Genomic DNA, 532,500 nt, shown 5'->3' with positions numbered 1-532,500 from the left:
TAAAATCTCTAACTCTCAATCGAGTTGGATCCCGGTGCCCCATACACACCATCTTCCCATCTGGGAGTTTCAATGTGTGCGATCAGGCCCAAAAGCCATCAGTGACAAAGACGAGATTGAAAGTTCTGGGTTTGAAGAGCCCATATAGTGTTAAATTAAGAATCGAGCTAGTGTAAGTAAACCAACACTAACCACACTAAGAAAATGAATTATTTGGTTTGATATTCAATTTCTAGAAAAAAAAATGGGAGTGTCAGATTTAATGGACATAAAGTGTGGAATATGCATCTGTACTTATTAGAAGCGTCTTTGTCTATGTTGAACTACAAAAGAAACAAAGAACAATTTAATTTTGCAATATCTGCCTTAATCAAAACACAAGGACATATAAATGATATGTCTGTTTTATTATTTATTTTGTTGGACTTCTGTTTTTTTGTTTGCTTGTTGTTTTTTTTTCCCTTTCTTTTTTCTCTACTCCTCTTCTTTTCTTTTTCTGCTTTGTGATAGACTTTATGACATATTTCCATGTAAGACTTTTACATGGTCATTTCTTTTTTTCACTTTGAGTTTGCGGCTTTTTACAAGACTTTTGGCCTTTTTTCGCCGTTTTTTTCTGCCCAAAGCAAACAAAGGTGTTCGAAGGAGATGTCTTTCTTATACTGGAGTTAAACTTTAGGCAAAAGTGTCTGCTAAATGAAATTGTAGAAATTTTTGAATTATGCAACCACTGATTTCAACAGGTGTAACTCCATTTTTTTTTTTCAAAACGGCGCTTTGTAAATCTATTTTTAAGAGTTCTAATTGTTAATGATTTTTTTTTGTGCTTGTTGTTTTTCTTTCTTTCTTTCTTTCTTTCTTAATAATTTCTTCTATGTGGTAGCTTAAAGAAGGAGCCTAAAGAAGCTTAAAGATTTGCTGCCCTTCAGGCAGACCTACTTGATCAAACATGGGAGGAGGTTTACGCCACCCCCCACCCTGATCAAGCATATGACGTTTTTCAATCTATTCTAATTAACTTATATGATAAACATTGTCCATTAAAAAAACATATCGTCAAAAACAAAGTTGAATCGGAAAAGCCATGGATCACACGTGGCATAGCAAATGCCTGTAAGAAAAAAAATTATCTTTATGGACAATACATAAAATATAGAACTAAAGTTACTAAACAGAGGTATAAAACATATAAAAATAAGTTGATCAGGATAATCAGAACTAACAAGAAATTATACTATCACAAGTTATTAGAGCACCATCAAAATGATGTTCGAGGAACATGGAAAATATTAAATAGTATTATCAAAAATGGTAAGAAAAGAAAGGAATTTCCCCATTATTTTATTAATAATAATAATGAAATTACAGACTCCAAAGACATTGCTAATGGCTTTAATGATTTTTTTGCAAACGTTGGATCCTTATTAGCAGATAAAATCAAACAGTCCAAGAATGGACAAGCAGAATCCAGAAATGCTAAAAATCACACCTTAAACTCTCTTTTTTTATTAAGAGACGTGGATGAATTGGAAATAATAGGCATTGTAAATAAATTTAAGATTAAAAAATCAAGTGATCACTGTGGCATAGACATGACATTTATAAAAGATATAATTCATTTTGTAGTCAAACCATTCACCTATATTTGTAACCAATCTTTTCTCACTGGTATTTTTCGACAACAAATGAAAATAGCCAAAGTAATCCCTATATATAAAAACGGTGATAAACACTCATTTACAAACTACAGACCAATTTCCCTACTGTCCCAATTCTCTAAAATCCTCGAGAAATTATTTGTTAATAGGATGGATAAATTTGTTGAAAAATACAGTCTTCTCAGTGATCAGCAATTCGGATTTCGATCAGATAGGTCAACCCTAAAGCTACGTTCACACCGAACGCGATTTTGCGTCAAAAAGCGCGTCAACGCGAGAAGCTGAACGCTTGTCAATTCTGAGGTCCGACGCTGAACAACGCGGGGCCAAAAGCCGCCTACCCACCAGCCGCCTACCCACGCGTCGTGTTTGGTGGGGAGGCGGGGCTCCCTGTAAAATGAAGAAGTTTTGTCCCAGAGCTCTGGGCGAGCGTAAACGGCCATTATAAAGGCCCGTCCATGCTTCACATGTCCGCTTGGGTGCGCGTTGGTCCGCGTTGGTCCGCGTTGGTCCGCGTGACGTAAAAATCGTCATGAATTCCTGTCCGCTAGGGTCCGCGCGGACCGATCCGCGGACGTCCGCGCAGCAGCCAGAAATTGAGACCGCGTTGCGCAGTGCGCGCAGGTCGCGGAAGTGTGCGCCTGCGCCAGAGCGCCATAGCAAACAAAACATGACGGTAAAAGTGAAAGTAGACGGAGCTCCAGCCTGATGGCTCCACTTAAAGACACCGAAAGAGTGAAAAACTCGTGGAAAGCGAAAGAGACTGTCTGGAGGGAGGAGAAGGTCCGCAGACAGAAGTGAAAAAGTAACTAATCGCTCCGGCGCCGCATCGCGATTCAGAAACAGAAAAAAAAGGCTAACTAAACTTTAATACTTAAAGATAATGGACTGACAATGTATGTGCTTAATTTTCTCTAAATAATCCGTAATAAAGGAGCAGATAAACAGTCTGTAGAGCCGGAAAAGCTTCTCGAGGCTGCGTGAATCACCGCGCCTGCATGAGACGCACACAGCTGAGCCCAAAATGTAGCATGGGAGAAAGTGCGTCCGCATCGGTGGTGCGCGGACCTTCCAAAGCGGACGCGGAAACGCGTACATGTGAAGCATGGACGAGCTTTAACACGCTCCTCCATGGTCGTAGTGCTTCTCTTCGGACTGGTTCCCGCTCCCTGGCCGACGTCACCATGGACACGCTCTATGATTGGTTTGCCGCAAAATCGCGACGCGCCAAAGTTCAGATTTCCCAACTTCAGCGTCGGACGCAAAATCGCGACACGTAGCGCCAACGCCCCGACGCGCCGCACGACACGTCGTGACGCGTCGTGACGACGCGCCGCGTCCGACGCGTTGCGTCTCATCGCAGCTGGAACGCGCGTTCCCATTTGTTTTCACTTGTCTTTGACGCAAAATCGCAGACAGCACTTGGCGGTGTGAACGTAGCTTAATGGCAGTCATGGCTCTTGTTGAAGACATTGCCACTGCAATGGACAACAAAGAACATACTGTAGGTGTATTTATTGATTTAAGTAAAGCCTTTGACACCATCGATCATGTATTACTCATGGAAAAGCTTCAAAGACACGGCATCAGGGGCACTGCTGCTGCATGGTTGAACAGTTACCTCAGCAATAGAGAACAATATGTACATTATAACAACGTCAACTCAAAAAAACAACTCATGACACATGGAGTTCCGCAAGGCTCTTTACTGGGCCCCAAACTCTTCAATTTGTACATAAATGACGCACCTGATGTATTAAATAATGCAAAGTGCCTATTGTATGCTGATGATACGAGTCTCTATTGCTCTGGTAATGACCTGCACAGGCTCATGGCCACAATGGCCCATGAGCTCACACTCCTTAAAGAATAATTTGACAATAATAAGCTGTCCATGAATCTGAGTAAAACCAAATACATTATCTTTGGAAATAAGACAATAAAGAGCAACATCAATTTAAATGTCAATGAATCAACAATTGAGCGTGTGCAGGCCAGTAACTTTCTAGGCATTACAGTCGATGATAAACTCTGTTGAAAGCAACATATACATACTATAAAGTCAAAATTAGCAAAAAATGTTGGTGTAATAGGAAAAATGAAATCAGTATTAAATAAAAACTCACTTATGTTACTATATAATTCCCTAGTCCTTCCATATCTTACCTATGCGGCAGAAATATGGGAACATAATTATAGTGTCAATATTGACCCTATATTTTTACTCCAAAAAAAGGCAGTTAGAATTGTTAGTCACGCTGATTTTTATGCACCATCTAATCCCATTTTTGTGGCGTTAAAACATTAAAAATATATGACATTATTGATCTAAATACATTAGCTGTCATTTACAAAGCATACTATAATAATCTTCTAAACTGCATTCAAGGTATGTTCGAACATAGAAAGAATTGTTATAATCTTAGGGGCTCTTGCATTAAAAAAAAAACAAAATAGGGTAAGAACAAATAAAAAATGCAAATGTATATCAGTAATTGGAGTCACCAAGTGGAACGAACTTGATGAGGGTATAAAAACATGCAAGACCTTGAAAGTATTTAAAAAGCAGTTGAAAAGATTAGCTCTTGAAAAATATCAATCCCAGGGAAAATAAACTAAAATAACCAAAATGATTCTGAATTGACTCCTCTTATCTTGTAAATGATATCGAAAGATATTAGCCTGGTTTTCTCTTCTCCCGTTTGTTTGTTTTTTCTTGTCTTTTCTTGTCTTTGTCTTTTGCCTACGTTTTTTTTCTTTTATTCCTTTTTTCCTATGAAATATGGAAAATTTTGTTTTGGTTGAAAAGGGTTAGGCAAAATAAGTTTTGACTTCAGCCTAAACCCTTCGGTCACAGGATGATGTAGTTGATGATTTTGATGAGTTGTTGTTGTTGATACTGATGATAATAACTTATGTGGATGGAGACGATGATGATGCCATCATCGTACACAATTGTTACAATGTTTATTCTTTTTCCATACTGACCGAATAAATCTACTACTACTACTACTACTAATATCAATAGAAGAGAAGGTTAGGCATTATTATAAGATTTCTGTTCTGCCTAATTCTGTTTGGTCAGTGGATCAAATGCATACAGTGATTTTGTTAATACTGAATGTTTTTTGTTTCTTATGTATGCCACCGACTGACCAAAAAAAAAAAAAAAAAAAAAATTTTCAAAAATGTACAAAAAAGATATTCTATTTTCTTCACCTCTGAAAACATCTGGATTTTAACTCTCTTCCTCTTTCATCAATCGGACATACCTACTGCGATGTTGTTACCTTCCTTCCTGAATCACTATTTGTTGTAGTTGGTGACAAACTTAATTCAAGATTAAATAAGAAACTCGTCAATAAAGGGGCGGGTCGATATTAGCAACCAGTCATTAGCTGTGGGTTTCTGTATTCATACACTTCAGAAAGTCAATGAAAGACAATTAAAAAAACAAACATGTTGAACTTACGAAATGGTTTGAAAACACAGCAGCATGAACATTTTTTTGCATACACCAGGAACACCACTTTGTAAATTGCTAAATTGATCCCTCACAACTGATGAAAAGACCCAACGTGGTCTGAAAATTGGTACATGTAAAAAGTAAAAAAAACAAAAAAAAAAAACATGATATATCATCTGTAGAGTTTGCAGTTGTACTTGATTCTCAATAGTGAAATCTGTTAATCCATTTCAATAAAATGTCAGTGCTTGAAATAATTAATTCTGGTTTCTTTTTTTTTTTTTTTAATTTTTTTTGGTTTTGCAGAATAAAAAAATCTAAAGTTATCTTTGAAAATGATGTTGGTCCAGTCCGCTGCTCCGAAACAGCGGCCTGTGTCTGGCTGTTCATGTTTCTATCAAACAATGATGAACGGCGCTTTCAGGTAAAACCTATCTGCCCTGAGCAGGTACACAATTCAGACACATTGCAAATAACGGCTGCAAACCTTGGTCTGCTGAGCTACTGAAAAACCCATCCTGTGTGTTTTATGCATCCACCGCGCTCAAAGTCTGGTGTCCTCTGTAGAGCACAGGAAGCTCAGTCTGCTGTTACAGCGACTTGAACCGCCACAAATTAATAATAAAGTCATAAATCAGGCAAGCCTAATCCTCACTTCTCCTTTATGAGCACAGTTTGCTCAGTTTGATCCCAGGTTATTTCCTGCTCCACAGAAAAGGCTTTAAGATGGCATCAAAGTGTCTGCACACATTCGCTGGGATTCCGATTGGAAGCACCACTGTGATGTCATTAAATTGAGGAAGAATGACCATTTTTTAACATTAATCTTTCACCACAGTGAAATTTTTACCTTATCCTATTTTCCAAGGTTTGTTTTGGTTTCATGAGCAGTGGATGAAAGTTGAGACCTTATCGTGTCATTGATACCTTGAGACAGTCTAATCCCAAGATTTCATTCCCTTACGTATTCACTTCAAATTAAACTTCTCGGCTACAGATGCCAGACAGGTTTTAGAGAGAGGGATCACTTCTGACTTATTCCAGTTAAAAGAATGTCCTGAAAATTTAGAGAAGGATTATTGTTTCTATTAAACAGGGTAAAGATGATAACTGATCATACACTACAGCCAAGATGTCGTCTGTGTACAAAAGCAACTTATGTTCAGTAATGCCTCCTTTAAATCCTTTAACAAAAAAATTTGTAACAGAGATTGTAAGAACCTCTAGAAAAATCAGAAATAATAATTAACAGACAAAGAGATCAACCCTGACGTGTTCCATGAGTTAAACTGAAAACAGGGAGACCAGACCATGAGTCCTCACCACAGCTCTGGGTTCCTCATACAACATTTTTATTCACTGAATAAAATTCTCATGAAAACCAAACTGTGACAGGAATGAGAACAAAAGCTACCACTCCACAGAGAGAGCAGCAACAGGAACATCCTGGGACTGACTGAGTCTCATCCAAAGCAGCAGAAGTCTGACATAATCCGTTAAATCCGCTAAAGTTCTGTTTTTCATAAAACCTACTTGATTGGGGTGAACAATATTTGGCAAGACCCACTGTTGTCTTATTGCCATTCAAATAATTGCAGTCAGGATTGATCAGACTATTGGCATGACGTTGGATGGATATGTCAGATCTTCTCCTGCTTTGAGAATCACTGATATCACAGCTTCGCTGAAAGTTGGAGCAAGCCAACCTCGATCGACCATTTCTTGAAAAACATTTTTCTAAAATTGGAGCAAGTATGTCTGCAAGTATCTTCTAATCCTCCACTGGGAGGCCATCATAACCAGGTGACTTTCCATTTCCTGTTGATGAAATCTCTGGTCTTATTTCTGCTTCGGTCATCTGGGTGTCTCTCCACTGCATCAAATTCCTTATACGAGCAACTGTACTTGGCCAATAAAAATGATTCTGATTCTGAAAGTTCTAATTTGTCCTCTTCTTGGGAAGACATCTTGTCTTGGATAGGCACAACAGGTGTATGCACTTTTCGATCATGTTCTTTGAAGATTTTATTGATATCTTTAATCAAACAGAACTGTTGGTCCTCTTGTTTTATAACTGTAATTAAATTAAAGGTGTAATACAACATTTTGATTTCCGGGTGGATCACCTAAATAATTGGTGGGTCTGTTTGTCAATCATTCTGACGAGCTGCTTTCGTAAGGCGGTTCTCCGTGCTTGCGCCCAATCAGCTTCTCCCTTTTGCGCATGCGCATTCAGAGTGTTTATGTAGCCGGTGAGCTTCTGAGCTCGTACTTACCGACGGCGAGTCTGACATAATGAAACTGTAACTGTTTCGGAAAAAAAAAGCTTTATTTATGAGCGAGGCGGATCCCAGAAACTGTAAACAGAGCCGTGCACGCCGGAGAAGAGGAGATCGCGCTCGTACACTTCCGCGTTTCCTGGGAGAAGCAGGAGAGCCGGGCGGATGGTCTGGCGCATGCGCGTTGTTCAAAAAGTGAGTAACAGATGTGGGGCTTCGTCTTTTCGAGAAAATCCTGTATTTCACCTTTAACATTAACTTTCTCCGTTAGTAGTCTCTCTAACAGTTTCGCAGATTTTCCCCCATTGCAAAAAATAGTTCATAATCTAAAAAGCGCATACTCTGTTTTTTTTTTTTTTGTGATACATTTCATTTAAGGTCAATTTAGGTTTGCAAATTACCTGAAAATTATTATCAGAAAAGTTGGACATTTTATTTTATTTCTCTTTTCAAGTGTACACCTATCACTGTTATCTTATTTGTTTTCTGTGCCACAAGTCACACAGGATCACTATAGGCTGCTGTGGAGGGAGTGACAGGCACCAAACCTTTTCATTTCTGTTTAATGGGTGGAATAAGATAACCCAGATGCTAGCATCAAACACACTAAACAGAAGATTTACTGATGAGCGAGTATTGGCGGCTGCTATAATAATAAAGCCATGTAGTCACACAAATTCAATTTAATCAAGAGTGCTGAGTGTGAAATTAGACTAAAATGTTCTGTAAATGGGCCATTTTCACAGCTCCACTACTTCCTGAAATTAACTGTGCACATTCATTTCCTGTCTTGCATTATTGGCCAAAATGATTAATCCAGGTGTGTCTTGTTTCAGCAGTCTAAACCAGACACACCTGGATTAATCAGTTTGGCCAATAATGTAAGACAGGAAATGAATGTGCACAGTTATTTTCAGGAAGTAGTGAAGCTGTGAAAATACCCCATTAGGTGAAACTGTTCAGTTAACTTAAACAAAACTCTGGTGCTTACTTGTCGGGAGGGAACTTTGCCAATTCTGCATCCCTGTTCAAATTGATTTGGCCTTTCAGACTTCTCCACCTTTCGAAAGATTCTCCAATAGTTATTATCGATTTACTCCACCTTTTATTGTTCAATTTTTTTGGAAGGATGCTGACACCCTCAGGTTTTAATGAAATTATTTCTGGTCTCTTTGGATTGCTGACTTCTACAATTACAGTCTGCTGTTCTACATTCATGAAATAGAGAATACTGCTCTGCTTGTTTGGCATTCTCTGGAACTCACATCTGATTGGCTCGAGAACCAGGAAGTAGTGACGGCCTAGCCCCGCCCACTGAAGTTGTTCCAGTCCATACCGCTGAGTTTGAAGCGAAGAAAACTAGACCAAGACATCAAGAAGACCAAGATGGAGAAGACCTTTGATGGGATTGATATGATGTTTTATGTTACACCTTTGCTCTGAATCGCCATGTTTTGTTTCCTATATCTATATTTTCTCACTGAGAACTTGTGATTCATGATGAAAGTGTAAAAAACAAAAGTACCTAAACTTGTTCAAAACCAGTTTTGTTCTTTTGTTGGTACGTTGTGTGTGTGTGTGTGTGTGTGTGTGTGTGTGTGTGTGTGTGTGTGTGTGTGTGTGTGTGTGTGTGTGTGTGTGTGTGTCGAGGGGGGGGAGGGTCTTGAAATGTTTTAGGGTGGTTTTCTTTGTGCAGTTGCATATTTGATCCTACCTGTATGAACTCCACCCTGTTATCAAAGCGACTGCCGATACCTGAACTGAAGCAGGCAGGAGCGAAGCCACACGGCGGTCAGGATCTGCACATTTCTTTTAGCTGTGGATCAGTAAAAAGGGCCACAGTCAGAACACACAGAGGTAAAATCTCTCTTCCCAGTGCAGAATATGTCTGGTTCTCTCATTCTGACTGACATATACACTTAAATACTGGATCAAATAATAGAAGGGATCACTTTAAACCTGGCAAACTAAACCCACACTGTGGCATTTAAAACATAAAATGCTGAAAAATACCCTAAAGATAAATCATGCTTACAAAACTAAATTGCATAAATTCAAGTAAAGTGTGTAAAATAAAATACTTTGTAGTGTTTCCAGCTTATATTCATCATAAAATAAAATACAAATCAGTTAAAGGGGCTGCATCATGCTTGCTTAGCTAGTCCAAACCCTAGAAATGGCATTAACATGGTAATAGTTTATTTTTGGTGCTAAGGGCCAATCCCAATTCTACCCCTTACCCCTACCCCTCAGCCCTTGGCCCTGCCTCTATCATTCTCCTACCCCTTTTAGAATAGGGCTGAGGGCTAGGGCTATCTTTGCAGCACTATGAATTGGGACACCCCTTTTGAAATAAGGCCAATTTGCAGCAGTGGTTTCCCCCTCCTCTGTGCCAGAGCAACAAAATTATGGATATTACAAATGATAGAAATTACATGAGAAATTACTTTTATTTTTTAATAATGGTATTATTATTTACCTTATATTTATTTTTGAGGTTCAGTCAATCAATCAATCAATCAATCAATTTATTTTTGTAAAGCCCAGTATCACAACAACAGTTGCCTCAGAGGGCTTCAAGATGTTACATTTGTCGGTAAAAGTAAAAACAGTGAATAAGCATAATGGTAATATGTCAATATTTACAGTAATGAGACAGAACGAAGCAACCACCGCCTTCGACCCTCACATCCGGCAAGAAAAAACTCCAAAAACCCAGTGGGAAAAGAAGAAATCTTGGGGAGAACCACAGTATGGAGGGATCCCTCTCCCAGGGACGGACAGCTTTGGCAACAGCCAACATGAGACAATAAGAAGTAAAGCCTAGGACAATGTTGAGGACAGTTCGTTGGACGGTCCAGCACAAGAACCACGGATCCCAGCAGTAGAACCGAAGCCAGTCCACGGGCAGGACCGACAGGAGTGTCCTCCCGGTCCGGACGGAGCTTGTTCATAGGCCCTCGTAATAGTGGAGTCAGCAACTGAAACTGGAGAAGACTCCCCCTCGAAGGGGGGGACAACAGGTGAAAAGCAATGAACGGACTAAAGGGAATAACATTCAGACATTACAGGATAGGGCTCAGTGCACCGTACTTCCCACAGCATTCTAGCTCCTAGGGCAGCTTTGTGGATACTTAACTGTTTAAACTAGTATTTAGTTAGTATAGTTTAGTTTAGTTTAATTTAGTTTGGTTTAGTTTAATTTTGTTTAGTGTAATTTGGTTTGGTTTAGTTTAGTTTAGTTTAGTTTAGTTTAATTTAGTTTAGTTTAGTTTAGTTTAGTTTAGTTTAGTTTAGTTTAGTTTAGTTTAGTTTAGTTTGGTTTAGTTTAGTTAGGTTTACTATAGTTTAGTTTGGTTTACTGTAGTTTGGTTTGGTTTACTTTAGTTTGGTTTGGTTTGGTTTAGTTTAGAATCCCTAGCTGACCTGATCATAGGCTGCATCGAAGAGAAACGTCTTGAGCCTAACCTTAAATGTGGAGACTGTGTCTGCCTCTTTGACACCACTTGGAAGCTGGTTCCATAAAAATGGTGCCTGATAGCTAAAGGCTCTTCCACCTAGTGTCCATTTAGAGACTCTAGGAGTCACCAGTAACCCTGCATTTTGAGAGCGAAGTGCTCTGATTGGTTGATAAGGCGTTAAAGCATCTTGGAGATAGGTTGGAGCCATCCCATTTAGGATTTTGTAAGTGAGGAGAAGGATTTTAAATCTAACTCTAAACTCGACTGGAAGCCAGTGAAGAGATTTTAGAACGGGAGTAATGTGTTCATGTCTTCTAGTTCCGTTTAATAATCTGGCGGCCGCATTTTGAACCAACTGAAAGTTTTTTAATGCACTTTTTGGGCAGGCTGCAAGAAGGGAGTTGCAGTAGTCCAATCTAGTAGAAACAAATGCATGGATGAGTTTTTCTGCATCGCTTGTAGGTAGAATGTTTCTTATTTTAGCTATGTTGCGCAAGTGGAAATATGCTGTTTTACAAGCCAGGTTGATGTGTGCTTTAAATGAGATATCCTGATCAAATAAGACCCCGAGGTTCCTGACAGTAGAGGAGGAGGATACACTGACGTTATCTAAGGTGATAATCTGTTTCTCCTACTGGGGAGGTTCTCCTACTTTTTTGAAGCCTGCTGGGCTGTAACTTCCCCTTCCAAGCCATTTTCTTTTAAGAATTTCCTAAAGTAATATATATATATATATATATATATATATATATATATATATATATATATATATATATATATATATATATATATGTTTATATAAACACGTTTTATTACTGACATATTATAGCTTAGACGAATAATATAATTTACTCCCAATGTGTTTTGGCGCTGTATTTTGATTTAAAAAACTTTTCTTCATTTTCACCTCTAAACTGAATCAGAATTCGGGTTTCATCGGGGGTCCCTGTGTCAAACATATTACGTTAAAAACATGATAAAAGATGACGTTAATTCAGTGATTAGTGCTCTTCAGAAGTTACAAATTTACGATCGGAAACGGTGCTACGCAGCGCTAAAACATTAATCCATGACTGGGACACTGTCACGCTAGTATATCTATAAATTCAGTGAAGCAAATATACTTTTTAAAGCTTTTTAAATAGTATACAGAAAGCTAGCTTACATTTGTGCGACTCCTTGGTGGGTGCCATGTTGTTTTTTTTTTCTGGCCAATGCAAAACTCCACCTACCCCTATTGAGAATAGGGAGCATCAATGCAGACTTTGCTGAAAGGGGTGAAATAGCCCTTCCCCTTTCCCCTACCCCTGTTCAAAAAGTAGAATTGGGATAGCCCTTAAGCCTCGTGAACGCGCATATCATAGGGGTAGGGGTAAGGGGTAGAATTGGGATTGGCCCAAAGTCATTTTATGTGAAATAAACGATTTTCTGGGGCTAATTCTGATTCCCGGAAGAGAAAACGCTCTGGTTCACTGAAAATCCCGCCTCTCCCCCTGTGGACTTTGACTGACAGCTACTTCAACCAATCAGCGCTTCAAAACAAATATGCTAGCTAGCTTTAGCTCTTTAGCTTTAGCTTCTCCACACGCAAAGACACGCGAAAACGTCTTTTCCTGTTAGAAACTCACCAAGCGCAGACCCTTCAGACCCTTCAGACTCTTCAGACTCTTGCTCTTGCTTGACTGTTGCTTTCAGACGATGGTTAAAGTTTATCTCCGTAATTGGAGATACAAAAAGCAGCGACGCTGATTGCCGAGAGCCGGGGGTTAGGGGGGTGGGGGCTCAGGGGAGCCATCTTCACCGTGTGACGTCAACGTGGGAAACAGAGCGCTTTCGACGGTGCGGGAGGGGCTGCCTCTCCAAGCAGCAGAAACAAGAGGAAAGCTCAAACACACAGGCACGAAGGGAAAAAACGCTTTGGGGGTGTTTTTGGTGAGTACATAGCTATATAACAAGGTTAAAACATACAAAAAGTGAATTTTGCATGATACAGCCCCTTTAAAGCTTATTTTACATTTCAACAGAGTTTCATATCAACTGAGGCCACTGCGTCTCTTCCCTGCACAAGCCTGACGATATGCTAATGAGGGAGGAAACTCTGCCTAAATTAACATGGAATAAAACCTTTTTTAACCATCCTAAATCAAAACTTTAAACCTCATACCTGTCCTGAAACACAACTCTCACTATTTCAACCGAATTCCGCACCTTTTAAATGAACTCGTTTAAAATAATGAAGAGAGGAACTCAACCTGTCTGGTTCAACCTGTGTGAAGGAAGTGTGCGTCACTAATTAACGTCCCCCCTGCTACAACAGATAACTGGAACCATTTCAAGGAACTCCGTTAAATAAACGATATAAGATAAAATAGAGGACAAATACACCTTACACGCACAGGTTGTGTTCGAAACGGCATACTTACCTCAATAAGTCATACTAACTTATTGAGTATGCAGAGCGTTTATACTGGCAGTATGTGATTTTGAGTATGCGAGAAGTTCCCGGATGCATACTGCATTTGCCAGAAATGTTGAGTATACATCGTGTGTTCACTACGCATACTAAAATTACCCAAGATGCAACGCGATGGGCAGCGGTTGCGCCAGACAGAGCTTGCGCGCCTGGCGGCCGGCGGGTGTGGTGGGGGGGCAACTTGGGGGGGGGGGGGGAGGGGGGGGGTGCGCCGTGAATAAATGACTGTTTCTTTCCTGTAGTATTTACAGTTTGGAATAGGCAAAAAAATAAAAATTTAAAAATTTTACTTCATAAAACGTATACTATTTATAACTAAACATGTTTTTATTTTCAAAATAAAAATCTTAAAGTTTAAGTTTCACCAATTTATTTCACTAATGCTTTTACAATTTTCAATATTGCAGCTATATTGATAGCAGACACGCTATTGTGGTGGAAATTTCTATTGAGTGCATGCTTAACTGTTTTGCAGTGCTTAGATTTATTTGTTATAAATACCCATAGCTTTCACACACTCAGATGTGTGGGGAACCGCGAATGCTTTGTCTAGAATTTACTTTTCCTGATAATCTTAGCGTAGCAGCTGCGGGCACTCGTGGGAGTCTTCCTGTGTCCAGTCTATGGCTGGGTGCAGTCAAGGCCCCTGGGAGTGAACGTAGCAGATAGTTATTAGAGGCGTGCATGCCCCTGCGAGGGCAGAACTCACTCTGTTACTCTGTTGACTGCGTGACTTCTCCTGCTGTACAGCATAATAAAAGATACCAAAACGAACTCACCGGCAGATGCCCTTTATTAAATAAAATTGCCATAACAGTTGGCGTCACGAACAGGATCCTACGAGTGGAATCTGGCGGAGGACAGAGACCTGGTGATTGGCCATCCTGCGGACAAACTGCTGCAGCCCCACCGCCATTGACGGACTCTATGGGGACTGGGTCTGAGCCTACCGTCCGGACCACCGCTAGGATCCATGAACTGGTTTCCCTCCTTTTCGGGGAAACTCCTACAAGCACCCGGTGAGTTCTCTCCATATTGGACTGGTTGCAGGGCGAGTGACTGATGTAGTGCCGGTCACTATAATAACAGCATAAAACTTCAATCCTCCCAGAGTGGGAGTGTTTGGAGTGGGAGAGAGATTGGAGAGGGGTTTTTTTAGCACTTTTGCACCCTCGGGTCTGGGCTGGGACCGTAGAGGCGAAAAGGCCGTTGGAGACGTCCAATTGAAAATGGATAACAGATCTGTTGACCACTAGGAGACCGGAAAGGGGTCATTTGTCCCCTGTCCCGGTGTCGGACGGGAGAGGAGTCATTTTGCCCAGGCTCATCTGTTTGTCAGAGTACGTCTGATAGACAGGTTGGAGGGACCTGGTCTCCTAGTGGAGAGTCCTCCAGACACCCCAATATGTAATGACATGTCAGGAAAGTATGGGCCCGAGTGTGTGGGACGTGTGAGAGAATTGAGTGAATGGTTTGGGTTCCCCAAAGGGGGGAAGTTTGAGCATGAGACAGTGACTGGTTCTGCTAAAATGTTGAATGGAAAACAGAAAAACCGGGGATAAAAAGAAGATTGAGAAGTCACTTTGGATGAGTGAAGCTGGAAGCAGAGATAGAAAGCAGAGGGACATCCGCTTAGGGAGAGAACAGGGAGAGAAAACATCATGAGGGACATGAAAGGGTTTTACTACAGATACATGTGTCTCCGTGCCATCTGCTCTCTTTCGAGGTTGATTCGTACTGGACGTCGGATGTGTGAGGAAAGTGACTGGACTCCTCCCCTTCAAACATCCATCCAACCACCGTGGCCTCTGCTCTACTCTACTCCCACCCTCTCTGACGTGTCGAACTCCACCTCTGCATCGGCTTCCTACTGAAGGAGTGGTCTGGTCTGTCAGACACTCCCAACACATCGGCGCCGGAAAGCACCACCTCCTGGATGAATGATGGAAGTAAAAACCGAGCCAACAGCACAACATCATTCATGGTTCTTCCGAAGCAACTCTCCTCAGGGCTCAAGCTACATGAACCACCCTGACGGGGACGGAGGATGCCAGGGTGAAGCTGGTGGACAGACTGGACACTGGGTCCGTGACTGCCCACATAAGAACTGTGGACATGGACGATGGTATGGAGAACCAGGCAGAGGAGCACAAGAAGGGGGGACACCGGGTCACGCTGAATTCTCATCCGACTGACGCAGGAAATTCAGACTGAGAAGATGAGATCACCACTGATGGCATGGGTGACGTACGCAAAACAACACACAACCCGCTAACCGCAATGAAGAAGCGCTTTGCACTGATACACAGCTTGCACAGGGTCAGGATAGAGTAGCAGAGCTTGAAAAGAATACAAAAAACAACACACTGATTAATTGTATTTCATGCACAATTATTGATGTACAAACCTGAGGTTTCCCATGCCACACTCAAGATAACACGGAAACCTGTGGGATTTTTATTTTAGTTTATTTTTATAAACTTGGTTGATTCTGGGACGGTGAATTGGATGTTGACTCCTGGTAATAGAAGAAAGCTTTCCATGTCCACTGAGATGCGACATGTTCTTATTGTCTAAACTTCCTTTGCCTGATGACTCTGATTGACTGACAGTCGATGATCAAACTGGAGATGGTGCTCACATCAACCGCAAATTTAAAACTTCAGACAAACCCCAGTGCATATTATATGCACTGTGCATACAGGACGTGATGTTGACTATGAACAATGTTTTTTTTCCAGGACTTTGACAGTGATTTGATTATATCAGCATTTTTTTGACAGGACTCAGTGCGCAGCGTCTGCAGCGTCTGTAGCGTCTGTATGTCTGTCTACTGTCCAGATGTCTTTGTTTAATGTTTCAGGTTCTCACAAATATTTCCAAAGTTCCCTTGCCAAATCCCGCGATGGGCAATGGAATGATTTGGGACGGTTCGTGCGACAACGCGTGATTTCAGCCGACTGCTGATCCAACCCTCCAACCCTCCAATATTCGCCATCTCTCTCAGCATATCGTAAGACAAGACCTCCGCTGAAGTACATGTTCTGCAATTTGTACTATTGACATGATATGCCAATGAGCATGCTCGAATAACCACGTATGCAATTGTGTTTTCAAGAACAAACGGAACAAAAGTTCACTTTGTTAGGATCAGAATGTAAAACCTTATTAATTTAATCTTGAGAGGGTTTTTTTTTAATTTCAGACCCTCCAAAGCGAACTGTAAAACAAACAGTTCATTCAGTAGCTGCATCTTTATCAGCTGAGGAGCTGAGGACAGCTGAACAAGAAACAACTGCAGAGGCCTGAGAAACAGCATCACACACACAGCCTAGTGAGCTGATGATGTGAGGTTGAACATGCACCGATCAGATAGTTTAGTACAAAATAATATACTAATGTGTTTTTGTTTTGTTTTCTGTCTGAGAAGCATTTGTTTGTTTTGTTGGAGAATTCCTGCAGTACCCCCATCGTTCTGATCCACAATTCCGATCCTCCATTGCCAGCCGCACCGCACCGACCTGAGGAGAGCAGCTTCACAGCAGCGGGAAGTACAGACACACACACACACACAACGAGACACAGATTTAGGGAGAAATTGTTTTTTTCTGAGCCTGTGAGGACATGTGGTGATTCTGTTCTTCTCTTTCTGCTGAGACTTTAATGCAGGAGAGAAGGAGAAACTGTTGTGGCTGTGGAAGCAGTGGACACAATAATGGAGAGAGCTGCTCCAGAGGCTGGAGGCGGGGTGGCTGGCGGTTGAGGAGGTTGTGGAGGCGGTGGGGTCTTGATTACGAACGTGGAAACTTCCGACGTGATGACGACATGTTGACTGCTGGCTGATCGCCGAGGTCAGAGCATGAACACACACACACACACACACACACACACACACACACACACACACACACACACACACGGACACTTACAAAACCACACAGACAGAGAAAAAGCATGCATACATGAGAAATTTCCATTACACGGTTCTGGAGGGAGTCGTGATTAGAAGTGAGAGACCAAAAAAAGACAGCCAACCTGCGCACAAACAGCAAGACACATAAGACAAATTGCTATCAGACTAACGGATCAGCAGTCGCAGCCATCATCGGCGCAACATGTCATCAACACTAGTCATCAGCAGAAGAGAGAGGGGAGGAGACGTTGAGACTGGGGGGGGTGCGAGTGCGTGCTCTATTAGTTCATCAGTCCATGTATGTGTGTGTGGTTAGCCCATCCTCTCTGCGCTCCAGCCTTGTGACCTCCTTGCAGATGATAGTTGCCATGGGGATTTCCTCCAAGGAAGCAGTCCAGAGTGGGAGGGTAGCGTTTGTGGAATCAGTAGAGGGAGATAGAGAGTGATCACGTGTCCTGTATCTTCTTCCGGGAGATTATTTTGAATTCCAAGGGGTGCCAGATGCAGTCAGAAGGTTTCTTGGTGTCTTGTTTTGGTGTGGAAGGAGTCGTTGTGACCTTCCAGTTATCGCTGGTTCTCAACTGTTGTTCAGACAGAAGTTGAGTTTAACCCTCTCGTGATGAAATCTATCTTGAGTCTCAGATTGTCCTTAATCCCATAATCCCTTCCCCACTGCCTTTAAAACGGCAGTGGTGAAGCCCCTTCTGAAGAAGAGCAATTTAGACCCTAATGTTCTTAATAACTACAGACCTGCATCCAACTTATCATTTTTAAAGCAGAACTATGCAACTTTTTTTTACCTCAATAAATGTGTTTCAGAATCCCTGTGGGGGTAAACAAAGACTTGTCACGGTGATTCGCCTGTCCCTCCACTCCCCCCGGGGTCTGTGTCCTGAAAACAGCGCTTGCAATTTCAGAGGATCTGACCCGACTACATCTTGCGAGAACAAACCTGCTTTACGGCACTCATACGGGATTACAAGTATAAAAGCTGTTGGAGTGCGATATCTGTCATTGTGTTGCAATAGACGATCTTTTCGTGATGTGTTGATTGGTTCTAATTTCCGTTTGGTAACTGAAAAATAAAGAGGAGTGGCACCTCCTCTGGTAGAAGTGAGCGCGAGTAAGTTTGCTGCACTGAGCTGAAAGCAGCATGTCTCCAAGTGTGTTCGGTGATGCGGAGGACATTTACAACAGTGAGCTTTCACAGGAGACCAGTAGGGGGAGCGCTAAAGCAAATCTTGCATAGTTCTGCTTTAAGTAAAGTTTTAGAAAGACTGTTTTTTAACCAAGTCAATGACTTTTTAATGACAAATAACATTTTGAAAAGACATCAGTCTGGTTTTAGAGTGAACCACAGTACCGAGACAGCCCTTTTAAAGATTTTAAATGACATCAGGTGGAATTTAGACAATAAAAAACTCACAGTGTTGGTTCTGCTGGACCTGATTGCCGCCTTCGACACAGTAGACCACCACATTTTAGTAAATAGACTGAGTCACCTGGTAGGCCTCTCTGGTGCTGTTCTGAACTGGCTCTGTTCTTATCTCACAGATCAATTTTTTTTTACGTGAGTATGGATACATGTTCCTCAGGAACCCATGAAATTAGATTTTTTTTTTTTTTATCATCTTAAGAATATAGCCTGAGTCTACCAAATTCTCTCTCAGACCAGTACAGACATGCTGATTCAGCATTTATCTCCTGTAGATTAGACTACTGTAATGATTGCTCTCTGGTCTTCCCAAAAAGAGTATTTCAAATCTCCAGTTATTACAAAACTCAGCCGCACGTGTTCTGAGGAAGCCCAAGGGACGGGACCACATTACACCGGTTTTAAAGTTGAAACATTGGCTCCCTGTCCGCTTCAGGAATGATTTTACAGTTCTTTTATTAGTTTTTAAATGCCTTAATGACCTTCTTATTTAGCTGATCTGTTTTACTACTGCGGTGCAACAATTAAATTTCTTCATCGCGATTAATCGCATAATTTTTCTGCGACTAATCACGATTAATCGCATTATGCGTAAAATACAACAATGAATTCAAAAGTACTCTGTATTGATCATCCTACCCCTAGCCGGGGACAGGGATTTTTTTTTTTTTTTTTTGCAAGAATTTTGCAAGAAGCATCATTTTACAATAATAATTTTACAATTGATCCAGTATGATTTATAATAACTTAAAATACCAGGTCTTTACCAAGATTAAAACCCCCCTGACCCCCCCAACACACACACACACACACACACACACACACACACACACACACACACACACACACACACACACACAGACACACGTCTGGTCTGCCATTCCCGTGAGGACTTACCATTGACTCCCATTCATATCTAACCTTAACCCAGACCAAAACAATGCATCACCCTAAAGAAACATTTTTGCACTTTTGCATTTTTTAGTACCAACAACATGGCCAAGAAAACACTGTTGCCACCTGTGGGGACCTCATTTTAGGTCCCCACTGTGAGACAAGTCCCCACCTAAATAGCACGCAGTCAGGTCTAAGTCCCCACCGGTATGTATAAACATGTACACACGCACACACACGTTTTGTCCCCACAACCATAGGAAAACCAGGCCACGTACACACCAGTAAGCGCAGAGCAGATGAAAAACGAAGTTTGTTATGAGCACACACTTCCTTAAACTTCATTCTATCTCTGACCCTCATACAGAGAAGACAAATTCAGTAATGCCGAATTGTGCCTCGTTAAGCCAGATTGTGTGTTGAAGGGAAATTTACTTTATTTTGCGTGTTTTCAGCGCCTGAAGAATGCCCAGCGGGAAGAAACGTTGAGCCGGCAAAAGACTCGATTGAAGTTTCACTTTAATTTTTGTCATATTTGTGCTCCTTATTTCAGTTTGTGCCGTATATGAGCCTTTTCCTTGTTATCTTTCTGATAATTCAGCTGAGTTCATTATGGCAAATAATGAGGAATGGACCGTGTTTCACTGCAGAAAGCACCACAGCAGTGTGTGTTTTTGTTGACGCTCAGCTGGAGCGCAATGTTAACGGGTTAATAATGCGTTAACATGCCCCGCACTAGTTTTTACCATATCGACCCTCGCGGGCCTAGAGGTCCGCTGGCAGCAGCTTACCGTGCGTTCCAAAAGCTAGAACCAAAACCCATGGTGAGGCGGCTTTTCGTCACTATGGCCTCCGCCTGTGGAACAGCCTGCCGAAGAACCTCAGGATCGTCCAGATTTTTAAAGGGATTTTTAATCAGGCTTTTAATTGATCTTTTAAATTATTCTTCTTTTCACCATTATTTATTTATTTTTTTGTTTATTATGTACTTTCACTTTTTAACCTCATCTTACTTGCTTCACATGAACTTTTTATGATATTTTAAAGTGTTTAGATGTTTAACTCCAGTGTTTCCTGAGGGGGAGAGGGCGGTCCTTCATACTGGGAGTTTGATCCAGTTAACTGTGGAGGATCCTGTACGTGGGTCCTCCCATCCTGGCTGGCTGGGGGGCTCCACACCTTGGTGTGGGTCTGGAGGTTCCCTGGTCTGGTGGGGTGGGCGGGCGGGTGCCGGTGTCCCAGCAGTCTTGGCCCATGACTTCTCCCAGTGTGGACGGCCCCATTGGTGGTGTTTCCCATGATGCTCAGTGCCATGTCTCCCAAATATATGTGAGTGTGTGTGTGTGTGTGTGTGTGTGTGTGTGTGTGTGTGTGTGCGCGCGCACATGCAATTTTGGTGGAGGTCTGGCTGTTTTTATTCATTATATACTGATTTTTGTTGTATTATTTTAATATTGTAACACACTTTGCTGTTTTTGTAATATGACAATTGCATTTAAAATAAAGATTGATTTGATTACAGTGAAAATTGTTTACTCTGCATTTTTGTCTCACAACAAACTTCCAGAAGTTATTATCTGTTGCTGTAAATACTTTTCATTTGCTGTTTTTTTTTTCTTCAAAATTTTAATTTTGTGAAAGTAAATCTTCTAACTAAACTTTCACTATTTTGGTGAAATATTTTTAAAGAATTTAAAATATGTCAAACTGAAAGGTTCCAGACACTCACTGCAAACCTGGAATTCAAACTGGCAGCTTCAGTCAGACGCCGAGCATGAGCCTCGTTTGGTAGTTTTGATGTGGGAAGAATGTAAATAATGTCAAATAATTTCAGTGCTTTTCTGACTTTTTTTGTTTTTAAATAATATGATTGTGTTCAAACAGGGGCGTCACTCAGCCCCTGGAGATGCCCTGGATGTGAGTGAACGAGCACAAAACTTGACAGACAGCTGAGAGAGACTGAGAAACGACTTATCATCATGACATCATGATTTCAGTCTGTTTCTTTAATGCAGTCAAACAGCAAACCGGTTTGCACAGTAACAGGATGTTTACAGCATCAACAATAAAAAGAAATTATGAGTTACTTGGTGGAAGGAAGCGTTACAGGATACCATCTGTCTTTCAGTCGGTCCGTCACTCTGTTGTGACTCCGATGCTGGAGCTCGTCTCTTTCAGTCGACACGACTGTCGAGTCTTTTCTGACCCTTCGTTTGACGCAGCCGATGCTGAAGGACCGTTCACATGAGCGGCTGCTGAGCGGCAGTGTCAGGACAACCTGGATGACTCCTTCAGAGGGAAACAGGTCTGAATCCAGGAGGCTGTGCACAGAAGGCTTGTCTCCAGATGAAGATCCAGCCTCTGTTTCAGGTCACTGTAGGTTCATTCAGGTGTGATTCACTCAAGAAGTTCTCACATTGAGGACTGAATGAATCCACACTACAAAATCTTTTGCTCAGGCTCTCCACCCATCCTGTCAGAACAAGGGGAAAGGAGCTCTCTTTCCAATGTGTGTGAGTTCAATTCCATGTGAACCTGCAGTCGCCTCCGTTTTCCTGTTTCTATGGGGTGAGTGTGGCTCATGCTGTCGTTTTCTCACACAGCTCTGAGGCAGATGCATCTGTGTGTTTGACCTGAAGAGTGTCACACGCTGCTGGTTGCAGGTCTGCAGTCTCTTTCTGAAGGAGCTTGAGGAGTCCTCTGGTTCCAGATCGTTTTGGATCTGCTGCCGCAGCTCATTCGCATCAGACTGGGCATCAAATGATTTCACCTCTGAAAGTGACAGGAAACGCTCTTCCACTGCTCCGCCTGATACAAACAGCGAGCTGCTCTGATTTGTCAGTCCTTTGGACTTTTGTCATTTCAGACACAATAACACACATTCAGGAGGGTGCTGCTGGGGCTGCAGCTCCCCCTGGTGGTGACTGCATTCTGTAGCACCTTACATTTAGCAATGACTAAACTAAAATATTAAATGAAAAATACAAATACAGAAAATATAAAATAAAAAAAACAAAACAAAACAAAATATGTGCAGAATGTCTTCAGAGTTGTGGGGATGTGTGTAAAAAATCTATTTTAAAAATCAAACATCTAAATTGTTTGTTGAGACTTCTCCCTCATCAAGTCAAGAGTGAGAGCTTCATTAACACCAGAACTCAAGGCCGCGTTTGGTTCCTTGTAAATCAAGGTTATAAAATATCTTATTCATAATTACTCACTGTGTGTGTATACTGCTAGTTTATTAACTTCAGTGTGTGAGATCCAGAGTGTGTGTGTGTGTGTGTGTGTGTGTGCACCTTGAGTGTGAGTGTGTACGTGAAGCTATACGTAAAATTTCTGAAGTTAAAATATGTAACTTTTCCTGGACGTCATTTCTCTGAGCCACTCGTTAAGATGGAGCAAATTACTTCCTATAACATGAAGCAGAATTACAGATTAAACAACCTCTGACTCCTTGAACTGAGTCGGTTTGTCTCTTCACTGCCTGTCATGCCAGAGGGACTCTGGGAGCAGGTTTTGGACTAAAGTCCCTTCTGAGTGTTTTGGGGTTTCAGCACCACGGACAGCGCCTGAAGTGAGGAAGATTTAATGCTGTTGAAGTCCATCCAGAGACGATCCTGTGGGAATCTGTCCAGCTTCACCTGTCTGGGCCCCGTGTCTCTGTCTCCTGTAGAGGAGCGAGCTGCTCCATCTTCCTCCCTCTCTCCTCCTCAGACCTCAGAAAATTCAATAAATGAACAACTTAACAGAACATAAAGGTCAATAAATTCCTGTCTGGCTGCTAAAACCTCGTGCAGGTGTGAGAATACTTGATAAAAAAGTCCTTATTTCAAAGAGAAGTGACCAGTCTGAAACGCCACACTTTACTCCCCTCCGTGCTCAAGCATGTGTCCCTTCTTGAACAGTCCGACGAGGAACACACTTAACATTAGTTCCTACGTCACAGAGCTTCAAATTAAAAAAGAATATTCCCCCCTCAAAAAAATCTGAAATATGAGCAACGAACAACGACATAAATTATGTTTATTGCTGTTTAAATATCCATTCTTTACCAATCCATTCACGGTCTTCTCATGTTTTTTTTTTTTTTTTTTTTTTTTTTTGCGTGTGCGCAAATCAAGTTTTTTTTTTTTTTTTTTTTTTTTAATTGCAAACACGAATAAACAATACAGACAGACAGAGACATGCAACACGACAAGCCGTACAACAGAAAACAGAGTGGAAGCAAAACAAAACAAAACAAAAAACAAAAAGACAAAAAAAAAAACAAAAACAAAACAAAACAAAACAAAACAAACAAAAAAACAAAAAAAAAAACAAAAACAAAAACAAAAAGAAACTAAACAACTAATGAGTAAGCTATTTGGTGTGTTTGTGTGTGTGTGTGTGTGTGTGTGTGTGTGTGTGTATGTGTGTATGTGTGTGTGTGTGCGTGCGTGCGTGCGTGCATAACCTGAAAAATATACAGTCCACCCCTTTTTTTTTTTCACATATAAATATACATAAAGATATACATACACATTCATACCTGCATTCATACATACATTCACACATGTGCACAATACATACATATACAAACAATTGTAAGGAAAACAACAGCCAAATAATCAAAACAATAATAACAGCAACAGAACTCTACCACCAAGGAAACCAACAAACAAACAAAAAATAATAAATAATAACAATACAAAAAGTAAATCAACAAGTAAATTATACAAAGCAAAAACAAATGAATAGCAAACGCAAGGATATCAACAGTGGCGGTGGAGGCAACAAACTCAAGCATCATGACCATCAGTGACAGCTGCAGCAAAAAAAAAATATATAAAAAATAAATAAATAAACCTCAATATAACAACAACAATCACAACAATAACAACAATGATAACAACAATAGGAACAACAATAACAACTAGAAAAAATTTGCAGTTCCTGAAGAAACTGCAAGTGTGAATGCTGAGCTGAAAATGTTAAACTGTAATGCAGAAAAACTGAATAAGAAAAGGTGAAAAACCCTGAAATGAAGTTGAAAAAGGTTGAAAAACTTTGAAAACACGGCAAAAAGTCACAAAAGGTTGAAAAAGGTTGAAAAACACTGCAAAAAGTTGAAAAAGGTTGAAAACACTGCAAAAAGTTGAAAAATGTTGAGAAAGGTTCAAAACATTGCAAAGAGTTGAAAAGGGTTGAAAAAAGTTGAAAAAGGTTGAAAAAAGTTGAAAACACTGCAAAAAGTTGAAAAGGGTTGAAAAAAGTTGAAAAAGTTTGAAAAAGGTTGAAAACACTGCAAAAAGTTGAAAAATGTTGAAAAAGTTTGAAAACACTGCAAAAAGTTGAAAAATGTTGAAAAAGGCTGAAAACACTGCAAAAAGTTGAAAAAGTTTAAAAAAGTTGAAAAAGTTTGAAAAAGTTTGAAAACACTGCAAAAAGTTGAAAAAGGTTAAAAAAAAGTTGGAAAGGTTGAAAAAGTTTGAAAACACTGTAAAATGTTTAAAAAGGTTGAAAAAGTCTGAAAACACTGCAAAAAGTTGATAAAGGTAGAAGGAGCAGTAGAGTCAGTGTCAGAGTAACAGAGGATCAATAGAGCTCCAGTCTTAAAGGTGGAATACAACATTTTCTTGAAAAGACGAAGCCCCACGTCTGTTACTCACTTTTTGAACAACGCGCATGCGCCAGACCATCCGCCCAGCTCTCCTGCTTCTCCCAGAAAACGCGGAAGTGTACGAGCGCGATCTCCTCTTCTCCGGCGTGCACGGCTCTGTACAGTTTCTGCGATCCGCCTCGCTCATAAATAAAGCTTTTTTTTCCCGAAACAGCTACAGTTTCATTATGTCAGACTCGCCATCGGTACGTACGAGCTCAGAAGCTCACCGGCTACATAAACACTCTGGATGCGCATGCGCAAAAGGGAGAAGCTGATTGGGCGCAAGCACGGAGAACCGCCTTACGAAAGCAGCTTGTCAGAATGATTGACAAACAGACCCACCAGTTATTTAGGTGATCCACCCGGAAATCAAAATGTTGTATTACACCTTTAATGGAAAAATCCAGACTAATCAAGCAGCACTCAGCACAACAGGTGTGTCTGTTGCTATGGAGACCAGCTGCACAGCAGCCATGACAGTGAATCAGCACTTTTTAATGGAGTGCGCATGGTTGAAGAAATGGCATTTCTCAGGGACCGAAAGGTGAAATTGAAAAAGATTTTCACACAGTCAGATTCAGAAGCCTTTCATGAATGTAATGGTGCAGGAATCATGTCTGTAGGATCTTCCATTCAGCCACGGCGATTGTGCGAACATGAGAGAAGTTTTGGATTCAGGCGTCTTGAAAATGCATTGGAGTGGATGGGAGAAAATTCTGCGCTCTCCTCAAACAAATGCCTCTGGACAGAGAACTGTTTGAGATAGAGACAAAGTGACTCAATTGTACGGGTCACAAGAAAAATTCCTACGTTTTGAGGGGTTATTGTGCAGATTGAGCCAGAAATGTGGCCGTACGGACGAGAAAAGAATTTTTTTTTTGGTTTAAATCGAGAGCTTCCCACACTCTAACTGCCACCCTCCCACTCTAGCTTTTCCAATACACACCCATTATAAACTCCAAAAACGGCTGAAATTCTCTCCGTACTTGAAGCCTCACAGTTTAAATTTGGTAAAAGATCTTGAAATTATATTACATACCCGAATAGAGGACAAAAATGCCTACGTTTTAAAAGTAAAATGACATGTCAATGTGAAAGTATGACAAAGTTATAATGGTTCAAAGTTGAAGGAGTTGAAAGGTCAGTTGAAGGGTTTTCCCATCCACTTCAATGTTAAAAATAATTTTCAAAAGTTGAAATATTTCAAAAGTTGAACAAAGTTGAAAAAAATTAAAAAGGTTGAAGAAAGGGTTTAAAAAGTTGAATAGTTTAAAAGTTGAATGGTTAAAATCGGTTAAGATTTGAAGAAGTCATAAGGTTCCAAAGTTTGAAAAAATCTCCATCCGTTAACATGGGGCAAAAAGTTGCACAAAAGTTGAAATATTTCAAAAAGTTTAAAAGATTTTAAAAAGCCAGAACATAGCAGGAATGTCCTTAAAAAGCTGCACATTTTGATATCTGAATGGTTCAAATCGGACAAAATTTGTAGGAGGAGAAGCGTGCCAAAAAACGGCGGAAGAAGTCAGAGGAGGAATGTAATCGTGTGAATGCCTTCAGCATTCACACAATAACAACAATAGGAACAACAATAACAATAACAACAATAGGAACAACAATAACAGTAACAACAATAATGACAACAACAACAGACATCACTGCTACCACAACACCGACACCACTGCACCCTCTGCCACCCCCAATAATAATGATGACAACAACAACAAAAACAACAATAACAACTAGAAAAATTTGCAGTTCCTGAAGAAACTGCAAGTGTGAATGCTGAGCTGAAAATGCTAAACTGTAATGCAGAAGAAGTTCAAGAAGAAAGGTTGAAAAGGAAGTTGAAAAATTTTGACAAAGCTTGAAAACACTGCAAAGACTTGAAAAAGGTTGATAAAGGTTGAAAACCTTTGAAAACACTGCAAAAAGTTGAAAAACCTTGAAAAAGGTGAAAACGCTGCAAAAAGTTGAAAAAGGTTGAAAAGACTGCAAAAAGTTGAAAAAGGTTGAAAAAGTTTGAAAACACTTCAAAAAGTTGAAAAACACTGTAAAAAGTTGAGAAAAGTTGAAAACGCTGCAAAAAGTTGAAAATCGTTGAAAAAGTTCAAAAACGCTGTATAAACTTGAAAAAAGTGGAAAAAGTTTGAAAACGCTGCAAAAAGTTGAAAATCGTTGAAAAAGTTTGAAAACGCTACAAAAAGTTGAAAATCGTTGAAAAAGTTCAAAAACGCTGCAAAAACTTGAAAAAAGTTTAAAAAGTTTGAAAACGCTGCAAAAAGTTGAAAATCGTTGAAAAAGTTGAAAAACGCTGCAAAAACTTGTAAAAAGTTGAAAAAGTTTGAAAACGCTGCAAAAAGTTGAAAATTGTTGAAAAAGTTTGAAAACACTACAAAAAGTTGAAAATCGAAAAAGTTCAAAAACGCTGCAAAAAGTTGAAAAAAGTTGAAAAAGTTTGAAGGCGCTGCAAAAACTTGAAAAAAGTTGAAAAAGTTTGAAAACGCTGCAAAAAGTTGAAAATCGTTGAAAAAGTTGAAAAATGCAGCAAAAAGTTGAAAAAGGTTGAAAAAGTTTGAAAACGTTGCAAAAAGTTGGAAAAGGTTGAAAAAGTTTGAAAACGTTGCAAAAAGTTGGAAAAACTTTAAGAAAGTTGAAGAAACAGCAGAGTCAGTGTCAGAGTAACAGAGGATCAACAGAGCTCCAGTCTGAATGGAAAAGTCCAGACTCATCAAGCAGCAGCCAGCACAACAGGTGTGTCTGTTGCTATGGAGACCAGCTGCACAGCAGCCATGACAGTGAACCAGCAGTTCTTATGGAGTGCGCATGGTTGAGAAAATGTCATTCCTCGAGGACCCAGAGGTGACATTGAAAAAGATTTGTTCACAATCAGATTCAGAAGTCTTTCATGAATTTAATGGTGCAGGAATCATGTCTGTAGGATCATCCATTCAGCCACCGCGATGTTGCGAACATGAGAGAAGTTTTGGATTTGAGTGAGAAAATCTCTCTCCAAAATGCATTGGAGCGGATGGGAGAAAATCCTGCGCTCTCCTCACAGAAATGCAGCTGGAGAGAGAACCGTTTGAGATAGAGACAAAATGACTCAATTGTACGGGTCACAAGAAAAGTGGCTACGTTTAGAGAGGTAATTGTGTAGATTGAGCCAGAAATGTGGCCAGGGGGACGAGAAAAGAATTATTTTTTTGGTTTAAATCCAGAGCCTCCCGCACTCTAAATTCCTTTCTCCCACTCTAGCTTTTCCAATACACACCCATTGTAAACTCCAAAAACGGCTGAAATGCTCTCCGTACTTGAAGGCTCACAGTTTGAATTTGGTAAAAGATCTGGACATGATATAACATACCTAAATAGAGGATAAAAATGCCTACATTTTGCAAGTAAAATGACGTGTCTACGTCAAAGTATGACAAAGTTGTAAGGGGTCAAAGTTGAAGGAGTTCAAAGATCCGTTGAAGGGTTTTCCCATTGACTTCAATGTTAAAAATAATTTTAAAAAGTTGAAATATTTCAAAAAGTTGAACAAAGTTGAAAAAGTTGAAAAAGGTTGAAGAAAGGGTTTAAAAAGTTGAATAGTTTAAAAGTTGAATGGTTAAAATCGGTTAAGATTTGAAGAAGTTATAAGGTTCCAAAGTTTGAAAAAATCTCCATCCATTAACATGGGGCAAAAAGTTGCACAAAAGTTGAAATATTTCAAAAAGTTGAAAAGATATTAAAAAGTTATAACATTGCCAGAATGTCCTTAAAAAGCTGCACAATTTGATATATGAATGGTTCAAATCGGACAAGATTTGAAGGAGGAGAAGCGTGTCGAAAAACGGCGGAAGAAGTCAGAATAATAACTAGAAAAATTTGCAGTTCCTGAAGAAACTGCAAGTGTGAATGCTGAACTGAAAATGCTAAACTGTAATGCAGAAGAAGTTCAAGAAGAAAGGTTGAAAAGGAAGTTGACAAATTTTGACAAAGCTTGAAAACACTGCAAAGAGCTGAAAAAGGTTGATAAAGGTTGAAAACCTTTGAAAACACTGGAAAAAGTTGAAAAACCTTGAAAAAGGTGAAAACGCTGCAAAAAGTTGAAAAAGGTTGAAAAGACTGCAAAAAGTTGAAAAAGGTTGAAAAAGTTTTAAAATACTGCAAAAAGTTGAAAAAGTTTTAAAAAAGGTTGAAAACACTCTAAAAAGTTGAAAAAGGTTGAAAAAGGTTGAAAAAGTTGGAAAACACTGTAAAAAGTTGAGAAAAGTTGAGAAAGGTTGAAAACGCTGCAAAAAGTTGAAAATCGTTGAAAAAGTTCAAAAACGCTGCAAAAACTTGAAAAAAGTTGAAAAAGTTTGAAAACACTGCAAAAAGTTGAAAATCGTTGAAAAAGTTGAAAAACGCTGCAAAAACTTGAAAAAAGTTGAAAAAGTTTGAAAACGCTGCAAAAAGTTGAAAATCGTTGAAAAAGTTGAAAAACGCTGTAAAAACTTGAAAAAAGTTGAAAAAGCTTGAAAACGCTGCAAAAAGTTGAAAATCGTTGAAAAAGTTGGAAAACACTGTAAAAAGTTGAGAAAAGTTGAGAAAGGTTGAAAACGCTGCAAAAACTTGAAAAAAGTTGAAAAAGTTTGAAAACGCTGCAAAAAGTTGAAAATCGTTGAAAAAGTTGAAAAACGCTGCAAAAAGTTGAAAATCGTTGAAAAAGTTGAAAAACGCTGCAAAAACTTGAAAAAAGTTGAAAAAGTTTGAAAACGCTGCAAAAAGTTGAAAATCGTTGAAAAAGTTGAAAAATGCTGCAAAAAGTTGAAAAAGGTTGAAAAAGTTTGAAAACGTTGCAAAAAGTTGGAAAAGGTTGAAAAAGTTTGAAAACGTTGCAAAAAGTTGGAAAAACTTTAAGAAAGTTGAAGAAACAGCAGAGTCAGTGTCAGAGTAACAGAGGATCAACAGAGCTCCAGTCTGAATGGAAAAGTCCAGACTCATCAAGCAGCAGCCAGCACAACAGGTGTGTCTGTTGCTATGGAGACCAGCTGCACAGCAGCCATGACAGTGAACCAGCAGTTCTTATGGAGTGCGCATGGTTGAGAAAATGTCATTCCTCGAGAACCCAGAGGTGACATTGAAAAAGATTTGTTCACAATCAGATTCAGAAGTCTTTCATGAATTTAATGGTGCAGGAATCATGTCTGTAGGATCATCCATTCAGCCACCGCGATGTTGCGAACATGAGAGAAGTTTTGGATTTGAGTGAGAAAATCTCTCTCCAAAATGCATTGGAGCGGATGGGAGAAAATCCTGCGCTCTCCTCACAGAAATGCAGCTGGAGAGAGAACCGTTTGAGATAGAGACAAAATGACTCAATTGTACGGGTCACAAGAAAAGTGGCTACGTTTAGAGAGGTAATTGTGTAGATTGAGCCAGAAATGTGGCCAGGGGGACGAGAAAAGAATTATTTTTTTGGTTTAAATCCAGAGCCTCCCGCACTCTAAATTCCTTTCTCCCACTCTAGCTTTTCCAATACACACCCATTGTAAACTCCAAAAACGGCTGAAATGCTCTCCGTACTTGAAGGCTCACAGTTTGAATTTGGTAAAAGATGTGGACATGATATAACATACCTAAATAGAGGATAAAAATGCCTACATTTTGCAAGTAAAATGACGTGTCTACGTCAAAGTATGACAAAGTTGTAAGGGGTCAAAGTTGAAGGAGCTCAAAGATCCGTTGAAGGGTTTTCCCATTGACTTCAATGTTAAAAATAATTTTAAAAAGTTGAAATATTTCAAAAAGTTGAACAAAGTTGAAAAAGTTGAAAAAGGTTGAAGAAAGGGTTTAAAAAGTTGAATAGTTTAAAAGTTGAATGGTTAAAATCGGTTAAGATTTGAAGAAGTTATAAGGTTCCAAAGTTTGAAAAAATCTCCATCCGTTAACATGGGGCAAAAAGTTGCACAAAAGTTGAAATATTTCAAAAAGTTGAAAAGATATTAAAAAGTTAGAACATTGCCAGAATGTCCTTAAAAAGCTGCACAATTTGATATATGAATGGTTCAAATCGGACAAGATTTGAAGGAGTAGAAGCGTGTCAAAAAACGGCGGAAGAAGTCAGAATAATAATAATAATAACTAGAAAAATTTGCAGTTCCTGAAGAAACTGCAAGTGTGAATGCTGAGCTGAAAATGCTAAACTGTAATGCAGAAGAAGTTCAAGAAGAAAGGTTGAAAAGGAAGTTGACAAATTTTGACAAAGCTTGAAAACACTGCAAAGAGTTGAAAAAGGTTGATAAAGGTTGAAAACCGTTGAAAACACTGCAAAAAGTTTAAAAAAAACCTTGAAAAAGGTGAAAACGCTGCAGAAAGTTGAAAAAGGTTGAAAAGACTGCAAAAAGTTGAAAAAGGTTGAAAAAGTTTTAAAATACTGCAAAAAGTTGAAAAAGTTTTAAAAAAGGTTGAAAACACTCTAAAAAGTTGAAAAGGGTTGAAAACACTTCAAAAAGTTGAAAAACACTGTAAAAAGTTGAGAAAAGTTGAAAACGCTGCAAAAAGTTGAAAATCGTTGAAAAAGTTCAAAAACGCTGCAAAAACTTGAAAAAAGTTGAAAAAGTTTGAAAACGCTGCAAAAAGTTGAAAAAAGTTGAAAAAGTTTGAAAACGCTGCAAAAAGTTGAAAATCGTTGAAAAAGTTGAAAAACGCTGCAAAAACTTGAAAAAAGTTGAAAAAGTTTGAAAACGCTGCAAAAAGTTGAAAATCGTTGAAAAAGTTGAAAAACGCTGCAAAAAGTTGAAAAAGGTTGAAAAAGTTTGAAAACGTTGCAACAAGTTGGAAAAACTTTCAGAAAGTTGAAGAAACAGCAGAGTCAGTGTCAGAGTAACAGAGGATCAATAGAGCTCCAGTCTGAATGGAAAAGTCCAGACTCATCAAGCAGCAGTCAGCACAACAGGTGTGTCTGTTGCTATGGAGACCAGCTGCACAGCAGCCATGACAGTGAACCAGCAGTTCTTATGGAGTGTGCATGGTTGAGAAAATGTAATTCTTCGAGAACCCAGAGGTTACATTGAAAAAGATTTGTTCACAATCAGATTCAGAAGTCTTTCATGAATTTAATGGTGCAGGAATCATGTCTGTAGAATCATCCATTCAGCCACCGTGATGGTGCGAACATGAGAGAAGCTTTGGATTTGAGTGAGAAAATCTCTCTCCAAAATGCATTGGAGCGGATGGGAGAAAATCCTGCGCTCTCCTCACAGAAATGCAGCTGGAGAGAGAACCGTTTGAGATAGAGACAAAATGACTCAATTGTACGGGTCACAAGAAAAGTGGCTACGTTTAGAGAGGTAATTGTGCAGATTGAGCCAGAAATGTGGCCAGGGGGACGAGAAAAGAATTATTTTTTTGGTTTAAATCCAGAGCCTCCCGCACTCTAAATTCCTTTCTCCCACTCTAGCTTTTCCAATACACACCCATTGTAAACTCCAAAAACGGCTGAAATGCTCTCCGTACTTGAAGGCTCACAGTTTGAATTTGGTAAAAGATCTGGACATGATATAACACACCTGAATAGAGGACAAAAATGCCTACATTTTGCACGTAAAATGACGTGTCTACGTCAAAGTATGACAAAGTTGTAAGGGGTCAAAGTTGAAGGAGTTGAAAGGTCAGTTGCAGGGTTTTCCCATTGACTTCAATGTTAAAAATAATTTTAAAAAGTTGAAGAAAGTTGAAAAAGTTGAAAAAGGTTGAAGAAAGGGTTTAAAAAGTTGAATATTTTAAAAGTTGAATGGTTAAAATCGGTTAAGATTTGAAGAAGTTATAAGGTTCCAAAGTTTGAAAAAATCTCCATCCGTTAACATGGGGCAAAAAGTTGCACATAAGTTGAAATATTTCAAAAAGTTGAAAAGATATGAAAAAGTTAGAAGATTGCCAGAATGTCCTTAAAAAGCTGCACAATTTGATATCTGAATGGTTCAAATCGGACAAGATTTGAAGGAGTAGAAGCGTGTCAAAAAACGGCGGAAGAAGTCAGAATAATAATAATAATAATAATAATAAAGAAACAGGAAAATAAACGTGTGAATGCCTCAGGCATTCACACAACTAGAAAAATTTGCAGTTCCTGAAGAAACTGCAAGTGTGAATGCTGAGCTGAAAATGCTAAACTGTAATGCAGAAAAAGTTCAAGAAGAAAGGTTGAAAAGGAAGTTGAAAAATTTTGACAAAGCTTGAAAACACTGCAAAGAGTTGAAAAAGGTTGATAAAGGTTGAAAACTGTTGAAAACACTGCAAAAAGTTAAAAAAAACCTTGAAAAAGGTGAAAACGCTGCAAAAAGTTGAAAAAGGTTGAAAAGACTGCAAAAAGTTGAAAAAGGTTGAAAAAGTTTTAAAATACTGCAAAAAGTTGAAAAAGTTTTAAAAAAGGTTGAAAACACTCTAAAAAGTTGAAAAAGGTTGAAAACACTTCAAAAAGTTGAAAAAGTTGGAAAAAGTTGGAAAACACTGTAAAAAGTTGAGAAAAGTTGAGAAAGGTTGAAAACGCTGCAAAAAGTTGAAAATCGTTGAAAAAGTTCAAAAACGCTGCAAAAACTTGAAAAAAGTTGAAAAAGTTTGAAAACGCTGCAAAAAGTTGAAAATCGTTGAAAAAGTTGAAAAACGCTGCAAAAACTTGAAAAAAGTTGAAAAAGTTTGAAAACGCTGCAAAAAGTTGAAAATCGTTGAAAAAGTTGAAAAACGCTGCAAAAACTTGAAAAAAGTTGAAAAAGTTTGAAAACGCTGCAAAAAGTTGAAAATCGTTGAAAAAGTTGAAAAACGCTGCAAAAACTTGAAAAAAGTTGAAAAAGTTTGAAAACGCTGCAAAAAGTTGAAAATCGTTGAAAAAGTTCAAAAACGCTGCAAAAACTTGAAAAAAGTTGAAAAAGTTTGAAAACGCTGCAAAAGTTGAAAATCGTTGAAAAAGTTGAAAAATGCTGCAAAAAGTTGAAAAAGGTTGAAAAAGTTTGAAAACGTTGCAAAAAGTTTGAAAAACTTTAAGAAAGTTGAAGAAACAGCAGAGTCAGTGTCAGAGTAACAGAGGATCAATAGAGCTCCAGTCTGAATGGAAAAGTCCAGACTCATCAAGCAGCAGTCAGCACAACAGGTGTGTCTGTTGCTATGGAGACCAGCTGCACAGCAGCCATGACAGTGAACCAGCAGTTCTTATGGAGTGCGCATGGTTGAGAAAATGTCATTCCTCGAGGACCCAGAGGTGACATTGAAAAAGATTTGTTCACAATCAGATTCAGAAGTCTTTCATGAATGTAATGGTGCAGGAATAATGTCTGTAGGATCATCCATTCAGCCACCGTGATGGTACGAACATGAGAGAAGTTTTTGATTTGAGTGAGAAAATCTCTCTCCAAAATGCATTGGAGCGGATGGGAGAAAATCCTGCGCTCTCCTCACAGAAATGCAGCTGGAGAGAGAACCGTTTGAGATAGAGACAAAATGACTCAATTGTACGGGTCACAAGAAAAGTGGCTACGTTTAGAGAGGTAATTGTGCAGATTGAGCCAGAAATGTGGCCAGGGGGACGAGAAAAGAATTATTTTTTTGGTTTAAATCCAGACCCTCCCGCACTCTAAATTCCTTTCTCCCACTCTAGCTTTTCCAATACACACCCATTGTAAACTCCAAAAACGGCTGAAATGCTCTCTGTACTTGAAGGCTCACAGTTTGAATTTGGTAAAAGATCTGGACATGATATAACATATCTAAATAGAGGACAAAAATGCCTACATTTTGCAAGTAAAATGAAGTGTCTACGTCAAAGTATGACAAAGTTGTAAGGGGTCAAAGTTGAAGGAGTTCAAAGGTCCGTTGAAGGGTTTTCCCATTGACTTCAATGTTAAAAATAATTTTAAAAAGTTGAAATATTTGAAAAAGTTGAACAAAGTTGAAAAAGTTTAAAAAGGTTGAAGAAAGAGTTTAAAAAGTTGAATATTTTAAAAGTTGAATGGTTAAAATCGGTTAAGATTTGAAGAAGTTATAAGGTTCCAAAGTTTGAAAAAATCTCCATCCGTTAACATGGGGCAAAAAGTTGCACAAAAGTTGAAATATTTCAAAAAGTTTAAAAGATATTAAAAAGTTAGAACATTGCCAGAATGTCCTTAAAAAGCTGCACAATTTGATATCTGAATGGTTCAAATCGGACAAGATTTGAAGGAGTAGAAGCGTGTCAAAAAACGGCGGAAGAAGTCAGAATAATAATAATAATAATAATAAAGAAACAGGAAAATAAACGTGTGAATGCCTCAGGCATTCACACAACTAGAAAAATTTGCAGTTCCTGAAGAAACTGCAAGTGTGAATGCTGAGCTGAAAATGCTAAACTGTAATGCAGAAGAAGTTCAAGAAGAAAGGTTGAAAAGGAAGTTGACAAATTTTGACAAAGCTTGAAAACACTGCAAAGAGTTGAAAAAGGTTGATAAAGGTTGAAAACCGTTGAAAACACTGCAAAAAGTTAAAAAAAACCTTGAAAAAGGTGAAAACGCTGCAGAAAGTTGAAAAAGGTTGAAAAGACTGCAAAAAGTTGAAAAAGGTTGAAAAAGTTTTAAAATACTGCAAAAAGTTGAAAAAGTTTTAAAAAAGGATGAAAACACTCTAAAAAGTTGAGAAAAGTTGAGAAAGGTTGAAAACGCTGCAAAAAGTTGAAAATCGTTGAAAAAGTTCAAAAACGCTGCAAAAACTTGAAAAAAGTTGAAAAAGTTTGAAAACGCTGCAAAAAGTTGAAAATCGTTGAAAAAGTTGAAAAACGCTGCAAAAACTTGAAAAAAAGTTGAAAAAGTTTGAAAACGCTGCAAAAAGTTGAAAATCGTTGAAAAAGTTGAAAAACGCTGCAAAAACTTGAAAAAAGTTGAAAAAGTTTGAAAACGCTGCAAAAAGTTCAAAATCGTTGAAAAAGTTGAAAAACGCTGCAAAAACTTGAAAAGTTGAAAAAGTTTGAAAACGCTGCAAAAAGTTGAAAAAGGTTGAAAAAGTTTAAATACATTGCAAAAAGTTGGAAAAACTTTAAGAATGTTGAAGAAGCAGTAGAGTCAGTGTCAGAGTGACAGAGGATCAATAGAGCTCCAGTCTGAATGGAAAAGTCCAGACTCATCAAGCAGCAGCCAGCAGAACAGGTGTGTCTGTTGCTATGGAGACCAGCTGCACAGCAGCCATGACAGTGAACCAGCAGTTCTTATGGAGTGTGCATGGTTGAGAAAATGTCATTCCTCGAGGACCCAGAGGTGACATTAAAAAAGATTTGTTCACAATCAGATTCAGAAGTCTTTCATGAATGTAATGGTGCAGGAATAATGTCTGTAGGATCATCCATTCAGCCACCGCGATGGTACGAACATGAGCGAAGTTTTGGATTTGAGTGAGAAAATCTCTCTCCAAAATGCATTGGAGCGGATGGGAGAAAATCCTGCGCTCTCCTCACAGAAATGCAGCTGGAGAGAGAACCGTTTGAGATAGAGACAAAATGACTCAATTGTACGGGTCACAACAAAAGTGGCTACGTTTAGAGAGGTAATTGTGCAGATTGAGCCAGAAATGTGGCCAGGGGGACGAGAAAAGAATTATTTTTTTGGTTTAAATCCAGAGCCTCCTGCACTCTAAATTCCTTTCTCCCACTCTAGCTTTTCCAATACACACCCATTGTAAACTCCAAAAACGGCTGAAATGCTCTCCGTACTTGAAGGCTCACAGTTTGAATTTGGTAAAAGATGTGGACATGACATAACACACCTGAATAGAGGACAAAAATGCCTACATTTTGCAAGTAAAATGACGTGTCTACGTCAAAGTATGACAAAGTTGTAAGGGGTCAAAGTTGAAGGAGTTGAAAGGTCCGTTGAAGGGTTTTCCCATTGACTTCAATGTTAAAAATAATTTTAAAAAGTTGAAATATTTCAAAAAGTTGAACAAAGTTGAAAAAGTTTAAAAAGGTTGAAGAAAGGGTTTAAAAAGTTGAATATTTTAAAAGTTGAATGGTTAAAATCGGTTAAGATTTGAAGAAGTTATAAGGTTCCAAAGTTTGAAAAAATCTCCATCCGTTAACATGGGGCAGAAAGTTGCACAAAAGTTGAAATATTTCAAAAAGTTTAAAAGATATTAAAAAGTTAGAACATTGCCAGAATGTCCTTAAAAAGCTGCACAATTTGATATATGAATGGTTCAAATCGGACAAGATTTGAAGGAGTAGAAGCGTGTCAAAAAACGGCGGAAGAAGTCAGAATAATAATAATAATAATAATAATAATAAAGAAACAGGAAAATAAACGTGTGAATGCCTCAGGCATTCACACAATAATAATAATAATAAAGAAACAGGAAAATAAACGTGTGAATGCCTCAGGCATTCACACAACTAGAAAAAATTTGCAGTTCCTGAAGAAACTGCAAGTGTGAATGCTGAGCTGAAAATGTTAAACTGTAATGCAGAAAAACTGAATAAGAAAAGGTGAAAAACCCTGAAATAAAGTCGAAAAAGGTTGAAAAAGTTTGAAAACACGGCAAAAAGTCGAAAGGGTTAAAAAAGGTTGAAAACACTGCAAAAAGTTGAAAAAGGTTGAAAACATTGCAAAAAGTTGAAAAAAGCTGAAAAAGCTTCAAAACACTGCAAAAAGTTGAAAAAGTTTAAAAAAAAAGGTTGAAAACACTCCAAAAAAAACTTGAAAATGTTGAAAAAGGTTGAAAACACTGCAAAAAGTTGAAAAAGGTTGAAAAAGGTAGAAAACACTGCAAAAAATAAAAAAATGTTGAAAAAGGTTGAAAGCGCTGCAAAAAGTTCAAAAATGTTGAAAAAGGCTGAAAACACTGCAAAAAGTTGAAAAAGGTTGAATGAGGTTGAAAAATGTTGAAAACACTGCAAAAAGTTGAAAAAGTTTAAAAAAAGCTGAAAAAGTTTGAAAAAGTTTGAAAACACTGCAAAAAGTTGAAAAAGCTTAAAAAAAAGTTGAAAAGGTTGAAAAAGTTTGAAAACACTGCAAAAAGTTGAAAATGATTGAAAAGACTGCAAAAAGTTGAAAATGATTGAAAAGACTGCAAAAAGTTGAAAAAAGTTGAAAAATGTTGAAAACGCTGCAAATAGGTAAAAAAGGTTGAAAAAGGTTGAAAAAGTTTGAAAACACTACAAAAAGTCGAAAAAAGCTGAAAACACTGCCAAGAGTTGAAAAAAATTAAACACAGTTGAAGAAACTGACACATTTTCAAAAACTTAAAAGTTGACAAAGGAGGAGAGAGCAGTAAACAGCAGTGGAGTCCGTGTCAGAGTAACAGAGGATCAATAGAGCTCCAGTCTTAATGGAAAAATCCAGACTAATCAAGCAGCAGCAGCAGCACAACAGGTGTGTCTGTTGCTATGGAGACCAGCTGCACAGCAGCCATGACAGTGAATCAGCACTTTTTAATGGAGTGCGCATGGTTGAAGAAATGGCATTTCTCGGGGACCAAGATGTGAAATTGAAAAAGATTTTCACACAGTCAGATTCAGAAGCCTTTCATGAATTTAATGGTGCAGGAATCATGTCTGTAGGATCATCCATTCAGCCATACCAATTGTGCGAACACGAGTGAAGTTTTGGATTCAGGCGTCTCGAAAATGCATTGGAGCAGATGGGAAAAAATTCTGCACTCTCCTCAAACAAATGCCTCTGGAGAGAGAATGGTTTGAGATAGAGACAAAGTGACTCAATTGTACGGGTCACAAGAAAAATTCCTACGTTTTGAGGGGTTATTGTGCCGATTGAGCCAGAAATGTGGTCGTACGGACGAGAAAATAATTTTTTTTTTGGTTAAAATTCAGAGCCTCCCGCACTCTAAATTTGATTCTCCCACTCTAGCTTTTCCAATACACACCCATTGTAAACTTCAAAAACGGCTGAAATTCTCTCCATACTTAGAGGCTCACAGTTTAAATTTGGTAAAAGATGTTGAAATGATGTTACATACCTGAATAGAGGACAAAAATGCCTACATTTTAAAAGTAAAATGACTTGTCTATGTGAAAATATGACAAAGTAGTAAGGGTTCAAAGTTGAAGGAGTTGAAAGGTCAGTTGAAGGGGTTTTCCATCCACTTCAATGTTAAAAATAATTTCAAAAAGTTGAAATATTTCAAAAAGTTGAAGAAAGTTGAAAAAGTTTAAAAAGGTTGAAGAAAGGGTTTAAAAAGTTGAATATTTTAAAAGTTGAATGGTTAAAATCGGTTAAGATTTGAAGAAGTTATAAAGTTCCAAAGTTTGAAAAAATCTCCATCCGTTAACATGGGACAAAAAGTTGCACAAAAGTTGAAATATTTCAAAAAGTTGAAAAGATATAAAAAAGTTAGAACATATCCGGAATGTCCTTAAAAAGCTGCACAATTTGATATATGAATGGTTCAAATCGGACAAAATTTGTAGGAGGAGAAGCCTGCCAAAAAACGGCGGAAGAAGTCAGAATAAGTAAGAAGAAGCAGAATAATAAAGCTTAGGAATGTAATAGTGTGAATGCCTTCAGCATTCACACAATAACAAAAACAACAATAAGTATGCTATGTGAGAGTGGTTTGCTGTGGGTCATGACTGCAGAAAGTTAATGAATGTTTGCCAGATGGGGTTGTGGGGGGTATCAGAGGAGTTTTAAAAGTTGACAGCAGCAAAGGTTGTCTGTAAGGTCAGGGGTAAAACCTGGACTGGATTCTCAGAATATAGGAACAATAAAATTGACCTAATGAATCCACTGGTTTCAGATGATTCACCTCCAGAATTTTGACACATTCTAGAATTCAGGAACTTTTTTTTTTTGAATTGGTTTTTAACATTTCTTGATATGTCGATGTGGATTTTAGTTTGGAAATAAACTCCTATTTTCTGACGATTTCTCAGAAATCACGTGACTCAGAGGAACAACCACACACACACACACACACACACACACACACACACACACACACACACACACACACATATACACAGGGTTGCCAGGTCTGCACTTATCGTCTCAGGCTTCTCTTTCCTCCTCTTGTGCAGACTAGTTTTATTTTCATTTACTGAAGTGAATCCAGTGAATCAGCTCAGCCGGTGGTGCAGTGGAAAGCACTCTCACCTCACAGGGAGGAAACTCAAAGCTTGAACCCTGAACTTCTCTCTCTGCAGTTCAGAGAGAGAAGTTCTGTCTGTGTGTGTGTGTGTGTGTGTGTGTGTGTGTGTGTGTGTGTGTGTGTGTGTGTGTGTGTGTGTGTGTGCGCGCGCGCATAAGTGAGGGCCAAGAGAGAGTCGAGGATCGGGGTCCATACCATAATGTTTACCTGCGTATGAGTTTGGAAATAAATTAGAATTCTGATCAGTTTCACCTCCAAACCCTTGCTGGAGTCTCTCCAAAGGGTTAAATGATGCTCACTGAATGATCAAGGTGTTTTTAACATTAGAATCCACTGTGTCGGGAGCAGCACTGCTGGACATTAAACATGGTTTAGTGAGTCAGTTTTGAACTGTGAGGCTGATTTAGTGTCAGACCTGGCAACCCTGGTTCTGAAAAGCGCATCTCTTGGAAAAAAAAAAACGGTTTCCTGTTACTTTCAAAGAGGAAGTGCGCTCTTTCCGCGTATTGCGCACTTAACTTTGACAAGATTTTTTGTTTCTATTGTGATTATTATTTTGTTATAAAGCCACAGTTGTAGGTTTGAACCTCAGCGTGAAGCTCCGTCTGTGTCTCCAGGGATCTCTGCTCCATCCTGACGCTCCTGAGGAAACACAGTGAGTTTTCCTGAGCCTCGGTGTCTCTGCGGCTCACAGTTTAGAGTCTCTCACGTTCAGACTGGACGGATGGACTGATTTCATGCTTTATCTTTCACATTTCCTCTGAATGACCGTGTTTGGCTTCAGGCCGGTCCCAGACGGTATTTCAGGGTAGAGAGATGTGTGAGGGGGGCACAGGGTGGAGGGTGGGGGGTGGGGGGTGGGGTACTTTATCAGGCCTCCACCTGGAAACCTCCCCAACTTGAGCATCTCACCTGAAGATGAAGCTCCGGCTGGCGTCGCTCCTGTGGTCTCAGAGGAGATCAGTATATTATTTTATTATAGGAGTTTTGTTCTGCCTTCATACTGTCTGGATGGGGGGAGGCTGGTGGAGAGAGGGGAGGGGGAGGAGGTGCCCACAATCAGCACTGAGCAGTTTGGATCACATTAGAGCTGGGATTTTTGGCTCTTTGAAGGGAGCCGGCTCCTGAGGAGCCGTTCATTTGAAAGAGCCGTTCAAAAGACTGGCTCCCTGATGAACGTCACGTGACTCTATTAGAAGCATCAGCCTCATTAGTGTAGAGTCAATCCCTTATTTTCTGACATCTAACACGGTCACTGTCAGTTATGAGTTGTTATCTGGTGCTTTAATTTGTTTAATGACACAGATTTAAGGGATTTTTTTCTGATAGACATTACATTGTGGCTTACCTTGCATGTTGTCCCCAGAAAAGAGCTTCAAAATGCTGCTACGTGCCTTTTAACTGAGCATTTTGTGGTGTGTATGTGTGTGTGTTTTCCATTGCTAAAACCTCTGATTAAACATGCCTGGTCTAAGGACTGCGGTCAATACGGTGTTTCAAATTAACTGGTTTCCTTGCTAACTGGTGACCGACTTCCTTTAACACTTCCTGCTGCTGCTGCTAGTAGCAGCGGATGTTGAAATCAGATTTATAAAAGATCCGCAACGGCTTCTTGTCTGGTTTTAAACTTCCATCAGCAACAAGGGACGTGAAAGAAACCCAGTCGCCAGTTAATAGGGAAATCAGTTCTTCCAAAACACCGGCTCCGCTCCGTTTCGAGACACTCCTCCTTCGCTAGCTAGCTGTTGCGTTCAGGTGACTGGAGCGAGCGGTGGAAAACTGAAACTCGGGCATTCATATGAAGGCAGCGGTGACAGCTGGACTCAGGAGACACTCAGGAAACATGTGAAGGAAGCGTGGACTATTTGCACAAAATGAACGGCTCTCAGACAGCTGTGAACTGGCTCTCGTCGTTCACTTAAAAGAGCCGTTCAAACGAACGGCTCGTTCATTGAACGTCACAGCACTAGTACTAGCTGAAACCGAAGCTCACCGGCTACATAACCACTCTGAATGCGCATGCGCAATATGTAGAACCTGATTGGGAGCGAGCACACAACGGCTTGATGAAAGCAGCTCGTCAGAATGATTGACAAACAGACCCACCAATTATTTAGGTGATCCACCTGGAAATCAAAGCAAATAGAAGATCCTGTATTATACCTTCAACTGATCTTCAAAGAATATATACATTTCTGTGATTCCCCCGCATACCACTAGACGGAGCTCACGTACCACCAGTGGTACGCGTACCACAGTTTGAGAAAGGAGGGCCTAGATCAGGGATCGGCAACCCGGGGCTCCAGAGCCGCATGCAGCTCTTTAGCGCCCCCCAAGTGGCTCACTGGAGCCTCTTCAAAAATATATGAAAATGGAAAAATATGGGGGGATATATTTTTTGTTTTACAGTTTTTCACAATTGCTAAAACACTAAACCCCACTGCCTGAACCAAACTCTCAGTGGCCTAAACTCATTTTTGGAATCAACACTCTTTTGGCAAAAACTTTAACACTGTTCAGGTCCGATGCTCAATTTGCAAAACCCATCTGGTCTTTGTTGCAAAACCTCAGACACATTCTCAGTCACTAAACACATTTCACAACATTTTTGCAGAATTGTAATCACTGGCAGCAAAATGTGAACACAACTCCAACACAGCTGTCATCTTTTACACACAACAACTCAAAACTGAACACACATATTTCTAATGATGTGATCAGACCAAGTGTGCACAAAGACAAGATGCTGGAGACTGAATCTCCATGACCGTGACCATGCAGTAGTGTGCTTTTGTTTTGTTTGTTTTGTATTTATTTTTTGTTATGACAGTGAATTTAGATATCACTTTGACTTTGATGTTTTTTTTTTGTTTTGTTTTTTTTTTTTTTTGCTAAATGCATTTACAGTAAAATAAACATTTTCTGTGCACCACACACTGAAAACTGCTGAGTTACTGTAAAAATAACCCACATTGGGTGACATTGCTAACCCAGCGCTGGGCCCAAAAGGGACCGAGCCAATGCTGGGTTATTTCTACCCAGCCATTTGAGTTGAAGAGTTGACCCTGATGCTGGGTCAGGATTTATCAGCAGGACTGGGAAGGTTACTTTACATTAAAAATGTAATCCCTTAGAGTTCAGACACATGTGCCCTCTGCCATACAAGGCTGTCAAACCCTCCACTGGAAGCCAGCTGGGGTTCAGTGCAGTTCATTGACATGTAGAGGAAAAGATTTGAACTAGCAACCTCACAACTGCTCATCCACCACTCTACCAACTCAGCCACAGGCTCACATGTCTACAGGGAGAGGGACGTCATACGTCTTTTCCTTCTGAGCCATTTCAATAATCCTCAGTGAGAACACAGGACTCCAGTTTTCTGTTGCGTTTGTTGCCAGAAATCTCCAAGATCAAGAAAGAAAAGGAGTTGCAGGAATGTTCAAAATGGTGATTCTTCTCTTCCCTTCAGCCACAAAATCATCAACTCACTCTGCTGGGTCAACACAAGTCACCTAATTTTGGGTAAAAGTGACCCAGTCTGCACAAAATCTAGGGCTACCCAGAAAATGTGTTGGGAAAATAACCCAGCAGGTTTCAGAGTGTGGACTGCTGCTGTGTCCTCAGTTATTTCATGTAGTGTCTAATGAATGATCTGAGGTGAACATGTTTTTACTTGCTGTGTGTGAGATCTGAACGCATAGTGTGGTTTTGAACACAGGAGAACTGGTTTTGAGGTGATAGTTTGATTTTGACAGAAAAGTCTGAGGTTGTGTGAATGTAGTGTGGATTTTTGGATTTGTGTTTAAGGTTTTGAGAAAATGGATGGAGGTTTCAAGAAATGTGTTTTAGCAGTTGTGAAAAACTGTAACATGGTTTCTGTAGGAGGACAAACGTGACAAACAGTCTTAGCATTTTACAATGCTATAAAGGCGTGCATAATAAATATTAAATTTCAACATTTCTGTCAACGAAGATTTACGTCACAGCCTGCGACGGCATTGCAGCGCGGCGTGATGCCAGGCAGGTGGCTGCTGTAAACAAACCGGGCCATGGATCCCAAAGGTAAAAAGAGAAAGATAGATATTCAAGGAAGAATAGACTGAATCATTTACTTTTATTGCCAATGCGGAGATTGCCTGCATGTTTGCTTTGTAACGACAAGTTATCAAATAACAAAATTAGTAATTTGGAAAGACATTTTCAGGGAAGGCATGCTAAATTTGCAGTTCGCAGTGAGAGAAAAAGCAACCTGATCTCACAGAAATGCGTGAAATGAGCACGCATTGTTAGAACCAGAGGGTCCCAGATTGCTGCTCATCTCACACAAAGGGCTGAAAATGCGTGCTGTCACCACGCAAACAGTCTCCACTAAAAGTCAATTAGAATCCGTGGCGTGGTGGAGACACGCATTCTCAGCTTCAACCACGTCGCTCCGTGGGGGTCGTTTCAGAGATCCCGGAAGTGCAAATGTAGACTGATCGATATTCTGAAGAAAGATGTGATAATTATCCAAACCAGTGCAGCCATCCGAGGCAGACTGTGTAGCAGTGGTATGTGCTTCTGCTGAGCCAAAAAGCCCCGTGAAATATCAACTCTATTTTAAGAAAACACGTTTTATTGTCAATGTAACATCACGGAGAAGGACTACAATACCCATAATCCTCATGTTTAACAGCAACGTGTCTGATTGGTCCAGCCTGCAAAAAAAAAAAAAAAAAAAAAAGAGCTTTTATCCTATTCCCTTGGTCCTTTATGTTGTTTGTCTTCCCTCAGAATCACATCTGTGGTGGTTTGACTCCACTAAGTTCTTTCTGCTGCCCGTACAGGGCGCCGCAGTGTCCAGTTAAAAGAATCAATTCAGCACCATCATTTGGTCAGATTTGCTCCAAATAAGAGGAGATTTGTGGGATGTGTTCACACTTCTGCCAGAAAGTCATATGCAGAATTTTGAAGCCCCGCCTCCTTTCTGAAGCTACTTCTTGTTTGTGAGGAGCTTATGAAAAAAATCTAACAGGTCATGATTTTATAGCTCCCAGAGGCCTCGCAGTTCAGGTTTCAGGTCTGTATCTGCTGTAGAGGTCAAATAAGAGCAATAGAGCAACAGAGGTCAAAGGTCAGAACAGGCTTCATGTCTCAGAGAAGGCCTCAGAGGGTTTACTGACTTTATGGGGCGCCTCTAAAGGACTGTCTGACAATAATCCAGCTCTCACAGCATGAAGGAAATAAACAGGCCTGTGTATCTTTTATACATGGACCCACACTGACCTGGAGAGAAGCCTCTGCAGCTCCGTCTGGTGGATCTTTTGTTGAGACTGAATTTAAAATGAAATAAGGATGGTTGAAACCTTTAAGTCTCAGCAATGCACATCTATGTTACGTAAGAGGTTCTCCTTGATGTTGGAGTACGCTACCATGCGGCGCACACTTATTTGGCTTGTCATGGTTGGTGCCACACAGACCGGCATAAACCGGTGGGAAGACAGTCGTGTGAAGGGAGCCGGAGCTTAAACTAATTATTCTTACAGAATACTCAAATATGCCTGAATGAAGAGAAACATCAACCAAAAAGAAGCTTTCGTGAGCTAATCACACACTAACCATGTTAACAGCTCAGAAAAGTCCATTTTTCAGAGCTACTTTTCCTCTGCACACACACACACGGCGCTGGTGGTGTTGTGCTGTTTCAGATCGACATCTTCCTCAGGTACACGCCAAAGGGATGAATTAAGTTCTATCTAAAAGAAATGAGTTGACTTATCACCTTTTTCTTCTTGTTGTCGTTACGTCAATACTTCATAATCTACTGGAATACAATTAGAACAATTGAAAATGTTTGATCTTAATGTTATAATACATAAATGCAGACAGACAGTGATCGATTTATTGATTGATTGATTTATAACAAACTTGTTTCAGCAAATGTGTGTGTAAAGATAAATACACGCATCTGATTCAAAATAAATATTATTTTTAAAATTAAATACAACTTGTTATATAATGCACAGAAGAGTATTTGTAGTCAAATATAATTAGTTTTTTCAGCCATTTCAGTTGAAGAGCTGACCCTGATGCTGGGTCAAGATTGATCAGCAGGACTGGGAAGGTTACTTTAAAAATGTAATCCCTTAGAGTTCAGACACATGTGCCCTCTGCCATACAAGGCTGTCAAACCCTCCACTGGAAGCCAGTTGGGGTTCAGTGCAGTTCATTGACATGTAGAGGAAAAGATTTGAACCAACAACTGCTAGACAACCACTCTACCAACTCAGCCACAGCCACACATGTCTGTAGAGAGAGGGACGTCATACGTCTTTTCCTTCTGAGCCATTTCAATAATCCTCAGTGAGAACACAGGACTCCAGTTTTCTGTTGCGTTTGTTGCCAGAAGTCTCCAGAATCAAGAAAGAAAAGGAGTTGCAGGAATGTTCAAAATGGTGATTCTTCTCTTCCCTTCAGCCACAAAATCATCAACTCACTCTGCTGGGTCAACACAAGTCACCTAATTTTGGGTAAAAGTGATCCAATCTGCACAAAATCTAGGGCTACCCAGAAAATGTGTTGGGAAAATAACCCAGCAGGTTTCAGAGTGTGGACTGCTGCTGTGTCCTCAGTTATTTCATGTAGAGTCTAATGAATGATCTGAGGTGAACATGTTTTTACTTGCTGTGTGTGAGATCTGAACGCATAGTGTGGTTTTGAACACAGGAGAACTGGTTTTGAGGTGATAGTTTGATTTTGACAGAAAAGTCTGAGGTTGTGTGAATGTAGTGTGGATTTTTGGATTTGTGTTTAAGGTTTTGAGAAAATGGATGGAGGTTTCAAGAAATGTGTTTTAGCAGTTGTGAAAAACTGTATTACACTGTTGTTACCCAGATAATGGAAAAAGAGAAGAGGATTGTATTATTGAAGTTTGAAGAGGATTGCACCATGGGAAGGTGTGAGATTATAGGAGGCCTATTAATAATAGGCACTTTCCATTTTGTTTTTGTTTTTTCAAATCCTCAAAATAAAAGTGACACCAAAAATCTGATTTCTTTACTGTATTTTTATAATTTCATCAATGTGACAAAACACAAAAAAATCAATATTGTAATCTAAGTTAAACTTAAAGCACCAAGTATCGAACAGCAGGGTTGTCATGTGGTGTTTCATTCTCTCCAGGATGTGCTGCAGGGAAAATAAACATTCAGTCATGATGCTCATTATGTATTTGGAGCTTACTTACTCATTTTGATAGTAGGCTAATATAGCTAATATACACTTACAGCCTGTGTTGCCTTCATGTAAGGCTTATATAAGACTTAATTTTTTGCGGCTCCAGACAGATTTGATTTTTGTTTTTTTTGGTCCAATATGGCTCTTTGAACACTTAAGGTTGCTGACCCCTGGCCTAGATCAACACAGAGTTCAGGATTTCACTCAGAGTTCAACCTGCTTTCATTCACCAGGTTCTTTCAACCTGGTTCACCACAGCACTGCTGAGAACTATGATTAATTCATTTCTTTACTAAAGAATCAGGGTTGACTGAGAAAAACCTGGTTCCGACCAGGTTAGAGTCACAGAGTGTGTTACTACGGTAACTGACCGACAGTTTAAAGGTGGAATACAACATTTTCTCGAAAAGACGAAGCCCCACGTCTGTTACTCACTTTTTGAACAACGCGCATGCGCCAGACCATCCGCCCGGCTCTCCTGCTTCTCCCAGAAAACGCGGAAGTGTACGAGCGCGATCTCCTCTTCTCCGGCGTGCACGGCTCTGTACAGTTTCTGCGAGCCGCCTCGCTCATAAATAAAGCTTTTTTTCCCCGAAACAGCTACAGTTTCATTATGTCAGACTCGCCATCGGTAAGTACGAGCTCAGAAGCTCACCGGCTACATAAACACTCTGAATGCGCATGCGCAAAAGGGAGAAGCTGATTGGGCGCAAGCACGGAGAACCGCCTTACGAAAGCAGCTCGTCAGAATGATTGACAAACAGACCCACCAATTATTTAGGTGATCCACCCGGAAATCAAAATGTTGTATTACACCTTTAAGTTCCCTCTCCCAGTGGAACAGGCTGGACTTACTCCTCTCTCTCTGGTTTGAGTTATCTCCCTTTGTGAAACGGAAATCTCAGTTTGCTTCATTTCCGGGTTATTGAACACAGAGTTTTCTTTAAACCTGCTTGCTGCAACGGACCTCTGGAATACTCTGGAACTCTGAGATCTAGAGTTGAAGAATATTTCTTTCCGTCTTTTAACATTTGTGGACATTTAGACGTGGATTTCATTTTGGAAAAAAAAACTTGCCTGGTTCCATTCTCTTTCTGTGGAAACATGATCTGTGGTTAAATGTCTCTCTCTCTCTCTCTCTCTCTCTCTCTCTCTCTCTCTCTCTCTCTCTCGGTGCATGCTAGGAGTGGGCGGCGGCTGGAGTGTATGAGAGCGTGGTGTGTGTTGTGTGGCGTTTAGCTTGTTTTTTTCTGTTTGTTTAAGTTGTTAATGTTCGCATTCACTGTAGTTTATTAATCACAGAGCACATTTATTAGTTTATATCGTTTATTTGGGTTCTTGGAGGGTTTTGCGGTCTGTTTGGGGGAGGTCTGGCTGCAGCCATGACCAACCTCAGGCAGCTCACCCGCAAACACGGGGTCCGGGTGGTGGCCCAGTTCCCCTGCAGCGTGGAGGACGTGGCCCTGGCTGTGGGGGAGAAGGTGGGCTATGATAACATCAAGTCGGTCGCGAGGATGAACAGCGCCGTGGTCATCTTCCTGGACCAGGTGGAGCAGGCTAACGCTGTGGTGGAGTCGGGCATTACCGTCGCGGACAGGTTGGTCCCGGTCCAGCCGCTGTCTCAGCCTGCTGTCCGGGTCGTCCTGTCCAACGTCCCTCCCTTCGTGCCAGATGAGCTTCTGATCCGCGAGCTGTCCAGATTTGGAAAGGTGGTGTCCTCGGTGAAGGACATCCTGTTTGGATGTAAGTCTCAGCTGCTGAAGAACGCCGTGTGCCACAGAAGACACGTATTTATGATACTCAATAACCGGAGCGAGGAGCTGAACCTCAGGTTCCGCGTGAGAGTAAATGATTATGATTACGTTGTTTTCGCGAGCTCAGCTGGCATGAAGTGCTTCGGCTGTGGACAGGAGGGACACACCATCAGGGCCTGCCCGGCCGCGTCTGCTCCATCTGGTTCAGCAGGATCCAGCTCTGCGGAGTCCGACTCTGCGGGCCAACGCCTGGGGGGTTTCCCCCACCGGCGGCTGCTCCGCGCTCCGGGCTCCCGGGGGACGCGGCGGCCCCAGCTCAGTCCGAGCGGCTGACGGCGGCTCCTCGGACCTTCCCGAGGAGGCGATCTGTCGTGGCCCCACAGGAGAGCACCGAGCACGGGGTGAGTATTGTAAATACACCGGGTGAAGCTGCGGGTGGCGGCAGGGGAGAGGAGAGCGAGTCTGCCGGGTGGAGGGACACTGACACTAATGTAAATAACACTACGGAGGTGGAGGGGAAAAACGAGAAAAAACAAGAAAAAAAGTGAGTGAGGGAGGGGAGGAGAAGCAAGGTGAGGTGGAGGGACAGGTGGAGGAGGCTCCGGGGGAGACAGTGGTGGAGGAGGAAAGGGGAGAGACAGTGATGGAGGAGCAGGTGGAAAAGGAGCAGGGAGGGAAAGCGGTGGAGGAGGAAGGAGAGGCAGGCAGGAGCGCCTCATGGGCTGAACAGGTGGAGGAGGAGGAGATGGAGGCAGATAGAATGGACAGAGTTAAACCAGGTAAAAGAAAGAAAGAGGGTAAGAATGCAGATGCAAAGAAAAGCTGTGTGGAGGGGCGAGTGTCAGACAGTGACAGTGAGTGTGTGTCAGACAGCAGTGACGTTTCTTTTAGCAGCTCACAGAAAAACAGGTCACCATACAGCGCAGACAAAATCAAGACATTTTTAAACCAGACCAAAAATCAGCACAGGGTGAAGGTGGGGGATCATTTCCCGGATCTAAATGGTTTTATTTTCTCAGCCAGGGTACACATGAGGAATAGACATGAGTCCGGCCTCACTGACCAGGAATGTTATAGGCTGAAAAAACTGGTGCCAAAAGCAAAAAAACAACTAAATGATGAAGGTGGCAGCCAGGTGGTTTTTAATTAATTAATTTGTTCTTATCCTGGTTTTAGACATCTCATTTATCATGGATGTTTTTAAGCTGGGTGTTTTAAACATAAACGGAGCCAGAGATCTGAGGAAAAGACAGTCAGTCTATGAGACAGCCACACTTAAGAAGATCGACGTCCTGTTCCTTAAGGAAACTCAAAGTGATTTTAACATTGAGGCTGAATGGAGGAGGGAATGGAGGGGGGAGGCCATCTTAAGCCACTTACTCCTCTCAGTGGAGGAGTGGGCCTCCTCTTCTCCAGGGCTTTTAACCCCGACTCCCTGGAGGTCCAGCATTGTGTACAGGGGAGGCTGCTTTTAGTCAAAGCTCAGTTCCACCATTTTAAACTTGTATTTATTAACAGTTATGCTCCAACAGCCGGTGCAGAGAGGAAGCAGTTTTTCCTCAAACTGACTGAGGTGGTAAGTGGGTGTGGGTCGGAGGACTATTTCTTTGTGGGGGGGGATTTTAACTGCACGGAAGACGCGACTTTAGATCGCAACCATGCAGAGCCTCATCCAGCCTCTCAGCACGTCTTGAAGCAGCTGGTCCACTCTCAGGGCATTGTGGACGTTTGGAGAAGGATGCATCCTGACTGTCGGCAGTAAGCCTGGTCCCACTGTAGAGAGAGCAGGGTCTCCTCAGCCAGGCTGGATCGTATTTATTGTCTTAAGCATCATTTTAATGTTTTTAGGAGGTGGCCTCTGGTTCCTTGCCAGTGTCCTGCAGGAGAGCAGTCCTCACTCTGCTCCCCAAGAAGGGGAACCTGCAGGACATCAAGAACTGGCACCCCGTGTCCTTGCTCTGTGTGGATTACAAACTCCTGTCCAAGGTCTTGGCCTCCAGGCTGGGGAGGGCTATGGAGCAGGTCATCCACCGGGATCAGACCTACTGTGTCCCCGGCAGGTCCATGGTGGACAACGTCCACCTGATTTGGGACGTTTTGGAAGTCTCTAGTTCTTTGGACCTAGATGCTGGTCTGATTTCAGTAGACCAGGAAAAGGCTTTTGACCGAGTTGAACACAGCTTCCTTTGGAGGGTCATGGAAAGTTTTGGGTTCAGCGCTGGTTTCATAGCTAAGATCCAGGTGCTGTACAGGGACATTGAGAGTGTGCTGAAGATCAACGGCAGTCTGTGTGCTCCTTTTAGGGTGTGTAGAGGTGTCAGGCAGGGCTGTGCTCTGTCTGGGATGCTCTATGCGCTCTCCCTGGAGCCCCTCCTCTCTGAGCTACATTCCAGTCTGCAGGGTCTGTTTTTACCGGGTTTTAGTGAAAGCATGATTTTATCGGCCTATGCAGACGATCTTATTGTTTTTATACGGAATCAAGGGGACGTAGATATTTTAGTTAATATTATTAAAGATTTTAATGTGGCATCCGCAGCAAGGGTCAACTGGGGGAAGAGCGAGGCCCTTGCTGTTGGCAGGTGGCATGGCGGTCTCCCAGTTCTTCCCCAAAATTTAACATGGAGGAGGGAAGGCCTCAAATATCTGGGCATTTACGTTGGAAAGGAACATTTTGTTCAGAAGAACTGGGAGACTGTCATGGAAAAGGTGGAGGCTAAGCTCTCCAAGTGGAGGTGGCTCCTCCCAAAAATGTCACTTCGGGGCAGAGTCTTGGTTTTAAATAACCTGGTTGCATCCCAGCTGTGGCATCGGCTCACCAGTGCAGACCCTCCTCCAGGTCTCCTGGCTCAAATTCAAAAGAAAATGATAGATTTCTTCTGGGATGGTCTGCACTGGGTGCCACAGGGGGTGCTGTTTTTAGACAGAGAGGAGGGGGGCCAGGGCCAGGGCCTGGTCCACTTGGCCAGCCGGACCGCCACTTTTAGACTCCAGTTCCTGCAGAGGTACCTCACAGGACCGGCGGATCTGGTGTGGAGAGGCGTGGCCAGCTGCATCCTGAGGCGTGCCAATAAGTTGGGGTTGGATAATGCTCTGTTTTTGACTGATCCCAAATTTCTAAATCTCAAGGGGCTGCCTCCATTTTACCAGAGTTTATTTAAATGCTGGGCCTTGTTTTCACGCAGAAGGTGCCTGAAAGCCGACTCTCTGCACTGGCTGTTGAAAGAACCCCTGATCCACGGATCCAGACTGGACATCAGCGGAGCCTCGACCCCCGGCCTGACCGGAAGGCTGATCCAGTCTGGGACCCTCACCGTGGGTCAGCTTGTGGATGCTGTGGGGCCGGACCTGAACGACGCCCAGGCTCTGGGCTCGCTGCTGGGGATGCAGTCCATCCGGGTGTCCCAGGGGCTCCTGGAGAAGTGGAGGAGTGCACTGACGCCCAGAGACAGGAGCCTGCTGAGGAGATACAGTCAAGGAGAACTCTGGTCCACTGCTGACGACCCCTTCCCCGAGGTCCTGCTGAGGCTGGAGCTGGGGGATCTGTCCGGCCCCCTCCTGAAGACCACACAGCCTGAAAGACTATCCTTACACAAAGCAGACAAGAAGATTTTTTTACAGGAACTGTGTGAAGAGCATCCACAAGGGTGGACTGAGCAACAGGCCCCCCACTGTGTGGTCACAGAGACTGGGACAGGCTGGACCTGGACCCGGCCCACAGTGGAGGATTTTATACCAGCCCCCCTTGAGAAAACGGACTGGAGACCTCCAGTGGAGGATTTTACACGGTGCCATCGCCTCCAATGCTTTTATCTCTGTCCTCAACCCTGCTGTTTTAAACACATGCCCCTTCTGCCATCATAGAGAGACTATTTATCACGTTTTTACTGAGTGTAAGAGGCTCACAGGCTTCTTCACTCTTTTAACGGCGGTTTTTAGTCTTTTTAGTGTTGCTTTTACTGAGAGAACTTTTATCATGGGAGCTGGCTACAGACAAAAAGAAAAAAACCAGTGCCAGCTCCTCAATTTTATCTCAGGAGAAGCCAAGATGGCGATTTATGTCAGCAGAAGGAACAAGGTTGAGGGCAGAGAAGGACCGGACGTCAGAGAGGTGTGGCAGGTCAATGTCAAATCCAGACTCTGGCTCGAATACCGGTTTTTTAAACAAAACAATGATTTAAACACTTTTAAAGAGGTCTGGTGTTTTGAGGACATTCTGTGCTGTTTGGAAAACAATGAACTTCATTTTGCACATTTTTTAATTTGAAAGTATAAATTGTCTTTAAGAGTCTGACACACACTGGATCACTGTGGAAATAAAAGTCTCTCTCTCTCTCTCTCTCTCTCTCTCTCTCTCTCTCTCTCTCTCTCTCCTGAAGACAAAAGGAGGACAGTCTGACAAAGGATAAAAATAGAAAAGTGTGACATTAAAGGGCAACTCCGGTTTTTTGACACCTGGACCTTATTTCTAGGTGTGTGCATGCTCATATACTCACTCAGACAAACATGGTGCAGCTCGGAGTCCTTCAGAAGTTATTTAGATCCAAACGATGTAGCTGTTACGACCCGGCTTGCAGGGAAAAGGGACGCAACATGAATAAAGAAACAAAACATTTATTCGTGTCCTTAAAGTAAGTGGCACAAACCAAGGGTGCAATGGGTGCTGTCAAAACAAAACAACTAAAGTACCAGGAAACTCCAAACACTAAATTAACCGAGCGCTCACTCTTCTACTCCTCAAGACAAGAACAAAGCATAACAGGAAAAGCATACCCAAACAGCAAAATGCCCACCAAATTACACTGGACAGCACCCCCCCCAAACTGGAGATTACCAGTCAGAGACTAAACACAGTATCCACACACACACAGCTCTAACACAGGTGATTCCTCTCAGGTGTCTGCCCCTGTCCACTTCTTCTTCTTCTTCTTTTGGGTTTAACGGCGGATGCGGACTGACTAGCGCACTACCGCCACCCTCCAAATTAATAGTGAACGATTGCCATTACAGCTTACATCTTTGAAAAGGGGTGCAGCATACAAGCTTAAAAAAAAAAAAAAATTATATTCTCTTGTCAAGTCCTGTATTTTTTAAGAACTGTAGCAAATACTTTATAGCTTTGTGATCTGATGTTTTTGCCAAAATGTTTCTCAGAGTAAAAACCTCTCCAGAGTCCTCAATTTTCCTTTTGGTAAGGAGTCGCTCATCATTATATTTTGCACAACTGATTAATACATGTTCAACTGTTTCATATACATTACAAGCGTCACATTTCCCAGTATTATGTTTTCCTAATAAATGTAACGTTTTATTTAAACCTGTGTGCCCTATTCGAATCCGTGAAAGCATAACCTCTTCCTTCCGGCATCTACTACCTTGGTGACCTGATCCAACCTGAGGACTAATACTGTAGAGGTCTCTCCCCTTATCACCCATGTTCCATTTCACTTGCCACAGTGCTTTAACTTTGTTCCTTATTATTGACTTGGCCTCTGATTTTGCAATATTACACTGAACAGAAATATCTCTTAAATTTAAAGCCCGTTTAGCTACTTTATCCACTTGTTCATTTCCAGGCAGACCGACATGAGCTGGTACCCAAACAAATTTAACATGTGACCCTGCATTTTGGATGCTCTGTAGCAGAACCAGAATTTCACATACAAGATCGTACCTTTCACTTGCATTACCTGATTTGAGATTCTCTAGTGCCGAGAGTGAATCTGAGCATATTATAATTCTTAATGGTCTAATTTCATCCACCCATTGTAATGCCATTATAATGGCTATAAGCTCCGCTGAGAACACTGATAACTGATCCGTAACTCTTGCAGAAAACTTAATATTAAATTCAGGGATCACATATGCTACTGACACCCTCCCTGTGTCTGGCTGCTTTGACCCATCAGTAAAGATTTGTACGTATCCATAATAATTATCGACATACATCAAGGCCAACTGACCGCTGTTTCCTTTATAAGTCTTCATCTTTTCATGTAAAGTTATATCAACTTCTGGAACTGGTAGCAGCCATGGTGGGTGCGGAGGAAGGACTATTGATGGGCTAAAATCAATATTTCCAACCCCAGCTTCCTGTGCTTTCCTTTGCACACTGACGCCAAAGGACTCTCTTTTACTCTTTTCCTGACTCCATGTTGGTGTGAGGACACTTTTTGTTGGGTGGTCTTCTTTATGTCCTTTCAAATGAACATAATATAACAATGACAGTTGTAATCGCCTCAGCTCTAAAGGCATTTCACCAACTTCTACCTGAAGCGCACATACTGGGGAAGATCTTATTGCCCCTGAACAAAGTCTAAGCGCAGTACCCTGAATAACCTCTAGCTTCTTTAGCTCAGACTTCGCTGCAGATCCATACGCCAGACACCCATAATCAATAACAGACCTTATTAATCCGTCATATAACCTTTTCATTGAAGTCACATTTGCTCCCCATTCCTTGCTGCACAAGCACCTGATTATATTAATAACTTTTTTACATTTCCCCACCACCTTTTCAATATGGCTGTAAGTTTAGAATCAAACTGCATCCCTAGAAATCTCATACAGTTTACTCTCTCCAGCTCTCGGCCATACATTTTAAACTTAAAATTTTCATCAACTTTCTTAAATGAGAAGAACACCACCTTAGTTTTTTCCACTGAGACCCTAAATCCCCACTTCCCAGCCCATACTTCAACAGTGTCAATAGCTTTTTGCAAACTTTTAACTGTGAACTGAACATTCCGTCCCCTTTTCCAGAGAGCTCCATCATCTGCAAACAATGAGCCCCTGTCCACACGCAGCTCCCGGCCTTTTATCCCTGCTGGCTCCTAATTGGTGAGGCGAGGCACCAATGGCAGGATGGAAGGGCGGAGCTGGAGACCTCTGGTGGTCCACTCAGGGACGAGCTGTGGCACACTCTGATTTGCATGCCCTGAGGGATGCAAACCTGGTGAGCAGAGAGGAGAGCAGAGGGGAAAGCAGAAGGGAAAACACGGACCAGGGGGTCGTAACAGTAGCCGCACTTAGCGGGGGCCACGGCAAGGGAGCTTCAGTGCGGGACATAATCTCTGCAAAGTTGCTCATTTCGGCTGTATTTTTTCCTTCATCAGCCTTCAAGTTGCCTTTCAGTCAGAAGGGGGGCCTCCGGCGGTGTCCTGCGGCTGGCGGCGGCCTGGCTTGGAGCATGCATCCGCCGGACGGCGGAGATCTGGATTCTCCCGCTGAGGAGAGAGCTCCGACTGCGGCGCAGCGGGCCGTCGTGCGTCCCGCAGCCGGCGTGGAGCGCGCATCCGCCGGGGAGTGGAGATACGCTTCCTCCCGAGGAGGAGAGACATTCAGCGACCGCGCACGAGCCGTGCGTCTTCGCCGGTGTCCGGAGCCTCCGTGGAGCAGCTGAGGGCCATTTTCCAACTCGGCCCCTGGAAGTCAGACGCCGAGGCCGACACAAAGTGCCTCTCTGCTGGGGAGAGGAGCTCCGCTACGTTCCCATCTGAGCTAATTGCGGCTAAGTTAGCGAAAACTGTCAGCTGACTCACCTGAAGACGGTAGACGAGCTGACTTTATGATAACACTGGCGATGGATGAAGAAATACAGCCGAAATGAGCGATTTTACAGAGATTATGTCCCGCGCTGAAGCTCCATTGCCGTGGCCCCCGCTAAGTGCGGCTACATCGGTTGGATCTAAATAACTTCTGAAGGACTCCGAGCTGCACCATGTTTGTCTGAGTGAGTATATGAGCATGCACACACCTAGAAATAAGGTCCAGATGTAAAAAAACCGGACTTGCCCTTTAATGTCACACTTTTCTATTTTTATCCTTTGTCAGACTTTACTCCTTTTGTCTTCAGTTAAGATGCAGTTTTAGGTTCAGAGAGAGTCCAGCCTCGGGGCCATTGTGCTGCCTTAATGCTGCCCTGCTCATGAGTATTGAAATGCATTTCAATTTTGGTAAATTTCACAATAAAACCCTTGTTGGAGTCAGTGTAAAGGGTTAAGTGATGGCTCGCTGAATGATCACGGTGTCTTTTTAAGATTATAATCCATTGTGTTGGGAGCAGCACTGCTGGACTTTGAACAAGGTGCTCCTCCCATAAAACATTTCCTGGTTCATTCGTGGAATCCTGCTTCTTCCGTGTGTTGCGCCCTTACTTTTACAGGTATATATATTTTATCTTGTTCTTCTGAGCTAAAACCACCGTTACTACATAGTATCAGTGTGGAATCTGCTCTGTGTCTCCAGGGATCTCTGTTAAATCCTGACTGGTTTAGAGGACAAAAGTGAGTTTTAATGAGCCTCAGTTGTCTCTCTGTGTCAGGAAAATTTAACTTTAACTTTAAGTGTCATTTAAACCTTGAAACTGGACGGACGGGTTGATTTGATGCTTTATTGTGAAAATATGCCCAGAAGTATCATGTTTGGTTTGCTTTATATTTTCTCACTGAGAACTGAGGACTCGTGATGAAAGTGAAAGTTAAAAAAAAAAAAAAAAAAAAAAAATTAAAAAAGTTTTATTCTTCCACTTTCTTTCTTTTTGGCTCTGTATTGTTTCGTTTGCCTGTAGTGTATGATCTTCATACTAACCAATAACCAAACACCAGTAGTAACTGGTTTGTCCTTTTCCAGCACCCGGACAAAGTTAGTGGCAGAGCCAGAGAGTGTGTGTGTGTGTGTGTGTGTGTGTGTGTGTGTGTGTGTGTGTGTGTGTGTGTGTGTGTGTGTGTGTGTGTGTGTGTGTGTTCTTGTATTTCTATCCTTGTCGGGGCCAAATGTCCCCACAAGGATAGCAAAACGTGGAACGACGTGCCTTGTGGGGACCTTTTTCTGGTCCCAATGAGGAGAAACAGTGTTTTCTTGACCATGTTGTTGTTACTGAAAAAAGTAAAAGTGCAAAAACATTTCTTTAGGGTTAGGCTTTGTTGTGGTCTGGGTTAGGGTTAGGGTAAGGGTCAGGGTTAGGGGCTAGACATGAATGGGAGTCAATGGACGGTCCCCACAAGGATAGAAATACAAGACTGGGCGTGTGTGTGTGTGTGTGTGTGTGTGTGTGTGTGTGTGTGTGTGTGTGTGTGTGTGTGTGTGTGTGTGTGTGTGTGTGTCCTGATCCTTGCTGCTGTTTTTTCTTCCTCAGCTGACTGAAGATGTCTGATGTGGATAAAGCGGACGGATCAGAGTGTGAGGACAGGTCAGAGACGTCAGCTGCTGTTCTTTCTTCTTGTTTCCCTCAAAGTAAAGAGTCAGTTGAAATGTTTGCTGTCATGTCTGGAAGTTCTCTCAGCGTTCCTCTACAGGTTGGACATGTTTGTCTCAGAGTCTGATGAATATGTGTAAACTGTTAGAACCTCCCTGATCTGTCAATGAGCAACACAACACTCTGACCTCCTGTCTAACTCCTCATTGGGCTGTGTGGGTCTGACCTTTGACCTTTTTCATGGTTCATCTCTTCCCAACTACTAAGTTTATAATTAACTTAATAAACCATTAAAATTGTTCACAGTTTCTGAATCATCTGATTTCACTCAGGGCATCGACGAAGACTGACGGGTCCCCCAAATTTAACCGACCAGACTTCAGTGATGAACCTGGACTTTCGGACCCAAAGTAAGAAATATTGGTTTTCCTTTCATTTCATCATTTCCACTGCAGATCATTGTTTTGGCAAGACTCTGCTCATTAAAGAGTTCAAAATTCAGCGTGTGATGATAGATACTTTGTGATTTTAATCTAAATATGGGGAAAAAATGTAGTGCAGTCAGTTTTAATCACGATTAATCCATTGAGGTCTGCCAATTGGGTCAAAGAAAAGAACTAGAGGATAATAGTCTTTTTCCTGACATTGGGACTGATTTATGAGGATTAGATTATTCATTGCGATTATTCTCAACTTTAAAAAAGTTAACTGTTGACAGCTCTCCATGAATTAATCACGATTAATTGCGATCAATGCGATTAAAACTGACAGCACTAGAAAAAATACAAAATAGCCTGAGCACATCGCTAGAAACTATTAAATGTACAATTTCTGATTCAAACCCACTGTAATGAAGTGGAGCTCAGCTGACTATTGGGGTTGGGGGATAGTTACAGCACTGACACACATGAACTGACACCAGGAAATTAACCAGACTATCACGAGCAGTCTTTACCAAATGTAGAACAACAGCAGAGAGCCCAAAATGATAAAGTCTGTTGAAGTCAAATCCCTGAATCTGTGTGTGTGTGTGTGTGTGTGTCGATATAAACTGCTCAGACACACAGCAGAGTCTTCAGGACACAGCAAGTTGTTTCTGAAGACTGTCTGGCCTAGCCTACCAGACTTCAGTGGTGAACCTGGACCTTCAGACTCACAGTAAGAGACTCTTTGTTTCCTCAAAACCACAGTGAAATATGTTTTGATGACCTTAAATTGCAGCTCTAATGTCCTGAAACAGTGTGAGAGTTGAAGCTGGATCTTCAGTCTGTGAGGAGCAGCCAGAAAGATCCAGAAGCGTCGCTACACCAAGTAAGAGTGGACATGTGTCTCTGAGGGACTGGTTTGTCTTCACTGGACTTGTTGTGTTGTAGAGTCATGAAAGCTGGTTGTTTGTGTGCAGTCTGATTGTTGTTGTTGTCTTTGAGCAGGTGTTGGTCTGCAGCAGCTTCTAGAAGAACATAAGAAGAGTCTGAAGAGGAGATGTGAACGTGTGACTGAAGGAAGTGATGAAGCAGGAGGAGGAAGCCTCCTCAACAGGATCTACACTGAGCTCCACATCACAGAGGGACTCAGTGAGGAGCTTCAGAGGGAACCTGAGCTGAAGCAGCTGGAGACAGCTTCCAGGAAGGAGAGCCTCCATCACACTGCCATCAGGGTTCAGGACATCTTCAAAGCCTCGGCCCAGCAGCTCAGACACATCCGAGTGGTTCTGACCAGCGGCGTGGCCGGCAGCGGAAAAACCTTCTCGGTGCACAAGTTCAGTCTGGACTGGGCCGAGGGCCTGGAGAACCAGGATGTCAGTGTGCTGGTGGTGCTCTCCTTCAGGGAGCTGAACCTGCTGGGAGAGCGGCCGTACAGTCTCCTCTCGCTGCTGGCTGTTTTCCATCCCACGCTCCAGAAGCTGACGGCAGAGGACCTGGCTGTCTGCAAGCTGCTCTTCATCTTGGACGGCCTGGATGAAAGCAGACTTTCTCTGGACTTCAGCAGCAGACGGCGGCTGCTTGACGTCTCCCAGCATTCTTCAGTCAGCCTGCTGCTCACTAACCTCATCCGGGGGGATCTGCTGCCCTCGGCTCGGGTCTGGATCACTTCCCGACCGGCGGCGGTCCATCAGATCCCTCGAACATGTGTGGACAGACTGACAGAAGTGCGAGGCTTCACTGACGCCCAGAAGGAGGAGTACTTCAGGAGGAGGCTGAGTGATGAGGAGCTGAGCAGCAGAATCATCTCCCACATCCAGACCTCCAGGAGCCTCCACATCATGTGTGGAATCCCAGTCTTCTGCTGGATCACTGCTACAGTTCTGGAGCACATGTTGAACACAGAGCAGAGAGGAGAGCTGCCCCAGACCCTGACTGACATGTACTCCCACTTTGTGCTGGTTCAGACACACAGGAAGAAGCTCAAGTACCATGAAGGACCTGAAATGGGTCCACAGGAGCTGACGGAGGCTGACAGGGAGCTTCTTCTGAAGCTGGGCAGGATGGCCTTGGAACATCTGGAGAAAGGAAACATGGTGTTCTCCCAAGAAGACCTGGAGCAGTGTGGTCTGGATGTGACTGAGGCCTCGCTGTACTCTGGAATCTGTACTCAGATCTTCAAAAGAGAGTCTGAGATCTTCCAGAAAGCCGTCTACAGCTTCGTCCATCTGAGTGTTCAGGAGTTTCTGGCTGCAGTGTTCATGTTCCACTGTTTCACCAGCGGGAAGACAGACGAGCTGAAGACCTTCATTGTAAAGGATTATGCTTTCACATCTCTGGACATCTTCCTTCAGAAAGTCTTGGAGAAATCCCTCAGAAGTCAGAATGGCCACCTGGACCTGTTTGTCCGCTTCCTTCATGGCCTCTCTCTGAAATCCAACCAGAGACTCTTAGAAGGTCTGCTGGGTCGGACAGAGATCAGTCCAGAAACCATCCAGAGAGTCATCCAGAACCTGAAGGAGATCAACAGTGATACAATGTCTCCTGACAGAAGCATCAACCTCTTCCACTGTCTGACGGAGATGAAGGACCTCTCAGTTCATCAGGAGATCCAAGAGTTCCTGAAGTCAGAGAGCAGATCAGAGAGGAAACTCTCTGAGATCCACTGCTCAGCTCTGGCCTACATGCTGCAGATGTCAGACCAGGTCCTGGAGGAGTTGGACCTGGAGAAGTACAACACATCAGAGGAGGGACGAAGGAGACTGATCCCAGCTGTGAGGAACTGCAGGAAGTTTAGGTGAGTCCACATGTCCTGATCAATTCAATACCTCAGTGAAGTTTGTAGAAAGTAGGTTCTGTGGTTCCTCTGTAAGAATAATGATGATGATGATGATGATAATAATATGACAATCGTATTATTTTTGGAATACGCTGTCAGTAAAAGTGCTGTACATGAGAATGAAAACAGGAATTAAATATACTAACTCAATTCTCGCTCAAAATACATCAATGAAACAAACAATTTAAGAATCATATGTAACTGTGAACAAGTGGGTCTTCAGCTTTGTCATAAATGCATCGATGGTGCCTGCCTGATTTCAACCGATAGCCTGTTTCACAGTGTTGGTGTACAGAAAGAGAAAGCCCGTTCCCCAGCCGTCTTCTGTCTGACCTTTTGAACCCTCAGAAGCCCAGTCGCCCTGGAGTGCAGAACATGAATGGAGACATACTCTTACACCAAATCTGTCAGATACAATGGGGCAATAAAGTCTGCTCTGGCATGAATAGGTAGCCAGTGGAGAGAGGCCAACACTGGACGAGTATGTTTATATCTACTTGCTCCTGTCAGAACATGAGCTACTGCAGTGTGGACCACCTGCAGACGACAAAGACTTTTTTTTTGGCAAACTATAATGTAATCATTACACAAAAAAATGCCTTAGGAATTATTTTGAAGGATACTGATTTGGATGACACGCAGAACCAGCAGTTGGTTCATTTCCAAACAGTTGCTCCCCAGCTCCACTGTGGATCTGCACTGTGAGTGATTGGCGCACAGAGAGAGGTAACTAGTTCATGTCTGTGATTCGTTGTACTTTAGCCACTGTTGTTTTTGGCAGCAAATTTTGATTTAGTTTTAGTCGTAGTCTTTTGGACAAAATGCTTATTAGTTTTAGTCACATTTTTGTCATTTCTACTCATGATAGTTTTAGTCTAGTTTTAGTCGACGAAAACCAAAAGGGTTTTAGTCCAGTTTTAGTCATTAAAACAAAGACAAACAATACATGAGGAAAAAGACAGACAGGAATTGTAAACCAAACAGCATCAAATATTCTTAAATAGCACAACAACAACAAAACACTTTGATGCCTTCGAACATTAATTAATAAACTAGAGTACTTTGATACTTTACAACCTCAGTAATGCAGTGAGCTGCTCATATGAGCTCTGCCAGACAGAATGAGAGGACTAAAGGGAGTTTTGCTGATACTTTCTGGCTATTTTTATAATGTCCAGACTGATATAAAGGCTGAGATCTTTATTAAAACTGGTCTGTTATGTTTCTATGTTACTGATTTGAATTGGTGAAAGTAACTGCCCGTTATTACTTTTGGAGTAGCAATAAAACCAATATTAAGATGGTTATGAGGAAAATAATACCATTAAAACTGAAATAAACAAAATTAATTCCTTGGATAGACTTGATGGCATGAAACACTTTGAAGTCTTCAAAAGTGAATTTACAAACAACTTGACTTTGACATACTTTGTATTTCTTACTTGAATTTTCTCTATACAAATTTTAAACAAAATACATTTATTCAAAATAAGGCAAAACCTGAATTATTTTTCAAAAGAAAAAAGAAAAAGAAAAAGTCAAGATTTATTAGGTACTTGGGAATTTTTTTTTTTTTTTTTTTAATCTTCACCAATCATTGGTGGGCTCCTATTGCAGTTTCACAGTAAGAACAAACAGTTGGATTAGATTCCTTCGTCTCCCACTACTCGGTATTCTGTTTTATTTTCTTCTGGATTATGATTAAAGTACATCCATAAATCACTGCGTCTTTTCTTCCCGCCAAGTCCCTGTGCCAAAGTTGCTGGTTGCACACTGATTGTGTGAACAAGCTGGGGGAATCGCATTTGTTCTAATTTGTTGTCCATCCATCCATCCATTTTCTCCCGCTTATCTGGATTTCAACCGCTTGTATTCGGGATCTTGTCCTTTCAGTCATGACCCAAAGCTCATGACCATAGGTGAGGGTGGGGACGTAGATTGACCAGTAAATTGAGAGCTTCGCCTTTCGGCTCCGCTCCTTTTTCACCACAACGGACCGATACAATGACTGCATCACTGCAGCCGCTGCACCGATCCGCCTGTCAATCTCGCGCTCCATCCGTCCCCCACTTGTGAACAAGACCCCAAGATACTTAAACTCCTCCACTTGGGCCAGAGTCTCTCCGCTGACCTGAAGAGGGCAAATCACCTTCTTCCGGTTGAGAACCATGGCCTCGGAGTTGGAGATGCTGATCCTCATCCCTGTCACTTCACACTCGGCTGCGAACTGCCAGGGTGCATGCTGTAGGTCTGGGTTCGATGAAGCCAACAGGACAACATCATCTGCAAAAAACAGTGATGAAATCCTGTGAACAGAACCGGTGACAAAGGGCAGCCCTGCCGGAGTCCAACATGCATCGGGAACAGGTCCACCTTACTGCCAGCAATGCGGACCAGACTCCTGCTTCAGTCACACAGGGGCCTTTTCCACCAAACTGGTTCCCGGGCGAAATTGGGGCTGGCGCCCAAAATTGAACTGCTGCTCCAGCTCCAGCTCAAAAAAACCGGGGCTTTTGGGACACCACTTTCTTCCTGGATCAGATCAGGCCCCAATCAGGCCCCTGCCACTCATCGACCAAGCCTGGCCCTGGGGGCGGATTTACGGCAACAGGTGATCTCCGAACACACTCTGGCTGGGCGGCACCATACATGGTGACGTACTGACGTTCTGCAGTGGCGCGATGACGCCGCTCCACCTCCGCCTCGACCTCCCCCTCTGTGGCTGCAATGTGGTGGAAAACCAAAGCGGGGTTTTTCAGGCCCTGGATTTGAACCAGGTTGGCCTCAGGCCCCGGTTCAGCCCGGGAACAGGTTTGGTGGAAAAGGCCCAACGGAGACAGACGGCCCTTAACAAGGGGCTCTGGACTCCATATTCCCGAAGCACCCCCTACAAGACACCACAAGGGACGCGGTTGAATGCCTTCTCCAAATCCACAAAACACGTGGACTGGTTGGGCAAACTCCCACGAGCCCTCGAGCACCCTATGGAGGGTATAGAGCTTGTCCAGTGTTCCACAACCAGGATGAAAACTGCATTGTTCCTCCTGGATCCGAGGTTCGACTTTCGGTCGAATCCTGCTCTTTCCCAGGGAGGCTGAGGAGTGTGATCCCCCTATAGTTGGAGCACACCCTCTGGTCCCTCATTTTAAACAGGGGGACCACCACCCAGGTCTGCCAATCCAGAGGCACTGTCCCCGACCACCACGCAATGTTCCCTCTAGACCTGCCACCTTAACGAGGTGGGGGAGTTTGAGAGCCCGCATGATCCCAGGAGCTATGTTGTTGGGGGGCTTTACGCCCCCTGGTAGGGTCCCCCATGACAAACAGGTCCTGGGTGACAGGCCACACTGAGAGCAGTTTGAAAGACCTTATAAAAAGAAAGACAACAAAGGTCGTTACGTCACCCGGTATGGCGCAGCCGGGGCCCCACCCTGGAGCCAGGCCTGGGGTTGGGGCTCACAAGCGAGCGCCTGGTGGCCAGGCCTTAGCCCACGGGGTCCGGCCGGGTTCAGCCCAAAGGGGCGACGTGGGCCTCACCTCCGGTGGCTCACCACCAACCGGGGCGCAGAGCAGGTGCATTATGCTACGCTGGTGTACTAAAATAGAGCCCACAAGCTCAAACTGCAAGAAGCCCACAACACCATGGAGAGGAAAATAAGCTAAAATTTCGTGGTTGAACCGCGTCAATTTTGTTGGTCAAGGCCTGAGGAAATTTAATTCCCATATCATCAGCTTTGTTATTATGGTTGGCTGCTGCCATGCCAGGTTGCTCTTGTAAAAAAGATTTTGTATCTCAACGAGGCTTTATCTGGTTAAATAAAGGATATAATTATAATCATACTAATTAAAATATGACAAAATCATGTGCAGACATGTCAAAACTGCTAACTTGGTATTGTTGGATGAGTCTAGAAACTGTGTCAAATAAGTCTACAATTGTCAACCCTGTCTCCACGAAAGTTAAAGAACCACGTCTTGGATTCCATGGTGATCAAGATGCACAGCACAGCATCAGAGAAGCACCAGCTGTCATCTCTGGTGGCAGATCATGTCAGAGCTGCTTCAAAAAAACTGGTTTATGAGAAATACATCATGAGGTAAATATTAGCTCCAAAACAGCCCAAATACACAATGTCAGAGGTGTGTGTGCATATTTAAATTAACGGCAAGAATAAGTTGAAAAGGACTGCATGGGACCCACAAATGTGACAAAAAAGAGTAAAGAATTTACATAAAAGATAATGTCTTTTTAGAAGAATATAATACGTCCCAGAAGAATATACAGGATCATTTTTATACACCAGCATGGTCGAGGAAAAGCAAGAAAAAAAAAATCTGTTGAAGATGAACATAATGAAGGGCAGAATATGTTCTCCTCAGAAACGTATTTGAGAATGCAGTCAAGTTGTCTCTGAATGCAATTTTGTGGAGACAGGGTTGATAATTGTACTTTTTAGTCATAATTGTTTAGAATAATATGCTGCCTTTGCAGTGGACACTGATGACTGATAGGTTGTCAGACTGTCCTTCCATGCCCTGACTGTAAACATCAAGAATGGAATGATGCCACTGATGCTCCAGTTTTCTGCAGCTCTTTCTCAAGGTTAATGAGCCTTCATTTCATGAGGAAGCATGGCTCTTATTTGAATGCGCTCAATTTTTTTTTTTACTGGGCCCACTGAATCAAGCAGACCTTGAAGTGCACTGCTGAAGCCTTTCGTGAGAAAATCACTTGAGAAACCTACATAAAAACCATATTCAACACATCAGGCAGTCTTAGATGGAAGGCACTGGGGCTAATATATCGAGATGACCTTGTCATTTTAATCTCTGTACTGGAAACAGATGTCCTGGGAATTCCAGTGTCAAATAAAATCAAGGAATGATCTAAAACCAGCAATACACAGTGATGAAACAGTCCAAAACCAAATATTAGATCCAAAGTATTTACATCTGATGAAAAAAGTAATTTCATGCTCTGCAGGAACAGGACCAAAAAACATGCAGCACAGTGAAGTGGGGCAATTTTGACATCAAACAGTCCAACAAAGTGTCCTTTGTCTTTATGTCCTGTCCTCTCTGGGTCTCAATACAGACTTTATGGCTGTTGCCTCTCTGCCCCTGAGTGTGAAGTGATCTCCTCAGCTCTGAAGTCTGACCCCTCCCATCTGAAACATCTGGACCTGAGTCACAACACCCTGGATGATTCATCAGTGAAGATTCTGTGTGCTGGACTGGAGAGTCCAAACTGTCAACTGGAGACTCTGAGGTCAGTTGACTGTCTGTTCCTGTTGTAGAAGGAGAAATGTTTGTCAGCAGCTGTGATCTGAGACTCTGATCCTGCAGTGAGAGAGTGGACTGAGCTCAGCAGCAGCTGACTGGTGTGTGTGGACATGAGGAGGTGTGTGAATGTTGTGCTGACATGTGGATGATGTGTGTGATGAAGATCCACAACAACAGAACAGCTCATTGATCAGGACTCAGTAATGTGGAGCTGCTCATTTCTCCATCAACACATCTGATTGGTTCCTCCTCATTGATTCTGCTGCTTTCTCTCTTTATTCAGGTTGTTGAGCTGCAGTTTGTCAAAGATCAGCTGTTCTTCTCTGGCCTCAGCTCTGAATTCCAACCCCTCCCACCTGAAGGAGCTCGACCTACGTTCCAACCAGCTGCAGGCTCCAGATGTGCAGCAGCTGGTTGATCTCCAGCAGAGTCCAGACTGCAGCCTGCAGACTCTGAGGTCAGTAGATGGTTGGAGTGAGTCCATGCTGCTTTCAGCAGGTTTGGACTAAACACAGTCAGTGTGAGAACAAAGATCCAGTGTTTGACTCTCAGTGAGGCTGTGAGAGGAGAACGCTGAGCAGCTTCAGGATTGGACAGCAGAGGACACACAGTCAGCCAATCAGAGGAGCCACAGGCTTGTTGTGTTGGTGTGACAGTGGTGGTCCTTCATGAGCTCTGAGCTGCTGACTGCTGCTCTGAACAGGACTGAAGTCCTCACTGCTTCACAGAGACTCTGATCATCTCCTCTCTTCTCTCTGCAGCTGGAGGCAACAGCAGAGTCAGTGCTGTGTGTCCTGAAGATCTAGTGAGAGCAGAGCTTCATCCAGCAGTGAGTAAAAGAGGAACCACCAGAAGATCTGCTTCGTGTCAGTGGTGCAGTGTCAAGAGTCCAGCATCGAACCAGGGTTCCTCTATATGTGATGCTGTGCTGTTTAAGAATCAGACAACTCCTGCAGCAGCCTCGGATGAGGTTGTCTTCTCTGACTTGTCTCATCTTGAGAGATTCTGAATTCATATCTCTAACTTTCAGTTGACTTGGATACCGGTGCCCCATACACACCATTGCCCCGTCTCATTCTCCCGTCTGGGAGCTGGAGCTTGAGTGTGTGCGATCAGGCACAATAGCCATCAGTGAAAAAGAAGAAATTGAACTTTCTTTGTTTAAAGAGCCCATATTGTGTCAAATTAAGAATTGGGGTTGTTTAAGTAAACCAACCGATTAGTTTTACCAGACTGAGAAAATGAATTATTTGGTTTGATATTTCAATTTCTAAGAAAAAAAAATGGAAGCAGAATGCAGTATGACCTGTGTGGTGCTTCCATGTTTGTTCTGCCCAAAGCTAACAAAGGTGTTAAAAACAGATGTTTCTTATGCTGGAGGTGAACTTTGCAATGATGCAACCATTGATTTCAAAATGTGTAACTCCTTTTTTTTTTAAAAAAAAAGGTTGTTTTGCAAATCTGTTTTTGAGAGTCGCAATTGTTAATGATTATTTTTGTGCTTTTTTTTGTGGGTTGTTTTTCTTTCTTTGTTTCTTTGTAATTTCTTCTATGTGGTAGCGTAAAGATTATAGATAGAAGAGAAGGTTAGGCATTAATATAAGCTGTCTGTTCTTCCTAATCCTGTTGGTCAGTGTATCTTATGCATACAGTGATTTTGTTAATAGTGAAAGTTTATTTTTTTCTTATGTATGTCACTGACTGACAACAAAACAAAAAAATTTCAATTTCAAAAATGTAAAAAAAAACTATTTTCTTCACCTCTGAAAACATCTGGATTTTCACTCTCTTCCTCATTCCATCCATCACACATGCCTACTGTGATGCTATTATCTTCCTTCCTGATTACGAGGTGGAAGGAAGCGTCACAGAATGCTGTCTGTCTTTCGGTCAGTCCGTCACTCTGTTGTGACTCAGATGCTGGAGCTCGTCTCCTTCAGTCGACACGACTATCGAGTCTTTTCTGACCCTTCGTTTGACGCAGCCGATGCTGAAGGACCGTTCACATGAGCGTCTCCTGCCCTGCGCTGTCAGGACAACCTGGATGACTCCTTCAGAGGGAAACAGGTCTGAATCCAGGAGGCTGTGCACAGAAGACTTGTCTCCAGATGAAGATCCAGCCTCTGTTTCAGGTCACTGTAGGTTCATTCAGGTGTGATTCACTCAAGAAGTTCTCACATTGAGGACTGAATGAATCCACACTACAAAATCTTTTGCTCAGGCTCTCCACCCATCCTGTCAGCACAAGGGAAAAGGAGCTCTCCTTTCAATGTGTCTGAGTTCGATTCCATGTGAACCTGCAGTTGCCTCCATTTTCCTGTTTCTGTGGGGTGTGTGTGGCTTATGCTGTTGTTTTCTCATATAGCTCAGTGGCAGATGCATCTGTGTGTTTGACCTGAAGAGTGTCACACTCTGCTGGTTGCAGGTCTGCGGTCTCTTTCTGAAGGAGCTTGAGGAGTCCTCCGGTTCCAGATCGTTTTGGATCTGCTGCCGCAGCTCATTCATAGCAGACTGGGCATCAAATGATTTCACCTCTGAAAGTGACAGGAAACGCTCTTCCACTGCTCCGCCTGATACAAACAGCGAGCTGCTTTGATTTGTCAGTCCTTTGGAATTCTGTCATTTCAGACACAATGACACATTCAGGAGGGTGCTGCTGGGGCTGCAGCTCCCCCTGGTGGTGACTGCATTCTGTAGCACCTTACATTTAGCAATGACGAAACTAAAATATTAAATGAAAAATACAATTGAATATCATATAAAAAATAAAAAAACAAAATATGTGTAGAATGTTCTCAGAGTTGTTGAGATGTGTGGCAAAATGTATTTTTAAAAATGAAACATCTAAATTGTTTGTTGAGGAGTCTCACTAAGTAAGCTTCATTAACACCAGGACTCCAGGCCACGTTTGGTTCCTTGTAAATCAAGGTTATAACATATTTTATCCATAATTACTCAATGTGTGTGTATACTGCTGGCTTATTAATTTCTGTGTGTGAGATCCAGTGAGTGTGTACGTGAAGCTACATAGCTTGGGAAATGAACAAATATTAATTTAATTAATTTTTTCTTGTGTTTACTACTGAGATAGACTGTAATTTTGACAGGAGATTATTGTAAACAAATAACAGTTTTATACTGCAAAATTTACAGTCACTATACCGTAAAGTCATCTACATGGTTACGGTAATTTTTACGGGGAATTTCTGGCAACTACAGCTGCCAGTATTTTACCGTAAATTCTGTGGAATTTTTTTTACAGTGTACTTTGATGCGCTGGCGCCACAAGAGGATGTGGGAACCAGCAGAGCCGCACTGGGTCTGGACGGAGGAGACAGGACCTGAAGAACTGCTACTGAAATGTAAATAAACTCTAAAGTATAGAAAATGATTTATTTAATCAGTGATGCAGCAGCCTAGAAAATAACATATGAACTAAAGGGAGGTTAAATACAGACAGACGTTTAATCACACATTTTATGAAAAACTATGAAAACTATAAATTGTCTTTAATTGAAGCAGCACCAGCAGCGGGGGGCACGCGCCGCCCTCGGTGGACTGAGTCCCGGGTCCTGTTCAGTCCTGTGCTGTGTCCCATTCGGTCCGAGGTGTGTCTCGGTGGGACCGTCCCCGCTGTGTGAAGGAGGAGACCGGACCGCGGTCTGACTCTGAGACATCATAAAACAAAACAATAAAACTCTGAGCTGTACAACATGAGTCGGCTACATTATTTGTAATATAAGGGTTAAATTATCGGATCTATAATCTGCTCAGACCTCAGCCGGTGCCCGTTCGTCCAGGTGACGCTGCTCACAGCTGCCGTGAACAGCGTCCTCCAGACTGCCTTTTTCTTTTCTCCTTTAATTTCAGTTTTTTATTCTTCCAAAGAGCTCCTCCTGATTTCTCTCCACCTCAGACCTTAGAGGATCCATTTCCAGCTCCCAAAAGTTTCTTTTTTCGCCAAAATCGCTCCTTTTCCGTGTTTGACCTCACTGGGCGCGGCTTGGGAACTATGAATATTTCAGGGCGTAACATGTTAATGACGATCAAATTCAGCCGCAGCATTTATCAACACCCGATCACTCAAACGCTGAGATCGGCGAGGTACGGAAGTTTCTGTAATGCCGTGCGAGCCGCGTCGTACGATGAGCTCACCGCTCAGATATACACCCATTTGAAAGATGGATTGATAAATGAGGGCCAGTGAGTTTTCCTGAGCCTCGGTGTCTCTGCGGCTCACAGTTTAGAGTCTCTCACATTCAGACTGGACGGATGGACTGATTTCATGCTTTATCTTTCACATTTCCTCTGAATGACCGTGTTTGGCTTCAGGCCGGTCCAAGACGGTATTTCAGGGGAGAGACGGATGTGTGAGGGGGGCACAGGGTGGAGGGTGGAGGGTGGGGTCACTTTATCAGGCCTCCACCTGGAAACCTCTCCAACTTGAGCGTCTCACCTGAAGGCAAAGCTCCTGCTGGCGTTGCTCCTGTGGTCTCAGAGGAGATCAGTATATTATTTTATTATAGGAGTTTTGTTCTGCCTTCATACCGTCTGGATGGGGGAGGCGGGTGGAGAGGGGAGGGGGAGGACGTGCCCTCAATCAGCACTGAGCAGTGTGGATGACACGCGGTGACCTCGCCACAATGTACACGTGGCTCAGACAGCCAAGGCTGCGCCGCCTCGGCCACGTTTGCCAGAAGGAAGATGGCCAAATCCCTAAAGACGTCTTGGACGGTGAGCAAGCGTCTGGCAGAAGACCCGTTGGCCGTCCCAAGCTGCGCTACAAGGACATCTGTAAGATAGATAGATAGATAGATAGATAGATAGATAGATAGATAGATAGATAAAAACTTTATTAATCTCCCAAGGGAGAAATTCCGGTGTCCAGCAGCACACAGATCATTCACATGCATCATTCAATAAATCATTCAATAAACAACAACAGTACAATAAATACAAGTGCTCGGATTGTACTTAGTTTGGCTCAGGCACATCTGTTATACAGCCTGATTGCTGAGGGGATGAACGACCTCTTGAAGCGCTCAGTTCTGCAGCGCAATGACAGCAGCCTGTTACTCCGGTCACTTTTTTGAGCTGCAACTGTGTCGTGCAGTGGATGTTTGGAGTTCCTCAAGATACTCTGCATTAGAGCCCCCATCCTCCTCTTCAAGACTGCTTCAACAGAGTCCACCTTCCTCCCCATCACAGACACACACCCCCTGATCAGTCTGTCCAGCCGATTGCTGTCTCTTTTTGTCATACTGCCGCCCCAACAGACAACCCCAAAGAGAACAGCACTTGCAACAACAGACTGGTAGAAAATGTACAGCATGTCACCACACACGTCAAAGGATTTAAGTCTCCTCAGGAAAAACAGCCTGCTCTGACCTTTCTTATACAGGGCCCGAGCTGCTCTGACCAGTCCAGTTTGTGGTCAAGGTGCACACCCAAGTATTTGTAGGTGTGAAAGCGCGACATGAAAGCTCTGGACATCAACACTGAGAGCTGGGAGACCACAGCAGCTGACTGACGGCGCAGTGGACTCAAGAGGCAGCTGAAGATGGGCGAAAAGAAGATCCAGAGCCTGGCAGAGGACAAGAGAGCCAGACGGAAGGCGCGCACTCCTGGAGACAACCCGGCGACCGCTCACACCTGCATCCGCTGTGGCAGAGTGTGTCGCTCCCGCATCGGCCTCACCAGTCACAACCGAAGCTGTTCCAGCCGTGGTCCCAACACAGCATCCGACTAGAGCGCAATCATCCACAGTCGACACCGACTGACGGAGGCCTGCTAGTGTGCATCGGCGGGAAGAGATGAAAACATTTCATTACTTTCCAGAGAATCTTTCAGCTGCTGTAATAAATCCTGTCTAACTTTATATTTTCTGAAACATTTTTTGAATATTTCATGAAACATATTTTTTTCATTTTAAAATTCTATCAGTCCTCACGGTGGCGCAGTGGTTAGTGCTCTTGCCTCACAGCAAGAAGGTCCTGGGTTCAAATACCGGCCGGGGCTTGGGGCCTTTCTGTGTGGAGTTTGCATGTTCTCCCCGTGTGTGCGTGGGTTCCCTCCGGGTACTCCGGCTTCCTCCCACGGTCCAAAAACATGCATGTCAGGTTAATTGATCACCCTAAAATTGCCCCTAGGTGTGAATGGTTGTTTGTCTATATATGTCAGCCCTGCGACACACTGGCGAACTGTCCAGGGTGTACCCCGCCTTCGCCCACAGCAGCTGGGATCGGCTCCAGCCACCCGCGACCCCGAAAGGGATAAAGCAGCAGAAAATGAATGAAAAATTCTATCACGATTTCTCATTATTGGTTGGTATGTGTTTGAATATATTTTTAAACGTGGGGCAAGTAATCACTTTCAGCTGTTTCTTGTGCCCCATTTAAAAAGAAAGTGACCATTATCAGTAAATCAAACACTTTTCTGATGGAAACACTTTCTTTGCAGGAGATTAGTACCGTCTGTTCACGAGGAGGAGATGATTTAACTGAATGCTAGATAAAGACCTCAAGAGATCATTTTTACTCAACTTTGCGGCTGTTTTAAACTTATGTGTCTTAAAATCAGTTTAAAATGTGATCAGTTTCACCTCCAAACCCTTGCTGGAGTCTCCAAAGGGTTAAATGATGCTCACTGAATGATCAAGGTGTTTTAACATTAGAATCCACTGTGTTGGGAGCAGCACTGCTGGACATTAAACATGGTTTAGTGAGTCAGTTTTGAGCTGTGAGGCTGACTTCATGTCAGACTTGGCAACCTGCTCTGGACGCAGTCCAGCAGAACTGAGTCTCCACCCAAAACATTCCCTGCTCTCTGTGGAGAGAAGGGCGCTGTCTAGTTGCGCTCTTATTATTCTGCTATAAACCTCCGTTCTGACTGCATCATCTCGCTGTGAAACCTGCTCTGTGTCTCCAGGGATCTCTGCTCCGCCATGAGGAAGAACCAGTGAGTTTTAATCAGCCTCAATAGGCACGTTTACATGGACCACGTATAAGCGGATTGTACGTGGAGCGGATTGTAAAATGTGTCATGTAAACGACCGAGTGGATCCGCTTCACTCGGAGCGGATTGTAATTTGGAGCCGATTGTATGAGGTGGTCTACGCCGATCGACAATCCGCTCCGTGTCCCTTATAAACGAGCCTGACAGCAGAGCGGATTGAACTGGGGGAGTGTTTGTTCTGCGCATGCGTGACGTGCCTGTAAACAGGACGCAGCACAGTCAAAAAACCAGCAGAGAACGCCACGGTGGTTGAAAAACACTTTTTTAGTAAAAAACCCCGACAGAAAAAACATTGGAGAGGCGAGATTGAACCAAATCGCGCAATAGCGAGTTGTATAAAGAGCTCTATAGCAGAATACAAGCGATTGCCGGCTGGTGTTATGGATTAACTGGTTCCCGTGTTAACGAATGACGGCGGAGGTCTGTGTAAACACAGGCTGATTACAGCAGTTGTTAAAGTAAGACTAACAAATTACTTTAAACGTATACACTCACTGTAACTGTCGATAACCGACGTTCGCCAGAACGACTACATTTTTCAATCATGTATTGGTCACAAGTTAACACGGGCACCAGTTAATTCGAAACATCGACACGCGGAGCAGAGCTCACAACTCGGCGTGCCGCTCGGCGCAGCGGTGCTGCGGCCAGGGGAGCAGCCGCTCCTTCAGCAGCATATCATGGACTTTTGGGACATTATTTGAGCAGATATCAGCAGATAAAAACTCTCTGCTCGGCGCTGAGGACTGCTGCTGCGGAGCTAAAGACCTACAAGTTCCTCGTGAGACTTTGTGCGCATGTCACAGGACGCTGTATAATCCGCTTCACCCAGGGTCCTTGTAAACGAGGATTCATCGTGGATCGCTTTGTATGCTGTACATGTATACACTCCGTTTAATACGATTGTTTACAATCGGATTGAAAAAAACACCCATGTAAACTGGGCCACTGTTTCACTGCGTCTCCAGACTTTAGAGCTTTTGGATTCATTAAAACCTTCAAACTGGACGGATGGGATCGATTTGATTCTCTGTTTCACATTTGATCTGAATTTATCACGTTTGGTTTCCTTTATTTATTTATTTTTTCTCACTGAGAACAGGCGACTGATGAAAGTGAAAGTAAAAAACGGATTTAAAGCGTTTTTTGGGGGGGGGGGGGGGGGGGGGGGGGGGTCCGTAATGTACGGAGCCCCCTAGGGGACATATGTTATTTTTTTCCTCTGTGTTTCACTTTCTCTCCTTAGCGTTTGTTTTTTTCTCCTTCGCGTTTGTATTTTTCTCCTTCATGTTTCACTTTTTCTCCTTCGTGTTTATTTTTTTAAGGAACACTTTTGTCTTTTTTGCTGTTGACTTTGTCTTTTTCTCCTCCGAGTTGTTTTTCAAACACGGACTTCCTGTTCAAACACGCACTCCTCTGATTGTGTCTTCTCAGACCTTGTTTGTCTCCATGGAAACCCGTCAGTGGGCGGGGAAATCAGAGGTAAACAGGCCGCGGCTCAGTGGACGTCAACGTGCTGAACGCAGGACACAGAGGCTGTCATGTTTCTTTTTGCTGTTTCGTCGTTTTTCGTTATAAGAAGAGAGTCATAAAATGTTACAAACAACGAGAAATAATGTGAAAGAAAAGTAGGGAAGAGTCTGGGAGGCCCTGCAGCGGAATCAAGCCGAAGAGGACTCGTGAGGAGACAACGGCTCTGGGTGAGTTACCAATCTGTAACTGTAGTTATTAAGACAAGTTTGTGCTTTAGATTGTTTTATTTACGTTATTCTAACGATCAGGTCGCGATATTCGAGGAGTCCTTCAAGCAGTACAGTCAGTGATTAGCATGAGCTTCAGTAGTCAAAGAGCATTTCTGTTCTGTCCTGTTGTCAGCAGCTCAGAGGAGTTTTGAATGCCCAGATCAAATTTCAGATCCACAGTTAAACATCCATTTAGTGCAAACAACAAACCCAGGAAAAGTAATACGAATTTAACAAATTAATAACCCCTCTTCAATGATTAGCATTTCTGTTACATTAGAGGATCCGGGTTCTCAACAGCGTTCCCTACATCAACTAGGCATTAAGATAAAAGCAGGCTGGAACAAAGTTAACTATTGATATTTTTTAAGAATGAGAAACACTAATCATTGGTGATGTGGAATAATGCTTTGTTTTCAAAGTTCTCAGGAACACAGTGTGAAGGCCGCTCTGTTTTGTCTGAAGTCACTTGGAAACAGCGTCTGCTAGTCTCGTGAGATCTAGCTATATGACCTGGCATGGCCGGAAGTCATGCCAGAGTTGGGTTGGATTCTCCTCGGAGCAACAGCCTTGCTCTCAATCAGCTGATTTGTGTGTGCTTCCTCTGCAATCCTCAATAAATCCTCCTTGTGCAGCGTCAACACCTTGACTCGTCATCTTTGGCTCTGATTCACCAAAAATTCCACAACAGTTTGGGGGCTCGTCCGGGATCTAAATACAACATAAACGAGGTAAGTGCAAATGTTTCCTCTGTTAAATATTTAACTCAGGAAGTAATGCCTTACCTGTGGGGATGTTTGACTAGATAAAAGAACTATTTCATAGTTGATTGGAATTGTAAAAGCAAATTTCTAAACATAAAGAGCCAAAGATGTCCCTAAATTTTTGATTGATTCTTCTCAATCAATTGCTAATGATTAGTAACAATTGGGTTGTAATAATAATTTAATTCTAACTTGGAACTGTGGCTGAGAGAGCTTAGGAAGAGTTTCTAGACTTGGAGTCTGGACGGCCCTGGGGGCCACTGGCGTGGAAGGGCTGAGTCCCTGAAGCGACTTTGTTTTCACTCGGATTGGATCCGATCCGAGATTGACGCACCGCAGAGCTTGGGGGGTATCTTAATATAGCCTCTTCACCAGGGCGGGCCTGGTGCATGTAACAGAAGGGTTGATGATTTCCCTAACGGGCTGACCTGCACTGTTGCAACTGTGGGTGGCGTCGCGTGTGGAAGTTTCTACTGGTGAAACTTTTTGAAAACTGGGTGGGTGTGATTCTGCAGGTCACACCTCACGACTCTGACTCTCTCTTTCACGTTAAAAGAAAAGGGGGTAAATAAAGAAGAAAGTCATGATGCTGGGAGGTTGTTTAGGTTTGTAGAGGACATGTGTTGCTGTTTGTTTTGCTGTTTTGTTTGCAGTTATTGTTTGTGCTAAACGTTTGGTAAACACCAAAGTGTTAAACATAGGAAAAGAAGAGACAGGAAGTAGAACAGCACGGCGTGGTCTGATCCCATTGAAAGTTTTCAGCAACTATTCGATAAGTTCACACCGGTCGGGGTGTTCGGCAGGACCAAGATATTGGAATGTTTAGAAGAGTCACAATCTACGGCCCGAGCGATGATTTCTGGCTGGTTACGCAGACAACCGAGTGATCTGAGAACACAGAGAGAATTAAAGTTTACTTTAATGCATGGTGGTTTTGATTTGCTGGTTCTGTGTAAAACACGGATTGCGACTCCTCACTGGTGCCACAAAACCGGTTGTTGAAGAGAAGTGTGAGGATAGAAATGCTGAAGAGAGAGAGACAGGCAGAGAGAGAGAGAAAGAGGTAGAGAGAGAGAGTGAGAGAGACAGGCAGAGAGAGAGAGAAAGAGGTAGAGAGAGAGAGTGAGAGAGACAGAGAGAGAGAGAGAGAGACAGAACAGAGAGACAGAGAGAGAGAGAGAGACAGAACAGAGAGACAGAGAGAGAGAGAGAGAGAGACAGAGAGGGAGAGAGGCAGAGCAGGTAGAGAGAGACAGAACAGAGAGACAGGCAGGGTGAGAGAGAGAGAGACAGAGAGAGAGACAGGGCAGAGAGAAAGACAGGCAGAGAGAGAGAGAGAGGCAGAGAGACAGCGGCAGAGTGAAGTGAAGAGATGAAGGGTTTGATGAACAGGGAGGAAGAACAGGAAGTTAAGAAAAATAAGCAGGGTTTTAACCAAAGGGAAGGTTTTCAACCTGTTTGTTTTGTTTCCTGTTTTTTACATGTTTAAAATAAGGAATCCATCAATGAGTCAACAAATTTGCTTGTTGAACATGTAATCTACTCCACTATTTTTAACCTCAAGTCTACCGTGGACACCCAAGATTTGAATTTATATTCAAATTTTTCAATCTAACAGCCTGTCTGATCACGACGGGGTTGATTAATCTATGATGTGATTGATGATTGGTTCTCTGAGAGAGATTCACTCTGCAATCTTAAAAATTAATTAATCTAAAAATCGAATTCATCTGCAGCTTAAACCAAAATAAGGAAAAACAGTAACCTTTTCCTAAAGAGAGGGAATACAATAGAAATAGATTCCTGCTTATATCTACATTTGGTCACAAGACAAGCTGTCTTGGCATAGTTTTTCATTATTCCTCTGAGGAACAAACTTTGAATGCAGTATTTTATCAGAAGAATCAAATAAGATGTCTGCTACTGACAACACAAAACATCCATTGGTTAAAAGTAACAATACTTTGAGCAGTTTGTCTAGAGACATGCTTTGCACTCATAAGTATTTTCTGATACTGGTACTTTTGCGGGTCATTGAGCATTAATCAATGTAGCAGTATTTGTACTTCAGTGCTAAATTTTCAGAAACCTCTGCCTCTGGAAGTTTGTCAAAATAAGTTTCTTTTCTTTTCCATCTTCAGTAGGTGGGCAGAGGCCAGAAGTTCCACCTGTGAACCGTTTCCTGGATAATGCTGTAGAGCATGTGATTCAGGCCTGTTTGAGAGAAAACTGATTTCTCCAAGACTGCCAGCTGCATGCAGGGTCAGAGGTCACTGCTTGGGTCATTGACAGGTTTGAGGATGGTTCCCTGAGGACAAACTCTCAGGATGATTATTCATGATTGTGTTAAAGAGAAAAGACAACCTGAATTTGCTGAATTTGAGAGGCAGTCTATTTTCTTTGACAAAATTTCCACACTATTTTAAATCCTCCAAAGTGAACTGACAAGAAGCAGTTCTTTCAGTGGTTCCTCCTCATCAGACTGCTGAGGAGCCGAGGACCTTGAACAGAAAACAATCCAGAGAAAATATCAGCACTAGTGAGAGAATGGAGACGAAGGTCCACCAGTCACACTGTTTGATAGACAAATATGATAATATACTAATATGTTTTTCTCTTTTGAGTGTTTGTTTTGTTATAAAGTCCTGTACAGGCACTCGCCGCTCCGATCCACAGCCCCGATCCTCACGGCCAGCTGCACTGCACCAGCCGACCGGGAGGGAGAAGCTCGGTCAGCAGCGGGAAGTGCAGACATACACACGCACACACACAGGAGTGATGAAACTCAGATTTTAGCGAGAAAATTGGTTTTTCTATGATGATGACATGTGTGGTGATTCTCTGTTCTTCTGTTCTGCTGAGACTTTCCATACAGGAGGGGAGATGTTGTGACTGCGAAAGCAGTGGACGCATTCTTGGAGAGGGCTGCTCCTGGTGGCTGGGTGGCTGGCTGGGAGGAGGCTGTGGAGGCGGTGGGTTTGATTACGACGTGAAAACATCGGACGTGAAAACATCGGACGTGATAACGGCGTACTGCAACGTGATGGAAAATATGAGGCAGCATGACCGCGACAAGGTCAGGCCATGAACACACACACTGGGGGGAAGAGAGATTAGACTTTAAAGAGTTTTAAATTCCTTACTTTTTTAGCTTTTGAATGAATTATGTGTTTTGTTTGTTTTATAAGTCACTAGGAAGATATCAGTGGGTCGACGGGCTGAACCGTCCTGATCAGACTGAACCAGAGGCAGCAGGAAGCCTCCATGATGGTCACTTCTCCCCCACATCACTGTAACCTGAACACAGGGTGTGGAGCTTCTAGTTTTAGTGGGTTTAATTATCAACCAATTGCTCAGTTGGGTGAAGAATTTAAGTGAATTAATTAAATGAATTTGTTTCAATACAGTTTCAATGAAATAACTTGGAGGTCACATTCCGGGTTTTCAAACTGAGTGAAGGGGGAGACAGAAGCAACAGGTTTATCTCGACCTTCCCCTTCGACATAACGAAACTAGCATGACAATGTTTTTACATGACTGTGCTACAAGAATTTGTTACTGTCTATGAATCTACATTCCTAACTTTGAAATCTACTGAAATGAATTACATTGGCACCTTTATTTGATTTAATTGGAGAATTTGTGGACTAACTATAAAGAGATTACTCAGATTTAGCATTGACTAAATCTCACAGAATCACACTGGAGCTAAATGTCTAACTGCTAGAGATAGACAATAGAATGTTTGTCCAGAAGTCATGGGAGGTATTGAATGTCTTATGAAGTCATTGAATGATTCAGTGATGTTTATTACCAAGTCTTTTTACACCAAGATGAAGAGGACCTGATGGGTGGACATTTTTTCCAAGATTTTATGGAAATCAACTGAACTGTACTATCTTCTACTTCAAAATCTGCTGATGTTAAAATCATTTTGTCTTTTGGACCTCTGACTCATGCTACTATCCAGTCGTTGACCTGTCTGACCTGTCTGCTGCATTATTTTCACTCAGATTGGATCCTGAAAGGCAATATTTGCCTGCATTCACCTAAAAAGGTAAATAATGCTTCACATTTGGCCCAGGACTTTGTCTCTAGTCTGGGAGTTTATGCATTGGCAGTGAGGGGATCTGGATCTGGACCTGTCAGGTGGAACTCTGATACAGTATGAGGATGATGTTTTCACACCAAAAGGTTGAAGGAAGCTTGAAGAGCCTGACACTGTTCTACTCCTGAACCATCTCCCTGAGGGAGGCCGCCGAGCATCCTGAGCCCAGCTGCAGCTGAAAGTGACGTTCCTTGGACACGTTCTGGAGGAGAGGATCTGGAGGAGAAGAACCGGTCCTGGTCTTCGGGAAGACCTGAACTGTGGTCTAATCTGCCGCTACAGACTAAAAGAAGAGACGTTGTCTTTTCTAGGTCTGGCAGAATGCTGTCGTCACTGGATTTTTGGTTTGCAGCTGTAGACTCTGTGTTCGAAACAACCACACAAGGATGTTTCTGCAGGACTGGAGTGAACAGAGACAATGTCACGTGAGGGTTAACATCTGGAAGAAGACTAAACATCAGCCTCTGGTCTGGGATTACCTGGCTACGGACCGCCCTGTCATCTCTATTCCAAGAGAAGGGACGGTTCTCTACAGGTATTCTGGTTTGGACACGTGGATCACGGTTTCACCCTGATGCTTATTTCTCTTGCAGACTCCTGACTGGGTTCCTGGGCTCCTAAATAGTCTGTGAGCAGCTGATGCTCCAGCAGAGATTATCACTGCAGCAGGTTTTGGTTCGGGGCGACGGATGCGTAGTACATGCGTCACATTCTGCTGCTGGTGAATAAAGCACAGAGTGCCTGTCAGCAGGGGGGTCAGGGTGTGAAGCCATGTTCTGTGGTTTTAATTTACCTTTGAAATCCCGGACGAGCCCCCAAACTGTTGTGGAATTTTTGGTGAATCAGAGCCAAAGATGACGAGTCAAGGTGTTGACGCTGCACAAGGAGGATTTATTGAGGATTGCAGAGGAAGCACACACAAATCAGCTGATTGAGAGCAAGGCTGTTGCTCCGAGGAGAATCCAACCCAACTCTGGCATGACTTCCGGCCATGCCAGGTCATATAGCTAGATCTCACGAGACTAGCAGACGCTGTTTCCAAGTGACTTCAGACAAAACAGAGCGGCCTTCACACTGTGTTCCTGAGAACTTTGAAAACAAAGCATTATTCCACATCAATTGGGGGACTGTTCATGTCTTGCCTGGTGACGTCAAGGTGTGAAGGAGAATATCATTTTACATTTCATTATTTTAGATATTTGTGGAAGTTAGTTGTATTATTGATAGTACCAGTAGTAGTCATGATAACTCGTTCTGATATCTATTAAAAAGTCCAAATGACATCTTTATTGTTAAGTAATTTCCTTGCATATACTGTGTTTCTTTCAGAGGTTCTGTCCTATCAGGAGCAGCTGGACCAGGCCTGTCGTCTGGACCCACATCAGAGCTGCAGTGGAGGATGAAACGGTTCCAGCTTCTCAGCTGAGCGGTGGAGGGATGTTCCTGGTTCAGCAGCCCCGGAGCCCACAGGTGGAGTGGTAAAGATGTAGAAACAGGAAATGAGGCATAGGATATTCTGATGCACCATCTGATCAATCACTATTAAGGACGACTGAGTTTTGAACAGATTCTCCCTGTCGTCAATTGAACCAGAGTTGATCGATTGTAAAGATATAAAAACTGTTTTGTACTGCAGCATAAAAGTATGTTGATAATGATTGCTGATTTAAGTTCACTCAATATTGACCTTTGTGTTTTTTCAACCTGTAGTTCAATAAATTTGTTGTGCTTTTGCAGATCTGTTGTTTCCATACATGATTCAAAATATTTCACGTAACAATTTTGTCATATTGTTTACAACAGGAGAGAGTAAAACAAGCTTAAATAAAAACTTTATTGATTATTGATATCAATTACAACTCCACAACAAAACAAATGCAGTTGTGTTATTAATGGTTCTCATGGTCCCCGGCCTCCTCCGTGTTGAGCAGGTCCTGTCAGAACCCAGAATGGCCGAAATGAAAGCAGCATGGCGTCAATGTCTTCCTTCCAGCTCCCTGGATTCTCCAGCATCGCTGAGGAGCCGTTCAGATGTTCAAAGTTGGACCCGGTTCTGCCTCTGCTGCTCAAGATCCTCAGAAAGGGTTTCTGTCAGGATAGCAGAGACGTCTGGCTGGAACAGGGTCCTGGTTCTGTGGCCGAAACAGAGTGATGGAAACTGATATTAAATGTTGTTCAATCCCTCATCATCTCCTAGTTTTGATGGTTTTCTGTAACTCCTTAAAATTACACACTCTTTTACAAATCCAATTACTGCATTTATACCGGTGTGTGACTTTAAGAAAATGTATAAATATACAGAGAGATTCAGATGAGCCTTCACATTTTGATTGAGGCTTTTGTCTTGATATATCAGTGTCTGTTACTGAATAGAAACTGGATTTCCCCCTGTGCAATTTAGAAAATATATGTCCATGTATTTATAAAGCTGTATGAAGAAACAGTTGGAAGGAAACCTACGGTGCAGAGCAGCAGGTGGAGGAGACGGTCCCTGTGCAGGTGGAGAAGGTGGTGCTGGTGTTGATGCTCTGGCCGGCTCAGAGGATGGTGCTGCTGTTTTGGCAGTGAGTCTGGGAGTTCAGATGGGGAGACCAAACTGTCCTCACTGAGTGAAACAGAATACACACACACAAAGAACAATAAAGTCAAGTCATTGTGATTCAAACTCAGCCCTAACATATTTGAAAATCGATTCGAAAATCTAACTTCCTCCTTAAGAGGGGCTTTAAAACGTGTGTGATAACTTTAATAATGCTGTCAAAAAACTGTACAAAAAAACAACTTGAGTTTACAGTCAATTCAAGGGTTTTAATATTGACTTTCTCATGTCATTTTTTACATAATACTGAAGAGAAAAACATATTTAATTTCATTATGTGTAAGAAAAGAGTCAGATTCAGGATCTTTATGCATATGCTTAAATTAAAAGTGCCTCAGAAGCTGAAACTTCGTCCGGGGGGTTTGTTCAATATCAAGCAGTACACTTGCCATCAGCAGCGTTTACTGCTGGCATTCTGAGTGTGATTACGTGACTCCGAGGACAATGACTGTAAACTCCTGAGAGTAGCAGAGTCTAAATACATTCTTACACAAACTGTCAATCCAGATAACACATTTTCCTACCTTGTAACAAATTCTGTTCACTAAAATCTCACCTTTACCCTCCATCGGTGACTCAAGCGGCGCCGTGTCCCTTCCGCTGTCAGTAGCCATAGATTGCGTCCATCTGTTGGAACCAATGACGTATGGTTGGAACCATCTCCATGTATTTTCAGCCCTGCTGTTTGAGTTGTGATTATTAAAAGTCGCCCAAGCCTTTACATGAAATTGTAGCCACATTAGCTGCAAAGAATCACAAACTATCACCATAATAGTCCACACAAACAACAAACAAAACAGAAACATACGAAACTCCTTGGGCGCATGACGCTACAACGGAGGGAAATCGTGTGCGTTTGCTCTTTTTACACTTTCAGAGCTTAGTTAGTCCTCTTCACGTTTCTCTGTGCATCTCTTAAAGCGGTCCTACCCGAAACTTCTGCAGACAGTTTATTCCGCAAACATTCTCGGGCCAAAGACGCAGTGCGTGTTTGAAAAACAGCTCAGAGGAGAAAAAAGACAAAGTCAACAGCAAAAAAGACAAAAGTGTTCCTTAAAAAAATAAATGTGTAGGAGAAAAATACAAACGCGAAGGAGAGAAAGTGAAACACGAAGGAGAAAAATACAAACGCGACGGAGAAAAAAAAACAAACGCGAAGGAGAAAAATATACGGAGCCCCTAAAGGGACATCAAAAAAATAATTTTTTTTAGGGAGTTCTACGTGCTCACGTAAAGCTTTTACGTGCGCACGTAGAACTTTTACGTGCTCGCGTAAAGTTGTTTACGTGAGCACGTAGAACTTTTACGCGAGCGTAAAGTTGTTCACGTGAGCACGTAGAACTTTTATGCGAGCGCGCAAAAGTTCTACGTGCGCACGTAAAGCTTTTAAGGGAGCACGTAAAGTTGTTTACGTGAGCACTTATAACTTTTAAGGGAGCACGTAAAACTCAGCTCCCGTCTGTACGCTCCCGTCCGCGCAGATTCCTCCGGGGACATCTGCGCACAGCATTGGGTGTACACCGGTCACACCCATACGCATGCTCCAGAGTGCTACAGCAAACAAACCAGTACCGAAGTTAACATTGAAAAGTGAGTCTGTGAAGCCATCAGGCTGTAGCTTAGTCAATAAAAGACTCCGAGGCCAGCCTCTCATTTATTAATCGATCATAAAACGGCACAAGGGTGCACTGCCATATGAAAGACGAGATCGGCATTTGTGCATATAGCTCCTTTTATATTTTCATGTTATATATAAAGTTAGATCTTGGATTTCTGGTATTATTGTTAAGATTCAAAATTATTCTTACTTTTTATTTGCACATTTCAATCGCTTTGTTGCACCCCCATGTGTGTTCTAGCCTCTGTAACTTGAAATTTCTCCGTGGTGAGATAAATAAAGTCTATTCTATTCTATTATGTTCTATTTATCAATATGATAATGGTATGGAAAGATGAAATCAGGTCTGACATCATGTACATAAGTTTGAGTCAGTGTGGATTTGCGGTGCAGCACAGAAAAACCTGGCGGCGTAATTATAAAGCGAACCTCCAACATGTCGTAAAACACAAGCAGCACATATTCAGTACAGATTCAAAAGTGAATGTATATTTTAAAAAAAAACTAATGCTCTTAAAGAATATCTAATAAAATTTCCTCTTGTGGGATTTGTCTTGGTGGGTGTTGGCTGGAGGGACGGCGGAATGAAGGAGACTCGTCGACTCGTAACGTACTGGCAGCCATTTATTTCTCTGAACATAACCTTGCCCCCCTAGAACCACAAGAGGGCGCTAGAGGATAGCGCCTATCAATTCACTCTCATAACATCCCCCTTTCTGAGTACAGTATGTGCAATAATGTCACATCAAAATATTTAAACACAATTTATACACATTCTGTCTCATTCAAAGTATTTCTGAACATTCTTGCTTTACTGTAACTTTGTGTTAACTGGAAAATAATTACATTCTTTTAATGTTTGCAATGTAACTCTGGTGTCAACAAATAATATTTACATTTTCTGAAGCCATGAACTAACTATGAAGGTGGGGTAGACTTCCCATGCCTTCAACTGAGTGAGGGGATTATTCTGCCCCGGGCCGGTCACTCAGGTGTTCGAGAGCACCTTCTACCTAGGTCAAAGTCCTTAAGGTACCTCGGAGGATTTCTCTCTCTGGTAGGATAGCGCCTTTCGCCTGCGTTGTCATTTGAAGTAAGGCGTCGTGGAACATCCAATGTCTGCAGGGTTGAGTTGTTATGCTCCGGCACAACAGGATTGGAAAAGTCCTCAGGTTCAGTTTTAGTCCCTGTGAGTGTGATGAGATGACTCCGGTTGCGTCGCAGTAGTCCTCTGGGGGACTGGACCAGGTACGACCATGGCATGGCCGCTTTGCTTGAGACTGTCCCATTTTCTTTCATGTCCGTAATCCAAACCTGATCTCCCGGATGTAGTTCTGACAGATCCTGTGCTCTGTGTCTGTTGTTGAACCATTTTCGCTGCTTGTTTCTCTCTGTCCTTTCCCGCTCTCTCAGAGCAGAGATGTCTGTCCACCCAGGAACGAGACAGGCTGGAAGGATGGGCACTGTAGTACGGAGTTTTCTTCCCATCAGAAGTTCTGCGGGGCTGTGGCCATTTGAGAGTGGAGCGGCCCGATATGCCATGAGCGCGAGATAGGGGTCACTCTCTTTTTTCAGAAGGTTTTTCACCATTCTCACAGCTCTTTCAGCTTCGCCATTGCTTTGCGGAAATCTTGGACTCGAGGTGGTGTGAGCAAAGCCCCACTCTGAAGCAAATTGTTGGAAAGTATCAGACGAAAACTGTGGGCCATTGTCACTCCGAACCTCCATTGGGATGCCATGTCTTGCAAATATGGACTTCATGTTTTCAATCACAGCAGTAGAAGTAGTATGTGTTAACTTAGCCACTTCTATGAATCTGCTGAAATAGTCCACTAAGAGCAAGTACTGACTGTTATTCCAATCAAAGAGATCAACACCAACCAACTGCCACGGATGTGTTGGGAACTCTGTGGGCAGCAGGGTTTCTCTGTGGAGTGGTCTCTCCTTTGCACATGTGTCACATTCAGATACAAGCTTCTGTAGTTGTGCACTGAGTCCTGGCCACCATACTGATTGCCTTGCTCGCTCTCTGGACTTTGCGATGCCTTGGTGACCTGTGTGTAAACGTTCCAAAATGTCTTTTTGTAGTGACTTGGGAATGACTATGCGTGTCCCCTTTAACAGTAGGCCATCTTCAATAGTGAGGTCGCCAGCGTGTTGGTGAAAGGGGAAGCATGGTCCTGGTATTCTGTGTTTGTCTGGCCATCCATTCCCACAGTAGTGTTTCACTTGTTTTACAACGTCGTCTTTATCTTGGTGTTCCCGTATTTGTTCTAATCTTTTCTCTGTAGCAGGACGATTTGTGATGATTTGATGGACATACAAATCAATTTCGTCTCGAAGTGTTTCGTCACACAAAGTCTTGTCAGGTGCTCTGGACAGCACATCTGCTGTCGCTATGCTTTTACCCGGTACATGTGAGATGGAAAAAGAATACCTCATCAATCTCATCCTGAGTCTTTGTACGCGTGGTGGTAGCTCATCAAGATTCTTTGAGCCCAAAAGTGGTACTAAGGGCTTATGATCAGTTTCAATGTGGAACTCAATGCCAATCAGGAAGTCTGAGAACCGCTCACATGCCCACGTTATGGCAAGGGCCTCCTTCTCAATCTGAGCGTATCTTTGTTCTGTTGGGCTGAGTGCTCTTGAAGCAAATGCAACAGGTTTGATCGCACCGTCTTCTTGTTTTTGCAGTAGCACCGCTCCGAGTCCGAATGAAGATGCATCAGCAGAAATGGTAGTCAGAGCTCTGGGGTCGTATAGAGTTAAGTTTGGGGAACTGCTCAGTTCGGACTTGATTGTGCCAAACGCTTTCTGTTGCATTTCACCCCAGCACCACATGTTCTTACTGCTTAGAAGGTCTCTCAGTGGCTGTGTCTTCTCAGCAAGGTGAGAAAGGTATTTTCCCAAATGATTAACCATCCCCAAGAACCGCCTCACGCCACTGACATCTGTAGGAGCCTCCATATTGCTGACTGCTTTCACTTTATCTGGGTCTGCTTTCACTCCCGCACTGTCTATTATCTGTCCCAAGAATTTAATAGACGTCTTAGAAAACTCACATTTCTCACTTTTCAGTGTGACTCTTGCCTTTTCGAGACGTTGCAGAACTGCCTCCAGTCGTGTGTCGTGTTGAGCCTGCGTTTCTGCGTACACCAGTATGTCGTCCATCTGGCAGACCACACCATCGAGCCCTTCCAGGAGCTTTGACATCCATTTCTGAAAATGTTCAGGGGCAGAAGAAATACCAAAACACAGTCTGTTGAAACAGAATCTCCCAAATGGTGTGATAAACGTAGTTAGCAGTGCTGATTCCCTGGACAAAGGAATTTGCCAAAATCCGGAGTTTGCATCAAGTTTTGAGAATATTTTGGCGTTCTGGAGCTGTCCAAGGGTGTGTTCAACTGACGGGAGCATGTGTCGTTCTCGTTTCACAGAGTTATTCAGTTGTGTAAGGTCGACACACACACGTACCTCGTCCTCCATTTTTTTTGGGACCGGGACCATCCCGGCACACCAGTCTGTGGGCTGTTCCACTCTTGAGATTACCCCAAGCTCCTCCATGCGGGCTAGTTCCTTTTTGACTTTGGGTAACAGCAGTCGTGGGACACGTCGTGGGGTTGTGAGAGCAAATGGCCTAGCATCATCTTTTAGCTCGATTTTGTATTCCCCCTCCATTTTGCCTAAACCACTGAATAATTTTGGAAAATGCTGTTTCACCACCTCCACAGATGTGAGTGACACTGCCTCGACTCTAGCCACCAACCCGAGAGCTACACTCGCTGGGCGACTGAGTAACCCTTGCACCAAATCTATAACGACATACACCGCTTGTACTGTAGACTTTTTAGATGTGCTTAGGTTAGCTGTAAACTTCCCTTTGACTGAAAGAGGTGACATGCCTGCTCCATACAGTTTCAGTTTTGTTGGCTGTAGTTGTGGTTTCTCTGCTAAAGTTTTGTACACACTTTCTGGAAGTACTGTTACGTCCGCACCAGTGTCTATTTTGAGCACACAATCCAAGTTGTTAATCTTTACTGTAGTCAACCATGCATCATCTGACTTATCTGAAGCTATAGAGCCTAAAAATGCCACTTCACAGTCACTGTCATCATCACCTGTAGCCTGAACTTCTCTTACCCGTCCTGACCTACACACTCGTGCGTAGTGTCCTTTTTTCTTGCATTGATTGCAGAATACATCTCTGGCTGGGCAAATGTGTTTGCTGTGGTAGGGCGTTTTCCCACATCTGCTGCACTGTTGAGTGTCACGTTTAGTATTTCTCTCCTGGGTTTGGTTTGTTGTCTTCACTGGTTTGTTAAAAGTTTTTGTAGACGGTTTTGTTTTAACCTTGATGCTGTCCACGTTGCAAGGGTTTTCTTGTTTGAAGTTGTTCTTCAAAAGATCCTGCTGTTTCTTCACCAGCTCACTCTGGCGGATTTTCAAGACTGCTTTTTCCAGTGTGAGCTCTGGGTCCATCTGCAGGGACTCCGAGAGCCGCTTGTCACGTATCCCAACCACGAGTCTATCCTTGATCATTTCACTGTGCAGTGCACCATAGCCACAGTGCTCTGCCAGGGTGTACAGTGATGTAATGAAGCTATCAGCGGTCTCTCCTAACTCCTGTTGTCTTTGGTTAAACTTTGCACGTTCAAAAATAACATTTCTTCTTACGACAAAGTGTTTCTCCAGCTTGTCCACCATTGTTTTGTAGTCGCTCTGTTCTGCATCTGTAAGGCTCAATGATGTAATCACATCCTCTGCCTCTTCTCCCATTGTGTAGATTAACGTGTTCACTTGGCTTTCCTCCGGCTGTTGCTTGAGTCCAGAAGCTATCCTGAATCTTTCGAACCGTTTAATCCACTTTGGCCACTCCTCTGGCTTTTTAAAGTCAAACTTTGGTGGCGGTGGGACTTGAAAGGCCATAGGGACTGCTGCTGCTACGGCACCGTCTTCCGCCATGCTAGTTAGCGGCCAATGCTAACAGGTTAGCTCTCCTCGTTAGCACCCGATCCCTTGTGGCTTACCGCGTGAGTTCCCTCCGGATAACAGCAGAAGGTTCTTCATTACTTTACCCGCTGTCCCGGATGACTTCTGACACCATGTCTTGGTGGGTGTTGGCTGGAGGGACGGCGGCATGAAGGAGACTCGTCGACTCGTAACGTACTGGCAGCCATTTATTTCTCTGAACATAACCTTGCCCCCCTAGAACCACAAGAGGGCGCTAGAGGATAGCGCCTATCATTTCACTCTCATAACAGGATTAATAAAGGATTTTTAACTTTCAATAACTGACGGATCCTGCCACGGAGAGCGCAGTTTTAACAGTGCGCACGCGCTGCTGCAGAGCGCATTTCAGACGCTCAGATCCAGCAGGGAAAGGTGCTGTTTAGCTCCGAAATGGTGTGTGACTTTATTTTGTCCTGTGTAGTTTTAGAAAATAGTGTACTGGCTGATGGAGTTACTTTAGATGCACTGGTGCCATGAAAGGACTTGATGTAGGAACCAGGAGAGGCTCGGACTGGAGGCTGGACGGAGGAGACGGGACCTGAAGAACCATGACTGAAATGTAAATATACTATAAGTTTAGCAAATGATTTATCTAATCAGTGATTTTATTCAGGAAAATAACTTAAAGGAGGTAGTAGAAGTAGTTAATGTAGAACTCAACAAGATAAAACAGTGGTTTGACAGCAACAAATTAGTTTTAAATGTTAAAAAATTTAATTTTACATTGTTTAATGATAGAGAAAATAATATACATATATCAATTAAAATAGATGGGATTCAAAGGGTACAGAAAACAAGATTTTTAGGTGTTATTATTGATAAAGACCTTAGCTGAAAGTCACATATAAATTATATTAGAAATAAAATAGCTAAATCGATTGCAGTATTACATAAAGTAAAAGCAGTTTTAAATCAGTCAGCATTACTTAACTTGTATAAATCACTAATTATTCCATACTTAACTTATTGTGTGGAAATTTAGGGGACGACCTGTAAAACTTATACACAACCAATGTTCATTTTGAAAAAAAAAAAGGCTCTGAAAATTATAAGTAATAATAGAAATAGAGACCTATCCAACCCACTATTCATTAAGTATAATTCTTTAAAATTTGATGATATAGTTGACTATAAAATACTTCAGATATTATATAAAGCTAATAGGAACATGTTACCAGGAAAAATCCAAGAAAGATTCAAAAAGAACTTTGTTATAATCTAAGGGATTGACATTTTTAAAAACCCCATATTCAGAACAAAAATAATGGAACTCACTGTGACTGTTAAGGGAACCAATCTGTGCAATGCCCTTCAGAAAGAAGTGAAAGAAATGCGAACAATCACAGCATTTAAAAGAAATGTAAAGACTACATTACTGGAAAATTATGCAATGTTGGACACATGAGGTTATGTGTCCAACATTGCATAATTTTATTCTGACAGAATGGAATTTGTTTTTGAATTTTGATGACAGATAATGATTGAAATTGGAGACGGAATATAAGCGGTTGGATAAAGAAGAGGTAGATAGAGAAAAAAAAAAATAGGTGTGTGTAATGAGTGTAAAATTCGGTGAAAAAGATTATGGTGTTTGTAAATATTGTGAAAATATGTAAAAATATGAATTGATGAAAGAAGAGGCAGACATAAGTTATTCTTCTTTCTGCCGTTTTCATTCATGTATGTATTACTTTCTTTTATGTATATTTTTTGTGTCATCTTTTGAATAAAAATAAATCTATAAATAAAATGTGATGCCAGTAGCGCAGATATAACATATTAGCTGACGGAAGATTACATACAGACAGTGGACGTTTAGTCAAACATTTTATTCAGACTTCGACAAACTGTCATTAATTTTGTTCAGTGTATTATTGATTATTGGTTCCCCAGCCTGGTCACTATTGCTTTCAATGAATGGCAGATTTCTGTTTATCTTTCCAGGATGATGGCTGCTCTCGGTTCACCAGCACCCGCTCGGTCCCGTGTCCTGCTCAGCACCGGTCCGGTACTGGGTGAGTGTGTGTTGGGGGGGGGGGGGGGGGGGGGGGTGGACCTGGCCATGGTGCAGCTGCTGTATGAGACATAAATAAATGAAACAATAAAAATATGAGCTGTGTAAGTGTGTCAGCCTCATCATTTGCGATATCAGGGTTACATGAACGGACCTATTCAAACCTCAGCCGGTGTCCGTTCGTCCACGGTGACGCTGCTCATTGCAGCGTGATCTTCTTCCAAAGTGTTTCTGTCCTCCTTTAATTCCAGTTTTTAGTCATCCACTGAGTCCCTCCTTATTGTGTGAATGCTGAAGGCATTGACACGATTAAATTCCTCCTCTGACTTCTTCCGCCGTTTTTTGGCACGCTTCTCCTCCTACAAATTTTGTCCGATTTGAACCGTTCAAATATCATTTTGTGCAGCTTTTTAAGGACATGGGTGCTATGTTCTAGCTTTTTAATATCTCTTCAACTTTTTGAAATATTTCAACTTTTGTGCAACTTTTTGCCCCATGTTAACGGATGGAGATTTTTTCAAACTTTGGAACCTTATAACTTCTTCAAATCTTAACCGATTTTAACCATTCAACTTTTAAACTATTCAACTTTTTAAACCCTTTCTTCAACCTTTTTAAACTTTTTCAACTTTCTTGAACTTTTTGAAATATTTCAACTTTTTAAATTATTTTTAACATTGAAGTGGATGGGAAAACCCTTCAACTGACCCGTCAACTCCTTCAACTTTGAACCATTATAACTTTGTCATACTTTCACGTGGACAAGTCATTTTACTTTTAAAACGTAGGCATTTTTGTCCTTTATTCAGGAATGTGATGTCATTTCAAGATCTTTTACCAAATTTAAACTGTGAGCCTTCAAGTACAGAGAGAATTCCAGCTTTTTTTGGAGTTTACAATGGGTGTGTATTGGAGAGGCTAGAGTGGGAGAGTGGCAGTTAGAGTGCGGGAGGCTCTGAATTTTAACCAAAAAAAAATTCTTTTCTCGTCCGTATGGCCACATTTCTGACTCAATCTCCCCAATAACCCCTCAAAACGTAGGAATTTTTCTTGTGACCCGTACAATTGAGTCACATTGTCTCTATCTCAAACGGTTCTCTCTGCAGAGTCATTTGTTTGAGGAGAGTGCAGGATTTTCTCCCATCCGCTCCAATGCATTTTGGAGATGCCTGAATCCAAAACTTCACTCATGTTCGCACCCTCGGTATGGCTGAATGGATGATCCTACAGACATGATTCCTGCACCATTAAATTCATGAAAGGCTTCTGAATCTGGCTGTTTGAAAATCTTTTTCAATTTCGAATCTCGGTCACCGAGAAAAGCCATTTCTTCAACCATGCGCACTGCATTAAAAAGTGCTGATTCACTGTCATGGCTGCTGTGCAGCTGGTCTCCATTGCAACAGATACACCTGTTGTGCTGACTGCTGCTTGATTAGTCTGGATTTTTCCATTAAGACTGGAGCTCTATTGATCCTCTGTTACTCTGACACTGACTCTACTGATGTCTACTGCTTCTTTTTCAACTTTTTGCAGCGTTTTCAACATTTTTGAACCTTTTTCAACTTTTTGGAGCGTTTTCAACCTTTTTGAACTTTTTCAACTTTTTGCAGCGTTTTCAACCTTTTTCAACATTTTTCAAGTGTTTGCAGCCTTTTCAAACTTTTTCAACCTTTTTCAACTTTTTGCAGCGTTTTCAAACTTTTTCAACCTTTTTCAACTTTTTGCAGCGCTTTCAACCTTTTTCAACATTTTTGCAGCGTTTTCATACTTTTTCAACCTTTTTCAGCTTTTTGCAGTGTTTGCAACCTTTTTCAACTTTTTGCTGTATTTTCAACTTTTTTTTTAAACTTTTTGCAGCGTTTTCAAACTTTGTCAACCTTTTTTAACTTCTTTCAACTTTTTGCAGTGTTTTCAAACTTTCACCGCCTTTTTCTACTCTTTTCAACTTCTTGCAGCGAATTCAACCCCTTCCAACTTTTTGCAGTGTTTTCAACCTTTTTCAGCTTTTTGCAGCGTTTTCAAACTTTTTGACCCTTTTTCAACTTTTTGCAGTGTTTTCAAACTTTTACCACCTTTTTCTACTCTTTTCAGCTTTTTGCAGCGTTTTTAACCTTTCTCAACCTTTTTCAACTTTTTGCAGTGTTTTCAACCTTTTTCAACTTCTTTCGAATTTTTGCAGCGTTTTCAAATTTTTGCAACCTTTCTCAACTTTTTGCAGCGTTTTCAACCTTTTTCAACTTTTCATCTTGAGCTTCTTGAGCTTTTTCTGCATTACAGTTTAGCATTTTCAGCTCAGCATTCACACTTGCATTTTCTTCAGGAACTGCAAATTTTTTCTAGTTTACCTCCACCTCAGACCTGAGAGGATCGATATCCAGAATCCGGAAAAGTTTCTTTTTTGCCAAAATTGCGGGACTTCTGAACCATGAATATAGCCGTGCCATCCGCTGCCGGTGCAGCTGAATCAAGACCAGCAATCATGTTTGCTGTAGCGCTCCGGAGCATGCTTATAGTGGTGCGATCGGTGTACACCCAGTGCTGTGCGCAGATGTCCCCGGAGGGATCCGCGCGGACGGGAGCTTATGGACTGGAGCTGAGTTTTACGTGCTCCCTTAAAAGTTATAAGTGCTCACGTAAGCAACTTTACGCGAGCGCGTAAAAGTTCTACGTGCGCACGTAAAAGCTTTACGTGAGCACGTAGAACTCCCTTAAAAAAATAATTTTTTTGATGTCCCTTTAGGGGCTCCGTACAATCATTAACTAGTGGGGCACAGTGAAAAAAACGACTGTTTCTTTCCTTTAGGAACTAGTGTGGAATAGGCAAAGAAATACAAATTAAAAATGTGTACTTTCTAAAATGTATAACATTTTACAAACACAAATGTTTTTGTTTTCAGAATAAAGAACTTGAAAATGTAAGTTTCACCAATGTCTTTCACTAATGTTTTTACAATTATCAATACTGTAGCTGTATTGACACCCTCCATTCAATTGTTAAACTTTTTAAACACTCATTTTAATTGTTGGGGAGTTAAAATTTCCATCCTGAGTCTTTCAGATGTTTTGCGTCCAGGAACATTGTAGAATTTTGTGAAACAGAGGTTGAAATGACTGAGAACAAAAACCACCTATCAAATACCAATCGATTCAGAAGTTACGCTCCAGCTTGACGGATTCTGAGCAGCTGTTGAATAGAGCCGCTGCTCATCAGGGGAATAAACTCCACCTGGCATCACAGGTGAGAAAAATCAGCGTAATCAGCAGCCTGATCCCTGATTCTGGAAACACAGCCAGCACCGCCCACCTGAAACCAGACAGGATAAACCAAAACCAGGCCACAGCGCCCCCATGTGGTTTTGATCTTTTATTGTCTTTCCAAAGTGTATGAAGACAGAACCAGTCTGCGGCATCACAGCAGGTGTGTATGATGGCTGGAAAGAGGAAGAGCGCGCAAATCCAGATGTTTTTAGAGGTGAAGAACATAAAAAAAATTAAATGTTAAACCAAAGAATACAGTTTCTTAATGCAGTATCTTTCAAAATACTTGAACAATCCTAAAAATATTTAATTTGGTGTCATATTGATTATTTTACAATTTCTGAACTTTTAGATCTGGACTTTATTTTGAATGAAAGTCACCTGCTTTGTTTGTTTCTGTTTAAAGAAATGTTCTTGTTCATTCATTGATTCTGCTGTTTTCACTCTTCATTCAGGTTGGAGAGATGCAGGTTGCCAAAGATCAGCTCTTCTTTGGACTCAGTTCTTAAGTCCAACCCCTCCCACCTGAAGGAGCTCGACCTACGTTCCTACCAGAGGCTGTGAGAGGAGAACGCTGAGCAGCTTCAGGATTGGACAGCAGAGGACACACAGTCAGCCAATCAGAGGAGCCACAGGCTTGTTGTGTTGGTGTGACAGTGGTGGTCCTTCATGACTGCTGCTCTGAACAGGACTGAAATCCTCACTGCTTCAGAGACTCTGATTATTTCCTCTTATCTGTCTGCAGGTGGGAGTTTGACTGGGATTAAATCCTGAATATTTACTGAGGAGAGCACAGCGTCATCCAGCATCGAGTGACAGAGGAACCAGCAGAAGACCTGTAGATTGTCAGTGGCGTGAGTGTGAAGAGTTCAACAATGAACCAGGGTTCCTCTGGATGTGATGCAGAATCATCACTGTGTGTTTGGACTCCTCCTCCTCATCCTGTCTTATCACTGTCTGCACCTACACTGTTCAGTTTGGTAGATTTTACCATGTAAAATCAGTTTTTGTTCACTTCAGACTGTAAAATCTGAGCTGTTTGAGGAAGAGTCAGACAACTCCTGCAGCAGCCTCAGATGAGTTTTACGCTCCGACTTGTTTCATTGTGGAGGTTTGTGAATGGAATTCTCTTTAACCATCAGTTGAGGCTGTTGGCCAAAGTAAATCCTGATCGCTCTCACACCAACTTTCATTCATTCCTTTATAACATCCGGGTGAGACTCCTGTAACTCCCTGTATATTGGTCTGGATCAGACGTCTCCTCATCGACTCTAGCTGGTACAGTATGAGAGATTATATGTGAGAGTGGTTGGCATCCGTGAGCCCACATTGTCTCCTGCATTGCTGGTGTTTTTCCAACTGTTTGCTTTTAATGTGTGGCTTAATGAAAAATCGGATTAAAATCTTCCATTCGAATTCCCTCCATCTTTTAGAACTGGTGGAAGTTTGTTGTGCTTTCTACAGGGAATACCAGTCTCCCTGTGACACCTGAATGCTCAACTCCTGTTCCCACACAGAGAGGTTGTCACATGCTGCTTTTGTCGCCTCCTGTACAGTTTAGAGATGATCTTTACCGGAGTATGACGCTGCTGTCCGCAACTCACTCCCTCCTGCTGAGATTCCCTGTTTGATTTCTGTGTCATAGAAATGCCTCAAAAATCAAAAAATGTTTCAGATTTGCAGTTGTATTTTATTCATGCTTTTTTCTTTTTCATTTCCACAAATCCAGTAAAAGTTTCACATATCTATGATAGAGTTATATCACAATCACAATCCGGTTTTACTGTCAGGCACAGTGAAACCATTCCAGGGATTTGTGTTGGTGGCGTGATGCGACTCGAAAAAAAAAAACATAAAAGGCACACACATAAAAACATCGAAACTATAGAAAATTAAGGAATATAGCATCAATATAACATCAACAATAAATATGAACTGAAAACTAAAACTCACAACATATTTACAATATTTTTTTAAAAGCTGAAGGTGAGAGACTAAGAAGTTTATATTATAGCCAATTGTGTGTGTGTGTGTGTGTGTGTGTGTGTGTGTGTGTGTGTGTGTGTGCGTGAATGAGCGTGTCCGTGTGTGTGAGAGAGCGAGAGAGTGAGAGAGAGAGAAAAAGGTAAAGAGTGTTTGTGTGGTAAGCCATGTACTTCGTGAATCTTTGTAGATATTATTTCAGCACCATGGACAGCACTATGTCCTCTCGCGCTCTTTCTCTCTCTCTCTCTCTCTCTCTCTCTCTCTCTCTCTCTCTCTCTCTCTCATCAGTGTTGAAGATGCCAGTGAACACTGGAGACAGCTGATCAGCACAGTGTTTCACAGATGGACTCATCCACATGTAAAAGATGCACTTTAAGACCAGTTCTGGTCATATTATATTTGTAGTATATTTTCATCATATAGAATTGTTGGATTTTTGAGCCCCTTTACCACGGAAGCCCTAACATGGGGCTGGTGTTATGCTCTTAATTAAGTCACCCAATGTGCTCATTAACAAAAAACATGAACAAAATAAACCAGTTAACAGCAACCGCAATATGTGAACTTGAACGCAGGATGACTCACTGGATGGCAATGATGGCAATCTTGATATCACTCGTATTATATTATTATTCAAAATAACAGTGGAAAAATATTTTAATAAACACCCTGACCAGCTGCAAACTACACACAACTTTAGTCTTGATTTCTATTTCTTTGTTTTTGCAGCATTTGAAAATGTTATGAGCATACGTACATACCGTACCTCCTGCACGGCCAAGTCAGCCCACCAGTATTTGTTCCCTCCTTTAGTCTTTTTCCGATGTTTGACGAATACATTTTTTGGATTTCTCCTGAGGGGTGGACTATTTTGGACGTGAGTTCTGGTCAAGACAATAATCCAGTGTCCAATATGTTGAATCTGTTGAAACCCATTTATTTCCACTGTTTTCGGTTTGTTTTCCAGCGGTTGGTCCTGGTTGTGGGGATGTGTGCAGTTATTCATCCTCTGTGCTGTGTTTGAACTGAAGCATACTATTGTGTAACTTTGCTGTACTTATAATTTGCTACGTCCAAACTGCTCAGTCTTCAAGCGGAGCTGGCTGGCAGCATTTCAGCCATGAAGACTTAAAACTCCAGTGACTGAGATGGAGCTGGCTCTTTCCACCTGTTGGAGGACGGTGCTGGTCTTCACAACAACGCTGATCATGTGTGCAGCTGGATAACAGAGGCTTGCATCTGGAGGACGACCTCTGTCCTCAGCCGGCGTGTCCAGGTTTTAGACCTGAGCAGGAGCCGCTTGGTGACGGAGCTCATCCAGCTCTCATGGCGATCGACCTCAGCAAAGCAGGGAAGCTTCATTGTTAGACTGCTGAAAAGCTGCAGTATCATTTGTTACCACAGGAGGGCGCCACAGCTGAGCAGGTTCTTCTGTCTTCACTGTCCAAGTCCCTGTAACAACAGAATCCACTAAAACTTTCACAAATACCAGTTCATCTCAAATAAATTACAGTCATGACACAAAAACATTACATTTCTTCACAAAATAATCAGTCTTGATTATTGCGACCCTCCTGCTGCATCGGCCAATCAGAACACTGCAAAACTGTGTTATTCCCTGAAACTGAGCTTTGCAGAGAAGAAAAAAGAAAAAAAAAAAACCTTACTTCCCAGAACAGACAGGGACGCTGAGGTGACAACGAAGGCCTCCTGCCACGCCATGTAGGACACCAACGCCACTTTGTCTTCCTGTCTGTCAAACCTCGACTCACTGATGTGTGATCCTCTGAAACTGCCTCACATCTTCATAATCCGCCGCTTTGTGAAGAAAATCAGCTTCAAGATGAAGATGAGACTTTGTTTCATGTTTTTAATAAGAACTACAACTCTTTATTTTAATTTATTAGTGAAAGTTCCAGCTTTCTCCAAAAACTTTAACAAAGCTGGGTTTTCAGTTGTTAAATTATTTTATTTATTTTATTGTTTTTTTTTATAAGTTAAATATGTTTGTTTTTTCAAAATATAAATCTTCAAAGGTTACTAATCATTTTAAAATGAGCAATGCTGCAGCTACATTGATCACTAACACCTTCAATTCAATCCTTTTTCCTCTTTTTAAATCATTTTATTATTTGTAAAAGTCAAATTTCCATCCTTGAGTGTTGTTTCTGATGTTTTACCCATCGCTGGGTCCAGGGTGTTACCATGGGGGTGATGTTGCTCCCCCTGGGTTCACCACAGCACTGCTAACAACTATGATTCATTCACTGTTTTTTTACTAAAACCGGTGTGGTCTGATTCAGCCAGTAGCTGCAGCTCGTGCATTTGCCTGTGAACTCACCACTTCCTGTCAGGGAGAGCATCAGTTTGTGGTCTCTGTGTTTGTGGCTGAAATGAAAAAAGCTGCTCTGTGTTTTGCTTGCAACAGTTTTTGTGCATGCCTCTCGCTGACATTGTTGGAGCTTGTTGCTTTGAGTGTGAGTCGAGCGTCAGTGTGAAAACGTGTCGTCTCACAGAGAAAAGCTTCCAAAGGAGAACATCTTCGTAGCGGAGCTGTCAGGACCGTACGGCATGACGGCTGTATGTGATTGGCTGAGCTGTAAACAAACCTCAGACATAAGCATGGTGCACGGCTGTGAAGTACACGGAGTGGTGCGCACATGTCCGTGTTACAGTGGAAAATAAAATGGAGATCCCTCAATTCCACAGGACCGTCACTCAGCCAAAACATTCTCTGGTACTGTCACACCGTATCACCTCGACTTCTGGGACGCTTTAGGCTCCTGGCTCCTGGAACATTCTAGATCTCTGAGATCTAGAGTTTATGAACATTTCTTTCTGTGGACATTTGTATGTGGATTTAATTTTGGAATTAAAAACTTGCATGGTTCCTTTTTCTTTCTGTGAAACATGTTTTTGTGGTTAATTGTGACTCTCTCTCTCTCTCTCTCTCTCTCTCACACACACACACACACACACGCACACACACACACACACACACAGTTGCCAGGTCTGCAACGTTCAAAAAGAGCATTCAAAAAATCCAATCAAAACTGCTTTTACAAATAAACCTGCTTTTCATTTCTTACTATAACAATGCATGTAATCACGTTTTCAGTTCTGGATTGTAAGTACAGAATATCTACAATATAAAATTGGTTCAAGATTCAAAGACCTTCAAGGTTCAAAGATTTAAGTATTATTACCATTTCCACATTTTTCTTGTTTCTTGAAAAAAAAATTGAAACTTCAGAGTTTAATTTAAATGTGTGTCACAACATTAGAATCTGCTTTGTTTTTAGATCAGCACTGTTGGACTTGGTTTTGGTTTAAAATCTGGTTTCGTGCATCTTATTTGGACTTTGGGCTGACTTAGTGTCGGACCTGGCAACTTGCTGGGTTTGCAGGGAAATCAGCCACAGCAGAACTGCTCTTTTAAAAAGATTTCCTGGTATGTTGCTGCACAGAAATCATCCTCTGTCGACCTGCGAGGGACAGAAGAAGAACCAGGCAGAGGACTGAAGACGTTTGGGGAGATTTTTTTGTGCGTAAGAAGTCTGTTGCACACATTTACATTTGTTATTACGATTGTTATTCTGATATAAAACCACTATTCTAACGACAAATATCTGTGTGAAATGTCCTCTGTGTCCCCCACAGATCTCTGAACCATCGGGACTGGACCTGAGAGAAAAATGTGAGTTTTCTGTTTTAGCATTTGGACATTTTTATGAATGTGAAGTGTATTTCAAATGAAATGTATCATTATCATCATCATCATCATGATTATTTTCATCAGCCTCAGCATGGACTCAATATGAAGTAATGAATTTTTTAATGTGTTAACGAATGTATGTGTTAATGAATGAATATCACATACTGTGTAGAGGTTTGGGGAAATACCTACAGAAGCCATTTGGAGATTTTATTCAGACTTTAAAAAAAAAGCTATCAGGATCATTCACAGTGTGGGCTTCAAGGACCATACAAACTCACTGTTCCTAAGATCGAGCCTTCTAAAACTTGAGGATTTAGTAAATTTGAAATCTTTGTTAATACTTTACAAGGCAAGAAACAATTTGCTTCCCTGTAACATAAATTGTCTGTTTGCTAATAGAGAGGGCAATTATACTGTCAGGCAAATGCTTAATTTAAAAGTTCAGTGTGTTCGTACGACCCTCAAAAGCCAATGTATCACCCGGAGAGGCGTAAGTCTATGGAACAGTTTAGATGGGAACCTAAAAAGTGCCATAACTATACATCAATTCAAAAAACTGTATAAGCGCAGTATTTTTGATAACTATGCCAGAGAAACACAATACTGGAACGTGAATACTGTACGACATAACACACACACGCTCATAAACAGGCACATGCACGTGTTAGGATGCATGGGCCTGGGTATGTATAATGAACACACACATATAACAATACTGTCAGACACAGTATGACTACTGAGTATGCTGTAATAATATGTAGTATTGTTTGCTAGCCTTGAATAAGCTAATGATAATGTATGGTTAATGTTGCAGTTCATGTCCAGGCACGCACACACACTTGTGTGGCATGCCAGGATATGAATCTTGTACTACATAACACACACACATTCATAGGCAGGCACATGCACATGTTACTGTGTAATGGCCTGGGTATGGATGAAAAAAAACATATAGCCTACAAATATAACAACACTGCCATGTGACCCTCAGCGATAAAACTGTGAGATATGGGAAGGGGTAGGCACTGATAAGCTTCTGCTTCAGCCTACTCCTTTTGGGCTTTCATTGAATGGTTTTGCATATTCTTGTTGAGATGTTTGTAATGTGATATGCCCAAATAAACAAAACAAAACAAAACTAAACTAAACTAAACTAAACTAAACTAAACTAATGTTTACACATAATTCCACAGTTTGTATGAGTAAATCAAGTTTTGTCATCCATTCAAAAAATTTTTTTGAAAAAATCTGCCAGAGAAGTTGAAGTTCGGGAATGTGTAGAACAACATCTGCCTGCTTCTAAAAAAGATTTATGTTTGTGAAAAAAGTTCCTATCATCCACCGATCATTACTTCCTGTTCACACATGCAAAACACAAAACTGATGAGAGACTTTGAAGATGTGGTTGCGGTTCTTGTTTCCTTCCTTTCACCTTCATTTGACTGGATGACGGCAAGTCGAACTGTCCAATCAGAGAGCCTTCTGTCCTCCTGCCCCACTTCAGAATCTGTCTTTGGTGTACCAGAAAAAACATTGGTCTCAATTACAGCCTCAGTGCTGTGGTGTTCAGGGACCATCTGCAAATCACAAGGCTGCTGTGATGGTGAAGACTGCCTCCCCTGAAGTGCTCTGGCGCCCCCCAGGGGAGGTGTGCCTCAGGCGTTGAAAACCGCCGTTCTCGATATTTCTGTCTACCATGTCTGTAAATCTGCGCACACACACAGCAGGGACAACAACACTGAACGGGTGAGCAAATATTACAAATCAAGCTGCGACATGAACAAATAGGCTCAGATCAACATTACGAACAAAAAACCAAAACAAAAATCAAGAACCCAAAAGCATTTTAATTTAGATACATAGAGACATGCTGGTGAATGAAATTATGTGGCAATAAAATAAATACATGCAAAATGATTAAAAAAATCAAATAAACTAAATAATGTTTTTAATAAAGTGCAATTTAAAACACCACTGGTGACAGGAGAATTATACATATACATATATATATATATATATATATATATATATATATATATATATATATATATATATATATACCGTGTATATATATATATATGTGTGTGTATATATATATATATATATATATATATATATATATACATATCAGTGGCAGACCGTGCATTTCACACTAAGGCCTTCAGAACAGATCCGCCTGAACCAATCCACCTCTCAATAACTATTTCATGTCTACAAAAAAAACTCTTATTATGCAGATATGCACATAAAGAGTTGTTGCACAGCAGATAGATACTTGTGCAGCCAGAATAAATGCCTTTGCTGAAGTGCACAATTCTCCTACTCCATCTGTGCACATACAATGAGCATCAACAACTTAATAAAACAGCAATCTTATTTAGGAAAAGAGGAACATTTTACTCACCAAAATGCCGATTATTTAAGCAAAATACATCCTCCTTTCCTTCCTCAAAAAGAGTTCAACTGCTCTGTCATATAGATTATCTGTGTGTTTCAGTTCCATAAAGCCAGGGCTTAAAGTCCAGCTTGCCCTGTGGTATTTCTGGCATAAGTTTTATTTCTCTTCAGGTCTTCTTCTTCTTCTTCTTTGGAATAATTGCAGTAGGCGACCAACAACTTAGGTGCATACCGCCCCCTACTGTATCTCTTGGTGAATGTAAATCAGAGGGCCTGGATATGCTGTTGTTAGTGTAGCTAGCTAGAAGGCGCTGAGTCGCCAACTCGAAATCTGATTGGTTGAAGCAACTGTCTGATTGGTTGAAGCAGCTGTCTGTTTGACGCTTCACTTTACTTCCCTGCGCCATCAAGAACGGATAGCGAAGGCCTCGGGCAGATTTCTTTGACCCTAGCAACAGATGATGCCTGAAATGTGATTGGTTAAATGATTTAATATGAAAAAAACATGTCTGGAAGCAGCGCAACCACGGGAAAACTATGAAAGGAACTGGAACATACCGTTTGGAATCATTTATTAATTATTTATGGACAAAATATAATTTACATCAGTCTGTAATTCAGATACTTTTTAGGCCAGCAGAGAAGGCTTTGCAGGCCCTGACGGTCCACCACTGAGCCACTGAGATATATCTATCTATCTATCTATCTATATATATGTATATATATATATATATATGTGTGTGTACATATATATATATAAATATAAATATAAATATAAATATATCTATCTATATATATATATATATATACTGTGTATATATGTATATATATATATATATATATATATATATATATATATATATATATATATATATACTGTGTATATATGTATATACATTTCCTCTGAGCGCACACTTCCTCAAACTTCATTCTATCTCTGACCCTCAGACAGAGACAGGATAAATTCAGTCGAATTGTGCCTCATTAAGCCAGATTGTGTGTTGAAGGGAAATTTACTTTATTTTGCTCGTTTTCGGCGCCTGAAGAATGCCCAGCTGGCCGAAATGTGCCGGCAAAACGGTCATTAACGCCTGATGAAAATATTTGTCGGCGTTACAGAAGCAGTGCGTTAATGCGTTAATAATGCGTTAACGTGCCCAGCCCTAATATATATATATATATATATATATATATATATATATATATATATATATATATATATATATATATATATATATATATAAAACAAACAAACTGTGTTCTCGCCACCCCGGCAGTATTGTGTCTGTCTCCTTCAAGCTCGGGTCCTCTACCAGAGGCCTGGACGCTTGAGGGTTCTGCGAAGGATCTTAGCTGTTCCTAGGATTGCGCTCTTTTGAACAGAGATGTCAGATGTTGTTCCTGGTCTCTGCTGGAGCCATCCTCCCAGCTTGGGGGTTACTGCTCCCAGTGCTCCCAGATCACGACTGGCATCACTGTTGCCTTCACACCCCACACTCTCTCTATCTCTTCCCTCAACCTTTGGTATTTCTCCAGCTTCTCATGCTCCTTTTTCCTTATGTTGCCATTACTTGGGATTGCTACATCTACCACCACAGCTGTCTTCTGCTGTTTATCCATCACCTGAATGTCTGGTTGATTGGCCATCACCTGCTTGTCTGTCTGGATCCGGAAGTCCCACAGGATCTTGGCTCGATTGTTCTCGACCACCTTTGGAAGTGTCTCCCATCTTCACCCTGGGACCTCCAGTCCATACTCGGTACATATGTTCCTGTACACGATGCCCGCTACCTGGTTGTGCCGTTCCATGTATGCCTTGCCTGCCAGCATCTTACACCCAGCTGTGATGTGCTGTACTGTCTCTGGGGCTTCTTTGCGCAGTCTGCACCCGGGGTCTTGTGTGGTGTGGTAGATCCCGGCCTCTGTTGATCTTGTGTTAAGGGCCTGTTCTTGTGCAGCCATGATGAGTGCCTCTGTGCTGTCCTTCAGTCCGGCCTTTTCCACCAACTGGTATGTTTTCCCCATGTCAGCCACTTCTTCAATTTGTCGGTGGTACATGCCATGCAGGGCTTTGTCGGGGGAGGGGGCCACCCCGTTCCGAAGCTACGAGTGAGCCCCCCCCCCCACGTCCCACATCCGCCCCCCGAAGCTACGAGTGAGCCCCCTCACCCCACCCTCCTATTCAATATAAATTCTTGAACTGAATGTGTAGTTACTGATACCGTGCTGTTGGAAAACCAAAAGGCCAATTTAGTCCCAAGGAGTCTTGAAATAGGATACTGATAAGTATACTGCCAGTAAATTGATTTAAAATACTTCTGCAAAAACAAAATAAACCTGGAGTAGATATATCTGCATGAACGCCACCCTGTTCTTAAAGCTTGCATCCAGAGTTTTGAAAGAGAGAGGTTTTTTTAATCCAATGTCTCGAGGTTCCGCCCTCCCTCTGCTTTCGTGAGCTACCAAGCCACGCCCCTTTAACTGTGCTCACGCATTACCGAGCCCTACAGCATCCTACATGTTTAGCTTTTTACTGTGGATGTTCAGCAGACAATGGATATATCCGAGGTAAGCGTAAAGTCTGTCTGGCTGCGCGGACACGTTGATTCATAGCATGACAAAGCGGAAGCTCGAAATCTATTGGCTGAAGCTGACCGGCGCTTTTTCGGCTAACATGGGAGTCTATGAGATGAAGGCGGAGCTCATACATACATTTTTATATTGCTTTATGCTAATATTATAGTATCGAACCAGACTAACACATTTAAGCTGTTAGAAAATTATACATACACTGGAAACGAACGGAAACTAGGGACACGAGCTTTAAAGTGATTACCAATGACTGATTCATTTTTTTCCAGCACCCACAACACCAGAGGCAATGTGTGTGTGCATTCAAAAAGAAGAGTATGTCTGTGTAATATTGGTGCTCTTGTGTGAGTGTGTTTGTTCTTGTAAAGGTGATAGAGTGAGGACCAGTAACAGTTTAAGAGGACATCTTGAGAAGTCAAGACATTACATTCATTGTGGCATTCTCTCCATTTCTCTGTGCATGAATGTGTGTGTGTGTGTGTGTGTGTGTGTGTGTGTGTGTGTGTGTGTGTGTGTGTGTGTGTTTGCGTGCGCATTGAATAGGATTGTCCTGATTCTTGTTGATGCTTTCTCTCTCAGTTGACTGAACATGTCTGATGTGGACAAAGAGGAGGACAGATCAGAGTCTGATGACAGGTGAGAGATAAATAGTTAATATAGTTAAGTATAGTTACAGCAGGGGTAGACATGACCTGAAACAGTATTAGTATTAGAATGTGTGCAGACATTCTCAAATGTTTGAATCTATTAAGGTCAAATTAGTGAGTTTGTGTGTGTGTGTGTGTGTGTGTGTGTGTGTGTGTGTGTGTGTGTGTGTGTGTGTGTGTGTGTGTGTGTGTGTGTGTGTGTGTGTGTGTGTGTAGATTTGAGCAGCTTGGACACACGGCAGAGTCTTCAGGATCCTGGAGCTTGTCTATGAACAGTGACTGGCTCGAACATGAACCACCAGTCTTCAGTGTTGAACCTGGACCTTCAGACACAAAGTAAGAAACTGTTTCCTGTAATTTCCCACAAAAAAGATTGAGAGATGTTTTGATCACTTTCAGATTTGGCTCCAATATTGTGAAGCAGCGTGGTGGTTGAAGCTGGAGCTTTGTGTCTTTGCTCTGTTGTGTTGCTCAGAGTAAATGTTGCTTGGTGTCCACAGAGAGAAGAGGAGTGATGTTTGTGAGGAGCAGGATAAGTCCTGCTGTGTTTTGTGTCAGGAAGTCCTGAAGGATCCAGTCCGGTGGAGCTGTGGACACCAGGTCTGCAGAGAGTGCAGCAGCTCACACTGGGACCAGGGTTCTTCATCAGGAGCTTCTTGCTGTTCTCAATGTGAAGAAAGATCCAGAAGCGTCGCTGCACCAAGTAAGAGTGGACATGTGTCTCTGAGGGACTGGTTTGTCTTCACTGGACTTGTTGTTGTGTTGAAGAGTCATGAAAGCTTGTTTGTGTGCAGTCTGATTGTTGTTGTTGTCTTTGAGCAGGTGTTGGTCTGCAGCAGCTTCTAGAAGAACATAAGAAGAGTCTGAGGAGGAGATGTGAACGTGTGACTGAAGGAAGTGATGAAGCAGGAGGAGGAAGCCTCTTCAACAGGATCTACACTGAGCTCCACATCACAGAGGGACTCAGTGAGGAGCTTCAGAGGGAACCTGAGCTGAAGCAGCTAGAGACAGCTTTCAGGAAGGAGAGCCTCCATCACACTGCCATCAGGGTTCAGGACATCTTCCAACCCTCAGCCCAGCAGCTCAGACACATCCGAGTGGTTCTGACCAGCGGCGTGGCCGGCAGTGGAAAAACCTTCTCGGTGCTCAAGTTCAGTCTGGATTGGGCCGAGGGCCTGGAGAACCAGGATGTCAGTGTGCTGGTGGTGCTCTCCTTCAGGGAGCTGAACCTGCTGGGAGAGCGGCCGTACAGTCTCCTCTCGCTGCTGGCTGTTTTCCATCCCACGCTCCAGAAGGTGACGGCAGAGGACCTGGCTGTCTGCAAGCTGCTGTTCATCTTGGACGGCCTGGATGAAAGCAGACTTTCTCTGGACTTCAGCAGCAGCCAGCGGCTGCTTGACGTCTCCCAGCAGTCTTCAGTCAGCCTGCTGCTCACTAACCTCATCCGGGGGGATCTGCTGCCCTCGGCTCGGGTCTGGATCACTTCCCGACCGGCGGCGGCCCATCAGATCCCTCCAACATGTGTGGACAGACTGACAGAAGTGCGAGGCTTCACTGACGCCCAGAAGGAGGAGTACTTCAGGAGGAGGCTGAGTGATGAGGAGCTGAGCAGCAGAATCATCTCCCACATCCAGACGTCCAGGAGCCTCCACATCATGTGTGGAATCCCACTCTTCTGCTGGATCACTGCTACAGTTCTGGAGCACATGTTGAGCAGCGAGCAGAGAGGAGAGCTGCCCCAGACCCTGACTGACATGTACTCCCACTTTGTGCTGGTTCAGACACACAGGAAGAAGCTCAAGTACCACGAAGGACCTGAGACGGGTCCACAGGAGCTGACGGAGGCTGACAGGGAGCTTCTTCTGAAGCTGGGCAGGATGGCCTTGGAACATCTGGAGAAAGGAAACATGGTGTTCTACCAACAAGACCTGGAGCAGTGTGGTCTGGATGTGACTGAGGCCTCGCTGTTCTCTGGAATCTGTACTCAGATCTTCAAAAGAGAGTCTGTGATCTTCCAGAAAGTCGTCTACAGCTTCATTCATCTGAGTGTTCAGGAGTTTCTGGCTGCAGTCTTCTTGTTCCACTGTTTCACCAACAGGAAGACAGACGTACTGAGGACCTTCATCGGAGAAGAGGAGGAGGAGGAGGATGATGATGAAGATGATGATGATTATGAGTATGTTTACACTGACAATGATGATGATGACGAAAATGACAATGGTACTGGTGATGATGATGATGATAATAATGATGATGGTGATGATGATGATGACGATGATGATGACACTGCAGCAGCTGCTGCTGATGCTTTCCAGTCTCTGGACAATGTCCTGAAGAAGGTCCTTCAGAAATCCCTCAGAAGTCAGAACGGTCACCTGGACCTGTTTGTCCGCTTCCTTCATGGCCTCTCTCTGGAATCCAACCAGAGACTCTTGGAAGGTCTGCTGGGTCGGACAGAGATCAGTCTAGAAACCATCCAGAGAGTCATCCAGAATCTGAAGGAGATCAGGAGTCAGAAAATGTCTCCTGACAGATGCATCAACATCTTCCACTGTCTGACGGAGATGAAGGACCTCTCAGTACATCAGGAGATCCAAGAGTTCCTGAAGTCGGAGAACAGATTAGAGAAGGAACTCTCTATGATCCACTGCTCAGCTCTGGCCTACATGCTGCAGATGTCAGACCAGGTCCTGGAGGAGTTGGACCTGAAGAAGTACAACACATCATGGGAGGGACGACGGAGACTGATCCCAGCTGTGAGGAACTGCAGAAAGGCTGTGTGAGTCCACATGTCCTGATCAATATCTCAGTGATGTTTGTGGAAAGTAGTTCTTATTGTTCAACTGTTGAGATTTTCCTCATAATCTGTCATGAACAAAACGTCATTTGACTCGGCAGATTAGGTACAACAAAGTACTTGTTTTGCTATTTATCAGCTTTGAGTTATTAACTTTAAACTGAATTTCAACTATTCGAAATGAACATTTAATAAATTAGATTAAATTAGATTCGTTTATTTGAAAGGAGACTGCGCAAATTCATGAAACACATGATAATACAAGGTTAAAAAAGCCAGAATTTAGCCAAAAGGCTATTTTCAGGGATGTACGATATTGGATTTTTTGCCAATATCTGATATGCCGATATATCGAAACCTCCTTTTGGCCGATACCGATACTGACACCGATAATCACAAGGGTTTTTTTTTTTACGTTAAAGAAAGCTAAGTCTCTCCTGTACTGGAATTTACATGTTGCTCTTATTGTGACAGTCTTATTTGTTTAAGAAACACACATAAAACAAGACAAAAAACATTTGATTACCATTTGACTATGGAACTACTGTAACAACCTGGTGACAGACACAGAGCTCTGCAGTGCAAATAAATGAAGTGCTACATTTTATTTAAGAAGCTTTTCCAGATGGAAAACAATAATAATCGTAACTGAACTTGCAGGGTGCTTCCCTGAAATAATACTAACAAAGTGCTTCAACAAAAAACAGGCTGTGCAAAAAATTTAAACTAGCTAGCTCAGACCTAAAATGCCAGTCCATTTCAGTACCAGGAATGAGGATAAAGAACAAAACCATTTCAATTAAATTTTTTTGGTACACTATGAATGTCACCGTGCATGCCCAATTACTACGTCACCTTATCGACTGTGCTGATATGAAATTTTCATGTCTGCAGATACTGATAAACGTGTTTTAAAGCTTTTATCAACTGATACCGATATTGTGCCGATAATATCGTGCATCCCTAGCTATTTTTCATCTGTAGTCCCCTGGTCATGATGTAAAAAGGCATTTAAAAACATTTACACAAAGACAAACAGTTAATAGAACAAATAAACTCTAACACATAAAAGACAACCTGTTAAAAGGACAATCAAAAACATATCACAATAAAAGACATAGGTTCAAAACACACATAACAAGCATTTTCAGTGCTGACAGGTGTCAGTGTTGAACAGCCACAGTTTTAAGTGTTTTTTTTTCAGTGTTCTGGGAAGTGTTTTGTTGTTTAACCTCCTGAAGTATTGAGTTCCACTCACTCGCGCCCCTCACAGACCACGCTGACTGACCAAAAGCACTCTTGCGCAGAGGGATGACACAGTCTCCTCTGACAGAGCCACGGGTGACACGCACAGTTCTTTTTCTTTGACAGATGAACTCCGCCAAAGGGGCTGGAGCCAAACCATGCATTGTTTTGTAGATTAGACATAAAGCTGAACATTTTTGAAAACTGTCCCAGTTTAAAACTTTCTACTTTTTTAAAATTGCACAATGATGATAATGTCTTTATTTTTTGTCCAGAACTTTAATGGCTTGTTTGTATAAAGTTTGCAATAGCAGTTTGACTTTAGCAGTTTGACTTGCCTGAGACCAACTTGTTAGGCAGTAGTTGAAATGACTGAAAATCATTGAATGTAAAAATATTTTTGCTGCCTCAGCTGACATGTCATTTCGAATTGAGCGAAAGTTTGCAAGGCTCATTTTCACTTTTTTCAAAACTCTTTCAATGTGACCTTTAAAGGAGAGCTGTGAGTCTATCAGTAAACCCAGATATTTAAATTGGCTTACAATTTGCAACTTTTCTCCTGTAACAAATATGTCCGTTAGAGACACTGTTGGCTTTACTAAAAAAACATGCCAACAGTTTTAGAGACATTTAGTTGCAGACAAGACTCCTGCAGCCAAGTTGTGACACGAATCATAGCTTGAGTGAGCGACAATGTCCTTGGAACGAGAAATTATTCCAAAATGCCTTCTCAAAAATGACTGCTCTTATAAAAATTGAATCACAATTTCCAAAGTTCAGCACAGTTTTCAGCACTTGTATTCATTCATTATCTGCCGCTTCTTCCCTTTCGCGGTCGCGGGTGGCTGGAGCCAATCCCAGCTGCTGTGGGCGAAGGCAGGGTATGCCCTGGACAGGTCGCCAGTCTGTCACAGGGCTGACACATATATATACAGACATACAACCTAGGGGCAATTTAGGGTGACTAATTAACCTGAAATGCATGTTTTTGGACTGTGGGAGGAAGAGAGGGAGGAGAGAACCCACGCACAACATGCAAACTCCACACAGAAAGGCCTGAGCACCAGCTCAAACATGCACACACAAAGATGCATGCAAAAAATACATTGAACACAACAGAGGTGACTTGGCATCCAGGGAAAAATGAATTATAGAGCTTTTAGTAGAAAAATAAATTTAAAAAGTCTTACAAACATCCTCTTTTGTAACGTTTTTATCGTATATTCTTTTGCCTTCTAATTTAGCTTTCACTATACGGATCGACTCAGTGTTATCTTTGTCTGCAATTTGATTATCTTTTCATTCGCTGTGCAGTTAGTGCTGGTAGGAACGGCATGAAAAATCGAACTGGTTGGCCTGTCTTGTTAGTGTTTTGGTCACATGAACAATCTCAACTTTGCACAGAGTTTGTTGAAAGAGTCGGTCTGTGACAACACACTCACTGCTGCTCCTTGTCCAGCAGCACGGGGATGCACACACCTGTTCAGAGTTTCCAGTTCTTTATTATTCCACAATCAAAAATACCAAACACCAAGAATCCCCGGCTTCAGTCCAGGCAACAAAAACAACTGTCTGCCCGACAGCATCAAAACAATGCAGACTGTTTTCTGCCTCACGTCTGCAGTCCTCTGCTCATGAAACTCTCCCAGTTTCCGTCCCCACTGCCACGTCCAGATCCGTACAATGTCCCAAAGAGAGAACTGTGCAACGTCCAAGAGAGACATACGAAAAACTTTCATTCTGGTTCCTCTGAGGGTGATTTCTGGATGTGGAGAGATAACACCTTATAGATGCGTTTTGGACCACTTTTTGCTCAGTGGGGTCCCTTGTGATGAAGAGGGTTGTCAATTCACCAGTCAGTCTACGTCCCCACCCTCATCTATGGTGACCTAAGCTTTGGGTCATGACCGAAAGGACAAGATCCCGGATACAAGCAGCTGAAATGAGCTTCCTGTGTAGGGTGGCTGGGCGCTCCCTTAGAGAAAGAGTGACCACTAAATTCCACCGCGTACGTTTGTGCTGCGCTCCAGACCGCTGCGCTCAGCTCCGCTCCGTTTGTTCAAAACCCACCGCGTCCGCTCTGCTCCGCTGCGTCTCTGTTTCGCCCGGCCGGAGAAGCAGAGAAGTGCATGCGCTATTTACAATCGACCTCCTAAAGCTGAGCAGTCTGGGCCACACTGGCATCTTTCTCTGCACATCCTGGTAGAAAGGATGACTGGGGTCATATAAATTTTTATGATTCTCCACTTCCAAAATCAGCGTCTCTTCATCCTGGTTGTTGTGCTTCAACACGCTGAATTTCGTGCAACAGGATGCTGACATTCGGGCCTTTCAGAATAAAATGCATACATGGTCCTGAATATGTATTTTGTAGAAAACACAAAATTTATGGACAATAGCCTGCAAATGGGCCATATATGCAGCTGTGTAAACATTCAGAAACGTTCGACTATAACTTGATTACAGGCAAAACAGAAGTTTGTCAAATAAAATTTGATAGTGTGCTTTAATTTTTGTTTGCCCGCTTTTTAAAGTATATATTTTAATCAGTATGTTATGTATATTCATGATATATCTGACAATTAATGTGACGAAAAAAAAATGTCTTTTAACAGTTTAAAGTTTTTAATAAAGACAAAATGATTTTATTTTGTATAAAACCGGAGGTTGTTGGAGTTCTGTTTCCTGTTTGGTGCATCTGAACTGTGGAAATTTATGCGTACGGAGACCTGACGGACCGGACCGGAGAGAAAAATAGACCTTGGCTCTATTTTTGACTGACGGAGCGGAGCGGAGCAGAACGGAGGCTGTGGAATCAGCTACAGTCATTAAAATAGCAACGTATTTGCTGCGGCGGTCGGACCGGAGCTGAGCTGAGCGCAGACGGAGCGGACCGGAGGATGTGGAATTTAGGGGTGAGGAGCTCAGTCACCAGGGAGGAGCTCGGAGCACAGTGCTGGCACTGGGTCTGGGATAAATAACTCAAGGATTTGACCTACTTGGAGAGTGGTCTGATCTGCTTCACCCGTCCTTCACTACACTACCCTGCATCTTTGCTGCAGCACTCAGCCAAGCTTCCTGGCTGTCTATAAGCTCAATAAACCCCCTTCAACTTATTCTCCTTGTCCCAATTTCTGCTTGAGAACCTCTGACCCATGCACCGTAACAGTAAAACAACTACCGTATTGGCCCGAATATAAGACGACTCCGATTATAACACGACCCCTATTTTTCAAAGATCATTTTGTGAAAAAAAAAAATGCTGAAGACAATAAGGTCACTCCTAAAACAACTTTTTATCATACAATTATTATAAACTCAAAAACTCACAACTGAGATAACATTTCAGGAGATATAAAATGAAAAAAATATTACCACAGTATTGAATAAAAAATATATTCTTTCTCAAAATAAGAAACAATAACCAACAAATAAGAAGCCTCAAGGGGTCAAAACTGCATAAATAATGTAAATAACTGTCCAGTGCCTTCAGCTGAATCAGGCTCTGGTGGTGGGCATTCCCTCTTTCCGTTTTTCAGAGACGTATTCACTCACCCTTCTATCAGTCTCTCTGAAGCGTAGCTCCTGGGACCACGGAAAGCTTTTCTCATAGCGTTAGCATCTGTAGTGTTTTTTCTGTGCTCTCCAATAAGAACGAGGCTCTGCTCCACCAGATCTCCTGGCGGCTTGGCAGTAGTTTGATGACTCTGCTGCGTTGATCACCATCAGTTTAAAGTTGGTATCATAACTTCGCCTCTGTTGTTTGCTCAGTTGTCCAGCGTTCAGCCCCTTTGTTCCAGATGATCCGCCATTTTTCATCAGATCATTTGATCTCATTTCATCGCTCCACTCGCTCTCTGGTCAGTGATACTTTGGCTCCATCTAGCAGCGCGGATGCGTATTGACCATCTACCGTAAGTCCGCGATTATAACACGACCCCACTTTTGAGGATGCAATTTCTGGAAAAAAATATCGTCTTATATTCGGGCCAATACGGTATATTTGGGGAGAAATAGATCCTCTGACCGTTAATGGAACGAAGGTCCTTGATAGCAGCATGCAAAATGGCCTGGCGGGTTGGACAGCAAAGCACATTGAAGACCGGGGTCCTGCTAATTCTTTGATATTGGGGATTTTCCATATTGATTCTGTCCTCTCTCAGAATTTCAATTAGGAGACCAACAAGTGCAGAGAACCATTTGAGCAGAGACAGTGCGAGAAACTGAGTAGCACTGGTGCTTTCATGCCCTTCTTCAAGGCCAGTAAAGCAAATTTGTACTTTTTGTTCCTGTCTTCCATGTCGGCCAGCTTGAACTCCTTAGCATGGAGAACTTTGGCTGGTCGAGAGCTGAAAGCTTAGGCTGACATCTTGTCAGGTGATCATGTGACTCCTAAATTATATTCAAATTTTTTCATTCACATGTCAATTTCCTGCTTGCTGCTTTTGGCTTTTGTAGACATCATTATCTGCTATTATTTAACAGCTAAAATTTTTGGAATTCACCACCCAAAATTCTTTTCTACAGCCATCAGACCAACTGAAATTAAAATGCCTTTTTTTTATTTGGTTTTATTTAGTTCTTGCTCTTCTTTACACTTTTAACATCTGACAAAATACTCTTGTCAGGCTCAGGAGGAACATGAATAAAGAGCCTGCAGCACAGTGCAGAGGGAAAAGTTGGGGTTTTGGTACAGTGGGGCTGGTCTGATGTCAAACAGGACTAGTCCAAGAAAGTATCCTGTCTCATAACATCTTGATCTTTCTGTGCCTCATTACAGACTTCTTTTCAAACAACTCTCTGATTCTGAGTGTGAAGTGATCTCCTCAGCTCTGAAATCTGACCCCTCCCATCTGAAACATCTGAACCTGAGTGGCAACAATCTGGAGGATTCATCAGTGGAGATGCTGTGTTCTGGACTGGGGAGTCCAAACAGTAAACTGGAGACTCTGAGGTCAGTTCACTGTCTGAAGTTAGAACTTGTTGGAGTCAAATCACTGACAGGAGTTTAAGAGGATTCCAGGTGTTAGAGGGACAGAGAGTGGACTGAGCTCTGCAGCATATTAAGGCCCAATCCCATTTCTCTTTCTATCCCACCCCCTTCGCCCTACCCCTTGCCCTTACCCCTTTGAAATGGAGTGCTAAGGGGTAGGGCCAAAAGTAAACCCCTCCAAATTGGAACACCCCTTCAACAATCGCGTACGTCATCAGTAGTCACCACTGCCGATGACGTAGGCAGATGCGACAATTGTTTGCCAAAGAAGAATGTTTTTCTTACATTTTTAAATTTTATTAATTGACAAAATACTGACATTTATGAACTTCTTTCGTTGCGGACGACGCCATCTTGCCGATCTTGGAAGACTATCAGAGAAATCTGTCATCCAGTGGCGGCCGGTGGCGAGGGGCGCCTGTTTTGTTCGCCTTTACCGTGAATTGCGGGTGGGGTTATTTCACTTCCGCATTGGCGGGAGCGCTGTTTCCCAACCACGCATGTTTGGAATGCGCCTGGAATGCGCGGGTGTGGAAACGATCGCTCCTGACAATGCGGAAGTGAATTAACCCCACTCGCCAGTCACGGTCTAGGTTGACAAAACAAGCGCCCCTCGCCATCGACTGCCACTGAATCATACCCCTCCATTTGAAGTGTGCCTTGGGAGAATTTCCTTTTGGAGGAGTGACTGGCCCTCCTTCTTGGCCCTACCCCTATGTCATAATGACAATTGGGAAACTCCTACCCGTCCACGTGAACGCGTAAAACGAGATGTCGGGCCAAGGGGGAGGGCGAAGGGGTGAAATGGGATTTAGCATAAGCCTTGTTTCCACTGCACAGCCTGTGCCGGTACAGGACAGCCAGAATGGGTTGTTGTGCATTTCAATTGACGATAGTGCGGAAAGAAGTTCCCAACTGGTAACTTTTTTCGTAACCCCTCCATCGTGGCACCTGGCACAACAGAACGATTCGCATGAAGAGGAGGGACAAATCTGGAATCAGCTGATTGGTACTAATGGCTTTCACTCTTGGCAAACCCGCCATGTTCAAACAGCTCATTGGCTGTATAACCCCTCTGCTGTTTCCATGTGTTGCAATCCCACCGACAGTCCAGCCATGCTCCCTGGAGACATGACACAGAGTTAGGAAATGCCTTTCCACACTGTACCATCTTCCACTGGCACAAACTGCAAAATGGAAACGAGCAATTAGTGATCAGCATGTTGATGAGAGCTCTTCTCCTCCTGTTGGCTTCAGCTGTTTGGACTTTACATTTCTAAACTCTTCCAGTCTGAACCTTCTTCAGCTCTCAATGACTTCAACATCAAACTCTGTCCTCTAATCTCACTTCTTTCTCTCTTTATTCAGGTTGAAGAACAGCTGGATGTCAGAGATCGGCTGGTCTCTGCTGGTTTCAGCTCTGAAGTCTAACCTCTCCCTCCTGAAACATCTGGACCTGAGTTGGAACCCTCTGCAGGATTCAGCAGTTTCTCAGCTATGTGGTTTTCTGGAGAGTCCACTCTGTGGTCTGCAGACTCTGAGGTCAGACTCCATGTTTGAGTGTTTCAGTAAAGTAGTGTTGACACTGAGGTCAGACATCAGGCTGATCTGAGAGTGATCCACACTGAGGATCTCCAGGAGAAACGGAGCTTCTTCTCTGGTCTTCAGTCCTGTGACTGTGGCAGAGCCGTGTGCAGCTCCACATTTCAAAGCTTGCTAGAAGAAGAAAGCCGTTTCAGAGAAGATATGGACAACATAGTCTGATCAGTCTAATCTAAAGAGGATGAACTCCTCATTTCAACTCAGAATTAAAACCAAAGTTATAAAATATTCAGGAAACTATTCTTGAAGTATTCTGAGGTCTGTGTAGAAGAGAATGGAATCAAATATTCACACTTAAATATATATATATATATTTATATATACATACATATATATATATATATATATATATATATATATATATATATATATATATATATATACATATAAAGAAATGGAAGTTTAAAACATTTACAGTGAAGTAAAAACACACAGTACCTAACTGATCAAAAATAATTGTGTGTGTGTGTGTGTGTGTGTGTGTGTGTGTGTGTGTGTGTGTGTGTGTGTGTGTGTGTGTGTTCTCGTATTTCTATCCTTGTTGGGGCCAAATGTCCCCACAAGAATAGCAAAACATGGAACGACGTGCCTTGTGGGGACCTTTTTCCGGTCCTAAGTAGGAGAAACAGTGTTTTCTTGACCATGTTGTTGTTACTGAAAGAAGTAAAAGTGCAAAAACATTTCTTTAGGGTTAGGCTTTGTTGTGGTGTGGGTTAGGGTTAGGGTAAGGGTCAGGGTTAGGGGCTAGACATGAATGGGAGTCAATGGACGGTCCCCACGAGGATAGAAATACGAGACTGTGTGTGTGTGTGTGTGTGTGTGTGTGTGTGTGTGTGTGTGTGTGTGTGTGTGAGAGAGAGAGAGAGAGAGGGAGAGAGCATGAGAGAGATTTCGATTTTTAAAACACACTTTATTCACATTTCAAATAACCCTTTACATTTCCAAAACCATGTTCACAAGTTGTTAAAGCAGTTCACATATCAGGATCGGTCACAGACTCCCTCCATGGTTGAAAGCCTTCATCAGTCTCAGCAAACAGAATCCTCTACATGAAAAAAAAAGACTCATGGGAACTCATTTTATTCTATTTGTTCTTTTAGCTCTTTTCTCACTTTCTGCACCAGTTTTTTCAGTCTGTATTTCTTCCGATCTGTCAGCTCCACCCTGCCTTTGTACTCTATGTTGACTTCACCAAAATAAACAAAATCCTCCAGATCTGAAAAGTAGTCCTCCACCTTAACACCTTTTTTATTCTTGTTTTTTTCCAAGAATCTCTTCATTGCCATTGTCCCATAAGCACCCTCCTGGACCTCCTCGGCTGTTAAGTCCCAGTGATAATCTCCACCCTCCTCCAGAGAGTCTGTGGTCCCTCCTCCACCCTCTTCAGCTGAACTCTGATCAGTCTCAGTCTCCTGGGAACTCTCCAACTTTCTTTTATTTGGCTTGACCCTCTTTTCTTTAGCGCCGCCCACTTCTTTCTGTTTCCGTTTGTCTCGCAGCACCATCCTGCTGTTCTTCTCCTCCTCCATCTCCACATCCACCCTCACTCCTTCAGTCACAGGTTGCTCCAACACCTCCTGGCCTCCAGTCAGAACTCCACCTCCCTGAGAGTCCAGACCAGCAGCTCCACCCACAGGACCCTCCTGAGAGAGAGGCTGCTCCTCCTCTGCTCCACCTCCAACAGTCTGCTCTCCATCTATGCCTTCATCTCCTCCACCTCCTTCTTCTGCTTCAAGTCTCTCTCCACCCTTTTATTCCTGATCACCTCCTCCTCCACCCCTGTCATCTTCTCTGCCTCCCAGTGTTCAATTTGACATGAATTTTTCATTTCATTTTAGTTTTAGTCACTCACCAAAGGCTTGATTTAGTTAAAGTCACATTTTAGTTTTTTAGTTTAGTTTAGTTTTGTTTTAGTTAAAATTTAGTCTGTGGAAATTAGTTTTAGTTTTAGTCTTAATTTCAGTCTTGATGAAATTTGACAGTTTTGTTGTACTAGATAGATAGATAGATAGATAGATAGATAGATAGATAGATAGATAGATAACTTTATTGTCCCAGTAGGAAATTTGTCTTGGGCAAAGTGCAAAGTGCTACATCAACATACATATACACATAAAAACAACACAACATAAAACCACAGTAGCAGAAGTGCAAAAGGATTCGTGTCACGGTTGTAAAAACTCCACTGTAAGCATATCTTTAAAGGGGACGTTGATTGGCTGGTTTTGTTCATTCGTATTTAACTTCTAGCCCCCGCTAGAGGGCCTATACAGGATAACCGGCACTGAAAGCTTCTTAGATCTGTGTCTTTTAATGCGCCGCTTCCTTGCTTTTCCTCCCTCCTCCGAAAACGCTCTGTTCAGTTGACTCCATCCCAGTCTCATCCATGTGCACGTTCCACTCGCTGTGATTGGTCAAATCCATTTTGCCAGTACGGAAGTCGAGATAACTGACAAGCGTTGTCATATCAGCTGTTTGTGAAATGGCACATTCCTCAGAAATCCAGCCTTAACTTTTGAACATGTTGTGCCTCTTCTGTGTAATCACTTCCATTTAATTTCGCGTTGCGTTCAAGGACCTCCTCGGCGGTGTGGTGCATTCAAAGACAGTTGGTGACGACTGCTGGCTCTCCTCTGTGACTCAGACGTGTAAACAGCTGATTGTAAACATATTTATTTGCGTCTACAGTGTTTCCTGCAGGATAAAAGTTTAGCCAGGGGGGAACGTGTGTGTGTCGGGAGGGGGGGGGCAGCGTTGCCGAGCAGCGCGCTGCTCACACGGAGTGTCCAAGCGGCCGCCGCTGCTGCTCCGCGGTGCACAACTGCTAATAAGCCTCAAACGCGGCGCTTTTTTTTTTTTCCCTGTCCTTTGTCCGGGCGCTGCAGCGCGAGCGGGGCGCCCGGACTGAAAAGGTCTGGCAGACACCCTTATGAGACGGTTGTATTTTCACTGACCTGCTGCAGTGACGCTGCTCTGATAATAAACATGCTACGTCTTGGTATAGCATACGATGTGCTATTATGCTAGGATAACTCCGATGCACCACAGACATGCTGCACTACGTTTTCGTTTCAACTTGTAGTGATCCCACACTTTGCGTCCCAAAACGCTGCCTTTCCAGGATATCCAAATAAACATTTTCTGGGAGCCATGTTCTCTGGATCTAACACCAACACACTCACACCAGGCACAGAGAAGGCAGGGCCGAGGCTGAGCATGACCATATAAGGAAGCCAGGATCACATTTACGTCACACCGGTCCCGGCTTGAAAAAAACTCAGTGAAGCAGAGCGTTCACAGCCAGTCAGAACTGTTTTCAGGGCTTGCGGGCGAAGACATGTACCGCATTACTCGACACTTTGGTGTCGTTTCACATTGGTATCAGACTATTTAATAGTGTTTACAGGTTTTAAAAAAAAGGGCCACTGATCAACGTCTCCTTTAATTATGTTTAGATATTTAAATGTAGAATGTATCATATAACTCTTGTATCATAAATATGAAAATCTATGGCTTGTTGGAAAAAAATTAAATACATCAACTTCAGATTCTTTCAGTAAATTCTTACAACAAATGACAGCCTGCAAGAAAAAAGCTCCAATCATAATGCAATTTAAAAATCTGTGCCTGATGTTTATAACAATAGAGTCTGTCCAACCTGGCCACAGAGACCTGATTATCCTTCATATGTGCCCAGGAGTACTGCCTGCTGTCGCCATGCTTAGAGCGCCACACATCGGTCAGCTCATAGGTCTCAATGATCTGTTTCAGCTTTCTCCTTGACTGCGCATTCGGTTCCAGATGGTTTCTGTCCAAGTCAGTAACAGTGCAATTAAAGTCACCCCCACAAATCAGAAAGTCCGTTGAAACACAAGTTGAAAGTGCATCGGCTAGATCCTCTAAAAAAACACACCGCTCACCAGGGTTAACTGGTGCATACACATTTAAAAGAGTCAGGGTATGGAGAGCCATGGAGAGCTGCCTTCTGCAGCTCACGATGTGCAGGAGTTCAGGGTTTTTGCAGCCAGAGGACAGCTTCCTCAGAGCAGACACCACTTTTCTAAATCTGGACAGGGCATTAATAATGTCCACGTCTCTTATGCATGGAGGAACGTTGCCCAGGATGACTTTTTTAGCCGGTGTGGTCAGAGGCAAGACTGGAACCAGCAGGTCTCTGATCACCACCAGCTGCGATGATGGTGTTTGTGTTTTCCTCCTCAGTCACACACATTAGCACAGCTTCATTCATCCTGGCAGCTGATGATGTTGGCTGCTCCAGTAATCCTTGCCGCTGCACTTACACAATCCTCCACCAAGCAAGAAAAGTCAGGTTTCATTCTGAAACCGTGCTTCCTGGTTACCCTGGTGTAGTCCATCGTGCTAACAGTGAGCACACTGCTAGTGGCACCACAGACCCACCAGACCAGGAACCAGTCCAGAAAACCTCTCAGTCACCAAACCTCACCTCACACAGCTCACTGAGCTGCATGAGGCTCTGGAAACCTTTGAACAGGTGAGAACAGTCTGAAAAACTCACTTTGCCTGAACAGACTCTGCTCAGTCACTCTGCAGCCACTCCAACAGCTCTCACTCCCAGCATGCACCAGGAGAGAGAGAGGACTGACCTCTGCAGCATATCGATGAGAGCTCTTCTCCTCCTGTTGCCTTCAGTTGTTTGGACTTTACATTTCTAAACTCTTCCAGTCTGAACCTTCTTCAGCTCTCAATGACTTCAACATCAAACTCTGTCCTCTAATCTCACTTCTTTCTCTCTTTATTCAGGTTGGAGAACTGCAGGATGTCAGAGATCAGCTGTTCTTCTCTGGCCTCAGCTCTGAAGTCCAACCCCTCCCTCCAGAAACATCTGGAATATCTGGACCTGAGTGGGAACCGTATGTGGGATTCAACAGTTGAGCAGCGATGTGATTTTCTGGAGAGTCCACTCTGTGATCTGCAGACTCTGAGGTCAGACTCCATGTTTGAGTGTGTTTCAGTAAAGTTGTGTTGACACTAAAGGTCAGACATCAGGCTGATCTGAGAGTGATCCACACTGAGGATCTCCAGGAGAAAGGGAGCTTCTTCTCTGGTCTTTAGTCCTGTGACTGTGGCAGAGCCGTGTGCAGCTCCACATTTCAAAGCTTGCTAGAAGAAGGAAGACGCCGCAGAGAAGAAATGGACAACAAAGATCAGTCTGATCAGTCTCATCTAAAGAGGACGAACTCCTCATTTCAGCTCAGAATTAAAACCAAAGTTAGAAAATATTCAGGAAACTATTCTTGAAGTGTTTGGAGGTCTGTGTAGAAGAGAATGGAATCAAATATTCACACTGGAATGTAAAAAAAAAGAAATGGAAGTTTAAAACATTTACAGAGTAAAAACACACAATACCCAACTCATTAAAATAATTGTGTGTGTGTGTTTGTGTGTGTGTGTGTGTGTGTGTGTGTGTGATAGAGAGAGAGATTTTTTTTTTATTTATAAAATACACTTATTCAGTTTTCAGTGTTACAGTGCATGTCAGACATTTAAAAAAATAATCTATTCAGAATCAAAAATGTGCAAAGTGAAGTTCGTCATTGTCCATACATTGTGTTCCTTTTAAAAAACTGCTGAACCAGATGGAGCAGACGCAGCCGGGCAGGCCCTGATCATGTGTTCCTCCTGTCCACAGCCGAAACATTTCATGCCAGCTGAGCGAAAACAACGTAATCATAATCATTTACTCTCACGCGGAAGCTGAGGTCCAGCTCCTCATTCTGGTTAATGAGTATCATAAATACGTGTCTTCTGTGGCACACAGCATTCTTCTGCAGCTGAGACTTACATCCAGACAGGATGTCCTTCACGGAGGACACTGCTTTTCCAATCTGGACAGCTCGCGCATCAGAAGCTCATCTGGCACGAAGGGAGGGACGACTTCAACATCAAACTTTGTCCTCTAATCTCACTTCTTTCTCTCTTTATTCAGGTTGGAGAGCGGCTGTATGTCAGACGTCAGCTGTTCTGTGGCCTCAGCTCTGAAGTCCAACCCCTCCCTCCTGAAACATCTGGAACATCTGGACCTGAGTGAGAACCTTCTGCAGGGTTCAGGAGTTGAGCAGCTGTGTGGTTTTCTGGAGAGTCCACTCTGTCGTCTGCAGACTCTGAGGTCAGACTCCATGTTTGAGTGTGTTTCAGTAAAGTAGTGTTGACACTAAAGGTCAGACATCAGGCTGATCTGAGAGTGATCCACACTGAGGATCTCCAGGAGAAACGGAGCTTCTTCTCTGGTCTTTAGTCCTGTGACTGTGGCAGAGCCGTGTGCAGCTCCACATTTCAAAGCTTGCTAGAAGAAGAGAGGAGCTGCAGTGGATCATTGACTGTGAACCTCTGACACGCTCCATGTTGACCTTCAGCTTTCAAAGCAGGCTGATCTCTCCTGGATCAAGCTGTCACTGATCTCCCAGCTGGCGCTCCAAACTGTGTTCGAGGTGACGGGGTTTCTTCAAGAAAATGTCTCATAAACAGGTAACGCTTCCTTTCACAGTACTGTAATAACCATGTATTAACATGGTAATTGCAAGGTAAGTACCATGTAATAAGGAGAAGTTACTGTAAAGTTACCATGTAATTACAGGGTAACTATGTTGCTAATTACCTAGTGCTTTTAGAGTAACTACCAAGCCAATTCCAGGCAAATACCAAGTAACTACCTGGTAGTAAGTATTAATTACTGGGTAATTATAATGTATATAGCAACTATGTTGTTGATTGCCAAGTACTTGCTAAGTAATTGCTAAGCAATTACCATGTAATCACTGGTGCAAGTGTGTGTGGTAATGCGAAAGTTTCCTAGTAACGGGCTAAATAATGAGTAATTACCATGTAATAACATGGAAACAGACCTCACTTCCTTTTACAGTACAAATCCACTTTAATAACTATGCAATTTTGAGGAAGGTATTTTTGCAGTTCCTGGGTAATGAATAAGTAGTTACCAGGTCATAGTGTGGAAACAGGCCTCACTTCCTTTTGCAGTATAGTTCAACCGTAATTACCAGGTAAATGTACTGGGAAATACTAAGAAGTTACCAGGTAAGTAGTAGAAACCACTTGACTACTAGGGAAATACATGGCATACACAGCTAGCAGTACCTAGTAATACCTAGTAAAAAATATTAATTTTCCAGTGATTACATGGTAATTACTTAGCAATTACTTAGTAAGTACTTGGCAATTAACAACATAGTTGCTATATACATTATAATTACCCAGTAATTAATACTTAGTACCAGGTAGTTACTTGGTATTTGCCTGGAATTGGCTTGGTAGTCACTCTAAAAGTACTAGGTAATTAGCAACATTGTTACCCTGTAATTACATGGTAACTTTACAGTAACTTCTCCTTATTACATGGTACCTACCTTGCAATTACCATGTTAATACATGGTAATTACAGTACTGTAAAAGGAAGCGTTACCCATAAACAATATGGCATAGTCAGTTATTACTGTTACATAAAGTGGTGTTTATTTCACTACTCCAAAAGACCAAAGAGGAAATTAAACAAAAAAGAAAACACAGGACCAAAGGAAATTATTTACACTGTTAGTTGAGGCTTTGGTGTTGTCTGAATTCTTACGCAGCTTCTTCCTGCAGCCAACACAAAGGAAGAACAACATGTTGACCAATCCAGGTCAGGCTTCTTGGTCTGGTAGGAACTCTCCTCCAGCTCCCTAATCCAGCCAAAAGAAAGCCAAGAAGAAAGTCATGTTTCTCATCAGACAAGCCCTCTCAGTACTGTACCTGCATCTGTACAACTTTCTGACTCTGTTTCACACTATCTCTAACTCTGCCAAAAATTCTCTGACTCTGTCACCAACTGTCCCAAAGCTCCAACTTCAACAAGCCAAAATGGCTACCTCAAGCCTCATTTCCGCTGTCGGTGGACGGTAAAGGTTGTTCCTGAACAGTATGCGTCTGTGAACTGCTTCTCTGGTCCGTGTCCCCACTGCAGTCAGCACGGTTTGAATGCAGATGGGTTGTGAAGGACGCAGGTAGCTGACATCAATTCAATTCAATTCAATTCAATTCAGCTTTTATTTATGAAGTGCCAATTACAACATAGTCGTTTCTAGACACTTTAACAGAGAAAACCCAACAGATCCACATGAGCAAGCATAAGCAACTGTGGAAAGGAAAAACTCCCTTTTAACAGGAAGAAACCTCTGCAGAACCAGGCTCAGAGGTGGCGGCTTTCTGCTGTCCGGTTGGGGTGAGGGGACAGAAAGAGAAGGAGATAGGACAGACAGTTTCTTGTATCTACGTACAATTCATATATAAACACAGAGTACATAGGCTACAAGAGGAACAATCATCAATGACATGTAGAAATACAATGAAATTACAATGAAATTACATGGGAAGAAGGGAAAGGAGCAGAACTTGGAGCTGGTTCCCCATGGTAGGAGCCCAGGGTTAAGTAAACGCTTACACCCACTGGGTCCAAGTTTCCTCAATTAATCAGTGGAGCAGCTGTTTTGTTTGATGCCCGATTAGAATTGAATGCACCCATTGAATCCAGCCTGTCTCAATGGATCAGCCGCAATTGATGTTCTGTCTGCGATCCCTCAAGCACGGCTCTAGTCCACCTAAGAGACAGCCTCTTCATCCAGGGTTTTGGTGTTCTGACTTTTTGGTCTCCCATAGTGGAAAGAGAGAGAGAGGGGGAGAGATCATTGTATTTCCATTGAAGTGGTTCACAGATTTATACAATAAATCCACAACTCATTTTCCCAACATCACCTTACAGAACAGTTACATAATAGGAGAGAGAGAGAGAGAGAGAGAGAGAGAGAGAGAGAGAGAGAGAGAGAGAGAGAGAGAGAGAGAGAGAGAGAGAGAGAGAGAACGCGACCCCTAACTCTATGCTTTATTGAATAGAAAGGTCTTCAGCCTGGTCTTAAAGCAGACTGAGTCAGCCTCCCTTACAGACACTGGGAGCTGGTTCCACACAACAGGAGCCTGATAGCTAAAGGCTCTACCTCCTGTTCTATTTTTAGAGAACCTGGGAACCTCCAGCAGACCAGCACTCCTGGGACAGTATGGGACTAACAGCTGTTTAAGATATGATGGGGCCTGGTTGTTTAGGGCTTTATAGGTTAAGAGGAGGATTTTGAATTCTATTCTAGATTTAATGGGAAGCCAGTGAAGGGAAGCTAATATTGGGGTGATATGATCTCTCCTACTAGTTCTTGTGAGAACTCTTGCTGCAGCGTTTTGAACGAGTTGGAGATTTTTTAGGCAGTTATTGGGGCCCCCTGATAACAAAGAATTACAGTAGTCTACTCTGGGCATGGATTAATTTCTCAGCATCGCTTTGAGTCAGCATGTTCCTGATTTTAGAAATATTACCCAGGTGAAAGAAGGAGGACCTGCAGACCTGTTTAATGTGGGAGTTAAAGGATAAGTCTTGGTCAAAGATCACTCCTAGGTTCTTCACAGTGTTACTGGGAGTTAAAGGTGCTGTAGGCAGGATTTTGCTAGTCACTGCTAATTTTTCTGGGTTTTCTTTGGATTAAATGTCAGAGTATCCATTGATAATCCTTTAGGAGTGTAGCATAATTGAACTACCGCGAGGGCGCAGCGTTTCCATCTGTCTCTGTTCTGAGCTTAAAAGGACTCTCGACAGCTCCAGGTATCTTCGACCAATCAGAAGAGCCCATGAGGCTCTAACTGTGATTGGTTGAGGGGCGTTCGTCGCGCGTTCTTGTGGGAGGGGCTTAACATGCGTAAGGGCGTGATGTCAGAGAAAACAGGACCGGATTGGCTATGCTGGGTTTCAAATCGCCATCTTAGATGGGTCAAATCGCCATCTTGCTTAGGTAACCCTAAGCAAGATGGCGGAGATGCGGAATCCTGCCTACAGCACCTTTAAAGCAACACCATCTAGGGTCAGTATTTGATTAAATCATTTTTCCCTCAGGTGTTTTGGGCCAAATAAAATAACTTCTGTTTTATCTGAATTTAGCAGGAGAAAATTATGACTCATCCACATCACGGCGCTTCGCTCTCCAGCAGTCGCTCCTCAGCGGCTCTGCTCAGCCCAAAGTGAACCGGAATGTGGTCTGGGTTGAGCACAGGCCTTTGGGTTCAATCCACAACTTTTCTCAGTGGAAATGCACAACAAACCGTCCTGTATCATACCACACCGCCAAAAGAGGTGCTGTGGAAATTTGGCTTTATATTTGATAAGCCCCTCCTACTTGGCCAGATCATATTAAACACTTAAATAACAGAAAATATAAATAATTAGTACGAAAATCCAATGCAGCTGGTCAGGTGGTCATTTTCTCGCCCAGCGTCCCAATGAGGCTGTGCCTGTAGGAGCACCTCGGTTTGGAGAGGTGGATGTCTGTCTCAGTGAAGCGTTGCAGCAACACAGCGTCTGGTGAGTCTGTCGTCTGTAGTGTCCATGGTATGAGAGCCGATGTGAAGAAGTAGGGCTGTGGAGTGTGAAACCTCAGCTGAACTGTTTTCGGGAGGGATCGTGGTGAGGTTGTTGCACAGGTGTGGTGAAACGGGGAGTGTGCACTCAGTGATAGGCCGCTCCATCACACTGCATGGCTTTCTGTCCAGACACCTTAACTGTTGACATGTCCTCCACTGGACTCCACTTCTGTTTGGTGTTCCAAAAGAATGAAGATCAAATCAGAGAGAAGAAGAACTGTCGTTCCTCTTTCAGTTCCTCAGATGTGCAACCCCCTTTGCAAGAAGAAATGGACAACGGTCAGTGTCATCTCGGCAGGATTAACTCCTCATTTCAACTAAGATTTAGAGTGAAAGTTAGAAAATATTCAGCAAACCAATGTTGAAGGATTTGCAGCTCTTCAGAAGTTGAGATTAAATATTCACATTTGAACAACATAAAAAATTGTTTACATTTCCAGAAGAAAAACAACATAACTCATCAAAACTCATCTGAATATGTCTATGTGATTGTATGATCGTGCATGTATTTGTATGCATGTCACATGCAGATGTTGGAGAGACAGAGGACTGAGCGCCGCAGCATATTGATGAGAGCTCTTCTCCTCCTGTTGGCTTCAGCTGTTTAAACTTTACATTTCTAAACTCTTCCAGTCTGAACCTTCTTCAGCTCTCAATGACTTCAACATCAAACTCTGTCCTCTAATCTCACTTCTTTCTCTCTTTATTCAGGTTGGAGAGCTGCTGGTTGTCAGAGATCAGCTGTTATGCTGTTATGTCAGCTCTGAAGTCCAACCCCTCCCTCCTGAAACATCTGGAACATCTGGACCTGAGTGACAACTGGCTCATGGATTCAGGAGTTGAGCAGCTGTGTGGTTTTCTGCAGAATCCACTCTGTCATCTGCAGACTCTGAGGTCAGTTGACTGTCTGTTCCTGTTGTAGAAGGAGAAATGTTTGTCAGCAGCTGTGATCTGAGACTCTGATCCTGCAGTGAGAGAGTGGACTGAGCTCAGCAGCAGCTGGCTGGTGTGTGTGGACATGAGGAGGAGTGTGAATGTTGTGCTGACATGTGGATGATGTGTGTGATGAAGATCCACAACAACAGAACAGCTCATTGATCAGGACTCAGTAATGTGGAGCTGCTCATTTCTCCATCAACACATCTGATTGGTTCCTCCTCATTGATTCTGCTGCTTTCTCACTTTATTCAGGTTGGAGGACTGCGGTTTGTCAAGGATCAGATGTTCTTCTCTGGCCTCAGCTCTGAAGTCCAACCCCTCCCATCTGAAGGAGCTCGACCTGTGGAAAAACTATGTACCTGATCCAGATTTGCAGCAGCTGGTTGATCTTCAGCAGAGTCCAGACTGCAGCCTGCAGGGTCTGAGGTCAGTAGATGGTTGGAGTGAGTCCATGCTGCTTTCAGCAGGTTTGGACTAAACACAGTCAGTGTGAGAACAAAGATCCAGTGTTTGACTCTCAGTGAGGCTGTGAGAGGAGAACGCTGAGCAGCTTCAGGATTGGACAGCAGAGGACACACAGTCAGCCAATCAGAGGAGCCACAGGCTTGTTGTGTTGGTGTGACAGTGGTGGTCCTTCATGAGCTCTGAGCTGCTGACTGCTGCTCTGAACAGGACTGAAGTCCTCACTGCTTCACAGAGACTCTGATCATCTCCTCTCATCTCTCTGCAGCTGGAAGAACTGAGAGCAGAGCTTCATCCAGCAGTGAGTGACAGAGGAACCAGCAGAGGATCTGCAGATTGTCAGCGGTGGAGTGTGAAGAGCTGAGGTCAGCATCAAAACAGGGTTCCTCCTCCTGGCCTTCTAAATATGTGCCATTATATTTTGAAATGAGAAATACTGTTCAGTTAATAAAAAGAGATAAATCTGCTGCCTCTTCATTACTGGTGTGTCAGTGGGCAGTCGACTCGCTGTGTGTTTAGAAAACTGGTATAAAAATTAGGCTGCAGGGTAAATGTTGAATATATATCAGTCAAACTAGAAAAATACAGTCTAAATATTCATTCTGATTAGGATGGAAATCATGTGGTTCAGGACTATCCATCGAAGAGCTCGACAGCTCTCGAGTTGTCACCTATTGAAACCAGCTCACAGAAACTGATTCTGATTTGTGGACTTCTCTCCCAATAACAGAAGCTTCAGCCAAGAGTTTTCCTTTCTTTCTTCTTCTTTTTTTTTGTGTCTTAATAACAGAACGTCTTTGTTTTGTAAGCATTCCCCTCGACCTCTACACTTTTGTTCCCCCTCGTCAAACTCATCAAATACACAATCCAACAACCCCAAAACACTCTGGAGGACACGTTATAATCCGCACATTCACCACGCTGTGAAATATTAATGCAAAATTACCAGATTGAGTTGTTTATGTGAAGATTGCTAAGACGGAACTACTTACTAAACATGGCGTCTGGGCGTAGTGATTTCAAAAGAAAAAGTAGTTCCCAGTATTTGCTTCAGTGTCGTAACGCTACAATATTATTTGTTGGTGTTCCACAGCGTAGTGAATGTGCGGATTATAACGTGTCCACCAAAGTGTTTTGGGGTTGTTGGATTGTGTATTTGATGAGTTTGACGAGGGGGAACAAAAAATACCATTCACTTCCATTGTGTCCGTCCCCAAAACCTTCCCCGACTCACCTCTGAATAAACAACAGCTCGCCCTCACAGAAAAAGTAAGTATGCTGTTCGAAATGACTAAGGAATTGTGCTAAATGGGCCAATTTGCCCAAAATGTTGAAGTATTGCTTTAAGAAAAAAGAGCCCATAGTCCCACTCCAACCCATGTGAAGCTTTCTCCACATCAAGAACAGCGGGTAGAGTGGAACCATAAAGAATATAAGATAAACGCCTGAGAAAATGAATGACAGCCTGACAGTCTGGTCCTCGGCTTCAACTGAAGGTAAGATCATCTCCAGACGACCAGCTGGGAGATCATTTCACTTTCTACACTTAAGTGATACGAGCTCCATTCCAGAGGGTTTTTATCCTGCTCAGGAATAAGAGAGATGACTGCTGGTCACATAGACGGAGAGAGGCAGTCGCAACAGGCTCCTCTGAGACAGTCAGGAGAAAACACAAGAGGCACAAAATGAAAATAATGTATGTATTAAGGAATAATGTAGAGAATTAAGGAATGTAACAACAAATATGAACTGAAAGAATGTGCAAAATTGAAAAATATTTCCTTTTTTACAAAGTTGAAGGTGAGTGATGAAGTTTATATTATAGTGCATTGTGTGTGTGTGTGTGCGTGAGCGAGTGAGAGAGAGAGAGAGAGAGCAAGAGCTGATAATCCCACTGTAAAAGCAACAACGAAAGCAAGTTCTTCACATTTTAGTTTACTGAGGTAATCCAGTCGCCTTGGGTCGACACCATCAGCTCCTCTGGAGCCTCCACAGCTCCTCCTTCATGAACTAAACGTCACCATCCTGAATGAGGAGCTTACTGCTGATCCTCCTTACAGACATTCTGTGATGATGAAATGAGGAAAGATTAGTGGACATAATCTGCAATAACAATGATCATGACAAAGATTCCAGGTTTCTTCACTTTCCCAGATCTTTGCTGAAAAAAACCTGAGGCTGGATACCTCAGATTATTACCTGATCACAGATCAGCATTATGATCATTTGGACCAGTATCATATTTACACAGTGTATGTTTAAAAGTCACACTTTTAGTCATTTCAACACTCACTACAGAGTTTATCAGTATTGATCAGTGACTGAGCTCAGAAAATACTGACAGTGAATCAATATCTACATGACCAGCCATTTGACTTAAAGGCTGCTCACTGTACACATATTTCACAGTGGTATTATTAAGACAATGACATTAAAATACCGGTATTGCAGGATACAAATTCACAGAGAGATGATAGTCCAACCTAATGTGAACTAAAAACACTCCTAAAGTGAACAAAAGGTATTTTGACTGTGCTAAAATCAGTTGCTTGAGTTCAGATATAACCATAAGAAGTAATTATTTCAGTCAGAATTCTTCTCAAACAGGGAAACTGAAGCGCAATTTTCCTTTTCAAGTCCGTTGTTCAGTTGTTTTTTCAAAACGCAAAAATTTCGGAAGAAACTAAATTCCAAAGTTAAAACTGTGGCTATTTCAGTGAAAACAGGCTCAGCTGGAGTGAGGTGGAAGTGTAAATGAATCAGTTTCAACTCAATACTGCCCCTTAGAAAACACCAAAAGACTATATTCACCCAGTTCAGACAGATTAAAATATCAGTGAGTAAGTGTACATTTAAATAAATTAGTTTGAAGTAGTTTGTGTTGCTTTTATTGTTGTTTGATTTTACTTCAACACATCAGCTGTCATTCATTCTCACTGCAGTACAGCTGACAAACACACACCAGACGCCATGCTGTCTCCCCGCTGCAGTGAGACAGACAATCACGTGGCCAAACGGAGCTGAACCGACACACTCGGCCTTATAGGGGCGTTGGGACGATCACCACCCGACCAGCTGCACTCAATTAATGAACCGATTATGGCTCGTAGGGCACCGTGCCACATCAGGAAGATGCTGAAGACCAGACAGTGATGCAGTGTTTATTCATTTAGAATCTAATCACATTATTCAGCAGTAACAGATTACATCAATCACAGATTTGATTAAAAAATGACTCATTGTAGGATGACTTCATTGGAAAATTTAGGAGTTAATCATCAGAAGAAGTGATTCAATCCACAGTTCAATATCTTTATCACAAATTCAGCAGGAAACACAATGTGTAGAGAGTAACTGTCCTCAAGATGAATTTCTACTGTAAAGGTCCAAAAGGTCTAAAAGCCCTAGAAAGGGTTGGAATTCCAAATGGTTTGTGTATTTCGGGAGCATATCTTCCAAAAGCCCTGCCGCTTTCATTCCGAGCTGGAACTAAAACAATTTAAAGTACCGTCAGCTAAGATTCCAATGTGGCTGTTCACACATGTGACATGCTGGCAAAAAAAGTGTTTTTTTGTCATTTTCATCGTGCTTCGAAGTGTTTTAGTCCATTTCATTGATCCATAGTGCGAGTCCAGCTGTGTGTGTGAAGCTAGTGTGTTTCTGTAAATTGAATACAGTGTGATGCTTTCATTTGTACTCAAGAGCGATCACAACAGCAGCTGGAGGTGGTCTTCAGTTAGAGATTGAAACACGGGCAGCTGAGGATCCCGAGTTCACTTTATAGGCAAGGTTCACTCACAGCTCTGCTTTTTACAGGGATTTGTCAGAAACCACAGGATCTTCAGAAGAACTTCAAGGAGAACCGACCTACAATCACTCCACTTCACATTTCAGACATTTTTCCTCTCGCTCTTTGCTCCAAAGCATCTTTTCAACATGAGGAAATTGAGCTGGAGGAGTCTACAGAACTTGTTTTAGTCTTTTTTCATCTGTGTGAGTTCCTAGCATTTCTCCTTCTCCGTGGACATCCTCCCATCATGCCATGCTTCTCTGGTGTTCCTCAGGGCCTTGGTCCTTTTGGGGTCGACCACCACGTAGTCCACACGCGTGCGCTCGCCTCGTGCACGTTCCTCGCCCGACCCGGTCTGCTCGCTGTCGCCCGCTCCGCCTTCGGCTGTGCCGCGTTTCTGACAACAGAAAACATGCTGCTGTGTAACTTTAATCAACTTACTTTACTGTTATTATCGTGAGTGAGGGAGACGTTAAGCACCTGTCTGCTCAGGGTGGAGCGCCCGGTGTGGAGGTCCAGGTCCAGGTACTCCACCTGCTTGTCGCTTCTGGCTCGTCTGAGCATCGGGCTGCTGACTCCGCCCTCGGAGGCACGGTGCAGCATCAGCCTCAGAGACTACAAACACACACACTGCTTCAAAACTTGGGGTTTAGAGGATCGGGAGTCGAACCATCAACCCCCAGAGTGAAGGACGAGCCACTCTACCAGCTGATGTCGTGTATCAGAGTGAAGGCGGAGAGTCTTACCGGCTCCTCGGAGCTGAAGCTGAGGCTGGAGGTCGTCATGGCGACGTAGTTCTCGTCGGGGTCGTCGGAGTCGGAGGAAGGGGAGGAGCTCTGGCCCGAGGTCGGCCTCGCCGTGCGGCGGCTGGACGGGCTGAGACACGATGAAGGCCGTCAGTACACACAATGTGGCTCAACGTTACTGAAAAACCCGGCAGAGCGTCTGCTGAGTTCCAACAACAGGCTGCAGCATCGCTCTGCACCACAGGAGGGCGCCACAGCTCAGCTGGTTCTGGACAAACACACACACACACACACACACACACACACACACACACTCACACACACACACACACTCTCTCTCTCTCTCTCTTACTCTCTGGTGAAGGTCCGGGTCACAGGGGAGCGCACAGGGGGCGGGACTTCCTGCCAGTCCTGAGGCACGGTGCTGATGTCCAGGGGAGCCGGTTTCACTGGTGGACAGACGGAAAAAAGTCACTTTTAATATGGAACAACAAACACAACAAATTCCACATGAACAACAACAAAAAGATAGAACAACTACTTTTCAAGAAAAAGCATTGAGATTAAAGAGCAGAACGGGGTAAAGAAGCCGTTTGACAGAAACATTGTAGCGGTGGATCAATATTTCATGTGAAGGTTTCTTTAAGCTGCAGCTCAGCTCCTGTCACCCTGTAGCGATGCAAAGTGAGAGCAGGTAAATAATTCAACCTGCGACCGGCTGAAAGGCCAAATAAAGGAAATGCAATCATTTGAAAAATCTACTCAGTCAATGTTGAGGCACGTGAGCCTCAAAAAACAGGAATATAGGAATGTGACAAAAACTTTAAGCTGAATGTGGCTAAAAAGAGCTGAAAATGATGTTAAACTAACAGAATGTGACAAAGAGATGAACTAAATGAGGAAAAAAGAATGACAAAGATGAAAGGATTAAGTAAATATCTCTAAAAGAAGCTTATAATAACTAAAAATGATGCAGAATGAACTAAAATGAACACAAAATGAACTAAATGTGATGAAAACAAAGCTGACAATGACAGAAATGAACGGAAAGTGAGTCAAAAAAACTAAAAGCGAAACAAAAAGAGTTGACAGCGATATATAAAATGATCAAAATATTATTAAAATAAGCTGAGAGTCACACATGGTGCTGTAAAAGAGATAGTTTGCCAGAAGGTTAGTCAATAATCATATAAGATAAGAAAAATAGAAAACTATTCGCTCTATGTTTCTAAAAATTGGTAAATTTGACAGAAATCAAACTACAATTATACAAATATAATACGGAACAAAGTAACATAAAATGGGACAAACGTCACATGAATATTGGCATAAATAGGAGTTAGTTCATGAAGCTGATACAGAATGGGCTAAAAGTCAGATGAGGCTCGATTAAAGTCAAACAAAAAAGGCCGAAAAGGAGTTAAAAGTGACTGAATAAAAGAGGAGGGTCTTAACAGAAGTGTTTGTACCTTTGGTTTTGTGTGACGCCTCTCCAGCTGTCTGACTGTCGCTTCTCTCTGCAGGCTGATTCACACACACTCCTGCACACAAAGACATAAACTTACAACAAATAGACTAAAAAACTGCAACTGAAAGACACAAATCTATAAACCAAAATTATAAAACTAACATAAACCTAAAACAGCAACAAACAAAACTACTACAAACATCCAAAATCACAGTGGAACGACACAAATCTACAACAGAGCATACGATTAGTACAAACAAAAAACTACAACAAAATACACAAAGCTCCAAAACAAAAAGAAACTGCCAGAAACATATAAACTAACATAAAATACCACAAACAGACACAACACAACAACAGAAAGACACAAACAGAAACAAAAAAACTATGTAAAAAAAAAAAAAAAAAAAAAAAAAACTGAACTGTTAGAAAACTAAAAAAGACCCAAAATAACAACACAACATAAGACTACGATAAATGGAAGAGAACCACAATGCATCTTCATAAAACTACCACAAATCTGCATAAAACTACAACACAGTATCACAAATTCTACCAGGAACAGACATAAAACAACCACAGACAAACACAAAACCACGACTGAGAGACAGTGAACTGGCACAGAAAGACAGAGACGCACAATCTGAAGAGACATTAAATGACCACAACTGGACACAAACTACCATCAAAATAATGAACAACAGTCCAGAAAAAGACTCTTCCTGATGAACCGTCTGACCTTTGCGTTGCGGCTTCAGGTTGCGGTGAATCGGAGGGGGCGTGGCCTCCACGTCGCCCCCCCGCACGGCGTTCCCGGTGTTCCTGCGGGGCGGCGGGGTCCCGGGGGTCACGGAGGTCAGCGGGGAGGTGCGGAAGCCCATGTGGGCGGGAGGGGGCACCTGCCTCCCCAGGGACGCCGTGTCACCCGCCGTGTGGGCGGCGTGGGTGGGCAGGGAGGGGGTGAGCGGGGTCATGGGGACGTAATTCCCATCCTGGAGCTGAACCGGGGGGTCCGAGGGAGGAGGCGGAGGCCCTCTGCACACACGGGAGAACCCTTTTATTATATCTGCCTTTCAGTTTCTACTTAGTGAAAACCATTTATTTCTGGAGCTGGTGTTGGATTCTAACCCTCGACCACATTCAGTCACTGAAACTGTTTTATTGTTCTTTCCCTAACATGGGAGAAGACTTTCTGAATGTCTTGAAATATTCTTCACAAGTCAAGTCAGTATGGACATGTGTGATTTCGAAGTATAAAAATGAGTGTTCTCCAAATAATAATGAAAGAAATCAACGGTTTCCGAATGAGAGCAGAGTGTGTCTGATAACATTTTCCACTCACCGTGACGCGACAGGCGGCTCGGTGGTGGCAGCGCTCATGGGAACGTAGTTTTCATCCACGTCGTCGTCTTCAGAGCAGACGCTGCCCAGGGGTACCATACCTTTATTAAACTGAGGAGGGGGTGAAAAGTACATTTTCCTCACTTGTAGATCTGGACAGATCAGAGATATGGCCATCATGATGTTCAAACTTGTCTTTTTTTATGAATTCACTCTTGACGTCTCACAGTAGTTTTAGTAACGATGGACCAGGGCATAGCAGAGGCAGACGAGACTCAGATGTGAAAATCAAAGGTTTCATTTCCCTGGTCTTAAAAGCAAAACTGGTATTTTCCTATTAGTTTCAGCACAAGCAAGCAGGAAAAAAAATGAACCCATGAACAGAGAAAAGTTCATATTTTGTCAGACAGTCTTATTTAATGCCGAGACTTCCTGTGTGAAAAATCCTCCCAGGTGTGAAATGGGTTTTAGGACCGGTGGTGTCATCCAGGGTTTCCACAGCATCGAGCCACTTATCTTCAGTCAGCACTGCGGACGTCAATCCCCCATGATGCACCACTCAGCACTATCTACGAGCCAAGATTGCTGATTTTTTTTTCTTTCACTAAGATGATGAAACCAAGACCTGCCCAGCTTCTGATTGGCTACAGATTATTCTGAAATTATATAACAATGAGCTAACACTATGGACAGATTTTCACGAAGCAGAGGCCTCTTTCCAGCCATTTTCTTTCAATTTAATTTCTGGGCTGATTTAAAACAAGGTAAAAATAAAGAGTAACTACATTTCTACAAGTAAACGATGTACATATGACCCCTGGTGCCACTGATGGGACTTTTCACCTTCATTCTTATTGCAGAGTGTCTTTTCCTTTGAGTCAGATGCTTTTAAACTGACGTAAATATCTGTCATTTCCAATCCGGAGTTCAGTGTTTCCACACGCTGCAATAAGGAGGTTTAGCGTTGTGTCCGACTGCCTGCAGGATTAAATGTGACATAAGAGCCGTTCTTTCAGTTACTTACAAAGTAGCTGTTGAAACTTTCGCTGAACTCAAACATGCTGGCTCTGTCAGCGAGCGATCGAGGGATGTGGAGCGACTCGGAGCCTGAAAGACAGAATGAAGACCTGCTGTCACCCACCTGGAACTGAGTGCTGCTGAACATCAGCTTCTGCAAAGAGACGAACGGTGTACACTTTCTTCTGTCCCTAAAAATCATATTGACTCTTGACTGGGGAGGCTGGCTGATGTCGAAGTCTGTTTCCCACCCGTACAAGAATGTGTAGTTGCACACTGTCCAATGGGAAACCAACTTCAAACGATATATGTATTTTACCTCACCAGCTGAGCTCACGTTTTGGAAAACATTAGCGGTCTTCACATCATCTCTTTTTTGTCATTTAGACTGAATTCTTTCTGATTAGACGACCACATCAGCTTGTGATGAATACCAAATAAAGTTATCAGAATATTTCACCAATTTAATTCCAACCAAGATGTGGCATGATTGATTTCAGTGGATCAATCCCAGAATGCTTTTCATGCATGTGCACAGATCCCCACAACCTGGAAGCCCGTCAGTATCAAAAATAGAATTAACAGTTATGAGCTGTGGTTGTGGTCCTTTTTTAGAAAAAATATTTTCTAAACTGCAACAATCAAAGAAAGCTTCTTGGTGCAAATCAGAAAGAGATGAGCACATGACGGTTTTTTGTGTGTATGCTCGGTTCGCATTCGCTGAACTTACGCCACAGACACGTGTTCAAAGCTTTGACATGGATTAAGATTTGATCAAAATCTGAACTAAACCATCCCCTCCGATGTGATTTAAATTTCAATCTGATGGTGCAGACATGATCGGACTGAAGTGGTTACATGGTGCTAATTTTATCAGGTCTGCATTTAACTGGATTCATTTTGATCCACAGCAACAGACGCAGAACATCGTCGGAGGCCTCCTGAAAACGGAACATTTTGGTTTGTCATTTACTCAACAACGGTGCTCAAAGAGGATTTTTTGAGAACAGCTTCCCAGGTGGAATTTTTTGAAAACATTCTGTCTCCGTCTCCATGGAAATGGATGAAAACACAACATTCTTTGAGTGTGTGTGTGTTTGTGTGACTAGGTCAACGCGGCTAACAGTGTAAAGTGCTTTATAACTGCTGAAGTGGTCAAAATGTGGAATTAATAATTCAACCAGCACCAAATAAATGTTGCAAATGCTTGGTAAACGTCGACACATAAAGAGGTGGAGATCTGCTACCTTTAAAATAAAGAAGAGGCCTGGTTGCTCAGCTTTTACCAAATAGTTTGTCTACAGTTGCATAAAGTTCCAATTACCAAAAATCATACTTGTTGCACTTATAAAATTTTAACCACATCAGTCATTTCAGATCTACACAAGTTATTTGCTTTATTATTCATCTTTCTCAGCCCTCCACTGTTTAAATGGCGTACACACATTTCTGCATTGACAGACTATCATCATCATCACATTTTCTGTTTGTATTAATTAAGCTTTCTTTTGAGTTACCCTGCTGGTGGGAGGTCTCATCCCCGAGTGGCAAAACAAAAAAAGGAACCTTTTCCAACACATGCCTGTTCTCCCTCATTGCCCAACTGCTGGTTCCCCGACACACATGGCTTCATAGCGTCGATGGGCAGGGACAGTATTTGCTAAGACGTTGGCCAATCAGCCGTCTGTGCACGAAGCATCAAGCCCGGGCGTGTAGGAGGGCAGCGGCGTGTGTCGGATTCAGGCTCCTACTCAAAATATAAGCTTTCTGTTTGTTTTTGAGTGAACTTCGGCTCAGTCTTAAAGGGAAATGAGTTCTTCCTGAAGACTGAACCCCTCTCTGTGCCAATTTCAGGGCAAAGTTCTCACCTTGCTGATAAAACTCAAATCATGGCAACGTCCTGAAAAGGATGCCTGTTAACATGGAAATGGGAGAAGTGCTGAAAACTTTGCCTTTTCAGTGGCTCTGAGGACCGTACACCAAAAAAAACCAAAACAAAACAAAACAATGAAAGTTTTCTGTTTTTCACCTGAAAACATTTCATGTAAACGTCATTGTGCCACAAACAGGTCCAGATTGTTTTCAGACTGAAGGGTTCAATCCCTCAGTACTGCCAGTTCTGCAGGCCAAAGCCTCTTAACTGCAGCGCTGGAATCTGCCAGCTTCCTACCAACACTTTTGAAACATTAAGAAAAAGATAAAGACATTAAAATGTTTGTTTCATTGACCTACTTAACAACCACACAGCTCTTAGATAAAACTATTATTCTGGGAGCAGATTTGAGAAACATTTGAGAGATTTGCTTAGGTTTGTGGTTGTTCTTGAATGCACTGAAGACAAGAGAGTTTTCATAAAAAATCCATAAAGATGTACTTTAGGGTTAGGGTTAGGGTTAGGGTTGATGTGGGGAAATCCTTAAGTATTTGTACTTAAAAGATTACTTCAGAAGAGCAGAGTTTGTGGGCAAAAGTGTTTCTGTAAGATCCAGTATGCTACGACGCTAATATCAAGTGGCGCCAGGTCCACACCAAGTTGTCTGAGCAGAATGTTGAGTTATAACAAAACACCGTGATAAAAGTGTCCACAGCTTTTCTGGTTCTGAGAGACTTAAGAAAATTATTTAATATATAGATGAGGACCAGGAGACTCTGGACGGGGAGTCATGACACTCTTGAAGAAAACATTGTTCTGATTGTCCATTTACTGAGCATGTGCAGAGGAACAGTTAATTGTAGTGTCAATGCGCAATACCGGGATTACCTCCATCTACATCTACAAGGAGACGACCCCTGAGTGTTTCCAGAAAGTGTCATTTCCCCGTTTCCATGATGACAGAGGTGGGAGGTCTGAGCATTTTTCAAAAGCTGCATTTTCAGTATCTTTGAGCAGTGTCACCATGTCACCACAGCCCCAAGGCATAACAGAAGGTTGCATTTTATATCTTCGATTGTATTGATCTGGGGCCTAAATATAAATGTGGATTGATCATGTTTAAGAGTTTTTTAATCGTAGCATGCCCTACTATCAAGTTACTGTCTCTATTTTCTCGAAAATGGGGCGGCTGTGGCTCGGTTGGCAGAGTGATCGTCTCACGATGTTGGCTTGATTCTCCATCTCCCCATGTCCACATGCTAAAGTGTCATTGAGCAAGACACTGAACCTCTAAAACTGCGTGCCTTGCACTGGATGCCTCCACTGGTGTGTGAATGGATGAACGTGAACTGCAGTGTTAAAGCACTAAATAAATGTTTTCCAAATGGGGAAACAGTTTTCTCTTGTTTAAAAAGGGAAAGATAAGTGATTTGTTTCTTACTCGTTTGCAAGCGCCCTGCCGTTACGATGGTGTGACTTCTGGGGAGGTATCCTCCATCGTCGTCATCCTTCCTGTCCGGCTCGGAGATGCTTCGGGGAAGCGTGGCGGGACTGGGGCGCGCAGCTGAGCTCTCTCCCTGGGAGGCGACGGCCGAAGGCTTCGGCGGCCGTGGGGGAGGAGTGGCGGTGGCGGCGTGGAGCTCCGACTGAGTGGACGGGTCAACGCTGGGGGTGGACGACACGCGGCGGGGCGGGGGCGGCTGGGGCGTGGACGCCGGGCGGGGGACCTGGTACCCGGTCGGCGTGCACGTGGTCGGGTGCTTGTCGCCGGTGAGAGATATGGCAACGGGACGCAGGTGGAAGTCCAAGGAGTGCTTCCTGGGGTGAGGGGACGGGTGGCAGCGAGGTCTGGCCCCTCGTTTCTGGGCGTCCGGGGTGGCGCCGGCGTCTAGAGACTGGCTGAGGGGGCTCGACATCCCCGCCACCGTCCAAGGTGCCGTCCTGTAGCCGGAGGAGGCCGGGGGGCCGGGAGGGAGGCTGCTGGGAAGCAGAGAAGAAGACGAAGAGGAGGAGGAGGAGGAAGTGGCGGAGGGGGGAGGGTAGAGGTTGTCGTTGTAGTCGGCTTCAAGAGAGGCGGAGGAACCCAGAGGAGGCCTGGAGGAAGACAGAGGTGAAGCACTTACAGTTCCTTCTGTCTGAATGGAGGAGTGGCTTGGTCACAGATAACTCCCTACTACCCAGTGATCACTGTCTTTTAGCTCGAGAACCAAACCTGAACGAAAACCAACTGAAGCTGCTGGAAAATGTCAAAATCTTTCCGACTGAGGAGGCAGAGAAGCTTCTTCACCAGCTGCTCTGATGAACTAAAGCTGGAAACCTGTGGGTGTGATCCAAAACAAATAACTAATCCTCTGTCCTGAGAGCCGACGCGTCTCAACCTGCCGCTCATTTAGTTTAGTTGATTCACCGTCAGCTGTTTCTTTTTTCCTTTCAACTAAATAAAGGGAAAAAAATTGCTGTTTGAATACACACTAACCTATTCGTCTCCAAATTACAGATCTTTATACTGTTTAACGTTCTGCAAAACATGTCTTGGGTATATTCCAAACACACATACTTTGGCATCTCAGGGTATCTCGGTAAGAAAACATTTTTGACATTATTTCCAAAAATGTTGCTCAGTTTCAAATTCCCATAGATAAGTGAAATAGGTAATATTTTCTCCATAGTCATGGAAACGTGATTCCCCCTGTGTTGTCATGGAAACATGTTCCTCCAGCGCCATAGTGTCAAACATGGACGAGAACATGGACCCAACGGCGAAGCTCTGTTTCTCTCCGTGTGCATTTGTTCCTTTACCTGAGCTGAGTCTGGCAGTGCGACAGCCAGAGGTAATCATCCTCCAGGCCGCCGTCCGGCTCCAGGTGCCGCACGCTCACCGGGTCGTAAGGGGGCGGGACCGACCCCGTTACCGTGGAGACGACGGTGGTGTTAATGCTTGGAAGGATGGAGGCAGATGAGTTGGGAGGTCTGACTGGAACTGCGAATTTAAACAGCAGATTGAAGGATGAAAACCTTTCTGTAACTTCCTGCTGGGGAACTTTTATCTGCACCATTTACTGGAAAGCTTTCTGAAGAAAACGAGGACTGTTTCGTTTTTGTTTTGTTTTTTTTCTCAGACTCCTGTGACTCAATATGTTGATTTTCTTACTTCTTGTTCTTTCGTTACTTCTTCAAGTTGAATCAAATGGGTCCCAACAAAGAAAAAACAAAAACCAAGAGACTATTTCTGACGGTTCAACATGAAGTGATGTCCGCCGTACCCTCGTCGGTGGGGTTGAAGCCACACAGCAGGCAGATGGACGCCACCCAGCGGTTCATGTCCTCCTCGGACTCGGCCACCAGATACCAGGTCCTCTCCTCCGTCCTCAGATCAAAGACGAAGCTGCTCTCCAGCTCTTTCTTTGTGAATGTGAGGCCGGCGTCGACCTGTGGGAGAGGACACAAAGACATTTGTAGTCCAGCAGAGGGCGCCATCTGTGCTCTGTGAGGTTGTGGTTTTAAAATGAGGATTTCAGCTGGTTTTCAGAAAAGAATGTATTGTTTTATAAGAGGAACTTGACTCAGGTACGGAAGGGTGCAAAAGATAAAACACTAAAGCCAAATCAAGGAAAGACTTTCAAACCCTATTGGTTCTTGATAGTAAAGAAGGAAATAAAGAAGTTGTAAAGATAGCCATTCTTTTCTAGTTCAGCAGCATTGGGCGACCACGTCTCCGTCTCTTTACCTGCTCGCACAGGTTCAGGTTGATGGTCCTGATCGGCTGACGCGACTGCTGGTTCTTGTAGTACTGCAGGACGTCCGGTTCTCCGCTCAGTCGGCCGCTCCGCAACACGAACCATCGCCGCTTCCACGCCTGAGGACAGAAGAGGAGTGTGTCACTTTATCAGAAAATCAAGACAAATTTCAAGAAAATGTGAAACACCTCAAACAGAAAAGGTTTTACAGTCTGGGAGCAACAAACTTCACAATTTTTCGATCAAACGGTCACTTTGCTGCTGTGATGTTGTAAATTTTCCCCTTGTGGGGCTAATAAAGGCTTTTCAGTTTCAGTTTAATCAAGTTTAACATAAAGCAATCCTGGTATGTGAGCTCTGAAACATTTTAGCATGTCGCATGTCGCATGTAGCATCACTGGTGTGTGAGCTCTGAAACCCCTTAGCGTGTAGCAAGCAGCATGACTCAGCGTTACATGCTTAGCAGTTAAAGGTGCTGTAGGCAAGATTCAGCATCTCCGCCATCTTGCTTAGGTTTACCTAAGCAAGATGGCGATTTGAAACCCAGCACAGCCAATCCTGTCCTGTTTTCTCTGACATCACGCCCTTACACAAGTTAGGCCCCTCCCACAAGAACGTGTGACGAACGCCCCTCGACCAATCACGGTTAGAGCCTCAGGGGCTCTGCTGATTGGTCAAAGATACCTGGAGCTGTCGAGATTCCTTTTCAGCTCAGAACAGAGACAGATGGAAACGCTGCACCCTCGCGGTAGTGCAGTTATGCTACACTCCTAAAGGATTATCAACGGATACTCTAACATTTAATCCAAAGAAAACACAGAAAACTTAGCACTGACTAGCAAAATCCTGCCTACAGCACCTTTAAACTACTGAGCAACATCGTTCTAACTCTACTCTGTGTTCTTGTTAAATATAATTCTTTAACCTGAATTTTGACCACTTTTCAAAATATATACTTAAATACCGCATGATTTTCTGCTACCAGGGGAGTTCAAACTCTAATATGACCCTTATCAATTCAGATTGATTTAACTCCTTGAACGTCTCAATCAGCTGTTCATGTTTTCAGAAAATACAAACTCAGGGAATTCTTCGTCCACCAGCATGTAAGCGTTCACAGACAGCACATCAGGAGTTTAGACTTTCGACCTGGCTTCTCTCTGTTTTCCACTCCAGTGAACATGAACGCTAACCAGCCGTCACTCCCTCGCTCACAGTGAGCTGCTGAAAATCTGACGCGACTCCCCGGCCACCGTCACCAGGCCTCGGCACGGCGGGAAGAGTCCATCTCCCCCGAGCAAATCCACGACGACGAGTCATGTTTCAGACTTAACTCACCACTCGTGTTAAGTGTATGCTGTCAGTGTGTACGTAGTGTGAGTGAGCGCGCGCACGTGACGACCATATAAAGGTGAGAAGAATCCAATATGAGCCTGTGCATGCAGGAGTCACAGTTGACAGGAAGCAGAAGTTATCTGACTGGAAATCAGCAGAGGTTTGATGAGCGAATGTCTTTTCTTCTTCAGATATTCAATAAGAAAATGTCAAATCTGAATTTTTGTCTTTGGCTCTATGATTCATAGAAGGATGACATTCTGACTTCTTGAAGCTAGACGTTTTAACCTCATAAGGACTTTCACTGCAACTCAATAAGCCATAAAAAAGATTTGATGTTTTCTTCCATCTGCATTCAGAACCATTTTTCACAGACAGACAGGTTTATGATGAAAAGGGGCTTAAATTGTAGGTTTGGTAACAACATGTTATCTGAAATTAGATGATGGTGACTGGATGGAGCCAGCTGAAGTTACATCAGTTAGTGGAGGAAGTAAATTGTTTGGGCCCAGAGATGAAGAAAGTCAGACATTTTTGTAGATGGAAACTCATTTTAACACCAACAAGGTGAAACAAAAATCCCCAAAAAGTATTCAAAAAAAAAAAACAAAAAAAAAAAACAACAAGTCTTCGTGATTAATGAAGTAATGGAGTGTAATCCAAAACAATCCAAACAAACAATGAAACACAAGGACTAAAGTCCAGGAACACAGCCACACAGAGACCGAGAAATGCAGAGAAACACAGAGAAACACAGAAAACGACAACCTGAGCAGACAAAACCAGTCCATTATCAACCCACAGCCACCAGGCGAGGACGATCACGCACTCAGGTATAGGGGAGAGTCATCAGGGTGGAACAACAATCAAACATAAGGAGGTGGAGCCAAGGAACCTGAAGCAAGAGACACATTCAGGCCACGTTCACACAGAGCTGGGTGCTTACAGAAAGGGATGTTTCCTCCTCTACCTTAAAAACAGGTTGAATGCAGATGATACTGATGACGCTTCTGTCTCACACTGTGAGGTTAATCTCCATCTCCTCTTGTCTACACGCAAGAGCAAAGATGGCGTTTTCCCAAAAATCTACTCAGACGGCGTTTTCAGACATAATCTGAAACATGAACCCCGACAGGGAGGAGCTGTGTAATCTGGATGTTAGCTGAGGTTACATCAGCGAGAGGGGGGGAAAGGGTTCAATAATCTGGATGTCAGTGCAGCGAAAGACTCACGACAAGATGCAGCAAAAAGCTGAAATGAAGTACCAAGACGGAGACAGACAGACACGGCGCTCGGAAAGGGAAGTTCACCTGTTCCATAATAAAATGTGTCTCTGTGAGGCTTCGTATTTTTGTTGTTTCTTCCATAACCAAAGAAGAATCTGACTTTGAGCAGTGGATTCTGTTCGGGGTGTTTGCACCTGACTCTCTTCTGGAGAGTTCTTCCTCCAAAACCCCGCTGGCCGGAGCCTCGCTGGCTCTGGACGCCATCAAAGTGCACGGCAGTTAAAATACCACCGAGTGTGTTTCCTCTCGCCCGTCCCCTCAAACACAGACAGGAAGAGGAAGTATCTGAACAGGAAATGCCGGTAAGAGGTGGCAGAAGACGTGTTTACCCACCAAATAAGACGTGAATTACATGAAAACAGACAAGAGCTACAACGTTTAAGACCAAGACAAGGTGGCTGGTGGGTGAAATCAAAGTTTTAGCAGCCTGAGGAGACGAGACAAGAAAAGACCAGATCACACAGGACAAGGTTAATCTGACAGCATGGCTTTGAGGCTAATGCTAGCTAGCTAGCTCAGCTCACTGTTGTACTATATCCACTAAAAATGGGTAAAAACAAATCTATGTTTTCTGTGAAAGATTTACCGTTTGCTTGGTGGTTTGTTGGGCTGGATTGGAACCACTTACAGGACAGTTTTGGTCCAGGTGCCTTATGTTGAACACCCCCTGAATAGAGGGTTGGATTATTGACCGAACTGGTGACGTCTCTTCGAACCTCATGGAGAAGCTTCTTATCGAGACACATGTTTCAGTTTTCTTCTCAACTGTTTAATTTTGATCTTATTTCAAAACTTTTTCATCTTATTTTTACATTAGTTAAGTAATTCATTGTTTCACTTCAAAATAGCTAATATACTTAATTTTATTTATTTCTAATTACTAATCTGTACTTTTTCTTCCTGAAATGATCTCTGGGTATTTCCATGGACATGCTTACAATTTTTTAATTACATTCTGTGTCCATACTTTGTCCTTTAGGAATCAAACAATGAATATCTGCAAAATTTTACATTGTTGAATTAAGTTTTTTTCTGTGATATTTATCTTTTAACAATTTTCCATCCTGTTAATTCTATCATCATTAAAAGACCTGATTATTCTTCAGTGTTTTTATGTTATTCATTTCTCAAATATTTTTGGCCATTTTATTTATTTATTTATTTTTTACTTTTAGTGAACGTAGAATACAAAGTATATTGGCATACCTTATTTTTAATTTTTAAATTACTCATTTTAACTCCTGATATAATCAATGTATTCATTTTTAATTGCCAATTAAATTATTTGTGAATATTTTTATTTATTTCACCCATTTCTTAAAAAAAAAAATATATAAATTGAACAATCTTATTGAAATGTAATTTATTAACTAGCTGTCAGTTCTATGAAATTTCGGTGGATTCACTCCCTTATCATTCCCACGTAGTTTCCTGACATCAGGTGAAACTCTGGTTTCCATCGGTCCTGTTTCCTCCGTTGACCTCTGACCCCAGCAGGAAGCAGTCACAATGGATTGAAAATAACTCTTCCTCCTCCATCCTGCCTCAAATCAAAACTACGAGCCGACCTGAGCAGCAGCTCTCCGCCTTTCGGCTCCTAGTCTCCTCTGTTCTTCGCCTGATCGGCAGCAGATTGACAAACGTCTCACTTCTTCTGTGAATCCATCCCTCCGATCTGAGCGGACCTGGGATTGTTCCATTTTCATAAAGTTGTGTTTTTAATAGTCCTGTTCTTCACAAGTGTTTGAACTGAAAACAGTTGTTTTTAACACCACTTTTAAAGGTTTTTCTCCACCACCGTCCTGTTTCTCTGCGTGTCTTGGTTTGGACTCTCCTGATTCCTGCTTCCTGTTTTCTGCTCCCGTCATGACGTGAACGCGATCGGCTGTTTATATGAGGAACCAAGCGGATTATTGATCGGGGTGGACGACCGCTTCCGATCCAATCTGATTGGATCAGATCATATAAGACATTTCTGATCAGTTTGACCTCATAATCTGATTATCGGTGGATTTTCGGACACGTGTAAACGAGACTCGTGTGTCCGAGCTCCGCTGTTGTGTGAAAAAAACTCCTAAAAAGCTACGAAACTTTTGCATTTTAACTTGAAATCATCGCCGCGTAATTAGGCCCTAAAAGCGATCTGGACTGTGACACAGATAGAGAAGGAAAACAAAGGCTCTCATGCAGCTCTTCTCTGCTTGTTTTTGACCTTTTGGGTGTGTGAGTGTGTGTGTGTGTTCTCATTGTCCTCGAGCTTTACCTCATCACTCCTCCTTGGGTTTGCTCCAACCCACTTTTCCAAATCTTTTAAATCTGCAGGGAGCCCCGCCCCTCCCCCGCCGCCCCTTCTTCCCGTCTTCGCTCAACCCGACCCAGCTGAGAGCGATTAGTTTATTACGTAACACACACACACACATACACACACACCACACACACACACACGCACGCACGCACGCACGCACGCACGCACGCACGCACGCACGCACAAACACACAAACACGCACACACACACACACAGAGTGCGTGACGGAGTACGCTCCACGAACTTTCTCCCAATCCTTAGCGGACAACACACCAACACACACACGGGCCTCTTCGTGTGCCTTTCTGGAGTGTGTGTGTGTGTGTGTGTGTGTGTGTTGACAGTAGACACACAGCTGCGCCGGCCGACTGTGTGTGTGTACACACACCGGGCTGTGTATACCATCATGAGCAGAGCCTGGGCCCAAACCTTGCCTCTCAGGAGAGAGGACATTCAGTCCACTGAGGAATTCTGGGTAATGCAGTCCTCCTCATGACCTGGAATCGCTTCACTCTGCTTAAATGGAGATTTTTGTATTTTCGGAGCTCATGTTACAGATCAAAAGGAAGAGTTTCTTCCAGCAGTTTCCCCTCCAGTGGAGCAGAGGCCACACTTGTTGAGGGAAGAGGTTTGAAAGGAAATGAAACAGAGAAAGAGGTTTGGTGGAAAATATGGAGGAGAGATGAGATTAGCTCAACTCACTGGTAAGGTATGCCAGATATGCAGTCTGTGTGAGTGTGTGTGTGTGTGTGTGTGTGTGTGTGTGTGTGTGTGTGTGTGTGTGTGTGTGTGTGTGCTAAGCTGATTCTTTACTGGAAAGTAAGCCTCGCAGCCCCTGTTTAGATTTGTTTACAGGGACTAACCGACGCTCGTCTCGCACCAAAGACAGAACACACACACACACACACACACACACACACCGTGTGAGGGACCATCTCACTTTCTGTCTCCCTCTTCTGTCTTCTGTTTGTCTTCTCTATTCTCTGTTATCTTTTCGGAAAAGTTTTATGTTCACACAGAAACGTTTTGACAACAGTGTGCGTTTCCATGGAAACATCAGAATGCCTGAAAAGGATGTAGTTAGCCTGTTGGGCCACTAGTTGGCGCTGTTGGTTGTTTTTGTAAGGAAACCACACACACACACAGAGCAGAGAACAATGTGCCATAAGCATCAACACTGTGATGAGCGTGACTACTAGCAGCATGTTCGAAAAGTTGCACCATTTAAATGGAAACAGTTGGAGAGTTTCCCAAAAGCTGCATTTTCCATGTTTCCACAGCATCAGAACTTCTTCAAAAAAGTTCCACCTTGGGAGATGTTTTTAAAAGTTGAGTTTTCAGTGACTGCGAGCATCGTCTCCGTGCAAACGGGAAGTGAAAAAGAAAGTTTTCTGTTTTGAAAACGTTGTTGTGTAAACGCAGTTTTTGTGACAATGAAACTTGAGCGGGTGACTCGGTGTGTAAAGTGGAGTAAACATTAAAACAACTAAAGAACGATTTGGACTACATGACCAATTCTCTCATTAGATTTTACAAAACTTCTGTAGATGTTTGAAAGAAGATGTTTTATTATAGTACATCAGTTTAGTGTGTTTTGAAATCTAGTCTTCTATACAACTGAAAAAAAAAAATCAGTTTTCAATTTTTGTTTGGAATTAAATTGAAAGTCCTTTTTTTAAAGTTGATCATTTTGTCAGTTTTTCAATAAATACCGTACGTTCTCCGCCAGTTTCATTCATTTTGTACATTGAAGTCTTATTTGTTGCTTGGTGCAGCATAGTTTCTTACTTTCACGGTGAGTGTTTGCTGTTAACAGTGTGTGTGCATATGTGTATGTTTTATGTGTGTGTGTGCGTGTGTGTGTGTGTGTGTGTTACTCACATAACGCCGCAGCTTCTTCTCCGGAGGAGATTTCCTCAGCCAGCCTTCACACACCACCTCCCCGGCTACGCTCATCCTGAGGCCGGCGGCAGCAGGGCGGGTGGAGGGAGTGATGGGAGTTCGACTAGGTGGGCCTCCAGGCAGGTACAGGTCCAGTCCGACCGCAGCCGGCAGCCAATACGGAGCCAGACGAGCCAATCAGAGAGCTCACCTGGAGGAGCAGGCCTCACAGGGATCCGTTACTTTTGAACCTCCAGCTGGAGGAGAGAGGAGAGGAGCTGCTGACTCTGTGGAGTCACACCTCCGTCTGAGAGGCTCCCTCTCCCTCCTGCTCTCCCTCTCTCTCTCTCTCGGACATTCCTTCCCTCCTGCCTTTTCCTCCTCACTCCTCCCACTCTGCTGCCTTTGCTCCATACAACAGGAAACTCCCCCTGTGAGTGTGGACTGTGTGTGTGTGTGTGTGTGTGTGTGTGTGTGTGTGTGTGTGTGTGTGTGTGTGAGAGAGAGAGAGAGAGAGAGAGAGAGAGAGACCACACAAAGCCAATGTGACACTGTTGGTTTTCCAAGCAGTTATTTATTTTTTACTTTACTTTGTTCCAGTTATCATCAATAAAGTCCATAACTGTTTCAAATAAGCTCCATTAAGATGTTTTTATAAAGGTAATGTTAGCATTAGCTTTAGCTGAACTGTCAACAGTTTGAAAATGAATGAAATATTCACTTTGTTCACTTCAGATGAATCATCAAGGAGGAAGATGCTCTATAATCTGGATGTTATAGGGAGGAAGATGCTCTATAATCTGGATGTTATAGGGAGGAAGATGCTCTATAGTCTGGATGTTATAGGGAGGAAGATGCTCTATAGTCTGGATGTTATAGGGAGGAAGATGCTCTATAATCTGGATGTTATAGGGAGGAAGATGCTCTATAATCTGGATGTTATAGGGAGGAAGATGCTCTATAATCTGGATGTTATAGGGAGGAAGATGCTCTATAGTCTGGATGCTGAAGGGAGGACGATGCTCTGTGAGGTGGATGTTGGTAAATGCTAAAATTATAAGTCTTTCTTTCCATCTTTCTCTCTCTCTCTTTACCCTTTTGACTCTTTGGTCCTTTTTATTTACATTCACCTTTCTTTGCTTGTCTATTCTAATTTCCTACTCTCTCTCTCCCTCTCTCTCTCTCGCTCTCTCTCGGTCTTTCTTTCAGTTACTCATTTCTCCAGTGACACAGAAACACTGCCATCTAGTGGCTATGTTTGTACACTACAGGTTTTCTTCTTTCATTACTCATCACCATAAGTCTGTCCAGATCGACCTGTGAATCATGTCAATCCCTCCTGACGGTGATTCTTCCTTCTCGGACCTCCGTCTGTCCACCGCTGTGGAAGCAGACAGTGCTGCAGCTGGGATCTCCTCCTCCTGCCTGTTAGATATAATCTCCACCCAGCTGTTAACGAAGGCCATCCCAAGTCCTCACTCTTCACTTTGAGATATTTCTGATCTGTCACGGTCTTTAAACGTGCCATTCTGTACCAATCGTATTGATCCTCTCATTAACTTTATTTTCTCATCCCTTGATTTGAATTGAAGCTGTTTGTGTAACTGCTATACAAATAAAGTTTATTGGGTTATTGTTTTATTGATAGTATAAAACAATAATATAATAATAATAATAATAATAATAATAATAATAATAATAATAATAATAATAATAATATTTGTAACAGAGGTGAAGAGTTCCATCAGTCAGTGAAGCACATTTACATGGATCGTCATGATATCGAGTCAAAGTATTTGATTAGTTAAAACATTACCTCTCAGAGATACTTTCAACAATTTGAATGCAGAAGTCAACCATGTCACACACACACACACACACACTCACACACACACACAGAGAGAGAGAGAGAGAGAGAGAGAGAGAGAGAGAGAGAGAGAGAGAGAGAGAGAGAGAGAGAGAGAGAGAGAGAGAGAGAGAGAGAGAGAGAGAGAGAGAGAGAGAGAGAGAGAGAGAGAGAGAGAGAGAGAGTATATCTTGAGTTTGAGGCTGTGAAGCTGCAGAAAGAAGAAACAGACTGGATTAAAGGTTGGTGTGCTTGTAAATGATTATATATTTCAAATTTAATATTGAGCCTAGAATAAGGTTTTATTTTGTTTCTTTGAAATGTGTAACATTATTATTTTAGCCCCAACAAATTCCAGATTATGTATTCTCTCTTCATCCAGACACTGAAAAACACAACTTGTTGAAAACGATCTGACTCCATCTCTATGGAATCGGGAAGGAATCGGGAAAATGCCACTTATCAAAAATGACTTATCCATATAAATGGATGGAAACAGAACTTTTTGAAAATGTTGCTGGGAGAGGGACACGTATACAGACTTATATTTGTTGTCAGTTGGCAATTTCAATGTCAGAGTGTGAAATCTCTTTGGAATCCAGTGACATTTTCGAAAGATCTCACTGATGTAAGGAGGAGGGAACCCTATCCCAGCTCTCTGCTGAAAGCCTCATGTTTAAGGTTAAAATAATTCAAACAATGAGACAATCACAGCCCAGCCATCTCCCTTTGCCACTGTCTTAGATCCCACCTTCTTTATTGTCCATCTCAGTCCCTCTCTGCAATATTTCCATGAAAAACTATTTCCAATTTCACTGCCATGCTGCAGTTTTCCACCAAAGCCTCCTCCACCCTCCCACCCACCTCCCTCCATGACGGTCTATTGGACATCATGTTTTTCTTCTCCATCAACATGGGTTCCTCTCGTTGACTCCAAGTCCATCCTTGCAAAAGTTGAAAGTTTTCTCCGTGTTTGTTTCTATCCAGACATGTCGACGAACTCCTCCAATGACTCTGTTCAACCTGCCCACTGCTCCTCTCTGGAGGAGTGCCTTCTGTGCTTCTTCTCCGAACAAAGTTCGAGCTACTTCACCATGTCTGCGCTGGTCACCATGCTCCTCCGCTCCCCTCTCTGTATCTACATCCTCTACCACGCTGCCAGAGAGTGCAGGAAAAAGCCCCCGCCTTCCTCCTCCTCCTCCTCCTCCTCTGCTTCGTCGACCAGCCTCTTGGACGTCTTCACCTACCACATGGCCATCATGGAGCTGATTGGTGGCTTTGGGTATTTGTTCTACTGCGCTGCCATCTACAGTGGAGATTTGAAGTTTTTCCTTGTGGGGGAGTTTCTTCTTATTTTCACTTGGCACGGAGAGACGTTCTTCCACGTCCTCACCTGTGTGGAGCGCCACCTGGCCGTGGTCCATCCCGTCGCCTACCTGAGGCTGAGGGGTGAGCGGATGGTCCGGATCGGGATCGCCACCATCAGCTGTGTGTGGCTCCTCAGTGCAGCAGGGATGGCTTTCACCTTAGATGAATCGGTTCGCGTTGAAGCCATCTCCCTCCTGATCCCAGCGTTGATCGCCATCTCCTTCTGCTGCGTCTCGGTTCTCTGTGTCCTGATTCGTCCAGGACCGGGACAGCGGGGCGGGACCAAGGCCGGCGTGGACCAATCCAAGAGGAGGGCGTTCTACACTGTGGTCACCATACTGGGGGCGCTGCTGCTGAGGGTGGTTTGGGCTATAGTCTGGATCGTGTGGAGTATCTACGAGGATCTCAACTTGTGTTTCATGATGACGTGTGAAATGTGGCTGAATATCCCGAGCAGTCTGGTCTTACCTCTGCTGTTCCTGCACAAGGAGAGAAGGTTGCAGCGCAGTAAGACAGGCAGCGGATGAAGGATTGAAACTATGCATTACTTAATACTTACTTACTTATGTAATTAATCCAAGAAAAACCTAATCTGAAGTAGACCTGGGAAGAATAGTTTTTCAAATCCACAAACATTTTCATGGATGGATGGATAGATTGAGTGATGGATGGTTCGATGGATGGATGGAGGGATGGATTGATGGATGAATGGATGGATGGATGGATGGATGGATGGATGGATGGATGGATGGAAGGATGGATGGGTGGATGGATGGATGGAAGGATGGATGGATGGAGGGATGGATGGAAGGATGGATGATGATTGGTGGTGTGGATGAAGGGATGGATGCATAGATGGATGGATGGAGGGATGTATTGATGGATCCATGGATGGAGGGATGGATGGAGGGATGGATGGAAGGATAAAGAGATGGATGGATGAAGGGATGGATGGAGGGACAGATGGATGGATGAATGGTGGTATGGATGAAGGGATGGATGCATAGATGGATGGATGGAGGGATGGATGGAAGGATAGAGAGATGGATGGATGGATGGATGGATGGATGGATGGACGGACAGATGGATGGATGAATGGTGGTATGGATGAAGGGATGTATGCATAGATGGATGGATGGAGGTATGTATTGTTGGATGTATGGATGGGTAGATGGAGGGATGGATGGAGGGATGGATGGATGATAGATGGATGGATGGAGGGATGGATGGATAATAGATGGATGATGGAGAGATGGATGGAGGGATGATAGATGGATGGATGGATGGAGGGATGATAGATGGATGGATGGATGGAGGGATGGAGGGATGATAGATGGATGGATGGATGGAGGGATGATAGATGGATGGATGGATGGAGGGATGGAGGGATGATAGATGGATGGATGGATGGAGGGATGATAGATGGATGGATGGATGGATGGATGGAGGGATGATAGATGGATGGATGGGTTCGACAACAAAAATAAAATTGATCATCACAGCTCTAGATATCAGCGGTGGTCCCACTTGTCCCATATATACATGTTTGATAGATGCGTAGTTTGTTAATATTAATCACATACACAGACAAATAACAACAAAAAAGTACGACTTTTGATCTTGATGTAACTTCTGTACTTTGAGAAGTAATGAGAATCAGTTCATGAAAATATTTCAAGCATTGTATTTGTGAATTTCATAGGAACTTTGTTGTATGTAATGTCTCCTCATTGTGAACACGACACCTCATTAATCACACCTGAAGAAAGTGATTCTGATACGCAACAGTGGAAACTCGAAGAATGAGAATTCAGAGAAGCCCAGTGTTGTTAATGCCTGCCAGCAGTCAAAACCTACAGCAGCCTCACTAAAACATGGGAAAATCTTATTAATAAGCCTGTTTCCTATTAAGACTGAATACACATCTGTCGCTGTTTCTATAAAAATGTAATCGTATCTGAGTAAATGTTTGTCTTGAGATGGATAAATGTGCCTGATTTCAGTTTATAGACTGAAACAGTTGGATTCTTACTGAATAACTTAATAAAACATTTTAAAGTTTGCAGTTCAAATAAATAAGGCTAATGTCCCTTTTATTGTGTTTTTGTGTGTGTCAGACTTAACTTTATCAAGTCGGGTTGATCGGGTATCGGGTTTTAACCTCCGTCTCCACGGCAACGAGGTGGAAATTTGACTAGGTGAAAGAAAGCATGTAAAAAGACCGGGAAAACTGACTTGATTGTAACAACATGCAAAACGCACACACACGCACGCACGCACACACACACACACACACACACACACACACACACACAGACGATGCCTTTAAAACTCCACTTCCTGTTCAGTATTTCAGACAGACTCAGAGCTGAAGAGGTGAGTTTTTTCAATGCTTATTTCATAATTTCAATGAGTCAAACTCCATAAACAGACTTTTTCTAGATATTTTTTCCAAAATAGCTACACAATCCATTAACAAATAGCTACACTTAGCTTAGCAAATTTTCATTCCTCAATATAAAAATTCAAGAAGCTTAAATCCACTCCTTATACACTTGAAAGTGTCAGCCTGATTGCAACAGATTATATTTATCTATACTGGACTCGAAACACTGAAAAAGCTCAAGTAAAGTGTGAAACCTTTCAGAGTGTGTTTAGAAGAAGTTTCCACCACTTGGTGTTGGATTAAGACCAATATGTGCAAATTATTGATGGAAAAAATTGATTAAAATTACACATTTCAGTAAATAAAATAACTTCCTTGGCAGCGGAAAAGGACAACAGGGGCTCCTTTCCATACATCTTGAATTGTAAAGCTGATGCAGATCCTGAGAAATGGCTTGAGCATTCCTCCTGAATATATTTCTCCATCTGTATGCTGTGTTTCACTCTCTTTACTTTGATTTGAATGCTCTAGTTGACGATGTTCAGCTCGACTGTTGATGAAAATTTTAAAGGAGCCCTATCATGAAAAATTGACTTTTATCATCTTTTAACATTGTTAGTGTGTGATTACTTCATAAAAACTTGAGTTCAGTTGCTCGTTCTCTCCATTCATGTGTATTTGAGCAATCTACATAAATGTTCAGTCCAAGCTCGAGCTCACATCAAATGACTGACTGACCACTGATCTGCATAGATAAGTGGCACCAATTATGAAGCGTTAAATACATGTGGGCAGCATGGTAGCATAGACCATTATGCACTAGAGCCACACGATGGCGGTTTTTAGGTGCCATCAGAGCAGGTCTATGTATTGTAAATCTATGGTTGTCATGAACATGCCGGTATGCAGGTTCAAGGGTGACGTGACAACATGAGAGTTTGGCTCAGTGAAAGTCAAAGTTCCAGTCATTCCTAATATGAGATCTGGGGATTTTAGCATGGACACAGATCTTTGTTGCCTGGTGCAGCAGTGTAAAGCTAACCGCGTTAATTTCATGCTGAGAAGTATCAACATTGGCAGCTGGTTCCAAGTGTAGCAGGTTTTCTCTCTGGACAAAGGTTAGTGCACACTTTACTGATAGTGAGCACTTGCAGGAAAAAATGGGGGGGGGGGGTTATTGAGTTTAATGCCACTGATGTAAGTGAAGCGTTTTTCAAAATAAAATTCAATGCAGACTAACAGAAAATTCTGAACCACCACAACATTGGAGGGTTGGTTGTATTGTTATGGCTGATGTATGAACTTAATCCAGTGCTTTTTCTGTCTTTCAGATATGTCTGGAAACTCCTCCGCCAATGACTCCCTCCCCCATCTTCAGCTGTCCTCCACCGGTTCCTCGTACTGCCTCCTGTCACCGCCGACCTCCATCATCTTCATCTCCTCCATGATCAGCTACGCTCTTCTCCTCCTCCCCCTCTGCATCTATATCCTTCACCGCGGCCTCCAGCAGTGGAGGCGGAGCCTCTCGACGTCCTCTGCAGCAGCTATGTCCTACTCGGACTGCTTCACCTACCACGTGGTCGTCATGGAGATGGTCGGCGTCGTGCGCTGTATCCTCAGCTGCTACGCCGTCTTCTCCAGGGATTGTCACCTGCTGGATGTTGGAGATTTCCTCCTGGTGTACACCTGGTATGGAGAGATGTTCTTCCATGTTCTCACCTGTGTGGAGCGCTACCTGGCCGTGGTCCATCCCATCACCTATCTGAGACTGCGGGGCGAGCGGGGGCTCCGGATCAGGACGGTCCCTATAGCTGGCGTGTGGTTGCTCTGTTTTCTGGTGACAGGGTTAGCAGGAACAGGACCCTGGTGGTTCATTCTCAATTTTGGTCTTTTAGCCCTATTTCTGCTTGTCATCTCCTTCTGCAGCCTCTCGGTTCTCCGTCTCCTGATCCGTCCAGGTCCAGGAGAAGGGGCTCGGAATCAGGAGAGGGTTGACCAATTGAAGCAGAAGGCCTTTCACACTATTGTAGCCATACTGGGAGTGCTGGTGCTGAGATTTCTGAGTAATCTGGTTTGGTCTCTTCTGTTTTTATACGGTCAAGGGGAGTGTGTGCTGAAGGTCTGTGAATCCTGGTTCAATATGCCCAGCAGTCTGGTGTTACCGCTGCTCTTCCTGCACAGGGAGGCAAAGCTGCTGTGATTTGACTGAAAGTTACACCCTGTATCACAGCCTTGGTTCGTTCACAGATTGTTGGATTTATCTTCACGTCTTCACCCATCCACCCTCCAACTATTGGCACAGACAAATCAAGACATTCATACAATAGAATAATACAACAAACAGGTCCATACAAACCTCTATAGATGCACACAACTTCATGAATGGGCAGGTATACTAAAACAAAAAGAAATGTTTGGGAAATATAGAATGTAGAAGCTAAGCCTAACTTGAAGTCACTGAAGTGCTTCTGCCTGATTTTTGGCTAACACGCTGACACCCTTTACAGCCTGAATGATGTTACTGAGGTGATCGTTTGCTGATATGAGATATGTCCATTTATTTTCCATCAAACAAACTCCAAACCAAGCACACGTAACAGCCCGACTTCCGTGAAAACTGCGGCAGCAGTTTTCAAAACTGTTTTTCCTTCCTTGCCAGGCAATGATTCAACACCTTGCTCTAATCGGATCCTACATATACATTTCCCAGCTCAACACCGAGTGTAGCCTAGTATGTCTACCAACTGCATCCTCGAAATATGAAGGATCAGTGCGGAAAGAAGGAATTTCTAACTAAATAATTTTGAACTGTTTTGTGTCATGGTTCATGTTTCGTCCTGTCCGTGTTTTTATTGTTTCTGACATCATTTATTGTTTCAGGCTCTGCTCCTCCCTCTCCTCATGTCTGATTGCTGTTCCTGGTGTTGTTCACCTGTGCCTGATTGTGTGGTTTTAGTCACCTGGTGTTCTGGGCTTATAAGACGCTCTCAGTCTGCGATAGCGGTTCCAACCATCTAATTCGAATTTTCAAAAGTAAGTGAAAATAAACATTAATGGAAATGCTAGAAATATACAGAAAAGTTTTTATGCTTGGAGGGGGTGGATTTGTCTGGTGACGATGATAAAGTAAGATATGTTTGAATGGAAGGAGAAACACAATATTTCCCTGGAGTTAATTAAATAAGCAAACATTAATGCATGAGTGTTTTGTTTGTTTTATGGCAGAAAGAGACGCTCTGTGATGACGTTGTCTCTCGGTGTATTTTCCTCTCAGTAACTGTACAATAATAATGAATGAAATTAGGCATAAAGTTGCATTTTCACAAAATTTGCTCAAAAATTTTGAGACAGTCAGATGGAAGCCTGACAAATATTCTGGTTGTTGGTGTTGGAAAAATCCACTTATTGTCATTGCTTCATGCTGACACTTACTGATTTATCCTGTCTGGAATATTTAACCCTTGAGGGTCCAGGAATAAAGGCATAGCATGCCAATGATCTATTATGCATATAGTGGAAAATTATTGCAAACTTGTGTAACCAGAAAACAACGTGTGTTATCGGTTGTATCCACCCACCGATATTCTAATAAAGAAGCTTGGGGATGAGCAGGTCTTCGCAGTTGAAGGAAGCTGCCCTGTGGAGTCAGCTGTGTCTCGACGCGCGAGTAAAACTGATATCTAGTGATGGAGAGATGAAGCTTCATGAACCACTGTCTTAATTTTCTGAAGCAACTAGCTGTTGCTATCTGTTCAAGAAATGTTTGAAAGCACACTTCATTGCCAGTACTTCAGCCTCAATCTTACAGCCAAGAGTGCCATCTAGAGGCTTCAGAAAATAAAGACAGTGGTTCATGAAGCTTGATCTCTCCATCACCACTGATATCTGTCTCTGTCTGGTTCCCTTTGCTGGTGTGTTCTCTTGTCTGCCTATTTCAGGGTTGCAGCTGGGCTCAAACTTGACAATTGGATCGTCTTGTCTTCTGTCACGTGTCCATGTATGTGTTGCGTTCCATGTTCATGCTCTGCTCCTCTGCTGTGGCAGCCCTGTGAATTGTGTTTTTGGATTTAACTCCACAGTGGACTCCTCTTCGATTGATTTGGGATTTTTGGAGTGTTTTTTGGTTTCTTCATGGACAATAAACGGTTTTACTCAGTTCTTCAGGTGTGCCTGGCTTATTGGGACCTACTCCCACCACCTTCCTCCCTTAAAGCTTTAGCTGTTTAAGCTGTTTCAGCCATTATATAATATTTATTAATTTGTTTATTTATTTTAGCTATTGCAGGTGCTGAAGTTCAGCTTCATTGTTTGAGTAGTTTCCCTTATTAAACCTGTTTCAGGCAGTTTTGTAATGTTTAGCCATTTGAGAAGTTTCATCAAATTTAGCTATTTTAAGTATTTTAAATAACTTTGTGGTAATATTTTACCAAGAAAAAACTCAATGTAAAGCTACACACAGTTCTGAATCAGTGCATTTACCTGCAATAAATACAATGATGAGAAACCAAACCAAACACTGCCAATTTAATTGAAACTGAATGCATCATGTAAACAAGTAAGCTTTTCTCTGAGTGCCGATTTGCATGAGATTCATTCTGAAATGGCAGCGCTGTGATTGTTTTGCATGTTTAAGCACAGAGAGCAAATTAGGTTCAAATGTCGAGAAAAATTTGAATGCAGAAACTGAACGTGAAGAAAGAAATCAAAAGTTAATGGTCTAATATGCAAATGCGCCATCATCTGTTGATTTTTTTCTTGACCTATCTAAAACAATTAAAAAGTAAAGATATATTGTGATCATGCTTGAAGCAGATCTGTTTGGATAGAATCTCTCCACCACTCAGAAATGAACAAAATAACAGCTGCAGCATCTCTGTTGCAACGCTTGATCTTAGTTTTGAGTAGGGATGTGCGATACCACTTTTTTTCAGACCGATACCAAGTACGAGTACTTCATCTTCAGTACTCACCGATACCGATACTTGCATACCGATACTTTATATACATAAAATTTAAAATAATGCAATGAGATTATTTTTGAAAATGAATTTTATTTCCAATAAAAAGGCAGCCCAGCCACTATGTTTAAGTCCAAAATAATAGTCTGAAAAATAAAACAAGCAACTCTGAGTTTGCACTTATTTAAATGAAATTAAGTGCAAGATAAAACAATTTCTCTGAGTTTTACACTTTACATAAACTAAGGTTTTTAAATGTACTAATTTGAATGATTTTTTTATGAACCCAAAGTCAAAGATAGAACAACCCCCGGGTTTAAAGAGTTGCTCGTGTTCTCTGTGCTGCTCTCGGATCTCTGCTCTTCAGTTTCTCGGTCTTCTGCAGAGTTTGCCGTCGAGTTGCTGCAGGAGTTTTCTTTTTTCCAGCACAACAGCGTCAGACTCTCGTCCACAAGCTTCGCCCTGAGGTGTTTCAACAAATTACTAGTGGTAAATGAACAACATCGCGCACCTCCTTTAGCAATTTTAGCATTGCAGAGTTAGCATTCTGCAAAGCTCGGCTCGTTTTCACTTATATTCCACACCGGCGGAGTTTTGGTGAGACGAACAGCCGTTCTGGATTCATTCCTGTCGTCTCTGCTCTGGATGAGACTCACGGAGAAGTCAGCCTGCTGCAGTGTAGCCCTGCGCCTGTCAGCGCTCCAGAGAGGAGCTTCTTCCTCTTCATGTTTGTCGGCAGCTTGCATCCCATTTGGCTGCACTACCGCCAACTGCTGGTGAGGAGGGCTTACTACGTGTGGGGTTTTCTTGCCGTGAGTATCGGCGGCTGGCATCGGTAGCCTTCACGAGTACCCGATACTTTGAAATAAGGCCAGTATCGGCCCGATACCGATACCTGGTATCGGTACTCGCACATCCCTAGTTTTGAGGCTGTCGGCTTTGTACTTCCAGAAGTTAAGGAGCCACCTGAAGACGCCTCAGACTTTGTTCATTTGGGCCCTGACGTCTTCATGGACACCACTGTCACTGGCTGCCTAAATCATCTATGTACTTCAGTTCCTCTCCATTGATGGTGATCGGGTACTGTTGGGGTGACCAAAGTCACTTGGGTCCTTTTCTGATTGATGTTCAGGCCAGTTCGCTTTGCAAAATTGCTTAGCTGGTCAAATTTTTCCTAGAGATAGGGATGGGTGGCAAGTCAAGAACTTCCAAATATGTGAACAATGTCCACTGGATTCCAAGAGGACATTCTGATGTTTCACACATCACCCAGTCAGAAAAAAAACTGGAAGCAACCGGAGGACCCTGCAGCCCTGGTTTTACCCCAGACTCTACAGGGAAATGCTGTTAGCTTTGACAAATATCCTCACGTTGGTATTACTTTTGGGCCGTCTTCCGTATGTCCTCACAGTGTCCAAGAAACTCTCACCATGAACACCGTCGAATGCCTTTTCAGAGTTGATAGACAAGGGAACATTCCACTCAATGCACTGCTCAATGATGTTCCAGAGATAAAACTTAAATCTTTGCAGCTTCAACCTTTTCAAAATCCAGCCTGTGCCAGCATCAACTCAACATCCGTGGCACAGAAAACACCAAGCAACGTGAGAAGACGTATAAGACGAAGAAGGTTTTTCCACGCTGCTGGTCAGAACCACTCGGATGTGTCTGTGCTGCTGGGTTGAGACTTTGAAGATGTCCTGACACCTGATGGCAGTGTGACGGAGGGTCTTCTTCCTGGAAACTGTCTCCAGGTGGCACTGTCGGTAGCACACAAGATTTGAATGCAACTGTCCACCTGTAAATAAAAAAAAACAAACAAAACAAAAACAACAACAACAACAAAAAAAAAAAAACTGCAATTCGGCACCCCTCCTCACTTATGCCCAGACCAGGCTTGCACAGAAGATCAACACTGTAAAAGGAGTTTATTGAATTGTATGTGCTTTTAAAGAATGAGAAAATTAGTAATGGTCTTTTTTTTTTTTAATATAAACTTTGAATTGTAATCACATAAGAAAAAGTCAGAAAAGTGGACCCACAGTCAAACATACATTTTTCCAGTAAACTTGATTATGAGTTGGGGTTAAATCATGGTGAGTGAAACTAATGATCTTGAATGAGAACTGCAAACTGAAGAGTGAGCCATGAAACTGCCAAAGTCAGTCTGAAGATCAGCAAACGCAGCCAGAGAAGAGACGTTTACAGTGACTGAAGATCACTTGAGCACACACTAAAAAATGTTGGGTCATTTTATTAACCCAGTCGCTGGGAAATGAAATCGGTAACCCAATTTGGGCTATTATGATACATTTGGAGTTATTTATTGCAACTCATGTGTTGGGTTAAAGCCCATCAGACCCAACATAGATTTTTGAACTCAGCACATGGGTTGTTTTGACCACTGTTGGGTTGTCAACGGGTCCAAAGAAATTCAAAATAAATACTTTAAACATTGTTTACAAGTGTGTCATTGCATACTGTATTGTTTGCATGACCAAGTATAGATTGAATTTTAAAAGGGTTTGAAAATTAGATGTTTACAAGATATGCATATTGTACTAATTTATCCATGTATCAACATGGCCACACAGTGACACAGTGGTTAGCGCTCTTGCCTTACAGCAAGATGGTCCTGAGTTCGAGTACCAGCCAGGGCTCGTGGTCTTTCTGTCAGGAGTTTGCATGTTCTACCCGTGTGTGTGTGGGTTCCCTCTCGGTACTCCAGCTTCCTCCCACAAATCAAAAGTATGCATGTCAGGTTAATTGGTCACCCTGAATTGCCTCTAGGTGTGAGTGTGCATGGTTGTCTGTGTGTCAGCCCTGAAGAGGAAAAGCAGAATAGAAAATGGATGACTCAACATTTTTTGAAAGATTAAACGAATGTGTGTAGTTGAATTTGTTGTAGTTGTAGTTGTAGTTAATTTGACCCAGAGTTTGGGCACATTCAACCAGTATATATGGTAAAATTGACCCAGGGCTGAAATTAATTTGATGCAACATTTGGGTTAAAAATGAGCACAATATTCAAACCGATATTCAATATTCGATATGGTACAATCGACCCCGGACTAAAATTGATTTAACCCAATGATTGGATTAAATCTGTGAACCCATCTGTTGGGTTAAAAAGACCAACCCATTTTTTGGGGTAAAAGCAACTACTGTTGGGCTGGTCCAATATTGATTAACTGTTGGGTTAAAAAATAAACCAATTTGGGTTGTTTTTTACCATTCATTTTTGAGGGTGCAGAGAAGCCTGCAGACGTCTCTCATCTGTCCTCAGACTCTGATCTGTCCTCCACTTCATCCACATCAGTCATGTTCAGTCAGGCTGAGAGAGAAAACAGGAACGAGGATCAGGACGAACCTCTTCTCCACTTTTACACTCTGACATTAGAAGACAACAGTCTGACCAACACTCACCTGCTTTGTCACTGACAGTAAACTGTTAGTTGGATTCTGGACTTGTTGGTTTCCTGGTTGGACACTTGTATCTGGATCAACTGATCACAGCCGCTCCACCTCCTTCAGGATGACAACCTCTTATCTCTGACTCTGGTTGGACTGTTGAAAATAAATATTCACCGTTTTTTTTGGTCAAATGTGAATAAATCAGAAAAATGTACGACTGATTCCAGATACCTCACGGATAGACTCACAAAAAAACAATGTTACTCTACATTCAAATATGAGAAAATCCATCAGTTTGCAAGCGCTAATGCCTTGCTCATTTAAAAGTCAGCGAACAGCAGCAAATGATGAGTGACAGAGCCGTTCAGCCTGGTCTGATCTGGGCTGTCAGCAGCTTCAGTCTGAACATATGTGACTGGTCGCAGCTGGTTAATCGACCCTAAACTTATGGAAAGAGAGCTCACTGACGTTTGGCCACCTACGATTTGCATGAAGCAATAACCCACGTAAGAAGATTTATAAAGTGAAGAAATGTTTAGCTGAAACATGCAAAACCCACCACACACACACACACACACACACACACACACACACACACACACACACACACACACACACACACACACACACACACACATTTCCCCGCTCTGTATATCAGTCATCAGTTTGCTGAAGCAGGAGTTGAGGACGGTCGGGACCATACATGTCTGAGCAGGTGTGTTTGATTTAAAATTATTGCTTATTATTGATTGGTGACTGATTAAGACACATTATTGAATCCTGAAATGTTCTTATGAAGGCATTTAAGTTTTTTTTGTTTCACATCAAGCAAATGAAGTAACCTTTTCAAAGCAAATAACTGTTTTGCATTTTTTTTTCACTGTACAAATGACAGAAATTCGCATTAGGCTGGAGAGCTATTGACATACTTTTTGTTTTCACTTAAATTTCTATTTATTTATTCATTTATTTATTTATCTGTTTATAAGACAAAAACAAATGTGTTTTGTTTAAACACAGATTACAGTCCTCATCATCTTCCTCTGGGTGTGATGTCCTGCTGTCCAGGTCTTGCCATGTCATGTCCATGTGTTTCGTGCCGTGTGTGTCGTCTGTCTGGTTTGGTCGTGCTTCATTCCCTGCAGTAACCTTCCTCTCGGTTCTCCAGTCGCCTTGAAGCCTCCTCTGTCTCCATGCTTCATAGATTTCATGCCTCTGAGCTCCACTCGTTTCCGTCCGAATGTCTTTTGAGCAAATTTAGTGAAAATGTGTAAAACGAAAATGGCTAATTATTGAGAGAACGCGTTTATCACAGAGCGTCTCTTCATAACACAACGAACACACTCACACATTAATGTGTGTTTATTTTAACTCCAGAAAAATATTAATTTCTTTGTCCAACATATTTTACTTTATTACCATTTGTTGTGACCAAGCACGTGGATCACGTGTCAGGTGATTTCCAGTCCAGATGTGTGACATGATGTCCAGTCCAGTCATCGTTTATCTGCAAACCTGTTTTCGTAGCAAAAACTTTCCTTTTAGCTACTACTTTAGATACTCAGACAAATCCACCGCTTGAATCATAAACTTTGACCTTTTATTAAATTTCTAGCATTTTCAATAATGCATATTTTCACTATTTTTGAAAATTAGAATTAGAACATGTAGATGAGAACCCTATCAGTGAAGCGGCAGAGATGAAATGTTCCCCGCTGCATTTACATCCTCCACTAGTCCGATTATTGCCCTTGTCTCTCTGCACGGCCAAGTCTGTGGACTCTTTTTAAAAGGACTTGAAAACACGTTTACTTGGGGAAGCTTTTAGTTTTACAGTGAAATCTGTGAAATGTGTAACTACATGCCTGTCTTTTACCTTGTTCTGTACAGCATGTTTGTGGTTTTGTCTGTGAAAAGCACTTTATCGATAAACTTCACTTAATATCTGTTCTGATATCAGCCTTCTTTCTTTGGTCTTGGAAAGGTTTACACATAAACATGGGAACAAACATGACGTGCATTGGTAAACAGAACAGAGCAGAAATACAACACACAATAGAATAGAAATTGCTCTGCTCTTCAACTTGTGATGGATGTAATATTTGCCACTCAGTCCTGTTGCTTGTCTTTATCTCTTGCAGACATGTGGCACAACTTCTCCTCCACCTCTCCTCCTCCTCCTCATCCACCTTCTCCTCTTCCCTCTGATTCCTCCCTGGAGTTTTACATACAGTGCTTCCTCTCCAGTCCGAGCTCCATCATCTACACCGCCTACAACGCCAGCTGTAACCTCGTCCTCCTCCCTCTCTGCGTCTTCGTCCTCTGCCACTGGTGGAAAAGCCGCTGCTCCTCCTCCTCGCCAGCCACGAGTCACTCCGACTGCTTCACCTACCACGTGGTTGCCTTGGAGCTGATCGGCGTTTTGGGGAGGGTCCTCGGCACCTGCGGCATCCATCTGAAGAACCGCAGCCTGCTGCTGGCCAGCGTCCTCATCTTCACCATCAACTGGCTCGGAGAGCTGTTATTCCACGTTCTGACGTGTGTTGAGCGCTACCTGGCCGTGGTCCATCCCGTCACCTACCTGAGGCTGAGGAGCGAGCGGGGCGTCAGGATGAGGAACGCCACCGTCGGCTGTGTGTGGCTGCTTTCTGCTGGAGAGGTGTTGCTGGTAGTCGTGCCGGAGCTCATTGTCACCATCAGTACTTGTCTCATGGTCTTATCTTTGGTGGTGACGTCCTCCTGCAGCGTCTGGGTTCTGTACGTTTTGATTCGCCCCGGCCCGGGGGAACATTCCAGAGCCGCTGACAGGGTGGCCCAGTCGAAAAGAAGGGCCTTCTACACCATTCTGGTCATCCTGGCAGTGCTGCTGTGGATGTTTATTGGGAACATTTTGTGGATTATGCTGTTTAACTTTAGAGCAGACAGTCGTTGTTTATTCCAAGCTTGTCAGGCGTGGTTTAACCTGCCCTGCAGTCTGACGCTGCCGTCACTGTTTGTGCTCAGAGCACAACGGCAATGTAAAACAAACCTCCAGTGAGGAAGCACAGGTCACATGGTGGTTGGAGAATCCGAGCCCTTTACCGATCGAGGGTCCGGGTCCCTGCACGCCCACCCGAACCAGGGATTTCACCTGGCTGAATTGAATTGAATGTAAAATCATGTTAGACTAAAGAAAACAGAGTTGATGAAAATCTAATTTTTACAGCCCGTCCCATCCCCCACAGATACATTGACCTACCACCTGATTTTACGGTTCACCTCACAGGCGGGTTATTTGTTTCTAGAACTTCAAAAAGGTGTTCTGTCGGTATGAAGTAACTGTTTTTGGAAAAAAAAAAAAAAAAACAACAACTTTTTTTCCCCAAAATGTCTCTTGTCTATCGGAACATGTTTGTTCAGCATCACCTGTATACATCCTGACCCTGACAATAAACCTGTTCTTTTCAGTATTTTGGTCCAAGCCTGGTATGACTACTTCAGCCTTTAGCCTCTTAAGTGTTTTGTGTGGACAGACATATTTGTAAAAACATTTTTCTAAATGACAAATTGTGAAAATTCTCTGTTCCCTGTTTCATAAACATAGTGTGAAGTGTTGGGAAGCTGCCTCAGAGCAGGGTTTTGTTCCAACACAGAGGACCTCAGGGTTCCTGAGGGGTCATCAGATTAAAGTGAGTCTAAATCTCTTTGGATTTTGACTCCACTGAGCTTAAATCAACACTTGATCTCAATTTCCTCATTTTAGAAAAGCATCAAGTAGCACTTAATTATGATGTTCCCTCCACCCTACCACACTATGGCAGTAATGTTGGTGATGGGGTTCTTCAAAAAATATAGTTGACTCTAATTTTAACCATTTGTCTTTCATTTCAAATTATATATGTTCATCTTTGACAAATAATTGAAGGTAAATATTGTAAAAGATCATTTCCCCTCTGATGGACTCATCACTTTGTCCTAAACTCACAGTGATTTCTGTGGTTTTAGTTACACAAACATTTTCCTTAATCTTTCCCCAGCTGTTGATGTGTTTTTCATGCAAATGAAATCTATTTGACTCAGCCCAGTGCTCAGGATGTAAAACAGTCATCCCAGGAGTCAACTGAGAGACAGAGAGAGAGAGAGAGGACGCTCACAGACCAACACTGATGAGGTATGTGCTGTTATTTAACTGGATATGGGAGAAATTGATGGTGCATGAGAGTGTGAATGGATGAGAAAGAACTCTTTGATATCTTAGTCTTGGGTCATAGTGGCACTTTTTCTCAAAGGTGCTGGGCTTTTAACCATAGTGATTTTATAATAAGGGTTAGGATGTACTGTATTTATCAAAACTGTGATGAAAATAATAAATTGAAGGTTTGTTTGATCTGTCCAGAGTATACTCAGTCCTCACAGTCAGTCCAGCTGTCTTCAGCCTTGACTTGGATAAAGCATTGTAGAAGGTTAGAGGTTTTCCCCTCCTGATTGTCTTTTGTCCCTTCCAGACATGGCGGTAAACACCACCTACTCCAATGAATCCCTGCCTCCTCCAGAAGAACCCTACCGCCCCACACTCCCTCTGAACATGCACTGTTTCGTGTCTTCCTCGCCGACCTCCACTGTATTCCTCGTTTTCACGGTCGCCAACTTCTTCCTCCTGTTCCCCCTCTGCACCTTCATCCTTCATCACGGCCTCCAACGATGGAAGAAAACCCACTCCCCCTCTTCCTCTTCTTCCTCCTCTTCATCAGCAGCGGCAGCACCGATGAGCCACTTTGACGTCTTCACCTACCACATGGTCTTGATGGAGCTGCTTCGAGTCTTCGGAGGCGTTCTGTGCTTATTTGCAGTCCTCAGTGAGAACACAGACACGCTTTTCGTGGGAACCCTTGTTCTGTTTTTCACCTGGTACGGACAACTCTTTTTCCACATCGTTACCTGCATGGAGCGCCACCTAGCTGTGGTCCATCCCGTCACCTACCTGAGGCTGAGGAACGAGCGGGGTGTCCGGATCAGGAACGTCACCATCGGCTGTGTGTGGCTGATTTGTTTAGCGAAGATAGTTTTGCTGAAGTTTGACATGGTCATCGTCATTGCAGATTTGTGTCTCTTCATTTTCACCATAATGATGGTGTTTTTCTCCAGCCTCTGGGTCCTCTGTGTTCTCGTTCGTCCGGGTCCCGGGGATCAGGGTGGTAACAGGGTCAACCAGTCCAAGCGGAGGGCTTTCTACATGATTGTAACCATTCTGGGGGTGCTGGTGTTGAGGTTTTCTTGGAATATAGTTTGGGCCGTGCTGCATGTGTTTGGAGGAAGTGCCTACTGCCTGATGGTGGTTTGTGAGATTTGGATTAATTTGTCCAACAGTCTGGTGGCTCCTCTGTTATTCCTGCAGAGGGAGGGAAAACTGGCCTGCTGGAGGAAAACCACCCAGTGAGCGTCACAGCTGAATTTGCATGATTGACGTGGTTACAAAACAATATTTAAACTAAACATAATGATTTGTTTGTCACAGTCAACTGTTTATCTATCAAACCACCTGGTCATTTATCATCTATCTATCCATCTATCTATCTATCTATCTATCTATCTATCTATCTACCTGTCAATAAATCCACCCATCATCCACCCACCCATCCGTCCATTTGTCCATCCAACCAGCCAACCAACCAATCCCAATCTTTCCATCACTGATATTGGTTTCAGAGTAAAAACATTCAAAATGTCTCAGATGAACAGATGTGACTTCACTTGAATCATTTGTTTTCTTTGTTTCATTTGAATTCTTTCATACTGTCAAGATCTCAGGGTAACTTCAACATATTTTTTAAACCTTCTTGTCTTAACTTTCTCATAAATATCTTGTTTTCTGATTAATGAGAATTTATTTTTCAAACTGTGTATTTTAAGAAAAGTTGAACATGGCCTGTGTGCTTCACATTCATGTTGAATATTTTATCTATTTGTTGGGTTTTTTTTGTCAGTAAAACTTTCGGAATTAATGCTTCCTTACCTTTATCAACAGATTACATTTTGAGGCACGTCTCATATTTCCTGTTTTCTTTCTCATCCTTGTTTTACTGAATTCATCAAATAAAACACAAAGGCAGACAGAATAGTTCATGTGTTTATCATTTTCTCTGGCACATCAAAACAACATACATAAATATTTATAGCAGAGGTGTGGAATCCAGGACTTTTTGGCCCCCCTAAGGTGACTCTGAAGTTAACATTATACCAGCCAATCATTTACTAATTTTCAAGGTGACAAAGCCTAAATCATTTTAGCATGCCAATAGTGTGGTAAGATATTCAACATTTTACCAATAATCTGATATATTATTACAAGACAGAACTACCCTTCATAAGAAAAAAAACAAACAAACAAAATCCTTAAAAAGAAAATATATTTGCATTCAATAATGTAATAATAAATAAAAAATGCTGGATTTCTCAGATATAAAGGATTTATTTTGCAGGTTTTGTGCAGTTTGCTTGTGAAATATACATATATTGGATGGAACAGTTAATGTATTTATATTCATCAATCTGTATTAGGGCTGTAAAAAGATACATTTTCTTAATCATGAATAATCACAGAATTTCCACAGTTGATCACGATTAATCACATTTTAAATCACGTTTAAAATTCTGTTGTTTTGTATTTAAAGACAGTTTTAAGCCCATAATGTAAAGCATTACCGCAGTGTCTTTTTTGACACCTAACGAAAATCCACCTTCCTCAGGAGGGGCTTTAAAATGTGTGTGATAACTTTAGTAGAGCAATGCTGTCAAAAAACTGTAAAAAATTGTGTGAGCTTTCAGTCGACATGAGGGCTTTAATATTGACTGTCTCAAGTCGTTTTTTACATTATAATGAAGGGAAAAACACGTTTCATTTCACTACATGAAGGAAAAGAATAAGATACAGAATCTTTATGCATATGCTGAAATTGAAAGTGCCTCAGAAAATATAACTTTGTCCAGTGGTTATGTTAAATATCAAGCGTGCTATCAGCAGCTTTACTGCTGGCTTTCTGAGTGCGATTACGTGACTTCGAGGACAATGACTGTAAACTCCTGAGGGTAGCAGCGTCTGAACACATTCTTACACAAACTGTGAATCCAGATAACTCATTTTTCTACCTTATAACAAACTCTGATCACCAGAATCTCACCATTATCGCCCATCAGCGACTCCAGCAGCGCCATGGCAGAGTCGTGGTCACGTCCCGGTGTTTACAAGTCGGTGGCCGTAGATTGTCCATCTGTTGGAACCATCCCCGGATCTTTCCAGGCCCACTTTTTGAGTTCTGGTCCTTGTTTCAGTTTTTCTTGGCACTGGGTTGCGGTTCGGTGGGCTCCGTGGTCCGCTACCAACTCCAGGTGGTCTTGAAAAAACGTCGGGCGGTACCAAGCTCCCGCTGGATCTTTTCATCCCCCACTAAACAAACGAGCATCTGAATCCTCCCAACAGGCCATGGAGTTACTGTCCGCTGCGCTGAAATTGTTTTAATTACTGTTATTTTGTTCATTTACCGTTTATTGCTCTTCTGTTTCTCCTTCGCATCAGAGCAAAGCAACATGGCGGAGCCCAGGTTTCGCTTCAGCCACAGCTAGTCGCTGATTGGTCAGTGATTGACCAATCAGCGACCAGTATGTGTTGATGTCACATTTCCAGCCCGACTCAGCCCGAATAGACCCTGCTGTCGAGCAGGGCCGAAAACCTACCCGGGTTGCGTGAAAGCGGGCTGGTGGAAACGCCCGCAAGTGAAGTAGAGCCGAGTCGAGCCGAGTAGAGTAGGGGAGGTGGAAACACGCCAAAAGTTGGAAAACAATGGCGGCACGTGAAGCGATCTCCATGGACACGACAATATCTGTAGTTTTATAAGAAATCGACTCAATTTCTTCTTTGAAAGAGGAGCAGAGAACATCACTTCAAGCCTTTTTGTCAGGAACGATGTCTACTGCTTCTCAGCAGCAGCGCACGTAACCTGCGTCACACCGTGGCATTGGTCTGTGGTGAGTGTGTTGTGTGTCAATCAGAACGGTCGTCCAATCGTCTTCTTCTTTGGTTCGAACAGTCGTCACTAGAGATGGTAAACCAGCTGGAGTCAGTACCGTTAATATAGGCACAACTCTCTGCATTGCTGTAGAGCAGCTTGAACAGAGCGATGACCTTGGGTGGTGCTCCAAGGGTTTGGAGGATGTTCCACAGTGAGGAGTGGCAGGCGGTGTCAAAGGCGGCCTTCAGATCAATGAATCCGATTTACAGATGGCAATCTTTACGGAATTCACGAGTCTTCTCTCTTAGCAGACGTACGGCAGAGATGTGGTTCACTATGGAGCAATTTGGCATAAAGCCAGCCTGCTGGGGACGGCGGCATCTTCTGATCGCTGGAAGGGCACAGTTTAGCAAGATCCTGGTGAAGACCTTGCCAGGGATGGAGAGCAGGGTAATGCCTCTATGGTTTCCACAGACAAGCCGATCACCATTGCATTTCCAGAAGGGCAGGATGACCCCTCTGGTCCAGTCAGTGGGCAGCTGCTCTGTTTCCCACACCTGATTGAGTAGGTGGGTTAGCCACTCCACCATGCCATCACCGCCGGCTTTGAGCATCTCACCGGTGATGGCACAGATGCTGGGTGCTTTCCTGATGTTAAGTTTCTTCAGGGCAGCTCTCACTTCCCCGGGTGTTATTGGGTCTTTGCAGCAGGCGTCGCTAGGTGGGGCAATGTTTGCAGCCTCTAGGAAGGTGGGATCAGCCGGGATGGTGCTGTGCTGCAGGAGGAGGGTAAAGTGTTCTTTCCAGCAGTCGAGGCAGTTGGCTTCAGTTGTAATGAGATTACCGTCAGAATCTTTTACCAGATCTGTCTTTATGTGTGGACTGCTACGAGCTTGGCGCAGTAGACTGAATACGCGGCTCAAATTACTGTTGTTGGCCGCGGACTCAAGCTGTCGGGCTTCTGCTTCCCAGAACCTCTCCCTATCCTCAGCAATGGCCACATTGTGCAGGCAGTTCAGTCGCCGATACTCCGTGAGGTCGCCTCAGAGCTGGGCCTCACGCCGCTGGTCAATGATGTTCAGTGTCCTCTCTGATATCCAGGGCTTTCTCAGGGAAGATCGTGAGTGTCTGAGGACATTGTGAGCAGACTGGAGGACACTTTCCTTGAACATTGCCCAATCTGTCACTTTGTCGGTGGTCAGGGCATCAAGAGTGCAGCGGATGGAGCGACTGAAGTCAGCCGCGATGTTGGGGTTGTTGAGTCGGGAGGAGTCGGGGCGAGGCAGAGTCTTGCGCTGGTTGGCTCGGAGCTTTAGCTTAAGCTGGGCCACCAGCAGACGATGGTCTGTGTTGCCAAGCTGTGCTCCTCTGTACACCTGGCTGTTGGTGACAAATGACTTCCAGCATCGAGAAATGAGGAATGCTGGTTGAGAAGCTTTGAATGCTGGTTGAGTATGGGAGGAAAATGAAACCTAATACAGAAGTGCGTTCCTGAGTAAATGTAAGTAGCACCCCAGCATGTTCACTTTGAGATCATGACCCTGTGATTGTGGAATGTTCATTGCATGTTGGAGTTTTGTGGTGTGATTTCAGCCTCTGTTCATATGCTAATAGTCATGCTAATCGCTAGCTTTTTAAGATCGATTGTATTTCATTTCATCATGTAGTGGGGTTTATGTTCAGTGCATGTGTTTTCAGTTCACCTGAGGAATGTCTTATTGCTTTCATATGTCTGAATCAAGATGGGTTTCTGTAAATACTTCTTATTTGATACTTAATTGGAGAGTTTGTGGGTTTCTGATTAATGTCCAGTAGGTGTCACTGTTGGCTAGAGTAATTCAATATGTGTATGCTGTTCAATCTAATCAGTGTGTAGTTTCACTCCTGTTAAAGACTGATTTATGTTTGTAGTTAGCTATTAATCTCAGTGTATATGTCCTTCTGTTCATCAGCTTAATGATGATTAAGCAACACAACACAGCACTGTACATGGGTAAATATCCCCACTCCCACTGGCTCTGTTAACTAAGAAGAAATATCTGCCTGCAATACTTCGCTTCTAATGACAATAAAGAAGAAGTTACTCCAGAAGCCCTGTCATGGTTTGTGTGTCCTGACCGACACCCAGAGGCGAGTGTCACCAATCCACCAGCATTAGTCACTGTGGGTCCTCACCTACAATTTTGTTGCACAGATTATATGAAGACCAACATAACTTTCAACACAGACATTTCAGAATCCTTTCTTTATTAATACAAGCCCTACAATAAAAGATTCACAATTATTATAAGACAATTCAGAAAAAAAACTTTAATGAAATTGGTACTAAACCACACTGATGTAAAAAATAAAGAAGAAATAAAATAAAACAACCCTGAAGCTACACAATGAGTAAAATGAGAAACACAGGAAAAATAAATGTATCACACCACTGAAATGGACTACAATATAACAGACAGCATATCATTTTGTCTTAAAGCTCGGGTTGGCGATATTGGAAAACTAGCATGTAGCACGAATGTAGCATCTCCCCAAGGCTCCGCCCAGCTCCCACCCCATTGGAGGAGCTCCGTTGGGAGCGGAGACGCAGAGGCGTTCCACGCGCGCGATGCGCGCGGTGCGCGCAGCACTTCCGCGTCCAGTGCGTTCCTGGCGTAACCTGTCCTCAGCGCTTCGTTTCTTCGTTTTTCTTTATTTGCACTATGCCAAGTATGGCGCACTCACCGGTAAGTAAAGCCCCAAACATTCTTCTCCGCCATTCTGCAACGACGCTCCGTCCTTCTACGCGCGCACTGAATCAGGGTCAGTGCACGCCATTGACATGTACGCGCAGGGGGCAGGTCGAACGGCGAAGGGATTTGATTGGTTTAAAAAAAGGTGTCCCGTCAAGACAATTGGTTGCTGTTTTTCCCGTTTTACTCCTGCTGTAGATAGCGGATATTTTCCAAACTACTTTAAGAACACGCTATGAATTGTTTCCCATCGGGTCATTAAGATCATTTTAACCAGTATTTAAAAAAATGTATCTCATTCAAATCGCCAACCCTAGCTTTAACTGTCTCCTGAAAATAGGAAAATCGTCCTTTTTCAGGACTCCACCTTTAGGAGTGAAAGGGTCCCACATCATTCTGACGCCACTCTTTTAACGGCTAAAATCATACAGAAATTCATTCTCAGTGGTGGCTCAGTGGTGGCTCCCACTTTTCATAAAATGGTAATGGAAATAAAAAATAAACGAACAGTACCCTCAAATATGAACTTAGCCAAAATAACTTTAATACTTAAACCAGGGAAAGACCCCACACTTCCGTCCAGTTATCGTCCTATTTCATTAATAAATGTTGATCTCAAAATAATCAGCAAAGCCCTATCCAGAAGAATAGAAAAGGTAACCCCGCTCATAATACATCCTGACCAAACAGGGTTCATTAAAGGTAGACACTCATCCAATAACATGCGCAGATTAATTAATGGAGACGATGTCTGTCTGTTCAGAGGATCAATCAGCTGAATCTGGTTCCCTCTGGTCCCCTGTGATCAGCTCCATCACTTAATGTAAGGGGAAGATGAGGGCCTCTCCACTTTGAGGGTCGGTTGTTGGTGGGGGGGGCCTGATGGCTGCAGGTGGTTGGCACTGTCTTGGGGTCGGGATCTGGGCAGCTTCGCTGGGGGCTGTCTTCGTGTTTGGTTTGGATTGGGGGTGGGGGGGGCCGCCGGTTGTTGGGGCTGTCTGGCGGCGGTGGGGCGGGGGCCCTGGGGGGCCGGGGTCGGCGGGTGCCGGTTCATGTCCGGGCGGCCGGGGTGTCCTGGGGCGGGTGTGGCTGGGGGCCCTGGGCCCTGGTGCCTGGGGGCTCTCTCCTTCCGTGAGGGTGAGGGGGTCGACCTGGCTGGGGGGGCCGGTCGGCTCGGGCGTGCTGCCGCGGCCTGGGTCGCTGCACGCCCTGGTGCCTGGTTGCTGCCCCGGAATCCAGGGCATCGGGGTGGGTGGTTGTGGTGGTGGGGGACAGGGGGGTGGGGTGGATGGGTGGGGGGGTGGCGGTGGAGGTGGGTGGGTGGTGGGGGACAGGGCGGGGTGGATGGGGGTGTAGATAGGGGGGTGGTGGGCTGTGGGGGTTAGGGGGTTGGGGAAGGTGCGTGTATGTGTATGTGTATATGTGTGTGGGTGGGTATGTGTGAGTATGTATATATGTTTTTGTATGTGTGGGTATTTATGTAGGTGTATGTGAGTGTGTGGGTGTGTATCTGGATATGTTTGTGTATGACTATGTATGTGTAAGTGTGTATGTGTGTGTGGGTATGTATCTGTGAGCGGGGTATGTATGTGTGTGAGGGTGTGTATCTGTAAGTATGTATGTATGTCTGTACGTGTGTGTATATGTGTGGGCGACTGGAGCTATGTATGAGAGAGTGCGGTGTCCTGTGGGGGGTGGCCCCGGTGGGCCTGGGGGCGGTGGGCCCTGGGTCTGGGTCCTTCTGCTGCCCCCTGTCTGTCCTCACCTTCACTCCTCCTGATGCATGATGGGTGTGTGCTTCTTGGGTCCGTGGTTCTCTGGCCATGGCCAAAAAATGTATGTATGGTTCTGTAATTTTCTGTGTTGGTTGTCGGCTCTGTTTTGGTGTTGTCTAGATTGGGGGTTTGGGATTGTTCTAGGTTGTGTGTGGTGCGTCGACAACACTGTTTTGTATTGTGACTTTGTACATAGGTTGTGCCCCCCCCCCCCCCCCCCCCCCCTTCCGTTCTCCCTCTCTTTATCTTTCTCTCTTTCTGTCCCTGCTCTCTGAGCATTTCCGTCCCGGTCCTGTCCGGTAGCCATGCCGGATGCCAGCTTTAAATAAAGGCAGCAGCAGGAGGAGACTCAGTCTCGTCCTGCTGCTAATATTAAAATCTGTTCGGATAGTAAAAGGCTACAATCATACAATATTGCACGCCCCAGCTACCGAACAGGACAAGGGAAAAAAAAAAAAAAAAAAAGAAATTCATTCTCAGAAGACAACAAATGTATCACTTCATTTGATAATTGCTCTTTGGGCTACAGTTAAGTAACTTACCAGACAGCAGAATATTTTTATGTTAGGTTTTCACCTGCTGCAGGTTCTGTTCTGGCCGGACAGGTTTGTTCTTCATGACAGATGAGGGATGAAACAGAACACAGCATGAGGACAATTGATTCAATTAGGTAACACGGACACAGAGTTGAAATATTCTTACAGAAATATCCTAAATATTGGCAAAATGCTGTTTCCCCCGTGTATTTCCTGTATTTTATTATTATCACTTTTGTATGATCATAATCATGGATCATATGCAGAATTAGGCCAGTTTTAGTGGATGATTTGAGCATCATTATTTCACTTTAATAAAGCTGCCGGCCTGCATGCAGTACTTATCCTCACCATTGAAACGTGGGGGCGCTATGCCTTAAACGTCACTTAAAGGAGTCATATTATGCAAAATTCACTTTAAAAAGGTGTCTTTACAGTCATATTGCCTCCCAGAGCCTCTGTATGATCCCCCAGATGTGAAAAATTCAGTCTCCTCCCTCAATTGTGGCTCCACTTTTAAGAAAATATACACTCAAACACGCAGTTCTGAAATCTCCCTCTTCTCAACGTCATGAAGAGGAACGCCACTCCCCCCCGAAGGAGAATCCAGCCTTTGGCCGGCCCCTGGGCAGGTCGCTCATTTCAGCTGTATTTTTTCCTTCATCGCCAGTGTTTTCATAAAGTCAGCTCCTCCACCGTCTTCAGGTGGGTCAGCTGACGAGCTGACAATTTTTGCTAACATAGCCACATTTAGCTCGGATGGGAACGTAGCGGAGCTCCTCTCTCCAGCAGAGAGGCACTTTGAGTCGGCCGCGGCTGTGACGGCACCCGGGCGTCTGACTTCCAGGGGCCGAGTTGGGGCCGATTGGGTAAACGGCCCGGAGCTGCTCCATGGAAGCTGGTCCCGAAGCCGGCGGAGACGCACGGCTCGCGCGCCGCCGCTGGGCCACTCCTCTCCTCGCCGGGAGGCTGTTGAGCTCCGGTGCTCAGTAGAGGCGCACTGCGCGGGGCGCAAAGTCAACACACACCGGCAGCGCCATCCGGATGAAGAGGGCTGCTCCTCTGAGAGGCTCTCTGCTCTCGATGTCACACGAACAACACATGATATAAACAGAAAATAAAAAAACACACCTCATTTCGCTTTTGCAAGGCCGCTCTGCTCGTCCAGCCACACTGATCTGTAATTTATAGACTTCCAGCAAAGATGAGTACATGGTTTATGTTATGATCTCAAATGAGAGCTTTTCTTTATCCAATAGTTCCTTGTATGGTTCATTCTATATAAAAACGATAATTTCCGCGTTTGCTACTGTGTTGGACCCTGTTGAGCTGATTCTCTCCTCCCGAGGCGGCGGAATAACAACATATAGGAAAACGTTTACATCCGTGAGGTCGTGCATTGTGTTTTATTTTGAAACTTCCAGTCTAACTTCCTGTAAGGTGCTTTCTTAACGACAGTGAAATTACGAGGTGGGCGTGGCCAGATGCGTTCAAGTTCATCACGGAAAATAGGCTGTCAAAAACAGGCTGTTCTGAAGAAGACTCCTCAGAGCCACTTTTTAGAATGCTCAAACTCCGAACATAGGATGAATTTGGGGCAAACAAACTTATATACTATGTTTTTGGGTGTCCGTGACCTATATGATGTGACTGAAAAATAGCATAATGTGACTCCTTCCTTGTTCCATTTTCAATCTGTGATTCTGTGATCGATGTCGTGGTCTTCTGAAGAACGCCGTGAACGCGCACTTATCCTGATGCTCCACACCTGGCTTGAGTAAGCCGCGTCTTTTCATCCTGGCTTGGCAAACGTACAACCGATTAATCCGAGAAAACACCGACTAGGCTTACTCAAGAAGCGCATTTTCATTTATCCTGGATGTATTTATCCGACTTTTGTGCAATACCCCCCTGGAGAGAATGAAACACCACATGACTACCTTGCTGTACGATACTTGGTGCTTTAAGTTTAACTTCCATTACAATATTAATGTATTATGTTTTGTCACATTGCTGAAATCATAAAAATACAGTCCAGAAATCAAAATGTTGGTGTCATTTTTATTTTGAGAATTTGAAAAAAAAAAAAAAAACCAAAATGGAATGTGCCCATTATTAATAGGCCTCCTGTCAGACCTTCCCATAGAAATAAAGTGCAATCCTCTTCAAACTTCAATAATACAGTCCTCTTCTCTTTTTCCATTATGTGGGTAACAGTGCAATAAAACACCTGCAGTTAAAACACAGCCTGCAACTATACAAAAAGAACAGCAGCCTTTTGAAAAGGTAAATAGGTTATATAAAATGAAAATAAGCAGTTTAATTTTGATTTCAGTGCATTTCTGTGCATTCTGCAAATGCAAAGTTAGGCAGCCTAAGTCAGTGCAGAAGAATAAAATGCAAAACAATCCTTTTCTATTTTCCCACTGATGGCAGCAACAGACACAATGAAAAGGACACAACTGCAAACGAGTAATAAAACAGCCTGCAATTAAAAGGCAGCTTACTTAAAAAAGTAAAACACAGTAGAATAGCTTTCTGAAAATGTAAAGCATAAAGTTCAGATAAGGCAGCATCCTCTTCTCTTTTCCTCCTCCTCTCTCAGCAGCAGACAGCACAACACCAGCGCAGAAATCCTCGGACCTGAGCAATAAAACACAACATTATCCCTGCGTGTCATTCACTGACAAAAATCAGAAATCTCTTTTTAAAAACAGGCACTTTGATAATAAATATGTGTCTATGACAGGATTGTATTCTCACCTGTTTAATGTGACTTCTGTTTTTGGACATCACTGGACAGCTTCTCAACATCGGGCATTTAAAAAACTTCAATCTTCACACAGGACTGCAGCTCTCCTCTGAGTCAGGATGGTATTTGCACCTGCACTTTCTTTCACCGTCTTTGCGGAGAGAGGTGGTTTTCCTCGCGTTATCTCTCGGGTTGCAACAAAACTTGCAGCAGTAGTGGAGTTTGGAGATGCAATCCACTTCTTAAATCGATCTTTGCGCTCCTCTAATTTCTTCAGAAGCACTTTTTCTCTCACTGTGAACTGGGTTAATTTAGCATGCCTTCCCTCAAAATGTCTTTATAACTTCTGGTTACAAAGCAAACATGCAGGCAATCCTTCCGCATTGGCAATAAAAGCAAATGATTCAGTCCATTCTTACTTGAATATCTATCGTTCTGTTTTTACCTTTGGGATCCATGGCCCTGACAGACCCGCCGGTTTGTTTACAGCAGCCACCTGTCTGGCACGGCGCCGCGCTGCAGCGCCGTCGCAGGCTGTGACGTAATTCTTCTTTGACAGAAATGTTGAAATTTAATATTTATTATGCACGCCTATACAGGCCTATATTGTAAAACGCTAAGAATGTACGCAAGCCACAGGCACGAGTGTTTCACTAAGCTGCATTACGCCCAAGGCCTGCAAGGGTTGCTGTTTCGCATAAAACGTGCAAACTCCTTAATGCACCAGTGGTGGCGAGATGAAGCTTCATGAACCACTGTCTTAATTTTGTGTAGCCACTAGATGGTGTTATCCGTTCAAGAAATGTTTGAAAGCACACTTTATTGCCAGTACTTCAGCCTCAATCTTACAACCAAGAGTGCCATCTAGTGGCTTCAGAAAATAAAGACAGTGGTTCATGAGGCTTCATCTTGCCATCACTATAATGCACCTTTAAATGTTCATGTCAGCAATTACTGCGGTTTATCCAAATGAATTATGTCCTGAAGTGTCCCTGAACACCTATCTGTCACTGTGCATTTATTAAACAAAGTGAATTATTCTTTAAAATCCCCCCCCACCCCCAAAATTTATTTTCGACGACAAAAAACACACCAGTCATGTATTCACTGAGCAGAATCTTTTAATCACACCATCGCTAACAGAAAATATTTCACACTGCATTGGGTTAATGCGTTGGATGAGGTTAACAGAAATATCTGGATCTCTGTTGCTATTTAAAAGGCTGCAAAGAGACAAAGCACAGCAACAACAACGCAGAAAACTCCATAAATCATATACAAAAACAGGTTAACAACAGTGAGACAGAACAAACACATTTTGTATGTTGGTTTGTCCTGAGCTGCTACTTATTTACCAAACTTTTAAAGAACAGATTTAAATTAAAAAGCTTTACCCAGTAAATATGATAATTTATTTTTTGGTTGTCCTTTATGTAATGAGCAAGTCTAAGCTTTCAGCAACTCGAAGCCCATTTACACAAAATCTGCAGTGAAAAAAACATTTAATCAAGCATTCTTGCTTGATTAAAAACAAAATTCAATCCAACACCACAAACAATCCAGACCGTGATTGTTCATTCATCTGTTGGCATAAGATTTTGCAATATTCTATACCTACGAAGGCAAACACAGTTGAAGGGTTTTTTTTAATAGCAATTAATTATTCAGAATGAAATGATTCACAAATAACAGTATTTTACTTCACATTTATATGAGAATAACAATTGTGAATTAAGGTTCACATGTTTTTTTTTTTTGCTGTTATGTAACTAGGGGTTTTGAGGGCTTCTGACTGGACAGAAGGAGGAAGTGATTAAGTAAACAAACAAACTGCTTCTTTTCTTTCTTGATTAACTTTAATGGCTTTAAAAAGGTCTGCATTCTTATGCTTTGTCCATCCACTCTTTTCGTTACGTCCATTTCTTTTGAGGCTCTATTAAATAAATTGTCGAGTCCAGCACTTGCTTTGGGCGGCCATCTTGGAAAATGTGGTTCAAGACGACAGGACAAGGGAGCGACAATGAAAAGAAAGATGAATTTTAAGCAGAATAAAGGTTTACATGATGCAGAAATCATTCAATTCTGCTGTGAAATCAGAATAAATCAGCCACTTTATTCAGATGTAAGCTTAATTCTAAATAATCATTTTTATTTGGAATCCGGTGTTTACAAGGTAATTTTAAAGTGGAATTATGAATTAAACGCTTGTGAAAATGGGGCCAATGTATATGTTATTTTACATCAGGTGTGATCCTGGTGTTACACACACACACACACACACACACACACACACACACACACACACACACACACACACACACACACACCTGTAATTAGCATGAAGAACATGAAGGCATCTTTGATCATGCAGCCACTGATGACAGCACAAGCATAGAATTCTGAATTTGTTCATGCTAGAAAATGTTTCATCGGCAGTGTTGCCAACTTAGTGACTTTGTCGCTATATTTAGAGAGTTTTCAGACCCCTCTAGCGACTTTTTTTGAAAAAAGCGACTAGCGACAAATTTAGCCACTTTTTCTGGTGCTCTGGAGACGTGACAGGACGTCTCGTTGCTGTCCTCAATGAGCAGCGGGTGCTGCCGTGAGCCCCTCCCCCGTCCCAAACCACTCACAAGCGGTCAGTGTCACGCAGCGCCCCCTGCTGCAGTCAGAGCAGGGAGGAGCAGACCCACACCACTCCCCCTCCACACTTCAAATGGATCGAGTGTGCGCAAATCCGCCGCTGCTTGCGTCCTGGATCACAGAGCAGGATGGACATGTTAAATGTTTCTTCACTGTCACACTTTTGTCAATTCATTTGTAGTTCAAAACATATTTAGGGTATATTTAGCTCACTTTTTGCTTCTCCCATGACATTATTCCTCCCTCCTACAGCATCCATTACAATTACATGCAAATAGCCAATTATGCAAATTAGGTGATGACGTCATCCAACGACTTCTAGCGACTTTTAGGACAGCCAATAGCGAGTTTTGTTACTGGGGAGTTGGCAACACTGTTCATGGGATGATCTTGAAGTTTGCACATTCTGTCTGCTGGAAGGCCTAAATTATTTTGTGGAGTTAAAGTTGATTTGAAAAGCAATGACGTTGAACTATATTTATGATTTTCACTTTAACTCAAAGCAAATTTTTCATGAACAACTTATTTACTTTTACTCTTGTAGATTTCTAAATCTACACTCTAACTTTTTTTCCAAGTAAAATTCCAGCAAAGTTATTTTCACTTAATTTCAATGATTCAGTGCTTTTTCCAACTCACTGTGTACGAGGCTTCACACACTGGCAAACCAACAGTTCTGAAATGAAAGGCTACCCTTGGTGCTGTTTGGAGTCTTGCTGTGTTGTGGGATTGTTGATCCTGCCAGGCAGTTTCCTCGCTCTTTGCAGGAACAGTACAGGTAAGACCAGACTGCACGGCAGGGAGAAGAACATGTCCGACAACCACACAGCGCAAGTTTGAGACACGGACATGCGTATAGATTCAGTGACAATGCCACAGATGACATTCGCCACAAATTTCAACATAAGTACACCCAGGATAGCAGTGATGGTGTAGAAAGCCCTGAGCTTTGATTGGTCTACATGGGATCTGGCCCCGCCCCCATCCCCCGGCCCTGGACGAAGCAGGACACAAAGGACGGAAAAGTTGCAGAAAGCGATGATGCAGATGGAGAAACCAATGAAGAAGAAATAGAAAATGACGAGCTTAATGGGGTGAAAAGTGTACTGAGAACCTGTCAGCATGAGGCAGATCAGCCAGGAGCAGACCGTGACCAGGTTCCTGATCCGGACGCCCCGCTCGTTCCTCAGACGCAGGTAGGGGACGGGATGGACCACGGCCAGGTAACGCTCGAAACAGGTCAGGAGGTGAATCAGGATCTGAGCGTGAAACATGGTGGTCAGGCCGAAGTTACCGGCCCACACCATGTCTGGAACCCGAGCCAGCAACCCGCAGATGATGACAACGCCCGCCACAGCCTTCAGCAGTTCGATGACGGCCATGTTGTAGGTGAAGAAGTCGGAGTGGGTCATGGAGCGCTGCCGCTGCCACTGCTGACGACCCCGGTGGAGCACCAGGAGGCAGGGGGGGACCATGAGGACGAGGCACGTCCCGATGGACACGGTGAAGGTGACGAAACCGGTGGGTAGCATCATGCACAGGTACACAAAGTCAAACAGGGTGACGAAAGGAGGGGGAAGGTCGCTGGAGGAGTTCGCTGACATAACTACAGCAAGAATACACAACCTGAAGAGGGATAGAAGTGTCAAATCACACCACGTAAATGTAAATTCTAGAGTTCAATCAGATAATTTAAACATCTGTTGAATTTGTGTTTGCAGTTTCAACCTGAGAATTTCAAGCGAAAGTATCAAGATAGAAGAAAATTGAATGTATTTCCTGTTTTTAACTGAATAAATCTGTCAAAGCTGTCAGCAGTGTGAATGAGGGATGGAGGTAAAGCAGCACACCTGAGTCTCATCGGGGGCTAATCACTAATTGTGGATTAATAAATGGTTTAAAGGGAAGCCGACTCTGTGTCTCTGTGCTCCAGAACCCATGCAAGAGATGAAGTGTCTCTTTTCTCACTGCAATTTCAGACACTGTTTCCATCATTGTAACTGAAATGATAGAGTTGTAAAGTTTGTCATTATTACATAGAATCCAGACAAACACTCAGTTTGCTCCACTCTTATCAAATTCTGTCTGTGATTTGCTGTTTTGTGCATATTTTAGCCTCATCGGGAGAATCGTCTCAAAGTATCTCACCCTCTAAACACTTCTTGATAGAGTAATGATGATACATAAGATATTTTAACGATCCAAGTAAAACTGACACTAGATCTTACGTGAACCTCTAAAATTGTCCTGGTTTTCCAATTGCAAAGAGGATAAATCTTGTCTATCTTCATTGGGTGAAAGTCACTTTGGCTCCTGGCCCAAAAGAAAAGGTTTCTAGAGCTACGCATCTTAAATTTGAGACAACAGGCACTCACCTTAAAACAAGTTTTTTTTTCAGCCTGATGTTCCTCCACCTTCCTGCTCAAACCCTCCAGACTGCTCTGGAAAGGAACAAGCTGCTGTATTTGTTTGTGCATGCAAAACACAGGCAAGCGCAGGAAAAGTCCATGACACTCTATACTGTTAATTCCACTAGGCAAATCTCTGTCTCTCCAGTCTTCAGAGTCTGCTGCACTGCAGGGGTATGAACGCCTCATGTCAGTGTTGACTGATGCCCCGTTTATGTGACGTTTCAGGTTTCAAAAAACTTTAACATTTGCAGCATTGTGAAAATCACAACAGCAGAAACACTGAAACCGATACTAGTGTGCGAGGCCACCAGCTGGTGCTGTGGCCTGGGGTGAGGGTCTGGGGACTTGTCCTTGAAGGAGGAGCATCAGGCTCCCAGAGTTGCATTGATCCCATCGAGCTGCAGCTCCTGCTGCTCTCGCTCAGCTCGAATCAGCTCCAAGTCCGCTAGGGTTCATGTTTGGATCGTTCCGTTACCAAACAGGGCAAACCCAAAACCAAAAAAAAGACTGGAGCAGACTGAGTGGCAAACAGGTTCATTCAAGACAATAAATCCAAAAAGGGTATCCCAAAGGAAAGTCAGAGTTCAAAGCAGAGTCCAAAAACCATCAGAGCAGAACAGGCAGACAGATATAGGAGGGGCTTTATCTCCAAACCATCAGGAACAGGCACCTGAAACACACACTAAACATCACAGACAAACCGACACAGACAAAATGCAGAGATGGACCTGAACACTAGTGATGGAGAGATGAAGCTTCATGAACCACTGTCTTTATTTTCTGAAGCCTCTAGATGGCACTCTTGGTTGTAAGATTGAGGCTGAAGTACTGGTAATGAAGTGTGCTTTCAAACATTTCTTGAAAAAATAGCACCATCTAGTGGCCTCAGAAAATTAAGACAGTGGTTCATGAAGCTTCATCTCTCCATCACTACTGAACACACTGAGGCAGAGGAATGAGACGGGACAAGGTGGGAAGATGAGGTGAGGGAGAAGGCAATGGGTGATAGACTAATGACTCAGGGAAGCAGAGTTCCTAAAACAAAAGAAGAACCAGCGACTATTTCCTTGTTGATTCCTGCAGAGAAATCTACATTAAAAATGGAAGAACCAGATATTCTTATGGACAGACCACCGATTTAGGTTGTTATTATGGTGACTGTCAACTCTAAAACTACCAAGTGACATATCGTCAAATCCCCTCCCACAATTATTCCTTGTTTCATTGTTTTAAATATCTGATGGGGGTTTTCCCTGTGGTCTCTTCAGGTAGTGTCTCCATTTCTAAAGGTTGTTTTTTCTGTTCCTAATTACCAACATTTTAGCCTATTGTGACACAATTAAAATCATCTAGAAGAAAAAACAATGATGTCAGAAGGTTTTTGGTTTGAAAAAGTAACTTGTATTTATCACGGACTGTTGTTAATGACTTCATGGTCTACTGCTTCACTCTGTAGAGTCAAAAAAAAAAATTAAAAAGAAATACCTGACAACAGCAGCCTGGACTTACTGTGGCGCTGTCTCCAATCACCAACTTGTTACACAATCTGTCCTTTAAGACAGGAATGTGTGTGAAATGTGGAAAGTACAATATAATAAATTATTATAATTCTGTATTGCTAACAATTTAAGACCATCTCAATTTTGTGAATGATCGCTTTCCCTTAGAAACGAACATATAGAAGTGCTGACTGTGAATATTTACAAATGTTTGACAAGACCTCTGATCTGAAAAGGGCCTGATTGTGACTTTGGAACCTGAACGCCTCACGGCTGAGCGACCATCAGCTGCAGCATCCTTCACTCCTGAGAGCAACACGATGAAGATAAAACAACAAACAGAACAGTAACCAGCTACGCTAAACCCAGAAATTAGACCTACCAGAACAAAGATTCCCTCGTTCTCTCCAAGCCGCCGCTACACCTCTTATAGATACTTCCTCTCAAAACGGAACCATCTGTCAATAACATCCTTTCCCGTTTGGTCCAAGATGCTCAGCGTGTAAATCTTCTTTCCAACTTCTCAGAAGTTGAGATCACGGCCCGCTGACTGATGTTGGAGTATGAAGGAATTGTTCAAAGCTAGCTAGTTCGTCCGTGGCTAACAGCTAAGCTATCATCTGACTGGGACACAGGGGGCGTTTAACAACAGGCTTTTTACGAAGTGTCCCTGAAAGCAGCAGGAGCTGCATGGTACAGGTTGTTCGCTGATGGAGAGGGTTCCAAGGTTTTCCACAGTTAATGAAGGCGGTTTAGGAGGAGATGGATACTGACAAGTTTGTGGACATTGTTACTGCCTCTGTGAAGCAGGTGTCTCAGCTTTTCGAAATCATCTGGCGGGCCAGATATTGTTCGTGGCCCGCGGGCCCCCAGTTGCCGACCATTGATATAATGGTTTAATTATATCTCTTGCATACAATCAAGTTTTAACGTAACCTGATGAGGTTACATGATTTTCCAACGCTAATCTCTGCCTCAGTCTGCTATGTTCACTTTCCCTTGCAAGCCCGAGTTCTTACATTGGCCTCATGTTGACCTTTTGCCCTGTAGAACACACATAGCTTGTCTTAAACATTTCTCCTGCCAGCTCCCTCCCTCCTACATCTTTTACAATATGGTCTATATGTTAGTATTTGTCTTTATCCTCCATATGTTGCATGCTATTAATTAATTTTATCCCCCACATCAGACTTAAGCAAAGAAGGATGACAGACAAGGATGGCTCCCATTGGACCCCACCTGCCATCCCTGTCCCCTTCCTCACCGTGGGGGCATCCATTTGGAGGTTATTCTGGAGGGAAGTGGACACTTCATATTTGATAATTGTTTATGAATATGCTCCTGTTTTTTGAAAAAAAAAAAAAAAAAAAAAAAAGAAGTGTTATCAAAAAATACTGTCTGGAGCAGATCAAACAACCAGAATGGCTCAGACTCAACATGAACCTGTGTTTCAGGTCATGGGTTTGAATTTCATGAGGCTGGAGGTCATCTCATGTTTCTGATGCTGCCTTCAGTGATTTTCACCTCAGCTGTTTGTGTGTCAGAGTTTGTTTTTATTAAATGCAAATATGATTTATCGAGTGACAGAGAGATGGAGGCGGACTGTGATTGAAGGAAGCACTGAACAAAAGAGGCTCAAAGGGAAGAAAACAAAAGAGATACGGTCAGTGATTTTCCTGATTTTTCATGTGAGTATTGACCGGTGTGAGGAAAAATGACCCTTATTTGTAGGACGAAGTTATATTTTACACACATAATGATGTATAAACATGAAGTTTGGGATCTTCCTGAATAATGATTACCATGCCATTGATGAATTCCTCATTTTAGATGGCGAAAGACGCCTGTTCAAAAGCTGTATGCAAATATGTCATGTGAATATGAACGTAAATACGAGAGAAGTTTGAATTCACCTGCTCTGAACATTAACATTGAAAATGTTTGGTCATTGAGTTATTGTTCAATCCTTAAAATGTTCTCAGACATTAGAATGCATTTTCTTAATGAACAAACAATGCTTAAACATTTAGAAACTTTCTATTTTGTGGATATTAGCAATCAGTTCCACATATGCTTGATATAAATTACACTTAAACAGTTTTAATCAAAGTACAGTCAGAGTCCCGCCAGTTAAAGACTGATATAACTTTGTGTGTCACAGTGATTTCTCCTGCTTACTAATTTTGAGTCAGAAGAAGCTTGTCTAAGACCAACAGGAGTGTATAGAGGAGCCTTGAGGATCTGGACAATCCGGAAAAGGGTAAAAAGTTGCCAGTTTGAACCATCCGATAAGGCTTCTGGATGTCCGTGTGCCCGCTAAGGCTCACAAGCTCTCCTCCTCTTATTTCCCTTTGACCACTGCCCTAATGCCCTTTGACTCTAGTCGCTAAGGTAATGTTTAAACATGCCTTCAAAATGAGATGCAGATACAACACAAAATGAATTTAAAGTGCAAAAATTTGAACTCACCATAACACCAAATCAATGGGAGCCCTGAGCTTGTTTGTCTGCAACATTGTCTGGAACATACTTCAAAGGCTGCCGTCATTTGTGATCTCCAGCAGTTGATCTTCTTGCACAGACATGCTAGATTCACCTGGTTTGTTGACAAATGGGTTGTGGATCCATTCCTTGCCAGTTCGTGGGTCCTTTGTGGTTGCAAATTAGCACTCGAACCCCTTTAAAAGCAAACACAGGTGAACCAGTTGTGCACCAGTTGGGAGAATGAAGGCTCAGTCTCACCCACAATCCCCGCTAATGTTTTAAACCTGCCCAAAATGCACTGTTCACTTGCCGTCCCCACAAATCCAGTTTGGCTTTAAATGCAGCTACTTTATCTAACTTGAAGACAGTTGTCATTTTTCCATGAAGTGACAGATTGAGTTCATTGAGCAGGTTTAATTTGTCGCACAGGTAAGCCAGTTTTGTTACCCATTCTTCGTCACTGAAATGTGCTGCCAGTGGTGATTTCTTTTCTGAGACATATGTTTGCAGCGGCTCTCAGAATTCAAACACTCTGGTTATTGATTTCCCTCGGGATAACCATCTTTATTTCTATGTATAAGAGAAGGCGTCTCCAACAGCATGGTCTGACATCCTAATGTTAGACAGTCGCTGACAAAAATTGCTGTGTTTCACTGTGTCGAAAGCCTTAGAAAGGTCGATAAAAAGTGCAGCACAGTATTTTTTTGCATCTAAGGCTTCCATAATGTTGTTAAACACCTTAGCTGTCGCAGTTATGGTACTATAGTGTTTCCTGAAACCAGATTGCAGGGGGAATAAAATATTTTGGTTCAGGTAAGCCTTGACCTACTCATTCAGGAGTTTTTCGAGGACTTTGGCCAAGATAAAGACCTTTGAGATAGGTCTGTAATTACTCAATACTGAGGGACCACCTCCTTCTAACAAAGGGAGGACATAAGCAGTTTTCCACAGCTCAGGAATGCTTCAGCGATTCATTTTTATTTAGGACAAAGTGATGCATCTACATGTATTCATACATTTAATGATCCCATGTTTTTGCACCTTTCAGAAATGGCCACCAACAACTCCTCTTCAATTACCAACCCCCATCCTCAACTTTCCAACCACATATCACTCATCAATTGCTTCTTCACCAGACCGAGTGCCTTCATCTTTGCAGCGTACATCATCATCAACATCCTCCTCCTCCTCCCTCTCTGCATCGTCATCCTCCATCATGGCCTCCAGCAGTGGAAGCGAAAGCACTCCACCTCCTCACCAGCAAAGATGAGTCACACCGACTGCTTCACCTACCACATGGTCGCCATGGAGATCATCAACATGTTGGGGAGCATCCTCACCTTTTGGGCTATTTTCAGTGAGGATCTGCAGATCTTGACAGCGGCCGATGTTCTCTCTATTTCCTGGCTGGGACAGGTGTTTTTCCACATCCTCACCTGTGTGGAGCGATACCTGGCTGTGGTTCATCCCGTCACCTACCTGAGCCTGAAAAACGAGAAGGGGATCCTGATCAGGAACGCCACCATTGCTTGTGTGTGGCTGTGTTGCTGCATTGAGGTGGCTCTAGATAACGTAGATTACCCCAAAATGGTGGACTTGTGTTTTGCACTTTTCTCAGCAACCGTCGTGGCCTTCTGCAGCCTGTCAGTTCTCTGTGTTCTGATTCGTACGGGTCCAGGGGAAAGGGGTGGGAACAAGGAGAGGCAGAACCAATCAAAGCGGAGGGCGTTCTACACCATCGTGGCCATACTGGGAGTGCTTTTGTTGAGGTTTACAGGAGAAGTGATCTGGAATGTCTTTTCTCTGTCCACAGAAATCACCAACTGTGTGATGACATCTTGTACAGCCTGGTTTTATCTGCCAAGCAACCTGGTGCTCCCACTGCTGTTTCTGCAAAGGGCTGGGAAATTAGAGTGTCATAGGAGCAGCATCCAGTGAGGTGATTTAGAAGAGTAGAGCTCTCACAGTTGCTGTTTTTTCAATATGGCAGCCTGCAGTTCAGGATATTGTTTTGCTTTTCAAGGCAGTTTTCAGCCCATAGTGTTAAGCATTCATCAGTTCAATTTGAATTAAAGCTCGTGTCCGGAGTTTCCGTTCGTTTCCAACGTATGTATCATTTTTCAACAGAGCTTAAATGTGTCAGTCTGGTTCAATACTACAATATAATATTAGCATAAAGCAATATAAAAATTTATTTATGAGCCCCGCCTTCGTCTCATAGACCCCCATGTTATCCGAAAAAGCGCCGGTCAGCATCAGCCAATAGAGTTCGAGCTTCCGCATTCTCGTGTTGTCAATCAAAGTGTGCACACAGCGTCGCAGCCAGAGAGCACGGCCGCTCGCCCAGCAGAGGAGAGTTCACGGCTTCCACAGAAGCCGCCGCGCTCACCTCGGATATATCCACTGTCTGCTGAACATTCACCGTAAACAGCTGAACATGGAGGATGCTGTAGGACTCGGAGGCTCTCATTTTCACCCGACAGATAACTCGCATGCACAATTAAAGGGGCGTGGCTTGGTCGCTCATGAAAGCAGAGGGAGGGGGAACCTCCAGACTTTGGATTAAAAAAAAGCCTCTCTCGTTCAAAACTCCGGACACGAGCTTTAATTGTTGAAACCTCAGCATTGCAGCTTGGAGTGACAATAATTTCTAAAGTGTCTTGTTTGGGGATCGAATGCAGAGAAAGAATTTCCTGTTTGACCTTATTGGATTTTCTTTCAAAACAAAAGTGCCATATAGACAACTTAACACAAGGTCCATGAAAAAAATAAGGTTTTCATACTGAAAAAAAAAAGCCCAAACTGTAATTGTGTGATTAATTGTGATGTTAGGTATATACTTTAATTAGCACTACTACCCTGGAATAATTGTATTTACTGCATATTAGGCCATTCCTGAGACAAGTACACCAAGGTTATAAGATGTTCTGCTAACATACCCACATGTTCCAGAGACACTAACACACACACACACACACTAGTTTTTCAAACATACTTGATAAGGATGTCAGCTCTTGGTTGGCAGCTGACATCAATCTCAAATTGTCCGATTGTGAACAAAGTCCAACCTATCTGTCGGGGCCCAGCCCAGAAGAACATGGAATGAAAGCTCTGTTTCATCAACAATCAGGATCCTTTCAGGGCGAAATACTGCGTATCTTTCTCTGTAAAGGTCCAGCGCTGAGCATTACATTTGGCTAGACTTAAATAAATGGTAATAATATGAAGTCATTCATTTTGGCATTCTTTATACCAAGCATAGAATCAATGAACCGGGTGGAGTCGGCCGGACGGAAGTCCTGGGCTCCAACAGTGATGTAAAAAAAAATAAATAAAAAAAGACTTGCATTCATTCATCATGATTAATGTGATTAACTCTCTCAGCCCTGGTTAAAAGAAATCCAGATACGCTTGTACAACTAATCTGTATTAAAGTTATAAATGATCCAGACTAGTATACTGTTGTTCGTCTATTCCTTAATCAAGCAGCGAAGACAAAACAAAACCAGATAACTGGACTATTTGAGCTCGTCCCAATAAGTGCAACTTCAATCATAACTGATTCAAACCAGTTTCCAGCTTGTGACGAAAAAATTTGCACCCACAACTCAGGTGAAATAAATCACACAAACAAGCAATTTTACAAATATCATTGAAAAAAAAATTTGATTTACTTTTTTTCGGTTTGATTTCTTTGGAATTTTTTCAAATATCTTTGTGGTTACTGCATTGAATCAAATTGGCTGAAATTTAGAATGGATTGTTCTGTAAGGCTGTTTCTCTCTTTCTACTTTGTCCTTGTGATTCACAAATAACCTCGCAGGATTAATTCGACAGATTTGATTCATTCTGACGGTTTTTTTTTTTTTTTTTTTTTTTTTTTTGGTAGTCTGTCATTGTCAAATTGTTTAATTCGATGCAAATCAACAACGGCATTTGAATTGAACTTTGAGACACACGGAGAGGCGGAGCGGTGTGAAATATACAGGCTGAACACAGCACTGGAAGCAAGGAGTCGACACGGGATGCACAGACGGAGGGAGATCGGAGATGCACACTCATCGGGAGGTCAGTGTTTCCATTACGGCGTGCAACAGCATCATGTCGGAGTAAGAAATCTGATTCTTTTTCAATATCGGACCGATGAAAGCAACTGTTGACATTAAACATCAACATGAAAGGATTCGGTTCTTTAAGAATTCACACAATCAAACTTAGTTTTTGAGGAAAAATAAACCTATTTTATCAGAAAACCATGATGTGTAAAATTTATGTGCTGTGTGTGGAGCTCATGATCATGGTCGAGTCAGTGATGCTTCCATTTCCATGTCCGTATACTAGGAGGAGCTAATGTTAAGCCAAAAACTGTTGTTTCTGCTCCCCCTCTTGTCATGTTTGGCTGATAAGGTGTCCAATATGATACAATTGAGAACCTTTTATGGTTAGAACAGTATTTTTCTCTCTTGCTGCAGAAAGAGATTGAGATTCTCTTGAGACAGACACCAACCCTGTTGCTGAAATATCAAACCTCCCTCACACCACACCAGCTTGAGCTGGTGATACAGAATCAAATAAATCAAGCCACCAAGACAGACATAGGTCAATAAAAAGGTGTGTGAGATTTGTCCACTGGGTATGACTGGAACTTTGTGTAGAGAGGCCAACGGCAACACTCCTGGAACCCGGGACAGGTGTTCTTCAAACTACTCGTTTTAGATTCAATCCACTGAGTAACACTGAAAATAGCACCAAAATGTATTAGAATTGACAGAAAGTCCCACTTTGGACAGCATAATTAACACTTTTAAGTGTCATTTTGTCTCACTGGAAGCCATTCTTTCTTCCACAGATGTGGGCGAACTGCTCCTCCTCCTATGGCTCCCTTCCTTCCAACCCATCCGTTCACTCACAGTTCCTTTGCAACTTGACTGAGCCATACTCTCACATCTTTACCAGTTGCGTCATCGCTGACGTCTTCCTCCTCCCACTTTGCATCTACATCCTCCATTGAGGTGTGTGTCAATGGATGAAGTGGTCTCCCTCGTCGTCGGCAGCGGTGAGCATGAGCCACTCGGAATGTTTCCTCTGCCCCATGGCCTCGATGGAGCTGGTGGGGATCTCGGGGTTCGTCGTCTTCCTGTTTGCAGTTTATACCAACGATGAAGCTGTGTTCTTAGTAGGATTCCATCTAGTTTGTGTCCCCTGGTTTGGAGAGATGTACTTCCATCAGCACGGTGGGTGAGTGGTTAGCGCTCTTGCCTCACAGCAAGATTGTCACAGGTTTGATCCCCGGACCGTGCCGGCCTTACTGTGTGGAGTTTACATGTTCTTTGACTTTTCTGGATGGGTTTCCTCCGGGATCTCCAGTTTTCCCCATCAACCGATAACATGTATGATAGGTCAATCCTCCAGTCAGGTGATTCTGACCATTAGCCTGACTCTACATCTGGAGATAGGTCCCTGGGTGATCCCCGCAGCTGCCCACTGCTCCTTACGGAATGCTTCAGCGGCATCGAAGGATGGGTTAAATGCAGAGGAAGAGTTTCATTGTACATTCACTGTATAATGACAAATAAAGTACCTTACCTTACCTCCTAACCTGTGTGGAGCACCACCTTGCCGTGGCTCATCCCAATCACCTACTTGGGCCTGAGGGGCAAGATGGGCCTGATGAGGAACGCTACCTTTGGTTGTGCATGGCTTCTCAGCCTGGTGGGGGTTGCCTTGGTGTTGATGAAAAATTTCTACATATTGGATTTGTTCCTGTCAGTTTCGAGTCTTTCCGTCATCTCCTTGTGCAGCCTCTCGGTTCTCTCTGGGGCTTCCTGCCACATTGTAGCCATACTCGGCATTCTGGTCGTGAGGTTTTCCTGGAATGTGGTTTGGAGTGTACAGCATATGTCGGGAAGCAATACCTCCTGTGATTCAGTGACATATGAAATCTGGTTCAATATGCCCAGCAGCCTCGTGCTGCTGCTGCTTTTTCTGCAGAAGGAAAGAAAATTTGTGTGCTGCAGGTAAGAAAGATTTTCAGTGACAGATTTTCTAAAATAAAATCAGTACTGATGTAATGAAAACAACAATAAAAAAATAGGTAAATCTGCTTAAGTTCAACATCACATTCAACCCAGTTACCAGTTAACATTATGGCTGCTTGAACAGTGGAGTGTCTTACTGAACTTCTGCTCATGTCTGCCGTGTTTTGTGACACCAGAGCTCATCTCACTGAGCCATGTCACACTGTGAACGGCTTCAGTTACCAAAAGATCTTAAAAGGCCTGCAGAGGTTTTTCCTCTTGAAAGTCATGGAGCTGGTTAACCCTAACCCTTTTCAACAAAACGAAAGAATTTGGATGACTTTTTTCCACATTAAATAATCTCGTATTTGCAGCTGATGTCTCAAATGACTCGAGAATCATTCTCAGTTTCTTTTTCTAAAAATTCTGGAAATTAGTCAAATATAAGAATGGAGCATATCAGTCTACTTTCAATCAGCAGTTGCTGTTCTTCTTTTATGGCCTCTGATACCGGTACCATATTAAGATGTTTTTCATTTGCATGTTTATCATTTCAATGTCATACAAATCTCAAGCAGATGTCACTTAACATGCAAACCAACTCCAGGGGAATCATCACCAAAGTAAAGCTGCTTGTTTTCACAACAGATGTACAAAGAAATTATCAGAAGTGATTTCAAGAGAAAATGTTGGTTGCTTTGAGGCCATCATCAAAAAATGTATGAAGAACATAAAGAAGTAAATATTGATGTAATTTCTGTCCGACACAAATTGTTTCAGTGTTTTTAACAGTGAAAAATCATGTAGTGAAGCTTAAAGGTGTCACACCCTGTGCCCTCATGTTCTCCTGCCTGGTCACCTGCCTGCTCCTCTTGTTCTCTTGTCTGGTCTCTGTCTCGTTAACTCCCTAATGTGCTGCACCTGTCCTGCCCCTTTTATAAGCCCTGCTGTCCTGGTGTGTCTTGTCGGCTCCTTGTGGGTCTGTCCGTGTGTTCGCTTGTCCTGGCCTGCACCTGCTGTGTTTTTGAGTTCCTGGTTTCCTGACCTCCTAAGTTTTTGGAAATAAAAGACCCTTTTCAACTCTGCCGGCTGCCTGCGCCTGGGTCCTTCCACCTCGCACCCATGACAAAAGGTGCATTAAGGAGTTTTTCAACTTTAGAAATACTTATTTTCCACCATAAATATGTTACAAATATTCAATGATGTGTACAATGTGCCTTGACATATTTATTGTAAGTATCGCTAACAGCACTGAATTGTCACTTGAAAGTTACAGTGCCGGTCTGGCACCAGAATTTTTTTGGGGAGAATTTGAGATGATGTGATGTAATGCGTGTTCCCGCTGACCTGATTTCCCTAGGTTTCGTTTTGTCCATCATTACTCCGCCAGATGCTTAGCAAGCAACAACTAAGCAGTATTGAGGATGGATCTTCCAGAAAGTAAGAAAAGACTGGCTTCTGGCACTGCCACAACTCCAGCACAGACTCCACCAGGCAAAAGAAACTTAAATTTTACTCGAGGGTTACTAAAAGAGCGAGGAAGGAGTTCCCCTGTTCGTGCACGAGCACAGGCACGAGTGTTTCACTAAACTGCAGTTACGTCCAAGGCCTGCAGGGGCCGTTGTTTCACATAAAGTGTGCAAACTCATTAATGCACCTTTAAATCAACTTATTTTCTATACCTGTCATCAATAATATGACTCTATATTAATCACATCACTGTTTTCAGAATTTAACACCTCTGGATGAGGTTATAGTTACTAGACGTAACTACAGACTGCGTGTGTGCCCACCTACGGCCTTCGCTATTGGTACCCTTACTTGATGCCACCCAGACACTGAGAAGATCAAACGAGCTACCGTGCCAATCATGCCCGGGATCAGCCCAGGAGAACAGAGAAGCGGTCCAGCTGTGCTAGCAGGCAGGTGGCCTTGAGTCTGACTGTGGCGGGGCTGGAGATGAGGGGCGAGCTGCTGCTAGCCTCTGGAAGCCGCCTCCAGGCAGTTGATGATGACCTGGATATCAGGACCGAAGAGGGAAGCAGTGGAGAGGGGCAGGCCCAAAATACCCTTCTGGTCCCGTTCTGCGAGGGAGGAGAGGCCAAGCCACAGGTGTCTCATACTGAGCTGGGCACTGGCCATGGCCCTCCATCGATCGGAATGGCCCAGCACGTCCTCATCAGGACTTCAGCTGTGTTCTGGACCTCCACGATGTCCTCTGGTGACAACTCTGACCGCTCGTGACAGAGTTTATCAATGGAGCCCAGGAGAAATGTCATATTGTTAGCTAACGCAAACACTTAATTTCCATTAGCATAACTACGATCCAGAAAGGAAGCCATGCGCCTGTCTCTCTCAGAGGGCAGCATGGGCTTACTACCTCCGGGCCAGGGGGTGGAAGTGGGTAACAGGCAGAGCCTCACGGGGTCCTCGATGACCCGGACTCCGGTGACACAGGGCCAGCCATCCACACAGCAGTACTCACGGTAGCCTTTCACCGGCCCCTTGGCGGTGACGGGCGTACCCCAGTCTCACTGGATGTTGTTTTGGAATGATGGCACTGTAGGACACAGCACCACAGTCCGGGACCTGGCCTGGGTCGACAGCCCGAGTGTGAAGTCACGCGGCGCCGGCTCAAGAGGCTGCGGTGGGAGTGCCAGCTCGGTGCTGTCTGCAGCGGCTGTGAATAACGCTGAGATTTTCCACAGGTTCACAGCGTGTTCTGTGACGACTGGCTCTGGAGACAGTCGACACAGAGTCATCATGCCACTTAGACCTCTCGGAGCTGGAGGAATCACGGCAGCTCTGCGGATCGCCGCCCGTATCGACCCAGTCGGTGAAGGCGGCAGGAGTAGCGGCGAAGTAATTGCCGGTCTTGTCAGTTGCGGAAGCCGGTGAGACGGCGCCCATGAAGGTAGCTCGGCGCTAGGTTTCTTTGAGCAGGAGAGCGAGGCAGGCTGGGCAGGAAGTGCGCTGACTCTGATGCTGCCAGCCGAGGCAGGTGAAGCAGCGCTTGTGCCGGTCTTCTTGTAGCAGTGGAGTGCCGCAGCCGCGGCAGGAGAAAGGCCCAACGCCGGAAGGCAACAGAGATCGGGCCGGCTTGTCCATTTTTGTATTTTCTTTTCTTTGTCCTTATCTTTGTCTTTGCTTCAACTCAGGCTGAGAAGAAAGAAGGGAGAGCGGACAGAGCAGCCGGATTATATCCCCTTGGAGGGGGGGTGTGGGCATGATTGGCACAGTAGCTCGTTTGATCTTCTCAGTGTCTGGCTGACGCCAAGGAAGGGTACCAATCGCGAAGCCCGTAGGTGGGCTAAGCACCACACGAAGTAGAACTTTATACTTATATATTTCAAATTTTGTAAATACTTCATATTTGCCATCAGTAATAAGAGAGATAATTTAGGTAATCCTACTTGATGTATTCTGAATGACCGAATGATTAGAAATTAACATCCGTGGTCAGAGTGGCTTTGTTTGTGTAGCCGGAGTCAGTGTTCCATCAATCATTGGTCAGTCAGTGATTGATGTGCCGTCTGATGCAAATGAGGACGATTTGAATTGACGTTGGACAGGCCAAGGTGGAGACACTGCAGTTTAACTGGAGCAGCAGTTGTTAGAGGTCTTCACCGAGGAAAAAGACACAAGATTAGAAACAAACATCAACAAAATTTACGGTCTGTATTTATATTTTTACCTATTGTTGGTTTTTATTGATATTTCGGGGCAAATCAGACTTTAAATGATTGTCAGAAGTCATGAAGATGTGTGTATGCTGGAACAACAACCTGGACCAGGCTTTTTAAAGTATTTAAAACTTGTGGCGAGATTCATATCTACATTTATTTTATTGAATGATGGTTTGTTTCTTCAAGATACAAAAGCATTCACCATCAGGTAGGGGCCAGCATGGAGCTCTGGAAGTCCAAAAGCAATTTCATCTTCATTTCTCTGGTGCTCAGACAGCTGATTTGCTTTAATTTGAAGTCAGTCGAATAGTTATAAAAAGCAAAAATCCTGCAGCTCTGGAGCTGCCTGCACTGATAAAAATATCCTACTAATGCACTTTAAAAAAAGCCAATCTTATGTACAATTTATTTACTGTGATCAAACAAGTTTGGTTACACATACTTTTATTTACCTACGGTGGTCGACAGGTGCAAACGCGCTGCAAACACAGGAAACACATGCAAGAAAGAAATGCAAGAAAAAAATGCTGCAAGAGAAAAAAACACTGCAAAACACAGAAAACACCTGCAAGAGACAAATGCTGCAATCACAGAAAACAAATGCAAGAAAAAAAAAAACACATGCAAGAAAAAAAACACTTAATAATAATGCATTGGTTTTATATAGCACTTTTCTGGACACTGCCCTGGGGCAGACTGACAGAAGCGAGGCTGCCAATCTGCACCATCGGCCCCTCCGACCACCACCAACCATTCACTCTCACAACTTTAATACTTTGGCAAGGTGGATGAAGTGTCTTGCCCAAGGACACAACGACAGTTTTACACCTGCGGGAACGGGGATCGAAACGCCAACATTCCGGTTATAAGATGACCCGCTCTACCAAAAAAAACGCTGCAAGAGAAAAAAACGCTGCAAACACAGAAAACACTTGCAAGAGAAAAATGCTGCAAATTCAATCCACAACGGAAGTGCGCCAGGTCGCTCCAAGAAGAAGAAGAAGAAAAAAGTACGGAAGCCCTACAAGGACATGATCAAATACTTTTTTTTAAATTTCCTCCGCTTTGCCGTGATGACGAGTTAATTTCAGTGGTTTATCGAGAAGTCGACTTATTTTTCCACGTTGTCTCGACAAAACGACAATACGGTGAACCGGGAGTCCCAGTCTTTCACCAGACAGCGACGCTCCGCTGCCACGGACCACAGACAGAGGTGAGTTCAGCCTGTTTATGAGTTTTTTGTACTGTTACTCATTTCTGAATAACTTATATGATGCACGCAAATCAAATAACTGTCTGTCCAGCATTTGCACAGTGGAACTGCGATATTTAGCCTCCTAATGCAGGACCTGTGTGTTTTCTAGTGTCTGACCCAGACTGTGTCTGTGTTCTGGAGCAGCTCAAAGAACTGCAGCAACCTCAACAAATTCACCAGGTAAGCTTTTCCATGCTGCTTCATGCAGACAGACATGTGACTTGTGAGAAAAATAGTCGAGCAGTGAATTTAAAGCAGATGGCGACAAAATCAAAGACAGCAAGCAGACTGCTGGAGAAACCTGTTGCAGGAGTTCTAATCAGTGTAAAACTTAAGTGGGGATGTGGTTGACAAGGGTCTCATTCAGTTCTGCTTTGTTTCATTTTTTCCCCCCAATACTTTTATTGATTTTCAAGTTTTATAGTGAAAGATAAACAAAAGATAATATAAGAACAGCTCAAAACACAAACACACCCATTCACACCTGGTAGACCTGCACCAAATGACTCATATATGCACATACATGTACACACACACACACACAAAACCAAGTGGCATGCACAGAACACTGATAATGGTGAGAAAGAAAATAGTAGTAGTTTGAATCTCATGTCCAGTTCTGCTGTAACATCTCCTTTCATTAACTCACTCACATGCTCACTAAGTCACTTTCATTTACTCACATATTCACTTTTACTGACCGATGTCTTGTGTCTTTTTTATTTCACAGAAGGAGCTGAACGTCGTGATGACAGTGTGGAACACCGGGATCCAGCCAGGCACTAAAAGATACGATCCCTTCCATGGAAAACCTTTCCTCTGTATCATGTACCAGAACTTTACCGAGCACAGGACGACAGAGGAAACATTGTCTTGAGAGAGGACATCGTTCTTTGGAAAACTGACTTTGTCTGTGATCCAGATCTTCACCAGCTCTGCCTTGTGGTCATGAACAAACTAAATCTAGAGGCAGGTCATAATGCTGCTGAGGCAGCCAGACTGTACAGACAGCCGAAGTCTTAATGAGAACACAGCTGTCAGTCAGATTAACCCCCACCTACCAAAACTGTTGCCACAACAGCCAATGTTAAAAACTTTAGCCTACCGCTTTGAGCACTTCCATTTCCAGTGTTTTATACACACCTGTTTTCTGATTTTTTCTTTTGTTACAGTGTTAGTTTGTATGAAACATATCATGGATGCACTAAAACAAATAAATGTGTTCAATTTTAATGTGGGATGTTAGCATGTCCTCTAAGTCCAACTGTGCTTCACAAATATCCACAGTTAAAGAAAAAATCCATTGTATATGCTTAACTTACACTGCTGTACTCAGCTGTAGCATTCTTTAATACTGAAGTAACGCTCGAGATCCATGTGTGCTTGTTTATTTTGAAAGGTCAAACCATCATCAGGTCATGTTAAATAATTTATTTTTATAGGACAGTCTCAAAAAAATGCTTGAATGTTTGTCATTTTTGTAGATATTTTGATTTACACATCAAAGCAACCAAGATGTCAGACATGTAGCCTAATAAACGTTGATGTCAACTGGTTTATCTGAAAGTTACACCTGTGTGATGGAACAAATGGTTAACTTGAAACCTAAAACCAGGCAAATCAGTTTGTGGTACGGCCAAATCTACATCACAGCCACATTTCAGTTAAGACCTATAAATTTGTGTGAATTGAATCTTTTGTTTTGACTGATTTGTTGAGTCAGTCAGTTTTTATGAAGAGTATCTCTTTATAAAGATAAAACTGTCCAGAAAAGACTGTTTAATTGTTCTTATATATATGCATTTATACCCTCAAATGGAGGCTGATGTACTCAAATATTTGTGACAATGTCCTTATGCATAACACTCATGTGGGCTCAGGAGCACAACTATGATTCATAAAATCATAGATAGGAACCAAAATAATTTGACTGGAAGACATTACAAAAAAACTGTCTTGAATTTGAAACCGTTTAATACAAAAATAGAATCTTTGCTAACAATGATATTCTACAATAAAATTATTCAGGAACTGACAAGATTTTGTCATGAAAATAAAATGGCATGAAACTGAACAAGGAAGTGCCTGGGGACAGGGAAGCCTGGGCATCTCTGCTGAGACTGCTGCCCCCGCAACCCGGTCTCAGATAACCGGTGGAAGATGGATGGATGGATGGATCCAGGAAAAATCTTTAGATGTTTATCATAACCCAAATTTTCATGACAATGAGACTCAGATACATTGACTATCCCATCAATCCATCAATCTAATATACCCAAATTTTTAAAGGTAGGATCACTGGGGAAGGGCGGGGCAGATTGCAGATTTTTTTTTTTTTTTTTGTGTGTAGCTGTTTGGGAGAAAACGCAGAGAGAATAGGCTACATGCAAACCCCATGGATAAAGACTCTTTTGCCCAGATTTGAACGGACGCTAGCCATTAAACATAGTAAAATTTTAATCTTCAGTATAATGCCTTTATCAATCTTTCAGATATGGCGTCAAACTTCTCCACCCCCTTTGATGTCGCCTTCAATTCAATCTTCAGCTGCTTCATGTCCTCGCCGCAGAACACCATGACAATAGCCTTCGGGATAGTCAACATCATCGTGCTCCTCCCACTCTGCACCACCGTCCTCCGCGATGGCGTCCAGCACTGGAAGAAGCGCTCCTCCTCCCCCTCAGCTACCATGAGCCATTCGGACTGCTTCACTTACCACATGGCCGTCATGGAGCTGATGGGTGTGGTCGGCTGTGCCAGCTCCATTCTTAGCGTCTTCACACGTGATTTAAGTGCATTGTTGTCTGGAATGTTAATGTTTGTTTTCACCTGGTTCGGACAACTGTCGTTCCACGCGCTGACCTGCGTGGAGCGCTACCTGGCGGTGGTTCACCCCGTCACCTACCTGAGGCTGAGGAACGAGAGTGGGATCAGGATCAGGAACTTCAGCATCGGCTGTGTGTGGCTGTTGTGTGTTTTAGGGACTTGTCTGCTGATGCTAGACCAAATCATTGTTATTTTGGATTCAGTCCTACTGATTTCAGTTTTAATGATCATCTTCTTCTGCAGCATTTCGGTTCTCTGTGTTCTGGTTCGCCCAGGTCCAGGGGAGCAGGGAGGGAACAGGGAGCTTGTTGACCAATCAAAGAAGAGGGCTTTCTACACCATCGTGAGCATACTGGGAGTGCTGGTGCTGAGGCTTGCAGGGAATCTGCTCTGGATTGGAATATTTCTGTCTGACGGACGTGTTGATTGTAAGGTGGCAGCACTTCAAGTCTTGTTGGGTCTGTTCAGCAGTCTGGTGTTACCTCTGCTTTTCCTGCACAAGAGGGGAAAACTGTTGAGCTGCAGGAGAGACACCCAGTGAAATGCTGATTCTCTTACAGATCGTCACAAACAAAAATAGTTTCATTACATTGCAAGGTGAATTTAACAGATGCTCATCTTGAACCAAACATTGAGACTCAACGTCAGATCTAAAACACATTTTTTTTCACTTTCTCAAAATCAAAGTGATGAAAATAACTCCATCTAAACCACTCTCAATTAATATTTTTACTCTTAAACAGTTCACTCAAGTGAAGCTGACTTTTACAAGAACATGGTGAAGATCGTACGTCTCCTCACCTACTACCTAAAAAAAAATAAAACTGTAATTCCTACTGAGAAAGAAAAGGTGAGGAGGAATAGGCGGTGAACAGATGAGGCCCATGACAGACGAGAATGAAGCAGCCAGAACTCCATCCATCCATCTGTTTTCCACCGCTTGTCTGGGACCGGGCAGCAGTCTCAGCAGAGATGCCCAGACTTCCCTGTCCCCAGACACTTCCTCCAGCTCTTCCGGGAGGATCCGAAGGCGTTCCCAGGCCAGCCAAGCGACATAGTCTCTCCAGTGTGTCCGAGGTCTTCCCCGGGGTCTCCTCCCGGTGGGACATGCCCAGAACACCTCCCCAGGGGGGCATCCATGAGGCATCCTAAAACAGTGCCGGAGTAACCTCAGCTAGCTCCTCTCAATGTGGAGGAGTAGCGGTTCTACTCCAAGCTCCTCCCTGGTGACTGAGCTCCTAACCCTATCTCTAAGGGAGCGCCCTGCCACCCTACAGAGGAAGCTCATTTCAGCCACTTGTATCCGGGATCTTGTCCTTTTGGTCATGACCCAAAGCTCATGACCATAGGTGAGGGTGGGAACATAGATTGACCAGTAAATTGAGAGCTTCGCCTTTCGACTCAGCTCCTTCTTCACCACAACAGACTGATACAACGACCGCGTCACTGCAGACGCTGCACCAATCCGCCTGTCAATCTCATACCCCATCCGTCCCCACTGGAGAACAAGACCCCAAGATACTTAAAGGGGCTGTATCATGCAAAATTCACTTTTTGTATGTTTTAACCTTGTTATATAGTTAGTTTTTGTATCTCCGATTACAGAGATACACTTTAACCATCATCTGAAAGCAACAATCAGGGAAGAGCAAGAGTCTGCGCTTGGTGAGTTTATAACAGGAAAAGATGTTTTCGCGCGTCTTTGCATGTAGAGAAGAGCTAAAGCCTACCCTTAGAGAGACTGACGCATGACCTATTTGTTTTGAAGCTCCGACTGGTTGAAGTACGCTGTCAGTCAAAGTCCCCAGGGGGAGAGGCGTGATTTTCAGTGAAACAGAGCGTTTTCTCTTCCGGGATTCAGAATTAGCCCCAGAAAGTCTTTTATTTCACACAAAATGACTTTTCCTTAGCGCCAAAAATAAACTATTACCATGTTAATGCCTATAATAGGGTTTGGACTAGCTAAAAAAGCATGATACAGCCCCTCTAAACTCCGCCACCGGGGCCAGAATCTCTCCACTGATCTGAAGGGGGAAGCCACCTTCTTCCTGTCGAGGACCATGGCCTTGGATTTGGAGGTGTTGATCCTCATCCCTGTTGCTTCACACTTGACTGCAAACCACCCCAGTGTATGCTGCAGGTCCGGGTTCAATGAAGCCAACAGGACATCATTTGTAAAAAGCAAAGATGAAATCCTGTGGTTCCCAAACCGGACCCCCTCCGGCCCCTGGTTGCACCTAGAAATTCTGTCCATAAAGATTTTGAACAGAACCGGTGACAAAGGGTGGCCCTGCTGGAGTCCAACATGCACCTGGAACAGGTCCGACTTACTGCCGGCAATGCGGACCAGACTCCTACTCCGGTCATAGAGAGACCAGACGGCTCTTAACAAAGGGCCCCAGACTCCGTATTCCCGAAGCAACCCCCACAAGACACCACGAGGGACACGGTCGAACGCCTTCTCCAAGTCCACAAAAGACATGCGAACTGGTTGGGCGAACTCCCACGAACCCTCGAGCACCCTATGGAGGGTATAGACCTGGTCCAGTGATCCACGACCAGGATGAAAACCGCATTGTTCCTCCTGAATCCGAGGTTTGACTATCGGTTGAACCCTCCACTCCAGTACCCTGGAATAGACTTTCCCAGGGAGGCTGAGGAGTGTGATCCCCCTATAGTTGGAGCACACCCCCCAGTCCCCCTTTTTTGAAAGGGGAACCATCACCCTGGTCTGCCAATCCAGAGGCACTGTCCCCGACCGCCACGCGATGTTGCAGAGATTTGTCAAACAAGACAGTCCCTGCACATCCAGAGACTCAAGGAACTCAGGGTGAATCTCATCCTCCCCCAGTGCCTTGCCACTGAGAAGCTTGCTAACCACCTCGGTGACTTCGGCTGGACGAGTCCGCCTCCGAGACCTCAGCCTCTGCTTCCTCCACGGAAGACGTGGCGATGGGATTGAGGAGGACCTCAAAGTTTTTCTTCTACCGTCCTATAATATCCCCAGTTGAGGTCAGCAGCTCCCCACCTCAACTGTAAACAGTGTTAGTGGAGACCTGCTTTCCCCTCCTGAGGCGCCGGACGGTTTGCCAGAACTTCTTCGAGGCCGACCGGTAGTCCTCCTCCATGGCCTCCCCGAACTCCTCCCAGACCCAAGTTTTTGCCTCCACAACCACTTGGGCTGCAGTCTGCTTGGCCTACCAGTACCTGTGTGTTGTTTCTGGAGTCCCACAAGCCATCAAGGCTCAATAGAACTCCTTGTTCAGCTTGACACCATCCCTTAATTCCGGTGTCCACCACCAGGTTCAGGGGTTGCCGCCACGACAGGTACCGGAGACTTTACGACCACAGCTCCGGGCAGCTGCTTCGACAATGAAGGTGGAGAACATGGTCCACTCAGACTGGCTGGGGACAATGGAGACGTGAGAAAAGTGGAGGTGGGAGTTGAAAACCATGTTGACAGAGGGTTCCACTAGACGTTCCCAGCAGACCCTCACAACACGTTTGGGTCTGCCAGGTCTGTCCAGTTTCCTCCTCCGCCAGCAAATCCAACTCACCACCAGGTGGTGATCGGTTGATAGCTCTGCTCCACTCTTCACCCAAGTGTCCAAAACACACGGCCGGAGGTCAGATGACACGACAACAAAGTCAATCATCGACCTCCTACCAGAACTGACCAAACAAAATCACGAATTCCACAACAACACATTTGTACTGTATCAGTAAGCAGCTAAAGATTGAGGACTATCATTGTAGTTCAACTGAAAACATAGAATACATAAAGAGTGGAACTTGTGTATATATGGTGGTAGTGGTTAGGTGGGGTGTTTCATTTATGTTACCTTAATTTTTTTCCAGGGTGAAACCTGTTTCTTGCATGTGTTTGGGATCTTAGATCTTAGTAGAGCTGATGGTTCGAGGTTGGTGTTGTCCATTCAGATAGATCTGGCCTTGAAAGTGAAAATGCGAAAAACTTCTTGCCTTTAGGATCCTGTTTTGTCGTCTGTCAGTACAGATGTCTGTGTCCTCCCACTGTCAATGTTTATAACGTGTTCTCCTTTACATACGAGGGTGAACCCAAAAGAAACCGGAATTCGGTCATAAAATACTAATAATAATGAGTTTTGACTTTTGGCGGTCAGATGTGCTACAGGTAAGCCTCATGCATATCTGTGAAAAATCTAAGATCCCAGAGTGACACTGACGTCTGTCACGCGCTATTTATAGTAACAGAGTGCTGCGTCCCTCTGCGATTTCTCCACATTGACTGGACAGCTGGAGCAGCGCGCGAACATTAAATTTTGCTTTTTGCTTGGAAAAACAGCAGCAGAAACGCTCACCTTGTTGCAGCAAGCATACAAGGATGATGCTCTGGGAAAGCCGCAGGTCTGGTTCGGGCGGTTTAAGAAGGGCCAGATGTCCATTGAGGATCAGCCCACATCAGGAAGCCCCTCCACCTCCCGCACAGCCAAAATTGTCAGGGAAATTGAAGCAGCTGTGATGGAAGATCTACAGCAGGGCATTGGAGAGGTGGCTGATATGACCGGGGTCTCCTGGGGTCCCTGCCAGAGGATCATAAGCCAGGATTTGGGGCTCCGCCGGGTCTCTGCAAAATGATGCACACACGGCCCTGCGCATCACGCAGTTTCTGACGGAGAATGGGATGCTTGGCCTCCCCGATCCAAATTATTCACCGAATCTGGCCCCGTGTGACTTTTCTTGTTCCCCAAGTTGAAGAAGCAGCTGAAGGGACGCAGTTTGCAGATGAAAAGGAGGTGCAAAAAAAAAAAAACCGCAGCAGGTTCTTGAAGGCACAATTACGCACGGGTTTGCCGGTGGAGTGGGAAACATGGCTGGAGCATTGCATTAATGCGAATGGAGATTATTTTGAAGGTGACGGTGGTGTTTTATTTTGAAATGTAAGAAATAAAAAGTTACAACCAAATTCCAGTTTCATTTGGGTACACCCTCGTATATGTATCTGTGGCTTCATTACAAAATAACGAATAATGATGTGATGTATACTTTCCATTAAAGCTCCAATAAAAATCCAGTGATGGGTTCTTTCTTTACATGTAACCTTCATATATTTCATGACACGTTAAGCTTTGCTAGATGCATTGTCAGAGTTTGGATAAATTAAATGTCCTGAGGAGGGAGGCAATTGTAGTCCTGAGCGAGTTTCCCTGCAGACATGGAGAAACATTTGCCTGCAGAAATCAACCACGTAAAATTAATGTGTAATAGAGCTTTTATTTTACACCATGCAAAACCCCCAACAGCTGTTTTCAAATCATGTTCACTAGAATCAGACAGCAGTGCCCTGCACAGTATGAGGAAGGTCTGAGAGGAACACTACAGAAAAGGTGGGTGTGCTTTAAAATAATATTTCACCCAAACAACAATTTGGCCTCATTTTCTACTAACCCTCATGCTGAGCAACACTCTGGAGCACTTTTTTGATGTCTCAAATGCAGTCGGAGGTCCGGGGGGATTTTCGTTGTCAACAAACTTCCATATAACAGGGACCGATAGAGCCCGGAAGAGAAAGGTCCATAAAGTCCACAAAACGTGCCTATTTTCCTTCATACTGCTCGTCCGCTGTAATCCAAGTGTCATGAGCAGGTAACGTCCATAGTTAATTCGAAACGAGGTCATTTAATACATTTTTAGAATGTAAACAGTGCTATATCCTCAGATCCTCAGATCAAGCTCAGGGAAACCAGCCACTGCCGCCACCTGAAATACCTGAAATACTAGATAGTTTCTCACCAGTAAATGGGCCTGAGATTACTTCGATTGTAATGTCTTCTAAAACTTCGACCTGTCTCCTAGATCCAATTCCAACTAAGCTTTTCAAGGATATTCTTCCAGTTATTTTAAATACGATCTTAACTATAATAAATACATCTCTAGAAATTGGCTATGTGCCATAGTCATTTAAATTCGCAGTAATCAAACCACTGCTGAAAAAACCTAATCTTGATCCTGATATTCTAGCCAACTACAGACCAATATCAAATCTGCCTTTTATTTCAGAAGTCCTGGAAAAAGTCATGGTTAAACAGCTTTGCCGCAGGACAATAGTTTATTTGAGAAATTTCAGTCAGGATATAGAGCTTATCACAGCACTGAAACTGCGTTAGTTAAAGTCACTAATGACTTGCTATTGGCGGCTGACGCAGGTCTAGTCTCAATCCTGGTTCTCTTAGACCTCAGTGCCGCTTTTGATACAATTGACCACAATATTCTCCTGCAGAGGTTAGAATGTGAGGTTGGCATCAGAGGAAAAGCCCTCTGCTGGTTCAAATCCTATTTATCTAATAGGTACCAATTTGTTCACGTTAACCAACAGTCCTCACCGTGCTCCCAGGTCAGTTATGGGGTTCCTCAAGGGTCCGTGCTCAGGCCAATTTTATTTCTGTTATATATGCTTCCTTTAGGGAACATAATTAGAAGTCACGATATCAATTTTCATTGTTATGCAGATGACATACAATTGTATTTATCTATGAAACCTGATCAAACTAATCAAATAGACTCAGTGACTGTATCAGAGAAATTAAATCCTGGATGACTACGAACTATCTCCGTCTTAATCCTGGCAAAACAGAGGTCATTATACTAGGCCCCCATAAACTGAGAGAGTGTCTATCTGAACAGATTATCACCTTAGATAACGTCAGTGTATCCTCCTCCTCTACTGTCAGGAACCTCGGGGTCTTATTTGATCAAGATATCTCCTTTAAAGCACACATCAACCTGGCTTGTAAAACAGCATATTTCCACTTGCACAACATAGCTAAAATAAGAAACATTCTACCTCGAAGCGATGCAGAAAAACTCATCCATGCATTTGTTTCCACTAGACTGGACTACTGCAACTCCCTTCTTGCAGCCTGCCCAAAAAGTGCGTTAAAAAACTTTCAGTTGGTTCAAAATGCGGCCGCCAGATTATTAACTGGAACTAGAAGACGTGAACACATTACTCCCGTTCTAAAATCTCTTCACTGGCTTCCTGTCGAGTTTAGAGTTAGATTTAAAATCCTTCTCCTCACTTACAAAATCCTAAATGGGATGGCTCCAACCTATCTCCAAGATGCTTCAACGCCTTATCAACCAATCAGAGCACTTCGCTCTCAAAATGCAGGGTTACTGGTGACTCCTAGAGTCTCTAAATGGACATTAGGTGGAAGAGCCTTTAGCTATCAGGCACCATTTTTATGGAACCAGCTTCCAAGTGGTGTCAAAGAGGCAGACACAGTCTCCACATTTAAGGTTAGGCTCAAGACGTTTCTCTTCGATGCAGCCTATGATCAGGTCAGCTAGGGATTCTAAACTAAACTTAACTAAACTAGCTAAACTAAACTAAACTTAACTAAACTTAACTAAACTAAACTAAACTAAACTAAACTAAACTAAACCAAACTAAATTAAACTAAACTAAACTAAACTAAACTAAACTAAACCAAACTAAATTAAACAAAACTATCTAAACTATACTAACTAAATACTAGTTTAAATACTAAACTATTCACAAAGCTGCCCTAGGAGCTAGAATGCTGTGGGAAGTACGGTGCACTGAGCCCTATCCTCTAATGTCTGAATGTCCGTTTAGTCCGTTCATTGCTTTTCACCTGCTGTCCCCCTCTTCGAGGGGGAGTCTTCTCCAGTTTCAGTTGCTGACTCCACTATCACGAGGGCCTACGAACAAGCTCCGTCCGAACCGGGAGGACACTCCTGTCGGTCCTGCCCGCGGACTGGCTTCAGTTCTACTTCTGGGATCCGTAGTTCCTGTGCTGGACCGTCCAACGGACTGTACTCAACATAGTCCTAGGCTTTACTTCTTATTGTCTCATGCTAGCTGTTGCCAAAGCTGTCCGTCCCTGGGAGAGGGATCCCTCCATACTGTGGTTCTCCCCAAGATTTCTTCTTTTCCCACTGGGTTTTTGGAGTTTTTTCTTGCCGGATGTGAGGGTCTAAGGTGGTGGTTGCTTCATTCTGTCTCGTTACTGTGAATTTGACATATTAATATTATGCTTATTCACTGTTTTTATTTTTACCAATCAATGTAACATCTTGAAGCCCTCTGAGGCAACTGTTGTTGTGATACTGGGCTATACAAAAATAAATTGATTGATTGACTGATATATCGTACTTCCGCAGTGCACGTCTGCACGTGCACCCTGAACTATGGAAGCCGCGGCAGACCAAGCCAGACACTTACGCACTTTCGCTGCTGTGCTTTAGCACAGCAGTCCCTGAACAGGGAAATTTTCAATTAATTGAAAATTAATAAACATGTTTTGATAGAGAAAAAAAAAGGAAAGAAAAGAACGGCCCTGGCCAGTATTTGAACAGAACACAGGACCCTCTTGCTATGAGGCAAGAGGGCCAATCACAGCTCTGAAATTAATTAATTGTAGTAAAAAACCCAGTAACACTAGATTGTCCTCAGAAAGATGCAAAGTAGAAGTCCTTACATATCACCTCCACTTCCTGACTCACTCAGACTGTTTCACCTACAACATGGCCATCACTGAGTTGATCGGTGTGGTTGGGAATGTTGCTTTCACTAACGACCTCTGGAGAAAAGATGCAACCAACACATCAGTCGGGGCCATCATTGCTGCTTTCATCTGGTATGGACAGTTGTCTTTCCATGTCCTGACCTGTGTGGAGCGCTACCTGTCCGTGTTTCATCCTGTCACCTTCTTGAGGATGAGAAACAAGACTGGGATCAGGATCAGGAATGTCACTGTCAGCTGTGTGTGGCTGATTTGTGTTAGGGACTAGTTTGGTCACTCTTAAACAAACCGTCTCCACTGTGGGTTTAATTCTCCTGATTTCAACAATAATCATTATCGCCTTCTGCAGCGTCTCGGTTCTTTTTGCCCTGATTCGTCCAGGTCCAGGGGAGCACGGAGTTACCAGAGAGTTCCTCGACCATTCAAAGAAGAGGGCTTTCTACACTATTCTGACCATTCTGGGAGTGCTGCTGTTGAGGTTTGCAGGGAATGTGCTCTGGATTGGATTAGATCTGTATGAAAAAGGTGCTTATTGTATCCTGATATCATCTCAGCTCTGGATGAGTCTGCCCAGCAGTCTGGTGTCACCTCTACCCTCCCTTTACAGGAAGCAGAAACTAGTGTGCTGTATGAGAAACACCCAGTGAAGCTCAGATTCTATGGGAGGGATTCACAACTGTCAGGTTCAAAATGAAGATACAGTTTGATTAAAGGTGAATCTAACTAATGTTGAATGATTACAACACATCCTGTATGATTCCTGAACCAGAATCACTGAAACCCAACCTGGGATCCAGGTTCTGAAGGATTGGCAACTGATTTTTTAGTTTTCCTTCTTCAAAGTGATCAAAACTACAGTATGTCTTTCCTTCACGAGAGTCGTGGGTAGAATTGCTGAAGTTTTGAGGTTAGTCGGGTCCTCTAAGATAGAACTGGCCATCAAGTGAAAATGTAGAACATTTGTTGAGTTTTGGGAGGTTGTTTTCTTGATTTTCTTGATAAGAGTACATGCAGATCTAAATTGTATTGTACCTATTTGTATTGTATTGTATTGTTCTTAATGTGCGTGTGTGTGTGTGTGTGTGTGTGTGTGTGTGTGTGTGTGTGTGTGTGTGTGTGTGCGCGCGCATGTTTTCATTACAGTAACAAACAACACCACCTACTAGTGGTCCAATATGGAAACTACATAATTTAAATTTTGCTGTGTCAACGCTAAACTTTTCTGGAACAAACACAAGCTAGCACCAGGACTTTAGAAGATTTCCATCTTTTCTAGAAGAACGAATGCATGATGTTGATAGATTCTGACGAAAAGTACTGCCAGTAACAATGATGTGCTGTAAACTTTCAATGAAAGCTCCGGTTAAAATCGAGTGACTATGAATCTTTTCTTCAACACTTTCAGGTCAGGCCCACACATTAGGCTTTGCTTGATGCATGAGATGGTTTGGATAAGTTAAATGTGCCATTGAGAGAGACGAGTGAATCTCCCAGCAGATGTGGAGAAACATTTGCCTGTATAAATTAGCCATGTAAAGAAAATACCTAGTTCAGTTTTGATTTCACAACATGCAAAAGAGCTGTTTTTAAATCATGTTCACTGGGAACAGACAACAGTGTCAAACACAGCAGACAGAAGGTCAGAGAGGAATACTTCAGAAAAGGTGGGTGTTCTTTAATAATATCATGACAAGTGGCTTTGACAGCAGTGAAGACATCTGAAAAATGATTACTTTTACCTTGAAAATGTTTCAACATTTCATAAAGTTAAGTTCTGTGACAAGTTCTTGAAGACTGAGGCTGTTTTAGGTAAATTTTGATCTATAGGTATTGAGGTGGGTTTTAGATCCATCCATCAAATTAAATGGTAAATGGGCTTCATTAATATGGCAGTGTTGTCTCCGCTTGAGGAATCCCCAAAGTGCTGTCAGTGTCTTGCTCAGGGACACTTAAATAAATAGACAGATGGAGGGTCAATCCATTTTACCAAGTCAGATCTGTTCCAAAAAAAATGTCTAGTTTCATCACTGATTTACAAAAAAAAACCTAATCGAACTTCTGATATATTTTCACACAACAAAACAACAAATCACAGCTGCAAATGTGGTTGAGAACAATTTGATTTCATGTGGAAACTTAAAGAGGCCATCTCAATTCTTCCACTCTGGGAGTAGGCTGGAGGCTGAATGACGATCAAACTGGAGTTTAGGATGATACCTGAGCACAGGGAAACAGCTGATCAGTACAAAACTTCACATTAACACAAAAACCAATAATCCAAGAGCCAAAGAGGGAGATACCACATGAGAAAAATAGATGATCTGTAGATCAAGAACAGGAATAAATATTAATGCCGATGTGGATCAGGTGACGAAGCTCAGGTGTGCAGCTCTGCCAAAAAGTAGGCTATGTAGGCCATGCCCACAACACAGAGACACAGGTGAGGGGAGACATGGGCAAATATTATTGTTTTGGTGACCTTTTAGCCCAGACAGGGTCTGTGGGATTGATTCAGATCCACCGGCTGAATTTAGCCATTTCAGAGACTGGTCTAACTGGCCTGTCCATGAATTCCAAAAGCTTTTAGCAGCCTGCTGGAGGACGACACCACAAAACCTCTGTAGCCCACTTCAATAAGATACACCTTTGCCTTCCCTTAGCTTTGTTGAGCATCGGCTGAAAGCTCTGACCATTGCAGTTTCTTGTGGTCGTGGACGTGTTGGTTGAACTCCTCCATGGGACTGTGAGCACTACGATGTAAATGAATTCATTAAAAAAAAGCCAGTGACTGCAGATATTGGCTGATCTCACTGGTGGAGACGTTGACGCAAGTGCCATAACCGATCAGTCAGAAGATCAAAAAATGGCGTAAACTCTCAACGAGGCTGATGTGTTGGAGATGTCTCCAAACTAATTTGCCCAGTAGTCAATAGAGACATGACCATAACATCTCCGGAAGTTACAGCGATCATAGTAACATCGCTGATAGGTCGCCATGGTCCGCTGCTGAACAAATGAATCCATGTGAAATCAGCACAACTGATAGAGACGTTCATGAGACCGACTGGAGACCAAAAAAAGTCAAATTTGAATTTCCATCAACTCCCCGGACACCCGACTAGTCTCCAGGAGAGGAGACATAACCCAAGAGTGGCTCGAGTCACCACCAGGTGGCCACCTAATATATCTCAGACAGTGAGATACACCATCTAGTCCTTAGAAAGGTGTAATGACAAAGTAGAACTCTTTCATTACTTACCACCACGTGTAGCAAGTATTTCAGTTGCGTGAGAAAGCCAGATGGAGATAACCTATTCAAACACATTGGGGAATATGAAAACTATAAACAGGAAGTCCCAGACTGATCCACTAAAGTATTATTTAACTGACTGCTTTCACCTGTTTCCGTGTTATCTCCTCTCTTCCAGATGTTTAACTCATCTCCCATCTCCAACGTCTCCCTCCCCCAAATATTGAGCTGCTCCATCTTTCCAGCAAGCCTGTTTATTCGAGTAGCCAGCAACATTACCAGCATCTTCATCCTCCTCCCTCTCTGTATTGTCATCCTCTGTCATGGAGCACGACAGTGGAAGAAGGAGCACTCCTTTTCCTCGGCAGCCATGACTCACTCAGACTGTTTCACCTACAACATGGTCACCATGGAGTTGATCGGCGTTGTTGGGAATGCTGCCTTCACTTATGGCCTCTGGAGCATGGATGTCATCATCACATCAGTTGGGGCGAATATCCTTTCTGTTGCCTGGCATGGACAGATGTCTTTCCATGTGCTGACCTGTGTGGAGCGCTACCTGGCCGTGGTCCATCCCGTCACCTACCTGAGGCTAAGAAACGAGACTGGGATCAAGATCAGGAACGTCATTGTCAGCTGTGTGTGGCTGATTTGTGTTTCAGGGGCTTTTTTGATCTTGCTGAAACAAATCATCTCCACTGTCAGTTTAATTCTCCTGATTTCAACAATAATCATTATCGCCTTCTGCAGCGTCTCGGTTCTTTTTGCCCTGATTCGTCCAGGTCCAGGGGAGCACGGAGTTACCAGAGAGTTCCTCGACCATTCAAAGAAGAGGGCTTTCTATACTATTGTGACCATACTGGGAGTGCTGGTGTTGAGGTTTGGAGGGAATCTGCTTTGGGTTAGACCAGATCTGTATGAAATAGCTGTTTTTTGTATCCTGATATCGTCTCAGGTCTGGTTCAATCTGCCCAGCAGTCTGGTGTCACCTCTACTCTTCCTGTACAGGAAGCGGAAACAACTGTGCTGCATGAGAAAGACCCAGTGAAGCTCAGATTCTCTGGGAGATAATGACAGAGGTCGGATGCAAAATGAAGATACATGTGCATTCCAAAGTGAATCTAACTAATACTGAGTAAAAGACACCCTGTACCCTGACAGACAAGAAACACTGGACCTTTAAGCAACATTAAGGAACTTTCAGTTTTCGTTGATTTTGGCGGCGCCAGTGTACAAAAGCGGTAGTGTTTTGCCTGAAGGAATACTACAGTTCCCATGGGGCCTAGCGCGTGACGTAGTAAAATGTTGCTCCCGGTGGCATGCTGTCAGACTGAACTTGCCTACATTTGTTTCCAGTGGCTGTGTGAAGGACGGATAGCGACGAGGTAATGAATCTAATGGTGGATAAACAATGTTATAATCATGATGTGACGCATGCCGTAAAGCAGTCCGCACATTTGGAGTTTTTTAGTGTGCAGGGTTCCTACCACCCTCCTCACAGTTGCTCAGTCCAAGTAAAAGCAATACTGACGCCCTCAGGCCGTGACAGAGGGTCATTCAACTAGTTATAAGTCGATGTATCATCACAAAAAGTATTAAAATGTTTTATTAAAGTTGAAAAGTTCCTTAGTGTCGCTTTATGATCCAGGCTCTGAAGGACTAGAAACTTATTTTTCAGGTTTCCTCGATAGACGTAATGGAAAAAATATTGATGCCACTATGCCTCCACTGAAATACAGTACAACCATCTGGAGCTAAGCCCATGTTATTAAGGTTTAATGTATGTACACTCTGGACAGACGTGTCCATATATCCTAAATTTACCGATAAACCCAATGCTGTAGGACGCTCAACCTGGTGCCAGAGTGACCATCTGTCCTGTTCTGCCCGGGACGGCCAATGTTTCATTCTCAGTTCCACCATGCCAGGTGCTAAAATCATTTCCAACCAAATGATATCCCAGTATAACAGGCAGTATGGCAGAGAAGATTCTTTCCAAACACAGTGAACTTTTTTAGTCATCACAAATAGTCTAATCAACTTTTTACTGTTTCTAACATTTTCTCCACACCTGTGATTCGCTTTGAACATGTGTGGTTTGAGTGGTTAGAGTTTTCAGAGCCAATGAAATATTGTACAAATTGCTTTGCAATGAGAGATAATCACCTTCCTTTTTACTTTTGTTGGGACAGAAAAGCATTATCAAAACTAGTTTTGGTAAACTGCAAGTCTCAGATTTTTCTCCTCTACCTATAGAGGAATAATTAATTTACCAACACAGCGGATGTGTGAACCTGACTGCAGAAAGAGCCTCACTGACCAGTTGTTGTGTTTGTTCTGATCTTGTATTGTCAACTGGCGATGTTGTGATAAAATAAGCTATGCTGCTAAATTAGCATTTGTGACTGGGAGATATTTTAATGAGCCATACTACGGATAAAGAAGGGGAAGAAATGGCTCACATTTCAGTGGCCGGTGGCTCAACACGTCTGTTCCTTTCAGTGCATTCTCAAGCAAGCTCTGAGTTTTACTTGAATTTACAGACATTACAGTGAGATACGATCCCAGATGGACTGGTCCAAAAAATACTAGTATTAAAATATTAGTGCGTCCATATCAGATGGATCCATTTCCAAAAGATGCATTTCAGGACAAATTCTGGTCAAAATACTGTTGTAATACAATTTTCACGATGCAGACATGATTAACTCCTTTTTCCTAGGTTTTTTGCTGTGAACAACATGCTATGTTGCCACGGCCCACAGACAGAGGAAAGGAGGGTTATTTCTGTGTGTTTGTGATTTTGCAAATCTGTGGTTCAGAGTTATGTTGCTCATAAATGAAAGACTGTTTTGTACTGTGGAAGACCACTCAACCGCTAACTTGACTGTATGCATATGTGTGATGTGTGTGTATAGATTACTCATTGATTAAATATGATGTGCTGCATGCCCCCCCCCCCCCACACACACACACACACAAACACACAAACAAAAAGAAAAAAAAAAGCTCTTCATACTAAATAATGATAAACCAATAATGTATATGCCTCATTTTCTCTAAATAATGTGTAATAAAAGAGCAGATAAACAGCTGGTGGAGCCAAACTAAAACACATGAAAATATATAAAATAGTAAAAACACTACTGGTATTATGACTCCGTGATAATGTAAAAAAGGGTGCGAGTCGATGGTATTCTATAAAACTTGCCCATTTTGCTGTTTTTCTAAAAACGGTTTGTGTCACTGGCAGCACACTGACACACAGGATCGCTGCTCTTCCTCCTAACTTTCTGCAGACAACATGCACAGTAGAGCAGAGAGTGAAGTTTGCCTCCCTCCCCCACACACTCTGGTCAGTCAATCGAACAAAAGAAGTTGCCTTGCAGTGGCTCTGCATGTCCCCATTGTCCTCTGCTGAAGAGCCTTGTTTTCATGACAAAAGCATCTCTTCACACCTTCCTTGGGGCCATTTGGCCCCGCTGTGGAAGAGATGCACCAAAAGGCAAAATGGCCCCACTGCCGAAGTTCTAGTGTTGCTGGACGGAACGGGACAGGTAGTCACCCTCAAACAGTTCCCCAAGAATCAGCGAGGTGACAACAGAACAGACATTTTCCACCACAGACTACACTGCTATGAGTGACAACCAGCCAGTTCTAGAAACACTGATGAAACTGTAACTTCACTCAGAACTCACTAACAACAACATACATTTAGCTCTTGTTACTGTTCATGTTTTCTTATTTATTCTCTTATTTTTCTCATTTAAATTATCGAACTGAACTGGAATAAAGTTGTAGAGCATAAGGGGCTTTGTTGATTTTCTGCTGCTTCGGGCTTCCACTGGATGAGTGGCTCGGAACCCGGGTCGGTGCCATGGTCTGATTTTTGGTGTTCAGTAATTTATCGGTAATGATGCGGTAAAACCATACATGCACAACTAGCTCAACTGAATGGCTTGTTTTTAACTGCTTTTGTTATGTGGTCGCATTAAAAAAAAAAAAAATAAAATAAATGAAAAAAATTAAAGAAATCTCACTCAAATCTGATATTCTTTCTTTTTCTTGTTGCAATGTGTCTGACTAATCTATCGACTCCAGAGTGCCATGACTCTCAGGGTGCTTTCACACCTACAGCATCTGGTCCGCTTGAAGCGGACTAGCGTCCCCAACTCCGGCAGGTTCGGTTCGTACGCGCTGGTGTGAAAGCAGACCAGTTAGTTTTGGTCCGGGACAAAGAACCGCACCGAGACCTCCTCGAGGAGGTGGTCTCGGTGCGGTCTCGGCGCGGTCCGCTGCTGGTGTGAAAGTTGACCAGCCTCGGTCTTGTCCGCTCTGTTGTGGAGAAGGCTTTTTGGTCGGCGGAGGCTTCCGTAGCAAGCCGCGCAGCACATCACGTCACACATGCTGGCCAATCAGGGTTCACTTCCGCCACCCAAAACACATTATTATGTGAACAGCGCCACCAAGGGGCAGGAGGGTCATAGTGGATAGTTCATCTGCAAAAACAAGTGGTGTGAATGCGAACCGAACCAGTTGACAGCTGCAACATTTATGAATAATTTATGTCCGAACCGAACCACTCTAGCGGACTAGTAGGTGTGAAAGCACCCTCAGTCCATCTTGTCCTGGTCCTGGTCCTGGTTCCAGTCCAGATTCTCCTGGTCCTGGTAGTTTTAGAGTTCACAGTCAACATAATAAAAATCCAACTTGGTCTTCAGTCCAAACGAAAGTTTGAAACTCTTCTGAAACAATGCAAAAATAATGCAGCTTCACTTAAATTTGCCGTAAACGGGGCCTCAGCTGAACTATTGCTCACCTGATTTGCGTGACAGTCCAGCAACACTTGGAGGCAGTCTGGTATTTGAATGAAACAGCTCAGACAGCTGCTCAGAGGTCAATCACTTCAAAGGATTTGAATAAGAACCAGGCTCTGTTTGAATGAGACTCATTTGAATGCTGGCAAATGTTCCAGCTTGTAGATGAACGGAGACAGATTTTGGTTGATTGTTTTCCTACCAGCGATGTTGTTGTTCAATGGCATTAGTGGTCTAAATCATAATCAGACTTTGTGTTTTAGCTTACAGACTTTATATGTTACTGAATGGGTTCATATTTGTTTCTGTAATTGATTTGATGGGTTAAATGTAGTGTGGGGAGCTGCTGATGTCCTGCCGAGCAAAAGCGCTGTGCTCCCTACAGAGAAAGCCAAAACAATTTCCCTGCCGAAATGAACCATGTAAAAAGATTTACAGAGTGAGTTTTGTTTTATGGCAACATGCAAAAAAAAACTCCACACTGATGCTTTAAAGTATCACTAAGGTGGATCAGTTGCCAGTCTGTGCTTTGGTAATGCAGCAGGAGGACGCTCAAGAAGAAACCTACAGACAAGGTGGGTGTTTTTTGAAGCTTTAATGAGAGATGGGCTTTTGTAATGTGGAACAAATAAACTTATTTATTGACCAAAACAAAATTTTTTTAATTACAACTGTTCTATTCTTTAAACCAGATTTAATAAAAAAAAAAAAACAAAACTAGAAATTACACAAGAAATCCATGTTTAGTGCCTCATTCAATACTAATAAGACAATTTTGTAATAATGAATTGTAACACACTCAAAAGTGCACACTCTGTTGGTAAAACAGATTTTTCACCACGTTGTGTTTTAATCAGGGACATTATGTTGACTTCCATCCATTACCTGCAGATCTGCTTACATGGCAATGATTGAAAGTGAAAACACAAAACCTTCATCATGTTTTGTTTGTCAGACACTGAAAGTGCAACTTTATGGAAACAACTCCCAAGGTGGAACTTTGATGAAAAAAAAACTCTTTTGTTGTAAACAGGTGAAAATCACTTTGTGGAAATCCTCTGGCTTGATTTAGTTGCACTGTTATTACGGTGACTTGTCACTGTACATTAAACACTCCAAACAAAAAGCACCAGGAGAATCTGAACTGGGACCAGGACCAGGAGAGTCTGGACTGGGAGTCATGACACTCTAGCGGATAAGCCCGAGTGATTTGGAGTTCTACCTTGGTGTCAGGACTCTGTTGGTCCTGCTCCTTGTCTGTGTTTCCCTCCCCCACCTGCTGCTGTCCATGTCCCTCCCTGGTTCCCTCGCCTCCCCTCGCCTTTTCAATCTTCTGAACACCCTGTTCACCTCCCGTGTCTTGTCTCCACCCCCTTCCCAGCATGTTTAGTCCTGTCACTCCTGCATGTCTTGGTTTGGTCTTCTGAAATGTTCAGTGTTTCTTGTCTATCGGTCCATGAATTTGGAGATTCAACTCCTTCTGCTCTGACCTTCATCTCCTGCATTTCTGGTTTCTGGACTTTGATTCTGGCTTGGATCCCATGTTGGATTTGTTGGCCTTATAACCCTCCTCTGTATCTGAATTGTCTGATTTTGGGTTCACCAGCGGTCCATGATACTTGGGGGCAGAGTGTGTTTAAAATTTGTCTTCAGTGACTCTGAGCACTCTTGTCATGTAAACGGACTCCCAAAAGACAGCACAAGTTTTATATTTTCACTTGAAAACTTTGCCACGTGAACGTGCCCTCAATCTATGTCAACGTAGCAAAAAATCATATTCATGACATTTAATTGTTACAGTTTATGTGTACTTTACTTTTTCTTTGTACCGCTAGACCTAATTTTTTTTTTCTCGCATTTTTCATGATTTAAAAAAAAATGTCCTGGATTTTTACCACTTTAGCCTTTTCATATATTTTTACTACTTTAGCCGTATTAGCTATTTGTAGCCACTGTACATTTCCGAATGATTAGAACTATTTTAGTTGTATTAGCAGTTTTAAACTTTTTTGACTTTAAGTGATTGTGTTACTTAAGCTTTATTTTTTCAGGTTTATATTTTTATCAATTTTTGTAATCGTGCTTGTGTTAGCTGTATCTTCCTCTTTAGCTGTTTTCAGCAAGGGAATTTTTTGAAAACTATGTGCTATGCACATAGATTAAAAAATGACAGAATTTTTTCTTAGAGCTACTATAGATACCTGTTCTATGGTGACAACAGTCGAAAACTATCACTGTTAAATTTCAAAACATTTTAGGGCTTTATTACTAAGGAACTACGCCAGTTTAATGATAAAAGTGGTTCAAAAGTTTTGGAAAATGTCAGGTGTAATACAATGTCCCGCGTGAAAACACATGTTAATTTAGGTTGGTATTTCTCTCAAGTAGCATGAGGTCTTAATTGTTTCCACTTTCTTTTGCCACCTTTCTTCCTCAGGGCTGCACCATGTCGTTGAACTCCTCCTCCTCCTCCTCCTCCAACAGTTCTGAATCCATGTTTCATCCTTTCTTCAGCCCCTGCTTTAGCTCCATTCTTCTCAATCTAGTCATTGTTGGCTACACCTGTGCCAACATCGTGCTTGTCCTCCCCCTGTCCGCCATCGTCCTCCACGTCGGCCTCCGAAGACGCGACTCGCTGAGTCACGGCGACTTCATCACCCTCCACCTGGTCGTGATGGAGGTGCTCTGCGTCCTGGGGTCCATCATGTACTGCATCAGCGTGGACCTGGGGATGCCCCCCCTTGTGAAAGTGGCCTGCCACATTTTTTACATTCCCTTGAGCGCGCAGATGCTATTTCACATCCTCACGTGCGTCGAGCGCTACGTGGCCGTCGTACATCCCGTCACCTACCTGCAGCTGAGAAACGGCAGCGGGCTCCAGATCAGAAACTGCCTGGTTTGGTCTGTGTGGCTCTTCAGTTTTGCAGAGATGAGCTTGGTGGCTTTACAAAACATCAACTCAATCATCATCCTGTATTATGCACAGGAGGTGTTCACTGTGGTGGTGGTTTCTTTCTGCAGTCTCTCTGTACTCAGAGTCTTGAAGCGTCCGGGGCCTGGGGAAGGCAAGCAGGGCAGAGACAAGGTTGATCTGTCAAAGCAAAGGACATTTTACACTCTGGTTGCTATTTTGGGCTCTCTGTTGTTGAGGTTTCTGGGGAATCTGATCTGCACATCCGTGTACATCCTGGTGGAACTGAGCAAGGAGCAGGCCTGTGTGGTGGTACAGTCTGGTTACTGGTTTTGTCTGCCCAGCAGCCTTGTTTTACCTCTGCTGTTTCTCCACAAAGCAGGAAAACTACACTGCAACTGCAAATATGAACTGAAAGGTGAACAATAGTCCACATTAATTGCAGTATATACAGTACCTATAACAGCATAAGAAATCAGTCCATTATGAAAATGTTCTAAATGTATGAATTGTCACTTTGTTTTCTGCCATTGTTTACCAAAATGTTTTCACCCAGTTTAAACTTGGATTTGAGTCCATTCACCATTGATGTAATCGAAGTAGGTTTAGAAGTATATGAAGCTATTGTTTCTTTTTTCATTGTAGTCACATCAAATAAATTAGAATGAATGAATGAATGAATGAATGAATTTATTTATTTTTCGAACATGTATAAAAAGAAAAAAGATAAAAAGGAAAGTTAATGCAAATCAAAGAAAAAGAAAAAAACAAAAAAAAAACACAAAAAAAACAAAAAAAACCCAACATAACAGCACAGTTCGAAAAAAGGAGTAGGAAGAAGTAAACACTTTTTAGAGATTCCTACCCCTTTTTAACTATTAACAAGTTTTAAAATCATACATCATAGGACATCACATAATATATGTATACATATACCGTGCAGATATCCCTATAAATACATAATATATACCCACACATACCATATAGTTATCCCCATAAATATGTACTATATAACAGAATAATTATAATATAACTACAGTATAACAGCAATATATCAATTTCCACTATATGTATAATACTCAACACCATTTGTTATCATCATCCAGAGTTCCAGACTTCCTCCTCCATATACTTATTAAGAAATATTTTTTGTACTTTTTTTTAAACAGATTTATGTTGCTACTTTGTTTTATTTCTGGGTCCAGACTGTTCCACAGAGCCACTCCACAGCTTGACATGCACATACTTTTCAGTGTAGTTCGAACTTTTGGTTTTTTATAATTCAGGTCTCCTCTTCGATTATAACCACCCTCCCTTTCTGCAAACATCCCCTGTATATTTTTTGGCAGTAAATTATTTCTTGCTTTGAACATTATTTGTGCTGTTTTGAATTTGACTAGATCCATGAATTTCAACAAGTGTGATTTTATGAATAGTGGGTTTGTGTGGTCTCTGTATCCTGCATTGTTTATTATCCTTATTGCTCTTTTCTGTATCGTGCATATCGGCTGTAGAGTGGCTCTGTAGCTGTTTCCCCAGACCTCAACACAATAAGACAGATATGCAAAAAAAGTGCGCAATATAAGGTGTGCAGTGACTTAATGTCCAGGATATGTTTAGTTTTCCACAGTATTGATGTGCATTTTGCCAGTTTTGCTCGTATGTAGCTCACATGAGGTTTCCAGCAGATTTTGTTGTCCAGAATCACGCCAAGAAATTTAATTTCACTTACTCTCTCTATTTTGTTAGAATGAAGATACATTCATTCACGAGTTTCTTTCTTTCTCTGCAATTAACGTCTAGAGACGTCAATTAGGTTGTTCAATAGATGGAGCTGGAGTACAATTTGGAGGACCTTGTCCATTAATCCTGGACTTGTAAACAGAGAATTTAGTGTAGTGATGATCTGAAACTGTCGGCAGCAGTGACAACCCTTTCAATCAGAGATGACCTGATGATCGCATGACATAAAGACAAGAATGAATGAGGCTGAAAGATTCTGGAGCTCTCTGCTCTCAAAATCATGCAAAAACATCAATGTGCGTTCTTGATTTTTTTAGTTCGTGAAGATTCTCAGAGGCACAAGCAGAGAAATTTTGTATGTTGTGTAAATTCCCACAAAAGGCAACGTGAGGTACTAAAATTTGATGCAGCGACCGAGGAAGCAGGAGATTAAGTCTTTGGTCTGCAGTCAAAACCTTTTGAGTCCAGAAGTCAGCATCAGGCAGGGTTGATACTGAGGTCCTGTTGCTGTTTTGTTGATTGCACATATAGTTAATCAGGTTCTGATGTCACAGTATTTTGAAACAATGTCTTCATAAGGAGGAGATACCAGTTACATCTGAATGAAAACCTGCTGCATCTTATCCAACATTGAATTGCAAAAAAAAACAAAAAAAAAATGCTGCATGAGACTGTTTTGGAGCTCCTCCAGTCAAATTAAAAAACTTTGGAAGACCCGAGATAACACAAGCTTTGAAATCAAAGCAGCTGGAAAAACTAGGGCATCCTTTCAAAATAATTTGCCTAAAACAATCCACTGGATCAAGTGTCAGAACACAAATAGGAGGTTTTTAATGGCCTTGGATCATACAAACACACAATGCCGCCCAACATCCACCTTCCTACACCCAGCACCAGTAGTAATATATGTGAAGAAGAAGACTGTACACGGTTCAGACATCCAGACAACAGATCAAGAAGAAACACATCTGAACAGGTGAGTGTTGCTTATAATCAGGTAGCTTTTCTTCCTAAGTCATTCATCTTATTCCTACATTTCATCTTATTTTGTCCAGCTCTTGGTTCCCCTTCCATCACGCTTCTTCGTCTAATCAGCCATGTGGATCAACTCCACATCGTCTCCCAACGCCTCTCCTCCATTTCTTGCCTCCTTTACTTGCGACAAACACTTCAGCCTTGTCAATTTCACCAGCTTCTCCATCGTCAATATCCTCCTCCTCCTCCCTCTCATTCTCCTCGTCTTGTCCTTTGGTGTCCAGGGATGGCGGAAACAGGTGGCGAGCCACTCTGACATCTTCACCTTCCACATGGTGGCAATAGAGATGGTGGGCGTCTTGGGTTGTGGGTCTTACCTCTGCGGCATCTTCCTTGGAGTGCCGTGGATTTCAAATGCTGGATTGTACCTATTTAGCGTCACGACATATGGTCAGGTCCTCATTCACACCCTCACCTGTGGAGAGCGCTACCTGGCTGTGGTTCATCCAGTCGTCTACCTCGGTCTGAGAAAGAGGGGCGGGGTCAGGATCAGGAACGTCTCTATCGGCTGCGCCTGGCTGCTGTTCCTCTCGTCGTTCAGTCTGACCGGTCTGGCCGGAGACCTCAACACCATCCCCGTCCTCTGCCTCCTGGTTGTCTCCATGGCCGCCATCTTTTTCTTCAGCATCTCTGTGCTCTGTGCTCTGAATCATCCGGGTCCGGGCGATGGGGGTGGGGACAGGCTGAGAGTGGACCAATCAAAGACGAGGGCGCTTCAGACCATCACAGCCATCCTGGGAGCTCTGATGTTCAGGGTGGGAGGGCACCTCTTCGTCGTTGGGGTTTACTCATCCAGTGTTTGGAGCGAGCGCATCAGGTGTGCTGTGTTGGTGTCGGGGATCTGGTACTGTTTGCCCAGCAGCCTGGTTTTACCTCTGCTGTTCCTGCACAAGGCCATGATCCTGCAGCGCTGCAGGAAGACCGAGGCACTGCCAGGATCACAGTAGACTCCAGCAGTGCAGGTGCTACAACAGGGATCTGCAACCTTAAGACTACAAGAGCATTTTTTTTCTACCAAAGCAACTTTACCTGGAACTGCAAAATGAGGCCAACAGTTTATAAAGTTTCATATTTACAGTGGTTTTAAAGCACGCGTAACAACTGTGTCTTTTGTTGCATTTATATCCTTTGGAAGACACGGACTCAGGGCTACAAATTTCAGGATGGTGAGCATGTTCATTTCCAGATATTTTTAGAGTTCTACCTGATCTTTTCCAGGTTTACACTTACAAAAACAATCACAATATTGGCATTCAGGACCAGCCCTGGGCATAGGCAACCTAGGCAGCCACCAAAGGCTTGTGAGGACCCTCCAGGTCCTGTCCCATTGGCTGGGTCTCCCTTCTCTTTTGTATCCGTGTCTTTCCCGCCGTGTGTTCTGCGTGTCTTGCTGTGCATCTCATGGTGCATCTGTCTCCGTGTGTGTGTGTGTGTGTGTGTGTGTGTGTGTGTGTGTTCTTGTATTTCTATCCTTGTCGGGGCCAAATGTCCCCACAAGGATAGCAAAACGTGGAACAACGTGCCTTGTGGGGACCTTTTCCCGGTCCTAAGTAGGAGAAACAGTGTTTTCTTGACCATGTTGTTGTTACTGAAAAAAGTAAAAGTGCAAAAACATTTCTTTAGGGTTAGGCTTTGTTGTGGTGTGGGTTAGGGTTAGGGTTAGGGTTAGGGGCAGGACATGAATGGGAGTCAATGGACGGTCCCCACAAGGATAGAAATACAAGACTATGTGTGTGTGTGTGTGTGTGTGTGTGTGTGTGTGTGTGTAGATAGATAGATAGATAGATGGATAGATACATAGATCGATAGATAGATAGATCGATAGATAGATAGATAGATAGATAGATAGATATGAGGGGGTACCGGAAAGTTCCCGGACTGTGTTTATAATTTTAAAATAAGAATGATTTCAGACTTGTGGCCATTATATGTCGCTATAGCATAGCCTTGAGGTTAACTGTGAAAAATTTCACCTCCCAAAGACACACAGGCAGCTCACACGCAGTGTTTATGTTATTACAGTCCCACCCCCTTCTTCGAAAAATGCGAAAATGGTGCCGCACCTCTTAACCACGGAGCAGAAACAGGCTCGCGTGGACATGTGCCAGGAGCTGAAAAGGCAGCTGGAGGACGATGGAGGCTGTTTGGGAAGAAAATCACTGCTGCGGCGGCTCCGCGAGGTGGTCAGGCTGAAGCCACCGGCGCTGTGGGAGAGTGGGAAGTGTTTTACACACAGGGCTCTGCGCGTAAAACAGTTCCTGATGAAAAATGGCATGGCCCTGCTGCTCCATCCGCCGTATTCCCTCGATTTAGCACCTTGCGACTTCTTTCTCTTCCCAAGAATGAACACAGAACTGAAGGGGCGGAGATTTGATGACATGGAAGAGGTAAAAAAAAAACAAAGAAAGCTCTTAAAGGGACCATTACGCAGGAGCATGCTGACTGTGTTGAGCAATGGAAATCCCGGCTGCGGCGCTGTATTCAAGCCAAAGGAGAGTACTTCGAAGGTGACAGTTTTGATTAAATGTGAAAACTCCCCTGGATGGCTGCACTTGAGTACTTCCACCTGCGTCATGACATGGTGTTGTGTACTGTGAGAGCGCTGAATTACTGTTCCAAAAAATTTTGGGCACAGACGGATAGTCATTGTTACTCTTCCATTTGCCCAAAAGGGAAGGTGGCACATGGAAGAGAAGTGAAATCAATTGTAGCGTGGGACACATTGTTGTCGCAACAAGACACCACACCTCCCCCAATCCCCTCCCTTGTCATCAGAGCTCTAGGGTGCAAAACAAGCCAAGACCGGAACTGTTGACATTGCACAAGTAGAGTCCATGAAGCTTGTTTCATTTCATGAAAACTATTATTAAGACACATTTTAATACTATTTAACACATTTATTGAGCTTACAGAGCAGACTGTGAGAAGTTATGAGACTATTTTATGCCAAGACATGAATTAAAAACCCGGAAACTGACTCACAATGTCTGAAAACACTTGTGTGATTTTAAGATTTTTGATGTCTTTCACTCAAAAGAAGGCCAAGTCTTTAAAGCGGTCCAGTTGTTGGTTTGAGAAGCTTTTTATCAACTTTTATTGACAGCTTCATGACATGTTAATTTCTTTGTTGAACCCCTTCTTGGATATTGTGATCTTCTTTATATCTATCATATTTTTCCTCTGTGCTAGTTCTTTGACATATTCTCCCCTACATTGCATTTGTTTTTCTTCTTCCACCAACAGTCTAACTCCATGTTTCAGTGCCTTTCAATGTTCACATTTTATTCCACTCATGATGATCTTCTCAGCTGGTGAACCGTAAAATACAAACCAACCAAACATGCAGTCTATTGAAATGGGCATACAGTTAAGCAGACTTCTCATATCAAGCCCTTCCTGCTTTGGATCTTTACTTCAGTTCATATCATTTTGCTTCCAGTTTTTGGAAGAACTCTCTTTTCTTCTGTTCATACAAGTTGTTTTTTTCAGCATATGTCAGGCCATCTAGATACATAACATCAGATATGTGTTTCTATGAAAACCAAATAAACACTTGAATCAATCTGCACTGAAGTTCCTCCTCCTGGACACATGAGAATATGAGACTTTGACTGGGTTTTCTCTTTCGTGCCTCTTGGAGACCATGAGGGTAAATTAGCTCCAGAATGATTCAGTCTGCTTGTTCTGTACAGGGTTGTGTTGTAATGGACGATGGACTAAGTTATCATTCCCTGACGATAAAAAAATGGCATTCATGGAGCCAAGACTATTTTTCAAATTCTGATCACAGTTTCTGTTGATTGAATGTAGTCGGCTAAGTATTTGCTTGAACCTACTTTTGCCATTTATTTTTGAAACATTTTTATTGGAATTTTGACCTATTAGAGCCCAAGAACATACAATACAAAACAAAACAAAACACAAAGAAAACAAAAACACTGAGGAGAAGAAAAAAGACATTGGCCCTCATTTATCTATCTTTATTTAACGGTCGTACAGCAGCATATGGGCATATAGAACAGCCATATGAAAGATAGGATTGGCATTTATCAATTTGATCGTGCGGAAAGATGAAATCTCACGAAAGTTTCGTTAATGCCATGCGAGCCCCGTCGTACGATGAGTTCACCACTCAGATTTACACCCCTTTGAACGATCGTTTCATAAATGAGGGCAGTTATCTTTTAGCATTGCATTCAGTCTTTCCTTTGGCAGTACTTTAAAACTTCTTTATACCACTGAGTTACATTTGGTGACTTATCCTAAATCCACTTATAAAAATAAAATTTTATGCTAAGAAGAAAAGCTTACCAAATAATTTGGATTTGTTTTTATCTGGTAACTTATTAGGAGATGGCAGCCCCAGTGCAAACTGACCAGGATCTTTACAAACTCTCCACTTTAGCACAGCACAGATTTCCTTAGTTCAACAGGACCAGTAATTGTGTATTTTTTGACAGCTCCATAAACAATGTAAATTTGTCCTATTTGCTATTTTACCTTCAAGATATAAGGTGACCTATGTGGGTCCATCTTATTCAGAAAAATAAATAAATCAATAAATAAACTTGTGTCCTGTGCTGTCTATGCAGTATTTTATACTGAGTTCTTTTATACTTATTGCTCAGGAATAGTAACAGAACATAGTATTTCCAGTCTTTCTCATCATAATGACACTGAAGATCATCTCATCTCCGAATCGCTTACGCAAAATTATGACCATCGTAGTCCATTACAAATTTTGCAGAACCTGCAAATAAGCAAAAAAGTCCTTTTGTTGAAATCAATATTAACCCTGAACCTGTCTAAGTGACAGAAGGACGTTGTCTTCGAATAGAACTACTCTTATCACCAATATGAATGAAATCATGTTGATTGCCAATATGTGTTTCGATCATACAGGAAATGGATGGCATTTTGTATCAACTCTGATACTGGAACGGATACGATAAGGATATTTCTAGAATGTTCCTGTTCAGCAGTGTGGCACACATCTTCAAAGCTACCTTTAGTGTGGGACAGTACCTTAACAGTAAAACTGGTTCATATCTGATGGTCTGAATAAAAGAAACAAACATATATGCATCGTTTAATCTCGAGGGGGGAGTGGCCATATGACTCCCACTGAAATGTGTTTAAAAGTCTTCGTTTGAGACACGAAAAAAGTGTGCAAAACATGTTCTTGAACGCAATTCAACAGAGAAATTTGCACAACTCTTATCATGCTGTGAGACAGTGTTGCATAACAACATAGTTTGGTTTTATCTTTCAAGAGGACTGAACACGATGAAATGGGTCGGGAATTGTTCAATGATTTATTTAACCTTCAAACATTAAAAAAAAAAAAAAAACCCAGAAATGGAGATGTCTTTTACAATGTGACCTGTCCAAGAGGTACACAACAAAAAAACCCACAAATTTAACAATATACAACAGTTAAGAATGTTAGAATGATTTCATTAAAAAAAAGCTAAAATATTGATACTGATCATGTAAATAATTAAGTGCCATAGTAAGACGTTCAGGTGCACCAATTTATTGTTAAAGACTTTAAAAACTCAAACACTGATTGGTCGAGACTTATTCTTTGCTGCACAAGAATAAACAGAGCTGATTCAACGAAACCTGTTGAGACATTGAGTTTATGTTTGGGGGATATTCAGAAAAAGTGAACGTGTACAGAGACACTGATACATCCCTGGTTTATTCCTCCTACACAGAAATAGCTGCAAAGTGCTATATTCTTAATCGTATTGTTTCTAAAGAGAAGACCTGTATCCTCCACCGTTTCTCTTCAACACAGCCAACCTTCTCTGACCTTCACATAGCCTGAACCTGGAAGCAATATTTGCCTAAAGCAGCAAACATTATAATATAACATGGCTCTCGCCTGCTTTTGTGGGCTTCGTTTGCATACAGGCTGGTGCTCACCTGCACTGGATATTGTTGTTTTACGTTGCGATGTGTCGGCTCTGAGCTCACAGCTGAAGACAGATAACAGCCGGGAACTCTTGGAACGGTTTGTACCTGTTTTTAATGCTACAGTTTGAACTTTGAGTGGCTATATATTATTATGATTCAGTTAAAACCTGGGTAATTAAATGAAAGGATCCATACTTTGGTATTTGACACAAACAAGGGTCAACAAGAATGGAAATGTGGTTTAGCGGTTGAATGTCTGTTTTTTTGGAAATCTATTCAGTGCTCAAAGATTTTGCAGAAATGAGGTTATTATCTTGAACTGTTTCAAACTTTTTCAAACATCCAGAGCCACAGCAAATGTAACTTCTTGAAAACTTCTTGGAAACTTCTTGAAAGGTTGAACATTTTGAAAACTTCAAGTAAAAAAAGCAGTTGTTCTGCACATGCTCAGTAGATGGACAATAAGAAGAATGTTTTCCTCCAGAGTATAACGACTCCTGGTCCAGATTCTCCTGCTCCTGGAGTATCATATGCAGTGGAGTAAATAGGTAAGTGGGACACCGTTTTCAATCGTAATTCAAGATGGAATCATAATTCCAAGTATGACCCAAAAAATGAAATGTTACTGTGTGAATATGAAACTTTTATGAAACAAAAAAGTTAAAATGATGTACTTTAAATAGTCACAAACAAGGCAAGACAAGTTTATTTGTATAGCGCTACTTGAACACAAGGCAACATTTAATGAATCTGAATCAAAACGAAACGCATCAAGAAAACAAAAGAGCATTTAAAAGACAAAAGGACAGCTAAAACAAGAGAATAAATAGTAAAGATATTTAAAATGAAGCCAATAGATTTACGTTTTGAAGAGCATAATTTGGAATTTTCCCTATTGGTATCATTCACAATATTATATAGTAATGAACTTAAGAAACGTTGTCATAGAACTGACTTTTAATTCCTTTTAATAAAATTAGTGTATTGTATCCAAGAAGGTCACACATAATGTGCTCATTGACCTCCTCCTCTTCCTCCCCCTCCTCCTCCTCTTCCTCTGCCCCATGTCCCTCCTCTTCCTCACAGCTATGTCTACCAACTCTTCGCTCTGTGGCGATGCTGTCGGATCCTCGGATCTCTTCACCACCTTCAGCTTCCTCTACATGTGCCTGACCTTGCCAGTTGGGGTAGTAAATGTCACTACATTCATGTTTGTCGGCGTCTTCCTAATGGCCCCTCTCTGCATCCTCATCCTCTACCTGGGTCACCGGCAATGGCGGCAGCAACGTTCGGGCGCCAACGTCACTCACTCCGACTTCTTTACCTACGTCATGGCCGTCAACGACCTGTTGAAGGTGTTGGGGGTGCTGGTCACCTCCTGTGGCATCCTCGCCTGTAACTCCGAGGTGGCGAAGCCCGCCATCTTCATTCTGACCAGCATCTTCACCGGACAGCTTCATCTTCATGTCCTGACCTGCATGGAGCGTTACCTGGCCGCTGTCCATCCGGTCACCTACCTGAGACTGAAGAACGAGCGGTGGGTTCGGATCAGAAACATCACGGTGGGCTGCCTGTGCCTGTTCTCTCTTCTCATCTCTGGAGCTCAGCTGGTTGTAGAGTTTTGGGTTGGTCTCCTCGCCTATACGTGCTTCATCTGCTTGGCCATTTGCATCATCTCCTTCTGCAGCATTTCGGTTCTTTGTGTCTTGAATGGACCGGGACCAGGGGAAGGGTGCAGGGCCAGAAGACAGGTGGACCAGTCCAAACTGAAAGCCTTCTACACCATTACAGCCATACTGGGGGTGCTGCTGGTGAAGTTTGTTGGAAACCTGGTCTCTGGTGTGCTGTATCACTCAGAAGACCTGCTAAAGAGTGTGACATGTAGTTTGTGGTTGGCTGAACTTTGGTTCTCGCTGCCCTGCAGTCTGGTTTTACCTCTACTGTTTCTGCACAGAGCAGGAAAACTGCCAGGCTTCAGAGGAAATAAGCGGTTTCCATGAGAAGGCCAACAGGTTCTTCATGGATGACTTCTTTCTGCTGGCTGAGAGATGTTGAGAGCAGAGTCAATGGCCGTCATTAATGACCAGTGTAAATTTTTTCAGAAATTTTTGATTTAGTCTTAGTCTAAGACTAAACACAAAATTTCTAGTCTTAGTCTTCTGAAATTGTGTTAGTCTCATTTAGTCAAGTTGACTAAATATAAAAATATTATAGTCTTAGTCTAGTCTAAATCTTTTAGTCTTAGTCTTTTGGGATTAGATTTACTCTTCTAGTCTCAATATCTTTGGAAAAAATACAAAATAAATGACAATTTCACAATACAGACAATACAGACAGATTTGTAGTTGCAATACAAAACATTTGTTTTATTTTTCAGTGTTAAACAACAAGAAAAAAGAGTCAGTCTTCTATCGATTATCTCCATGGTTTCCACAAAAGTCCTCATCTTCTACTGTCGTGACTGGTAAACCAGTGCGTCCAATCCATTGGGCTATGGCCTGCACGTTGCTCTTTTGCTCTTTTGACTCAGTTTTGTATTTTGTGCTAGCAAGGAAAGCCTCAGGGAGGATGGTCTGGCCCTTGTGCTGGATCTGGGATGTAGTAGATGCCTCTGCCTCATCCGTTTCTTTAGTCTTCTTTATCTGTTAGGGTGAACAAGGGAGGGAATCAAGCAATGAGTTCTCTTTATCACCTAATCCCCTCTCTCTCTCTCACACACACGCACGCAGGCACACACACACACACACACACACACACACACACACACACACACACACACACACACACACACACACCACATTTTGTTTCATCATATACTACAATATCCAATCATTAAATTTATGTTAACTTGAGTCATTTGTGGCGGTGGAACACATTTGTTTCATTTCAAGGCAGGGAATTTACTTCTTGAATTCACACAAATAGTAAAGGGAGACAACTCATGTCTTAATTTACTATTTCAGTGAAGCCACATTACGTCATGCTATTTCCCAATTTCAGTACAGTTCATGCTATAAAAAAGTTTATCCCAGACAAAATAACATTACTGTGTGACAGTGTGCTTACCTTAGCCCATATGTAGTCGTGAGTAGTCTCCAGATGTCGCTTCAAGTTAGTGGTGATTTTTCCTCTCAATTTTCCCTCACAAACGTTACAGGTGGTCTGACCTTCCTTGTTGTTATATGTGAAGTTTGACCCAACATAATGTCTTCGTTTGCGTCCGAAAGGCTGATGAATCTCCAGTTTTGACATTGTTTTCTCAGTGTGTGCAATTAATCAAGCCGCTCTGAAGGACTGCGCTGCAGCCTGCAGGATCGCTCCAGCTGCAGTGAATGCAGAGCGTCTGACGGACGAGAGGGAAAAAAGACGACTGCATGAAACAAAACATTTACACAGGAATGTTTTACGTTCTGCAGACGAAACCACCATACCTTAGTAGTAGCAGTTCTTCTCCTGCAAAGGCGACTATGTATCATAAAGTGTTTGCATTTATTTGTACCGTACGCGCATGGCTCTGCTTCCGGGAGGATTAACCCCACGTGACAATTTGGCTCATTCTTATTGAATTCCTGCGCAACTGGTCCCACAAAATGAGAAGCTCTGATTGGATCTCACATCCGTTCGTCCCGCCCTAACATTTTTGTTTCGTCTTATTCGTTGACGAACATGTCTATAACTTTTCGTCTCCGTCATCGTCATGCATAGACACTTTTCGTGTAGTCTCGTCTTCTTCTTCATCCTTGAAAACGCTTCACTGATGAATATTTTTCGTGTTAGTCTGATGCCTCAATCACACATACGCGGCTTTGCGGGCGCGGATGTGTCCAGGTTTGCACGGTGTCTGCGCAGAAAAGTCAGAACTGCATGCAAACAGATCAGTCCTTTCACACTGCACGCGCAGGGAACGCGTGGGCCCCGCGCGTGGCCCGTTCAAATCCGCGCGGCGGTTTCTAAATAGAAATCAAGTCTATTTTTCTGCGCGGACTTGAGCGGGCTGTGCGCGGCGTCCCATTAAAACCAATGGCATAAACACACATCTCGTGTCAGCTTGGCTTTCTATGCATGTATTGAGCTCATGTCTGCTCACAAACTGGTCACACAAGAGGCTTTCGCCAGTGTTCTGGTCCGTCTATTTTTCCACGCGGCTTGGAGCGGGTCCCATTGAAAACAATGAAGACAGGTCCTAGTTGTCATATATGCAGATATATGTTCTGTTTGAATGTACTATTCGGCACAGTTGAAAGGAGCATGCTTGTCTAGATACACATATCTAGAGATCTATATCTATAAGTCTATGCCGGAGCTACGGAAGCCGCATTGTGTAGTGTGTTTTTGACTCTGTGTGTTTTTGATGCTGATGCACGTTTCTGGATGCCTGCTCTTGGGAATAAACATCCTTTGATTCCCGAAACGCCTCTGGAATTACTTCAAACATATTACACTAGTAGCCCATTGCCGTGGACAACCCGCTCACGCAGACCGCGCTGGTGAGAAAAGGACACCTGAACATGCCGCTCCAGCGCCTGCGCGGTCTACGCGTCTGCCCCGCACCCGCGCAGTGACCGCGTATGTGTGAATCAGGCCTTTGTCTACGAAATTAACACTGTTTATCACACCATCTTTCAAACCGGTGTATATCTGAGCAGTGAGCTGATCATACGACGGGGCTCGCATGGCATCACTGAAACTTTCGCACCTTACCGATATCAGCGTTTGAATGTTCGGGTGTTGATAGATGCAGTGGCTGAATAGTCATGGGTTATTTACATTTCAGTAGTGGTTCTTCAGGTCCTGTCTCCTCCGTCCAGCATACTGGTTTTCCACATCAGGTCCTCTCGTGGCACCGGTGCATTAACTCTATTGGCCAGTGCAGTACTGTGTAAAACTGCACAGGCCAGAATAAAGTTACACCTTTTCGGTGCTGAACAGCAGCGTGTGCGCCTTTTCGCACTGTTAAAACAGCACTTATCTCCGTGGCAGGATGGACCAACGTAGTTATTGAAAGTTAAAAATCTTTCATTAATCCCACAAGGAGAAATTTTATTACATATTCTGTGAGGCATTCATTTAATTTTAATTCTTTTATTTTTTAATCTGTACTGAATATGTACTGTTGTGCTTTATGAAATATTTGAGATTTGCTTTATATTAATTTTCGAGCTCCAACAGGTTTTTCTGCACTGCACCGCAAATCCACACTGACTCAAACTTGTGTACACAATGTCAGACCTGTCGTGAAATTTCATCTTTCCGTACGATCACGATCACATTGAAAAATGCCCAACCCATCGTTCATATGGCCGTACGATGGGCGTACCCCCATATACTGCTGTGCTACCGTTTGATAAATGAGGGCCATTGTGTTGCTCCACAGCGATGGACTGTGGCATACCATGGTATGAAGCAGTATGAGAAGTGGTGACCCTTTAACAATGGGCTACATACTGTTGGGGATAGGGAACTTAACTGGAATATAGCTTTACAAAATGTTGGAAAATCAGCTTGCCACAGTCTGGATAGTCCAAAACGTGTTTTGCTGTGGACTGACCACTCCAGGGTTGTACGTAAAAAGTCCTGAATCAATCCGCCCACTGTCTGTGACGATACGAGATCCAAATAAGACATGCCAGGTACCAGCAGATTTCACGATCCACGGCAGTACAGAAGCGGGACCACTTGTGCAACTTCGTATCAGTGCATACTGCAGTCTGCCACCGACTCCTTGACATTGACGGATGCAGTACATCAGTGTAAAAGAGGTATGAGTTCATTATTCTTTTTGTTTGTTTGTCTTTTGAATTAATAACTTTATACCCCAACATGCCTTTCACCTATTTTGGCTGGAGTGTCCAGTAAACAATTTATGGCTTTGCTCTGAGAGGAGCTTTGACATTTTTTAGTCTCCATTCCACTTGCATTCTGACCTGACCAAATGTTCTCTGATTTCAACATTATTATTTCAGCCAACTAAAGAGGATAGACAGAACCTTGTGACCCTGCTGTGAAAGAGTGTACAAGACTGACTGAAACTGAGAAATGTATTTATGGAAATACTTTAAGACTGAAACAAGGCACAAAAATGGATAAATACAGATGGATATTGATGAGAGGGATAGATAGACAAATTTTCATTAAATTCTCTTTTTAAAAAGTATATTTGAAGTATCTTCACACTTCAAAAACAATGGATTGGAACTGATACCCAACACTTGTAACTTATTGGAGCAGCCCAAAAAATATAGTCATACTTAAATTCCAGCAGAAGAATCTTGTCTGAAAGAAAACTATAGGTTATCTTGAAATTTTTCCAAACACAAATCCAACAAAACAAATAAACTGCAAAATAACAAAAAAAGTACACTTTTTTTTTTAAACAAACAAAACTACAAATAAAATGAGGACCTCTACATAGTAGAATAACTGAAGAGTAAAAAAAATTGGTGAAGTTACATGATTGCATCTGAACTCATGCACCTGGAGGTGTTTTGCTGCAACACATTAATTTGAATACACTACTGTGTTTCCTCACTTCAAATCCTGCCAGTCAAAGCTTAATTTCACTGGCAAATTAAAGCCACGCACAGTGTTTGAAGAGTTTCAGTGCTCGGAAGTGATCATCCAGACTGTTAAAATCAGCTTTCTGCTATTTCTAAACATGTTAAACATGAGAAGTTCTACCACTCAGGAAATGAGGATATATATTATTCAATGTGTTTGTTGAAAGAAGCCTAACATAATTGTTTTTTTTGTTTTTTTCATTACATTCTGGAGAAAAAAAAGCCATTCATAAGAATGATTACTCTTTTCTTTGCATCATCTGTGTGTCACTGCCAATCTTTTTTTAATTGTAAATTAATTAAAAATGTCCATAGGGTGCTCAAGGGCTCGTGGGAGTTGCCCAACCAATCCACATGTGTTTTGTGGACTTGGAGAAGGCATTCGACCACATCCCTCATGGTGTCTTGTGGTGGGGGGGCTCCAGGGATACAGAGTTCGGGGCCCCTTGTTAAGGGCCGTCCGGTCTCTGTATGACCGGAGTAGGAGTCTGGTCCGCATTGCCGACAGTAAGTCGGACCTGTTCTCGGTGCATGTTGGACTCTGGTAGGGCTGCCCTTTGTCACCGGTTGTGTTCATAATCTTTATGGTCAGAATTTCTAGGTGCAGCCAGGGGCCAGAGGGGTCCGGTTCGGGGACCACAGGATTTTATTTCTGCTTTTTGCAGATGATGTTGTCCTGTTGGCTTCATCGAACCTGGACCTACAGCATGCACTGGGGCAGTTCACAGCCGAGTGTGAAGCGACAGGGATGAGGATCAACACCTCCACATCCGAGGCTATGGTATGACTGGAGGGAGGTGGCTTGCCCCCTCCAGGTCGGTGGAGAGATTCTGGCTCATGTGGAGGAGTTTAAGTATCTTGGGGTCTTGTTCACTAGTGGGGGACGGATGGAGCGTGAGATTGACAGGCGGATCGGTGCAGCGGCTGCAGTGATGCAGTCGTTGTATTGGTCTGTTGTGGTGAAGAGGGAGCTGAGCCGAAAGGTAAAGCTCTCGATTTACTGGTCAATCTACGTTCCCATCCTCATTTATGGTCCTGAGCTTTGGGTCATGACCAAAAGGACAAGATCCCAGATAAAAGCGGCTGAAATGAGCTTCTTCCATAGGGTGGCTGGGCGCTCCCTTAGAGATAGGGTGAGGAGCTCAGTCACCAGGGAGGAGCTCAGAGTAGAGCCGCTACTCCTCCACATCGAGAGGAGCCAGCTGAGGTGGCTCAGGCACCTTTTTAGGAAGCCTCCTGGACACCTCCTTAGGGAGGTGTTCTGGGCATGTCCCACTGGGAGGAGACCCCGGGGAAGACTCAGGACACGTTGGAGAGACCATGTCTCTGCTGCGACTGCTGCCCCCACGACCCAGCCCTGGATAAGCGGTGAAAAATTGATGGATGGATGGATGGATGGATAATTAGAAATGTATATTTGTTGAAAGAAAACCAATTGATAACAGAATATCAACATTGTTTGATATTTTTTTCTGTAATGTCAAAATTGACGAGAAATCAAACTAAAAATGTTTTCCTGCTATGCTAACTGCTAACTGAATGTACGGATCAGTTTTGTTTTTTCATGTTAATTCATAGTGTATCAGCACTGTGTCGATGTTGACATTTACAGTTCTGTTGCAGCTCCAGAATGTAATTTGTTTTGTTTTTGTTTTTGATGTCCTTTTCTTTTCTGTTTTCTAGTGCTAACATTGTTTTTAACTTTTGCATTTTTTCTATCACTTTTGTATTTGTGTTGTAACTTTTTTCTTTTGGGGGGGCGGTTGTGGCTTTGCATTTATTCTCTAACCTTTGTGTTTGTGGAGGAGTGTTTATATTGGGGTTGTTACTTTTGTATTTGTCTGTGTCATGTGAGCTGCACTGAGAATCTCTGCTTTTCTTCCTGTTACAGTGGCTGCTGTTGAAAAAAGCTTGATGTTTGATTTTGTGTATGACTTATACTTCATGTTAGTGTTTCATATTGTGTTTCATATATCCATTTAATTTTTTGGTATTTATTTATCTATAATTTATTATCTTGTTAACTATCCTGATTGGAAATTTGCTTTCTTTAAATTAAAAAATGGTCAAAGACAAAGCTATCAAGTTTCTTGTGAGTACACAGTATATGCTGGCGACGCAAGTGTTGCGCCACTTAAAATCTTGCCTATAGGGTGCTGGATTGTTCAAGGACAGGGCTGTTTGCATATCATGATATATTGCATAATAATACATGAAAGCCGTGATTAAATATCACAGTCAGGAACAATAATATTATCCAGACAAAATACATGGACAGTTTACTTTGTGGCTGATGAATCATATTTTCAGTTATCACACAGGGGCAAATGTTTCCATACCAATAACAGTTGCACAACCAGACTGTACTGAGCAGAATTCACATGAATCAATCAAGAGAGATACCGAGGTCAGTAGCTTTGATATTCTAATGAATAGTGGCAGAGATTCAATGCTCTTCTATTGAACAGATTTTTCAGTTGGACTTGGTCACAAGTGCAAGAAAAAGCATCGGTTTGGGCTTTTTCCTGGACTTGTCTGGCAAGTCAAAGCCTAACACATTGATTTTCCTCGCACTTCGTTCTCTACTGCTGGAAGCCATGATAGAGGAGGATGTAGCTGATGACGTAGGCGAGGATGATGGAGGAGGAGGGCCTGGACATGATGCATGTGAAGAATGAGAGAGACAGTTGATATTGAAGGGAAATGTTGGAGTCAGCAGACATTTCTGGAAGACAAAGCATCAATTATTAGCTTTGTATCATTTACAAACCAGTTGCATGTGTTGGCTTCAGCCCAGTGGGTAGGTCTGGTTTTGTTACAGTCGTGTTGCATTGGTGATTCACTTCCTGTCTCTACATAATGTGTGAAGTTGTGTGATCATGGAAAGTACAATGAAACCATTAAAGGGAAGAATTCACCTTTTGCCTTTGGAAACGAGAGCAGTCCTGGCTCAGTTTTATCCACATGAAACTAAACATTATGAACAAGAAAGAAGACCAGATTTCTCTTTCACCTCGAACTTTCTCTAGTTCTTCTGAGGAGGACCACAGTCTATTCCCAGACCAAGCCAGAGATAAAAACAGAGGGTCCTGGACCTCCCAGTCAGATCTGCCTAGTATGGCAGGAGGCTCGGGGCAATGTAATCATATGCCTGAAATACCTCAATCAGATCATGTCAGTGACAACCAGTTCAAATGTAATTTATTAGGAAAGGGAGCAGTTTGAACCTCAGGTTTCTGAATAGTTCAATGATTTTAATGATAGAACACCAAAACTACCAGTTCATTAGAGTTACCAATTAACCAATATTAAGTCAGACCAACGTTAACCAGAGTTGCTGTTGATACAGACTAAAGCCTGGTTTACAGCTCTCCGTCACGCATATATTTGCATTTATGACATATCTGGCAACAGCAAGCTGTCGTGGAGGAGTGGCGTGAGCGGACCGTGATGAAATATTGGTGAAACTAATGAATTTTTGGACAATTAAAGCCATTTTAGGAGCGGCATTGTTACCCATGCCCCGTCTGCCAGCCATATACGGATGTGCGCCGCTCAATTTTGGATCTGAATTTCTCCCGAAGCACTGTTCGGATCAGAAAAGCCTTCTGGGTGTGTATATTCTTCTACTTCATTCTATAAACAATGTGAAAGGGGACCAATCACAGCCCTCGACTTTCATGTCACCACGCGTCGACACAATGCGTTGTTAGGATTTTTGGGAGGTGCGTGTCAAGCCCGAGCGTAGGGGCTGCGTAGAGCACTGCATAGACTTGTAGGTTCTACGTCGCTGCAACGCATAAGCATGCAAAGGCCTGAATGCTAATGTCACAGTGGGATGTCTCTCTGTCAGCACAACATCTCAGACAGCATCTTTAATGTGCAACTTTTTTTGCCTAATCTTACTTGTAATTTATAATTTATATGTTTATAATGTATTTGGAATTGTAACTTTGTAACTCCCAGGACTCCCTTGAAAAACAGATTGTTAATCTCAATGGGACTTTCCTGGTTAAATAAAGGTGAAATAAAATAAATGAAAATAAATATGCCATTTTTGAAATCAGTTGTTGATGGTATGCAGTGGCGTAGCTGGGATGTATTCCACATGGGTTTTCATATGTGTCAAAGGGGCCCACATGTTTGGCATGCCGCATTGCGAACAAGAATAGAGGACAGAAAAAAAGCCAAAAAAGTGCAGTAAATAATAATAATAATAATCATAATCATAATCTAATCACGAGTTTACAAATGTATGGAAAACAATTATAAGTGCAAACATAAAGCCCATTACATATGGACCGTTATTGTTTACAACCACTTTTTATCGTTTCAACCCAGTTACAAGAGTAACAAGTTCAGTTCTTCTCTTTTAATGAAAAAACAGTGTATCGCATCATTGAACATATTACCACGTCCTGCCAGCTTTTTCTCACAACATGCAGAGAGAGCCTGCACTTCAGGGGCCCTTCTTCTTCTGTGGTGTCAGTGTAAAATAAGGTTGAACATGCAAACAGCACACCGAGTGGCATGAAGTGCAAATGCAGTCATGGCGTCGTACTATTGACCTTAATCCGAATATTGACTGCATGTAATGCATCACGTTGATGCAAGCCGGGTAGTAGTGGGGCCCCATTAGGTAGATTCCCGACATGTCATTTTAAATTATCCGGGGGATTTCAAGTTTTGTCGCTGATATCTGCCATCTGTCGGGGCCCCCTACCGGCAACTAACCGGTGAGCAGTCAGAAAGGGCCCCATGCGGGGGATTTTCGACATGCTGTTGTTACAGCGTTTAGTGTTGCGTCTTTAATTTGTCATTGAAACTGACTGACGTCAGCTGTCCCTCGGGGCCCCCTTCAGCCCAGGGCCCTATGTGTAGCGGCGCCTCTGGCTGGAGAGAAGGCAACTGCTGCGCTCATTCCGCCTCGGATTTAAACAAACAAATAAACAAACAAAAATCCTCAGCAGTGGATTTCACCACAAAAGGGCCTGTGGGTTTTCATAACCCACCAACCTTATGTAAATTACGCCTCTGATGGTATGACAAAGTTAAGCTCACTGACCTAAAGAGCGTTGGTCTCCGATCTCCGTGCATGTCGTGCAATGACTGTGTGCTCCTGACCAGAGGCGGGGTGTGCCAACAGGCAAATCAGGCATTTGCCTGGGGTCCTGGCTTTTAGGCGTCCCCCGAGAGACCGGGTGCCCTAAGTGCTAATACATGTACTGCACAGAAATGACAACAATGGCCATTTATGATGCAATTATGAAACGATGTAGCAAACCCCTTTGGGGCCCTGCACGGCCCTATCTGCCTTCAGTGCTGTCTGCGTCAGTCAGCGCCAGCCGTAAGGTTTTTTTGTATAAGTATTGATAAACCAGGGCTTTGAAGGACTTATGTTGGTCTCTGGACCTGAATCTAATAGAAGAGATTATGGGTTCTCAAATGTGATATGTCTGTACTGCAACTGAATTAAAATACATTTCATTTGCATTAAGAAAACCAACAAACATGAAAAATGACGAAGGGCTCCAGGTAAGTAAAACCACTCAGATCGCATTTCTTTCATCATGAGTATTTGAGTACATGAGCTTGAAGAAAAAAAAAAAACAAAAGAGAAAGAAAGAAAGGTTCTTTCATGAACAAACTCGGGAAATAAATGCAGAAGTTTGTCTAATTAATTAACGTTTCTTATATCATAAAAAAGATCTGAGAAAATTGAAATCTTCTGTGGTTTATTCATAAACTCTCTGTCCACAGACAGGAGAACAACACCCTCTACCTTGTGAAGACAAGTTCATTCTCCCCTCTTCGAAGAATCAACTGAGATTTTAAGCAGATAAGATATAACAGTGAAGAGCTTTGACTGTTTGAGTATTGAACAAGACAGAACTGTTGACACCTGGAGAATACATGTGTGGGACACCCTTGACCAGTCTTTCTGAGGGAAAGCTCAATAGGAAAATATTATTTACAAAGACACGTGCTGAGAACAGATAGAGGAAATTTAAACCCACACATTGAGTTTTTACAACAACTCAAAATTTATAATAATCCAGTGACACAGGCACAAACTTGATATTTCTCTCGACTGATCTCAGATCGTAAAAACATCCACCGATTCTTTTTGTTTTACTTCTATATTTCAAAAGGTAACAATTTTAAGAAAACTTTTAATGCACCAACAGATGATCTGTGACAACTTCACAGACCACTTCAGATCCAAAATTATGGACATCAGGTCCAGTCTTTTACCCCAACAGGTTTTATCAGTGAACACAGCTGAACTGTTGTTGATGTCTGAGGAATCACTGAAGAGTTTTGATCTGGTTGATGCGAGGACTCTTGGTCGAATTTTGTCCCAAGTAAAACCAACAACCTGCCTTTTACATCTGATTCCCATGTCACTTTTAAAATAATTTTATGGATTTTGATGAGCAACCGTTTTTATAAATCATGAATTGCTCTCAGATCCCGAAGGAGACTGGGGCCATTGAGTTCAAGTGGACCATGTTCTCCACCTCCATTGTCGAAGCACCTGCTTGGAGCTGTGGTAGTAATGTTTCCGGTACTGCCGTGGGGACAACCCCCAAACCCAGTGAAGACACCGGAGGTAAGGGCTGCTGTCAAGCTGAAGAAGGAGTCCTACCGAGTCTTGTTGGCTCGTGGGACTCTATAAACAGCTGACAGGTACCAGCAGGCCAGGCGAACTGCAGCCCTAGCGGTTGTGGAGGCAAATACTGGGGCCTGGGAGGAGTTCAGGAGGCCATGGGGTACACCTGCTGGTTGGCCAAGGAGAAATTCTAGCAAACTGTCCGGTGCCTCAAGAGGGGAAAGCAGGTCTCCTCCAACACTTTTTTCAAAGAAGGGGAGGAGCTGCTGAAGTCAACTGGGGATATTATAGGATGGTGAAATGACCACTTTGATTATGTCCACAGTCCCAACACCATGTATCATGTGAACTCATTCATCACCCAAGCCGAACTGTCCAATCCGGCCTGTGACTTGTTAAAAATCTATGTATCTGTCCTGTCCCTTCTCTCCTTTCATCAAGCTCCAACCAGAAAGGAAGAAAATATATGTTTATGAATTTTTTTTGTTTTTTTTTAAAGGGAGTTTTCTTTTCTTTTTTCTACCATCTCCTGTCCTTGCTCACTGTGGAGTTGTTGGTTTGTCTCTGAAAAAGTATCTTGAAAGACTATGCTGTATTTGATGACATGTGGAATTGAAAAATATCGTGCAATCCTGAAACATAACCGACACATACATTAGCACTAGTGATGGAGAGATGAAGCTGAGTGAACCACTATTTATATTTTCTGAAGCCACTAGATGGCATTCTTTATTGTAAGATTGAAGCTGAAGTACTGGCAATGAAGTGTACCTTCAAACATTTCTTGAACACATAGCACCATCTCGTGGCTTCAGAAAATTAAGACAGTGGTTCATGAAGCTTCATCTTTCCATCACTAATTTAGCACACTTGAACCAGAATCTTTGTATGTTGTATCGTTATGCCCAACCCTTCTATGATGACCTATGCATCCATCTTTAATTTGCTTTGTCCATTTGAGAAAGATAACACCAGCCACCACATACAGATGCAGAGTACACTTTGTTTTTCATTGGCGTTTGGCTAGTGGAGGATCAAAATCAGATTGATTTTCTCTTCCTGTGCAGGAACAGCAGAGGTAACACCAAATTGCTGGGCAGACTGAAGAAAACTAAGAATGCCGTCACCATACAGTCATTACCACCTCTCACCATGTACACCACTCCTGTGGTCATATTCCCACTGTATCTGAGAATCAGAGCTCCCAGTATGGCCAGAACAGTGTAGAAAGCCCTCTGTTTTGATTGGTCCACCCTCTCCTTGTTATCACCCTTCTCCCCTGGACCTGGACGAATCAGAGCACAGAGAACCGAGACGCTGCAGAAGCAGACCACCAACAATGAAATTGAGTATAAGACCAAATTGAAAACCATCATAGTTTCTTTTATCGTCACGCCGGCCATAATGAAACAGAACAGCCACACACAGACGATGATGGCGCTCCGGATCCGGACCCCTTTCTCACTCCTGGTGCTCCGGTAGGTGATGGGATGAACCACAGCCAGGTGGCGCTCCACACAGGTCAGAGAGTGAAGACATGTTTCTCCATAAAATGTGAAGTAGTTGAGAATGTAGCCTGCAGTCATCAAATCGATGGAGTGTGTGAAGAAGCAACAGCTGATGAAGCAGGACCCCATCACACCCACCAGCTCAATGGTGGCCATGTGGTAGGTGAAGACGTCTGAGTGACTACTGCCTGCTGAGGAAGAGGAGGAGGAGCACATCTTCCTCCACTGCTGGAAGCCATGATGGAGGATGAAGAAGCAGAGAGGGAGGAGGAGGAGGATGTGGTTTATCAGGTAGACGAGGATGATGGAGGAGGAGGGTCTAGATATGATGCATGTGAAGAATGAGCGGAATAGGTCAGGCTGAAGGGAAATGTTGGAGAAAGAGTCTGCAGACATTTCTGGAAGACAAAGCATCAATTATTATTTTTGCATTAAAAAGATTTTCATCCATTTCTAACAGACACATCCTTGTTTTCTTGCACAAATTCAACACTGAACACTATTTGACTTTATGTCCCACATATAATTTGAACTGCAGCATTTCACATGTTATCACATCACTTCATTGTCCTCAATATAACAAATAATAAAATATGCAAATTATACCACGTAATCTGTGTCATAATCCTGGTTCTCCAACCATGGTTCTTTTCAAAGTGTGAAATGATAAGTTTTCAGAAAATGGAATGAATTAAGCATGATTAAAAGAGACAACTGTCACAAGTGGATGAAGAACTCAAAATACTGCATAGAGAAATTTGCAAGAGGATCTGCAGGATGAAATCAACTGGAAGCTAATTGATAATGCATTGTTTTTTTTAGAGCACTGTTCTTTATACTCAGACAAACTTTCCTATTTCCTTATTCATTCATTTTTTACTCGGTGGTGGTAAGCTACATCTGTAACTGCAGCTATCCGCGGGTTGGCTGACAGATGCGAGGCTGCCAATCTACCCCATCAGCCCCTCTGATCACCACCAACCACTCACCCTCTCAGGCCACCAGGTGTTCTCTTGAGGTCTCCTGTCCAGGCACTGACCAGGCCCTCACCTGCTTGGCTTTGGAAATCTGAGAGGATCAGGCAACAGGAAGGCAGTATGGCCTCAGGAAGCCAACTATTTTATCAGGCCAATGCTAACCAGGGTTACTGTTAAATCTTGAAATCCTTTTAAATACAATTTTATTTAGTTGATTTTCAGTCATTCATATAATTTATTTCCCTTGTTTGACTTTCAATGAATTGAATTGATTAGTTGAAATTCTCCATGACCATTTTAATGTATATAAACTCAGTATATTTTATCAGAATTTTTCCTTCCTCTCTCATTAATTTATTGTAATTCCCCTCTTTCAATATTCAAACTTCATTTGATCTCGTTTTAATTTATTCCATCATGCTAATTTTGAAATCACTTACTGATGATATGACAAAGCAGTTAAGCTCACTGACCTGATGAGTGTTTGTCTCCGATCTCCGTGCATGTCGCGTCACAACTGTGTCCTCCTGATGAGCTGTGATATGTCTGTACTGCAGCTGAATTCAAATGTATTTCATTTGCATTAAGAAAACCAACAAACATGACAAATGACTCCAGCTAAAGAAAATAGCTCAAATTAATTTGTTTAATTATGATTAATTGAGTACAGGAGCTATGAGGAAGAAGGAAAGGAAAAAAAGAAAGGTTCTTTTATGAAAGAAGTCAAGAAAATAAATGCATCAGTTTGGCAACAAAGATGTTGTTTCAGAAAGGACAAAAAATATTTTCCATCAGCTGGCACATCAAGACACCTTGTTTCCAAAAAATATACAAAGGATTTACAATGCTGCAGAGATTGTTTATAACCTTTCATCTGGGGAGGATCTGAGGATGAAGAGACAGTGAAGGAGGGTGAAGAGCTCCAGAAGAGCTGGAGGAAGTTACAGGAAACCAATGCGTCACAGCTTCATTTCGTTCTAACCAAAACAATGTTTGAACCCCTACTCCTCATCTGAACCAGGACTTTAGTTTCTGGCCCTGGTTCTGCAGGTGATTCATTTTAAAAGGGAGGTTTTCTCTTCCACCATCTCCTTTCCTTCCTCCTCATGTTAGTTTTTCTTTGTTGGGGACGCAGGGATGGAAATATCCTGCTGAACAACTTAAATCCAGCATGATCAGGCATCATGGGTCCTGAGAAGGCCCCAGGCCTCCTCAGAGAACAAAGGCCCACCATGACCGCATGGTAGGAGGACCTTCAGACCCCACCAGGGGTCTCCGCCATGTTGTGTTCCACAGACACAAAATGGCGCCCATCTTTACCTCTACACAGCAAGAAGACCAGACACGGATGGTGCAATACCACTGTGCCACCTCACGAGGGCACTCGGGGGACAAACTTTCCCAAAACAGAAGAAGCTGGCCAGGTCGCCTCTGATTGGCTGTCATTCAAAGGCTGAGATCCCACCAAGATTCTATCCAGGGAAGATGCAGCTGATCTTCTCACGGATTACAGGCCTGAACCATCTCACAAGCGAGACGCCGACGAATCCATCTTCCCCTTTTTCACCAGTGAACTTTCCCTCAGCGGAACAGACGGCAACACAGGACCGCACAAGGAAGCAGAAGTGGAACGAGACCCCTCCATACACGCAGCTGTGCAGCACCACCGTTTCCGACTCTCCCCCTGCAGCCAACAGAGCACCGGACCTCTTTCCTTCACGTGAAACCCAAACAAGCCACCTAATTCTGACTGGATGCAGTCGAGACCAAGATCAGGGTAACGGCTTTGATCCACCCTGAAATCTGCACCCATTGCAGGACCAAGAACACACCGCTGCCGTGCAGCCTCGACAAGCGCCCCCCTTTCACTCCCTTCTCCCCACTTGAGGTGAGCTCTGGGCAGGCATCGCTTGAGTTTAAATAATTGAACTTTTCAAGCGAATTCGCGCCAGGACAGCCTATCAGCGTGGAGGTCTTCACGGACGTGCTGACGTAGGGCATGTAGGGCTCCGACCATGCAAAACAGTGGGCATGATGCCAAGGCGAGCGGCTTGCGGCTTGCGGCGAGCGGCTTGCGGCATGCGCAATCTCAGTTGTTCACCGCTTCTGGTGGAAACAGCATCAGCCTGAAGTAGCACTGGAACCGGCTGTTGTCCAGGCGCAGCTCCTGCAGAAGATGGTGGAACTCACCGAGCTCATACTGCCTCCGTAGGGGAACATGCAGCCAGAAGCGACCGCAACTGGAGCTAACTTCCGCATGTCAAATACAGAGCAGTGATGACGGTGGGCGGAGCCATCTCAATCTCAATCTTTATTTGTAAAAGCACTTCTCATGTTCATAAAAACAACGCAAAGTGCTGAACAGTAAAAACAGCCATACAAACAAAAAAGAACAAAATCCGCACCATCGATCAGTATGTGCGCGCATGCACACACACACACTCTCACGCGCACGCGCGCACACACACACACACACACACACACACACAGACAGCCGGGTGCACACAGGACTGTGGGACAAACAGAAGAATCCTTCCTACTGCTGCTGTGCAGGAGACGGTGATGAGGAGGGCTGTGATGTTTCTGCAGGATGTTTTGTGTTGCATATTTGTACCAGCGTGTCGGGCGAATGATTTCACACACCAGCAATAAAACTCGGGCGTCTAGCGTGGCACGGTGTCATTTGTCGCGTGAATGCAGTCGCATCAAACGCGTCCCGTGGAAACACACCGTTAGTCAGGAGGCACCAAGGTCAAGTTCACGGCTGTTCTCAACATATGAAGAGTAGAACAGGGTATGGAACTCACCCTACACATTGTGCATATTTCTTTTTAGCTAAGAATTCAAACGTGTTCAACATCAACAGTGAGTGGTGTGCATTCAAATCAGATGCAGTGGTTTGTCCCAGAGCAGCTGTCCTCCTTTCACACAGGATCACACGTGACTTTGTTTATTTGCTTTGGTCAGCTTTGGAAAGTGTCTTCTAACTTCTGTTTCTTTGAATTACACCTGAAATCACTGGATGATGCTTGTATTTTGAGAGTTTCCACACTTTCTCTGCAACACGATCAAATACTTGAATTTCCAAGCTGTTTATTGGTTAATGCAGCAACACTCCAGACAATGTAAACTCAAGACATAATATACTGTGGAAAAAAAATAAATACAGAAAATACACAATAAAAATGCAACAACTACTTAATTTAGTATTTGCAGGCACAAATGAAAAACCAGGTCAAATCAATGTAAAATGACACAAAAAGTAAGAATAATGGTTTATGTGGACATATATAATGTACGATTAACACAGACATTTCCATGAGAAAACAGCAGTGTTTCTTAGTGTTTTGGGTGTCTGGTTACATGACAATGGAGCTCAGAGCCACTGAGGCAAGTTGCACAAACCGACTTGCCTAAAGAGAGGAAAATATTTTGTCAAGCTTTATTTAAAGGAGAACTATGCAACCTTTGCTCTCGCGCTCCCCCTACTGGTCTCCTGTGAAAGCTCACTGTTGCAAATGTTCTCCACATCACCCCCCCGCCCCCACCCCCACCCCCTGCCCCTGCATGTAGAGCTCCCGTTTCCTTTTTTTTCGATCGTCAGACAAAGGTTTTTCCTGTCTTTTTGGTTGTGCCATCCGTGAGCACCTAAGGGTGGCGTTGCTAACGCTAGCAAGGGTTTCATGTTTGTTTTTCCCGCTTTTATACTTGTACTTCTATATGAGTGCCGTAAAATAGGTTTGTTCTCGTGAGATTTAGTCGGGTCCGTTCCTCTGAAAGTTATAAGTGCTGTTTTCAGGACACAGACACCAGGGGGAGTAGAGGGACCAGAGAATCACTGCGCCAGGTCTTTGTTTACCCCCACAGGGATTCTGAAAAACATTTATTGAGGTAAAAAAGTTGAGGCTCCATTTAATCTTTGTGTTAGTTTCTGGTCATTGTTCCGTAAATTCTCTAATAATGACCTGTATTCCATTAAAAGCCCGTCTCCTTTAATGACCGGGTGCATCTTTGAAGAAAACTCATAAAAGCCGCCTCCCAATATAAGCCTGTTTTTTTTTTTTTTTTTTTTTTTTTTTTTTCTGTGAAGCGCTACGGTGTTGTACTGACAGTTGTCTGTGCTACAGCGCCAGTCCTCCCCGTGGCAACTGTGTGCATTACACGCGTCCGGTAAAAATGGCAGAGGGACAGAAAACATTTAACTCGATGTTGAGATTACATTTTTTTCACACTGATTGAAAAAATAAAATCGAATTGATTCGATATATCCCCCAGCTCTAAACTGCATTACTTTCAAAAGATCTTTCTGCTCTTTTTGAAAATTTTAAAATTAAAGCCTCTCTCTTATACATGCCTCCTTCCATTGAAAGCCTGGTGCCAGCTACACTTGAGACAAATAAAAGCCCCGGCTACTATAAGAGGATTTACAGTAATTGTATCTTTAAATGTTTGCAGTGAGACCTTCTTGTTCAAAAATTTGTTCTATTTGGTATACCACATTGGTTTTCCAATTTCTCAGTGGAAAAAAATACAGCTGAATGCTTTTCGCTGCAGAAGTGGGGAAAAAAAATGTTACTTCGCCCACTCATGAAGACATGACTCCTCAACCTCAACCCACTTTATAGTTATTCTTGACACAGTTGAAGTGAACATAGCTGGATGTTATTTGCCGAGCATTCATAGCAAATGGAATTACTCTAAACACCATTTCATCAATTTGCTGGTTTGTATGATGTACATGTTGATCGTTTTTAATAACTTGAACCTTTTGTCATGTGTCAAGCTTCTGTGAAATTAAAGGTGCTGTAGGCAGGATTTTGCTAGTCAGTGCTAATTTTTCTGTGTTTTCTTTAGATTAAATGTTAGAGCATCCATTGATAATCCTTTAGGAGTGTAGCATAACTGCACTACCACGAGGGCGCAGCGTTTCCATCTGTCTCTGTTCTGAGCTGAAAAGGAATCTCAACAGCTCCAGGTATCTTTGACCAATCAGAAGAGCCCCTGAGGCTCTAGCCATGATTGGTCGAGGGGGATTCGTAACATGTTCTTGTGGGAGTGGCTTAACTTGCGTAAGGGCGTGAGGTCAGAGAAAACAGGACAGGATTGGCTGTGCTGGGTTTCAAATCGCCATCTTGGATGGGTGAAATCACCATCTTGCTTAGGTTTACCTAAGCAAGATGGCGGATATGCCAAATCCTGCTGACAGCACCTTTAACCATACACTTTTAGTTTAGCATACATGGTTGATGTTTCTTGTTAACTATTTGCTTATTGTGGCACACATTTTTCAACTGGTACCATCATGGCATCACAATCTGTTCTTCAACGAGAAAACACCCAGATCAATCTGAACCAGAACTGAGTCCCTCTTCATTACGACCGGTTTGTTTTCTTGTTCAACTTGTGTTTCCATCGACGCCTCTTCTCTCCCTTTTTGTACAGGAACAGCAGCGGTAACAACAAACTGCTGGGCAGATTAAACCAGCATTCACATGTCATTAAGACACAAACACCGCTGGCGCCCGACCACTCGAGCGCACTCCAGATCATGTTCCAAGTAAATTTTGTAACCACAGCTCCAAGTACAACTACAATAGTGTAAAAGGCTCTCTTCTTTGACTGGTCGACCCTGCCCCGTTCGCCTGGACCTGGACGAATCAGAACACGGAGAACCGAGACACTGAAGAAGGACACAAATGTGAAAGACATTACCATGACGCTGAAAGAGGCCAAGATGATATTTAAAAGGGTGTCTAGCAGTACTAATCCAACAGAAAGCAGCAAGACGAAGCCCGCGGTTCCATTTCTCACTCTGATCCCGTGCTCGCTTCTCAGGCTTCGGTAGGTGATGGGATGAACGACCGCCAGGTAGCGCTCCATACAGGTGAGGACGTGGAAGAGCGTTTGTCCAAACCAGGCGAAAAACATAAGATCATAACCTACATATAACAACGTGCTGTGTCTGAAGATGGCCCAGGCACAGAAGACACACCCGACCAAGCCAGTCACCTCCATGATGACCAAATGGTAGATGAAGCAGTCAAAGTGACTGATTGGTTTTGATGAAGAGGAGGAGCGTCTGTTCTTCCACTGGCAGAGGCCATAGCAGAGGATGAAGGTGCAGAGAGGGAGGAGGAGGAGGACTTTGAGAATGGTGTAGCTGGAGTAGATAATGGAGCTCGGGCTGGTGAAGAGACACTCCACAGCTGAGGTGGACGAGGAGTCATTGAAGGGATGGAGTGAATAAGTGCTTACTGACATGTCTGCGAAAGAAAAAGGTAAGAAGTAAATTACATAATTTCAGATCTTCTTTGAGACCCAAATGTGTCACAAAATTCTGGAGTCCCAAATCTGCAAACTTCAACGTTTTGTGGAACTCTCAAAAATAGTGAAACCCTTTGAAATATGGAACATGCACAAAAGGTTAAACCCTCACAAATGTTTCCATCCAGAATGCTCGCAGAATTTCCAATGTCACCCAAATTTGCTCACGATTTCACTCACAAAAATAGGTAGAATCCTCACAATGTGTTGAACTCTCAACAACTCTGATAAATTGTTTATACCTGGAACTCTTGCAAATTTGAGAATTGCATAAATTAAATTACATGACACACTTACTTAAAAAAATCTCAAAAATTAAAGAAGCGCATCCATCGTGGTGTCTTGTTGGGGCTACTTTGAGAATACTGAGTTCGGGGCTCCTTGTTAAAGCTCGTGTCCGGAGTTTCCGTTCGTTTCCAATGTATGTATCATTTTTTAACAGAGCTTAAATGTGTCAGTCTGGTTCGATACTACAATATAATATTAGCATAAAGCAATATAAAATGTTATTTATGAGCCCCGCCTTCGTCTCATAGACCCCCATTTTATCCGAAAAAGCGCCGGTCAGCGTCAGCCAATAGAGTTCGAGCTTCCGCATTCTGGTGTTGTCAATCAAAGTGTGCGCGCAGAGTCGCAGCCAGAGAGCACGGCCGCTCGCCCAGGCAGAGGTGAGTTAGCAACGCAGCAGCCGCCGTGCTTACCTCGGATATATCCATGGTCTGCTGAACATCCACTGTAAACAGCTAAACATGTAGAATGCTGTAGGACTCGGAGGCTCTCATTTTCACCCGACAGATAACTCGCGTGCACAATTAAAGGGGCGTGGCTTGGTCGCTCATGAAAGCAGAGGGAGGGCGGAACCTCCAGACTTTGGATTAAAAAAAAAACCTCTCTCGTTCAAAACTCCGGACACGAGCTTTAAGGGCTGTCTGGTCTCTGTATGAGCGAAGTAGGAGTCTGGTTCACTTTGTTGCAGGAACAATTTAGACATGTTCCCAGTGCATGTTGGAGCTTGGCTGCCCTTTATCACCAGCTCTGTTCATAACGTTATGGACAGAATTTCTAGGTGCAGCCAGAGGCCGGAGGGGGTCTGGTTTGAGAACCACAAGATTTCGTCTTTGCTTCTTGCAAATAACATTGTCTTGTTGGCTCCATCGAACCTGGACCTACAGCATGCACTGAGGGAAGTTTGCAGCCGAGTGTGAAGCGACAGGAATGAGGATCAGCACCTCCAAATCTGAGGCCATTGTCTTCGACCAGAAGAAAGTGGTCTGCCCTCTCCAGGTTGGCAGAGAGACCTTGTCCCAAGTGGAGGAGTTTAAGTATCTTGGGGTTTTGTTCACAAGTGGGAAACAGTTGAACTGTGAGATTGACAGGCAGATTGGTGCAGTGGCTGCAGTGATGCAGTCATTGTATCGATCCATTGTGGTAAAGAAGGATCTACGTTCCCACCCTCACCTATGGTCATGAGCTTTGGGTCATGACTGAAAGGAAAAGATCCTGGATACAAGCGACTGAAATTAGCTTCCTCCATAGGGTAGCTCCCTTCGAGATAGGGTGAGAAGCTCAGTCACCAGAGAGGAGCTCGGAGTAGAGCTGCTACTCCTCCACAACCAGAGGAGCGAGCTGAGGTGGCTGGGGCATCTGTTTAGGATACCTTCCGAACACCTCTCTGGTGAAGTCTTTCTGACATGTCCCACTGGGAGGAGGCCCCAGGGGGCCTCCTCCCAGTGGGACACGCTGGAGAGACTATGGCCCAATCCCATTTCTCTTTCAAGCCCTCCCCCTTGGCCCTATCCTTTGCCCCTAGCCCTTTGAAACGGAGTGCTAAGGGGTAGGGCCAAGAGTAAACCCCTCCGAATTGGAACACCCCTTCGAAAATTGCATACATCATCAGTAGTCGCCACTGCCGATGACGTAGGCAGATGCGACAATTGTTTGCCGAAGAAGAATGTTTTTCTTACATTTTAAAACTTTATTAATTGACAAAATACTTACATTTATGAACTTCTTTCTCTTGTGGACGCCGTCATCTTGCCAATCTTGGAAGGCTTTCTGGGAAATCTGTCATCCAGTGGTGGCTGGTGGCGAGGGGCGCTTGTTTTGCCCACCTAGGCCGTGACTAGCGGCCGGGGTTAGTTCACTTCTGCATTGGTGGGAGCACTCGTTTCCCACATTCCAGGTGGGCAGTGCTGAAGAAACCAGTTTATTGAAAGTAATCGTCTATCTGTTGTGTTTTTTTTTTTTGTTTTTTTTTCCCCCTTGTCCTGTTCAGCAGCTGAGGCGTGCAATATTGTATGATTGTAGCCTTTTACTGTCCGAACAGATTTTAATGTTAGCAGCAGGACGACAATGAATCTCCTCCTGCTGCTGCCTTTTTTTAAAGCTGGCATCCGGCATGGCTGCCGGACAGGACCGGGACAGAAACGCTCAGAGAGCGAGAGACAGAAAGATAAAGAGAGGACGGGGGGGCTTGCCCAAGCCCAAGCCCAAGCCCAAGCCCAAGCCCAAGCCCAAGCCCAACCTATGTACAAATTCACAACAATTGCAAAACAGTGTTGTTGACGCACCACACGCAACCAAGAACAATCCCAAACCCCAATCTAGACAACACCAAAACAGAGCCGACAACCAACACAAAAACTGACAGATCCATACATATATATAATTTTTTTTTTTATTTTCCCCCTGACGAACCATAATAGTAACAGACTAGTAACTAGTAGTAAACTCAGGGCGTGCATCAAGAGAGGGCTACTACAGATCACCATTATTCTAACCACCACAAGAAGACAAGGTAACCGAGTATGTGAAGAGTGATTAAAGATCAGCGTGATCATGCAAATATGATGGTGATAGGGATGGTGATAGTGATCATGCATATATAACCTCTGACCCCTGAGAAGGCCAGAAGCAGGCCAGAGAGGCCCTCAGAGCCCAGACAGCCGGCGGTCATCACAGAGCCCAGATCCAAGCCGCTCCCCCAGGCAGACGCCCCCGCTCCGGTTCAGAGTCTATCTGTTGTGTTTAGAATGCGCCTGGAATGCGCGGGTGTGGAAACGATCACTCCCGCCAATGCAGAAGTGAATTAACCCCGCCTGCCACTCACGGTGTAGGCTGACAAAACAAGCGCCCCTCACTATCGGCCGCCACTGGATCATAACCCTCCGTTTGAAGTGTGCCTCGGGAGAATCTCCTTTTAGAGGGGTGAATAGCCCTCCATCTTGGCCCTACCCCTATGTCATAATGACAAATGGACACTCCAACCCCTCCACGTGAACACGCAAAACGAGGCATAGGGCCAAGGCGGAGGGCTAAGGGGTGAAATGGGATTCAGCATATGTCTCTCAGCTGGCCTGGGAATGCCTTGGGATCCCCTGGAAGAGCCCGAGGAAGTGTCTTGGAACAGGGAAGTATGGGCATCTCTGCTTAGAAATGTTACCCCTGTGACTCGGCCCCAGTTAAGCGGTTGAAGGTTAATGAATGGATGGAAAAATTGAAGGATTTTGACAAAAGTCAAACATTTTCTCATAAGTTCTTAAAAAAAATTTTACATCTCAAATAATCAAGAACTAAGGAATTTCTAGAACTTTCAAACAGTCTAGAATTCACACAAACTGATCAGAGATTTTCAAAGTCTACTGGAACACATGCTATAAGATTTAGATGAATCTCAAGAAGTTTGCATTTCTGGAACTTTCATATTTCACACAAATTCCATAAATACTCACAAATTTTAACAACCTCCCATATTCTGGAGTTCCCAATGATTCAAGAATTGTGAGAAAAGACAGAATTGTACATCTTCTATCGAAGATACCTGAGTTATGTACAAATATATAATCTTGAATGAATGAGGAACATTTACATAAAATGCATAATCCAGTTCCAATCACTGTCTCATGTCATTCCTACTGAGTCTCTCCTGTGCAGTAACATCAATTCTGATGACAAAACGTAATGATCTTACCGACAATTGTGGTGCTTCTTTCTGACCTCCAGGAATGACTGTTTGAGTCTCATATTCTATACACAATGCAGCATCACTCCACCCAGTCAGCCTAAAACAACTCAATTCTAATACATTTGCATTTATGCTACTGGCTTAATGACAGATCATTTCCACATGTATCAGTCAACTCACAAAACCACAGGCAAAGATGATGGATGAACAGGTTTACCTACCTGAATCAGTGTAATTCATTACCACCATTCATCACTACTGTGGTAGCATTTATTAGCGGATGGTTCCCAACTGGGGGTTATTATAATATTAACAGAATGAGTTCACTTTTGTTATGTCTTAAAAATAGGTGACTCCATTTATGTTACAATACTATTAAGTTTAAATGTCTGTGACGGTATGTGGGTCACAAGCTCACAAGTGGTAAGCAAGCAGGACAAGGGGAGACAATTGAAATGTTTATTGATCAAGAGAGCTTTGCTAAGCGAAATACATGTTTTGAGTGAAGCAGAGCCAAGTCCGAGAGTCGAGTCCAAGAGTAGAGTCCAAGAGCCAAGTCCATAGTTGAGTCCGAGGATCAAGTCCGAGAGCTGAGTTCAAGTGCAGAGTTCCAGAGTTGAGCAGGAAAATGGGTGGCAGAGGTGTGTGACTGGGTGCTGGAGCAGAGCGTCTGGCTATACTGGCTGTGGGGACTGATTGCAGCAGTGGTTGGAGTCCAGGGAGAGTTTTCCAGAGATTTGGCAGAGTATCGGAGGCAACCAGACATGAAGATAGCAGACAAGGAGTCAACAAAGGTGAAGACTTAAATGAGGAGACATGAGATTACACTGAAAAAACTGACTTTTTGCTATAGTAAAATATATTTAATTAATTAGTTAATTTTACACTGTAATATTTTGATTCAGAGACAACATACATTTCTTCAGTAAAACCTTATATTTAATTCATGTATTTAATGAACTGTGAAGGAAGAATAAGTTGTATTGTGGAATTTTTCATAGTATTTACATGTTTTATGCTCACTCCGCATAAACTTAGAAATAGTAACTTTTAATTAGAAAGTGTAGTTTGTGTTTGAATCCACACATACGCAGTTTGACAGAAGGGCCCGCGATGATTAAAGGTTCAAGCTCCACTGCGTGCAGGTCGGTCTGTCACATGTGCTGCTCAGCTGGGAAGTGTGAGCTCCGGTGAAACGTAAGTTATTGCCTTTTTGCTTAAAGTTTGTGATAACATGTTGATCCGTGAGATAGTTTCTTGCGTGCATTGATTTTAGTTTTAATCTTGTTGGCTAACGTGACCAGATTTAACACAATGGCAACCACACCTAGTGCTATCTGTGAAGGAGAGCTACGCTAAGGTTAGCTGTTTCACTTTAGTGAAGCTAAATTGTGAGTTATGCTTGATAAATCAGTAGAGTAAGCGAAGTGAGTAATATTTCAGTGTATGTAACGTGCTACTTGTGCAGGACAGCTCTGCTAATGTTAGCTGTTTCACTCCATTTAGTGACGTTTGCTTTTAACTTGAGCTTGGTTAATTAATGGAGCTAATATGAAACAGAGCTAAATGTAGTGGAACAGTAACTCAGATGATTCTCTTGTTGAAGGCTTGAGGTTGTGATGGACAATCCAGCTGCTACTGACTTCAGAGAGAGATGGCCTACTTTGTTTTGTGAAGCTGAGGTAGGTAAATATGTAAACCCCAAAATTTTAGTACCTGCTTGCTTAATCCACCATTAATATCTGCATGCTTTGAAATGCCCTACACTGAAGACACCCTCCCTTCATTCTGCATCACAGTATTTAGCCCAGTTTTTGATGTGATAATCTTTTGTCATTTCAGATCAAGGAGGAATTCAGGAGAATCACCACAACTTCCTTGGAGCGGACCTTCATGTACAAACTCGACCACTACACACCAAAACTTGCTGCCCTGATGAAGACCAAGGGAGGTGCTGTGGGAACCAAACTGAGGCCATTCCTGGACAAATTAAATCAGGTTTGTAGGGTAGTACACAACTCGGAATTTTGCTATTCTAAATCACATCGCCATTTCATAGTTCAGGTATTCAAGCACACTGCAAAGTATCACTTCTCCCAGGCTGATGACAGCACGGTTGGACACTGCAGCATGTTACCTGCCCTGCACACTCTGATGTTCCATTTCTGTTTTCATTAGTTTTGTTTGTGGTAATTTTCCTTGTAAAGTTTATAGCCTTCCATGCTGTTGCATCCATGTGTGAACAGTGATACACTTATATTTATCATTCCCATTACATGTAATTTGCCCCACGGGTGTATATATATTACAGGAAAAGTATGGTTTAAACAGCTTTCACGTTGTTTATAGGATGAAATAGAACAATATACTTACCCCAAATGCTTTTCTGATCCGAACAGTGCTTCAGGAGAAATTTAGATCCAAAATCAAGTGGTGGTCATCCGTATATGTCTAGCAGACGGGGCATCGGTAATGCCGCTCCTAAAACGGCTTTAATCGTCCAAAAACTCATTAGTTTCCCAATATTTCATCATGGTCCACTCAGCCTCTCCTCCACGACAGCCCGGTGTCCGGTAAAGCTTTTGCACACCACAACCAGCAACTAACTGGATCAACCCATAGCATGAAGTATTATATATACACACACACACACACACACACACACACACACACACATACATATATATATATATATATATATATATATATGTATATTCGCAGGACTTTGCGAAGAAATGTCTGGAGGTGCTGATCAATGATCCAGACCTTTTGAGGGATGTTGAACATCAAAAGAAAAAGGGGAAACTGATTCCTCTATCGAAGAGAGTTTAAGTGTTGTGTCACCGGGATGATGAGCAGTCTGGTTGTAACTCTGGTCTGGTTCACAAAGTATCAAAGGTCATATATGCATGATCACTATCACCATCACTGTCACCATCATATTCACATGATCACGTTGATCTCTAATCACTCTTCACATACTCGGTTACCTTGTCTTCTTGTGGTGGTTAGAATAATGGTGATCTGTAGCAGACCTCTCTTGATGCACGCCCCTAGTTTACTACGAGTTACGACTAGCTATATTCAAAAAAAAAAAAAAAAGGGTTTGTGGTGTCCTTGCATTTCCTTCCTCCCCTACACCTCCTTTTATTTTTGTGGCCTGGTCTGTTCACTAATATGGTTCGGAAAAAAAAAAAAAAAAAAATGTATGTATGGTTCTGTAATTTTCTGTGTTGGTTGTCGGCTGTGTTTTGGTGTTGTCTAGATTGGGGGTTTGGGATTGTTCTGGGTTGCGTGTGGTGCGTCGACAACACTGTTTTGTTTTGTGACTTTGTACATAGGTTGTGCCCCCCCCCCCCCCCCCCCCCCCCCCCCCCCCCCCCGCCCCCCGTTCTCCCTCTCTTTATCTTTCTCTCTTTCTGTCCCTGCTCTCGGAGCGTTTCCGTCCCGGTCCTGTCCGGCAGCCATGCCGGATGCCAGCTTTAAATAAAGGCAGCAGCAGGAGGAGACTCAGTCTCCTCCTGCTGCTAATATTAAAATCTGTTCGGATAGTAAAAGGCTACAATCATACAATATTGCATGCCCCAGCTGCCGAACAGGACAAGGGAAAAAAAAAAAAAAAAAAAAAAAAAAAATCAAAGGTCCAAGTTGTGTTAAGAAGTGTTCATATCAATAATGCCGTTGGCTTGAATTTTTACAGGGACTTAAGGCAAGATTTGTGAAAAACTTCACATGTATTTCCAGTTTATTCAATGCTAATGGGTCGTGAGGCATTAAAAACCTAAAATAACAGGCCAATCCACGTATCTGTCTGTTGCCTTATACAGGCTGTGTACCAAATAATTTGTTGCTGTTCGGGGTCCGAATTTCCCGCACAATTGTGGGGATGTGATGTAAATTGACGCTGTATGCGCGTTGCTGAACAGGAAGAACATGGCCGCCGTGGACGCGGACTCAAACACTGCTGGGATCAGGGGCGGGCAGTGTTGCCAACTTGGTGACTTTCTCGCTAAATCTGGCGACTTTCCAAAGCCTCTTGGCGACTTTTTTTTGTCAAAAGTAACTAGCGACAAATTTTGCGACTTTCTCTGGTTCTCTGGAGAATGACATGACAGGACGTCTCCGCTGTCCTCAACTAGCAGCGGGTGCTGCGTGAGCCCCTCCCCCGTCCCAAAGCACTCACAGGCGGCCAGTCTCACGCAGCGCTCCCTGCTGCAGTCAGAGCAGAGAGGAGACCCACACCACTCCGTCCATACGTCAAATGAATCGCGCATGTGCAAATACACCGCTGCTCACTTGCTGACAAACCAAGAATCAACAGAAGAAAGTTAATTTGTAGTTCTATTTGTAGTTTCATTTGTCCGCTCTCCCGATATATTTTACATTTGCTCCCGGTCTGTGAATCCAAGCACGAGCCGAGATGTGCCCCCCCCCCCCCCCATACAATCGGATAACTGCATCCACTTAAAGCCCACAAAATACACCACGAAGAAAAAAAGGACTTTATCAGCATTATCTCGCGAGTCAGAAAAAAAAAAAAATAACCGAAGCCGCAGGCACCCGAATAAATATTGGATATGCGTTTGATTCATGGAGGGAACTTCAGCTGCATTTCTGAGTGAAAACAGATGCTGACAAAAATCACATAATATGCGCTGTGGTCTTGCAGTAAACCGCGACGTAGTAAACAGCATGAGCATCCCTGGTGCAGTGCTGTGAAGCCGGACATTCTGTAAAATGTCTGTGCGCGCTCCCGTGCCGCCTTGGCTGGTGGCTGCAGTTACCAGCAGCGCCTATGGCGGCAGCACTGAGGTAAATTTTGAAAAGTTGTCTTAAGTCCCTTTAATTTATTTTGTTTTCATTTTTTATCACAAAAATTGCCCCAACCTCATGGGTTTGTATTCTGCTGTATGCTGCTGTACTGTTCTGCCATGTGATGGCTGATGGTATTTTTGTGTTTCTTTATAATAAACACAATGTTCAACATTTCATCTGTGGTGTTTCTCTGGTAGAAGAGCCTATGGGTGGAACAAGGTTGAGGTACAAAGATTTGATATTTTAAGTATCACATCAAATTTCTTTACCTTAAACTTGTTTCACCCATTTGCTGTTCTACAAAGTTTCACTGTAATAGCAGACGGTTAACAAACCATGAACAACTGATCTGTAAAGTGTGAGTTAATATATTACTTATTAGCTTATATATGTTATTGGAACGTTATTCTAAAGTTGCAACTATTCCTCATTAACTAGCTGTTAGTAACATTTAACAACTGTTAATGAATGAGGTATTGTTGTTACTTTAGAATAACGTCCCAATAACATATACTAACTATTAACTGATCATTAACAACCCATTAGCAAGTAATTTATGAATAGCATGTTCTAACGTAGCAATTTATAAGGTATAGTTATAAACCATTAACACACAGTTAACAAGTCATTTATAGCTCGTTTACAGCTTTTAAGTTATGTATTGACCATCTTATAAGGCCCAGTTATAAATCATTAAACTGTTAACTGTTGTTGAAAAAGTCATTTGTAACTCATTAACTATTAGTTAACTAACTATCTACTATCTATAAGGTATAGATAGAATCCTTAACAGACTTTTAACAATACTTAGCAAATCATTAATAAGTCATGAATTAACAGTTTACTAATGATCTATTAAGTGGTTATAGCGGATAGTTATTATAAAGTGTTACCCACTTCGCTCTCAAAATGCAGGGTTACTGGTGACTCCTCGAGTCTCTAAATGGACATTAGGTGGAAGAGCCTTTAGCTATCAGGCACCATTTTTATGGAACCAGCTTCCAAGTGGTGTCAAAGAGGCAGACACAGTCTCCACATTTAAGGTTAGGCTCAAGACGTTTCTCTTCGATGCAGCCTGTGATCAGGTCAGCTAGGGATTCTAAACTAAACTAAACTCAACTAAACTACACCAAACTAAACTAACTAAACTAAACTAAACTAAACTAAACTAAACTAAATACTAGTTTAAATACTAAACTATTTACAAAGCTGCCCTAGGAGCTAGAATGCTGTGGGAAGTACGGTGCACTGAGCTCTATCCTCCAATATCTGAATGTTATTCCCTTTAGTCCGTTCATTGCTTTTCACCTGCTGTCCCCCCCTTCGAGGGGGAGTCTTCTCCAGTTTCAGTTGCTGACTCCACTATTACGAGGGCCTACGAACAAGCTCTGTCTGGACCGGGAGGACACTCCTGTCGGTGCTGTGCCCGCGGACTGGCTTCGGTTCTACTTCTGGGATCTGTAGTTCCTGTGCTGGACCGTCCAACGGACTGTACTCAACATAGTCCTAGGCTTTACTTCTTATTGTTGCATGCTCGCTGTTGCCAAAGCTGTCCTTCCCTGGGAGTGGGATCCCTCCATACTGTGGTTCTCCCCAAGATTTCTTCTTTTCCCACTGGGTTTTTGGAGTTTTTTCTTGCCGGATGTGAGGGTCTAAGGCGGTGGTTGCTTTGTTCTGTCTCGTTACTGTGAATTTGACATATTAATATTATGCTTATTCACTGTTTTTATTTTTACCAACCAATGTAACATCTTGAAGCCCTCTGAGGCAACTGTTGTTGTGATACTGGGCTATACAAAAATAAATTGATTGATTGATTGAAGACAGGCTACGCATTAAAGCAGTGGCCCAAAGCCATCAAGGAGCCTGGATGTCTTGGGAAGGTGTCACAGACAGGCCCTTGTCATGGTCTGACCTGTGGAAGATCCCCCAGGCCAGACTCAGCTTCCTAATCAAGTCCACCTATGACATCCTGCCTTGTCCTCGAAACCTCCACCTATGGTTTGGCGTGGAAGAAAGCTGCCCCCTGTGTAATGCCATCAATGCCAGGCTGCAGCATATCCTATCAGGCTGCAAGACAGCAGTCTCTCAAGGCCGCTATAGATGGCGGCACGATCTGGTGCTAAAAAAGCTGGCAGAGGTGGCAGAGGCATGCAGACAACAGTGCAACAGCAAACCTCCTGCTCCAGCGAGACCGCCCATCCCCTTTGCAAGAGCTGGGGAGACCCCTAAACCCACCCACCTGAGAGCAACACCAAGACTCCTCTCACCCGGGGGCGAGTGGACCATGAGGGTTGACCTGATAGTGGAAACATCGCTCCGGCCAGACCTGGTCTTGTGGTCAGTCCCACACAAGACCTTCCTGCTGGTGGAACTCACTGTCCCATGGGAACAGGGGATGGAGGCTGCCAACGAACGCAAGCATTCCAAGTATGTGGACTTGGCAGAAGAGTGTCAGGAGGCTGGCTGGAAAGCCCTGATATGCCCCATTGAGGTGGGGTGTAGGGGCTTTGTGGGATCCTCAACAGTTCGCCTGATCCGAGACATCGGTTGCACAGGAGCAGGGAGCCGGAAAGCCATCAAGGAACTGCCAGAGGAGGCAGAGAAGGGCAGCTTCTGGCTGTGGTTAAGAAGGAGAGACAGCGGGTGGGGGCAGAACACCTAGGGCATCAGCAGAGGTTGGCAGGTAGAGATACTTGCCATCGCTCCGCCACCAAGAGATGTACTGGGGTTAAAGGAGCGAAACATCCATGACTGGTGGTCCCCAGCTGATGACCCGTTCCTGCCCGTAGGTGTATAGGGGAGCACAATTGCATCGAGTGCACTGGTGGAGGTGCGTCAGGTAGCAATGCCCAGCAGGCATACCAACAGCCTGTATCTTCAAATCAGTTTTTGCATTCGCCAGATGTTAAAGCCATTGTTCAAAGTTGAGGTTTTATTCAGCAACAAGAAAATGTTGGATTCAGCCATATGTTTCATGGGTTTTACTTGCACTTTTCTGAAAATTGTGTGTGTGTATCTATTGTGGCATAACATTTGGTCCCATGTGAGTACAAACTGCAGATTTTTCTTTTGAACAGGCAAGGTTAAAAACAGCTGGTGCAATTTTCAAGTATGTTGTCACTTTATTACAGAAAACAGAATTAAAATCTGTTGATACTTTAATATCTTGGGGTCTTGTTCACGAGTGGGGGACGGATGGAGCGTGAGATTGACAGGCGGATCGGTGCAGCGGCTGCAGTGATGCAGTCGTTGTATCGGTCCGTCGTGGTGAAGAAGGAGCTGAGCCGAAAGGCGAAGCTCTCGATTTACCGGTCAATCTATGTTCCCACCCTCACCTATGGTCATGAGCTTTGGGTCATGACCGAAAGGACAAGATCCCGGATACAAGCGGCCAAAATGAGCTTCCTCCGTAGGGTGGCTGGGCGCTCCCTTAGAGATAGGGTGAGGAGCTCAGTCACCAGGGAGGAGCTCGGAGTAGAGCCGCTACTCCTCCACATCGAGAGGAACCAGCTGAGGTGGCTCGGACATCTGTTTAGGATGCCTCCTGGACGCCTCCCTAGGGAAGTGTTCCGGGCATGTCCCACTGGGAGGAGACCCCGGGGAAGACCCAGGACACGCTGGAGAAACTATGTCTCTCGGCTGGCCTGGGAACGCCTTGGGATCTTCCCAGAGGAGCTGGAGGAAGTGTCTGGGGACAGGGAAGTCTGGGCATCCCTGCTGAGACTGCTGCCCCCGTGACCCGGCCCCGATAAGCGGTAGAAAATGGATGGATGGATGGATGGATGGATGATACTTTAATAAATTTAAGAAAATAATCAAAGTATAATGGTTTTATTTTTGCCTGTCAATAGATGATTAGCACTACTATGCCTGTTTTTCCTGCAGGAATAGCTACAAATAAATAACAGGTTTCGTACACTTGAACTTTTTTAAGAGGAAGTATTCTAGTATTCAGAATACAGTACCAAGATTAACCAATGTAATGGAATACATTACAAAATACATTTTAAAGTAGGTATTCAGTATTCTGTAACTAAATACCATTTCCAAGTATTCTCCCCAACACTGCCAACAATTTACTCATTTTCAAGGTGGCAAAGCCTAAATCATATCAATATGCCAATTCTGTGGTAAGATTTTCAACATTTCACCAATAACCACATAAATTATTACAAGACAGAATTACTCTGCATAAGAAAAACAAATCTTTCAAAATGTAGATAAAGAAAAAAATATATCCTTAAAACAAATAGATATATTGGATGGGGCAGTTAATGTATTCATATTCATCAATCAGTAATCAGTCCATGACAGGCTCCACTCTGGGTTGGTTTCATGGACAGTTTTGTTTTTTAGGGACAATAAAATATGAGTTGTACATGCTACTCCAGCAGTGTCTGGATTCATGGGTCCTCTTCCCTGCACCTTCCTCCTTCAGACATGACAAAAATTGTTGAAAATGCTAAAATTGATTACATGACCAAACTCACAAATAACACTAAAAATAACAAAAGAAGCAAAGTGGCAATAACTAAAAAATAAATAAAATAAGAACTGAACAGAATTACACACTGGTTTTCACAGATGAAGTTACACTTTTACAAACTGTTAATCCTAAATTTACAAGTGAAACTTTTCTCTTTTGGTCATGAATGTCAAAAACCTGTCAACCCAATCTGCACCTGTCAGCCAGCGATAACTGCTGATTGGTCAGATGTTGAAGATATATATTTAATAAGGCTGTGACTTTAACGCGTTAGTTACGATTAATTAATTACAGAAATTTTAACGCGATAAAAAAATTATCGCAAATTGTTGCGGAACGTTTGTCACCGGACGAGTTTCACCCGGACATATTTCGCTGTGACACAACAACGAAACAGGTCCCGACTTGGTGACTTTCTCGTTAAATCTGGCGACTTTCCAAAGCCTCCTGGCGACTTTTTTTGTCACAAGCAACTAGCAACAAATTTAGCGACTTTTTCTGATGCTCTGGAGACGTGACAGGACGTCTCGTTCTGCAGCTGCTGTCCTCAATGAGCTGCGGGTGCTGCGTGAGCCCCTCCTCCGTCCCAAAGCACTCACAAGCGGTCAGTCTCACACAGCGCTCCCTGCTGCAGTCAGAGCAGAGAGGAGACCCACACCACTCCTCCACACTTCAAATGAATCGCGTGTGCGCAAATACGCCACTGCTCACATGCTGACAAACCAAGAATCAACAGAAGAAAATTCATTTGTAGTTCTAAACATATTTAGGGTGTTTTTTTAACTCACATTTTGCTTCTCCCATGACGTTATTCCTCTCTCCTACAGCGTCCATTACAATTACATGCAAATTGCAAATTAGGTAACGACCTCATCTAGTGACTTCTGGCGACTTTTAGGACAGCCAATAGTGACTTTCCTTACTGGGGAGTTGGCAACACTGCTCCCGACGACAGCGCACTACTTGGTCTCGTGCACAGAAAATTTAGATTTAAAAAGCCAGCGGATGGCAGCGTGGATAAAACCAAAGCTGTATGCACATTGTGCAGCAAAGAATTTGCATACCATCGCAGCACATCGAGCCAGCTATATCATCTGAATGCTAAGCATGTCGCAGCAGCGGCCAACACGCAAGCCTTGCATACAGCTAGAGTTGAAGAGGACGTCACTCCGACTACTTCAAGGACCCTCGCCCAGCCCAACAAAAGTTGCACTAATCAATGTGTATTGCTTTATTTGTCTTGGTTAAATTCCTCCTTCCTTGCTGAAAAAATGAACAGTGTTTTGTTGCTTAAGCCCACTGAGCAAAAAGACGTTGAATCAACGTCTTTTTAAGGTCATTGTTGGACGTCCCAGCAACGTCCCCACAAGGTGCAGAATGTAACGCCAGATGACGTCTTTTTTTTACGTAATTTCGACGTCGGGTATCGACGTCACCAGGACATTCAGACAAGGGCCAAAAAAAGAGGGGAAAATATAATTTAAGTTGACCAAAACCTAATCTCCGGGTTTGCGACATATTCTTTCAGTTATTTCAGCAGTTTGTTACAGACGGGAGACACTCGAGATTCGAACTCACAACTTACTGTTCGGCGATCCTCAGCGTTACCTGTTCAGCTGTTAGTTTATTGTGTAAATCATCTGTAAACGGGAGGGTGACCACTATTTTGCGGAATACTACTTATCCTAAAATAAAGTGGTGGTTTTAAAAATGTTTGTGTTTCTCCAAAGTTCACAATTTGATGAAATTACATACTAAATTTAACCGCTTGGGCGGCTCTTTTGTTAGACATAATTCTATCTTAGACAATGAAAACAAACAGACTCAAAGAAAAATAAATACAAGGCGGGGTTAACATTCACACAAACACTTTTCCAATGGTAAATTATCAACGTTGTCTGGATGTTGAAATAACGTTGTTTTTCAACTGACATATTTCAGGAAAATTTTTATAAGTCATGATTTTAAAAATACTGACGAGTATATACATCTGAAGAATGTTGATATTTCAATGTTGAATCCACAGTGAGTTTACTACACAACTTCAACCATTTACTATCAACTTGTTTTGAGTCCAAGGTTATTTTCCTATTACTTCATTTGAATCAATCACTAGCAGATGCTTACTCGAAATGCGTAAAGACGGCACCAACCTCCTGACAAGCCACAGTACAGCAAAATTCACAGGCACAGGAAACTACGATCACAATCCAATTCTTTTTAAACAGATTTTATTGCAAAAACTTCACAGTACTCAAAATACCGGACCAGTGACGAATCTGCAGCTAACTCTTCCTCCATCCGCTGTCCCAGCATGCTATGGTGCTGACTGCCCTCAGAAGGGACTGTGACCGGCCAGTCCAAGGTGGCTCCAGACTACCGTCGGTCCACAAAACAGGAATCAGGGTTCCCCGACACCCGCTGGACCAGCGATCCAGGGAAAAACACTTAATTAGCCCGACAGCAGCGTCTCCAGCTCCGTGGCTTTCGCAGTAAAGCGTACACATCTGACACACCTCCACTTCCGGGTTCACTCAGTCAAGCTAATATACATTATGGCAGCCAATAAGTGAACACAGACACAGAACTTCCTGTCTGTCGCCCTTCAAAATAAAACAAAAATAAAATACATCAAAACCCGTTTCATACATAATACGTCATCTCATCTCTTTCAGATGGTAAACATTTTTAATCAAGGAACATAAAGTTTCCCCGACTTTCGAATGTTCAATCGCATGTAGACGTCGATATTGGGCCCTAATTTCGACGTCCAGATCTTCAACGTCATCTAGACGTCGAAATTGGGTAATAATAAGACGTCCAAATACCGCACCTATTTTGGACGTCCAAAATAGGTCGATAATTGGTCTTGGACGGACCGACGCAATATGGACATGATCTGGACGTCCATACGACGTCCCATGTTTAAGGGGAGCTTATGTATCACTATATTGATTCACTATACCAAAATCCATTAGAAAAAGAAAGGTTCTCACTGATCTCGGGTCAAATATCGATATGCGATTAATTGAGATTAATTAATTACAAAGGCCCTAATTAATTAGATTAATTTTTTTAATCGAGTCCCACCCCTAATATTTAATATATTGCATTCATCTCAAAAACAAAAAATGTGGAGAAGTGGGAGGTCTGGTTGATCTTTCCAATGTTTGGGACTGGGTTGAACATTCATAATATTTTGCCTGTAAAATAAAATTGACTGGGAATTTAAATGTTCACGTCAACAATTGATGCGGTTTATCCAAATGAATTATGGGCTGCAGTGTCCCTGAACACTTGTCTGCCGCTCTGCATTTATTAAACATTGTGAATTGTTTTTTGAAAATTTCTCCGCCCTAATTTTTTTTTTTTTTCCAGAACAAAAAACACAAGAATCATGTATTTACTGAGCAGCATCCTTTATTCACACCACGTCTCACGAGTAATATTTCACAGTGCATTGGGACTTTTTTGGGTAACAAAAATATCTGGAGCTCTGCTGCTATTTAAACGGCTGCAAAAAGACACACACCAGAAGGGACCCGGGGCTGTAGAAACCCCATTGCCCTCTCCTCCCCCGCTCATAAGTGTTGATATCGTATATGTTGTTTGCAATCAAAAGTGAGGGGCAGTAACCACACAGAGCAAGGCCAAACGAGCAGTCCCACCTACCCAAGCAGCCCCACCCCCGACACGGCGTGCAAAGTCCCCCAGATGTGTGTGTTGTATGTATTTGCTCATGTTAAATGATTAAGTGCAATTAAACCTGAGAGGCGAGCCACCGAAGGGTGCAGTGATTGAGGCCACTTAAATGGCCCCCTCCACCACACCCAACATAATAAGGACACCTCCCAAAACCCTATGTGTGTGTAAATGAGGGCGGGGGAGGGAGCAGTCTGGAGATGACGTCCAGAAGGACGACAATTTCCTACCAGAGGGTGAACCGCAAGCGGCAGTAGGCACCCCCGTCACCCATCCCACAGCGAAGGAAAAGGCCAGGAGATGTTGGATTATATTTAGGATTTTCACTTTTACACAAAGCCAATTTTTAATGAACAACTTATTCACTTTTACTCCTAAATGGGTACTTATACTTTTATTGAAGTAAAGTTTCAGCAAAGTAATTTTGACTAAATTTCAATGATTCAGTGCTTTTTCCAACTCACTGTGTACGAGGCTAAACACACAGACAAACCAACAGTTCTGAAATGAAAGGCTACCCTTGGTGCTGTTTGGGGTCTTGCTGTGTTCTGGGATTGTTGATCCTGCTGGGTAGTTTCCTCGCTCTTTGCAGGAACAGTACAGGTAAGACCAGACTGCACGGCAGAGAGAAGAACATGTCCGACAACCACAGAGAGCAAGTTTCAGACACGGACATGCGTATAGATTCACTGACAATGCCACAGATGACATTCGCCACAAATTTCAGCATAAGCACACCCAGGATAGCAGTGATGGTGTAGAAAGCCCTGAGCTTTGATTGGTCTACATGCGATCTGGCCCCGCCCCCATCCCCCGGCCCTGGACGAAGCAGGACACAAATGACGGAAAAGTTGCAGAAAGCGATGAGGCTGATGGAGAAACCGATGAAAAAAAAATAGAAAATGACGAGCTTAATGGGGTGAAATGTGTACTGAAAACCTGTCAGCATGAGGCAGATCAGCCAGGAGCAGACCGTGACCAGGTTCCTGATCTGGATGCCCCGCTCATTCCTCAGATGCAGGTAGGTGACGGGATGGACCACGGCCAGGTAACGCTCGAAACAGGTCAGGAGGTGAATCAGGATCTGAGCGTGAAACATGGTGATCAGGCCGAAGTTACCGGCCCACACCATGTCTGGAACCTGAGCCAGCAACCCACAGATGATGACAACGCCCGCCACAGCCTTCAGCAGGTCGGTGACGGCCATGTTGTAGGTGAAGAAGTCGGAGTGGGTCATGGAGCGCTGCCGCTGCCACTGCTGACGACCCCGGTGGAGCACCAGGAGGCAGGGGGGGACCACGAAGACGAGGCACGTCCCGATGGACACGGTGAAGGTGGCGAAGCCGGCGGGTAGCATCATGCACAGGTACACAAAGTCAAACACGGTGACGATGGGAGGGGGAAGGTCGCTGGAGGAGTTTGCTGACATAACTACAGCGAGAATACACAATCTGAAGAGGGACAGAAGTGTCAAATCACAATATGTAAATGTAAATTCAGGAGTTTAATCAGATAATTTATACTTCTGTTGAATTTGTGTTTTCAGTTTCAACCTGAGAATTTCAAATGAAAGTGTCAAGATAGAATAAAATTGAATGTATTTCCTGTTTTTAACTGAACAAATCTGTCAAGGCTGTTAGCAATGTGTATGAGGGAGGGAGGTAAAGCAGCACACCTGAGTCTCATCGGGGGCTAATTACTAATCAAGGATTAATAAATGGTTAAAAGGGAAGCCGACTCCATGTCTCTGTGCTCCAGAACCCATGCAAGAGATGAAGTGTCTCTTTTCTCACTGCAATTTCAGACACTGTTTCCATCATTGTAATTGAAATGATAGTTGTCAAGTTTGTCATTATTACACAGAATCCAGAAAAATACAGTTTTCTGCACTTTTACCAAGTTCTGTCTGTGATTTGCTGTTTTGTGCATATTTCACCCTCATCGGGACAACCGTCTCAAAGTATCTCACCCTCTAAACGCTTTTTGATAGAGTAATGATGATAAATAACATATTTTAACGATCTAAGTAAAAAATGACAATAGATCTTATGTTAACCTCTGAACATTGTCCTGGTTTTCCAATTGGAAAGATGATCAATCCTTCCATCTTGTCTATTTTCATTGGGTGAGAGTCGCTTTTGCTGCTGGCCTGAAACACAAGGTTTCCAGAGGTACATATCTCAAATTTCAGACAACACGCACTCACCTTAAAACAAGTTTTTTTCACCGTGATGTTCCTCTACCTTCCTGCTCAAACTCCCCAGACTGCTGTGGAAAGGAACGAGCTGCTCTATTTGTTTATGCATGCAAAACACAGGAAAGCGCAGGAAAAGTCCATGACACTCTACACTGTTAATTCCACTAGGCAAATCTCTGTCTCTCCAGTCTTCAGAGTCTGCTGCACTGCAGGGGTATGAACGCCTCATGTCAGTGTTGACTGATGCCCTGTTTATGTGGCCTGGGGTGAGGGTCTGGGGACTTGTCCCTGAAGGAGGAGCATCAGGCTCCCAGAGTTGCGTTGATCCCATCGAGCTGCATGTTCATGTTCATGGGTTCATGTTCAGTTTGTTCCGTCACCAAACACGGCTGGCCAACCCAAAAAAAAAAACAAAAAAAAAAAAACAAAGACTGGAGCAGACTGAGTGGCAAACGGATTAATTCAAGGCAATAAATCAGAAAAGGGTATAATCCAATGCAGGGTCAGAGTTCAAAGCAGAGTCCAAAATCATCAGAGCAGAACAGGCAGACAGATACAGGAGGGGCTTTATCGCCAAACCGAAAAGGAACAGCCACCTGAAACACACACTAAACATCACAGACAAACCAACACAGACAAAATGGAGAGACGGACCTGAACACACTGAGGCAGAGGAATGAGACGGGACAAGGTGGGAAGATGAGGCGAGGTAGAAGTCGTTGTCTCCAAGCTGCCACTACATGGCTCAGATACTTCCTCTCAGAACTGAACTGTCAGATTTTCAAAATCATCTGCCGGGCCAGATATTATTGTTCGTGGGCCAGAAGTGTCCCACGGGCCCCCACTGATATAAAGGTTTAATGATAGCTCTTGTATACGATCAGGTTTTAATGTAACCTGATAAGATTACATGATTTTCCAATGCTAATCTCTGCATCAGTCTATCTATGTCTCAGTCTATTTTCACTTTCTCTTGCAAACCCCAGTTCTCACATTGGCCTCATGTTGACCTTCTGTCCTGTAGAACACACATAGTTTGGCTTAGACACCTCTCCTGCCAGTTCCCTCCCTCTTGCACCCATTATTATTTACTCTATATGTTAGTACTCGTCTTTATCCTCCATATGTTGCATGTTATGTATTATTTTTATCCCCCACACCAGACTTAGGCAATGTTCAGGCAGAGCAACGAGGTGGCCGGACACAGCGAGCATGAGATGACAAGCGAGCAGGACGAGGCAACGCCTTTAAAAACTCAGCAGCCAATCACTGTCCGGTAGACACACCCCTACAGTACCTGCTGAAGAAAGACAGAGATCAGAACAAGACTTATTAAACCCAGGGGAATGACATAAAGATCATAGTGGGAAACTGGGGGAGGCAGACTGCAATCCATTTGGGGGGTGTCTCTGTAGGGAAGTGGACATTTTACATTTGATCATCACCAATAAATATGCTCCTCTTTTCTGAAAATAAAAAAATAGGTGACATCAAAAAACCCTGTCTGGAGCAGATCAAACAACCAGAATGACTCAGACTCAACATGAACCTGCGTTTCAGGTCATAGGTTTGAATCCCGCGAGGCTGGAGGTCATCTCAGGTTTCTGATGCTGCCTTCAGTGATTTTCACCTCGCCTGTTTGTGTGATAGAGTTTGTTGTTTTTAAATGCAAATCTGATTTGATTTATCGAGTGACAGAGAGGCGGAGGCAGACTGTGATTGAAGGAAGCGCTGAACAGAAGAGGCTCAAAGGGAAGAAAACGACAGACATACGGTCGGTGATTTTCCTGATTTTGATGTGAGTGTTGACAGGTGTGAGGAAAAGTAACCTTTATTTGTAGGACAGTTATTTTTCACACACATAGTGATGTATAAACATGAAGTTTGGCATCTTCTTGAGTAATGATTACCATACCATTGATGAGTTCCTCATGTTAGACGCTAAAGAGTAAATAAGTTGTTAACTGATCAAAAACTGTCCACAAATATGTCATATGAATGTAAATGAGAGATAAGTTTGAATTCACCTGCTCTGAACATTTACATTGAAAATGTTTGGTTATTGAGTTATTGATCAATCCCTAAAATGTTCTCAGACATTAGAATGTATTTATTTAAAGAACATATAATGCTTAAACATTTAGAAATGGTCTGTTATTTGGATATTAGCAATCAGTTCCACATCTGCTTGATATAAATTACACTTGAACAGTTTGAATCAAAGTCCAGTCAGAGTCCAGCCAGTTAAAGACTGATATAACTTTGTGTGTCACAGTGATTTCTCCTGCTTACTAATTTTGAGTCAGAAGAAGCTTGTCTAAGACCAACAGGAGTGTCAAGACGAGCCTTGAGGATCATCACAGTTGATGCTACTGTGACTTATTCAGTTCAATTCTGCTTCATTTATAAAATGCCAATTACAACATAGTTATTTCTAGAAACTTTTACAGAGAAAACCCAAAAGATCCACATGAGCAAGCATAAGCGACTGTGGAAAGGAAAAAACTCCCTTTTAATAGGAAGTAACTTTCAGAACCAGGCTCAGATGTGGTGGCTTTCTGCTATTCCGGTTGGGGTTGAGGGGAAAGAAGGAGATAGGACAGACAGGTACATTTGTTGTATCGACATACATTTCATACATTACAGCCTGTCAGTTCTCTGCGTTCTGATTCGTACGGGTCCAGGGGAAAGGGGCGGGAACAAGGAAAGGCAGAACCAATCGAAGCGGAGGGCGTTCTACACTATCGTGGCCATACTGGGAGGGCTGGTGTTGAAGTTTATGGGAGAAGTGATCTGGAATGTCATTTCTCTCTCCAAAGAAATCACCAACTGTGTGATGACATCTTGTACATCCTGGTTTCATCTGCCCAGCAACCTGGTGCTCCCACTGCTGTTTCTGCAAAAGGCTGGGAAATTAGAGTGTCACAGGAGCAGCATCCAGTGAGGAGATTTAGAAAAGCAGAGCTCTCACAGCTCCTGTTTTCTCAATATCTGACAGCCAGCAGTTCAGGATGCACTGATAGCAGAGGTGGTTTGCAGCAATGAGTAGTCTTCAGATATCAACTGTGTGTGGAGTATGGATAAAATGGGGTATGAATCAGGCTTAGTGTCAATTAAAAAGTGCTTTAATCAGTGCTTGGTGTTGATAAAATATGTAATGGCATTCTACAATTCTGCAATTCTAAAATTTCCTTTAGCAGACACTTTTGTCCAAAGCGACATACAACACAAGCAAGAATACAGACATAAGAAGGAAACCATTAGTAAATGCTTCAATTGCTTCAAGTGCGATTGGTCAAGGGAGTTGCCATCCAGTTACAGAAGAGGAGCCACTACCCCCACCCCCCCACCCCTTTTTTTTTTTTGGTCAACTTAGTCAGTGGTACATAAGTGCAGGGTTTTAGACCACCTGGCCTATTCTTCCCCATAGATGGGGTCGGATTAAGTCCCTCGGTGTTCTCTGAACAATTGAGTCTTCAATTGTCTCTTGAAAGTAGAAAGGGACTCGGCAGAACGCACAGAGTTAGGTATTCATGCATACTCCTTTTAAAAAGTGGCATCGATGCTGGTCTGCCAACATGTTCCAATTTATGTTTATTTATTTAGAATTGATTCAGTTGCTTATATTATTTTTTTTAATGTAGATATGACCAATAAAATATTCCAAAAGGATACAATGAAGCAATGTGTGCCATTGTATCAAATCAAATCATATTATATCATATTATACTGTATCATTTCTGACTGAATGTTTTTTGTTTTGTGTTCTATTTTACCACATCTCATTAGAGTGTAACCTTGTTGCATTTTATTGCACAGTGATGGAGAGATGAAGCTTCATGAACCACTGTCTTTATTTTCTGAAGCCACTAGATGGCACTCTTGGTTGTAAAATTGAGGCTGGAGTACTGGCAATGAAGTGTGCTTTCAAACATTTCTTGAACAGATAGCACCATCTAGTGGCTTCAGAAAATTAAGACAGTGATTCATGAAGCTCATCTTTCCATCACCACAATTAATCATATTGAATTCCACTGTGCTGTCAATCTGTTTCACAAAATGTCATCTCGCATCTTGTTGAATGATGTTTTGTAGTGAATCGTGACATCTTGAGTTGTGCTCAAACTATGTTCATGTGGCATCTCAAATGGAATCCAAATAGATAGAGAAATGGGAAACAGAGCAACAGAACAATGTGTTCTGAAAAACAAAGCAGTTCCTGTGTTTAAACATCAACACAAAAACTCAAAAGGAAAAACTAAATATAGTTTTATTTCAATTGAACTTTATTGATATAGAGCCAAATACAATACAGTTGTTTCTCAGCACTTCCACCTGTTCAACAGTTCCCCATTAGCAAGCACAAGCAACCGCGACAAGAAAAGATAACTTACTTTTAAATGGACAAAACCTACAGAACCAGGCTCAGAGGAGGAGAAACCTGCAGAACCAGGCTCAGAGGAGGAGAAACCTGCAGAACCAGGCTAAGAGGTGGCGGTGTCCTGCTATTCCGGTTGAGGTGAGGAGATAGAAAAAAGAATAAGATGAACAGATTGATTCTCTGAATCAGCTCAGCATTGCTCCACACACTGCAGACGGTAACCCGAAATTCAGTGTCTCTTAAAATTACAACATCACATAACATCAATAAAAAAAGCATATTTTAAACAAAAATGTAAGGCTTCTGAAATGTGTGTTCATTTCTTTGCACTCAAAACTTGCTTGGTCCTGCTTTGGCATGAGTGGGTTCATTGGATTCATTTGAATGATGCAGGGATTTTGTCCATGTCTTTCACACATGGAACATAGAACTGAGTCAGTATCCTGTGATTACAAACTGCATTTGTGTTGAGTGGTGTTCTGCACCCTTTGACCCATCAGAAGTCGACACTCACATTTGGATATAAACAAAACTTTAGCTCAGTATTTTAATTTGGTTTGAATTCTGCCTCCCATTAGCAAAGCCCACAGTTTGAGTGACAGTAGAGGTTACATGTATGCGTTAATCAAGTTGTTATTGCATCAGTGGCTCAGTGTTATGTTCTGTGCAAATGCAACATATTTGAGTCGTACTTCGATGCACAGTAAGGCCAAACGATGCCATCGTGTTTTTGAAACAATTATTTGTCGCAGGATTCCACACAGAAGGAAAATCCACTGGAGAAAAACACTGAAAAGGTTGGTTTGCTGTATTGTTTTAAAGAATTAGCATCACTGAGATGAGGACTGGTCTTATTTTCTTCATGACTTTTCTACGACTTACAGAAATCCTGTAAACTATGTGAACGCTCAGTGATTTTGGGAAGTGTTGGGAGTCAAAGTCTTTCATAAATGTTCAAAGTCAAGGATTTACTGGATAGCTGATGATAATTGTCAAGTGTTGATAAAAAGTGGTTTTCATCAGTGTTTGGATGGACAGAAACTATAGTTCTATCAATAATTCAGCTCATTCATCACCAATAGTTTGAAGAAGTGTTCACAGGCAATGGTTTTCTGAACGATGACTACAAAAAGGTTTTTGGAAGTGTAAGGACAGTGGTTTCAAGAAATGCACTCAGACAATAGTTCCAGACAGGGTTCTCTGAAGTGCTCATAGACACTGGTTTTCAAGAGTGGCGATGAACTGTTTTCAGAAGTGTTCGCAGACAGTGGTTTTCATGTATTTTCAAAGATGATGGTTCTCTGAGGTATGTACACAATGAATTTTGGAAATGTTGGCAGACAGTGGTTATAAGAATGGATCAAAAATGATAATTTAGGGAAATGTTCAATGACAATGATTTTTTGTAATTGTTCACGGACTATAGTTCTCAAAAGTGTTGACGAAAAGTGGCTTGCATAAGTGCTTGAAGAATTCAGAAACTATAACTCTTACAAAGGCGGAAGATGGTTCTCAAAAGTGTTCACAGACAATGGGTTGAAGGAATGTACTCAGACAATAGTTTTTACAAGTGCAACCAGAAAATCGGGATTAGAATGTCTTTATTGTCATTATATGTCAAAACAATGAAATGAAAAAATGGTCCTCTCAGTTATTTTCAGGTGTGTTAGCAGACAGTGGTTTGAAGAAATGTTTACAGGTGTTGTCTCTCTGAGGTGTGACTTCTGGAAGTGTTGGATGTGTTTATCGACAATGAATGATGTTCATTTTAAGATAATAGTTGTTCGGTTTTCATGACCCAATTAGTCTGTTTCTTGTTGGCTTATTGTTATTTTCTTGGTGATGAACACTATAACTACAGTTTGCTACAGTGTTGCTCATGTTGAGATGCTTAACGAGTACAACTTCAGGAACGGCACAGTTGGTCTCGTGTGGCTGTTCTGTGTGAAAAACGTACCGCTAAGGACGATCAATGGGGATTTCGTCTTTGCTGTGGATTTATGAACCATGTTGCTATAGCTGGCGGTTGTCTCCTTTTGCAGCCTCTTGCTTCTGTGTGTTCTGATCCGTCCAGGCCTAGGGCAACATGAAACACCTCAACCAATCAAAACGGAGGGCCTTCCACACCATTTTGGTCATATCGGAACTGCTGTTGTTGAGGTTTGCAGTAAATCATGTCAGTCTACTTTCAAACAGCAGTTTCTGTTCTTCTTTTATGGCCTCTGATTACAGGAGACTATGTATTTATATGGTCACCGATTTGTCTTTTGTTGCAGTACCATATTAAAATGTTTTTCATATGCATGCTTATCATTTCAATGTCATACAAACCTCAAGCAGATGTTATCCAACATTCAAACCAACTCCAGGAGAATCATGACCAAAACGAAGCTGCTCGTTTTCACAACGTATGTGCAAAGAAATAATCAGAAGTGATTTCAAGAGAAAATGTTGTTGCTTTGAGGCCATCATCAAAAACTGCATGAACCTAAATGAGTAAATATAGATGTAATTTCTGTCTGACACTAATTGTTTCAGTGTTGTTTAACAGTGAAAAGTCATGTAGTGAAGCTTAAATCAACTTATTTTCTGTACCTGTCATCAATAATAGGATTTTATATTAATCACATCACTGTTTTGAGAATTTACCACCTCTGGATGAACTTCATTCTTACAAATTTCAAATTTTGCCTTCATATTTACCAACAGTAATAAGCGAGATCAGCTATGTCATCCTACTTGATGTATTCCGAATGACTGAATGATAAGAAATAAACATCCATGGTCAGAGTGGCTTTGTTTGTGTAGCCGCGGTTAGTCTTACATCAATCATTGGTCAGTCAGTGATTGATGTGCCATCTCATGCAAACGAGGACGATTTAAATTGACGTTGGACAGGCCAAGGTGGAGACGCTCCAGGTTAACTGGAGCAGCAGTTGTTAGAGGTCTTCACCGAAGAAAAAGACACAAGATCAGAAACAAACATCAACAAAGTTTCTGGTCTGTATTCACATTTTTACCTATTTTTGGTTTTTATTGATATTTTGGTGGAGAATTAGACTTTGAATGTTTGTCAGAAGTCGTGCAGACTTGTCTATGCAGGGACAAAAACCTGGACCAGATTTTTTTAAAGTATTTAAAACTTGTGACAAGATTCAGATTTATATTTCCTTTATTGAAGGATGGTTTGTTTATTAACGATACAAAAGAATTTACCATCAGGTAGGGACCAGCATGGAGCTCTGGAAGTCCAAAAGTCATTTCATCTTCATTTCTTGGGTGCTCAAACAGCTGATTTCTTTAATTTGAAGTCTGTAAAATAGTTAAAAATGTCAAAAATCCTTCAGCTCTGCAGCTGTCTGCACTGATAAAGATATCATACTAGTCCAATTAAATTAAATTAAATTTATTTATTTTTATGAATAAACAAGTTTGTTTGAAATACTTTTTTGTACCTGGAAAAAATCTGAATGTTGTATTGTGAACACATTTTTTTTACTTCAATACTGGGTGCTTTCATGTAAAGATACTAATTTAATTTTTTTTTTTTTTTTGACTTCATGGCTTCCTTTCTGTTAAATTTACACCTCAGTTTCTGGACGTGGCTCTTTGGTGCCTCTTCAGCTGCTCCTGTCAAGTTTTTCAAGTTTTCTCAAAATTTATTTTTACATTTTAGCAACATTTTAACTTTTTAAAAATCTTTTTTCTGTATCTATTTGCATGCCTCACACTACAGAGGTGTCTTGGAAGGAAATAAATACTTTCCTTCTTCATGGAGAAACTGAGTTTCCTTCCATGATGCTGGTTTTCATAATTGAAATTTGGAGAGAAACATAAACATTTGTGTTTAAAGGTCTGAAAACCTGCAGAAATACCTCAAGAAAATTGTTGAAAACTGACTGAAAAATAGTAAAAGGAAATTAAATGTCCTGCGGAGGGAGGCGATTGTACTCCTGAGGGAGTCTCCCTGCAGACGTGGAGAAACATTTGCCTGCAGAAATTAACTGTGTAAAATTAATGTTTAATACAGCTTTTATTTTACAACATGCAAAACCCCCAGCAGCTGTTTTAAAATCATGTTCATTGGCATCAGACAGCAGTGCCCAGCACAGCAGGAGGAGAGGAGCACTTCAGAAAAGGTGGGTGTTCCTTAAAATTATCATGACAATTGGTTTTAACGTTTGATGGCAGTAAAGACACCTGAAGTATAATCATTTTTACCTTAAAAATTTGGTGACATTGTGTGACAGTTTTTTGAAGACAGAGACTGTTGGAGGTTTTGTTTGATTTGGTTCAGAGAGATTTTTTTTTTCCAGTCGGAGCTTCTCGGGAGGCGTCGGAAGGGGAGATCGTAGATAATGAACATGTTAAATATTACTGATCGCAAATCCTGTGGTGTGTGGAGCTCTGAGAGGTGCCGATCAGCTCCGAGCTGACCTGTCCACACCCTCGAAATAAAGCTCCCTGATTGGCTGGTGCTGCTGCTTAAAAAAAAAAAAATCCCCTCTCAGCTGTCAGAGATGGAGACATATGTTTGTGAAATATATTCACTCTATGACAGTGAAAGAGAAAAGTCAGAACTCCTAAACTTAGCAGTGCAGAAAGTGAGTGGTTAATCCTCAATAACTGGATCACTCTTGGATAAACTGTATTTCCTCCATTCAGACCCAAACTCTGATCTGATTCATTCATCTGCATCTCCAGAGTCCTGCAGTCCTGCAATAATCCCAATGTGTGAATTCATCTCCACTATTAACCATCACGGAAGAATAGGGAGAAACTCTCCCTGCCTTCAGAGAGACAGAGCAACGAATAATGAAATTTACCTAATCAAAGCTCAACAAGTTTTTATTCTGGTGTAAACTATCCAATCTGGGGACAAAACGAATGATTTAAGATATTTGGTGATTTAAAAATGTAGCTTTCATTTGTCAGAGTCTGCTACTAATCACTTTATTCTACTGCTCCACTCGGCAGTACACACTACAGGATTTTTTTCAATCTTCCCTGACTCAGAGACCACACACGAGAAGACAACAGAGGACAGATTGCACCTGATCTTCCTCTCCTGATAATTAGTGTGCGGTGTCGCTCTGGAGCAGGACACACACTAGCAGATTCTTCATCAGAAAATCGCTCCTCACTCTTCCAAATCTCGCTAGTCCAACGTGACTTTGTGCGTTTCCCTTCATTCCTGTGTTTACATTCATCTCCTTTTTCAATAGTAATGGAAAATTCATTCATTCCCTCTGTTCATTCATTCACATCGGCGTCGCTCCTTCAGCGCAGACCCCTCCACCCCCACTTGTCAGAAAATGTAAATGTTCTAGTAGGGTACTGAAGAGGGAACCATAGTTTGAGATAATTTTCATATAATTATATAATTTACCCTCAACATTTGATAAAAATTCAGCTTATTAATGTGTGCGTTTTTTTTTTACTTGTGGAGCAGTAGAATAAAGTTATTAGTGAATAAAGTTATCTGTGGTACTTTTTTGAATCACCAAATATCTTAAATCATTCTTTTTGTCCCCAGATTGGATAGTTTACACCAAAATAAAATCTCATTGAGCTTTGTAAAGTTTCATTATACGTTGCTCTGAAGGCACGGAGTCAGGGACTATTTTTTCATGTATTTTTTTCCTCATTCTTCTGTGATGTAATGGAGAGGAATTATTACTTTGGAATTATTGCAGGACTGGCGATGCAGCTGAATGAATCAGATCGGAGTTTGGGTCTGAATGGAGGAAATACAGTTTATCCAGGAGCGATCCAGTTATTGAGGATTAACCACTCACTTTCTGCACTGCTGAGTTTAGGAGTTCTGACTTTTCTCTTTCACTGTCATATAGTGAAAATATTTCACAAACATACTGTATGTCTCCATCTCTGACAGCTGAGAGGGGATTTTTTTTTTTTTTTAAGCAGCAGCACCAGCCAATCAGGGAGCTTTATTTCGAGGGTGTGGACAGGTCAGCTCGGAGCTGATCGGCCCTCTCAGAGCTCCACACTCCACAGGATTTGCGATCAGTAATATTTAACATGTTCATTATCTACGTTCTCCCCTTCCGACGCCTCCCGAGAAGCTCCGACTGGAAAAAATCTCTCGGAACCCCCCGCACACGACACGAAGATCGGACCCGAACTCATTGGCATAATCCCGACAGTCGGACCTTGTTGGCTTCGGCCGGGAGGAGAAGATCGGGGCAAAATTCAGCCAGATCATTCTGTAGTAGTGTGTGCTGGCCTTAAACTGACCCACAGGGTCCCGTGACCCGCCCACTGTCCCGCTGGCAACAGCCAAAACACAGACGATAGAACTTCCGGGTCACGGAGATCGAAGAAATTGAAGAATCACATTAAAGTCTGCTCTGTGGCCGTTTTTCAACTTTCCTTTATTTGATCTGTCTTAACAAACGGGATATTGGAAAAACAAACCAATTTTCATTTATTTTTTTATTTTAAAAACAAAAAAAGGAAAAACTACTCATTTTTCAATATTTGTTTTTTTGATTCTTAATTGAATATCAATTGAACGAATGATACACGGATTCTACTTGAATCCCATTTTTGAGGAATCCCCAGAGTGTTTTCAGTGGGACAAGGTACCTTTTGTTAGTTTGATTTCCTGTCAAATTGACATCATCAGATACCAATAAACGGGTCATTTTCTCGTTTTTTCGTTTTTGCCCAAAAACGAAAAAACGAGAATTCAACTCGTTTTCTCGTTTTTCCGTTCTGACTGACAAAATGGATTTTCCACCCATTATTCCCTTTTTGACAGGTGGGCGGGGCTTAGGCCGCTCCCGTCAAAATAAAAGTCTTCTCAACACAGCAGTAAATGTCTGTCTGCTGGAGGAGGGTCCAGCCTCCTGTCAGGACTGTAAATATCTCATAGCAGTAATAATACTACTACACACACGATTACTCTGTGCTTCACTGCTCTTTGGTTCTAATTGTCCGACAAAAAAACTGCATTTTTTTCGATTCACGACTTCATGAAAGTAGTTTAAAAATAACCAGCAGGGGTCGCCCTGTATTGATCTGCTCATCACACCGAATGTATAAACTTGATATCTTAATAATCAATAGATATGTTGATATGCTGAAAAATAAAAACATCTCCTGTGGTTATTTCTAACTAATCCAGCCTCACTGGACTGTAGCCTTCATTTGTGATCAGTGGAGTCACACAGTTTATTGTCATATTTCATGTTTTTAGCATGTAAATATCATAAAACCAGGACAACAGCTCGCTTCCATACATATTTCAAATAGTACTTCTGACAGAGAAGCATCATAATTCATTTCCACAGATGACATGAACTCTGAAACTGGAGCCATGACAGTCAGAATGGTCTCTTTGTTGTCACAGTGTACAATGAGATTGGAGAATTTCTCCTTGCAGGAACAGCAAATATTATAAATGTAAAAAATATACAACATAAATGTCACAAAGGATTAATATTCTTTTTTTAAGTGTGAAAGAATTTTGAATAACAATGTAAAAAGGTGAATTGTACACTTTAGTGTGACTGTATTGCAGGAATTGAGTGGATATGACTCAGTGAACAGCAGCAGAGACACAGCTGCATTATATTGTTGAGCAGTTGTTTCATGGGAGAGGATGGCGGTGGCTCTTGGAAAGAGTCTTCACTTTAATGCATCTGTAAAGCCTCTCAAAGGGCAACAGGTCAACAAGCTGAGAACTGGATGTGATCTGTCCCTGATGAGGTTCTGAGTTCTGCTGAGGCACCAGGTAGAGTCGATATGAGGGAGGGGAGGGGACAGCCAACAGTCCAATTTTACTGATGTATGCCATAGAGGTTTTAGAATATACAATCATGTTAACCCAGATTAACAGTATTTTTGCTTAGAAATTAATAAATCAGAGACCCCATGTGGCCAAAGACCAAAACCAACCATGAACCCAGCCTGGATGAGCAGCTCCTCAAATCCTCACCAGGTCAAACTGTCTCTTTTAACCAAGTTGAAACTAAGAAAAGGACGGTTGTTTGCAGTGCTGTCAACAAAGCAAATGGTGCAAACTTTGAGAAAAGGAAAATATAAAACATGCTTTGTCTTATTTCACACTCCATATGTATTCATTCATGGCTTTGACTGAACTCCTATCATGCAGACAGTCATGAAAATTAAGAAAAGAAAAAAACATTGAACGAGAAATGTGTCCAAACTTTAGACTGGTCGTGCTCCTCAATGTCAAACAACCACTGCAGCTTCCTGTCTTTGTTGTCACTACTGGAAACATCCTTATTAGTTATATATCAAAGTTTCAGACTTTGCACATGGCAATTTCTACATTTAGACAAACTCCATAACTCCTGTTAGAGCTTAAACTCTTTTTGCAGGCAACAGACACTCCAAAGGAGTGAGATAAAAGATAGAATTTATTCATTTATTGAATGTTCATGTGATTAGAAATATGCAAAAGATAAATAAATACATGTAAATTGGTAGGGGGAGAGTTTGGGATTGAGTCTTTCACTTTAGAAAGACTCCATCTACATACATCCATACCACCACCCTACACACCACCAGGATGACACAGTCTGAGAGCATGGGTTCACACTGCTGACATGAGACGACCATCAGAATGGATTCTGACCATTCCCAAGCACATTAAGAGGACTAATACTGACTCATCCCAGATATTATTATTATGGTCCGGAACAAGGGAAATGTAGTACTGTTATATTTGTTGTGCCTGCACTGGTAAGAAGAAATTCTCCAATCTCATTGTACACTGTACAACCACAAAAACGAATATTGTGATTCTGATGGCTCCAGTTTCAGTGTTCATATCTGTGGAAATGAAGTATTCTACTAGAAGTTCTGTTTGAAATATGTATTGGAGACAGATTTTGTACTGGTTTAATGATATTTATGTGGTGAAACATGAAAATAAAAATATAACAATAATCTTTTTTTTTTATTTTTAGTGTATCTATCCACATTTCTATTGATTAAGATATTGATCACGGAACACGGAGTGATGAGGAGATCCACGTAGGGCGACTCCTGCTGGTCATTTTTTTTAACTACTTTCCGGAAGTCGGGTGTAAAAAAAATGCAGTTTAGCGTCTAACAATCAGGACAAAAGAGCAGTACAGCACAGAGTGAGCTTGTGTGTTTAACACTAATGCAGCGGCTATGATATTTGCAGTACTGACAGGAGGCTGGAGCGTCAGTCAGGCAGTCATACAGCGTTTTAAGACAGACCTTTACTCTGAAGAGCACGGTGCAAACATGAGCCAATCAGGAGCGAGAAGTGTTAAGCCCCACCCACCTGTCTAAAAGGGAATAATGGGTGGAAAATCCGTTTTGTCAGTCAGAACGGAAAAACGAGAAATTGAGTTGAATTCTCGTTTTTTCGTTTTTGCCCAAAAACGAAAAAACGAGAAAACGACCTGTTTATTCGAATCTGATGATGTCAATTTAACAGGAAATCAAACTAACAAAAGGTACCTTGTCCTCAGTGTCTTGCTCAGGAAGATTTCAATAATTGAAAAAATGTTACAGGGCACGGATCTGAGGCTCAAGTGCGGGAAAGCAAGCAGAGGCAGGTTGCAGGTTAGGATGACGTTTATTGACAGATCTTGAGAGTAGCAGTTCCACTCCAACAGGAGTAATCCAACTGAAGAGCTTCAGAGTTTGCAGTGGAGCAGCAGAGGGGAGGAAGGTCCCCACAAGGCGTCGAGCAGAGCGGTGGGCGGTCAGGGTGGGTCTTGGAAGCGGTCTGGAGAGGCTGGCTGAGACTGGAGAAGGGGAGAGTGGAGTTAGCAAAGTGCAAAAAGGCATCAAAAACCCAGGAGCTGAATGTGTTCTCTGGACAGCGACTAACTGTGGCGAAAAGACAGTCCGGCATCGAGTGGCACCACCCGCCAGGTTAAATAGGGGGAAGACCAGGTGTAGGTGATCAGGCCACTCTGCCACAGGTGAGGCTCATCAGCTGATTGCACTGGCCCATCTGCTCCTGCCCACACACACCAAGACACACGCCCACCTGAGGAACAGAAAGGGAGGGGGAAGGAGGAGAAACAGAGCAGTGCTGCTCCTATGTGATGGCTGAGGCGGAGGACATGACAAAAAAGAAATTGAACAACTTTACCGATAGAGCCAGAACCACTTCAATGTTCGAGAAAACTTTAACAATTGTTGCTGTTTTAAAATAAAAATAAAATAAATTTTTGGCATAGTTTCACCTGTTATCTCTTTCTGTCTTCCAGATATGCTGTCAAACTCATCTTCTATCTCCAGCGTCTCCCAGATGTTGATCTGCTTCAATTCCACAGTGAGGTTGTTCATCCAAATAACCTGCAACATCACACCTTCTTCCTCCTCCCTCTCTGCAACTTCATCCTCTGTCTCGTAGTCCTACAGAGGAAGAAGGACGCTCCTCCTCTTCCTCCTCCACCATGACTCACTCAGACTGTTTCACCTACAGCCAAAGATTGTATATACAATGGATGGACCCGTTGTGATGTCGCCCACAGCGTTCTGAAATCCCGTTCTGAAGACTTCAGCGAGTTCAGCAGTACGTCTCCACATTGAGCATTTGAAACCGGATGTACTGTCAATGTGATTGGTCCAGCCTGTGACATGACCACATCACGTGGACAGAGGGGGTGCTATGATAGGGCGATTTATGCAAAACTTTAGCTGGTGATATAAAATCAACAGATGATTTATGTGAAAATCAGAGTCTGATGAAGCCAGCACGGATGTAGAAACTAGTGAATGAGACCAAAGCATGTTCTGAAACTAGTCGCTTTTTATGTTTATTTACACTCTGAAAATCGGCATTTTTGAACAACCCTGTCTCCACAAAATTACGTTCTGAGAAAACTAAACTGCATTCTCAAATACGTTTCAGAGGAACCTATTCTGTCCCTTATTATGTTCGTCTTCAACATATCTTTTTTTTATTTTTTCCATTACCCTTGGTCTGAAACTGATTTTTTTTCCTGCTTTTTCTTCATCGTGTTGGTGGGTAAAAATGAGCCTGTATATTCATCTGGGATGCATTTTACTCTTCTGAAAAGACATTATGTTTATTTACTCTTTTTTTAGTGATGTTTGAAGGTTTCATGCAGTCTTTTTCAACTTATTCTTGCCGTTAATTATATGCACGCACACCTAGCTCTCACATTGTGTAGTGACAAGGGCTGTTTTGGAGCTAATAATTACCTCCTGATGTATTTCTAACATCCCTGTTTTGGGGTTGTTTTTTTTTTAAGAGCAGCTCCAACAAGATCTGCCACCAGAGAAGACAGCTGGAGCTTCTCCGATGCTTGAATTTCCCCATGTGGGGATTAATAAAAGTATCTATCTAAAAGTCAATTTTTCAGGATGGAGCTACTTCTCCTCTGCACACACGCACGTGACGCTGGTGTTGTGCTGCTTTTAGATCGACTTTTATCCTCAGGTACACACCAAAGGTATGAATAAAGTTCTATCTATCTTAAAGAAATGAGTAGATTTTTCAGCCTTTTCTTCTTTGTTGTCGTTACGTCAATTCTTCATAATCTACTGGAATACTATTAAAACAGTTAAAAACGTATGATCTTAATGTTAAAACAAATAAATGCTGATAGAGTGATCGATTTAATGATTGCTTGATTTATAACAAACTTGTTTCAGCAAATGTATGAAGATGAATACACACATCTGATTCAAAATAAATATTACTCTTAAAATTAAACAGATCTTGTTATATAATGTACATAAGCGTATTTGTAGACAAATATAATTAGTTTAAGATCAAAAACTTGCTCTGTTTAAAAAGAAATCAGTCCGTGACGTACTTCCGGGTCAGAGTTCAGAGTCCTTAGCAACAGCCTAACAACCAGCCGGGCGGCATTTTAGAAGACAAAATAGACAGATTGCGCATTTAAACAAAAAAAAAAACTACAGATCACATCCATAAACCGAGTTGACAATATGAAGATAAAATGTACATTTATTGCTAGAGAAGCATTGTGTAAATTATAATTTAGAGACTTCTCCGTTCGATAGTCATTTCTTTAATGTTTCATATTGTGGCTTCTGATCTGTTTCAGAAACTATTTTAGTGATTTTGTTATGTTTTGAAAGTCTACCTGAAGTCATTATTTAATGCAGAGAATTGTATTTGTGCTCAAACCTCTCAGAGCAACGCGATCTGTTAAAAAAAAAAAAAAAAAAAACCACTCCTTCAGTCCGTGATTCTCCGTGATAATATTTACATGACCAATAGGAGACACTTGATTTTAAAATATAGATCTTGGTCATAACTTGGATCATGAATTAATATTTGGATCATAAATGAGCTACGTGGTCGTTTCATATTGGGACTTGTCGTAAGGTGGAAGTAACGAGGAGGGTTGTTTTTGAATGTTTTCCACTAAGACCAGAGCTCTTTTTGAAACCAGCATCATCGCCCCCTGCTGGAATTTCCCTGGAATTACAGCTTTTCCGCATTATCTTCATGTTTTGTGAGCGTAGGTTGGTGCGTGTCTACAACATGGTCGTCATTGAGTTGATTGGTGTGGTTGGGAATGCTGTCTTCACTTACGGCATCTGGATATAGGATGCCATCATCACATCAGTGGAGGTGATTGTCTTTACATTTGTCTGGTATGGACAGGTGTCTTTTCAAGTGCTGAGCTGTGTGGAGCGTTACCTGGCCGTGGTTCATCCTGTTCATCCTCAGGCTGAAGAACGAGACTGGGATCAGAATCAGGCACATCACTGTGAGCTGTGCATAGCTCATGTGTGTTTCAGAAACTGGTTTGGTCATGCTGAACCAAAAACGCTCCACTGTGGTTTTAATTCCCCTTATTTCAACAATCATCATTGTCTTCTTCTGCAGCGTCTTGGTTCTCTTTGCTTTTATTCATCCAGGTCCAGGGGAGCACGGAGGGAACAGGAAGTGCCTCGACCAATCAAAGAAGAGGACTTTCTACACTATTGTGAGCATACTCAGAGTGCTGTTGTTGAGGTTTGCGATGAATCTCATTTGGATTGGATTAGTACAATGTGAAGAAGGTGCTAATTGTATCCTGGTATCATCTCAGCTCTGGCTGAATCTGCCCAGCAGTCTGGTGTCACCTCTACTCTTCCTGTACAGGAAGCAGAAACTAGTGTGCTGCATGAGAAAGACCCAGTGAAGCTCAGATTCTCTGGGAGGTATTCACAAATTTAAATTGCAAAATGAAAATACTGTACCATTACAAGGGGAATTTAACGAAAACTCAAATGTGGAATGAATTCAAGACATCATGCACCCTGCTTGAACCAGAATCATTGTAAGTCAACTTCAAATGCAGTCGTTTAAGGATGTGAAACAATTGGAAATTGGAAATCCTCCATCAACGTGAAGAAACCACAATTCTATATCATTTCCTTATTTCTATTTCCTGACTGCCAGAAGGCAGTGCAACACTGAATGTTCCCTTTGCACACGCGCAGTTCGAGTATGTATCACTTGTGACCCCTGGGTGACCTAAGGAAGGTAATAACTCAAGGTGTCAAACCTAGATTCGGCTCCTCCTTCTTGCGTGCAGTTTGCATAAAGCTGAATGCAGCAGAGTATGGCTTGAAGATAATGGCACTCGCCTATGTGGCATCACACTGTGTCGCTGTAGCCTTGCGACGATGTTGGTTGGAGCAGCCAAAGTTCGCCCTCCTAAGGCTGCAATGGCAGCTACCCTGTTTCTTACCTTCATTGTAAGGATGGGTTGATGCTGCTGTGGCATCTCCTCTGGTCAAAGGATTCACTCTTAACCTCACGGCAGATGGAATGGTTGTTGAATCTCTTCTCTTGATTGAATGTCAGGGGGTCAGCGGCCTCGCTGTCCTCCCCACTCATTCACCAGAGCTCACTAGCATGTGGTACGGTGGCATTGCTCCTGTTTGTCCTGATAGCTGGTGTTCTGTCGAAATGTGCCTGCCCGTCTAAATGTGTCTCCATTACGTAATCCAATGTGAATGTGCATGGTACGGTGCTTAACGCTAGCTTAACGTCAAGTCACAATACTAGGCCAACGCACGTGTCAAACTTCTTCATGATGTAAGTAGATTTCTAGCATTTTTTTTTCAAGAACATTATTGTGATATTATATGTTTAATCAGTCTTTATTAATAATAATATGTAAATATTTTATACTGACCTCCCTACCTACATACCGTTCAGACAGCCCTGAGCTGTGGGACCCATCAGCATCCCTCTGGGGCCCCCTGGGTCCTGAAGAGCAGAGACTGACATCCTTGGGCCTGCCATCGTTATGCTCTTGAGGAGTGTGGAGTGTGTGAAGATGCTACAGATGAAGAAGCTGGACCCCATCACACCCACCAGCTCAATGGTGGCCATGTGGTAGGTGAAGACGTCTGAGTGACTACTGCCTGCTGAGGAGGAGGAGGAGGAGGAGGAGGAGGAGGAGGAGGAGGAGGAGGGAGAGCACTTCTTCCTCCACTGCTGGAAGCCATGATTGAGGATGAAGAAGCAGAGAGGGAGGAGGAGGAGGATGTAGCTGATGACATAGGCAAGGACAATGGAGGTGGAGGGCCTGGATATGATGCATGTGAAGACTGAGTGAGACGGTTGATGTTGAAGGGAAATGTTGGAGTCTGCAGACATTTCTGGAAGAAAAAACCATCAGCTTTGTATCATTTACACACCACTTGCTTGCGGTGGCTCCAGCCCAGTGGGTAGGTCTGGTTTTGTTACAGTCGTGTTGCATTGGTGATTCACTTCCTGTCTCTACATGTTCATGTGTGAAGTTGTGTGATCGTGGAAAGTACAATGAAACCATTAAAGGGGTGAATTCACTTTTTGCCTTTGGAAACAAGAGCAGTCCTGTCTCTGTTTTATCCACATGAACCTCAAAATTATGGAGAACAAAGAAGCCGAGATTTCTCTTTCCCTGTCGAACTTTCTCCAGTTCATCTGAAGAGGACCACAGTTTATTCTGAGGTCAAACCAGAGATATCACCAGAGGGTCCTGGACCTCCCAGTCAGATCAGCTTGCTATGGCAGGAGGCCAGGGGCAATGTAATGATATGCCTGAAATACCTCAATCAGATCATGTCAGTGACAACCAGTTTGAAAGTAATTCATTAGGACAGGGGTGTCAAACTCGTGCCACAAAGGGCCGAGTGGCTGCAGGTTTTCGTTCCAACCAAGCAGGAGCACACCAGACTTCACTCATGTCATCAGGTCTTCAGTGTAGCTTGATGACATGAGTGGAGTCTGGTGTGCTCCTGCTTGGTTGGAACGAAAACCTGCAGCCACTCGGCCCTTTGTGGCACGAGTTTGACACCTGTGCATTAGGAAATGGAGCAGTTTGAACCTTGGGTTTCTGAATAGTTCAATGATTTTAATGATAGAAAACCAAAAATAGCAGTTTATTAGAAGGGAAGCTAACCAATATTAAGTCAGTCCAATGCTAACCAGAGTTACTGTTGATACAGGCTAAATGCCACCGTTACAGTGGGACATCTCTCTGTCAGGACAAGAAAGTCACTTCAGGAGTTTCGTTAAATATATCATTGTATTTTATCTTGATTGTATTCCAATGAATATATTTCCATTTGAGGATAATTTCTCTTTGTAACCCCATTTAATATAATTTGACTGAGTTGATTTTCCATCAAGTTCACCCAAATTCATATGGTTTATTCCCCTTGTTTCACCGAAAATGAATTGAATTAATTAGTTTAAATTCTTTGAGTATTTTAATATGAATAAGCACAATATATATATGCTATTTTTGAAATCAGTTGATGATATGACATAGCAGTTAAGCTCACTGACCTGATGAGTGTCTCTGAAGTCCGTGCATGTTGTGTAGCGACAGTGTGCTCCTGATGTGCTGTGATATGTTTGCACTGCAGCTGAATTCAAATTTATGTCATTTGCATTAAGAAAGCCAACAAACATGACAAATGATGAACCGCTTCAGGTAAGTAAAACCACTCAGAGCCCATCTGTTTTGTTATGATGAATTGAGTACATGAGCTTGAAGAAAAAAAAAGCAAAACGAGAAAGGTTATTTCATGAACAAACTCAGGGAAATAAATAAAGCAGTTTGACCAATAAATAAATAAATACAATTTTTCAGCATCATCTTCTGTGGTTTAGTCATAAGAAATCTCTCCGGAGAGATGAGAAAACACCCTCTGCCTTGTGAAGACAAGTTGTTTTCCCCTGTTTGCAGAATCAACCAAGATTTTAAACAGACAAGCGATAACAGTGAAGAGCTTTAGTGCTTTAGAGCTGAGTATTGAACAAGACAGAACTGTTGAGACATGGAGAATACATGTGTAGGACACCGTTGACCAGTCTTTCCCAGGGAAACTATTTTTTTTTTCCATTAGTGCTCCAGCGAGGGTCACGGTATCCCATCCCGGTGCGTTGAGCTGACCAGATGAACCAGATTTTTCCATTGCTGGCGATCTTGTGCCAGCTGCTCTGCGTCCTCCACAGCAACTCCGTGTTGTTGGAGGTCGCCCGCAACGACATCGAGCCATCAGGTGTGGGGTTTTCCTCGAGGTCGTCTCCAGCCTGCGGCCTTTGGGTCAAATTGGAGAACGGCTCGTGTCGGATGTTCTGGGGGGAAACGAAGGACATGGCCCAGCCAGCAGGTGCGGCGTTGTGCGACCAAGGAAGATGCTCAGGGCTGGCCTGTGTGGGCTCTGAGCACTTCATTGGAAACTCGCTGGGGCCACCTGATGTTCTCGATGGTTCTCAGAGTGCTGCTATCAAAGCCATCGATTCTTGTGGCCTAAGTGTCATTCAGGGGCGACGTTTCTGAGCCATAAAGCAGGATGGAGAGTACGGCTAATTTGTAAATCCGGAGCTTTGTCATGCGTGAGATGGTCTGGTGCCGCCAGGGAAACCTCAATCGAGAAATTGTATATACTAAGACACTTTCTGAGAACAGATAGAACAAATCTAAATTGACACATTATGAGTTTTTACAACAATTCAAAATTTATAATAATTCAGTCAAACAGGGACAAACTTCCCATTTCTCTCAACTGATCTCAGATCATAAAAACAACCACAATTCCTCTTGTTTTACTTCTATATTTCAAAAGGTAACAATTTTAAGAAAACATTTAAGGTGCCAACAGATGATCTGTGACAATGTGCAAACCATTTCAAATCCAAAATCATGGACATCAGGTCCAGTCTTTTACCCCAAAAGGTTTTATCAGTGAACACAGCTGAACCTTAGTCGATGTCTTTAGGAATCGCTGAAGCGTTTTTACCTGGTTGATGCGAGGACTCTTGGTTGAGTTTTGTCCCAAGCAAAACCAACAACCTGCCTTTTAAGTCTGATTCTTATGTCACTTTTAAAATAATTTCATGGATTTGTTGAGGAACAGTTTCATGAATTACTCTCATATCCCAAGGGAGCCTCTGGACATTGAGTTTGAGTGGACCATGTTCTCCACCTCCATTGTCGAAGCAGCTGCACGGAGCTGTGGCAGCAATGTCTCCAGTGATGCAGTGGGGACGACCCCCAAACCTGGTGGTGGATACTGGAGGTAAGGCCTGATGTCAAGCTGAAGAAGGAATGATCACAACTATTATTAACATTTCACTACAAGCCGGCCAAGTCCCACCCGCCCTCAAAACTGCAGTTATCTGCCCTCTTCTAAAAAAGCCTTCACTGGATCCTGAGATCCTCACAAACAACAGACCCATTTCAAACGAACCATTTCTCGCAAAGGTACTGGAAAAAGTCATTGCATTGCAACTTCATAATCACCTCCAGACCCACAGCCTGTACGAAAAGTTCCAGTCTGGTTTCAGAACAACCCACAGTAAGGACACAGCCCTGGTCAGGTCATTAATGGCCTCCTTATGACTGCTGACCAGGGCTCACCATCTCTTCTTTTTTTCCTGGACCTGTCTGCGGCATTTGACACTGTCAATCATAACATCCTACTGCATCGGCTCCAGTATGAGATTGATCTTTCTGGCACCATTCTGAACTGGTTCCAGTCCTACCTCAGTGGGAGAACAGAATTTGTGGCTCTTGGGCAATCTAAGTCACTTACCCATACAGTTACTTGTGGTGTTCCACAAGGGTCGGTCCTCGGTCCAGTACTTTTCATTACCTATATGCTCCCCCTTGGACAAATTATCACACAACATGGAGTGTGGTACCACTGTTACACTGATGACACACAACTGTACATAAAAATGGACCCCTCCACATCCAACTCAATTCTTCCACCTGCTCTTAAGCTTTGCCTGGAGATAAAGGCATGGATGGCTGAGAACTTCCTTCAGTTAAATAGCAGCAAAACTGAAATCATTAAAATTGGCACACCTCACTAAATCCAGTCTTCCTCCCTTAGCAGTATTCATGTATTTGGCCAAAACATTCCCCTTTCTTCCACTGTCACAAACCTTGGAGTCAAACTTGACCCACACTTCTCATTTGATACCCACATCCGCCACCTCTGTAAGGTCTTCTTCTTTCACCTCAAAAACAGCCAACCTGATGCCGAAAAACTGATCCCTGCCTTTATCTCCTCCAGGCTGGACTACTGTAATGCCCTCCTCTCCGGGATCCCTGGCAAGAATCTCCAAAAGCTCCAGCACTTACAGAACTGTGCTGCCCGGGTCCTGACGAGAAGGCACAAATATGACCACATCACTCCTGTTCTCTAATCTCTTCACTGGCTGCCAATTCAATACAGAATACACTTTAAACTCTGCCTCCTCACCTACCAATGTGTGCATGGAACTGCCCCTGCCTACCTCAGAGAACTCCTCACCCCACACACTGCCCGACGAGGCCTCCGCTCCATCACCTCCACCTACCGCCTGCACCAGCCCAGAACCAAACTGCACAATGGGTGACAGAGCATTTCAGGCGGTCGCCTCTCGGCTCTGGAATGAGCTCCCAGAGACCTTGAGGGCCCCACAGACTGTGAAATTGTTTAAGAAAGGCCTGAAGACTTTTCTATTTCAAAAAGCCCACACTCCTAAGTCAACCATGTAATTTTTCTTATTTGCTACTTGTTAATATTTTTGTTTTTATTATTATGCTGTGCTAACTGTGTCTTGTTTCTATTATTGATTTTGCTGTATGTGGCACTTTGAGATTTCTGTTTGAAATGGAAAGTGCATTAAAAATAAAATGTATTATTATTATTATTATTATTATTATTATTATTATTATTATTATTATTATTATTATTATTATCTTATCAAGTCTTGTTTGCTCGTGGGACTCTACAAACAGCTGACAGGTACTGGCCGGCCTCACGATCTGCAGCCATAGCGGCTGTGGAGGCAAAAACTTGAGTCTGGGAGGACATCAGGCATGGCCTCATAAACCAGCCCCACCCACTCTACATCCACATTTGGATTTTGGAGTTGGGGTGGGTCTGGCGACAACGCAATACAAATTCGTGCAGGGGGTGTCAGGTACTCCTTTGACTGACAGCGCATTTCAGCCAATCAGCGCTTCAAAACAAATACGTCATCAAAATGTGTTAGCTTCTCGACATGCAACGACACTTGAAAATGTCTTTTCCTGTTAGAAACTCACCAAGCGCAGACTCTTGTTCTTGCTTGATTGTTGTAATACTTGGTATTTTGGCTATAACTTTACTTATTGCAGCTTTCAGAAGATGGTTAAAGTTTATCTCCATAATCTCTTCTATGCGCAGTAATGGTGCAAATTCCAGTTTTGCCACCGGAATTCGCCTAAAAAAATTTGCAAACAAAATGCGGCAACACTGATTGCCTTGGCCTTTTCACTGCTCTGTCGCATTCTTTTTCTATTACCTTGTCCCCAGACCCTCCCCAGCTCCAAAATCCAAATGTGGATGAGGAGTGGGCGGGGCTGGTTTACGAGGCGACGTCAGGGAGACCATGGAGGAGGTATACTGGTCAGCCTTGAAAAAATTCTGGCAAATCGTCCTCCGCCTCAGGAGGGGAAAGCAGTCCATTGCAGCAGAGGTGGGGAGCTGCTGACCTCGACTTGGGATATTATTGAAGGATGAAAGCAACACTTTGATTATGTCCACAATCCCTGTGAGGGTGCTCTTAAGCTTTGGCATTTTCTGTGCTCCACTGTCTGAACAGCTCTGTCTGCACCGCTCAGTGTGTGTGTGTGTGTGTGTGTGTGTGTGAGCGTGTGTGTTTGTGTGTGTGTGTGTGTGTGTGTGTGTGTGTGTGCAGATCGGCTCACAAGGCAGCTTCTCGGTGATTACGTGGCGCAACAAAGTATGATCATAATGTTGTGTGGAAAGCGCTGGTCAATTTTCGTTCACGTGCTATGACAAAAAGTGAACACCGGACATTTCCTTGAATTAAAAATACCCGCCCAGACGCCCTGGACAGGACGTAAAAAATGGACATGTCCAGGTAAAAGAGGATGCTTGGTCAACCTACACTCTAAACATCATTCACCAGACATATTAAAATCCTCCATCAGATCACAGATGACCACAAATAAGCTCCGCCACACAGAAGTTTTGCACTAACTGCTGCTGCTGAAATGTGTCCAGCATTAGCGTGACGGTGGAACCAGGCAGCAGATCTGCAGCTCACAGTCCTGAAGATCATCTAGAAAGAGAAACACAGACATCATAATATATTTACTGAATTTGTTTATCCATGACATGATTTATGCTAGCATACTTGTTAGCAGCTAGGTTAACAGTAATACGTTCACTATTGAGCACACAAACGTCTGATATTTACCTTCTTTCTCAAGTGCTGTCGCTGGTGAGACGAGGGTGAGCGTCGCTAACAGCTAGATGATGATTTGATAGCTCGCTATGAAAAATAGACAGAAAAACTTTATGGTAGTTGTGGTGGAAATTTCGAATGAGTGCATGCTTAACTGTTTTGTAGCGCTTGGATTTATTTGTTATAAATAACCGTAGCTCACACACTCAGATGTGTGGGGAACCGCGAATGCTTTGTCTAGAATTTACTTTTCCTGATAATCTTAGCGTCGCAGCTGTGGGCACTCATGGGAGTCTTCCTGTGTCCGGCCTATGGCTGGGTGCAGTCAAGGCCTCTGGGAGTGAACGTGGCAGATAGTTATTAGAGACTTGCACGCCCCTACGAGGGCAGAACTCACTCTTTTACTCTGTTGACTGTGTGACTTCTCCTGCTGTACAGCATAATAAAAGAGACCAAAACGAACTTACCAGCTGATGCCCTTTATTAAATAAAATTGCCATAACAGTTGGCGTCACGAACAGGATCCTATGAGTGGAATCCGGTGGAGGACAGAGACCTGGTGATTGGCCATCCTGCGGACAAATTGCTGCAGCCCCGCCACCATTGACGGACCCTATGGGGACTGGGTCTGAGCCTACCGTCCGGACCACCGCTAGGATCCACGACCTGGTTTCCCTCCTTTTCGGGGAAACTCCTGCAAGCACCCGGTGAGTTCTTTCCATATTGGACTGGTTGGAGGGCAAGTGACTGATGCAGTGCCTGTCACTATAATACACAGCATAAAACTTCAATCCTTCCAGAGTGTTTAGTGTTTGGAGTGGGAGAGCGATTGGAGAGGGTTTTTTTAGCACTTTTGCACCCTCGGGTCTGGGCTGGGACCGTAGAGGCGAAAAGGCCGTTGGAGACGTCCAATTGAAAATGGATGACAGATCTGTTGACCACTCCACTCGGAGGATGAGAGAGGGGTCATTTGTCCCCTGCTGCAGGCTCATCTGTTTGTCAGAGTACGTCTGATAGACAGGTTGGAGGGACCTAGTCGTCCTAGTGGAGAGTCCTCCAGACACCCCAATATGTAATGACATGTCAGGAAAGTATGGGCCCCAGTGTGTGGGTTGTGTGAGAGAATTGAGTGAATGGTTTGGGTTCCCCAAAGGGGGGAAGTTTGAGCATGAGACAGTGCATGGTTCTGCTAAAATGTTCACCGGAAAACAGGAAAACCGGGGAAAACAAGAAGATTGAGAAGTCACTTGGATGAGTGAAGCTGGAAGCAGAGATAGAAAGCAGAGGGACATCCGCTTAGGGAGAGAACAGGGAGAGAAAACATCGTGAGGGACACAAGAGGGCTTTACTACAGATACATGTGTCTCCGTGCCATCTGCTCTCTTTCGAGGTTGGTTCGTACTGGACGTCGGATGTGTGAGGAAAGCGACTGGACTCCTCCCCTTCAAACATCCATCCAACCACCATGGCCTCTGCTCTACACTACACTCACTCTCTCTGACTTGTCGAACTCCACCTCTCCATCAGCTTCCTGCTGAAGGAGTGGTCTGTCAGACACTCCCAACACATCGGCGCAGGAAAGCACCACCTCCTGGATGAATGATGGAAGTGAAAACTGAGCCAATAGCTCAACATCTTTCATGGTCGTTCTTCCAAAGCAACTCTCCTCAGGGCTCAAGCTACAAGCACCACCCTGAGGGGGACGGAGGACGCCAGGGTGAAGCTGGTGGACAGACTGGACACTGGGTTCTTAACTGCCCACATAAGAACTGTGGACGTGGACGATGGTGTGGAGAACTACGCAGAGGAGCACAAGAAGGGGGGACACCGGGTCACGCTGAATTCTCATCCAACTGACAGAGGAAGTTCTGACTGAGAAGGTGAAATCACCACTGATGGCATGGGTGACGTACGCAAACAACACACAACCTGCTAACTGCAATGAAGAAGCACTTTGCACTGATACACAGCTTGCGCAGGGTCAGGATAGGATCGCAGAGCTTAAAAAGAATACAAAAAAAACAACACACTGATTAATCGCATTTCATGCACAATTACTGATGTACATCTGAGGTTTCCCATGCTCACACTCAAGATAACACGGAAACCTGTGGGATTTTTATTTTAGTTTATTTTTATAAATTGAGTTTGATTCTGGGACGGTGAATTGGATGTTGACTCCTGGTAATAGAAGAAAGTTTTTCATGTCGAGTCCACTTAGATGCGACATGTTCTTATTGTCTAAACTTTGCCCGAGGACTCTGATTGACTGACAAATGACTGACTTAAAACTAGGTTTGGCGATTTGAATGAGATACATTTTTTTAAATCCTGGTTAAAATGATCTTTATGACTCGATGGGAAGCAATTCATAGCGTGTTTTTAAAGTAGAGCGGAAAATATCCGCTATCTACAGCAGGAGTAAAATGGGAAAAACAGCAACCAATAGTCTTGAGGGGACACCTTTTTTTAAACCATATTATATGCACTGTGCATACAGGATGTGATGTTGACTATGAACAATTTTTTTTTGCCAGGACTTTGACTATATCAATGTTTTTTTGACAGGACTCAATGCTCAATCTGTATGTCTGTCTACTGTCCAGATGTCTCTGTTTAATGTTTCAGGTTCTCACAAACGTAGTTCCCTTGCCAAACCCCGCGATGGGCAATGGAATGATTTGGGATGGTTCATGCGACAACGCGTGATTGGCAGCCGACTGCTGATCCAACCCTCCAATATTCGGCATCTCTCTCAGCATATCGTAAGACCTCCGCTGAAGTACATGTTCTGCAATCTGTGCTATTGACATGATATGCCAATGAGCATGCTCGAATAACCACATATGCAATTGTGTTTTCAAGAACAAACAGGAAGCTCACTTTCTTCAGATCAGTATTTAAAACCTAATTAATTTGAGCTTGAGAGTGTTTTTTTTTTTATTTTTTGTTTAATTTCAGTCCCTCCAAAGCGAACTGTAAAACAAACAGTTCATTCGGTAGCTGCATCTTTATCAGCTGAGGAGCCGAGGACAGCTGAACAGGAAACAATTGCAGAGGCCTGAGAAACAGCATCATACACACAGCCTAGTGAGCTGATGATGTGAGGTTGAAGATGCACCGAGAAGATAGTTTAGTAGAAAATAATATATTCATGTGTTTTTGTTTTGTTTTGTTTTTTGTTTTTTGTTTGTTTTTTTTTTTTGTCTGGGAAGCATTTGTTTGTTTTGTTGGAGAATTCCTGCAGGTACCCCCATCGTTCTGATCCACAATTCCGATCCTCCATTGCCAGCCACACCGCACCGACCTGAGGTGAGGAGGAGAAGCTTCACAGCAGCGAGAAGTACAGACACACACAAAACGAGAGGGAGATTGACTCAGATTTAGGGAGAATTGTTTTTTTTCTGAGCCTGTGAGGACATGTGTGGTGATTTTGTTCTTCTCTTTCTGCTGAGATTTTTTTTTAATGCAGGGGAGAAGGAGAAACTGTTGTGGCTGTGAAAGCAGTGGACACAATAATGGAGAGAGCTGCTCCAGAGGCTGGATGCGTGGTGGGTGGCGGTGGAGGAGGTTGTGAAGGCGGTGGGGTTTTGGCTACAAACGTGAAAACTTCCGATGTAATGACGGCATGTCAACTGCTGACCAATCGCCGAGGTCAGAGCATGAACACACACACACACACACACACACACACACACACACACACACACACACACACACACACACACACACACACACACACACACGGACACTTACAACACTGCCACACAGACAGAGAAAAAGAGAGAAAGTTGGAATTCCTAAAGTTATTTTATCAACTTTCAAATGATGATGTGTTTATTGGATCTTGTCAATCTCAAGGGGGAAATACCAGTGGGTCAACAGGACTGATCGATCCTGATAAAATGAAGAAGAGGCAGCAGGTTGCCTCCATTATGGGTCACTTCTCCCCCCACATCGCTGCGGCTCTGACCACAGGCTGTGGGACTCATCGTCTTCAGTGAAATGATTTAAAATGTTGTGTGAAATGTAAATGTATTGTGAACTTTATGTTTATCTGTACGTATTATGGAGAAAATTCTTTCAATATAAATAAAACACAATAAGTATGCTATTTTTGAAATCAGTTGTTGATGGTATGACAAAGTTAAGCTCACTGACCTGATGAGTGTTGGTCTCCGATCTCCGTGCATGTCGTGCAATGACTGTGTGCTCCTGTCGTGCTGTGATATGTCTGTCCTGCAGCTGAATTCAAATATACTTCATTTGCATTGAGAAAACCAACAAACATGAAAAATGACGAAGGGCTCCAGGTAAGTAAAACCACTCAGATAGCATTTCAAGTCGGTTTGTGCAACTTGCCTCAGTAGTTCTGAGCTCCATTGTCATGTAACCGGACACCCAAAACACTAAGAAAGGCTGCTGTTTTCTCATGGAAATGTCTTTGTTAATCGTACATTAAATATGTCCACATAAACCATTATTCTTACTTTTTGTGTCATTTTACATTGATTTGACCTGGTTTTTCATTTATGCCTGCAAATACTAAATTAAGTAGTTGTTGCATTTTTATTGTGTATTTTCTGTATTCATGCTTTTTCCACAGTATATTATGTCTTGAGTTTACATTGTCTGGAGTGTTGCTGCATTAACCAATAAACAGCTTGGAAATTCAAGTATTTGATCGTGTTGCAGAGAAAGTGTGGAAACTCTCAAAATACAAGCATCATCCAGTGATTTCAGGTGTAATTCAAAGAAACAGAAGTTAGAAGACACTTTCCAAAGCTGGCCAAAACAAATAAACAAAGTCACGTGTGATCCTGTGTGAAAGGAGGACAGCTGCTCTGGGACAAATCACTGCATCTGATTTGAATGCACACCACTCACTGTTGATGTTGAACACGTTTGAATTCTTAACTAAAAAGAAATATGCACAATGTGTAGGGTGAGTTCCATACCCTGTTCTACTCTTCATATGTTGAGAACAGCCGTGAACCTGACCTTGGTGCCTCCTGACTAATGGTGTGTTTCCACCGGATGCGTTTAGAGCGACTGCATTCGCGCAACACATGACACCGCGCCGCTCTAGACGCCCGAGTTTTACCGCTGGTTTTGAATTCATTCGCGCGACGTGTCACGCTGGTACAAATATGCAACACAAAACATCCTGCAGAAACATCACAGCCCTCCTCATCACTGTCTCCTGCACAGCAGCAGTGGGCAGGATTCTTATGTTTGTCCCACAGTCTTACGTGCACCCGGCTGTCTGTGTGTGTGTGTGCGTGCGCGAGCGCGCATACTGATCGATGGTGCGGTTTTTGTTCTTTTTGTTTGTATGGCTGTTTTTACTGTTCAGCACTTTGCGTTGTGTTTATGAACATGAGAAGTGCTTTTACAAATAAAGATTGAGATTGAGCTGGCTCCGCGCACCGCCATCGCTGCTCTGTATTTGGAATGCGGAAGTTAGCTCTGGCTGCAGTCGCTTCTGGGTGCATGCTGCCCTACAGAGGCGGTATGATCTCGGTGAGTTCCACCGTCTTCTGCAGGAGCTGCGCCTGGACGACAGCCGGTTCCAGCGCTACTTCAGGCTGATGCTGTGTTTCCACCAGAAGTGGTGAACAATTGAGATCGCGCACGCCGCTCGCCGCAAGCCACTTGCCGCAAGCTGCTCGCCTTGGCATCACACCCACTGTTTTGCGTGGTCGGAGCCCTACATGCCCTACATGCCCTTCGTCAGCACGTCCGTGAAGACCTCCACGCTGATAGGCTGTCCTGGCGCGAATTCGCTTGAAAAGTTCAAATATTTCAACTCGAGCGACGCCTGCCCAGAGCTCACCTCAAGTTGGCAGAGGGGAGTGAAAGGGGGGCGCTTGTCGAGGCTGCACGGCAGCGGTGTGTTCTTGGTCCTGCAATGGGTGCAGATTTCAGGGTGGATCAAAGCCGTTACCCTGATCTTGGTCTCAACTGCATCCAGTCGGAATTAGGTGGCTTGTTTGGGTTTCACGTGAAGGAAAGAGGTCCGGTGCTCTGTTGGCTGCAGGGGGAGAGTAGGAGACGGTGGTGCTGCACAGCTGCGCGCATGCAGGGGTCTCGTTCCGCTTCTGCGTCCTTGTGTGGTCCTGTGTTGCCGTCTGCTCCACTGAGGAAAAGTTCACTGGCGAAAAAGCTGAAGATAGATCTGTCCGTGTCTCGCTAGTGAGATAGTTCAGGCCTGTAATCCGTGAGAAGATCATCTGCATCTTCCCTGGATAGAATCTTGGCGGAATCTCAGCCTTTGAATGACGTCCCGTTCTGGCCAATGAGAGGCGACCTGGCTGGGTCCCCCGAGCACCCTCGTGAGGTGGTGCGGTGGTATTGCACCATCCGTGTCTGGTCTTCTTGCTGTGTAGAGGTTGAGATCGGCGCCATTTTGTGTCTGTGGAACAAAACATGGCGGTGACCCCTGGTGGGGAAGGGGGCCGCCTTTGTCCTCCTTTGTCTGAGGGTCCTCCTGCCATGCGGTCATGGTGGGCTTTTGTTCTCTGAGGAGGCCTGGGGCCTTCTCAGGACCCATGATGCCTGATCATGCTGGATTTAAGTTGTTCAGCAGGATATTTCCACCCCTGCGTCCCCAACAAAGAAAAACTAACATGAGGAGGAAGGAAAGGAGATGGTGGAAAACCTCCCTTTTAAAATGAATCACCTGCAGAACCAGGGCCAGAAATTTAAGGCCTGGTTCAGATAAGGGGTAGGGGTTCAAACATTGCTTTGGTTAGAACAAAATGAAGCTGTGACACATTGGTTTCCTGTAACTTCCTCCAGCTCTTCTGGAGCTCTTCACCCTCCTTCACTGTCTCTTCATCCTCAGATCTTCCCAGATGAAAGGTTATAATCAATCTCTGCAGAATTGTAAATCCTTTGTATATTTTTTGGAAACAAGGTGTCTTGATGTGCCAGCTGATGGAAAACATTTTTTGTCACTTTCTGAAGCATCTTTGTTGCCAAATTTGATGCATTTATTTCCTTGACTTTTTCCATAAAATAACCTTTTTTTTCTTTCCTTCTTCCTAATAGCTCCTGTACTCAATTAATCATAATTAAACAAATTGATCTGAGCTATTTTCTTTAGCTGGAGCCATTTGTCATTTGTCATGTTTGTTGGTTTTCTTAATGCAAATGAAATATATTTGAATTCAGCTGCAGTACAGATATGTCACAGCTCATCAGGAGGACACAGTCGTGACGCGACATGCACGGAGATCGGAGACAAACCCTCATCAGGTCAGTGAGCTCAACTGCTTTGTCATATCATCAACAATGGATTTCAAAATTAGAATGATGCAATAAATTAAAACAAGACCAAATGAAGTTTGAATATTGAAGGAGGGGAATTACAATCAATTTATGAGAGAGGAAGGAAAAATTCTGATAAAATATACAGAGTTCATATACATTAAACTTTTCATGGAGAATTTCAACTAATCAGTTTCATTCATTGAAAGTCAAACAAGGGAAATAAGTTATATGAATGATTGAAAATCAACTAAATGGAATTGAATTTAAAAGGATTTGAAGATTTAACAGTAACACTGGTTAGCATTGGCCTGATTGAATATCAACTCACTTCCTGAGGCCATACTGCCTTGCTGATGCCTGATCCTGTCAGATTTCCAAAGCCAAGCCAGTTAGGGCCTGGGGCCTGACCTTTAAAGCTCGCTGCGCACAAAACGAGCTCCGAACTTTGCGCAGCGGCTCCTCTGCACCAAAGCTGGTACTTATAAAAATCTACCGCAGGGAACAAATGTGTTGGACTTTGCAGTCCTCACCGCAAACGGAATAGCTGCCGTACACGGACCGCACAATTCAGAAAAACTCTGTGGAGACAAAACAGGAGAAGGAAACAACAAGGGGAGACACTTTGAGCAAGTCACGTTTAGTGTGCTGCGCTTTGGAATGTTTTCATCTCTACCTCACCTTCTACATCTTCTAAAATAAACAAAAATTAAAGCCGCAAGCGGCATTGGTCGGGACCGAGCCTCCCGGCCGGCCCGCAACTGAGACGTCCACCCATGAACATGCAAGTTGTTAGCATCTCCCTTCGTCTAAGATGTACCTGTTAGCGTCTGTCATCCACTAACATGTAGCTGTTAGCATCTCCCATCCACTAACATGGAGTAGTTAGCATCTACCACCCACTAACATGGAGCTGTTAGCATCTCCCATCCACTAACATGGAGCTGTTAGCATCTCCCATCCACTAGCATTGAGTTGTTAGCATCTCCCATCCACTAACATGGAGTAGTTAGCATCTCCCATCCACTAACATGGAGTAGCTAGCATCTCCCATCCACTAACATGGAGTAGTTAGCATCTCCCATCCACTAACATCAAGCTGTTAGCATCTCCCATCAATTAACATGGAGTAGTTAGCATCTTGCATCCGCTAACATGGAGTAGTTAGCATCTCCCATCCACTAACATGGAGTAGTTAGCATGTCCCATCCACTAACATGGAGTAGTTAGCATCTCCCATCCACTAACATGGAGTAGTTAGCATCTCCCATCCACTAACATGGAGTAGTTAGCATCTCCCATCCACTAACATGGAGTAGTTAGCATCTCCCATCCACTAACATGGAGTAGTTAGCATCTCCCATCCACTAACATCAAGCTGTTATCATCTCCCATCCACTAACATGGAGTAGTGAGCACCTCCCATCCACTAACATGGAGTAGTTAGCATCTCCCATTCACTAACATGGAGTAATTAGCATCTCCCATCCACTAACATGGAGTTGTTAGCATCTCCCATCCACTAACATGGAGTAGTTAGCATCTCCCATCCACTAACATGGAGTAGTTAGCATGTCCCATACACTAACATGGAGTAGTTAGCATCTCCCATCCACTAACATGGAGTAGTTAGCATCTCCCATCCACTAACATGGAGTAGTTAGCATCTCCCATCCACTAACATGGAGTAGTTAGCATCTCCCATCCACTAACAAGGAGTAGTTAGCTTTTGCCATCTGCTTTTGACAGTCACTGAATGAAGGCACTGAGTGTCAGAGTTTGATTGACAGCTGCTGTCAGCTACGTAACTGCACTGTATGCCCATATATGGTAATTAGGGACCGAGCCCGGAGGGCATGGTGGCCGCAGGCCACCATGCCCGGAGGGCAAGGTCTCTATTGTTCTTCGTTCGTTTGTCGTTCTCCTCCTCCTCCTCCTCCTCCTCTATTATTATACTAACGCCCAAATAAACGCGAATTTGACCCCCTAAACATGCACGAAAACTCACCAAATTTGGCACGCAAATCATGACCGGCGAAAAATTTTATAAAATGGAAAAATTGGCCCCATCTGCTCTCTAGCGCCACCTAGATCCCAAAAAACGTCTAAAACAGTCGCTACGGCCCGCAGGAATGTCGGAGAGAGATCAAACCAACACTCATGCGTTCGTCTCATCAAGATCTACATTTCACGCGCTCACACCCCTGACCTAAATCCAACAGGAAGTCCGCTATTTCCCTTTCAAAGTAAAATTTTGATCAAAATCACTCCTCACGAAAAAATTATCTCCTCCGAGACCGTTTGTCGCACACACATAAGAGTCACGCGACGTGAAAGAGGACAAATTTCTCTACAAAAGTTGTGAACAACTTTGTCAAAAGTCTAACGGTGTGGATTTTATTAGCGTTCAAAGTTGGAAGTCTGAAATCCTGCCTTGCTCCGGCCCTCATCCGTTATAATGGGGAAAAAAGGAAAAAAGTCGCCTTTTTTCAGCACCTCAAACAAGTGGCGACTGCGGCTAAACCGTGACTGCTATCAACAAACCGAGCACACGTAAAGTTCCAGCAGGTTCTCCTGAACAAGATGATGTAACATAAGTGGGGAAATATGATGATATATGCATGTTGACACAGGTAAGAATTGGGGTGCGCTCTGCATTTTTTTTGCTCTCAGTTATAATGGAGCCGGATGGGGAAAAATCTCGCGCTTCTCACAAACTGAGGCCTCTGGGGTCCAAACTAAAAGTCTCAATGCTCTGAAAGCCTCACCAACTGAACGACAACTAATTTTCCTATCAAACGTGATATTTTTTGTTCAGTTTTGCCAAACAGGAAAGGTACAAGGAGCAGTTGTTTCGCAGAAGGAAACTGTAATTTTCTCCTCTCTCCACTCTAACTGAAATGACCATATATGGACATGCAGAGCAGTTACACAGCTGACAGCAGCTGTCAATCAAACTCTGACACTCAATGACTTCATTCAGTGACTCAGGAAAGCAGATGGCAAAAGCTAACTACTCCTTGTTAATGGATGGGAGATGCTAACGACTCCATGTTAGTGGATGGAACATGCTAACAACTCCATGTTAGTGGATGACTGAAGCCACCAGCTCCATGTTAATGGATGGAACATGCTAAGAACTCCATGTTAGTGGATGGGAGATGCTAACTACTCCATGTTAGTGGATGGGAGATGCGAGCTACTCCATGTTAGTGGATGGGAGATGCTAACTACTCCATGTTAGTGGATGGGAGATGCTAACTACTCCATGTTAGTGGATGGGAGATGCTAGCTACTCCATGTTAGTGGATGGGAGATGCTAACTACTCCATGTTAGTGGATGGGAGATGCTAGCTACTCCATGTTAGTGGATGGGAGATGCTAACTACTCCATGTTAGTGGATGGGAGATGCTAACAGCTCCATGTTAGTGGATGGGAGATGCTAACTACTCAATGTTAGTGGATGGGAGATGCTAACAGCTCCATGTTAGTGGATGGGAGATGCTAACTACTCCATGTTAGTGGATGGGAGATGCTAACAACTCCATGTAAGTGGATGGCAGACGCTAACTACTCAATGTTAGTGGATGGGACATGCTAACTACTCCATGTTAGTGGATGGGACATGCTAACTACTCAATGTTAGTGGATGGGAGATGCTAACTGCTCCATGTTAGCGGATGGGAGATGCTAACAATTCCATGTTAGTGGATGGGAGATGCTAGCTACTCCATGTTAGTGGATGGGAGATGCTAACAACTCCATGTTAGTGGATGGGACATGCTAACAGCTACATGTTAGTGAATGGGACATGCTAAAAACTCCATGTTAGTGGATGGGAGATGCTAACAGCTCCATGTTAGTGGACTGGGCATGCTAACAACTCCATGTTAGTGGATGGGAGATGCTAACAACCTCCATGTTAGTGTATGGACGTCTCAGTCGTACGCTGGCGCGGAGGCTCGGTCCCGACCAATGCCGCTTGCGGCTTTAATTAGGGACCGAGCCCGGAGGGCATGGTGGCCGCAGGCCACCATGCCCGGAGGGCAAGGTCTCTATTGTTCTTCGTTCGTTTGTCGTTCTCCTCCTCCTCTATTATTATACTTACGCCCAAATAAACGCGAATTTTACCCCCTAAACATGCACGAAAACTCACCAAATTTGGCACACACATCGTGACCGGCGAAAAATTTCATGAAATGGAAAAATTAACCTCATCTGCTCTCTAGCGCCACCTAGAAACAGTCAAATTGTCGCCACGGCCCGGAGGAATGTCGCAGAGAGATCAAACCAACGTTGACGCATTCGTCTCACCGAGATCTAGAATTCACGCGCTGACACCCCTGACCTAAATCCAACAGGAAGTCTGCTATTTCCCTTTCAAAGTAAAATTTTGATCAAAATCACTCCTCACGAAAAAATTATCTCCTCCGATACCGTTTGTCGTACAGACATAAGAGTCACGCGACGTGAAAGAGGACAAATTTCTCTACAAAAGTTGTGAACAACTTTGTCAAAAGTCTAACGGTGTGGATTTTATTAGCGTACAAAGTTGGAAGTCTGAAATCCTGCCTTGCTCCGGCCCTCATCCGTTATAATGGGGAAAAAAGGAAAAAAGTCGCCTTTTTTCAGCACCTCGAACAAGTGGCGAGTGCGGCTAAATGGTGACTCCTATCAACAAACCGAGCACACGTAAAGTTCCAGCAGGTTCTCCCGAACAAGATGATGTAACATAAGTGGGGAAAATATCATGTTATATGTATGTTTTCACAGGTATAAGTTGGTGTGCGCTCTGCATTTTTTTCCCTCTCAGTTATAATGGCGCCGGATGGGGAAAAATCTCGCGCTTCTCACAAACTGAGGCCTCTACGGTCCAAACTAAACGTCTGACTTCTCTGAAAGCCTCACCAACTGAAAGACAACAAATTTTCCTATCAAACGTGATGTTTTTTGTTCAGTTTTGCCAAACAGCAAAGGAACAAGGAGCAGTTGTTTCCCCAAAAAACACTTTAATTTTTTCCTCTCTCCACTCTAACTGAAATGACCATATATGGGCATACAGTGCAGTTACACAGCTGACAGCAGCTGTCAATCAAACTCTGACACTCAGTGCCTTCATTCAGTGACTGTCAAAAGCAGATAGCAAAAGCTAACTACTCCTTGTTAGTGAATGGAAGATGCTAACTACTCCATGTTAGTGGATGGGAGATGCTAACTACTCCATGTTAGTGGGTGGGAAATGCTAAGAACTCCATGTCAGTGGATGGTAGATGCTAAGTACTCCATGTTAGTGGATGGGAGATGCTAACTACTCCAGGTTAGTGGATGGGACATGTTAACTACTCCATGTTAGTGGATGGGAGATGCTAACTACTCCATGTTAGTGGATGGGAGAGGCTAACTACTCCATGTTAGTGGATGGGAGATGCTAACAGCTCCTTGTTAGTGGATGGGAGCTGCTAACTACTCCATGTTAGTGGATGGGAGATGCTAACTCCTCCATGTTAGTGGATGGGAGATGCTAACTACTCCATATTAGTGGATGGGACATGCTAACAACTCCATCTTAGTTGATGACAGATGCTAACAGCTCCATGTTAGTGGATGGGAGATGCTAACTACTCCATGTTAGTGGAAGGGAGATGCTAACCATTCCATGTTAGTAGATGGGAGATGCTAACTACTCCATGTTAGTGGAAGGGAGATGCTAAGTACTCCATGTTAGTGGATGGGAGATGCTAACTACTCCATGTTAGTGGAAGGGAGATGCTAACAATTCCATGTTAGTAGATGGGAGATGCTAACTACTCCATGTTAGTGGAAGGGAGATGCTAAGTACTCCATGTTAGTGGATGGGAGATGCTAACTACTTCAGGTTAGTGGATGGGACATGCTAACTACTCCATGTTAGTGGATGGGAGATGCTAAATACTCCATGTTAGTGGATGGGAGATGCTAACTTCTCCATGTTAGTGGATGGGAGATGCTAATAATTCCATGTTAGTGGATGGGAGATGCTAACTACTCCATGTTCGTGGATGGGAGATGCTAACTACTCCATGTTAGTGGATGGGAGATGCTAACAATTTCATGTTAGTGGATGGGAGATGCTAACAACTCCATGTTAGTGGAAGACAGATGCTTACAGCTCCATGTTAGTGAATGGGACATGTTAACAACTCCATGTTAGTGGGTGGACGTCTCAGTCGTGGGCCGGCAAGGAGGCTCGGTCCCGACCAATGCCGCTTGCGGCTTTAATTTCAGTTAGAGTGGAGGGAGGAGAAAATAAAAGTCTTTTTTGGGGAAACAACTGGTCCTTGTTCCTTTGCTGTTTGGCAAAACTGAACAAAAAATATCACGTTTGATAGGAAAATTTGTTTTCTTTCAGTTGGTGAGGCTTTCAGAGAAGTCAGACGTTTAGTTTGGACCGTAGAGGCCTCAGTTTGTGAGAAGCGCGAGATTCTTCCCCATCCGGCTCAATTATAACTGAGAGGGAAAAAAATGCAGAGCGCACACCAACTTATACCTGTGAAAACGTACATAAATCATGACATTTTCCCCACTTATGTTACATCATCTTGTTCAGGAGAATCTGGTGAGACTTTACGTGTGCTCGGTTTGTTGATAGGAGTCACGGTTTAGTCGGAGTCGCCACTTGTTCGAGGTGCTGAAAAAAGGCGACTTTTTTTCTTTTTTCCCCATTATAACGGATGAGGGCCGGAGCAAGGCAGGATTTCAGACTTCCAACTTTAAACGTTAATAAAATCCACACCGTTAGACTTTTGACAAAGTTGTTCACAACTTTTGTAGAGAAATTTGTCCTCTTTCACGTCGCGTGACTCTTATGTCTGTACAACAAACGGTCTCGGAGGAGATAATTTTTTCGTGAGGAGAGATTTTGAGCAAAATTTTACCTTGACAGGGAAATAGCGGACTTCCTGTTGGATTTAGGTCAGGGTTGTCAGCGCGTGAAATGTAGATCTCGATGAGACGAACGCGTCAACGTAGGTTTGATCTCTCTGCGACATTCCTGCGGGCCGTGGCGCCTATTTTACTGTTTCTAGGTGGCGCTAGAGAGCAGATGGGGTCAATTTTTCCATTTTATAAAATTTTTCGCCGGTCATGATGTGCGTGCCAAATTTGGTGAGTTTTCGTGCATGTTTAGGGGGTCAAATTCGCGTTTATTTGGACGTTAGTATAATAATAAGAAGAAACGAACGAAATACAATAGAGACCTTGCCCTACGGGCATGGTGGCCTGCGGCCACCATGCCCTCCGGGGCTCGGTCCCTAAATAAATAGTTCAAATGGGAGCAATCAAACACATCACGTAATTAAAGCCGCAAGCGGCATTGGTCGGGACCGAGCCTCCCCGCCGGCCAGCGACTGAGACGTCCACCCACAAGCACGAAGCTGTTCGCATCTGTCTTCCATTAACACAGAGTTGTTAGCTTGTCCCATCCACTAACATGCAGCTGTTAGCGTCTCCCATCCACTAACTTACATCTGTTAGCATCTGTCATCCACTAACTTAGAGTTGTTAGCATGTCCCATACACTAACATGGAGTTGTTAGCATGTCCAATTCACTAACATGGAGCATTTAGCTTCTGTCATCCACTAACATGGAGCTGTTAGCATCTGTCATCCACTAACATGGAGATGTTAGCTTCTCCCATCCACTAACATGGAGTTGTTAGCATGTCCCATCCACTAACATGTAGCTGTTAGCATCACTTATCCACTACCGTGGAGTTGTTAGCATGTCCCATTCACTAACATGGAGCTGTAAGCATCTGTCATCCACTAACATGGAGTTGTTAGCATCTCCCATCCACTAACATGGAGCTGTTAGCATCTCCCATCCACTAACATGGAGTTGTTAGCATCTCCCATCCACGAACATTGAGTAATTAGCATCTCCCATCCACTAAGATGGAGTAGTTAGCATCTGTCATCCACTAAGATGGAGTTGTTAGCATGTCCCATCCACTAACATTGAGTAGTTAGCGTCTGCCATCCACTTACATGGAGTTGTTAGCATCTCCCATCCACTAACATGGAGTCGTTAGCATCTCCCATCCACTAACATGGAGCTGTTAGCATCTCCCATCCACTAACATGGAGTAGTTAGCATCTCCCATCCACTAACATGGAGTAGTTAGCATCTCCCTGCCACTAACATGGAGTAGTTAGCGTCTCCCATCCACTAACATTGAGTTGTTAGCATGTTCCATCCATTAACATGGAGCTGGTGGCATCAGTCATCCACTAACATGGAGTTGTTAGCTTCTCCCATCCACTAACATGGAGTAGTTAGCATCTCCCATCCACTAACATGGAATTGTTAGCATCTTCCATCCGCTAACATTGAGTAGTTAGCATCTCCCATCCACTAACATGGAATTGTTAGCATCTTCCATCCGCTAACATGGAGTAGTGAGCATCTCCCATCCACTAAGAATGAGTTGTTAGCATCTCCCATCCACTAACATGGAGTAGTTAGCATGTCCCATCCACTAACATGGAGTAGTTAGCATGTCCCATCCACTAACATTGAGTAGTTAGCGTCTGCCATCCACTTACATGGAGTTGTTAGCATCTCCCATCCACTAACATGGAGTAGTTAGCATCTCCCATCCACTAACATGGAGCTGTTAGCATCTCCCATCCACGAACATGGAGTAGTTAGCATCTCCCATCCACTAACATGGAGTAGTTATCATCTCCCATCCACCAAAATGGAGTAGTTAGCGTCTCCCATCCACTAACATTGAGTTGTTAGCATGTTCCATCCATTAACATGGAGTTGTTAGCATGTCCCATCCACTAACATTGAGTAGTTAGCGTCTGCCATCCACTTACATGGAGTTGTTAGCATCTCCCATCCACTAACATGGAGTAGTTAGCATCTCCCATCCACTAACATGGAGCTGTTAGCATCTCCCATCCACTAACATGGAGTAGTTAGCATCTCCCATCCACTAACATGGAGTAGTTATCATCTCCCATCCACCAAAATGGAGTAGTTAGCGTCTCCCATCCACTAACATTGAGTTGTTAGCATGTTCCATCCATTAACATGGAGTTGTTAGCTTCTCCCAGCTGCTTTTGACAGTCACTGAATGAAGGCAATCAGTGGCAGAGTTTGATTGACAGCTGCTGTCAGCTTTGTAACTGCCACGTATGCCCATATATGGTCATTTCAGTTAGAGTGGAGAGAGGAGAAAACAAAAGTCTTTTTTGGGGAAACAACTGGTCCTTGTTCCTTTGCTGTTTGGCAAAACTGAACAAAAAATATCACGTTTGATAGGAAAATTTGTTTTCTTTCAGTTGGTGAGGCTTTCAGAGCAGTCAGACGTTTAGTTTGGACCGCAGAGGCCTCAGTTTGTGAGAAGCGCGAGATTTTTCCCCATCCGGCTCCATTATAACTGAGAACAAAAAAAATGCAGAGCGCACACCTTTTCTTACCTGTGAAAACATACATATAACATGATATTTTCCCCACTTATGTTACATCATCTTGTTCGGGAGAACCTGCTGGAACTTTCCATGTGCTCGGTTTGTTGATAGGAGTCACGGTTTAGCCGCAGTCGCCACTTGTTCGAGGTGCTGAAAAAAGGCGACTTTTTTCCTTTTTTCCCCATTATAACGGATGAGGGCCGGAGCAAGGCAGGATTTCAGACTTCCAACTTTGTACACTAATAAAATCCACACCGTCAGACTTTTGACAAAGTTGTTCACAACTTTTGTAGAGAAATTTGTCCTCTTTCACGTCGTGTGACTGTTATGTCTGTGCGACAAACGGTCTCGGAGGAGATAATTTTTTTGTGAGGAGTGATTTTCATCAAAATTTTACTTTGAAAGGGAAATAGCGGACTTCCTGTTGGATTTAGGTGAGGGGTGTGAGTGCGTGAAATGTAGATCTTGATGAGACGAACGCGTGCGTGTTGGTTTGATCTCTCTACGACATTCCTGCGGGCCGTAGCGTCTGTTTTAGACGTTTTTCGGGATCTAGGTGGCGCTATAGAGCAGATGCTGGTTTTTTTTTCCATTTTATCAAATTTTTCGCCGATCCGGATGTGTGTGCCAAATTTGGTGAGTTTTCGTGCATGTTTAGGGGGTCAAATTGGCGTTTATTTGGGCGTTAGTATAATAATAGAGAACGAGAACGACAAACGAACGAACGAAAAACAATAGAGACCTTGCCCTACGGGCAAGGTGGCCTGCGGCCACCTTGCCCTCCGGGGCTCGGTCCCTAATAAAAACACGTACAATGTGTTTGTTTCTGCACTTACAAGTACCTACTGTCGCTTGTAATGACATAATAATTTTTCTCATGATACACACTTCAAATTGTTTTCAATTAAATGGCAAATTGACTCAAAAAATGTTTGTTATTTTGCCATGGCCATATCTGATGTTCGAACCCCGAATCATCACGGGTTCACAGCCTCTATGTGCTACAGCGCATTAAAACCATGTTGACTCAAGAGGCAAAAAAAAATTTGATAATGCCTGGACGCACAATCATTTTGTGCAACCAATTTCCACTACATTGTTATGTTCAGTTTTTTTTTTTTTTTTTTTTTTAAGGTGTTTCTGCAATGTTGAGACACTATGAATTATGACAACTCACCTTCAAGTCAGACCAATGTTTTTCCACTTCAGCAGTAGTGCGCTCGATGGCACTGACCACGTTCACGTTTGTGGTCACCTGCTCCCATTTAACGTTTTTCCGTTTATTTGTCACTCCACTGATGTGTCCTCCAAAAAGGACAGAAGACTGGCTCTCCACCTCACCAATGAGGGTTTGGATTCCTGTCTCGCTTAAGGGTCGCTTCTTAGGTCGTTTACCGTCCATCGTCCTTGGGTATTGTGAAAGGCTCTTTTATGTTGAATAAATTATTATTATTATTATTATTATTATTGTTATTATTATTATTATCATGTATGCAACAGTGCTATGCGCTGCACCCTCTAATATACCCAAATTTAATTCATGAGTTCATTTGCATACCCATATAGTTCACTTGGTAACATATACCAACGATTTGTAGATGTATTAGTAATGTTTTATAAAGCATTTGTTAATGTGGAGTTCCTACTTAACTGTTGCAAAAAACATGACTAGAATTCTCATGTTCAACAAATTATTTGTAAGACAGTGCTAAAGATTAAAATACATATAAACCATTTGCATATTTTATGGTGTGCCCTGTCCAACTAGTCCAAGAGGCTGCCTTACAGACCATCTATTCTACATTGTTTCAAATTTAACACAATGATTAGTAAAAGATATAAACAATCTTGTACCACAATAAATGTGACAGACGTAACGGTGTAGAGAACAGCATTTAACATTTTTTTTTTCCAACATAAATTTTTAAAGCATTTTCCCTGAACAGCTCATTTAAACAAATAAAAGCATCAACATAAAGAGCTTTAAATGTAAAAATATATAAAAATAAATAAATAAAAGAGGGACCAGTTCACTCACTCACACACACACACACACACACACACACACACACACACACACACACACACACACACACACACACACACACACACACACTCACACAACAGTCAAACAGAGCATTTTCTTATCAAATGTAAACATTTTGAACACCCTTTTTAGAGGTAGGTCAATCAGAGAGAGAGAGAGAGAGAACATTTATGGCATCACATGTCTATAAGCCTCCTCCTGCGAGTGACGACAGTTGGAAGGACATCCATTTTTTCAAAAACCAACACATTCCGTTAAAACCATGAGGTAAATATGTCCCTTGCTGACTCATCCCCTGACCCGCATGTCATGCAGTAGATGACCTAAGGGGCCATGACGGTGTTTCCTTGCAAACCAGTATTCCCACTCAATGACTGAAAGGTGGTCTTCAAGGAGCTCCTCTGTGCGGTTTCCTCTAAGTCGCCAGATCTTCTCCTTATACGTTCTCCAGGCTCTCTGTATATGTTGGGTGTGGGCCCCTATTGCTGGATTCACATAGGCAAAACTATGGTTTACAGTGTAGTACCGGTAGCCTAGTTGAGGCAGAATATTGTAAGCTCGCCACTCATCACTAATGATGGTTGACCCTCTCCTGACGTGCTGATTAATTAATGGCACGAGCATGGCTCTGCTTCGCCTCTCCACCAAGCGGAGCACAGGTTTCCCTTTGCTTTGTCCTCTGCGCCGCACTCCCAGCATTCCGAAGACCCACTTTTTTCTTTTCCAGGCTCCAGCCATTCTGCCCCTCCCATACTGAAGATTAGAAAACAACAAGCAAAAAAAAAGCATGATCTGAGCAGAAGTCACCAGGCAATTCACTTCCATAATCATTATTTAATATGGTCCATCTTTATTTTTCTACAGTGAGTGATAATATGGTTCTGATGGTCAACTTAATTTGGATTATACTCAAGTTATTACCTTTCTTTTATGCCTGAAGTGACTCTCATCTATAGCTACAAAGTATCTCCTCCCCCCTATCAGCTGTCCTTTCCTTCTCTGCAGCTTTTTCATGGATCTTTTGCAGACCTCTCTCATGGTCTTCGACATTTTTGACAGGGTTCTTGATGATCCCGTGATGCCATCACTGATGAGGTCGATCTGCCGCAACCTCAGTCCTTGGGAGAATCTTGAAAAGCATAATACGAGGGGGGACCCAAAAGTTTCCGGACTGATTCTATTAATAAAAAAATACAATGAATTTCCGACTTTGGCCGCTAGATGTCGCTACAGGATAGCCTCATGCATAACTGTGCCAGGTTTGGTCTTCCCCCGTGATGCGGTCAGCTGACAGTCACTGTTTATGTTGACAGAGTTACACCCCGCTCTTCGATTTTTCAAGATGGCGGATATCCACGGATATGCGCTCTGTCAAAACATTTTGTTTTTTATTGGGAAAACAGCGGCAGAAACACTCACCATGTTGCAGACATTCTTTAAGAAGTATTCTTAGGGTGTCTGAGTGGTTTGGGCCCTTTAAGAGTGATCAGATTACATCACGAAGACCAGGCACGCAGAGGACAGCAATCCACTTCCAGAACAGAGGAAAACGTCACAAAAACTGAAGAAGACGTCCTGGTAGGTCCACGCAGGACTTTTGATGACATTGCAGAACTGATGGGAGTATTGTAGAGATCCAGACAGATCATCCTCAGGCGGTTATTAGAAGCAGGGAGACAAAGGCACCCGGAAATGGCCTCATCATAACAGACAGCAGACCACAGGACGCCCCGTTACGCACAGAAATAGCACCAAATGTTGTGCGTAAAGCATATTTTTGGACTAAAACCGTGACCAGCCAGCCTCCCCACCGCCATATTCCCCTGGTCTGGCCCCAGGCGACTGCTTTTTGTTGTCAAAGATGAAACTGGAGCGGCAGCGGAAAGGTAAGACAGGCATACAGGCGGGGGAGGGAAAATCGAAGTTCTATCTTATCGGCACAGTTACGCACGGTCATGGCGACTCTTCTGAACAGTGAAAATCTCCGGTGCAGCGTTGTATTCAAGCCAAAGGAGAGTATTTTGAAGGTGACAGTTTCAAATAATTGCGAAGATTAAAAAATAAAAAGTTATAACTACAGTCCGGGAACTTTTGGGTCCACCCTCGTACATCAGGATGAAAACAATTCCAGTTTATAGCAGATCAGCAACACTGACAATTTAGGCTATATTAATTAATTTGCAATGATGTTCTCAATACCTGGTTACATAGATATAAACATAAAACACACAAGGCATGTGTTGTCTAACCTGTACACAAATCTCATCCAATTGCACAGTGAGATTTTGGTTTTGGAAAACAGGCTCTTGTACCGAATTGACCTTCTCACTGTTCGGTGGTTCCATCGACATATCCTAAAAGAAAATGTGAAATGGAACATATACTGGATAATTCAGGTGTTCTTTTTAAATGTACATCAAAAAACATGCTGTTTAATTGTTTGCTGAGCAACCTGACAGCTACTTTAGTAACACACACGCACGCACACAACACAAGCATATATTCCTATCTATCGATCTATCTATGCACCAAACCATCTGGGCACTAGAGAAATGTGGGCATCTGGACAACAGGGAACAATGGACAGGTGGGCACCTGGACGAGTGGACACCTACATTTATACCATGCTGTTTGACCCACTGTTCTTTAAACCCCCAGCATGACAGGTCTGAGGTCAAAAGTATAACATCAGAGTTTCACAATTAAACAGAAGAGTGTATTTGCCAAAAGAGAAGCACCAAAATATAACAATTAAATGAAAGTAGGAAGTAATAAAATGGAAGTAGTTAAAAAAAAAAGTAAAATATTGTAGTGTGCAGCTACAATGAAGCAACAGGACAGTGTAGATTAATGCTGCTTTATTAAAGTTACACAGGCTACTGTAGGCCGTAGCCAACGCCAACAAAAACAGCCAGGAAAAGCGGCTAACTCACTGCTCATTCGCGACATCCACCACACTCTGCCGCTCTACACACACACGCATGTCCCACATACACCTGCCTCTCATTCATATACAACCAGTCACACGCATAACCGGTAAGTGACAGCGAAACAGCACAACCAACACTGCTCTGATACATTCAATGGCATAGGGGAAAACTCAGCAACAGCTCTCGAGAACTTATAGCCACAGCATGAAAATCCAGTCCATTACAATATTAATGCCCAGTCATCCAGTCATCCAACACATATGGTGCCAAATGTCTGTAGTGCCCACCTGACTTGATATACACTACTTACACTCTCTCTCTCTCTCTCTCTCTCTCTCTCTCTCTCTCTCTCTCTCTCTCTCTCTCTCTCTCTCTCTCTCTCTCTCTCTCTCTCTCTGCCACACACACATATCCTTATAACAGTAGTTATCTACATTATATTTTTAGACTTTTTCATTAATCATACAATCTATATTAAAAAATAAAAAATTCATACCATTCAAATCTGTCCAAACAAGCCTTCCGCAGCATCAGCTTCATATTGTGCCTGCATGAACTGCATTTAACCTTCCTTTTCAGTATTTTTTTTTCTTTTGCAGTCATTTAATCAGTTTGTGTGTGTATTTTGTCGTTTTCCTCCCTTCTGTCAATTCTCTTAATTTACTGGACAAACCAGGCATTTTGGAGGAAACAAGCTCACGAACGAAAAATCTCTGCAGCAAACCTCACTTTCAGTTCTCATCTATTGCTGTAAAGCTTTGCCACGCATTCCTATTGTCCCGCCAGAATATGTAACCAAAAAAAGGAAAAAAAAAATCACATCAGCGTGCTTCTGGATTGGAGGAGAACTCCGTGGCCATCCTCTTCCTGCCATTCAACCAAATCAGAGGCAAGCAGGGAGGATGCTTGCCTTTGATTTGACAGACGACAAGCCAATCATGTCCTGCAAAGAGCGGGTCAAGCACAAGCTCTTGAGCCGGTGAGCTAAACTGTGGGGGAAAGTAATACGCAAATAGCGTCCACACTGCCGGAAATCTCACTGGAGAAGAAGAAGAAGGAGAGCCGGTGAGCTGAGACGGCTGGATTTCAATCAAATGAATCAAAAATTTGCAAGCATGAACACCGCTACCCGTCGAGCACGAAATAAACGTCCTAAGTCGATTATTGAAGATGAGGAAGAAGGTGGCAGCACAGGTAAGCTACTGTACAAAAGCCATATATGTTGCTTGAAACGTGTATTTGTTAACTTATTTTGTCCTGCAAAATACTACGATGAACTCATCACAAACATTAGTGTAGCTAGTTAGCGTTAGCCTTGCTATCGCTCAGGTTAGTGGAGCAGGGTTCAATACCAACGGCCAGGCCCGCCGACTGCAGGGGGGAACAAACGGGTCTGTTGTCCCGGGCCCGGGGTTGGGGGGGCATCCAGCACTCAGCACCCCACTAATGGCGTCAGACACCGCATGCAGGCACCATGCCGCACCGCTCCACGTGTCGCCGTGTCGTCGCGCCGCACGCCGCACTGCTCCGCGCTTCGCCACGCTGCATTCCGCGACGCGACCCCCCCCCCCCTGCACTCTGGCCGACGGTCGGGACTGGGCCCAACTAACATTATGTTGTCCCGGGCCCAGGCAAAGCTGTCAGCTGGCCTGCCAAAGGCATTACATCGTCCAGGGCTTCCAGGGGCTGAATTAGATTGTATAAAACCGCATAGGTTTTCTTTACAAAACAAGTTGCAACGAATGTGACAACTTGTAACATTCGGTGCCTCTGTAAATTGCCTCTGTAATGAAGTCGCTGAATTCTATAGGTCACCAGTTTTGATGTGATAGGCAAGCGTCTTCTCGGAAAAACAAGTTTGCACTTTGATCATGAATGTACCTCAGATGAACATAGTACACACTGGCTTGGATAAAAACATTTTAAGAAAAAACACAGCTGCTCTTTTGAAATGTTTATCATGGTTTATAGTCAAATCTCTTTAGATCTGTTTATCCACCAGCTGAAGTGAAATGCATGTTATGCTATAAATGAGTTGTCTATACCACTGGTTCTCTAAGTATGGTCTGGGGCCCCCCAGGGGCCTTCAGGGATTTCAAGGGGTCCCCTGCTAAATGATAGTTTGGAACTAAATGGGACCCTTGTGGGTGTGTAACTCTGAGAGTATACAGTAACCGAATGGACCCGGGACTGTCCATTCCTGAAACTCTCAAATAATCAACAATGTTTTAGGGATCTACAGACAACCAGATTCTAACCATTTATCATCTCTGTTTCAGGAAACCCTGTGTCCCTGTTGCCCACTGCTGAGCTGTCAGCAAAGAGGATGCGCACGCAGTTAGAGAAGGCCAAGAATAAAGCAGCTTCTCAATCTGAAGTGATTGAGCAGTTAACTAAAGAGAAGGAAGACCTTCTATCTGAATTGGCCGAATGTAAGTACTCCACTTGTATTCAATTACATTAGACAGGACAAGGATCCACTCGTCGTAGACTCTTTGCCCTGTTAGGCCCCAAACTGTGAACTTGCACTTAGACAGACTCGATGGGTAGGTAATTTTGCAAACATCAAAAAGGTTATTTGCAGTTCTGTTCTACTGTAGCCTAGAGTTATTAGTTTTAAGAACCTTGTTAACCAGTAAAATCACTCTCAGGCCCACTGCTCCTTTTTGTAGTTTGTGATGTGATGTAGGCCTTGCTGCATGCTCAGTGTTTGTGCTGTTGTATTCCCTAAGATGCCCCCCTTTATTGTGTCTAATTTGTTGTTTGTCTTTGTATCTATTGTTTTACTTTCTTAGATAAGAAAAAATGTGCCGAGGCAAATGAAGAAGAGTATACATCCAGTGACTCCCAGATTTTCACAACCTCCACATCTTCCTCTTTGTCATCCTCTGACTCTTCAACCTCAGAGGAGGAGAGAAAGAAGAAAAAGAAGAAGAAAGAGAAGAAGGCGAGGAAGAAAGGAAAGAAGCAGCCAAAAAGGAAGAAGGGGAAGTCCAGTCAGGACAAAGGAAGATGCAGAGGTAACTGGGTTGTGCAAACATGACCTTTTAGGTGACCACAATACACACATATCTGCGTTTTTTCCTAATTTGTGCTTTATAGTATCAATTTATTTTTAAATAGTAGATCTTTCAGTCTTTGGTTAGTTTAAAGGGTACAACCGTATTATGTATTTTACAGAGCTGCTCTACAGAGCTGTGGTACTGTCAACCCTCCTATATGGTGCAGAAATTTGGACTATTTACAAAGCCCAAGTTAAGAAACTGCACGCTGTTATGATGAGACAATTGAGGGGCATCATGGGCATCAAATGGCATGATAAGATCACAAATGCTGAAGTCCTTAGGCATGCAAACCTTCCATTCATGGAAGACATTATTGAAAAGAACCTAAGATGGTTAGGCCACGTTCATAGGCTGGATCAAGACCGACTCCCTCGCCAGCTGCTGTATTCACAACTCTGTTCTGGAAAGCGAAATCAGGGAAGGCCAAGGCTGAGATTCAAAGATGTAGCAAAGAGAAACATGAAAGTGAGGAAGATCCCAGTTAACTCCTGGCAGACAATCGCGAGCAACAGGGATACATGGAGATCTGCCATCAAACCATAAACAGTTTTAATCGCATCGGCTGACGGCAAGAGAGAGAGAGAGAGAGAGAGAGAGAGAGAGAGAGAGAGAGAGAGAGAGAGAGAGAGAGAGAGAGAGAGAGAGAGAGAGAGAGTCTTTGGTTAGTTTAAAAGGTACAACCCTATTGTGTATTTTGGTGTCAAAATGGCTGTTGTATCAAGAAAAGCTACAGAAAGCAGCAGAGATCTACAGCTCCAATAATAGGTCTGCTATATCAAATTTCATGAAATGATTTTTCTCTTTGTATTTTTCATTTCAGCGACTAATCCTCACCAGGTGGTTCAGAGGTACAAGAAGGTGCTGGGTCACTTCCAGAAGGGCAAAAATCTATCTGAGAGCGACAACGCTGTGGACGTCGACAGAAACACCATTACAACCAGCGCCTCCATTCCAGAGCTTGCCATATCTGCACCCGATAAATATGCTGATGTTCTGCAGGGCTATTCTAGGTCGCAGAGACTGAGTGTATTTGTGCCGGAATGTTCAAAGGTTGGATCAGCACTCCATTTCTCTCTCTCTCTCTCTCTCTCTCTGTCTCTCTCTCTCTCTCTCTCTCTCTCTCTCTCTCTGATTGACCGACCTCTAAAAAGGGTGTTCAAAATGTTTACATTTGATAAGAAAATGCTCTGTTCGACTGTCGTGTGAGTGTATATGTGCGTGTGAGAGTGAGTGAACTGGTCCCTCTTTTATTTATTTATTTTTATATATTTTTACATTTAAAGCATTTTATGTTGATGCTTTTATTTGTTTAAATGACAACGTGAGCTGTTCAGGGAAAATGTTTTAAAAATTCACAATACCCAAGGACGATGGACGGTAAACGACCTAAGAAGCGACCCTTCAGGAGACAGGAATCCAAACCCTCATTGGTGAGGTGGAGAGCCAGTCTTCTGTCCTTTTTGGAGGACACATCAGTGGAGTGACAAACAAACGGAAAAACGTTAAATGGGAGCAGGTGACCACAAACGTGAACGTGGTCAGTGCCATCGAGCGCACTACTGCTGAAGTGGAAAAACATTGGTCTGACTTGAAGGTGAGTTGTCATAATTCATAGTGTCTCAACATTGCAGAAACACCTTAAAAAAAAAAAAAAAAACTTAACATAACAATGTAGTGGAAATTATCAAAATTGTTTCGCCTCTTGAGTCAACATGGTTTTAATGCGCTGTAGCACATAGAGGCTGTGAACCCGTGATGATTCGGGGTTCGAACATCAGATATGGCCATGGCAAAATAACAAACATTTTTTGTGTCAATTTGCCATTTAATTGAAAACAATTTGAAGTGTGTATCATGAGAAAAATTATTATGTCATTACAAGTGACAGAAGGTATTTGTAAGTGCAGAGACAAACACATTGTACGTGTTTTTATTACGTGATGTGTTTGATTGCTCCCATTTGAACTATTTATTTTTTGTTTATTTTAGAAGATGTAGAAGGTGAGGTCGAGATGAAAACATTCCAAAGCGCAGCACACTAAACGTGACTTCCTCAAAGTGTCTCCCCTCGTTGTTTCCTTCTCCTGTTTTGTCTCCACAGAGTTTTTCTGAATTGTGCGGTCCGTGTACGGCAGCTATTCCGTTTGCGGTGAGGACTGCAAAGTCCAACACATTTGTTCCCTGCGGTAGATTTTTATAAGTACCAGCTTTTGCGCAGAGGAGCCGCTGCGCAAAGTTTGGAGCTCGTTTTGTGCGCAGCAAGCTTTAAAGGGGCTGTATCATGCTTTTTTAGCTAGTCCAAACCCTAGAAATGGCATTAACATGGTAATAGTTTATTTTTTGCGCAAATGAAAAGTCATTTTGTGTGAAAAAAAAGATTTTCTGGGGCTAATTCTGAAACCCGGAAGAGAAAACGCTCTATTTCACTGAAATCCCGCCTCTCCCCCTGTGGACTTTGACTGACAGCTACTTCAACCAATCAGCGCTTCGTTAGCGTCTCTAAGGGTTAGCTTTAGCTCTTTAGCTCGAGCTTCTCTACACAGAAATAAACTCGAAAACATCTTTTCCTGTTAGAAACTCACCAAGCGCAGACCCTGCAGACTCTTGCTCTTGCTTGACTGTTGCTTTCAGACGATGGTTAAAGTTTATCTCCGTAATCAGAGTTAGAAAAAAGTGGCAACGCTGTTTGCCGAGGGCCTGCGGGAGGGGGGCTCAGGGGAGCTATCTGTTGTATTTTATTTAGGTATTTGATTTAAAGTTATTATTATTTGGACAGTTTACCTTTGAGGGTTAAAAGAGGAAGCATTATTATTTCATGGGATGTGTTTAATTTAGCTGCATTTCCACTCCGGGCCACGAGGTGTGCTGTTTGTGTGTTGAACCTTGTTTTGTACAGACACATCAGAAGAAGAAGAAGATCCCGGCTCTGTGCATGTTAGATGAAGAATGTTTAGACAGCGAGACAGACGCCAGAAGAGTTTGTAACTGTTTATTGATGCAACAACCGTTTTTCAGTAAAGAAGAGGAATTGAAGGATCGTCTCTGTGCATTTTATTCGAGCAGAAGCAGTTAAGTGTATCACTATCTTCTCCGTGTGACGTGAACGTGGGAAAACAGAGCGTTTTCACGGGTGCGGGAGGGGCTGCCTCTCTGAGCAGCACAACAAGGAGCAAAGCTCAAACATGCAGGCACGAAGGAAAAAAACACTTTGGGGTGTTTTTGGTGAGTACATAGCCATATAACAAGGTTAAAACATACAAAAAGTGAATTTTGCATGATACAGCCCCTTTAAAGGTCAGGCCCCAGGCCCTAACTGGCTTGGCTTTGGAAATCTGACAGGATCAGGCATCAGCAAGGCAGAATGGCCTCAGGAAGTGAGTTGATATTGAATCAGGCCAATGCTGACCAGGGTGACTGTTAAATCATCAAATCCTTTTAAATTCAATTTCATTTAGTCAATTTTCAGTCATTCATACAATTTATTTCCCTTGTTTGACTTTCAATGAATGAAAGGCTGCACGGTGGCGAGGTGGTTCGCGCTCTTGCCTCACAGCGAGAAGGTCCTGGGTTCAAATACCAGCCGGGGCTTGGGGCCTTTCTGTGTGGCACTTCTCATGTTCATAAAAACAACGCCAAGTGCTGAACAGTAAAAAGAACAAAAACCACACCATCGATCAGTATGCGCGCACACAGACAGCCGGGTGCACACAAGACTGTGGGACAAACAGGAGAATCCTGCCCACTGCTGCTGTGCAGGAGACGGTGATGAGGAGGGCTGTGATGTTTCTGCAGGATGTTTTGTGTTGCATATTTGTACCAGTGTGACGCGTCGTGTGAAAGAATTTAAAACCAGCGGTAAAACTCGGGCGTCTATAGCGGCGCGGTGTCATTTGTCGCGCAAATGCAGTCGCTTTAAACGCATCTGGTGGAAACACACCGTTAGTCAGGAGGCACCAAGGTCAAGTTCACGGCTGTTCTCAACATATGAAGAGTAGCACAGGGTATAGAACTCACCCTACACATTGTGCATATTTCTTTTTAGTTAAGAATTCAAACGTGTTCAACATCAACAGTGAGTGGTGTGCATTCAAATCAGATGCAGTGGTTTGTCCCAGAGCAGCTGTCCTCCTTTCACACAGGATCACACGTGACTTTGTTTATTTGTTTTTGGCCAGCTCTGGAAAGTGTCTTCTAACTTCTGTTTCTTTGAATTACACCTGAAATCACTGGATGATGCTTGTATTTTGAGAGTTTCCACACTTTCTCTGCAACACGATCAAATACTTGAATTTCCAAGCTGTTTATTGGTTAATGCAGCAACACTCCAGACAATGTAAACTCAAGACATAATATACTGTTGAAAAAGCATAAATACAGAAAATACACAATAAAAATGCAACAACTACTTAATTTAGTATTTGCAGGCACAAATGAAAAACCAGGTCAAATCAATGTAAAATGACACAAAAAGTAAGAATAATGGTTTATGTGGACATATATAACGTACGATTAACAAAAACATTTCCATGAGAAAACAGCAGCATTTCTTAGTGTTTTGGGTGCCTGGTTACGTGACAATGGAGCTCAGAACCACTGAGGCAAGTTGCACAAACCGACTTGCCTAAAGAGAGGAAAATATTTTGTCAATCTTCATTTAACTAGAACTATGCAACTTTTGTTCTTGCGCTCCCCCTACTGGTCTCCTGTGAAAGCTCACTTTCGCAAACATTCTCCACATCACCCCATCCTATCCCTGCCCCCGCTTGTAGAGCTCCCGTGTCCTTTTTTTTTCGATCGTCAGACAAAGGTTTTTCTGTCTTTTTGGTTCTGTCATCCGTGAGCACCTAAGGGTGGCATTGCTAAAGCGAGCGAGGGTTTACGCGCTTTTATACTTGTACTTCCATATGAGTGCCGTCAAACAGGTTTGTTCTCGTGAGATTTAGTCAGGTCTGCTCCTCTGAAAGTTGCAAGTGCTGTTTTCAGGACACAGAATTCGAGGGGAGTAGAGGGACCGGAGAATCAGTGCGCCAAGTCTTTGTGTAGCCTCGGAGGGATTCTGAAAAACATTTATTGAGGTAAAAAAGTTAAGACTCTGTTTTATCTTTGTGTTGGTTTCTGGTCATTGAAATTGAATCTTTAAGTGTTTGCAGTGAGGCCTTCTTCAAAAATTTGTGGTATTTGGTATACCGCATTGGTTTTCCAATTTCTCAATGGAAAAAATACAGCCGATTGCTTTCTACTGCGGAGGTGGGAAAAAAAAAAAAAAAACTCCGACCACTCATGAAGACATCACTCATCAACCTCAACCCACGTTATAGTTATTCTTGACACAGTTGAAGTGAACATAGCTGGATGTTATTTGCCTAGCATTCATAGCTCATAGCAAATGGAATTACTCGAAACACAATTTCATCAATTTGCTGGTTTGTATGATGTACATGTTGATAATTTTTAATAACTTGAACCTTTTGTCATGTGTTAAGATTCTTTGAAATTAACCATACATTTTTAGCTGAGCCTGCAGGTTTGATGTTCATTGTTAACTATTTGTTTATTGTTGCACACATTTTTCAACTGGTACCATATCGTGGCATCACAATCTGTTCTTCAACGAGAAAACACCCAGATCAATCTGAACCAGAACTGAGTCCCTCTTCATTACGACCGGTTTGTTTTCTTGTTCAACTTATGTTTCCATTGACGCCTCTTCCCTCCCTTTTTGTACAGGAACAGCAGAGGTAACAACAAACTACTGGGCATGTTAAACCAGCATTCACACGTCATTAAGACACAAACACCGCTGGCGCCCGACCATTTGAGCACACTCCAGATCATGTTCCAAGTAAACTTCACAAGAAGAACTCCAAGTACAACTACAATAGTGTAGAAGGCTCTCTTCTTTGACTGGTTGACCCTGCCCCGTTCGCCTGGACCTGGACGAATCAGAACACAGAGAACTGAGACACTGAAGAAGGACACGCCTGTGAAAGACATTACCATGATGCTGAAAGAGGTGAAGATGATATTTAAAACGGTTTCCAGCAGTACTAATCCAACAGAAAGCAGCAAGATGAAGGCCGCGGTTCCATTTCTCACTCTGATCCCCTGCTCGCTTCTCAGGCTTCGGTAGGTGATGGGATGAACGACCGCCAGGTAGCGCTCCATACAGGTGAGGACGTGGAAGAGTGTCTGCCCGAACCAGGAGTAAAACATAAGACCATATCCTACATATAACAACGTGCTGTGTCTGAAGATGGCCCAGGCACTGAAGACACACCCGACCAAGCCAGTCACCTCCGTGATGACCAAATGGTAGATGAAGCAGTCGAAGTGACTGATGGGTTTTGATGAAGAGGAGAAGCATCTTTTCTTCCACTGGCGGAGGCCATAGCAGAGGATGAAGGTGCAGAGAGGGAGGAGGAGGAGGACTTTGAGGATGGTGTAGCTGGAGTAGATGATGGAGCTCGGGCTGGTGAAGAGACACTCCACAGCTGAAGTGGACGAGGAGTCATTGAAGGGATAGAGTGAAGAAGTGTTTACTGACATGTCTGCAAAAGAAAAAGGTAAGAAGTAAATTACATAGTTTCAGATCTTCTTTGAGACCCAAATGTGTCACAAAATTCTGGAGTCACAAATCTGCAAACTTCAACATTTTGTGGAACTCTCAAAAATAGTGAAACACTTTGAAATATGGAACACGCACAAAAGGTAAAACCCTTACAAATACTTCCATCCAGAATGCTTGCAGAATTTCCAAATGTCACCCAAATTTGCTCAAGATTTCACTCACAAAAATAGGTAGAATCCTCACAATGTGTTGAACTCTCAACAACTCTGATAAAGTGTTTATACCTGGAACTCTTGGAAATTTAAGAATTGCATAAATTAATTTGTATGACACATATTTAAACAATCTCAAAAACTAAAGAAGCGCATCCATCGTGGTGTCTTGTGGAGGCTGCTTTGAGAATACTGAGTTCGGGGCTCCCTGTTAAGGGCCATCTGGTCTCTGTCTGAGCAAAGTAGGAGTCTGGTTCACTTTGCTGCAGTAATTTAGACATGTTCCCAGTGCATGTTGGAGCTGGGCTGCCCTTTGTCACCAGTTCTGTTCAGAAGATTTATGGACAGAATTTCTAGGTGCAGCCAGGGGTCAGAGGAGGTCTGGTTTGAGAACCACAGGATTTCATCTTTGCTTCTTGCAAATAATGTCTTGTTGGCTCCATCGAACCTGGATCTACAGCATTCACTGAGGGAAGTTTGTAGCCAAGTGTGAAGCGACAGGGATGAGAATCAGCACCTCCAAATCTGAGGGCATGGTCTTCAGCCAGAAGAAAGTGGTCTGCCCTCTCCGGGATGACAGAGAGACCTTGCCCCAAGTGGAGGAGTTTAAGTATCGTGGGATTTTGTTCTCAAGTGGGAAACAGTCGAACCGTGAGATTGACAGGCAGATTGGTGTAGCGGCTGCAGTGATGCAGTCATTGTATCGGTCCGTCGTGGTAAAGAAGGATCTACCCACCCTCAGCTATGGTAATGAGCTTTGGGTTGTGACTGAAAGGAAAAGATCCTGGATACAAGCGACTGAAATTAGCTTCCTCCATAGGGTGGCCGGACACTCCCTTAGAGATACGGTGAGGAGCTCAGCTACCAGGGAGGAGCTCGGAGTAGAGCCGCTACTCCTTCGCAACCAGAGGAGCGAGCTGAGGTGGCTCGGACACCTCTTTCGGATGCCTCCTGGACGCCTCCCTGATGAAGTCTTTCTGACATGTCCCACCGGGAGGAGGCCTCAGGGAAGACCTTGGACATGCTGGAGAGACTATGTCTCTTGGCTGGCCTGGGAACACTTCGGAATCCCCTGGAAGAGCTGGAGGAAGAGTCTGGGAACAGGGAAGTCTGGGCATCTCTGCTTTGACTGTTACCTCCGTGACCCGGCCCCAGTTAAGCGGTTGAAGATTAATGAATGGATGGAAAAATTGAAAGATTCTGACAAAAGTCACAATTTTTCTCATAAGTTCTAAAGAAAAAAGAAAAAGAAAAGAAAAACTAAAAGTTATACATCTCAAATAATCAAGAACTAAGGAATTTCTAGATCTTTCAAACAATCTAGAATTCACACAAACTGTTCAAAGATTTTCAAAGTCTACCAGAACCCACATGCTACAAGATTTAGATGAATTAGAATTCTCAAGAAGTTTGCATTTCTGGAACTTTTATTTCACACAAATTCTATAAATACTCACAAATTTTAACAACCTCATATTCTGGAGTTCCCAATAATTCAAGAATTACGAGAAAAGACAGAATTGTACATCTCCTATCGAAGATATCTGAGTTATGTACAAATATATCATCTTGAATGAATGAGAAAAATTTGCATAAAATGCATAATCCAGTTTCAATCACTATCATGTCATTCCTACTGACTCTCTGCTGTGCAGTAACATCAATTCTAACGACAAAATGTAATGATCTTACCGACAATTGAGGTGGTTCTTTCTGACCTCCAGGAATGACGGTTTGAGTCACATATTCTGGACACAATGCAGCATCACTCCACCCAGTCAGCCTAAAACAACTCAGTTCAAATATATTTGCATTTATGCTACTGGCTGAATGACACATTGTTTCCACATGTATCAGTCAACACAAAACCACAGGCAAAGATGATGGAAGAACAGGTTTACCTTCCTGAATCAGTATAATTCATTACCACCATTCATCACTACTGCGGTAGCATTTATTAGCGGATGATTCCCAACTGTGGGTTATTATAACATTGTCAGAATTAGGTCACTTCTGTTATGTCGTAAAAATAGGTGACTCCATTAGTGTTACAACACTACTAAGTTTAGATGTCTGTGATGGTATGTGGGTCACAAGCTCACAAGTGGGAAGCAAGCAGGACAAGGGGAGACAATTGAAATGTTATTGATTAAGAGAACTTTGTTAAACGAAAAACATGTTCTGAGTGAAACAGAGGCAAGTGCGAGAGTCGAGTCCAAGAGTGGAGTCCAAGAGCCAAGTCCATAGTTGAGTCCCAGGATCGTGTCCGAAAGTCGAGTTCACGTGCCGAGTTCCAGAGTTGAGCAGGGTAAACGGTTGGCAGAAGTATGTGACTGGGTGCTGGAGCAGAGCGTCCGGCTATACTGGCTGTGGGGACTGATTGCAGCAGTGGTTGGAGTCCAGGAAGGGTTTTCCAGAGATTTGGCAGAGTGTCGGAGGCAACCAGACATGAAGATGGCAGACAAGGAGTGAACAGAGGTGAAGACTTAAACGAGAAGACACGAGATTACTGCCTATTAGGACTAGACTATTAGGGGTTGACCACAAAGTATGAAAGACAAGACTGACTGAAAGTGTAGGACGGTCTGGATCCAGAAGATGGTCATGGGTCAGGTTATTTCATGAGGGATGAACAGGTGGAACCAATCAGACCAGCCTCCTTCACAGATTAATACCAGTTAATTGATTGTCGCCGGTCTGGCAGCTTCCGTTAACAAACCTGGAGATGCACACAACCCGGCGGTATTGTGTCTATCTCCTTCAAGCTCGGGTCCTCTACCAGAGGCCTGGGAGCTTGAGGGTTCTGTGCAGGATCTTAGCTGTTCCTAGGATTGCGCTCTTTTGAACAGAGCTCTCAGATGTTGTTCCTGGTCTCTGCTGGAGCCATCCCCCCAGCTTGGGGGTTACTGCTCCCAGTGTCCCGATCACTACTGGTATCACTGTTGCCTTCACACCCCACACTCTCTCTATCTCTTCCCTCAACCCTTGGTATTTCTCCAGCTTCTCGTGCTCCTTTTTCCTGATGTTGCCATTACTTGGGATTGCTACATCTATCACCACAGCTGTCTTCTGCTGTTTATCCACCACCACTATGTCTGGTTGATTGGCCATCACTTGCTTGTCAATCTGGATCTGGAAGTCCCACAGGATCTTGGCTCAATTGTTCTCGACCACCTTTGGACATGTCTCCCATCTTGACCCTGGGATCTCCAGTCCATACTCGGTACATATGTTCCTGTACACGATGCCCGCTACCTGGTTGTGCCGTTCCATGTATGCCTTGCCTGCCAGCATCTTACACCCTGCTGTGATGTGCTGTACTGTCTCTGGGGCTTCTTTGCACAGTCTGCACCTGGGGTCGTGTTTGGTGTGGTAGATCCCGGCCTCTCTAAGGGCCTGTTCTTGTGCCGCCATGATTAGTGCCTCTGTGCTGTCCTTCAGTGCAGCCTTTTCCAGCCACTGGTATGTTTTTCCAATGTCAGCCACTTCTTCAATTTGTCTGTGGTACATACCATGCAGGGCTTTGTCTGTCCATGATAGCTGATCTGGCTCCTCCTTACTGGGCTTTTGATGTCTGAGGCATTCACTTAACAGATCATCACTGGGGGCCATATTCTTGGCATACTCGTGGAGGCTCTTGGTTTCCTCCTGGATCGTGACTCTGACACTCACTCGTCCTCAGCCTTCCTCCTTTCTCTTTGTGTATAGCAGTGGTCCCCAAACTACAGCCCGCAGCCCGGATACGGCCTGCCTCCACATTTGGTCCGGCCCCCGTAGAGCATTTTGATTTTTTTTCATATACCGTATTTTCCGCACTATAAGCCACTTAAAAGCCTCTAATTTTCTCAAAAACCAAGAGTGCGCCGTTTTTCTCGAAAATACGGTAATAAAGACCACCCGGTTGTCAGTCCGAGTTGTTTGATTCGGTTCCCATAATGGTTACGATGTGATCAGATGAGCAAATAACCTCTGCTTGGGTGTAGCAAAGCGAGCCACTTCAAACAGAACGGCAAATATGAAGCTTCAGGGAAATTCTCCACCTCGCACGGCGCGCGGCTGCACAACCGAGCCAGAGGAAGCTCCTTTAAGCAGTGTCGAGGTGTAGAATCTTCAGGCCGTCTCCATGAGGCCGCTCCAGCCGAGGCTTCCCCTCCAATCACGCCTCGATCCCACAGAGCCTTTTTGGATCCCAATATCAAGGTGTACAATAAGGACCAGACAACTTCTGGCTGTTTAGTGTGTGAATTTATTACAAAAAGATGTTGTTTCCCTGACAAGGAATTCTAGTCTTTGAGTCCCTGGTCTACCCGAAAGTAGCGTCCAGCAGGCAAAAAAAGCGATGTCTAAACTGTGTGTGTGTATTTCTGATCCCTCGCTCGCAGGCGGGGTTCTCAAACAGTGGTTCTCGGTAGTTTTCCATCGTCCGCCCCGTCCTCTCTCCCAGGCATGTGGATCTCCCAGGTTCCGCATCCCGGGTTATCTCACCCCGACAGTCTCCGTCCTTCACTCCCTCAAGTGTTATCTGCAAGAGCTCAGACGAGAAAAACTTCCCGGGACCTCATGTGCTTTTTTCATGGCTAAGGTTACAAATCATTAAGAAATACAAAGAAATACAAAAGCAGCTGCAAAACAAAGTTAAATGCATATTATATTGGGATATTTTTCCCTGAGTATCATATGTGAGCAAGCAAGTATTAAAATAAGGATATTGAAACTAAAATAAATTCCCACAGCAGCTGCCCGACATGGGGAGCAGCCTGCCAGCCAGCGCCCGGCAGCCCACCCGCGGAGATGCGTTGAGTGGCCGGCCGGCCGCGGCTAAACTCTCGGCTTCACTCAGGAGATCAGCAGCTAGCTGGACCCCGGTGATCAAGCGGGTTACACCAGTAGTGGCCGCACTGCGCTGCATGTCCGTGCAGAGGAGCGTCCTCAGTCAAATTTGCTTTGATATGTCGCTTTGCTCACTATTGAACACATTTCAACTGAGAATGTAACCACCTAGATCACCAATATGTATTTCGCTCATACAGAAAGTGGATAATTTTTTTCTCCCCTTTTATATTTGAATGGATACGATCACGATGTTTCCAGAATGCTCCTGTTCAGCAGTGTGGGTGCACACTTCTTTAAAGTTACCTTCAGTGTGAACAGGGCAATTGGTAATTGGTAATTGGAGCACCTGTGGGGGAAACCATAAAGAGGGAGGCGTGGCTGCAGGTGCGAGTGTCCTCTCCAGAGCTTGGAACTGGAGAGGCAGGTGAGGGAGAGATCTCCGTGAGGAGCTCTTCCTGTGCATCTGTCCTGTGAATGCTGTTTCCACAATAAAGATCTGCGTCCAGACGAACCTGAGATTTTCTCGCTCCTGTCTGTTGAGTCGGGGCATGACAAATAGTAAAATTGGCTATTATCTGAGTGTCTGAATAAAAGAAACAATAGTATATGCATCGTTTAATCGTGAGGGGTGCATGGCCATTTCTCATTGAAATGTATTAGTTTAAAAAACGAGGCATGAGACACGAAAAACTGCAAAGTACTGCTCCTGGACAGGATTCAATAGATCAGTTTACCTGACTCATAGCACGAATTGCCGTGAGACTGGGTTGTCTGTTCTATGCGCCTATAATGCCGTGAGTCCTATTTATGAAAAAAGTTTAAAGAAAAAAAAAAGCCATTCATTGACGGTGTGCCTTATAATCTGGTGTACCTTATAGTGTGGAAAATATAGCATGTGTATTTGTATTTGATAATAAAGTTGGACTTTTGCAAACTGACACCGGCCCCCCAACAAATAAGGGAAAAGTTATGTGGCCCTCACAGGAAAAAGTTTGGGGACCCCTGGTGTATAGCCTCAGTATGCTGGACTTAGGGTGGAACCCTCCATGCATTGTAAGGAGCTTCCTTGTCTTGATATCAGTGGCTTGCATTTCTTCCAGTGGCCAGGATACTATGCCAGCAGGGTATCTTATTACTGGTAGGGCGTAGGTGTTTATGGCCTGGATCTTATTTTAGCCATTCAGCTGACTCTTCAGGACCTGTATTACTCTGTAGGTATTTGGCCGTGGCTGACTTTTGAGCTGCCTCCTCATGGTTACCATTTACCTGTGGGATCCCCAGGTACTTGTAGCTGTCCAGCACATCTGTTATGTTCCCTTCAGGTAATTCAACTCCTTCGCTCCCCTGTGAGGGCTTTAAGGTCTGCGGACCAGAATCTCTTAAAGGTGCCGCGTACCCGGTTCAAGACCAGAGGAGCACGATCATTCCAGGCCGTTGCTCCCAGGCTCTGGAACGATCTCCCGCTCTCTCTCCGTTCAGTTGTAACTGTTGACACTTTTAAGACACAACTCAAAACCTTTTTATTCTCTCAAGCATTTGCTTAGTTTTTCAGGCCTGTTTTGATCTCATTTTTAGTGTTGCATATTTATCTATGTGTATTTAATTGTTGTCTTGTTTATGTATGCTGTGAAGCACTTTGTGGCTTTTTGTCTGTGAAAGGTGCTATATACGGTGGCCCTGAGGTGCAAAACACAACGGCAAAAGAGAAAACACGAATGCAAATAAGAAAACACAACACAAAAACAGAAAACACAACGCCAAATCAGAAAACACAACACAAAAAGAGAAAACACAATGCCAAATCAGAAAACACAACACAAAAAGAGATAACACAACAGCAAAAGAGAAAACACAACACAAAAAGAGAAAACACAACGGCAAAAGAGAAAACACGAACGCAAATAAGAAAACACAACACAAAAAGACAAAACACAACAGCAAAAGAGAAAACACAACACAAAAACAGAAAACACAACGCCAAATCAGAAAACACAACACAAAAAGAGAAAACACAATGCCAAATCAGAAAACACAACGGCAAATCAGAAAACACAACGGCAAATCAGAAAACACAACGGCAAATCAGAAAACACAACACAAAAACAGAAAACACAACACAAAAAGAGAAAACACAACGCCAAATGAGAAAACACAACACAAAAAGAGAAAACACAACGGCAAAAGAGAAAACGGAAATCGGGTGACATCAGTCTTCTTCTTCTATTGATTTCCGGCAGGCTGTACGCTTGTTTAGCGCAATGCTGCCCCTTCAGGTTAAGTAGTGGGTGACATCAGTCGTCGCTGATTGGACGAAAGAACTGGTCCGTCCTTTGAACCGGAAAGAGTCACAGTTCGCCACTAATCCAATGCTTCGGATGCAATAAAAAACGCCTGTTTTTTTGACCTGCCACCTTAAAGTGGTGGGGGAGTTTGAGTGCCCACGTGATCCCAGGAGCTATGTTGTCCGGGGCTTTATGCCCCTGGCAGGGTCTCCCATGACAAACAGGTCCTGGGTGATGGGCCAGACCAAGGGCAGGTCAATAGCCCTTATGAATATATTACAATCGAGGCCCGTGACGTCGCCCGGTATGGCGCAGCCGGGGCCCCACCCTGGAGCCAGGCCTGGGGTTGGGGCTCGCAAGCGAGCGCCTGGTGGCCGGGCCTTTGCCCACGGGGCCCGGCCGGGCTCAGCCCGAAGGGGCGACGTGGGCCGACCCTCCGGTGGACCCACCACCCGCCGAGGGAATCGTAGGGGCTGGGTGCAATGTGGATTGGGTGGCAGCCGATGGCAGGGTGCCCGGCGACCCGATCCTCAGACACAGAGACTAGCTCTAGGGACATGGAATGTCACCTCGTTGGGGGGGAAGGAGCCCGAGCTTGTAAGGGAGGTTGAGAGATACCGGCTAGATATAGTCGGGCTCACCTCCACACATAGCCTGGGCTCTGGAACCCAACCTCTCGAGAAGGGCTGGACTCTCCACTTCTCTGGCGTTGCCCGCGGTGAGAGGCGGCGGGCTGGTGTGGGTTTGCTTATAGCCCCGCAGCTCAGCCGCCATGTGTTGGAGTTCACCCCAGTGAACGAGAGGGTCGCATCCCTGCGCCTTCGGGTCGGGGATAGGTGCCTCACTGTTGTTTCAGCTTATGGGCCGAACAGCAGTGCAGAGTACCCGGCCTTCTTGGAGTCCCTGGGAGGGGTGCTGGACAGTGCTCCGACTGGAGACTCCATTGTTCTACTGGGGGACTTCAATGCCCACGTGGGCAGCGACAGTGAGACCTGGAAGGGGGTGATTGGATCGCATGGCCTCTCTGATCTGAACCCGAGTGGTGTTCTGTTATTTGACTTCTGTGCTAGTCACAGTTTGTCCATAACGAACACCATGTTCGAGCACAGGGGTGTCCATAAGTGCACTTGGCACCAGGACACCCTCGGGCGGAGGTCGATGATCGACTTTGTTGTCGTGTCATCTGACCTTCGGCCGCGTGTTTTGGACACTCGGGCGAAGAGAGGAGCAGAGCTGTCGACCGATCACCACCTGGTGGTGAGTTGGATTCGCTGGTGGAGGAGAAAACCGGACAGACTTGGCAGACCCAAACGTATTGTGAGGGTCTGTTGGGAACATCTGGTGGAACCCTCTGTCAGCAGGGTTTTCAACTCCCACCTCCGGGAGAGCTTCTCTCATGTCCCGAGGGAGGTTGGAGACATTGAGTCCGAGTGGACCATGTTCTCCACCTCCATTGTCGAAGCAGCTGCTCGGAGCTGTGGTCGTAAGGTCTCCGGTGCCTGTCGTGGCGGCAACCCCCGAACCCGGTGGTGGACACCGGAAGTAAGGGCTGCCGTCAAGCTGAAGAAGGAGTCCTATCGAGCCTTGCTGGCTCATGGGACTCCCGAAGCAGCTGACGGGTACCGGCAGGCCAAGCGAACTGCAGCCCGAGCAGTTGTGGAGGCAAAAACTCGGGTCTGGGAGGAGTTCGGGGAGGCCATGGAGGAGGACTATCGGTCAGCCTCGAAGAAATTCTGGCAAACCGTCCGGCGCCTCAGGAGGGGAAAGCAGGTCTCCGCCAACACTGTTTACAGTGAAGGTGGGGAGTTGCTGACCTCAACTGGGGATATCACAGGACGGTGGAAGGAATACTTCGAGGACCTCCTCAATCCCGTCGCCACGTCTTCCGTGGAGGAAGCAGAGGCTGAGGTCTCAGAGGTGGACTCGTCCATCACCCAAGCTGAAGTCACCGAGGTGGTTGGTAAGCTCCTCGGTGGCAAGGCACCGGGGGTGGATGAGATTCGCCCTGAGTACCTCAAGTCTCTGGATGTGCAGGGACTGTCTTGGTTGACACGTCTCTGCAACATCGCGTGGCGGTCGGGGACGGTGCCTCTGGATTGGCAGACCGGGGTGGTGGTCCCCCTGTTTAAAAAGGGGGACCGGAGGGTGTGCTCCAACTATAGGGGGATCACACTCCTCAGCCTCCCCGGGAAAGTCTATTCCAGGGTACTGGAGAGGAGGATCCGACCGATAGTCGAACCTCGGATTCAGGAGGAACAATGCGGTTTTCGTCCTGGTCGTGGAACAGTGGACCAGCTCTATACCCTCCATAGGGTGCTCGAGGGTTCGTGGGAGTTTGCCCAACCAGTCCACATGTGTTTTGTGGATTTGGAGAAGGCATTCGACCGCGTCCCTCGTGGTGTCTTGTGGGGGGTGCTCCGGGAATACGGAGTCCGGGGCCCCTTGTTAAGGGCCGTCCGGTCTTTGTATGACCGGAGTAGGAGTCTGGTCCGCATTGCCGGCAGTAAGTCGGACCTGTTCCCGGTGCATGTTGGACTCCGGCAGGGCTGCCCTTTGTCACCGGTTTTGTTCATCATTTTTATGGACAGAATTTCTAGGTGCAGCCAGGGGTCGGAGGGGGTCCGGTTCGGGGACCACAGGATTTCATCTCTGCTTTTTGCAGATGATGTTGTCCTGTTGGCTTCATCGAACCAGGACCTACAGCATGCACTGGGGCGGTTCGCAGCCGAGTGTGAAGCGACAGGAATGAGGATCAGCACCTCCAAATCCGAGGCCATGGTCCTCGACCGGAACAAGGTGGCTTGCCCTCTCCAGGTAGGTGGAGAGACCCTAGCCCAGGTGGAGGAGTTTAAGTATCTTGGGGTCTTGTTCACGAGTGGGGGACGGATGGAGCGTGAGATTGACAGGCGGATCGGTGCAGCGGCTGCAGTGATGCAGTCGTTGTATCGGTCCGTTGTGGTGAAGAGGGAGCTGAGCCGAAAGGCGAAGCTCTCGATTTACCGGTCAATCTACGTTCCCACCCTCACCTATGGTCATGAACTTTGGGTCATGACCGAAAGGACAAGATCCCGGATACAGGCGGCCGAAATGAGCTTCCTCCGTAGGGTGGCTGGGCGCTCCCTTAGAGATAGGCTGAGGAGCTCAGTCACCAGGGAGGAGCTCAGAGTAGAGCCGCTTCTCCTCCACATCGAGAGGGGCCAGCTGAGGTGGCTCGGGCATCTGTTCAGGATGCCTCCTGGACGCCTCCCTGGGGAGGTTTTCCGGGCATGTCCCACCGGGAGGAGACCCCGGGGAAGACCCAGGACACGCTGGAGAGACTATGTCTCTCGGCTGGCCTGGGAACGCCTTGGGATCCTCCCGGAAGAGCTGGAGGAAGTGTCTGGGGACAGGGAAGTCTGGGCATCCCTGCTGAGACTGCTGCCCCCGCGACCCGGCCCCGGATAAGCGGCTGAAGATGGATGGATGGATGGATGGATGTTTTTTTAATAAAATGCCATAAAAAACGTGCGTTTTAAACCAGCAAGACGCGCGATTTTAACGGCGTTTTATAAGATGTTAATGAGCTCTGCCCTCTGAAAAACACAGCCAATAAGTCTAATTTTTCTGAAGCCAATCACCAGAGAGCACAGCGACGCCAAAACAATGGATCTAAGACATGGCCAGCTCCTCTGCTAGAATAAATGACTGAAATTCAGATGGTTAAAATATCGATTTGCACGACTTATAATCACCATGGCTGAAAACGCTGTGCTGAAAACGTGTGGTTAGTACAAAAAAAAAAACAAACCAACCCTTGATCATCACATTTTCAAAATGTATTAAGTCCATATCTGTACATATTTCTATATATTATAGCTCCAGTTATATTTTAGTAGTAGTAGTGTTATATTTTAGATCTGTTGTATATCAAGTTCAATGTTTTCTTCTTTTTGATTTCAATTACTTATTCTTTATTTGCAAATGTCCTCATTTATTTGCACCAGTTTGTTCTACGAGCCTCCATAACTAAATGTCTTCATGGTGAGATAGTCTATTCTGTTCTTTATGAGGCACAGATCTGCTCATAACTGGGTAAAATTCGTAATTTTTTTTCTGACAGACAGAACAGTTTGCTGTTAAAGGTTTAGTTTCAAACCAGTCTTAGGAATTGTGCAGAGACTACATGCTTGTCAACATGAGGCCAGCTCAGAAGAGTTGGTTGATGACAGGAGAATTGTTTTATAAGGCTGTATTTAGTGACAGTGTTGTTTAAAGCTGTAACAGGGTAATATTAAATCAGTACTGGCTTCTCCCTACATGTAGATGATACTGGCTCCACCTTACCTTTCGCTCTTCAACTGCAGTCTGAAGTGTGTTTCCATAAAGCACCCTGTTACTGTAACGTGTCGCAGTGCAGAATTGTCTGGATTGAAGTTCACGATAATCACCATGTAAAATATTCAAAACACCACCATGTACATCCCTTACAAATGGAGTTATTTCATTTCTATTCAGCACCACTACTTAGAAAGAAATGCCAAATGCAAAAACACTGCTGTGCTTGTGTTGAGCAAGAACCAGTGAATTCAGACACATATGGGCGTGAAAACGGTTTTTATTGGAAAGGACATCAACACCACCAGTTGTTGAGTTACTCCTGTGGGTTCTCGGGGTCTGGACCAGCAGAGAGACCCGCTGCAGGGACATCTGAAGGCCTGGCTCTGCTGCTGCTGAGAGGACAAATCAGCCTGATTCAGCCTGATTCAGCCTCACTGCCCTGCTTCATCTTCAAGGAACTGCAGGTTCAGACGCCGCTCCTCCTGCTGCTGATCCTCCTGCTGCTCCTCCTGATGGACATGCCGTTCGTCACGCTGCAGCTCCCAGCTCACCTAAAGCCTGAATTTCTCTCAGGGACTTCGTCAGGTCTGGTTGGTGCTCCAGCCTCCTCCTGGGTAAAAAGCAAAGGGGGAAAGAGAGCAGTTCAGCAAGGCACTGCCACCCACACCCTGCATCCACCCATCAGACACTGTGGTGCAGCTGGTGGAGACGTTCCTGGACAGTAACATTGCTGGATGTAATTCCCAGGGTGTAAATGCAGAGTGTGACCTATCAGCTGACTGCTCTGCACTTCTGTAATGGATTAAATATGATCTATTGTCGTTTGTCCAGCAGTTTTTGCTACTTCACTAGTTTGTGTTCACTGTAACACTGGACGAGGAGAGCTGTTCAGCGTAAACATCCACAGTTCACAGAGCAACTGGAGCTGCAGAAACAGCAGCATAGATTTATTTCAGTACTCTGCATCAATAGTGCTGCACACTGGGCCCTGTATCCAGCTGGAGCAGCAGTGGTGAACGTATCTTGATAGAATACCAGTATAGATGCTGAATCGTTTCCTGCATTATCTACAGCATGAACAAAGCTGCTACTCACCTCCCAGCTGCTGAGGCTTCATAACACAGGAGAGTCCGGCTGGAGGTGGATGCTCCATCCTGACGACACTACATCTCTCTCCTCCACCCCTGGGCCCAGAGGAGGAGGACTCCTGTCCTCCTGCAGAAACGTTACACAAACCACATGCAACACCACAATGCTACATGGCTGGGTGCAAAGCTATCTAGCTTAGCCGTGTGCTAATGCTAACCAGCTAGCGCGCTGCGTGGATACACTTTTAAGACAAAAACCTCAGATTTCAGTGGTGGATAACGGCATGGTAACACTGGTGGTTGTACAGTTCAGAATATTAAAACTTACCATCAGCTCCATCTCAGCCGCCGTCCACACAGCCTCTCCTCCGTTTCTTGCATTTTGCGCGGTGCTGACCGGGTCTGGAGCCGATAGAGAGCAGCCGCTCGGAGACGACGGTGTTTTTTTCCCCTTTTATTCCCATTTGCAGTGATTTTTTCCCCCTTTTTTGGATTTCTAACGGCACCGCTCGGTTCCGTTGAACCTCCTCTGCAGTGATGGAAAGCAGCCGCTGCTCCTCCGGGGAAGACCGATGTTCAGTAGACTTTTTGGAAAGGTTTGCGTTGCTGTCGCGGTGAGACCGGTGGAACAGATCGTCACAGACGGCTCGCTGCTTCGCGGGCTAGAACGCCGCATATTCGATCCGAACTGACCAGACCTGAACCGTACCGAAACTGTGGAAAAGGGGCTTTAGTGGCGAATTGTGACTCTTTCCGGTTCAAAGGACGGACCAGTTCTTTCGTCCAATCAGCGACGACTGATGTCACCCACTACTTAACCTGAAGGGGCAGCATTGCGCTAAACAAGCGTACAGCCTGCCGGAAATCATTAGAAGAAGAAGACTGATGTCACCCGATTTCCGTTTTCTCTTTTGCCGTTGTGTTTTCTCTTTTTGTGTTGTGTTTTCTGATTTGGCGTTGTGTTTTCTCTTTTTGTGTTGTGTTTTCTCTTTTTGTGTTGTGTTTTCTGATTTGCCGTTGTGTTTTCTCTTTTTGTGTTGTGTTTTCAGATTTGGCGTTGTGTTTTGTCTTTTTGTGTTGTGTTTTCTGATTTGGCGTTGTGTTTTCTGTTTTTGTGTTGTGTTTTCTCTTTTGCTGTTGTGTTTTGTCTTTTTGTGTTGTGTTTTCTTATTTGCATTCGTGTTTTCTCTTTTGCCGTTGTGTTTTCTCTTTTTGTGTTGTGTTTTCTCTTTTGCTGTTGTGTTTTCTCTTTTTGTGTTGTGTTTTCTCTTTTTGTGTTGTGTTTTCTGATTTGGCGTTGTGTTTTGTCTTTTTGTGTTGTGTTTTCTGTTTTTGTGTTGTGTTTTCTGATTTGGCGTTGTGTTTTGCACCTCAGGGCCACCGTAGCTATATGAATAAATTTTACTTACTTACTTACTTACTTCAGTTGTGATCACCTTCCCTCTTCTAGATACCATTCGTCCACACTTATCCAGTCCGAATGACATCCCGATGTCATTGCTGTGTATCCTGGTGAGGTGAATCAGGGAGTCGATGTCACGCTCATTCTTGGCATACAGTTTGATGCCATCCATGTAGAGGAGGTGGCTGACAGTTGTTCCGCTCTTGAACCGGTATCCAAAGCCGCTCTTGGTCATGATCTGGCTGAGGGGGTTCAGGCCTATGCAGAACAGCAGGGGGGACAGGGCATCACCTTGGTGTATGCCGCATTTGATGCTCACCTGTGCCACTGGCTTTGACTTGGCCTCTCGACTTGTTTTCCACAACCCCACTGAGTTCTGAATGAAGCTCCTTAGAGTCCTGTTGATGTTGTACGTTTCAAGCACTCCAGTATCCACGTGTGTAGCATTGAGTCATAGGCTTTCTTGTAATCAATCCAGGCAGTGCACAGGTTGGTGCTGCGGGCCTTGCAGTGTTGGGTGATTGCCCTGTCAACCAGTAGCTGGTGTTTGGCCCCCCTGGTGTTATTGCCAATCCCTTTTTGTGCTTTACTCATGTACTGATCCATGTGCCTACTTATCATGGTCGCTATGATGCCTGATAGGAGTTTCCATGTGGTGCTGAGGCAGGTTATAGGCTGGTAGTTTGATGGTATTGTTCCCTTTAGGGTATCCTTCATGATGAGGACTGTCCGACCTTGGGGTAAGCCACTCTGGGTGGGTCCCTGATATTAGCAGCTGGTTCATTTGTGCTGGAAGGTGTTCATGGAGTGCAGTTAGCTTTTTAAACCAGTAGGTGTGAATTTTGTGGGGCCCTGGAGCTGTCCAGCTCGTCATTTTGGCCACTCTTGCCTGTACATCTGATGTTGTAATTACTACTGGGTCTTGTTCTGGGAGGTTGCTGTGCTCTGCCTGCAAGCCTGCCAGCCATTGGGCCTTGGTGTTGTGTGGCACTTCTTTTTCCCAGAAACTCTTCCAGTATTGCTCAGTCTCAGCCCTGGGTGGGTCTGCTGTGGTCTTACTACCCTGCCACTGAGAGTAGACCTTAGCTGGATTGTTGGAGAACGCCCTGTTTATTCTCCTGGTCTCCACTTCTCTCGTGTATCTCTTTAGGCGGGAACCTGGGGCTGTGAGTCATTGCTTAGCAGTCTCCAGTGCCTCAGTTATTGACAGCTTTCTGTATTTCTTGGGCAGTTCTTTCTTGAGATTCACCGCTCTGCTTAGTTCTGTGAGGAAGCTGACTTCTCTCCGTGTTGCCATGATTTTTGCCTTTAGCCTTCTTTTCCATGGAGGTTCTTGGTCACTCAGGCTACTCATGCTGTTCATCTTGTAGCCAAGCATTTCTAGGATAACTGACGCTGTTGCATATATCCGCTGATTGGTCTCAGTGATGGTCCTGTAGGGATAGTTAGCAGTGCTGTGTTTACATCTTCCAGTAGAGATTCCGATGGTACTTTATCATTATTTAGCCTTGGCAGCCAGGAGGGTGTTGAGTTCCCCCAGGACGTTATGATTTTCTTTCTCAGGTCAGCTGCTCTCGTGTGCAGCTCTGTTACTGGGGCTTGGTACCCAATCTCGTATGACCTGTCGTCCTGGCTCCCCCTTGATACATCTTGTACCGTGGGTGAGGTGCTGGGGCTTGGTACCAATTCTTGTTGCATCTCATCAATCTCCAACTGTGACAGTAAGTTCCTCTTGCAGATATTCGAGCACTGATTTAGTAGCTGTTTCTTAGTCAGCTTAGATGTTGTTCTGGAGGATCAACTTACCTCTCTGGATCTCAGATTAAAGGAGCTATATCATGCAAAATCCACTTTTTTAAGGTTTTAAGCATGCCACAAAGTTGATTTCCCTTTAAAACCACCCCCAAAATGTTATTTGCCTTTATCCACGCATATCTGTAATCTTTTTCAGTCTGCTGCTCTTTACAGCAGCCCCTCCCTTCGGGTAGAAAACAGCTAGTTTGAAACTCTTCAAACCTAAATACGTCACAAAAGTTGAACTCCTCCCCACCAGACTTTTCCCATCCCACCCCCGTACAGACAACATGCACACTCTCCTCTGACCAGCGTGCAGCTGATTCACATTTTCCACTGAGGAGACCCCCCCCTCCCCACCCCCGCAGGCCCTCAACTATCAGCGTTGCCGCTTTTTGTATCTCCGATTACAGAGATAAACTTTAACCATTGTCTGAAAGCAACAATCAAGCAAGAGCAAGAGCAAGAGTCTGAAGAGTCTGCACTTGGTGAGTTTCTAATAGGAAAAGACATTTTTGCGTGACTTTGCGTGTAGAAAAGCTAGAGCTAAAGAGCTAAAGCTAACCCTTAGAGAAGCTAACACATCACGAGTTTGTTTTGAAGCTCCAATTGGTGGAAGTACGCTGTCAGTCAAAGTCCACAGGGGGAGAGGCGGGATTTTCAGTCAACCCAAGCGCTTTCTCTTCTGGGTTTCAGAATAAGCCCCCGAAAATCTTTTATTTAACACAAAATGACTTTTCCTTAGCGCCAAAAATAAACTATTACCATGTTAATGCCAATAATAGGGTTTGGACAAGCTAAAAAAAGCATGATACAGCCCCTTTAAGTTTAGAACTGTCAAGGACTTTATTTTTTTTCATTTTAGCCTTGTTGGAACTTTACGATTTCTGCTTTTCACACCAGAACCTCTGACCCAGTCTGTAAACTGAAGTGTGACAAAACTCAGAAATATTGAGAATCTTCATAAATAATGCCATCCTTACAAATTGTGGAATTCTCAGGATCCGTGGAACGTGCACAGTTTCTCACTTCGTCAGGACCATTTTATTCAACTTTTCCAGTGCCTTCAACACAATCCAACCATCACTGCTGAGGGTGGAGATGGAGAGGGCGGGGGTTAGTGACCAGCTGGCTGCATGGACCATGGACTACCTCACTGACAGACCCCAGCATGTGAGGTTACAGGACTGTTTGCCTGATGTGGTGGTCTGCAGCACTAGTGCCCCCCAGGGTGCAGGACTCTCCCCGTTCCTCTTCACCCTCTATACATCGGACTTCCACTACTCCATAGACACTTGTCATCTCCAGATGTTTTCTGATGACTCTGCCTTCATGCCATCATGCCATCATGTCCCACAGAACCCGGCCCCACCGAGCTAGATCCCGCTGAACAAGACAGAGCCAACGCAAACGCAGTGGACAGGCCTTCACTGTGTGCCCCTCCGGTCCACAGCAAAATCACATAGTCATAATCATTTAGTCTCAAGCTACGTTCACACCGAACGCGATTTTGCGTCAAAAAGCACGTCAACGCGAGAAGCTGAACGCGTGTCAATTCTGAGGTCCGACGCTGAACAACGCGGGGCCAAAAGCCGCCTCCCCACCAGACGCGACGCGTCGTGTCTGGTGGGGAGGCGGGGCTTCCGGGCGTTTTCCCGGGCGGGGCTTCCGGGCTTTCCTTTCCTGTGTTGCTTTTAGCATCATGGATCCTGTCAAGCGAGCGGCTTGGCTTTATTTAATTCATACAGCCGAACCACGACGCCATCGGCGGAGAGTACGCCGTGCCTGGGTGCACGACATTATCCAGAGACGGTCGGAGTTTGGTGAGTTTCACCATTTGCTCCAGGAGCTGCGCCAGGATGAGTGTCGCTTTCAGCGGTACTTTCGGCTGACCTGTGCCCAGTTCGATGACCTCCTGGCCCGCGTCAGCGCCCACATCACCTACCAGGACACCAACTACAGGCGCTCCATTCCAGCAGACGAGCGTCTGTCCATCTGTTTGCGGTAAGTTGCACTGAAGTACAGGGTTTAAACACATTTCCTAATCTAATTTGTGCACCGCTGGTAAACAGGGACTGAATCATGATGAAACCAAAGTTAAAACGGGATTAAACTGGACCGTAATCGGGCCTAATCATGGACCACACTGGGTTTAAACCAGGGCTAATTTTTGTCCAAACCAGCACAATACTAGGAATAAACTAGGCTGAACTGTTCTACACTACACTTACATAGTAATATTAATCAACCATTTGGTCAATTCATATTTATTTGTTTAAAAAACTGTCTTGTAATCACTCTTCAAAATGCTTTCATTTAATAAAAATGAAAAAAAATAATGGATGCATTCAGTCATAGACTGAAATGTGATGGAGTCAAACATTGTGAAACCGTTTGTGGAGAAGTCATGCAGGCTCTACCATTTTTTACCCAACCAATAAGGCACATCTTGGTGTAGATGTTCATATAAAGTTTTGAACTGTTTTGTATCAGAATAAAAGTAGCTGATTTATTGTTGTATTATCTCTTCAGGTTTCTTGCCACTGGCGATTCTTACCGCACCATTGCCAACAGCTTCAGGGTCGGCGTCTCAGAGATAATAGAACCCCCCTTCTGTCAGTCAAAGTGACGTCACATAAATTTAATCCTCAAAAAAAATACCAGAAAAATCAAAGTCCCGCCCCTTTTTCCGGTATGTCCCGCCTTTTCCGGTATGTCCCGCCCTTCCGGTATGTCCCGCCCTTCCGGTATGCGATCGTATCGGTGAAAAGAGGGTGGGAAAATTCAAAGGTATTTCCGTTGACGTAAGTTGGCGTGATAAAGTCCGGATGTGCCGCCCTTCCGGTATGTCCCGCCCTTCCGCTATGCGATCGTATCGGTGAAAAGAGGGTGGGAAAATTCAAAGGTATTTCCGTTGACGTAAGTTGGCGTGATAAAGTCCGGATGTGGGATAATGAGAGGCTATTTGCTTTGATATAATGGAGAGGACCTAATTATTGTGAGTGGGTGGGCAGTGATGGCGTCGTGATGTCGGAGGAGGAAATGGGCGTGATGAGGACCTGATTTGTATTACAAGTCGAGTGGGCGTGTTAGTTTTGATGAATTAGAGCGACTTCATAAAGAAACTCAGACTGGAAAAAAGAGTCAAGGTGGAAGATGTGGGAGGAACTTTTATCATCACAAGTCCTCTCAATCAGTTTCAGGCTGTGTGGGTATTAGGCCGACAAAATGATTTGAGATGGAATAGTGTACGTTCAAGCTTTGAAAAACAAGTCTGAGATCTTGTCTCTGTGTGTGTCCGTGTGTGTGTGTGTGTCCATGTGTGTGTGTGTGTCCGTGTGTGTGTGTGTGTGCGTGTGTGCGTGCGTGTGAGCGTGCGTGTGCGTGTGTGTGTGTGCGTGTGTGTGTGTGTGTGTGTGTGTGTGTGTCCGTGTGTGGGTATGTGGATGATATGTACATCGCGTGAGGAGGTCAGAATGTAAATTGAACAATTTAATAGTATGGGAGGAGACATATTTACATCAGGATAATGAGTTTGCATATGTGTGTATGTGTCCTACTGATCATGAGATGTCTGCTGAGGAAAAGGAGGGAAGACTCTTTAGTGGAAAGATGAGATAATGCTACAGTTTTGAGCTATAAATATAAGAGTCTCCTCCAGCTTAAAACACTTCTCGAGCATCAGACTTCAACAAGCCTATCCAACCTTCAAAATCCGAGGAAGACTGACCAGGCTGAGGGGGCTGACATTGTGACCATGGGCAGCAGCTGTATGTATGTATTATTTTCTATCAGAAACTTATAATTTTGTAATATTAAATATAGAATAACAGGCAGTCAAATAATTATTTTTTCGGGGTTATAGATCAACAGTAACACTGCAAGACAGTGAGACTTGGCCTGGACGGAGAGCGGCTTCAAATCAAGGTAAGTGGTTGTTTCCTCTCTCTCTCTCTCTCTCTCTCTCTCTCTCTCTCTTATTATATTTTAAAATAACAGCCTTTACAGTCTCTTTGAAATAAATATAACTTATTATTTCTGACCATTTCTAGAGCCAGTCATTATCGATCTGATCACACCCTCTCCATCTCCGACTCATGAAGTCCATCAATCATTCACTCCTATTTGGACAGGCGAAAATCTCCCTTCAGCTCGGACTTGGCCAGTACAGAGAGCGGCTTCAAATCAAGGTAAGTGGTTGTTTCCTCTCTCTCTCTCTCTCTTTCTCTCTCTCTCTTTTTCACTCTTTCTCTCTTATTATATTTTAAAATACCTCCCTACCATTTTTAGACCCACGCTTCATCGAGTTGACCAGGCCTACTGCAACCCATTCAATCCCTAAGGGATTGAGCCCAGCTACATTCCCAGCTGCCCCTCCCCCGACACCGGCTACCAGGCGGACAGAGGGATTCAGCCCTGTGTGGTTCCCAGCTGTCAGTCCAGCAGCGACTCCAGCTCTAGCTCCAGCTCTAGCTCCAGCTCTAGCTCCGGCTCTAGCTCCGGCTCTAGCTCCGGCTCTAGCTCCAGCTCATAAGTTTTCAGTATTCTGTTTTTTCATCAGTGGGGTAAATTGTATGGATTTAATTCGGGTGATTAACAACAAATTTATGTGTTCCAGGAATTGCTGCAGTTCCACCCTCTGAAAGAGAAGGAAAAAGGGCTGGAGTTGCATCACGGGTTTACCTGGAAGAGGGAGAAGGACGCCAGCCTACACCTGAAGACCGGCAGGTCAGAGCAGAAGACTGCGACGAAGACAATGAAGTGAGAAACTATTTTCTCAATCAAGAGAATGACTATGAAGATATGACCGGACACAGTAGTCGTAACCCTGCAATCCGTCAGTGTGAAGACATTGAATCAGATTTCTTCAATCATATCGTGCCTGTAATTGAAGAAAATTTTGACAGGTACATCTATGACGCTTTTGTGTTAAAGCAATGCCTACTCGATCAAATCTACCACCGTCTCCGACCAAATCTCAGTCGCGGACAAACGCATAGGCTGGGCATTAGTGCTAGCAGCCGTACTATCATTCGAGGTCAAAGGCCGCCACTACCAAGACTGCCCCCACTTCTCTAAACCGGCATTCGCTGAAATCAATAACCAAAGCTTTTAAAAATATCATCGGAAAAAAGAATGGATCAATCAGAAAGCGACAATCTCTTAGAAATCCCTCAACACCTCCTCAGAACGATCTCAGAGTTGAATGCTGAAACCGTAGCTGAAACAGTGATTGAAAATGTTAATCCTCGGTCTCACCCCGCCTCGCCTACACAGCACCCCGACCATTCCTCTCAAAGTGCTAGAGTTTTTCTCCCGGACGAAGATGAGCTCATTGAGCTTCTGGAGAGCTACAGACATAGTGAGTCAGCAGCGGTAGATGACACAGCGTCAGACAATATATGGAGCCCGCCCGATAGTGAATGCTGTCATGCGCTCACCTGCTTTGAGAGACATGGAAATTCACAAATGAGTGAAGCTTGGAGTCCTGGCGATAACCTGTGCATAGAATCAGCGGTGGCTACAGAGAGCGCTCTTCAAAAAGGGAGGGGTGAAGAGATAGGGGACAGGGAAACTGACACACGCGTTGATTCAATCTCTAGAGATGGTGCTGGCTGCTCAAACACCGCCACTGCAAATAGCGATAACATCAGTGTCACACAGCGAGAGCGCTTTAACAATCTGGAGATCAGGACCATGCTGCGCTTTCCACCTCCATCTGCTACTCCTAATTTTCATGATTTTTATGTGAATGTGACTAATGGAGTCAATGATCGAATTTCAGAAATTATCCAAAGACTTCAAGCAGAGCCAAACGATATCATTCAAGTGACTTTACGAGCCGACCGTCTGCAAGACGATGTTAGTACAATTGTACGCTACGGAGTTGGTGAGCTCTCTGAATTCCAAGATCTTTTAGATAGATTAGTTCAGAGCAATATGTCCATATTCACTGACGGATCCTTGGAGCTAACTGTTAACCTTGTTAGAGCACCACGAGGGAGTGGAAAAAGGAAAATAGAGTCATGCTTTGAGGCTGAAATTATTAAAAAAAAAGCTAAACATTTATATGTACTTTTGAACCCTGGTCGGACATGCTTTGCAGCAAATTTAGCATGGCTGAAAAACCCTGAGCTGACATATGTTGACGCTTTGACCGTCGGGCGTGACATTCACATTAGGGCCGGTCTGACCCTTGATGACGACGTGACATTCAGCAATGTAGCGCAATTTGAACAGTTGCTGAATTGTAAAATTGTTATTTTTTATTGTGCGAATGATAATGAGAATAACCGGCAGAAAAACTTGTCTACATTTCAAACACAAACACCATCGCGTGAAAAAACATATTATCTCCTCCTACACAATAACCACTATTATGGAATCAAGAATGCGAGAGGGTTTTTAGGCGTAAAATTTTTCTGTGAGCATTGTCACACCGGTTATCATATGCGGTACAGACACTCATGTGCAAGGAGTTGTAATATCTGCAACACAAACTGCAAAGAAAGCTTAATTCAAAAAAAATACTGCGAGCGTTGTAATAGGTTCTGCATGAATATTCAATGTTTCGAGAGCCATCGTGCGTTGAAATGGCATCCAGAGGCTAAAAAAGCAGTCTCCAATTGTGAAATAAATAAAAAATGCTCAAAATGTAAATCACTCTATTACGTTTCGATTAAAAATCCTCAGCCCCATAGATGCATTGTTAAACGCTGTCTGATCTGTAAACAGAGTAAAACCACTTCACCTTCGTTGAGTGAAGAGACAGTATCCACTGTTGACACGGCCAATCAAAACTCCAATTCTACTGTAGAAGCTGAAGAAAAACATATTTGCTATATGCGGGTAAAAGAGCTAACGCCAGTGGAGAAGATTTATGAAAAGAAGCTGGTATTTTTTGATTTTGAGACCGCTCAAACCACCGGTACCCACCTCCCTGTGCTTGCTGTAGCTCAATCGTCAGACGGTGAGGAGCTGACATGGCGTGGATCTGAGTGCGCATTAATGTTCCTCATGCATTATCGAAAAAAAAAATATCGAAACACAACATTTATATCACATTATGGGAAGGGTTTTGACCACCACATTATTCTAAATGTATATGTGAAACAAGGTATATCACCATTTGTTGTGGCTCAAGGGAGTAAAATTATCCTGATTGTGGACACTGACTTCCAGCTTAAATTTATTGATTCATTTTCCTTCATTCCCATTCCACTCAGGGATTTCCCTAAGGCATTAGGCTGTAAAACTAAGCTCAAAAAAGGTTACTTTCCACACAAATTTACAGATTTTTCAAAAGCAGGGTATAAGGGGAGATATCCTCCTCCTGCAATGTACGGGGCTGATGAGATGAATCCTAAACAGCGAGAAAGTTTCTTTCAATGGTATGACACGATAAAAGATCGGGAATTTGACTATGATCGTGAGTTAGAAGATTATTGTAAAAATGATGTTCACATCCTAGCACAGGGTGCATTGAAATTTCGTGACGAATTCATACAAACGACAAAGTGTGATCCGTTTGAGAACGTTACAATTGCTTCAGCTGCATTGAGTGTTTTTCAAACCTTATTCTTAGAACCTGAATCTGTCGCGATACCATCTCCCGATAATTACCGATCTTCATTCAAAGCTTTCTCACATGCTTCAATCCAGTGGTTGGAGTATGAGGCTTTCTCACGCGGGATTTCAATTCAACATGCATTGAATGGGGGAGAAGTTAAAATCGGTCGCTATTTTGTGGATGGCCATGCGGTGGTAAATGGTGAGACACGTGTCTTTAGTTTTTTTGGGTGTTTTTACCACGGCTGTAGATCATGTTATAACCCGCATGATAAATCACCCCTCACAGGTGATTGTTTTAGCGAGTTATACTCAGACACAATAAAAAGAACCGAGCGTTTAAAAACTGAATACAATGTTCATTCAGTGGTGACAATGTGGGAACATGACTGGAACTTCTTAAAAAAAACAAATCCTAGTGTTAAATCATTCTTAGAGAGGTTTCAAGAACCAATTCCCCTAGACCCTAGAGAAGCTTTATATGGAGGACGGACCGCTGCTATCCGAATGCGTCATTCTGCTGAGGCTGATGAGGTGATCAACTATTTTGATTTCACTTCACTCTATCCCTACATTATGTCATGTCGATCATTTCCACTTTCACATCCAAAAATAATCAGAGACAATTTTGATCCAGTTGAAAATTACTTTGGCTTGATTCATGCTAAAGTCTATCCACCGCGTAAACTGTTTTTCCCTGTACTTCCTATCAGAAATGATAAAGGGAAACTTATTTTCACATTATGCCGTTCATGTGCTCTCGCAAACAATCAGACTACGGTCTGCAGACACACGCTCAACGAGAGGTCAATACAAGGAGTCTGGGTCTCTGTTGAGCTAATGGAGGCCCTGGGAAAAGGTTATGTTATCGCCGAAATTTATGAAGTGTGGCATTTTGAAGAAAAATCCAGCAAACTCTTTAAAGACTACATTTACACCTTTCTTAAACAGAAACAGGAAGCCTCGGGTTATCCTCCCGGGCTAGACGACCCTGCAGCCCGTCAGGCCTATATCACTGAATATCGTGAGAAGCAGGGTATTACTCTTGACCCTCAGAAAATTGCCCATAACCCAGCTAAAAGACAAATTGCAAAACTGCTACTAAATTCACTATGGGGAAAGCTGGCGCAAAGATCCAATCAGCTTACAACAACTCTGGTGAACAAACCCGAACGCTTTTTTGAATTCCTCTTTTCCAGCAAATATGTGATTTCACAGTTTCAGTTCATTAATGACAGAGTTGCACTGGTCCAGTGGCGGTATACTTCTAACTGTGTCATTCCCCCTGGCGATGTGAATGTTTTTATTGCGGCCTTCACAACTGCTTATGCACGTCTCGAACTGTATAAGCAGTTAGATTTACTCCAAGAAAGAGTTTTTTATTGCGATACCGATTCAATAGTGTTTGTCTCGAGCCCTAGCGATCAGTATAACCCTCCGGTGGGGAATTATCTAGGAGATTTGACATCTGAATTAGATCCTGGCGACTCTATTAAATCATGGACTGCAGCAGGTCCGAAATCCTACGCCTATGTAACAGAGCGCGGTAAAGCGACTTTACGTGCTAAGGGGATTACTCAGAACTATGAAAACTGTAAAAAATTCAACTTTGACAGTCTCACAGCCCTGGTAGAACCATATCTCAAAGACCGCGAGACACGATGTGAAATTTCTGCACGTTACAATAAAATTACACGAAATCTGAAAACTTTTGAGCTCACTAATAAAGAGAGGGTGATCAATTTTGGCATTGACTGGGACAAGAGACGCCTTTTTCCTTCAGGAAAATCATTACCGTTTGGCTATTAAAAACATTGTCCATGTGTTCTGTCTCAAAAGAACTGCATAGATTTATGATGGGATGACCTGAGGCTTCTCTATGCAGTTCTTTTGAGAAAAAAAATATTACTATTCCCTATAATGCTTTAGCGAGCGTTGCATATTCTGTTTTATCCACACGTATTTTTTTATCATGCATTATACCTTAGTGTGTAATATGTATTTTGTTTATTCACTTCTATTTTTTTATCATAGATTATATGGTAGCATGAAATGTATCAGCTGTATTGTGTATTCACATGCATTTTGTAACATGCATTATACCCTACTATGAAATGTATGTATTCTTTATCCACATGTATTTTTTTATCTTGCATTATACTGTAGTATGAAGTATGTGCTTTGTTTATTCATGTCTATTTTGTATATCAATAAACCATATTTCTTCTTCTTTATTCATGTCTTGTCATCTTTTCCTCCCTGTAGTCTGCAGTGATAAATAAGCGAACGGAATTACTTTAGTATTCAGTTCGCTAAAAGATTGAACGTTGATCATGGCTGAAGAGGTGTATTTTGACCCCCGTTTCAAACTCCCCTTTACAGCTCTCCTTGTAGGAGCAAGCGGTAGTGGAAAATCATTCTTTGTCAAACACCTTCTTGAAAATATGGAACATACTTTGTCTAGAGTGCCTGATCAAATCATTTGGTCGTATTCCTCTTATCAACCTATGTATGAGGAATTGGCAAAAAATGTAAAGATTAAATTTATTGAAGGAATTCCTGATTCTTTGACGGACGAAAATATTTTTCCATCAAGCCAGCATAATCTGCTGGTGATTGACGACTGTATGGATAGCGGGGTGAATCATGATGAATTAATGAAGGCTTTTACCATGTATAGACACCATAGAAAACTATCAGTCATTTTTCTAGTTCAAAACTTATTTCAACAGGGGAAGCACAGTCGGACGATTAGCTTGAATACAAATTACATCATTCTCTTCAAATCACCACGTGACAAGTTACAGATAAGAATTTTAGCTCAGCAGATGTTCCCGGGGCAGAGAGAATATTTTCTGCAGAGTTTTAACGACGCCACAAAAGAGCCGTATTCGTATTTAATTGTCGATCTGAGGCCTGACTGTCCAGAACATTACCGGCTGAGAAGCGGGATACTACCTCACCAGTGGCCTGTGGTTTACCTGTATAAAAAGTGATTTGAAAATGTCTAAACGGATTAAAAGAAATCTACCTGTTTTTAAAGCCTTGCTTGCTCTGAAACCCTCGGAGAGAAGGATCTTTCTATGCCAGGGACCGGATGATCTCATACTGGCCCTCTGTGAAATAGCGCTTAACGTGTTGAAAGGTAACGTCCCGCTGACCTCTGACCAATACAACAAATTGAATAAACAGAAGAGGTATATCAAGCTTTTCGCTAACCGCAAAACTGGAGTGAAACATAAGCGCAAGCTACTGACACAGACTGGCGGTTTCCTCCTCCCATTATTAGGAGCCGCTGTCCCATTCTTGACCAGTTTGCTTGCCGGTCGGAGATAGGCGAAGATAGAAATACATCTGCAGGCGACACAAACGCTTCGTCATCATGGCATCATTCAATAAAATGTACATGATTTCCCCGCAACAACTGGAGAGTTTAACCAGGAAAAAAACGTCTACAGAAAACATTGCAGAGAAGGCACAGCATGAATTGGAAGAGAAAATGGAACAAGTTTTGGACCAGCCGCACAGCGCGTACCGCAAAAGCTTACGCTACAATAATCTGCTTGAAAAATATCTGGCCCTGCTCAAAAAAAGATCAAGTCAAGACTCTGAAATAGTTTTGAAGCTGCCTACTGAGTCCCCTGTGAAAGGAGGTGAAAATGATGGTGGCGTTGTAAGAGTCAAAGAAGAGGAAAATCCACGAGATAGTATTGAAGATGACATTTTACAGAATATCGGAGCCCGCAATCGGAAGAATGCTGCATTTATCCTCGAGAAGCTTCGCAATTCAGACCTTTTGAGATGGAAGCCTTCAGGCGAGATTGTCATCCAGGATAAAACTATTAAAGGTTCACACATTTTTGATTTAATGAAGACTCTGTCAAACAGACGCTTCCACGCCCGAACCATACCTCGCGGTTGGGAAGAATTCTTAAAAACTATTTCCAACTTAAATATACCCTTAACCACGATTGCAAATACGCAGGCGCGTGAGCAATTGCGGGTAAGACCGCTCGAGCGCTCGACCGAAGCAGATCCCCAAATACGGCGGAGTAAAAGAAAGCGGGGGAGAAAATCACCGTTGTCAAAATCTCTTTTAGATATGGATTTCAGCACACCTACTTCTAAATTGTCAAGCAATGGAAAACAATTTTATTCCCCAACAGCGTCTGAATGGCACCTGTCTACCCCGATCCCTTCCAAATGGCTGGAATTCACTCGTTAAAAAAATGTATGCCGCTACAGTGTTTTTTTTTAAATCAATAAAATGCTTTATTGGAATATATGCGAGACAGAGTATTCATTTCGAACACTCATAACAGTCTTTAAATAGTTTTAAAGTACATGCTTTCTGTTTAGGCGTTTTAGCCGCCTTCACAGACGACACACACTTAGCACATTTCTTAACAAACTTTGTCACATAGGCATCATTCTTTTTCAAATTATCAGAATACAGTCTCATTACTTCTTGAAAAGAAAGTCCTTTAAACCGTTGGCAGAGGAAAAATATAACGTGGGCTCCGCATGCGGCCGAATCATCGTCTTGAACTTGCAGTTTGTTGTAGCGAATCTCGTTAGAATTAGCCGATAGGAAATTTATAAAAAATTCCGGATAAAATAAAAAGTCTGGTTCGTGTCCGTAGCTGTCAAAGAAGTTTGATTTTCCTTCATCACCACCTTCCAAAATTATAGCCAACCAGTGTTCTCCCTCACGGCTCTGGACATGCGTATTGACGACCAGGTAGCAAGGTCGTTTCTCGATCTTGGCCGGTAATAAATCGGCCGCAAAAACACCTCCAAACGACTCGCCCAAGATAGGTCTCAGAATAGACTCTATTTGAAGATTGTTCATTTTACTGGGTTTTAATAGTCAATTAGAACTTGTCTCTTCGAGTTTATTTCTATAACACTGTCGTAACAGGCATAGACAATCAAGGTCATGGTCCGGGGCAAAGCGACTCGGAAACGTAAATCCAGTCGACAGGTACCGTGTTCTGTCGGAGATAGAGCTTCGCTGTCTATTTCACCATCCCTTGTCAGATTGAAGAGAAACAAACTGTATCCGTTTTCAAAATTCTCACGGTCTATACACAGTGGTGAGTCTCTAATGTGCCTGTTATTTCCCAGATAAAGATTGTAAAACTCTCGAACAGTCTGATGTGTATCAAAACGCGGTTGGTAGGGCTTTGATGGGATGAAACGTGAATTTACACTTAAAGCTAGGTATTCAAGATCAGCGTGTTGGAACTTGAAAGGATTCAACTCTCTTGCGCCAACATAAGCCCGATGATCCACTAGCCCCACCACCAGGTACTTCGGGAGTCTACCGAGGTATAAATTATCGTGTGAGCATACTCGAGTTTGTGCAGGAATGCTGAAATTTTTGACCACTACTCGGCTTATAGGGTAAATGGCGTTTGATTTCATGAGAGCGGCAGAATGGCCTAGCATGACATCCGGAGAGACTTGAATCTTTTTCACAAAAAGGCTTGCCCCTAAAATATTTAACTTGAACTCATCACCCGCCGCAGACATCAGTGTAAAAGCACTTTTCGCTTTCACGAGTTTTAATCGTACATCGACATTGTTTAGCAAGAGTCTTTCGGAGAAAAAAATGTCTGTATGCAATGGCCCAATGAGCTCAAATGGTCGTGAACCACGTATAAAGCTTGCACGCTTGACTAACCCCTTGTTGGGCGCGTCGTCGGTCATGGCAATTGAATCAAGGTCAGCGCCAGTGTCTTTATACCAAAGACCTCCAGAAAACTGGCTCTCCAGTGTTTCTTGTGAAAAATTGAGAAGCGTTTCAATCACGGCTCTGTAAGGGTGAGTGGCTGAGGACGAGCTAATGAGCACATCGTTCAGACTCACATCGACCTGAGAGAAGATCGTATTTAGTGGGTATTGGATTATTCCACAGGCGTCGCCATCAGCTAGATTCGTTCCGTCCGCTTTGGTGATTTTCAGTCGTAGGTAAATCAGTGTTGAATTGAGGTCTAAATAAAAATTCCCGCTTCCAGGTATCAGGAAATCCAACACTTCTTGATCCGCAATTGAATTGAGGGGAAAAATCTCAACATAATTGTTTTGTTCCACCGACAGTTGAGTCATTGGTGGAGCAAAGAGGTCGAGCTCTGATTTGGTGCACTCGGTTGAGAGACGGTGTGTGAGAGACATGTTTAAAATATATCCCCACGGGGCTGCTGCCTTTTAACTTTTCTCTGTAATTTGCGCGTGGATTTACGCTTTTTTGCAGGTACGAGGTCCGATAACGCACGCGCCGGTCTTTTTCCTTTTCTACGTGCTAATCGCGCCAGGCCCGATCCTTCCTGACTCTGAGTGTTTTGATTAATTAAACGGTTGGTTACGGTCCCGACTACGTCTGCTGCTATCCCCTTCGCTGCTGATTTCAAGTGCGGTTTAGCAATATTGACTCCTTGTTTAAGAAAGGGTAGGACAAATCTGAAGGCTCTGCTCAGCATCGCTCCGAGGCCACGCCCATAGATGACTGGAGCGCCGACAAACCCACTCAATGAGCCTGCGCCGGCCTGGTTCACATAATAATTCACAAATCTTTGCGAATTCATTTTTTGACTTATTTTCTTTTCTAATTCAGATGAAAGACTTTGACACAGGTCTAAAGTGTAGCTTGCATATGGTCTTGCCGTAGGTGAATCGAATCGCAGTGTTCAAATCAGTTTTCAATTCAATCTGTATATCCTGTATCCGTTGTTTGTTTACAGGTATGTAATGTGGGTGACTATATGAGAGAATGACAACATCTCCGTATGATCCTTCTTTTTTAACGATTCTGAGAAGGGGGACGGCGTAGTCTCCGACATGCTGCGCTTCCACAATATTTGTATAGACGTAAAAATTATACTGGCCTCCATTAATATCGCAGGGGTATTTACCCTTTGTTTTTCCACTCAGTCGAACCCATACATCTTCTTCGAAACCAAGTATGTAGCACAGCCTTGGTGAAAATTTTATAGAATACCTCTCAGTCCCTAAAATAGAAATCCTTTTGTTTATCGAACTGTAATAAACCACCAGATCAATTTTCGTAGACTTTAACATAGCATTCAGCTCCCTCACTATAAGATCAATAGAGTCATACGCCCCCGTGACAATCTTAAGATAAATCGGAGGCTGTTGCGGGTAGTGATGGTCAATAATCTCGAAGCCGTTTTCTGAAGTGTCAACATTATTCCACGTGTTGCAGTACATTATCTCGGATAGCGCCACCTCATAAGGTCCTTGTAATTCTATGGGTTGTGATAAAGTTATGGTGAAATTCGAGCTGTTGTTGTCCGGAAAAATCTCGTGACAGGCGTTGGAGGGTAATGTCACATAAAAAGACTCGGCCATTATTTTGATTGCGTCTCTTTCCCCTTTTTCTTCTTCCCAAGCTCGACGACCTCTTTAGCAGCCAGCCAGGAGTCAAACTGACGAGGCCATCCATGCCAGCGGACTAAAACCATTTTCTGGCCATTTTTAATTTTCTTGTCTACAATTTTTTCTATACGGAAAAGAGTGTCTGATGTGATTCTCACTTTCTGCAGTTCAGCCTCGTAAAATGCCCCTTTCAAAATTTCCCCACTTATATCTCTTAATTTATAGACCGGTGGTACTCTAGGGATACACTCATTCACGATAAAATATTCATCGGAGAATGATTGTTCATATGATTTATCAAATACGCCTCGGTATTTTGATATCCTCACAAGGTCCCCCTCTTTGAATTTAAACACAACGGGCTTGACGTTCAGAGGCATCGCCCCGTATAAATTTTCAAACACCTCCGCTGTCTTGGCAGGAGTTACTTCGGACGGTTTCATTTTTATGCTGCTGTGATAAGAGTCATTATAGCCATCCAACAAATCCCTAAGTACGTCTATATACCGACGGGTGTTTTTCGCTGTGAAATACCTCCACATTTTGGATTTCAAAGTTTTGTTAAACCGTTCTACTACGGAAGCTTTGAGTTCACTCCCGGTTGCAAAGTGGCGTATGTTGTGTTTCTTCATCAGCTTTTCAAAGACACGGTTAAAAAATTCTTTTCCTGCATCAGTTTGAACTTTAGACGGTATACCACTCTCATCTAATATGGAAGCAAAAGCCGTTGCAACTTCAGTCGCCGTTTTGTTCTTTAAGGCACGGGCATAAGCCTTTTTTGAAAATATGTCTATTACAGTAAGGAGAAATTTAAACTTGTCATTGTCTTTAGACAGAGCGGTCATATCGCAAAGATCAGCCTGAAATTGATACAGGGGACGCGGTGCGAAAACACGGTTTCTAGCATACTTTTTTCGAGACGCTTTGTGCAATGTGTAAGCATCCTGCCCGGCCAGCCAGTCCTCGACTCCTGCAATCGCGTACTTTTTTCCCGTCTGCTCTTCTACAGCCTTTTGAAGGCTCTCGGCTCCACCATACGATCCTGCTTTTCGCGGGTCATAATATATTCTCTTGAATACCCGGTCTGTCTTTCTTGAAGACATGTCTGATACTGAACAGAAGAAGTCTGAGTGGTATGATTTTTATGAGTTTGAGTTTAATGAATGGTTACATGGTTACATAACTCATATAAAAACAAGTCATCAATTCTTATGTAGCGCATTGACAATTAAAGTCTGTATTACATTCAGTACATGATTCACATCGATTATATCACCCTTCTTCAGTTTATAGGCTGTTACATCAACTACAAAGGCATACAAGGCATATAAATGCCAAGTGTTAAAATGATCAATACAAACATGATGAACGATCTCACACATTGTTTGTTCAAAACCATCCGAGTTTGAGCCGTCATACACCAGTTTTTTCCAGTCCACTGAAGGCGTCGTCTCTCTCACAAGAGCCATCGCACATTCAAAACTCCACAACTCTTCCGAATTGACATGGTCCTTTGCCTGATATACTTTATCACAATTAACACGATAAGCAATTGCATGCTTCAAAACTGAAACATCAACAATTTTGGGAGTCGGTTTGAAAAAATATCCGCCCATTTTTCTTTCTTTTTTTCTTTTCACAGCTGATTAAAGCCTCCAGAAATCGTAGAAATCTTCCAATAAATCTTCCTCTTCTTATCCCAGCGATGTATGCTGCAGTGATCTCTTCAACCTTTTCCAGAATGTGATCCTCTTCCCTCAGATCATAAAGGAATGCGTCGGCTGCTCCTTCCACTCTAGCCTCCACTATATCCAACCCTGCTTTCTTCAAGGTATACTTGAGAGCCGGGAGAAATTCCCAGGAAAGCAAGTTCACCGTTAACTCTTCAAAGTGAGCATAAAAATACCCCCGGTCGGGAGGGTACAGACACGCGTGTTGAATTTGACTCGGGTGTTCTATTTGACACCCATAGCAGTTTTTCTTTATATGCTGCTGTACGACAACTTTCACGGCTCTAGCCACACAAGCTTTTACAATATCCAGGAAATCACTACTCGTTGACAATCGAGACTGCGGCGGAGGTGACTCCGGTCTGTCGTTGAAGAGAGTGGGCCCTGTGTAGACTCTAGCAGGGCGTGGCAGAGGTGAGTCTGCCATGGTGTTGAAGAGAGTGGGTGGGATGTAGACTCCGCCAGATGTAGGCAGAGGTATCCTTGGCCTGCTGTTGAAGAGAGTAGGTCCAGTGTAGACTCTATCCGGCCAGGGGAGAGCTGTCCCCGGCATGGTGAAGACAGTCGGCCCGGTGTAGACTCCAGCTGGCGGTGGGTCTTCAAAGCTCTGATACTCCTCACCCCAGTATGAGCAGTACGGCGGAGGACCGCATGGTACATCCCCCGCAACACCCGCCTTGTGGAGAGAGTCTGCAGAACACGACCCACCATTCGAGGAGCTTATGAATCCCTCAGCAGGATCGTTAGGCGTCTCCGCTTCTTCTTCTTCGGTTTTACACTCCGCATGAAGGGGTGAATCATCCTCCAGAGATCCTCGGAAAATTGGTTTATACCACTTTGTATCTCCTGAAGACTCTTGAGAAAGGTTCGGCAGCAGTCTGAGAAGTTCTTCATTGTGAAGAACATCCCCAGGTGAGTCTGAAGCGTTGACTGGAAAATCCGACATGCTGTGCTGTATGACTGTTGCACTCCGACTATTTGTGCTTTGACGGTTCAAATATATATTTCAGCCGTAGAGGAAGGGGCCTGGGGGCGGGGCACGAGGGGGGGGGGGGGCGAGGGAAGCACTCTCTCTCTAGTTCAACGCATCCATCGGGTCTACAGACTCCGCCCAATTTTCAGTCTCCACCCCGACGGGTCCGTCGCATTCCAGACACGGATCTAGCATTATGCGTCGAGTGAAAGTTAGCTCTGAAATGCGATCTCCAGACCGTCTTGTCAACCTCTTTTCCAACAGCATTTGTTTTTGCTTCCTTTCTTCCTCGTTGAAAAAACTCCTCATTTCTTGTAAGAGCTCACGCAGCTGTGCGAAGTCAGTCACCTTGAATGCCAGCTGAATTGGGTAGTAGCGCTCTTTCTCCATCACCGACTTTGGTCGTTCTTCAGGGTGGAAATCACGTCGAAATCGCACCAGCAACCAACTGTGAGATCTGGAACAGTCCACCATGAAAGTACCAGCTAGAGGACGAACTTTGCGATCAGTCCATGTCGGTATACTTGCACGCATAGAGCTCAGTAGTACACCCCCATCGCGCTGAACACGTTCAATATAATCAATAAATTCTTCAATAGCATCCTTCAGACCGTTAAATTCTTTAGGGTAGATTCTCAGATGATAGACCTCAGGAGCGGTTTCATAGCTGAATAGATCAACGTATGGGGATACTCCACCACTCCTAAACTTGACTAACAATGCACGGCCATCATCAAGACGCCAAGACTTTTTCATCAACAGATCTTCCTCCATGTTTTTTTTCCTCGCTGAGTAACGACTTCACAGCCACGATCACACTTATGTGAAACGTTTTATATACTGTACAGCACGACACACGCCCATTTCCCCCTCCGACATCACGACGCCATCAGACCACCCACAATAATTAGGTCATCTTGATTATATCTCAGGAAATAGCCTCTCATTATCCCACATCCGGACTTTATCACGCCAACTTACGTCAACGGAAATACCTTTGAATTTTCCCACCCTCTTTTCACCGATACGATCGCATACCGGAAGGGCGGGACATACCGGAAGGGCGGGACATACCGGAAAAGGCGGGACATACCGGAAAAAGGGGCGGGACTTTGATTTTTCTGGTATTTTTTTTGAGGATTAAATTTATGTGACGTCACTTTGACTGACAGAAGGGGGGTTCTATTATCTCTCGTCTCCACTATCATCCCAGATGTGGTGACAGCCATTTCGGATTGCCTAGCGGAGGAGTTTATGGCCGTGCTTGGAGCAGCAGAGTGGAGGTCCATTGCGGAGGAGTTTGAGGAGCGTTGGAACTTCCCACTGTGCTGTGGTGCTCTGGATGGGAAGCATGTGAAGCTGAGGGCACCTCCAAACTCTGGCTCTCTCTTCTTTAATCACAAGGGGGACCACTCCATCGTCCTCCTTGCTGTCGTGGATGCCAGGTACCAGTTCCGCATCATAGATGTTGGAGGTTATGGTCAAACCAGCGACGGGGGGATCTTGGCCAACTCCACCTTTGGTCAAGCCCTTCGCGAAGGCACGCTCCACCTGCCTCAGGATCTGCACCTGCCAGGAGCTGACCACAGACACCTCCAGCCTCATGTGTTTGTGGCAGACGAGGCATTCCCCCTGCGCAGAAACCTGATGCGGCCCTTTCCAGGACGTGGTGGTCTTACCCGAGAGCAGCGCGTCTTCAATTACCGCCTGTCCCGAGCTCGGCTGGTGGTGGAGGATGCATTTGGGATCTGGTCAGCACAGTGGAGGGCTTTTCGAGGGGCTCTTGAAATCCTCCCTGAAGTTGCAGAGAAGTGTGTGAAGGCCACCTGCGTTCTCCACAACTTCATGAGGCCTGCTGCACTTCACCATGTACCAGCGTAGAGGGGAGCAGCAGCCCAGGAAGAGCCTCTTCAATCCGTGGGATGGATGGGAGCCAACAACGCCACCAGAGATGCCACATCTGCGAGGGAGGTGTTCATGGCTCACTTCTGTGAAGAGGGAGCTGTACCATGGCAGCCAGGAGAATAGTTCTGTCCTCCACAGGACTGACACACAACGGCTCTTTTAAGAGCCACCCACTTAAAGCTATAGTGCGTAACTTCGGTCGCCCTCTAGCGGATTTCTGCGTTCTTACAACAATAAAGCCGGCGCTTCCATATGACGTTCGCCCAGGTGTCCCCGGTGTCCCCCCTCCCCCTCTCCCCCCAACTGCTGCCACGGTGACTGTTATCACAGCGCGAATCACCGTTGGTTTTTATTCTGTATGAATAAGGACAGCTGGTGAAAGATGGACTCTTCCGAAGAGGTAATTTTTTTATTTGTTTATTTATTTTATTTTATTTTTTTGCCAACGCTTATTACAAACGAGAGACGAGGTGCCTGCTAATTTGTAACTGACAGGTTAGTGGATGAAAAGACCCAGTGGTCGTCAGCGAGAATTATTTGTTGTTCGTTGGTCTACAGTAGCTGCTTCTTGATGAAAAAACTAAGTGTTTCACACAAAGTAGGAAAAAAACCATGCCAGCGCCACTAATTATAGAGAGTATGTCAGTGCTTGTGCTGCAGCATTTACTGTACCGTGATATAGTGTAGAAAAAAAGTGTAATTTTTTTTCACCGGCAGGACAGGTAAACACACTCACAAGCTACTGAAGAAATCACCAGGACATACACGCACATGGACTCTCTGTCTTTTTTAGAATGCAACATATAGCCACAACTGTGCTTTTCCTTTGGATAATCTGATGCGCACTACATTTCCTGAGTGAAAATATGTGACTGAAAGTGACTTCAGACTTTATTTCGGGAAAACAGTTTCCAACGAGTAATATTTCTAAGCAGCATTATTTTTTTTATTACTGCACTGATACTGTATCAATAGTTTGTGTTGCTGTTATACTAGGGATTGTATTAGACTGTATGAAATCCAAAATTGTACCACTACAGCAAGTGTCCAGCTAGGGACATAAGAATAAAAAAAAATAATGAAATCTGGTGAAGTTCTCCAGTGATGACAGTACTTGTACATGGAGTGTAAGAATAGGCTTACAACAGATTTTAATTCATTTAAAAAAATTGTGTAAGCTGTTGTACAATTATTTTTGTAATTTTTTAGATGTTATTTGTCCATTTATAACAAACCAGACATGCTCTGACACATATTTCATAAATTAGGAGCTTCCCAGCTTTGATGTCCCCTCCAGTCCAGCCAGCTCTGACTATCAGCCACGCAGTAGAGGACGTGGAAGAGCCAGAAGTCGAGGAGGAAGCCAGCCTTCCAGAAGCCGAGGAAGAGGAAGAGGAAGGGGCAGAGGAAGGGGCAGAGGTGCTGACCAGCTGCAACAGGAGGACAGGGACAGAGTTGACCAGCTCCGTCAACGTAATCTAGATGAAATGAGGGTTTGTTCCTTTTTGTTCAACACATTCTTTTCTTTACATAAAAACATACTGCGCCATCTTTATTTCCTATTTTACATTTTCCAATTGTGAGCCAACCTTATTGTATCTTATCTCCTATAGGCTGCTTTAGCTGACATGTCTGATGAGGTCAGAGATGACCTCATTGAGAGGCTAGCCACACGCTTCCCAGGTGTCTTGTTTGACGTCCTCTCCTCCAGAAATCCAGCTGAGCCTCCTGCTGCTAGAACAAGTGCTCAACCATGGTGGTGCACATGTCAAAAATGTCAGGAAATGCCAACTGAAGTGGAGAAGAAGTGCTGCCAGCAACGCCCAGAGCACTGCATTAGTAGGACAGCACATCTGGAACTCTTCTGCTTGGAACCTGGCATTCTGCGACTGGCAAGGGGGCTCAGACATGAATATCTTGGACTGGATGACCTGCAAGACCCTGGGCAAGACAACAAAGAATTCAGGCATGCAGCTTACAGACAATTTGTTTTGTGGCAGCATGGGAGACTACGGGCTGGTCAACGTGTTGTCATCCCAAGCTGCTGCGTGTGGCGTATAAGGGACACTTTTCCAGACCCCACTGGCAACTACACAGGCTTCATTCCTGGACTACTGTGAAAGACAATTTTGCATTATTGCTGTTTGCACCTTCTGCTTTTTGTATATAGTTGTGTACTTGTTAGCTGTTTATAGCCTTTTTTTTTTATTTTAGCCTTACTTTACTTTTTGTTAGCTGTTTATAGCTGTATTCACAATGACTGTTTACATCTGTTTATAGCTGTATTCACAATGACTGTTTACACCTGTCACGTTTTTCAATTTGACAAGTGCAATATTTGAAAATATATAAATAAATGTCAACACTCATTTGTCGCCTAGTGTTTATCAGCTTTTTATTACAATTTGTCAAATATTTACAAGAAGCTTGTTACTTAATGTAAAGTGATGGAGTGTTCCGCAGAAATCGATCTGCAATCCTTTCATCAGGGGAGAATCTAGAAAAGACATGGCAGCAATTAGCAGCAGTTGTGGATATAATTGACCCATTCTGAAACCCGGTGATGCTTTTTTTTGTGTACCTCTCCTCTGGAGACCTGGCTCTGAAGCAGTTCCTCTGTTGTCGGTGGCTCCACAGGTGGGAGGAGGCCAAATCTTCTAGGGTCTTCCTCCCTGCTGGTCCTCCTTCTTGGCACTCCCTTCCCTGACAACAAACGTCTGCGTGTGATTGCCCTTTGTAGGTCAGGGATGTAGCTGTAGGATTTGTGGCTCTTGACAGTGTAAAGGCTGTATCTCCTTGACTTTTTATTGTAAATTTTCTGGTATCTGAGGGGAAAACAACAGCAAAACAAACATCGCATATCATATAAGTAGTATTTGCAAAGAAAAAAAACAGAATAACATAGTATGACATACACTCTGTTGCCTTCTTTGGTCAACATTGGTGGTCTGCTGTTGTGGTGGTTGTAGTCTAATGCAGCAAGCAAAGTTCTGGCTTCATACACAGGCGGAGAGAAGGCAAAGCGTTTGCCTGCATACATTAAAATGTGATTGTGGAAGGTCTCAAGGTCAGATGTCGTCCTGTGAAAAACACACAAAAACAAAAATGTTATTGTATCGTAAGACATTGCAGCCTTACTTTTGTGTGTACATACACATTGCTTTCTGGACAAGTACATCTCCTTTACCTGAAGTTCAAAAATTTGGGGACATCTTTTAGCCACTTTTTGTTCAGAACAACTCCAACAAGTGCCATGTAGGCAGGTGAATCTTTTTGAATCCACTCCTTTTCATAGTGTTCATCATTCAGTGGCTCATGAAGGCACTTCCCAAAAGTCCACTCATGACGACCGGTCACGTGGTAAAGAACACCTCGCCATAGGCCCTGCAACCAGGAAAACAGCTCCTTTTAGCTATTTTCCACTTGGTGACACTAAAAATGTTAGTGATGTTGTGGCCAATGGGTGCATCAGATAGATGCTACTGTGTCACATTTCAGTGTTATTCTTATGTGTGGTTTAAAAAAAAAATAGAGTATTAGCTATAGTCAATCAGCTGCAGTTATGTCTGGGACCAATCATTAGCTTTATGTATATTGATAGAAACAATTTCAATGTACACACCATGAACCGCTCCATGTTCTGTGCCTCCTTACAGCAGAACCAGAAGTGATTGACTATGTCTTTCAACCACGGCAGGATTTCTGTTTGGCCTTTCACCTGTCCTGCCTAGAAAGGTTAAAAAATAAAATGCCATTAGTCTATGTATTATCATGATCAATCTAGCCAGTCAGTGCACAGTGTACTGGAGATAACAATCTTACTGCATGTAGTTTCTTGGCCAAGCTTTTTGCTCCATGCCACATGTCCAAGGTGTGGATTACTCCCCTGTCACCATACCTCCCACGCTTGGGATCTGTAACATACAAAAACAAACACTGGTGTAAGTGTGATTCTTCCTAAATGCAGCTGGTTTACGGGTATAAGTAACTACATGTCAGTACAAGCTCACCCATTAGGGCCTTGATTTGAACATGTGCATCAGTGCACATCTCTTTCAGTGGTATTTCAGAAAGAAGTTGGTCCATTGTTCTTGTAAAGCCTTCTTTCTCCATTGCAACAGAGTTCCTGTTTGTCTCTCTCTTGTCGACTGTCGTGATGTTGATGATGTCCCGGGACTCATAGTCCATAGTGGTGTATGTGCAGTACTGTGCACAGTGCCCTGTATAGTAACATTATAAGATTACAATTTTATAATAATTGAGAGTACATGAAATACAGCAGGTGGGGACCATGTAGTGCTAAATAATCTGGTGAAAAGTTTCGTAGGTTTGTGCTCAATCCCAATTAACACTTGAAAGGAATATGATACCAGAAACTGGCTAGCTGGTGCAGCAAGTAGGAGCACCAACCTCCCAAGTACTGCTTCAACAAGCTGTTTTTGCTATGTTTAGCTTTCAAGTTTTATTTGGGATTGCAGACTGATGATAACTGCAATTCCTACCTGGAGAGTCCATCCTTCCATCCGCTGGAAAAATAAAGAGAAAGTTTGTCAAACACAAAGAAAACACTTTAGAACAGTTTCAAAAGTTCTTAACTCAATTCAATTCTCTTATGTATCTCTGTGCACTCACCAATAGCTACAACGTGATCCTTGGCATGCAGGCGGTCGATGATTGCTGATCTGTTCTCCTGCCAGAACTCCTTGATAGGGTCAAGACAATAGGAGTCTTGCACGGCAAAGAAAGTGGACTTGGCAACAATGCCCAAGTTCATGAACCTGAACAGAAGTGCAATTTTGTGGTAGTTGTTTCCAGACAGCAGGATATTGGTGGCCAGCATGAAGTCCCCTGCCTGAAGTTCAAACTTGAAAATGGGCTGAGAGTTCCACCTCCAAAGGCTGTGACCTCGCGAACACACCTGTGCATAAAAGTAACAAAACAAAAAAATACATAATTAAAACATCATATAACTTTTAGTTTCAAGTTTATTTAAGTTTATTCAGACAAACTTGTTAACTGAGTGAGAAATAGCAACAAAACAACATGGTAGTCTGAAAAGGATACACAGTACATTCTATATAAAATCAAGCAGGCAGAGTGTGCCAGATAGACACAAGCTTTGGACAACAAAAAACTATAGTGCTATAATAGCTTCCTCACCCATTCAATTGTTGTTGCTGTTCCCCGTGACTTGATGATCACCTCAAAGGGTTGTACAGCATCACATTCAACTCCCAGGAGAGGGTCACTGTATTTGCATTTCTCCAGTGGTAATCTGAGAAAGCCTGTAAGTTGTCTGAGGTTTTTCTCATATGCTATTGTAGCTTTCTCCTCAACAATGTCATCTTCACACAAAACCTTCTGGTAATCAGGAAAAGATGTCATCTCAGGTGGAGCTTCTTCCTTCTCTCTCAAGTCGTGTACCATCTCATCGATACCCACAGTTGGGAGTGTTTCAATGGGGAAGGGCAACTTTAGGGCGCCACTGGTTCTATGTTGAGAAATAACATATTTTGGGATGGTTAGGAATTATATGAGTCATACACACAGTTTACACAGAAATATAAAAACCATACACTCTTCAATAACTACTGTTCTATTTTAGAGCCATTGAGGCCACACTGCAGACCAAACATACCGCAAACAGAGAGGGGGAACATAGTCTTCATCAGAGCTTCCATCTTCTTCTGGATTTGACAGCTCTGTGTCAGACGTGCCTCCTTCTTCCTCATTCTCCCACTCAATACTAAAAAGAAAATTTTTTGTAAGTATTCCATATTGATTGAAGATAATTGGGATAATAAATATCCCGATAATAAAATATAGTGAAAAATATTCTGGTTCACATGTACAGTTAACACAACAACAGTGATGCCATAAATTCTTCATTGACAATGATGGCCAAATTTGATGTGCATGTGCATAAGTCACACTACAAATACAACAAATCCAGCATTCAAAGGTAACTGCACATTATCAGCAGCACTTACACACTGTTCCTGAGGTTGTTGGCTTCATCCTCATCAATAATCTGAGTGTCGTCCATACTCAGGGAGTGCATGCTGCATATAAAAGGTGATATCAATGTATGAGTAATTCAGCCATTATTTCTAAAGAATAGACCAAAATAAATAATGCCTATTTTACCTTATACCTTTTATCTGATATTCTGGATTGATTTACCTTTCCTGTAAGACATCTACCACATCCTCCTGATCAGGAAGAGCACCAACCCCAGGCATGTTGAAGATATCATCCCTACAAGTGCAAATACAATTGTGGATCTGTGATTAGCAAGCAAACCCACTTGGTCTGCAGAAGACAATGTAGAAATGTTACGTGTGGATATTTACAAAACAAGAGCTATGCAGCTACTAATTCAAGCTGCATGTTGGTCTGAGGACACCCACTCACACAGATGCAAACTACTGTACCTTTGAGATTCAGTGCCATTGCTGGACAGTGATGGGGGAGGGGGTGGTCGGATGTTTCCTCCAGTCTTTATGGGGGTTGATGACAGTGTCCCCTTAGAGTATTTTTCGTAACTGTAATGAAAATGATCGAAGTTGTAATTTTGTATCCACAAGCGGCAGTCTGATGCATGGAATGCTACCCATACTCAGCACCGGCGTATACGTTGCAAGCAGTATATAGTGTGTAGCGAGTGATAATTGACAACATAACATCCAGTGTTTCCTGCAAGAAAAAAGTTTGGTGTTTCACTGTTGGAGAGGTTTTTTTTTTTTCCTCCTCTCCTTCGTCCGGGCAATGCACAATTTAGCAAGGGCAGGGGGCCTGGACTGAAAAGGTCTGGCGGAAACCCTGACATCTGTTATCTACAGCTGTGCTAACAATTGAGTTTAGGCTACGGTCACACATGCTACCCATACTCAGCACTGGCATGACATTATTCTGAGACAGCATTTGTGAATGTGTGATTATTACCGTGTGACATTATGCTAGCAGGCTGCTAACATTACAACATAACGTTCATAGCAACATTTACAAAAAATAATGAAGTACTTGTATAATTATAAACCAAGTCACTTACTTATCCAACAGCAGCAAGGCAACATCTGCGTCTGCCCTCAGCCCAATTTCTGCTTTCAACGCTCTCCACCGAGGAAAAGCCACGCCGATACAAATCCTCGTTTGCCTTCTCCGTCGGTCACTTTCCTTCTTCGCCAGCAAGCCTTCTGCCGACCGTCCAGGCTTTTTTTTGGTGGTAGAATCCACTTCAGGACTCTTTCTCAGCCGTTTCTTTGGGTTATCCGCCATGCCACTTCCTCGTTATGTCTGAGCTCTGCCTGTTGTTATGAGACGCTCCGCGCGTCCTCCCCCTCCCTTCTTGTTGTGACGTAAAATGCGTAATTTCCTGCGCGCCAGCGCGGGAATGTCGCCGGTCGACAGGCAAAGCAATAATTATAAATATTTAAAAATCCCGCGACATTTTAGAGGAGCCGATAGGCTTAATCTGCATTTTGTCATGTCCACTAGTAGTGGCTTAGCTAAAACGGACATTCATAGACATTTAAAAGTTACGCACTATAGCTTTAAAACTAAAAAGCCACAACCTTGAAATAGAAAAGACATGCAGCCGGACAACAAAAGTCCAAATCAATGTTTCTACATTTGTGCTGTGAATCTGTCTTCTTTCTGTTTGCAGATAATTGCTTTGAGTGAGGACTTCACTGCTGCCTACAGCTTCAACTTCATCACATTATTCCAGTTACAAATTAGAAGATTGTCTTAACAGGTTAAGGTGAAAACAATAATACATTAATCCCACACTTTTGTGTTTGTTTTTGATATGACATTTCATAAATCCCATAAACGTAGTAATGTTTTTACTTGGGACAATATCTATATTAGCTGTTTAAACCATGTATGTCAACTTGTTTTGTGCTTATAAATAAGACTCCAAAATAAGTGGGGGAAAAGTTATTTATTACAAAATAGAACATAGATTGATTTCTGACATAGAAACTAAATAACTATTTACAAGTTCACAGGGACAGGAACAGAAAAGTCCATGCTTGGAGAAGGTGCGGTGGAACAGCCTCAGCAGAGGGAGAGCAGAAGGTCTGCTTCCTCTTCTGCAAAGGATGCCTCCTCTTGGTTAATAAACCAATTTACTCTGTAGGCTCCAATCGTTCCAAATTTAACAGAACTGTGCTGTTGTCATATATTAATTTATGAATTTGGAATTTCACGTAGTCCTTGGACTGAGGAGGCACCTTCTGCAGAAGAGGAACGAGAGAAAGGAGGAACATCTCGTCCTCTGAGAGCGGCCTGGGCGGTGCAGCAGGAGGCGCTTCGGGTATGGACCTCAGGGTGTCCAGCATCTCCTTTTGCCACTCTGTGGGCCCGGAGTCGTGGCACCTCTTTCCGCTTCTCTTCAAAGAAAAAGTCAAATGCGAATGCTGAGAGCGAAAACATGTTTCACTGAAAAGTTTTTACACAAACAAAACTTGAGACAATTATTAAGAATTAACTTTTGTACAAAATATTAAACTAACATTATCTGTACAATCAGTCTTTAGTTTTAAATATTTTAAATATGGAGCCAAATACATCCATGGAAGTTTTGGAGAAATGTATGTAAATTACACACCCTACATTACAAAAACTAAGTACATCTTTAAAGTGACAACTTTCCACACCTGGTGGTGGAGCAGCAGAGGAAGGGCCAGCCTGCATAGATGTTTCTGCAGCAGAGGAGCCAGCTGTGGAAGCAGCAGCAGGGGCGGGGCCAGGCAGACCCAGGGAGGACTCTGGCTGCTGTGTGTCCTCCAGCTGGGTCAACAGCTCACCTGGTTCGAAAGGGTATGATAAAAGAAATAAAAAAACACGACCTCATAAGTGCAAGCATTTGTATTGTTATCAGATTGTTTTTAATGCTATTATAGCTGCTGCAACTACACTGATGACTACTACAGCAAATAATATTAATATGTAATTACATGAAAATAACAGTAAAATAAATACTCTATTATTGACAGCAATGACTCACACAATCCTTGTTTTATTTTGTCAGTCTTGTACAACATATTTTCATAGCTTCATTTGAGAGACCTCAAGCACCTGAAAGCCCTGCTGCTTCTTCTACTGGCTCCTCTGGGCGCCCTCCTTCCTGATCCTCCTGGGCCCTCCGTGGGCTCATATTCCCACTAGTTTGGCGTGGTGCCACGGAGGGCTCCAGAAAGGACAGGAGGGTAAGGTACCGCCACTTGGCACCTGTCGCTGCTGCACCACCACTCCTGTCCCTCCTTTCTCTCTCCTTCCGGCTCTCCCTGATGTAGGTGTCCCTGAGGCTCTTCCACCGCACTCGGCAAACCTCCTCTGAATGAACATACGACTAGTCAGCAAACATGGATGTAGCAATGGTGCTAACTCGATCTTTTGGCTAGGTAAAAAAAAGCAGGTGATCTAAACTAAATAGAAGTTGGGTTTTTCATGTTACTTACCAGGGACGCCCACCTCCTCACTGACCCTTCTCCAAGCAATTGCTTTTCTGTTCCTGTCCCTGTAAAATGAAGAAGTTTTGTCCCAGAGCTCTGGGCAAGCGTAAACGGCCATTATAACACGCTCCTCCATGGTCGTAGTGCTTCTCTTCGGACCGGTTCCCGCTCCCTGGCCGACGTCACCATGGACACGCTCTATGATTGGTTTGCCGCAAAATCGCGACGCGCCAAAGTTCAGATTTCCCAACTTCAGCGTCGGACGCAAAATCGCGACGCGTAGCGCCAACACCCCGACACGCCGCACGATGCGTCGTGATGCGTCGTGATGCGTCGTGGCGACGCGCCGCGTCCGACGCGTTGCGTCTCATCGCAGCTGGAACGCGCGTTCCCATTTGTTTTCACTTGTCTTTGACGCAAAATCGCAGACAGCACTTGGCGGTGTGAACGTAGCTTCACGCGGAATCTGAGGTCGAGCTCCTCACTTCGATTATCAGTATCGTAAACATGTCTTCTGTGACACACGGCATTTTTCAGCAGGCGAGACTTACATCCAGACAGGATGTCCTTCACAGAGGACACCGCTATCCCAAATCTGGGCAGCTCGCGAATCAGAGGCTCGTCTCGCATGAATAGAGGGATATTGGACAGGATGACCCGGACAGCCAGATGGAACAGCGGCTGGACTAGCACAAACCTGTTGCCCCATGGTGATGTCCAATTCTACCACAAAGTTGGCCTGTGTTGTGGATTTTATCAAAAATTTACCAAGCCCAGTTGCGACAGAGAAAAACCCACAGATATATTTTCCAGAAAGTCTTTAACTACAGCAACTCTTGGTTCTTCTTGAAAAAAACAGACATGGAGTCGGAGTCAGAATGCAACAGAGAGCTTTATTTCTAAAGCCCGGCAGCCAGCTTAACCATCAGAGACAGACGCAAAAACATTCTCATCTCTGCCCCTTTTATGTCTCTTCTGAAAACACAGCTGCATGACAGGTTTTGACTATGCGACACTCTGTCGTGACCGTGTACTACTAGATGAGGCACAGCTGTGAACATGTTGGTTCTTTTTTATTTTATTTTTTCTTTAGTGTCCATTCTTTGACCTCCTCCCGGCCCTCCTAACCCCCCTTCTTTATCAGGACCTTCCAACTCTCTATTGGACAAAATGCAGTTGACTAATGAAAGGAGGAAGGGGGCAACTAAGTCAAGGACTGTAGGATCCTTGAGTAGGCGTGAGGGTAAGCAGTCAGAGGGGCAGTTGGAAGGCTGCAGGTGCCTGACAACGGCAGAGAGAGAAGCTACCAAGGCAGGTTCAAACTGTGAGAATGTTGCTGACAGGGGGGGAGGGGGGGAGGGATGGGGGGTGAGAAGGGGGCAGTAGGGGCCTGAGTGCAGCGATCTTGCTAATGAAGAATTGTTGGAAGCTATCACAGAGGGCAGGGGAGGGCCTGACAGGGGGATCATTGCGCGGGTTGATGAGGGAATTCAGTGTGTGAAAAAGGACATGGGGTTTGTGACAGTTAGAAGAAATCAGATTAGAGATGTGCTGAGACTTCACATATTTCACAGCTCGATGGTAGGCTGTCAGGGAACTGCGGAGGATTTGAAGAGAAACGTGGAGGCGGTCCTTCCTCCATTTGCGCTCAGCGCGTCTGCAGATGCGCCTGAGGGCATGTGTGGAGGCCACCATGGTGTGGTCTGAGTTTTGGGACACTTTGATTTGAGAGGGGCAATGGAGTCCAGAATTGTCTTGCAAACTGAAGAGAACATGGAGAGAAGTTCATCAACAGGAGTTCTGATTATAGAGTCTGAAGGAAGCCTACACACCGAGGAGACACTGAAGGCAGCAGAAAATTGCTCAGCAGTAGATGGGTTCAGAGAGCGTGAGACCAGTTTGGGGACCTTATGGAAACTACCTGAGCATTCGATTGAAACAGAAAACAAAATTGGGGAGTGGTCAGAGAAAGCCATGGCACAGATCTCATCAACATTGACAGAAACACCATGGACTAGGACAAGATCAAGTGTGTGGCCCTTTTTGTGGGTGGGGCCATCGACAGCTTGAACAAGACTGAATGAGTTAAGAAGGTTCAAAAAATCCCGGGACAGAGGCTGTGAGACACAGCAAACATGGATATTAAAATCACCACAGATAATGGAATTGTCATATTTGACCACAAGCCCCGACAGAAAATCAGCGAAATCCGAGATGAAGTCCTTGTTGAATTTGGGGGGACGGTAGACCACTGCACACAGAAAAGGTGGAGTCATATTTAATTCAAAGAGTTGCAGTCCGAAGCTAGCAAAGCCATTTTGAGGGATCTGCCGACAGTGAAAAGACGACTTGAAGATGGAAGCGAGGCCTCCACCTCTCCCTGATGTTCGGGGAGAATTTAAGAAACTGCAGTTGGGTGGGCAGAGCTCAGAAAACTATGTTTTATCTCCAGTGGAGAGCCAGGTCTCACACAGAAACAGGAAATCCAGCCTTCGAGAGACAAAGAAGTCATTAAGCGCAAAAGTTTTGTTAGATACAGACCGCACATTTAACAGAGCCATTTGGAGGGTTAAAACATCTCTGGGACAGTGTCGCTGCAGGCTCCGCAGGACTGAGTGGTCCACTCTGGGCCTCTGATGACAAGTCCCATCAGCCCCAGCGCTCGGATGACATCGGCAGAGTGCGCCGCGAGTTTCTGGAGCCCAGAGGGATGGAGCCGTAGCAGGGCAGCTTTGGAAATAAACAAACTTTCTCCGAGCACTCCGATGGACATAGCGGGGTCGTCGAAGGAGACCGTGATGTCTGATGGCTCTGATGCAGGATGGAGTGGAGAGGTTGTTGAGTTTGAGCAGCTGCGAGGCGGAATATCTCAGAGACATGCCTGGTCCCGGTGCAGTTAGCCTGGAGCTGGCTAACTCGGCGCTAGTCGGTCCAGTGCTAGCTGCTAGCCCAAGCACGAACTGGAGCAGAAACCAGCTGGACAGTAACGTCGGGACGAGCCGGGTGGGATGATGGATCCAGGCAACTGGCCAACCCATCCCATGGCACGACGGCAGGTAGACCCAGAGGGCGGTGGTGGCCAGATTGGATATTCCAGGAGAACAGCTGATCACAGTCGGCGCTCGGATGGCTGGACGGGGAGGATGGCGCCTCCAGGGAACCAGCTAAGCCTCACAATGGGACCTGAAGACACGGTGTCACACGTCAGCATAGGCACGGCGTCGGAGGGCAGGCTTGCTTCTCCAGGGTAACAGCTGACAGTGGAGATATGAGCAGCAGGCTGCGGCCGGTACTCGGGAGGTAGATTTCAAAAGTCACTTAAAAGTCCGAGTTAAAAACAGTAAAACAGGCACAGGCCTAGACAGACAGGTAAAATGTCAAATTTAAAGAAACTGTGGCTTAAAAAGCATAAAGAGAGCTTAAAAAGCTTTGGAGAACGGAGAAGCGGCGAACACAACAACGCCAGCGTCCTCTCGCGGCCTCAAATGGGTTTACAGTCAGGTCGGCACCGCTCCAAGTCGGCCCCGGCCAACTCGGCACCGCCCCGGGATACAGTCAACTCGGCATCAATCCAAGTCGGCATCTCGCCAAGTCGGCCTCGCGAGGGTGGCTCTCGAGTGGCCGAGTTGGTCGGTGCCGACTTGACTGTAAGCTGCTTACCAACTTGGCCAAAAGCCTTTTTTTTTTTTATATCACGATGGTGGATAATGTACCTGGGAGCTTCATGTTTGACGTCTGAACCGAGGAGCTTAGCTATGAGCGCGCAGCGCTTAGCGGCTGTCTGGTCATGTGACCAGTCCCAAGACATTCTGGGAATCGTAGTGCAGCGATACTGGCTGCGCCGCGACGATTTGCAGTTTTTTTTTCGTGCCGGCAGTGCCACTTCTCCTCACATAGCAGGCAGGGGACTGGAGGACAAACTGTGTGATTATGGTGACTGACAGGTTAGAGGTGGAGAATGTACCTGAAGCGCTGCCGGCACGAAAAAAAAAACTGCAAATCGTCGCGGCAAAGTAATTTTGACTAAATTTCAATGATTCAGTGCTTTTTCCAACTCACTGTGTATGAGGATAAACACACAGACAAACCAACAGTTCTGAAATGAAAGGCTACCCTTGGTGCTGTTTGGGGTCTTGCTGTGTTCTGGGATTGTTGATCCTGCTGGGTAGTTTCGTCACTCTTTGCAGGAACAGTACAGGTAAGACCAGACTGCACGGCAGAGAGAAGAACATGTCCGACAACCACAGAGTGCAAGTTTCAGACACGGACATGCGTATAGATTCACTGACAACGCTACAGATGACACTCGCCACAAATTTCAGCATAAGCACACCCAGGATAGCAGTGATGGTGTAGAAAGCCCTGAGCTTTGATTGGTCGACACTGGATCTGGCCCCGCCCCCATCCCCCGGCCCTGGACGAAGCAGGACACAAATGACGGAAAAGTTGCAGAAAGCGATGAGGCTGATGGAGAAACCGATGGAAAAAGAAATACAAAATGACAAGCTTAATGGGGTGAAATGTGTACTGAAAACCAGTCAGCATGAGGCAGATCAGCCAGGAGCAGACCGTGACCAGGTTCCTGATCTGGATGCCCCGTTCATTCTTCAGATGCAGGTAGGTGACGGGATGGACCACGGCCAGGTAGCGCTCGAAACAGGTCAGGAGGTGAATCATGATCTGAGCATGAAACATGGTGACCAGGCCGAAGTTACTGGCCTACACCATGTCTGGTACCTGAGCCAGCAACCCGCAGATGATGACGACGCCCGCCACAGCCTTCAGCAGGTCGGTGACGGCCACGTTGTAGGTGAAGAAGTCAGAGTGGGTCATGGAGCGCTGCCGCCACCACTGCTGACGACCCCGGTGGAGCACCAGGAGGCAGGGGGGGACCACGAGGACGAGGCACGTCCCGATGGACACGGTGAAGGTGACGAAGCCGGCGGGTAGCATCATGCACAGGTACACAAAGTCAAACACGGTGACGATGGGAGGGGGAAGGTCGCTGGAGGAGTTTGCTGACATAACTACAGCGAGAATACACAACCTGAAGAGGGACAGAAGTGTCAAATCATAACATGTAAATAATTCAGGAGTTCAATCAGATAATTTAAACTTCTGTTGAATTTGTTTTCAGTTTCAACCTGAGAATTTCAAATGAAAGTGTCAAGATAGAATAAAATTGAATGGATTTCCTGTTTTTAACTGAACAAATCTGTCAAGGCTGTTAGCAATGTGTGTGCCAAGTCAAACTTGAGATTTGGATCTGTCAAAAAGGAATGAGGTAGCTTCAAAGAACAGGAGGCAGAACCTTCAGAGCAGGAGGCGGATCCTTCCTGAGATCTGCCGGACCTGAATGAGTGGAGCCCCAGCACAGGTGAAGCAATCAAGCAGACAGCAGCACCAAGCATCAGACAGAGAGACTGAACACAATTGCTTGCAACTCACCCTGCAGATCAAAGCACCTACAAACACCAGAGAGGCAGCCGGTAAGAAGCCGAGCTGTCTAAAAAGCTGATGGAATGAAGAGTCTCTGTGCACGGCATTTAGTGCGCGGCGTGTTAACTGCTTAATGCCCATGTGTGCTGATTACTGTCCTGGTTGCATTGATCTAAATGGGACAATTGTGCTGCGTGTGAATGACAAGTGCTCATGTGTCGGTTATGTTTAAGTGTTTCACTTTGATTTGGGAATCTGCTTAATCATTATGAATTGGAAGCTTAATTTGGATTCAGCAGTAAATGGGTTGAGTTTTACAAATGTATTTGTAATTGCCATGGTTATCATTTTGCAAATAGTTTGTGATGGTATATGATTTGTGATTTTTTGAGCAGAATTTAAATGTGTATTTCCTTTCTTTATTTTCTTTGGAAGGTTTTTCACCTAATGTCCAATGTCAAGTGGCAAAACTGAATCCTGAAATCTGCACCTAAAAATAAAAGATGCAAAGAAGGACAAGCTGCTTGATCATTGAGTGAATCCGCTTCCTACAACTCTGAGTAGGTGACTCATCCCGTTCAAGTGGGGACTGGAGGAAACCAGAGAGAACTTGACAGTGAAAAACCGGGAGACTGGGAAACGGACAGCCAGGAGAGCAGAACTTGACAGTGTGTGAGGGAGGGAGGTAAAGCAGCACACCTGAGTCTCATCGGGGGCTAATTACTAATCAAGGATTAATAAATGGTTAAAAGGGAAGCCGACTCCATGTCTCTGTGCTCCAGAAGCCATGCAAGAAATCAATTGTCTCTTTTCTCATTGCAATTTCAGACACTGTTTCCATCATTGTAATTGAAATGATAGTTGTCAAGTTTGTCATTATTACACAGAATCCAGAAAAATACAGTTTTCTACACTTTTACCAAGTTCTGTCTGTGATTTGCTCTTTTGTGCATATTTAGTATATATAAGTAGTATAAGTATTGTATAAGTATTTCACCCTCTAAGCGCTTCTTGATAGAGTAATGATGACAAATAACAGATATTTTAACGATATAAGTAAAAATGACAATAAATCTTATGTTAACCTCTGAACATTGTCCTGGTTTTCCAATTGGAAAGATCAATCCTTCCATCTTGTCTATTTTCATTGGGTAAGAGTCGCTTTTGCTGCTGGCCTGAAACACAAGGTTTCTAGAGGTACGTATCTCAAATTTCAGACAACACGCACTCACCTTAAAACAAGTTTTTTTCACCGTGATTTTCCTCCACCTTCCTGCTCAAACTCCCCAGACTGCTGTGGAAAGGAACGAGCTGCTGTATTTGTTTATGCATGCAAAACACAGGCGAGCGCAGGAAAAGTCCATGACATTCTATATTGTTAATTCTACTAGGCAAATCTCTGTCTCTCCAGTCTTCAGAGTCTGATGCACTGCAGGGGTATGAACACCTCATGTCAGTGTTGACTGATGCCCTGTTTATGTGGCTTGGTGCTGTGGCCTTGGGTGAGGGTCTGGGGACTTGTCCCTGAAGGAGGAGCATCAGGCTTCCAGAGTTGCGTTGATCCCATCGAGCTGCATGTTCATGTTCATGGGCTCATGTTCAGTTTGTTCCGTCACCAAACACGGCTGGCCAACCCAAAAAAAAAAAAAAAAAAAAAGACTGAGCAGACTGAGTGGCAAACTGATTAATTCAACGCAATAAATCAGAAAAGGGTATAATCCAATGCAGGGTCAGAGTTCAAAACAGAGTCCAAAATCATCAGAGCAGAACAGGCAGACAGATACAGGAGGGGCTTTATCACCAAACTGAAAAGGAACAGCCACCTGAAACACACACTAAACATCACAGACAAACCGACACAGACAAAACGGAGAGACGGACCTGAACACACTGAGGCAGAGGAATGAGACGGGACAAGGTGGGAAGATGAGGCGAGGTAAAAGTCGTTATCTCCAAGCCACCACTGCGCAAATGCCTGATCGACCTCCAGCTGCTGTACAGTCCAGCACAGAACCTGCAAGTGGCGCATGAAAGCTCTCACGCGTCACCTCCAGGTATAGAGAATTACTGTAGGCTAGTGTCAGTTTATAACTAAATAATAACATAAAATGGTGTTAAAAAAAAATAAACGAATGCAATAAATCTCAACACAACAGTGAACACGGTAGTTGGAGCACTGCAGCGTCTCCATATGTGCCAATTACAGATTCGGGTAAAATATTATATCCTCCATCAAAGTACAGCAAACCAAGTGTTTTTCGTTTCCAAAAATTAATTTTAGAACAAATATATTTTCTGAATAAATACCTTTTTCCTGTGGAGCCTGCAGTCCCAGAATCAAATGAGCAGGGTGAGGATGGGTCGGTGTAGGAAGGTGTCCGTCCTGGTGCGCAGCCGGGGAGACTTATTCTACTAATTTTAATATGTTCTTGATCATTATTGACGGTTAATAACACAACTATTTTGTGTGTGTTGGTGTGTGTGTGCGTGTTTATCAAGGAAACAAGTGTGAGAGGTGACGCTGCGCAAATGCGCACTGTAAAAAGTCTAATAAATTTTAAAACCTGGTTTGAGGCATTAATACAGCAGACATGAGGCATTAAAAGGTTTGCTGATCCTCTTGGCTTAATATTTTGTTTATTTATCTTAATTTCTAAAACAACCTGTTGGTGTGCTCCTGCGCAAAAACACTGCAAAATGTATGACGGTCTGGCTGACCGCTGCAGCCTTTGGAGGGGGTGTCAGAATATTTTTTGACACAACCAGTGGGCCACATCTATTTACCCGACTCAATTGCTTCAGCTGCCTGCTCAGTAATGAATGATCTTCTTGGAGGCTGCTGCCTTTCCTTCTCCAGCCTTCCTCTTCTTTTGTCCATGTCGCATGATTAACTTCAACTATCCACTTCTATCAAAAATTGATCAGAACTTGCATCAAAATGGTCCGTTCAGCTCCGTAGTCACAGAACGCCGCAATATCAACGCTCGCTACCACTCTCTGCCACTCTCTACCGCAAAACCAACGCTAAAGCAACGCCAGCTTCAGCGGTGCACCGCTAAGCCAACACCCGTGTTTTCGATTTTTTTCCCATTTTTTTCCCATTTTGACGAGTGTTCGGCCCCCCTCCCTACCGTTCAAGGAACGCTCCGGAAAAGTTCGGGCGGTGTGACCGGGCCCTCAGATACTTCCTCTCAGAACTGAACTGTCAGATTTTCAAAATCATCTGTCGGGCCAGATATTATTGTTCATGGGCCAGAAGTGTCCCATGGGCCCCCACTGATATAGAGGTTTAATTATATCTCTTGTATAGGATCAGGTTTTAATGTAACCTGACAAGGTTACATGATTTTCCAACGCTAATCTCTGCATCAGTCTATCTATGTCGAATCTATGTCTCAGTCTATTTTCACTTTCTCTTGCAAACCCCAGTTCTCACATTGGCCTCATGTTGACCTTCTGTCCTGTAGAACACACATAGCTTGGCTTAGACATCTCTCCTGCCAGTTCCCTCCCTCTTGCACCCATTACTATTTACTCTATATGTTAGTACTCGTCTTTATCCTCCATATGTTGCATGTTATGTATTATTTTTATCCCCCATACCAGACTTAGACAATGCATCAGGCGGAGCAACGAGGTGGCCGGACACAGCGAGCATGAGATGACGAGAGAGCAGGACGAGGCAACGCCTTTAAAAACTCAGCAGCCAATCACTGTCCGGTAGACACACCCCTACAGTACCTGCTGAAGAAAGACAGAGATCAGAACAAGACTTATTAAACCCAGGGGAATGACATAAAATGGTAAATGGACTACACTTGTATCGCGCTTTTGCACTACATTGACAGAGCCCAAAGCGCTTTACACTGCATTATCACATTCACACACACTTTCACACACCGGTGGAGGCAGCTGCCATGCAAGGCGCTCAGTCCATTCACCGAGGGCAATTCAGGGTTCAGTGTCTTGCCCAAGGACACTTCAACATGCAGACAGGGGGAGTCGGAAATTGAACAACATATACTCCCATCAACACTCAAGAGACGGAGGGGGGGGAGGGAGGGCAATGGGGTCTTCTGCGCCCCCGTTTCCAGATTCCTTCTGGTGGGGGGTGGGGCGGGGGGGGCTGTTGTTTTCCCCACAGGCCGGGGGTTTGGAGCGGCTGTGGTTTGGAGGGCTGCTGGCTCAGGGGGGTGCATACCTGTCTGCGGCGGGGGGGTGGGGGGGTGGGGGCGGCAGTTGTGGGTGGCGGGGGGTTCTGGATGTGGGGTCCGGTGTTTCCTTGCCTTCCGGGGGGGTCTCCCACAGGATGTGACAGTTGGATGACGCGGGAATGTGAGTGTGTTTGGGGTAGGATGGACTGTGTGTGTGTGTGTGTGTGTGTGTGTGTGTGTGTGTGTGTGTGTGTGTGTGTGTGTGTGTGTGTGTGTGTGTGTGTGTGCGCGTGTGTGCGTGCGTGCGTGCGTGCGTGCGTGCGTGCGTGTGTCTGTGTGTCTGTGTCTGTGTGTCTGTGTGTCTGTGTGTATGTGCGTGTGCGTGTGCGTGCGCGTGCTTGTTAGCGTGTGCGTGAGAGGGTGTGAGTGTGTTGGAATGTGAGTGTGTGTGTGTGTGCGTTTGGTTTAGGGATGAGTGGTTGTGTGTGTGCGTGTGTGCATGTGTGTGTGTCAGTATGAGTGAGTGGGTATGAGTGTTGGGTTGGGGCGGGGGGGAGTGAGGCGGGAGAGGACAGGGGGTGGGAGGGGTGGGCCGGGCGGGGGGGTGGGTTCCGGGTGGGGGTCGTGGGGTGGGGGGTGGGGTGGGGTGGGTTGGGGGGGGGGGGGGGGGGGGGGTGGAGTGGGGTGGGGGGGGTGGGGGGGGGGTGGGGGGGGGGGTGATGCCCTGGATCTCGGGGTGCGTGGCCGGAGCGCTGGGGGGTGTACTGGCCCGGGGTGGGTAGCCGCCCGTGTGGGCTGGTTCTCCCGGGTGGGTCATAGCCCTTCGCCTGGGTGGGGGGTTGGCTCCTGGGCTCTTGGGCCTTGGGCTCTCGGCCCTGCCCGCCCCGGGCGTCCGGCGCCCGGGGTGGACCGGCTCCTGCCGGTCATGGCTCCGAGGGGCCCGGGCCCCGGGACTGCCGGGGTCCCCGGCCGGGGCTTTCCTCTGCCCCGTTTCTGGACTGGAGCGTGGGCGTCTGCCTGGGGGGGCGGCTTGGATCCGGGCTCTGTGATGTCCGCCGGCTGTCTGGGCTCTGAGGGCCTCTCTGGCCTGCTTCTGGCCTTCTCAGAGGTCAGAGGTCATATATGCATGATCACTATCACCATCACTGTCACCATCATATTCACATGATCAAATTGATCTTTAATCACTCTTTACATACTGGGTTACCTTGTCTTCTTGTGGTGGTTAGACTAATGGTGATCTGTAGCAGACCTCTCTTGATGCACGCCCCTAGTTTACTACTAGTTACGACTAGCTATATTCAAAAAAAAAAAAAAATACGGTTTGTGGTGTCCTTGCATTTCCCTCCTCCCCTACACCTCCTTTTATTTTTGTGGCCTGGTCTGTTCACTAATATGGTTTGGAAAAAAAGGGGGTAAAAAAAAAAAAAAAAAAAAAAAAAAAATGTATGTATGGTTCTGTAATTTTCTGTGTTGGTTGTCGGCTCTGTTTTGGTGTTGTCTAGATTGGGGGTTTGGGATTGTTCTAGGTTGCGTGTGGTGCGTCGACAACACTGTTTTGTATTGTGACTTTGTACATAGGTTGTGTGACCCCCCCCCCCCCCCTTCCGTTCTCCCTCTCTTTATCTTTCTCTCTTTCTGTCCCTGCTCTCTGAGCGTTTCCGTCCCGGTCCTGTCCGGTAGCCATGCCGGATGCCAGCTTTAAATAAAGGCAGCAGCAGGAGGAGACTCAGTCTCATCCTGCTGCTAATATTAAAATCTGTTCGGATAGTAAAAGGCTACAATCATACAATATTGCACGCCCCAGCTACCGAACAGGACAAGGGGAAAAATAAAAAAAAAAAAAAAAAAAAAAAAAAAAAAAAGGAAATTGAACTAACAACATCCCGATTGCCAGACGACTGCTCTCTCCACTGAACCACAGCTGCCCCATAAAGATCATAGTGGGAAACTGGGGGAGGCAGACTGCAATCCATTTGGGGGGTTTCTCTGGAGAGAAGTGGGCATTTTATATTTGATCATCGCCAATAAATATGCTCCTCTTTTCTGAAAATAAAAAAAATAGGTGACATCAAAAAACCCTGTCTGGAGCAGATCAAACAACCAGAATGGCTCAGACTCAACATGAACCTGCGTTTCAGGTCATAGGTTTGAATCCCGCGAGGCTGGAGGTCATCTCATGTTTCTGATGCTGCCTTAAGTGATTTTCACCTCGCCTGTTTGTGTGATAGAGTTTGTTGTTTCTAAATGCAAATCTGATTTGATTTATCGAGTGACAGAGAGGCGGAGGCAGACTGTGATTGAAGGAAACACTGAACAGAAGAGGCTCAAAGGGAAGAAAACGACAGACATACGGTCGGTGATTTTCCTGATTTTGATGTGAGTGTTGACAGGTGTGAGGAAAAGTAACCTTTATTTGTAGGACACAGTTATTTTTCACACACATAGTGATGTATAAACATGACGTTTGGCATCTTCTTGAGTAATGATGACCATACCATTGATGAGTTCCTCATGTTAGACGCTAAAGAGTAAATAAGTTGTTAACTGATCAAAAACTGTCCACAAATATGTCATGTGAATGTAAATAAGAGGTAAGTTTGAATTCACCTGCTCTGAACATTTACATTGAAAATGTTTGGTTATTGAGTTATTGATCAATCCCTAAAATGTTCTCAGACATTAGAATGTATTTATTTAAAGAACATATAATGCTTAAACATTTAGAAATGGTCTGTTATTTGGATATTATCAATCAGTTCCACATCTGCTTGATATAAATTACACTTGAACAGTTTGACTCAAAGTCCAGTCAGAGTCCAGCCAGTTAAAGACTGATATAACTTTGTGTGTCACAGTGATTTCTCCTGCTTACTAATTTTGAGTCAGAAGAAGCTTGTCTAAGACCAACAGGAGTGTATAGAGGAGCCTTGAGGATCATCACAGTTGATGCTACTGTGACTTATTCAATTCAATTCTGCTTCATTTATAAAATGCCAATTACAACATAGTTATTTCTAGAAACTTTTACAGAGAAAACCCAAAAGATCCACATGAGCAAGCATAAGCGACTGTGGAAAGGAAAAAAACTTCCTTTTAATAGGAAGAACCCTGCAGAACCAGGCTCAGAGGTGGCGGCTTTCTGCTATTCCGGTTGGGGTGAGGGGACAGAAAGAGAAGGAGATAGAACAGACGGGTACATTTGTTGTATCGACATATATTTCATGTATAAACAGAGAGTGCATAGACTACAAGAGAAGCAATAGTCACTGACACATAGTTATGAAACATTACATGAAAGAAATGAAAGAAGTGAAGCAGAACTGGGAGCCGGTTTCACCTGGTAGGAGCCTGGGCTTAAGTAAAGTGCTTGCACCCACTGGGTCTGGGCTGTCTCATCAATCAATGGATCAACTGTTTTGATTGATGCCCAGTTAGAAAGTGTTTGCACCCACTGAGTCCAGGTTGTCTCATTAGTTGAATTGATCAGCCATGATTGATGTTCTGTTTGCGATCCCTCAATCACAGCTTATATCAACAAGATTGAAATGTAGCCAATAAAAGCATGAACCTCGGAATGCGGCTGGCTCTGTTTTGGGCGTGTTGGGTGTAGACGACAAAGCAGAGAATAGAACTTTGGAGAACACTGCAGGTGAGTCCACTTTCAAAATGGCCACTTAACATCATCAATCCAACAGGTTTTCCCGACTGGTACAGAAACCGCACCAGGTTCTGTTTCCCATCCCACGGTCATGTGCTGAAGTGTCCTTGAGGAAGACACTGAACCCCAAGTTACTCCCAATGAATGGAGTGCCTTGGTGCATGGCCCATGATGTGTGAACGGGTGGATTTCATCATCTTTGCAGAGACGCTTGGACTTTGACATCTTTCACTTTGCTTCAGCGATATTAAGCAGCATCTATGTGATTTGAACCTCTCAGCTTAAACCAAACTGAGGAACCTTGGGGTGATCTTTGACAAGACCATGTCACTAGACCACTCAAGATAGCTGGTTAGAAACTCAAAAACATACAGTATCTGTTTTAGAAGGCATTCCAGACCCACTGACGCAGTGTTGTCTTGGCCATACCATGTATTGTCTAAATTTCTTATTGCTCTGTTTTTATGTACTTTGCAATGTTTATACGATCTCTTATCTTATGTGTTATATGCTCTGTTGAATATCTTTTTATCTTGATATGACTCTCTACCACTGTGAAGTATTTTGTGACGGCTGAACTGTGAAAAGTGCTATATAAATAAATTTTACGTACTTACTTACATTTTTGTTCAGGATAAAGTAATGCTTCTGCATGTATTTATATAATTAAAGATCCCATGTTTTTGCACCTTTCAGAAATGGCCACCAACAACTCCTCATTAATTACCAGCCCCAATCCTCAAACTTTCAATGACACTTCAGCCATCAATTGCTTCTTCACCAGACCAAGTGCCTTCATCTTTGCAGCGTACGTCATCATCAACATCCTCCTCCTCCTCCCTCTCTGCATCGTCATCCTCCATCATGGCCTCCAGCAGTGGAAGAGAAAGCACTCTGCCTCATCGCCAGCAAAGACGAGCCACTCCGACTGCTTCACCTACCACATGGTCACCATGGAGATCATCAACATGTTGGGGAGCATCCTTGCCTTATGGGCTATTTTCAGTGAGGATCTGCAGATCATGACAGCGGCCGATTTTCTTTCTATTTCCTGGCTGGGACAGGCGTTCTTCCACATCCTCACCTGTGTGGAGCGATACCTGGCTGTGGTTCATCCCGTCACCTACCTGAGCCTGAAAAACGAGAAGGGGATCCTGATCAGGAATGCTGCCATTGCTTGTGTGTGGCTGTGTTGCTGCATTGAGATGGCTCTAGATAACGTAGATTACTTCAAAATGGTGGACTTGTGTTTTACACTTTTCTCAGCAACCGTCGTGGCCTTCTGCAGCCTGTCAGTTCTCTGCGTTCTGATTCGTCCGGGTCCAGGGGAAAGGGGCGGGAACAAGGAGAGGCAGAACCAATCGAAGCGGAGGGCGTTCTACACTATCGTGGCCATACTGGGAGTCCTGGTGTTGAAGTTTACGGGAGAAGTGATCTGGAATGTCTTTTCTCTCTCCAAAGAAATCACCAACTGTGTGATGACATGTTGTACATGCTGGTTTCATCTGCCCAGCAACCTGGTGCTCCCGCTGCTGTTTCTGCAAAGGGCTGGGAAATTAGAGTGTCACAGGAGCAGCATCCAGTGAGGAGATTTAGAAAAGTAGAGCTCTCATAGCTACTATTTTCTCAATATATCTGACAGCCAGCAGTTCAGGATGCACTGATAGCAGAGGTGGTTTGCAGCAATACATAGTCTTCAGATTTCATTTGTGTGTAGAGTATGGATTGAATGGAGTGTGAATCAGGCTTAGAGTCTTTTAATAAGTCCTTTTATCAGTGCTTGGTGTTGATAAAATACGTAATGGTGGGCATGCATACTCCTTTTAAAAAGTGGCATCAATGCAGGTCTGCCAACACGTTCCGATTTACGTTTATTTATTTAGAATAGATTCAGTTGCTTATATTCTTTTTCTTTTTTAATGTAGATATGCCCAATAGAATATTCCCAATGGATACAATGAAGTAATGTGTGGCATTGTATCAAATCAAATCACATTATATCATATTATACTGTATAATTTCTTTCTGAATGATTTTAATTTGTCATCTTATTGCAATGTATCCTTGTTGCATTTTATCGCACAATCTATCATGTTGAATTGCACTGCGTTGTCAATTTGCTTCACAAAAAGTAATCTAGCATCTTGCTGAATGATGCTTTGTAGCAAATCATGACATCTTGAGCTGTGCTCAAACTATGTTCATGTCATGCCCGCTCCTGCTTTGCTGCTCTCTCTCTCTCCTCTTCTGTCTGTAGGTGAGCAGGCAGCATGGGCGGTTCATCAGCTAATTGGAGTCACCTGTCCGGAGAGTGGCCTCGTCTGTTCCACCTGCTCTGCTGTCTATTTAAGCTGGCTGCAGTCACTGCATCAACTCTCCGATGCTGGGTTGTTGCACTCCTTCAGTTAATTCTACCTGAGTGTCTTCGTGTAAGCCCCCTGTTTCTGCTGTGACTTATCATATTTCTTCTTTTGCTTCAGCCCGGGCCACCCCATCCTTCTCTTGCCTGCCACCTGCTCACCTGGCTGCAACGGAAGCAGCACCTCGCCTGTCCAGTTTCATAAATAAACCTGATAAATCCCCACTTCCTGTGTCTGGCTGCCTGCTGCACCTGAGCCTCTGTTTCATGTTGCGTAACAGTTCATGTGGCGTCCAAAATGGAATCCAAATAAAGAGATATGGGAAAGAGAGAAATGTGTTCCAAAAAATAAAACTGATCTTGTGTTTAAACAACATAAAAACACTAAAGGAAAAGCTAAATATAGTTTTAGTTCAATTCAACTTTATTGATAAAGCGCCAAATACAATTGTTTCTCAGCACTTCTACCTGTTACATCACATCATCAATTAAAAAAAAAAGCATGTAAGCATTTAAACAAAAATGTAAGGCTTCTGAAACGTGTGTTCATTTCTTTGCACTCAACACTTGCGTGGTCCTGCTTCTGCATAAATGGGTTAATTGGGTTCATTTGGGTTGTGCAGGGATTTTGTTCGTGTCTTTCACACATGGAACATAGAACTGAGTCACTATCATGTGAATACAAACTGCATTTGTGTTGAGCGGTGTTCTGCACCCTTTGACCCATCAGAAGTCCGTGCTCACATTTGGATATAAACAAAACTTTAGCTCGGTATTTAATTTAGTTTGAATTCCGCCTCCCGTGAACAAAACCCACAGTTTGAGTGACAGCAGAGGTTACATGTATGCGTTAATCAAGTCTTTATTGCATCAGTCGCTCAGTGTTATGTTCTGTGCAAATGCAACATATTTGAATCACACTTCGACGCATAGTGAGGCCAAACGATACCATCGTGTTTTTGAAACATTTATTTATCGCAGGACTCCACACAGAAGGAAAAACCACTGGAGAAAAACAAAGAATTAGCATCACTGAGATGAGGACTGGCATGGAAATGTTTGTCTTCTTTTCATCATGACTTTTCTACGGCTTACAGAAATTCTGTAAACTATGTGAACGTGTACAACTTCACCTGAAAAGTTTATACAGTTATGCACATGTCCAGATTGTCTTGATTATTCTTTATTATCCTTCCATACTTCAGACATGATTGAAAACTCATCTCTCAGTGAACAGAAGGATTGCCTCTTCTCCCAGTCAACCACCACCATCATGGCCACTTATGACATCTGCAACATCTTCCTCCTCCTCCTCCCTCTCTGCATCTTCATCATGTACAATGAGTCACGCCCTGTGTCCCTCCGGCCATGTGGGGGCACTCTGGGCCGGTTTTGGTTTTGTTTTCCCATTTTTGCCCTGTCTCACCTGCTTGTCTGTTCCTCATGTTCTCCTGCCTGGTCTCCGCCTCGTTAGTGCCCTAATGTGCCTCACCTGTGTCTGCCCTATTTAAGCCTCCATCCCTCACTTGTCCTTGTGGGTTGTCCGTGTGTTTCTGTGTCCCTGCCTGCGCCTCAGCTCAGCTTGCCCTCATTCCTGTGTCCCAACCAATAAACAAGCTCAACTCTGCCTGGCTGCCGGCGCGTGGGTCCTTCCATCCTCACACCGTGAGACAATGGCCTCCGACAATGGAAAAAGAATGGCTCCTCCTCCTCGGCATCGGTGATGAGTCATGAGGCATTTTATCTGGCAGGGATACGCTTTCATTTCAGTTTGAGTGGACAGTCTCTTTTCCATGTCCTGATCTGCATGGAATGCTACCTGGATGTGGTTCATCCGGTCACCTCCCAGAGCTCGAGGAGCAAGTGGGGAATCCGGATCAGGAACGGCACAGTTGGTCTTGTTTGGCTGCTCGTTTTGAAAAACGTACCACGAAGAACGATCAATGGGGATTTCGTCTTTGCTGTCATTGGCGGTTGTCTCCTTTTGTAGCCTCTCGGTTCTGTGTGTTCTGATCCGTCTGGGGCCCGGGGAATCAGGGAGGCACAGGGAGAACCTCAAACAACAAAGGAGGGCTTTCCACACCATTTTGGTCATACTGGTACTGCTGTTGAGTTTTGCGGTGAATCTGGTTTGGGCGGTTGTGAAATTGCTATTTGGCCGTTCTACCTGTTTCTTGCTGGGATCTGAGTTCTGGTTTTACAGGCCCAGCAGTGTGGTGTTACCGCTGGTCTGCTTCAACCAAGAAGAGGAGGACATTCAAAAGTGAGTTTTTTTTTTGGTCAAAAGTGGAAAGGAACATAGAAAAAAATATAAAACTATGACATTATTCACATGTCTTTTAAGTCTGAAAATACTTAATTTCTGTAGCTCTTTGAACTAATATTGCCTCTTGTTGAAACTCACTGAGCTCATTTCTCTTAGCCATGACACGCTCTGAACAGCAGGGGTTACCAAAAGATCTTTAAGTGCCTGCAGATGTTTTTCCTCTTGAAAGTCATGGCGCTGGTTAACCCTAACCCTCATGAACAAAACAGAAGAATTTGGATGACTTTTTTCCACATTAGTCTCATATTTGCAGCTGATGTCTCAAATGAATCTAGAATCATTCTCAGTCTAGTTTTCTGAAAATTCTGGATATTATTCAAATATAAGAGTGGATCATATCAGTCTACTTTCAAACAGCAGTTTCCGTTCTTCTTTTATGGCCTCTGATTACAGGAGACTATGTATTTAAGGTCACTAAATTCTGTTTTGTTGTAGAACCATATTAAAATATTTTTCATTTGCATGTTAATTATTTCATTGTCATACAAATCTCAAGCAGATGTTATTTAACATGCAAACCAACTCCAGGAGAATCATGACCAAAATGAAGCCGCACGTTTTCACAATGTAAGTGCAAAGAAATAATCAGAAGTGATTTCAAGAGAAAATGTTGGTTGCTTTGAGGCCATCATCAAAAATGAATGAACATAAAGAAGTAAATATTGATGTAATTTCTGTCTGACACTAATTGTTTCAGTGTTTTTTAACAGTGAAAAAATCCTACATTAAAGCTTAAATCAACTTGATTTCTGTACCTGTCATCAATAATATGATAGTAATCACATCACTGTTTTAAGAATTTACCACCTCTGGATGAACTTTATTCTTACATATTTCAAATTTTGCCTTCATATTTACTATCAGTAATAAGAGAGATAAGTCTGGTGATCCTACTTGATATATTCCAAATGACTGAATGATCAGAAATAAACATCTGTGGTCAAAAAGGCTTTGTTTGTGTAGCCAGAGTCAGTCTTCCATCGATCATTGGCCAGTCAGTGACTGATATGCAATCTAATGCAAACTAGGACGATTTGAATTGACTTTGGACAGGCCAAGGTGGAGACGCTGCAGTTGGAGCAGCGGTTGTTGGAGGTCTTCACCGAGGAAAAAGACACAAGATCAGAAACAAACATCAACAAAGTTTATGGTCTGTATTAATATTTGTACCTGTTTTTGGTGTTTTGTGGCAAATTAGACTTTGAATGTTTGTCAGAAGTCATGCAGAGAGGTGTGTATGCAGGGACGAAAATCTGGTCCAGAATTTTTAAAAGTATTTAAAACTTTTTGAAGAGATTCATATCTATATTTCCTTTATTGAAAGATGGTTTGTTTCTTCAAGATACAAAAGCATTCACCATCAGGTAGGGACCAGCATGGAGCTCTGGAAGTTCAAAAGTACTTTCAGCTTCATTTCTCTAGTGCTCAGACAGCTGATTTGCTTTAATTTGAAGTCCGTAGAATTGTTATAAATATCAAAAATCCTGCAGCTCTGGAGCTGCCTGCACTGATAAAGATATCATACTAGTCCAATTTAAAAAAAAAAGAAAGCCAGTCTTGTGTATAATTTTTTTGTGATCAAACAAGTTTGTTTAAAATACTTCTTTTTTTATTTACCTGAAAAAAATCTGAATGTTGTATTGTGAACACTTTTTTTTACTTCAATACTGGGTGCTAACTTGGATTTTGTTTTTTTTGTTTTTTTTTTGACTTCATGGCTTCCATTCTGTTAAATTTACTCCTCAGATTTATTTTTCTGGGTGTGGCTCTTTGGTGCCACTGCAGCTGCTCCTGTCAAGCTTTCTCAAAATGTATTTTTACATTTTAGCAACATCTTAACTTTTTAAAAATCTTTTTCTATATTTATTTGCATGCCTCACACTGCAGTACAAATACAGAGATGTTTTTGAAGGAAATAGATACTTTTCTTCTACATGGAGAAACTGAGTTTCCTTGCATGATGCTGGTTTTTATAATTGAAATTTGGACAGAAACTTATAAAAATTAGTGTTTAAAGGTCTGAAAACCTGTAGAAATACCTGAAGAAAATTGTTGAAAACTGAATGAAAAACAGTAAAAAGACTTAAATGATGAAACTGCCAAAGTGGTTTAGATTAAAATCATGGAAAGTCAATGTCCACAAGGGCCAAAATAATCCAAATATTGGAAAACTGCAGCATTATCTAAAGAAGGGAAAACAACCGTCCAAGAGCTCATAATGCAAATATAACTTTTTTATAATTCTTTTTATTAAAAGCATAAATATGACATATTTGTCCAAGATTAAAGAGGAACTTGATCTTGGACCAGTATGTACTTGCTTGAATTGTACTACAGCTTTCTCATCATTGAAAAAAAAGAAAAAAAAAAACCAAAATCCAGAAAAATGCTTTAGATATTAAAATGATCATAAACCAACTTTCAATGACAATGGGCCTCAAATAGATTTAATATCCCATCCATCCATCAACCTAATATACTCACCTTTTTAAAGGTAGGATCACTGGGGAAGGGCGGGGCAGACTGCAGTTTTTTTTTTTGTTTTTTGTTTTTTGGTGCAGCTGTTTGGGAGAAAACACACAATGTGCAAACTCCACTGAAAAAGACCCCTCTGTCCAGATTTTAAGCTAGCCATGAAACATTGTCAAATTTTAATCTTCAGTATCATGCCTTTATCAATCTTTCAGATGGTGTCAAACTTCTCCTCCCCCTTTGACGTCACCTTCAATTTGGTCATCAGCTGCTTGATGTCCCCACCGCAGAACATCATGATAACAGCCTTCAACATAGTCAACATCATCGTGCTCCTCCCACTCTGCACCGCTGTCCTCCGCGACGGCGTCCGGCACTGGAAGAAGCGCTCCGCCTCCCCCTCGGCCGCCATGAGCCACTCAGACTGCTTCACCTACCACATGGCCGTCATGGAGCTGATGGGTGTGGTCGGCTGCGTCGGCTGCACTCTTGGCATCTTCACACGTGATTTAAGCGTATTGTTGCCTGGAATGTTGATTTTTCTTTTCACCTGGTTCGGACAGTTGTCGTTCCACGCGCTGACCTGCGTGGAGCGCTACCTGGCGGTGGTTCACCCCGTCACCTACCTGAAGCTGAGGAACGAGAGTGGGATCAGGATCAGGAATGTCAGCATCGGCTGTGTGTGGCTGATGTGTGTTTTAGGGACTTATCTGGTGATGTTGGACCGAATCATTGTTATTTTGGATTCAGTCCTACTGATTTCAGTTTTAATGATCATCTTCTTCTGCAGCGTTTCGGTTCTCTGTGTTCTGGTTCGTCCAGGTCCAGGGGAGCAGGGAGGGAACAGGGAGCTTGTCGACCAATCAAAGAAGAGGGCTTTCTACACCATCGTGAGCATACTGGGAGTGCTGGTGCTGAGGCTCACAGGGAATCTGCTCTGGATTGGAATATATCTTTCTGACGGAGGTATTAGTTGTGAGGTGGCAGCACTTCAGGTCTTGTTGGGTGTGTTCAGCAGTCTGGTGTTACCTCTGCTGTTCCTGCACAAGAAGGGAAAACCGTTTTGCTGCAGGAGAGACACCCAGTGAAATTCTCTGAGATCCTCACAAAGTTTCATTACAAGGTGAAATTATCAGCCAGATCCAAAATGCCTTTTTTTTTTTTTTTACTTTTCCTAAATCAAAGTGATGAAAATAACTACATCTAAACCACTCTCAATCAATATTCTTACTCATAAATAGTTCACTCAAGTGAAGCTGACTTTAACAAGAACATGGTCAATATCGTATGTCTCCTCACCTACAACCTAAAAAAAGAACTCAAACTAAAATTCCTACAGAGAAAGAAAAGGTGAGGAGGAACAGGAAGTTAACAGATGAGGCCCATGACAGACGAGAATGCAGCAGCCGGAACTGACCAAACAAAATCTTTTTCCAAAGCCGTCGCATTAGTCCCAACTATGCATTGGTATAGTATCAGCAAGCAGCTGAAGGTGAGCACCATCAGTGTCGTCCAACTAAAAACACAGACTGCATAAAGAGTGGAACTTGTGTATGTAGATATGGCAGTGGTGGTTAGGTGGGTTGTTTCATTTGTCTTACCCTGATTTTTTTTCCGGGGTGAAAATCTGTTTCTTGCATGTGTTTGTTGAAATCTTAGCTCTTAGCAAAGCTAATGGTTCAAGGTTGGTCTGATCCATTCAGAGAGATCTGGCCTTGAAAGTGAAAATGCGAAAAACTTGTTGCCTTTAGGAACCTGTTTTTGTCATCTGTCAGTACAGATGTCTGTGTCCTCCCATTGTCAATCTTTATGACATGTTCTCATTTACATATATGTCTCTGTGGCTTCATTACAAAATAACAAATAATGATGTGCTGTAAACTTTCCATTAAAGCTCCAATAAAAACCCAGTGATGGGTTCTTTCTTCACACGTGACCTTCATATAGTTCATCACACATTAAGCTTTGAGAGACAGGCCGTAAGGTGAAAGCCATATCGTTTCATCTGTTCCGACATGGGGCACTGCAATCTTTTTGCTCATTTAAAAATGCATTGATTCTCAGCAAAATGTTAAAAGTTCTCCGTTTGTAATCCTGCAGTTTTTTTTTAAATCAGTGTTTGAAGTCGATACTATTTACTTGTCTAGCGTAGTTATATTGTTGTCATACGTGCTGCGGTTAGATTCATGTGTAACCTTGGGGTGATGGGTGCGACCAGGCTACGATCTTCCAGCAGCTCAGAGGATGAAAACACAACGAAAACTTTTAAAAATTTATCAAAAATATGCTACATGCACCTGCTATCTGAGAAAAAAGAGCAAATCCAGAATTTTTCGGCAACACAATGGGAAACATTCAGAAACTGTGCCAAACGATGGCTTTGTTTGATTCTGTCTAAATCCTTTGAAGAGACAAGAACCTCTATGTTCTCTACTTGCACTTCATCTGAAAATATTTTTTTGTCTGTTTATGCCTGAAGAAGAGCAACTCGGGTCGAAACATTGCGCGTAAAAACACGAATTTAAGGATTATTTAATTTTTCTCATTTCGCGCTTTCATTTTGTTTTCTTTCTTTTGAAAGCCTTATGTATTTTTCTTTTTTGCCAATTTGGAGTAGGTGATGTGGGAGGAAAGTGAAAGGTGACCTGTGGTTCACCTTGGCGGGCGCTGTAGCCGTACGCGCTTCCAACACGCTCAGCAGGAGCGCATTAGAAACTTGCCAGAGCGCCGGGGAGGGTCTGGTGGGGACCGCGGGTGGGAGACAGCTTCATCCTGGGAAGGACCAGCTGGAGCGGGAAGATCATGACAGTTTGTGTTCAACACTTATTGGGACTCAATAATACCTTCTCAGGCTGTGACTCTGCTAGCGCTTGTCATGGTAAAGGGGGAAAAAAAACATTTTCTGTATCTTGTGAGAAATCAGAATACCTCACTGCATCTTCAAATCTGGGTAGAAGTTTTGACCTGGAGCAGTACATCTTTGAAGTTCTTTGCAAATATGTGTGCCACCTGTATGGCCAGTCATCTGCTGAAAATGTGAACAATGCAAGGTACAAAGCATTCTACATGGCATTATCAGCTTTGCCAGGACTATCAATGCCTCCAACATGTTATGCTCTACACCAACACTGCAAAAGGGAAAACTACTAAGCAGCAATAATGACGCGTTTTCTGAGAGGTATTATGTTTCACCCTCACCCACTGGTGGAGGATGGCACACTGAAGATAGGGAGTTAACAGTGACCTGGATGACTAAAAATCCTGCTCCTCAAAGTGTGAATGTATGAATGTCAATTTGTGAGAGATTTTGTGTTGCTAAAGTGGATGTTGATGAACAAAACAAGTGAATATAGCACCATAGAATTTTAATTTCTTTCAATTTGTAGTTATTTAGATATATTGGCTTCTGACAAAAAAACTGCAGCATGTATTGCGGATAACCTTTTTTTTTAATATACATTGCTTTTTATTTCAACATTTTTTGCGGAGAACTTTTAACCTAAAGTCTGTAAGGGTATATTCTAAACAAAAAATCATCTAAAAAGGAGTGCCCAGACATGGGAATGAAAATCATTTTCTAGCCATTTTTTTCATGGTTCATCTTATGGCCAAAGATGCATTGTCAGGGTTAGGATAATGTACTGAGGAGCGAGGCGATTGCACTCCTGAGCAAGTCTCCCTGCAGATGTGGAGATATATTTGCCTGCAGAAATTAACCGTGTAAAATTAATGTCTAATAGAGCTTTTATTTTACAACATGCAAAAACCCGACAGCTGTTCTTAAATAATGTTCACTGGGATCAGACAGCAGAGTCCAACACAGCAGGGGAAGGTTCAAGAGGTACACTTTAAAATGATCATGACAACTGGTTTTAACATTTGACGTATGATTGTTTTTACCTTGAAAATTCGTTGACATGTTCAGTTCTGGTGTGACAGCTTTTTGAAGACAGAGACTGTTCAAGGTCAATTTGGATCTGTATCATTGAGATGGAGTTTGGATCCTCCCATCAAATTACGTGGTGAACGGTAGTGATGGAGAGATGAAGCTTCATGAACCACTGTCTTAATTTTCTGAGGCCACTAGATGGTGCTATTTTTTCAAGAAATGTTTGAAAGCACACTTCATTACCAGTACTTCAGCCTCAATCTTACAACCAAGAGTGCCATCTAGAGGCTTCAGAAAATAAAGACAGTGGTTCATGAAGCTTCATCTCTCCATCACTAGTAAACAGGCTCTACTTGCGTCCCATTTTTCCGCCACTTGAATCCCCAGAGTGCTTTCGGTGTCTTGCTCAAGAAGATTTCAAGAGATGGATAAAGAAATTGAACCAGTTTACCAACAGAGCCAGAGCCACTTCAGTGTTCAAGAAAACTGTAACAATTGTTGCTGTTTTACAATTAAAAACAAAGTGCTTTTTTGACAAAATTTCTCCTGTTCTCTCTTTCTGTCTTCCAGATATGCTGTCAAACTCACCTTCTATCTACAGCGTCTCCCTCCCACAAATGTTGATCAAATCAAATCAAATCAAATCAAATCAAATCAAACTTTATTTGTAAAGCACATTTCATTATTAATAAAACAACGCAAAGTGCTGAACAGTAAAAAACAATCATAAAAACAAAAAAAGAACAAAAACCGCACCATCGATTATTATGCACACACACACACACATAGAGACAGACACAGACAGCCAGCTGCACACACACACATACAGACAGACACTCTCCCATTTTAATTCACACAGAAGGGGAGACGTGGCCTGGCACTGAGCATCTTAGGAAACACCACCAGTGGGGCCATCCATACCAGGAGAAGTCAAAGGTCTTAATACTGGGGCCCCAGCGCACAACCCCCAACCCCGCCTGACCAAGGGAACCCGCACACCAAGATCTGCTTCAATTCCACAGTGAGCCTGTTCATACAAATAACCTGCAACATCACCAACACCTTCTTCCTCCTCCCTCCTCCCTCTCTGCATCCTCCTTCCCGACAGTGGAAGAAGGAGCACTCCTCCTCTTCCTCGGTAGCCATGACTCACTCGGACTGTTTCAATATGGTCACCATGGAGTTGATTGGAGTGGTTGGTAATGCTGTCTTCTCTTATGGCCTCTGGATAAAGCATGCCATCACCACATCAGTTGGGGCGATTATCGCCGCTTTCATCTGGTATGAACAGAAAAACAACACTCACTAGTGGCCCAACATCGACACTACATTATTTTCTTCAAATTTTGCAATGGAAACGTTTTCTGAAACAAAATGATGCTAGCACCAAGACTTTTGAAGCTTTCCACCTCCTCCCTCTCCTGCAGAGGGAAGAGTGCTCAATGTTCTTCCACATTTTGAAGCATAGTAGTCATAATGAAGTGCTGTAAGCTTACCATTAAAGGGATACTTCAACATTTTGGCAAATTGGCCCATTTAGCGCAATTTCTTAGTCATTTCGAACTTTTTTGTGAAGGCGAGCTGTTGTTTATTCAGAGGTGAGTCGGGGAAGGTTTTCGATACGGACACAATGGAAGTGAATGGTATTTTTGTTCCTCCTCGTCAAACTCATCAAATACAAAATCCAACAACCCCAAAACACTTTGGTGGACACGTTATAATCCGCACATTCACTATGCTGTTAAATATTAATGCAAAATTAAAAATTACCAGACTGAGTTGTTTATGCGAAGATTGCTAGGACGGAACTACTTACTAAACATGGCGTCTGGGCGTAGTGATTTCAAAAGAAAAAGTAGTTCCCAGTATTTGCTTCAGTGTCGTAACGCTACAATATTATTTGTTGGTGTTCCACAGCGTAGTGAATGTGCGGATTATAACGTGTCCACCAAAGTGTTTTACGGTTGTTGGATTTTGTATTTGATGAGTTTGACGATTGGGAACAAAAATACCATTCACTTCCATTGTGTCCATCCCGAAAACCTTCCCCGACGCACCTCTGAATAAACAACAGCTCGCCCTCACAAAAAAAGTAAGTATGCTGTTCGAAATGACTAAGGAATTGCACTAAATGGGCCAATTTGCCAGAATGTTGAAGTATTCCTTAAAGCTCCAATTAAAATACAGCCACTGTGAGTCCTTTCATTACCTAGTTTCAGGTCACTCTCATATGTTTTTATCACACAGTAAGCTTTGCTCGATGCACTGGGATGGTTTGGATAAGTTAAATGTGCCATGGAGGGAGGTGACCGCACTTCTGAGCGAGTCTCCCGGCACACATGGAGGAATATTTGCCTGCAGAAACAAACCCTGTGAAGAGAATATGTAATTGAGCTTTGAGTTTCCAACATGCAAAACCCCCGACAGCTGTTTTTAAATCATGTTCAATGGGATCAGACATCAGTTTCCAACACAGCAGGAGGAAGGTTCGAGGGGAACACTTCACAAAGGTGGGTTTGTTTCAATATTATCATGACACATATAATGAAATGACTTAATAATGTTGCTGAATTGTTAAATTCTGCTAAAGACAGAATTGATGCGGTGGTAAAGACACCTGAAATATCAGTATTTTTATCGGAAATGTAGCAACATTTCAAGTTCAGTTATGGAGCTAAAGTTTGTGTGAACAGAGGCTGTTCAAGGTTGATTTTGATTAGTATCCATTGAGGTGGATTTTAGATCCACCCATCAATTTAAAAGGCTTCTTTAATATGACATTTTTTTCAGCACTTGAGCAATACCCAAAATGCTCTCAGTGTCTTGCTCAGGGAGACTCCAATATGAAGACAGATGGGGAATCAAATCACTCTACCAACCCAGCCAGAGCCACAGAAAATTGATAATTCCACAGTTTAGTTTCTGTTTCACAAAAAAACAAAGTGCACGTTTGACATAGTTTCACACAGCAAAATAACAAATCACAGCTGAAAATGTGGTTGGAGATGATTTGGATTCATGTGGAAACTGAACAAGACGATCAATAGTCTTTCACCCTGGGAGTAGACTGGAGGCTGGGTGACGATCGGACTCAAGTGAAGGATGACATCTGACCACAGGGAAACAGCTGATGAGTGCTTAATGTCACATTAATACGCAAACAACAAAACATCCTAAGCTGTAGGAAAACATCAGATGATGAATGATCTGTCAATGGGTTGATGAAGAGCAGGACAGTTTATGTTGATGAGATGATAAATCTCAGATGTGCAACTCTGCCAAAGAGTAGGTCATGTAGGCCACGCCCACAACGCAGCCATACACAAGTGACAGGAGACATGAGAAAAAAGCAGAAAAGGCACGGAACAATCATGGCGTGACGTGACAGACATTAAAACAATTCTTTCTGCAGAAAACCATCTGTTGTCACACAATTCAAGTCAATTAGATTTTGTAAAGCACCAAAGACACCACAATGACACCAAGGCGCTTTTACAGAGACAAAGAAACAATTCCACATGGGCAGGGATAGGTCACAATGGAAAGGACAAACACAGTTTCAATTGGAAGAAACCTGCAGAACCTGGCTCAGAAACTTGTTGAAGAACCAGACTCGGACATGGAAGTCAGAATCCCCAGAGGGAACCTACACACATATGGGGAGAACATGCAAACTGTATACAGAAAGCCCCTTGCCTGTATTTAAACTCAGGACCTTCTTGCTATGAGGCAAGAGGGCCAATCGCAGCACTGAAATGAATTAAGTACACTTAAAAAAAGCCAGTAACATTAGATTGTCCTCAGAAAGCTGCAAAGTAGAATTCATCACTTACTACCTTCACTTCAAGCTTGTATTTAAGTTTCATGAGAAAGCCAGAGAACCTGGAGATAACCCATTGAAACACATTGGGAATATAACCACTGCTCCATCATTTAACTGTCTTCCAGATATGCTGTTTAACTCGTCATCGACCTCCAATGTCTCCCTCCCACAAATTTTGGACTGCTCCAACTCCAAAGCGAGCTTGTTTATCCAAATAGCATTCAACGTCACAAGCATCTTCATTGTCCTCCCTCTCTGCATCTTCATCCTCTTTCTCGGAGCCCGACAGTGGAAGAAGGGGCACTCCTCCTCTTCCTCCTTGACCATGACTCACTCGGACTGTTTCACCTACAACATGGCCGCCATTGAGTTGATCGGTGTGGTTGGGAATGTTGCTTTCACTAGGGGCCTCTGGAGGGAGGATGCCATCACCACATCAGTCGGGGCGATTATCGCCGCTTTCATCTGGTATGGGCAGATGTCTTTCCATGTGCTGACCTGTGTGGAGCGCTACCTGGCCGTGGTTCATCCTGTCACCTACCTGAGGCTGAGGAATGAGACTGGGATCAGGATCAGGAACGTCACTGTCAGCTGTGTGTGGCTGATTTGTGTTTTAAGGACTAGTTTGGTCATTATTGTTAAACAAACCGTCTCCACTGTGGGTTCAGCTCTCCTGATTTCAGCAATCATCATTGTCTTCTTCTGCAGCGTCTCGATTCTCTTTGCTCTGATTCGTCCAGGTCCAGGGGAGCAGGGAGGAAGCAGGGAGTGCCTCGACCAATCAAAGAAGAGGGCTTTCTACACTATTCTGACCATACTGGGAGTGCTGCTTTTGAGGTTTGCAGGAAATGTGCTCTGGATTGGATTAGATCTGTATGAAAAAGGTCCTTACTGTATCCTGGTATCATCTCAGCTCTGGTTGAATCTTCCCAGCAGTCTGGTGTCACCTCTACTCTTCCTGTACAGGAAGCAGAAACTAGTGTGCTGCATGAGAAAGACCCACTGAAGCTCAGATTCTCTGGGAGGTATTCACAAATGTCAGGTTCAAAATGAAGATATAGTTTCATTGAAGGTGAATGTAACAAATATTGAGGAAAAGACATCCTGTACCCTGACAGACGAGAAAAATTGGACCTTAAGATCCAGGCTCTAAACAACTGGAAACTTATTTTTTTCAGTTTTCCTCCTTGGAAGTAATGAAAACGATTTTGATACCATTAAGCCTCCACTGAAATACAATCCATCCATCTGTATGATCAGTGTTGTGCTAGTTACTGAAAAAAGTAACTAGTTACAGTTATTAGTTACTTCATGAAAAAGTAACTCAGTTAGTAACTCAGTTACTTAAACCAAAAAGTAATGGGTTACTGAAAAAGTAACTTTTTAGTTACTTTTAAAGGTTGACTGATTGAACTCCCCTGTAGCCCTTAATTCAGTCTGTATTGATGTTATATTACAAACTGTTGATGAAACCGACCATTTCAGTTCATCTGCATCCACATCACTGAATCTAACTACTAGCCATGGAATGTTATCCAACACAAACACCAAAGTATTTTTTTCAATGCCTATTTATTTTATTCAACAACACCCTACAAAGAAAATAAAGTGGCTTAAAGCAAATATAGACATTGTGATATAATCTATTATTCAGAATCAAGCTGGACAAATTAACGAGCTTTCACTCAGCACCTCAGAACTTCTGTTAAAGACAACGAATGAAATATGAAATGCATACTGATGCATAACACCATATGCATATCAATACAAAAATAGCCATTTATATCACAGGAAAACAAAAAATCCCCTTTGCAATCTGTAAACAATAATATATCCAAAATGCAAATTAAAAAAAAAAAAAAAAACTATGTGCAATGCACTGTAGAAACGCACAATGAAGACAAATGTGCATGTTTCAGAATAAAAAAAAAAAAAATTGCCAAATATCACAGAAATTGTAACTATTTGCCATTCGCGTGCATTGCGCTCTGCAGTGGTGCATACAGCTGTTGGACCCACAGTCCGTCGGGCCGAACGGGTTTAAAAATGGATTAAATTAAATCATAGTCGAAGTAGTAGATTGTTTTATTTCTACTAAAAATCATACCTTGTAAAAAAAAAAAAAAAAAAGGATGTTCCCCGGGGTCACACACGCAATAATTAATGCGTGAAATAATGCGAATATCTCCACGATTGGAAACTCTTCTCTGCCGTCTTGTTGCTCATCAGACCAGAGTGGTCGAGAGGCACTGACCTGAGCGCGGACGCAGGAGAGAGAGCGCCGAATGTTTTGTTCTCAATTCAGTAAAACTTTATTGATCGCTGGAGTGTTACAGGAACAGTCCGCCATTGCAATGAAACGGTGCATGAAACCTCACCAAAAGGAACGGAGTAACGCAACGTTTGATAATGGAAACGGAGTTACTGAATTAAAAAAAAGAACGCATTACGTTACTCGTTACTGAAAAAAGTAACGCCGTTACTAATAACGCGTTACTACCCAACACTGTGTATGATACATCATTCTTCCAGTTCAGAAGTGGTGCAGCTGAGCCCATGTGATTAGGGGTGAAGGCAAGTACACTCTGGATAGACGTGTCCATATAATCTAAATTTACCAACAAAGCCAATGCTGTAGGACGTCCTGCTTGGTGCTGGAGTGACCATCTGTCCTGTTCTGTCCAGGAAGCCCAATGTTTTAATCTCAGTTCCACCACCCCACGTGTTGAAATCGTTTCCTACCAAATGATATCCCAGTATGAGTCTTGCTCTTTTGTCGGTGGCTACGCTAACAGTATACTAACCTTCAGTTAGCTTTTTTCAAGTTATAGAGAATAAAAGGTTTTTGGTGATTTCCTGCTATTTAGGGCTTCCATTGGATGAGTGGCTCAGAACCCGGAACAGTGCCATGATCTGACTTTTGGTGTTCAGTAATTTATCGGTAATGATGCGCTAAAACCATACATGCACAACGAGCTTAGGTGAAGGGCTTGTTTTTAACTACTTTTGTTATGTGCTCACAATAAAAAATAAAGAAATTAAAAAAAAAAATTGAAGAAATTTCACTCGAATCTGATATTTTTTTTTTCTTGTTGCAATGTGTCTGACTGATCTATTGGCTGTAGAGTGTCGTGACTCCCAGTCCAAATTCTTCTGGTCCTGGTCCTGGTTCCAGTCCAGATTCTCCTGGTCCTGGTAGTTTTAGAGTTCACAGTCACCATAATAACAGTTCAACTTGGTGTTCTGTCCATATGAATGTTTGAAACTTCTCTGAAACAAAAACGGCAGAAATTATGCAGTTTCACTTAAATTTGTCGTAAACGGGGCCTCAGCTGAACTATTACTCACCCGATTTGCGTGACAGTCCAGCAACACTTGGAGGCAGTCTGGTATTTGAATGAAACAGCTCAGACAGCTGCTCAGAGGTCAATCACTTCAAAAGATTTGAATAAGCACCAGGCTCTGTTTGAATGAAACTCATTTGAATGCTGGCAAATGTTCCAGCTTGTAGATGAACGAAGGTAGATTTTGGTTTGGTTGATTTCCTACCAGTGATGTTGTTGTTTGATTACTTTAGTTTAAATCATAATCAGACTTTGTGCTTTGGGCAGACACAAACATGTTACTGAATGGGTTCATGTTTGTTTCTGTAATTGATTTGATGGGTTAAATGTAGTGTGGGGAGCTGCTGATGTCCTGCCGAGCAAAAGCACTGTGCTCCCTACAGAGAAAGCCAAAACAATTTCCCTGCCGAAATGAACCATGTAAAAAGATTTACAGAGTGAGTTTTGTTTTATGGCAACATGCAAAAAAAACTCCACACTGATGCTTTAAAGTATCACTAAGGTGGATCAGATGCCAGTCTGTGCTTTGGTAATGCAGCAGGAGGACGCTCAAGAAGAAACCTACAGACAAGGTGGGTGTGTTTTTGAAGCTTTAATAACAGATGGACTTTTTTAATGTGGAACAAATAAATTTATATAAAAAATATAAACAAAAATTTGTAATTACAACTATTCTATTCTTTATACCGATTTAATAAAAAAAAACAACTAGAAATCACACAGGAAATTCATGTTTTGTGCCTCATTCAATGCAAATACGACAATATCGTAATAATTATTGTAACACACTCAGAAGTAAACAATCTATAGGAAAAACAGGCTTTTCACCACGTTGTATTGGACACTGAAAATGCAACTTGATGAAAACAACTCCTGGAACTCTGTGAAAAAAGACTGTTTCGTTGTATAAACAGGTGAAAATCATACTTTGTGAAAATGCTCTGGCTCAGCTGAGCTGAACTGTAATTATGGTGACTATCACTGTACACTCCAAACGACAAGTCCCAGGAGAGTCTGGGCCAGGACCAGGAGAATCTGGACTGGGATCAGGACCACGAGAGTCTGGACTGGGAGTCATGCAGATAATGAACAATGTGCATGACTACTAGTAGTGTTACCGCCATCTACACTCTGTCGGAGCCCTAGCGATTTGGAGAAGTTCCACCTTGGTGTCAGGACTCTGTTGGTCCTGCTCCTTGTCTGTGTTTCCCTCCCCCACCTGCTGCTGTCCATGTCCGTCCCTGGTTCCCTCACCTCCCACACCTCGCCTTTTGAATCTTCTGAAGACCCTGTTCACCTCCCGTGTCCTGTCTCCACCCCCTTCCCAGCATGTTTCGTCCTGTCACTCCTGCATGTCTTGGTTTGGTCTTCTGAAATGTTCAGTGTTTCTGGTGTATCGGTCCATAAATTTAGAGATTGAACTCCTTCTGCTCTGACCTTTATCTCCTGCATTTCTGGCTTCTGGACTTCGATTCTGGCTTGGATCCCATTTTGGATTTGTTGGCCTTAATAACCCTCCTCTGTATCTGAATTGTCTGATTGTGGGTTCACCAGCAGTCCATGACCCTTGGGGGCAGTGTGTGTTTAAAAGTTGTGTCTTCAGTGGCTCTGAGCACTCTTGTCATGTGAACGGACTCCCAAAAGACAGCAAAAGTTTTGCATTTTCACTTGAGAATGTTCCCATGTGAACGTGCCCTCAATCTATGTCAACTTAATCAGAAAACAGTTCTGGGAGAGTCTTAAGTATAATTATAATCCTCGAGCAACTTAACTAAGAAAGTGGTGCATTTCTGGGCTCCTCAGCCTCCATGATCAAAAGATGTTTTTTTGTGATTTTCCACCAAATTAAAATTTGTCTTAAGCTGGAAATATATGATAATGATTTGTTACAGTTTAGATGTTTGTTTGTTTTTTTTTAGATCTACTCTCAATTTTTGAAATTTTGAAGTCCCCCAGTCGAACAAAATAAAACACTCATCCATAAAAGTGTATATTTACACTTTTATTTACATGTAAAAACGTGTGACAGCTTCAATAGTAATCTATATAGATATTTAAATAAATAATATGCCTAGGAATATTAAAAAAAAGTCAACTTTTGTAGTAATTTGTTTTGATAAAATGGATGTTGCACTCTTTTGGTTTCCTGTTGGTGCTTTGATATTATGGGAAATTGACTCCGGCTCCGCTGCGCCTCCGGCAAAAACAGAACTGGACCGAAGTTGTGCGGAGAGCTCTCCGCAGTATGACAGTGGGCGTATGCTCGACACAGCACTCGCGCAGGCAGTGGTCGCGCTCTGCCTGTGACTTCATTGACTTCAATGGGTGCGTAGTTGCTGCGTGAGTGCTGCGAACTGAATCAGAATCATCTTTATTGTCATTGCAACAAGTACAACGAAATTACATGGGTTTTAAAGATGGCCAGGCAGTCAGTAACAGCACTCCGTCTTGAAAAAGAAACAGAGTGAAAGGAACTCAGACAGAAATTGGGGGAGGGGGGGAGGGGTAACCTGACATGCCAGATGGACAGTTTCATATGTCCGCCACGGAAATATTTCCATAAGTCCATCTGGGTAGCCGCTCTTCCGATTTGATTTCAGAGGCGGGACCTTCAAAATAATCCGTAGCTGGCGATTGGATGACCATTCGAACCAAAGAAGAAGACGACTGGATGACCGTTCTGATTGACACGCGACACACTCACCACAGACCAATGCACATCAAGCCACGGTGTGACATAGCTTATGTGCGCTGCTGCTGAGAAGCAGTAGACATCGTTTTCAGACGAAAAGACTTGAAGTGATGTTCTGTGCTCCTCTTTCAAAGAGGAAATTGAGTTGCTTTCTTATAAAACTGCAGATATTGCCGTGTCCATGGAGATCGCTTCGCATGCCACCATTATTTTCAAACTTTTGGGCGCTTCCCACTGTCTTCACGTCTTTTCATCACTTCCGCTCCTCCCGCAGCTCCCGCCTCCTTTTCCTGATTGGGCCGGCAAAATTTTAACAGAGTGAAATCATTGGTCTATGGAGCACTGCAAGATGGGATCTGCAGGATTTAGGAACTGAATCAGGCAGGCCCATCTGCTATGCAAGGTTAGGGGAGGGGTGGTGGTAAAAAAAAAGATACATCAATTCAGATTGCGGTTCCAAAAGGGAGTCATAATTAGAAGTAAGAAACCAAAAAAAGCCAACCTGCACAAACATAGCAAAAACACATGAGACAAGTTGCTATCAGACTACCGGATCAGTGGTTGCTGCCCTCACTGGCGCAACACGCCATCACCACTAGTCGTCAGCGGAGGAGACATTGAGAGTAGGGGGGGGGGTGTGTGTGCGAGTGTGTGCTCTATCAGTTCGTCAGTCCGTGTATGTGTGTGTGGTTGGCCCGTCCTCTCTGCGCTCCAGCTGGTGGCCTCCGTTGTCAAGGGGATGTCCTCCAAGGAAGCAGTCCAGAAAGGGGAGGGTGATTTCAGGGGATCAGTGGTGGAGATAGGGAGTGACCTCGTGTCTTTATCCTCTTCTGGGAGATTGTTTGAATTCCAAGGGGTGCCAGATTCAGTCCGAAGGTTTCATGGTATCTTGTTTTGGTCGGAAGGAGCCGTTGTGACCTTCCCGTTATCGCTGGTTCTCAACCATCTCAAACAGCAGCTGAGTTTAACCCTCTCATGATGAAATCCATCTCGCATCTCAGTTCGTCCAAAATCCCAGCAATTTTTCGAAAGAGTTCGCAAACTCGGTCAGCCTCAGCTTTTGCCCGTTGATTTGAAAAGACCGTCCACCCTTGGATGTCTTTTGAGGTGGCGGTCTTCTTAATCCTCCAGAGGATCAGACCACAGCCCAGGCCAATCAGCAGCAGACCGATCATCAGAAATCCGAAAATGTAAACATCTTCTGCATCCTCTACGGACAGGGGAGCTAGACATATGACGGATCTCCATTGACCACGGGACTCCATCACATACCCAGCATGCCGAGTTCCGTCAGGGCAGACAGGCTCCCCCGCACCTGCACTTCTTTGGGAGAAAACCATATCAATTGTGTTGAGAGACCAGCTGATCAATTCCATGGTTGAAATGTTTGATTCTTCGAAGAAAATCAAGTCAAGTGGTTGCTCTAGTCGAAAAAGACAAGACAGAGTGCTGTGAGCAGAGACAATAGGGAAGGAGAGAAAAAAAAGCAGGAGCGATAGGAAAACCGTCCGCCTCCTCCAAGAGTCAGTGCAGAAAACTGCGCGGCGCAGCGCAGCAGAGCCATTCTGCAGTATGTGGGCGCTGGCCGTAACACTATCACTGTCACACCTTATGCCCCTGCGGCCATGTGGGGGCGCTCAGGGGTGGTTTTGGTTTTGTTTGTCCCTTATGCTGGCCCTGCCCCATCTGTTTCTGTCTGCTCCTACCTCGTTACCACCCTAATGTGTTGTACCTGTCTTGCCCTCTATTTAAGTCCTGCTCCCCAGGTGTGTCTTGTCAGCTCCTTGTGGATCGGTTTGCATGCTTCTGTGTCCTTGCCTGCATGTCGGCTCAGCTCAGCATTCCTCAATTCCTGTGTTCCTGTATTCCTGCATTCCTGTTCCTGAAAATAAATGAGTTTGAACTCCACCTCGCTGCCTGCACATGGGTCCTTCCACCTGCACCCGTGACAATCACAGCTAATTTCGAAAATGTTTCTGGGCTTCATTGAACTACACCAGTTTAATGATAAAAGCGGTTCAAAAGTTTTCGAAAACATCCCGTGTGAAAACATATGGTATTATAGGTTGGTATTTCCCTCGAGTAGCATGAGATCTTAATTGTTCCACTTTGTTTTGCCGCCTTTCTTCCCCAGGCCTGAACCATGTCGTTGAACTCCTCCTCATCCAACAGCTCTGAATCTGCGCTCCACTCCTTCCTCATCACTTGCTTTTGCTCCATTCTTCCAAATCTAGTCATTGTTGGCTACACCTGTGCCAACATTGCCCTCGTCCTCCCCCTGTCTGCCATCGTCCTCCATGTCGGCCTCCGAAGACGCGACTCGCTGAGTCACGGCGACTTCATCACCCTCCACCTGGTCGTGATGGAGGTGATCTGCGTCCTGGGGTCCATCATGTACTGCATCAGTGTGGACCTGGGGATGCGAAACCTTGTGATCGTAGCCTGCCACATTTTTTACATTGCCTTGAGCGCACAGATGCTGTTTCACGTCCTCACGTGCGTCGAGCGTTACGTGGCCGTCGCACATCCCGTCACCTACCTGCAGCTGAGAAACGGCAGCGGGCTCCAGATCAGAAACTGCCTGGTTTGGTCTGTGTGGCTCCTCAGTTTTGCAGAGATGAGTTTGGTGGCTTCACAAAACATTTACTCAATCATCATCCTGTATTATGCACAGCAGGTGTTCACTGTGGTGGTGGTTTCTTTCTGCAGTCTCTCTGTACTCAGAGTCTTGAAGCGTCCAGGGCCTGGGGAAGGCAAGCAGGGCAGAGACAAGGTTGATCTGTCAAAGCAAAGGACATTTCACACTCTGGTTGCTATTTTGGGCTCTCTGTTGTTGAGGTTTCTGGGGAATCTGATCTGCACATCCATGTACATTCTGCTGGAGCTGAGCAAGGAGCAGGCCTGTGTGGTGATACAGTCTGGTTACTGGTTTTGTCTGCCCAGCAGCCTTGTTTTACCTCTGCTGTTTCTCCACAAAGCAGGAAAACTACACTGCAACTGCAAATAAGAACTGAAAGGTGGACAATAGTCCACATTAATTATAAGTATATACCCATAGCAGCATTAGAAATCAGTCCATTATGGAAATGTTCTGAATTTATGAATTGCCACTCTTTTTCTGCCATTATTCACCCAAAATGTTTTCACACAGTTTAAACTTGGATTAGAGTCCATTATGTACCATTTAATCAGCTATTGTTTCTTTTTCTTTGGAATCGCATCAAATAAATTAGAAGATACATTCATCCGTGAGTTTCTTTCTTTCTCTGGCATTAAGGTCGATAGACATCAGTTAGGTTTTTCAATGGACGGAGCTGGGGGACAGTCGGGAGGACCTTGTTCATTAATACTGGATTTGTAAACAGAGAATTTAGTGTAGTGATGATCTTAAACAGTAGAGGGCAGTGTAAACCCTTTCAATCACAGATGACTTGGGCCCAGTATTTCAACAAATTAAATCCATATTAAATTGATCCAGATTTCCAAATCCCACTTTCCTGATTGATGGAGCAGGATCTTCTATCCCGGTATTTCAAAACTTTGCTAAATTGGATCAGAATAATCCTGATCCTCTCAGATTGAGATTTTCAAATCCACCCCGCCCCTAGGATCAACCAGCTCTCAGGGTCACAGACAGGAGACAGAATGTGTGTTGTGTAGATCTTAAGGTTGCAGAGATCTTCAGATATAAAATATCTTTTTATCCTAATGATTGCGAGAAATGCAAGTAAAAGCTATCTATTGATGAGTATATGTGGAACTAATACATGGGATCACACTCTGATCCTACCCTGAGGTGGGATTAATTTAGTGCTGTTTTTCAGGATAAAACTGATCCAGACCTCGGACTGCAGTTTTGAAATACCCAACACAGGCTCAAATCTGGATTAAAGGCAGGATTGGATTTCCAAATCTGGATTTAAATTCATATCAAGATTAAATGCTGTTTGAAATACCCAATTTTGGATGGGATCTGGGTTTAATCCAATCCAAGCCTAGGGCCCAGTATTTCAAACATAACCCACCAGGATTAATCCTGGTGGATTGGATTAAACCCAGATCTCATACTCATCGATAGACAGGTTTTACTTGCATTTCTCACAATCATTAGTATAAAACGATATTTTTAATAAATTAAACCTCTCCATGTATTTTTTTTTTGTTGAACAGAAAAAAAATCCAAATTTCACAATTGTCAGAAAAGTAATTCAAACAACAAAAATTTCCTCAACCCAAAATTGTAATACCTAAACTTACCTACCTATAAATCAAGTTTATAAAGTTTCATATTTACAGTAGTTTTGAAACACATATAAAAGCTGTATCTCTTGTTGCATTTATGTCTTTTTAAAATTTAAGATAGTAAGCATGTTCATTTCCAGATGTTTTTAGAGTTCTACCTGATCTATTTGAGGTTTACACTTACAAAAACAATCACAATATTAGCATTCAGGACCAGCCCTGTGCATAGGCGACCTAGGCAGCCACCTCGGGCATGTAAGGACCCTCCAGGTCCTCACATGCCTTTGGCTGGGTCTCCCTTCTCTCCTGTATCCGTGTCTTCCCCGCCATGTGTTGTGTGTGCCTCGCTGGATCTCATAGTGCATCTGTGTGTGTGTGTGTGTGTGTGTGTGTGTGTGTGTTCTTGTATTTCTATCCTTGTCGGGGCCAAATGTCCCCACAAGGATAGCAAAACGTGGAACGACGTGCCTTGTGGGGACCTTTTTCCGGTCCTAAGTAGGAGAAACAGTGTTTTCTTGACCATGTTGTTGTTACTGAAAAAAGTAAAAGTGCAAAAACATTTCTTTAGGGTTAGGCTTTGTTGTGGTGTGGGTTAGGGTTAGGGTAAGGGTCAGGGTTAGGGGCTAGACATGAATGGGAGTCAATGGACGGTCCCCACAAGGATAGAAATACAAGACTGCGCGTGTGTGTGTGTGTGTGTGTGTGTGTGTGTGTGTGTGTGTGTGTGTGTTCTTGTATTTCTATCCTTGTTGGGGCCAAATGTCCCCACAAGGATAGCAAAACATGGAACGACGTGCCTTGTGGGGACCTTTTTCCGGTCCTAAGTAGGAGAAACAGTGTTTTCTTGACCATGTTGTTGTTACTGAAAAAAGTAAAAGTGCAAAAACATTTCTTTAGGGTTAGGCTTTGTTGTGGTGTGGGTTAGGGTTAGGGTAAGGGTCAGGGTTAGGGGCTAGACATGAATGGGAGTCAATGGACGGTCCCCACAAGGATAGAAATACAAGACTGTGCGTGTGTGTGTGTGTGTGTGTGTGTGTGTGTTTTAGCCCCTCCTCTTGCCTGTGTTTGGTTTTACACTCTGGCTGTGTTCGAAACCGCATACTGCCTACTACATCCTTCCATACTCATACTATCCATCCTGCATCCTGCTTACTCAGTACATCAGACAGTATGCAAAGCATTTACACTACAGCATACTACATAATGCATTGCACTCCTCCCCGAGCCAAAATCGACCTGCTAAAGCTGATTTCACTTTAGCTCTAAACTCTTCAAATGTACAACTTCATCGAGATTTTTTTTTAAATGAGGCGACAAAGTGGTCGTTTAGAGCCCGATTGTGTCGTTTGTTTGTCCAAATACCAACCGTTTATGATTTTGTTTGGACGAATTCGGCGAAATGTGAGCCAGCCGCAGTGAGCGGCTCCAGCACGGAGGTGTCAGAGAAGCAGAGAAGCAGGAGAGAAGCAGAGCACACAGGAACCCCGGACCCGCCACGGGGGCCCCCCCGCCCGGCACGGCGCTCAGCGCCGTGGCAGTCGGGTCCCCCGACCCGGCGGCCCAGCCTCCAGGCCCGGTCGGGCTTTGGTGGCGGGCGACCATGGATCACGCCGCCGGCCGCCCCCGCCACTCCGACCGGCTCCCCGCCGACCCGCTTGGCAGCGGGACCGAGACGCGCGGTCTCACCCAGCGGTCCTATGGAGCGGGCCCACCCCGGGCGTCGCACCGAGTCGGTTCCGGAGGTCCGCTGGCAGACCCCCGGGCCCCCCAGTGCAGCGCGGCACCCCAGCGGCGGGCCCGTCGGTGAGCTCAGAGTTTTTCACATCCTCCGGGGCTGGACCCAGAACCCGCCGGCCGCCAGGCGGCGCAAGCTCTGTCTGGCGCAACCGCTGTCCGTCGCGTTGCATCTTGGGCAATTTCAGTATGAGTAGTGAACACACGATGTATACTCAACATTTCTGGCGGGGGGGGGGGGGTCATGGAAGACCAGTGAAATCAAATGTAGCATGGAAGAATTCTCTTTTCTTTTGTTCATACAAGTTGTTTTTTTCAGCATATGTCAGGCCATCTAGACATATAACATCAGATATCATGTGTTTCTAGGAATACCAAATAAACACTTGAATCAATCTGCATTGAAGTTCCTCCTGGACAAATGAGAATATGAGACATACTCTGTTTTCTCTTTTGTGCCTCTTGGAGCCAATGAAGGTAAATTAGCTCGAGAATGATTAAGTCTGCTTGTGCTGTACAGGGTTGTGTTGTAATGGACAAAGGGCTAAGTTATTATGCCTGATGATAAAAAATGGCATGCATGGAGCCAAGACTATTTTTTAATATTGATTGTCTGTAGTCAATTAAATATTTGCTTAAACCTACTACTGCAGCTATTTACCTTTTAAAAAATTTTATTGGAATTTTGACCTATTACAACCAAAGAACATACAATACAAAGCAAAATAAAACACGAAGAAAAAGAAAAATACTGAGGAGAAGAAAAAGACATGTTATCTTTTACCTTTGCATTCAGCCTTCTTTTGGCAATATTCTAAACATTTATTTATACCACTGAGTTACAGTTGGTGGCTTATCCTTAATCCAGTTAAAAAGAACATGTTTTTTGTGCTAGGAATGAAAACTTTCCAAATAATTTGGATTTTATTTTTTTTCTGTTAGGAGTCGGGGTGTCCTCAGATAGTCGGCGATTAGATGATTCATTAGAAGGGGCCTGATTTGACTGCCAATCACGCAGTCAAAGCATAGAAAAAAATGTGGTTATTAAAGGAGGACCATTCCATTCCAGCTATATGGGGGTGCTGAATGACTGATTTTACATAGAATTGCTTGTTTTTTTTCCCAAATAAACATGATATAAATCCTATTTGATATACATGTTAGCCTATCAAATACACTGTGGAAAAATTTACTTAACTTGTAGTTTTATTTAATATTCTATCTATTTAGTGTTTGTGAATGAACCACCATGGTGAGTGGCACAATCCGATTTTGTGCAGAGCTCCATCACAGAGCAGCGTCTCAGTAGTGATTTGGCTGAACTTTAAAAGGCCCACAATGTTGGGAAAAAAAACAGAACTTAAGACCAAGTCAAAGATGATCCAAAAAAAGTCAAATGCAAGTTGTGTCCTTTCATATCACTCCACAACAACATGGCTTTCCACCTTAAATGGGTCAGTAGCCAGATAATTGGGCTAATAAAAGACGGTTCTGTTACTCAATTCTCATTTTTAATGCTGACTTTTATTTCGTTTAATTGTAATATTTTAGGTTATTATTATATTATTATTTTTATTTATCTAAAAGGCTAATTCTATTTAATTTAGTTTTTGTTTTTGCATGGATGTTGCGCTGCGAAACGGACCTGACACAGTGCAATTAAGCCTATTTCATTTAATTTGAGCAGATAATGTGAGAAATTGTTTAGCCAAAAAAATGTTTTCTTCTGTTGAACATATTTCTCAGTTGGACTTGGCCATGAGTGCAAGGAAAAGCATCAGTTCAGGCTCTTTCCTGGACTTGTCTGGCAAGTGAAAGCCTAACAACACATTGATTTCCCTTTCCTGTGCAGGAACAGCACAGGTAACACCAAACTGGTGGGCAGACTGAGCCACAGTGAAAAAGCCGTCACCATACATTCATAACTCCCTTTCACCATGTATACCACTGCCAAAATCAAGTTACCACTGTATCTCAGAGTCAGCACCCCCAGTATGGCCATAACAGTATGAAAGGCCCTCTGTTTTATTTGGTCCACCCTCTCCTTGTTACCACTCATCTCCCCTGGACCTGGACGAATCAGAGCAAGGAGAACCGAGACGCTGCAGAAGCAGACAACCAACAATGAAATTGAGAATAAGACCAAGTTCAAAACCATCGAAGTTTCCGTTATCGACATGCCGGTTATTATGAAACAGAACAGCCACACACAGACGATGATGGCGCTCCGGATCCGGACCCCTTTCTCACTCCTGGTGCTCCGGTAGGTGATGGGATGAACCACAGCCAGGTGGCGCTCCACACAGGTCAGAGAGTGAAGACATGTTTCTCCATACCATGTGAAATACAAAAGATTGTAGCCTGCATTCATTGCAGCGATGGAGTGTGTGAAGATGCTACAGATGAAGAAGCTGGACCCCATCACACCCACCAGCTCAATGGTGGCCATGTGGTAGGTGAAGACGTCTGAGTGACTACTGCCTGCTGAGGAAGAGGAGGAGGAGGAGGAGGAGGAGGAGGAGCACTTCTTCCTCCACTGCTGGAAGCCATGATGGAGGATGAAGAAGCAGAGTGGGAGGAGGAGGAGGATGGAGCTGATGACGTAGGCGAGAACAATGGAGGAGGAGGGCCTGGATATGATGCATGTGAAGACTGAGTGAGACGGTTGATGTTGAAGGGAAATGTTGGAGTCTGCAGACATTTCTGGAAGAAAAAACATCAGCTTTGTATCATTTACACACCACTTGCTTGCGGTGGCTCCAGCCCAGTGGCTAGGTCTGGTTTTGTTACAGTCGTGTTGCATTGGTGATTCACTTCCTGTCTCTACATGTTCATGTGTGAAGTTGAGTGATCGTGGAAAGTACAATGAAACCATTAAAGGGGTGAATTCACTTTTTGCCTTTGGAAACAAGCAGACCTGTCTCTGTTTTATCCACATGAACCTCAAAATTATGGAGAACAAAGAAGCCTAGATTTCGCTTTCCCTGTCGAACTTTCTCCAGTTCGTCTGAAGAGGACCACAGTTTATTCTGAGGTCAAACCAGAGATATCACCAGAGGATCCTGGACCTCCCAGTCAGATCAGCTTGCTATGGCAGGAGGCCAGGGGCAATGTAATCATATGCCTGAAATACCTAAATCAGATCATGTCAGTGACAACCAGTTTAAATGTAATTCATTAGGAAATGGAGCAGTTTGAACCTCAGGTTACTGAATAGTTCAATGATTTTAATGATAGAAAACAATAAATAGCAGTTTATTAGAAGGGAAGCTAACCAATATTAAGTCAGACCAATGCTAACCAGAGTTACTGTTGATACAGGCTAAATGCCAATGTTACAGTGGGACGTCTCTCTGTCAGGACAAGAAAGTTACTTCAGGAGTTTAGTTAAATAGATCTTTGTATTTGATATTGATTGTATTCCAATGAATATATTTCCATTTGAGGATAATTTGTCTTTCTAATCCCATTTAATATTAATTTAACTTAGTTGATTTTCCATCAAGTTCACCCAAATTCACATGATGTATTCCCCTTGTTTAACCGAAAATGAACTGAATTAATTTATTTCAATTCTTTATGAGTATTTTAATATGAATAAACACAATATATATGCTATTTTTGAAATCAGTTGATGATATGACATAGCAGTTAAGCTCACTGACCTGATGAGTGTCTCTGAAGTCCGTGCATGTTGTGTAGCGACAGTGTGCTCCTGATGTGCTGTGATATGTTTGCACTGCAGTTGAATTCAAATTTATGTCATTTGCATTAAGAAAGCCAACAAACATGACAAATGATGAAGGGCTTCAGGTAAGTAAAACCACTCAGAGCCCATCTGTTTTGTTATGATGAATTGAGTACATGAACTTGAAGAAGAAAAAAAACTAAAAGAGAAAGAAAGGTTATTTCATGAACAAACTCAGGGAAATAAATGAAGCAGTTTGACCAATAAAGTCATTAGTCATAAGAAATCTTTCCGGAGAGATGAGAAAACACCCTCTGCCTTGTGAAGACAAGTTGTTTTCCCCCGTTCGAAGAATCAACCAAGATTTTAAACAGACAAGAGATAATAGTGAAGAGCTTTAAGTCTGATTCCCATTTCACTTCTAAAATAATTTTATGGATTTGTTGAGGAACAGTTTCATGAATTACTGTCATATCCTGAGGGAGCCTCTGGACATTGAGTTTGAGTGGACCATGTTCTCCACCTCCATTGTCGAAGCAGCTGCACGGAGCTGTGGTAGCAATGTCTCCGGTGATGCAGCGGGGACGACCGACCCCCAAACCTGGTGGTGGACACCTGAGATAAGGGCTGGTGTCAAGCTGAAGAAGGAATGATCACAACTATTATTAACCTTTCACTACAAGCCGGCCAAGTCCCACCCGCCCTCAAAATTGCAGTTATCCGCCCTCTTCTAAAAAAGCCTTCACTGGACCCTGAGATCCTCACAAAACTACATACCCATTTCAAAAAAACCATTTCTCGCAAAGGTACTGGAAAAAGTCATTGCATTGCAACTTCATAATCACCTCCAGACCCACAGTCTGTACGAAAAGTTCCAGTCTGGTTTCAGAACAACCCACAGTAAGGACACAGCCCTGGTCAGAGTCATTAATGGCCTCCTTTTGACTGCTGACCAGGGCTCACCATCTCTTCTTTTTTTCCTGGACCTGTCTGCGGCATTTGACACTGTCAATCATAACATCCTGCTGCATCGACTCCAGTATGAGATTGGTCTTTCTGGCACCATTCTAAACTGGTTCCAGTCCTACCTCAGTGGGAGAACAGAATTTGTGGCTCTTGGGCAATCGAAGTCACTTACCCATACAGTTACTTGTGGTGTTCCACAAAGGTCGGTCCTCGGTCCAATACCTTTCATTATCTATATGCTCCCCCTTAGACAAATTATCACAAAACATGGAGTGCCGTACCACTGTTACGCTGATGACACACAACCGTACATAAAAATGGACTCCTCCACATCAAACTCAACTCTTCCGCCTGCTCTTAAGCTTTGCCTGGAGGAGGTAAAGGCATGGATGGCTGAGAACTTCCTTCAGTTAAATAGCAGCAAAACTGAAGTCATTCAAATTGGCACACCTCACCAGTTCCAGTCTTCCTCCCTTAGCAGTATTCATGTATTTGGCCAAAACATTCCCCTTTCTTCCACTGTCACAAACCTTGGAGTCAAACTTGACCCACACTTCTCATTTGATACCCACATCCGCCACCTCTGTAAGGTCTTCTTCTTTCACCTCAAAAATGTAGCCAAACTCCGCCCCTCCCTCTCCCAACCTGATGCCAAAAAACTGATCCGTGCCTTTATCTCCTTCAGGCTGGACTACTGTAATGCTCTCCTCGTCGGGACCCCTGGCAAGAATCTCCAAAAGCTCCAGCAAATACAGAACTGTGCTGCCCGGGTCCTGATGAGGAGGCGCAAATATGACCACATCACTCCTGTTCTCCAATCTCTTCACTGGCTGCCAATTCAATACAGAATACACTTTAAACTCTGCCTCCTCACCTACCAATGTGTGCATGAACTGCCCCTGCCTACCTCAGAGAACTCCTCAACCAACACACCGCCCCACGAAGCATCTGCTCCACCACCTCCACCTACCGCCTGCACCAGCCCAGAACCAAACTCTGCACAGTGGGTGACAGAGCATTTCAGGCGGTCGCCTTTCAGCTCTGGAATGAGCTCCCAGAGACCTTGACGGCCCCACAGAGTGTGGAATTGTTTAAGAAAGGCCTAAAAACTTTTCTATTTAAAAAAGCTCACACTCCTGAGTCAACCACGTAAATTTTCTGATTTGCTACTTGTTAATATTTTTGTTTTTATTATTATTCTGTGCTGACCGTGTCTTGTTTTTATTATTGATTTTGCTGTATGTGGCACTTTGAGATTTTTGCTTGAAATGGAAAGTGCATTACAAATAAAATGTATTACTATTATTATTATCCTATCAAGTCCTGTTTGCTCGTGGGGCTCTACAAACAGCTGACAGGTACTGGCAGGCCTCGCGATCTGCAGCCCTAGCGGCTGTTGAGGCAAAAACTTGAGTCTGGGAGGATATCAGGGATAGCCTCATAAACCAGTCCTGCCCACTCTATATCTACATTTGGATTTTGGAGTTGGGGTGGGTCTGGCAACAACGCAATACAAAATTTGTGCAGGGGGTGTCAGGTACTCCTTTGACTGACAGCGCATTTCAGCCAATCAGCGCTTCAAAACAAATACGTCATCAAAATGCGTTAGCTTCTCGACACGCAACGACACTTGAAAATGTCTTTTCCTGTTAGAAACTCACCAAGCCCAGACTCTTGTTCTTGCTTGATTGTTGTAATATTTGGTATTTTGGCTATAACTTTACTTATTGCAGCTTTCAGAAGATGGTTGAAGTTATCTCCATAATCTCTTCTATGCGCCGTGATGGTGCCAATTCCGGTTTTGCCACAGGAATTCGCCTAAAAAAATTTGCAAACAAAACGCGGCAACGCTGATTGGCTAGGCCGTTTCACTGCTCCGTCGCATTCTCTTTCTATTACCTTGTTCCCAGGCCCTCCCCAGCTCCAAAATCCAAATGTGGATGAGGAGTGGGCGGGGCTGGTTTACGAGGTGACGTCAGGGAGACCATGGAGGAGGAATACTGGTCAGCCTCGAAAAAATTCTGGCAAATCGTCCTCCGCCTCAGGAGGGGAAAGCAGTCCTTTACAGCAGAGGTGGGGAGCTGCTGACCTCGACTTGGGATATTATTGAATGATGAAAGCAACACCTTGTTTATGTCCACAATCCCTGTGAAGGTGCTCTTAAAGCTCGTGTCCGGAGTTTCCGTTCGTTTCCGTTCGTTTCCAACGTATGTATCATTTTTCAACAGAGCTTAAATGTGTCAGTCTGGTTCGATACTACAATTTAATATTAGCATAAAGCAATATAAAAATTTATTTATGAGCCCCGCCTTCGTCTCATAGACCCCCATGTTATCCGAAAAAGCGCCGGTCAGCGTCAGCCAATAGAATGCGAGCTTCCACATTCTCGTGCTGTCAGTCAACATGTGCGCGCAGCCAGAGAGCACGGCCGCTCGCCCAGGCAGAGGAGAGTTAGCAACGCAGCAGCCGCCCCGCTTACCTCGGATATATCCACTGTCTGCTGAACATCCACCGTAAACAGCTCAACATGTAGGATGCTGTAGGACTCGGAGGCTCTCATTTTCACCCGACAGATAATTCGCGTACATGATTAAAGGGGCGTGGCTTGGTCGCTCATGAAAGCAGAGGGAGGGCGGAAAAAACCTCTCTCTTTCAAAACTCCGGACACGAGCTTTAAGCTTAGGCATTTTCCATGCTCCACTGTCGGAACAGCTCTGTCTGCACCGCTCAGTGTGTGTGTGTGTGTGTGTGTGTGTGTGTGTGTGTGTGTGTGTGTGTGTGCAGATCGGCTCACAAGGCAGCCTCTCGGTAATTACATGGCGCAACAAAGTATGATCATAGTATTGTGTGCAAAGCGCTGGTCAATTTTCGTTCATGTGCTATGACAAAAAGTGAACACCGGACATTTCCTTGAATTTAAAATACCCGCCCGGACGCCCTGGACAGGACATAAAAAATGGACATGTCCAGGTAAAAGAGGATGCTTGGTCACCCTACACTCTAAACATCATTCACCAGAAAGATTAAAATCCTCCATCAGATCACAGATGACCACAAATAAGTTCCGCCACACAGAAGTTTTGCACTAACTGCTGTTGCTCAAATGTGTCCACCGTTAACGTGACGGTGGAACCAGGCAGCAGATCTGCAGCTCACAGTCCTGAAGATCATCTACAAAGAGAAACACAGACATCATCATATATTTACAGAATTTGTTTAACCACAACATGATTTATGCTAGCGTACTTGTTAGCAGCTAGGTTAATGATAATACGTTCACTATTGAGCACGAAAACGTCGGATATTTACCTTCTTTCTCAAGCGCTGTCACTGGTGAGATGAGGGTGAGCGTCGCTAACAGCTAGATGATGATTTGATAGCTCGCTATGAAAAATAGACAGAAAAACTTTATGGGAGTCCTTTATTGTTATTGTGGCTTGAGTGGCTGCGTCCACAGTGACGTTCTACAATGACGCAATGACGAGGCTGCACCTCAACCGCCGTGGCTCCCGGCGGGTTGAAAAGCAAAGCCGGCTTTCTGGAGGCCTCTGGACAAGAACCCTTGTGGCCCAGGCCCCAATTTGGCCCGGGAGCCAGTGTGGTCGAAAAGGGGTATCTGATCACCAGCAACCACTCACCCTCTGAGGCTTCCTGGTGTTCTCTTGAGGTCTCTTGTCCAGGTACTGACCAGGCCCATACCCGCTTGGCTTTGGATGTCTGACGGGATCAGGCAACAGCACAGCAGTATGGCCTCAGGAAGGCAAATAATATTCTATCAGGCCAATGTTAACCACGGTTACTGTCAATACAAGCTAATGCTAATGGTGCGTTCACACCGGACGCGTCGCGGGCGTCGTCGACGCTTGGGGCGCCTCGAAGCTGACGCTTGTGACGCTTCAAGCACGACGCTTGACACCAGGTGGTCACAAAGCTCGCGACGCTCGCAACGCGCGTCAGTTTATTGGTGCGCGGGAGGCTGATTTCTGTTTCCAGCTATGGCAGATCGCATCAGGAGGGCGGCTTGGCTTTATTTGTTAAGTAAAGCTAGACCGCGTCATCGTCGGAAAAGTCGCTATTGGCTGGTCTGCTCCTCTCTGCTCTGACTGCAGCGGGGAGCGCTGCGTGAGACTGACCGCTTGTGAGCGCTTTGGGACGGGGGAGGGGCTCACGCAGCACCCGCTGCTCATTGACGACAGCAGCGAGACATCCTGTCACGTCTCCAGAGCACCAGAGAAGGTCGCTGGATTTGTCGCTAGTTGCTTTTGACAAAAAAACGTCGCCAAGAGGCTTTGGAAAGTTGCCAGATTTAGCGAGAAAGTCGCCAAGTTAGCAACACTGGCTGGCCCGCATCGGTGCTCGGATCACTCGTAGTGACGTAGCACCGGAGGGATCGTCTCTGATTGGTTGACGCCCAGCGGCAGTGTGTCGAAAGTTCAGTTTTCCCAACTCTCAAAAAGCGACGCTCACGATGCTCCTGACGCCGGGGACACGCGTCGTGGGCGTCGACGCTCGAAACGCTCGAAAAGCGACGCTCACGATGCTCCTGACGCCGGGGACACGCGTCGTGGGCGTCGACGCTCGAAACGCTCGAAAAGCGACGCTCATGACGCTCCTGATGCGCCGCACTGCTGCCCGCCGCTCCACGATGCTCGTCCACCATAGACTTTGCATAGAAAAGCGCCGCTCACAACGCTTGCGACACGTCCGGTGTGAACGCACCATAACGTTACAGCGGACGTCGCCCATGCCATCAGGGCAAGAAAGTTAGTTCAGGAGTTTAGTGAAGTCGTATGTTTGAATTTGATCTCAATTGTATTCCAATTAGTACGTTTCCATTTTAGGATATTTTGCCCTCAAATCCCTTTAAATATCATTTGATTTAGTTGATTTTCAATCAAGTTCACCCAAACACATGCAATTATTTCTTTTGTCTGACCTTCAATGAATTGAATTGATTAGTTGAAATTCTCCATGAACATTTCAATGTATATAAACTCAGTATATTTTATCAGAATTTTTCCTTCCTCTCTCATTGTGATTCCCTCTTTCAAGTGTTCAAATTTCATTTGATCTCATTTTAATTTATTCCATCATACTAATTTTGAAATCAGTTATTGATGATACGACAAAGCAGTTAAGCTCACTGACCGGGGGCCTTACCTATAAAACTCTGCCGGAAAATCTGACAATAATCGTGCGTGGGAACGCAACACAAACTTCTGTCCGCAAAAAAAATTTGGGACCTAAATAAAAGTCTGCAGCACAGCTGTCCACAATTTCCAATTAATGGTTCCAAATCCTTCGGAGAACATGACGGTGGCCAATCCCACCCACAATCCCGCCCCAACTCTATCCCTTGACACCAAATATGGGTATGCAAATGAACTCATGAATGAAATTCGGGTATATTAGAGGGCGCGGCGCATTGCGCTGTAGATGCGCGGACTGCGGTTGCACCCGCGGAGCCCGCAGATAACCGCGGGTCGGGTGGATGACATGTCGAAAAATTAAGATTTTAATTACATTCCGGCTGGTTGTGGTTGAAGCACTCACATATATATAAAAAAGCAACATTTTAAATATTATTTCAAACGTAAAGAAATGAACGAAAACTATAGAAAAACACTTTTTGATCAGCCAAACGAGCAAAAGTGTGCATAATCGTGGCATTTACACTTTAATTGCACATTCAGCATGTTCAGAGTACAGAGCTTTTCCTTTTCAAGGGCGATCAGCGTCTCGCTGCAGGCGCAGAACACAAGTGTTGGCCGGCAGGTGAGACGCACCACATGCAGGCGGTGGATCTGCCACTGTGTGGTTTGAGGTGATGTCTCAACATTGCAGAAACTCTTTAAACAAACAAACATAAAAATGTAGTGGAAATTGATTGCACAACATTGTGCATCCATGCATTATCAAAATTGTTTTGCTTCATGAGTCAACAGGATTTAATGCGCTGTGGCACATAGGGGCTGTGAACCCGTGATGATCCGGGGTTCAGACATCAGATATGGCCATGGCAAAATAGCAAACATTTTTTGTGTCAATTTGCCATTTGATTGAGACAGTGGTGGGCTGTCAGGGCCTGCAAAGCCTTCTCTGCTGGCATAAAAAGTACCTGAATTTCAGACTGATGTAAATTATATTTTGTCCATAAATAATTAATAAATGATTCCAAACGGTATGTTCCAGTTCCTTTCATAGTTTTCCCGTGGTTGTGCTGCTTCCAGACATGTTTTTTTTTCATATTAAATCATTTAACCAATCAGATTTCAGGCATCATCTGTTGCTAGGGTTAAAGAAATCTGCCCGAGGCCTTCGCTATCCGTTCCTGATGGCGCAGTAAAGTAAAGTGAAGCGTCAAACAGACAGTTGTTTCAACCAATCAGACAGTTGCTTCAACCAATCAGATTTCGAGTTGGCGACTCAGCGCCTTCTAGCTAGCGTACACTAACAACAGCAGATCCAGGCCTTCTGATTTACATTCACCAAGAGATACAGTAGGGGGCAGTATGCACCTAAGTTGTTGGTCGCCTACCTCAATTATTCCAAAGAAGAAGAAGAAGAAGACCTGAAGAGAAATAAAACTTACGCCAGAAATACCACGGGGCAAACTGGACTTTCCAGCTCTGGCTTTATGGAACTGAAACGCACGGATAATCTATATGACAGAGCAATTGAACTCTTTTTGAGGAAGGAAAGGAGGATGTATTTTGTTTTCAAATAATCGGTATTTTGGTGAGTAAAATGTCTTTTCCTAAATAATATTGCTGTTTTATTAAGTTGTTGATGCTCATTGTATGTGCACAGATGTAGCAGGAGACTTGTACACTTTAGCAAAGGCATTTATTCTGGCTGCACAAGTATCTATCTGCTGTGCACCAACTCTTTATGTGCATATCTGCATAATAAGATTTTTTTTTTTTTTTTTTTTTGTAGACAAAATAGTTATTGAGAGGTGGATTGACTCAGGCAGATCTGTTCTGAAGGCCTTAGGGTGAAATGCACGGTCCGCCACCGGATTGAGAACAATTTGAAATGTGTATCATGAGAAAAATTATGTCATTACAGGTGACAGTCGGTATTTGTAAGTGCAGAGACAAAGACATTGTACGTGTTTTTATTGTGTGGTCTGTTTGATTGCTCCCCTTTGAACTATTTATTTTGTGTTTATTTTAGAAGATGGAGAAAGGTGAGGTACAGAATGAAAACATTCCAAAGCGCACTGAACGTGACTTCCTAAAAGTGCCTCCCCTCATTGTTGTCATGTGCAGTCATCATCCACTCACTGTCTGTCTTAAATGTATATTTAAACTATATCGAACTTATATCTGTTATTACAATAGTGTACATATCTCTGTCCTAAACGTATATCGTAATTATCTCTTTGTATCTGCTAATGTATATCTTTATATCTGTTATTTATTTCATTATATCTGTCTCACATCTTTATGCAACTTATATTTAATTTATATTTGTCAGTTTATATCTATTACTTAAAGGAGAACTATGCAAGATTTGCTTTAGCGCTCCCCCTGCTGGTCTCCTGTGAAAGCCCACTGTCGTAAATGTTCTCTTTGTATTTGTCTACTTCTCTTTCTATGTTTTTGTCACGGTGCGAGGTGGAAGGACCCACGCACAGGCAGTCAGGCAGAGTTGAGCTGGTTTATTTTCAGGAACGCAGGGTAACAGGAATGCAAGCTGAGCTGAGATGCAGGCAGGGACACTCTGGAACGCACGGATAACCCACAAGGAGCCGACAAGACACACCAGGAGAGCGGGGCTTATAAAGAGGGCAGGACAGGTGCAGCACATTAGGGAGTTAATGAGACAGGAAACCAGACAGGAGAACAAGAGGAGCAGGCAGGTGACCAGGCAGGAGAACATCAGGACCCGAGCGCCCCCACATGGCCGCAGGGGCACAGGGCATGAAAGTTTTTTGCTGCTGCAACCCTGCAATTTCCCCATGCAGGACAAATAAAGGACTTTCAGTTCCGTTTCCTTCTCCTTTATCGTCTCCACGTAGTTTTTCTGAATTGTGTAGTCGTGTACGGCAGTTATTTTGCTGGCGGTGAGGACCGCAAAGTCCCATGCATTTTTTTCCCCTCGCAAGATTTTTACGGGTGCCAGCTTTGGCGCAGAGGAGCCGCTGCACAATGTTTGGGGCTCTTTTTGTGCGTAGCGAGCTTTATAGGTAAGGCCCCTGATGAGTGTTTGTCTTGGATCTGAATGCATGTCGTGTATTGACTGTATGCTCCTGATGTGTTGTGATATATCTGTACTGCAGATGAATTCAAATACATTTCATTTGCAGTAGGAAAACCAACAAACATGACAAATGACAAATGACTCCAGGTGAAGAAAACAGCTGAGATTAATTTATCTAATTATGATTAATTGAGTACAGGAGCTATGATGAAGAAAACAAGGAAAAGAAAGAAAGGTGCTTCTCTGAACAAAGTCAAGGAAATAAATGCATCTGTTGGGCAACAAAAATGTTCTTTCAGAAAGGACAAAAAAAAAAGTTTCTTTCCGAAAGGACAAAAAAAAAAAATGTATTCCATCCGCTGGTAAAGTATTTCCAAAAAATATACAAAAGTTTTACAATGCTGCAGAGATTGATTATCACAATTCATCTGTGAGGATCTCAGGGTGAAGAGCTCCAGAACAGTTGGAGGAAGTTGGGAGGAAGTGACTCGTCACAGCTTCATTTTGTCCTAACCAAAGCAGTGTTTGAACCCCGAACCCTCATCTGAACCAGGGCTTGAATTTCTACCCCTGGTCCTGCAGGTGATTCCTGTTAAAAAGGAGGTTTTCTTTTCCACCATCTCCACATGAGCACCTCTTGGTGCTCATGTAGATTTGTTGGTTTTTCTCTATATAACTACTTTGAAATGACTACGATGTATTTGATGCTAGACAAATGGAATTGAATTGAAGTAAATCACATGCAAACTCAAAGCGCAACCTATAGGTACATCAGCACTCTTTTAGCAGAATATTGAAAACAAAGCCTCATATTGTATCTTTATGACCACACCTTCTCCGATATCTTATCTATCAAGCTTCAATATGCTTCATACACGTAAGGAATAGGATGCTAACCGTCACATAGACATCAAGACCTAACAGCAGATTGATTTTCTCTTCCTGTGCAGGAACAGCAGAGGTAACACCAAATTGCTGGGCAGACTGAAGAAGAGTAAGAACGCCGTCAGCATACAGTTATGATGACCTCTCACCATGTACACCATTCCTGTGGTCATATTCCCACTGTATCTGAGAATCAGAGCTCCCAGTATGGCCACAACAGTGTAGAAAGCCCTCTGTTTTGATTGGTCCACCCTCTCCTTGTTACCACCCTTCTCCCCTGGACCTGGACGAATCAGAGCACAGAGAACCGAGACGCTGCAGAAGCAGACCACCAACAATGAAATTGAGTATAAGACCAAATTGAAAACCCACAAAGTTTCTTTTATCGTCACACCGGCCGTAATAAAACAGAACAGCCACACACAGACGATGATGGCGCTCCGGATCCGGACCCCTTTCTCACTCCTGGTGCTCCGGTAGGTGATGGGACGAACCACAGCCATGAGGCGATCCACACAGGTCAGAGAGTGAAGACATGTTTCTCCATAAAATGTGAAGTAGCTGAGAATGTAGACTACATTCATCACATTGATGGAGTGTGCGAAGAAGCAACAGACCATGAAGCAGGACCCCATCACACCCACCAGCTCAATGGTGGCCATGTGGTAGGTGAAGACGTCTGAGTGACTTCTGCCTGCTAAGAAGGAGGAGGAGGAGGAGCACTTCTTCCTCCACTGCTGGAAGCCATGATGGAGGATGAAGAAGCAGAGAGGGAGGAGGAGGAGGATGTGGTTTATGAGGTAGACGAGGATGATGGAGGAGGAGGGCCCGGATATGATGCATGTGAAAAATGAGCGGGATAGGTCAGGCTGAAGGGAAATGTTGGACAAAGTGTCAGCAGACATATCTGAAAGACAAAGCATTTATTATTTTTGCATTATTAACACCAACACTTTCATCCTTTTTTAACAGACACATCCATATTTTCTTGCACAAATTCAAAACTGAACACTATTGGGCTTTATATCCCGCATATAGTTTTAAATGTAGCATTTCACAAGTTATCACCTCGCTCGATTGTTGTCAGTATAACAGAAGATAAAATCGTCAAATTAGAACTTGTAAACTGTGTAGTAATCCTGTTTCTCCAACGACAATTCTTTTCAAAGTGTGACACATTAAGTTTTCAGAAAATGGGATCAATTAAACATGATTAAAAGAGACAACTGTCACAAGAGGATGAAGAGCTCAAAATCCCCGACTGACAAGTTTGCAAGGCAAATACTGAAGAGGACCTGCAGGATGAGATCAACTGGCAGCTCGCTGATAATGCAATGGTTTTTTTAGAGCACTGTTGTGGATACTCAGAGTTACTTTAGTATTTCATTATTCATTCATTTTTTACTCGGTGGTGGTAAGCTACATCTGTAGCCGCAGCTATCCATGGGTAGGCTGACAGAAGCGAGGCTGCCAATCTGCCCCATCAGCCCCTCTGATCACCACCAACCACTTACCCTCTCAGGCTTCCTGGTGTTCTCTTGAGGTCTCCTGTCCAGGTACTGACCAGGCCCTCACCTGCTTGGTTTTGGATGTGTGATGGGATCAGGCAACAGCAAGGCAGTATGGCCTCAGGAAGTGAGTTGATATTCAATCAGGCTAACGTTAACCACGGTGACTGTCCATACAAGCTACTGCTAATGTTGCAGTGGGACGGTGCTCATGCTATCAGGACAACAAAGTTAGTTAGGAGTTTAGTTAAGTTGTATCTTTGCCTTTGATCTCAATTGTATTCCAATTAATACACTTCCATTTTAGGGCATTTTGCCCTCAAATCCCTTAAAATATAATTTGATTTAGTTGATTTTCAATCAGTCTCACCCAAACTCATGTAATTTATTTCTTTTGTCTGACCTTCAATGAATTGAATTGATTAGTTAAAATTCTCCATGAGCATTTCAATGTATAGAAACTCTATATTTTATCAGAATTTTTCCTTCCTCTCTCATAAGTTTATTGTAATTCCCTTCTTTCAATATTCAAATATCATTTCACCTCATTTTAATTTATTCCATCATGCTGATTTTCAAATCACTTATTGATGATATGACAAAGCAGTTAAGCTCACTGACCTGATGAGTGTTTGTCTCCGACCTCCATGCATGTCACGTAATGACTGTGTCCTCCTGATGTGTTGTGATATGTCTGTACTGCAGCTGAATTCAAATACATTTCATTTGCATTAAGAAAACCAACAAACATGACAAATGACAAATGGCTCCAGGTAAAGAAAACAGCTAAGATTAATTTATCAAATTATGATTAATTGACAACAGGAGCTTAGGGAAAGAAGACAACAATAAGAATGAAAGGTTCTTTTATGAACGAAGTCAAGGAATCAGTTTGGCAACTAAAATGTTGTTTCATAAAGGACAAAAAACATGTTTTCCATCAGCTGGCGAAGAGAGTCGGTTCACATCAAGACTAAGGCTGTGACTTTAACGCGTTAATTACGATTAATTAATTACAGAAATTTAAACGCGATAAAAAAAATATCGCAAATTGTCACGGAATTGTCACCGGACGAGTTTCACCCGAACATATTTCGCTGTGACAACAACGAAACAGCTCCCGACCAGTGTTGCCAACTTGGTGACTTTCTCGTTAAATCTGGCGACTTTCCAAAGCCTCCTGGTGACTTTTCTTGTCAAAAGTGACTAGCAACAAATTTAGCGACTTTTTCTGGAGCTCTGGAGACGTGACAGGACGTCTCGTTCTGCAGCTGCTGTCCTCAATGAGCTGCGGTGCTGCGTGAGCCCCTCCCCCGTCCCAAAGCACTCACAAGCGGTCAGTCTCAGCAGCGCCCCCTGCTGCAGTCAGAGCAGAGAGGAGACCCACACAACTCCTCCACACTTCAAATGAATCGCGCGTCCGCAAATACGCCGCTGCTCACTTGCTGACAAACCAAGAATCAACAGAAGAAAGTTCATTTGTAGTTCTAAACTTATTTTTCGGGTGTTTTTTTAACTCACATTTTGCTTCTCCCATGACGTTATTCTTCTCTCCTACAGCGTCCATTACAATTACATGCAAATTGCAAATTATGCAACGACCTCATCTAGCGACTTCTGGCGACTTTTAGGACAGCCAATAGTGACTTTCCTTACTGGGGAGTTGGCAACACTGCTCCCGACGACAGCGCACTGCTTGGTCTCATGCACAGAAAATTTAGATTTAAAAAGTCAGCGGATGGCAGCGTGGATAAAACCAAAGCTGTATGCACATTGTGCAGCAAAGAATTTGCATACCATCGCAGCACATCGAGCCTGCTATATCATCTGAATGCTAAGCATGTCGCAGCAGCCGCCAACACGCAAGCCTGGCATACAGCTAGAGTTGAAGAGGACGTCACTCCGACTACTTCAAGGACCCTCGCCCAGCCCAACAAAAGTTGCACTAATCAATGTGTATTGGTTTATTTGTCTTGGTTAAATTCCTCCTTCCTTGCTAAAAAAATGAACAGTGTTTTGTTACTTAAAGCTCTTGTCCGGAGTTTCCGTTCGTTTCCAACGTATGTATCATTTTTCAACAGAGCTTAAATGTGTCAGTCTGGTTCGATACTACAATATAATATTAGCATAAAGCAATATAAAAATTTATTTATGAGCCCCGCCTTCGTCTCATAGACCCCCATGTTATCCGAAAAAGCACCGGTCAGCGTCAGCCAATAGATTTCGAGCTTCCGCATTCTCGTGTTGTCAATCAAAGTGTGCGCGCAGCCAGAGAGCACGGCCGCTCGCCCAGGCAGAGGAGAGTTAGCAACGCAGCAGCCGCCCCGCTTACCTCGGATATATCCATGGTCTGCTGACCGCAAACAGCTAAACATGGAGGATGCTGTAGGACTCAGAGGCTCTCATTTTCACCCGACAAATAATTTGCGTGCACAATTAAAGGGGCGTGGCTTGGTCGCTCATGAAAGCAGAGGGAGGGCGGAACCTCGAGACATTGGATTAAAAAAAAAAACTCTCTTTCAAAATTCCGGACACGAGCTTTAAGCTTATGTATCACAATATTGAGTCACTATACCAAAATCCATTAAAAAAAGAAAGGTTCTCACTGATCTCGGGTCAAATATCGATATGCTATTAATTGAGATTAATTAATTACAAAGGCCCTAATTAATTAGATTAATTTTTTTAATTGAGTCCCACCCCTAATCAAGACACATTGTTTCCTAAATATATACAAAGGATTAACGATGCTGTAGAGATTGATTATCATGTTTCATCTGAGATGATCTGAGGGTGAAGAGCTCCAGAACAGTTGGAGGAAGCTGCGATGCTGAGATGTCACAACTTTTATTTGTATGAACCAAAGCAGCGTTTGAATCCCGACCGCTCATCTGAACCAGGGCTTGAGTTTCTACCCCTGGTTCTGCAGGTGATTCCTTTTAAAAGGGAGGTTTTCCTTTCCACCATCTCCTTTCCTTGCTCAGGCGGAGTTGTTGGTTTGCCTCCATATAACTACTTTGAAATGACTACGATGTATTTGATGCTAGACAAATGGAACTGAATTGAAGTAAATCACATGCAAACTCAAAGCGCAACCTATGGGTACATCCGCACTCTTTTAGCAGAATATTGAAAATAAAGCCTCATATTGTATCTTTATGACCACACCTTCTCCTACATCTTATCCATCAAGCTTCAATATGCTTCATACACCTGAGGAATAAGATGCTAACCGTCACATAGACATGAAGACCTAACAGCAGTTTGATTTTCTCTTCCTGTGCAGGAACAGCAGAGGTAACACCAAATTGCTGGGCAGACTGAAGAAGAGTAAGAACGCCGTCAGCATACAGTTATAACGACCTCTCACCATGTACACCATTCCTGTGGTCATATTCCCACTGTATGTGAGAATCAGGGCTCCCAGTATGGTCAGAACAGTGTAGAAAGCCCTCTGTTTTGATTGGTCCACCCTCTCCTTGTTACCACCCTTCTCCCCTGGACCTGGACGAATCAGAGCACGGAGAACCGAGACGCTGCAGAAGCAGACCACCAACAATGAAATTGAGTATAAGACCGAACTGAAAACCCACAAAGTTTCTTTTATCGTCACCCCAGTCATAATGAAACAGAACAGCCACACACAGACGATGATGGCCCTCCGGATCCGGACCCCTTTCTCACTCCTGGTGCTCCGGTAGGTGATGGGACGAACCACAGCCATGAGGCGATCCACACAGGTCAGAGAGTGAAGACATGTTTCTCCATAAAATGTGAAGGAGCTGAGAATGTAGACTCCATTCATCACATTGATGGAGTATGCGAAGAAGCAACAGACCATGAAGCAGGACCCCATCACACCCACCAGCTCAATGGTGGCCATGTGGTAGGTGAAGTCGTCTGAGTGACTTCTGCCTGCTGAGAAGGAGGAGGAGGAGGAGGAGGAGGGGGAGCACTTCTTCCTCCACTGCTGGAAGCCATGATGGAGGATGAAGAAGCAGAGAGGGAGGAGGAGGAGGATGTGGTTTATGTGGTAGACGAGGATGATGTAGGAGGAGGGCCTGGATATGATGCATGTGAAGAATGAGTGCGATAGGTCATGCTGAAGGGAAATGTTGGAGAAAGAGTCGGCAGACATTTCTGAAAGACAAAGCATTTGTTGTTTTTGCATTAATAACACAAATACTTTCATCCACATCCATGGTTTCTTGCACAAATTCAAAACTGAACACTATTTGACTTTATATGCCACATTTACTTTTAACTGTAGCATTTCAAATATTATCACATTATTTGATTGTCCTCAATGTAACAAATGATAGAATATGCAAATTGTACCTGGTAGTCTGTGTCATAATGCTAGATCTCCAACCATGGATCTTTTCAAAGTGTGAAACAATAAGTTTTCAGAAAATGGGATCAATTAAACATGATCAAACGAAACAACTGTCACAAGAGGATGAAGAGCTCAAAATTTCAGACAGAGAAATTTGCAAGACAAACACTGATGAGGACCTGCAGGATGAAATCAACTGGCAGCTCGTTGATAATGCATTGTTTTTTTAGAGCACTGTTCTGGATACTCAGAGATACTTTACTATTTTAATATTCATTCATTTTTTACTCGGTGGTGGTAAGCTTCATCTGTAGCCGCAGCTATCCATGGGTAGGCTGAGAGAAACGAGGCTGCCAATCTGCCCCATCAGCCCCTCTGATCCCCACCAACCACTCACCCTCTCAGGCTTCCTGGTGTTCTCTTGAGGTCTCCTGTCCAGGTACTGACCAGGCCCTAACCCGCTTGACTTTGGATGTCTGATGGGATCAGGCAACAGCAAGGCAGTATGGCCTCAGGAAGTGAGTTGATATTCAATCAGGCTAACGTTAACCACGGTGACTGTCCATACAAGCTACTGCTAATGTTGCAGTGGGACGGTGCTCATGCTATCAGGACAACAAAGTTAGTTAGGAGTTTAGTTAAGTCGTATCTTTGCCTTTGATCTCAATTGTATTCCAATTAATACATTTCCATTTTAGGGCATTTTGCCCTCAAATCCCTTAAAATATAATTTGATTTAGTTGATTTTCAATCAGTCTCACCCAAACTCATGTAATTTATTTCTTTTGTCTGACCTTCAATGAATTGAATTGATTAGTTGAAATTCTCCATGAGCATTTCAACGTATATAAACTCTATATTTTATCAGAATTTTTCCTTCCTCTCTCATAAGTTTATTGTAATTCCCTTCTTTCAATATTCAAATATCATTTCACCTCATTTTAATTTATTCCATCATGCTGATTTTCAAATCACTTATTGATGATATGACAAAGCAGTTAAGCTCACTGACCTGATGAGTGTTTGTCTCCGACCTCCATGCATGTCACGTAATGACTGTGTCCTCCTGATGTGTTGTGATATGTCTGTACTGCAGCTGAATTCAAATACATTTCATTTGCATTAAGAAAACCAACAAACATGACAAATGACAAATGGCTCCAGGTAAAGAAAACAGCCCAGATTATTTTGTTTAATTATGATTAATTGAGTACAGGAGCTATGAGGAAGAAGACAAGGAAAAGAAAGAAAGGTGCTTCTATGAACAAAGTCAAGGAAATAAATGCATCTGTTTGGCAACAAAAATGTTTTTTCAGAAAGCACAAAATATGTTTTCCATTAGCCAGGGCCGGCGCGGGCTTCTCAGACGCCCTGGGCAAGCCCGACACGAGCGCCCCGTGGTAGTGTCGCGGAGAGTCGCGCCGCGAGAGTTGTTGAGCGGGGGTAGGGGGGAGGGGGGGCGGGGGGGTGGGGGGGGAACGGAATGGCCGCCGAGTGTCGCCGAAAGTTGTCGATCTGGGGGGGTGAGCGAGCAAGCGAAGCCAAGCAGTGCGCTGCTCACACGGCCGTCACAGCTGCGCCCCCTGGGCAGTGCGCCTCACGGCCTCAGGCGCCCCCTAAGGCTCGGCGCCCTGGGCAAGTGCCCCGGATGCCCAGTCTAATCGCCGGCCCTGCCATTAGCTCACTAAGAGAGTCGGTTCACATCAAGACAGTGTTTCCAAAAAATATACAAAGGGTTTACAATGCTGCAGAGATTGCTTATCACAATTCATCTGGGAATTTTTATTTATTTATTTATTTATTTGATAGGGACAGTGCACATTGATAAACATCTGCATTGCCAAAACAAATGACAGGAGTGAATATGCCGGATTATAGCCACAAGGCTAATTTACATCCGTAGTCCCGAGGCAGATGCGAGAAAAAGAAAAAAAAAAGAACACAATTAGTACGAAAGAAAACATGATAAAAACAGAGTCAGAACAGATTTGAGGGAGAAGAGCTCCAGAAGAGCTGGAGGAAGTTGCGAGAAACAGAGATGTCACAGCTTCATTTTGTCCTAACCAAAGCAGTGTTTGAACCCCTACCACTCATTTGAAACAGGTCTTGAATTTCTGGCCATGGTTCTGCAGGTGATTCCTGTTAAAAGGGAGTTTCTCCTTTCCACCATCTCCTCTTGTTGCTCATGTGGAGTTGGTTTTTCTCTATATAACTACTTTGAAATGACGACGTTGTATTTGATGCTTGAGGAATGGAAAATAATGGAAGTAAATCACAGCAAACTCAAAGCGCAACCTATAGGTACATCAGCACTCTTTTAGAAGAATATTGAAAATAAAGCCCCATATTGTACTTTATGACCAGATCTTCTCCTATATCTTATCCATCAAGCTTCAATATGCTTCATCCATCTAAGGAATAGGATGCTAACAGTCACACAGACATCAAGACCTAACAGCAGATTGATTTTCTCTTCCTGTGCAGGAACAGCAGAGGTAAGACCAAATTGCTGGGCAGACTGAAGAAGAGTAAGAACGCCATCAGCATACAGTTATGACGACCTCTCACCATGTACACCATTCCTGTGGTCATATTCCCACTGTATGTGAGAATCAGGGCTCCCAGTATGGTCAGAACAGTGTAGAAAGCCCTCTGTTTTGATTGGTCCACCCTCTCCTTGTTACCGCCCTTCTCCCCTGGACCTGGACGAATCAGAGCACAGAGAACCGAGACGCTGCAGAAGCAGACGACCAACAATGAAATTGAGTATAAGACCAAAGTGAAAACCCAACTTTCTTTCATTGTCATGCCGGTCATAATGAAACAGAACAGCCACACACAGACGATGATGGCGCTCCGGATCCGGACCCCTTTCTCACTCCTGGTGCTCCGGTAGGTGATGGGACGAACCACAGCCATGAGGCGATCCACACAGGTCAGAGAGTGAAGACATGTTTCTCCATAAAATGTGAAGGAGCTGAGAATGTAGACTACATTCATCACATTGATGGAGTATGCGAAGAAGCAACAGACCATGAAGCAGGACCCCATCACACCCACCAGCTCAATGGTGGCCATGTGGTAGGTGAAGACGTCTGAGTGACTTCTGCCTGCTGAGAAGGAGGAGGAGGAGGAGCACTTCTTCCTCCACTGCTGGAAGCCATGATGGAGGATGAAGAAGCAGAGAGGGAGGAGGAGGAGGATGTGGTTTATGTGGTAGACGAGGATGATGTAGGAGGAGGGCCTGGATATGATGCATGTGAAGAATGAGTGCGATAGGTCATGCTGAAGGGAAATGTTGGAGAAAGAGTCGGCAGACATTTCTGAAAGACAAAGCATTTGTTGTTTTTGCATTAATAACACAAACACTTCCATCCACATCCATGTTTTCTTGCACAAATTCAAAACTGAACACTATTTGACTTTATATGCCACATTTACTTTTAACTGTAGCATTTCACATATTATCACATCACTTGATTGTCCTCAATATAACAAATGATAGAATATGCAAATTATACCTCGTAATCTGTGTCATAATCCTGGTTCGCCAACTATGGTTCTTTAGAAAGTGTGACACATTAAGTTTTCAGAAAATGGGATCAATTAAACATGATCAAATGAAACAACTGTGACAAGATGATGAAGGGCTCAAAGTTCCAGACATATTTGCAAGACAAATACTCAAGAGGACCTGCAGGATGAGATCAACTGGCAGCTCGTTGATAATGAAATGGTTTTATAGAGCACTGCTCTGGATACTCAGAGACACTTTACTATTTCAATATTCAGTCTTTCTTTACTCGGTGGTTATAAGCTAAATCTGTAGCCGCAGCTATCCGCGGGTAGGCTGACAGAAGCGAGGCTGCCAATCTGCCCCATCAGCCCCTCTGATCACCACCAACCACTCACCCTCTCAGGCTTCCTGGTGTTCTCTTGAGGTCTCCTGTCCAGGTACTGATCAGGCCCTCACCCGCTTGGCTTTGGATGTCTGATGGGATCAGGCAACAGCAAGGCAGTATGGCCTCAGGAAGTGAGTTGATATTCAATCAGGCTAACGTTAACCACGGTGACTGTCCATACAAGCTACTGCTAATGTTGCAGCAGGACGGTGTCCATGCTATCAGGACACGAAATTATTCAAGAGATGAGTTCAGCCAAATGTTTGTATTTTATCTCAATTGTTTTCCAATTAATACATTTCCATTTTAGGATATTTTGCCCTCAAATCCCTTAAAATATAATTTGATTTAGTTGATTTTTAATCAGTTTCACCCAAACTCATGTAATTTATTTCTTTTGTCTGACCTTCAATGAATTGAATTGATTAGTTAAAATTCTCCATGAACATTTCAACATCTATAAACTCAGTATTTTTTATCAGAATTTTTCCTTCCTCTCTCATAAGTTTATTGTAATTCCCTCTTTAAACATTCAAATTTCATTTCACCTCATTTAAATATATTCCATCATAGTAGTTTTGACATCACTTATTGATGATATAACAAAGCAGTTGAGCTCACTGACCTGATGAGTGTTTGTCTCCGATCTCCGTGCTTATCGTGTAATGAATGTGTGCTCCGATGTGTTGTGATATGTCTGTACTGCAGCTGAATTCAAATATATTTCATTTGCATTAAGAAAACCAACAAACATGACAAATGACTCCAGGTAAAGAAAACAGCTCAGATTATTTGTTTAATTATGATTAATTCAGTACAGGCGCTATGAGGAAGAAGACAAGGAAAAGAAAGAAAGCTTATTCAATGAACAAAGTCAAGGAAATGAATGCAGCAGTTTGACAGTAAAACTGTAGTTTCAGAAAGGACAAAAAAAAATGTATTCCATGAGCTGGCAAAGTGTTTCCAAAAAATATACTAAGGATTTACAATGCTGCAGAGACTGATTGTCACAATTCGTCTGGGAGGATCTAAGGATGAAGAGCTCCAGAAGAGTTGGAGGAAGTTGCGAGGAACTGACTTGTCACAGCTTCATTTTGTCCTAACCAAAGCAGTGTTTGAACCCCTACCCCTCATCTGAACCAGGGCTTGAGCTTCTGGCCCTGGTTCTGCAGGTGATTCCTTTAAAAAGGGAGGTTTTCCTTTCCACCATCTTCTCTTGTGGCTCATGTGGAGTTGTTGGTTTTTCTCTATGTAACTAATGTTGGGGTTTACGATTGGTAATTGGGAATACATTTCTACAGTATTCATTAGCTGGAGTAATTGATTACTTTAGGTAATTTATTTACTTGTTAATTTCAGTAAATTGTTATTTACCAATTAATAATTGTAGGTCATTAACAGTGGATCACCAATAACCATCAATTACTGCGTAATAAACTGTTTAAAGAGAAGCACCAAGTAATTTAACCCAACATCAATTATTATCAACCCTTTAAGCTCGGGCCCATTTTCGCCTAAAAGTTCAACTAAAGACGTACCCAAAGTAAACTGAATGCTGTTCTTGAACTGTTTGGAGTACATGCATGGTTGGGGTCTCATTTGAAAGTTAACAACCTGTATTTTCACCCAGTGCAGTCAGAATTACTCTAGGTGCTACTGCCACAGATTTATTTGTGTTGCAGCACACTGAATTAGGATGAATTTCATTCTCGCCTGAATTTTTTCCCTCTTAAAACACCTGGAAATAAGTCTGGAAGCACTGTGCGAGCTTGAAAACACAATTTTGCTAAAGCCTGGGGTCTTACATAGTTCAGGTCAAAATGTCAGAGCAGTACTACAAGAAATGAGTGTTTCACACATGTATTTGTACTGCTATGCCCCATCGGGGTCAATTTTGGACATCCTCTGTATACCCTCTGGATGCCCTCTGTACAATGGTATATGTTGGTTTTTGGCCCGTTTTTACATTATTTTCACTCCAAAAACTCATAAAGTGCTCAAAAAATCACTTCAGAGAGGCTTCAGTGTGGGATAAGGCACTCAGATTGAGAGGAGCAGGGACAGACAGCAGGTGCATCCCTCAGCAGATATCTGAGAAGTCACAAAACCCCGCTCGCGGGCCAGCCAGCCATTCAGCAAGCTCATTGGCTACCAGCCCTGTCAGTCAAACGTTTCTACCGACGTGATTGGCTCAGAATACGTTGATTACGAGTGATGACGACCGATGACGTAAGTCCATCATTTTCGGCAGCGGTTGGCTGGTTAGCCATCGGAGGGAGGGATGAGTCACTTGATTGGTTGAAATATGACGAATAAGCAACGGAAACCGATCAGTCGCCATATTGGATATCCTCAGAGTGAGGGAGAGACGTCTGGATGTTTTTATCTGATAAAAAAATGGATTATTATCGGACGCGCACGCGGAGAGACGCGCCGCGTGCGCGCGCGGTGGCGCGTCTAATTCTGGATTATTTGCTTATTTCAAGACATGTTTTGGACAAAAGGCTATACTTTCTAGCTTTGCCTGGATGAATACGTTTGTACTGTGGCAGTTTTTGCTGGATTATCTGGATTATGGATCGTCTGTGATCAGTTATGAGCCTCCAAAGGTGAGTTGCGCTGTTTACTTAATTTGCTGTATGTTGGACAAATGTGTTTATATTACCCGCTGTGGTAATCACATCTGAAAGTGGTTTATACCAGCGGATTCATGAGAATATCAGCTTTCTAACGGTACATAGTACGTCTGTGGAATATGCAAAATAATTAATAAACGCATCGGGAGAAGTTGGCCGGTCTGAGCTTAAGGGGTTAATCCAAATAAACTAATAATCAGCTCTTTGGGAATGGAGTACACCACAGAGTGATTTAACCATCCAACTATTGATTAACCAGGTATTACTAATTAATCAATAATACCACAAGTGACCAATTACTGGAAACCTTTAAGCTGGTTGTTAATCTTCAGATAAATGACTAATTATCAGAGAAGCATGAGATCGCGCTCAAGACTGCTACAACCAGGAACTTGCCACAAAACACAATCAAAAACCACTATGAATCGTCTCGTTCAGTTAATGAGTGTTTATTGAAGGCGCTATCCGCGATGTTAATTTAACCACGACTAGAAAAATGCTTTTGACATCATGTACTAGCAAGTCCATGCACTGAAAAAACTGACTTTTTGGTATAGTAAAATATATTTAATTAATTAGTTAATTTTACACTGTAATATTTTGATTCAGAGACAACATAAATTTCTTCAGTAAAACCTTATATTTAATTCATGTATTTAATGAACTGTGAAGGAAGATTAAGTTGTATTGTGGAATTCTTCATAGTATTTACATGTTTTATGCTCACTCCACATAAACTTAGAAATAGTAACTTTTAATTAGAAAGTGTAGTTTGTGTTTGAATCCACACATACGCAGTTTGACAGAAGAGCCCGCAATGATTAACGGTTCAAGCTCCACCGGGTACAGGTCGATCTGTCACATGTGCTGCTCAGCTGCGAAGTGTTAGCTCCAGTGAAACGTAAGTTATTGCCTTTTTGCTTAAAGTTTGTGATAACAAGTTGATCCGTGAGATAGTTTCTTGCGTGCATTGATTTTAGTTTTAATCTTGTTGGCTAATGTGACCAGATTTAACACAATGGCATCCACACTAGGGCTGTCACAATATCAAATTTTCTCTTGACGATTATCGTGGGCAAAAAATATCACGATAACGATATTATCACGATATCAGCAAAAATTTAACTAATAATGGAACAAACATTTAGATTCATCTTTAATTTTATTTTTGTTTGTTTTCTCTCTTTTCCCAGATGAATTACATTCAGAATACCTGTCAAATGAGGTGTTGAAACAATATGAGAACAGTGACTGTACAACTGCACACAAAAAGTGTAGTTACACTCAACTAATTAAAATCTGATGAACTGATTAACAGAGGATCCACAGCAGAGGCATAATTTACGTAGGGTTGGTGGGTTATGAAAACCCACGGGCCCTGTTGGGGTGAGATCCTGTACCACCACCACACTGCCGAGGATTTTTGTTTGTTTGTTTGTTTGTTTGTTTAAATCCGAGGCGGAATGAGCAGCAGCTGCTTCTCTCCAGCCAGAGGCGCCGCTACTGGCTAGGGCCCCGAGCTGAAGGGGGCCCCGAGGAACGGCTGACATCAGTCAATTTCAATGACTGATTTAAGGCGCTACACTAGATGCTGCAACGACAACGTGTCGAAAATCCCCCACATGGGGCCCTTTTCCGAGTACTCACCGGTTAGTTGCCAGAAGGGGGCCGGCGGAGAAGACGGCGGATATCAGCGACACAACTTGAAATCCCCCGGACACATTACAATGACACGTCTGGAACCTACCTAATGGGGCCCCACTACTACCCGGCTAGCATCAACGTGCAGTCAGTGTCGCTAAACACACTTTCTTCGGGTTATAGAGCGTCTCGCTGTCGCTGTCGGCCACCGCCGACAATGTTTCGTTCACTCGAGACGCTCGCTAACTGGGAGCCACGCTAGCTAGGAGCCGTGCCGCTACCGCTGCTCTGCTGTGTTTATATGTGAGGAGAGGGGGAGAGGCTGGGGTGCTGCAGGAGGGAGACGAAGCAGGGCGGAAGAACAGGAGCGGATTTTGAAAATACACGTTTCAAGTGGCACTAGATCCTCTTTACGATATTATCATGTGCGCATTTTGAGCACGATATTGAAATTTCATTTTTTATTACCACGATTATCGTCAATACCGGTTTACCGCGACAGCCCTAATCCACACCTAGTGAAGGAGAGCTACGCTAAGGTTAGCTGTTTCACTTTAGTGAAGCTAAATTGTGAGTTATGCTTGGTAAATCAGTAGAGTAAGCGAAGTGAGTAATATTTCAGTGTATGTAACGTGCTACTAGTGCAGGACAGATGAAGATGAAAGCTGTTTAAACTGAACTTTTCCTTAAATGATTTTTAGCATAGGTGTGCATTTTACCCTGATCAGTTTTTTTGACTTATGCCTTTCATATATTTTATGCAGGTGGATAGCCGCAGTGATGCCACTCAGCACATCCTCAAAATCCTGGTCGTCCATGGAGCTGATGGAGAGGATCCTGTAGATGTGTCCATCGTTCTTGAAGGCAAGGAGATGTTACCAGGATGCGGGACTATTTCTAAAGCTTGTGCACTGCTTATTGGTCTGATTTATCCCTCAACCTTGCATATCCGCCAGCACTGCGCTATACTTTTGAGGTGTTTCTGAAACTTTTCCTGGAGCTGGATGGGATCAAGTTGGCCCCAAAAGTATAAGCTTTAAAGTTGAAGTTGCTGTCTTAGATGCTGTCATCACAGCAAGCATGTCACCTCCTTTGGACCTTCTGTTTATATTCAGCAGTACAGCAGCTTGTCTGTATATGGACCTTCACTGCTGAGATATTGACTTGTAACAAAAAAAAAAGAAACTTTGTAAGTATTTGTGAAACTGTAAAATGGTGAGTGATGTTCTGCTTATGCCGTTAAGAATTGGCGCCTCGCCTTGGAGTTCAACTGTGCCCTGGATGAATAACTGTGGCAAGTTGTGTGATTAGAAATGTTTCCCATTTTGTGTAGACTAAGGCACCTGGTCTTTTCCTGTCATTCATGTTCACACATTTATGCTAAAGGTAAAGTTAACAATTTATTTGTTTCAATAGCTGCCTTTTAAGCTGTTGAAGTTTTAATACCTAAATGTTTTAATTTGCATTCTCCGAAGTCTACTAATAAAGTGTGCTGGCTGAAATGTTGCAATGTTTTAACGTTTGAATAGCACAACTGCAAATTTGTGATTACAGAAAGAATTGGAGGAAGAATTGCTGTTTAGTGTTCATAAATAAACTGTCTTTGAACTGTATTTTATTTTTTTTTAATTTGTGATATATTAAATGCAGAGCAATTCAAATTTGATGTTTATCAAAAGAAAATTAACATTTGCATAATTGTAGTGAGTAAATCAACTTAATACAAATGAGTAATGAATTGTTCAACAAATAAAAACTACTTAATTATTTCATAACATTAAACCCAGATGTATTGTCTTAATATTATGTTGCTGACTGAAAAAAAATTAATTCACTTTACTTGATTATTTAAAATAAATTTTACTTCTAACTTTACGATAATTAAGTAACATTTACTTGATGTTTTCATAACTGTTACTTGTAATGGTATGTATATATTACTTGTTTCTGGGAGGTAAGCTATATTTGATTTTGGAGCAGTAAAATTTACTTAAAAAGTGTTAGTGCAAATTGTTACGAGGATTTTTTTAAGTAAATCTTAAAAGTCATTTTTTTCAGTGTGCTACATTTCTGTAAAAAAAAAAAAAATCACACATTGATCAGCGTGTTTTGGATATCTGGCCCCGCAAAGCGCTGCCTGAGGATTTAGCGTGACGACCTCTCTCCTCCAGTCACAGCGCAGCAGCAGTGGGGGCGGGGGGGGGGGGGGGAGCGAGGCCGTCTTCAGCGCGTGCACAACACCGGTAAACAGACCAGCATGGAAGCCGAAGGAGCAACAAGCTACTTTCTGCATTGAACATGTAGTGACAAGGTAAAATATGGTTGACCTGAGACGAAGTGGCCATTTATTTTGAACAAAAAAGAGTCGAAGCGGCTTCTGCTGTGTTTCCTCCGGAGGATTGTGCACGCGTATGGGACGTGCATGTAGCGTCGTGCACGTTGAGTGGGAGCAGAGCGGAGGGGGAGTGGGAGGGTTTTCTCAACGTGAGGAACCAGTCAGAAAGCTTGGGGGCGGAGCCAACATTTCAAACTGAAGTCAGGGCTCAAAATTGTGCAGAATCACGGATAGCTCCTTTAACAATGTCTGTTACGAATTAACACATCTGATAACAAATATGAACAGATTCAAAGCATGCAAACCAGAGGTGTGTGTGTGTGCGCGTCTGGAGATGTAGGAGAGAGGAGGGGGTGTTAACATCCTCCAAACCGTCACCCGAAAAGTGGGGTGGGTGGAACTCAGGGTTCGCCCGGGTGAGGGTATGCGAGCTGTCGGTGTGTGTGTTTGGAAGTGAGAGTGGAGGAGGTGGACCAGGGTGTCTCGGTCTCCAGACCACGGATCTGCTCCCCGTAGGGAGTGAGGGTGGGAGAGAGAGGAGAGACGTGGGTCAGCCCGGTTCTGAACCTCCGGTTCTGAGCCTCCTTGGAGAGGGCGGGGGGAAACGGGAGGTGTGGTGGGGGGAGGGGGAGGGGGAGGGGAAAGGGGAAGGGGAAGGGCGAGATCGCGTGAGACAGAGACGGAGAGAGAGAGAGAGAGAGAGAGAGAGAGAAAAAGAGAGACAGGAGGACGAGCGACAAGGCACATGCGCGAATTCACCGGATGCTTTCACGCGCGCCTCCTTGAAATTTTCCTACGTCTGTTAGTATGGAGAAGAGAGTGAGCTGCCGCTGCTTCTGTCACATGCATCAGCAACCTGGCCTTATTGCTCTGCAGATCTGACATGAAAGTGGAACAACATACCCGCGAGCATCCTCTGATCAGTCCAAATTCTACCACGTCCGGTAGAATTTCAGTAGGATGGCTCTTTTTGGGATATCCACGTGCAGCTGTGTGCCCGCTGGAGTTCAGTCTGCTCGAGAGCAGCTTCTGTCTACGCCGCTGGGGAAAGGGGATCACCGGTGAAAGGGGGGAAGATGGATCCATTCCGTCATGTCCCGCCAGCGAGACGGTTCAAGGTCTTGTTTAATCCATGAAAAGACAGGTTTTGTGTCCTCACAGGATAGATTCCGGCCGGAGACTGAAGATGTAGGCGGTATTGCAGCAGGGGTCAGTTTCCCTCCCGCTGTGAGGAGAGATAAGCGGCCATTTTGACTTGGTTCAGACCGCAAAATGGCCACCACACGACAAGGGGTCTCTTTGTTCTCGAGGGACCGAGGCAAGCACATGGTGAAGGAGAGCAGCCATTTCGTGTTTGAGAAGACAGACCTGGTGGTGGACCCCTGCTGGAAGAAGGCATCTCCTTTGTCTGACGAGAGGCATGGCGAGTGCCAGGCCTACTTCTTTGTCTCGTGGTGAAGCAGACAATGACTCACCAACATGCTTCTGGTCATTTATGAGATCCCAACGCTACTTTGAAATGACTATGTCGTTTTTGATGCTTTACAAATGGAACTGAATTGAAGTAAATCACTTGTAAACTCAAAGCGCAGCCTGTGGGTACATAAGCACTCTTGTAGAAGCCCATAACGTAATAACTACCCATAACATAATAAATTTGGCCTTGTTAAAATGTAATAGGCCCATAACGTAATAACTGACCAATAATGTAATAAAAGTCCTGAACCTGTAATGTAATAACTTATGACCTATAATGCAATAACTTATTACGTCATCGGCAGGTTATTACGTTTTGGGCCTGATGCAAAAAAAAAAACCTTTGAAAATCTCATAACTGAACCGATAACGTATAACCAGCCAAGAGTGTAACACATTTGCCCTTTTTGACAAAATCAAGTTCATCTTTTGAAAGAAGTAAGGACCATTATTAGTTGGTGTGTGTTTTTGTCATTCAAGTTTCTATTAACATTTTCAATTTTTCAATAAAAAAAACCAAGAAAAAAAAAATTCAAATGGCACAGTCAAGACAATTTAATCACAGCAGAGTCTCATTTTTTAAGAAATGACATGAAAAAATGCCATATTTTGTTGGCTTTGTCCTGGATGTTCTGCACTTTACAAATGAATGTCTCACAGAAAGCAGTGTCAGTCATCAGTTTTATTCAGGAGCGTCATTACGTCATTCCTTTCAAATTCTCCCCAAAAAAACTCTGGTGCCGGACCGGCACTGTGACTTTCAAGTGATGATTTAGCGCTGTTAGAGGTACTTGTAATGAATATGTCAGGGCACATTGTACACATCATTAAAAATGTGTAACATATTTATGGTGGAAAATAAGTATTTTTAAGGTTGTAAAACTCCTTAATGCACATTTAACATACTAAATGACATGAAGTTATTATCTCTATACAGATGACCAATTTTATAAACCCCTTGTTCAAGCCATTTACGCCACAAAAAAGGAGACTTTTCAATGTGCACTGAAGGATTATTCCAGACTGAAGAGTAAATTTGTTTATATGGAGAGACTCCTAACATTTTCTGGGCTTTTGCCTAAGCCCATTGTGAACGTTGTAAAATTGGGTTCTGTTGTATTAAATGTATTGATTTTTGTGAGAGTACTTAGATGATATTAAAGGACAACTCCGGTTTTTTGACACCTGGACCTTATTTCTAGGTGTGTGCATGCTCATATACTCACTCAGACAAACATCGCGCAGCTCGGAGTCCTTCAGAAGTTATTTAGATCCAAACGATGTAGCCGCACTAGCGCGGGGGCCACAGCAATGGAGCGTTAGCGCGGGACATAATCTCTGCAAAGTCGCTCATTTCGGCTGTATTTCGTCATCCATCGCCAGTGTTATCATAAAGTCAGCTCGTCTACCGTCTTCAGGTGGGTCAGCTGAAGAGCTGACAGTTTTCGCTAACTTAGCCACAATTAGCTCGGATGGGAACGTTGCGGCGCTCCTCTCCCCAGCAGAGAGGCACTTTGAGTCGGCCTCGGCTGTCACGGTGCCCCGGCGTCTGACTTCCAGGGGCCGAGTTGGAAAACGGCCCTCAGCTGCTCCACGGAGGCTCCGGACACCCGCGAAGACGCACGGCTCACACGCGGCCGCTGGGCCGCTGGATGTCTCTCCTCGCCGGGAGGATGCGTATCTCCGCTCCCCGGCAGATGCGCGCTCCGGGCCGGCCGCGGCCGGTGCTCTCTCCTCGCCGGGAGGAAGCGTATCTCTGCTCCCCGGCGGTGGACGCTCCACGCCGGCAGCGGGACGCGCGATGGCCCGGAGCTCTCTCCTTGCCGGGAGGAAGCGTATCTCTGCTCCCCGGCGGATGCGCGCTTCACGCCGGCCGCGGGACGCGCGACGGTCGGAGCGCTCTCCTCGCCGGGAGAATCCAGATCTCCGCCGCCCGGCGGATGCGCGCTCCAAGCCAGGCCGTGGGACACCGCCGGAGGCCCCCCTTCCGACCGAAAGGCAACCCAGCGCCGATGGAGGAAAAATACAGCCGAAATGAGCGACTTTGCAGAGATTATGTCCAGCGCTAACGCTCCATTGCTGTGGCCCCCGCGCTAGTGCGGCTACATCGTTTGGATCTAAATAACTTCTGAAGGACTCCGAGCTGCACGATGTTTGTCTGAGTGAGTATATGAGCATGCACACACCTATAAATAAGGTCCAGGTGTCAAAAAACCGGAGTTGCCCTTTAAATAGATCTGCAATTTTCCTTTAAATATTAATCCACCCTAAATTTGAGCCCCCTTTCCAATGCCGATACAATTTGTTCATTTCAAATGCAAGATTATACAGTTCCAGGTCTGGGAGAGCCAGGCCTCCATAAGCCTTCAGAGCTGTAAGTTTTCTTAGTCCAATTCTCGCCTTCTTACCGTTCCACAGAAATTCTTTAACTCGTGAGCTGTATTGTTCAAAAAAGGCATTACTTATTGTTATTTGCATCATCATAGATATGTAATTAAACTGTGGAGCCACAAGCATCTTAATGGTTCTAATTTTACCCCACAGACTAAGAGTTAATAATTTCCATTTATCCAATTTTGTTTTTAAATTCTTTTAGCAATGGTTCCATATTTATCGATATTATATTAGTCAACTCTGAAAACAACTTCATACCAAGATATTTCATTCCCCGTGACAGCCAGGCTGACTCAAAGTGCTTCTCTGCTGGGGAGAGGAGCTTGAACGTTCCCAACCGAGCTAATTGTGGCTAAGTTAGCGAAAACTGTCAGCTGACCCACCTGAAGACGGTAGACGAGCTGACTTTATGATAACACTGGCGATGGATGAAAAAATATAGCCGAAATGAGCGATTTTGCAGAGATTATGTCCCGCGCTAAAGCTCCATTGCCGTGGCCCCCACTAAGTGCGGCTACATTGTTTGGATCTAAATAACTTCTGGAGGATCCGAGCTGCACGATGTTTGTCTGAGTGAGTATATGAGCATGCACACACCTATAAATAAGGTCCAGGTGTCAAAAAACCGGAGTTGCCCTTTAAAGGTTCAGGACTTTTATTGTTATTGGTCAGTTATTACGTTATGGGCCCATTACATTTTAAAAAGGACAAATTTATTATGTTATGGGTAGTTATAACGTTATGGGCTACTACAACTCTTTTAGCAGAATATTGAAAGCAAAGCCTCATATTGTATCTTTGTGACCAGACAATCTCCTATAGTTTAAACAGCTTAAATATGCTTCGTCCACCTGAGAAATAAGATGCTAACCATCACATAGACATCAAGACCTAACAGCAGATTGATTTTCTCTTCCTGTGCAGGAACAGCAGAGGTAACACCAAATTGCTGGGCAGACTGAAGAAGAGTAAGAACGCCGTCAGCATACAGTTATGACCACCTGTCACCATGTACACCACTCCTGTGGTCATATTCCCACTGTATCTGAGAATCAGGGCTCCCAGTATGGCCAGAACAGTGTAGAAAGCCCTCTGTTTAGATTGGTCCACCCTCTCCTTGTTACCACCCTTCTCCCCTGGACCTGGACGAATCAGAACACAAAGAACCGAGACGCTGCAGAAGCAGACGACCAGCAATGAAATTGAGTATAAGACCAAATTGAAAACCCACAAAATTCCTGTTATCGTCACACCGGCCATAATGAAACAGAACAGCCACACACACACGATGATGGCACGCCGGATCCGGACCCCTTTCTCACTCCTGGTGCTCCGGTAGGTGATGGGATGAACCACAGCCATGAGGCGATCCACACAGGTCAGAGAGTGAAGACATGTTTCTCCATAAAATGTGAAGTAGCTGAGAATGTAGACGACATTCATCACATCGATGGAGTGTGTGAAGAAGCAACAGACGATGAAGCAGGACCCCATCACACCCACCAGCTCAATGGTGGCCATGTGGTAGGTGAAGACATCTGAGTGACTACTGCCTGCTGAGGAAGAGGAGGAGGAGGAGGGGGAGCACTTCTTCCTCCACTGCTGGCGGCCATGATGGAGGATGAAGAAGCAGAGAGGGAGGAGGAGGAGGATGTGGTTTATGAGGTAGACGAGGATGATGGAGGAGGAGGGCCTGGATATGATGCATGTGAAGAATGAATGTGATAGGTCATGCTGAAGGGAAATGTTGGACAAAGAGTCGGCAGACATTTCTGAAAGACAAAGCATTTGTTATTTTTGCATTAATAACTAGAGCTGGGCAACGATTAAATGTCTTAATTGTAATTAATTGCACACCAATCCTGGAATTAATCGCAATTACTCGTGAATAAAATGGCTCATTTGAAGTCTGCCAAGGCCATTCAAAATGTGTGTGTGTCACATACTTTAAAATAATAATTTTACAATTCATCAAATATGAGGTACAATACCAAGTCTTTACCAAAATTCCCCCCCCAACACACCACCAAGAGCAGAGCAAATGAAAAATGGAAGTTATGAGTGCTCACTTCCTCAAAATCCATTCTATCTCAGACCCTCAGAGAGAGAAGACAGGATAAATTCAGTCACGCTTAATTGTGCTTCAAACTGACCTTGATTAAGCCAGATTGTGTGTTGAATGGAAATTCACCTATTTTGCATGTTTTCAGCGCCTGAAAAAGACCCAGCGCTCCAAAACGTTGCACTGGCAAAACACGTGATTTCAGTTTCATTTTAATTTTTTGATTTGTTATTTGCGCTCCTTATTTCAGTTTGTGCCTTATACCAGCCTCTTCCTCGTGATTTTTCTGATAATTCCGCCGAGTTCAATATGGCAAATACTGAGGAATGGACCTTGTTTCAACGCAAAAAGCATGTGTGTGCTTTTTTGATGCTCAGCGAGAGCGCGGTGTGGGACTGGGGCGCAGGACAGGTTCGGATTGTTCACACCGCCCACAGCATTATTCAGACAGGCTGGGCCAGGCATACATCCACACTAAAATATATCAAAGTGAATTGCATAGCTTGCATTTGTAGACCCAGCTCCCAGACCCAGCTTTGAAAAGCATGGATTAACATTAACAGGGACATTTTTTTTCTCAAGCGATAAGAGTATGGCAGCAACGCAACACATTACTGCCGTTAACGGCCAAACTGTATTAATAAAACAAACACTTTCATTCACGTCCATGTTTTCTTGCAGAAATTCAAAACTGAACACTATTTGACTTAAAATCCCACTTGTAGTTTTAACGTTAGCATTTCACATATTATAGTTAAGTCGTATCTTTGTTTTTGATCTCAATTGTATTCCAATTAATACGTTTCCATTTTAGGATATTTTGCCCTCAAATCTCTTAAAATATAATTTATGTGATTTCCAGTCAAGTTCACCCTCATTCATGTAATTTATTTCCCCAGTTTGCCCTTCAATGAATTGAATTGATTAGTTGAAATTCTCCATGAACATTTCAATGTATTGCGGTACTGCGATACTCAGTACATTTTATCCAATTTTTATTCCTCTCTCATTAATTTATTGTAATTTCCCTCTTTCAATATTTAAACTTAATTTGATCTCATTTTGATTTATTCCATCATACTAATTTTTGAAATCACTTATTGACGATATGACAAAGCAGTTAAGCTCACTGACCTGATGAGTGTTTGTCTCCGATCTCCGTGCATGTCGCGTCACGACTGTGTCCTCCTGATGTGCTGTGATATGTCTGTACTGCAGCTGAATTCAAATATATTTCATTTGCATTAAGAAAACCAACAAACATGACAAATGACAAATGACTCCAGGTAAAGAAAACAGCTCAGATTATTTGTTTAATTATGATTAATTCAGTACAGAAGCTTTGAGGAAGAAGACAAGGAAAAGAAAGAAAGCTTATTTAATGAACAAAGTCAAGGAAATAAATGCATCAGTTTGACAGTAAAACTTTTGTTTCAGAAAGGACAAAAAAAAATGTATTCCATGAGCTGGCAAAGTGTTTCCAAAAAGCATACAAAGGATTTACAATGCTGCAGAGACTGATTGTCACAAGTCAGAAAGGAGAAAAAATGTTTTCCATCAGCTGATGAAGATAGTTGGGTCACTTCAAGACACCTTGTTTCCAAAAAATATACAAAGGATTTACAATGCTACAGAGATTGATTATCATGTTTCATCTGGGAGGATCTGAGGGTGAAGAGCTCCAGAAGAGTTGGAGGAAGTTGAGATGAACTGAGATGTCACAGCATCATTTTGTCCTAACCAAACCAATGTTTGAACCCCTAACCCTCATCTGAACTAGGACTTGAGTTTCTGGCCATGGTTCAGCAGTTGATTCCTTTAAAAAGGGAGGCTTTCCTTTCCACCATCTCCTCTTGAGGCTCATGTGGAGCTGGTTTTTCTCTATATAACTACTTTGAAATGACTACGATGTATCTGACGCTAAACAAATGGAATTGAATTGAAGTAAATCACATGCAAGCCCAAAGCGCAACATTTAGGTACATAAGCACTCTTTTAGCAGAATATTGAAAATAAAGCCCCATATTGTATCTTAGGACCAGACCCTCTCCTATATCGTACTTATCAAGCTTCAATATGCTTCATCCACCTGAGGAATAAGATGCTAACCTTCACACAGACATCAAGACCTAACAGCAGATTGATTTTTTCTTCCTGTGCAGGAACAGCAGAGGTAAGACCAAATTGCTGGGCAGACTGAAGAAGAGTAAGAACGCCGTCAGCATGCAGTTTTGATCACCTGTCACCATGTACACCACTCCTGTGGTCATATTCCCACTGTATCTGAGAATCAGGGCTCCCAGTATGGCCAGAACAGTGTAGAAAGCCCTCTGTTTAGATTGGTCCACCCTCTCCTTGTTGTCACCCTTCTCCCCTGGACCTGGACGAATCAGAGCAAGGAGAACCGAGACGCTGCAGAAGCAGACGACCAACAATGAAATTGAGTATAAGAGCAAATTAAAAACCCACATAGTTTCTTTTATCGTCACACCGGCCATAATGAGACAGAACAGCCACACACAGACGATGATGGCGCTCCGGATCCGGACCCCTTTCTCACTCCTGGTGCTCCGGTAGGTGATGGGATGAACCACAGCCAGGTGGCGCTCCACACAGGTCAGAGAGTGAAGACATGATTGTCCATAAAATGTGAAGTAGCTGAGAATGTAGCCTGCATTCATCAAATCAAGGAAGTGTGTGAAGAAACTGCAGCCGATGAAGCAGGATCCCATCACACCCACCAGCTCAATGGTGGCCATGTGGTAGGTGAAGACGTCTGAGTGACTACTGCCTGCTGAGGAGGAGGAGGAGGAGCACTTCTTCCTCCACTGCTGGAAGCCATGATGGAGGATGAAGAAGCAGAGAGGGAGGAGGAGGAGGATCTGGTTTATGAGGTAGACGAGGATGATGAAGGAGGAGGGACTGGATATGATGCATCTGAAAACTGAGCGGGATAGGTCAGGCTGAAGGGAAATGTTGGAGAAAGAGTCGGCAGACATATCTGGAAGAAAAACCAACAGTTTTCAGTGATTTGCATCATTGACATACCAGTTGCATGTACTGGCTCCAGCCCAGTGTGTAGAATGGGCTGTGTTGGTGGTTCTACATCCACATTCCTACATATGTCCCTGTATGAAGTGACACAATCATGGAAAGAGACTGAAGTAGTCAAGTGTACTCAACCTTTAACTGAGAAACGAGCAGTCGTGTTTCTGTTTGAGCTACATGTAAAACAGAAATATGTGGAAGTTCCTTTACTTCTTCTCCCCAAGTCTTTTCTCAGAGATATACTCTCTCCGGAGACTCCTGGCCGACCTCAGGGTATCCTCCCACTGAGACATGCCTGGTAAACCTCTGATGTGGTGTAACCAGGAGCTTTCCTAATCAGATCCAGATCTCCACCACCTCAATTGGCTTAATTCAGTGGAAAGCAGCTCAAATATTATTAAATTATAAGAAGAAGTCATGTAAACCCTAAATTACTGAACAAAATGGAATAATATGCTAAATTATACTACTTATCCACATTAATATTGTTGAATTTAATTGATGTTCAATCAAAAACACCTTTATTCAAATGACTCCTGACCCTTGTATTATTACTTTCAGTGAATCAAAGTTTCCTTTGTTTCCTTTAAATTGTATCCAGTATACGTGATTTATTGTAATTTCCAATCTTCCATATTTCATTTTAGGTCATTTTCATTTATTTTATCATTCCTGTTTTTAAATGGTTCATATTCCTATTAAAAAGCAGTTAAGCACACCAACCTGAGTGTTTGTCTCCCACCTCCATGCATGTCCTGCAATGAATGCGTACTCCTGATGTTTTTTGATACTGTTCCACAGCCGAATTCAAATATGTTTCATTTGCATGAAAACAACCCCAACATATGCGAAAAATGAAAAATGTCAACAAACCACTCAAATTACATTTCTTTAATTATGATTACTTAATACAGCAGCTGTAAGAAAACAAACAAAAAACAGATTCTTTCATTGACAATCTCAAGAAAATAAATGCATCAGTTTGGTCAAACATTCTGAAAGCTCAATAAACTAAACTAAACCAAACCAAACCAAACTAAAGTAAACCAAACCAAACTACAGTAAACCAAACTAAACTATAGTAAACCTAACTAAACTAAACTAAACTAAACTAAACTAAACCAAACTAAACCAAACTAAACTAAACTAAACTAAACCAAACCAAACCAAACTAAACCAAACTAAACTAAACTAAACCAAACCAAACCAAACTACACTAAACAAAATTAAACTAAACCAAACTAAATTAAACTAAACTAAACTATACTAACTAAATACTAGTTTAAATACTAACTATCCACACAGCTGCCCTAGGAGCTAGAATGCTGTGGGAAGTACGGTGCACTGAGCCCTATCCTCTAATGTCTGAATGTTATTCCCTTTAGTCCGTTCATTGCTTTTCACCTGTTGTCCCCCCCTTCGAGGGGGAGTCTTCTCCAGTTTCAGTTGCTGACTCCATTACTACGAGGGCATACGAACAAGCTCCGTCCGGACCGGGAGGACACTCCTGTCGGTCCTGCCCGTGGACTGGCTTCGGTTCTACTTCTGGGATCTGTGGTTCTTGTGCTGGACCGTCCAACGGACTGTACTCAACATTGTCCTAGGCTTTACTTCTTATTGTCTCATGCTAGCTGTTGCCAAAGCTGTCCGTCCCTGGGAGAGGGATCCCTCCATACTGTGGTTCTCCCCAAGATTTCTTCTTTTCCCACTGGGTTTTTGGAGTTTTTTCTTGCCGGATGTGAGGGTCTAAGGCGGTGGTTGCTTTGTTTTGTCTCGTTACTGTAAATATTGACATGTTACCATTATGCTTATTCACTGGTTTTACTTTTACCGACCAATGTAACATCTTGAAGCCCTCTGAGGCAACTACTGTTGTGATACTGGGCTATACAAAAATAAATTGATTGAAATCGATTGATTGAATAAAACAAAACAATGTACTTTGGGTCAGTTGGCAGATAAGTGTTGAGCTCACATTAAATGACTATAGTGTCACAGCTTTCATGAAAAGAAACAAATGCTTTACAATTAAATGAAAAAAATGACAGTAAAAAATGTTTCACTTTAATCCATCATTCTTGGTTTTTACAATTCCATTCTATTGTAATTAATCGGAATTATTTTATCCTAACCATTTCACCATCAATGAGGCCATGATTTATTCTATTTATTTTGAATTTAATTTGATTACAATTTATTTTATTCCTTTGCACTCGATTCTTTATGTTTCATTGATTTTATTTATCTCAGTTAATGGAATGGACTTTTTTTGATTCATTATGTTTGATTTTTAATTTGTATTCCTAAAATATTTTTAATCCTAACTTCAATTAGTTTCATTTCTGCTGTTCCTGGATCATGGCATTGTAGTGGAGAAAGTCTTCCATGGTCCAGTGATCTTCAGAGCCCTGCTGTCAAAACCACAGACTCCTGGTTGGGCTACCCAAACTCTGGAGGGCATGACCAGACAAACATGTCCAAATTTCACACAAGAGCACAGAAGACAAAAACTCATGTACCCTGACCACACAAGGGTTATCACCTATCCCTGGAGGCAGGAGGGGTGGTGCTTGCCAGCAATTGCTCAGTGACTGGGTAGTCCAAACCAGCCACATGGGAGGCTTATGTGGGCCCATCACTCTCAAAATCCAACATGGGGGGCAGTGCATTGCTCACACAGTGTGAGAGAACAGGGAGTCACGTGGTGCCATTGGCTCCTATAATAGAAACTGGCTCTTGGAACGTGGAATTTTGCCTCACTGGGTGGAAGACTTGGAGCTGGTGTGGGAGGTGGAGAGGTCCTTTAAAATTTCTCAGTTGGAGGTCACCAGAATAGACTTACAAATTATTGGTTGCAAAGCCCAACAAGGATCTGAGATCCAGCCAGAGCTGCCTAAGGCTCTGGGTAACAGTGTATGCTGACCTGATTGACACGTCACATGGACCTTGGGTACGGTGTCTTTGGTGGTTGTCCCTATTTTCAAAAAAGGGGACTGGAAGATATGTTCCAGCTATTGGGAGATCACACTTGTCAGCATCCCTGGGAAAGTTTGAGGGTAAATGAGGGTACTGGAAAGGAGACTGATCAAAAGTTGAACTTCAGATACAGGAGGAACAATGTGCATTCTGTCCTGGCTGTGGAACAACAGACAAGCTCTTCACCCCCTCTGTGCAATTGAGCCTCCATGTGTTTTCTAGACTTGGAGAAGGTCTCCGACCGTGTAAATCTAATTATTGCGCCCCCTTGCGCCTCGTCTAGCAGCTGCTTTGTTCAGGTACAGCAGAGGCAAGACCAGTCTGCTGGGCACACTGAACCACAGTGACGTGGCCATCAGCACACAGCTGTTACTTCCTGTGACTACAACCATGGAGTAAAAAATATTCCCAATGAACTTCACCACCAGAGCTCCCAGTATGGCTACAATGGTGTAGAAAGCCCTCTGCTTGGATAGGTCCACCCTTTCCTTGGTTCCACCCTTATCTCCTGGACCTGCCCGAATCAGAACTCGGAGAACTGAGAGGCTGCAGAAGGAGACGACTCCTAACGACATAAAGATTAAACTAAAGTTCACAAACACGGCGGAATTCATTATCATCAAACCAATTCCACCAAAACAGAGTAACCACACACAGGCTACAGTGATGTTCCTGATCCGGACCCCCCTCTGCCCCTTCAGGCTTAGGTAGGTGACGGGATGGACCACGGCCAGATAGTGCTCCAAACAGGTGAGAACGTGGAAGAACATCTCTCCATACCAGGTGAAGAAAATCACAAAGTACCCAAGCACACTTAAAACCAGTTTGTCCTCCTCCTTGGATAGGATATTCCAGCTGAAGATCATCCCGAGCAGTCCCATCATCTCCAAGGCAACCAGGTGGTATGTGAAGCAGTCATAGTGACTGCAGGAGGAGGAGGAAGAGGAAGAGTAGCAACTTTTCAACCACTGATAAATGACAAAGATGCATCGAGGGAGGATGAGGAGGATGGTTGTAATGCAGTAAGAGGTGTAGATGGTTTCTATTCCTCCGCTGCTGCTGCAGTCAGTGAGAAAGGCTGAGGCGTTGGAGGCGTTCACAGACATGTCTGAAACTAAGGAAAAATATTATTTGTCACCTCATCACAGTACGAATCCAGAAAAAGTGACCATTGATGTTTTCTGTTTCCCTCAGCCTTGTTGTTGTTTAGCCTGTTAATGTTTTATGAGAGAAATGTTGATCAGGCAGACATTAACCCAATTCTCATGACCGTAAAATGAAAAAAATGTGGCATAATTTGATTCAATCTAATCTCATCTAATGGAGTTTAATCGAAATGAATTTCAAATGAAGAGCACTGACCTGGTGAGTGTTTGTCTGTGATCTTCAAGCGTGTCGAGTGACACCTGTGTGCTTCAGATCTGCTGCGATGTGCCTGGACTGCAGCTGAATTCAAATATGACTCATTTGCATTGAAAACAAAACGCACATCAATCACCATGAAGTGATTCTTTCTAATGAGGGAATACCCAAGGAAATAAATGTGGCAGTTACAACTTTTTTTTTTTTTTTTTTTTTTTTTTTTTAATAAATAGTGAAATTCACAGCTGTGAATAACTCTTGAAATACAAAACACCCACCTTATAGAGTTTATTTAATGACTGTTCTCACAGTAAGGAGTCCCTCCCAAAGTGACATTGTTTCTTCAGAACACTCAAATTTAAAGCATGTGTGTGTGATTGAAAGGAAGGAAGCTGAGTGAGAAATTTTTGCATGTTACAAAAAAGAATGTATCTTTTCTGAATCCTGGTTCATTTCTGCTGTTAAATTGTAACAATGGATCCATTTCTGACCTGTCTGATCAGTGTTGAGGAGCTCTTCACAGGCCATTTGACCTGTCAAGACATTTTGATGGAGGATCCAGTTGAGCATGATACGAAGCTTTTTATTCACGTTATCTTACCATTAGGATTAACACAAGTCAGAATTCAAACAAGTGTTCCATAAAAACTGAAATGTGGAAACAAACAAACGGTTTCTGCAGTAATAAAATGTGTGGTTTGGTTGATCTCTTTTCAGGCGGGTTTTGTTTGAAGGTCAAACAAATAGTTGAATAACATTTAGTCCTTTTATAATGATTCACGTCAATTTCAATAGTCATTTCAAGGTACTTATTCAGAAGAAAAAGACTGTCATGACTCCCTGTCCTTATTCTCCTGAGACCCTAATTTGCACAGAAAAAACTAGAGCTGGGCAACGATCAAATTTCTTAATCGCAATTAACCGCACCCCAATCCTGGAATTTATCGCGATTACTCGTGATTAAAATGGCTCATTTGAAGTCTGCCATGAAGGCCATTCAAAAAGTGCGTGTCACATACTTAAAATAATAATTTTCCAATTCATCAAATATGATGTACAATAACTTAAAATACAAAGTCTTCACCAAGATTCCCCCCAACACACACACACACACACACACACACACACACACACACACGCACACACACACACAGACACACCACCAAGAGCAGAACAAATGAAAAACGGAAGTTATGAGCGCACACTTCCTTAAACTTCATTCTATCTCTGACCCTCAGAGAGAGAAGACAGCCTAAATTCAGTCACGCCAAATTGTGCCTCATACTTACCTTTATTAAACCAAATTGCGTGTTGAAGGGAAAATTGTTTTATTTTACGTGTTTTCAGTGCCTGAAAAAGGCCCAGTGAGCCGAAACGTTGCACCGGCAAGACACGCAATTTAAATTTCATTTTCTTTTTTTTTTTATTTTTGCGCTCCTTATTGCATGATCCAGCTTTGGATCATGTCTTCTAACTTCTATTTCTTTAAATTACACCTGAAATCACCGGATGATGCACTCAAAAAAATGATTTTTCACTGTCATAGGTATTAGAAGAACAAATTTACTTAATTTTACCCAATCACACTTATTTCACACTTTTATTTGTAATAAATTCATACAAAATACACGATTGTTTTAAATTTAAAGTTAATTCAAATGAAACGCATAAAACAAATGAGATCCGTTTACATCATGGTTCGGTTAGTAGGGGGCAGTGTTTGTACCGTCGTGTTGTGGTCTGCAGGTAAGACCAAAGAAGAAGAACGACTTCCTCTTCAAAACGCGGCACTTTCACCAGCACAGCCGTCCGCCTTCGTCGGCACCATTATCATACTTGAAGCTGGTAAGAGTTTTATTTTCTTTACCTTTAGCTCATTATCATTGTTTTAGTTATTGTCAGTAATTGATTTAGTGTAGTTAACGTTTAGTGTTCTTGTCACTTACCAGGGGAGGGGGAGGGGGGCGCAAGATGCAGTCGATTTAAGGATATAAACGCAATGATGATGTTGATGAAAAGCCATCTACCGTAATTTAAGTAGGTGAGGCAGCCAGAGGTGTTGAGCATCTTAAATTGCAGGCCTAGGGTCCACACTGTATAATCTCTCGCCTTTGTTAAAGGCGCATTAGGGAGTTTGCACGTTGTATGCGAAACAACAGCCCCTGCACGCCACGTGTCTGTGGCTTGTGTCCATGTGCACAGAAGAGGGGAACTCCTTCCTCGCTCTTTTAGTAGCGCTCAAGTAGGGTTTAAGTTTCTTTTTGCCTGGTGGGGTCTGTGCTGGAGTTGTGGCAGTGCTAGAAGCCAGTCTTTTCTTACTTTCTGGAAGATTCATCCTCATTACTGCTCAGTTGTTGCTCACTAAGCATCTGGCGGAGTAATGGTGGACAAAACGAAACTTAAGGAAATCAGGGCAGCGTGAGCGCGCATTACGTGACATCATCTAAAAATTCTCCCCAAAAAATTCTGGTGCCAACCAGCACTGCAACTTTCAAGTGACAATTAAGCGCTGTTACATGCAGGCCAGCTGACAGTTTTGCCTGTGACAACATAATGTTGGATGGGCCCAGTCCCAACCTTCGAAACGGGGGGGGGGGGGGGGGTTGCGGCGTCGTGCGGAGCAGCGCGGAGTGGCACAGTTCCTGCTGCATGCATGTCAGACGGAGGGGCGGGGGAGGTGCAGAGCGGTGTCTGCATGCTGCGTTGGGAGCCGTCACTGGGGTACTGGGGTGCTGGATGCGCGCCCCCCCGGCATTAAAGGCACATTAAGGAGTTGAACAACTGCTTCATGCGCCTTTAAGTCTGTGGCCCAAAAGTGCTATGTACATCTCACATTAAGCCATGGCTTTTGTAGTTTTGGTTGTGACAATAGATATGCACATTTTAGTCAGTTGATTTTGTTTGATTTCTAATGCAAATATTTTCTCTTGTAGATACACAACGTTCTTGAACAACAAAGTGGCACATTCTCAAGAAATGTGACAATTCTGAGCACCAGGCAACCTCTTTACATTGGTAAGTGTCATGTTAATGCTTTTAATAATTCTTGTAGTTATTTTCAAGGGTTGTTTTTCCATGTTAGGTTTTAGGGCACAAATAGAACAAACATCACGGAGCACAGTACAAATATTTGTCTTAGAAAATGGTCAAGAGGAAATGTTTTTATTGATCTATTTGACAAGTAGTAGCAAACTAGTGGAATACAACTGCTGATAGGATATACCTTTTCCTGCTTAAAGAAATACTCCACCCAAAAAACGATTTGGCCTCATTTTCTGCTCACCCTCATGCTGAGAAACACTCTGTAGCACTTTTTTGATGTTTCAAATGTAGCTGGAGATTCTGGGGGATTTTCGTTGTCAACAAACAGGGACCGACAGAGCCCGAAAGAAAAAACGGTCCATAAAGTCCACAAAACGTGCCCATTTTCCTTCATACTGCTCGTCCGCTGTAATCCAAGTGTCCTGAGCGCGTAACGTCCATAATTAATTCTTAACAAGGTCATTTAGTACATTTTAAGAGCCCAAACAGTGCTCTCTCGCACTTCCCCAGTGCACGTCTGAGCACGCACACTGAACTACGGAAGCCGCGGCAGACCAAGCCAGACGCTTGCGTGCTTTCAGCGACTACTTTTCTAAATTGCAAGCGTAGAAGAAGAAGTTCCGCTGTTTATATTCTGCTGTGAGTGACCGAGCTGTGGACAATCACAAACGTGATTGGCTACTGTTTCAAAGCTTTGACTTCAGTGTCCTGCTGAAAGCACGCAAGCGTCTGGCTTGGTCTGCCACGACTTCCGTAGTTCAGTGTGCGTGCGCAGACGTGCACTGGATAAGTACGAGAGAGCACTGTTTGGGCTCTTAAAATGTACTAAATGACCTCGTTAAGAATTAATTATGGACGTTACCTGCTCAGGACACTTGGATTACAGTGGACGAGCAGTATGAAGGAAAATGGGCACGTTTTGTGGACTTTATGGTCCGTTTCTTCTTTTGGGCTCTGTCGGTCCCTGTTTGTGGGAAAACGAAAATCCCCCAAGATCTCCAGCTGCATTTGAAACATCAAAAAGGTGCTCCAGAGTGTTTCTCAGCATGAGGGTGAGCAGAAAATGAGGCCAAATCGTTTTTTGGGTGGAGTATTCCTTTAAGTGGCATTTTTCTCTCTCTTCTGCCTGCAGGTGTATGTGGCAGTGTAAGGTGTGTGACATATTGTTATCAAGTAGGTATGAATTATTGAAACATTTTCGACTCAGACATTGCCATCATGGTCGCAACTTCAGATACCCGTGTGTGTATAGAGACTGCCCATGTACTTTCACTTTGTGGAAAAAACTTCTGAATCATGTTTATCGGAGCCATTCCTCACAAACAACTCAGAAAGCATCCAAATTAATCACATTTTCTTGTCAAAATTGTTCGTGCAATAATATCTCATCCAAAAGGGATTACTTTATTCATATTAATGAACATCTAAGGAGACATGAAACAGTTAAATGTTTTTTTGAAAAATGTACATTTCAAACCAATATTTACAGTACGTTCAATTCCCATAAGAACAGAAAGCATAAGCCTTACAGTCTAACAGATTTTAAAGCTGGTGTGGTTACTACCACTGCACAGCCTCTGTTGTCAGATGAGTCTGTTGATGAATACCCATCATCAGATGTAGATGAAGATGACACACTGTTGAATGTTGATGGTGACAGTCTTGTGGTGGATGACATTTCAAAAGTCATAGAACATAAAGTTGCAGCTGTTCTACTAAAGTTGGAAAATATTCTTCATGTTTCCACTACAGCTATTGATGAATTACTGGATGAGATCTACTTTGTGATAAGCTCAGCATCTGTGCCAGTCACTTTGAATATTCTGTCTGATATCTTGAAAAATCACAACCTCCAAATTGACACATCAGTTGTTAAAGAACTTGCGGTTGCACTTAGTAAGTCTCATCCACTTGGGAAGGCTATCGGCAAAGAGGGTCCACTTGCCACTGGATTTAAACGCAAACAGTATTACAAAAAACAGTTTTGTGTTATAGAGCCTGTTGAAATTATACTTGATTCGAGGAGAAATCATACTTTTCAGTATATTCCATTGTTGCAGTCTCTGCAACAGGTTGTCAATAATAGTGAGGTATTAAAAGAGATCGCTGACTTTCACAGAACTAATGAAAGCACTGTCATAGAGTCTAAAAAGATCATCTACAGGTCCTCAAGAGACGGTCTATTCTTCAAAAACAACACTTTCTTTAGTGGTGAGGACTGGAAAATAACTATATATTTGTACATTGACGACTTTGAAATTTGCAACCCCCTTGGGACATCACGGAAGAGACATAAGTTGTGTGGTGTTTATTGGATTCTAAGTAATTTGCCGCCAGGTTCTTGTTCCACACTGACCTCTATCTATCTGGCAACTCTGTGTAAGACTAATTATTTAAAAACATATGGTTATGCGAAAGTTTTAGAGCCTCTTTTGCAAGATCTTTCTACTTTAGAACACCAAGGTGTATTTATCTCAAAGCTTGGAAGGTTTGTTAAAGGTACAGTTCAATGTGTCATTGCAGACAATCTCGGAGCTCACGGGATTGCAGGATTCATTGAAAGCTTCTCAGGACATTACTTCTGCAGATTTTGTACAGGTGAGAGATCAGAAATAAATTCAAAAGACGCTCTGTCAGGTGCTTTTCAACTTAGAAATGAAGAGACACATGATGCACATGTGAAATTTGCACAGGAGAGTGGAACAACCTGCTTCGGAGTAAAAAGAGCCTGCGTTCTTACCAATCACCTTGCTCATTTTCATGTAACCAGAGGTTATCCTCCGGACCTTGTGCATGACTTATTTGAGGGCATCATACCCATTGAGCTCGCTCTGTGCTTAAAGTCATTGATCTCAAAGAGTTACTTCAGTCTTGATAGTCTAAACACAGTGATACAAAATTTTCCTTTCAAGTGGGGTGATAAAACCAACCGACCACATTCTATCCCACCAACTTATGCCTCTAAAAAAACCATAGGGGGAAATGCACACGAAAATTGGTCATTGCTGAGACTGCTTCCCTTTATGATTGGAGGACTGATACCAGAAGGAGAGCCAGCGTGGCAGGTGCTCTTAGACTTGAAAGACATTGTTGAACTAGTTGTAGCTCCTGTGCAAACAAGTGAGACTGTCGCATATCTAAACTGCAAAATTTCTGAACATCGAGCTAGATTTTTAGAACTTTTCCCTGATGTGAAGCTTTTGCCGAAACATCACTTCCTGGAACACTACCCCCAAATGATAGAGTTCTTTGGTCCATTACCAGCACTATGGACCATGAGATTTGAGGCCAAACACAGTTTTTTTAAACAAGTTGCGCGGCACACAAATTGTTTCAAAAACATTGCACTTACCCTAGCATCCAAACATCAGCAGATGATTGCTTACCATATCAGTTCTCCCAGTCTCAAGAAATCCACTTTGGAAGTTGTACATGTGTCCACTGTTCCTGTGGATATTCTCAATCAAGAGGTGGCATCAACCCTCAGGCAGGGTTTCCAGGGTGTAACTGAAGTCCATCTTGCAAAAAATGTGACATTCCAAGGTATTAACTACAGAAACGGAATGCTTGTTGCATACGGATCTGCTGGAGGACTCCCTGAATTTGCAGAAATTAAGCAAATGTGCATCGTTCAGGACAAGCTGAACTTTATTGTCAGGCTGATGTGTGGCTGGTACAGGCAGCATTTTAGAGCATTTGAACTGGCCACATCACCTAGTAAAGAGGTTGTCCTGATTTCACTCGAGCAGTTGAGTGTTCCGTATCCACTTGCTGACTACACGGTTGGGGGCATGAGAATGGTGACCTTGAAAAGACACATAATCATCACAGGTTTGATCATTTAACTTTCTACTCTATCATTTTTAATACAGGGAAGAGGTTAAAGCAGGGGTGCCCAAAGTCGGTCCTGGGGGGCCGCAGCCCTGCATGTTTTCCGTGTCTCCCTGCTTCAGCACACCTGAATCTCATGAGGATTCATGGCCAAGTCCAGCAGAAAGCCAGATAACGAGCCTCATTGCAGTCAGCTGTGCTGAAGCAGGGAGACATGGAAAACATGCAGGGCTGCGCCCCTCCAGGACCGACTTTGGACACCCCTGGGTTAAAGGGTATTTATGGGAGAAATAACATCAGGGTAATTCCATGCCTACTGGAGTTGGAAATCCCAGTGAATTTTTTTTTTAAATGGATTCATGCAAAATCCTGTAAATCTTTTCAGTACTTTTATCGTAATTATTTTCTTTAATTTCCTTTGTGTATAATCACCTGATTTTTCTCATTTGACTGGGTTGAAAAATGTATTTTAAGGGATAGTTTGGGATTTTTGACATGAATCTGTATGGCATCCCAGTCAGCAGTGTTGTGCATTCACACAGACTGACCCCTGACAGCGTCCAGTGAGCGGAGATCCTGTCCGGTTTACGTCCAGAGTAGTCCGGCAAGTTTGCTGGGGGCACAAAAATAAAGCGTTTTTCTTCTCAAACCAATATGTGCTCGAAAGAGTGATATATTTGCATCACAAAACCGTTGTCGACGAAAAAGTCAGACCTCGTAAACTCTTGGCACTACTTTCTCTCCATATCACTCCACGCTGTCTCCAGCTGCGGGCAGCCGCGCCTGTTTACCGCTAGTAAAGTTAGCTCCAGCTGGAGACGGCGCGGAGTGATATGAAGGGAGAGAAAATAGTGCCAAGCGTTTACGAGGTCTGACTTTTTTGTGGACAACGGTTTTGTGATGCAAATATATCACTCTTTCGAACACATATTGGTTTGAGAAGAAAAAGGCTTTATTCTGGTGAACCCAGCAACCTTGCCGGACAACTTTCCTCTGGACGTATACCGGACAGGATCTCTGCTCACTGGACGCTGTCAGGGGGTAAGTCTGTGTAAATGCACAACACTGCTGACAGGGATGCCATACAGATTCATGTCAAAAATCCCGAACTATCCCTTTAAAATTGAAAAAAACTGCAGTTTGCAACAAATATCTTAGCTCTAAATTCTCTAAGTTGACATGAAATGATCCCATACAAAGTATGGTATTGTTGAACTTTTTTATGAAACAAAATTTAAATGTGTAAAGCTGTAAATCTGTTTTTCCCATTCTGTCTTCTCTCACATCTTCAGAGTGATTGGTGGGACATGGCTGGTCGAATTTGCCTGAGAATCCTTCTTGGCGGGGACCATGACTCCAGAAAGCTGATCCTTGACACTGGAATTCCAGAGTCTGTGGAGGAACTTTGTCTCGAAATAAAGACTGCTTTTGGACTTGATGAGCCATTTAGGCTTCAGTTCCAAGACAAAGACTTTGGGAATGAATACTTCAACCTGTTATCAACCAGTGAGGTTCAAGACCGAAGTACACTCAAGGTAATTTACCTTCCCACTGAGTCCACAACCTCTGGTGTTCACATGACTCTGCCCATGACTGCCATCAGCCCTACGGTTCCAGTGACCGCAGCTGGTATGATCATTCATTCAGCTTCCTCGCAAGATGAAGATGCTGTTTCGTTTGATTCATCAGGAAGTAACAGTACAATACTGATGTCATCTGCTGATATGTCATCTTCTGAGATATCCTCTCCTGAAAGAAGGTCCTGTTCTTGGCCTGAAGTCTTCGTTGTTCCTCGCTTTGCATGTGCTGCAGAGCTACAACTGGAGAAGGCAAATGAAGAATTTAAAAAAAATGGAACTCTTCTCTCACCTTCCCCAAAGCTGAGGTCTGATATCCTCGAAGGCATGTCTGAAGAACTTGTCAAGTACACTGCATACCCCAAGGATGGTCAACTGGAAGAAGCTGCAAAGGCCCTTACAATGGCCCACCCCTGTTTGCGTGAGAAAGGATCCCAAACAGGCCATGAGGGATGGAAGCAGTACCTGAAGGTGAAGATGGCTAACTTGCGCACCATTCTTGGGCGACATGGACACCCAGAAGTTGCAGTAAACTCCCTGAAAAATAAACGTCAAGGTCAAGGAAAGCCTGCTGCTAACATAAAGAAGCCAAGGAAGGCAGAAGTAAATTTCCTTCCTTGCTATCCCAAAGGAGAAACCAGAGACAGCCTTGAGAAGGAACGGGTTGCTCTTTTGACCGAAGTAAAGAAGAGGAACAATGGGGCTGTGATCAAGGAGAAAATGCAACTTACCTTTTCATACAGACGACAAGAAGTGGTTGAAAACATGCCAATGGTTGCTGAAATCCGAAACAGATGGCCAGCCCTTTTTGAAGTTGATGAAGTAAGTTAGTGAGTAGAGCAACTGCATCTTACCATTAACTATTAGCACATGGGGTGTCAAACTCCAGTCCTCGAGGGCCGCAAACCTGCATGTTTTCCATGTCTCCCTGCTTTATCACACCTGAATCTCATCACTAAGTTCAGCAGAAAGCCTGATAACGAGCCTTATTGCAATCAGCTGTGTTGAAGCAGGGAGACATGGAAAACATGCAGGTTTGCGGCCCTCAAGGACTAGAGTTTGACACCCCTGCATCCTATGTCTGATTATCAATTTTTATTTTTAGATAAATGCAGAGTTTATGCGGATTAACGTGATGCCCCTTGAATCACGGTTCATCTCCCAGCTGGACAACTATGCAGAGAACCTGATGAAGGTTTTTCGTCGAAAGGGTGGAGTTGCAGGACACAAGATCCGCCAGATATTGGCATTGACAGCTAAGGTACATGCTCTGGAGGTTTGTTAAAATTTAAATGAGTTAATCATAATCAGCACTGAAAGCTATCTTTTTTATTTAATTTTTTTTGCAGAGTGACGACATTGGCATCAAGCGAGACTGCATTTTGAAATGTCTGTGTGTCTACCTCAATGAGAACAGCAAGGATCTCATCAAGGAATACAAGGTCAGTAAATATGTCAATGTGCAGAAATGTGTTTGAGGGGAAAATATTTTGTAGTGTTAATGAGAATTGCCTCTGATCTGTCGTCGATCATTCATCTGTCATCTATCTACCATCTGTCATTCATGTATTTGTCATCTATCTATCACCTACGAGTGGGGACCCAAAAGAAGCCGGACTGTGGTTATAACTTTTTATTTTTTTATTTTCACATTTAATTAAAACTGTCACCTTCAAAGTCCTCTCCTTCGGCATGAATACAGCGCTGCAGCCGGGATTTCCACTGCTCCATACAGTCAGCATGCTCCTGCGTAATGGTCCCTTTAAGAGCGTTCTTTGATTATTTTTTTTTTTGCACCTCTTCCACGTCATCAAATCTCCGCCCCTTCAGTTCCTTGTTCATTCCTGGGAAGAGACAGAAGTTGCACGGGGCTAAATGGAGGGGATACGGCGGATGGGGCAGCAGGGCCATGCCGTTTTTCATCAGGAACTGTTTTACGCGCAGAGCCCTGTGCGTAAAACAGTCCCCCTCTTCCACAGCGCCGCCGCTTCAGCCTGACCGCCTCCCGGAGCCGCAGCAGGGATGATCTTCCCAAACAGCCTCCATCGTCCTCCAGCTGCCTTTCAGCTCCTGGCACATGTCCATGTGAGCCTGGTTCTGCTCCGTGGTTCAGAGGTGCCGGACCATTTTGGGATTTTTCGAAGAAGGGGGCGGGACTGTAATAACATAAACACTGCATGTGAGCTGCCTGTGTGTCTTTGGGAGGTGAAATGTTTCAGTTATGCTTAAGGCAAATGCTATAGCGACATATAACATCCAAAAGTCTGAAATCATTCTTTTTTTTTTAATAACCACAGTCCGGGGACTTTTGGGTCCCCTATGGAATGAAATCCCTATCAAAATTCAAGAGCCTTTTAAATTGATTTGAGAGCAGCATTTATCGATTTCATTCTCGGATTTCGTGATATTGTCTCTCAGAACTCTGCTCTCGCGCTCAAATTTGCTCTGTCGTGCTCAAACTGTGTCCTCGCGCTCGGTTACGATGCTGCTCGCGCAGATTTCCTGCGCTCACACTCAAACTCCTCCTCTTGCTCTCAGGAACTTGTGCTCTCGGATCTCTGCTCTGCTCTCGGATTTTTCTTGTATCAACGCTGTTAGCCAATAGAAAGCCGGCTCGCTCTGACCAATCAGATTATCCCTGTTTGTGTACGGGTGCGTTCGCTGTTTTCTGAGGAGCGTCGCATACGGGCGGACACTCTTTCAACAGGTTTTATGCACTTCCTCCCTCCGGGGCTGTAATAAATGTGATTTCTTTTATTTTTTTTTACCACTGTTGGAGTAAAATATCATGCAATACATACAACAGCGTCCAAGCTTCTAATTACAGTGGCTATATTGTATAATAACAGCCGCATCGAACACTGCTCTTTGAGGTGTGCTGGTGGAGAAAACAATGTCACCATCCTGAAGGGACAAGTTATCTTTTGTCAGTTTGATTTTCTGTTAAATTGACATCATCAGATTCCAATAAACGGGCCATTTTCTGGCTTTTTCATTTTTGGGCAAAAACGAAAAAAAGAGAATTCAACTCATTTTCCCGTCCTGACTGACAAGACAAATTTTCCACTCATTATTTCCTGTTTGACAGGGGGGCGGGGCTCTTAACACAGAGGCTAATGTCTGACTGCTGCTCCAGCCTCCTGTCAGGACTGTAAAGAACACATAAAAGTTGTATTAGTGTTACACGAAGAAGCTCACTCCGTGCTTTGCTGCTCTTTGGCTCTAATTGTTAGACGCTGAACTGCATGCTTTCGACTCCCGACTAAATGAAAGTAGTTTAAAAAATGACCAGCAGGGGCCGCCCTGTATTGCTCTCCTCTGGCGTATTGGTTGCCTGCAAAACTCCTTCTCTACAGTCTCATTGTACACTGTATAACAACAATGATAAGACCATTCTGACTGTAATGGCTCCAGTTTCAGTGTTCATGTCATATGTGGAAATAAATTATAATGCGTCTCTGTCAGAAATACCGTTTGACATGTGTATTGCAGCCTGCGTGTGTCCTGGTTTTATGATACTTACAAGGTAAAAACATGAAAATAATGTAACAATAATCTGCATAACTCCACTGTGTTTCTCCACTGATCACAGATGATGAGGCAACAGTCCAGTGAGACTGGATTAATTAGAAATAACTGCATGAGATGTTTTTATTTTTCAGCACATCAACAAATCTGTTGATTATTTCAGAAAATTAAGCGTGTAAATTCGGAGTGATGAGGAGAGCATTGCAGGGCGACCCCTGCTGGTCATTTTTTTAACTAGTTTCATTTAGTCGGGAGTCGAAAACATGCAGTTTAGCGTCTAACAATTAGAGCCAAAGAGCAGCAAAGCACGGAGTGAGCTTCTTCGTGTAACACTAATACAACTTTTATGAGTTCTTTACAGTCCTGACAGGAGGCTGGAGCAGCAGTCAGACATTAGCCTCTGTGTTAAGAACCCCGCCCCCCTGTCAAACAGGAAATAATGAGTGGAAAATCCGTTTTGTCAGTCAGGACGGGAAAACGAGTTGAATTCTCTTTTTTTCGTTTTTGCCCAAAAACGAAAAAGCCAGAAAATGGCCCGTTTTTTGGAATCTGATGATGTCAATTTAACAGAAAATCAAACTGACAAAAGATAACTCGTCCCTTCAGGATGGTGACATTGTTGTCTCCACCAGCACACCTCAAAGAGCAGTGTTCGATGCGGCTGTTATTATACAATATAGCCACTGTAATTAGAAGCTTGGCCGCTGTTGTATGTATTGCATGATATTTTACTCCAACAGTGGTAAAAAAAATAAAAGAAATCACATTTATTACAGCCTCGGAGGGAGGAAGTGCATAAAACCTGTTGAAAGAGTGTCCGCCCGTATGCGACGCTCCTCAGAAAACAGCGAACGCACCCGTACACAAACAGGGATAATCTGATTGCCCAGAGCGAGCCGGCTTTCTATTGGCTGACAGCGTTGATACAAGAAAAATCCGAGAGCAGAGCAGAGATCCGAGAGCACAAGTTCCTGAGAGCAAGAGGAGGAGTTTGAGTGTGAGCGCAGGAAATCTGCGCGAGCAGCGTCGTAACCGAGCGCGAGGACACAGTTTGAGCACGACAGAGCAAATTTGAGCGCGAGAGCAGAGTTCTGAGAGACAATATCACGAAATCCGAGAATGAAATCGATAAATGCTGCTCTCAAATCAATTTAAAATGCTTTTGAATTTTGAAAGGAATTTCATTCCATAGTCCCCCCTCACATAATCGGTCATCTATCTATCATCTGTCATTCATCCATCTGTCGCTGATCTGTCATCTGTCATTTATCATGTGTCATTCATCTCATACATCAAATCCTTTTTAACCTGATCTCTTCTGTGTTGGTCAGAATGTGGACCTTGAAGAAATGGAGAGAGGCTTTCCTGAGACCACCATGGGGATCTATGTGATCAGAAAAGAAAATGCAGAGCCAGAAGAGGAGCCTGAGGACGTGGGAGTTTTGATTGAGGGAGTGGAAGTCCTTGCTGGCCTGAGAAGCATCACTCATGGATGTGCTATGCTATTTGGATTGATCTATGCTCTGAACTTAAGCTACCCACAGGAATGGAAATGCACATTCGAAGTGTTCCAAAAAGTCCTGATGAATCTGGATGGAAAGAAGCTCTCACCCAAAGTTCAGTCATTAAAAATCAAGATGCTGCAGTGAACTGTATTGTGCATTTTGTCATTCAGATGCACTGGACATAGATGGACAAAGAAATGGACACCAAGAAATTGTTATTGTTGCACTTGATGTTTGCTTGGACAGCTTTTTCACTTGGACATTGAAAGGTTTACAAGGTTTACAATTATTTTGCATTATATCCATTGTCTGAAGGACAGCGTGAAACCTTGAATCGCTAGTTGTGATTAGTCTGCCTCAAAGCACCTTTCAGGTTGAGAACGGACTGAATTTCATTATTAAGTTTTATTTCAATGTGGTGTTGTCACTGAAGATGTTTACAGCATACTTATGGAAAAAGACTTAAACACTGGTTAGTATGAAAATTGTTGAAATTTGAAATGTAAAGGTCAATAGAAATAGAAGTTCAATGGCAAATTTAGCAGATAGCTTTCTAGCATGGCACATGCTGTTACTTTGATGTTAAACGGTAAACAGACAGGGTTTGGAAAATGTGTTGCACAACAGATTTCTTTTTGTTTAAAGTGACAGCTATTTGGTCACAAAAATGCACAGTCGTCAAAGAGTCCACGAAGTATTGAAATAACTGACTTACATGTTTGAACAAAATGCATGACTTTACAAAGTGTGGACATTGCTGACTGCAAATTAGGGCTGAAGAAAAGATGTGACTGCAGCCAATTTAAACTCTTAAAAACAGTTCCATGAGTGAATGTTGCTTAGATGAAGATGTCAATGAGTGTAGTAGGTGGCTAATATTAAGGGTTTATTACATTTAGGAAATAACTTTTTTTGGGTTGCTTCTACCCAGGGTTATGTTCATAACAGCATAGGAGTCATCTAACAGGTGTTTTGTAGAAGCTTGTTTTCTTTTTTCTTTTTTTTGTAATATTGTTATTTTCAAGAATGAAAAGGAAAACCTGAAAACTAGCGGCACAATGGAACTCAGTTTTTCTCTCATGTAGATAAGCACTTTAGACTTTTCTGGCTACATATTGAGTGAAAACAGAAGTCTGAATTTACTGCTTCTGTTATTGTGATGGCTCACTTTGCAGTTGAATGTTGGTTTTAATACCTACATTTCAATAAAAGGAGTATAAATTGGAAATGTGTGACTTGTTTAATGTAATTTAATGTGATTTGAATGAACTGAATTTAAGAAACTGTAATGGGTGCATCAACATGTTTTAGGTAAATAGAATTTATTTAAAGAAAACTCATAAATCAATTTTGAGTAAATTAGATAAATACAATGAGCCTCAATTGCATAAATCCTCATAATGTTTTCATCTCTGTTTTATTCAATATAATTACATTGGGGCTATTTAGTGGTTTATGTTACAATTACTTAACTCAATTGCATGGAAATTTGTCATGTAATTGAAATACATAAAACTGATGAAAATGTCCAAATTTATTTTTTGAGTGTGCTTGTATTTTTTAAAGAGTTCCCATTTCTCCTGTGCAAAACGATCAAATACTTGGATTTTCAAGCTGTTTATTGATTAATGCAGCAACAGTCCAGACAACAAAATACAGCAACTGGAGCAAGTCAAGACATAATAAACTGTGGAAAAAGTATAAATACAGGAAATACACAATAAAGATGCAACTACTGAATTTAGTATTTGCAGGCAAAAATGAAAAATCAAGTAAAATCAATGTGAAATGATGAAAAAAGTAAGAATAATGGTTTATGTGGACATATATAATGTACGATTAATAAAGACATTTTCATGAGAAAACAGCAGCCTTTCTTAGTGTTTTGGGTGTCCGGTTACATGACAATGGAGCTCAGAGCTCCGGAGGCAAGTTGCACAAACTAACTCGCCTGAAGAGAGGAAAATATTTTGTCAAGTTTTATTCAAACTGCATATGAAAAAAACAAACTGTATTTTCATATATACAGAGGTTCAACCTGGACTTTAAAAGCTCCATATTATCTTTGTGTTATTTTCTGGTCATTGTAATTTTATCTTTAAATATTTGTAGAGAGGTCTTGTTCAAAAATTTGTGGTATTTGGTATACCACATTAGTATTCTAATTTCTCAATGGAAAAAATACAGCTGAAAGCTTTCCACTGGGGAAGTGGGAACAAAAAAAAATTAACTTCGACCATTCATGAAGACATGACTCCTCAACCTCAACCCACTTTGTAGTTATTCTTGACACAGTTGAAGTGAACATAGCTGGATGTTATTGGCCTGGCATTCATAGCTTGTTACAAAATAGAATTACTTTAAACACCATTTCATCAATTTGCTGGTTTGTATGATGTATATGTTGATCATTTTCAATAGCTTGAACTTTTTGTCATATGTTATGATTCTGTGAAATTTGCCATACATTTTTAGCTTAGCTAAAGGTGATGTTGCTTGTTAACTATTTGCATATTGTTGTGTTGCACACATTTTCCAACAGGTACCATCAAGGCATCACAATCTGTTCTTCAACGACAAAACATCCGGATCACTCTGGACCAGAACTGACCCCTATTCATTACAACTGGTGTGTTTTCTTGTTCAACTTGTGTTTCCATCGATGCCTCTTCCCTCCCTTTTTATACAGGAACAGCAGAGGTAACAACAAACTGCTGGGCATGTTAAACCAGCATTCACACGTCATTAAGACACAAACACCGCTGGCGCCCGACCATTTGAGTGCGCTCCAGATCGTGCTCCAAGTAAACTTCAGAACAAGAACTCCAAGTACAACTACAATAGTGTAAAAGGCTCTCTTCTTTGACTGGTCGACCCTGCCCCGTTCGCCTGGACCTGGACGAATCAGAACACAGAGAACCGAGACACTGAAGAAGGACACGCCTGTGAAAGACATTACCATGACGCTGAAAGACGCCAAGATGATATTTAAAAGGTTGTCTAGCAGTACTAATCCAGCAGAAAGCAGGAAGACAAAGCCTGCAGTTCCATTTCTAACTCTGATCCCGTGCTCGCTTCTCAGGCTTCGGTAGGTGATGGGATGAACGACCGCCAGGTAGCGCTCCATACAGGTGAGGACGTGGAAGAGCGTCTGTCCGAACCAGGAGAAAAACATCAGATTGTATCCTACGTATAACACCGTGCTGTGTCTGAAGATGGCCCAGGTGCAGAGGACACACCCGACCAAGCCGACCACCTCCATGATGACCAAATGGTAGATGAAGCAGTCAAAGTGACTCAGCGGTTTTGATGAAGAGGAGGAGTGTTTCTTCTTCCACTGGCAGAGGCCATAGCAGAGGATGAAGGTGCAGAGAGGGAGGAGGAGGAGGACTTTGAGGATAGTGTAGCTGGAGTAGATGATGGAGCTCGGGCTGGTGAAGAGACACTCCACAGCTGAAGTGGACGAGGAGTCATTGAAGGGATGGAGTGAAGAAGTGCTTACTGACATGTCTGTGAAAGGAAAAGGTAACAAATAAATGTCTTAATTTCAGATCCTCTTCTAGATCTAAATGTTTCACAAAATTCTTAAGTCACAAATTTGGAAATATTTTGTGGAACTTTAAAAAATAGTGAAACCATTCGAAATCTGGAACAAGTGTTATACGGAAGTAGTGTGTTTTTCTGAAACTCCCAAAGATTTGAGAACTGCATACATTAAACGACATCGCACTCACAAATTTAAACAATCTTAAAAATTGAAGAACCATGTTCATCGTGGTGTCTTGTCGGGTGGGGTGGGGGGAGGAGGGAGGGTGCTTCGAGAATCCAGAGTCTGGGGCCGCTCGTTAAGGCCATCCGCTCTCTGTGTGACCGCAGTAAGAATCTGGTTTGCATTGCCGGCAGTAAGTCAGACCTGTTCCTGGTGCATGTTGGACTCCAGCAGGGCTGCCCTAATTGTCACCGGTTCTGTTCATAATCTTTATGGACAGAATTTCTAGGTGCAGCCAGGGGTCGGAGGGGGTCCGGACAATGGGAGACCGAGCCTTCCAGGCAGCTGCTCCTAAACTGTTGAATAATTTCGGCTACATCTCAGAGTCCCACAAACTTTGGACTCTTTTAAGAAAGGGCTAAAGACTTTCCTGTTTCCCTTTTAATCTTTTGTTGTGTTGTTTTTGATCCATTGACACTTCTTAACATCTATTGTTTTCTTTTTTGTTGTCTTATTGTTGCACTTTGAGATATCCGTATGTAAAGTGCATTACAAATTAAAGTTAGTATTATTATTATTATTATTATTATTATTATTATTATTATTATTATTATTAAGACCTAGGATATGCTGGAGAGACTATGTCTCTTGACTGGCCTGGGAGCACCTCGGAATCCCCTGGAAGAGCTGGAGGAAGTGTCTGGGAACAGGGAACTTTGGGCATCTCTGCTTAGACTGTTACCCCCGTGACCCGGCCCCAGTTAAGCGGTTGGAGATTAATGGATGGATGGACAAATTGAAGGATTCTGACAGAAGTCAAAAATTTTCTCATAAGTTCTTAAAAAAATGTTGCATCTCAAATAATCGAGAACTGAGGAATTTCTGGCATTTTCAAACAATCTAGAATTCACACAAACTGCTCAAAGATTTTCAAAGTCTACTGGAACCCACTTGTTTTAAGATTCAGATGTATTAGAATTCTCAAGAATTTTGCATTTCTGGAACTTTTATATTTTGCACAAAATGTATAAATACTCACAAATCTTTAACAATCTCACATATTCTGGAGTGCCCAATAATTCAAGAATCTTGACAAAAGTCTGAATTGTACATCTTCTGTCGAAGATATATGAGTCATGCACAAATATATCATCATGAATGAATCAGGAAAATTTGGATAAAATGCATAAATGCAGTTTCAATCACTGTCTCATGTCATTCCTACTGAGTCTCTCCTGTGCAATAACATCAATACTGATGACAAAACGTAATGATCTTACCGACAATTGTGGTGGTTCTTTCTGACCTCCAGGAATGACTGTTTGAGTCTCATATTCTATACACAATGCAGAATTACTCCACCCACTCAGCCTAAAACAACTCAGTTCAAATATATTTGCATTAATGCTACTGGCTGAATGACACATCGTTTCCACATGTATCAGTCAACTCACAAAACCACAGGCAATGATGATGGATTAACTGTTTTGCATTCGTGAATCATCAATTCATCACCCATCATTCATCACTACTGCGGTAGCATTTATTAGCAGATGATTCCCAACTGGGGGTTATTATAACATTATCAATGTTATTTCACTTTTACTATCTTTTAAAAATAGGTGATTCCATTTATGTTAAACACTTCTAAGCTTCCACGTCTTCTGTTACGGTATGTGAGTTAGAGGCTCACAAGCAGGAAGCAGACAGGACAAGGGGAGAGAGTTAAAATGTTTAATGATGAAGAGAGCTTTGCTGAGTGAGATCCATATTCTGAGCGAAGCAGAGTCAAGTCCGAGAGTTGAGTTCAAGTGCCAAGTTCCAGAGTTGAGCAGGAACATGGATGGCGCAGGTTTGCAGAGGGGTGCTGGAGCAGAGCATCTGGCTATACTGGCTGTGGGGACTGAACCCAGTGGTGGTTGGAGTCCAGGGAGGGTTTCCCAGAGATTTGGCGGAGTATTGGAGGCAACAAAACATGAAGATAGCAGACAAGGAGTGAACAGAGGTCAAGATTGAAACGAGGAGACATGAGATTACTGCAGAGTATAGGGATTAGGAGCTGACCACAGAGTATAAAGACAAGACTGACTGAAAGTGTAGGACAGTCTGGAATCAGAAGATGGTCATGGGTCAGGTTATTTCATGAGGGAGGAACAGGTGGAACCAATCAGATCACTCTCCTTTAGAGATTAAAACCAATTAAATGATTACAAGATTTTTTTTTTATCTTTTGTCAATTTTTTGTCATCAGTCTCAAAACTTGGTCAAACTCTTAATTTCGAATTTGGATTAATAATTAAATTATTAACAATTGCCAAATTTTAACAGCAAAACCTGAAGGATTCTAGAGGTCTTGAACAGAAAAGATCGACATTCCATTCATAATTGTGAAACATTAATGACACAAATTATTCCAAAAGTTATGCTTAATAAAACAAAGCCAAAAAACAATTCTATCCAGATCTCTATACAAGTTGTGTTTGTATGAATGTGTGTGTGTGTGTGTGTGTGTGTGTGTGTGGTGTGTGTGTGTGTGTGTGTGTGTGTGTGTGTGTGTGTGTGTGTGTGTGTGTGTGTGTGTGTGTGTGTGTGGTGTGTGTGTGTGTGTGTGTGTGTGTGTGTGTGTGTGTGTGTGTGTGTGTGTGTGTGTGTGTGTGAGGGAGATAGATAGAGGGTTTATGAGATTGGATGGAGGACTGAAGGCTCGTCCATGCTTCACATGTATGTGTTTCCGCATCCGCTTTGGAGTGTCTGCGCACCACCGATGCGCATGCGCTTTCTCCCATACTACATTTTGAGCTTAGCTGTGTGCCTTCCATACAGGCGCACTGATCCACGCAATGCTCGAGAAGCTTTTCCGGCACTACAGACTGTCTATCTGCTCCTTTATTACAGATCATTTAGAGAAAATTAAGCACATGCATTGTCAGTACATTATCATTAAGTGTTAAAGTTTATTTAGCCTTTTTTTCCTGTTTCTGAATCGCGGGGGCGGCGCCGGAGCGATTAGTTACATTCACTTCTGTCGGCAGACCTTCTCCTCCCTCCAGACAGAGCCTGCTCTCTCTTTCCATGAGGTTTTCACTCTTTCGGTGTCTTTAAGTGGAACCATCAGGCTGTAGTTCCATCTACTTTCCAATTTACCGTCGAGTTTTGTTTGCTGTGGCACTCTGGCGCATGCGTACACCACCGCGAGCTGCGCACAGTGCGCAATGCAGTCTCAGAATCTGACTGCTGTGCGGGCGTCCGTGGATCGGTCCCTAGCAGACAGGAATTCATAACGATTTTTACGTCACACCGGACCAACGCGCTCCCATGCGGACATGGACGGGCCCTGAGGGATGGAACTACAGATCAAAATGTAGGCCAGCCAAAGACTACAGGGATATGCTCTCCACATATGCTCAGTAACGCCTGGTTCACACAGGAGGCGCCGCGCACCGAGTTTCAGATCAGCGCCCCTGTTAACCTATCTGACGGTTCACACAGGAGGCGCAGGGCGGCTCGGGCCGTGGAGCGCGGCCGCTCCGCTCCTCTCTATTTTCTCCACGAGCCGCGCGTGCCGTGGAGCACCAGTTGTAAAGTTGGACAGAGCAGATCGCACCAGACAGGAAGTCGGGAACGGAAAATACGAGAGAATCCGGTCAATTTTCAAATTAAAATAAAGTAAAATAACATAAATTATGTTGCTTTTCAGTTTTCCTTTTCAGATCAACACACACACACACACACACACACACACACACACACACACACACACACACAGGGAGATAGGGCGGGAGGGCGAGAGAGAGGGGGGGGGGCAGAAATTGACGTGATGTAAATGAGACACAGGAGGGGGGTGGGAGAGGCAAGGGCTCTCCACAGGTTACCAAAAGTCACAGTCACATCAGGTAATTTAGATGGTGGGCACTGTCCAGGTGCACTTCACCAACAAGATGATGGAAAGCATCGTGCTGCTTCCTTCTTTTATTGATTGGATGAACCCACAATCTCCTTTGACATCGGAGCCTGTGCAGCAACAAGTAGAGAGCCAGGACTCTCCTTCTCTCCACAATAGCACGCACTGGGAAAAATAATGACAACATAAAACATTTAGAGTTTGAAAAACAAATAATAGCCCTCAAACCCAAAGAAATTAGTCAGTTTATACACTTCATTACGATAGAGACAACAGCCTTGAGAAGGTGACACAAACAATGGAGTAAACGGACTCCACAATTCATTCGGATTTGACCCTAATTTAAAACATTATTGGGATACGTGCACATGCTGCGAATATTTAAATATTGATTTACCCATGTTTAAAGCGCTCGTAAATGTGGAAAACTGAAAGAAGGCGGAAACAATCGATCACTGCCGGGCTCAGTCGATGTGTGGCCGGCGCGCGGAGCGCAGCAGAAATAGCTTCCTGTGTGAACCAGGCGTAACGATGGAGAGGTTTAGAGGGGATTGAGGCCTGTTTCCTTTCTCAAGTGTTACTTTGTAAAAACCAATTCAAAATGAGTATCCATGATCTGCGTTGTCCATCACCTCAGACCAGGTGGAAGACGTTGGATTAACCATGTGATGTTCTGGTGTGATGCTGGAGGCTTAAGCATTACAGTTCAGTATCAAAGATTAACTCGCAAACCCATGTTGGGTGAAGCAAAGTGATCGTTAGCTTACAGACTGTTAACTTACCCTCAATTCATCAAAAACGATCTCAATTAAGTCCACACATCATGAAAACAAACAGTTCGGCGCTTGGCAAAAAATGTTTAATGCTAAAGCCCAAATAGTTACCACTTTCCCTTGTTTTTGAAGGAAAGGTCATTCTGGAATAGCCAGCTGCGTGGTGCTAGCCACATGGTTGCTCTTTGTTTCCTGTTAGCAAGTCCCTGCTAACATTGTCTGTTGCTGTACAGAGGTAGAAGATGAGGGGGTTGAATGATTGAAGACCAGTCCTTGCTGTGGTTCTTCTGTGTTGTGTCCTTTTGTGGACTGGAGGAGTGGATCCTGGGTCCGGGTGGAAGTGAGATGCTGGTGCTAGTGGTGGTGGTGGTGGTTGGGGGGTGGGGGGGGGGGGGGGGGGTGGGGGGGGGGGGGGGGGGCGCTGACTGGTGAAGGTTGGCCTGGTTCTGCTCCAGTGTGCCATGTGCTTATGGCTGGAGTGCGGAGATCCTGCTTGCAGGCTGAAGGAACTGATCGCTGTGGAAGTCTCAAAAAACAGTTTGTGAGAGTAGAGGCTGTGTACCTCTTACCTGTTCTGGTGGTCCTTGGTGGGAAGACTTTTCTGGTTAGGCCCTCTGTCGGAGGGCCTCCTTTGTTAGCCATTAGCCAGGGCATTCCCTTCCCGCTTCTTTGGAGGTCTGGGCAGAACTGAGATATGGATGGAGGAGAAACTGCATGGCTTGGGCAGTCTCTGAGAAATGTGACCAATCACAGTTCATTACCTCCTCTAAAAGATGGGCTTTGAAACTTGGCTCCCGTTTCAAATATGAGGGTGGGGGGAAGGGCTGACCAATGCTGTGTGTGTGCTCCATGGCAAATCAACAGTTTCTTTCGTGTAACCACGAATCCCAACAAAGTAATGTCACTATGAGGACTGCCTTTGTTGTTACTGTCTACTTTCACAAATGTGGAAGTATTTACTGTCACCATGGTGCGCTCCACCTCCATCTCCTTTGAAACATGAGAAATACAACTTTTAAAAAATTCTCTAACTCCATGTAAACTGGTGAAAACTCAACGTTCACGACCTTTCTGAACACTGACATTGTTGTGATGGAAGGGATTCCATGGTCTAGTGATCTCCAGAACTATGCCGTTAGGGCCCCCCAGGGTGGAAAGGGTCAGGAGTGAAAGCTCAGACAATTGTATCCCAACCTCAACCATGAGTAGGAGATGCAGAAGATCACGTACCCTGCCCCGATGATCATCACTGGGAGACACTCCTGGAATCAGGCCAGGGATAGCATTCACAGACTTGTGCCTGGTGACCGGGTAGTCCACATACAATGGTCAGGCGCAATTTGAACAAGCAATGTGGGGAGGCTACACCGGCCCACCACCAGCAACGCGCAACATGGATAGGGGTGCTTTGCAGAAGTACAGGGAATATCATGACATCATAGGCCCCTGAAACAGGAGCTTTTACTTGAGACATTGATCATCACCTTACAAGGAGGAAGGAGCCTTAGCTGGTACGGGAGGCTGAACTGTACCGACAACACATAGTTGGGCTCACCTCCAACGTCCGGAATTTCGAAGTTTGGGAATAATAAAGTAACTCTCTACTCTACTCTACATGCAGCATTTAATCTGAAACCAGACTCCTCGATCACGGATGGTCTCTTTCCTACTAAGTTGTTCCACAGGATGAGAGGTGACATGTGGGTATGGGAATACTCACAAGCTCATGGCTTGTTCAATTAAAAAAAAACTTTAAAAAGTGTGGCCACACAGTCTGAGTTAAGTTTGTTCCAGTAGATGAGAGGGTCACCTCCCTGAGAGTTCAGGGGGTGAGGAGGAAAACTCAGTTGTGCTTCTTAACCAAATAGCAGCTCAGAGTATTGAGCTTTCTCGGAGTGAATGGGTGAGATTCTGGGAAGGACATGGCAAATGGACTCAGAACGGTCAACTAATCACCAATCTGCTGGTGAGTTGGATGAGATGGAAGAGAGGAGAGCTGCTGGGAAAGACAAGCAGAGGATTCTGTCCAAAATGATTTCAAATACCACCACCATGACAGGTTTTTCCTTGTACCAAAGGAAGTTGGAGACTTGGAGTCCAAATGGGCCTTGCTGAAGACCTCCAAGCAGCTATGCTCAGCTGTGATCATCAGCTTGTTGTTGCATGGTTCCGTGGCAGTCCAAGGACATCAGCAGAAACCATTAGTCTAGGAAAGTACTGAGCTAAAAAAGAAAAAAAAATCCTTTAGGGTCTGGTTGGCTCAGGGAACTCTGGACTCAGAAGACACGTATCAGCAGGATTAAAAGGCTGCAGCTGTTGTGGTTGCTGAAGCAAAGTCTGTAGTGTGGACAGAGTTCAATGACAGAGTAAAATGACAATGTCATCCAGAGGTGGAAGGATCCAGAGCCGAGAGACATGCCTCACACACAATGGGTCTTCTTTCATTTTCCTGGTGGGAACACTACACTACATCAGTGTAGTTAAAACAGTCCTTGGTGGCAAGGCTTCAGAAGTGGTTGAGACTCATCAGGAGCCGCTTGATATCATGGGGCTGTCTTAGTTGACATGCCTCTGCAGTATCATATGCACCTTGGGTAAAGCATCTTTGCACTGGCAGATTTCAAAGGTGGTTTCATTCTTCAATAAAGAGTAGCAGAAAATGTGTTCCAATGATAGGGATATTCTTTGCCTCCCTGTGACTCAAAGACGAACTGATACTCCTCCATATTGAGAGCAGCCAGCTGAGGTGGTTCAAGCATCCTATTAAGATGCTCCTGGTCTCCACTATTTAGAGGTTTACTGTCTGAATAGGAGGCCCCAAGGTCGATGCAGAACTCAGAGGAGAGATAATATCTCTGTTTTGGTCTGGGATCACCCTATGGTTCCCCCAGAAGAGCCGGAAGAAGTTGAAGAGGACAGAGATGTCTTCACTTCTTTGCTCATACAAATCCCGAGACCCCAAACAGAGTAATAGGGAATGAGGATGGATGGATGGATGGATTGGATGGATGGATGGACCACTGTGTCGATTTACATTGTGTATTCATTATTTGCAGATTGTTGTGTTGCAGGTGTTTTTTCCAACTGGTACCATAACAGCGTTGAAATCTACTTCTCAACATTCTGCACAGCTTCATGACCATACTTCACTTTGGATCACTATCACCCCTAAACCGGAACTCATCTCCTCTTCTTTAGAACTTGTATGTTTTCTGGTTTCAACCTCTGCTTCCATCAACGGCTCTTCCTTCCCTTCTTGTGCAGGAACAGCAGAGGTAAAAACAAACTGCTGGGCAGGTTAAACCAGCATTCACACGTCATTAAGACACAAACAGTGCTGTCACCTGAAATGGAGAGCACGGTCCAGATTATGTTCCAAGTAAACTTCACCACAAGAATTCCAAGTACCACAACAATAGTGTAGAAGGCTCTCTTCTTTGACTGGTCGACCCTCCTCCTTTCGCCTGGACCTGGACGAATCAGAGCACGGAGAACCGAGAGGCTGAAGAAGGACACTGCTGTCAAAGACATTACCATGGTGCTGAAAGCAGTGATGAGAATATTTAAAAGGGTGTCTAGCAGTACTCCTCCAGCAGAAAGCAGCAAGACAAAGCCTGCGGTCACATTCCTTATGCTGATTCCCTGACCGATTCTCAGGCTTTGATAGGTGATGGGATGAATAACTGCCAGGTAGCGCTCCACACAGGTGAGGACGTGGAAGAATGTCTGTCCAAACCAGGCGAAAAACATGAAATCATATCCTACGTATAACACCATGCTGTGTGTGAAGATGGCCCAGGTGCAGAGGACACACCCGACCAAGCCAGTCACCTCCATGATGACCAAAAGGTAGATGAAGCAGTCAAAGTGACTCAGCGGTTTTGATGAAGAGGAGGAGCTCCTCTTCTTCCACTGGCAGAGGCCATAGCAGAGGATGAAGGTGCAGACAGGGAGGAGGAGGAGGACTTTGAGGATGGTGTAGCTGGAGTAGATGATGGAGCTCGGGCTGGTGAAGAGACACTCTACAGCTGAAGTGGATGAGGAGTCGTTGAAGGTATGGAGCGAAGAAGGGGGGAGGGAATTTCTCGAGAATGAGTTTACCCACATGTCTGTGAAAACAAAAAGAGATTGACGTAAATCACTTCGTTTCAGACTCTCTTCAAGACCTAAATGTTTTGGAATGTGTCATAAACATTTTTTTCAAGTGACACATTTTTATAATTTAATTCTCTTTAACTAACAAAAAGTAAAACCCTTCAAAATCGGAAACCCGGACAAAAGGTAGAATCCTGACGAATATCCTCATGAGCTGGAGAAGACTTGCCATTTCTAAAAAGCTCAAACATTCCTGAATTCTGCCAAATTTCCAGAAATAGCATACAATTAACACTCACAAAAAGATGTAATGTAATGATATAATGTATGTAATGTAAGAACAAAAATAACTAGAATTTGGCAATCAGAGAGAGCAGACCTCCGCCACAGCTCAAATCAGTCACCAACAACAATAAGAGCACCATATATAATAAAAAAAACATTTTATTTCTCCCCAAAACAAACAATGTATGGGAGAAAGCTGTTTGTTGCATGTTCATATCTCAGTGTGTTGCCTCACAGTGACTGACACTCTGGAATCCCCCTATTTTTGTCTGTTCTGGATCCTGGTATCCAGAATACTTCCGTGACCTGGATCAGCAGCTGATATCTCTTAGAGTCATTGAAGAACTTACACTGTAATATTTTGCTAAGCCCCCGTGTCATTTATTGTTGAGTTATGCCCAACGATGTGAAAGACTGCCCTATCTCTCAATGATAAAGAATCCATAAAAAAAATTCCTGGATCCAGACAGTGATCTGGATCATCAACAAATTTGAATGGATTCTAAGTTAGCCCAAGACCCACCTTTCCACAAAGTTTCATTGCAATTCGTCCATAACTTTTTCCGTAATGTTGCAAACAAACCAACCAACCCACCAACAAACCAAAGTGATTGCATAACCTCCTTGGTGGAGGTAATAAATCCAAAATTCCAGAACTCTCACAAGCCTCTTGAACTGTCACACGATCTTGAATTCACACACAGTCAAAAATTCTTCACCTTCAACATTGTCATGTTCCGCTTTTCTGCAGCCACAGTGGGGTCTGTGGTCTTGTGTTTTGTTTTTCTGTTTTGGTTTCAGGTGTGCAGAAGCAGGGAGCTGGCTGCTGATTGCAGGTTTGTTTCACCTGCGGTGCCGCGGTGGGGATCAAAGCCCTGACGAGGAGCAGCTCTATGTAAGGGAACTTGAGACTCCACTTCGACGCTGGACCGTAACACACAACATTTATTTGATAGGTGTGTCTTCTGCTGTCAGTTCTTTTAAGGCTGACTCCATGTTTCTCCGCCTCTGGTCCGACCCCCTGCACAGCCAGCATTCCCAACACCCATCTGCTTACCTGCCCTGACTGCCCACCTTTCCATGCTCTGAAGTCTTTTCTGCACCTCAACCCTGTACCTATGGAGGTCAATCTCTGGACCTGTTCTCTGGACCAACTCATGGCACCTTTGGACTTGGTTTTGTTTTTGAATTACTTATTTTATCATTAAGACATTTTGCATATCTGCCTTGGCTTGCTTTCTGTGCCTGAGCCTCTGATCCCCTCCGTGACAAACATTTTCTGAAACTCTCAAAAATATTAAAACTTCACAAAATATTGTCACGAATCGAAGATCACTTGCGCATTCTATAAAACCACAAAATTCTCCCAGATTTCCAGAATTGTCCTCAATATCCAGAAATGGCATAAAAAATTGCAAACACAATCTTTTAAAATCTACAATCCTCAAATTGTTCTAGAACTATCACACAAACCACAATTCACACACACACATTCACAAACTGCTGTACACTCAAAAAATCTTGAACCCAAAAATAAACAGAAATTGTGAAATCTTCTAAAAAATGGGGAAATTACAAAATGCATAACTCTCACAAAGCATGAAACAATCAGAAGTTTTAGAACTGGCCAAATCTCTAGAACACAAATATCATGAACATTCTCAAATAATGTATTGCTCATCAACAGGAATTTTCTTGGATCCTAGGATTTGTAGTTTCTAAAAAAATTGTTCACAAATTCTCAAAAAAATAAACAAGTGAATGTCTTTTTCAGTTACAATCAATTAAAAAACAAACAGAGAAGTCAGCAAGAGTTCCAATGCATACATGCACTAAATATTTTCTCACAAGAAAATTTCACAAACTGTGTATCCGAAAACAAAATAGGCTGAAGTCAAGGCTTATTTTGACCTATCCTGCACTATCCGTGAATTAATTATTCATCTCACACAGTCGGGAATGCTTAGACATTTCTATATGTTTCAATTTACAATCTAGAACTCACACAAACTTGTTAAAGATTCTCAGTCTCAAATCCATTTAGAACTCACACATCATAAGATAAAGATAAAGATGAATTTTGACATCTCATTCTAAAATGACATGTCTCCATGACATTCTAAAACCGTCACAAATTTTAGACTCCACACACATTAGTTATACATCTCAAATAATCTAGAACTCTTGGAATTCTCAAAGAATTTAGAGTTCACACAAGCTGTTCAAAGATTCTCAGTCTATTTTGAGCTCACATGTTATAAGATTCAGATGAATTACATTATTTGAATCGATCAGGAAAATTTCGATAAAAATGCAAAATCCAGTTTTAATTATTGTCTCATTCCTACTGACACTCTGCTGTGCAGTAAGATTGATACAGATGACAGAATGAAATATTCTTACCGACAATATTGGTGTGTCTTTCTGATCTCCAGTAAGGACAGTTTGAGTCTCATATTCTTGACACAATGCAGCATCACTCCACCCAGTCAGCCTCCAAAAGCTTAGTTCAAATATATTTGCATTAATGACACTGGCTGAGGGACAAATCATTTCCACATCTGTCAGTCAGCTGACAAAATCAAATGCAAAAATGATGGATGAACTGTTTTGCATTCGTGAATCCTCATAATTCACCACCCATCATCCGTCACTACTGTGGTAGCGTTTATTAGCAGATGATTCCAACTGGGGGTTACATTATCAAAATTAGTTATGACATTTTTTTATGTTTTGAAAATAGGTGACTCCATTTATGAGACAAAATTACTCAGTTTAAAAGTCTTCTGTTACAGTTTGTGGGTCAGTGGCTCAAGTGGCGTGAGTTTAAAGTTTTTATTGATTGAGAGAGCCTAACTGAGTGAGGTCTAGACGCTGAACGAAGTGGAGGTGAGTCTGAGAGTCGAGTTCGAGACTTGAGCAGGAAGGCAGGTGGCGTAGGTGTGTGGTGGAGAGCCGGAGTGCAGTGTCTGGCTGTGGGGGCTGATTTCAGAGGTGGGTTGAGCTCAGGGGGGTTTCTCAGACATTTGGCAGAGTATCAGAAGCAACCAGACAAGAGAATGGCAGACAAGGAGTGAACGAAGATGATCTCAGACCGTGCCTTATCGCCCCTTCAGTTCCTAATTTTCATGGATAGGGTGTCAAGGCACAGCCGGGGCCAGGAGGGCATCATGTAAGGTGTTTGGAGGGTGACAACTCTGCGTTTTTGCAGATGATGTTGTCTTTCTTGCAGTGTCACTTCAGTGATAATAATAATAATAATAATAATAATAATAATAATAATAATAATAATAATGAATTTTATTTATAATGCACTTCACATTTTAGCAAAATCTCAAAGTGCTACAGCAGGTTAAAAACAGTTCACAGAAACATAGTTAAAACAGCAAAAGATAGAATGAAACAAACTTAAAGGTATAATACAACATTTTCTCGAAAAGACGAAGCCCCACGTCTGTTACTCACTTTTTGAACAAGGCGCATGCACCAGACCATCCGCCCGGCTCTCCTGCTTCTCCCAGAAAACGCGGAAGTGTACGAGTGTACGATCTCCTCTTCTCCGGGCGTGCACGGCTCTGTACAGTTTCTGCGATCCGCCTCGCTCATAAATAAAGCTTTTTTTTTCCGAAACAGTTACAGTTTCATTATGTCAGACTCGCCATCGGTAAGTACGAGCTCAGAAGCTCACCGGCTACATAAACACTCTGAATGCGCATGCGCAAAAGGGAGAAGCTGATTGGGCGCAAGCACGGAGAACCGCCTTACGAAAGCAGCTCGTCAGAATGATTGACAAACAGACCCACCAATTATTTAGGTGATCCACCCGGAAATCAAAATGTTGTATTACACCTTTAATAAAACAACAACAGCACATTCTAATAGGCCTTCTTAAACAAAAAAGTCTTAAGGCCTTTTTTAAATACCTCCACACTTTGTGGGGCCCTCAGGGTCTCTGGGAAGGCATTCCAGAGCCGTGGAGCTACTGCCTGAAAGGCCCTGTCACCCATTGTGGTGAGTTTGGTCCTGGGTTGATGGAGGGAGTATGAGGAGGTGGCAGACCGGAGACTTCGTGTGGCGGTGTGGAGGGAGAGTAATTCACTGAGCTAAGCAGGGGCAGTTCCATGAATGCATTGGTAAGTGAGGAGACAGAGTCACTTGAGCCCCTCCGGGGTTGGCCCAGATTATTTTCCAAGTAAATTTCACCACAAGTACAACCACTACAATGCTGTAGAAGGTTCTCTTCTTTGATTGGTTGACCTTCCCCCAGTCGCCTGGACCTGGACAAATCAGAAGATTTAGAACCAAGAGGCTGAAGAGGAACACGGCTGTCAAAGACATTACTGTGATGCTGAAAGTGTTGTAGACAACATTTAAAACTGATCATAACTCCTCACATTGATCCCCTGCTGGCTTCTCAGGCTTTACTAGATGATGGGATGAACGATTGCCGTCTAGCGCTCTATACAGGTGAGCACGTGGAAGAACGTCTATCCAAACATCTGTCCATCCAGCCTCTACACGTCATCATGGTCCAATGGAGCCAGTTCAGTAACAGACTGCTTCTCCCGTGGCGTAAAACCAGCAGGACTAAAAACTCTTTTGCTCACCAAGCCATCAAACTGTTGAACTCTGAACCGGGGTATCTATCTATCTATCTATCTATCATTCACAAAACAATACAAAACAACTTCTTTGTCATCATTTATTTTCACGAAGACCATTAAAGCTAGGGTTGGTGATCTTGGAAAACTAGCGTTAGCATGTAGCATCTCCCCAAGGCTCCACCTAGCTAGCTCCGCCCAGCTCTCACCCCATTGGAGGAGCTCCCGTTGGGAGCGGAGACGCGGAGACGTTCGCGGCGCGTGCAGTGCGCGTGGCACTTCCGCGTGCAGTGCGTTCCTGGCGTAACCTGTTCTCAGCGCTTCGTTTCTTCATGTTTCTTTATTTGCACTACGCCAAGTTATGGCGCACTGAACGGTGAGTGAACCCCCAAACATTCGTCTCCACCGTTCTGCAACGACGCTCCGTCCTTCTGCGCGCGCACTGAACCAGGGTCAGTGCACGCGTACATGTACGCGCAGGGGGCAGGTCGAACGGCGAAGGGATTTGATTGGTTTAAAAAAAAGGTGTCCCCTCAAGACGATTGGTTGCTGTTTGTCCCGTTTTACTCCTGCTGTAGATAGCGGATATTTTCCAAACTACTTTAAAAACACGCTATGAATTGCTTCCCATCGGGTCATAAAGATCATTTTAACCAGTATTTAAAAAAATGTATCTCATTCAAATCGCCAACCCTAGCTTTAATTGAGAGAAAATAAATAAATTGTATAGCTCACATTTCATAAACCTTTTGAATTCAAACAATTCACATAACAATAACATAGAAATGGAAACTCATTACAAACAATGTTGGGAATAATTTCTTAGTAAATCTGACAAAGATTTGAAAATTATTTTTGCTTGTTTCAAAAAGGTCCACATTTACTCCACAATGCTTCCAAAATGACAGTTTCTTTGTAGGGCCACTGGCGTGGCGGGCGGCGGTTGTTTTAGTAATGAAACCGCGCACACAGTCACAGAGAACCACACACTGAATTCTTCCTCTTCTAGTAAACTGGAGGATCATGAATCAGTCACAGACCTTCAGGAGAGACAGCAGCTTTGGATTATGTTAAAGTCAAGAGATAATATGACAGGTGAGAGTACTGCCACAATTTTTGCATGCATCACAAATTAATAATGGAGAAAACCAAAATACAACATTGTCATGCAGCCCTGACTTTCAATGAACAAAAAGTACTTTCCAAAATAAAGTATGTTCTGCCGCTATGGAAATGGGAGGGATGCATCAACACCAGCATCGGGTACTCAGTCTGACATTGCATGGTCTACTCATGAGAGATCCTCAATACGTCTTACTGTTATGTAACGTCTTGCATCAGGAACGTCGCCCGTATACCTATCATCAGGTTCTTTAATCTTACTGATAATGACAAAAGTAGGATTGACTGTAAATCATGTTCTGACACCATATCAGGAAGCAAAGAAAAATATATAGCGAAACACCAGCATCTGAATCAGCAGAGACATTTGGAGCAGCAAAGTTAGAATGATGTTGCTTATTAATTTACCTGGTACTCTGAGACATGTTACATGCTAAATGCTACATGCTAAAGAGTTTTGAGACTCACACAACAGCGATGCTACATGCTAAACACAATTAAAGTCTGTCCACAGACACATACAGATACACTGCATTCTTCAGCTTACTGCCATTCTGAGACAAAAGTCTAGGACATTTAACCAAACAAAACTCTCAGTCTGATGACTTCTTTTTTGCTGTCATTCAGTTGACGTTGCTCCAAGGACACATTAGTTTTCCCTCCCTACGAAGAAACAGCACAGGCAATGCCAGGCTGCTGGGCAGGTTATAAAAAATTTCAAGTGCCAAGATCAGACAAACGTCCAATTCTAACACACTGCCAATCGTCCAGAAAAGACCCCCTGTGAACCTCAACACCAGGACTCCCAGTATGGCAACGATGCAGTAGAACGCTCTCTGCTTTGTTTGGTGGACTCTGTTTCCACCCGGCTCCCCAGGACCTGGACGAATCAGAATGTAGAGAACACTGAGGCTGCAGAAGGACACAGTGATCAAAGAGATTATCAAAAGACACAAATCCCAAAATAAGAACTGTGGAATAGTCATCAAACAGGTCTCTGCCAGACAAATCAGCCACACACTGCCGATTGTAACGTTCCTGATCCGGACCCCCCACTCACTCTTCAGGCTCAGATAGGTGACAGGGTGAACCACGGCCAGGTAGCGCTCCAGACATGTGAGGACGTGAAAGAAGATCTCTCCATACCATGAGAAAGACACCAGATAACCCCCCACTTTGAGGAGGTTTGAATCCCTCCTGTTAACAGCATGAACCTGGATGATGAACCCAGGGATGTACCCAACCAGCTCCATCAGGACCAAGTGGCAGGTGAAGCAGTTGGAGTGGCTCATTGTTGCTGCTGAGGAGGAAGAAGAAGAGAGACTTCTCCACTGCTGGAGACAAAGACAGAGGACAAAGATGCACAAAGGCAGAAGAATGAGAACGTAGATGATGGAGCATGTTATGAAAACAGATGAATTGGTCCCGATGAAAAAGCATTCACTTCCAGAGGACAGGCCAGACGTCTGCAGCTCAGGATGGGAGCCGTTGGAGGATGAGACGTTTGAGTCCATATCTGGAAAATATAAAGTCAAAACTGTCAGGATTGTCCAGTCTGCCACCACTTTTCATGTTTTCACAAATCTTTTTCCCTTTGCTTTTTTGTTGAACATTTCCATCATGAACCCAGTAATGATTTCTACAAACTGTGCAATCTATTTGAATAATTGTGAGAGTAAGACCCTGTTTGAGTGGCGATTTACCCCTTTAATGGGAAAGGACAGTCAAAAATGAAATTATATACCTGAGTAAAATTCAGAATTTTGAACTTGGATCGATAATTTCATTAGTAACAATTACCAATGTTCATCATAAAATTTGAAAAAATTCATAGTTCTTGACGTCAAGAGGCTGACATTTCATTCATCTTTGAGGATCATCAAAACAGACAGCGGTTGTGATTCCCAGAGTTGTTTTTATTCACGAAAAAAACAAACAAACAGTACAATATGACTCATATGGGGGGCATGTGAACGACATGTCAAGATGGTGGACACCAGAGAATTACAATCAACATCACAGAAATCAAACCACTCCGATCCAAAATGGCTGCACAACAGAGAACTGCAAGATGGCCGAACGGGGGAGGGTGTGACCGTGTGCTTGAAGCACAGTTGGCCGAATGTGGTGTTCTCTTGACCATGTGGCCTGATGAGGACGAAGTAGGAGAGAAGCAGTGCTTTAACATCTGCTCTCAAAGTGAACTCTGTGGAAAGCCACTATGTAGATGATTTTATGTGAATGCAATCTGTCTTGCAAAATAGTATTCACACTTTTACTACAGCCAGAAACATACTCGTCTCGTATAAGGACACTTTTAATTTACCTTAACTCAACCCTTACTTCACTAGAAAAGCCTTTTCAAGATTACAAATGCATTTGGCATATTTATCTGCAGCAACACATCATTATGATACGAAAAATCAGAGGCAGAAAGATAAACAGAACTTCATGACACAAGAGGTCACTTTGTTAATATCACACATCAGTTCAGGCTGCAACACTTTCTAAAAGTTAAATAATATCTCAAAATCTCACAAAATCTAATTAAATAATGAATAGAATGGTAAGTTTTCAGCCTGAATTAACTCCCAGTCATCTCAAAGTAATGTATATGGAGATTCTGTCTTTCAGGTTGTTTTCTGAACATGGTTTAGTATAGTGTCCATACTGTCAATGGTCCACAGTAACAACATGTTCACCGCAACGGAAAAATAAACACGTGTCAATTGTCCTATCTTTAATTTTCAGATCTCCTGCAGATTCACAGAAAACAGGAATCATAACGTCTGAAAAACATTCAGTTGCCTTTATAGTATTTATAGCAGGAGTTTAAAAAAATATCTGAAAGATGACAAACCTGATGAGTTTGTTTCTGAACGTGCTCCTTCTGCAGCGATCGGTAACACCTCTGTAGCCGATCGAGAGCGACCTGTCTTTCCCCCTTTGACCTAAATTCAAATCTAAGTCATTTGCAAGAGTAAAAACATGTAGACAAAATGAAAAATAGCTACAAACCAGAGAGCACGTGATACAAATGATGATAAGTCAACATTTTTCTTCCAAACATGACATTTCATTATTTCAAAATGGAAACAATTATCCTTTCAAATAATATCTTGAAGCACTGAGAAATAATGAACAATTTTTTTTTTTTTTTTTTTTTTTTTTACATTTTGGGATTATTCATGTCCTTAAAATGTTAGTTTGAGAACACAGTGATATCAGCCAAGATCTACTCAAACTTAAATTACATTGCAAAGCGTGTGTGATCCGTAGCTACACAAACTCAAAGGCTTCATGCTAAAACTCAATTACTATTGCACAACTACATTTTAGTTTTGAAAAAGTGGTGTTGGTGCTTCCCTAAAATTGGGTGCTCTGCATCCAACTTTCTGTCATTTTAAGACCGAAATCTACAACTTTTAACCAACCAAATCGCCATCTGACGATTTATGACCAAACTCACAGTCTGATGACTTGTTTTTGCTGTCACTCAGGTGATGTTTTTCAGAGGACACATTAGTTTTCCCTCTCTGTGAAGAAACAACACAAGCAATACCAGGCTGCTGGGCAGGTTAAACCAAGCTTCACACGCAATAATCAGACAAACGTCCAATTTTAACACACTGCCAATCGCCCAACTTAAATCCCCCATGAACCGCAATTCCAGGACTCCCAGTATGGCAACGATGCAGTAGAACGCTCTCTGCTTTGTTTGGTGGACTCTGTTTCCACCCGGCTCCCCAGGACCTGGACGAATCAGAATGTAGAGAACACTGAGGCTGCAGAAGGACACAGTGATCAAAGAGATGATCAAAAGACACAAATCCAAAAATAAGAGCTGTGGAATAATAATCAAACAGGTCTCTGCCAGAGAAATCAGCCACACACTGCTGATGGTGACGTTTCTGATTCGCACCGCCCGCTCGCTCTTCAGGCTCAGATAGGTGACAGGATGAACCACGGCCAGGTAGCGCTCCAGACATGTGAGGACGTGAAAAAAGATCTCTCCATACCATGAGAAAGCCACCAGATAATTCCCCACTTTCAATAGGTTTGAATCCTTCCTGATAACAGCATGAACCTGGATGATGAACCCAGGGATGTACCCAACCAGCTCCATCAGGACCAAGTGGCAGGTGAAGCAGTTGGAGTGGCTCATTGTTGCTGCTGAGGAGGAAGAAGAGGAGAGACTTTTCCACTGCTGGAGACAAAGACAGAGGACGAGGATGCACAAAGGCAGAAGAATGAGAACGTAGATGATGGAGCATGTTATGAAAATAGATGAATTGGTCCCGATGAACAAGCATTCACTTCCAGAGGCTAGGCCAGACGTCTGCAGCTCAGGATGGGAGTCGTTGGAGGATGACATGTTTGAGTCCATATCTGGAAAATATAAAGTCAAAACCATAATGATTAGAGGAACGTTCTTTAAAGTTTTCATCCAGTCCACTGTCTTCTCTTTGGTTTATATAATGAGCACAGCAATGATTTCTACAAATAGTTTCATACTTTTCAAGTTTCAAGTTAAGACATTGTTTGTCATGTTTACCTTGCAGTACAGTTTCTCAAAGAAGATGTTCGTTGACTCTGAAAGAATCTCTGAAAACACCGTAGTTTTCCATTGAATGCCTTCTCCAAATCCACAAAGCACATGTGAACTGGTTGGGTCAACTCCCACGAGCCCTCGAGCACCCTATGGAGGGTACAGAGCTGGTCCAGTGTTCTGCAACCAGGACAAAAACCGCATTGTTCCTCCTCGAACCGAGGTTCAACTATCTGTCGAATCCTCCTCTCCAGTACCCTCAAGTAGACTTTCTCAATGAGACTGAGGAGTGTGCTACCCCTATAGTTGGAGCACATCCTCCACCACCACCCCAGTCTGCCAATCCAGAGGTACTGTCCCCGACCACCACGTGATGTTGCAGAGACGTGTCAACCAAGACAGTCCCTGCACACCCAGAGACTTAAGGTACTCAGAGCGAAACTTGTCCACCCCTGGTGCCTTGCCAAAATTGATCAACATCCTCCGAACTAGGGTGTCCTGGTGCTAAGTGCACTTATAGAGGGCCCCTGTGCTCAAACTTGTGCTCAAACATGATGATCATGATGGACAAACTGTGGCCAGCACAGAAGTCCAATAACAGAACACCACTCGGGTTCAGATCAGATAAGCCATGTTATCTCACTGTCAATGCTCACATGGGCGTTGAAGTGCCCTCGTTGAACAGTGGATTCCCCAGTTTGAACACTCTCCAGCAACTCTCCCAGGGACTCTAAGAAGGCCGGGTACTCTGCACTGCTGTTCGTCCCATAAGCCGAAACAACAGGGAGGCACCTGTCCCCGACCCAAAGGTGCAAAGACACAACCCTCTCGTTCACATGGGTGAACTCCAACATATGGTGGCTGACCTATGGGGCTATGAGCAAATCCACTCCAGCCCGCCGCCTCTCACCGCGGGCAACGCCGGAGAAGTGGAGAGTCCAGCCCTTCTTGAGATGCTACCAATGAGGTGCTATTCCATGTCCCTAGAGCTCGCCTCTCTGTCTGGGGATTGGGTCGCTGTGCATCCTGCTGTCGGCTGCCACTTAGCCCACCCTGCACCCGGCCTCTACAGTTCCCTCTGTGGGTGGTGGTTCTGCCAGAGGTCGGGCCCACGTTGTCTCATCAGGCTGGGCCCAGCCACCAGGCACTTACGTTCAAGCTCCAACCCCGGGCCTGGCTCCAGGGTGGGACCCCAGCTGTGTCATATGGTGCGATGTCACGGTCCTTGGTTTATTACTTGTTCTTTATTGCACCTTTCATTACTTTTTGTACTCCCCTGTTTGTTCTATGAGTCTCTTGCACCTGTAAATTTCTCCACTGTGAGATTCATAAAGTCTTCTATTCTGTTAACTTTTCTCATAGGGGGTTTTGACCTGCTCTTAGTTTAGCTCATAAGTCCAGGATTGAAAATTATTTGTAGTTATTCAAGTCATTATTTTTTCTTCCTTTGTTTGTGTTTTGAACTGGCAGGTGTTGTGTGTTTGAAGTTTGTATTATCGCACTATGAAATTAGAAATAATAAATGAAATATTCAAAAATTCAATGTATTCTTAGGACTGCTGCAAGCAAAAACCAAAAAAGTTTTTTTTTTCACTTGAAAATGGAAATGCAGTGTGTGTGTGTGTGTGTGTGTGTGTGTGTGTGTGTGTGTGTGTGTGTGTGTGTCCAGGGCCGGCTCTAGGCATAGGCGAACTAGGCGGCCGCCTAGGGCGCCACGTCCCGAGGGGGGCGCCGCGGTCGTACAAGGGGCGCCACGACGCTCTGTGTTCCGTGTGCCCCGCTGTGCAGCGGTCCGACGCACCGCGCTCCTCGTCCTCGGTGCTGCCCGGCACTGATCGGTATTGTTCGGCATCGCTCCTCAGCCCCCCCCCCCCCGCTCCACAAATGTCGGGACCGCGCGAAAAACACGCTCCCAAGGGGTGCTCGTCTCGGGCTCGCCTAGGGCGCCTCTGAAGCCCAGGCCGGCCCTGTGTGTGTGTGTGTGAGAAAGTGGTGTTGATAATTGATCAGCCCCACTGTGATTGTTCCACCTGTGTTTCGTTTGCCAGTGACACTGTTACCAAAGACAGAAACATGCTTCTCTCTTTTAATTATATTTTTAATGAAGTTTGATTGAATCATGATTCAATTGTAAAAGCCACGCTAATATTCAAAATATATATTCAAAATATGACAATGCTGCTACACTTCCTGAAAGTCAAGGTACAATAATGTCTCTAAATCTGATTAAGTGATTCATCGAACAGCAATTTCTAATCACATATCAGCCTCACTGAACACACAGTCATCTCAAAATAATGTAGATTGACATTCCCTTTAGTCTATAAAATGGGTGTTTTCTGAGCATGGCATAGCAGAATATTAGCTTAGCACAATGTAAATTAATGACAGATGTGTATGCCGTTTGTCTTTTTTGAATTTTACAAACTTTGACAGAGTCACATTTATCAGAAACTGACATTCCACAATGTTAAGGACTCTCGCAAGCGCCATCACATGAAAAAAGCAACATTTGTTTACCTTTTGAGCATTTCTACATTTTTTTTTTGTTTTGTTTTGTATTTTTTTGGGAATGAAAATATCTGAAAGGTCACAAACCTGATTGTTTCTGCTCCTTCTGTAACGATGGGATACACCTCTGCAGCTGATCTGGATCTACCAATGTATCTCTCCCTTTGACCTCGAATCAAATCTGAATCATTTGCATGCTTAAAAACACAGTGACAGAATGAAGTATAACCACAAATCAAGCCATACCACCTTGCTGATGCCTGACCCTGTCAGCTCTGGAAAATCTAACAAGGGTAGGGCCTGGGCTCCACCAAGATGGGAGATCACGAGGGAGTACCAGGAAGCCTGTGACAGTGAGTGGTTGGTGGTGGTTAGAGGAGATTGGCATCCTCGCCTTTGTCAGCTGTAGCAGCAGATGTAGTTTACTACCATCAAGTATGGAATGAATGAATAATGTCTTTGTAAAGCGATCTTTCAGTTCACTGAAAAAAGTGCTTTATAAAACCAAATAGCATTATTATTTATCATTACTATTAGCAATAATGATAAATCGCCCCCAGGTATGGGTAAAATAGCACCACTGCCTTGTGGTTGTCACGGGAGTGACAAAGACTCTCTCGATTATTTTTGCCCTATCATTGTCTTGAGAGAAAAGTACCTTTTTATCTATTTATTTATTTATTTATTTATTTATTTATTTATTTATTCAGTACAATTTTCATTTTGGAAAAAAAAAACAAACTATTTTTGTGAGCTTGCCAAAAAGCTCAAAAAGCCATAAAGCTTGTTTTCCGAAACAGTTACAGTTTCATTATGTCAGACTCGCCATCGGTAAGTACTAGCTCAGAAGCTCACCGGCTACATAAATACTCTGAATGTGCATGCGCAAAAGGGAGAATCTTATTGGGCTCAAGCCCGTAGAACCGCCTTGCGAAACCAGCTCGTCAGAATGATTGACAAACAGACCCACCAGTTATTTAGGTGATCCACCCAGAAGTCAAAGCAAATAGAAAATCTTGTATTATACCTTTAACGAACTTCCCAAATGTTTTGATTTTCCATTTTCACTTGAAAGCATTGTCCTTTAAAGGTTCCCTAATCGCTGGAAGCCTGTCGTATCTGGCCAAATTATACTAACACTACTTGTATAACTTGCTAAATTACACTTAACGTGCAGTAATTGATTATGTTATTTGTGTCTGTATCAATCACTGAGGGTGCCACCTGTCTGAATCATTTGATTAGCATTACCAGACTGTGTCTGGCAGATGTAAGCTAATGCTACCTTTTTTAGCCAGTACCAGTGTTCAGATTTGAAATTTCTCAACCAATCACTCAAAATCTTGAAGGTTGTGAAGCTTGCTTGAGCTTTAAGAAACTAACCCAAATTACCTTTTTGTTGGCTTTTTGTACCTTTGTGATTGTTGAACATGTACTTGTGGGGGGCGTGTTTACATGATTTCAAGTGAAAAGGCAACACTTTGGGTGTCCTTTTACATGACAACGGCACTCAAAATCACTGAAAACACAACTTTTGACAACAGTTCCTGAGGTGAATCTATTTGAAAACACTCAGGCTCGATCGCAATGTAAATGGTAAATAGACTACCATGAGGACTTTTTACACTACATACAGAGCAGTTTCTGGAAACGCTTGAGCTCTATCACCTTGTTAACGGTGGCTTTTTTTTAAGTCAGTATCAGTGTTCACATTTTAAATTTCTCAACCAGTCACTCAAAATCTTGAAGCTCTGGAAGCTTGTTTGAGCTTTGAGAAACTCAAATTACCTTTTTGTTGGCGTTTTGTACCTTTGTGTTTGTGTGGACATGAAACCCAGACCCCCAGGAGTTTTCCGCTCCAGATGGATTATTGATTTTGCCTTTTTAAATTATGAAGTGAGTTGATGTTAGCAGACTTCTCACTCGCTGGATGTTTTGCCTTGCAGCATGTACATTTTCCCAGCCGGTGCAGGAACAGTAGTGGCAACACCAGACTGCAGGGGATATTGAGCCAGTATGAACAAGTTATCGTCAAACAATCGACCATGAGTCCGCTGACAAGCATGATAGTATTGAATAGATCCGTTATAAACTTCACGAACAGCACTGCCAGTATGACTACAATGGTGTGGAAAGCCCTCTGCTTCGATTTATCCACCTTCTCCCTGGTCCCGCCCTGCTTTCCTGGACCTGGACGAATCAGAACCCGGAGAACAGAGATGCTGCAGAAGAAGACACTGGCCAAAGACAACGCAATGAGGCAGAGTTCCAAGATAAGGAAGTTTTCTATGTTCATAAAAATCGACCTGATGATCGGAAAGAGCCACACAAAGCTAATACTGATATTCCTTATCCGGATCCACTGCTCGCTCCTCAGCCTCAGGTAGGTGATGGGATGAACCACAGCCAGGTAGCGCTCCACGCAGGTGAGGAGATGAAAGAAAACCTCTCCGTACCAGGTGACGAACATCAAATGCCTCCCAGCGTTAAGGAACTTCCCATCCTTCGTGCCAATGGCGACACAATTGAAGACGCTGCCCAGAACACCACAAAGCTCCATGGTGGCCAAGTGGTAGGTGAAGCAGTCGGAGTGACTCAAAGCCGCCGCCGAGGAGGAGGAGGAGCGTTCCTTCATCCACTGCTGGAGGCCGTGATGGAGGATGTAGATACAGAGAGGGAGGATGACAGTGAGGACGCCAATGTTGTAAGCAGTGAATACGAAGCTGCGCGGTTCCTGAGACAGGAGGCAGTTCATGTCGGAATCGATGAAGAAGACTGTGGTTTGGGATCTGAGTCATTTGACGTTGAGGAAACATGGCTGCCATGTCTGGTGGGAAAAAACAACAAATCGTATTGATATTATTCAACCAAATGTTGACTGAAGTGAAATCATTTTTCTCTTGATGTTCTCATGATTTCACAGATTCCAACAAATATACTAATAGCTGGACTCCATGACACACGGCGCCGACATTGTTATGAATATGAGACAAAAGCCAGTTGACATAGAGCAGCGAACACAGATTATATTTTGTGGTTCTATTTAGCATTAGCTAACTGTCAACACACAAATGATTAATTACTAATTACCAAAGAGGTTATGGAATCATGTCGGTTGTTGGTTTGTGGTTGGTTGGTTTGTTGGTTGGTGGGTTTGTTAGCAACATTACGGAAAAAGTAATGGACGGATTGCAATGGAACTTTGTGGAAAGGTGGGTCTTGGGCTAACTTAGAATCCATTAAATTTTGGTGATGATCTGGATCACTGTCTGGATCCAGGAATTGTTTTAAAGGATTCTTTATCATTGACAGATAGGGCAGTCTTTCACATAGTTGGGCAGGCCCGACAGGGGGGGACAAACGCCTGGTTCTCACAGGACACGCCGTGCACGGAAGCGGAAGCGCCGCACACCGACTTTCAGATCGGCGCCCCTGTTAACCTACCTGACGGTTCATACAGGAGGCGCGGGGGAGCTCCGCTCCTCTCTATTTTCTCCACGAGCCTCGCACGCCGTGGACCGCCAGTTGTAAAGCTGGACAGAGCAGATCGCACCAGACAGGAAGTCGGGAACGGAAAATACGAGAGAATCCTGTCAATTTTTAAATTAAAATAAGTAAAACAACAATTATGTTGCTTTTCGGTTTTCCTTTTCAGATAAACACACACACACACACACACACACACAGGGAGAGAGGGCGAGAGGGCGAGAAGCAAGAGAGAGAGGCGCCACACGCCGCAGCGCTCCATTCCGATCACACCCCCGATCACAATGTTGTTTTATTATATATGGTGTTCTTATGGTTGTTGGTGACTGATTTGAGCTGTGGCGGTAGGTCTGCGCTCTCTGAGTGCCAAATTCTAGTTTGAATTGATTAAGATGAATTTACTGGAGAAAGATGCTTTATAATCTGGATGTTAGTGGAGAAAGATGCTCTACAATCTGACCGTTAGTGAGAGGAAGTTGGTAAAAAAAGAGACAGCACCTCTCCAAATGTTTTTATGAATGAAGTAAGTGACTCACTGGAACATTACCTTTTAGAACCGAGCAGCTAAGTTATTTTCTCAGACAATGCCAGCAGAGGTAAACCGGAAAAACAGACACTGTTCGCTACATAAGTAAAATAACAATCCCACCAAAATTTGAGACTCACACTCAATTTTTGACACAATAATAATTGATTTTTAATGCATTCTGCCATTTTGGTGAGGTTGAGGTCTACATTTTATGTTAACAACACTGACTATGATATGACTGAAGTGCACAATTCATCCTCAACCCCCCGAAAGTATCAAACTATTTTAAACAAACAATTTTGATTATTATACATTTATTACTAACCGCTGTGTTGTTTGCGTGTCTCTCCTCTGCAGACTCTTTGTGATGACTAAACTATACTGACTTTTTCCTGTTGTCACTCCACCTCTCCTCCGTGTGTGGTGTGTGTGTGTGTGTGTGTGTGGTGTGTGTGTGTGTGTGTGTGTGTGTGTGTGTGTGTGTGTGTGTGTTAGACTGTATCTTCGATTCAAATGTGCCTCATTTGCATTCAAAAAACACTGTACCAATGACAAATGACACAGCAGTTGATTAATGAACCCAGGGTTACAAGAGACCAGCTGCATTCAGACACTGTCCATTTGTCCCTACTGTAACCTACAGTCACTGCACCTACTATGGAGACTACTATACAACTCACCAGTCACATGACCACGTTTGCTGCATTGTTCCTTGGATTTCTGAGAGGTAGAAAACATCTGTGAACACACACCAGCTGCAGGGAACAATACGCTAAAACAATAACAATAGGAGAACAGGGACATTCATATGGACAGACCACCAAGTTGGATTGTTATTGCGGAGAGTGTCAACTCTAAAACTACCAAGTCCAGCAGAACCTGGACCAGGACCAGGACAAGGAGAATCCAGGAGTCATGATACTCTGGAGGAAAACATTAATCTGATTGTCCCTCGACTGAGCTTGTGCAGACTTCTTAGAAAGTTGTGTTTTGTTTTGTCTACATGGAGAGGGAGTCAAAGCATTTTGTAAAGGTGTGTTTTTCTGCCATTTCCACCAAGATGGAGTCCAACCATTTTTGAAAGGTTGCATTTTTAGTAACTCCGAGCACCAATTTAATTGTAAACAGAAACCCAAAACGCTACGCAAGTTTTCCATTTGCCATTTCATGGAAATGAGGCATTGTCTTCTTGTGTTGCGCCAAACTATTCCTCTTGTGAGTTTTTCTGTCACAAACATGTCATCTTCTATAGAGTGAGAGCTCTTATAGTTGGCATTCTAGATTCTAGACTGTCCGTCCTCAAACTTTAGAGTTATAGAACTGGTATATCTAGATGTTTCAGAAATAGGAAACTGATGAATCCGTCAGAAATTTTGAGTTTGTTTCTCACCAAACATGAATGTTCGAGTTGTGAGCGTGTAGGATTTGGGGGATTTTCTGAAGTTTATAATAGTCCAGAATGTGCATTTGTTCTGGAAAAATGAAAAATGTTGATTCTGCTCAAGTGTCATCGTTTGTGTTGGATCTAGAATTTGTGAGTTCTAGGTTTGTGACTTCTAAATCACCCAGTTGTGTGGTCCCGAATGTGTGAGTAGATCTCAAATAGGAGAGTAATCGAAACCTCTGTGATTATAAGATGTGTGAGATAGCTTTGTCTTTAAAGACCTGTGATCCATTTTTTAAATCGATTCAATTTCCAAATGTGTGGAGACTGGCAATTTATAAGGGTTATTGACTGTGTGTGTGGTGTGTGTGTGTGGTGTGTGTGTGTGTGTGTGTATCGCTGGGGGTATCCAAAGATTATTTCCAATGCCACATAATGTCAAAACTTTATTTTCATGTAAAGACAAAGTAAATCCACACAAAAACATTAATTGAGTGATAAAACATAATGTGTTAATTAATCTCAACAGGCAGTTTTGCACTTTGGTGAGAGTTGAAGAGCTGCTGTCTCCCTTTGTCCTGCTCATGAACCAAACTGTTAGCTTTAGCGTTAGCACAGGGCAGGCTGCTCTTTTATTCTGCCCCAGCTCCTTGATTCGCTGTTAGCTTTAGCAATAGCAGCTGCTCGCGCTGTGCCCTTCACCGTGTCTAATGATTACTGCTGAGCTAAGTCAATCCGCATGACTGCAACCATGAATTCAAATGCCAATGAGAAGCTAATGCTAATTTTACCTTACAGTAGCTATGCTCACAGCTCAGCAGAAATCTCACAGAAACGAGTCATGAGTTTAGTGAAACAGCACATAATAATTTGCATTACACAGTATTTCCTAATAATTATTTGTCTTCTAAGTTTTTAAAATGCATCAATTGTTATTGCCTGTAACTTCTATTTTTCAGTCCATTAAGGACCAGAGTATCAAGTGAAAGCAGTTCGCGTTTTCCTTTCAGAAAAGTTTCACGTTTACATGGCAATGGACAGAAACGCTGAAACCAATACAGCTTCATTTTGGGTAAATAGTTGTCGCTGCTGTTTCTTTTTGTTATGAAGCTACACTCACATGCTGCAGAGAACAATACACTATAAACCGTGGCGGCTCGGACCGCGTTTCACGAAGGCACATTTTGACGGAGCCCAAGTGTTTTCGAGAAGTTTGCATTTTTCAGTGACTCCAAACACCACCATTGTATAAACAGACAACCAAACCGTGAACGAGCTTTGCATTTTTGCTTGTTTAAAGAGGCACTTATTAGAAGAACCGTTTCTGTGCCGGGTACAGGACCAGCACTGGCAGCACCAGAGTGCTCGGGATAGTGAGCAAAATTCAAGCGACACGAGCTGACAATTCCACGTCTTTGGAAATAAATCATGACAGGAGTATCCTATATCTACTGTTAACTCAACCACCAGCACGCACAGAATGGCTAAGCTGGTGTAGAAAGCCCTCTTCTTCGACTGGTCCCACCTTCTCCCCGTTCCCGCCCTGCTCCCCGGACCCGGACGGATCAGAACACGGAGAACCAAGAGGCTGCAGGCGACACCAACACACATGACAACCCAAGAAACAGACGTGCGAAGATGAACGCTTCTGTAACGGCGGAGCCAGTCCCACAGTGACGAACACCCACACCCACGCCGATGCTGGCGTTCTGATCCGGAATCCGCGCTCATTTCTCAGGTTCCGGTAGGTGACCGGGGGGGACCACGGCCAGGTAACGCTCCACACAAGTCATGACATGAAAGCAGCAATGAGCATTCCAGGTGAAGTCAAAGAGCATCCCGGCAAATGTCAGCATGACAATATCTTTCCACAAAATAGCATAACACGTTAAAGTGCAGCGGAAAACAGTAACCAGCTCCATGGTGACCATGTGGTAGGTGAAGACATCCGAGTGACTGATGGAGGAGGAGGAGGTTTGCTTCTTCCTCCACTCTCTGATGCCATGATGGAGGATGAAGATGCAGAGCGGCAGCAGGAGGAGGATGTTGGTGATGTTGAACATGGTGTAGGCGACGGAGTTCACTCTGGTAAACATGCAGGTTCTGTCTAAAGGTGTGGAGATGTTGGAGACTGAGGTGGAGGCCGACATGTCTGGAAAACAAGGACACAGTCACTGAAAGAAATCATTTATCATTACTGGTTTGGAAAAGTAACAGATTCTGCAGAATATGTTGGAGAAACCTGCAGAACCAGACTCAGAAAAGACTTCCCATATTTCCAGTTTGATTAAATTGAAACAAAAACAATGGGGAAAAAAAACAACTGAAGCAGAGAGCAACACGTAAAACAATAGAAAGCACCCCGATGCAAGCTTTGATATAAATTAGACTCAAGAGGCTCCAGTCATTATTATTTACCGCAGTCAGTCTCCTCCATTGAGTGACACTCATTTTTCCCTCTACATATCTGTAGAAAGCTGTTAACACTTAAACCTCTGAAAGTGATTTCAGATTTCAGTTTTATTCATTTGTCCCTTGCAGGGCGATTCGGTTTGCAGTACCTTCACATTCGTACATAACATAAATATATAAGGACAACATAAATGCATAACAGACCTCGGTGCATAGATGCATACCGTACCAACGCAGTACAAATAAGAAACAGATGAGCAAGGTGGACCCATCAAACCATGGGGATGTGAGAAAACATCCCAGACCGGTTAGTAAAAAAATGACAGACTACTGTCAGCAAATATACAGTAGTTTCATAGTAAAAGCACACAGAAATCGGTAAACGTGCTATTACTTCCTCTTCTCCTCAGCGTTTAAAGATCGGATGGAGAGAGGCACAAAGGAGAATTTATATCTGTTTTTAGTCACTCGAGGAACAGTTAAAGCGGAGGCCAGAGGACAGGAGCTTATACTCCTGATGCAGAGGGTGGGTTTCGTCTCTGTGAATGTTCTTGGCTTTCTTAAGCAGTTGAGTGTTATAAATTTCTCCAGGATACTGAACTTCACCCCAGCTACTTTGGAGGCAATGTACACAATTTTCCCTAAGTAGTTTTTATCCTTGACAGTAAGGTCACCGTACCAACACAGGATACAAAAGGAAATAACAGACTCGATAAAGGCACAGTAAAACATTTTCATCAGGCTTCTGTCTACCTGGAATTTAGCGAGCTTCCTCAGACAAATAGGCGCTGCTGACCCTTTTTACAGAGGCATGTCACAGTTGGACATCAAATTTGATGCGAGTTATCTATTATAGTGCCCAGATATTTGTAACTGCTCACCAGTTCACTCCCTGATTTTGAATGACCTGCGATGAGGAACCTGAGTCGCACGTCTAAAGTCTATACAGACTTCCTTTGTTTTAGGAAAGTTGATCTGTAAAAAGAATTCATCGCACCAGGATACAAAATCATCAAGTACCTGGCCGTGGCTGACCTCATCATCATGGAGCAGGCTGACTATCACAGAGTCGTCCACGTACTTTATAATGAATCTGTTTGTGTGACGACTACAACAGTCAAGAGTATACAGAATGTAAAGAAGTGCAGACAGAACGCAGCCTTGAGGTGAACCGGTTGAGGATGATAGAAGGCTGGACAATGTTCCATTCACTCTTACTTGTTGTGATCTGTTAGTGAGGAAGTCAAGAATCCAACCCACAAGACACGCATCCAGACCAAACACTCTACGAGTTTTCTCTACTAGGATGTGAGGCTGGATCGTGTTGAAAGCTGATGAAAAAAAAAAAAAAAGAGCAATCTGACATGATTTTTGCTGCCCTCAAGATGCTTGTATACCAGGTTAAGTAAGGTAGCTGTGGCATCTTGAACACCTCTATTGTTTCTATCAGCGCAAGTATTTAACAGGCGGTCGCTTATATGATCAGGGCCTGGGCTTTTCTTTGCTTTACATTTTTTTGAAACACATTTTCCTTCTGACTCACTGGTCACATTGCATCCTCCTTGATATTATATCCATCATTAACTCAGGAGTAAAGCAACAAGTAACAAAATGTGAAAATACATTTCTTCCACGTGAAAAGAAAAATACAGATTAGGGCAAAATATTCAACATGCTAAGATAGCACAGTCTTTTTGCATCCGTCAGTCTTCAGTCTAAGCATTGGTTCAAGTCATGAAGGACACCAACCTTCAGTTTGTTCCTGAGGCTCTTCCCTCGGCGTCTCTCCAGTGGCTCATCAACGTGTGCACATCAAAGTGATCCATCCACCTCCTGTCATATCTCAGTTTAATTCAAATCTCATTGATTTGCATTACATCATAACATGACCTGACAAACTAATCATCCAGCTGCCATAACATGAGCACGTGCAGAAACACCTGGGGTGCGGGGGGAGGGATTTCCATTTTCTTTTATTCCTTTATTTGAATCTCAAGCAGAAGAAACAGTCTGTATTCATCTAAATTCAAAGAAAATATTAAAATATTGTTTTCTACAAATGAATATGATCAACTTGTATAATTCTAGCTGAAGGGGTTTATTCATACACACCAGTTTTGACTTTTAGTTAATATTAACTTGTAGCTCTAAAAGCCACATGACATCAAAGTGCAACTCCAACAGATTCTAGAATCCTCTGAAGTAAAAAACAGAAATCTTCTCCTGAATTGAAGAAGATAAAATGAAACAAGAACATTCACAAACCCTGAAAAACTCAAATTCTCAGGAAATGACAAACATCCTGATTCTCACAAACTCTGGATGTCTAACAGATTGTATAAAGTTTAGAAATAAACACACAGGCCTCTATATTCGGAGACTGCACTGGTCTAAGTGTAGCATAGGCGGACTGTCAGTGCAAAAAGTCAACGGGGCGTATTGAGAACATTTTGCAATATTCGTGGGGGCGCAGAGCCACAGTCACACCTCCGTCCCGCCCACCAGCGCAGGTGTCGCAAGAGGGACGAGAGAAAGTGGGTTTAACCCAGCTGAGCGTAATCTTGATCAATAAAATGAACACCTCTCCTCATTTTTAAATCCACTGCAGCGGAACACACTGCTAATAATTAAATATTTTTATTTCCTGGCTGCTCTGCCAGACTGTCTGAGGGGAAATAAGGTTGTTTCTGCTTCTTTGTGGCACAATTCTGGTTAAGATGACCATAATTCATAAATGAAAATCTGTCTTGTACCTTGACAGTCCTAATTACTTTATTGTATCCATACATATGTACAGATTAGTTATTGATCAAATATGACCCTCACCCCCTCACCCCACCCACCCCTACTCAGAAGCAGAAAAAGAAAACAAAAATAAACTCTAATACTAAACCGTAATTGAACAATGTATATGATTCTATTTTTATACAATTAATCTCTTGAAGAGCTTGGGGAGCCGGACAAATGAAGTAAAAATGCAGACACTAATAATCCTTTGTCAGTGAGACCGGCTCCGCCAGGGTCCTTTCGATGTGGTGCGCACTTTTGCACGCAAGAGTACTCATTCACAAGGAACTGAGAAGGCAAACTGACAGGTGCATGGCTTTACCAAATGCATAGTGAAATGATGCAAGATCAATCCACCTTACAAACTTTCTTGATTGCTTTTATTCTTCGTCATCGTCAATCAGTAGATATGTGGCAGTAGTATATGCTCTTTGATGGTGTGAAATAATAACTTCTTCAATCGTGCTACAGTTCAGGTTCCCTTCACATACTTTTTACGCTGTTTAACACATGCGTATGCGGCCGTGCAGGCCAATCTATATAGAATCGCACCCGAAATATCTTTTTTTTTAAATTAGATAATCAACTGAATTAAAACGCTGTCAATGCATGGAGTGTGTTGCGGTCAACTCCAGTGACAAATGGACTGATTGTCCATTTGAAGGGTTTTTTAATGTGGGTTAAAAATGACCTGACGTAGATGTCTTCCGAGCACAAAGAGAGTCGTACGGCCATATGAACGATGGGATCGGCATTTGTAAATATGATCGAGATCGTACGGAAAGATGAAATCTCATGACAGGTCTGACATCGTGTACACAAGTGTGAGTCAGTGTGGATTTGCAGTGCAGCACAGAAAAACCTGGCTGAGTGTGAAAATAATTAAAAGGCAAATCTCAAACGTGCCAGCAGCCTAGAAATAACATATTAGCTAAAGAGAGATACAGTGGATGTTTAGTCAAACATTTTCTCAAGACTTCTATAAATTGTCACCGGCCATCCATCTATCCATCCATCTTCTACCGCTTATCCGGGACCGGGTTGCGGGGGCCGCAGGCTAAGCAGGAATGCCCAGACTTCCCTGTCCCCAGACACTTCCTCCAGCTCTTCCGGGAGGATCCCAAGGCGTTCATGGTCCAGCCGAGAGACATAGTCTCTCCAGTGCATCCTAGGTCTTCCCCGGGCAGGAGGCATCCTAAAGAGGTGCCCGAGCCACCTCAGCTGGTTCCTCTCGATGTGGAGGAGTAGCGGCTCTACTCCGAGCTCCTCCCTGATGATTGAGCTCCTCACCCTATCTCTAAGGGAGCGCCCAGCCACCCTACAGAGGAAGCTCATTTCAGCTGCTTGTATCCGGGATCTTGTCCTTTTGGTCATGACCCAAAGCTCATGACTATAGATGTTGCTTCCCTCCCGATTGGTTTTAGTGATCACAACATTATCACCTTTTGTAGGAAAATTAAGGCACCAAAGGGTAACCCCCGAGTTTTATTACAAAGGTCTTATAAATATTTTATTCCAGAAAATTTTATTTCCGATATAAAGGCGTTGACTTGGCAGGCTGTGTTTTCTGAGAATGGTACTAGCGCGGCGCTTGAAGCTTTTAATGATATGATCCAAAAAGTGGCTGATAAACATGCACCTCTTAGGAAAATGAATATTAAAAAGACAATGGCACCATGGCTAAATATAGACTTAAAAACTTGCATGGCCCAAAGGGATGAATTAAAACGAGCAGCTGTTGAAAGTAATGATCCCGGTACATGGGATAAATATCGTAAACTCAGAAATTCGGTAACTAAAAAGAACAAACAACTAAAAAAAGCTTATTACGTCACTAAAATTAAGAATGCAAAACATGATGGAAAGCAACTTTGGCATGTTATTAATAACTTACTGGGAAGATCTAAAAGCCATGATTCTGCTACTATTGAAACTGAAGGAAAGTATATAACTAAACCAATTGAGATAGCAAACTACTTTAATAACTTCTTTATCAATAAAGTAAAACAAATACGGCTTAAGAGTGTAAATACATCAAATGATCTAAGTGGCAGCTATTCTATTGAAGTAATTAAAAATGTAATAATGAAAGGTAAAAATTGTACATTTTCTTTTGATCCTATAGACCCTCAAGAAGTAGAATAACTATTGAAATCAGTAAGAATAGCAAACAATTTGGGCTGGACTACTTAGATGGGAAAATGATCTCATTAATGGCGAAATATTGCCAAGCCTGTTTGTCACATTTTTAATTTGAGTTTAAAAGAGTGCTTGTTCCCCAATATTTGGAAATTGGCTAAAGTCATCCCCCTACCTAAGGATAATAAGTGGCTCTTAGTGGCACTAATAGTAGACCCATTAGTATATTGCCCGTTTTGAGCAAGATTATGGAAAAGCTCATATTTGGACAAATATCACAATATTTTATGAATTTTAAATCACATCTGATTCTCAGCATGCCTTAAAGAGAGCCATTCTACCTGTACTGCACTTGTCCATATGACAGACGATTGGCTAGGTGAACTTGATGCAAAACATTATGTTGGTGCTGTGTTCTTAGATTTCAGCGCTGCCTTTGACGTGATAGACAACTTATTGCTGAATAAACTGTCTGCTTATGGCTTTTCTGCTTGTTCTCTTAAGTGGTTTAACAGCTATTTAACAAATAGATCACAGTCAGTATACTTCAATGGTAGTTTTTCTTCTGTGCTGAAGCTAGAATGTGGTGTTCCTCAGGGTAGCTGCCTTGGCCCTCTGTGTTTTTCAATTTTTACAAATGATCTTCCTTTCATCTTAGATAGATCCCATGTAGCCATGTACGCTGATGACTCAACTATATATTACAGTTCAGAGAACCTGCAAATTTGAATAATGTGCTTCAAAGTGATTTAGACCATGTATTTGAATGGGTAGAGTCTAACAGACTAGCTTTAAATGTTAGTAAAACGAAATGCATGATTCTGGACACTAGGAAGCAATCTAAGAACAGAAACTTTTTGTCCCTCACCGTAAATAATATACCCCTGGAGCAGGTGCAAAAGTTTGTTCTCCTTGGCGTAACTATAGATGATCACTTGAGCTGGACTAGTCACATTGGAAAGATTGTGACAAAAATGGGTAGAGCTCTTTCTGCCATCAGACGATGTGCTTATTTTATGACAGAATCATCAGTTAAATATGTCACTCAGTCTTTAGTTCTATCTCATCTGGATTATTGCTCAGTCATATGGTCGGGTACCACAAAAAAAGATATTCATAAACTATAGGTGCTGCAAAATAAAGCCGCACGACTAGTTCTTCGTTGCCCATTTCGGACTCACATTGACTATATGCATCAGTGTTTGTCATGGCTACATGTGGAGAAGAGATTACAGAGGAATCTTGGAACTTTTTTTCAGAATATAAGGATAAAAATGAAACCTAGGCCTCTATATGAAAAAATTATCTATGTTCATGATCGCCACTCTCATTTGACTAGATCCCATGTGGCAGATTGCATATCACTTCCAAAGGCTCAATCTGAGGCTATGCGAAGAACGGTGATGTACAGGGCAGCGAATCTGTGGAATAGGCTACCTTCTACTGTAAGAAAGGAGAACAACATAAAAGCTTTTAAAACCATGGTCACGAAAATCCTCATAGCATGATTGCCTTGTAGGTGCATTCTTAGTTCTTGTTGTATCATTGTCTTGTTCTATCTGGTTTTCTGGTCTTCTATTTAATTGTGTGTGTATATTTATTTTACTTCTTTTTCTTATTCAATTGTTTAATGGTCTTTATGCACTGCGTTTTATGAGTAGTTGTTTTATCCATTCTGCTCACTGTTTTATGTACTTTGCTTATGTTCTTATTTATAATTGTTGTATGTAGTTATGGACCCCAGGAAGATTAGTTGTCACCTTGGGTGACAGCTAATGGGGATCCAATCTTTAATAAATAAAAAAAAATAAATAGATGAGGGTGGGAATGTAGATTGACCAGTAAATCAAGAGCTTCGCCTTTCGGCTCAGCTCCTTCTTCACCACAACGGACCAATACAATGACAGCATCACTACAGACGTTGCAACCGATCCGCCTGTCGACCTCACACTCCATCCGTCCCCCACTTGTGAACAAGACCCCAAGATACTTCAACTCCTCCACTTGGGCCAGAGACTCTTCACCGACCTGACGAGTGGAGGCCACCTTCTTCCGGTCGAGGACCATGGAGGTGCTGATCCTCATCCCTGTCGCTTCACATTTGCCTGCAACGGCCCAGCGCATGCTGCAGGTCTGTGTTTGATGAAGCCAACAAGACAACATCATCTGCACAAAATTAAAGATGAAATCCTATGGTCCCCAAACTAAGGGATGAAACCGCACTGTTCCTCCTGGATCTGAGGTTGACTATCGGTTGAATCTTTCTCTCCATTACCCTGGAGTAGACTTTCCCAGGAGGTTGAGGAGTGTGGTCCCCCTATAGTTGGAACACATCGTCCGGTCCCCCTTTATAAACAGGGGGACCACCACCCCGGTCTGCCAATCCAGAGGCACTATCCCCGACCACCACGCAATGTTGCAGAGACGTGTCAACCAAGACAGTCCCTGCACATCCAGAGACTTAAGGTACTCAGGATGAATTTCATCCAGCCCCGGTGCCTTGACACCGAGGAGGTTACCAACCACCTCGCTGACTTCGGCTTGGGTGATGGATGAGTCCACCTCTGAGACCTCACCCTCTGCTTCCTCCATGGAAGACGTGGCAATGGGATTGAGGAGGTTCTCAAAGTATTTCTTTCACCGTCCTATAATATGCCCAGTTGAGGTCAGCATTTCCCCTCCTCCACTGCAAACACTGTTAGTGGAGACCTGCTTTCCCCTTCTCAGGCACCAGACGGTTTGCCAGAATTTCTTCAAGGCCGACCAGTTGTCCTCCTGCATGGCCTCCCCGAACTCCTCGAAGACTCAAGTTTTTGCCTCCACAACCACTCGGGCTGCAGTTCGCTTGGCCTGCCGGTACCTGTCAGCTGCTTCTGGAGTCCCACGAGCCAACAAGACTTGATAGGACTACTTCTTCAGCTTGACGGCAGCCCTTACTTCCAGTGTCCACCACCGGGTTTGGGGGCTTCCGCCACAACAGGCACCGGAGACCTTATGACCACAGCACCGCACAGGTGCTTCGACAATGGAGGTGTCGGACTCAATGTCCCCAGCCTCCCTCAGAATCTGGGAAAAGCTCCCAGAGATGGGAGTTGGACACCCCGCTGACAGAGGGTTCCACCAGACGTTTCCAGCAGACCCTCACACACATTTAGGTCTGCCAAGTCTGTCCGGTTTCCTCCTCCGCCGGTGAATACAACTCACCACACCAGGTGATGATCGGACGACAGCACTGCTCCTCTCTTCACCCAAGTGTCCAAAACACGCAGTCGGAGGTCAGATAACACAACAATAAAGTCACCGGCACGTGTCCAAATGATTACGGTTGCGCTAAGTCAATACGTCTAACTGCAATGTCAATTCAAATGCCAATGAGAAGCTAATGCTAATGTTACCGTACAAGTACCTATACTCACAGCTCAGCAGAAATCTTAGAGAAACAAATCATGAGTTTTGTAAAACATGCACATAATAATTAGCATATACACTGTATTTCCTAATAATTATTTGGATTCTAAGGAAATTAAGGACACAGAGTATCAAGTGAAAGCAGTTCGTTTTTCCTTTCAGAAAAGTTTCATGTTTACATGGCAATGACAGAAATGCTGAAAACAATACAGCTTCATGTTGGGTAAATAGTTGGCTCTGCTGTTTCTTTTTCTCCAAGCATCACCGTTGTAAAAACAGACAACCAAACCGTGAAACGAGCTTTGCATTTTTGCTTGTTTAAAGGGGCACTTATTAGAAGAACTGTTTCCTGTGCCGGTACAGGAACAGCACTGGTAGCACCAGAGTGCTCGGGATAGTGAGCCAAAATTCAAGCGACACCAGGTGACACATTCCATGTCCTTGGAAAAAAGTCACTACAGTGTAGCCTATATCTACTGTAAACTTCAACACCAGCACGCACAGAATGGCTAAGATGGTGTAGAAAGCCCTCTTCTTCGACTGGTCCACCTTCTCCCCCTTCCCGCCCTGCTGCCCCGGACCCGGACGGATCAGAACACGGAGAACCAAGAGGCTGCAGGCCGACACCACCACACATGACAACACAATGAAACAGACGTCGAAGACTAAACGCTTCTGTAACGGTGGAGCCAGTCCCACAGTGACGAACACCCACACGATGCCGATGCTGGCGTTCCTGATCCGGATCCCGCGCTCATTTCTCAGGTTCCGGTAGGTGACGGGGTGGACCACGGCCAGGTAACGTTCCACGCAGGTCATGACGTAAAAGCATTATGGGCATTCCAGGTGAAGTCAAAGAGATTCCCGGCAAATGTAAGCATGACAATATCTTTCCACAAAATAGCTAACACGTTAAAGTGCAGCGGAAAACAGTAACCAGCTCCATGGTGACCATGTGGTAGGTGAAGACATCCGAGTGACTGATGAAGGAGGAGGACGAGCGCTTCTTCCTCCACTCTCTGATGCCATGATGGAGGATGAAGATGCAGAGCGGCAGCAGGAGGAGGATGTTGGTGATGTTGAACATGGTGTAGGCGATGGAGTTCACTCTGGAAAACATGCAGGTTCTGTCTAAAGGTGTGGAGATGTTGGAGACTGAGGTGGAGGCCGACATGTCTGGAAAGCAAGGACACGGTCACTGAAAGAAATCATTTATCATTACTGGTTTGGAAAAGTAACAGATTCTGCAGAATATGTTGGAGAAACCTGCAGAACCAGACTCAGAGGAGACTTTCTGTAGAATCAGACTCAGAGGAGGAGACTTTCTTCAGAATTAGACTCAGAAAAGACGTCCTGCAGTTCCAGTTTGATTAAATTGAAACAAAAAATGGGAAAGAAAACAACTGAAGCAGAGAGCAACAAGTTAACCACTAGAAATGCACCCCGGATGCAAAGCATGATATAAATCACAACTCGAAAGGCTCCAGTCATTATTTATTTACCGCGGTCATTGTCCTCCACTGAGTGATACTCATTTTCCCTTCTACATATCTGTAGAAAATCTGTTAACACTTAAACCTCTGAACATGTTTCCTTCCGACTCACTGTCACATTGCATCCTCTTGATATTATATCCATCATTAACTCAGGAGTAAAGCAAGAAGTAACAAAATGTGATGATGCATTTCTTCCACATGAAAAGAAAAATACTTTTATCAACCAGATTAGGGCAAAATATTCAACATGCTAAAATAGCACATATTTGTCTTTTGCGTCCTTCAATCTTCAGTCTAAACATTGGTTCAAGTCATGAAAACACCAACCTTTCGTTTGTTCCTGAGGATCTTCCCTCGGCGTCTCTCCAGTGACTTAACAGAGTTTGCAGATCCATTGACCTCCTCTTGTATCTCAGTATAATTCAAATCTCATTGATTTGCATTAAAACCATAATGTGACAATGACAAACTAATCATCCAGCTGCAGTAATATGAGCAGAAACACATGGGTGAAAAAAAAAGCTGTGAAAATTTCCATTGTCTTTTAATGCCTTTATTTGAATCTCAAGCAGAAAAAACAGTCTGTATTCATCTAAAATATTGTTTTCTACAAATGAATATGATCAACTTTTAAAATTCTATCTGAGGGGATTTATTCATACACACCAGTTTTGACATTTAGTTAATATTAACTAGTAGCTCCAAAAGACACATGACATAAAAGTGGAACTCCAACAGGTTCTAGAATCCTCTGAAGTAAAACAAAGAAATTATTCTCCTAAATTGAAGAAGATAAAATTAATCAATAACATTTCCAAACCCTGGAAAACTCAAATTCTCACGAAATGATAAACATCGGTATTCTCACAAACTTTGGCAGTCTAACAGATTGTAGAATGCTTAGAAAAAACACACAACATCTGGAACTCTCAAACTCCACAAGTTGAAAAATAACAAGAACTCTCACAAATTCACAAATGCTGGAAAACCTAAAATCCGAAGAACTTGCCAATCATTACATGCTTTGATAAAACACATGAAATCTAGAACTCCCCCAATTCCACAAGTTCAATAGTTTCAAGAGGTCTGGAAAACGCAAATTCACACAAGCTCTGGAATTCTAACAGGTTCTGAAATCATTTGAAGTAAAACAAAATAAAAAAAAATAATAAATAAATCTAAAACTCATACCAATTCTGTTAATTGAATTTATCAAGAACTCTCACACATCCACAAACTCAGGAAAATTCAGACTCTCAAGAACTTACAGATGTCAGAAATCTTGCAATTTTCTAACACTTCGACAGATTCTAGAATCATCTGAATTAAACACATTAAGTCTAGGACTCTAATAATTTCCATGAAATAAAAAAAGAATCAAGATCTCTAACAAATTACAGAACATTTACAGACTCTGCAAAAGGAAAACTCTCAAATACCAGAAGTCTTATAAGTTCTGGAATTCTAACATATTATTGACTCCTTTGAATTAAAACTAACAAACAAAAACAAACTACATTTGTCAAGTTCTAGAACTCTAACAGATTCTAGAATTATCTGAAGGAAACACAAATCACAGAACTCTCATAATTTCCATCAAATAAAAAGAATCCGGATCTCTCATAAACTGAAGAAGATTTATAAACTCTTGAAAACAAAAACTGTCAAGAACTTACAGTTGACAGTTGAGGAGCTCTAATAGATTCTAGACTCCTTGGTAATCTTTGCAGGTGGAGAATAAATTCAACTTTATGAGGTTGAATAAGTTCTCATATTGGTACTCGTTATCTGAAACTAGCTAAAGGTCCTACAACTCATCCAGTTTATTTTTTTCAGTGGGTTTTTTTTTCATGCAGCCCGACAGTTTTCCCTCTCTGAAGACGAAGTGCAGCGGTAGCACCAGACCGCTGGGCAGACTGAACCAGAAGCCGCAGGACAGCAGCAGGCAGCTGATGCCTTCCTCGGACAACGCCAGCACGGCCCACAGCAGGTTCGTCACAAACCTCAGCACCAGCACAAACAAGATGGCTAGAATGGTGTAGAACGCCCTCCTCTTTGATTGGCCAACCTTCTCCCTTCCCCCACCCCGCCCCCCGGGGCCTGGACGAATAAGAACCCGGAGAACCGAGATGCTACAGAAGGAGACAATGATTACAGAACTGAGGACGAGGCAGAGGTTGGCGATAACGAAGGTGAACTCATCCCACCACAAACACGTCCCCCCAGCGCAGAACAGCCACACGCAGCCCGTGGCGGCGTTCCGGATCCGGACCCCCCGCTCGCTCCTCAGGCTGCGGTACGTGACGGGATGGACCACGGCCAGGTGGCGCTCCACGCAGGTGAGGAGGTGGAAGAAGAGCTGCCCGAACCAGGTGAAACAAAGCAGGAGAAACCCCGCAAACATCGTGGCCGAGTGTCGACCCGGAATGGCGAAGCTGCAGAGGACACCCCCACACAGCGGACCGCCTCCATGAGTACCATGTGGAAGGCGATGCAGTCGGAGTGACTCGTAGACACTGCCGAGGAGGAGGAGGAGGGGGACCGCTTCCTCCAGTGCTGGAAGGCATGACAGAGGATGAAGGTGCAAACAGGGAGGAGGAGGAGGGTGTTGGTGATGTGCAGAGGTTGAAGATGAGTGAGCTCGGCATGGAGAAGAAACATCGCTCCAGAGTGCTCAGTTCGGTCCCTACGGGTTGAAGGAGGGAGTGATTGTAGCAGGAGTTCAGCATCAAGTCTGCAGGTGGAGAGAAGAAAATAGACGAACACGTGTGAATGTAGAGAAGGCATCCGAAAAAAATACTTGATTTAGAGTACTGAAGTACCCAGATTAAAACCTATTGTATGGTTTTTTTTTTTCTTTTTGCAAAATATTGCTTCCCGAAGACATTCCTGTTCGAAAATGTCTTATTGTTTTTATTTTGAATTTGGAATCTTGTAAATGGCACTGACTGTACATGAGTAATGCTGAAACTAAATCAGTGGAAGATTTGGTAACCTAATAAAGTGAAGGTGAGCTGCCGCAGCAGAGAGTTTATCCTCAGATAGAATCACTCAGACTGTTGATCTTTAAAAGTAGCTGGCTCTCAGGGAGTTTGCAGTGAAGCTGTTGTCTTTAAGCAGTAAAAACACTGAAGGCTACGCGACTGAAGTGTCTCTTCAGTGACAACAGCGTAAAAACCGGAAGCATCTCGCATCACTTTATGGGAACCAATTGATGGAGACTTTTGCGGAAATCCCTGAGGAAAATAATGTGATTTTTTATTTCCAGTCAAAAGTAACTAGTAAATGAGTACCGAGTCAAAGAAGCATCACATGTGAAACTCATAAGTAAAATAAACCCAGACAGGACAGATTTATTTCCTCTACTCTGTATAATATAAGAGCTCCTTTTACATTATTCCACATATCACACAACTGCTTACTAATAGAAAATATCGAATGTGACACCTTATTATGGTTAAAATACAGTGTTATTTGATGAATAAACTGCCTTCAGAATAAATATAAAACAGACCTTAGACTGCAGGGACCAACCAGTAAAAGAATTAATGATCGATATTAGATGGATAGATTAATTGTGTTCAAGCCAAGGTGATTCTTCACATCTCTGGATACTTTTTTCACATTTCTAAGGTCTCCCAAAAACAGTGGTCGTAGGAGAGAACAGGACCTGGCAGTGAAACAAGAAGGCTTAGTGGCTCCTGAGTGGTGGAGCATTTTATTTTGACAGGACAGGGCTGATCCTAACCCTAAGCCATCACATTTACAAATGATGTGTGTTATTTGACTAAAGAATGAATTCATCCAGAACCTATTGTTAATCATAACAATGAAATATCAATACTAATCAGAACAGTGCTAATAAACTTATAATATGAATATGCTACAAAAACATAAAATCAGTAATATCAAATACAAGATCTATCCTGAAAGCCATTTTCTCAAGAAAGATCTGAATCAATCTAAATGTGTATGTGGTGTGGGTGTGGTGTGTGTGTGGTGTGTGGTGTGTACGCACTGACATGTCATTATGATGACAGATGGTAGAAATATACGTTCCTGCTTTAAAAATAATTTTCATCAATGTTGAACGTTCTGCTACCGCTTTGAAATCCATTAGAACATCAACATTTCTAGAGAATCCTTAATAGTGTTGAGAAAACCAACCTTTGTGTGTCGCTCTGTGCCTCTCCTCTGTGGCTGACTGTCAGCTTCACACCTCGTGCCCTGTGTCAGCATCCCTCCTCTCTGTACAAACGTCTCGCTTCAATTCAAATCTGGGGTTATTTGCATTAAATCAACAGCAATCAATCTGACTAACAAATGAGACGCTACTGTGACATTAAGAGAGACCCAACCTCAACTCCTGACAGATTCACAAATATACCAGCAGAGCTGCTCACTTTTACCATTATATCAGCAGATATCACTGTCTACACTCACAGGCCACTTGCTTAGGTATGTCCAATAATTTTTTTGTTAATCAGTCAAGCATATGACACAGTTTGATATATTTACACATGTAGATGTGGTGAAGATGAGCGGCTGAAGTTCGTTGATGAGGAAAGTTGATTTCAGACTTTTCTAGAATTTTCAAGTGGAGCCGCCGCCAGGATTTTCAGAGAATGGTGCAAAGCTGAAAAACCTCAGTGAGTTTCAGTTGTCTAAGGCCAAAAGAGGTCCGAGGACCACTGGAACTGGACCAGTGAAGATCTGAGGAGTCGCCCTCAGAACTGGACCAGAATCTGATGATTGTCCATTTTTGCTGCTACATTCATAATTTGGTGAAAACTCTGAGAAAGCTTTGCTCATCCTACCTCATATCAGTGGTTCAGGGTGCTGTGATGGTGTGGAGGAGATTTTCTTCTTCTTGCTATTAACTGAACAGGTTTAAACTCCGCAGTTTACCTGAGGATTGACCATGTCCATTCCTTTTTGACTGCAGTGGATCATCATCTGATGAAAACTTCAAATATGCAGAGATCAAACCAGCTCAAGACTGGTTTCTTGAACATTATGAGTTCTTAGGACTTCAGCGACCTCTACAGCCACAGATCTCAGTCCAACAGATCTTCTCTGGGATATGGAGAAACGGGACATTCACATCACGGACACTCAAATCTGCAGAAACCAAAGTCTTTGTACATTATTTGTGGTGCTTTGGCAAATCAAACAAGTTCTAATGGTAAAATCCCAATGGCTCACAGAATGGTGTACCTAATGAAGTGGCTATATCTGTGAAAACCTATACACTCTAATCCATTAGACAGAAACAAAACACTATTCAAGGAACAACAGTTCATTTAATATGCAGGTTCTAAATAGTGATGAGGATGCCAATTTGATTAAAATTTTTGGTGTTGGAAAAAATATTGCCTCAATTCAATTAAAAATGGATTCTAGTTACAGAAATTAATGCAGCATATAAAACTGTGATGTTGATCATTTTTGAAATTCCAAAAAGATGTCAATACCGAAAGTAGAAGATAGAAGTGGCCGTTTAATGTGACTGTCCTCTGGAAGCCACATCAGTGTGGCACAACATTTTCAAACTAAACGTTACAGTCATGTGACCAGAGGAATTTTAGTACATATACATTGACTTTATATCTACTTTTGTTTTTGTTATTGTTATTTTTTAATTCATAACTTTCTATGACACAAATAGAAAAACAAGAAGTTAAAACTGACCAAAATCACAGTTTAAGAATGTCAAATCTTGTAATTACATATCAGTCTTTCACTGGATTAACTTATAGTTTGAGAGCTGATATTTCACTTCATACTGTGACCAGTATGTCAAAAAAGACCAAAACCATTGGCATCCCCGTCTTACATGTTGGATTGAGATAGTGCTTATAATTGTAAGTGAGGGCCCGTTTACATGATTTCAAGTGAAAAGGCAACACTTGGGTGTCCGTTGACATGTTTCTGTATCCTGGATTTCTAGTTGAGTCACCCAGAATAGTACCAACTTGTTTGTGTGTTCATACAAATGTCCATGTAAAATCAATTTACCACAGTCAGGACATGGCCCTACTTGCCTTAAAATTGTGACTTTTTAAACTTATTTTTATTGTTTTGATGAAATGAGGGAACTCAACTTTGTCCGATTAGATATTAAAACTAACCATTAGCCCACTTTTGCACTAAATATGTTACAGTCAATAAAAAAGAAATGACTCAAAGCAGTAAATCTATTATTCTTAAAAAAAAAAAAAAAACATATCCAGTAACGGTTGTCTACGTTTCGGTAACTTGCATCAACTTGCTAAAAACCCAGCAGTTTGCCCTCTCTGCAGACAAACAGCACTGGTAAGACCAGACTGCTGGGCAGATTGCACCACAGACCCCATGTGAGAGTGAGACAAGCAGTTACTGATAATGACAGAAAGCCAAAGGCCCAAAGCAGACTCATGGTAAAACTCAACAACATCACAAACAGAATGGCCATAATGGTGTAGAACGCTCTTCTTGGATTGGTCCATCTTCTCCCTGATCCCGGGCTGCTCCCCTGGGCCTTTACGAATCAGCGCATGGAGGACCGAGAAGCTGCAGAACAAGATGACGGGAAGGAAGGCTAACAGGAGGCTGAAGTTAAATATGGGGAAGAGAGCGTCTATCATCCACATAGTGATCCCTCCACCGCAGAGCAGCCACACACAGCCAATGATGAGGTTCCTGACGTGGACCGCCCATTTGCTCCTCAGCTTCAGATAGGTGACGGGAAAATCACAGCCAGGTAGCGCTCCACACAGGTTAAGATGTTGAAGAAGGTTTGTCCAATCCAGGTGAAACCAAGAAGAAGAAAGCCCACAAATGCTAACTTACTTTCCCTGATGTAGATGCCACAGCAGCAGAGGACGCTCCCGACGACATGGAGCAGCTCCATGACGACGAGGTGGTAGGTGAAGTTATCAGAGTGGCTGGTGGGTTTGTTGTGCCTCCATTGTTGGAGGCCGTACCAGAGGCAGAGGAGGCAGAGAGGGAGCAAGATGATGATGCTGGTGATGCTGAAAGTGATGAAAACCTCAGAGGTTGGTGAATAGATGAGGCACACTTTCACGATATATTCGACAGGAGAGGAAAGGTTCTGATTGAATGGAGAGTCCTCAGCCATATCTGCAAAGGAACAACACAGAGTAGAACATTACATCAACTAATGTATGAGAGAGGGCGGTGGCTCTGTAGAAACTCTGTAGATTACATGTGATATATACATGTTGCTGAACTCAAAATATCATGCAACTTGACAAGTTTTATCATCTAGCTATCTTAATTTAATTAAGGAAATGAATGTTTCAGTGGAGTTACGCTTTCCCCCATTTCCATAAAGATGGAATGGAAAAGTTTCAAGTTGGGAGTCATTTTTTAAAATTTGCATTTTCATTGGCTCCGAGCACCGCTGTCATGTAAACGGACCCCCAAAATGAAATTAAAGTTTTTTGTTTTCACCTGAAACCGTTGTCTCGTAATTGGGTCTCAACAAGACTTTTTCAGAAGACAGAGTAATAAAACAAGCGATTCAAGAAAAAAAACGGCAACACGTTGGTTAAATACATCAGGCAACAACACAGGAGGAAGGGCAGTACAAACACAGACTCGAGAGCCAACTGATGACATTGTGTCAGATACAGCACAAGTACCATACGTTTCACAACGGCCAACAAACACCACTCCAACTGAGGGCTCAATTGATCACTCAACCAACTCCCCAAATGACTTCCTTACCAGGCCTCCAACCGAGCCCCAAACTGAGTCTCCTACCAAGCCATCAATTGAGCCTCCAACTGAGATTTGGAGTGAGTCCCCAACTTCAATCCCAACTTGGTTCACAATTGTGCACTCAACTGATTTCCCAAAGTGCTCCTCAAAAAAACCTCCAACCAAGCCCCTGACTAAGCCCCCAACAACTCCCCAACCAAGCCACAATTTGAGCCTCCAACCAAATCCCTAACTTAGACCCTACCTGAGCCCAAAACCAAGCCCGAGTCCACATCAGGACCACCAATCGAGCCCCAAATGAACACCATAAATAAGCCCCCACTGAGTGACCAGCCAGGTCCCCAGCAAAGCCACAAATTGGGCCTCCAACTGACTTTGCAACCAAGCCATCAATTGAGCCTCCAAACAAGCTATAATGGAGTTCCCAACTTCACTCCCAACTGAGTCCACAATTGAGCACTGAACTAACTACCTAAATGACTCCTCCTCCACTGAGTTGCCAATATGCTCTGCTCTTAGCAGTAGTCCCAAAGGGGAGTGACTTCCAAGAGATTTAAAGCTCGTGTCCGGAGTTTTGAAAGAGAGAGGTTTTTTTTAATCCAAAGTCTCAGGCTCCGCCCTCCCTCTGCTTTCATGAGCGACCAAGCCACTCCCCTTTTATTGTGCACACTATTATCCGTCGGGTGAAAATGAGAGCCTCCGAGTTCTACAGCATCCTACATGTTTACCTGTTTACGGTGGATGTTCAGCAGACAGTGGATATATCCGAGGTAAGCGCGGCGGCTGCTGCGTTGCTAACTCACTTCTGCCTGGGCGAGCGGCCGTGCTCTCGGGCTGCGACGCTTCGTGTACAGTTTGATTGAAAGCACGAGAATGCGGAAGCTCCAAATCTATTGGCTGACGCTGACCGGCGCTTTTTCAGATGACATGGGGGTCTATGAGACGAAGGCGAAGGCGGGGCTCATAAATAAATTTTTATATTGCTTTATGCTAATATTATATTGTAGTATCGAACCAGACTGACACATTTAAGCTCTCTTGAAAAATGATACATACGTTGGAAACGAACGGACACTCCGGACACGAGCTTGAAGAACACAGCCAGTCACAGTCTGATGCTGAGTCGCTGTCACAACAATCAGCTGGTCTCGTTCTCCATCATGTTTTCTTCAGTGAAAAAGTTGTCCCCACCCGACAACAGCTAAGCACTAGATGGGCAGAGTTTTCTGAAGACAGTGGCCACAACAATAATAATCCTGGTCATCTTACAATTCACACAATATTCACAAGTTTTCGCCAACTTGAGAGCTCTTCATTATAAAACTCTCAAATATTCCAGACACCCCTCAAATTCCCCCACCCCCCTAAAATTCCACAACCTTCATAAGTTCTCCAACTCACATTATTTAACATTGTACAATAAAGAATTCTGCACAAATTCAACAACACCCCCATTTTCTAGAGCAGGTGTCTGTAACCTGCAGCTCTCAAGCCATGTGTAGCTCTTCAGTTTTCAAACTTTCACTCATCCTAGAATTAAAAAAAAAAAACAATCAGAACACTCACACATTCAAAATAATGAAAATGTACTTGACAGCACAGGTCCATATTTGAAACAGCGGAGACAAAATGTTCCTAAAATCTACCCACATTTATATACATGCTGTAAGTTATGTAACACGTATGTAACTTACGCTAACTGGATCGTCTTCCTGAAAATTGAAATTTAAAATCGAGTTCTTGATCTCTGCCACCCACACTGTCACTGTGACATTTGAAAGGAGCTGGTGGTAAATTGTGATAAAACCACAGACCTTTTCGTCGTGTTCCCGGTTTTCTGCCCTTGGTGTGTTGCTCGTCTGTGGAGTCCAGTGACGACTGTCCACTTCTGACTGTGAAGTGCTGAATCACTCCTCCATTCGGTTCAATTCAAATAACTTTTATTTGCATTGAAAAAACAAGTTGACAGTGACTAACCAAGACAATAAATCTCACTCTGATAGTTGAACAGCTTTGCACACAAACACAAATATTATAAAAAAAAACTGTCTAGCATAGACAATGTATACAATAGCCAGGGATGACCAATACCACATTTGTAAAGTATAAATACATGTACTAACCTTTAGCTACTTGCTGGTAGCATATACCGTATGATTTATACTCCATGTCAGTGATTCACTTGAAGTCATAGATAAATGGACTGTAGTACTCAATATGCTGTTTCTCTGTCTGACTCAAGAGGGACATTGTTAGCTTTAGCATTAGCATTATCCACACTTTACTCATGAGCTGACTCCTTTAGCATTGTGATTAATGGAGTTTGGGTGAGATTGTTTTATTTGAAATTTGTTTAACCAGGTAAGACTTCAAGAACAGTTTTTTTTTGTTTTTTTTTAATTGGCAATTGGGATCCAGGCAAAAGATGAGACCCTTCAAATGAGAGGGGGAGAAACTCAAAGAAATACACAGGTAAGAGAACCAAGTACAATTTCAAAGTCATACAACAAGGAAACACAGGAAATACACTAGTAATCGATGGTATGGTAGTATTTTGTGTTGGGATTAAATATGAAGAGGAGGAGAAAAATAGTTGGTACAACAGCAGAAACTTAATCAACAGAGACATGTCAAACATGTTTAAACTATAACTGATATATTCATTGTAAGTGATCTGGGTCTACAGCATGCACAGTGCAGTGCGCTGATGGACACTGTGCTGTGCATTCTGCATACACCTTGGTATTGTTGAGCCAACAAGGCTGTTGGAGGTGGTTGTGGTATAGCATAGCCTTACCTATTCATATGTATGTGAGGTGTACATTTGGCTTAATAGCTTTCAATAAGTTTGGTACTTGATAGCTAAAGGTTAGTACTCATACTCTGACTCATTCTTTAATAAAATGAAATCAGTGCATCCATATGAAACCAGCATGGTGATAAAGGAATGAATTAGCAAACAGAGAGCTACTTTACACTGATGTAACTACCGTAAGTCCTCTTATAGTGACCTGTATTCCATTAAAAGCCTGTCTCTTTTAAAGGGGCTGTATCATGCAAAATTCACTTTTTGTATGTTTTAACCTTGTTATATAGTTATGTACTCACCAAAAACACCCCAAAGCGTTTTTTTTTCCTTTGTGCCTGCGTGTTTAAGCTTTCCTCGTGTTTTTGCTGCTCAGAGAGGCAGCCCCTCCCGCACCGTGAAAACGCTCCGTTTCCCATGTTCACGTCACGCGGTGAAGATGGCTCCTCTGAGCCCCCCTCCCGCAGGTGCTCGGCAATCAGTGTTGCTGCTTTTTGTAACTCCGATTTCGAGGATAAACTTTGACCATCGTCTGAAAGCAACAGTCAAGCAAGAGCAAGAGTCTGAAGGGTCTGCGCTTGGTGAGTTTCTAACAGGAAAAGACGTTTTTGTGTGTAGAGAAGCTAGAGCTAAAGAGCTAAAGCTAGCTAGCGTATTTGTTTTGAAGCGCTGATTGGTTGAAGTACGCTGTCAGTCAAAGTCCACAGGGGGAGAGGCGGGATTTCAATGAAACAGTGTTTTCTCTTCGGGTTTCAGAATTAGCCCCAGAAAATCTTTTATTTCACACAAAATGACTTTTCCTTAGCACCAAATATAAACTATTACCATGTTAATGCCATTTCTAGGGTTTGGACTAGCTAAAAAAGCAAGATACAGCCCCTTTAATGACCGGGTGCATCTTTGAAGAAAACTAATAAAAGTTGCCTCCCAATAGAAGCCTGTTTTTTTTTTGTTTTTTTTGTCTTTTCTTTTTTTCTGTGAAGCGCTACGGCGCTGTACTGACAGTAGTCTGTGCTACAGCGCCAGTCCTCCTGGTATGGCCACTGTGTGTATTACACGTGTCCGGTAAAAATGGCGGAGAGACAGGAAACATTAAACTTGATGTTGAGATTTAACTTTTTTTCACATCGATTGAAAACATAAAATCGAATTACTATCGAATTAATTAAATATACCCCCCAGCTCTAAACTGCATTATTGTCAAAGATATTTCTGCTCTTTTAGAAAATTTTAAAATATAAGCCTCTCTCTTATAGGCTACATGCCTCCTTCCATTAAAAGCCTGGTGCCAGCTCCAGTTGAGACAAATAAAAGCCCCAGCTACTATAAAAGGAATTACAGTAGCAAACAGGTCATTCTGGACACACATGCGGTGCCTTTTGCATCCCCAGCCTAAATCCAAGCTGTTTTGTGAAAATAATAGAATTTAAAAATATATATATATTTTGGTGAAGTTTCACCAGTTATCTGTTAAAAACACAAGGATATAACTTATAAAACTTTAACAGTTTTTTTAAATACCAATTAAAAAATTAAAAATGTGCTATTTTGCCATGTCCCCAGTGCCCTTTCCACTGTCTCGTTCAAGAAAATTATGTTTTTGTTTTGTTTTTTTTCCAAAATATTTATGGATATTTTATTCAGCTATAAAGGGTTCTTTATACATTTGATAATTTCATCAGTAATAAATTGTTTGTCTAAAATTACAGTTCAATGTTTGTCCCTGGATTTAGTATCCACCGTGTTATCCTAAGTTACTGTACCTTTAAGAAGGCTCCACCCACCTCAGCGTGATGCAATCTTTTGATATGTCATTCCAGAGGAGGGAAATTCAATAGTGGTAAAATCACTCACTTTTCTTTTGTTAATGTTCTTGTAGTTACTCTTTTATGATGAAGATCTAATGTGGTCAATCATAAAATGTCCACCGTGTTATCCTCGTTTCATGAAGAAAATTATCAAATATCATAATTTTAAAAGGTTCCTAGGTAAAAATGTTGAGTTCTTGTCAGCTATCCAAAATCCTGTCAGCTTACATGCTAATGAAGCTAGGCTAAAAGCTATTTTTGTTGAAAAATATGCACCGTGTTATCCTAATTTGGATAACACGGTGGACACCTTCATAACACAGTGGACACAAGGATGCCAATGGATTAATTATTTAAGTATTTATTTGCCATATCCTATTTATACTAAATAAGAGAGAGATATGCACTTTTGTCAAAAATGTGTTTTGAAATGTTTATACAATTTTAGTATATTTAGAATGGTATGTTTACATGGTTAACACAGTGGACACTTCATTATGACATATATTTTTTTAAAATGTAAAAAAAATATATTAGAATTAGCAGATTGAGATTGACCTTTATGCTTTGCCTAAAGCTTAGAGTCATGTTTTCAAGAAGAAACATCAAATAAAATAAAAGATTTTTTTTTTTTTTTACCATTTCTATGACCCAAAAGACACCGCATTTAAAGAATGACCAAAATCATCTGTTACCGAATTGCAATAGCTTTCACATTTATTTCCACTTGTTGTGAACGGAGAGCAGAGGTAACACAATACCGCTGGGAAGACTCAACCACATTCCAGATATCATCATAATGCAGGCAATGTCGCTTACAACCAGAGACATGACGGCCCACAGAAGACCGACAAAAAGCCGCACCACCAGCAGTCCCAGAATGATTAGAATGGTGTAGAACGCCCTCTGCTTGGACTGGTCCACCCTCTCCTTGTGCCCAGCACTGTCCGCTGGGCCCGGACGAATCAGAACGCAGAGAACCGAGAGGCTACAAAAAGTGACAATGCATAAAGACACAAGCACGAGGACCAAATTCATGACGATGAAGGCGAATCTGTCCAACCAGATGACGACCCCCACGATGGACAGCAGCCAAATGCAGCAGAGGCTGCCGTTCCTGATCCGGAGCGCTCGCTCATCCTCAGGCACCGGTAGACGACGGGATGGACCACGGCAAGGTGGCGCTCCAAACAGGTGAGGATATGGAAGTAAAGCTCTCCACACCAAGCAAAAGCCACCATGAGAAAACCCAGGACCAAAAAGTCCAATCCGTTGACGTAGATGCCGCCGCTGTGGCAGCAGCAGAGGATGCAGCCAGAGAGCCGGGGCAGCTCCATGGCGACAGTGTGATAGGTGAAGAGATCGAAGTGACTGTAGACGCTCCTCTGCCTCCACTGCTGGACACCGTGACAGAGGACAACGATGCACAGAGGGAGGAGGACGACGATACTGGTGACATTGAAGGCACTGAAGCTGTAGGAGATGGCTCTGTTCATGAGGCACATGTGTAAGTTGTCGCTTAAAGAATCGTGAGAAAGGAAGGAGTTGTTGGAGGTGGACATCTTCATCATGTCTGCAATGACAAAACACATTTGAATGGATTGAATGTACTCTATGTACTCCATTCAAGGCACTTACACACCGGTACATACTTTTGGTGACCACTAGATGTCACTGCAGGGCAACAGAATGCTGCAACATTAACACCAAAAATATCTTCATGTCTAATGTCTTCGTGATAGATTTGACAGGTGCAACTTCTTTTCCACAAAATACAGTATTTAAGCCACATTTACTGGACATTTTCAAGTTAAAAAAAACAATTTTCATTGTGTTTTGGGTAACCAATGGTGCTAAAATGCAACTTTTTGAAAAGGCTCTGACTTTGTCTCCATTTAAAGCATTCAGGCTGAGTCTCTATGGAAACTGAGCTGCTGCTGTCCAGGCACACAACAACCGACAATAACAACATTTGCCTCCAGTGTCATAACTACAAATCGATATTCTCTTGAACTGCGTACTTTAATTTATTTTTCTGAAAGAAAACTGCAAAATTATGCATTTTCATTGGAAACGTTGCTGTGTAAATAGAGCTTGATTCAGCATTAGCAACTCATCTTTTCTTATTCAAAAAAAAAAATCAATCTTGTTTTTAATCTATTTGCAAGATTTTCAATTTCTTAGCTTAAAACACAATCATCAAGAATGATACCGAGGTATCTTAAAATAGCCACAGTCTCAATAGGAGTTCCTTGAGAATAGTTTTGTCTCTGGAAATCTGAAAAAATTGTAATTGAATTGAAAAAGTGATGAAAAATGGGCCAACCTCAGGAGTTGAGTGTTTCGTCTTCCTTGCTGTGTGTGTCTATTCCAATCATCCTGAGTGGACTGAACACTGCAGCATCTGTCCACCTCTAAGCAAAGCAAATATGATTTATTTGCATTGAAAATATCAGTGTCACACAGTGACATGATTGATGGATTGATGAGCACACGCATGAGTGTAGAGAGGAACAGAAAATCAGAGTCCATTGGAGGCTTCAAGGATGTTGAAGGTGTGTGTAGTGTCGATGCACTCAGACTGCACAGGTCAGTGGCAACGCAAAGCTGCTTTTCATATCAAACTGATATCTGCATTTGGTATCGTTAAATAGCTATAGAGTATTCAGTTGCGCCGCCACCATTCAATTTCATATACACCCCCCACACAGACACCTCCAACACCTAAGGTGTGGCCCGTCAGTCCCTGAACAGCAATTTGTAAGCAAGCCACAAGAACACAGGAGTCGCTGTTCCACTCTGAGTAGCACTGTGATGACTGTATATACTGCACTGTCGTCCGTTTGAGCACCCTGGACAGCTGCCAGAGCATGAACCGCATGAGAGAATTATTCAGACTGGTGGCGCTGCTGCTAGCACTCATACTCATACTCTTAAAGAAAGTGATATTGGTGCACACCCACATCACTTCAATTTAAAAAAAGAAGCTTTGAAAGCTGATTAAAAAACTGAAATTGCAAGCAATGCAAGAATAATGCAAAAAAAAATGTCACAATTAGAAAATTTTAATCAAAGTGAATAAATGAAAAGGTAAAATATGAATGAAATATAACAACAATTTTTAACAAAGCAAGTCTTTAGGTTTAATCTACTTTTAACTGACAACATAGAAAACTATACGTTAGTATGTGAGCACATCAGGAACACGAACATTCAGAGTATTTGAGCTGTTCTATAAAAAACAAAAAAATAAAAAAAAAAAAAAAGCAAGTGAGTTGATAAATTAATAAACAGCTCCTTCCAATAAAAAGAAGATTTACAAACTATAACCACACTGTCATCTGCATACAGGGAGACACATTTCTTATATACAGCAAAATCTAAAAGGGTAAAATTCAAAGAAGACCATTAAAAAGTGTTTTTTCAGTTCACATCATAGTGTTCTCAGTGTGCATGTGTTGGTGGTTACAATGCAATACAGAATCAGCACCAACTAGCTGTCTGACATAATAGCTACATTTCTGTGTGTAAGGTGAAGGCTTTCAAAATGTCTAAACAAGAAACATTTCTCAAAGAAAAACACAAAAACCAACAAACCATTTCTGTTTCTAGCCCAGTGTGATATATAAATATCCAAACATGTAAATAAATAGGTTAAAGAAGAGATTAAAACAATGATTTCAATATGCATTTTCAGTTTTTTACAACGTGTTTGGAAATACATGAATGGTTAAAATTTTTGAATTGATTTATTTTGTAAAAGGAAAGTTATGTTTGAGGTATTCTCCTGCAGATTTGTGGGAGGTGTGTGTGCAGCTCCAGGTTGATTGCTGCAGGTGTGACTGGAGGGGGGGAGAGACACTGAGCAGCAGAGGAGGAGCGAGCAGGTTGGAGATGGTTGTCCAAGCAGTCTTAGAAACAATGGACAAAAAGGAATGTTTTCTTTCGTGTCTGTCGACTGTGGGACAGACAATCAGAACGCTGACGCAGTTTTTTTTTAGCTCTTAACAAAGAGTCAAGGACTTCTGGACCACAGCAGTAACTGAGCAGAGACTGATCACTGCAGCCATGGAGCTCAGCTGGCCCGGTTTGGGATCTGCACTGCTGTCCATATGATTGTGTCCGTCTGGAAGAAAAGACACTGCTCCAGATAGAGCTCAGAGTTACTCTGGCGACGCTGGATAACTGGATCCCACCACTCCACCCGTGGGACTTCACCCTCCACCTGCATCCTGCATCGACTACAGCCACCAACTTGGATGAGACTCTATTGCACCACACCCTCTCAAACTATCTTCCTGGACTATTGCTACTCTTTCAAGATCAAGTCAAGTGTTTTTTGTTTATGTTTGCTATCCTGAACTGAACAAGCCTGCAATGAAGCAATTTAAGTTATACTGTTTAATTCTGGCAGCTTAGTATGAAGGTTGAAACCATTAAGGGGAATGTTTTTTGTTTTTGTACATACATTTTATTTTATTAAAGTAGGAAATTCATTGTTACTTTAATACAGCTTCTGCAGTCTGTTTACCAGTTAGCTAAGTGTGTCCCCAACATAAGAGGTCTTTAAAGATACCCAGAACTGATAGTATATTAAGTAAATCTGAGTTACCTGATTAACTTAAAAGGCCTCGGGCCCTTTTCCACATGGTAGATGGCTTGCATGTTGTTGATTTTTTTGTTGTTTACATTATTATCAGAAGTATCTTGGTTGGTATTTTAGATGAACAGTGGAGGATCAGAGTTTACAAGAGTTAGTGCTGGGAGAGAGCATCAGCAAAAAGGGAGAAAAAAATGTTCACGTTCCAGCCTTTGACAAAAAAAAAAACGAGAATATTGTGCAGTGTGTATGTTCTCCAATTAATTGCTGAAATATTCTGTAGATTTTTCAACTTCATAAAGAATTTCTCACTGCAGAACTGAAGTTCTGTGACCGCAGGACGGCGCCTGGGGAGCTGATGGGGTTCAAGGGTCTTGCTTAGGAACCAACAGTGGTGATCTGTCAACTGAGGGATTTGAACCTGGAAGGCAAACATCAGGCCCCCACTGCTGGCCTACAAACTAATGCACCGCTAAAAACACTCAGCTTGGAGTAAATTAACTTTTTTTCTTTTACTTAATTGTTTCTGTGGAGATTCTGACTGGGAACTTTTAAATATTTGGTCGGACTGATATTTGGCTTATTATGACTCTTGGCAAAGTGAGTTTATTGTCAAACTACATGATGATCTTCAACCAGCCCCAGAATTTCTTCTGAAACAAGACTCTTCGACAGAAGTTTGAAACAGTGAGTGTGTGGTTTTCCAGATCTTTCCCACATGCTCATCCGTGTGTTTCTCTCACCCCTAAATTCCACTGTGTGCGTTTGTGCTGCGCTCTGCTCCGCTGCGCTCCGGACCGCTGCGCTCAGCTCCGCTCCGTTTGTTCAAAACCCACAGCGTCCGCTCTGCTCCGCTGCGTCTCTGTTCCGCCCGGCCGGAGAAGCAGAGCAGCGCATGCGCTATTTAGCATCGACCTCCTAAAGCTGAGCAGTCTGGGCCACACTGGCATCTTTCTCTGTACATCCTGGTAGAAAGGATGATGGGGTCATATACATTTTTATGATTCTCCACTTCCAAAATCAGCGTCTCTTCATCCTGGTTGTTGTGCTTCAACACGCTGAATTTCATGCGACAGGATGTTGACATTCGGGCCATTCAGAATAAAATGCATGCATGGTCCTGAATATGTATTTTGTAGAAAACACGAAATTTATGGACAATAGCCTGCAAATGGGCCATATATGCAGCTGTGTAAACATTCAGAAACGTTCGACTATAGCTTGATTACAGGCAAAACAGAAGTTTGTCAAATAAAATTTGATAGTGTGTTTTAATTTTTGTTTGCCCGTTTTTAAAGTGTATATTTTAATCAGTATGGTACGTCTATTCGTGATATATCCGACAATTAATGTGACAAAAAAAAACGTCTTTTAACAGTTTAAAGTTTTTAATAAAGACAAATGATTTTATTTTGTATAAAACCGGAGGTTGTTGGAGTCCTCGTTCCTGTTTGGTACATCTGAACTGTGGAAATTTATGCGTACCGAGACCTGACGGACCGGACCGGAGAGAAAAATAGACCTTGGCTCTATTTTGGACTGACGGAGCGGAGCGGAGCAGAACGGAGGCTGTGGAATCAGCTACAGTCATTAAAATAGCAACGTATTTGCTGCGGTGGTCGGACCGGAGCTGAGCTGAGCGCAGACGGAGCGGACCGGAGGATGTGGAATTTAGGGGTCACTTGCAGCACACCATTTTAAACTCCCTGTGCAGAAAGAGCAGCGGTAACACCAGACTGCTGGGCAGACTTAACCACATACCTATGGTGAGACTCTGACAGGCGTAGCGCCGGTGAAAGTTAAAACACCCCAACCCACATAACAGCAAAACCTCAACAACAGAGCTCCAAGTATGGCCACGATGTTGTAGAAGGCCCTCTGCTTTGATTGGTCCACCCTCTCCCTGGTCCCGCCCCCCTTCCCCTGGACCTGGACGAATGAACGCGGAGAACCGAGACACTGCAGAAGAACACGACGATCAAGCTCACTGCAATGAGTGTGAAATTGACCAGAGTGATGATGTCTTCTTCAAAAAACAGTCCCAGTTGTCCAACGCAGAACAGCCAAACACAACCGATGGTGGCGTTCCGGATCCGGACCCCCCGCTCGCTCCTCAGCCTCAGGTAGGCGACCGGATGGACGACAGCCAGGTAGCGCTCCACGCAGGTGAGCACGTGGAAGACGGTCTCTCCATACCAGGTGAGGAACAT

General features: G+C 43.1%; 3 protein-coding genes, 1 long non-coding RNA gene and 1 pseudogene across 7 annotated transcripts; 4 read left to right on the top strand and 1 right to left on the bottom strand.

Moving 5' to 3' along the window:
- The first annotated feature begins 56,933 nt into the window (after nucleotides 1-56,933).
- LOC115381806 (uncharacterized) lies at nucleotides 56,934-59,775 on the top strand. Of its 2 annotated transcripts, none has more exons than XR_003930456.1 (5): nucleotides 56,934-57,437; nucleotides 58,410-58,463; nucleotides 58,802-58,879; nucleotides 59,529-59,627; nucleotides 59,710-59,775. It is a non-coding gene; the product is annotated as an uncharacterized LOC115381806 (long non-coding RNA). The 2 variants fall into 2 exon arrangements; XR_003930455.1 differs by having other exon boundaries at nucleotides 56,934-57,558.
- A 1,377-nt stretch (nucleotides 59,776-61,152) lies between these two features.
- On the top strand, nucleotides 61,153-411,337 carry LOC115382558 (ribonuclease inhibitor-like). Its single transcript, XM_030084339.1, has 7 exons — nucleotides 61,153-61,203; nucleotides 61,597-61,688; nucleotides 66,826-66,999; nucleotides 67,297-67,470; nucleotides 67,775-67,816; nucleotides 95,923-95,970; nucleotides 411,277-411,337. The coding sequence occupies exons 1-5, from the start codon at nucleotides 61,153-61,155 to the stop codon at nucleotides 67,809-67,811; spliced, it is 528 nt and encodes a 175-aa protein (XP_029940199.1). The 3' UTR covers nucleotides 67,812-67,816; nucleotides 95,923-95,970; nucleotides 411,277-411,337.
- LOC115381733 (uncharacterized) lies at nucleotides 78,823-95,968 on the top strand. Of its 3 annotated transcripts, XM_030083327.1 has the most exons (4): nucleotides 78,823-79,609; nucleotides 81,971-82,111; nucleotides 91,813-91,883; nucleotides 95,599-95,968. In XM_030083327.1, exons 1-4 carry the CDS (start codon nucleotides 79,349-79,351, stop codon nucleotides 95,705-95,707), a joined length of 582 nt encoding a protein of 193 aa, XP_029939187.1. In that variant the 5' UTR covers nucleotides 78,823-79,348; the 3' UTR covers nucleotides 95,708-95,968. The 3 variants fall into 3 exon arrangements, with proteins under 3 accessions (XP_029939187.1, XP_029939195.1, XP_029939179.1); XM_030083335.1 differs by lacking the exons at nucleotides 91,813-91,883; nucleotides 95,599-95,968 and adding an exon at nucleotides 82,635-83,827; XM_030083319.1 differs by lacking the exons at nucleotides 91,813-91,883; nucleotides 95,599-95,968 and adding an exon at nucleotides 82,573-83,827.
- LOC115381055 (NLR family CARD domain-containing protein 3-like) lies at nucleotides 106,416-129,415 on the top strand (annotated as a pseudogene).
- Nucleotides 132,157-150,114, bottom strand: LOC115381136 (GRB2-associated-binding protein 1-like). Its single transcript, XM_030082376.1, has 13 exons — nucleotides 149,789-150,114; nucleotides 142,972-143,100; nucleotides 142,508-142,673; nucleotides 142,044-142,224; nucleotides 140,686-141,338; nucleotides 137,379-137,461; nucleotides 136,356-136,465; nucleotides 135,753-136,048; nucleotides 135,015-135,086; nucleotides 133,898-133,994; nucleotides 133,546-133,675; nucleotides 133,280-133,414; nucleotides 132,157-133,196 (listed from the first exon to the last, which is right to left on the bottom strand). Exons 1-13 carry the CDS (start codon nucleotides 149,861-149,863, stop codon nucleotides 133,011-133,013), a joined length of 2,313 nt encoding a protein of 770 aa, XP_029938236.1. The 5' UTR covers nucleotides 149,864-150,114; the 3' UTR covers nucleotides 132,157-133,010.
- Nucleotides 411,338-532,500: the final 121,163 nt, after the last annotated feature.

This window comes from Salarias fasciatus, chromosome 3 (genome assembly GCF_902148845.1).
Source record: "Salarias fasciatus chromosome 3, fSalaFa1.1, whole genome shotgun sequence".
Lineage (NCBI taxonomy): Eukaryota > Metazoa > Chordata > Actinopteri > Blenniiformes > Blenniidae > Salarias > Salarias fasciatus.
The sequence above is the reverse complement of the archived record's forward strand: the minus strand, read 5'-3'. Positions and strand labels throughout refer to the sequence as shown.

Coding starts and splice junctions, on each gene's coding strand:
- LOC115381136 (XM_030082376.1), bottom strand. CDS start 149,863: ATGAGCGTAGCCGGGGAGGTGGTGTGTGAAGGCTGGCTGAGGAAATCT. Junction 136,466..137,378: donor AAAGTTTCAACAGCTACTTT/GTAAGTAACTGA, acceptor CCCCCTCCTCAG/TTTAATAAAGGTATGGTACC. Junction 133,995..135,014: donor GGCGTCACACAAAACCAAAG/GTACAAACACTT, acceptor TCTGTCCACCAG/TGAAACCGGCTCCCCTGGAC.
- LOC115382558 (XM_030084339.1), top strand. CDS start 61,153: ATGTTCCACTGTTTCACCAGCGGGAAGACAGACGAGCTGAAGACCTTC. Junction 61,204..61,596: donor ACGAGCTGAAGACCTTCATT/GTAAAGGATTAT, acceptor ATGTCAGACCAG/GTCCTGGAGGAGTTGGACCT. Junction 67,471..67,774: donor TGCAGCCTGCAGACTCTGAG/GTCAGTAGATGG, acceptor TTCTCTCTGCAG/CTGGAGGCAACAGCAGAGTC.
- LOC115381733 (XM_030083319.1), top strand. CDS start 79,349: ATGATGATGACATGTGTGGTGATTCTCTGTTCTTCTGTTCTGCTGAGA. Junction 79,610..81,970: donor GGCAGCATGACCGCGACAAG/GTCAGGCCATGA, acceptor TGTTTCTTTCAG/AGGTTCTGTCCTATCAGGAG. Junction 82,112..82,572: donor AGCAGCCCCGGAGCCCACAG/GTGGAGTGGTAA, acceptor CGTGTTGAGCAG/GTCCTGTCAGAACCCAGAAT.